Raw genomic sequence first — 471,306 nt, 5'->3', positions numbered from 1 at the left:
CAGGTACTAGACCTACATCCTGATGTAGTCGTATTACTTCATTATAAAATCGTTGCCGTCATGTGCATCATTGCTGATGTCTCCAAGATCCAGGGTCTGACTCAACGGTGATGAGCACCTGGGCAAAAACGGTCATCCCCCCCCCCCTCCCGCCATAAGCGATATGTATAGATATACAACACAAAACTGAGTGGTCCTCATCATCCCATGTCACTCCTAAGACAAATGCTCGTTCCGTTCTGCCATTGAATCAAAATGATGTACATTTGTCAATGCATTATAGCAATGAGGCAGAGGGACCAGATGTACGATGACTTTTCGAGTCTGGTCACTTGCAAAGACAAATGCTCGACATGTAACCAACTTGGATTTATCTTACATGGGGTGAGACCAATTCATTTTTAATTTCTAGCTCCCAGTTGTAATTTAAATTCAGCAGAAACACAACATATCCCCATCATCATATTACTTTAGTTATTATGTACATTAATAGTGCCCAGTATAATAAACTTACTCAGTGAGGCAAACAAGTGATAATCGCTAACTGTAACCTGTGTATAATTTGGTCTCATAACCACTTATTTAATAAAAGAAGTGAGGGTGTTGGAGGCGCATGGGCGGAAGTCTTGCTCTACAATATTTGAAATACATGAAAGGTGCTCTTTGTACAACTAAGAATTACAAGTGTTGTGCGTTCGAAGGATGCGGCGGGGCATGGGTAACAGTGGCGTAGGAAGGTACTTTTGAGTGGGGGGCTGAAGACTGATGGCCGGCCTGGGGGAGGGGTCTAAGGGGAGGGGGTGTCCCCCTCCCCTTTGGATTTTTTTTGCATTTCCAGGTGGCCTCAGATGCAATTTGGTGCAATATAGCACACTTCAACACCCACTCCATTTTGTAAAGAATTTCGCATTTTCACCTGGCCTTAGATGCAATTTGGTGCTTCAAATGAGATTTTTTTTCTCATTTGGAAATGAAAAAGGGGTTTTCTGACTTGCGGAGCGGGGCGGCGGAACGGTACTTCCGCCCCCATATTTTTCACTGGGAGGGGGGGGGCTGGTGCCCCCAGACCCCGGTTCCTACGCCCTTGATGGGTAAAGATAGGTGCGCGCACGGTCCAGGTCATGCAAACAACATCTTGTGTGGACAGAATATCACGAATATGTATGTTTGTTCCCGGCCCCTTCCCTCAGTCTACTGAAGTTGCAAAGGACACGGCTAGTCCTACAATACACGTGGAACAGCCAAGGAGTGGGTACTCAGACGGTGGCTCCTTTGAAGGCAAATACGGAGCAGAAATGTTTTTCATCCCTAATTCATCAACACAACGTTTTAAAACTTTCTCTGATGTTCTTCCGACGTGGTGTATTATTTAAGCTGAGGACCGCATAATATCTTCACCTGTGAGCCTATCAGTAATAGGCCTACACTTTACCGAGTGTTCACGGTTGAGAGCCTTTGATAATCGTGACAGAGCATGGCGTGACGGTGTTAAAATTAGTGAAAGAGCATGTAAACAAATCTACACCAAAAAGCCCAGAAACGCAATGATGCATGTATAGGCTATGTCCACGTCACGTATGGGTACAGAACGGAAATCTTAGTTAGGATTCCATGCATTCAACCATATGTGAACGAATGGGAAGGTTGCACGAAAATGATGTGTTAGTAGTATAGTTGGGTATTCATGGTCAGCCTAAGCTTCCCTCCTCCCCCCCCCCTCCCTCACAAACTGCTGTGACATGCGTTAGAACTGTAAGTGTGTCTCACCATCAGGCCTGACGAGACGGAGGGATGGGGTGAGGGTAAGAGGGGCTAGAGGCATGGGCGCGGGGTCAATTTGTGGAACGATAAAATGTGGATGGTGCCAGGAAAATATGTGGTAGGCCTATATTAAGAGGGCTCGGTGAGATAAATGTCCGCATGGCCCGATCCATTGCCTCTGGTTCTCATTTCAAATTGTTCCGCGGTATAGTCTGCATAGACAACTCAGAGGTTTACCAGGATAATAAACAGATCAATTCCGTTTAAAAGATTTGTGATGCTCCTCGGTTCCATGAATAAGATTCAGACAAGTCACAAAATGAGATCAAATAATATATAGGCCTATACACTGCCGCATTATTTATTTCCTCTTTCATGACATTATTTTTCTCAGTTGAAATGGTCATATTTAAAAATACTCAGTGCCATACGTAGTGTTGCAGAGCTTATACCTATAGGCCAATATCATATTAACCATAACTGGTAAAAGCATTGTTTGATTTCACTTTAGAAAATATCCAAATAAAGTAATATATTTCATTATCCATGGCACTATCATATGAGATACACTTAATTGGGCTATGACCAGAATATCAATATATAAGATCATGGGCGTCCGCAAGGTGGGGGGGGGGTGCACTTATCCCCTGGAAACGAAAAGTATTAAATAAAAAGTAAGAAATACCTTGAAATGATACAGATTCCGGGGGCCTCGCGCCTTGACCACCTCTCGGGCTTTCAAATACATTCAAATTAAAACTGATTTCGTCTCTGAAAGGTATTTCTGTGCTTCAAAAACAGTATCAGAGAACATTTAATATTCGTTGTGATATCAATTCACTACGATAGGTGTTAGTGAGTTCAAAAAAAGACTGCAGATTACTGACGTGCGATTTGCATAAAGCATTCAAGCGCGGTAATCTGCCAACCATACCCCATGCGGAGCCTGAGGGAGGATCACTTTGTTCCCAGTGGAGTCAATCACGCGGGAGGGGGGGGGGCAGGGGAACACATTCCTCCTTTTTCTGGAGGGTGGGGGACACAATATTAAATCCTCCCACCTCAGGTTTAGTGACTGACTCGTGTAGGCAACTGCCTATCCCACCCCCCCCCCGAGATTTCCACTTCCTAAATGAAAGTATATATGCCTACGATAATGTGGACGCCTGGACAGTATGCGCTACCTCAGTCAGGTTTAGCGAAATGTTCATATCATTCCGTCTGATTTCATCAGTATTGTGCAACCTCAAGATTCTAGGAACGTATTATAAGATTGGCGTTTAAAGGAACACAAGGTTTATTTTAACTCAAGGGCGTAGGAACCGGGGGGCTGGGGGGCGCCAGCCCCCCCCCCAATGAAAAATGTGGAGGGGCGGAAGTATCATTCCGCCCCCCCCCCCCCCCCGCTTCGCAAGTCAGAAAACCCCTTTTTCATTTCCAAATGAGAAAAAAATCTCATTTGGAGCACCAAATTGCATCTAAGGCCAGGTGAAAATACAAAATTAAGTTTACAAAATGGAGTGGGTGTTGAAGTGTGCTATATTGCACCAAATTGCATCTGAGGCCACCTGGAAATGCAAAAATTTCCAAAGGGGAGGGGGATACCCCTCCCCTTAGACCCCTCCCCAGACCGTCCATCAGTCTTCAGCCCCCCCCCCCACTCAAAAGTACCTTCCTACGCCACTGTTTTAACTCATCACGCCATATGCACGATCGCGGATGAGATGACCGTGAGTTTATTTAGGTTTTCACGAGTTTTGTTAGAATAGTAGAGTAAAAGTGAAAGTAGATAGCTTCCTAAGATTTAACGTCTAATGTGAAACTACGGCTCATAAATATGGCGTCTATATGTTTATGTAGGCCAATCAGGTTCATTTCTAGCCCCTATATTAGTGCCGCAATGTAACTAAGAATATCGAGGCACTGTCCCCTACACGGCCCACCCATTCAGCTCATTTGCCACGCGTCCCAGTATGTCCCTTTTTTACATGAAAAATAAATAATGATAACACAAACCTAATGATTAATTTACACTTAAATTCCCCATATGACTTCCTCTCAGCGTATAAACTACGGATAACATCAGAATGCCCTAGCATGCTTTTATATATTTTCTTTTACCTGTGTAAAACAATGAATAAAGCAGAGGTTATAAAGTAACGTAAAGTCCTATTTTTCTACAAAGTGATTTTACGCAATAACATTGTTTTGATTGAACTTTCTTTTCTTTGGAAGTGTAAATTTCAAACATGAGATCTCAAAATAAAGAAATTTGAAATGCATCTTACAAGGCCCGGGAAATGCCATATCCGGCAATCTGGGAGGAATTTTCCCCAAAATGTCTTGCTACTCTTAGATAGTGTCATTTAGGTCCCTTTGAGGATATGGCCCACCCACTAAAAATGTCTTTAAGAGGCCCCGGTATATACGCACATCAAAAGCATCACTATATACTTGGACAAGGCATGTTACTTGATGTTCCTCAACTGCTCCTAGGGACTCTACCCAGGCTACGAACCTTCAGTTTTGTCAATGTGCAGTCATTTACGTCCCCCCCCCCCCCCACTTTTCAACTGAGATCAACGCGCATGGAGTTGTTCCCTATTTCGCTGGCTATGACGTTCTACCAGTCAGACAAACATGATACGGGTCCAAATTACTGAATAATTTGTAATAACAGGACGAATTGTTAAAGTAAATAGCCTACAATTCAGAATCTGCGTATAGGGAAAACAAAATGGTGGTTTGTAGCTTTTGTTCACAACAGAAGACATTTCAAGATATTCTTTCTAAATTTCTTGTTATAACTTTATACGACTCATCAACAGCACAGAGTGCATACATGGAAGTACTGCCCTATCGTACAATGGCAATGTGTATTCTGTAATGTACATGATCTGTATAGGTTTACACGCCAGTTTTGCAATATACAAGTGAATCCGCTTCAGACTACATTTTTCATTTTATTTATTTTGATGCCATCACGTAACACTATACATCCCGGAACAACCTGTCGGTAGTAAATCTTTCATGAAACCACAAATAGTGAAACGAAATGGAAAATATAAGCCTGAGACGTCAAGTGACTGACTGTATGACGTCACACCTGCATCACGTGATTACTACCTCTGTTTTTATGTAGATTCAGATTTCAGAGACAAATTGACACGTGATTGTAAAAAAAAGAAAATACCATTTACAGCCTTGAGAACATTCAAGAATTTCTAGCATTCCTTGACAATAATAAACTTTCCACGTTCTCACTTACCATCGAAAGTTTTGTCTGTGAAATAGCATTCGACCTGAAGTACTATCCCGGCGGATTGTGCTTGAAGTCTATAACTCGCTGTTCACGGTTTCTCTGCCATGCACGAACTGTACACGCGTTGTAATGATATGTAGTCAGCTGCTTTAATATAACCATCAGTATTTTAAATTAAACGTTCACGATGCATATATTTAATTAAAGAAAACAAGAGAAGAAGATAATGGAAAAGAGAGCATATATTTATGTTGAAGTCTAAGGTGAGTCGAACGTATGATATTTCCCCGGAACTGGCCGGTTATAGCCTTTACAGTCTCATTCTAGGGTAGCCTACGAAATATATGTTTTCTTCCAAATGGTAATTCATCTTTTCGGGAGCGGATTAAGCGGTACTTAATCAAAGGTACCGATATGGGCACTGTAAGATGGCACCATGTTACGCCAACATATTTATGCACGAATTGGCACAGGAAATGATAAACACTTCTCCTCTAAAGCCATCACATTATTAAAGATACATTGAATATATATTTTATGCCTGGCCACATGGTGAAGAATCTCTTAAGTCTTTCTTTGGACATGTTAATTCTTTTCATTATAGAAGATAATGAGTAATCATTTTATAGGAAACCACTAATCTGAAGGTATAATCAACCATCGATATATATGAAACCACTAATCTAAAAGTAATCAGTTTATAATTCTATTGGTTACCACTAATCTGAAGATAATCAGTAACCATTTTATCGGTAACCACTAATCCGAAGGTAATCCACAATCACTATACAGGTAACCACTAATATGAAGGTAGCCAGTTATCAATATTTTCAACTTATCATTCTATCACTGAGGATCAGCATATCTATAAATTGAGAAGAAAGAGTTATGTTTATACAACACCTAATTGTATTCTGGTCATTTGATTGGTCAATTGGTCGTTGATTGCATGCAAAATCCGCTCTATTCCATTCTATGAAATAGAACCATGGGTTATACTTTTTTGGTAGCATTTTTTTCAATGGTAAGAGAGCAGAGAAACCTGTCTGTTCAAAACAATCTGTTGCATGAGTGCATTTTACCGATCTTAATATAATATGTTGTATAAAACAAATAATGAATGGTGTTCGTTGAAAGATGTAATTTGTTCCATTCAACTCGGCTGCGCCTCGTTGAATGGAACATTCCATCTTTCAACTCATGAAATATTTGCACTATTGCAACTCCCTGGTATTTCCCAGTCGATACGCAAACGTTCACGTGATACGCAAGTCCATTCGCAGTCGTTTTACACGATTTGATTTAATATTGCATCGCTCCGTTAGAACGATTTTATGAGTAATTTCTCGTCCACTATAGGTCTAACCATTCGCTTATATTTAATTGCCACCTTAAAGATCTGCTTCATTGGCTCCAACTATAGCACGTTATAGCTAGGCAAGTTTTGTGATTACGTAATCGACCTGCCGCGGTCGTAAATCGACCTCAGGCGCTACAATTAGCATGCATAGCTTCTTAACACCATTAGGCTCTTTGTGTATTAAACACTGTGTTGAAATATGTTCATGTCTACAGTGTAGTTAATTATACAAGACCCTCATATATGAAAAATATGTGGCAGGCGTTGCAGACTAATTGGTAGAAAGAGGTCATTTTACGCCCAAGGCAGGTCGATTACGTAATCTCAAGAAACTTTTCCATGATAGCGTGCTATAGTTTAATGACAGTACATCGTGTACGAGTGCTCCTGTGTATATTCTGCACTGCACCTTATACAGATATGTAGGTTCAGTATAACAGTTCCTTTCTTTCTAAAGAAAAAAGAAAGAAAAAAGGGAACCGTATAAATAATTACTCGAAGCATCTCTTCAGCCTTGGATATTATGCAAGACTTCCAGATAAGCAACCCGATCGAGCCTCGTTTCGTATATAAACAGTGGTTTTCTGAGAAAACCATTTGATCATGCGTAGACGAATCCTTCAGCTTTCTCCTCTATCATTACTCTAACCTTGTAAAGTGACCTTCATTTTTTGGACTTTCGCAATGTATCGATGTCTGTCACTTCTTTTCCAGATTGCTGGTGGAAACTACCATATAAGCTTACGTTACCAATGTAGCAACATTTCATTTCCCTGGTGTGTTTGCTAATTGAATTGCTGGTTCTCAATTAGTCCTAGAGAGTTGTAATTACACACTCACTGGCTTGAGACCATATGGATGTAGCAACGATTCTGAAGTTGTCAACATGTTTGCTGAAATATACCGTTGTTGTCATGATTTTGAGATTGGTCCAATTACGTAACGATAATAACCTTATGGCTATTATTGATGACGAATACTTTAAAAATTTGCTGCTATACGTATAGCACCGAAGCTCAATAAATTTAAGCCAGTCCTCTATGTTCTAATTATATATTATATCCGTTTGGTAATTAAGATTTTCATTTCGCTTTCGTTTGGAAACCAACATTTGATAAACTGAAAAGGCAAATATTTAGAGGTATAACAGGTGTAACATACGTCAAGAATCCTCGGAATGTTCCATGGCGCGCAATTACAACGCAATATCTGTATGCAGGTGTCCTCAAACCAGAGTTATACCGACTACCAAGAAAGTAGGCGGTTAGTTTGTGACGTCAAGAAGCAGTCTGGTGGCATGCGCAGAAAACACAATAGTTTCACGATCACACGTCACTTGCGCATTCACAAACATTTGTGGTTCACTTTGGGTATATTTGACTTTGAACAATTGTAAAAAGAAAAACCACGGACAGATCCTGCACTATGAAAGAAGCTTGAACTAACAACCTACCACTGTAACTGCCATTTGACCAGACTGCATGGTGTAATCAGTGGGATTGGAACTCATCTAATTGAGTTGACTGGTGTCACTTTTCTAAATGCTAGCTTTATTTACATAACAATAATTAACAACACCTCTATCTTGGCAGTAAATTTCCCTTTATACCACATCTTACCTTCCAGGCACAGAAGCCATTGATAATCTTGTTTGTGTACCTTATCACCCTAGTGCTGTTGTTTACAGTCACCTGTAAGATATCATCTCGGTGAATCGCTCAAGAAATAACACCAAACAATAAAATACAAAGTCAATATGCATGGAATGGATCCCGTTTATTTAGTGTCTTATGGAAAATGCTGCCCTCTATGTATGTGAAACAAAATACCACCTTTTGTATAAAGTGCAAACAAAGAAAGCAAGATACAGCAGCATCAGCAGGTAATATACTATACAACCTAGCATGTTAACAGAAACCACTATTGAGCCTTACATGATAAATACCAAAGCAAATTAAAGAAAAATTTAAACAAAGAAGAACGGGAGAAGGGGTAGTGTGCATAAATCATAGTCATAATTGATACTGTTTTCATGTGAAATTAACAACATTAATAGGAGTCATAGTTCAAAGGTTTCAGTACCACACAATAAGTATGGCAAGAAAAAAAAAAGTATTGACAGGGTGAAGAGATTTGCATTAACTGCTGGTGAATAAGCTATGTGATCATATGGGTATATGGGTAAGCAAAGCAGGCTTATCATTATTAGGATTGCCACGACATTGAGGGGGGGGGGAGGGGTGTGGAAATACATTGGATATGATAAGGGTGGGAGGGATTATCCATTTACCTTGTCTTGTTTTACAAGGGAATAGTTGATGGTAATTATCTGCTCACAATACTGAATGTTCAAACTTATTTGATAGTTGCTAGACAGCAGCATTTGGCTTACAGTGGGGGTTAGGATTGGGGAGGGGGGTGGGGAGGGATGTTGGAAAGGTCTATACAGAGCTACAAATGCTGCAGCTGGTAGTACACTGCTACCGCACAGCAATTCATTCAGGGGTATGAAATATGGTGCAAGAGTTCCTATGATTGCAAGAAAAAGACAGGAAGGGGAACAGGTGAAATAAAAGCTATAAATAAGAATTAAAATGATATTCTATAATTATCATTACATATATGCAATTCTGTGTGAAAGAGGGATGACTATACTGGTATGAAGAGTAATATTACCAACCAACCGAATCCCGATGACAAGTCTATCCAAACAACCGTTTTCAGGTCCTGACTGATAATAAATACTCCTACACCAAAGGTTACATACATAAATAAAAACTGAACCATTCTGATAGCTACACCTGCCGTATGCATAAACATCCCTGTTTTGTTCCTGATCGGGGGGAAAAACATAAAAAATAAATAAGGAAATCAAACTCTGACTAAATACTCTGTAATGTAGTAGTATAGTTATACCAGTTTCAACTCTTAAAAGCTATGAATTTCTCAGTTGAATAATTAATAAACGGATGCTGTAATGGGTCAGCTGACATTACAACCAGAAGCATGTTTCATTGGAAGAAATATCCAAGACAGCTGGTCACGTATCGTTGGAGAAACCAATGGATTAAGTCTTGCTGTGTTAAGAGTCTTGACATTATGGTACCATATGGTTCTAAATAATTCCTAAAGGATCTACAACAAGGGAAAGTTCAAGTTTATCTTGCCACGACCGCTGCACATATGAATACTGTATAATAGTTATATGGATTCATCGTTTGTCAATACAATAGTATTTATATTTGTCAATACAATAGCCTATGAATGTCTAGAACCAATGAATAATCATAGCCAATGTTATTGCACTTGTAAGTAGGCCATAATCCCTAGAGCCATAATGGTGTGGATTTGTGGAGGGAGACACTATAGGCTAACCATCATCTCCACCACATATGGTGAGAGATTTTAATGTAGTATGCCCTCACTATGTCAAACTTCTTTATCCATCATTACATTGACAATTTTTTTTCCCTTCCATATCAGACCTTTCACCAAGCTTTTACCAAGCTATGAAGATTTCAAATGTTCCTTCTCAAACAATCGGGAGATTAGGGCGAAAAAATAGGGAGAATTGAGCGGAATTCCAACTAAAACAATATAGTGCTATAAAAATTAACATAAATACATTTTGTTATTTTTCACACATCACTTTTGCAATAATATAAGCTAAGTAAAAGTAATCGTTGCGCTAACAAAAGCGTTACAAAAAGCCAAGGGCATATTGCATTTAATAACAATATATTCAGCCAAAAAAACCAAGCAGACTTTCCTATACGTTCCTATAAAAGCAAGTAAATACCATGTAAACCATATGCATGGCCCATTTCCGATTCCAATTCTGGTGGGAGATCAGACCATAAAAGCGGGAGAGCGTGAGATTGCCTAAACATAATAGCGTTGAGAGATCTGGTATATTGTTACCATAAGGGGATTCTGAGATAAAAACTCAAAGAATGATTTGCTGACAATATTTGGGTATAGATTATTTTGTAGTTTCTCCTAATGCTTCAAAGAGATGCTCCTAAATACTTATACGAGTGAGTGACAACTGGCTTCAACATGGAATAATTCTTTTATTTCTTTATAAAAGTTGCACTACATATCTGTCAGGTGGTGACTGAGACCTTAAAGGCTTAAAACTACCATCTCAAATGATTTCCTTTACAGGTCAATTTTGATGTGATCCTAAAATCACTTAAAAACAATATTCGGTTGTATTTTAAGTGATTTATAAGTTGCATCCACTAGCTTATATCATTCTACAACCAACATTCTATGGAAATCTCCCCATGGATACAACTGTTTATATCTTACTGTCACTGCTAAAACAATTGTCAAACTTGAGAACTTGGAAACAGAAAAGAAAAAAATACAGCAAAAAGTATCATCGACAAATTTGACGATACTTAAGAAAAAGAAGCCAAGAATGAAAGATTAGTACTGGAGAAAATGAGAGGAATGCTAGACTGGCCACGTTCCCAATGTTCTTGTAGAGGATATAGTACAAACTAGGTCATAGGTCAACAGTTCAGTGGCCTACAACTTTACCAAGTTACCAAGAGTTTTGCTTAGTTGTTAGAAAATATGTCAGTATCATCTTTTTGCCCACTATATACACAAAAAACCAAGAGTACCATATTTACTTTTTAAGCCATTGATTACCACAAAAAAAGAAAAGAAAAAAGGAAAATAAAAAAAAGGGGAATTATATTGTGAATATAATAAACACAAATTAAAAAGCACACATTGCAATAAGCCGTCATCAACCTCTGTGCGTCTCGCACATTTTTTTCGTAACCAAATTTTTAAACTCACCGATACGTTTCTTAAAAAGCAAAGGTTGCATTTATATTGAAAATCAAACAAATCATAACAGATGCCATCACCTTTTCAGACCAAGAGGGAAACTTTAGTTAATAAACAGAAAGCAATAACACAATATTTTGAAAAAATATGTTGAACAAAGTAGTACCAGTAAAATGAAAAAAAGAAAAAATTTCTGCCGTCAATCTCCAGAGTATGCAGAATAATAATAATTATGATTTTATAGATAATAATAGTAGTAGTAATAATAATAATAATATTGTTAATAATGATAATATCCATAATGAACCCACTTTCTTGTGGTTTTTATATAAAGTTATTTATCTGCACATATAGTATACTGAGTTTTCTAATAAACACATCTTTTGTAATATTCCACATGATCACCGTGCTGTTGTTATTGTTGTAATATAGAAAAAAATTCAGAAATTTACAAAGCCAAATTAACCATAGAATTGATATAGACTGTACAAATGTGTCGCATTTTTGTCCTACGTATATAATCTATGTAAATATTTGCAAAGTGATCTTTTATTTATATACATATCGAGGCAAGGCACAATCCATTCACCCAATCCCATAACATATATCCAGGCCTTGCTGAAAACACACCGACCTCTCAATACACAACAACATCGACGTCATTCTCGACTAATACTCACGGTAAATAATTAACCAGTGCTGGCTACCCTTTCACGAGGTGGGTTCTTCATGTGGGGAAGGAGTACAGAGTGAATGCGGTGGGGGGGGGGGTTTAACTGGACCAAGACCAACATAAAAGGTTAGTGTTCTCGTAAGTCTCCTGTCTGTATGGTTCTTTATTCTATAGCCAATATCCGGTTTAAACCGCAGAGACAAACTGACCATCTTGTCAGTAATATATACTACGAATGTGTATAAAGAGCGACCAACCTTTTTAGATGTTTACATCTGATATATTACTGAAACAGCAACTTGAAATCATAGCATAGCTACAAGATCATTTTGTAGTTTAGGATACCATCATATCACTTCTATTTATATAGTGAACAATTTCTTACCCACTACATAATGAATTCACAATTGATGAAGGAAAATACTCCCATCAAATTATCCACAGAAGAGAAGAGAAAAGGGAAAACTAAATACTATATTGAGCACCAAGAGATGGTAGTGTGTGTGACATTAAACACTTACCATCTATCATCCAGTACCCTTCAGTCTTTAACATGCTTAGTGTATCTCCATGGACTCGACAATAGTGTCCAATCAGTCACGTCGCTGACCGGTAATTGATTCACACGAGTCGTTAGTTTCAGACACTAATTAATATCCAGAGGGCTTTTGTCTTTCACTCTTCTCAAGATAACAACAACTGATTCAAACAGATTCAGGACAGAGGTCATGTGACATTACAATTTTACTTTTTCTCAGGGAAATGTTGAAGAGTACTACAAATAATTATGAGGAATCAAGCCATTGCTATGGTACGTTGCCCAGAATGTCCCAGCAATAACTGCTGTACAATACTGATATAGATAACCACTATGATTGAATCTATTTCGTGTTTTCAGCAATCTGCTGGCTAGTACCACAATTTCAAGCATCAGGTTAATCAAGAAGTGGTGCTCTGCTGGTCTTTATAGACTTCTTTGCACAATTAAACCATGTCTGTTCAGCCACAGATTCATGGTTGGTTTTCTTCCATGTTTTTTTCTTCAGAGTGATTTATTATTATTATAAGCAGCACTCTTAAACTTTAACAAATCTTATGGAGTCACTGGAATGGAATACAGCGGCAACAACTTCTCTCAACTTCTAAATATCACGATAATTTTTATTTCTCAAAACTATTTCGAATGGCAGCGACCTTAGTCAATTTACACGTTTCTACAAAAATAAGAGACTAGCATCTATTTATATAGTAGAGTGACAAGTTAATTCCATTATCAGAACCTTGATGGGAGGTGGCAGCTTCATGCAGCCAGAGTACACTTGTGATTAGTAACCTACTGTATGTATGAAACTAATTAGAGTTGAGATTGTGGACAAAGATGCTGACTACAAAATGACCACATTGAACTATTCTTCTTACAATGCCCAACAGCCAAGCAGCACCCAACACCTATCCCCCCCACCCCACCCCCAAATAAATAAAACACAAACCCATCTTGTAACTTGCAATTTATGTCAACTGCTACTTTAGCAATGACACAAGGCCATGTCGACAACAATGGCAGTATTTCTTTGATATTGATTTCAGACCAATCACATCTGACGACCTGTGTTAGGGCCGGCCATTTGGCTTTCTTTCTGTGCATCACCTTCACTGCACTGTATCAATGTATCGCTGGATCCGTCCTCCGGGTTGATACCGTTTACTCTCTTGCACCCCTCACCGTTCTCTTTGATAATCTTCGATGGGCTACCTGATGAGGACTTTGACGGAGAGCTTGCACCACCTTTAGAAGGTAGAGTGTTGGCCTCTTTGGTGGGACTCTGTGGACCGGCGTGGACCACTGCATGGATGGTCTCGCCATCTTTGCTAGGTTCTCCGACGTTACCTTTACCAGGATCATCCTTCACCCCATTTGTATCTTTACTTTGGTCCTTGGTGACGGGTTGTGCATTCTCTTCATGCGCCGTTCCATTGCCATTGGAAACTAATCTCTGGTATCGCCTTTCTTGTACAAGTTTTTCAAATCTGTCATCAAACTCTTTCTCCAGTTTTTCAACGAACTGTAAGAAATACAAATATTTCAAGTAGATTAGAGGATGTTACCACATGCTTTAGAAATGAAGAAATGCAAATTTCATCAGGTTTATATTTGAAAAGATTAAGAAATGTACAAATGAAACCTATGTTCAATTATAACTCCCTATTAAAGTTTCATAATTTCGTTCACTGCTGAAACCAACACAAAGGGTAAAGCTAATATCCAAATGCAAGTTAAAATGTTCTGATAACTTCTGCTTACATAACACAAAAACCCCCTCAACTCATTTAGACAAAAACAAAGCATCCAGCCATGCAAATAAAACCTGAGTACAAGATATGTGGCATTTTAGAACAGGTATTAACTGATTTGAGAATATCCATTGCTTCCTAAACAATATTTTATTGCTAGCATTAGCCTAGCCCAGAACACCTCCATAACATCTGTACATATCCAAACCTATGTTACATACTGTTGGTGTTTTCATAACATTGGAAAGGGCTAACATTGACATAATACTGCAATTTTTTCAAGGGGGAGAGGGGAGGGGGGGGGGAGGTCACAGAAAATACTTGTAGACATTGCATTGGTATAAACTATTGTGCATCTGCTGCTGGGTGGTCGGAATGTATTAGTGTAACTGTGTACTTGTGCAAGTTGTTTTATCATAGGAATCCAACTGAATGGAATTGTTGGAAGTTAGTCTTTAAGTTAATTAAACCATGCAGCCACAGTTTTTTCTTCTTCTTCTACGGAACGTTAAATAACCAATGGCTGGATGATTACATTCTGTGACTTTCATCGCATACAAAATTGTCAGCAGGATCACTTATTGTATGTGAGCAACGACGAATAAATGAAAGTAGTTCACAATTTATGACATTTCCTTTAATAAATGAAAGTAGGACACTCATGTTATCAAGTGCCATACACATACAGAGAAAAGTGTAAAAAACAATTAAAAAAAAAAAAAAATTCAATGTCCTATTTCAAGAAAGGTCTGTGCATGCAAGACCGTACAATTCCAACAAACCTGCCTGCTTTCACTAGTAACTAGGTATCATATAACCAGTGCTGTAGTTCTTCATCATATAGCCATTGTTGTAGTGCTCTACTAGTACCCACACTCCATGAAAACTACTAGGATGCTAGAGTACTTGCCCTCGCCATTCAGTTCTCTGACTGGCATGTCAAAGTACTTGTACTAGTACTCGATTTAAAGTACTTGGAGTACTTTATGAGAACTAGTTATGTAAAACTGACATTACAACAAAAAGCTGCATCCTATTCTATTAATACTATACACGTCTCTATCCCAGCAGCAGTATCACACATGTTGTCTAGTATAATACAATGTTAGAATAAAGATGATGAATGTACAAAGATCAAGAATCATTTCTGACATATATAAGGTTGTAGCAGTTATAGGTATAAGGTTCTTGTATAGTTAATGGACCAAAACTACTTGAAAAGTGCTCTGATGAAAAATTACTTGGATTATAAAGGGCTGTACTCGGACAGTGTTACTCGGTACATGGAACCTAAGATGCACTACTCCGACATTTGTACTCAAAGCCTCAAGTACTTGGAAGTACTCAGATGAAAGTACTTGACTACAACAACACAGCATTTAACAGCAAACCAGAAATAAGAGTTTACCTTGTCACAATCTGTGGACAACAGCTCCTGCAGTTCAATCATCTTCTTCTGCAATTCATCCTTTTTATCCACGTGTCGCATTCTCAACTGGAATTAAAACAAAAGGACATCAAAAGCCTCCTGGATATTCAAATGAATTAAAGATATAGGTTTGATGGAATAAATGCAGGGAACCCAAACTTGGAAACCATGGAAACAGATATGGTTGGTATGATAAATGAACAGTGCAAAAAAATTAAAACAGAGATATTTTTGGTGGAGAATTTACAGCCGTGGGTTAAAGAAACAAGATATAGGACAAAACATGTGCCTCCACCTCATATGGAACACAAACTTACATCCCCAAATGAAAAGCATCAACCCTCAAGCCTTAAACATCTCTTTGCCTCTTATGAATATATTTGAATAAATTACCATCTAAAATATGTATGGCCGTAAAGTTTAGGTCTGAGAAACAATTGCGATGCCTTTATGATTCAGTTGTAGGGGTATAGGCACAGTTGAATTGCCAGCACTGAGGCCCACGCTGGTATTAAAATGAAGACCGATGAGCTATTGGAACTGATATCTAGGTCACCGCACTACATCAAGCTCATTTAATTGGAATTGCAAATTGATGACAAATGAGCCAAGTAGTTAAACTTGGACGGCCTGTAAACACCTCCGGGCAATTTCGCTCTAACTCAGCAACAAAGCTACAGATATTTATACTCATATGTTTATAGTCAGTATAAATCAACATTTGCAGGTGTTACACTTTATATGAAAGCACCAACAATTCATCTCAGATTCTAAGCATTTCAGCTAGAGAAAGAGGTGATTCTAAGAAAAGCAAAATAGTATGACAGATTAATGAAGGAAAACAAAATAAAGAAAAAATAAACAGAAGACAAATATTTCTCACCTCTTTTGTGAACTGCACTGTTTGACCGATATGCTTCTTCTTTGCCTCATCTCGCACTCTGAGGACATGACATCAAACAAGATTGAGGGAATGATTTATACGGAAAGAGAAATTTATATATCGTTTTGTGTCTCACTAGGTCATTAGATCAAGTAACTGTGTGTTTGTTGAGCAGTATTCCAACATAGTACAATGATCTCGTTTTGGTTACTGAGTGTTGGTTTAACAGTATTCCACCATAGTACAATCAACTCGTTTCGGTTACTGTGTGTTGGTTTGTATTCCAACATAGTAAAATGAACTCGTTTTGGTTACTGTGTGTTAATTTAACAGTATTCCACCATAGTACAATCAACTCGTATTGGTTACTGTGTGTTGGTTTAACAATACTCCCACACAGTACAATTAACTCGTTTCGGTTGCTGTATGTTGGTTTAACAGTATTCCAACATAGTAAAATGGACTCGTTTCGGTTACTGTGTGTTGGTTTAACAATACTCCCACACAGTACAATTAACTCGTTTCGGTTACTGTGTGTTGGTTTAATAGTATTCCAACATAGTAAAATGGACTCGTTTCGGTTACTGTGTGTTGGTTTAACAATACTCCCACACAGTACAATGAACTTGTTTCGGTTACTGTGTGCTGGTTTAACAGTATTCCAATATAGTAAAATGAACTTGTTTCGGTTACTGAGTGTTGGTTTAACAGTATTCCACCATAGTACAATGAACTCGTTTCGGTTACTGTGTGTTGGTTTAACAATACTCCCACACAGTACAATTAACTTGTTTCGGTTACTGTGTGCTGGTTTAACAGTATTCCAATATAGTAAAATGAACTTGTTTCGGTTACTGTGTGTTGGTTTAACAATACTCCCACACAGTACAATTAACTTGTTTCGGTTACTGTGTGCTGGTTTAACAGTATTCCAATATAGTAAAATGATCTTGTTTCGGTTACTGTGTGTTGGTTTAACAATACTCCCACAGAGTACAATGAACTTGTTTCTGTTACTGTGTGTTGGTTTAACAGTATTCCAATATAGTAAAATGAGCTCGTTTTGGTTACTGTGTGCTGGTTTAATAGTACTCCCACAGAGTACAATGAACTTGTTTCGGTTACTGTGTGTTGGTTTAACAGTATTCCAACATAGTAAAATGAACTTGTTTTGGTTACTGTGTGTTAATTTAGCAGTATTCCAACATAGTACAATCAACTCGTTTTGGTTACTATGTGTTGATTAAACAGTATTTCCACACACTTCAATGAACTCCTTTTGGTAGTTAACACATCAGCAAATGACACTTGATGATACTTTTCTGACTACTCAATATGCAGGGTGGAGGGAGATGAGAACAATCACAGTTGGCTCTAATACGGTTTGTCATCTACTCACCTTTGAATTTCATGATGATCTCCATTTGCACTGGAAATGTTCCTCCTCTGATCCAGGTTATGTTTCTCCATCATCTTTCTCAGGTCGCCCTCCTCCCTGTCATTGTCAAATATAAAGAAATGTCATTGGTCAGCAGCTTCTCCAAGTCTAATGTATCATTTGTAAAATGAATTTAGTATCTAGTTAAATTACAATAAATCTGATCACATAGTAAATCAATTAAAAAAACAATAAAAAAAACACATAAACCTCTGATATATTTTTGGAAGGTTTAAATTGAAGATGACATGGATTCCTCGGTGTAGACCTAAATGTAAATGTTAATCCATTGTAGGTATATTCACAATAACTCTTCATATATACTACAAAGCACCATTTGGATGACAGGCAACACCATTTGTCCTTGGAAAATTTACAATGCATTGTAAAGATAGTATTACAGGCCATAAAACTCTATTTAGTTTCATACAAGTTTTGTGTTTTATCTGAGCAATTGACCTAATGGTCTGTGATAGACTTCGTATATAGTCCCACCACTTTAACTGATATCGCCCCCAGATGTTTAATGGTAAAAATTTTCCAAAAATTAAAGGTGTCAGAAATATGCCTTCACTGAAAACAAGTCTGCAACCTATCAAATTAATTTTGCGCCTTTGAAAGTTATTCTTCAAAGGTTACCGCATAGACACAAATAGCCTACAACTTAAGAAGTAATTTATTCTCCAAAAAACTTAATCATAATATAATAAATCTAAAACAGCCAAAAAATAGCCAAACGGTAAAAAACAAATGAGAGAATAAAATAAATATGCATTTTTTGGTTTGAAAGTTTGAAATAGATGAAGAAAAGCATTTTGACTGCTCACTTCTTTTGCTGTTTGTCGAGGGCCTTGAGCTGCTTGCTATGGACCTTCTCCATCAGCAGCTGTTCCAGCTCATAGCGTTGGTTGGCATGAACAAAACGGAGCTGTTTCTCTTCTTCGTAGTGCTTGCGATAAAGTTCAATGAGAATATCCTCATGGTGTACCTGCTTCTTCAATATCTGTGAAGATGAGATGCATGAGATGGGTAAAGAACATGAACGTAAAAAGGAAAAACCCCGTACCCATCCCCAATCCCTCCCCACCACCTCAATAACAAAAAAAGATGGAACCCTTCCTATTACACGTCGCGAAAATTCCTTGCAGGATCAACAAAGAAGAGTAATTGCATTCGCTAAATATGACACAAGGTAAAGTACTCCATCAAGAGTTGTTTAATTTGTGATCTAATTTCACACCTGACTTGTGTGGTCTTTGGTTTGGAAGAATTATGAGAAAATTCATAGCAAGGTAGATATCTTTAAATTTGTGGACAGTTTAAATATTACATTGAAGTTTTACTAGGATTGTTGTTGGATGGGGTTGGCATTGGTCAGAGTGTGAATAGCAATAGTGATAGGGCACCTCAAGTTCCCACTTGTCAAGCAGTCTACTACATAATAAGCACATTTTGTTAATACTGACAACCAATATTCAGTTATTAGTGATGAATGTTTGATTTTGAAGCTGATGAAAGTTTTCCAAAGACTATTGTTAGTTTTAAGCAAGGTTTTTTATATAAATATTTTTTATTTATATCAAACAAGGATTTGACGGTCTTTTTAGGTTCAAGATTTTAATTTTCATTATTAATTATTGATCTATGGGGACAAATGTAAACTTACCTCTTCTTCTTGTTCCTTCTTCATGGACTCCAAACTGCTGATGCTCTGTCTTCGCACCTTCTCTACATCACTTTAAATCAAATAAAACGAGAAGATGAATTCAAGTATTAAAGAGATAATCTTAATCCTATTATGTTAAGATAATCTCTACCATGAAACCAATGACATCCCTTCCCATTAAAAAAATAAAAGTGCAGGCCAGGGAATGGAATGATGGTAAGATGCGATCATAATCCTACACTTTTAATACTCAAACCCAAATTTTCACTTTAAGCATGATAATTCATCATAATTAATGATTATTATTCTTTAATTTACCAAACTATCCATAATTCCTTATACTTTTCCTCATTTTTGTCTCTTTATGGTGACATTATCTCACCATATAGAGACAAAGATGAAATCTCAGTGAGATATTCATTGTCCCCACAGTGGTAATGGTAACCACAACCAGAAATGATACAAGCATTTAAAAAATATAAACTGATTTTAAACATGTGATCTGTGTGAAGTTTTCTTGCATATTGATGATTCCCAGTTCATACAACATAGATTTATCAGACCAGCATTTAGCCCTTTCTTAATACAATTGCCCATATTGCTTGCTAAGTTAAACCAGTGCTTTTTTTCTTCTTTTAAGTGAACCTTTCTTTAGTTTACTCTGCCTTTTAGGAAACCACAAACAACATGTGGCTAAATGTCTCTATTTGAACTATTCCTAATATGCAGGAACGGGTAGAAGCTTTTGAGTATGTAAATCTATCACAACTAGCTAATGAACGTCCATTAAAAAAAAAATTGGGGCTGCTAAAAGCCTAACTCTGAAGTCAAGTACGTTTTGCTAAATGAATAGAGCAAATAAAAAAAGTAGATCAAGAAAAAAAGAGAAAAATCAAAGAGAACTTTTTTCCTACTATTTTGATGACAGAAACATACTCTTCAGATAGTATGAAGCCCTGTTAAAATGATATTGCAAATTGAGGCCAAAATAAATGTTATCAAATTCAATTATAGAATATTTAGAACGGGGGAAAATTTAACCTCAATTTAAGTTCATTATTACTTTCAGCATTGCAAGTAATCAAATTATGTGGTGTCAATATTAAAAGACATTTGCTTTTGTTACTAAAACAAAGATGGTATCTCAAATTAGATAACGGAAACTGGAACAAACTGTCTCATGTTACGAGACATTGAATGTTTTACCATGTGATAAATATTCACGCCTTACAGTGTGCACTCTATAAGTCACCTTATTATCACATTGTTGTATGTTTCAAGTCCTTCTCTGTGTGGGAGGGATTTGATCTTTTTACCTGCGATCAAATCACTCCGCAAGTAAAAAGATCAAATCTCTCTTGGATAACTGTCTATACATAATGGAAAGTTACCCCTTCATAACTTAAAGATGGAATCTCAAAATAGATAATGGAAACTGTAATAAACTGTCTCGTGTTAAGAGAGACAAGACATTGAATTTGTTAAACTGCTGTTAATCCATATGATGAATAATCATGCCTTAGAGTATGCACCCATAAGTCACCTTATTATCAACTAGTCTATTATAAGTCACCTAGTTATGCATAAATGATAGAGTTTATCCATAGGAAATACATTTCCCTGAAGGGAAAAAAAGCATTTCCTAAACATATATCCTAAACAAGTAAGAAAATTTGCATTGAATAATTGTGAGTGAAAATGTGGACAAATTCTGTGACTAAATTTTGCATGACATATGGAAGACTATGACTTGTCCATAACCAAACCCTCTTCATGCAAAAACTAAGGAACGATGAAAAAATAACCAGTTGATGGAACCGGTCTTACCCATTTCCTGACCGCAAACATAAATAGAAAACTAAATTCTCAGCTATGCTTTCATTCCCTTTAGATGATTGAGGTTCTTTTATACCCTTCACCAAAACAGAGTGACAACCCAAGATGAGATACTCATTCACGTGAATCAATCAATTTCTGAATTTCTTAAGTCTGAAATAACCATCTCTCTGTGCATCATTGTCCACAATGTGTGACTGAGAGGCAGATGAATGAGTTCCTTAACTGGATGGACTGGTGTCGAAACTCCAAGGAGGAAAAGCAAAAATATTTACCACTTTTATATCTCTTACTCTTCAACTTGTCAGCTTGATAAAAATGCTAATTTCTCCAGTTGACTGTCTGTGTACAGCTGTTCCAAATGATGTTTTTGTGTGTTGTGTCTGACAGCCACGCTCCATTACACATTATTGAGCACAACATTTCAAGTTTGAAACTGGGAGATCACTGTTTAGGTGTTATCACTTTAGGTTCTCTTAATCTTGTCTGCTAATGAACACTTATCTTTACAATTATGTCTACATATATTAAGAAGGTACCAGGCAAAGTGAGAACTTCATATCTATATGTTTGAGAACATTATTACCAAACTAAATGTTCAGTGTGATATGTTGCTTCTTTTTGGCTTACACCTTGTTTTGTAATTTTTTTTCTGGAAAGCAAAGTAGCTTTATAGGTTCTAAAGGATTAGGTCCATTATTAACTTGTTCCTTTTGGAAGTTGGGAGAGGAGGGGTATTTTGCCGATGGGACCGAGTTATTAAATTAGTGGACTGCATTACAATAATTTAAAGGTGGGAATAGTTTACTGACTATCCATTCATGTAGCCTCATATCAACATCCTTCATCCCTGAGCAAACCATTCAACAATTGATTTTAGCAATTTGAATATAAATATATTAATGTCAGAAAAATTAGAAATACTGAATGGTATTTAGTCATTAGTGTTTGTGTACAGAGGAATCTATACTTATTCATTACCTCTGTGATGGATGTACTATTATATTCTTCACTACTTGTTGCTTTTGGCAGTAGACACACATACAGATATATAAACACAAACCTGCACAAGTTTAAGAAATTAGTGTGCGTTTTCTTAATAGCTTTACCATTGTTGTCTAATCTACGTTTCAAAAAGCCTTTGGCAGTTTAGTAGAAGAGTACATACTACAAGAGAAGAAGCTAAAATCATATACACATACATTACATAGATCTATGTGGTTAAATGTGTACAAAAAGCCACACTTTTACGATTAGACTAACTCTATGACTCCAACTGTGCACATTTACGTTGCTGTTCTGAGTTAGGTCAAGAATGATAAACAATAATCCTGTACAATATTTGCTCATACTGTGCCATGTTTCGTAGGAAAACCAGGAACGACTTTATCTCTTTTCTTATATTTTGGAGACTTGATTTTCAGTTTATGTTCCCCATACTGCATGATTCAGATGAGCAGTGGCATATCCACAGGGTAGCCCCCTGCTCCCCCCTCCCCAACAAAATAGTCAAAAATGTTGTTCTTGTAGAAAATAGGTTCTACATTCCCTACTGAAAAAGGTTGTCTGCAGCTAACATTTATTCAACTTTGAAGCTGTGATGGTATTGATGAGTTTCTGGTTAGCCTCACATACTGTTTAGCTCTATGCAAGTGCAGCAGTTGGAGCCACAGAACCACCCATTGGAGTTATGTGTGGAAATATAGTAGCTCATGGCCGCATCATATGGAAGACATAATTAGTTAATTTACTTTCCTATTAAAGCGATAAAGTTTACCATGTACGACTCATTAATTTATTTGCTTGCAAAGTTCTACATGGAAAACTGAGGCATTAGTTATGGAAAGCTCTTAATGGAAGACTTAAAGGATGCTTTTTGTGTTGGGTTGTAATTCAAAATGGTGTGACTCTGTGAGAGATTGCCTGTACTAGTGAAGATCATAGTTATTTATTGCACATGACTATTCTCTCATGGAAAAATAAGTAGAAAACTTCAAAAGATAAACAAAAACAAAGTATTTCTTGAGTTCATTTTCATTTAGATAATTGTTTTCAATATGTAGAGTAAAAATGGTTGACAAGACCATAATTCTTGGGCTTATCACATTTGTTTTCTTGATTTTTGTTTTGCTTGTACGGGAAATATGTTTTGTATGTTACAAGTCTCTCTGTGTGGGAGTGATTTGATCGCAAGTAAAAAGATCAAATCTCTCTTGGATGACTGTCCACACATGGAAAGTTACCCCTACAACACTCACTGGAAAGCAGTGACATATCCCCAGGCAGGGGGAGGTGAAGGGTCACAGATAATACTAAAATGTTGATTTATGTTCCAAGAAATGCCAATAGCCTCCCAAAGAATTAGGGATAGGAGCCCAAAGTGTAGCTTTTTTTCATGTTAACTTTTACTCTGGCTAGCCCTTTGATGGCCTGTGATATAACATTAAGAAGTGTTAAATTCCACATGTACTTATTAAATGTAAAATGAGAAGTGTCAAAATAATGAACAAACACAATCGAGGTCACGCAATGGAGGTAAAAAACACAACAGAGGGTAACGTTTTTGTGTTACTTCTTGCTGTTGTTGTCGACATTTTGTATTTTAAAGAAAAGAGATATTTTAGTAAGATGCGAATGAAATTGTGCGAAATAAGCAACATTTTCTTAGCATGGCATGAAGTGGTGAGTATAATGCAAAGACGAGACAAAACCAAACAAAAAGACAGATAAGAAAAAGGCCGCTTTCATCAAATCCCTCATCGATTGGCAAAATTTACTCACCCAACATTTTCAGAACTATCATCACTTATGATGAATCAGAGAAAAACAAAGAGAAAGCAGAATATTTGTATTGAAATTTTTTTCTCAAGAGTAAAATATTCTTGCAAATTATTTGGGTAAATTTGGATTTTGAAATCTAAATGACAAAGGAAGCCGCAATGGTTGATTATAAATCTCTCGAAACATGAAAACACACTTACAGGTGAAGGAAAGAGAAAAGAATTGTAAATATATAAAGCAAATCTCAGCACCAGAGGAGGTTTTAAATCTGAGAGAGGGATTATGGAAAATATAGAATAGTATGAATTTATACAAAGAAAGAAAAAAAAGGGGGTTAGTTTGAGATTGTTCAAGGGGTCAAGGTCCAGGGTCTGCTTAAAGGCATTGAAGACTCGCCCCAAACCGTGTGCGGCCATCTGAAAAAGTTAACTATCTGTTGCTTGCAAGTGATGTTTTGTTCGTGTCACTACCAAATGCAGACAGTAATGAAACATGATACCTGAATTGATATCTTTAGCTGGTCCTGAGATCATGTCCATCGCTGTATCGTTTGTATACTGTGCTGTGGGTATTGACCGCAGCTGTATGTACTGACTGGACACTAGTGTCCAATTGCCGACGGTAGCAAGCTGTGTGTGTATTTTCTGGGATCGATGGTATGTTTAACACTTCTGTTACACCTCATTCGAAACTAGGTCAAATTACCGTCATTAGATGTTTCTTTTTGCGCGAGTCTTCACACCCTTTAAGGGACAAGAACCCTGTTATTTACACTGATTCCTCCATCTTACCCCTCCCAATCGTTCACCTGTGGGTGTATCTGAATTTAATATAAAACCTCTCATGATCTCACCCATTCTTCTTTTTGGTCTCCTTCTTTTCTTGAGTGGAGTTTTTCTTCTCAAGACCTTTGACCCCTTTCATTTGCATAGTCTTGAGTTTGTTCATTTCCTTGGCTTGTGTCTTCTTGAGTTTACTCTGTTTCTTTTCCTGTTTTTTAATCAGCTTATCCAGCTGGTTAGAGTGCTGCTGAGTCAACTTCAAGTATTTCTGTCGTGATGGAGAGATTTAGGAGGAAAATGAGAAGAAAAAAACCCAAATGTAGTAAATGATCTTGACATGCACAGACAACATCTGCCAATAAACTTGAAAGTCACCGCACAATCCTGTTGTACTTTGCTTGCAAAATGTTTGCCATAAATGTAATGTAATTGAGAGGAGGTGAAAAGAAAAATTACTAAGGGAGTCTCTTGTTTTTGTCTATGCAATTTTTACATAATATGAACACAAAAGCTTCTCATAAATCTACAAAAAAAAATCTGAAAACTGACAGAAAAGCTCCAAATGTGTTTTAGGGTTTGAAATATTGTGGTGGCATCAGCACACCATCAGATAACTTCTATAGACACCATGTGTGAAGTACAATTGACGAACATGACACATGTCCATACAGAAAAAAGTTAGTTTATGTATCTGGAAACATGGAAATAGTTTTCAAACACTTTGGAAATTCATGGAAACAAACAAAATAAGGAGAAGGCAAAAAGGTAGAGCCACTTTGTAAACAGAACATCAACAGTCTGAGTAATTGTTGGCAACGGAAACATTTAATGGAAAGACTGAACACAGAGTTTTCACTACTGTTGATAACAAGTTACTTGCATTAATGTGAACCTACATATCAAGTATGAAGTTCCGCAAACCTTTGCTGTTGGGGTTATCATGTTTAAAGAAGTGTTCAGACATATGTTGCCCTCAAATGACCTTTGACATCCACATCACTGGGTTTATGTTCCCACTAAAGTGGATCTGCATACAAAAGTATGAAGTTCAATTACCATGTATTTTTTTAGTTATGTTTACATCTGAAAGTATCACGCACACACAAATACACTCACACCATTTCGTAGATGTCTTCTGCTTGCCGCAAGGTACCAAAATCACAAAGAACAACTTAACTATTTATGTCAAATGAACACCAGTAGAAAATGTGCCGTATCGAAGAGCAGAAAATGATTCGGGCAAAACAAAACATTTGCTTTCTGAGGTAACATACTTCAGACTTCAACAAGCCTATCATCTCAATTTGAATATTTGAAATAGTCTGCATATATTTTTTAAATGTTTTTTTTTCACTGTTTGTTCTAAGAAAGTACTATCACTGAATTATGAAAACATGAGAATGGTCAATGCCTTTATTCAGCTGCAGCTCACCTTATGTTGTTTGATATCATCCACTGTAGCAGCCTCTATCTCCTCTGAAAGAGTTGAGCCACAGAAAGAGTATTAAAACAATGAATATGCAAATGAGAGGATTAGATGTAGAAAGGAGGATTAAAATCAGTGTATAATGACCAACAAAGAAAGGTAACGCATAAGAAAGAAAAAATAATAATTGAGTATATTCAAAAGTCGTATCGGGAAAAGGTCTTCGATTAATTATAAGATATGAAGGGAAACAGAAGAGGATTTTTCTTCATAACAAAAAGAAACGAAGGACTTTTAATGACATAAACTGACATGGAAACGTACTCTAGAATTTCTTGCCCAATTCTGCGACCTGTTGTTAATCTGTTAAGTCTTTGGTATTTGAATTATTTAGAGAAAAAACTCTAAGAATTTTGACGGCTGTTATAGAGGAGATGCAACAGAAAACAAAAACAAATCTTTGCCAAGGATATAGTTTAACAATGCTATGGTTAGTAGTGCATAGAGCAATTAAATGCCATTGAAAATAAAAAATGAGTTTCCAGTAAAATTAGTTAGTTTTTGGATAATTTCCAACTAAAATAGCAACAAAAGGCAATTAAAAAAGGTGCATTTTGCATTGAGTTTGCCACAGTCTGTACCATAAATGGTCTGTGCGCGACAATATCCGAATGTTGTAAGAATGATAAGGTACCTGAAAATATAATTTACTATAATACAAACCTACCAAAATATCATAGGAATGTTGAAATTGTACCATAAACAATATGCATCATAAATGGCTTGTGCACGACAAGAAAAGCTGGGAATTTAATTACATTTCAAAAAATTTTAACCTCTAAAACTAGATGCTAAATTCTTTTGTCAATCTTGCTTTCACAAGACTTTTCAAAGTTTCAATTTCATATTATTTACCTTTTAAATGAACAACAAAACAATTAATAAACGATACCCTTTATCCCCTTCATACAAACTTTTAGAACCCAAGTTTATTGATTGCTTTTAACAATGCATATAAAAAATAAAAGAAAATGACCAAATAGGTAATAATGAATTGACCCTTCTTTTTCCCACAACATGCATAAAATAATTGATCATATACTCTCCACCACTATAAACAGCAAAGCCCCTCCACCAATGATTACAAACCATGCAGAAGGTACCTCTGCATGTTTGTGGGGGTTTTCTTTTTGTTTACAACTTACTAGCATCTAAAGTTGCAAAATGCCAAACAGCTTCCATTGCTTGGAAGGAATTGATCTGACTCCAAGAGAAATGAGTGTTTTGAAGTTCAAAGCCAGCCAGCCAGCCCTCCCAACAAACATTAACACTGACTGTCTGGATGGAAATAACATTAATAAGAAAAGAAAAAAAAACGGCAAGACAGTCTTGTTGCGGCTACGACTCGATGAACTATACCTGAAGGATTGAGATTGGGTGCGCTAACGCTTCGACTGTTGTTTGAAAAAGCACCATTGAATACCTCAAACTGCGTATTCCCCAAGGAAGCTGATCGTGCAAGCCCATACGAGCTATCCCGTCCTGTGAGTAACCAGATGACAAATGAAAGAGCATATGGGGCACTGATAGAAAAAATCAAACACCAAAGCTTCACACAACTCAACCAAGGCTGCTGCCAGTGTTCCCAAACACATAGTAAGAGCGAGAGATTTACAGTTTCATCAATTCATAACCCTGTCAAATGCCAGTATAGAGCTGCCTAGCTTTATATACACATCTATTCAGTGCCTTAGTGACCAATCATGTATTATTTTTAGATACAAAAGAGTTCTATTTCTAAGACCATTTGTAGCAGGTAAGCTCAGATAATTAAATAAGAAATGGTGATGTGTCACAATTATGGACAAACAATTTTACTTGGACAATTTTGAAATTTTTTTGACAATATGATGTATAGATTAGGGCACCAGGTATGGTTGGAAGGATGTAAAACTGTAGTTTGATTTATGCAAACGTTGGTCTGGTCTAAGGACACAAACACTAACTTTTCTAATCTATACTCTTAATTTCAGTAGTTGCTATTAAATTCCATTTAATTCATGGCAATCTCAGTACAGGATAGTAAGAAAGACAATTTGATGTGTGATGTTAATCTTACCAGCTGTACAGGCAGACTTTTAATAAATATGATTTATACTATCCAATCAAAATACATGGTTTCTATACTCTCCAACTTTACTCCAATCAAACAGTAGCTCTTGTGTTGGCTGACAGGCTGACCAATTTACCTTAGCTTTCAATCAGAACAAGAATGTGAAAACAAGTTTAGAAAAACGGTAGCAGCAGACCTTGGTTGAGTGGAACCAAGCAAACCGAAAATAAAATAAATGGGACATCAATTATATTAATGATAAAGCATGCATGAGGTTTATAAGCATTAATAGTTCAAATAAGATTTCATCTACAAAGTATGTAAAGGATTAAGTAAAGTTCTGAACTACCTCACAAAAATTGATAAGTTTATGACTGAATAGTAACTAATATTCCAAAGAAATGATAAAGTTGTGCGACTAGGTATGTATCAACATGTCATGTTCCCCTGAATCAGCACCTTGTGACATAAATTTGTGACTGGATATTTAAATTTGCTTTACAAAGGTCGGTGTGATTCTGCATTCATCAATAAACAATTTACTATATTATGATGTCTTTATAACCCTTCTGGACAAAAGTAATAAATACACATCAAAGGCTTTTCAATGCTTTTGTCTACTCAACAAAACCATTGCCATTTATGCATCAGAGCCAAACATTTATGTGGTTATCCATCTTAGAACTTGTATTCCAGTCCAAAATATCATTATCCCTCTTGTTTTTTATTGGCATTCTAACTTCATTTTAAAAATAAAGTCATTTCCAATTTGTAGTCTGTATTTAATAGGTAGTTAAGGTTTCTTTTAACCATAACCACAATTTAAAATGCACATTTATATTAATAGCAAGTTATTCAGATTGGTCCAGTCTAATTGAGTATTTTAAGAGCATCTTGTAAAAGAACTCAAAATTGAACATCTTTAAGATCTCTCTTGGAAATACTCCTTTATAAGATCAAAAAAAAATTGAGGCTTTTTAAAATCAAAATTAGCCATTTTAGTCACTGTTTCTTTAGAATAATAAATTTATTTGGTACCAATTTCAACTTTTGAAAGTTTTGAAAGTTACAATAAATTGCCTCGGTTTGATATACAATCAGGTAAGATATTGTCTACTGAATTTAAATTAAGCTGCAGTTACTAAAAGTGGGTTTACATAGTTTAAGACCAGTAGTTAAAGCACAATATGAAAATGGTAAATTTAGTTTCTATAGAACTCGTAATTGACCAATTTTGGAACATGAAATCATATACACATTAGTTTTGTATTTTTAAGCTGGGATGCTCCATTTATAGCAACACATTCTTATGCAGAAGCCTGTTAACACTTGGGATAGCACCATGTTACCAGTGAAATCTTGGTCATATTTGTATATATGTGTATCTATAATTATATATAGTATACCATTTGGTATCCCCTGCGGTATACAGCTTTAAAGCTAATTACCTGATGTTCTTGCATTAATTGTCAGGTTATCTAGAACAATACAGAAACAAATTCATATTGAAAAGTACCCAAGGCAACACCACTGATGTCATGGAGAACCAGTTGAACAGTGTTTTTGATAAACAAACAAAAAATTGAACACCAAACACCATTTTGAACTTCTAAGAGCTCCCAAGCAAAATAAAAAGCTAATGTACCAACCAGATTTTTTAAATTACCAATCATCTCACCGAGTGATTTTCTACTTTGGTACTATTTTTTCAGGGTTTTCTTTCTTTTTTTGCAAAAGCAGAAATTTTAACTACAGGAAAGTGTGGCTTTGGGAAACAACTGGAAAGGCGAATAAAGCTACTTGGAGGTGAGAAAACTCAAAGAGAACAAAAAGTCCAAAGCAACGACTTGACCACATTCATCAATTTTCAACCTTGATGGACGATTCTTTTCTTACCTGAAAATGCTTGAATTATCTTCTCTGAGTAGTCACAAAAATAAAAATTTGAAATTTATTGCGGGCAAACATGCAGCATCATTCATAGCTTGTAACCCTTGTTTGTTTTAGCAAACACTTTGCAGGTTTTTCTCGGAAAACATCGGAAAGAGGATATTCTATTTATTACACAAAGGAAGGGTAAAATATGCTGGGTGAAATAAATATAATGGGGTAAGGATTTTAAAAATATTATGCGAGAGACAGTATTTTGAGAATGCAAATGGGTGTGGGAATTATAGAACAGCACAATAAGTACAATAACATATATTTTCTCTTTTGTGAATTTTTTTAAAAAGGTGGGGAGGATGCATTTGGGGTTATTATGGGAGGGAAGGCAAGAAAGAAACTTGTTAACCCGATCAAACAGGTAAAAAACATCTGTTCTATTGTGCAATGGAATCAAAACTAACTGATGGCTGATATCACCACGGCTACGATGCCTTACATTCCAATCCATAGAATAAACACCAAAAGATAAACTGGCATCACTACAACTTTGGTTCCTTTTTCTTTCCATCAATCAAATCATCACCGAATGTTACCTAGAATCGCTACAGGATTTTTTTCTCTCTAAATCAGTCTATCAAACTATATCTCTAAATAATGACTGATATCACTTTAACAACTGTAGCTTACTCTAAAATCAACCATAATCAGGATACAAATTTAATGTAGAAAATGAAAGCTGTACAGATATTATCCCTGTACCATCACAACTGAGGACTGCATTCCACTAATGAGTGGTCTGATTATAAAACCATTTGCACAATAGACCATTCTCCATCAATTTAGTCATATTTCTGGAAAATATTTTTCACCACAGCAGCATTCCATTATATATCTCTGATCAACTATATATACCATGCATTCAATACATAAGGTAAATTAATGTAGAATGAATGATATCACAAGGTCAAGTATAAAGTACAGGACTACAGGGTTAGTAAATAATGGGAACATAATGTTGACATAGTAGGTCAAAGGTAAGGTACAATTCATGCTTTTTATCTCAAAGTATCATGCAACATGCATCTTCCATGCAAACTCTTTTAATGGGTATCCAGTTTATTGTCACATTTTCACCACACAGGATTTCCACACAGATACATGGAAATTGAGATTCCTTTCTTGGGCTATGGAATAAGATAAAGCTTGCTTTGGTGTCACTGGTTTTCTTTCTTATAATATATGCAACTATAATATATATATAAACATATATATATAAACATATATATATAAACATATATACATATATATATATATATAAACATATATATATATATATGTATATATATTTTTCTTTTATATACTTTTCAAGTCAATTCAAAGATCCACAAATTTCCACCCTCCCGGGTAGTTTTTTTCAGAAACAGGCATCCTGTTTAATTTTCGAATAACATCTAATTGTCCAAACCTTTTATTTTTACCTTCCACACAATGGTACAAACCTAGTGATATGGAACTGTCCACGCTGATGGCGCTTATGGAGCTGATCTTTGGATTTAGAGGAATCTTGGAGACTTTGCGTGGGGTGCTACCACCAAAGCTGCCCTCTGACGTTGTTTTCTTTACGTAGCTGGGTGTTGATCTGTTAGTCACCGGTGTAGCCGTTGCAGAGGCAGATGCAGAGGAAGTCACATGGTCAGGGGCCTGGGCAGGGGCAGCAGCAGCTGGTGTCGCCTCTTCCGTCACCGGCCCATCCTCTTGGGTTATATCCTGTGGGGTATCATTACCTGGTTCTGGATCTGGTGACTACAAAGATAATCAGAAAGTTCCGATTGACTTTGCATACGATTCCAAGCACGGCTGAAGTGATTATACGTTCATCTGTTTTGTTTGCTACTAACTTTTAAACAGGCTCAAAATTGCTAAAAAGTTTGCTGAAAAATACTTTGATACTGGAGGATCTATATTGCAATTATTTCTGGATATTTAAGGAGGGCCAAACTTCTATATTCAAAGGATGAACCATGATTGTTGGTGTAATTTAGGGGAATCTTTTCATTCTTGCAGATAACTAATACACATTAAATAAAGTGAATAGTGTAGAAAATAAAAAAAAAAAAAAAAAAAAGACTGGTCAAAGGCAAAAGACAACAAAAATACAAAAGAAACTAAGAAATTATTGGAATGGATTTTAAAACTGTGACAAAACAAAAGGCCTGTGTTCTACCAAATAAAGCTATCAATCTTCAACTTGATGACACTCTCCCTTAGTGATCTCTTTGATACGGAAGCTAGAGTCAGAAAGAAAATACTTCTGACCTCGATAATATACGTATCTGCGGCCAACTCCTCCAGCATCCTAGCTCTTTTATCAATCTCAGATATATGAGCGATTGGGTTTGACAAAGCATCAGCAAAGCCTGCCAGGCCACTGGGAACGTAATCGCCAACTTTGATGTGCACAAATAGTGAGGGCAGCATAAGAACCTGGTTCGACTCATTCCTCAGGCAAACGTGTCTGTAACCTGCAAATGAAATACCATTGAATAACTGTATGTTACTATCTTCAAGCGAGGCCTTTCCTAAATATTCCAAATGGACTTTGGATAGGTCTTCATGCTCATGAAGAATGAGCAGTTACAGAAAACACAACAAAGCACTTAATCAGTCCGACCACAGAAAGCAGTAAATTTACGCCAACATTACGTATACAGGGACAGAAATGAATAGATTGGCCTACAGGCATTGGAAAGAAGAGGTTAATGTGTGAATACCTCTTATAGTCAGCAAAATAAGCAAAGCTGCATCAAAGTATTTAGTTCGACTTCATTATTATAAAGAGCGATTTCTCCACATTAAGTGCAACCTGCGCTGATAAAGGCTGTCCTCGACAGCTTGTCTCCAGTCAGAATTAAAATACCCCTTCCATCCCTGACTTGAAATGGTAGTTAACCTGAATGCGGTATCTCGTAAAGTCAATGGTGATCTTCATCCGTGAACTGAACTGTTTCTTAATACCTGAACGTGGTCTCTCACATCAATTGATATAACCACTGTCATCCCTGAATTAGAACATGTACTTGCTAAGACGTGGTGTCTCACATCAAAGTGCCCTACTCTCCCCCCTGAAATGGACTGGTACTTACCTGGACGCAGGGTCTCCACTGGCAGTATCCGATGACCAATCATTCGATTGTTGTTGCTCTCATAAACTGAGATTCTCAACATTGCAAGTTTTGGCATGATGATCTTGAGGATGAAGAAGATGCACAAAAGAAGATGGAAATCGTGTCGTCAAATGTTACAAAAGAGAGAGAAACGAAAAAGGGATGATATGACATAAACTCAAAAACAAAATTTTCTCTATCTGTAAACATTGGGTCAAAGGCTTTCTACATTAAAATGTTTATGAATCAAAGAAAATAAATTGCTTCTAAATTTGATAGCAAGAGACCTTCATCAAACAGCACAGATATGCTTTAGTCTGGATATATGGGGATCAATGCCTGGGGATCAATTAGTCTGGATATATGGGGATCAATATATAGGGATATATCGGGATCAAGTGCCATACTGTCCCCTCTACTGATAATGTGCTTTCTACCAACATCTCTAGCCTGTACTCTTAATGGAGCACCTGATAATCACTGAGCTTCCCTAACTGAAAGAACGGTTTAATTTCAACAACAGGGTGAACAATAAACAATGTTTTTTTCACCCCCCCCCCACCCCTCCCTACAAGCATTACAACATCAACTTGGCAGTTGACAAATCAGTTCCATTCCCAGATCAAGTGAACCATGAACATGAAAGCCAGGAGTTTTGTTGCCTTTGCTGGCTTAAGACTGTTTTACAAATAACCCCATGCAAGGCAGATTGTGATTAAAAACCAGCCAAGACAGGATTCTGCAGTATTTATCATGATTGTAATGAGACACACCAAAATCATAGTCATAAACATGCTTCTTTGAGGTTCAGAGACTACACCTGTTTATGAGATTGCTATATTGCTACACACACAAGAATGTCCTGAAGAGATGTTTGTTGGAATAAATGGAAGACATTTGTAGTAGGAGTTAAGTGTCTTACACCTGAAATAATCTTAAAACTCCACAAACACATATTTTCAACAGATGGGAAGTGATGGCACATTCTGCTGGACACAACAGAAAATAACTGCTGGTGCTTTGATTATAGTAAAACAGTTGCCATTAGTTGTCTTATTTGGGTTGTGTGCTTAATGGAAGGATGTTAGCTTGTGATGAAGGCATGTTCATGGGCCTGCCACATGGGATTTTGGGATATACTCTCTAGAAAAGATCATCTTGGGAATGTACAGCTGACTCAAGTCAACTTACATGACTTTTCTATAATGAATGTGCAACCTTTGACGAAACATAAATAAATTGCAAATACAAAAACCAAAAAAACATTATAATTACAGAAAACCGCCAAATCAAACCAAAACAAACCAAACAAACATAGAGCATATAAATGCCAAAAGAAGATTAATGTGTACCTTGTCGAATTTGAAGGCTTTATCGTCATACAATGGATTCAGACCATTGGCACTGACCACCTTGGTACGATGCTTCTTCCTGACCGTGTCGTGAGGCAGTCCATACAAATCAATCTCCACGTAAGATCCGATTCTCTTGTCACTCAAGAACTGACCGGATATGACCTGAGAATAGTTGGATAAACAGGAAATTGTTTTCAAAAGCATTTTAGAGATGTAAACCAAAAGAAGAAGAAGATAAAGACCTTTTACATCTCACGGCAAACAACAATGAAGAGTGTTGGACCAATGCTGAGAGTATATTACAACCAAGGGTGCACAATTGTCATGTGTTCACAAATTGTACAGAATTCAATCATATTCAATCCCTAACACAATCAAAGGAATTTAACAGCCCCTGAATTAAAAAAAAAAAAAAAAAAAAACAGTGGAAACTCAAAGCTCCTTATTTCTTTGTAAAATATTTTTGCAATAAACCCACGTCAGCTCAAGTTATGAAAATCAATATCTTAGAAAGTGTTCCATCGATTATGATGCATTTAATTTCCAAATATGTATTTTTTTCCCCATTTTTGCTCCATTAAGACCAACAACTATAAAGTGATTAGAGTAATTCACCTTCATTTCCAAGGTTGCTGCAACGACACCGTCCATGGTTGATTCAGCGAAAGGATCAAAGTCTCTCTCCTTCCTCCTCATGAAGTCAGGTTTGAGGATGAAACCGCAGCCACCATTCAACTCAAAGATACCCAGATTGAGCTGCATTGGAAGGTCTGATTACAAAGGAAATACATGGTGAGATGAAAATCAGTAGTACAAATGCATAAAGAACAGGAGTTTGAAAAAATGTGAAATCTACAACATTTGTACTGAAAGAATCAAAACTTTTTGATTTTCATATATATATATGTGATGAGACTTGTCAAGAATGAAGTTGAAATGACAAAAACAGCAGTTTACAGTTTTCTGAAGGACAGGGGTACTGCACATGCCCAAGAAAGACAGAGAGGCAATTATCAGATAAGAAAATGCATCAAAAGAAATATGCTTGTCCATCCCTCTCTCATCTGTACCTCCTTGTCCCCTCTCCTCCCCTCTCCAATTTGCCAAAGCAAGTTGTGGAATTCTCTGAAACTGTATGCAATAAACTTTGTAGGTACCGGGGGAGAAAACTTGTACAAAATATCAATACAACAGCTGTAATGAAAGAAACGCAAATGTGGTAAAGAAATGAAAAAAAAATTCTTTCAGTTTACCTAGGCTTTGGAAATTCAGAGCCACGAGCTGACATCCTACATTCCAGAAAATCTAAACAGGGAAGAAAAATCAGAACCAATAAAAGTCTGGCCAATCAGTTTCTTTTGCAAGTTTTACTCAAAAGTTAGAATGACATGTTAAAATATGATACTGAAGATAAATATTGACCACTATGTATGAATAAACCTAAAATAAGCACTACTTTGTTTGACAAAGAATTATTTCTACCCTCACGAAATGTTAAGTTAAGTAAACTTAACATGGTGAGATAGATTTGTAAACATTAGTAAACACAGTGATGTTATTACATTAGCATATACCCTCAATAGGTATATAGAAGGCTGAAATTGGCAAAAGTTTAGAGATTTGAAGACAAATTTCAAATGTCAAACACTGAAAGGAAGAGTGGACGGGGCTATAAGAGGGGTGGGAGGGGGGAGGAGTGGGTGGGTGTATATATACAAAAATGAGTCTGTCTGTGGCAAAAATTTACAACTGATGGCAACTTGTAGAATGATAATTTGTTCATACAAGCAGTTTCAACGCAATATCTTGTTTTGATTCCCAACAGATCCCTAAATATTACGATCAGGGGAGGGGATGCGGGGAGGGGGAGGAGGGTGGGACCAAATACAGCAATAAAAGCACATTGTTTTAGTCATACCTGGGGCATGTAGTTGCTGGAATCCACCCGTGTGCCTCGTGGGTAAATTCTTGACAGTTGTCGTTTGTTATAGCTGGTGAAGGATAGTTAAGGAAATCTTTATCTTCACATTATTTCTGGAGCAGAAACTGAGAGCTAAACTCTTACTAACATAGCATTCCCATGGTTTAAGTATGCTTGGCAAGACAAGAGAATTCTTTAACCCTTGCTTTGAATGCAACATTTATTACTTTAATCACTAATGACTGAGTAGCTGCGGTTGTGAATGTGAGAAAGAAGTGAGAAAAGGGGTAAAAATGAAAATGGGACAATAGAGGAATAATATAAACGAAGATAAGTAGATAGCTGTTAATTAGGATTTGAATTTAGAACAGTTAATATCAAAAGAAACCTATTTTCATGTTAAAACAAACACTCCTAGACAAAATCTTTGAATTAGGAAGTTGCTATTAAAGACAAAAACCAACAGCTATTCTTTTTTCACAGACTGTCAGCATAGGTGATTGTGTTTCCGTCCATCTCATAATACACCTGAGCTTCTTGCTAATGTACAACCATACTGCTAGATTTTACAATCAGTGTCACTAGCTCCTTGTAAGTTGAATTATTGACACCTGGGCCTGCCATGGCAGATTCATATGCACTAATACAAGAATCAAAGTGAGAAGTGGTAAACAGTTATGTAATTTAAAAATAAAATGAAAATTGCTTTCAAAAAATAATTCTTTAGGGTGGCTTAGCTTTCCTCCATTAGCCACATTATCGTTTCATGTAAGGATACCGCACAAATTCTGTGGGCTTCTCTTTGACTTTGTTCATAGCTGAAGTTTCCACGAATGATGTGATCTCATAGCTCTTATTGGCCTCTGGAGAAACAAAAACGTAAAAGCATGTGAATTAAAAATATGGAGGTAATGATGCATAGATGAGGAAGGAGCCACAGACACTGTTCAGACTTCAGCCTTCCCTCCTCTCCCCCCCCTCCACATGGTTCCCCTCCCTCATTCACACTGCAAAGGGGTTGTTCTTCAAACCTCCCATCACTGACTAATCCCCTCCCCCAACTTCAATCTTCCAGCTATCATAATTCCAAGGTACATGAGCAACAATTGTTTCACTGAATTTATTCCCTTGAAAAAAGCAACTGCTTAATATTTGAAAGATCAAATTATGAAGAGCATTCTAGCTACAGTAACATTACACGATTACAATTTGTTCCAAATATTTGTAACTTTTGTCAGTTACTGGTAGGCATCCATCCTTTCTTATTTCCTTTTTCTTTGACCTGGTTTTGTCTTATTTCTTTTGGCATCAAACTTTAATTCTATTCTTACCAGTACATGTGGGTTTTTTAACTGATGTTTATACATATTTTGCTGTACAACAAGTCTCTTTCACCTCATCTGATCATAAATAAGAGAATAAACTGAAAACTGGATACGCTGTTCTGTGTGCTTCCTTTCAGCTAGACATGGCACCCACACACACTATGCTCTCTTATACAAGGCTCATCATACATTACTTACTGTCAGCATTATCAAAGGAATGAAAGTGAACAGGTTGAAGGTAATTGACCAATGCTGACATCTCAGCACCTGCTTCGGCCTCCTGACCAGCAGTACCCTGGTTGTGAAAAGACGGAAAAAGGATTGACATGTTTGTATGGTAACCTCTGCCATCAGGCATATATACTTCGCCAAAAAAGAAAGGATTGTGCTAACAGTAGTTTTGTTGGGAAGGGGAACGGGGGGTGGGGGGTATTTGATAGATTAAGCCTATGAAACAAACATCAGCACTTACTAATTGGTCTACAACACTTTTCCAACCAAAGCATAATTTAAATACAATACATGGATCTAAAAGGGATTTAGAGGTGAAATGCTTAGTCTAATCACCAGATGAATGTACCTTGTTAGAAAGAAGGAAGATATGCTTTATAGCAAGATTTTGCATGAAATAGTTACTGACCAATTGTTGTATAGTTATACCATTTGTAAAGCTAGACCAATCTTATTGAAATAACCAAACTGATTGAATCAATCAGGAAGACCAACCTACTTGAATCAATCAGCGAAACCAATCTGATTGAATCAATCAGCGAAACCAATCTTATTCAATCTATCAGCGTGACCAATATGATTGAATCAATCAATGAAACCTATGTTATTGAATGAATCAGCCAAACCAATATGATTGAATCAATCAGAGAGACCAATATGATTGAATCAATCAGCGTGACCAATCTGATTGAATCAATCAATGAAACCTATCTTATTGAATGAATCAGCCAAACCAATATGATTGAATCAATCAGAGAGACCAATATGATTGAATCAATCAGCGTGACCAATCTGATTGAATCAATCAATGAAACCTATCTTATTGAATGAATCAGCCAAACCAATATGATTGAATCAATCAGAGAGACCAATATGATTGAATCAATCAGCGTGACCAATCTGATTGAATCAATCAATGAAACCTATCTTATTGAATGAATCAGCCAAACCAATATGATTGAATCAATCAGAGAGACCAATATGATTGAATCAATCAGCGAAACCAATCTTATTCAATCTATCAGCGTGACCAATCTGATTGAATCAATCAGCGAGACCAATCTGATTGAATCAATTAGGGAGACCAATCTTATTGAATCTATCAGCCAAGCCAATATGGTTGAATCAATCAGCGAGACCAATCTTATTGAATCAATCAGCGAGACCAATCTGATTGAATCAATCAGTGAGACCAATCTTATTGAATCTATCAGCCAAACCAATATGGTTGAATCAATCAGTGAGACCAATATGATTGAATCAATCAGTGAGACCAATCTGATTAAATCAATCAGTGACACCAATCTGGTTGAATCTATCAGGAGACCAATCTGATTGAATCAATCAGTGAGACCAATCTGATTTAAACAAGCAGCAACCCCAATCTTATTGAATGAATCAGCAAGGCCAATCTGAGAGAATCAATTAGCGACACCAATCTTATTGAATCAATCAGTGAGACCAATCTGATTGAATCAATTAGCGACACCAATCTAATTGAATCTATCAGGGAGACCAATCTTATTGAATCAGTCAGTGAGACCAATCTACTTGAATCAATCAGCGAGACCAATCTGATTGAATCAATTAGGGAGACCAATCTGATTGAATCAATCAGTGACACCAATCTGTTTGAATCAATCAGCGAGACCAATCTTATTGAATCAATCAGGGAGACCAATCTGATTGAATCAATCAGTGAGACCAATCTTACTGAATCAATCAGGGAGACCAATCTGATTGAATCAATCAGTGAGACCATTGAATCAATCAGCGAGACCAATCTTACTGAATCAATCAATCTCTCTGAACAATAGAGTCTGTCTTGGTGGGAACTGGCAAGCATGATATACAGACAACAGTATATAGAGAACATGCTGAAGAGTTATATATTGAGAATAATAAATTATCAACCCTGAAATTGTTTGCATGAGGTTCAGGTTTGATTTATTATGTCTAGCATTTCAATATCTATTTGACTGTTAGTAGGCAATCATTTGACGCCAATGTACAGTAGTCAATTGCTCCATAGATACATGAAATGCATGAATTAGTGGCTTCGTGCAGAAAACAGTACAAAGAATTGAAAAATGGTGTTTACGTCGCAGACCTTCAATGGTGTACGGGAAATGACAGAGAAATATTGTTTTCAAGAGGGCTAATGACAAAACAATTGATGATATAGGGGAACCCAGGCACACCTAATGAAAATTGGCTGATAAAAGTAACGCAACACTGGTCCAAGCTACATGGTGCCAACACACTGTTGACTGATCCTCTTCAACGTTAAAGTAACATTTTGTCTTGATTTTGTTAAACATTTTAGAATATACATTTTATTTCCTGAAGGAAAGAGCCAACATTTTGATGATTTGCTTTCCACATTTGACTAATAATACCATAAAAAGCTATTTGGATATCATATTTGTTTCAAAAAAAGTGCAATCAATTAAAAGATTTTTCTTACTAACCAATTTTTGACACAAGGAAATAAATCTAGGAAGTTTGTCTTCTAGTTTGATTAATTGACAATGTTTTTATGAGTAAGAGTGAGGGTAGGTTTGGTGAAAACAGCAGTGACACCACTGTCAGAGGTCATCAGAAGCATCATCATCTACCCACCTGTTCCTTTTTGACTTCTCCCTTGTCGGTTTCATCATCATCCGAATCGCTCTCCTCTTCCTCTACCGGCTCCGGCAACTTACGATCTCCATTGAGTCCAAGTGCGCCCCCTTCCTTCTCTAAGTCTACTGAGGGGGACTTGGCAGCTTTAAAAAAGAAATGCGAATAGATTCTTCAGATATTTGAAAATCAAGCAAATCAGAAAAGTTGAATTTATAAGAGGAAAGGAAAAGAAAAGCACAAAATTCTATTTGCTCCCCCCTCCTCCTTCCACCCCCCCCCCCCAAATTGTGACTATGATGAAGCAGTTTCAATGGTTTGAGATACAGATCTCATAGCGCTAATCCTAATCTACTCACTGTTGGAATTGTCCAAGATAATGTACATAGTTATAAACAGGATTGAAACTAAAGCACAAAAAATCACAAATAAGCACATGTTTATGATTGGCTAAGTCACACTTCAACATTTTTTGAATTAGAGTCACTTTGGCAAATTCATACCACTAATGTACTCTACTTGATAGCTGACAATGCTCACTCTTTTTTTTTAGATTATTATTTTGTTTTATTTTTCTTGCTGTTGCTTTTTACTTTCATTTCCAGCATTTTGCAAATCGAAATTTTACAATTGTCACTAATGTCACCGAAGAGCATGTCAAATTCTAAAACATTATTTCCATTCCTGAAGGTAGAAGGGCTTGTAGACAGAAATCCAAACAAACCCCCTTTACAGACCTTTGAGCACTTCTCAAAGGTAATCAATCATGTTTCACTCTACAAGTGATAATTTTACACTTTAGGCTACAAGACATCAAAACATACTTAACTTGATTGGGGAAAAAAAAGAAGAAATTTAGGGGAAAAAAGTGAGCAAGAAGCAGAAAATGAGCCGTCAACGAGAAGAAATGTAGAATGTCACTTAGCTTAACAACTTTTGACCGTCTTAAACTGGAAAGGTTGCTTGTTCTCCACCATTTAAACCTTCACATAATTGCCTATGACAATCATTGACTAAGTTCTACCATCACATTTGTTTCTATATTTCTAGTCAATTAGTATTCTAGTATTATTGCAAAATATTTCAAATTCAACACTGAAGTTCAAAAATTACTACAAATTATTAGCCAACATTTAGAGGCTTATATACTAAATTTAATTTTCTTTTGAAAGGGCAAACAACACAATAATCTCTGAAATTATATTTATGAAAAAAAAAATTAAAAAGAAAACACCAAATGTTGCTTATATACTAAATTTAATTTTCTTTTGAAAAGAGCAGACTACACAATAATCTCAGAAATTATATTATGCAAAAAAGAAAAAATACTTCAAATGTTTCTTGTTGTTTCTCAGTTTGTTCTATTTAAATGAGGTTCTTTGAATAATGAGTGCTTTGATGATATTAAACTGACCAGCAAACAGTGGTGTCCATTGCTACATATCTGTGACTTGCCATAAATATAAAGCATAATCTTTTGTTACAAGAAATGTAAATGTGTGCAGAAAATATATTGAATTGGATGATGGGACTGTAACATACCATACCAGCATAAAACAACATGTTCTTGTTACAGTTGTGTAAGTTGGCATGGTTATACAATGTCAGTATTTGAAAACACAAAGCATAAGTAGGTTTGGGTTGAGTCAAATTACTGATAATTCACTTTTCAAATGAGATTGATAGAAGGATGGTTTTTCTTAATTTCAGACTTCTGTATTATAATTTTTTAGTATCCAGTTAAACATATTATCTTCTGTCAATTCCTTAGGTTTCAAAAGATTTCTTTCAATGTAAATTTTTGTTTAAGAATTGATCTATTATATTTCTAATCAATCCACTTGCATCTAACTTTTCTGGTCAGGATTAGTTTTGCTTCTGACTATTGTTGGCCAAAGAATCGTGAGAAAAACTCTACATAAATAAGAACATTGCAAGCGTATGATATAAAACATTTTGAAATGTAAACAAATATATATAACTTTGTGGAAACAAAGTAAAAACAATAAAAATAAATAAATAAATACTGCAAGTAGTACTAAACGACTTAATAGAAGTTAAGAAACTCACCCAGCAGGAACTAAAATTTAAACATTAGTGGTTAACAAAATGAAAACAAATTGATTGTCTTACATGCTTTACATGCACAACAGAAAATACTGATATTAGTAATATATCAAAATAAAATGTATCAAAATAGCCAAGGTGACAAACATTACATCAAACAAACAGAATGCATGCAACAACAATATTAAAGAATGTAAACAACAATTAATGAGTTGTTGGCAGAATAAAAAATCTCCTTTAAAGATGATAAAATGACAATTTTTTTTTCATCAGTATACATAAATTTTGGTGGATTTCTGGATAACTTGGGTATTACATCACTTCCTCCATGGTTGTCAGTGCTACCGGCAAAATTTAGCAAACAATTGCTACAAACACTTCAATAGTGCTTTTCTGGGAGGTTTTCACTACTAAATACTTTCTCCACATTGAGGATTAATAAATTAGACAACATATCTCCATGCGGGAAGATGTTTTGAGGGTTGGCAGTCAAAAATGTTTGTTTAATGTTAGTACATGAGTGACCATTAGTTGATTATTAGGTATTATTTAATTTCCAGTTGCCTTTACCATGATTAACTGTGAATATGCAAACTTCTGTTTTTTTTTCCCTTTCTAGTAGAATATGCTCTCTGTGATCCTGGCTATACAAACCAGCACATATACTTTATCTTTGGAAAAAGTGGAATGGATCTCAATAGGATATAGTCTGGAGACATGGGAAACATGAGCAAAGGTAGCAATGGAAAAAGGGGGAAAAAATGCAAAATAGAGCAAAATTAAATAGAATATAGCATAAGAGTAAACATTAAGATGAAAAGGCATGAGATGTCACAAAAGTAACACAAGGCATGTTTTACACATGAACAATTAAATAATTACAAAAAATATGTAATAAACCTTTCATGGATTTTTGGCAAAAAGAAATGTGATTTTCATAATTTAAAAAAAAAACAAAACTAAAAAACAGTTTGGTAGCTTAATTTTTAAATATTGGTGGACATGTATAAAAGCTGGTAGTATATCAAAGCTGCACTGAACACAGAAGTAGAAAACAAAAGCATCAACTTTAATAATTCAAGAGAGCAAAATTAAGGACAAAATAAAGGCCTCTGAAATAAACAACGGTTTTTACACGTAATGAAAGGAGAAGACAACAAAAGGATAAAGTCCAAATTATTCAATGCTGCAGCAAGTTGTTCAAGAAAATAACATCAAATACGGAGAAAATTCTTCATAATTTTATTTGGCAAAAGTTTTGCAGGAAGTAGAGACCCTTACATTGAAGTTCATTTTCCAGGGTTTAATGTCATATGACACATCTGTTGCTGTTGAAATATCACACAATAAAGAAACATTGATAATTAGAAGGAGAAGCAACTCCTTTTTTTCCAGCAGCATTTCTACAAATGAGATATTTTTTCCCCCCTTGTTTTTTTGCATATTGATGCTATACAACATTAAACAGATATATATTAAAATGAAAAGATTGCTATCAGATGGAAACCTTTTATTCAATTGATAACTTTTCATACTTATTGAGATGTAGGACTTCATAACGAACGAAACCATTTTTGGTTTTCTTCTGTTATTTCTCTCTTTTCAGAGAGAATAATCTATCTTCAATTCAATGAGAGGCAATAACTATATTCTCTTGAGGTTTTCATATAATTAAGGGCGCTAGACTACTCGTCATCTGATCAGTTCATTGATGAAGATTCATTCCTCTTAGACAAGATGCTGTAGAATATTAGCGTAGGTTGGTAAAGGTTGATAATACTAGGGACAGCTATTGACAAGCATTCCCTCTACCAACAAAAAAAAAGAACACCACCAGGTATCCATTGTTTATATTAAATGATCATATATGGCTACTGCATAATCTTATAAATACACTTGTTTCTATTTCCCAATGTGATGTCCCCAGGTAAAGGGGTGATGAAATGTCTCTATTTGTTAACAAAACTTAAAACTTAACTCATGTATTAGAGTCAGAAATTGCCTTTCTACTTGAAGATTTTGGATGAACCATTTACACATTATCTGCTCTGATGAATATTCAACAGTTCCAACACTAAACCAAAACTACACCATGATTTTTTTTTATTGCTTTTTCTGTTTTCATTTCAAAGAGCTCTGTGAGCAGATTTATGTGAGGTTATAATTGCTTCATACATTATGGAAACATAACAGGTACAGTTCACTCGCAGAGTGCTTTCTGTTTCTACGTCTCGGTGAAATCCTGCTTCAGTTGGTTGCCATGCATGAACATAACCATGGCAATTAAAACTAGGCTCCAATTTTATCCTGTTGTTAGTATTAAATTTATATTACCTAAGGTGAAATTTTTGCTTAGCAACCAGTATAACAATTTTTTTTCAATGGATAGGTACTTTGTGGGATTTGCCACAATAAAGATGGTTTACAATCCCATGTTAAAAGTCTCTGTGCATCTCAGTGTGTGTGTATCTTTGCATGGATCAAGCTTGGTCCTCAAGAATATACTGTAATCCTCTAAGTCAGAGATGTAAGGTGGACCAGTATAGCTCCCAACTATTGGTACTGGTTTAGCTACATCAGGGTGCTCCTCTGTCTTTCCACTTGGTTGCTTTCACACTTCTCAACAGATTCACTCAAATAATGTCAACAATGTTCTGTATAAATTCTATAAAACCTTTCTTTTTGTCCACAAAAAACGGTCCCTGTTTGCAGGTTCTTAACAGGTTCTCAGTGGTTATAATGACATAATAACTTCAGACCCACTTCATATATGCAAATTAAGGTAGGCTGGATACAACTGAGCTATATATGAAAATGTGGTACATCTACTCTTTTACGAACCGATATTTGTTTCGTCAAACAAGGACACTTTCTGTCAAACATCTGTCGTGACATTCATAAAACAAACCAATAAACTAGTTTCTGTTCAAGTTTATTGGCTGAGGAAAGAGAGATAGTGCAGTAAACAAAGCCAGTTGAGTTTAATGTACCAAACCCATATTGTTAAAACCAACAATATTCATACGCTAGGCAACCGAACTAGCTGTGTAAATACATGGATGGTAGCCAAACCTCTGATACAAAGTTAAACACAATGAAATATATTGTGAATATAGTTTAGTATATACAGTAGGTCATATATACAATGACAAAGAAGTCAGACCATTAGCATAATATTTACAAATTTAAATATTGTCTATACATTGCAAAATAGTAGAAGCAGAGATAGCAGTGCAAAGTTAGCTAAACGTCGCTACTCAATGGTCAATTCCTCCTCTACTGTATTGACATTACATCTACATCTCATCCTGGAAACCACCAAATATTAAAGTCGTTACAAATGCGAGAAGGAAAATTAATCAGCTAGCTAACAAGATTTAATGCATCAATACCAAGAAATAAGGTCCGGGTACTACTTAATGGTCAATTCTCCTCTACTGTACATTTCATCTACATCCCATCCTGAAACCACCAAATAAGTCGTTAAAAGTGCGAGAAGGAAAAGAAAATTAGTCAGCAAGCAAACAAGATTTAATGGGTCAATACCAAGAAATAAAAGTCCGGGTGCTATATGGAGTGACTGGTGAAAATTCAAAATGTGAACTAACAGCATTCACGACTGTGTTTTAAATTATTACACACTATAAACCAGAAAATGGAAAAGTGGTGTCCAATATGTTGTTTGGTATTTTTTACATGTATCTATCCAAAGTAATTGCATTTATGAACTTCAAAAATGATATTGTTTTTTTCTATTGTTAAAATAGTTAGTGCTCCCACTACCAATTGATTTATCCGATTTTTATGATATAAGTGTGCTTTGTGTATCAAAAAGGAATTTACATAATAGGTGAGAAACAGAATGAAGAAGAAGTAAATGCTACATTGAAATCTAGAGAGCTGGAAACCATAAAAGAAAGTGGAGGATTTAAGTTTTAAGTCAAGTTCTTTAGGGGATGTGCCTTTACCTCTCCCAGAGGTATGAAAAAGATATGTTAATAAGATCCCCCAATGTTTATAACAACAGAAATTTGGACTGATAACTTTAAATTGAAAGCAAACAGACTTTATTGCATTTTCATGCTTACAATTTGAATAAATCTATCAAAAGACGATCCATATTTCAGGTTAGTATCAAATTTTCTTTTACCTCAGGGGGAAATCTTTCATTCAAGGCTACTATTCATGGAATAATATCTTCAAAATTAATTATTTTAATACTTCTTTATATTCGCTTTGAAATTTCAGCCCTGTTCTTTTTGACATTGGAAACTTGCCTTTGTAATATATACATATGTTTCAAACTAAAATACATGCTAAAATATATTTGAGCATTTCAATCCAACTTTTTGGACAATGTTGGAATGAGAAGGTTACGGGGGGGGGGGGGGGGGGGTGTAGGAATGAAGGAAAATCAACATTCTCTTATGGTTTCCAATAGATAATGTGCACACTTTTCTTTGATGATCATGTGAGACTATATGGTCAATATGCTGTATAAGGAAGAGGTTTATTATTGAAGATGTGTTGAAGCGCTGCTCTGCTGGGTGATATATGACACTGGTATACTACTACTAGTATATATATGTATATATATACCTTCACTGTCTCCAGCTGTTGTCTCACTGATACTGCTGAACGACGGTTGGGATGTAGTCGATGTTTTACTCTTAGGAGCTAGAAACACAGAGAACTTTATATTAATGGCTTGAAAGGATGCAGGGTTTGCTAATTTATGCTAATTTATGGTTATGTATAGTATATATTATATAAACCATCCATCCTGTCCATAAATTAATCTAATATATTACCACTGCAGAATGGCTGGAGGACAATACCATCATTGCCTCAGTTTATATATTGTCCTTGGGTTTATATTTGTCCTTCCCTACTTCAGCATTTTCAATATATTTTTTTAATGAAGGATAGCCTTTAATACATCATGTGAATTCCTAGCAATTTTGTGAAATTATTTTTACCAGATGGCAGATACAGAATACAATTTTTTCTTCTTTTGACATTTCCATCTCAGAGTTATTAACTAGCTCCTTTTTATCTGCCGTTGCTAAGTTGCACATACAGATTTACATACTGTCAATTAAATGTCTTTTGTATTAAACTAACATTATGTACAGCAGGCACTTCAGTGGAGGTGAGCTGAAAAGTGTTCAGCTAAGTGGTTTTCTACTTTCTCATCAAAACAATACTTTCTTTTGGAATATAATAAAGGTAAAATGTTGGGAGCTTTTTCCAATAACGAAAACCGTTTTAACATTGGTATACTCAACCGACCAAAGTAAGAGGTACATTAGTTTATTTTGTAGGAAAACCTAAACCTATGTCATCACTGGCAACTGCAAAATTTGAAACAATCCAATAATAAAGGAATATTTGCAACAATTAGCCAAAAATCGAATGGGTTAATTGATCTCCAGATTTGCTAGAAATGCAAAGACTACAGTATTTATATACAAATTGGAAACTATTGAAGACCCACCATTCTCATGGCCTAACTACACTCTTTAGATGCTGTTCTGTGCCATTACATATACCAATAAAACAGGTCTTTTTGCCCAGATTTGGTTCCTTCCCAATGACAGGCACCGAGAGACAAAGAACTATATTAAGTCGGATGAATGGATCGTCCAGCATATTCATAATGAGTTGCAAACTCAGTTGCCAATTTAATTTGAATGGGTTTAACCATGCACACATGTGTATTAACATACAGCAAAAAAAAAAAAAAAGAGTTTTTGAAGTTTTGAAGTTTCACTTGCATAGAAATTATGATAAATATGTGTCTTTATAAATGTCCCATCCAACAAAACACATTTTAAGGAACTAGTATTAACATAAACCCAAATTCTATTATGAGTTAAAGAAAGGAATTATATATATAGATTGCAAATAAATGGCTTGTCAGATTAGAAAAGAAAAAAAGTAGCTGGTAATGAATCTATGAGTGGTGTAATTATCTTTAAAGCACTACATCATGTCTGTGTTTATTAGTTTTTGACTGATACCTTCTGTACTGCTGGCTTGGTTTCCTCCTGGTTGAGAATCACTACTAGCAGCCGACTGTAGTGATGCAGATGAGATTTTGCTCTTAGCGGCTAAAAATACAGAAAATTGTATCAATATAGAATAGGTAATATTGTTGCAATCTTTTAAAAATACATTGATAAAACAGGGTACGTCATGTGATCATACATCATACCGTGTAAACCACAAGGACCCTAATATCTACTTCAATAGTTCAGCTGGTCCTTCATGTGATCATACACAATAGTGTGTAAACCACAAGTATCCTAATATCTACTTCAATAGTTCAGCTGGTCCTTCATGTGATCATACATAATAGTGTGTAAACCACAAGGACCCTAATATTGACTTCAATAGTTTATAGCTGATATAACAAATACCTGACTTTTACTCATTCACTCAAAAACCAAGCTATAATAGACCAAATTTATATTTTTCCATCTATTTTAACTCAATTTTATTTCCCATAAATGTCCATTATTATACAGCTATTTCCCAACATTTTTAAGCACTTTTGATTTTAGAACATTATCCACGGGAAAATGATTTTGTTTCCACCAGAGGTGCTTGCCCCTGATAAATATTCAGATGTATTGCTATACTACCCCAAGGTTTCATTATTGAGAAGCCAAATATCAACACATTCAACACTTTTACATAAATATCAACATAATTTGATTTCAAATGTCCGATGGAAACGCAATAATTCAATAAAGAGAGAGATAGGCAGCAAAAACTGTCCTTTGGCAATGAAAACTCAATGATTATATGTAAAAAATAAATACCTGTATTCCTGGATCATTGTGAATATGTTAAAATATGCAAAAGGCTATCAATAAGTTCTGTTAATTGAACAGTCTTTTACAGAGACTGCCAGGTTAAGGACTACATATTAGCATATTATTGACTTGCATATTATTGACCCACAATTCAACAAATGCAGATTATTTCTTGCAAACGTCTCTTGTAGAAAGAAAAAAAATGAATGCCTTAAAGGACAAAAGCTGAAGCTAAGCTAATGGAGGAAATGAAAAAACTTCAAATGCTGATATAAACCTTATTCAAGAGCAACAGAATAGCCACCAATTACACTAGAAAGTATTAGCTTCCAGAGCAGTCACCCAAGGTTACCTTAGCTTGCACTTTGCATGTGCAGGGTAACAATTTATGTTATGGATTGCTTGCAATAATATTTCACCCTATATACTAACATCAACTGTGGCTATTTTGATGTCACGTTTAATACGAATTAATAGCCATATATAGCACAAGGTCATCTTCTACAAGCTGTTATATTAAGTAAATATGTGTTTTCAAATGTTTACATTCATGAATGTGGAAAGGAGGCAATATTCTCTCCCCAAATTCTTATCGAAATAGAAAATTAATGACCATGATTGGATTTTCTACCATATTTGGTGCCAATAATGATGACCTTTTCAACTTACAAATGTATACAAAGCTCGCATGCATTCCACCACATCTACATGGGCGTACTTGATCCATCTACCTTATTTTACCAAATCTACCAAATTTAATTTTCTCCTCATCCTGCAGAAGTATAAATCCTCTGAAAATGAAGACGATTCCATTGATAACATATGCAGCAGCAACAGTTTGTCCTGCATACATTTACATTTGTTTACGTAAAACTTTATGCCAAATTATTACTTTATACATCAGCAATGGCAGGACATACAGGTATAGGCTGTAAACTATGAATATTCATAGACAGAGCAGCTGTCCATTGTCAGAGAAAATAAAGCAAAATACAAAAAAATTATATGCTCTCTACATTTGAGATAAACTTTTCAATACCAGGTTAAAATGTTATCGTTAATATGACCATAAAAGACCAATATGACCAAAAACTACTCATGTGGCCACATCACAGCAAGAATTTCAAATGAATTCTTCTATCCAAGTCAAGCCAAAACAGATGATGATAACAATAAAAATTAAAAAAAAAACAGAAAAAGATCAATAGCTATCAATGCAACATACTCGTATCTGATCATGTCATCTGTACTTTAAGCAATTTATGCTTTCTTGGATATCGCCAACATTATGTGAGGTGCATTTATCTACACTATTGCATGCATTAATAGTGTCTATATGATATGTGCCCCAGGTGATACACATTGTTCCATTACAGTGAGACTCCCATTAATATGTTAAAGAGTAGCCATATTCCTCCCCCTCCCGTCCCATCCCCCAAGAGAAATCAGGCCCACACCTGATCCAAAATTACAGTTGTCTTGTTTATATAGACATTCCCCTCAAAAAAAAAATATACTTACAAGCACTTTGAATCACATAATACAGTTATGAGATTTCATAATTTGGGGAAATGGTGATCACCGGAGAGAACCAAGATATATGAAACAGGAGAAAATAAAATGAGGGGGAGGGGTGGGGATTGGTGTATATTTCAATAGATCAATGAGAGATATGGATTCTCTTTAAATGTCACTCTCAACCTGCAATTAGAAGCCCAGATGAGTATGTTTATAAATCATGGATGCAACAGTGTTCCTGGTGGTTAATAAGGAATTTTCTGCCAGCAAAGCAAGCCCTGGTTATGGTAAACTTTATATCAAGGCAAATATGAACCAAAATGCAGAGACTGATACTGTGTGAATGGTGTATATGATTAAAAGCAGCAGGATAAATGAAACCATTAAGTAAAATCTTTGGTCCAAGACCAACCAACAGACAGACACAAAAGTCAGCCTTTTCAGCACCCGCAAACTGTTTGATATTCCGAAAACCATCCATGAAACACAAATATGACTTCAATTACTATCACACCAATCAAAACATGGGAGTGAACCAGCAGCCTCCACGAGACAACAAGGACAACGTCCTCCTCCTCACTCTATAAACAGGTGACAAGATAAGAATGAAGACATGACAGCATGCCTTAACCTTTGACCCTTAACCTTTGACCCTCAAGCTAAAAGGCAATAAGACTACCTCTGTGGTCGTCTTCCCCATGAAACGGTTGCGGCAGACTGGACGTGGAGTCCACCGTTCGTGAAATCTTACGCAAGGCTAGTTTAATAAAACGGAACGAAACAAGAGGAAAAACAAAGTGTTGAAGGACATGTATTGTGACATACCCATAACATATGGGTTTGAACCCTGTTTGAATTCCTGTGGAAGCTGGAAGATATCTCACTGTTCTTGATTTTCCAACTCATTAATGTTTCAAATATAAATATGTATTCAATTGCCTTGGTCTTTGATTTCCATTTCAATTAACAGAGTCTGTTCAAACTATCTCCTTCAAGATCTGCCCTTACTGCACAGAAAACTTGGGTTGTATTATGGGTTATCATCTAACCATGACACATATCTTTAACATTTTGAAATATGCTTGCTTAGATCTAAGCACATGTACTTCCCAGCTCCACCAACTCTCCTTTCATACGGTAAATATCACTGGTATGTTATAGTGGTTAGACAAATAATTAAATATAGCTCTCTTTTTTAAAATCTATTGTTTATGAATATTCATTAGATCAATCCAGCCAGTTGGAAAATTTCCTACTGCTAATACCACTCAATACGATCCTCCTAAATCAAGCTTCAAAGCACATGTACTGACAGTACAAACATTTGCTAATGTTTTATGTGACAGAAACATGATATTGATACAGCTCAAACTGATAGTGCTAGTGCTTTGAAGCAGGGAAAGGAATGTACAGTATGGGGGGGGGGAGGGGGATTTGTCCCAGCTGGCTGTAGCTAACAGTGACACTAGCAAGACAGTTCAATTCTCTGAAGACTTAACCGAGTGCATGCAAGCATGCCCATAATTCGACCCTTGTTTTAACATTCATCAATGTGTTATGTTCAACAAGCATACATGCAAGATCAGAATGTATCAATTTTTGCTTTGGATATTATAATATAAGTTCAGTATATTGACAGCTGGTTGTTTCTGACTTCTTTGGTTTGAAGAATTTAAAGAGTATCAAGGAGCTGGAAGAGTTAAGTGTTAAAGCATTACAATATAGCTGTTACTATACTTAGAGCAGATACAGGAATCTCACAAATAAGCAGGAAATAAATTATTAACAAGTGTGTGCTGAATCCTCTGGGATGTGTATAACAGGAACTTTTCCCCTTCTCCTTCCATCCACCAAATGTTACTCATACACACAAAACTTTAAAGACTGGCTAAGCCCTGAAAGTAACAAACTTAGCAGTAGTGTAGGAAACGGCAAATCTACCAAAAAACGGAAGCATCATATAGTTTTCAATAGCGACAAACCATTTGAAACTTAGGCCAGTCGGGGAGCAAGCTTTTAGCCATGTCGCACCGTTATTGTGGAACAAGTTACCATCAGAAGTGCGAAGTCTTACCTCTTTCAGCACTTTCAAATCAGTGCTAAAGACGTTTTATTACAAACAAACCTATGGTTAAGTGTATTCAATTGTATTTTTGTATTTTGTATATATGTTTGGTTAGGCGCATTGAACCCTGGGATTTTGTGCTATACAAGCACCGGTGTAATAATAATAATCATATTATTTTTATCACACTTTATACCACAAACATTGTCTTGAATAGACATCATGGGTCAGATTTTCCAATACTGTATTTTAACAGACAGCTTGAAATCATCCATTCTGTACATAATAATATTGAGTTAAAGTCATACACTGTATCTGCACATTCTGAACTAAATATCCTTGGTAAAAATGTAGACAAAACACCGAAAAATTGAAGTTACCAAAAATGATCGTTACGTTACCATTAATCCTATTCACTTCAACAACAAAAAAACAAAAAAAATTCTTTTAAGGATTTTTACTGGAACCAGGAAGTGTTGTGTGATGAAAATGAAAATACCAAAAGGACACAGAGAATGAATGAAATGAGAGACATAAGGAATACTGTCATCTTAATTACCCCAATTCCAACATTCCTACAAATTGAAGATTCACCATTCCGACACCAAGAGGATGCAAGTAATACAACATGGCAGACAGTGCATGAGATGTCATGCACACAGTTAGTTTAACTGTTGTTTTTCTATATTAATTCGTCCTGGTCTCAACTAGCTTCTCTTTTGTTTCAATTCCTCTCCGTTGTACATTTATTAACAAGTCTTTTCAACTATTTGACAAAATTGGTCCTCTATCATTCTCTAATCATATTTTTCATATTTTAATTTTCTTATAAAAGTTAAGGGCGGCCCTTACGGTTGAAGGACATCTCAGGTCCTGTTACTTTATCTATTTGCCTAAACATGTTTTGTTTTTAAAGTATATAAACAGTATGTCAAGTGTTTTTTCTCCTTTATTATTAATGAACGTATGTTTAAATGTTTTATCTAAAAAAAAAGTTCCATTTCTGCAACAAACAAATGAACAAGAAATAAGGGCTAATAATATATTTTAGTACTATTAGGATTTGCATTCTCATAAGCATTACCATTTTGGACAAAACCAAGCCCTTCAAAGTTATCAGTTTAAGATGATTTACCTGATATGAAGAAATTTTATCTGGTTAATATAACTATAATGTTACAAAGAATGCAACAAATGACATTTATACAATTTTTAAATGCTTCAAGGAAGAGCCCTACTTTTGAACCATATTAATATCAAGAAAGGAACAGTTTTGTGGTAAACACTCTAGACATTTTTGAAAGATTTTTCAATTTCCCTCCTATTAAAATAAGGAATGAAGGCAAATAACCAACCAGGTAAACTGCAAGGTGACTGCATGTTGCATGCAACTTATCAGAAATTGTAGTCTTAAAAATTCCTTAAAATTTTTGTCAACAGCTACAGGATATAACACAGAACAACTTTTTTGAATTCCATTAATATCAATATGAGTTATCCTGGCTTTTTTCAAAGGAGATTTCAAATTTATAGATTAAACTTAAGGTTTGCTTCTACTCTGTAGGGTATTAAACAAATCAAAATTTTAATGACACATTCAATCTTCAAATTTAAAAAATGCTAATTTTCTATGTTAATGCCTCTAAATATGGGATTTTCAAATTTATTATCATAATTTGAGTACAAATTCAAGTAAATTTGTAACCTGATGTCAACTTTTGGGATATATGGTTTAGAAAAAGTCTAAAGTTGTATTCTAACTTAAAAAATTTTGAATGCTAATTCTCCATGTAAAATGCCTCGAAATATCCAGTGGGATTTTAAATATTCTTGTTATATTTTTTGAGTAAATATTCAACTAACTTTTGTAACCTGATGTCAACTCTTTGTGACATGTTTTTTTAAATTTTATTGCAATATGATATATTTTCAACTTCAAACTTTCAGATGCTGCTTTTCTATTTAAATGCCTTGTAAAATCCACTGAAATATTCCCAAAATTGCTGCCATAATTTTGAGTAGAAACAAAAGTAAATTTATAACCTGATGTCAAATGTTTGGATACAGATGGTTTATTAATTGTTTATGTTTCATATTAAGAAAACAAATATATCATGCATAATGTGCATGAGCTTCAAGCATAATTAGCCTGAAACTCCCAAGCTAATAATATAATGAAATAGTTCTCCCATTAGCATACCCATGTTGTGTACACACATACCTTTTGTATCCTCTGAGATAGGATCAAGTCCTGGCAAAGAGGAACTTGATACCTGCTCTCCTCCGATCTTCGATACTTTACGTGACGTGGAGACTGACAATGGCGAAAGTCAGAAGAAAATCATATCAAAACAACCCTACGTATCCATGACAATGTCCATGGTTACCCCCAAAACAATTAAAATAAATTAAAACAAAGACATAATTATGTGAACCAAGATTGAAATAAACCAGAAAGAATATGATAAGATGATATCCAGTGATGATGTATTCTTGTTAGATTCACAGAGTTCCATCCTCAAATGAAACTTTACAAATCTATGACAGTGAAAACTTACTTGACTTCAATTTTACAAGAGATTGTAGATATTGAAGATATAGAAATATTTATGCAGATTAGACATTTTTAAGCCGGTCTAAACTTGTCTAGTAATTTTTTGTTATTCAACCTCTTGCAATATTGTAACATCAAAGGCACATAAATGAGATGCAAAACATACTATCACATCAACTTTGTTATTGATGACATTTCATCAGGTTTGCTTGAATTAAATTGCTCAGGACAACATTGCACAGTATTCTTGAAATCTCCTTCCTGCAAATCAAACTCACGGAATTGGATGGACATGAAATGGGAAGGAGGATGTGGTAGGAGGCATGTTACTACAAAACTATATACATATTTAATAGCACAGTATGACACCCAGGGTGGCATTTATAATATAGTCGCACAATTTTGAGATAGAATGTTCATATTTTCTATGTCCCATCGGGCCATGGTAGCATTTACAAAAAGTAAAATCATCTTGGGAAGATCCCCAAATAGGCTACCTGTTTTCTGCATTATAACACCCCACCTTTTTGATGCTTTCCTACGCCACTGAACTAATGCGGTTCCTGGAAACATAGATATATGGAAGGGGTTAGAAGGCAGTACATCTACCAGCCAATTTGTGTGTGCTTCTGGTCCAAGTACATTTGTATTCATGGAGGGCTTGTAAGTTTGCCTCTCCAATCATGAAAACAGACCAATGCTGACCCTGATGACATCTATGTCACACCTCAATCATTCTTCCCCCCTCCTTTAATAAGCCTGCTAGCATCATCTCCAAAATCCTACTCCCAATAGACAGATTACATAGCTAGGTAGAGATTGTCATATGAAAGAGCACATTCATAATATGTAAACTGTTAACAATGATTCCGCCTCTTGTTTTCAGGATCATTCAAATAAGTATAGGCCTGCAAAGCAAATATAGCTGTTATCAAAGACCCTATCAGAGAGTAATGATGGGTGACCAGGGGTGGAATGGGTGGGGATGGAAAGCTACTTCATGTACAGATGGTTAACTTGAGCTGAGAATTAGCAAACAGACTCAAATAGCACAGGATACTGTCAAATAGTCCATTCAACAACTTACAGATGGAGAGACCAGGTGAGTCTTCCCCACTGTCAATCTTGTTAATATTAAGGAATGATATGTCCAGTAGTGACTTTATATAAAAAAGTGACTACTACTCAGAAACAGAACATGCCCAGGAAAGTACCTACTACATGTCTCTATATTTCCACAATGGCACACACTACAAAAATATCAATTGAAGCCAAGTAACATGAACTCTGAAACATTGTTCACAACCATAGACAAGTAGATAGAGCACTTGTAGCACTGTGGAATAATTGTTACTTGATATTAAAACAAGGTCTGTCTCTCTCTCTCTCTTCAACCATGCTTCATAACTGAAACGCTGCATTTTGTGTAGAACTTGCAATAGTCTACTGGAAGCTTAGTTTGATTGTCAAGATATTGTGAGAAAGAAAAGAAAATGGATGCTTGATGACAGAAAAGTCTCTGAAAATTTATGCCTCTCTGATGTGAACAATAAAGAACAAACTTAATGGACAATTTCTGCAAGCAAGCCAAAAATGCTGATGACATTAGATTAAAATAAAGCCATTACAGGATACCTTTCTACCTTTCAATGGAGCAGCATATATGGTAAATCACACCACATCGTGCAGGTATCTTGTGCCTTGCTTAACAGTCCTATTTTCCTACTGGTAGCCTACCTCTCCCCCTCTCCCTCTCATCTAACTCCTCAAATTACTTCTCAAATATCTTTTAGGTAGCACTATTTTTTCCATAGGATGTGTAAAGTGTTGTAAAGTACTAAGTATACACAATCATCCATATGTAGAGAGGACTCACAGAGAGTATCAATGCTGCCCATAAACATCTTTTCAACGACTTCTGGGGAAAACATGTCCCTCTTTCATCTTTAGGGCACTGTTATATATACTATCATATATACTATCATATATACTATCATATATCATATACTATACTATATATCATATATATATATGATAAAGTTGGTTGGTTGGCGTCTATCTTGGCGCAGAGTGCTCTATGTCCGGTGGACAGAGCGAAATACATGTTGAGACTAGTTGAGACTAGTGGAACACTAGTAGTTGTAACTCGGAGCTTCACGCGTTGAGCGATCATCAGACAAGGAGCGATCATCAGATCAGGAGTTATCTGATGATCGCTTAACGCGTGAAACTCTTGAGTTACAACTACTAGTGTTCCACTAGTCTCAACATATTACACATAACCTTTGCTGTGTGTAAAAATTTCAAAGAAATACTGTATATTATATGTACAGCGTGCAACTAGACGTAAAAAAATAGACGTAAAACTGATAAACAAGAGAAACATCTTTTACTGTGCAGTGTTGATTGAAATAAAGTGAATATTGCTATAGACTGTGTGAATTTAAACACTGACATATGAAATTTCATTTTATCAAAACAAGATAAAAGGACTGCATGTGTCCAGCAATGCAACTTATCTAAACAATGTATCCCTATGTAAATTAGAGGGCACATTTGCAGAAGTAGTTTTTAAAGATATTCACAACTTGCTGGTTTGGGCAGCACTCTCTGTCTTATATTGCATCCAATATAGAATCATTCACAGATTTCCTGCTGCACACACACAAAGTCAACTTTTAGGTCAGACATAAAAAGAGACTCTTCTTTACACTCAGTCTTTAATGTAGCTGACTAAATTATTAATCACATATAAGTTAGCTATTAAACTGTAAGTCCCTTCCATTTACAATCTAGGTATGAAATAATGAAAGCACAGTACACTTTTGACCTCCTCAAATCTATGACACTCACATCAGTATTAGGGAATTATGACACATTCTGTCCTTTTTTGTCTCAATGTTCACCTTCAATTAAAGACACAGAATTTTTTTAAATTTTATTTTTACAAATAGCAGCCTTGTGTATTTACCTGAACGTTCCCATCACTAGAGACTTCACTATAACATACACAAACACACCCCTTACTGAAATTGTGAAAACATTTATTTTATTGATTAGGTCTCCCAAAAATTTGACATTATGCCTTAAACTTTCTTGGAAAGGCACATTTTGTCTAACCAGTACCTATACATGATGACGAAAATGAATGAGTGGAAATTGGATACATTTTGGTTTTGTATTTTTCTCTTTTAAATCTGGTTAGATATCTTTTTGAGCTTTCAGGTCTTACCCACACTTCCACTCTCACTTATCAAATTTGAAAACTAATTTCTTTGCGACGTGCATTAATGAACAACAATTATCTAGCCAGTTTTTCAAGTATGTCAAAAATGTACCAAAAAACATTGACAAAAGTAGAGAGAGGAGAAATGTTAGTAAGCAATTTTAACTTAAAAAATGTCAATGAAAATGACATTGATAATATGTTTTTTTTCTCCTTCTTTTGGTTGTGAAGCAAAATGGATGCAATGACTGTCTAAGACCCTTTTTTCATTTGTGAATACTCTTATCTTTTAGACTTTGGCGACCTTAAAATTGCATGTTGTGATGGACAAAAACTGTTAAAAGATATTTTCTATGAATTAAAAGCAATGAAAAACAAACAGGTGAGTTGGCTGTTACTGAATGCCATTGGTCAAATGGGAAGGATTCATTCTTAAATCCAAGTAAGGTATTAATCTTTCTTCAAACTATATATAGACACTGCTTTTTTGGGGGGGGGGCATATGAAAGGGACAACAAATGTTGACCACTTATGAATATTTTGGAAGCCTCGTTAAAAATGATGATTAAAGTGGGGGGGGGGGGCAGTTTTGGGTCGATGAATTATAAAACAAGAAGAAAATGTTGTGATATTGTGTAACAATCAGAGTTAGCTGCTGAGTGGTTAGATTCAAATGCATACTTCCTGCTAGTATCTCTTGTGGAATATCATCTTCATCGTACACAACTTCACTTATCTGCACGAGTTTGCTTCTCTTGCTTACTCTTTTAACAGCTGTTTAATAGGAGGAAGATAAAATCACAGATTAACATCGTGGTCTTAGGAGGGAGATACAAATTACATCTAGGAATTACGACCCACCATCAGAAAAACAACTGAAAACTTCCCCACCCCCAACAACCCCCCCCCCTCCACCTTCCCTCTTTGAAGGTTCATAAACATAATGTTTACTGTTACTTATCTGATCATTGGTCAAAGAAGTAAAAAATATTAAAAGATCAACAAATTATGGAAAACTCAATAAACCCTAACTTAAGGAAAGAACCTGACAAAGCTGCAACTTTTCAGATTTCCACAAACGTTGCTTTTTTGTGTTTCATTGAATTTTTTTTCATGAAATAAGCAAAAAGCGAAGAAGCAAATTATTAATGACACTGTTCAGTTTTGAACATAAATTTTGTTTCCCAAACACTGTTTCACATTACTCATTTCAGTGTAAATCAGAATTTTAGAATAAAAAATTGAAACTTCTCAAGTTAAGCTAATGAACTATAAAACTTACAAAAACTGCTTTAATGTTTCCAAGCATAAATATGAAATCAAAGTGTAACAAGTTCTCTTCTAGGTTTTAATTGTTACACTAGCTTCAAAATTACAGCTCCTCTTGTGTATAAATATAAAATGCATATGAAATGAGTTGGACAAAGGGCACATATAGTGACCCAAAAAATTGCCAGATATGCTTAAATGGTCACACTGTCTTAAAGACCACAACAGCATAATTAATTCTCTGGCGATGATTTTTTTTGGGGGGGAGGTGGATGAAAAAGCAATCTAATGTTGTGGTATCTTCAAATTATGTCATTTGATTTTCAGGGTAATTGACCACATGAGTTGTGTAGAAAAAGTAACGATGGAACAGATATGAGATAAATGCATATGCATGAACACGTGACATCTTTCTTTGGACAACGTAAGAAATAGCTTGATGAAAGGGGAAGGAAGAGAAAAGTAGGAATTAAAAAAGTGGGAAAATAAGAAGAAAGAAAAACAAATAATTGAGCACATCCAAACTTATCATTTGCTCTTTACTTAATATGACATGATTGTATAACTTTGTGCTTTGGTTTGAACCAAATAAGGTAAAACCTAGGAATAAGCAAAATGCTTATTGCTGTTGCTTCTTTCGTCCTTATAAATTTGACATCATTACATGACTTTGCAAGTTTTTAACCGTTATATATGTAGATCAGTTTAAAGTAAAATAGTAAATATTGCATTGTTAACCATGATATAGCTAGATTGTTTTAATGTAAAATACTAAATATTGTGTTTCTAACCATGATACATACAGATGGTTTTAAAGAAAAAAACTAAATTTTGTGTTTTAACCACGATATAGCTAGATGGTTTTTAATGTAAAATACTGATTATTGCGTTTCTAACCCTGATGTATCTAGATGGTTCTAAAGAATAATACTAAATTATTGTGTTTTAACCATGATATACCATGATATAGTTAATCATTGTATTATATAGATTGTTTTAAAGTAAAATATAAATGTTCTGTTTTTAAATAAGATATAGCTGGATGGTTTTAATGTAAAATACTAAATATTGTGTTTTAACCATGATATAGGTAGATGGTTTTAAAGTAAAATACTAAATATTGCATTTCTAACCCTGATATATCTAGATGGTTCTAAAGTATAATACTAACTTATTGTGTTTTAACCATGATACAGTAACCATGATATAGTTAATCATTGCATGTATGGATGGTTTTAAAGTAAAATACTCATATTAAACAAAATACTTGTTAACATCGTTTACTTTTTCCCTTTATCCTCCTATTGACATCATCCTATGACTTGAGACATGTTTGGACAAACTATGGTGAACACCACAAGATTGCAAGGCAGGTTAAAGTCTAGCAAATATATTCAGCCATGGTAGTAGGTAGAAATAAACAGAAATGCAAAAGGCCTCAAAAGAAATCTCTTCTATGCTGACTGACAATTTTAACATATTAAATGCGTTGCATCTGAAATAAAACAAACAATAAATCCCAAAACTTGCATGTCAAGATGAAAAACAATGTAAGACAAAAATTTGTCATAAAAAGATTTGAAATAGGAAATAGATCAAAAATGTGCTGCCAAAAAATGATTTTTGTTGTTGTTGTTGTTAAAAGCAAACAGAAGGCCTGTGTATGAACATATAATACCTCCTTTGTTTATTTTGGATGGTTCAAGAATTGCATCCTCCACGCTATCTGCTGAGGACACAGAAGATTGGCTACTAAATCTTCGGACTGACAACAAAAGAGAAGATAGGAATGCAATTTAAGTATAACACTCAGGTTGATATGTCGAATTCGACGACACCGTTGCTGAAGGACCCCCCCCCCCCCAGAGGAGATTCAGGGCTTGTAATTACCAATGGGATGTCATTATTCTTTCCGCCTTGTCAGAATTGAGCAATTCAATCTCAATTTTTATTTCATGCCTCCCCATATACGGGTACACACGGGCAAACACATGATGTCATAATAGTAAAAGAGTGAAGGAAATACATTACTATGAACTGCCTTCACCATTTTTTGCTAAGTCAGTAAGAGCTCTTCTTTTTCCTGATGCAGAACAACACATAATCTTGATCAACACTATAGTAGCTAACACGCTAGCTGGCTGAAAAATGTATCAGGCTTAAGGCGTGGAATAAGAAAATCATCCCTATTGTAAAGTCTTGCTTCCTTTCTTGTTTTTGCACTATCCCCTTCTTCTCTAAGATTTCGAACATTGAAACACCACCACTCACCTGTGACCTATCTTCCCATAACCACACCCTCTCACCAAACTTCTCTTCATACTCCAGGGAGGGTTGTTATGTCAGGTCTGGGGTAGTCCCCAGCCCTACTTTGTGCTATTTGCTCTTATTTTCCTGTTTAACTGCTTTCTATATTTGCTATCCTGCAGAAGCTGCTATTGTGACAGTTAGAGGTACACAGTATACAACAATCACTTGTCTTATCCTAAAATGATATCCTTCACTAACTTTGAAGATCATGGAGAAATGATGGTTGGATTGCTCATGAATCAAAACCCCATCGGAAGTTACTCCATTTACCATACTTTGCCAGCCATGGCTCCAACCCCTTTAATCACCCTATGCAAGGATTGTGTTGACAAGGTTGAAGTTACTCCATTTGATCCCAAACCATGTTTTCTATGTTGATGTAAATCATTTGCAGTGCCAAACAACAGATTATCCCATTTACTTTTAATAAACTAGATGGATACAAATACGAGGATGCTTGTATCATTAAGCATTCATAGTACTTGACAATACTTGTGTATAAAACATTCTTTGTTTTTCTGACAAGAATGCTCCCATTTTCTTGAATTTTCCTTATCAAGGGACAGCTGGAAGTTACAAAGATATTCACATGCAGACAAAAAACATAGGAGACCATGTTTAAAAAATACTAACTTTTAATCACTGCAAAGACAGGTTTAACCAAAATTCACTTAACACAAGAAAAACAGTGAAGATCAGTGAAACAACAATGAATTCTTTCAACAATTAAAAATTCAAGCTTCAAGATCATAGTCCAACCCTAAATGCAAAAAAGGATATATAGCATTTCCTTGTCAGACAAGAATGGGGAAAGTGAAGGTGAGGGAAGGGGAAAGGAAGGAGATGGGAGGGGTGCGGAAGGGGAGGGAGGGGGAAAGGAGAGGGGAGGGAGGGGCAAGGAAGGAGAGGGGAGGGGCAAGGTAGGAGAGGGAGGGGAAGGGGAAGGGGAAGTCCACAAATACCATTTTCACGCTTATATCTTATTACTGACAAAACTTGTGGTCTCCAAAGGTATCTTTCTCAATTTTGTTTTGTACCAAGAACAGCAAACGGACAGACCAATACACATCCCTTTTTCTGCGAACGATTAACCAAGGGAATCATGATGAATATTCATGAGTATGACTCACACAAACCATTCGGGGGAAAATGCTACCAAGTAGACAGAGACATCCTTAAGATTAACTGAACAAAATAAGTCAACTAGCTGCACATGGTTAGCCTTAATCGTAACCAAATTTTACCAGAAAAAGAAAAAAACTCTTTCCTCCTGATGAGAAAGTTTGATCTTTCATCCGGCTGTCAGAAAGAACGAAACAATTTATTGTTACATAACTGCGAGACTTATATCAGAGAGGATTTTGTTCAAATTTCTGTAGCCAGACTTGCATGATATCACTTAAGAGATTAGTAGTGCTGAGCTATCACTGGCTGGGTATCGTACACTCTTAATAAAGAAACAAACTGAACTGCCGACTAAAATGTGAATGACAGGTTACCTTCACATCATGAAAAAAAAAGAAAAAAAAAGACTCCCAGCAAAAAGCTTGACATTTATTTGTTTCAAATGTCGTTTACATTTCCCAAGTTATTTCCCAGATGAATAATACCAATTTACACAATACTATGAGCTCCCAATAAGCTACCAGTTCCATGTATGCTGTGTACTAGCAGGCAGCTCCTGCAAGATGGTTCAAGGTCCCTTGTTCAATCTTTCCAATGCTGAATGCAAAGCAGTTACATCTTTTCTGTGCACTATTTGCAAATTCCCATGTAACTATTACTACTGTGTACCAGTTAGTTTTTACTACATATATACACTTTACGAGAGAAAAAGCAGTGTAGAAAGCTGTTAGTCCGAAATTTGAACCACACTAGTCGATACAAGATAACTGATAGAGAGGGCCAATGTTTGTTACAGAAATCATTGTTTAGTGAATCTCTGTCCATGTCTCAAATTAGTCATAATTGATATATAGCAATTTTTGATGGGTCTAAACTTTTTGTAAATCTCAACCAAACAAATTTTTGGGTTTGTTCAAAACTTTTAGAAAACAACCTCTTTAAATGTTCTCCCATTTGAACTCATAAACAACGTAAAGCATTTTACTGAAGGAAACTTCTTGTTTAATTGCATGTGAAAAGGTAAGTTGGCCTGACGTTTGTTTAAATGCAAACCGAATTGGATAATTCTTGCACTTTTCAATCGACTTCTTGGTTTAACAGTAAAACATTTTAAGTATTGAATGCACTTCTATCAAATTAGCAATAATATCTACAACTTTAAGATGTAGACAATAAAGTGTCAACCAAAACAATTTTTCACAATAGCTGCTCTCCCTTCCTCCTGATATAAACATCAAAATGCTTGCATTTCATGTGCCACATTTTGCACTGTAAATTGCTTCACACAGAGTGTTTTTTTTTGGGGGGGGGGGGCCTCCTTCAAGCCCTACAGGTATTTAACAGATTTTCAAAATAAACCATTGTGGTACACATTTCGAGTTGTGTGTTAATAATTAGTGGATAATTTACAAGACAGACTGAGTGTTCAGTGGGTTGATTAAAGAGGGGAGGATACTGCTATGACGGACAAGAATGACTTCAGCTACCTCTGAATGTAGATGAATCCCAGGTGGAGGAAAGTAATACGACTCCTTTTGGATCCTCCTGTTGTTCTATAAAGACCGACATGGGCCTGTTATCACCAGGAACCCAGTTCTTAGACCATCCACTAACAGCTTCGGAGGGATAAAAGAATGGTGGACATTTGTAACAACTTGACCATGTTTTGGAAAAGCGCTCTTGTTGAAACAAGTTACATATCTTGTATCAAGTTATGCTGTTGGGCAAAAACTTACAACATGTGTAACAAGTTACACCATTTTGCAGCAAATTACATCATTGCATAACAAGTCACACTACATTATAACAGTTACATCATTGTATAACAAGTCACACTACATTGTAATAGTTACATCATTTTATAACAAGTCACACTACATTGTAACAGTTTCATCATTCTATAACAAGTCACACTACACTGTAACAGTTATAATGTTGTGTAACAAGACACACTACATGGTGACAGTTACATCATTCTATAACAAGTCACACTACATTGTTATAGTTACATCATTCTATAACAAGTCACACTACACTGTAACAGTTACAATGTTGTGTAACAAGTCACACTTCATGGTGACAGTTACATCATTCTTTAACAAGTCACACTAAACTGTAACAGTTACAATGTTGTGTAACAAGTCACACTGCATGGTGAGAGTAACATCATTCTATAACAAGTCACACTACATTGTAATAGTTACATCATTCTATAACAAGTCACACTGCATTGTAACAGTTACAATGTTCTATAACAAGTCACACTACATTGTAGCAGTTACATCATTCTATAACAAGTCACACTACACTACACTGTCATAGATACAATGTTGTATAACATGTCACACAATTTTGTTACAGTTACATGTCACACAATTGTGCAACTAGTTACATTAGAATGTTAAAAGTTGCACAGTCATGTACTGCAATGTCCTAAATGTGGTACAGGTAGGTACAATCTTGTATAAACATATGTTACTATTGGGCTCTGATAAATTTGCAACCAATAGTCTTATAGGACCAATAGGTCTGAGGCCATAAAGACACTGATTAAGAAATCATAAATTTAAATATAATTAAAAATCTGAACTTTTCTTTGGCTCTTTATTAAAGGAGAAGTGTTAATCACTTGTACTCTCGATGCACTAAAATTTCAAACAGTAACCGACCCAGAACATACCTTCAAAATGGCGGTTTATTACAAATGCTTTAATACATTTAAGAGAGGATTTCTGATTCAGCATAATAGTAACACACACATACAACAACAAAAAAAACAGGTACTACAGACCTACCTCTGAGAGAAAGGACATTTTTCCTTGCCAAAAATGACCAGACCACCTAATGACTGATATTACAATCAGAGCAAATAGTATAGTTTATATTATAGTTAATTTGAAAGGTTAAGTTCCCAAAACAAATGTGTAAAAATGATTGTTAAATGCACCTTGTGGAGATACCATAAAGTGACCCCTCATAGTTGATAATGATGAAACTAGAGGGACTATCAATTTGTCAATTTTTTATTTTTCCAAATTATCATAAATTACAGTTTTGACAAAAGTTGTAAACAAAATATGGAAGAAATGCAAAGTAGTTTCTTCATATTTATAATATTTTCTGCTGTAAATATCAAAAGCAGCTTTGAAATTCTCATGAAAAATGCTAATACTTGTGACCTTGTTATTGTGCACAAAAAAATATATTTGCAGCATATTTATATGTAGATATGTAGATAGATATATAGATATATTAAGCCTTCTGCTTATACAGTGTACTGTAATTTTTGGCTGTGTGCATTTCTGAATGCAACAAAATAAGGAAAGATGAATTTTTATGATAGTAAATTTGCACAGGAAACAATATAATTTAAGAATAGTCACTTTAAATGAAAACTGGATATGCTCTAGGGCAGGGTTTCTCTAACTTTATCCCCCCACGAACCCCCTGTGGATGTCAGAGTTGTCCACGAACCCCAAACTTTTTGAGACACAATCTGAGCCATTATTATACTATAATACGCATAACAGTGCTTCGTAAAAGATCAAGTACCACATGCATGGTAAGGTACTACTATGGCAACATATGCGTATGGAACGTGAAAAGAGTTTGTTGATAGGTACGACTTTGTACATTACTAAATTATATGAACATATCAGATGTTAGCTCAACAAAAAGTACTCTAGTTTTGACTTTCAGAAACGTCTCAAGCACCCCCTGGGGGTTCACCCCATTTAGGGAACCCCTGCCCTAGGGTCTGTGATGGATAGATGTAATATCAGTGTGACTTTTATTTTTTAAACAATGTGTGAATAATGGACAAGTGGATAAATCACAAATGGATTATTGCAAACAGCTTACTTTAGAGACAAGTTTTTTGATAAATAAGTTTAAAAAAAACCTCTCAAGATATAAACATTGTTCTACAAATAGTAAAAGAAACATTTTGCTATTTGCTTCAGTAAATCTTTGGAAATTCAGGATGAACATACAGCTTGCTAGCTTGATAGAGTAGTAGTAGATATTGTTTTATTTGTCAGCTGGTAAGCAATGAACATCTATCATTAGGCATATATACAGGTAATGGCAACTAGACTGTCTAAAGTCGATGGTTTACATTTTATTTTCACTGCCACAATGTCTAAACCTGGCTAAGACTTGATTCAGAAAGGGGAATGTTAAAGACTCTAGCATGATAAACTAATTAAATTTAACAGTAACTTCCAACTCATCAGCAGAAGAAAGAATATAATTCCACTGATGTTTATAAGTTTTCCTGGATGATTTTAGCATCGTTGATCGGTGATCATTCAGTTTATATTAGGTACTGTCACCGAGTTGAGCCAACATGACAAGAAAGACATCAGCTTGGGACAGCATAGAATGACCCATTGGCTGTTCATCATATCAGCTACATTGTAGATGCTTTTGGGTGCATTTAAGAGATTAAAATGATATTTTAGCTTAGGTGTTTTGGAGGGGATTCTTACGTATTTTATACATATTTCAAAAGAAAATGTGCATGTCAGGTGTCCATGAGACTGTGGTACTCATGAGAGATGTCTCAAAACATCACCATGACGATGACCTAACTTATTGAAAGAGTGTTAGATTTAAAAAGAGTTAGTCACAGATGACAAGAACAAGAGGCAACAGCATCTTTGTAAATATAAAGCTGTATGTTTATGAAATACAACAAAATATTCATCAACTTAAATATTAAAGGTTAGTGGTTGTGTTTCACATTCAAAACTCCTGGTGACAGATGCTGAAGAGAATGGTAGGTGTATTATCGACTTTAAATAAGAAAGAAGAGGAGTATTAAATAAGTATTGCTTTAACACTTGAAGTGAACATGTGTTAGTGGAACCAGTAATCCCAAGAATGATTGAAAGACTTGGGTTACTATGACAACCTTGGTTTTACCTTTCTGGTTCTTTGTTTGATCGGCCACAGCTTTTGAGCCACTTTTGCCTGTCGAATTGCCTAGATGGACAAGCAGTTAGAAAACCTTTGAAAGCTATGCTATTTATAGGTTATGATGTCATATTAAGGCCGAAAGTGTCAGCCTTAATATGACATCATAACCCCCAAAGCAAACAAAATTGTCCACGTCAAACACAGTTGAAAACATTTTGTCGAATTCTTACAGCTTAATATCGGGATAGAGATATCGACTGAAGTCTGTAGACTTATAGTCACTAAAATTCATCATGTGAGTCCTGAGGAAATCTAGTCTTACTTCCTCATGTTACCAGCGTGGATACTTGATTCTTACTTCAAGAAAAGGACGTTTCAAAATATATTTCAAGTGACTTGGTGGGATCAAACATTCATCAGAGAGTTAACTCTTATGTGAAATAAACAAGGACCTTCCTTTCTTTATGGTTACTTGACAGTAATATATACATCGTGTGTAGCCTTTGATATAACTCAACATGATAACATGACTAGGGATCTCTGTGTGACATAAAGCAGTGGGATGGTGGTGTCATAGACTCTTTGATTAGAGAAAGTAACATCTTCTATGGCTCACTGTTTCAAGAAACATAAATTGATTTAAACACATAAATATAACAAAATTCACTGATAAGAACTGTAAAATCATCATCGCTCCTACCATCCAGGTCCTTCCCTTCCAATTTCATATACGAGTAAAATGCATTAACTGAAACTGATAGAAATACAATGATATGGGTGGGTCGTAGAAGGGGGGGGGGGGTGACCCACTTTCATTGCAATTGTAATTCTTAAATATGCCAACAATTTTTATAAAGGTCTACTGTATGAAAAATACATGATACAAAAACATTCTGGGAATGATATATAACAGTAAGCACTGCAGAATGGGTAGGTGAACAACAGTAGTAATTCAAGGACAACAATATCAAACAACATTTGGTCACTTGGCAATTTTTCACTAAAACCAAGGCAGCAAGAAAAGAGAAACAGAAAGGTCAAATGAAGGTCACAACAGGAAACAATGCATCAACAAGATCACTGTAAACATGCACTTTAATACATGAAAACTCCTAATACTTCAATGCCAAAAAGGGATTACCTACCTGATCTCTTCTTATGTGGGTCAGTTTTTTGTTTTCTGTTTTTGATCAAAATCTTGCCTCTTAGATCTGTTGGAGTTGGTAAAGGTTGGCCTTTCTCCAACTGAGGAGAAATTAAAAGTTCAATGTGTTCAACTGTTAATTTATTGCAACTGCAATCACTACTTAGAGTATCCAACACTGAATGTAGCCAGCCTTAAAGAGTATCCAATACTAAGAGTAAGGATTACTTTGTAATTAGCATTGAGAATACTAAGCACTGATCATAGCACACAATAAATTAACCAGCACTGAAATCATAAAGTAAGTAGTACTGAGAATAACCATGCAACATTTAGAATATCCAACACTGAGCATAACCAGCACAGGAAGTAACCAGCACTGAATGTAACCAGCACTGAATGAAACCAGCACTGAGAATGACAAGCATTAAGTGTAGCCAGCCCTAAGAGTAACCAATACTAAGAGGAAGCATTACTTTGTAATTAGCATTGAGAATAATAAGCACTGAGCATAACTAACAATGAAAGTAACCAGCACTGATATCAACCAGTACATAGAGTAAATAGTACTGGGAGTAACCATTTAGAATATCCAACACTGAGCATAACCAGCACAGGAAGTAACCAGCACTGATATCAACCAGTACATAGAGTAAATAGTACTGGGAGTAACCACTCAACACTAAGAACAACCAGCACTGTAACTAGCACCGACAACACAATACAGAATATATATGAATGGTTATTCTAAAAATATTATCTATATAAGTTTGTAATAATACACACAGTTGTACTATCAAGTCAATATTTGAGAACACATGATATTGTGTTGATACAGACTCCATTTAAAGCAAAAATGAAAGGCATTTTCTACTCATCAAAGAATCTTGATGAAGAAAAAGAAAATGAGTTCCTAAATGGGAATAGAGCATTTACAGATACTAATAAAGTATGAAGTCATACAAATGTTAAACTATAAAGTTCTTTTGTTTTATTTCAGCTTCAACCCGGCAATGTTTTCATACCAGCTTCCAGCTATGTTGATTTCACTACCAATCTTGTCAACCGATGAGAAAAAAGTTTTGGCAGCGATATCGAAAAGGTTTAAACATGAGACCATGATGCAGATGAAACAGATAATAATTAAAGTGCTGGTCACTCATAATTCATTCGGACGCTCCTTGGTATAGTCTAGAAAAGCCTGAAAGTTTGTTTCATGAAGATATGGACCTATTTGGCATGTCGCAAGTTTATGCAGTTGCTGAACTTACTACAGCTCTGGTAACATAAATGTAGTCTGAATATTAGGTCTTAATAATGGTGAGTCTGAACCCCAACTGAACACAAAAACAAGTATATCATTATTAATGAGTTCTTACAGCTCTTACACTCTCATTACCCTTCCCTCCATTAAATAAAGTCTCCATAAATTTCCTTTTTATGTTCTTGAACTACTGAAACTCCTAAACGTCAACTTAAAAATCTAATTAAGGCAAGACTACAAATCGATGGGTATTCTTTTGCCATATTAATATTCCTTACAGCAAAGGATGGGGTTCAAATTTTCCCGTACTAAGCACCTGTAGAACGTGATTTAATACTTTTTAATTTAATGGTAAGTAGTTAATAAGGTGTTTGCTTGGTTTGAAACAACATTTACAGCTGGATACATGAAGGACACTTGAAAGTCACTGCTGCTTTTGTGGAATTTCAAGGAAAACAATATAAGAGGGTAGATTTATGTAACACTTTCCTCTCTGCTATTTATGGACAGAATTACATCGATGTAAAATCGTTAATGTGTGCAACATAAAGAATTCACATTGAAAAGATCCATCCCTATGAGTTTAAATAAGGAAAGGCTTCTGTTATAGTTAACTGGGTTATTCTAAACCATATTTGGGTTTAGTTACTGACTGAATCTAATCCAAATCTGAGTAGTTACTGACTGAATCTAAACTGCATCTGGTTTAGTTACTGACTGAATCTAAACTGCATCTGGTTTAGTTACTGACTGAATCTGTACTGCATCTGGTATAGTTACTGAGTGAATCTAAACTGCATCTGGTATAGTTACTGAGTGAATCTAATCCAAATCTGATAAGTTACTGGCTGAATCTAAACTGCATCTGGTATAGTTGCTGAGTGGATCTAAACTGCATCTGGTATAGTTACTGACTGAATCTAATTCAAATCTGATTAAGTTACTGACTGAATCTAAACTGCATCTGGTACAGTTACTGACTGAATCTAAACTGCATCTGGTACAGTTACTGACTGAATCTAAACTGCATCTGGTACAGTTACTGACTGAATCTAAACTGCATCTGGTATAGTTACTGACTGAATCTAAACTACTGCATCTGGTATAGTTACTGACTGAATCTAAACTGCATCTGGTATAGTTGCTGACTGAATCTAAACTGCATCTGGTATAGTTACTGACTGAATCTAAACTACTGCATCTGGTATAGTTACTGACTGAATCTAAACTGCATCTGGTATAGTTACTGACTGAATCTAATCCAAATCTGATTGTTTACTAACTGAATCTAAACTGCATCTGGTTTAGTTACTGTATGAATCTAAACCATATCTGATTAGTTACTGAGTGAATCTAAACTGCATCTGGTATAGTTACTGACTGAATCTAAACTGCATCTGGTATAGTTACTGACTGAATCTAAACTACTGCATCTGGTATAGTTACTGAGTGAATCTAAACTGCATCTGGTATAGTTACTGAGTGAATCTAAACTGCATCTGGTACAGTTACTGACTGAATCTAAACTGCATCTGGTATAGTTACTGACTGAATCTAAACTGCATCTGGTATAGTTACTGAGTGGATCTAAACTGCATCTGGTTTAGTAACTGAGTGGATCTAAACTGCATCTGGTATAGTTACTGACTGAATCTAAACTGCATCTGGTATAATTTACTGAGTGGATCTAAACTGCATCTGGTTTAGTTACTGACTGAATCTAAACTGCATCTGGCATAGTTACTGAGTGGATCTAAACTGCATGGTTTAGTTACTGAGTGAATCTAAACTGCATCTGGTTTAGTTACTGACTGAATCTAAACTGCATCTGGTATAGTTACTGAGTGAATCTAAACCACCACATCTGGTACAGTTACTGAGTGGATCTAATCCAAATCTGGTAAAGTTACTGACTGAATCTTAACTGCATCTGGTATAGTTAATACTGAGTGAATCTAACCTGCATCTGGTATAGCTAACTGGTATAGTTACAGACTGGACCTCAACCATATCTATTATAGTTAATTAGAAGATCTAAATGATGTGATTTAGTTACTGAAGTATAAATATGTCTCTCATCAATAGGTACAGTGATTTCAGGAGGCAGATCAGCTTACCGGATAGTCATCTAGAGGATCAACCAGTAACTTGTCTCCAAATATAGTTCGGCAGTAGTGGGCCATTTTGGCCTGTACTTTTGGCCTGAAGGAGATAAAAAGTAACAAAATATGTAAACAAAAGAATAGCTGGTATTCAGGATCTCTCAAATATGTATTTGAGGCAAGTACTGTATGATGAATCAGAAAACTTGCATCTCAACAGCTGTATGTCAAATGGCTGTTATAACCAACATAAAGAAATATATTCATATTTTCCAGATCTAAAGCATGTGTTATAATAGCATTTATTCAAAACACTACTAAAAGCCAGTGTAAAAGGGCTAAAAATGTGTTGAAATTGTTTAAAATTATGTAAAGTTAAGTAAAGGCATGAGCACACAGTTCTGTTAGTCTGTAGCATTACCATCGTCACAACAGAAACTTAAGCCCCTTTTATGCCACACTTCAAAATGACAAATCATTCGCAACCTTTGGAGTTTAGGAGAAAACTGTTTGCCCAATTTTAACTGGAAGAGAGAAAGCCTAAAGCCTTCAAACTTTGGTTTCAGTCACCAGAGCATCTGATGATGCCATAATTGGGGAACACCATTCAGTTTTTTAATACTCTTCATTTTTCTTTATTGTAAATAAGAAAGAGGTTTCACTCCCAGTCTTATTTATACCACATCTTGGAATACGATCAATCTTTCAACACCTTGTGAGATCAACTTTTACAGAATTTAAATCACCGCAGAAAATCGAGTGAACCAAACATGCATACAAGATTCTAGGCATTTTGGAAATAATCAAAAACAATCGGTGCAGATCTGGCAAGCAGTAAGGTAGGGATTTATCATTTCTTTTTTTCAGTTATCTATCGTGGAACAAAATTATACGGCAAATGTTCATTAAATAGCTTGAATGATGAAAAAAACAAAATTCTCACGTGCAATGGTTTTCAAAGGAAAGAATGACTGGGTAGTCTGACGTTTTGAAAGCGGTCTCATTAATAGCTTCAACCACTTCCTGAAAAAGAGAAAAAAAAGAAGAAAAAAAATGAAATATCAATCCAATTTTTCAATTATGTTGATTTATTGATCTACTAATTACTTAATTTAACCTACTAGATAATATATTCAAGGAAACCAAGTGACACTGAGCCACAGGACCGTTTATTAGTAAACAAACTGGTCAAACATTTGTTACAAAACCTTTCATCGTTTCAAAAAAGTTTTGTAATCACTGAATTCACAGAAGACAACCTCATTATGACAATAAAATGTTAGAAAGTGTATAATTTAGAATTGTGTAATATTATGAGTTTTCTCCATGTAATGTTTTTTAGTATTATTTTAAGAATTTTACAATTAGCATTGTAAATGTTTTATAAATTATCAAAATAAACAGATGAGTTGCTTAAATCCTGGGAAATGTACCTCAACATAAATGATTATTCAGAGAGTTGTTTCTAAAGTGCTTAAAGATGAAATGATTTATGTAACTGCTGCTACATACAGTACAACCAGGAGAGAAATTAGCTGAGAAAGTAAGAAGAAGAAGAAAAAGCAACCTAATATCACATCTTTTTTCGGGCTCAATTTGACATGTCATTGAGCAATTAGCCAATTATAAATCTTCTAGGTTTAACCGATCTGGTTGTGAAGTCAACACCGTCTCTCCTCGAGCGGAGGCCGTGAGAGGAAGAGGCAGACTTATCGTATGCAATTGACGAAGGATAATCAATAAAGAGAGAGGCCTCATAGAGGAGAGCCTTTAACAGGTCCGACGAGATGATGGAAATGAATATGATATAAACATTGCACATCGCACAAAACCTTCTCAAGAGTCTGACAGTGAAAGTTTAATGAACAGCTCCATAGTCCTCTCATGGCCTTGATTTAACTTGTGGCTAAATTGCTTAGGGCAGAGAGACAATGTTACGATCAGATATCGTGTGAAAAGGAAGTATACATTTTTTTTACAAGTCGACAGTTCATATTTTCTATAACAGCGGAAGCACAGCAAATTGAATAAGTTCTTCAAAATATATATCTGATAAACAATTCTATTGTTTTTTGTTCAATGTTATAGTTGCAAATTGTTTAAAGGAGTGAGAGAAGAAAAAGAAATGAAGCTAATACAGAAATGTAGGAAGTGTTAATCTTTCACAAAATACATTTACTATGCTGGGCATTTATCGCATCGCAATAAGGGTGTAAATTTGGCTATGTATCTATGATGAAAAGGAAAACAAACTGTAGTTTATGGTGACAGGAGGTACTACCAAGATTAAGAGTCTTAGTTGTTCCTCGATGCCTAAGATCACTGAGATGGTTTCCATAGCAACAGCATCAATATGGAAAATATGCATCTCAATTTGGAGAAACAAAACAAAGCTGGATCAGATGGCTTCTTTTTCTTCCAGTAAATAGAATGCTCTGTTTGTGTCGATCTGTACAACTCATATAAAATGATGATTGGTTAGTTTAAAGAACCCTCATAGCTCTGTATGTTGCGTGCAAGCTACCCTTGAGATGCATGCTATGTATCACTGTACAAACTTTATTACATGCACGATTCTATGCCGAAGACACTCTTGTTTAAAAAGTCCATGTTCCGGACGACAAGGAGTCCTCTACGATGTTCTAGAATTTGATACAAAAATCGATTATCTAAAGTGAAGCAGAGGGGGGTGAATGACTGAACAGGTCGTCAGAGAAGCGATATGCGATTGGTCGATCCCCAGGAGCACATGGTCGACAGTATTGATTTAACTAATGACATGGTTTGTGCTGTTGAAATACCGATGAACGGACACTAAGGGATTGGACAATTTCTTCTGCAGCAGCTGAAGTGGTCACAAAACTAGAAAAAAACACTATACAAATCTCTACAAAAGCAACGAATCTGTTCCAACCATTTTGAAATCTTGAGGATCTAAGGGTCAATCTTGCTTTTTTTTGTTTTTGTGTGCCCCTTTCCTTCTAGGTTTATTGAGCAGGTTTCATCAAGTTTTAAAGCTCCTGAGGAAGTATCTTTTTATTTGTGAGTGCTCATTACATATTCATTCTACTTTACTTAAATAAGAGGCTATTTGAGATATAAAATGAAAGATACTCTTCTACTTTAATGAACTTTAAACCTACTGCATAGGCCACATAAGTATTATAAGGCTGTAAAAGGGACTTTTAAGGAACAGAAAAGACTGATATTGTAGATAAAACTATTCCTTTTATTTACACATTTCCAAACCATTGAGAAATTTAGTAAATTTCAAACTTTCAGTTTTAGGATACTTGTAGGAGCATGTTGCTTTGGATAAAACATTTTTACTGGCTCGTCCACCTTCGAGCAATCCGAGTTAATCATTGATGTTCCTATTTTTTCTCACATATCTGATGATTTGCAAGGAGAAATGAAACAACATACTTTAAATGATATATCTGTACACATGGTGTAACCGTGTGTAATCATTGGTTCATCCTCTTGGCCATCCCAGCAATCCAGCTCAACGCACCGACACCCTGCCAGGAGAACTTGGCGATATATCTCGACCGACGATTTCCCTGTGAATTGATGTCCTAAACGAGAAAGACAGAAAAGAGATATCAATCTTCTACATACTTGTTCTAAGATCACTGTTCCCATGACGGCAGCTGCCCTTTGAAACTTGTTTTGACTTTTAATTTTTCCAACCCAATCTGATGTTGAAAAAATCCATAGCAATGTAGCTCATAAGGTGGGAAGCAAACATTGAAACATAAGTCTAAACATTTTAAAGTCATTTTATGGACATGATAAATTTCATTGCTACTAATATAGTACACTCGCAGGGCAACAAATAGTTGACGAGCTAACTGAATTCAATAAAGATTTGCTCGTTAATATTTGCTCGGTAAAAGCATTTAATACAAGGGTGTCTTTGTTTGATGTAATACCCTGCAAGTTTGACAAAACTGTTGACCAGACAAGCACACTGCTTGAAGAAAATTTTTTCCCTACTTCCCTAAAAATCAATTCCTTGCAATAAAGCAGAAAACATAGTGTAAATTGTGTCTCATTTGGAGTAAAAATGGTAAATAGGTAAAGTTTTAATTCTTGGGCAAATTCTTATAGCCTCTCAAATGATATTAACCCCTTACACATGACATGGAATCACCACATTTTTGTTTTAACGACACAGTATAAAATTTAGCCACTAGAATTCAATCCTCAACTTCAACTTGTAGGCTTCGTCATGACTGAGCAGAGCGATAAAATCTGTCTCCTACTGTTCTTTTCCATCTAACAAACATCAATGCCGTTGTCTTTCTCTTTAACCGAATCGATAGAAGTTTATCTCAAATCTGATAGTCTCATTAAAATCATATATTAACCAACGGAGATAATACATTAATAAGTCTATAATTACCAATAAGTTTTACACCTAAGGTGATAAATATTGAGATTTACAGCTGACGACTGGCTGATGAACTCTGGAAGCTTTTTCTTCTGAAGACAACATTCTTTAACTGAATATTCATTAAGAATTATGGTATTCATCAAACCTTTTCATCTCTGATTTTTCGATTATTCACTGCGAGTCAGAAACCTCTGATGGTTATCTTCTTTCTTTCTTTCTATATATTTTTTTTTTTGGAATAATTTTGAGTTTTTCTGAATTTTAGCAGCATTGAAATCTCTTGATAGTTTTACTTGAAAGCTAACAGAGAAACATTCAAATTTTAGAATTCCTCTCATCCCTTGCAGAACTCTTCAACTCTTAAAAGAAACATGCTAGAACATGTGCATGGATAAATGCACCAAAATGTAAGGGGGCAAAAAGAGGAGGAGGAATACTGACAGAAAATGAATGAAATGGAAAGCAGCTTTGGGAGTCAATTATCAAAAAGTTTAAAAGATATAAATCTTTTTCATTCTGAAAAATAAATCTGAATTTTACTATGAAATAGTATTTTATTCTGTACCATAAAACTGCCATTAAAGTATAATATTTTAACAAAACAGAAATAGAAAGTCCAATGAATTGCTTTAAGGAGTAAAAGGAAAACATCCATGGAGATTGTCTGACAAAGAGCAGACATACACAAATGAAACATTGATGGAGGATTTCGAGGACAAATGTAGCTTATGGAGGATCATGAGCAATATTTGTATTGCTAAGCAGATCCTCAGATTCTGTGAGGTGAAAAGTTCAGCATTGTGCAGGGGTATAAGTCACTTTCAAACTGATGACAAGATACAAGAAGACAAAAAATATTCTGTATGGTTTGATTACATCTCATGATTGAGTGAAACACACAGTGAGGTCTTGTATTAGTATTGTATTGTATTCTGTATTATTCTGTATTATGACACGGCTAGCCTAGCAGCTTCAACGAAACAACTCGCTACAAGTGACTTGTGTATTAATGTAACAGGAAAAGGTACGTGGTTCCCTGTAACATCCTACATTCAACACGATTCACTATTGAAACCTGCATGAAGTAGCAGCACACCTAGAGGTTCCATTGTCCCTACCAACCATTGTCCAAATAATTTGAAGTATTTCTAAGAACAATTACAACTTTCCTGAAGCTAATCAAATCAAGCCTTCATAGTCTCTGAAAGGATACACACAGTAACTTTTCTCAGCCTCTCAAGGAGGACTTGTCCCCCAACAAAGACATCAGGCAGCTGCTGCTGCTGCACAACTCTTATGTACCCTTAGCACTTTGATTCTAATTAGGCAAGTGTATCTTACACAGATAAGTAATGGCATCCATTAGCTGGAGAATTATATCAGAATGTACCAAAATATAGGTATGGAAATGGAATATTGTGATGAAGAAATGCTTTTTCAATGCTATTCTCAACAAGTGTGTCACTGTCTTTGTGTCACTGTCTTCTGGGACTTTGCCAGATTCTTGGGTCCACTTATGTACCTCTGTCGATATTGGCATCGGAGAGAGTTATAGAGGGTTGACATTTCAATCCTAGCAAACTTTTCATGTATAGGTCTTCCGTTGAACTAATAGTCTTTTAAGTGAAGGCGACTAACTTTTTTGCTTCATGCCCTCCGTTTGTTACTTTTCTAGACTATCGAAATGAACATAACAGTGGCTCTTTTTTGCCTGAAAGTTGTTAACATATGGAAGCACTAGTTGGTTTTCTTCTGTTCCGAGTTTGCAGCATGATGACAGAAGGGGGGAGGGAAGGGGGGGGGGTGTTGGAACCAAAGTAATGTTGACACAATCATCAATAGTTAACTGTTGAATAAAATATTAACATGACTGATTGAAGAGGCCTTACGAAAGTTCAACTAAATTGGACAAACGACTGCATATACATGAATGACTCAAATGACTTCTCTTAAGCTGGGCACCAATTTCAGAGCTTTTAATACTAAATGGACAATGGACTGTCAAAACCAGCTGACCTGCATCGTAAATACTCTATCCTACAGAGCACACAATGTAAAAGAGTGCAAATGGGTATACAACATGTGTTGATCACTGATGCAGGGCGACTGTGTAGCTCCAAGTACAAGTTACCGGTCATGCTTGGTTGGCATTCAAACAAAATTAATACTTGTATTAATACTTGTACTTGTAGTCAAAATTAATACTTGTATGACTATAACTTGCAGCTTGGTGTGTCTTTGCACTTGGCAGAGTCTGCAAGAACAATCTTTACAAATTTTTAACTGTTATGGTTTCTGGTGGTATAAATCAAGATAAACTCACCGATAAGGTAGGTATTATGAGAGGAATTAATAAAATACTGGCATAAAGGATGGTCCATATCTTGCCAGAGTATGTAAGATTCAGGCGGAATCACTGAATTCTCATGGCTCATCAGGTAATGTGCCAAACCTTCCGAAGAAAGGTGGCCTGGAGAGAACAAACAAAACAAAAACAAAAAACACGCTAATAATTGATTATTTTCAAAGAACAATTTAGTCAGTTGATGATCCATCCAAAGGCTGTACTGTATTGCACTGTACAGTACTGTGCATTCATTCGAGTGTTTCCATGTCAATCTTTAAGATTTGTTCGATATTTAATAGAGGTCTTAATTTCTTATTGAACAAGCAAAACTCTCTTTGAGGTTATTTACAGCACTACGGTCATACATCCTATCTCACAGTAATCTTGTTGGATGAACTTTAATCTTGGAACAACCATAATAGAATGTACAGGTTTTCCAAGGGAGAACCGTCTAAAAAAAAAAAAAAAACACCAAATCTGAATTTTGTTATTTTTTCTCCACTAGAATTGAATACAACAAAAATACCAAACAGAAATAATAAGAAAGAAAGGGGGGGGGGAAAAAATCATATCAACAGTTAAATGCCAAGGTTATATGACATTAAACTAACTATCTTGCAGAGAAAAGGAAACACTACTGAAAATCAAAATATTTTGGGCATTTGCAGTTCAAACCTTGACCTTTATGAACCAACTGTGTCGAATGTTATTTTTTCCCTCTGATGTGACTGCTCTGGATCGAGGACTAATATCTCTTCCATATGACACAATCTTAATGTCTCAATGTGTGTTTGCCAAATTTAAACTTCGACCTTTCCAGCTTACTGCCCTAAAAGCTCAGTAAAAATGACACTGTTCTATGCAATTTTCATATTAATATTTATTATTTTTATTGATTTATCTGTCGTTTAACATTTTGAGCTGAATAAAAATTCGCCAGATTTTGTAACAAGTCCGTAGATTCTACAAACTTCAATCAAAATTTGCTAGCCCCGCCCAAGAGATTGTGGGCAAATCAAATCTCTCTGTTTTGTTTACGACCATATTACTCTCACTTTTGTGGCTAGTCTGTGTTAGGTCTCTTGAATAGTATCTTTCTTCGGTCTTACCGATGTAGCTTGCGAAATTGTGTCATTTCCTTGCATATAATAAACAGGTATATTCAGACGTTTCCTCAGTGGAATTAGATAAAAAAGGTGGATGATACAAGTAAGTATATAGGTTAAATTTGTGTAATGAGCATGCCGATATGGGTGGTCGCAATGATTTTACGGTAAATCCTTCGCGCCATAAGGGCAACAGAAAATAAATTTCTTTCATTCAATCGCTACAGCTTTTCTCCATTAAACCCACCTGGTCAGAGTGCATTTAGAATAAGAAACATTGAATCTGCTTCCGAAGTTTGTTTTCCGAAACTCATCAGCAAACAGGTATTGAGACTTTAAGTTTTACTAAGTTTGTAAAATAATTTCACATTGAGATAATTACTCCATGTCTCTAAACTGATGAAACTTTCTGAACAAGCGAGTACAATAGATTGCATTGTACGCTATATATATATACATTTATATACATACACAAGGAATAACAGTATTAACTGAAGAAGCATATTCTGATATTCTTTAAGATACTGCCAACTTCAAAATTGATATCTTTGCTAAAGGACAAGGTCACGTTTAAAGGAAACCAATTTTGCGGCTTTGAATATCCTTTGTGATGATGTCATCCAATTTGCACATTCCAAATTAATTTGAGATCGCAATCACTGCTTGAGAAATGTTTAAATAAATATGAGGCTAATGTGTTCACATCCTGTTTTAATTTTATCTTCACGATGCACTGGTATGGTTGCTTTCTGTTCACATCAGTATCAAATTCATCTCATCTCTATCACTATATATATATATATATAATAATATATATCTACAAACCTAACCAAATTAAATAACGATAACTAGAAGGAAAAAAATATTAATAAGAAAAGGCCCTATTGTTTTTTTTGGCATTGCTGCTTCATACCTATTGAAATTAAAATAAAATAAAATGAAATCTTGAACAAGTTTTCAACTACTGTCAGAAATTTTCATAAAGTGAACGACTTCTCTAGTATTGTTTATTTCAGTAAAAACCTAATACACTACAAATTTTTGGGCATTTACCTATATATTCTTTGGATTAAAATCACAAAACGTATCATAGTTAGGTACTAGAGTTGATGAACTAGAACATGAATGTAAATGAGAAGTCATTACCTTTCCTGGCAAAAGCCTGATTCTGCTCATACTTTTTGATTAGCTTCACGGCGTCCTGTTCTGTATGGTACGGATAGAGTATTTCATTCAGCCGTGGATCACGCTGTCCATCGTTGAGAAATTTCACAATCTGTTCCTTTGTGAGGTACGGTTTGTTTTTAGCACCACTGGCGGGAAACAAAAATACCCCCCACAAAAACATGAACAATTATGAATGAAAATCAAATCAAGTTAATTGTCAAAAAGGTTGGGAATGCAAAACAACTCTTTAAATACTAGTTTATTGAAAACCAAAAATAAATGAAACAAAATTAATATGAAATTCACGGGGGAAATGGATTTGCAAGTAAAACTTAGGCCAAAAGACTTATTTTTTTTTATCATGCCCATTGGTTTACATACAATACTGCAAGGAAAATACCACACAATCCTCTTTCCAAAAAATTGGATAAATAGCATGTAAAATATCTATTAAACTATTCTGCAAAACTTGCATATGAAAATGCTTATAAAAGTCTCAAATTTCCATCAGTTTGAAGTCCTTGTTAAGAACATCCTATTAGATGTTAAACCTACAAGCACCTGTTCAAGATGTACAGAAAAGAGATTGGACATGTCTAGTGCTTTACAGTTTTACAACCTTCAAGCTGGGAACCAATTTATTAACACAAAAAATCAAAAATAATCAAAAATAAAAAAGGGGAAGGAAAATGCATACAACTATTTGAAACGGTACTTAACGTAATGAACCATGTGACTTTCATTGTACATCATTCCCTCCCTGAAATGTTGCTTTAACTATAAAAATGTAAAACTAATGACAGGGAATGCAAACTATTAAAAACAGAACATGTCTGTCATGAGTTTGACAACACACAGACTGGTATATTTTGGTAAATCTTTGCTTAACAAGATTTATCCAAACTTTTTGATATTCAGCAGGAATTTAAAGGGCATTTTTTAAACCAGAATCAGATCTACAGATATTAAACGTCTCCTTTATTTAGAAAAAATGAAATGAATTCAATAAAAAATCTTCAGAAACACAAGACATTAAACAGATGAAAAGTAAAATGAGGTATCCATCTTTTCTTAGCCTTTTCAGTATGATTCATAGAATCCTGTTTATTTCAAGTTTGTGTCATCCTGATATTCTGAAACTTCCCTGACATATAAAAGTGTTCTTTTGAATCAAATAGAAAGTTTGAATTTTTTTTCAGTAGTGAGAACTTCTTTGGCCATTTTTATTTTAAAGCATTTGGCTTCAGTACACATTGGGAGACTTAAATCTTCAAACACATTAAAAGCTGCTTAAGAGGAAAGTTTTATCGAGGAATATCATAATAAATTGATGATAAACAAAATCTAACTTAATATAATCAACACAAAGAGGATCGACTCTGTGACATTGGTGTAACCCCGAATTTGGTCGTTGGGTGAGGGGTAGATCATGGGTGTGGGATAAGCACAGTACATCACTATCATTGCTTACAGTTCTTGAAAAACACGATCCACGTCCCTCTCATGCACCAGTCTCAAGTAGAATGTAAAGAAATTATTGAAAGTAAACTTTTTGGGATCTATGCATCCTTCCTGTGAACAGACAAAAAAGTCAAAAACTTAATAAAAAGAAAATCTGTTGCAACAACATTTAAGTACAAGTCTGATTGAGTAACATTTACATGTATGATTTATAGGATATACAAAATGAGTGTAGTGTTTAGTTTTAAAGCCTCCAATGAAAGATACTCTGCTCAGTATCAATTATAACAAATAAATGTGAAATACAACACTTGAATCTTTGACCTCATTTGGCTCAGAGTTCATAATCCTTTAACTATAACTGTTAGCAATCATTACGATTGCAACTTATACCTTTCCTGTATGAAGCAAAAAAACTCCTAAAAGTGAAACACTTTGAGATAATCCTCACACCTAAGCTACTAATCTTCCCCTCCTCCTCCCCCCCCCCCCAATTTTGGGGAAAGTTGTTACCTACATTAGTTGGTCGTATTTAATTCACACTATTATTTATATTTAGCCTCTGAATTCACACTATTATTTACTTTTTAGCCTCTGAAGAAGATCCTGCTAGGATCGAAACGTCAGGCCAACTTACTTTTACACATGTTAATATTTATTATCAATAAACAAAATATACAATAAACACTACTCCATCCTGTTCTTCCTTCGAATGAATGTTTTGCACCCACAGCTTGAAAAACAGACAAAAAACTTGTTTATTGTTTCCCAGTGGGATGACGTAAAATATCATCGTCCTATTAAATTTCTTCAAAACGAGAGCAGTGACTTACTACCCAACCAGGTATTGACCTTATCATTACGTTTGACCTTAAATTGATACATGATTCATTCACTGAAATAATTGGAGCAAAGATCATTAAAGATAAACTTCATTAATAGTCTGTTAGTAATTCAATCTGCCAGATAGCTCACTGTTAATGGTCACTTTGTTCTAGGACGATTAATTGGTTTATAAGACCAGCTGTCACCTTTAATTTCCTCTTCTGCGTAATAAGCATGTTTGTCTGCATATTGGCAGAAAGAACTCTACCGTTCAGTATCTAGTATTGCCCCAATGTCGTCTCTGGGAAAGTGATTTATTGTTTTAATATTGAAACATTGACCATCAAACCTGCATGGGCAATGAGTTTGTTTTTCAAATCCCATTTAAAATGTGATACGCATGGGCGACGGTAGATTTCTATGACATTCACTTTCACAGTTGGGTGGAGTGTTAGATTTCCTTTGAAATATTTATAATCCAAACAAGAAAAAAATGAATTATTTTCATTGAGCCTTTTAGGAAATGGAAAGACATGTATGTATTTGTAAACCCCTTGAAATGGATTTTAATTCGAAATGTCTCTGCTTTGAATGGTATGCATGTATGTATGAAATGAACCAGCCATATAGTAACTGCTGCATAAAACTACATCTGTAGGCTTTAGGGTGAGGTAACAAAGTCATTTATATCTGCAAGACTTTAGCATGTATATGAATTAGGTAGTCCAATTTGTAGACCAGATTGCTTTATATGGGATTATACAGCTAAATAAATGAAATTTGAGTAAGTTCTCTCTTAAATATACTAAAAGTTAATCCCTCCTTAGTTAGTGATTTAATAATTGATTGAGGTAAAACAATAGTACTCCATCAGAGTGCAATTCAAGACAAGCAAAGAGTACTTTCTGGAAAGCTGGTGACTAGAACAGTTTAATGATGCCTCACCAGTGGCGGAGCTAGGGGTATTGGTCAAGGGGGGCGAGAATGGTCCGTAGGGGCGCTTTCGACACTATCTAAGCGGAGCGCCACCACAGGTTGACGTGGAGCATACAGAATTTTTTTGAGTAAAGATACTTCCTAGATCACCGGAAATGACCCTTTCCTGGCCTTGCTAATTTGCAGATAAACGAAGAATAAATAGTGTCATCGCCAACAATATGCGACAAATGTCAATAGGTAGATGAGAGCGCAATAAAAAGTAAATAATCGTGAATAAGTAAAAGGTGGTAAAAAGCTGAAAAGGGCGCCAGCAGTCCATTTGAATCCGTCAGGGGGGGGCATCCGCCCCCCTGACTGTATGGACGTTCCGCCACTGTGCCTCACCCTCCAAATAAACAAATTAAAATTTGATTTTTGATTAAATTTAAAGATGGATACCGTTCGCACTAACCCTTCTAGGGCATCTGCATGCACACATATTTTTCTTTGAGAGCAAGAAATGATATTACACAGATCTGTTGTTCACTGGGATAACTGTATATTGACTAGCAAACCATTTAGATGGCTGGATAATTAAGGGTACTTACTTTTGGAAACATAACCAAAGTGTAGATGCAATATTAAAAGAGTCTCATTCGAAGACCTCTATTTCACGATATGTCGACAGCAGTTTGGAAATGAAAGATATAAATCAAATGAAGTGAACTTACTTGCGGGTGAATATTAGAGGCTTGTAGAACATCGTCAATCCGCTTCTTGTCATCTCGAGAGTTTGCTAACATCTTCTTCAATCTTAAGAGAAGATATAGAGAGAATATGCAAACAACCAGCAGGACAAGTGTATAAGGACTGGCAGTTATACATAGTTAATATCATCACCAAGGTGTACTGGGACAACTAGAACTGGGGCAAAAGATGATTTTGAGGGCAGGGGTGGGGGGGGGGGGTTAGAGTAGGTCATTCTGATCAGAGACAACTTTCCAGTTGGCTGAGAACAATTTAGCATCTCAAATAATATGCAAACATCTCTTCCAATCTTTGAAAAAGACGATGAAGTTTTGTAAAATGCATTGATTCAATGCAAACCTACAAAGATATTATCATCATATAGGTCCGGAATAAAGAATCATTGAAAAGGAAATTGTAAACAAATTTTAATAAGGCAACACAATTTTTGGTTTTGTTTTTGACTTAACATTTCTTCTTTCCAACTCAAAGGACAATGAAGAGATGAGATTGGAGGAATTAAATTCAAAACCTTCAATAGGGTTATTTTCATTAAGCTGCTATAAGAACTGATTCCATATTCCCACACATTGAGACAGAGGGAATTGTTGTACCAGTGATTTTCGTTACTAATGGTGCGCAATAAACTGTTCACTAAAAGCACTGTCTGAGAGAGTGTGATAAATTTGATTGCAAAGTGTTTCTGTTGATAATGCACTCTTGATAAGCCACGAAAAATGGATCGCAACTCTTATCTTCTTTCAAACAACTCACTGGTTTGTACAAAAGACGCAAGTCTATAAAACTGTATCATGTTGCAAACATACATTTGTTCACAGTCAAACACAGTGTTGATGTCATTGATTAATATAGACTGTATCAACCTGGTGGACACATGTCCATGGATCGACCAAATTGATTACTTTTGATCAAAGAATTTCTTAATAACCAGAATGCAAAATGCATTGAGGTTTCGATGACTTCATAACACTAGACTGCTTGTTCACCAGAAATAGCTCTTATAATATAAATGTCCTGAACCACTATTATGATGCACAATTACACTTTGGCATGATAGATACAGGTCAGTCTACTGTATGTGGCAGTACACACCTCCACCATAAACAATGAGTGTCTTGTACTCACAGGTGATGCATCCACACACCAAGTATGAGAAGTATCCATGATTTCTACCATGAGATATCATGTTTACAAGGTTTTCAGAGTTTGACCGCTGGTGACCCAGATGACCTTTGACCTCCACCAAACAATTGCTTTCTTTCATTCAATATAATACATCCACATGATACATATGAGAAGTATTCATGCCTCCAATCTTGAGATATCTTGTTTACAATTTTTGATGTCTGGTGACCTCAAGTGACCTTTGACCTCCTATAAACACTATATATTTCATTTTCTCAATATGATGCAACCGCATGCTAAGTATGACAAATATCCGTGCTATCTTGAGATATAGTGTTTACAAAGTTTTCACATTTTGACCTCCGGTGACCTCAGATGACCTTTAACCTCCACAAAAAACAATAGGGTTCTACTCAATATGACACATACACATGCCAAGTATAAAAAGTATTCATACCTTCTATCATGAGATATAGTGTTTACAATGTTTTCAGCATTTGACCTCTGGTGACCTCAGATAACCTTCTCCACCAAAAATACAAGGCTTCTTCTACTCACTATCATGTATCCACATACTAAGCATGAGAAGTACACATGCTTCCTAACTTGACATATCGTGTTTACAAGGTTTTCACATTTGATCTCTGGTGATATCAGATGACCTTTGACATTCACCAAAACAATAGGGTTCTTCTACTCAATATGGTGCATCTATATGAAAAGTTTGAAAAGTATCCATGATTCCTCAACTTCATGATTCCTCATCTTGAGATATTATGTTTACAAGCTGGGCATCACACACACATGTACACGCCATCGTTACTGCATGGGTTTCTCTTGTCATCGAAACCAAAAACTAAGCGGCTATAGGCACACCCATCGATGGTAAACAATTTTGAACCCATATTGAATGGAAATCAGAATGGAAACCAAAGGAACCTCTTAATAAGAGCAATAGATATTAAAAGAAATAAAGTTTTTCTTTTATGGAAAACTGATACAGTACCATTAGGCAATTGTACATCATGTTCACTATTAAAGATATGTATGTATCAGCATAAAACAGCAAGTTTTGTTTCTAAGAACTGAAAATTGTTTCAGTAACATGTACAATATTTCAGACTCCCCAGCATACTCTTCACTCATAACTTCCTAGCAAACGTGGCAAAATCAACGGGTCTGTGAAATTTATATTAAACCTTACCCGATGATGATAATGCACACTTACCATACCTTACATTGCATCTGAAATCTTGGTTACCTTAGTTACAAAAATTCCACTTTTGCTCTCCATAAAATGAGATGCTGGAAGACTTGGAATTGCATTTGATATGAAGAAGACAAGAGCTGTGGGCAATAATCTCCACTTTATTACAATTTCTTGTGCAAAAATAAATTGTGCTAAGGATTTGTGAAGGCTTTGGTCTGAATCCCAATCAAGTAGTCCCCAAATCTTGCTTTGCACTTTACAAAATTTGCTTAGACTTCCAACCATTTTGCTGTGTTATATTTTATATATATATAATTATATATATGTAATATATATATGTATATAAAAATATATATATATATATATATATATATAAAATTAATAAAGATCAATACACCATCTTGATCGTTATTAATTTAATATATATATCTGTCATACCACTTGCTACACATATATATAAATATTGAGTGGCAAAGAACTTGTACTCTATTGACAAGAAAAATTAAATGGAGCAATAACAAAATGAAAGGAAGAAGAAGATAGAGCTCTTCTGCTATGTGTTGACATATAGACAGACAGGATAGGATATTAAATTAAATTAGTCAGTGGTATACTCACGTCTTGACTGGAATTCTGCCCTCTCTGTTGACAAGGATGGTAAGCTTCACATACCTATATTATGGTATAAGAAACCAGAGTTTATAAACAACATTTAAAAAGAGACTTAGCAATAAAAATTATCAAAGTGAATCCAAACTTCTCTACTATTGTTACGAAAGGTATATTGCATACTTCCTTCCATTCACCTGCCCCTTCCCCCACCCCACACACACCGTCTCAAAAGTTACAATACACACAGTGAAAAGTCAAAATCACAAGATTGATTTTCTTGCAAGTTGGCTACTTTACAATTTACAGCTTGGGAATACAGAAGATTATTTGGTTATTATTGTGATTTTCTGTTTGTTCTGAACTGGTAATGAGAAATAGTTTATCAGAAGATAAATTTCCACCTGCTAGCGATCTATTGGTATCACACTTTTCAAGTTTACCGTGACGAAACTGTGAGCCGTATTATTCACGATGCAAATGGTTTTTCATGTAAATATTCACTTTTGTATTAGTGAACTTGCATGAGCTGTAAGTAGGTGGCTGTACCATCGTTCACTGACCTGGGAGGTATATAAGGGCAGTGGAGATGAATGGTGGTGGGGGGTTGGAGGGGGGGTGGAGGGGGAGGAAGTCATTCCTCCATAACTAATCATGCATCACGATTGAGATGTGTTGTCTTGATCCTATTCTCTAGCCTGGTAGTGCAATGCTGTGTTGTACTACTGTCTTTTTTCCCCTTTTAATTAAAGGGTGTGAAGACTCCCGCAAAAAGAAACGTCTAATCCCGGTAATTTGACCTAGTTTCGAATGAGGTGTAACAGAAGTGTAGACACCACCATCGATCCCAGAAAATACACACACAGCTTGCTACCGTCGGTAATTAGACACATGTACAGTCAGTACATACAGCTGCGGTCAATACCCACAGCACAGTGTACAAACGATACAGCGATGGACATCTCAGGTCCAGCTAAAGATAACAATTAAGGTATCATGTTTCATTACTGTCTGCATTTTGTAGCGACACGAACAAAACTTCACTTGCAAGCAACAGAAAGTTAACTTTTTCAGATGGCCGCGGTTTGGGGCGAGTCTTCAATGCCTTTAAAGATCCTACAGTATAATCAGCAAACATTTTGAGGTGAGATAGGGGAGTAAATAAAAGCCAGCAATCAGTGAAAGGGTAATATTTTAGATGTCCGATTCTAGTGATAAGAGCAAAGAAAGGTTTTGTTGTACAACTATTGTAACTATATTCTGTGTTACTTTTAACATGTAAATCCAGGTTCCACATTGGAGAAGATCATTCTGATTTGCACTTACAACACTTTTGTGCTATTAACAGCTCTACCAGGATGTCCTGTTGATTATCTAACTAGTTAACCAAAAATACATACATGTCAATATTTTACACACAGTTTCAAAATACTTACATTTTTTCCAACAACTGGAACTTCGATGGTGTTCGGTTAGCCCTGCTGTACGCTATCCTTATAAGTTCATTTGACCATTGCTTTAGGGAAACAAAAAATATGCTCTAACATTTAAAAAATGTTATTAACAAAATACCAAAGACACCAAAAATAGACTTGTGATATTAATGTATAAATAGTGTGATACTTTATACCACACACTGTAAAGCACTGATTGCAAACTTCAAATGTCACATTTTCAGTGAGAAAGAAAATATTACCTTCTTAAAGGCATTTTTCTATGTAAAACTGAAGAATGACAGATGCATGAAGCTTACTAATAAACAAGAGCTACCTATCAAATGGACCTATCAAGGATAAAATAAACAATGAAACCTTTCTTTCCTTATTATAATGAATGGCTGGATTAATCATGTTTCAATATTTTTTCAAAGATAAATTTAAAAGCTGATATCCGACGATGATCATGAATGATCTAGCTTTAAATACTTCACTGAATTTGATTTTCAGCAATTCAAAACAAAGCTCTTCAACTTCAATTTGTGACCTGTTTACTTATTTTATATCCACATTTATACTATACCTAGCTATACTGATTTTAATAATTATCACTGGCCTTTGTTCAAGTGCCCTATTGAAGCCATAAAATAAAATATCACTACAACTTTGTCAATGGAATTCCCCCCCCCCCCAAAGAAGTCTTTAATGCCAATCAAAATTTACAATATTATACAGTATCAAGATTGGCTGATGGCGCGGAAAGGTGAACTAATTCAAAGTGTACATTTACTTAATTACTTGCGCTGAATATACTTGTACATAACACTGTATGATATTATGGACAGCATTGTGATCGTTTCATTCAAATTGCAAGTCTATGTACTTAACATTCTTCATTCTCATGTTGGCTAAGGACCCATTGCATTGCAAAATTAACATTCAATCTTTACTTGGTATCTTCATGCCAGTAGGCAACAATTGAAAAAATTTACCATAAACAATCTGCTTTAACAGACTGAAAGCTATTGCTTTAACTACTGTCATATGTAATATGCCCCTTTCTGTAATGGTTGAAGGATGACCTTTGGCATGAAATTAATTTTGATATGTTGAAAACTGATAAAACCATTGTTCACAGTCCAGGATGTTTACTATAACACGTTTAGTTTTTGAGTGTCATCCACATGTGCTCCATTGTTTGTATGAAACACATGCTTTGGTTGAGCTATTAGAATATAACAATGGATTAACATTAAAAATCAGGCCCATCATTGACAAGCGAGGGATATAATCACAGATTTAGTCTTAAAAGAGCATTCCAGAGATTTTAAGCATATCTTAAATTTAAAGAGAAAATCTATAGAAACATTACTTGCACTCAATCTTTTCTTGAATTATAACATATTAAGACTAACATTTCTGCCAAAAGTAACATTTTTTCCTCATTTCACATTTTTGGATAAGAAATTGGAATTTGTAAGCACAAAACAGCTGTTTAATCTGCCCAACTAAATGAAACTAAAACCTGGCTAAAAGACACTCATGGAATACAGATGAAATTCCATTCATTTTAGTCGATGAGAATAAAAAATTGTCACAAAAACTTAGTCACTGTTTAAAAATGTGCCTTCTTTCATACCAATGACATTCCAAATGTGAAACGATAAATCTTTGCAGAGTCAGGTGTGTCTCCATTTGTAATACATTATATTCTAAATATCAACCGTCACAAATGAGCAAGGAAACACAAAAGAGAAGGGGTGTGTTAAAGTTCAACTGATCATGTGCAATAAAACACACTTTTTGTCATTGTTCCTTGCCTCCTTGCACTGCAGATAAACACGATAAATCAAAGCGGCTCTTCACCGTGAATGATGAATATTTCACTGTGTGGGTCTCTTGTCTTTCCTCCACCCCCCCCCCCCCCAAGTGTCCTCTGCATTGCAGTATCATTTCTTTTACTAGCTTTATTCCTATTTTCTGGCAAATGCTAAAATTGAAGTCCCTTTGAAATTTGTTAGCTGTTTGATTACTTTGCTATAAAGCTATCCCAGGAAGCCATCCTGATAATGCAGCTGCCGATAAATAGACAAGACTTAGGTTCAAGATCCATGAAATGACCACGGGGCCAATCAATCACACACAGCACAGGCTGCCTGAGATCTTTTTAAAAAATTGAACCAAGATAGCAAGGAATGAAGAAGATGTGCAGGCCGCTCGCTGGTTACAGCTACTGTGTTTTGCCTGCCCAATGTAAATACAGTAGAGCTGCTGTTAAAATGGCTGCTGGTCAGAGATAATTGCATAACGTGTGATGAAAGGACGGCTCATCAAAAACTGTATATAACAATTGGCGATGTGATTTAAAACAAACAAATCACAACAAATCCATTTCACTTATGTCTGAGTTGATCAAAAAAACATTAAAAACTAATTAAAAACAAAGATTTTCACGAACAAAATTGATTTCTATCAGTTATTTTAATTTTTGCTCTAATATCTGTTGTTGCATTGTAGAATTTGTAATCGACAGATTGTGGGAATGGGACTTCCCCTGTTTCATCATTATAGTTAAGTCGAAAAGACCACAAAAACTGGCTATAGGGATCTGTTTTACAAAGTTTTAACATTTTGACCTTCGTTGACTTCAAGTTTAAGTGAAAAGGCAATACAACCTGGACTGTGTAGCAGTGTTTTTTATTGGTCCACCAAAACACAATTGATTTGATCTCTATGCATCATGAGTTTGTAATGACCAGTAGTAGCACGGAGAAACTTAGCACTAGTGAATTTAAATTCAAGAACCACCACTACAGCTACACTACATGAATGTGTCCTCAACAGGTGAAGATGAGCGAAGGGAAAATGTGGAGGAGGGGCAGCTGTGGGTACAGTTGTTATTTATGAGTGGAGTTTTAGGAGGAAGGTTGTCTTACCTCTGCCATTTTGCTGTTGTTGGAGAAGAATGTAACAAACGTAATGTTGACCATATCCGCTCCTTTCACCACAGTCACTGCGTTCATCTCCAGAGTCTCGTCCTGAGCACCCATAAAGCAAATATCCCGAGTCTTTGCATCCTATTAGAATGAAACGGTAACCATTGTTAGCAAGCAATTCCCATGTACAGCAATGTGTAAATAAACAAATAAACAAACACAGACTTGAAATAGCTGAGGAACTTTGAGAGAACGGTGTTCCACATAAGTGCCCTCAAGAATGCCAACAACCCTCTGTTCTAAAAATTTAGCTATCCAGACCTCCAGAGTATTGCCGAGATTTGATACAAATCACATGGAGGCCACAATAATACCAACCCCCCCATTCCCCCACCCATCCCTTTACAATGTTGATTAACTGAAAGAATAAACTTCAAGATCCAAGAGAAGCTAGGCTTTCTCAAATGCATGTGTAAATATAAGTAAATGAAAATATGACTAGTACTAGTCAAAAACATATTATTAAGTAAATTTAATATGCAAATTTCCTTTTACTAGAGTTCTAGACAATTCTGGTTCTTTTATATCAAAATATTTCAGCAAGGTATATAAGCTAGAGAAGCTATGTAAATGACCACATCTCATAGAGTGAGAATTCTGCCACTTGTTAAAAATTCTCTGTAAGAACACTGTATAAACAATGACTAAATTAGTTTTAACTTTATAGGGAAGGTGCATGGATGGCAAAAAGCTCATTCCAATTGAGAATAAAGGCTACATGACACTTCAATAAAACATCAGCCTCCCAACTTTTCCTTAGGTTGTGACTAAGGAGACAACTAAAAATTTCCCAAATCACAGATTTCAATTATCAGAGAATGAGTTCTCTGGAGAAATGTTTTGCTGTATTGTCATGGACCATAGTTAACATCTATGTCTTAAGTCCTCTTATCAAAAGATAATCTGTGAAGTTACAATAAGACAGTACTTTGGCAATCTGACAACCACTCTTCTATGACAAGCACCTAGCCAGGATTTCATCTTTAAGGGGGGGGGGAGGGGGTAGTGGGAGGAGTGGGGAGAGGGAGAGATTCAATTTATTGACCAGTCAACAACCTGTGTGGGGTCTAGGGACTAAGCCCCTAGAAGCTATTCGATATGGTGCTTGTTCTATGATCAAGTTTTACGATATACTGTAATGTATTTTTAATTCTGTGAATCGAATTGTTATAAGGTAACGACTAGGTACACTTTGAACAATGATTATTCATAAACATCATTAGTGTCTAAATTTCACAATGGGATTGTTCAGAGAAGACGTTATTTTCTTGACTTGATGAAAGTTGTATCACATAATATTTATAACATCAATACTCAATTTGTCAATTTCAGCTAGAAATCATTACAAGATGCTTGTGCCTTCTTTCTCTGCTTGACAAATGTTCCTGAAATCCACAATACTATAAGTCTATGATGCAACAAAGCTGATTTTAATGTCTGTAAAACTCTGTCCTATGCTTCACAAGGTTCTCTTTCTGTTTATGCATGTAATGCCAGGGGTTAACATTTTGTCAGAAAAGGGCAAATTTTACGTTCCAAGCCATGAAAGTCTCAAAATGTCTCATAAAGTGTCAAGTTGCCACCCAAATGAAATTCCAAATGTCAACAACTAAACTGTAGTCATTTTCGGAATGAGTCGTTAATTTGACCAACAGCTCACGTCTCACGTGGCTCAAATCAGCAACCCTCTTTCTCCAAGGCCTCGCATGTCATTCACCATTATCTGTTGTTATGGAGAGGTTGATATGTGGCATTTGTCTAATATGCTTACAGGCCACATGAGACGGAGGGAGAAAAAATTCTGTCAAATTATACTCCAACATTTAGACTGAGGAGAAGAAGACCTGAACTGCCAGTTCTCGTTTCGAGCAAACGCAACAGATCGAATAGTCGTCCAATCAGAGCTCTCGTCTCTCTCAACGAACTGTCAATGAGCAATACATTGCCCTAAGGTCTAAATGTCCGGGGAAACCAGCTCCTGAGCTGGCCAATGTTGGAATGTTCAAGCTGTTTCTTAAGTTACAACAATCAATGCAGAGGTTACAGTTGTATGCTGCATCCCCCTTGTGATGGAGTGCTTACTGTCTTTGAAGCAAAGTTAGGTCAATGAGCATGCATACTGAAAGTGAAGAGGTAGTGCGTGCTGTTGAATATTCAAGGTAGAACAACTGGGGCAAACAGCTATATATAATGATTTCTCGTTGGAATTCACAATATTCCTTAAAAAGCAAAAAAATAACCAATTCCTTTCAAAGAAAGATCACACTGTGGTACAACATGTCTACTATGGTGAAGCGTGGGGCTGGTAAAGGGAGGGCAGGGGGGTCTGATGAAAGCAGATGAGGCAAACTATAAAGTTAATATATTAATTTTTTGTTGTTGAACTGCTCTGTTGCAACATTTCTCTCTAATTGAAACAACTGAAGTCTGGCTCACAGATATGAAGAGGAGGTTGTAGTAGACTCCGGATAAAACCGTTATCAATTTGGATCGAACCGTTAAGGTGCAATCCCAAAGCGACCAGCTACACATTGATTAAATTCATGAATGCAAACTATATAAACAAGGTTACCATAACTTTTCAAGAGCAAGTAGTGAGTGGAATTGAACAATGCAACGCAATTGCATGAAAGTACAAATGACCTGTCTGGCGTTAGGCTTGTCATTACTCATACAGTACATTCTTTAAATTATGGAATATTAACACTTTGAGCACCTGCAACTACAGACACCCCTAATATAATATTTTATCTTCCATTTATAACGTAAACTGCAAATAACTCGTAAATCAATTCAGTAATTTCTCATATTGTGTGAACACACCATAACAGAATCCACCTAGCCTAGATCACATCTGGGTTGACCAAACAGAGAAACAGATAAATGGAAATGGAAGGGGACGAAATGGATTTATGAATTGGATTCCGAAAGAGAGGAGAGGTAAAAATATATTTGACATCTTCCCCCTTTCGCTCCTCGCCCCCTCCATCCCTCCCCCTCCATCCCTCCCCCCCCATCCAAAGTTATCAAATTTTCCGACATCTAAGTAAAGGAAATGTGTCATTCTTGTAAAGATACTATGTTAACATATTTACCTTCGGTACAACAGCATACTTCCCATTTCTAGCATCTCGTAAATGAGCCAATTCTAGACAATCCACATCCTGTAGAGAAACAAAAATAACCAAAATAGGAAAGTTAAAAACCATCTCATTTGGAATGAATAGCTCTTACTTTAAACCACTTGTTTTCTGACAAATCTTCAAATATGAAAACTATCTCACCTATAACACTTGGCAAAGATGTCAAACAAGCAATCTCATCAACATAAATTGCCAAATATTGATAATTATATTTCAGATCATTCCACAATTGTATGGAATTTAAATGCATTAGTAGCCTCAACATATATACAAAACTTCATGCTGTACCGGATAGGAAAGAAGAAGTAAGAAAGTAATGAAACAAAAATTCTAGCCGGTAAGTCACATACGACTCACGTCACCAATGAAAACTTTGCAAAGTTGACAGAGAGTGTTATAAAAGTGCGGAAGGAAGACTGCATCACTGCTCAAAGTTGGCTCCCTATAATAGCTTCCAAGTGTCCATACATTTCTTTCAGTAAATGGGTTTGTCAGGATGAGGGGATTCAGATGCAACTTGTGTGTAGAAAGAAGGTATAACTGAGGAAATAAAAGCTGCAAACATCTTTTGGCAAAAGCACAGGCTCTTAATAGCTGGTCACACCAAATGCATACATGTTCACATTTCTTTTAATACTCCTGAGTACCAAGAGTAATAGAATGAATGTAATGGGTCTGATAAAACACAACACACACAAATAGAGTTGCATGCTTTACAGTAAAATAACAACCTTTTACAGTCCAATGGGAGAGATTCAAACTATATGTTACAAAAGAGATGAAATTAATATTATTCATTCATGCCAGAACACTGCATCTAGCTTCAATCGGGATGTCGTATTTGATACAGGGTGTGCTGTAGCTATACGTCTGACATTTTTCACTTAGAGGGTACAATATATATATAATAAAGAACAACACACCAGAAAACTTCACTACCTGTGTCGTCCTTTTGGGACTCATCAGGCAAAGGTAGGAATTGAATCCCAGACCTTGTGTCACAGACCGAAGTCTGTACCACTCGACCACAGTGATTCCACTCGTGTGTGAATGTGTATGATTTGGCTATGTATAACTGTCAATGAGGGCGTATTACCCAAGTGCTGTGACTGTACAGAGTGCACCCCTGGTGCTTTGAATATATATGACAATTGTGTTGTTCTTTATTAATTATTAATTAAAATTAATTTATAATATATCTGTCATACCACTTGCTACATATTTATTTCTTATCTAGGCTTAGCTCTCCTATAAAAGTGGTATTTCTGTGTAAATTGTCAGGTTCAAAGTCTTATTTCTGATGTCCTTGACAACACACGTATCAAAAACCAACCAAAACATTCCAGGAGCTGTAAAAGTCACCCAAGCAGAGATAACTATATTCACAGTTTAAATGTACACACTATGAGCAAAAATACTGTACCAGGAATTACTAATTGATAAAAAAAAACAACCAGAAAAGCTTACAATGCAGACAAGAAAACAAGATATGTCAGGATATTAATTTTGATTTTATGTCAATAAAGATTGACAGAAGTTTTATATGAATGCATATTTATAAATAAAATCCCTATATGATATTCATGTGCACATGCCCACCATTACAAAGAGAATGTTTGCTCATCTCATGTTGGCCAACAACATCTTTGTCTTAATTTAATTGATGGTGTATCATTTATTCCCACCCATTGAAACCACTCCCATATAACATAAAAAAGGTGTTGATATCAAAAAGCAACAATATATCAGCTCTTTGCATTGAAGTTTGGTTTGGTGTCATTTGTACACTGCAGACTATCATACATATAAAGAAATGCAAAGTTACAAAAAAAAAGAAGGAAAGCAACAAAACTAAGAAGATCCTCAGAGGAGCCTCCTCTCCTCCTGTACCCCCTTCTCCCCATCGCACCATTAAAAGACCCACTTATCCCTCATCCCACCATCAAAGACCCCCCCTTATTCCTCATACCACCGTTAAAGACCCCCCTCATCCCCCATCCCACCATTAAAAAAAAAAAAAAAAACTGATGCAAGTTGGTATAATTTAATAAAAAAATTCTATCACAGATGAGACAAAAATAGCAATAACATTATCATTAAGAGCGGTTCCAAAGAGTACATGTAGAGTATATGTACTTTATAAAATTAAATTTGGATACAGTGAACGGTTCATGCTGAATACTAATAAAAGTATAGCAGGCACGCCATTAAACTATTAAAGCCCAATAATGTGCAAGCCTGATGGATTTTGATTTGGTTGTTGATTGATATTAGCTTCATAAATTATGTACAAAATTCATTATCAGCCTTCCACCTGTTAATCAAAACATTAAATCATTTTGAACTTCTTATTGATTTTGTTGTTAATACAGATTAACGTCATGAACTTTTTGCTGCTAATACTGCATTTAACAAATATCTGTGAGAAATGAATATTTTAATGATTCCAATTAATTATTTTGATTCCAATTACTTATTTTCTAGTTCTGACAATGACCGATCTAGGTGTTTTTAACAAAGATTTGATCGTTGCCTGTATCAAATTATTTGACATTTATATTTACGATTCCAGAAAAAGTTATGACAAAAATTTGAAGGCTAAAATAAGTAAATATATCCACAGTCATATAAATACAATGAAATTTCAGGTGCATAATATTATCATTACACTTTGTTTGATATGAAATACGAAACTGGTACTGAATAGCTTTAGCATAGAAAATACAGTTGCTAAATTTTTCATGACTCTTCATTGGTCAAACTGATATAATAACCTAAGGAGGGTGCGGTTCAAACTCACAATTCTGTATGTTTAGCTGGATTTGATTGTACCATTCTGAATTTTGCTTAGATATAAGCAATGAAAAAGTTCTTCGGGTTAATTACGCAGCATCCTGATGCATCTGAAGATCAGTTTAAGTTGTACAGAGAAGTTTGAAAGATGGACCATTCATTGGGGATCGTTTGTACAAAAATTAAAGGCTTTGTGCTCAACTCACACGCAAAAGGCATGACTGCTTCTATTACTGTATATTAAAATGATGACATCAACAACCGACCTGACAGCTAGGTATATAAGCCTAGCTTTGAGTAGTTGCTCACTGTATAAGAGTACTTGTTCCTGTATGAGAGTACTTGCTCTCTGTATAAGATTACTTGCTCTCTGTATAAAGTTCATTGCAACGGTTTCTTTACATATTATACATATATATAAATATATATATATATGTATCTATAAAAGGCAAAAATATTCAAGTTTGCTGTTACCTATTGCACAGGCAATAATTTAGGATACAGTATCTTATTTGTTATCCACTATAGATAAATACATCCTTTAGACAAAAATGAGCAATGCGATCCCGCTAGGGAATGTAAATCCAGTTTAAACCAGACTGCAGTTTAGATTAATCATGCCCATTCATCAGACATTGTCTATAATCATTTACAGTAAAAACAATCCCTGTAGTAAAATGCAAATAATCATCTGAAATTATACAAAGAAGCCCTGATCTGACAAGTGACAACTTCAGACAAAAGGCAAGACAAAAATGACAAAGTGCATGGCAAACCAACCTTATTCTCAGGGAATAATATAGTGTTTACATTTTGCATAGCAAATTTTCTTTCTTTTAATTTTTATCATCATAAATGACCCCGTAACTGTGTAGAATCCTATACTGTACATGATTAACTGACCAATTTAGAAATAGCACAGTGACAAAGTGTATGGCAAACCAACCTTATTCACACGGAATAATAAAGTGTTTACATTTTGCATAACAAATTTTCTTTCCTTTAATTTTTTAGTTATTAAAAGTGCTGAAACAATAACGTTGGTTTTCTTTGCTAAAATTGCTACGAGTTTTGCATTTGGTGTATAGATATTAATTCGCCCACATATTTGTGGAGCGTTTTATAGTTATACTGGATTGACTATTCTCTTCTATTATCACTTTTCTGTTATCTGCAAGAATTTTGAATATCCAGAAGCAGTGAACTCTCATTGACAGCACAGAAATATTGGTAATCCCCTTTAGTCTTGTCAGTGCAGCCTAATTGTGTTGCCATGAGACCATACATGGATGCATGCTCACATCTGTATATAGTTGCTATAGTTGCACTCTCAGTCTTGTATATGCAATGAATGCATGAAGCATTGGTGCAATTAAGCAGATAGTTCACAGTGTCCTATTTAATTACAGCACTATCCATGGGTAATTCCCTTTCGCAATAAGTGCACGAAATCAGTATAAAATAGCCATTTCTTTGTGCCAATGAGTACAAAATGTGACCATGTTCTTAATTACTAGTGACAGAAGAGACGTACAAACAAACTGCTTGTTTGAAAGGAGGAAAAAACTTAGCTTGAAGAAAACCAGGCACAGGCTGTAGTGTAAAGATGGTTCAACAAACTTAACTATCAACAACAGAATAGCTGTTTCAAAGTATAAACCAGGGGAAACTTGAGAGAATGCTCTTGCGTTAGATGTAGCAAACATTTTAACTTATCGGAACTCATCACCCTTTTGACCAACGTTAGGACCATATGTTTCACTTTCCATTGGCATCTGAAGACGGAACAAGTGGAATAAATTCATATAAATGCTTGCAATACCGTCAATGGACATTTGCTTGCAATAATTTAAAAAATGTATTCTCCAACAATCCAATAAATGTTTTACAATTCTACATTCACACAGTCCAAATTGTTCACCAAATTGTTAGAGTGGAAGATCATAAGAAGTCAATGTTTGTAGTCAATGTTCAGCCTGAAAAGTAGCTTGCAACTTATTAATTGGATTCACCTTAAATATTATAAAATAATAACAATACAGGAAGCCATTTTTACGATGTTTGAGCGACCATGAACAAAGGAGCAGCCCGAGAGTGCTTATGGATTACAACTTTCATGCTTGGTGGCTTCTAATTCAACAATTTAACTCAACTTTGGAACCACTTTAATTTAGTAAGTTACTTCAGATGGGAAAACCATAGATTTCTCTTGGATGAAAACCCTCCAATGACCCGGCTGGATATTGAACACAGAACCTTTTGATTGCTAAGCCTCATTGCTTCTAATCCTGCCACCTTTATCCACTCAGCCACAGCAAAAGTTACTGTATATTCAAATATAGTTTTGGTATGATGAAGATTGACGGGTTGTAAGGATGTAAAGAAGAGACATAGTACAGAACATTTATCTGCAGACAACTGTGATAATTACAACTTTAACATGTAGCATCACTTTCCATGGCTTAAAAGACACTTTCATGTTTGGTCTGCACTTTTGCCAACCTGGAAAGTGCAAGACTAAATGTTGATGTTCACACTATGTTGCATATGAATTATAATAACTCAACCAAACATGTTCTTTAAACTTCATATTAACAACAGAGCACCATTGGATAACATTCAACTCCATTTGTACTTGACCACTTTAATGACCCTCAGATGTTTAAAGCGTCATTTTTCAATAATTAAATGTATTATAGAAAGACAACATGTACTGAAAGCAGTATAAATCTTTAACATATCAAATTTACTTTTGTGCCAAATGTCATGCTTTAAAATACTTTGAACTTCAGTAATTAATATTTATAATGACAGAGACAAAAGAAGTTCCCTCCAACTCCTACATACATACATTGCAAGAAATCAGTACTGACATGACATATACCAAGAGAGTATATGTATGCTGCCCACCCAAAAAAACTAAAATGTCAATCAGTTATATGTGTAGAGCTATAAAAAGTTGCTAGTTTTCAATTACTATATGACTTCTACATTTTCCTGTTACCAGTGGGGTGTTTGGGTATTGAATCAAGTAACTTTTAGTATGGTTGTGTGATTCCAATTCCAAACTGACGAATTGTTCACACCTTTATTTCTTAACAGAGCTTTATACTTTTACAATAGAGCTTCATTTTGACTCATGTAGTGTTTATTTTGGTTGGTCAAACAACTTTGTTTCGATTTCATATCAGACTGAATGCTAAAAAGACATTTTGTTCGCTCATAAAAGTAAACATAAAGTTTACAGAATTTTTATTTTTTATTTTGTTATTGATAAACACATAATTGACCTAAATCTTGAATGGTAAGGTTACTATCTACAGTATAAATAAGTTTTAGACAGAGAGTTGTGACGTTTTATCCTTCATAGCTGGTTGACAAATAGACAATATCCTAGAGCATTGCTAAAAAAATAAAAATGTCAACATTACAATTGTTCTGCCAAGACTATAACAGCAATTCTATTGTGCTGAAGTTTGAGTATTATTTCAAGAAATAGTACAGAGACAATTATCAAAGCAACATTGAGGAAGTTCCACAACGACTGATCCGGGACCCACTAGAACCCCCAACCCCTCAGTATCAATTCTCTGAGTGCATGAAAGTGGCGATGGACTGTGGAATCGAAGGTAAGAAAATTAACTTAATTAATGCCCTTCTGCAAACCTTGAAATGTGTAGATAAATTTTCTGACATACAGAAAAATCCTGCGACAGACCGAATATTTTTCAGTCCGACTTTTGTAGGTGCGCTGAATAGTTTGTGGACTGTTGAATTAAACTATCATCATTCATATGTTATATAATAGTTGATGATATGTACATCAATGTAGATAAAGAGCCATTGATAACCTCTGTATAAGGTATACACCAACAGGAACATCAGTTCACTGACAAACTGATGTGGATATATGCCTTATTTCTTGCTATATGTTCGTGATCAGTGCAAAACATGTCTCTCACTATACACAAATAACAGATTTATTATTATGACACCTGTTTCTGTTCAAAGATAATTCCAACCTTATGTTGGTCTTTCATGATATCGCTGTATTTTTTTCATTCCTACATTAAAAATGTAATCTATGTAATACTGTACACCTGCCATGTTATTATCAACCAGCATTTTGTCCTCACATTTCCAAGAAAAAATGTAGGTCAAAAGTAAACCTCATTATTATTATTATTGCAAATCAAATAGCCTATATAAATTAAAATTCATTAGGATCTATGGTAGCTATAACCTTTGGGTTACATCCCAAAACAATCTAACAAGAAAGAGATTCACTGAAGGTGATCATTTAGAAAATAAAAATCTCTGACTCACATCAGTCCACCCAAAACTAATGGAAAAAACACAGGCATAAAGTGAGTTAAAAGGTTGTGAAAGAAACACAGTGAGGGCAAATGCTGGAACGGTTTGAAATTTTGACCTGTTGATGCATGAGTAGTAGTATTCAATTAATGGTTGTAAACACAGAGGTGTCTCTGTGAGATCAGGCCGTTGAAATTTAGAACTAAAAGGTCAGTTCCATGGTTACAGGTTGAGTCAGATGCAAACTATAGCCTTAGTTTTAATAACAAAAATAACCAAACAAACCTTCCGAAACAAATATAAACTATAGAAATTGTACACAATGTTAGCCTAGTCTTTGCAGGAGAATATATCACAGAATTAAATTTTGCAATGCCAGATTAACCCCATCTGTGACCGTAAGACACTATATTCTTGTCCCACGCCACCACCAACCCCCCCCCTCCTCCTCCCTCCCTCCCTGCATCCCTAAAACATAAACTTGGTTTGTCTTGCCTAGAAGTGTTCACAGAGACCGCATGATCTTTGGGCCTATAGGCACCCACCTCAATTCCTTAAAGTGGGCAATTCTGCACGGAAGAAGCAGACTACTTTTCAAACTTAAGTTAGTGATTCCATTACATGGCCACATGTCATTCAAGGTCAACACTATTGCCTCTGGCAAATATGCTAGAAATTAATATAATGGTCATCCGACACGCTCAAATTTTTCAACCAGCATTTTATACTGTCACTATAAAAGTATAGTTACCCACACTGAGTTAATTTTGGAGGACTTAGAGCCTCAAGGAAACTACTTTGAAAACTCCTAGCAATTTCAAGCAAAAATACTGATCACCTTTGACACACCTGAATCCCTCCCCCCCCCCTCAAATGAATGTTGATTTACAATAAGCCAGCATGTTACACATTGAATTAGCTACAAACTATCATACTAAACAATTAAAAAGATAATACATCTGAAAAAAATAGTCTGTTTTTAAGTTTTGTCTCCAAAGATTGTAGCAGGAATACTGTATATTGCCAGGAGAAATAACAATCAAAGGTTTCAATAATTAGTGACCAAATAGAAGATGTTGCCGTCATTGTCCCTATTATAATTATTATTATAATGACTGTTATTGTTATTACATAATGATCACAATGTTTGTATCAATCCTGATATTGAGGGTCCAAACAAATATTTTCATGTACAAATTCAAGCAATCAAGGTATCTTTTCAACTAGTATTGGGACTACTGGGAGTACCAAAGACGGAACTATAGATTTGACTTCTCAATTAATCATCGTTAGTTGCCCTCAGGAATACTGATCACCTGCTCTATAACAATTTGCTATGCCACCGTTCAAATTAGCATTAATTGTGACGATGTCAAACGTAAAAGACTTTGAGAACAACAAATATTTTTGGAAACAAAATTAGACATTCAACTGTGAATGTTTAAATCGTAACAGAATATGCAGTTCCTTAATTAATTCACAGTTGGCTGTCTGGTCCGTGATCGTGAAACCTCAGACTAACAGGCAAACTGCAAAACCGTGTATGAAATGTCATTGTTTGGCACCTCCAGTTCTGCAAGCTAGTGTCAAAGCAGTCAGTCACTAATTGTAGAGCTGTGAAAATTCCCAAATTGTTCTTTAATAATTTGTGTAATCGTTTCTTCTTTCCACTACAACTGAAACCTCAGACTAACAGGCAAACTGCAAAACCATGTAGGAAATGTCATTGTTTGGCACCTCCAGTTCTGCAAGCTAGTGTCAAAGCAGTCAGTCACTAATTGTAGAGCTGTGAAAATTCCCAAATTGTTCTTTAATAATTTGTGTAATCGTTTCTTCTTTCCACTACAACTGACAATGTTGCGGCAAAAGAAGATCTATAGGTAAGGTACATAGAGATAGACCATGCATATATAACCAACTTATTATTTCAAGCAAGGGGGAATTTCAATTAAAAAATATATAAAACTTGATGACTATTACTATATATGATGGATGGACCCATCAATCAAAGCAAGATGACAGCTTCAGAGTCTATAGGCTTGTATACAAGTTTGCAAAATATTCTAAAGAACATTTGTTTTTTTTTCTCTGTTTTTATCATGATACAAGATATTTCAATGTGTACATGCCTTGATGGATCCCAATGTCACATGATCAGGCTCTTCTGTCACTCTCAGAATCTTTGTACTGTTTAACATTGTTACATTGACTGTTCTATACTAAACGGTCCTTATTGCAAGAATGTTTGGTGATCAATGAAATTTGTTTTATCAGTATGTATAATGGGATAATTCATAGAAAGCCTGAAATGAATGTGACTTGATATTCAGCAAACTTTCTGTATAAAAGAGATACAAGGGATAAGTCATGCCATTTCATTCAAGTTTTTTTATTATTCATCAAAAAGAAGTGGAAAATTTGTAAATTCAGCCAGCACAAGTAGGATATTTCTCAAGATCTGCTTGCATTGACATTGGATTCAATGATGTTTTAAAAATGTACTGCTTTAGAGAAAAAATTGCAAATAATAACAGAGAACAAGTGAAAACAATAAAACACTGATGTCAACACATATTGATTGCATGGCACTAACAAAAACTACACAAAAAGAATGGACCAAATGACAGTCAACTGTTACTGAAACCTTTCACAGTTTAAGATATTACTTTCATTTGTTTTTAAAGAGCTAATAATGTAAAGCATCACTTTCATACATTTTAATGTTGATACCTTGGTTTATGTCACTAATAGTTGTTAAATTACTTTTGTCCAAATTTCATATTTCCCATCAGAATTTCATCACATGGCTGTGACATACACATGCCAAATCATTCCATTAATGAGCATTTCTTTGTCCATCGATGGCCTCCGCATCATATTTTTACAAAATCATTTTGAAACCAACCTGTGTTTATAATAGACTTAACGCCATCAAACGATGAGGTGCTTGCTACTAAAGCTTTAAGGATGGATTAATTCCCTTAAGATTAGCACTACAGTGTAAAAGGTTTTCACTAAAGAGCTTCTCAGAATGGAGACAACTTCTTCAACCATCAATCCGGGCATATACATTCCCTCTTGTCAAACAAGAGTTCTCTATTGCATGAACAATTTATAAGTATTATGAAAAACCCACTTAAACAAGTGACCTTGTAGCATTACCAGCAAATTTTCTGAGTTTAAGCCTCCTCTTAAACTGGTGAAAGAATTGGGACACACATAGTTTATGGAATAAAGAATGACGGGGCCTTATGACACTTGTGATTCTAGAAGTACAGTAGAATACTTCATAATAAGGGCAAAAACAGTTACAAACAAACCAATTATGTTTTACACTGGTAAAAGGTTGACAGTGTATTAATTAAATATTATAAAACTTACTGGTTTATATATTTAGGAGTGACCCGCTTACCTGTCTCCCCACAACATTAGCACCTTATTCTATCGTGTCTAGTATGCCCTGGTAATCTTTTAACACTGTGCACCCTCAGTGACCGGTCCCTTCCGGTCAATGTCCTTCCTTCTCATTCTACCATCCAAAGTGTTTGCACATACGTTTTCGTAGTGGATTAAAATCTTTCGGAAATTGCCCGGAATATATTGGATTTTTACCTTCTTTAACATAATAAGGGCAAAAACAGTTACAAACAAACCAATTATGTTTTACACTGGTAAAAGTTTGACAGTGTATTAATTAAATACAATGTGATATTGTTAAACACTACATAAAATGTAAGAACATAAAAGAAGTCTACCTCTTTACAAATTCTACTGGTTGTCATGGACACAGAGATAATATATAATAATCATGAGGGATCTTTTCCATAGATGTTTTGGCCTTTCTGAAAAATTGCCTATGCTCGATTCAGTGTTCAATTGTGAAATATGTTCCTCTGGATGACAATTGCTTCACAATTTATTTTATGCTACATCATCCAACCTCACCTCCCCCCTCACCCTTCCCTGTAAAATCATAATAAAGCCCCAATACATTACAATACAGTGAGATTAACCTACAAGATGAGATTCAAGCAATAAGGGTATATGAAGGATTACTGTAGAAAGAGAAATCACTGACAACAACACTTTAAGGCATATTCAGTTAGATTATTATTAATTAGTATAGATTGGTAAGCTTATCGTCAACAATACAACCAATACAACTTAGCTTCCAATGAAAATTGTCTGTGATGATGTCATAATGACATAGTTGGTAAAAACATCATAAATGTTAACCTGATCAGCCTGAATAAATGTAACCACAATGGAATCATAATGAAACCAGACTATAACCACCTACTATTACTTTTACTTGTGGCCTTTATTAAAGTCAAACCTTGAACAAATGCATACTGTTTGTGCATGTGATGCATAATGCATAATGATCATATCATGCATATCAATGCATGATCAATGCATATCAATGCATGATCAATGCATGATCAATGCATATCAATGCATGATCATATCATGCATATCAATGCATACTGATCATATCATAGCTTACACAGACTTCTTGATTGAAGCATCACCACTCCAAAATTCAGAGAAATCCTGGTAATAACTACGGCTCTCAGAGACTGATATTTACTGAAAATGTTCAGTCTGATGATCAATGCACACAGTAGCGATTGGTCAAAGCAAACATTCTGAGCTGGTTTACTATTAGCATTCAGATGGGGGGGGGGGGGGGGGAAGAGGACATTTTGTGTTGGAAGAAAGAAAATTAAAAGTTAGGATGAATGGAAACAAAAGAGATATTGATGCTTTTAGCCAATTTCATTAGAATAAACAATGAACCAAGAGCAAATTAAGCTCTGTAAGGAATGGTCTGTGTCAAAGTGAAATTATAAAAGCTCCTGTGAACTTTACTTGTTTGGTAAACACAGCCAGTGTCTTTTTATTAAAATACACAAATATGATAGATGACCAAACCCCTCAGGGACAATTTACATAAACACTTTGGACTCATTTGGGGAGGGTATTGGATAAACTAGAACTGGTTTTGATTTAGTAAGAAATTTTTGACATGTGGGGGACAATCGTGAATCCCATAGGAATGGAACAGTTCCCTTGACTAGTCAAGATTTATTACAATAACTTACTTCTTGTGGTTAATATTACAAGAAATGGTGTCAGGGTAGCAATGTTTTAGAATCAAAGTTATCACTATACAATTACATTTCATATGATGAGAATATCCAGCAAAATTTCTTACTTGTTCAATTCAATTTTGTTTCGACCAAAAGAAATTGGTCAATAGGAATATTCAGTGTTTCTGCAGAGGGCAATGTCACAATGGTCCTAACAGTGCCATAGGCACAGCTCTGGGTCTTAAAGGGTGTGAAGACTCGCGCAAAAAGAAACGTCTAATGCCGGTAATCTGACCTAGTTTCGAATGAGGTGTAACAGAACTGTTAGACACCACCATCGATCGCAGAAAAAACACACACACAGCTTGCTACCATCGGTAATTAGACACTAGTGTATAGTCAGTACATACAGCTGGGGTCGATACCCACAGCACTGTGTACAAACAATACAGCGATGGACATCTCAGGTCCAGCTAAAGATAACAAGGTATCACGATTCATTACTGTACTGTCTGCATTTTGTAACGACACGAAAAAACGTCACTTGCAAGCAACGGAAAGTTAACTTTTTCAGATGGCCGCACACGGTTTGGGGCGAGTCTTCAATGCCTTTAATGCACCTGATCTATCCTGTTCATGGATCTCCAAAGACTTTTGTAAAGTAACATATCTCAATCTATGTGCTTGTTGTTGTGAAAATATGTTGAATAAGATTTTGTCTTCAATAATTGCAGGTATAATATCTCTAGTATATTTCATGTCTGAGACTTGGATACAATTTTACTGACACTCAAAGCTTAAACTCATTTTGGTCGATGTGATTGAAAACAGCTATGCTTTCTGACTGGTTGACGACCAGACGTGTGTAAAGTTGCCAAACTAATGGTGGGCAACATTTCATTGCTAAAATCTGCTAGCTATGAGTTCTAAATGGAACACTATGTTGTTTTTCTTCAAATAATTCACACTATGTGTGAATTGGGGAATATGCAAGCACTATGCACAGAAGTGTCAGTCAGAGATTCCTACAATTCTGAGACTGCAGCTTTTTTAAGTTTGTTAAACTAGAAAGGACCAATATGAGAGCACCCTCTGTTGATTTATGGCATCCAGGCTGGAGATTTCCAGTTAGTCACCCTGACACATATCTATTTCTCCTTCAGATCCCTACTGACTATGCAAACAAATTCCTTAATGATACCATGGAACCAGTATTTCTAAAATATATAAAGGGGGAAAAAAAAACATTTTCTGGTTAATGCAGTTATAGCCTACAATTCAAATCTGAATGTATTGATTACTCATTTAATTTGAATGAATTTTCAATCCACCAAAGTTGAGATAGTAGCTTTCAAGTGCCAACAATATCATATAAGGAATTTGTCACAACAACAAGAGGGAAAAACACTGACCAAGTATTCTAAAGAAACTAAATCGGATCCAACCATTTTTACAACTTTGCCCAGAAAAAGAAGTTTAATCAACTATGTTCCCAACCTACCCCTTCAAAAGCAAATTCTGACCATTAATCATCCCTCCCCTTCCTCAATTGTCATCTTCATCGTTCTGCTCCTTCTCATCTTCATCTTCTTCTTCTCTTGGAGCCACCTATCTGAACCAAACATGAAAACATCTTGGCAGAATTCCACTATATATATACACACACACACACGCACACACACAATAAGATAATGAGCAGTGTGAATTTTTCATTCTTCCATGCATAAAGTATTAATCTATCTCTATACACACTTTGCTACTGCAGATGATGCATTATCTGGCTAAAGTGACAACTTTCGTCTTCATAATGAGTCAAAGTAACGCAAAGTTTACAATATTTTCACAATATTCTGCAGAATTCGCTAATTTGTAACCATAGCGACAACTTGCAACAGTATATATATGTAACACAGCTAACGCTCATGACAGGAATGCACTTTCATCTCTGACAGCTGATATCTCCAAGATCTGGATTTGACTTTCGTAAATAATCTCGGAGATTTAATATTCTAAAATCGGTCCAGTTACTCACGTAGTACAGGAAATTAAAGAAACTAGCAATATCGTCCAACTGTATAGATAAATGAAATCCTTAAACTATACATGTTTCAACCCATTTAATTTCATCTGTTTTCAAAAGCAATAAATTGTGCCTGGAAAAGACAACTGATATCACATGCTTTTTATGCATACATATATTCTCTAAATCCCTCTATATGAGTTCTTTTGTGTGTGTGCATATGATGGTATCATAGAAGATTGGCTTCAAGCCTCTAGGTGTTGTGAAACAACTTTATCACTAGATTTCACACAATGACTTTTCTTTGGCCAAATGATTTTATGAGTAACCTCCAATTTTTATAGAGTAACTATAGCTGTGCTCAAATGTTCTTATTTCTAAAGCAAGATAAAGGAATATGAATTTGCATGAGAAAATGCACATCTCACATTTTTATACAAATCAATAACATTTTATGTAAGTTTCATATCCTCTCCTGCATGTATCTTACAGTGTGTCTTCATGATTCTGTGCGAGACAGGTGTAGTTGACCACTTTTCCCATTCCGAATCCAGTACTAACAGGCCAGGCTTTTTTTTAAGGCCCGGTCACACTACAGCGATTTTTTATCGGAATACGGTCCGATTTTCCAATTTTAGGCCAAAGAGTGAGGTTTGTGGTAGTGAATGTAATGAATGCAGAGGAATATTCAAATACCTACTCCAAATCTGAGGGGTTCTGGAACGGACTACATTCTGAAGTGACGTCACATCGAAAATCGATAAAAATCGGAAGAGAAATCGGATAGCTAGTCAATATCAAAAGTTAGGAGAGGGCTATTCCACATCGGAATGGCTCAACAGATAGCAAATCAGGTCCTTTATCACTGTGGCTAGAAGACCCGAACGAAAAACTGGCTGTTTCGATTCCTCCGGGAAAATCGGATAGTATTCCAATAAAAAATTGGTATAGTGTGACCGGGCCTTAATGCTCCCCTTAAATGTTAAGAGTTATTCCATGCTGTGTAATCTCTGGTGGAATAAGTTACACAAGTAAGAAGACATATTATCTACTTCCTGGAGAATGTATGGCCAAAGTCTTAATTTAAGTAAAATCTTGTCTGGTAGTGTGGGATAACCATTTCTTTCAAAGCTTCTCTTTGTTTAAAAATTGCTTAAAACACCCAAGTTTGCAAGCAATACTCCACCATTCACCAAGACACTCCAAACTGCCGTGCATCTGCAGTAGAGACAAGCTAGAAGACTATTAGATATGTATTATATTAATTTCCATACAGGTAAGAGTTCATCTTGAACCTTGTCCCAGATCCAGGAGCATAGTCATTTCCATTGTGCATGCCTAGTGTATATTAGTTGGTAAATGTATACATGTTAGTTCTGTGATGGTAATGCGCACACATAATAGTAGCCCTCAATAATTAAGTGTAATTTTGTACTTATTATTATTATCTCCTGTAATGGCAGAATGCATATAGAATGTATTTATTATTTAAGCATTGTTTACCTGTAACAGCTATAATGAGTCTACAGGTGCAGTGATAATTATTATTGCGATCTGTGTAAGTCCTGTGTCATTTTAACCGATGGTTAAAAGTATGTTTATATGGTTAATTACGGCACTTATACCATCAACCATAAGCATCTTATGTGTGTATCTTTATGATCTAACCTACTCTGACTTAACGAGAGAGTATTGAAAGTACTTTAGGTTATGGGTCAAACGAGAAACCACATTTGGGATATTTATTAGTTTTATTAAGCATTGTTATGATGCTGATTACCCGTCACTGTTGTGCACTTTATTTTAGTACTAAGCGTCGGCTATTCGAGCTATGTTTAGATCCCATGATGCAATGCTACACTTATACTATTTGCCATGGTGATAATGGAATAGCCGAACTTTCTGTGAACTTCTAAGTTGAAAGAGTAGTAACAATATGTTAGTAGACATATTGATATATTGTGTATTTTGGTTGAGGTTAGAACATAGGCAAGGATTAATCCTTGCTAATCCATGCTAATTAGCATGTCTTTAGCCCTATTAGTCACTTTACAGACTCCATCATATCAATGTACAGTATGTCATACTTTAAAAATTTATTCACAAAGACATAAATTCACTGATCAAAGTATAATCCCACAGGTTAAAAAGTGCGCAATCACTTAAAGGTACAGTTTCCATGGTAACATTTATAAATACTCTAATAACCCTGCCACTAATTAAACAGACGTCTCGTTGGCTACCATCATTTGCTGGTACCGTATCAGATTAATGTGATATTTTATTTTTCATTTGCAAACTTATAATGTTCGGTCTCATTCCTGATGTAATTTAGGTGGAATGAATGTAACCGATTTAATATCTCTTCAAGTGGCCTAATTTTTTCTGTAATAGTCAGATACCATCAAATTTAAACAATTGATACTAAATACAGCTTTCAACTTCAAAAGTACAAAAATCCAGTTTCATTCCCCATTCAAAATTCTGTGTGGACATAACCATTTGGCTGTTTTTGAAGTTCTGAATGTGTATTGTTTTGCAAACCTTTCTTTCAAGTCTCATAACTTTCATACAGGGAGCTACCAAGGGCGGCGGAACCGGGGGGGCACGTGCCCCCCCACTTTTCCTCAGGTTAAAAATGTGCCCTTTTTCTACATAAAAATTGAGGTGTCTCAAGTTAGCAAGAGGCCAGGGAACCAGAATGAACACTCAGGAAGGGCCGTTTCCGGCCATCTGAGGGCATTGTAAAACCAAAAATTTTCTTGTACGCTCCGCGCCAACCAATGGTGGCGCTCCGCTCAGATAGTCGTGCCTTTACAACTTTGCAAATCCTGGCTACGCCCCTAACTTTTAATGAATTTCTGTGGGTCAAACTCAAAGCTATTTCGAATGGAAAAAATTTGTTAAGATATTAACAAGAAATAAACTCTAATTCGGAAGATTCCTACATTAGCAACTAGCATGATTTCACCTCATTCTGTCTTCAAAGAAAACTTGTTCCTTGTTTCCCAATTTGCACATTGGATATTGCAGTGCTACTATGCATTTTTTCCTTGAGGGTGGGGGGGGCTTTGATGGAGTGATGTGTATACGCAAATAAGATAATACAATAAGAGTTATAAAGGGTACTAAATATCAGGCTGCATCAGTCCAATCAAATTTCTGCAAAGTGCCCTTTGATGTCGGTGCCCCCCCAGATTAAAAGTGCTTCCGCCGCCCTTGGGAGCTACAATATGATGGTTGACCAGAGTAATCATAATCATAGATTGGGTTATATTCATAATCAGTTATCTACTTGGTTTTTCCTTAAATATTTTTGTCTGATGTATGTTTAATACCAGATTGTAACAAAATCCAACACAAAATGCAGCTTTCAATTTTAAAGACACTAATTCCACTCCTACTTATTCACCCAGGCTTTATTACTAATCCTGAAACATTTAATTTATATTTGGTTATTAGACACTAAAAAAGTCTACTCTAGGTTTTGAGAAAGCAACAACCACATATAATCAATACTTTATAAGAATTAAAGTTTGGGTTTACACAAATGTGTGTACAATAATTGCTGTAAGAGTCTAACTTACTTCTGCAAACGATTGCTAGTTACATATAACAAACATTAGTTTAGGACGGTTACGTGGTGACTTGATTCAGGTTTTCAAGATTGTGTATGGTTTTGACAATATATCCTTCACTGACTTTTTCATGTTTGCTAATAATAGTTGTACCAGAGGTCATTGTCTTAAACTCCAAAAGTCACAAAGTAGGATTAATATTCGGCATAACTTTGTTTCTAATAGGGTTGTGAATGAGTGGAACAGTTTGCCTGAGAAAGTTGTACTTGCAAGTAGTGTGAATGGGTTTAAGAACGCTTTGGACAAGCACTTTCAGCATTGTAATTGGGTCTGAGTGTTTGTGTCTTCAGTTTTTTTCCCCCTCTCCATAGGGTCCTTGATGGGGACTTGAGTGTCCCTCCTGATCCTTTTTTTTCTACTAAACTAAACTAAACTAAACTAAACATAACTATTTGATTACAATAGCAGATTTGATCAAACTTAACTGAGATACCTTACATTGCTAATAGTGGCTATCTAATACAATGCTATAAAGAAATGTTTCAAGTACCAAATCTTCTTCGTCCGAATTGAATCGTAACAGCAATGCTTTTTATTTTCTATAGGAATTCAAACCATGTACTTAGACATAACAACACCTTCTTGGAAGAAAATGTACCAAAAAGGTCGCTTAACAACTCCCACAATGAAGATATTTCAGGCCCTAATCTCTATGTTATTATGAGGCTTTAACTGAGCTGATGGTTATATTTCCATTACATAATAATTGTAAGCTAATGCCTGCCAGGTTCTCTGTAATATGGAAGGAGGAGCGATGTTTTAATTCAGACTCTCTCAAGTATAGTATTACTTCTCACCTTCCAAAAGTACAATCAGTTTTAGCAACTTAGTTTCTTCCAGCTAGTACAGATATAATGGCAACCTTCATCAAGTCCTAGATTTGTATGCAGGGCATGCAATGAAAAGTATATCTGCTGTGAACATGTGGTAGGCCCAAGTTAGGTATTAAATGATTCATTTAAAAGAGTGAGAGACTTGCTCAAGGTTTTGAAAATGTAAACAACCTATTGAAAGGTTTCAACAAATATATACCAAAAAAGACTCAATTTACATATAACCCAAATAATACTTTCTTGAGATGAGTATTAAACTATCCATGCTATTTCCCAAACAAAATCAGATGTTTGAACAACTTCATGGAGTCACATTGGGATGTAAAGTTAAACAAAAGTAGCGGTAAAGGAATCCACAGACTATGTTTATTTATAAACAAAAATAACAGCAACAACAACAACATCAACAAAAGTCAAATCCTAAATTACTTCCCTGAACATATAACCTCTTGCAATATGACTGAACATTTTAATATCTCAAAAACATATTTCCATGAATATCTCTAGTCAAATTAATAGCATAACATCAATTTCTTACAGTATATGATCAATATAGTGTACATGAAGGATTAGTCTATTTAAATTCTCTCCATGTTTCAAGTGATACATCAACAATACTTCAAATGCTAATCAAATTATCCGACATCAACATCAGCCCCTTTTAGTTCTTGGAATTACAAAACAGTGAAATGGAACTATCGGGAAGTGTTTGTGAATCGAGCTCAAAAGCAAATAACGAACCATGAATCATCTACAACATTGTTTGATTACTGTAATTCTTCTATGTCAGATGTTTTCACACGCTTTGTGTCTATTTATAAAGCAAGAGGAATGTTTTCCACAAAAAGTATACATCATAGCATGACAATTTTTTTGATTAATATACAAGTACAAATTATAAATTTAGAAATAATTTCTATTAAACTGACGATCAGTGTCCTGAGATGAGAAGGGCCAAAAGGGTTATCAATCTTGCTACCAAAACTGCTAGAATATCCGGTAATGGTCAGCAATACTCAAACTTGAAAAGAATATTTTAAGGTCACCCCTCAAATTATTTTGCCTCTCTGAGATATTTAATTATGTGACAGAGCACCCCTTAAATGGCTATGAAGAATTCTGATGATCAGAGACATCCCTTCCCCCTTTGTTTTAGAGCTATAAATTTGAGGATGATAATGGTTACGGTTTCAAAACATGTTAACAAGTATTCTCTATTGAGTCCACAATAAGATGGCAGTAGCAGAGCTCTTATTTTTTCAAACATGAAAATTTTCCAATATGTACGATATACAAAAATTTAAAATAAAATAAAACTGTTAGCAAACTGCTTATCCACTTGACTAGAGAGCCTGTGTAAGAGAATGTGTAAAAGTAAGTTGGCCTGACGTTTCGATCCTAGCAGGATCTTCTTCAAAGGCTAAATGACAAGTAACAGTAACAGAAGGGACAAAAACATGCTCATTAACCTGTCTGTATTCTGTGCATGTTTCTGTCCCTTCTGTTTCGAAACGGTTTCGAAACATCATACAAAACTTTAGTAAGATCTGTAACATTGTGATGAATGTACTTTATGTGTAGGAGTCAGATAATTCATGTAAACATTGAATAGGAAGAGTAAAGATCTAAATGTCTGGACAATTTGGGGGGAAATTCCAAAACACAGTGGTGAAAGATTTCTGATTAGCAAAACTTCTCATTTACTATTTCACCCGCTAATTAGTTTACAATAATGTTTGTTGGTCAGATACTTACAGCAAGGGACACAACCACCGACTCTACACTACAGTGGCAGGATCACAACCAGAACATAGGTCAATGGAACTATAGGGCATGGTGCTGATATCAAATGGATTGACTATGAGAATATAAGCAACAAATACCAGAAAGCCAAAAGGCTTAGTGATTATGGGTTATGTTGTATATATGTATGATAACATTTAATGTAACACATGCACACAATTTTAGTAGTTATCGCCACAAATGACATTTGGTCTGAGCCACAGATAACTAAAACATTCTGATATTCACTAAAGCGAATCTACGAACTAAGTATGAAGCTCATCTTGCTTTTCTTTTGGATCAGGAAACTGTATAGAAGGTTTTCAGACTTTGACATTTGGTGACTGGAAATTACCCTTGACATCCACACAAAACTTTGCAATTTTTGTAAATAAGTTGAAGGTTTGCAGTTTTCTTCAAGGCCAAGGCCATCTCACATGACTTTACAACACTAAAGCCCTGGCCATCAATTGGTAACTTGTCACATCCACAGCAAATTGGGCACAATCCAAACAATCCCTCCTCAAGCACTACAGTGCATCATATCTACGTGTCCCCTGGGGGAATTCCCATAGGATGTAGCCATAAACCAGCGCGTACAACTATATTTACAAGATACCTTGTGAGTCCCCATTTCTATACCTGGGTGAAGAGAGGCAATGGAGATTAAGTGCCTTGCCAAAGGACACAGCATTGTCTCTATGTTTGACAGTTTATCGTTGACCAGGGTAATATTGTGATGCGCCTTGAGAACTGTTATCAGTGGATATGTCTGCGCTTAATAAATCCTCAATATTATTATCATTATTACGGATGTATGAAATTAATCCATCGTGTGCTTTTCGAGTTATCTTGTTTACAATACAGAGGCGCACTTACTGTACATATATGTCCAATCGAGATATCATGCTTGTAAAACAGGGGCCCCAGGTGTCACTTACATACATACACGCGTACTTACATACATATATATATATATATACACACACATCATCAAATAGATTCTCAATGATGCCTGTGGCCATGAATGAAAATGACTCCATCTGACCGTGCATGTAGGCAGATTCAATGTAATTACCTTGTACACAGGTCTACTAAAACACAGGAATAACATACAAGCAAAAATGGGGAAAAAACCCAAGTAAATATGATTTGCAAATATACTGGCATACACCGCAACATAACTACCATAGTGCCGTACTAACCTGTGCATACCCAGGCCAAATGTAGTGCAAAACTATAATTTTAAATACTGTGCTGTCATCAAGCTAAAATGAAGTAGTCAATGCCATCACAAATACATGTCATAAATTGTGAACTTGACACACTTAATAATATGTACTATATAATAATGAATAACTAAAAACTCTGCAGCTTAATATTAATACTGTGGGAGTCCCAAAAAAAACCCCCAAAACCCATGGTGTTTATACTGTGTAAACACAGCATATTACATTCCAGTGCATAATTTAACAGGTATCGGATTGCAAAGTGCTATACAAAATGTTCAAGTTGCTATACAAGTGTCAAGATGTATATATAAAACAGTTTTCTATACAGGAACTATATCAGTATTCAATGTCAGAGCCTTTGAAGATGCTACACAAAATTTGAACACTAAATTATTATCTGCATTCCGATATGTTGTAAAGAATTGATCACAAACTGTCTGAAATCTAGGTATGTGTTACTATTCACTATCATCTTCTACTCCTTTTTTTTGGTGGGGGAGGAAAGGGCATGAGGAGGAGGGGATTAACCAATCTATATACCTATAAAAGGGATGATTTAATTTTATATGCATTCACTACCTGTCGAAACTATTATGGTACATCCAGTCAAAGCTTTCATCCTTTTCAAACCTTGGCCCTCACACATAATGTCCACAGCAATTCCCTTCATTGATTTCTCTCTACCTTTGGTCAGAATCTTGCCTCCCTGCCAAAAGCATGCTTATGATATTAAAACCAAATTTAGCAAAATTGCCAATTTACTGTGTTCTTATGTTTTATTAAACACATCTGTAGTGTTAATTTTCCAAAAGTTAAAAGAGTAAATGCATTCTCCTGTCATTTTGACCAGTACCATTTATATTCTATAGAGTATAATGCTGGTTTGAGAAAGCAATAATCTCCTTTATTTACATCTAATATGTGTGGTCAATTAGGTTCCTTCAATGTCTGCGGCTTTTGAATCGCACAACAGGTTAACAGCTATTTTAATGGTAGGTTCCCCAATTATAATCCTCCATCTACTTGAGTACTGTTATGAACACACACTCATGTCAGCATTACTTTACTTTTACACTGACTGGCACTGTTTGCACACAAACTGTGTATCCCATAAGTATAGATCAATCATTTCCATTGTGAAATGAATCCATTTTACAAAGTACAACCAAAACTGTTTGGGAAATCTCAGTTATCTATGCATTGACTTTGGGTCTAAACTCAAAAGTGTAAAAGTGGTTCAAGTTCAACATAGCATAATTGCAGCTCAGTGATGCATACCATGCAGTCTTGCTAATGAATATTCATTTCTTGGAAGTGAAAGACATTTTCCTCACATCTGTTTGTACAGTATACATGCATGGAGCGATTAATTTAATGTATCGTCATTTATCGAGAGGTACTATCACGAAAAATTCAACTTTGCAGGGCCGGTAGATACTCAAGCAAGTACTATTGTCCAAGCACTGCACTTTATGAGAAAAAAGTTGATCTCAATATTTCCACCATACTACCTAAGGGATGTATGAAAGTAAATTATGGTTTTATTGATCTCAAGTTCAATCAGGTGAAAGGGTCATACCATGCAGGGAACTGCACCATATTCCTGATAATATATTACATATCCTGTATTCTTTAAATCGCTTTAAATCCATAATTTCTGGACGACACATACATTCCCACAACAGTACAGAGAGATCAAACAAAATATAAACTTCTCATTCCTCTCTGTTGCCTCTGGGCAATTCCAATCCCCAAATCGCATCACAACTCTTTTTTGTTATTTCAAATCTCATAAGTTTCCAATTACAATCATAAAGGTATTTCTCAACAGAATAATGAACATCACAGGGGCTGGAAACATTGTCGGACTCAAAATATTGACAAAAATGTACAGACAAGCCAGAGCTTATTGTATATCTGGTCTTTTTTGAAGGGAGAGGGTGGGAGGGGTGGGGTGGGGGAGATTAAAGGCTTCATTTCTTGAAGAGGGGTAATATATGAATATTCATTTATTGTCTTTAACAAAGACAAAAGCATTGCAATACTTTTTCTCATGCTAGCTTACATCCTCTGTGATGTTTCCAACCAACCTGTAAGGTACACACTTGTGGTTTTTTACCAATCGACACATTTAATGAACTATTGTTTCAATAGGGAAGGAACACCAACGTAAAAGCATAAACTTACTACAACAAAGGGTCACAAAACTGAAAGGGTCTGCAATATAATGTTCATCTAATCTACTTCTACAAAGAAGAATAGAAAAATGAATTGAAACTTCAGAGAGAGAGAGAGCCCAAAAAACGAAGAAAAAAAAAACACATGAGACCAAAAACTTAAAAAAAGATAAAATTTGCATTTGCAGAAACATCAAAATCTGCTTCCAAAGATAATTTTGCATATTATTATGAGTTTCACATAATTTGGATAATAGCAGTGATTTTCTTTATATCTTTGACTGATATTCTCCTGTTGTGTAAAATGGCATATTCAGCACTTATGATGGATATACTTATAACTTTGAAGATTAAAACTGCAGACAAAATGCCACCTCATTTGAAGAGGATGGTTAATAAGAGATAGATAATTAATATATGAATAAGATTCTCACTTGTATACACAGTATATATAGATAGCAAGAATACAACATGTGGTATTGACTTGGGAATTTTCTTTTTGCACAAATTGAAGTTTAATATCTATAATTTTTATCCTGCAATTGATCATCTACTTATATCCTGCAATTGATCATCTAAACTTGACAAGTGGATGTTAAAGTTCTGTTAAACGTTAAATAAATTTAAAAAAACTTCCACGCCGAAAGCAAACCAACTGATTTGCTTTAATAATCAACTGTAGGAGAGCCTACAAATATCATGATAGACAATAATATATCATGTTTTGGAAATTTCTTTGTGTCCAATAACAGTTTTTGTTTGTTTTTTTGTACACTGGTTCTGATTCTTGATCTTAGTAATGATGATGACCTTAACATGCATATTCAACATATTGTGCTACACCAGATTAAATCAAGGTCAAAGTTCAAACCCATAAAGAAACAATCATTTGTGTGCTAGAGGGATTGTAGTTGACAAGAAGTGGCCTGCCACCAAGATGGAACATGATCAGTGCTGGAAAGGTTAGCAGATCACTCTAGACAAGGTAGAGCAATAGTGCTATTGTTGTGAGGAGACAGGTAAGGTACCATACCAAAAGAAAATTTACAGCAATTAGTAAAATACACCCTCATAAATCTACTCTTCTTTTTTGTTCTTTCTTTTCATACTTTGAACAAGCATTGCACTTTACACAATATTACAATAGTTTTCATAGTTTACTTTCCTTTGAGAATTTACACAGATTTACAGGCCTAGAGAGTAACTTTTAACTTAATTTAGCCATTAGCAAATAATACATGCAAATATTGCAATATGTTTTGCTGGATTCTCACAAAGTTAACAAGGAGATATGTCGCTCCAAACATCGGTGAGAGAATGGCACCCCTAGATATAGAAATATATTTTAATAAAAGGATACAGGAAGATAAATATGTAAACAAACAAATAAAAAAAACTGAGAAAAGGAAACCACAACAGCTAAGAACCATCTCATGCATGGAGGGAGATAATCTGTGACTGTTAAAAGTGTAATACAAACCGGCTGCTTCTCCCGTGATGTTCCATCCGCTTTGGATGCCTGTGTTTATCCATTAAAAGACAAAGTGAGGTGGAAATGGAGAGGAAAAATGAGACATTTATGACATTTTGTAAAGATGATAGCAGCTTAGACATAAAGCATGATTGTTAGATGATGACACTTTACCTGTTGTATACAACCCTTTCTCTGTATACAGTATATGTACACTCAAAGCTTTTGACAGACATATGTAATGGCATGATCATAGAACATCTACATATAAAGTGCATACATTTTAAATGCTTTTTATGAATAGATACATATTGACATGAATATGCATTAGTTCAAGATATTTACTTGCAGACCGTCATGTTATGAATATATCAACAAGTGCTTCAAGTATGATTGAATTTGATTTAAGAAATAGTCATATTGTGCCACAAATGGAAGCAATTGCCTTTGCAAAACATGATATAAAGCTCCTAGAGTTACAAACATTTGTTGTAAACCCCATGGAAGAAGAGACATACTTTAAACCAAGTTTAAATAACAAATGAGAAAGAATTCTCTGAACTTTGTGGGGAGACTTGTTCATCACAAATTCATAATCTCTATCATGTATAAAGATGATGCTTGGGTTTGCTTCTCCTAAATATAAAGCAATTCATAAAATATTCCAACGAGAAAGACCTCTTTGAAACTTTCTCACAATGGCAACAGTATGAACAAGTTGTGATACCTTTGTATACAAATTCATGGCAACTTATGAAATATTAACATTGATTCAGAAAGCATGAAGAGAAGCTTGAATGATAGTGAATACATTCAGTGTTAATAAATATTCAAGACCAGTTCTCTGTCACTGCATATACCCATTACTATAAATCTATAATCAAAAGTTTGTTTGAAGAAGAAGTAGAAGAAGAAAAATATATATCCTTATACAGAAAATGTCAAAGTAGAAGTAATAAAAAAATATGTCAAGTATTCAAGAATTCTACCATGTAAGGAAACAATTGTTTACATCACATCATTTATAAAGACATCTCTGTAGGCAAAAGAGAAGGTTTATATACATCAATTCTAAATGTCAAAACTTTTATATTATTTGACTGTATTAATAAAACTAAATAATATTAAACTGTTGTGTAAGATGCCACAATGAGGGCATAATTCAAGAACATATATTTCTATCAATTTCTATTGATCAATACCTAGCATATCTTAAAAGCAACTGTTTGCACTTGGTCTACACATTTATCAAACCAACCAACAACCTCAAAACAAGACTGTAATTGATCAAACTTTGAGACTCAATCTCCCAAACCCCTTCCCCCAACCCCCTTCCCCCCGACCCTAGATCTTGAAGTTTTTACTTCGTTTTTTTTTTTTTAAATGATAAGTAATCACCACCCTACTGTGTATATTTGGAATTTGTGATCATATAAAATTTAGCATTTAACATTCAAAATCACTTCACATGCCTGCTTTAAAAAGGATAACAATTTCACAAATGCTGCGTAATTTGTAATAAAGTTAATGAACTATTATTTGCACTGCAAAACAAAGAGATGATCAGTTTATTGCTATAAATTAAATCCCCAGCTGTTTCTAGCTAGATTCACATAGATGTTGGCTGAAGGATTGATTTCGGTGTGCTTGTTTGATGCTAACTTTATAACAATCACATTAAATAGCATGAGTAATCACATTTCATTTCAAATAACATGACATAAAAGTCAAAATTCTGTAGATGTTTTATAGCTTATATTTGACCTATGCTAAAATGGTACAGTGTCTGTCTGGCTGACAAAATGTTTAAAATAGAATAAAAAGATTAAATATTGCCTAAGAATTATTTTTAAAATATCTTAAGAGATATTTTTTAGTTTTTAATTTGAGTAGCAGTTAGCTATTACAGACATTTCCCTGAAATGTTACTTTATATTCTTCATGGTACTTGATCTATTAATTGCTACAAAAGAATCAATTTAATGACAGTTTTACTTCCTCCCAATAACTATAATTATAATGTATAATTATTTTCCTCCTTAAATGCAGCAGCATTAAATTCCAACCAAACAAAAGAAGAAAAAAAATAAACTCTGTTTTGGAGTTTCTTCTAATCCAGAGTTTGCTCCTTATTTGTAACAGCAAAAAGTCATAAAAATTACGAAAAGGAGTAGCAGAAGTACCGCCTTGTGGTAATGTGATTACAAACAGCATCAGTTGCCAAATTGGGGTAGGTATGAGCTGTACAGTATAGTATGTGACTTAAAATTAAAGGAACTCATAATCAATCTTTTAAAGATACATTTTGCATTATCAAGGGCTGCAACTTTGCATCATTCTAGGGCAGGTCCAAGCTATTTGCACTGTGACGTACGGGACATTTCAGAGACTTAAATGTGTCTAAAAGTTATAAAAAATCTATTTTCCAGAAACTTTTTAAGGTTTTCATATTTGTTATTGCTGCTACTTTATTAAAAACTCATGAAGATTTCCTACACTTGCTTTAATTAGGTCCCATCTTAATTAATGTACAGTGTGACGTACGGGACCAGAGAATTTTGTGTTTTTTGTGCTAAAGAGCAATGCTGAAATCCCTCTGAAATTAGGAGGGCAGTGATCAAGCTGTTATAACTAATGAATAGCCTAACCTTCTTAGGGCTAAGCTGTAACATATTAGAAAAAAATATGAAGCCATTCCAGTTCAGTGATTACACAAATGAAAATTGTCCTGTGACGTACGGGACATGTGACGTACGGGACAATTTGTCCAAATAAAAATTGACTATGAAAACTCATATTTTTATTCCTGAATATACCATAACAAGCTGATTTCTACATAAAAACATTAATTTGGATATGCCAGAACAATGTCATTGGTAATTTAATGCCATATTTCCTTCTTTCGGGGATCGAAAAGAGCAGTGACTGTACTTGTGAGATCATTCCACTACATAAAACATGGAATGCGTAAAGTATAAATCTACTCTACACATTCATCAAATACTCATAACATCAATTTTAGCTTTGTTAGACCACAAATGATCCAAGATGCAAGTTTTGGTGCAAAACTGTTTTGGTATTTACTGTACAACACTGTATCATACTCCCCACTATTGACCCTCAAGTTGAAATATGATCCATCCCATTCAAGACATACCAAAATGTCCACAGTAACATCCACATAATGTCCATCTATGAAACTAGTACAACAAAGAAAACTCTATAGACCTAATACTGGTTACCAGACCAAATACTCATAACATCAATTCTAGCTTTGTTAGACCACAAATGATTCAAGATGTAAAGTTTTGATGCAAAACTGTTTTGGTATATATACTCATAACACTGTATCATACTCCCCACTATTGACCCTCAAGTTGAAATATGATCCATCATATTCATTACATACCAAAATGTCCACAGTAACATCCACATAATGTCCATCTATGAAACTAGTACAACAAAGAAAACTCTATAGACCTAATACTGGTTACCAGACCAAATATATACTCATCATAACATCAATTCTAGCTTTGTTAGACCACAAATGATTCAAGATGCAAGTTTTGGTGCAAAACTGTTTCCAGTATATACTGTACAACACTGTATCATACTCCCCACTATTGACCCTCAAGTTGAAATATGATCCATATCCCATTCAAAACATACCAAAATGTCCGAGGTAACGTCCACGTAATGTCCATCTATGAAACTAGTACAACAAAGAAAACTCTATAGAACTATGGTTACCAGACCAAATAGTCATAACATCAATTCTAGCTTTGTTAGACCACAAATGATTCAAGATGCAAAGTTTTGGTGCAAAACTGTTTTGGTATGTACTGTACAACACTGTATCATACTCCCCACTATTGACCCTCAAGTTGAAATATGATCCATCCCATTCAAAACATATCAAAATGTCCACAGTAACGTCCACATAATGTCCATCTATGAAACTAGTACAACAAAGAAAACTCTATAGACCTAATACTGGTTACCAGACCAAATAGTCATAACATCAATTCTAGCTTTGTTAGACCACAAATGATTCATGATGCAAAGTTTTGGTGCAAAACTGTTTTGGTATATTGTATACTGTACAACACTGTATCATACTCCCCACTATTAACCCTCAAGTTGAAATACGATCCATCCCATTCAAAACATATCAAAATGTCCACAGTAACGTCAATGTAATGTCCATCTATGAAACTAGTACAACTCTATAGACCTAATACTGATTATTGAACAAACTCATGAGTGATTGTCCTCTGCAAAAATTGGGCGAGCAAAACTCTACACTTGTAACTAAAAATCTCAATGTCTACTATCTAAGTTCAGGACACAAGAACATTGTTGCACAGTCATGATAGTCACACTTCACAATAGGCCTACGAAATGTTGAAATGCAAACTCAACATTCTTGAAGTCGTCCTCATTCAATGTCAATGTTGAATAGCATTGTAGATGATTCTGTATCCCACACACACACAACAATTGACTTCCCAATAGTATATTGAACAACACCTGGGCTGTTGGTGGTCATCAGTCAATGGTTTATTTGAAGCCATGTTGTGCTCTTCAGGCATGCAGGGATTGTAAGTTGCAACTACCATCTTTCAACAAAATAAATTGGTAAGCATTGGAAGGTTTCCAGTAGAGGTCCCCATTGGAGCCCATGCATGTTTATTATGTATAAATACAGGGTTTCCCCCACACTATGTCCCGTACGTCACATTTTGTCCCGTACGTCACATTTTTAATTTTGATAATTAGATTTGCTGTGAATATTTCTTCAATTTTTTTGGGATGGATTTTGTTGAACAATGTTCTTAATTAGAACTTTACAGAATATCACCAAAAAAAAATTGTTCGTCCATATCAAAACTTGAAAAAAAGTGTTGAAAATTGTGACGTACGGGACATCAGTATTTGGACAGTGGCTAATTAGCATATTTAATTGATGAACCCCCAAACATAATTTGTCAAAATTATTGGAAGGAAGGGTGTATCATGTCCCACATAACTTATATTCAATAAGTTCATATTGCTGGCAGCGAAATAGGATTCCAAATGTCCCGTACGTCACACTGCAACTTGAATTTATGCAAATTAGCTGGCTGTAATTGTTCGAATAGGCAAAAAAAAATTGAAAAATTATGAAAATTTGAAACTTCAATAATTCAGCTTTAACATGACACCACATTTAGGGTGCTTCAGTAAAGTTTGAAATTTGGCTTCTAGGGATACAATAGCTTGGACCTGCCCTCTGACCAAGCATTGACACAAAACTGGATATACCCACTCTAACCCATCACACTTCTCTCCCTCCCCCCTCCCCCACCCCTCGCCCAATCAAGAACCTCTTGTGTCTCACAAATTTAATGTAATATTTTATATTTTCATGATAACATCTTTAAAACTTTTTCCATATAATTTCATTAGTCATGGTGTGATTTGGGGGAGGGGGGGGGAGACCTTTTCAATGACCTTGTCTGTCCCTTAGTGGTCAAGAATGTTATGGTGAAGCCAGACAGGGACAGGTTAAATGCAATATGCAGCTTTTAAAAGTGCACTCCTTTAAAACCAATGTCAAACACCATTCATGTCAGAAACTCTTCACATAAACTGATGAGTATCAAATAGCCAGAGTTCTTCAGGGTATAATGATACCATATAATATAGCAGTCAATTTTTATTCTCTTATGTCTGGTGTCCTCGAAACATGTCAAGAGTCCTGTTGCTTCAAATCGACACACCCTGATAGAATCAGGCTTGCAAAAGAGTGAGGAGAAATGCATGGTTTTCAAGATTAGCAATGAAATGTTAATACTTAGGTATACAATGCACTTATCAAATTGATATAATTACATTTAGGTAAAATATGTTGAACCAAACATGGTTGGTATAACCAACTTGTCCAGGACTGATAGCAAATTACATACATTTTTTTAGTAATTTTTTCTATTCTTGTGGAAAGTACTGAATCATGGCAGTTGCTGTTTATGCAAAATTTTCTTTTTTGCCACATTCATCTTCAATGATGTTTACCAATTGGATCACAGCTAAACATCTACAAATATCTGTAGATAAATATGTAGGATTGCAAGATATATGAAGAAAGAAACAGCGAGAACAGCTAACAGAAAAGCATTTATGCAAAGCAGGTCTGAAAAAATGAACTTTTGATGATTTTTTTTAACACCAGATGGCTTTAGGCAATTTATGTAGATAGTATGTGTAGTGTTGTCTGGAGACATACAGTGTCACTGAGTATTGAAGTTAACTGTATTATTATAGAAAGGAGGCATCTCCAATTTCGTTTTAGCAACTGTTCTTCTTCACAAAGATAAAATAAGATGTGTAAAGCCTTAGAACAACAGACCAATAATAATTGCAATTTTCTTGGAACAATGCCTTTAAGATGTTTTTCAGTTTTCTTAAACCTGTCAACTTTTGAAAAGTTACTTCTTCCATGTAAATACAAGGTGTCCCTTTAATATGTGATATTAATATGATTTATTCTAAAGAAACTAATATGAAGGGCATTATACCCCAAATATAATGAAGATATGATGAGAAGGAGACTTGAAACAATGCCCGACAGAAGCAAGATCCAATTGACACAACTTCGCAAGGCTACGGAAGATTGCCTACTATTGCGATTAAATGTTTTCTCCCCGCTGACATGCAGAAATTTGCGAGAGAGAACAGACTCTAACGAAGGAATAATTTCATTTATTGGACCTGCCATGCTGCTTGCACAGACTATGTTGTAGGTAGGATATTAGTTTATCAATGTATAATCACTGCTACCGTGGTTAATATTTGTTAACTGAATTGATTATCTTCGGTTTGCCACATTGTCTTGCCCTCTAAAACTGCAGCTGAAAACTTTGAAATTAGTAAGTTAGATCAAGGTATTTGCAATCTTATGCAGAGAGAGTATACATATGCAGTGTCATATTTAACATGGTGGGATATGGAAATGGTCTGAAAAGAATGCCAAAACCTTAAAAATTTGTAAGAATGAAATGTGAATTTTGACAAAGAAATCTTGCAATTTATTTGATCACAGTATATATACACACGCATGGTACTGCTACCAATTTGTTTAAAATGTATTATCCTTCCAGCCATCAAATTTCCTCCTCCTCCCGCTCCCCTGCCCCCCCCCCTCTTCCATCCCCATGTCAGTAGCTTGGTTTGTTCTTGGATTTTTCTCCCTCAAGGATGTGAAATTGAGTATTGAAATTTTAATCATTTTCTTTCCAAGATCCCCTTTTCCTCTTCCCTTCCTCTATACAAATTGAGTGCAAACAGCAACAAATTGGCATACTGTACATCACAGTTCACTGTTTCTAATGTACAACATAGCCTACATGGCCTACATTCATCTGTCAATATGGAAAACAGTAATTTCAATTATCTCCACAATATATACACAGTTGTGAGATATTTTGACATACATGCTGATAGTGTCCAACACTTTATTATAGTCTACCAGCAACATTTGTATTCTGCGATAAGATTGCACAATTCAGCTGGCGCGACTAAACAGTTCTACGTGTTCGGATGAGGTAGTGCATTCTGTTCAAACATGTAAAAACTAAGCAGTCCAAGCAGTCTGCACCATTGAATCCTAATTAAATGTCTCATTATTATCTCAATACATGGCTGTTATGTGGATAATCCATGACAAGAAGAGAGCCATGTTCAGTAGCAAATTCTGATCAGCTATGACAAATCATGAGATTGAACTGAACTGACAAGCTAAACATACTATAGACCATTTTACAGTTCTAACAAGGTCTCTGCTTGTTGGTGCTAAAGATCAATTTGTAGTTTGGGTTCATCTTCCTACCCCTTCACCCCTCCCCACCTCTCCTGCAAATCTCACAAATATCAATGGAATTTTCTACAGTGCTGTGAAGAGAGCTAAAATTTTGAATGGTAGAATGAGGAGGGCGGTAGACCGGAATGGGCTGGTCACCAGGAGAGGGTGGTACAAATTCCAAACCCGAACAGGTTTAGAAATTGACGAATAAGGGAGCTTACCTGTCTCCTCACATCCTCAGCACTCTCGCTCTACAGTGTCAAGAATGAACTGGTGACCTTTTAACACTGTGTGCACCCTCTATGACTGGACACCACCGGTCAATGACCTCCCTTCTCATTCTACCCCCCCCCCCCCATAGTGTCTAGATAGTTTTGTTTTGAAGTGAATAAAAGGTTATCAAGAGCTCTAAACACAGTACTGCAAGAGTGCAATTGTTATGACGAGACAGGGAGGTGAATAGTGAAGTAAATTAAGAGATGCCATTTCAGATTGAACATTGCTCATCAAAGGTTGTGTCTTTAGAACTAAAATTTCCTTTCTCTTTCATGTGTCGTTGGTAACCAAAATATGGATACTACAATAATGTTTTACATTTTCAATTTAGGTATATTACAAGGTAGAGAGAAAAGAAATTTGCACATTTTTGAATGAAACGGCTAGATTAAGTAGGAAAGTTTGAAGAATTTTAGGAGAAAAGAAAGTGGACATGCAGAGATTTGACATTTATGAGGACATTGAATTATGGTAATGTAGATGGGAAAATATGAAAACTTGCAATCTACTGGACAAATTGGTTCATGTTTGGTTCATTTCATTTAAATATGCAACATACAAGAATATTAAGCAAAGTTAACATTGCTTAAATAATAAAAGAAAAAAAGGAAAGAAAATGATATGTAAGTGTTGAGAAAAAGAAACATAGAGAGCCTAACATTTGATTCCTACCAATGTTTTATATCAAGGCAAGTAATATAAACCCTGCACACAAGAAGTTGGATCGACATTATGTAGATGCAGTTCAACCATCCTGTACTTTTTGAGTTATTGCGTTTTACAAACCAGTGTGTCACACACACAACCACCCATACAGACACACTTTATCGTCATTGCCTACTGTAGATTTCTATTGCCATCTGTAAAGGAATAAAAACCAGAGGAAGAAAAACAAAACAAAGAAACTAGCTCTACCATAATTTCCTAGACTGATTTCACTCACCTTCTTCTGATCCTTCCAGTACAGGAAATACCCCTTGGGATCTACCTTTAGTGTCACAGGAATCACTGATGTCGGATCCTGCAGAAAGATTATGAAAGAAATGAAAAATTAACACTCTGTTAAGTAACTCAGACATTATACACAACCATTTGCCTGTTGTTACTGTGTGCTAAGGTTGTGGGGAGGGTGCTAAGGTTCTGGGGAGTGTGCTAAGGTTGTGGGAAGACAGGTAAGGGAGGGAGGAAACAGGTAAGGGAGGGAGGAAACAGTAGCAGGAATAGGAAGGCAAAATAATGAGTTGAAATCTCATCGTTTTTAGAAACTTCACTTTCTTGGTGGGAGGCACGTCTTTGTTCTGAAACATATAATAATATTGCAGGATAGGTACCTGCTTACAGCAATGAATTTTTTAATTTAATGCAAGTGTAATACTGGTGTTAATTTTTCTATTTAGTTTCCACATTTTGCACAGCTGTACTTTGCTTTTACAGTGGGTCTGTATTACTTTCTCATAAAATACTCCAAATAATTTGGTTCCTTATGCAGATAAAACCTACTACACGCATACATGCATATATTAAAAACCATTTGTTAGGTATAACTGAGGCACTAAGTTTGATTAGCTGTAATAATGTTGTATGCAAACTAAGGTATTAAAGGCGTGATAGGTTGACAATATTTATGACAACAATCAAATGTCATAAAGCTACTTTCAAGTTAACAATTCCTTTATAGAGAACATCTCAAAGTGCTTTCATATGGAAAGAAAATTATTTTATGTTGTCTAAGGAAGATCCTATAAGTGTTATCCCAACTTTTTGAGTCATAAAACAAAGCTGTGATAGTGAGCAGACAAGCACTGTTACAGAAAGTACACTGAGATGGGCAAGGCAATTTATGTTCTTTAGCACCTACGAGTCTTGTGTTTTTTCCAGGGATCAAAATACATTGCACACTCCCTGATGGATTCAAATGCTACATGCTGAGACTAATGTAGGATCAATCTGGCTTGGATCAAATAAACACAACTTTTAGACAATATTAGTGTCAATTGCATTAGTACTATTTGTACCTAAACCACAGTTTACAATGATCCATGGAGCATCTCAGCCAAAAATTAGACTCTGTCTGGCCTGTAACCTGATTAAAATTTGTCTTTCTGGACTGCATTTACGCAATCAAGTTGTTAATCGTTTAGTCTCATGTTGAACAAATGTAATTACAATTGCCCAGTAGAGACATATACGTTTATCATTGATATTTAGTGGAAAGGTCATCAAGTCATACCAGATGGTTTTAATCCATACATCTATACTGTATATAGATATATATATATATTGTATGTATATTTATTAACTGTATACATTCCAAACAAACTTATTGTTCCATATGCTCGTTGGCAAAAGACTTACAGGTAATTAAACTTGTTATCTTATCCCAAGCATTGTATTCTATCCAGGGACCTTTATTCTGGTTCTTCATACCTATTCATATATAAACCAGCTTGTAAATTCTTATTTGCAATTAGGTAGTTATGGCACTGACTATGTCTCCATTCAGTTAATAATCAATTATAGTACATGGCAAACAGTTGGTTCACATTGTTGTACTGTACATATACAACCTCATTAGCTTGATCCACTGAGTGAAGTCCATAGAAGACTGTGCTTTAATAGTTAAATTTGTGTTTTACAGTTTTGGTTGCAAAAGGACAATGCGGATGGGATGGACAGGAAGGATAGCAATTCGACACCAGATCCAATTCCAATGGCAAACAGTGCTATAAATGTATTCTTTCTGCAGTAGATACCCCAAACCTGCCTGGCTTGGGTATTTACGAATGACGATACTTACCTGTCTTCTGTACATATGCACTCCGATATACCTACAACCTGTTATTAAGCATTCTTACACTATGTCCCTAATGACCCTCTTATGTCATCACCCTCCTCCTCCTGACACTACCATTTCAAATTACTGCAATGCGTGTTTTGACTGCAATTCATTCTCAGTGGAAGCTTTTGATTTCAGAACAAAGTCCACCTTTAATATCTACTTCATCCAAAATTAATTTCCATTTAGGTACTCATAATTTGTACAGTAGAAATGGCAGGGCAAGAGTGCCTAAGTGGTGAGGAGACAGGTACATTTAGCAGTAAATCCTGCACTGATTTACTTGAGTGACTCTGGTCAGTTTTAGTCAGCCACCCAAGTGCTGCCACATAATTACATACATGTACGTAAGAAGATAATGTATTACCAAATTAGTATTCATTTCAATTCTTTTGGAGCAACTTGAGATAATTGGAATGCATTGCTTTGATTCTCTCTTCCACTTGATTTAAAAGCCTATTTGAAACTTGAAAATATATCTGTCATATTATACATGTATGCATACAAATGTTATAATGACATGTACAGTTTATACATTCATTGTCAGCTGGCCTCAGCTGTAGCAACTCCCTGAAATCTACACCAAGATTTATAAGAAACACACCACACAAACCACAACCATACCAGTAAATTTAAATCCTTTATCCCCAAGTGTCGATTCAACGAACATGTCACCTGCATATATCCAACCAGAATTTTCCATCTTTTCTTTTTTGTTGTTTTCGTTTTTTCCCCCGCTTTTTCTTTAGTTGTCTTATTTTGGTTGGTTTATCCTAACGATAGGGAAATTCAAACCATCTATCGAGCCCATCAATTTACTTCACACAAACGAATGCACATGTAACAAATATCTAACATGGCTGTCAAAAACTGCACATGCATGGCAACACTGCAGAGATCTATGTATGCGATCAAGAGTGGGTTTGTCAAGTTCGAGTCAGAAGCGTTTCTGAGAAAGAGTGCAGACATTGTACGGCTTATCATGATACCATCTGTCCAATGAGAACTATAGAAGGAGGATGTACACTATATGACATAATGCTGAAAGTACCTAATAAAACATGTACTTTAAAAACTTCAGAAGAGGTGAAGCATATAGTCATGAAAATCTCAGTAAATGCAACTATGCTGTTCAAGACAGCTTGTATTCATTATGACAATCTTATTAAAGGCAGTTTGCTTATGTTTGGTCATATTTTATGTGCTCAAGTATTATTCAATATAGAATTCAAATCGATCAAACTACACATGTGCAGTTATAGATCATTTCATCTTGTGAAGATAAAGTAATTTATCAATAATTTGATTCCCTTCCTAACTGTTTGTCACCCAGATACTTTTCCTACATACCTATTCTGTAATCACATATAAAAGAGCCACTTTTTTTAAAATCTTTTCCTGAAATTTTTTAGCTATTACTGAAATCAAATGAAAGTTAATGAAATTTCTCCACACCTTTCTGTCTTTTTCCTTCTCCAGTTTATTCCCTACCCCCTTCCCTTAATCCTCTCTTTGTCCCTCCACTGTTTATCTCCAACCTCTCCTCTTCCCCCGTGGTTTCTTTCTTTCTTCTCTCCATCCCTTGTCTACTAATACCCTTACTTCTATCTCTTTGTGTTCACCATGCTCATTAACCTGTCTGTATTCTGTGCGTGTTTTTGTCCCTTCTGTTACTGTTACTTGTCATTCAGCCTTTGAAGAAGATCCTGCTAGGATCGAAATGTCAGGCCAACTTACTTTTACACACGAAAGTTAATGAAAAAACATTTTGTCACATGTAATAAGGCATGACATAATTTTTTTTTATCAAAACAACTTCAAAATGTTTGAGTTATTACTTTAACAATGGACTTAATGCAATTAACAGAATGATGTGTGTGCATGATATCTTTTCAGCACGTTGCTACAATACATGCAAAGTGACTAAGATGCTACTCAATTGCAAAGGTATGTATGTATGGCAGTTTTGTGCATAAACCCTCATCATAATAATTATGCATTATGGAAATACCCCAAAACTTACTGATTTGGGTATTTACTTACAATGAGATTTACCCATAAGCATATATGCAACACCTTTCCAACATTAAGCCTACAAACTTAAGCTCACAAAATTAAGCTTTGGACAATACGTAACCATTTTTTTTGGAACTGCGTGCTTCCCAAGTGCAAAGGGGTGTGTATTTATAACAGTTTTTGTATATAAAACCTAAAAATATTTATATGCATTGTGTAAACACTATGTAACCTTATGCCTCATAGTCTAGTTGGATGAAACACACATTTCCTACATGTACACTGATCATTACTCCTATATTGTTATAAACCAGCCTGAGTAACTTTTGTACCCACAACCATGTATGTTCAACGCCAACGCACACATTTCCCTCTTACAATTTCATATACTTTACTGTATAAGCTAAATAGCCATTAAATACTTCCTTCACTAATAAGCTGATGAAGGACTGAGATGCCATAAAATTGATTTGTTCTTTGGTAGGCATATAGAGTCTAGTGTCCTTATTGGTAGAGTACTGCAGTTTGTTAACCTCCGATCTAGGTTTCAGTTAATCAGTCTGGCTGGGTAATGCACCTTCAGGGCATACATGATCTATGTTTCTTACTCATTAATAAGCAGTATTATCTGATTATTTTTATGCTAATCAAGAAAGGATCTAATTTCTTTCAAAAAACAGCTTTCCTAATTTAGTATTTGGACAAGTTTTCTGCTGCACTGCCATCTTTGTGATGAGCAGCTGCAGCTGTACTCATCAAGACTATACGTAGTAGAAGCAAAACATTAACATCCATCACAATGACGTGATGTACCAGTAGATGGTCACCTGTTAAGAATTTAACAGTGAAATATAAAATAGTACAATTGGGCAAAGAGAAACTATGTAGAGTTTGAGCCCACACACCTAGATACAATTATATCACTTCCATCTGAGCTGCAACAACATCATCATCGTCATCGTCATCGTCATCGTCATCGTCATCGTCATCGTCATCGTCATCGTCATCGTCATCGTCATCGTCATCGTCATCGTCATCGTCATCGTCATCGTCATCGTCATCGTCATCGTCATCGTCATCGTCATCGTCATCGTCATCGTCATCGTCATCGTCATCGTCATCGTCATCGTCATCGTCATCGTCATCGTCATCGTCATCGTCATCGTCATCGTCATCGTCATCGTCATCGTCATCGTCATCGTCATCGTCATCGTCATCGTCATCGTCATCGTCATCGTCATCGTCATCGTCATCGTCATCGTCATCGTCATCGTCATCGTCATCGTCATCGTCATCGTCATCGTCATCGTCATCGTCATCGTCATCGTCATCATCATCATCCACGCATTATGTTGAGTCCCCATGCAGCCAGCTTTTTCAACATAACAAGCAACACCGACATAGTCTGTCCAATCATTTGTATCATCTTGTTGCAATACGGTATTGGATTTCTTCAAATTATGTAGAATAAGATTGCTAACAAAGGCAGTATGATTTTTTCCTACTTTGAATGAATTTGGGATAATTTAATGTTCATTGTTAACTTGCATTGATGTAAATACACACTGTTTTAAATTAAGATTATCTCTCATAGCAGGTGTGCTGAATAAGGAACCTTTTGTTGTATCTTTACTGGTACTAAAACAAGCCTTCCATTGTGTTTTTTTTATGTGTTAGTAAAATTAGTTCCCAGGACTCAGGCAACAAGTTCCATTATGTTTTGCTATTTATTCTAAGTTTTTCGTTGTAGGCACCCAAATGGTATGGCAACTATGTCCTTACTGTCATCTGTTATCGAAGACCTTTAATATTAGGTAGCATCCTAATTAAGTTAATTATTATTATTGACTGAGTGGCTAAAGTATTGAATATATTAATCTGACTCCAGTCCCCTGTACTCTGTTGTACAGTGTTATTTATGTTGTCTCTGTGTCTCCTAGATAATGCTCAGAAGTCCTCATACTTCCTGAGCATTAGGATTTCTAAAGATACTAACAAGTATCCTCAGTACTTGATTTCCCTTACATCAATTATAAGTAGTATGCCTGAGAGATCAGATTGTGTATTCCTTTCTTAATTTCAAAGTCATATTTTGTATTCTAATACTCGTAATGCATTTACAATACAAGACCCCTTGACATGATAATGTAATTGCCGAAGCAACACGTAGTAGCCAGAAAAGAAACCGAGTAATGAGTAAAGTTTTTTCTTGTCATATTGAGAAGAATATATTAAAGTTCCTCCTCAAATTAGCCACATAACTAACCACTTGCCCTGTCTTTTAATACCAGTCCCAGTACATAAACCAAACAAATATTATTCCACATTACACCATTTGAGTTCTCAATGTGCATGTCAAAGCTGCCATATTGGGAGAATGATATGGCATGGGAAGTTTCTAAATTCAAGTTACAGGATATCCTGTCTGGAATACACTATAACTCTATCAGCATAGGCAATCAATGGCCTTAAATAATTCACTAATATTACACTGCATAGTATAACTGAACTTGAGTTCTTTCCAAAGTGCTGAAATGCATTTTTGTTGTTCCATTGGAAGGTCAGTTTCTATATATATGCAACATACTGTATCGACACTCCCAACTGCACTTTGTGACTTGCTGGTGGTATTCTTACAGAAGGTGCTAAGATGTGAAAATGCAAATATTACTACTTATAATTACATAAACAACCCATGCAAGTGACAGATTCCAAAATTCAGACAAGTCTCACCGACCTGCCATTTTAATGCTTTGTTTTCAACAGACTATGATTGTTTGCTACTAAACTTGTATGGTTCATACAGCTCAGGGATAACCTATTATAGTGAGTCTTATAAAGTGCATTGATCAGACACACAGATCTGCTAAAGCAAGTATGTAATCTAGCACGCTTGATAAATACTTCAGTATCCAAATTATTCAAAAGACCAAGAACCTAGGTTCCAAATCCATACAAAACTCACTGTAGGAAATGCGGACAACGAAACGCACGATGTTGGCACTTTGGATGGTAGAATGAGAAGGAAGGGCATTGACCGGAGGAGCCGGTAATACAGGGCGCACAGTGTTAAGGTTGTGTAAGTGAGGAAGGAAGTAAATTCTAAACTACTTGCTACTTAGCATGGATGAATTTCTGGAATATGATGAATATTCTCCAGTAACCTACTGTTTTGGGTATGCACGTGAGTGAAAATCTCCACTCTACTATGCACTTTCCATCTACCTTACTACAGAATTCCTGGCAGCAGTGCCACCCTTCCCCCCCCCCCCCGCACCACTTATTACAGATCGAGGACTCCTCCCTCCCACACCACTTATCACAGATCGAGGACTCCTCCCCCCCCCCCCCCATACCACTTATCACAGATTGAGGACTCCACCCATTTTTCCTCCCTCTGGATCTACCATTTGGAACTAACTCCAAACCATCCTGAAGGTGGTACAAACAACAAACAGGCTTTTGAATTTGAAAACAATGGACTGTTTAACATGCCTCTCCACTATCCATTAAAAACCAAACAAAAAAATGTGATAAGAAAATTATCACTAATTAAGTATAGAATATGGCCTCTACTCAAGAGTTTCCATGAGAAAAATATCTTCATCACAACTGACCAGAATTAAGAGGTGTCACCTTTAATTACCAAACTTTCATTTTCATCAATTTGAATCCTTATCTACATTTCCAGTACATTCTTGCAGTTTTTAACAGCTTGGTTTTATAGGGGAAAAACGAACAATTTGTTGCAATGTTTTGGAGAAAAGCCACTCGATAAGCAAAACTGGAGTCCAAATCTGGACTCAAGACCTCCAGCCCTGGAAAGCACACTGGGGAAAGCACATTATTAAAAAATTTGGACAATTTCAGCAAGCTATGTTTCTGACCGATTAGCGCTGTACATTCTCCACAAGTAAATCCGTAGTTCAATCAATACTCTTCGCTTTTATAAATTTAGAATCCCATAAGAATGGCTTCCAGAAGAAGTACAACAAAACTTCTTCCATTCCAATCCCATTTTTCCCCTTATAAATGATGCAGCCAAGCTTGTAAAGGAGGTCATTCCTCTGTCAAATAATATCTTCCAAGAATGTGCCACTGAGAAAGCTGTGCAAATATTACTGATGGAAGAATTTACACAAAGAGTGGCCTGCATGGCTTGATCTTCTAAGATGCTAGTCCACAGTAGACATGTATGTGATAAAATTGTAATTCCCAACAAAGTATCCATGTATGCATGCCTGTTTTAACAATCCCCTATATTTAAACATTGTTCATACAAGGGAGCTCAAAACTTGACATACATCGCAATGGTTGGAGATTTTTTACATTTAAAGAATTGAGCTTCATTGCACACATTACATTTTTAAGTATTTATAAAAGCTGCATTTTGCTGCAATAATTTCAACAATCTGATAAGGTCCTCTACCCTATAACAGGGAATGACAAAGACCCTGGATACACCACTACCCACCTTACAGTAGAACCAGGAGCCATCAAGCAAAGCATAAGTCACCTTCAAGGGTATCCAAATCATTTGCTCCACTGCTATGAGAAACAGATCTGAGTGAATGTAGCTTTGAAGTCCGCCTGGTATCAGCAAGTCCTGAACAACTCTACTTCACTATCCATGATATTACCAATGATGCATCTTTATTAAATTTGCCATGTTTCTCTTGCAGCCAAGTGGTTTGTTAGGTTCAAATTAAACTCTTTTCTTGCTAGCATCTCGGATAATTATGATACATATGTTGTGCTAGCTGATAAGTTTTTGTATTTGCATTTTTTTTAAGGGGGGAGGGGGAAAGAGGGGGAGAGGGGGAGAAGTGGGGAGGGAGAGACGGAGAGGGGAGAGGGGAAGAGGAGAATGTTATCAATATCTGCTGGTGATACTTGTGCAATAAAAGTTCAACTAAAATATTACCACTTGCTCATGTATTTACTTGGCAGAAGATACCAAGTGTTGCAAATGTATCTAGTAGCCTCAACAACATGAACATCTTTTTATCAGTTTATCTCAACAGTCACAGTATTTTTCTTACATAATTCTTGCTTCTTGATGCTCCTTGCTTAAATATAGCCATTAACTCCAAGAACTATCTTGTCCAGAATTACAAACAAATTACAACAGAATCAACATGAGAGTTTTAATATGAGAGAAATCATGCCCAAAGACACACATTAATAAAGTACATGGTCACAATTAAATGGTACATCAGAACCCTTGTATTAGCCAGGGAATGTATGTATGTATGTATATGTGATCTTCCCGCAAGCAGGAACTCGCGAAAGAAGCCATGAAGGCTTATAGACTCGTAAGCTGACCGAAGCCAATCGAATGCAATGCACCACAAGTTTTATGGGAAACTCAGGGTCAATAATGGATCTACTTCAGATGTGATCGAAACTGTATTTATTATAGTTACAGTAGGTGAATATGAATTTATTATTTACAACAAAAAGGGGGAAAAACAGCTAGTTCAGACAAGTTGCTTTAAAGCAGCATTTTGCGTTGGGTCGCTTTTTTTCCACCTTTTTAACATGTCCATCGATTTTTTTACATGTATCAATCATAAAACAGCAAACTAAGATACCATCCAAGTTTCACCCTGCCAAGAGCGTTAATTAGCGAGTAATTAACGATTTATATCGATAACGAGTAAAAGTGTCCTCGACAAAGTTTTCATATCTCCAAATCCACTAGTTTGAATTCCATCAATCAGTGAATAGTATGTTTATTCATGAGCATTTTGCGTTTGGTCGCCGTTTTCTACTTTTTTGACATGTCCATCGAGTTTTTTACATACATCAAATCACAAAACAGCAAATTAAGATATTAGCCAAGTTTTTCCCTGCCAAAAACGTTAATTGGCGAGTATTCCACATACAAAATTAAATCGCATTCAGTTCCTTAACCCACTAGTTTGAATTCAACCAATCAGAGATGCAGGTTTAGTTATGAGCCGTTGCTAAAATAGATTCAAGACTTTGCGTTGGGAGTTGTTATGCAACTCCCTGGTACAACTGTCATATAGACTGTACACAAATCAAGCGTGGTGTTACATTACGTATCTGTCAATGACGCTCGTAGTGTTTAAATATTCATATTATGGGCGAGGTTTATTGGGTTCCCAACGGAAAATATCTTGGAGAACAACAAGTTGAAAGTTGCAATTTTTTCGACTTTTATGCCACCATTTGAAGTAAAATATAAATAGATAAGCTAGTTATGTATGTCGTTATGGCATAGTGGAGTCAGTGAGTTGAGAAATATCATAGAAAAGGACGCAAAATGCTGCTTTAATATTAAAAAGCTGTTATCACCATATATGGGAGTACAAGTTGTTGTTGTTCTCCCCAATCAAGAAGAAACATGTAAAGAATAGAATCGTTTCTAAGCTTGTTCATACTTGTAATACAATACAATACAATATAATACAATACGGATGCTATCATATGTATTAATCACAAAATCGAATACAATACAGCAAGCTGCTGTATCAAGGACTGTTGCAGCAAATGAAAACTCTACATCTGAAGCATATAAAGCTGCTGGTTGCATTTTACTGTTCAAGCAACGGATTTCTAGTCTCAATTAAATTCACTTTATCTTCACCTGACAAACAATAGTATAACATGTTCTTGTACAAACATCATGAGATATTTCTCCTTGCCCAAATTATGAATAAACTAGGACTTTGATTATAAGTGTTCATGACAAATATCAACTGAAACCCAGAGGATTAAGAAACCTTGGTTGGTTTGGATACAACTGTTATGAAAGTGTTGTAGGCCCTATAAGGCTGTAAGAAGTGTTAGGTGCTGTATTTTGAGTAAGGAATGTTTGGAAATTTGTTGAGGTAATAAATATCTGCTGTGATAATTACAAACTGTACAGCAAAAGTTACAATATAAAATTACCACTTGCATATGCATTTGTGTGGCAGAAGGTGCCAATGGTTACAAACTCATCTAGCAGCATCAACAACAACAAAAACATTCTTTATATCAGACTTTCTCAATGGAAATTTAAAAACAAATTCTTACATAATGCTCAAAGATAGACAATGGAGAAAAGTGGGAAAAACCTACTGTAGGGGTATGTTCACAGGTGTGCATAGCTAAAAGTTACCTTAACGTTTGAAGACTGTAGACAGATAAACGAAAGCGTATTAGCAGAGAGGAGATAGGATCTTCAACAGGGGTTTTTTGTTTATTGTGCACTTGAAGAAATGTTCCATGTCAGACCAGACACTTGAATTACTAAACTAACAGATCAACACATCTATAGGACAGGAAATTCCATGCAGCTACTGTACATTAACTATATACAGAATACTACTGGTGCATTGAATCAAGGTGGTTTCTAGGATATTGTACAATCCATGAGTGACAGGGCTAATAACATTCAGATATACATTGAAATCTTGACATCAAATAAATTGGAACTTCAGTGTAAGGAGGTGTAAGTGGGCGGTGCCCAGGGAGCGAGGGCGCAGTGCTAAAACGTTCCAATGTGTAGTTAGGTACAGTAGATGGAAGAGTGCAGAGGGGGAGACAGGTTAAAAGAGGAAGGAAGTAAATTGGAATTTCACCATTCATATGTGATAGTGTATATTGCACATGTATACTAAAATATATTGGGAAGCATTCCTTGTCACATACTTTATTTTTCATTCCAAAGCAAAGCTACCTCTAGGATACATACTCAGACATGCCTCAACACACCCGGAAGTAGCCAGTCATGGGGGGAGGGGGGCATGCAGTGCTCAAAAGGTTACCATCTAACTCCAGGAATAGTAGAGCAAGGTGCTAAGGTTGTGGGGAGACAGGTAAGCAAGAGGCACAGTAAATACCACAGGTGAAAAAAGTTGTAATATTGCAACCTAATTGAGACTGTGAAGCACTTTTTTGTCCTTTTCTTAGCATTAACACTGTATTATGCAATCTATTATATAGACGTACAAAGTTCTGCCTATCGTGAGGGCCTAAATCACCATATTTAGTTTTGACAGGTACCCAATAATCACATAAATATGATTAAGTACTTAATTTCTACAGGATCCAGTTTAATAGCCCTTTGGCATAGAAGGAGCAAATGAAATTGTTTATAAAAGAAGCCAGTATACATATTTTTATTGTAAACAAACTTTTCTACATTTGATACATCTATACAGTGTATTGCATTGTAATGTACAGGACAGACGTATGCCTATACAAAGCCTACACATGGAGATTGCTGTTGCACATATTGCAACAAATAGAGTCCCAAAAAGTATAAACACAGAACGAAACTTTCCTGAAATTCATTAATAGAATGATTAATACTGTATATGAGTTAACACCATATGGCAACTTAGTGTAACCAACGACATACACCAAAAAGATCCTTGATTCAATGCTATAACAATATGCAAGTAGTGTTAAAGTGTTATTATAATGCATATTATTTGTTGTTGGATGATATGGAAGGGAAGGAGAGGGGGGGGGGAAGGGATACTCATGTCATGACTTGCAAAAGACAGATCACCAGCATGGGCCATCACTCCTTTATTAGAATTAGGCTTCTTTGCAGTTCAATGGGGGTGCAGTGGCACAACATTAACAGTGGACTTTAACATTAATTGACTAGGTAGATGGGCAAACGCAATAGTAGAAGTTGAGGCAGGCATGGTAAATAAACATATAGACGTGACAAATGGGAAAACCCCCAAAAAACTCAAAAACTTAATGGTTTGGATATTTATGAGTGACAAGCTTACCTGTCTCCTCACAACCTTGGCACCTGTTCTGCCCTGCCTAGAATGTCCTGGTAACCTTTTAACACTGCACGCCCTACATGACCGGCTCCCCCATCATTGCCCTTCCATCTCATTCTACCATTATAAATGCCTGCACACATTTTCTTGGTCGGAATATTTCATTCGGATTTCGTCCTTATGGTAGCGGAGGTTTTGTGAGTTTTTTCTTTCCATCCGATTCTATATATCTTAGACGTCCTTTCCAGCCTGATAAGTATCCTTCTTGTATAGGGTGGGATTTTGGGGCTGTTTTGTGAGAGCAACCTGCGCACGAAGGTTTCTTTTTGCTGTAGCGGGGTAGCACTTCTCCATACTGCTATAAATGTGAAAACCCCCAAAATGCCCAAAATATACATTGCTCTGAGCTTGGCACTTTCCTTTTAGATACTGAATGCAATGTATAGTGTTAATTGAGATTCCACAACACTATCATAACAACAGTGTTTAGAAATTTCTTATGATATCATGAGACAAGAATAAACTGCATACAAATCTTAAATTTCAATGATGTAACTGACTAAGTCTAAGAATCAACTTCCTTAGATACTTATGGGCTAAGGTCAATTATTAGAAACAAAATCCTTCAAGAGTGATCTCTCACTCAATTTAGACTTGAAATAATATCTCACTTTCTCTCAGTGGCAGTTATCAGCAAAAAAAAAAGAAAAAGAAAAAAGTATGCATCAAAGGAAGGCAACTACTACAGTCAATGCCACAAAAGGCCATGCCTATCAAATTGCATACATGTATACTTTACATAACAGCTTATAACTCTTGTTACAATACTGCATGTAGACACAGCTGATGCTGAGTCAAGCTTTAACTCGTCATCTCACACTGAATGACCATTAAGGTGATAGTTAGACACCTGTACTAAAATCCTATTTCCCAACGGATCTACAAAGCTCGAAAGAACATGGAGATGGAAAAGAGAGAATTGATTTTGTTAACCTTGAGCTTCCTCTCTGCCTGAGAGGAGAGATGGGTAGTAAGTCAGAGTTAATTAGCAAAGCTAGAATGAAACTGTAGTCTTAAAGGAAATCCTTGATTCCCAAATCTAATTTGCAAGTTTTGAAATATTAATGATAAAAAACTATAACAAAACAAAACATTACAAAAAAATTCAATAATGTGTTGTGGAAGTCACATGGTAGAAGGAGATATATTTGTTTTGTTCATGTTTTGTTCTTTTGGCAATGCAGAATATATAAAATATTGTTGCACAAGTATATACAGTCCTAACTTTGTGTATTTGTTATTATTAGTTCAACTTCTTCAAATATTTGAATATATAAAAGGACATTGTCTGAAGACCATCTATAGTAGTTGTGAAACCAGAATGTATGATTTTTTTCTATATTCCTCTCAGAAATTCTGAGGACAACATTTTGGGTATTACCCATACAAAATTAAAGTAAAATATGAAACTGCAGTGAATTTTATAATGTGACATGTTAAAGCTGCATTTATGGTTGGGTGGGAACTTAAAATCATTCTGATCAGGTCATTTATGTTTACACATAAATAGGATACCCTTCTATCTACTGTAAACACCTCCAGTATGTAGTTACAGCAATGTCAGAGTGTTAAACCAAAACTTTAATACCAGGTTTAAAATTGTTGAGTGACAAGTTTAAAGGTCTCCTCAAAACGTCAACACAGTAGAATGAGAGTGTTGAGATTGTGAGGAGACAGGTAAACAAACAAAAACAGAAGTAAAAATCAAGTATTTATTCTTATGTATGCAGTTTTGAATCCAATAAATTTAATGTTGTTTTATACTTCCATGTTTAATCCCTTGAATGTTATGTCGAGATTACTGGTTTGGGGATTTTAGGGCATGGTGATACTTACCTGTCTCCAACCTATATATGCACTTTCCTGTCTACCTAAGAAAATGACCAGATTGTGCATTATCCAGATTGGTAAGAGAGGAGCACCTTCAATACCAATCCTTCCACAAGACTGTGTAAAATTCAATGCAAAATGTAGTTTTTAATTATTTCACAAGTACTATATAAACTGCACCTAATTACTAACAAAAACCACTAGAAATACTGCACAGTATGTAATCTTGTATGTTTTTTTTTTTGGAAATGGCTAATTTATCTCTCATATCATGGTTCCTGGAATTATAAGTCCTAAGCTACTCTTTATGGTGCATTAAACATGCACTGTCTTTGACAAATGACAAGTGCAGGAAAAGTATCAGGAGAGGCAAGAAAGGGACTCGTCATACTAGATTGTTATTCATACAAATGATACAGTCTTCATCTCAGTATGTACAGCAACAAAATAGTACACAGTTGAGAAAACTTGCAGAAAACCAAAACGAAAGAAAGATACAAAAGGTTAACCAGAAAGCCAGTAAGCTTTGTGATTCCTTGCCATACAAGTTGCTCAAAATTCAAAATATTGAACTGTCTTACTAATGTGGAGCAATGGAGTTAAATTTGTCTAAGAATTAAGTGAGAACCAGAAAAGATTTGTAGAAATCCCTTGTGGTGAGGAAGCAAAGTACATTATAAATACCCTATTCTTACAATATTAATTGAGACTTAGAAAGACTAATTCCTTTAAGGAAACCAAACTGTACAGGTTTGGGATAATTATAAGTGAGAATAATAACCCACTCCACTCAACATATACACCTCCCTCTTAACTTAATCCTAGTTGGTGACTGAACCTAACAAATATTGAATAATTATAATACACTAGATCAATTTACTTTAAGAAACTGTTCATGTACTAATGACTTCACCTCCTCCAAACTGATCAACTTACTAGAACGTCTTAAAACCACAAGAAGTTGAATAAGGTTATTATGCAATTAATGAGGAATAAAGAGCAGAGTTTGATAAAAGACTTAACAAAAAAAACAAACAAAAAACAAAAAGAAAAAGGTAGCCTTTGGGCTAAACCAGAAGAAGAACAAACAATGCTACAGAGCTATCACCAATTACTGATTACTCCTGTCACAAATTGACCTACAAACTATTATAGCGAATAGCTAACTTTCTGTCAGCATCGAAATGTTACCATCATCTCCACAAGACAGAGGAGCCTTAGGAAATTTACAGAGCCCTGCCAAACCAGGATCTTAAGTTACATCCACTCTGGTAATCAAACCCGGAAACCATAAGAGGCATACAGTACAGGCAGACAACCTAGCTTGCATATGCAGGCATAATGACAGAGAGAATAACACCAGAACACACTTTCTGTGTGAAATGTCGTCGGTACTGTACAGTGCAACCTATGGGATTATTCCTGCAGGTTTATCTTAAGATTTACCATGCTCATGCATGCTTCATCTACAGTAGTTAAAGTCTATAGTGATCAGTGACACCCTTGGTAGTCAAACAACCCTAAGTATCCTTCACGTTCAGTTTGATCAAGAAAGGTTGTAAGTTGTAAAGTTCTACATACTACACTACAGACAATCACTACAGACATAAATGTTATAATATTACCTGACATTTTTTTATTTTGTTTTAAGTAGAAAACCTACTTTCATGCTGAGACTATACTATACCTTAATGTCCAGAATATACTAAAGCAAGTTTTGTGAAATATAATGTGAAAAAAATGTTTTATATTTAATTTATGTTTTGTCTTTAACAATTTATATTGATACATCTAGTCAGTTTAAATTGCTATCTAGTATCTGAAAAGATCTAACATTTAAATAAACACATAATGGACATAACAATTCATTACATTATATGAATGTTCCAAGCATTCACAAAACAAACACAAAATATTGGGGAAAATGCCAGCACAGAGAGCAGCGATAAATATGTCTGACCAAGACTGTGATTATTTTCATAATTTCATATTTGTTTTACAGAAGAAGTACAATAATATTATTAGTTATATCAACTCAATCTTACTAGATCTGCAATATTTTTTACCAATATTGATATCAACTCTAGTATTTTCATTCCCATTCAAAAGTATAATATTTTCTTCACTTCAATAATAAGCAGTTCACCTAACAATCACCACCACATCTCCAGATGTGTATATTCTAGCAGCTGCACTCAACATAAGAATTAAGCTGGGAGAGAAATGGAAAAAAAAAAAAAAAAACTGCAATGGAAACAGGAAAAGCAGCAATTAAAGTTTTCACCCATTGTTAGCATTTTGTATCTAGAGTAGATGTAAGCTTGACATATAGCACTTAAGTGAAACCATAATCTACAGCACTGAGCTGTAGAAATATTTAACAGTGCTGCCTTTAAGACTTTCTGCTGCTGCTACTGCCAGCGCCTATACATGAATGCCTGTTTAGTATAGATGCAGCTTTCATCTGTTGTCATGGTACCAAAATGATGTCACAGAGCTCTCTCTGAATATCTCGGTCCACTGACAACGTTAGATCTCATACCGACTATAAAGAAAAGGCCAGAGGAAAATTCTGATATGTTTTGGGGAAAAAAAACAGAATCAGTTTCCTCTTTGGGGGGGGGGGGATTGTAAGTGAGTATTTACAACCATATAAATTCACAATATCAAATAACAGAAGGCACTTTATAGTTAGCTACAGACATATTGTTTGACTTATATCTATAATAAGAAATACAGTACCACACTGACATATAACGTCATATTTAGGGGTTAATATTCTAATTCACACTAAATAAAGTAAGTTTCTTTCATAACTTTATAAATTGATTAACATAGATCTGTAACTATTTACGTACAATACTTATTAATGCAACAAGCATTGTTACTTTCTTGGTTCAATATCGATGGATGGAATAAATAACTTATACTCGGTAAATTTAGCCAACTGCCTTGATGAACTGACCTAAAATATAATCTAAAACAATTGAAATGCTATGCTTGCTTATATATTAAAATCCGTACATCCTGGCATCAATATAAAGTAACCAAGAGATGAGATTTTCTTGGCTGAATTTTGCTTCATAATTATGATTAATATAGCGAGCCTTGACTCTTGACAGTGCCCAAGCAACCACATGCAATAATGAATACATGTCAAGATTGTCTACAATTTCTAGCACACTGTGCTACATACTACTCTGGTTACATTAGAAGCAGTTGTCAGACAGGTGGTAAAGCATCAAGTACATGGATATAAAAAACTACAATGAGAATCAGTCTCAGTGTACTAAGTAGTCAGAACAAACCATCAATAATTAATGGTGAAAGAGAAGAAAGGAGATCTAGGCTGTGATCACTGTGCAAAAGGGTCCAAAGGATCTAGTTGAAGAAAGTAAATAGCTGTTTTACCCTTAGCAGTTACTTGCCTCGAAAGAAATTCTTCCCATAAGGTGAGAGAGTACACAAGAAAATGAATACTTTGTTGGGTTAACGTAACACCATAGAAATATCAGATTTCTTTGTCTTGCAGATTATTATTTATGTTTATAGCCTAACACATCTGGAGCAGATGAACCTACAGACCTACTGTAGCCCTAGTAATTTACATACAAGACTTCCAGACAAAAGTTGTTGCCACCTTCACTAGGCATATTGCCAGCTGATTACACCACATTATAATCTATAATCACTATAATCATGGCTAAGGGGAATATTCTGCAGCAGTCATACAAAACAGTGCACCAGTAATTAGCTAGAAATACGAGTGGATGAGGTGTTGAGTGTACTACGGTTGCACATATGTTAACAAAATTTGGTACACAACCAGCTCTGAGATTTGTCGCCAAAGACTTCATTATAGCAAACTAAAAGTTCAGTTTCCGAAGTACAGCTGTATCAATGCATATATGTCTTTTATAAATAGCATATATTCCAAATGAAATTTTAATTGTTATTTTTATTAGTGCTGTATTTTGAAAGTTAGTCAGTGCACAGTTGTTGGCTTGGCATTTTCTACACTGTGTCAAATTTGTTGTTTCGAGAGTGACTGTTTGACAAAAGTTTCCTGATACTGTTCTATTCACTGAAAAACCAAGCATAAACAGTCATTAAATATGTTCAAGGTATAAAGTCTAGGTAAATACCTGACAACCAGAGTACTCTTTAACTTTGCATTGTGCATTATTACATGGCCTAAGCACTGTAACATTATAATCAACTTCTTGTTGAATCATTTTCTGAGAAGATTCAAGATCTATACATTAGCAAACATCATGTATGAGTTCAAAGGAAATTTCATGGTACAGTACAAGGTTGAAAAATGCGTGGAAGACATTAGTTTTTCATAGATCTGGAATGATAGAATAATGAGGGAATAGGGTAAAGAATATGACTGAAGGAAGATGGAAGGCATAGATGTATCTGCAGACTTGCGGGTAAATTTAACAAGTTGTGTATGAAAGGATCCCCTTTCTGTAGAACTGTTAACACATACTGTAAATCCAGAAACTTACCAGATTTTGGATAGTGATGCATGACAAGCTTACCTGTCTCCTCACAACCTTCTCTAAAAATACATGTTTATCAAATGAACAGTTAAACTTTGACCACTCTGACCGGCCACTCCTGGTCTAGGCCCATCTTTCTCATTCTACCAACCAAGGTATGAAGAAGCGGAAACAATTTTGCAGACTTCAATCTTACGGATCTGTGTTTTTTTGGGTGGCAATATTCACAGAAAATCATGTCACAGAGCTGTTACAGGAACCTTGGTAATTTACAGTTAAATTGATCAAGGTGGGCATGAGAGAATACTGTACACTATCTGTAGGATGATTTTTATACAGAAATCAATCTTCCTTGGCAGTTGGCACACACAATATATGATAGATTCAGAAAGGAAATAGATGGGTTGGGAAGCAGATTCAAAGGAGGGTGGTGAAATGTCACCTGTAGAAAGGTCATCAGGTCACTCTAGACAAGGTAGAGCAACAGATCAGAGGTATAGAGGAGACTCCCCAAAACTTTCTGGTTTGGGTATTTACAAATGACAATATTTAACTGAATTAAGGTTTCTTTCTGCCTTCAGAAACATCATCAAAACTGTGTTATAACCAACAGGATTCCACTGGATGTATACACTGTATATCACACTGGAATTAATAGTTGTAAGCTTTCAGAACATTGGTAGACTTGGAAAGGAGATGAAGCGGACTTTGACCCTGAAGAAGGCCAATGGTGGTGCAGTGCTAATAAGTTGCAAACATTTGTAGGCTAGATATATTTGAGAGACTATGTAGAACAGAGACAGGTAAGTACAAAAAAAAAGCTTACTAACCAGCTGAACTTAAAAAACTGTATTTCTTCATATGCACTATTTCTGAAGTCCTGGCTATTATTATTTTGCAGCTTCAGGAGTCAGAAATCCAGAATATTAAATATTCTGGATTTCTGACTCCTGAAGTGACAAAATATTGTAGGATGATTACCAACACCCCAAGAAATACAATGATCTTGGCAGTTCATTAGCGCACAAACTAGACACTTTGAGTGGTAGAATGGGAAGGGGGTTAAAGTTGACCGGACGTGATCTGTCACCATGGGAGGTCAGTGTCAAAAGGTTGCCGGGTCACTCTAGACATGCCAGAGCAAATGTGCAATTGTTGTGAGGAGACAAGTAAGTGAAGTAAATACTAACTCCTTGAATAAGGGGATATGCCAGACTGACTTAGTCTCATCATTTTATAATTTAATGCATAAAACCATTTGTTAATTTGAAACAGTAAAAGAATTTAACGAGATAGAAATAGAAATCCCCAAACTTTCTCTGGTTGCACCTGCGATCTAATACTTAAACCTGTACAATTAATCAATTTACAGTGTATTATCACTGCACCACCATGCACTGACCCACATCCAAGTCAACAACAACTTCCTCTGTCTTCTGAAGCTACAATTCTAAACCTTCATTTTGGTTTTTGTCTCTCATTATCTATCAAACCAAATCTCACTGGTTCTTTGGAATGGTACATGCTTATTGTACATATCATAATACTTTAGACACATATATCTACTGGGTTGATATTAAAAGATTTCCAATAGGCACTGCAAATTGACCAATTATATTCATGAGCAAGGCTTGGACTTGAGTGTATATGTAAAATATGTGTAACGGTTGCTACAATCTATACTAATATTGCTGCTGTCAGATCAGTGTGCATTTTTTGGAGTGTCTGTGGCAGGGGTGGGGAAGAAGAGGGAGGAAAGAGGAGAAGGAGAACTTGAAAAACATAATGGAAATTGGTTATGTCTGTTATCATTTAGTATTTTAGTTGGTATGGACTAATGAAAGAGCAACATCAACATGTAATCCCATGTGTGTATAACTTCTCACATTACATCACTAAACTGACAGTTTTCATAAAATCTCATTCCAAAATGTACTACTAATAAAAGTTAACCTTCCAATTATCATCTGATCTTGAAATTTGTCAAGATAGTGCAATCTCACATTGATCTTGCCAGGGTAAAGTACAGTCACATATATGTCCTATCACAATCACGTGAAAAGCATTATTGCAATGTTGACAGTGAACTTTATACACAATATACAACAATAATAAACAAGGAAGCCAAAATTACTCACATATGAAGATGGAAATGTTTTCTATTTTAAATGTAAATTTAGACACTACATTTTAGGTATCTCACCATGAGAGGTCAGTGTGAAAAGGTTACCAGGCCAGTCTAGACATGTTAAGAATGAGAATGCAGCAATTATGAGGCGATAGGTAAGTAAGGACACAAAGTAAATATTAACAGTGAGGAATTTGATGACAAATCATAACCAAAACTGACTTGCAAGTGGAGAAGATATATATATACATTGGAATAAGATCGTCTGTCTCACTGAAACTGATCAAATTTCACTTGTTTAAGCGTCAGATTTGTATGAACGAGTCTCAAGTTATGAAACGTTTTGAACAAGAAACACTGCATTTACACAGCAAAGCCTTGTGCTATGGTACTACACAGTGTATTTGCATGACCTGATTGTGTAATACTGCTAACTCTACATCACACTCACAGTCAGTCATGCATGAAGAAGGAAAGCAAATAAACCCTATAACTGATAATTTCCAATTTTGCCAAATTGCTGATTTCTGACTAGTACTGACTGTAGTGAGAATTTGTCTATGTTACTGACTGTACAAGACCTGTTGGCCAAAGAAACTGACAACAGCCATAATTGATATCTGAAGATGAAATACACATGGACAAAACCCAACCTGTACTGGGCTGTTCCTGACCAACAGAAAACCAAAAGAGGATTGTAGACAGAATTACTGTAGGTCTGAAGATGAAACAGTCACATATAAAATGCAACCTGTATTGACTGTTCCTGACCAGCTGATACTGACTTCAGACTGTAAAGCCAACTGCAAGCAGAACAGACTATACTTTTGATCTGCAGACATCAGATTCCAATCTCAAAATTGTACAGACATGATGTTTAAATGTTTTCTGAACTAAAATCTGGCTTGTACTGACTGTTACAGATCGAACAAATTAATCTTGTGATGTTTACCTGTCTGTGATGCACAATTTAAAATCTCTATCAGCATATTTACTCATGTTATCAACTTATAAGAGTATTTAACTTATTGAAGTATGCTTGGAACAATGTTAACAATTGTTTACTCTTACGGTAAAGAGCAATGCAACATGTCCACAAACCAATCATAGTTCTGATATATTGAACTTTGGCAACACTTGAACTGTACAATTGATGCCTTCCCTGATTTTAACTAGATAAATTTTGAGATTTTGTCTCTATAGACAAATAGAACTGAACATGCAGGAATTCTATATCAAGGAAAATTCAGGATATATTTGAGGTAGTCATGCATATTTAGAGTCTGCTGGTATGAATACAAATGGATCTAATCTGAAAATATTTAGACTGAATGCAAAATAGCCACCCTCTGATAGAGAAGTTAGAGAACCTTCAAAAGTATGGGAATGCCACAGCTCAGGATTGGCTATGCATCAATTGACCAAATATATTAAATTGATTATAATTCTGACTTCTATTTTCTTATCAATGTAAAGGTAAGAGTTCTATGTAAAGTTCACAATTCAGAAGGGTAAATAATTGAAGTATTAATTTCTTTTGAATGCCTCAAAACACAGACTATGTCATTCAAGACATATGAATGGCAATACCTCCACAGTTCAAACAGAGAGATCATACTAAAAGCAAACATAGATTGCTTTTATTTTCAAGATAACTGATGAGATAATATCTGTGAGTTGTCAGTACTTTGAACACAACAACAAATATCAAGATTAGAATATGGTTTCATTTTAGTGTTTTGGCTTCCAAACTTTCCAAACAGATCAGCCAAATCAATGGTTCATTTTATTACACTGACATTCCAGTGCAGTTGTTGTGATGATACAGGTAAGTGAGGAGTGAAGTAAATAAGTGCCCAGAAAACATACCAGTTATTAGCTATCACATTTTTTTCTATAGATCAATAAAATCTTGTTAGTTCTTTGTAGCAAAACATTTCATTTTTCCTCAATTTGGGAGCCCTAACTCATTCACTCTACACTGTGGATAATTAGCTGTGGGATAATTGTTTCCTGCAGGTCTCAGCTGGAAAAGGTAATGAAACCTGGTATGTACTTGTGTACAACCATAAGTATTCCAAAACCTACCAGGTTTGCATATGAGTGACAAACATACCTGTCTACTCAAAAACCTCGGCACTCTTGCACCTTCCTATCATTCTACCATCCAAAGGGCTTAGAAATTCTCTTAGTAGAGAAGAGCCGAGACTAGACTGTTATATTAGAGAGGAACACAGTAAATCCACATTAACAATATAAATTTAATAAGATTGACACATGTTTCTAAGGTTAACCTTCTGGACAAATAAAACAATATGTTGGCTTCTCGATCTGCCATTTCCACACAAAAAAAACTTGCCCCAGAGTGAATAAGCTCAAGTATATACTGTATGCATGGTTATAACTATGGATAAATGTAGGGACACAAATACACAAAATATCTTCAAATTATGGGTACTTTAAGCTATACCCTACCTAAAGTGACTGCTGAGAGCTGACATTTTTTACCTTTTACTTTTTAATTAATTAAAATAATTTAGTTAAGTATGTATCTAATTTGCATTTAAAAGGAAGCAATCCTCTTAAATTGTAGATCCCTAAGAGGCAACTTGTGTCACTCAATGTGATCCATGTATGTCTGTTATCACTGAATCACTACTTCAAATGGTTTCTGTGGCGAGTGTCTGCTAATCCTTCAGACCACAATTAAATTGCAACTTACCAGAAGAAATGTAAACAAAAGCTAGGGTCTGCTTATATTGGCAACAAATTAAAAACTGCCTAATCAGCTTTGTAGGTTTTTTTTATTGAAGAGCTCACAGTAATCTAAAATGCCAAACAAACTTGATGACACGATAGAAAAACAAGGCAGATATGTTAACGCTTTCTGAGTTTTGGCAGCAGCAACGTTAACAAAGATCAAAAGTTGATGACACCTTTTGGGTTTCAACAGGGAGTTGTTATGGAAACTCCCTGGTTTCAACCACAAAATTGCTGACACCTTAACTTTAAAAATGTAGAAAACTGTTCCAAAATAAATGTTATGACAGCTTTGGAATGTTTGGTTATTTTAATTTGTGTCTTTGACTGAACAAAGTATACGCTACAAGTACAAAATAAGCTATAGTATGTTTTGTCTTAGCTTGTTGATGATTGACCAGAAATTGGAATCATTAATGAAGATGCATGCAATGGTGACCTTATACCCCAAAAAAGGTTTCAAAATGAAAGCTTGCCTAGTTTAGTTTTGTTCACTATATGTAGTTCAATATAGCCATCATAAAGCAGTTTTTACCATTAAAAATTAATTACTGTGCAGGATGTTATTTATGTGGGTAATTAATTGCTACACAATCGTGAGCTACACAGTGTATGGTAGAATAAAATATGAGTCTAATTATGCAAGGAAGAGAGATTTAGATCTCACATAGAACATTGTTCTTTGCAAAAATTGAATGTGGAATTTTGAAACTTATTCCCTGTTTATTCCCTAATGTCGATGGACTTTTAATAAATGCTTCCCAAAACTGTTAGTTATTATAACTGTATCAGTCTGAAACAGTGAATTAAAACACTAATATTACAAAAATCACTTTATCTTCTTTGACATCACCATTCACCCATATATATATACGTACTGCAAGTCACTTTAATAATACACAGACACTGTAAGATCAGATATGTAATACTTATTGCAATGACTGACTGACTGACTGACAGCAAAGCTAATTGTTTTGTGAACATGCACACTGCATAATCACTATTGCATGAAGAGATGGCTGTTTCAGCAGGCTGTGAAGGGCATGGTTCATGCATCGCAAGCACAATTGCCACCTTAACCTACATTAAATTGTGTTACTGTAACTATCATAAATTGTTGACTACTTCAAGTCACATAATTGTAGGAAAGAATTAGGACTGCAAAGTGATGACTTCAGGCAAATGCAATGATACAGGATAATGTAGCATTATACTAGTGCATGACTAGTAACAATAGTAATAAAACACACCTTAAAATAAAATGCCACTCCCCCACCCCTGAAAAGTAGAAATTTATATTTAGGGAGGAGCAACTCGTGTTGTGACATCAAAAGTGATCTCTTTATAACAGTCTGTGGATGGCATGAAAAGCAACACGGTAGGATATACTGGATGGTAAACAATTATTTGTAAGAAAAGTTTGCTGAGCTTTCAGCATTATTAGCTTTTCATCTGTGCAGGTTCAATGATTATCATATTAACCTCATGATCAGCTTAAATTTCCATAATACTGTACTTAACATGTATTGACAAAGTGGTCTACTGCATTCATAGCTGGATATGTCTACTGACATACAAGACAAGTTCCCTGTAAAATATCGTTTTTCTTCTTTTGAAGAATATTAATTTGTTTAACTCCATGGCAAACAGATATTGACACAAGTCAACATTACATCATTGCTAATGCAACTGTCTTCTCTTTCATAAATAATACCACAAGATCACTTGTTGCCTTGGTAAAGATTTCTGTATGCATATTAAAATGGGAAAATGTTTTGCAACTCATTCATTCTGTAATTGATAACAAAAGTCTGTAGTACTGACTTTACTATATTTTTCACACACTGCAAGTCAATGAAACTGTCATAAATTTGACAGCAGAAATACTGTTACAAAAGTTGCTTATTTTCTTGAGTATTAACCTAACAAGGTCATAAAAGGAGAACACCATGATTTTACTTCACAATTCACACCCAAAAGGTGTTAAATACAGCATAGCCATAGTCAAGGAGAATATAGGCTAAGTAAACTAACAAAATCACCCTCATTAGCATAGATCATAAAGACAAGTGTACAAGCTATGCACTTTAGTTGTTACCCAATTTCTTTTCCATGAAGTGTATGTAGGGCAACAGCTTACAAACTCTACAAAAGCTTGCAGATACTAACAGCAACAACTAAATTGAGTGTCCCTGTATTTTGAAAACCTTTGCAAGAGTTGTTAATCCAGCTCTCAAGGGACTGAGTCTTCTGGTTCTTACTGTAGCTTTGAGATGTGGAAATTTGCTGGTAGTTAGACACTACAGTGACAACGTCAACCATAATTTATTAAGCCAATTACAGACCTTGGTTGCCAGCACAAATGAATATTGTGTTTTAAGCTACATATACAACAGCTCGTACAATAAAGCAAATATTCCGAAACATACCAAGTTTCAAAGAAAAATTGAAGATAGTGACAAAACACATCTAGACACTTTTGGGTGGGAAGCATGAGAATGAGGGATGTACAGTACTAAAACGGTTACCATTTCATTCTAAGCATGGTGGAGCGAGAGTACTAAGGTTGTGGGGAGACAGGTAAGTGAGGTAGCTCATAAACAATAATAAACACAAACTTCCAAGGTAGTTTCATCCTACAAACTTACTTAAATGTGAGCTAGCAAAAGGTTTGCACTCCTGTAGATATTTACATTGGTTACATAAATGGGAAAGTGTATATTACATACTCTGTTGCACTTCTATTGAATTTAGAGCTGTAAGCAATCATGCTAAATTGCAGTAAGGCCACATAAGTACTCTTTCCCATTTAGTAAATAAACACTGTAACTTTGTGGATCTCACATGTTTGCTACAGTATACATATATAACTACAGGTCTAGCATTTGATCCAGACATATGTCCTGAGAGGCTGAGGATCATGTGTACATATATACAGGCCTGATATATCAAATACTATATAACTGAGAACAGCCCCCGTTTAGAATTATGTCCACTGTGGACTGCTTTTTCTTGTTCATGTTCTCTCTGGAATTACTTGTTTACAATAATATAAACAAAATAAAACAAAACTGTTAGCAAACTGCTTATCCACTAAAGAGCCTGTGTAAGAGAATACATGTGTAAAAGTAAGCAGGCCTGACGTTTCGATACAAGCAGGATCTGTTAGGATCGAAACGTCAGGCCCTCTTACTTTTACACAAGAATATAAACAGCTGATAGAACAACATACAGAGAGATAATTATTGTTTAATACATAGTTAAGTGAGACATCTGACAGGTATCCTGCCCTAATGAAATGCTTCTCCAACAAAATGGCATAACTTTTATAAATGGAAATGCAAAATAAATGAATTTGTATCTTTACCACTTATGAAGGTAAGTACTTTAAATTGCATGTAATTGCTCTTCCAGGGAGTAGGATCATTTTACCATGTATATATTTCAGAATATACAATTCTGAATTCTTCGGCCCTAGGTAACTAGATCTTTGAGCTTTCACAATGTTTTTTTTCCCTTTATTTATTATTTTGTTTCTATGATTGAATATTGTTCTAATATCATATTTAAGGAGCATAGATATAGTGCAGACAGAGAAACCCCACTGCCAAAATATTACTCTTCCACGATCCCTTTAAATTTCTGTGTACTGCAATATAAAACAGGACACACCCAGTTTGCAGATACTGTACACTTAAATATCTGTTGACTTGGAGAAGTGTTATGGATTGTAACATGTGTTCCACAAATGTGAGTATATACCTAGATGGTCTACCTTCACACCTTACAGTTACAATGTAAATATAGGGAATGCTTCCACATTAATTATAATAGTCTGTCTACCACCTTACAAAGAGAGAAGGGAGATATACTCAACACCCAATTATGGTGGGTAAGGGATCCCATTGCTTGCTTTTGTTCAGCTCCTTGTGGTGCTAAATTTGATTTGCTTTGTTGAGATATTGTGACAAATTTCATTCCTTCAGTAATTGGATCAGTGAAGCCGAGAAAGAGGGGGAAAGGATGAGAAGGCTGAGGGAGGGGGTGGGGGATTGGTAGGGGGTCAGGAGAAATATAGGGAGTCACAGATTTTAGAAAGTGAAATATAATATGAAATGTGTATGATCCAAAATGACAAAAAATCCAAAATGTGAAATGTTAGTACTACAGTCTTGCAGAACTTACTGTGTCTTCGGTTTCCTCACTGCAGGTACTTAACGTGACCCATAGTAAAGACTTAACTGATGTAACCTTGATGAAGATGGTATTTCACATTTTTATCATTTTCAGAACTTTCATGTAGGCTAGTATTCTGAATAATCAAATGGCAGCTATAGACCTAGAGGACAACACAGCATCTTACAAATTATTGTATGAATAAACTTATTGTATGAATAAACTGTATAAGCACTAAGTAGTAAAACAGCCACAAAGACCAGCTGTTTAGCTATAGTCCTGATTAAATGGTACAACTCGTCAAAGATAAACTTGATCTTGTTAACGGTAGGATGCTTTACATGAACAGATTCTTGATGGAAGGTTACATTGCTCTGGAAAAATCAACATCAATGACAACAATTTGATACTTATCAAAACTATCAAAACTGTTACCTACCTGTTCCCATTTGATAAATTTTCCACCACGGGTAAGCTCCTCAGGAACCACAATATTTTCAAACCCCGCTTTAACTTTGGCAGTGTCGGCACGAACCATCCTGAGGTAAAGCTGGTCACTTACTGTCACACATCAAATTGATTAATTTTCATTCCAAAGCAGAATCATAAACAAATATCATAACAAGAGATTGGTAAACAAATTATCAGTGAATGAGAATACCAAGCCTAAACTTCATAAAATCACTGGCTACAGTTTGTTTGTTACATTAGCTTAATAGTCCAGAGACTACAAAACTAGAGTGGGTTATTCTACCACCATGCACTGTTGAATGCAGCAACGGTTGGATGGCTGTGTAACTTGCCAAGCTCAGTACATAGTACACTCAGCAGTACATGGCTTTTCAGCTTCCTGTCCAATCCAACATCAAAGAATGAATAACGTTAGTGTAGTTCTCGATTTACAATTTGTAGTTGCTGATACAATGCCAGATTCGCCGACCGAACGTTGTTTAGTTGATTATGTGGTACGTCTGTTGTTTTCTCGGAGACATACCGCTGAAGGTTTTTTGACTAACAAAATTTTTGTCTAGTCAAATTAGCAGACGGTAGTACTGAACACTACTGGTATAGGTGTATCGTCTGTATTATCTAGCAAATAAGTGCCGAATACATGTACAGTAGTAAGGATGGCCGAGATATGTTATTGTTGGTTGGTCAGGTGACCGGAATAAAGATGCAAATTTTATTGAACGGCTGAATCTTGAAGACTGTGTTGTTTTGATTATGCAATATTTACTAGACGTTTCGTCTGTCGCATGCGCTATGCACTCTCATACACTGTAACTTTTGAGTAGCCTTAGATTTAGAAACATCAGTTTCAGCAGGCCGAATTCTAAGGCCGCAAATCTCTCGTCAGTCTGAAAAACACTTTTGGTTGTATTACGTCGTGATCATTTACCAGAAGCTCTGAACATGCAAAATTTTGTAAAGCGAGTTTTTTCTCCCAGGATAGTTCTTCCTCTCTCATTGGCTGGAACTGTCGTTGGTTCATTGGTTTTGATACGGTATGCAATGTACTTCATGAGTGGTGACAATTTCGTCCATCAGTTACTTGGAAAGGCATCATTAACGTGACGACTAAATCAAATCTTCATATTTTAATAATTGTTTTGTCAATGCTACTTAAATCAATTTTAGAATTCGATTTTTGCGTAACTACTATACAAGGAGTAGAATGGTACGATTTAGCTGTAATTCTTAACTGTTGAATGAGAAGTAGCTTCTATAGCCTGCAGCATCATAGGCTTTATTAGTCAGTATGCCTATCCAAGAAAAAACGTTGATTTTAATATATATATAGAGCATGTCCTATTTTGGATTCCTGTTCACAGGCTTAATTGTAGATTACCCTGCAACACAAAGCTCCATACTGTAGCTGGCTTCACTTCACACTACATTAGACATTTCTTTGCATATTACTAGATGCCTATAGGTCATAGCAAACATCTTAAAGGGTGTTGCTTCAAAATTGCAGGGTATCCTGTAATTACTCCCAATGTAACTTCTGGAGAACTCATTCTAAGAAACATCATTGAATGCATGTCTTCACATCTTAATCAAACAGTACACAGTTCTAGAGAATAATTTTCTGTTGCAAATTTTTGTGTAGCAGTTTTGAATGTTCTGAACTCGCTGTCTCATATACAGTAAAATGCTACATGGTTTTTATGTACGATGCTACACAACTTTGCACTTTTATAGCAATTTGCCCATACCGCATAGCAACCGGCAATGCAATACTGTATAACTCGGTAATTTAGCATTTTAGTTACAACAACATGTGCAGAAGTTCCTTTACATTGCTATTTTCTTTAGGACATACTCTAGTTGCCCTCCAATAGCCAAAGCAAGAAGGAATTGTGTCCTGGCTATTTGTCCAGCTGACATTACAGTTTATGAGATGTGTAATGTTATTTACCTGTTAATGGTCTGGCAGCCAAATGATATAAGAAATGGAAATTCCTTCATTTTTGTCAACTAACAGTGTGCAAAGATGTACCCAACTGAATACCTTTCTAACTTCCGTCCATACTGTGAATGGCTTGGCTTAAACTACAATTACAAACACTTTGTTTTACCATTTTTCATAGCATGTTGTAAGTGCACCATCATTAGATTTATCAAATGTTGAGACAGAATTTTATAAAATAACTACCTCATATCAGTTTACCAGGTTTAGGTTAGCATGTGATGAGAATTCCCTTGTGATCTGTACAGTGAGTATTTTTTACACAAATTAACCCATGAGGGTTGATACAGCTGTTTAGTAGCATAGATTTATTTGGAGTATAGGCCTGTGTCCTATCAATGACATATAGATACCACTGTATGTCCAATACTATGGAATATACACAGACATGAGACTGTTGGGTATAGCTGGGAGAAAGTATGTCTTCAAGCATATTGGTCACCATTAGATAGACAAAAAAATCACTAGGTTAACTTACAGTTAAGAAAAAACAAACATGTGGGTTTTGTGTATCCTTTCTGTTCAAATCCTATATCTTATATATGTTAATTTGCAAGAAAAAAGTGACACTTGAAATTGCCACTGCCATTGTCTACTTTCATGACAAGACGTAATATTCGTGAATGTTTGTTATCAAATCTAAGAATGATTGCCATTTCTACATGAATCCAGAACATTGATCGGTTGCTTTATAGATGCCTCTGTAGCTCAGTTTATTGTCAGGTATCAACCATCAGTTTAATGTAGAAAATGTTTAAAAAAGACATTAAAGTCACAGTAATTGTATAGTGTCATAAAGGGTAATTTCTATTCAAGTAAAATGTTGATGTGTTTTTATTGATCAATCATGCAGAGACCACTTTGGAGGAGGAACATGTCAATGTAAGGTCATGTTAAAGGGCAGGACCGTCATCATCACCGGTGCAAATACTGGAATTGGCAAAGAAACAGCTTTGGATCTTGCAAAGAGAGGTAAAAGTGTTTCAATAAAGAAGACCAGGATTGCTTTGGAAAGATACTTCGTTAGTGTAGTTCAATTGCTTGTAGGTTGTGGTCTGAAAATTTGTAACAGAGTATAAAGACAGATAAATTTATGCTTCTGATTAATGTAAGCCATCTAGCCTTTTACAGTACATGCTGTTATGTATAATCAGTGTCATAAAGTTTTCTCAGCATGTGGGTTCTCTTGCAAGGAATGAAGAAAGTTGTTATCAAAATTACAAACTACAGTAATAAGTGCTGCAAAGGCATTAATTTGCACATTCCAGGAGGTGTGAATTATAGCTCAGTAAAGTTAAGACCAAGTGATTAAACAACATCAATTTAAATTCTGTATTTATTTTCCTTGTGCCTGTGTATATTTATACTTATCAAGTATCAAGTAAGGTGGGAGGAGGGGAGGGGGGGGGCTAGGGGTGGGAAAACAGTAAGATCAACCATATGACCAAGAATGTTGTTTCTGCATGTCTCTCAGGTGGAAGAATCATTTTAGCATGTCGAGATGAAAAGAAAGCCCTCAAAGCTCGAAAGGACATCATACTACAAAGTGGCAACACAGACATTCATTTTCGACACCTAGACTTGGCTTCTCTGAAATCTGTAAGGTCATTTGCTGAGCGTATAAATTCTGGTAGGTTTTTTTATGCCAAGGATATTTCTTTATACACTAGTTCATATAACTTGGTGGTTGTGCTATATTGTTAATCCGTGGCCTGCAGAAAAGTCAACAATGTTTGGCTTTGACTTGTCACATATTTTTATGACTTTTTGAAGAAACAAAGAGTGAATGTCAAAGCAATATAAGCAAATACTCTTATAAAAAACATATTTTACAGGCAATTACCATAGCAAACTACACTGTGGTATAGCTAACTTGATAATGTGGAATTTTTTCCCCATATCTGGACAACCTACAGTATGCTATAAACTTGTCATGATAATCCAGGTTTCACAGTACTTAAATGCAATTTAGTTGTAAAAGGTTTTTGAGACATTTGTGTGTACAATCTTTTTGTCCCTTACAGTTGTTTTTCTTTCAAATGTGTACAGTTTTGTATGAAAACATAATCTTGTAAAAAGAACCTTTCAATCAGACAATTGAAATGAAAAGTCTCACCTTTAATACACACCTTTGTATGAGTAGGGGTGTGTATTGTCATCTATAAGTTGAAGGTAATGTTCCTTTTTTACAAAACAGAGAAAATTTTACCTTTCTTGGACTATTCTTTTAGCATCCATTTTCTTTCAGAGGAAGACAAAGTTCATGTACTCATCAACAATGCCGGCATTATGAGATGTCCGTTTTGGAAGACTGAAGACGGTTTTGAGATGCAGTTCGGTGTCAACCATTTAGGTATCATTATAGTTTAATATTTGGTCATGTTACATAAAGTTATTAAAATAATGTACTGTGTATTTGGGGGCTCGCTTACATTCCCATGACATGTTTTTTTTTTTTTTTAAATCACAAATTTTTCCTAGGCTATTGTATATCGCTAGTTAAAATGAAGTAGCTATGATTATCTATTAAAATATCAGCAATCATTTAACCACTCATAGCTAGCCTAATTTAGCAACGAAATGCTGCCCACCATTCTTTTGGCAAGTTTACACACGTCTGGTTGTCAGCCAATCAAAATACTTCTTTGAGGTATTTTCAATCACGTCCACTAAACTGGGTTTTTAGTTTTGAACATCAGTAGAATGGTATCAAAGTCTCCTTAATGGAATAAACTAGACTTATATTCCTGCGATTTTAAGTATCAAAGATGAGATCTTTTTAAACATATTTTCAAAACTAAAGCACTTTACAAAACCATTAACTTTAAATTTTTAAAAACTTTAGCAGTCGGTAAACAATTTCAAATCCCATCATCTCGATCAATTTATCTCAAAGTTATGTTTTGGCTACAGTTAGACACTATTTATTCCATAGCAGTTGCTATCCTGGCATGAAAACCTAATTTGATAGCAAAATTGATCATTCTGAACATGTTATACATCACCTAAATTACAAGTGTGATGTCTCAGTGACTGTAACTATGATCTGATTAAGTTTTAAGCACCATCAATCTAGTATTTACCTTAGAGGTAAATATGGTCTTGAAAATTTAAGTATTTGACAGTGATGAAATTGTTATCATTGACTCAATGCAGCAAAGTATCTCATTAGTTTTACACATCACTGGTTGAATTGATGTGTGTCATCATTTAAGTTTGTTTTCAGTTTATGCAATAACTGTACCAGTTATCAAATTTAATGAGCTCACAGTTTACCAAGAGAAATCGTTATGTTATAGACCGCTGTATTTCTGATAGCGATTTGGTTAACATTCATGTGATATGTAAAGTGTCATTAATACCAAAAACAGACTCACTAAAACAACTTTTTTAGTCACCTTTGTTTTCTCAACTTTATTTCCATTAACTATACTGTAGGTCACTTCCTGCTGACCAATCTTCTCCGAGCTAAGTTGCAGTCATCTAGTCCCAGCCGGATTATCAATGTTTCATCGATAGCCCACGAAAGGGGAAAGATAGACTTTGAAAATTTGAACAGCGAGAAGGATTACCAGACAGCCGAAGCTTATGCAAACAGTAAACTAGCTAATGTACTCTTTAATCGTGAACTCAGCAAGGAATTGCAAGGTTAGTTCACGGTTGGTCAATCAAGGCAGAGGAGAATGAATGCACGGACGAGAGAATATTAAACAACACTGGTTGAGTAGTGTGGAGAGGTGTTGTGACAGATGTGTAATGGTGTCAACTGTATGAAATGTTTCTTTTTTAATGACAGATGACAAATTAGTTACGCTTCGTTCTCTATGAAAGTACTGTAAAGCTAAAATGCAATTTGTCATGCTTAGCAAAGAAAAAAATTGCTGTGCAAATGTGCAAAGTTCTGTAGTAGGTTTTGTACTTAAAACCATAGTATTTTCAGTTTTAATGAGAAATAGGGGAGGGGGGAGGAACAACAATATATTAAGCTCAAACTGGGAGACCGAATGTACTTTCAAGGTAAATTCACCTAAGAAGGAGTCAGTGCATGACAACCAACCAACTTGATGATCCACTCTCGGCACCCCAAGTCCTCTTATAGTGAGACTTTTAAAATGTACTTCTTTATGTTATGAGGTAGCACAAGTACCTGCTATGGGGAAAAGATACCAGTAGACAAAATGTGAATTAATAAATTATTCCATGGAAGCTATGAATATTGTTTAAAGCTGTATATTGCCTTGGTCTGTTATTAAAGTTTGTTTGCTAGATGGTTTCAATCCTCACAGTACTTTTTTTCTATTTTGTTTTGAAGGATATCCCATCTCCAAAAATGGAAATAGTTCATTACTACACACCTCCAAAGATTTTATCCTCTTTTTCAGTATAACATCTTAAAATATTAGAACTGCACTTTGTCTTGCCATTATACAACTAAAACATCGATGTACTCATACTGCCTCTGCAACTACCTCTCTCCTTCCCTCGTAGTTTTTCTTCAAAGAAGGAAAGAATCGCTTGTATTGCGCTTATTCATCCGTTTTTCCTGGTTTCCTTCAAAATGTCAGGATGGTATTTTCAGTTCACTCATCTTGTAATCCTTCCTTTACATGACTTCATTTTGATACATCACCTGCTATTAGTTGTGGAATATCAATTTAATCTTCTTTTCACCCAACAATTATAATAATTTTGTTTCCTCCACACAGGAACTGGTGTTACAGCCAATGCAGTCCATCCAGGCATTGTCAATACAGAGATTGGGCGCTACACTGGCTTCCACAAATCTGGCTTTTCAATGACCATCTTAGGACCCATATTCTGGCTGTTTGTAAAGTCACCTAAACAGGGAGCACAAACAACCATTCACTGTGCTATCTCCGAAGACCTAGAAAGTACTTCTGGGCTTTATTTCAGGTGATTATTTTGGTCCTTTTTTTTGTGTGAAGATTTCTCATGTTGTATGGGGTTCTTACAATGAGTTGGATTCTAATATCACATATGGCTCTCCTTAATGTTATATGTGGTTCCTGTTTTGCCATAGGGACTTCTCATGTCATATGGAGATTCTTCTCATCATGTTAGATTCTCCCCTGTCTTTTGAGATTCACATGTCATATGGGATTTCCCACATGTTGTATGGGATTCTTATGAAGAGTTGGATTCTCATGTCACATGTGGTCCTCCTTAATGTTATATGTAGTACCTGTTATGTCATAGGGACTTCTCATGATATATTGAGATTTTTCTCATGTCATGTTCTCCCCTCATGTAGGGATTCTCCCTTATTCTTTGAGGTTCTCATGTCATTTTAGATTTTCCTCTATCTTTTGAGATTCTCATGTCATATGGGATTTCCCACATGTTGTATGGGATTCTTATGATGGGTTGAATTCTCATGTCACATGTGGCTCTCCTTAATGTTATATGTGGTTCCTGTTATGTCATAGGGACTTCTCGTGGCAGAAGAAGATTTTGTCATGTCATGTTCTTCCCTCATGTGGGGATTCTCCCTTATTCTTCGAGGTTCTCATTTCATATTAGATTTTCCTCGTGTTGTATGGGATTCTTACTTATGTCATCATGTAAGGCTTTTACTGATGCAAAAAACAAAATGGAAGAAAGTTAGCCCAAAAATGGAAGTTTTAATGATTTAATTGAAAAAGCGAGGTTATTTGTTGACTCGCTCATTTTACATTTCCACATATTCATGCAACTCATTTACCAAGTCATTGGAAGGTACAGAAGAAGTATGTAGGGTGGGTCCCTTGTCGAATTGATGATATATTTATAGTTATTACAACAGCTGCGTATTTTCATAATTACATCCTTCCCAAAATTGAAAATATGAAATTTCTCTGCTATTCCCATGTAAACAAAACTGGGAATAGTATACATTTGTGTGAAAGTTACAGCCTGAAAGTGGTGGCAGCAATTGGAATTATCTTTTGCCTGAATTTAATTCCTTTCATGACCTAACACCTGGTTGTTGTCTATATTAGATTGACTGGACTTTCTTGCAATGGTGAAAGCTGTAAATAGTAGAATATGCCACAACAGCATGATATTTAAATGCTTTAAGATTTTTTAGGAAATAAAGTAAAATGCCAGGATATGACAAACAGTTGTCATGGATACATTTGAGTAATTATTACTATTATAGTGTCACAGATTGGCAAGACATGACATTTAAATTTGTGATAGGGGAACATGTTATCATCTCTCAGCTGTTTTTTTCTCTATTTCTGTTTTGCTTCTGCTAGTGATTGTAAACCCAAGGAATGCAGTGCTCTTGGAAAAGAGGACCAAGTCGCAAAGAGATTATGGGACACTAGTATCAAACTGGTTGGTCTAGATCAGGCAGACAGTGTATCTGAATCAAGTTGACCTTAGTATTTATGGAGGTACTACTGGATGGCTGTGAGGTACTGAACCTTACTATCTATGGAGGTATTACTGCATTGCTGTGAGGTACTGAACGTTAGTATTAATGGAGGTATTACTGGATGGCTGTAAGGTACTGAACCTTACTATCTATGGAGGTACTACTGCATGGCTGTGAGGTACTGGTACCTCAAAGCTGTCAGAAGGTGAGCCTCAAAGATGGAGGACACTAATCTAAAGAATCGCATGATCTAAGGAATGGTTGTGATGAGACCGACTAAAAAATGAGTTTTTGAAAATTGAGATGAGATCTTTGTAAATGATGTCTAATGTCCTGTTAACTTTATTATTCTGTATGGATCCCTGAGTTTCTTCTCTCTGTATGGATCCCTGAGTCTCTTCAAGGCACAAACTTATTTCTGATATGTCATAGACCAGCAGTAGGTAAGGTGTACACTGCATGCTGCCTGAAACAAGATTTCTGTGGCCTGTGATACTTTCAAGAATCCCATCATTGAACACAGCCAGCAGAACGCTAGCATATATTAATGGAAGACATCTGTATACTTTGATGAGTCTGTATAAAACTCCGACTTGTGACAGGATATTTCAACTAATCAGATGGAGAACATGTAGATCCTTCATGTCCCATACAATGTCATGTCTATATTTATCACAGGTGTAGGTAAATTCTTAAGGGCTGTGGCAAGTGAACTAGGTACAAACCTTTCCCTGCTTCCTGCGAGATGAATTTTGCCCACTCCGTCACTTTCACCCGGGTTACACCTTTCAATACCAGTTATATTTTTTGAGAAGTAACCCCCTTTAAACAAAGGGCTCATGAATCAAACTGACCGTACAACTACATTAGCACACAACCCATGAGTTCAGCTCATCACAAGCAGAATAGTGATAAGGTCTAGCTTTGGGATATGTATGTATTTGTACGTATTTTAGATCCTCCTGCAAGCAGGAACTCGCGAAGAAGCCTCATTGGCTTATCAAAGCCGCAAGTTGACCGAAGTCAGTCTCATAGATTCATATTTAATGTCCATTATTATGAATTGTCAATTGTCAACAACTCTGTAACTGGACGACATACATTAATCTTGGAGTGACTCGAACTTGGGACCTTATGATGGAAAGGCACCGGCGTTAACCATTGACCTAACACTCACTAAGTGCTTCATTATGCTGACTAATGTGCTTCATTATGCTGACTTGAGTTTAGTTGGTCATGCACTGAGATATGTCACATGACACATATTGATATATTGTTGGGGATATAGTTCTGTAGAATAATATAGCTCATTGGACAAGAATTTTCATCTCTTGCAATAATCACTACAGAGTTAATATTTCATGTGTTATTCATATATTATACAATACCTAATTATATTCCGGCCATTTGATTGGTCAATTGCTCGTCGATTGCATGCAAAATCCGCTCTATTGCACGCTATGATGATAGAACCATGCGTTATACTTTTTTGATAGCACTTTTTTCAATGGTAAGAGAGCAGAGAAACCTGTCTGTTCAAAACAATCTGTTGCATGAGTGCATTTTACATCCAATTATATCCAAATTTGAAGGTGTTGTATAAAACAAATAATGAATGGTTTCCATTCGTGCAATAGTGCAAATATTTCATTCGTTGAAAGATGTAATTTGTTCCATTCAACTCGGCTGCGCCTCGTTGAATGGAACATTCCATCTTTCAACTCATGAAATATTTGCACTATTGCACTCATAACCATTCATTATTTGTATAATATTGTAGTGACAGCAACAACATACACAGATGTCAGATCATGGACTTAATACCAAATATATTGAAACTCTTCAATAAAACAGTGTGCTTGTGTGTACTTTGCTCTATACTTTTTTTTATTTTAACTTAAACTTAATCTTACATTTTACCAATCAGTATGACATACTTCAAATACTTGGTGTATAAAACTTTATTGAGGGGGGGGGGGGGGACGGGGTCTGCAGTTATCAATAAACTTCAGAAATGTTTAACCAAACACAACAAAAACGATACAAGGTTTCAAATTCGTGACAACGATTTATTTACACAGTTCCATTGCAGGTCGGGAAAGTATACTGATACAAACGTACTTTCTCTGTAACACTTTTTTTTTTTTAATTCTATACGACATGTGTCCGTTACACATCTGTAGAATTCAAATGCACATATTTTTGTTATTACTTATATTGTCCATAATAAATACATACATGTTCAGTACTTACTGTGTCAAATAAATATCACTTGAAAGAAGACATCTTAAACAGATAAAAACTGGATTTTTACATTCATTCATTGCCTTTACATTAGAAATTCAATGGTATCTCGTATTATTTGCTCTTTTAGCCCCCCTCCCACCCCCCCATCCCTCTAAAAGAGGTACAGGTTTGTATCCAGCCACCATGTATGTGTCCTACAGTGGTATTCCATACTAAGATTATATTCCTCTGACCACACATTACATCATTTACCACAAATCAAGTTTATAGCAGAATACTGATAAGCATTGGTAATCTTCAAACTTTGTTCTGAAAGTTTCATCAGATTTCCAGATAACATTCAATACATTAAACTTGTTTAGTACCAATTCAAAATTAATGGAAACCATGTAAGCACTTGAGCCACCTGACCTACATGAGCGATATCATATTCCAGTCCACTCTTGCCCCTCTCCCCCACACTGCACCACCCCCCCCCACCAACAGTGCTATTTGCTCTGCTTTGCAATATGTTGGCAACTGTCCTGTTTATCTATGCAAACACCAACATTTAAAGGATAAGATATGTGAAACTTGTCTCAGAGAAGACTGCAGCATAACATTCCCTTCATCTGTAACTATAAGTTCACCAAAATTAGGAAATATGTGGACTTCATCAAATATTCTTGAATGCCAAATCCACAGAGGTATCTAATCTCTGCAATTCAACTGGAGAAACCCCCTCCCCCCCCCTGTAAACATAAGGGTAACATCCTGTATCTATATACATGGTTTGTATTTGTAATATAGCAAAGTTATCTCAGCCTGTTGTACAGTAGTGTTCCATTTTCTTTCAATGGTAATGAATTAACCTAAAGTACTTTTAACTTCTTTAATCACTTTGTAAACTTGAGAGGAACTTTGCAAAGAAGACCTGATAAAACAATCATGAAACATTTATTTTATTTTTTGAATGAATGTACTAAACTTTTTTTATCCCAATCCGTCCATGAAAACTGACCCTTTTTCATTGTTACTTCGCCTTTAAGACGAAGCGTAACATGTATTGTAACGTCAGGCCCACTTGCTTTTACACATTCTCTTTAATACACAGGCTCTGTAGCAGATAAGCAGTTTGCTAACAGTTTTTTTTTAATTTTGTCTTTTAAGTACAGCGATGATTTTGACCTCTTCAGTTTTTAGATCCCATTTGCAGATGGTGTTTTTTCTCTGACAGAACAGGAAAGTACAACAGAGGAGCGAGAAATAAAACTGATAGCTTTCATCTTTCGTTTCAATTTCATGCCTGTCTCTGTATAAAACTTCTTTGAAAAGTTGTAGAGTCACCTAAATATTCTTCCCTTTTCTTCCGAGAATGCTGACTGACATAAAAACTTTCTTGTTCTGTTTTTTAGGAAGTTTCTTTACTAAGGCTATCCACCCATTATAACTACGACAAATTTATGCTCTCCTTCGGTCTTTGTTCAGGATTGACATGTCAGTCATGTGACAATGTATTTCCTGTTCTTTTGTAATTTTTTCTTTTTTTTTTGACCAAAATGTCCTATAATTAATGTTGTACTTTCATGGAGAATGTGACTTATGTGTGCGTGTTAACTGACACGTCTAACTTGACACAGAAAAACAGAGACCCTTTTCGCAGGCCTTTTTTTTCTTCGGGCACAAGTTACAATTAAATAGATTATCTGGCATCGTATACATAAACTGAAGCCACCTTGGTAAACAAAAAAGTTTGGGTAAAAATGTGAAAAGAACCCCATATATACTGTGGTTTTCAAAAAGAAAAATTGTGATTTACAGCTTAAATTTTTTTTTCTGTACAAAAACATTACAAACTGAGGTTATGGTATTGCAAACACAAATGAGTATTGTAAAGAGGAGAAAGTGACACAACAAAACTTAAAAAACTTCCAGGACCATCTTAAAGGGAAAAAAAGGGACAAAGAGTATCTCCCCTTGATAGTAAGCAGGGTTCAAAGTAGATAACTCACCCCTTTTAGCCAAAAAACTTAAGAAACATACAAGCACAAACTGTGTGCTCATCCATGCATTCCAGAGATCCTGGGAGACATTTCCCTTTAAAGAAATCTTACTTTTTTACGCTTTTAGATTTGAAATAATTTGCCGAGGCTAGTCAGACAAACCATAATAATGACTGCTCTGTTTTACACTATACAGTTTTGCTAGCACCATATCACTGTAACTCACTAAAGGTTTGAAATTTGTCTCAAAAAATAAATCTCTTTATCAGTGGCCCAATTTAATACTCAATACTTGCATCATGTAGTACTTCAGTATTAAACTATCTATAGAAATTATTTCATTTTTTAGTACAGTTCTTCCTTCCTTTTTTTTTTTCTTTTTTAAGTTTTTCAAAGTTTCATCCACAATGGTTAACAATTTCTAGATACTTGCATTTGGGTTTCAAGACTGCAAGGTAGACAGTATCTAAATACTTTCAGAAAACGCGATTGCTTTTTTCTTTTTGTTTAGTTCAACCCATTTCCCAAATCACTGATCACTATACAGTGAATTAATATTCTGTATTTATATATATTTCATCACAGTGAGTAATATTCTTAACCTTTACTACCACCAACCGTTCGATTGGTGCTATAATGCCATATTGCAGTTAATAGTTTACATTTTTCCCCCTCCATACCTAATAAAACCTTCATAAATAGAGTTAGTAGTGACTTTCTACATATACACAGGTTCTTCAACATAAACCAGAAAATTAATCATTTTGCAGAGGCTGAAGCTTTGGTGTTTTGAAGGGAACATGTGAAAGCAATGTGTTTAATGATGTACTTAATTAATTATTAGACATTTCAAAGAAACACAACCACCATATTTATTAGGATTAGCATATTTGCCTCCTGTGTCCCAATAACTACTGAACATGTTCAGCCATTTATTCATGGAAAATCTTTCCGTCGGTTTCATTTTTTCCTGCAAATGGAAACATGTTCACCTGTCTCACCTTTGGACAGACAACATTTCAATCCATTTTTGTCTTTTTAATTTCATTTCTTGTCTCCATCATCATAGATCATCATAGATCGATGTGAACGCACTGACAGAAATAAAGACATACACACAGACGACATAGAGGGTAATACTGAAGATCAAGAAGTAGATTGGCAAAGGGTATAAAATAAGAAATTATCTTTTGATGCAGCATGTGAGATTAAAACAACCATTGAACATAGAAAAGCAAAACCATCAGCTCTCAGGAAATTAAGATGCAGCAAGGACCAACCGGGTATACCTGCTTTGGTCTCACTTTACCTAATAGCTTAACGAAACTTTTAAAGTGCTGCCATGGCATCAAATGTTTGATGGTTAGTCCCTTTTCCCCCTTTTTTTGGGAGGGGGGTGGGGGGTGGGGGAGATTTTGAAGTTATGACATTTTTAGTCCAGATTACTCAGAAATATGCACAAAAATCTGAAGACAAACAAGTTGCAAATAAAGTATTGAAAACACCCCTTCCCCACCCCTAACTCCCACCCCCTCTCTGGCAATACAAGTACAAAACATAGAAAACTCTTAGAAGACGGTGCATGGACTAAATTTTGAAACCCACGTTTGAAACAAGTATCATTTCCAAGAAACCAATCCTAAATTGCAACATAACACCTTTTCAAAAACGAGAGTACCTAAACACCAAACAAACCCCTTCATATCTTAATTATTTCTCTTTCTCATCAATAGAAATAAGGAAGAAGCTGTAAGGAGAGACTTAACCCTCTCATTACCACACTTCTTTCAAAATATATTCTAGCTACAAAAATAATATCGCAGGTGTATCCGCATCATGAAATTCAAATATCAAAGATATGAACACTCTTGGGAAAAAGTTGGTTTGCAGCCTCCTCTGCTTCAAAATTGAAATAGGAAACAATAAAAAAGGAGCTTTTCTAACAGATAGTAGTCTTTTTCGTTACCATCACAACGGGCCTATTTTTATTCTTTAGCTGTCTATAAAAGTTTCTCACATTCACTGACAAACAAACTTGCATTGTTTGAGGCCCTGTAAACTATATAGTTGAATGATATTACTATCAGTTTATTTCAGCATGCAATTAATTTGTTCACTGTGTGGTGGGTGACAGAGATAAGACTGATAATTAATGATAAACTAATCAATTATAGATTGTACTGCAGTGCCGACATTATTACCTTACATTTATATAAACAAATTTGATCAATCGTTTTCAGTGAGGAGGATACTATGCTTCAGACAACGTACATGTGCAACGACAGGTGGTCAAATCTAAAATAACTTAATTGTACGACTGTGATTACTAAGACATTTGTGCGCACCTTCATGTATGACAACAGAGAGGTGAGAAAAAGAGGCAGAGGTTACTCCCTAAAACAAATTTGGATAGAGGGTATGAATGTACCAGTTTGATTTATATAATCCTACATGACAAGAACCTGCTACCATCTCTGGTGTCCATTTGGAATTACTCTACAAGTGTTATGTATGTTTGTCCTTCCAAGCATCCCCCCCTCTCCATCAACCTTTAACCTTTTTTGTTCCCCAACTGTTCTTTGTTTTCAAATTATATATCAACATCCTACACTTTGATGATACACTTCCTGTTTTGTTAATGTAACATTTTAGGGTCAACAAAAATCAACGGCTCGACATGGCTGCAGGAAAGCAGCCAGTGAATTGGTATGCAATTATAACAACAATGATATCGTATGTTCATTCCAATGCTGACATGGAATTGGTTCCTTACAATGAAGTGTCCAACCCTTTTACTTTCAGTTAACAGCAACACCTTAATCTTAGTACATTCTGCTAAAAGAAAAGTACCGAAACTTAAAACCTACCCATAGAGAAAAGTTAATCAATTTGATCAAATTCACAACCCAATGAGAGAACCTACTGCATGTGAAGCTAAACCCTCAGCAAGAAAAATATAGGTTTACCAGAAGCATTCTATGACACCCTGCTGACATTAACACAGTAATAATATGACCTTTACACACTGAAGTTAATTACTTTTAGTAGCAACAAGTAGGCAAGCAGAAACTTTAAAGTCAAATATACCCTGATTGAGCTGAAAAGGATTTTGATAAGGAGAGGGAGGAGGCTATCATTGCAAAACAAACTTTTTAGCATTTTATCACAACTAATATAACCATTGAAGTGTTCTGATGCTAAGATTGCTGGCAAATACCAGGCCTTTTGTAAGTTACTGTATCAAAGCGTATATGAAAATATTCATGCTTGTTGTAGCCTATTAACGCAGGCATCATATCAGACAATTTGTTGTAACCAGAAAATCAACCAAATATTTTGCTATATTAACTTTCCAATTGGATATAATGACAGCCACGCTTCCTATCTGCATTTAACCGCTACCACCACATTTGCATAATCAATCAATCAATCTTCTTCCGTCGCTTATTTCACATTTTTCAACGATCTGATTTAGAAACATTTATATAACTTCACTAAATTCTCTCAATCTAACCAATAAACATATACATTTGTGCTGTTGGGCATTTTATTCTTCTTCTCCAGTATACATTGAGCATTCACAACCCAGATATAGTGTGACAATGCACATATTCAATCGGCAATCCACGTGGCGGACATTTACCTATTTGAGGCAACAACAACAACAACAACCCCTTTTTCATAAACCAAGTTGAACACATCTCCTGAACCTATTAACTTTATTTGATAGATTGATAAATCTACACAATTGACTGCTTCACATTTGGTCAAAACTAGAGCATTGCATCTGAACCATAACTACACCTCAAACCGAGTGTATCGTTAACTGTCGTTCTGCAATTAATCACTCCATCAGCGACCTTTCCAAGACGACGTTGAGAGATGGTAGACGTCCTACTTTCCCTGGGAAATTTCTCAATCTTACTCTCAGCAAGTAAACTTAAAAACCCTAACCTAACTAACAAAGAGTTCTGACTATGTTCATGTTACATGTAGAAGTAGTTGCACACACATTTTAAAGGGACGAAATATCGTATATACCTCTTAGTTTTTCTCAGTGAACTGACCACTTGCAATCAAGATGGCCCCATTTCCTTCAATATTTTTCAGCCTTAATACCTTGTAGAGTTTATACCCTTATGAGCCTGTAGGTGACAAACAACAGTGCAATATCCCTGTAGAATACAGTACTTTCTATATATTTCATAATAACTTTGTGACTACAGCATGCAGTTTTTCAATATGTATACACATTAATAAATCGGCCTCCGACCATCGTTGGCGACGGTATACAGATTTATTTGTTACTCCTTGCGGTGCGCGTTGCTTCAGCATGCATTGTTTAAACAGTACCACAAACGTTGATCCGGTTTGGGATCACTAAAGACAGGCTTGAATCCGATGAGAGACACTCTCCATCCATAACTGCTTCACTTATTGAACAACTTTTAATGGTTGGCTCATTTAAGACGATGACAGGCTTGGGATCTGGTGCTCAAGTAAAGTATTGTATTGGATAAAACGATCGTGAAGTGGGTAGCATCCCAATTTCCAGAAGCACTTGTGGCCTTCCGAGTAGTCGATTATATCACAACTCATAAATGATTACAAAGCCGACGGCAATCAAGTTTTGATCCCACAGCTACAAAACATCCTGCTTTGCAGTCTGGAGCTGGTCCAGAATGGATCAGTTTAAACAACTCCCTCAAATTGCTCATTGTCTCATCACATCATGTTGACATGGCCTGTTAACAGATAAAGGTTGCAGGGGGCCGTGGGGTCGTCGGTCGGATAGCTCTTCAAAACGATCAGTTTGTCCGATCCCAGCAAGGAGAACAGCTTACTGTTATCACAGATCTCTTGAGTCACCTGTGGAGAGGGTCAAAAGGTGATCGACAAAATTAAAGCAATTGAAAGCCATCCTCTTCACATATGGCCGTATGGAGAATCAAATGTATGAACTCTACGTTGATTTAAGCACGTTAGTGTAAGATCTTCCATGAGAACTAACCATCTGAACCAAAAATCCACATAAGCAGCAGAATAAAAACATTCTTTTTAGGGAATCAATTAGTGGGATAATATGGGGAAGGAGAGGAAAGGGGTATTGGGACGGCGAGAGGGGAAAGGCGGAGTACAATCCCTACGTAATGAGTACTGCCATCAAACGCCCCTTTTTCTCTTAGGTTCACAGATCCAGTCACCAGTGTGCTAAGTCTGAAGCAATGACAAATGACAGCTATTCACCCATAGTTGACATTGGTCCTTAGACCCCTTTCCTTGCCCCCTTTCTGCCCCTTTCCTTGCCCCCCTTTCTTCCTCCCCCAGCTACAAGAGATAGATACTGAGATCAGATCTTCTGACAATGTCAATACAAAACCATGTTGTTGCCACCTCACTGTTTGTATACAAGGAAATAGCAAATTATTTAGGAATAAAGCTGAATTCTACCCGCCGTAAAATGGAGCAAATTCAAGTGACGTTCGCAGTCCAGGATAATGTACACTATGTAGAAAAGTTCCCATCCTCTCCCTCAACATCTCTCAAATATCTAAATACAAAAAGTCCATGATTCTTTCATTTCCTTCTGACTTCTTGAATGTCCATCTAGTTTTTTGTTGTACATTGTGACCATCGAAAAGTCACTTCCATCCAAAGTATACTTACATTATCCTCTTATGTCGGCTAGGGGTGCAGGAAGTTTTCCGAGGCCGGATATGGGGGTGAGGGAGGGAGGGTGGGTTTAAGATTGAGAAGAGGTCTTTGCACCATTATTGCTGTTTAGAAGTTTGCAAAAAACATGAAAAGACTCACCTCATTACTCCTAAAACTTCTTCCTTGCATACCATGTTTGTAGAATGCTAGCACACTATCCTGTAACACTACCAAGTTTTCCACCTGGAAATCAAAATGAAGCTCCGTTGCCAACCTCCTGCAGGGTTTAGGCCGACCGTTGAGGTTGACCACTTTTACATCACCTGGTTAAGTCGAGAAATAGAAAGATAATTTAGAGGCATGGATGACAGTCTTTATCAAAACTACAACTTGCGTGTGTAACAAGGAGGATGACCATTGTCCAGTTTTTGGAGTATGTATAAGGTTTGTATGAGGTATGTATGAGGTATGTGTGAGGAATGATTTTGAGGTATGTATGAAGTGTTTCATGGTTTTAGGCTCCACAGTATCTTAGAAATGGTTGGCAACGTTTAGACTCGAAGAGGTCCTTGCAGTACAAGTTTGCTTTGGCAGGGAGGACGATGGACTGACATTGCATAACAACTAGAGGAACAGTTTGTCATGTTTGATGTAGAAGCTCACTGATTCAAAGCTTATACAGAAAACATAGGCTAGCTTGATAATTTGCCACAGATGATGATCAGATTACGATTGACAACCAGGAATTCTTCTTAGATGTATACTTTGTAAGCATTCACTTATTTTGTTTACAGCTTTCTCTATAACTTTACACAGCAGGCATACAAATGCTGATTGTGAACTGGTATGATACTGGCGTGTGTCACAGAATGGATGAGCAACTGATGTGGGATAGACATACCCACGCCAATTAACTGACAAACAACTGATGTGGGACAGACATGTGACACACACACGCCAATTAACTGACAAACAACTGATGTGGGACAGACATGTGACTTACACACGCCAATTAACTGACAAACAACTGATGTGGGACAGACATGTGACACACACACGCCAATTAACTGACAAACAACTGATGTGGGACAGACATGTGACATACCCACGCCAATTAACTGACAAACAACTGATGTGGGACAGACATGTGACATACACACGCCAATTAACTGACAAACAACTGATGTGGGACAGACATGTGACATACCCACGCCAATTAACTGACAAACAACTGATGTGGGACAGACATGTGACATACACACGCCACTTAACTGACAAACAACTGATGTGGGACAGACATGTGACTTACACACGCCAATTAACTGACAAACAACTGATGTGGGACAGACATGTGACTTACACACGCCAATTAACTGACAAACAACTGATGTGGGACAGACATGTGACTTACACACGCCAATTAACTGACAAACAACTGATGTGGGACAGACATGTGACTTACACACGCCACTTAACTGGCAAACAACTGATGTGGGACAGACATGTGACATACACACGCCAATTAACTGACAAACAACTGATGTGGGACAGACATGTGACATACACACGCCACTTAACTGACAAACAACTGACGTGGGACAGACATGTGACATACCCACGCCAATTAACTGACAAACAACTGATGTGGGACAGACATGTGACTTACACACGCCAATTAACTGACAAACAACTGATGTGGGACAGACATGTGACTTACACACGTCACTTAACTGACAAACAACTGATGTGGGACAGACATGTGACATACACACGCCACTTAACTGACAAACAACTGATGTGGGACAGACATGTGACATACACACGCCACTTAACTGACAAACAACTGATGTGGGACAGACATGTGACTTACACACGCCACTTAACTGACAAACAACTGATGTGGGACAGACATGTGACATACACACGCCACTTAACTGACAAACAACTGATGTGGGACAGACATGTGACATACACACGCCACTTAACTGACAAACAATTGATGTGGGAGACACATGTGACATACACACGCCACTTAACTGACAAACTCACTGAATGTGTCACTGAAGCAACAGATGAGAGACTGACAAAATCATTTAGGTGGAGTGTTAAAGTGAAATGGTTTTTAGCAAATTATTTAAAAATTAATCAGAGGACAGAATAGTCACTTACTGCCGAAGCAGACCAGAACGGTATCTCTCTCCAGCTGGGAGACGGCCACCACCTCTAAGAGCTTCTCCTCTGGAGGGTGTTCAATGAACCAACTGGACGTTGAGTTGAGATTGATGAAATCAAACGATAGATGCTTCCTGTCACGCCTGACAGAGAATCAAATAATATCCCATCAGTCACAGACTGAAACTAAATCAATCCACATTGGACTTAGATGAAAGGCAAACACTGACAATTAAAAGACTTTTGGGAGTAGGACGTCAAAAATTAAACCAGTTTATGTCACAGTAACCAACCCTGCACTTTAGCGACCCAGCTACCCTAGATCTAAGTTTAGAGCTATCCACCTTCTCAGTTTGCAAAGAGCGCTAGTCAGTGTGAGCCTCTAAACTCAGTGAGAGCCTCTAAACTTGTATAATGTAGGTAAACTGTATTTGAAAGCGCAGTATTTTCTCTTTCGGCACCAATTTACATGTCATTTCCTTCTTTGTAAAGTGAACTTTGTCTACAATTCCATAGTCAGTTAACAATTTATCCTCCATAAAATAGAATAAATTTAACAGACTTTAACAGAGTAGGGTGTTCTAATGACTGTGGTTACCATAGCATTCTCATTTCTACAGTCATGCCAATACACAACAACCTAGGGGCTAGCCACTCACTGACAGCAAAGGAATCAGTGTGAAGATATCGCTACTAACTCTGTACAGCACAGAGCCTGAGGTCATTGACTCAATTCAAATACATTCCTCTACCTAAGTTTTGCTATTCTTTCCTGCTCAGTATCTTTGTCATCTGTTCTCTTTCATCTAATGTCTATTCAACCAATTTGCTTCTTTTTTTGGGGGGGCTTTGTGCATCATATCATAAATGGTTCAGCCATATTAACTGTTTCATTCAAAATCTTCTTCCAAAATTCCAAAGGGGAAAATATTAAAATTTTAGATGTGGAATGATGCTTTATGAGACATATTGAGACTATAAATTAGGTCTATATAAGAAGCTCTAAATGAAAGGTTTTGGCTAATAATTACTGTGTGAGGTTGAAAAAGGGGAGGGTACATTACATCTTTAGTTTGGTCCTCCCCTCCCCCCCCCTCAACTGACAATCAGGGGTGGGGTGCCATGCCAATGCATGTACTTAAACTACAAGCAAATCATCCCAATTTAAATGATTGACAGATGAAGACTTCACACAAGCTTCTAAATTACAACACTTTTCGGCTTTGTGACTTGGCAACATTCCTTACAATGTTCAACGGTAAAGTGTGTATTAATATTGATCATACAAATAATTCTTACCCTCTTGCAACTCCGACACAAACGATTGGTAAGTCCGCATCGGGTCGGACGAGCATCTCGAAAACTTTCAAATCAGCTGGCAATGTGCACTCAAAGACCTGTTGGGTACACGGATGGAAATAAAATGAAATCCATCAAAACATGACTAGAGACTGAGATATCAAGTAGTTGCCCCCCTCCTCCTCCCCTCCCCCTAAATACTTTAAATACAGTTGGCTTAAATACAGAACAAGAGATGTTGAAACTTTATATCACAGATAAAAACTTTAAGAGCCTGATCAAAGTAACAGTAAATATGGCACATAAAACAGAGCGGTCTGTTTGTCCAAAAATCACATCATCAAACACTATTTTATTCTTTCTTTCTTTTTCTTTTTTGAGACTATTGTATTTCTGAGTGGACTAAAAGAAAGTTTTGGGCCTCCAGACCAATGGAAAGAGTTTTAATATAGTTTCATTAGGTTAATAATATGTAAACAGAAAATCTATAGAATTCCTGCCCCATTTTTAGATGCTATTTGAACATAAATCTCAAACTGGGCAATAAATAATAATACGGAAGAAAGATAACAAAAGAAGAAACATCAAGTCAAAATTGTGAGACAAAATTTTCTTTGAGTTCTCAACGATTATTCAAAATGGTCTTCATCAAAAGAACAGGCGCTGCAAAATATAAAACCTGTACATAAATCTAAATTATCTCATCTCAGGTTGAAAGAAGACAACTCCTCTCTTGAGATTTTCTTTGGATACAGTTTTGCAATACTGCCACTCAGTAAATACAAACACACCCAAAGTATATCCATTGAAAAAAACATTTTCTTGGACTTTTTGTTTGTTAGCTTACAAGTTACATGATGGCAATGACCTTGCAAAATCACACAAAAGGACAACGGACGGTGGTACAAATTTTTCTTATAAATTCCATTCATTATCACTTCATATTTTGAATATGAATTTAGTTCAAATATATCCATGGTGGAAAACAAGGTCTATGTACTAGCTAACATCTGAGGCCTAGAGTCACTGCACATTCACTTTGTTAGCCTATACATTATGCTACCATTTGTGTTATGGCAAAACGTCAATCAAAGTTAACACAGAAACCAAAACTCTCAGTAGGAGGAAGATTTGACATCTATGAATGATGTGAAGGTTTAATTTCTAATATAATTTAATGTAAAACTCTGCCACTTTATATATTTAGCAGGACCTTGAACATCCCTACACTTCAAGATGAAGATTAGATGCCACTTAAGAGGGCAAATCAAGAGTGTGTCGACCATGAATTTTGTGATCAATCCATGAAATCTTATCGGCCAAGTTTTTTTCATCTGTGAGCTGTGATTCCAGATGGAACACAAGACGGAACACAGAAATTACAGCAGCTTCTTACCTTGACCTGTAGAAACTTGTTCATTGGTTCATACCACTGTAGTAAGACTACACCGCTGGGAACAGCTCCACACAAGTACTTATGACCATTATAAGGGTTTAAAACTGTTGTGAAAGATAAAAACAGATCAAATATAGCTGACCAAATGAGAAAATGATCTCACTATTAGAAGTTACTCACACAGGAAAGAGGAGGTTGCGGTCGGGGCAGGATGTTGAGGAGTGGAAACGAGGGGAAGGGTAGGGATGGGAACAATGGGAGAAAAAGTCCAGAGGTGGTATGGGGGAGGGGGGGAGTTGGAAAACTTGTATGACCTTGTGGGAGTTTCCTCAATATTGTTTTTATTCCATTTATAAACCCACAGTTGAGAGACAAGTAAAAAATTGTCTGATACACTGATTTTTCCACTTTCTTTTATGCTAGCTTAGTGTCTTCACAAAACTATATGCATATTGCACACACATTTATTTGATTATTGTCACTTTATTTCTATATAGGACACCTATATAACAGAGTACTGATATTACAAGGACCGCAAATCAGGAAATATGGGATATGTTTCCTAAATATCTGCAAGTGTTGTACAGCCAAAGTCTTCAAGAATATCCAAAAAATTCATTCTGCTTTTTCTTCCTTGTGCTTAGGTTTATTCTCCCCCCCTTCTCCTCTCCCCATCCCCCTCCTCCTCCCCATCCCCTCCCCATTCTTTCTTCTCTCTTCATCTGCTGTACAGGATGGACATATGCGGACAAGCTTAAGATTGCTTCATTCCAGCTCGTTTCGTTCTAATTTTCTTTTAATTGACCGGAATGGAAAGCATTCTGTGGGACTAACCTATGCAGCATCTGGTGCAACCCTTGGTGTCGGGTACTTTATGACTAAGAGCAAACTTCCTGGGGACCAGCTTGTCCGGTATCCTCTGCAGCTTCTCCCCAAACCTGCTGGGCATGTGGAACCTGTGAGGGTTCTTATCAATGATGGCCAGTAGGTTGTGCTGGTACAGGTTACTCTTGCCTGAGAATTGAATGAATGAATAGATGGAAATTTATGAGTCAAAATATGAGTCGAATAATCTACAGTTATTAAATTATTACCTCTGGAAATTAACTTAAAACAAGTGATGTTGCTCAATGCTGATGAGACGGGATCGAGTCGCCCCAAAATTAAACGACAAAAACAATTGCCAACGACCAGACCCGACAGAAACAGAAAATATGATGTGAAGTCCCTAGATGTCCATCGTAATATCCCAGAGATCGTCAAAGACCAATGATGATGACTTTTTTCTTCAAAAAACATAATTTTCTGATGAATCTAAATTCCAACAAAAAGGTTCATATTAAACATAAATAGCACACTGTAATCGATAGGAGGTGGATTCTGTTAGCTAGTCTTAACATTTACAAATGTAAGTAGTACACCAAAATAAAGAAGAACGGAACAGCGCCAAAATATGACGCAAAAAAACCAAAACAAAAACAAAAATGGCGGGTGAACATGGCTTCCTAGGATGCCAAAATATGTATCAATCTAATGTATTCAATGCCTTCCTTTACATGACATATCTTACCTATCTTCAACTTAAAAGAGTGGTGTAGCTGCTTTGACTAAAACAAAAGCATCAATAATTTGTGAAATTATAAATAAATGGATGACAGCTTCAAGCGAAGAAAAGGACCATTGTGTGCCAATGATCTTCAACTTGTCATAATGTTAAGCAGCTGTATGTGTTCCACTACATGTAACTTTTAAACATCTAACGCTTGTCTCCCAGATTTACAAATTCATTGGGCGCAGTATATAACTGCAGCAGCCTGGAGGGATCGTCTCTGGGACAGGTGATCATTCACCCAGGGGTAAAATATCGTAAGTAAAGCGCTTTGAGACCTATTGCTGGTATAAAGCGCTATATAAAAATGGAATATTATTATTATTATTAACAAATGCCATGTCTCCTATTAGAGCTACCAGGTCCTATTTCTTGCCCAGGAGATGCAAACGAGCTGTGGCTATAATGGCCCTTAATATTAAAGACTGCCCCACCTCTTATATGCAAAGTAGTAGTCTAGCCTATATATATGGTTCAACTGTTTTGAGGTACTGTAGCCATGGCTAATTGTTGATGCGTGCTTTGAAAAAGGAATCAGATTGTGGAAAGGATTTCAAAATCTAATCTGAGATTAAAGTTCACAAAATGGAAGAATTGATTTTTTAAGATTAATATTTGTATATGTATGCCAGATGCAGGGGGAAACTATCCCATTAGCAAATACCACCAGCTGTTTTGAAATGAAGATTTGCATTGCAGAATAATAAAGTCATGATTGAGCTAAATTGTGTGGGCTGATATAAATAAATTTCAAAGGATGTATATGGTGATCATGTAAATAGTCGCATAAATCTCCTCTTTCTCGGTTTCTTTCTTCCATTAAATGGATTTCATTGCGATTTGTGCATCAATTTTTCTAAATAAAACAAAGAGGAAGACATTGTGGGTGTCTGAAACATGTAAGCTTTGGTAAGCCATGTCTCAATAAGGCTGGTGTGTGACTAAATTAATAGTTGACGATGGTGTGTGGGTGGAGAAAGCTGCCATTAATCATCAATGATTGCTTCTTGTAATAACATTAGAGGTTGGCAGTCAAAGTTGAGACAAAATCAAGTCGCAATAACTGTTTTTGAATAACAATGGTGAGGTTAGTCTACCATCCAATCAGGAACTAGAAAACCATCACCACATAAAGAAGCAACTTTGTTCGTTACTCATTAAAGCCATGGTATATTTTCCACCAAATTAAATGAGAAAGATTTCATGTCTTACCTACTATGCTTTGCCACCCAAAAGTTACTACCATTTATAGTTTTAAGTTTTGCATTTTCCTTTTAAGATCTTAATCATGAGGTTCTAAGAAAGCTACTGAGAAGTGATTGTAAGGACATGAGCAATTACAGTGTGTATCACATGTAGAATCGCATCTTGACTGGCAAAAGTCATTGTAAGGGTGTGAGCAATGACAGTGTGTATCTCATGTAGGATCGCATCTTGACTGGCAGAAGTGATTGTAAGGGTGTGAACAATGACAGTGTGCATTTCATGTAGGATCGCATCTTGACTGGCAGAAGTGATTGTAAGGGTGTGAGCAATGAAAGTGTGCATTTCATGTAGGATCGCATCTTGACTGGCAGAAGTGATTGTAAGGGTGTGAGCAATGAAAGTGTGCATTTCATGTAGGATCGCATCTTGACTGGCAGAAGTGATTGTAAGGGTGTGAGCAATGATAGTGTGTATCACATGTAGGATCGCATCTTGACTGGCAGAAGTGATTGTAAGGGTGTGAGCAATGATAGTGTGTATCACATGTAGAATCGCATCTTGACTGGCAAAAGTCATTGTAAGGGTGTGAGCAATGACAGTGTGTATCACATGTAGAATCGCATCTTGACTGGCAAAAGTCATTGTAAGGGTGTGAACAATGACAGTGTATATCTCATGTAGGATCGCATCTTGACTGGCAGAAGTGATTGTAAGGGTGTGAGCAATGACAGTGTGTATTTCATGTAGGATCGCATCTTGACTGGCAGAAGTCATTGTAAGGGTGTGAGCAATGACAGTGTGCATTTCATGTAGGATCGCATCTTGACTGGCAGAAGTCATTGTAAGGGTGTGAACAATGACAGTGTGCATCTCATGTAGGATCGCATCTTGACTGGCAGAAGTCATTGTAAGGGTGTGAACAATGACAGTGTATATCTCATGTAGGATCGCATCTTGACTGGCAGAAGTCATTGTAAGGGTGTGAGCAATGACAGTGTATATCTCATGTAGGATCGCATCTTGACTGGCAGAAGTCATTGTAAGGGTGTGAGCAATGACAGTGTATATCTCATGTAGGATCGCATCTTGACTGGCAGAAGTCATTGTAAGGGTGTGAGCAATGACAGTGTATATCTCATGTAGGATCGCATCTTGACTGGCAGAAGTCATTGTAAGGGTGTGAGCAATGACAGTGTGTATTTCATGTAGGATCGCATCTTGACTGGCAGAAGTCATTGTAAGGGTGTGAGCAATGACAGTGTGTATTTCATGTAGGATCGCATCTTGACTGGCAGAAGTCATTGTAAGGGTGTGAGCAATGAAAGTGTGCATCTCATGTAGGATCGCATCTTGACTGGCAGAAGTGATTGTAAGGGTGTGAACAATGAAAGTGTGCATTTCATGTAGGATCGCATCTTGACTGGCAGAAGTGATTGTAAGGGTGTGAGCAATGACAGTGTATATCTCATGTAGGATCGCATCTTGACTGGCAGAAGTCATTGTGAGGGTGTGAGCAATGACAGTGTGTATTTCATGTAGGATCGCATCTTGACTGGCAAAAGTGATTGTAAGGGTGTGAACAATGACAGTGTGTATTTCATGTAGGATCACATCTTGACTGGCAGAAGTGATTGTAAGGGTGTGAGCAATGACAGTGTATATCTCATGTAGGATCGCATCTTGACTGGCAGAAGTCATTGTAAGGGTGTGAGCAATGACAGTGTATATCTCATGTAGGATCGCATCTTGACTGGCAGAAGTCATTGTAAGGGTGTGAGCAATGACAGTGTATATCTCATGTAGGATCGCATCTTGACTGGCAGAAGTCATTGTAAGGGTGTGAGCAATGACAGTGTGTATTTCATGTAGGATCGCATCTTGACTGGCAGAAGTCATTGTAAGGGTGTGAGCAATGACAGTGTGTATTTCATGTAGGATCGCATCTTGACTGGCAGAAGTGATTGTAAGGGTGTGAGCAATGACAGTGTGTATTTCATGTAGGATCGCATCTTGACTGGCAGAAGTCATTGTAAGGGTGTGAGCAATGACAGTGTGTATCTCATGTAGGATTGTAAGGGTGTGAGCAATGACAGTGTGTATTTCATGTAGGATCGCATCTTGACTGGCAGAAGTCATTGTAAGGGTGTGAACAATGACAGTGTGCATCTCATGTAGGATCGCATCTTGACTGGCAGAAGTGATTGTAAGGGTGTGAGCAATGACAGTGTGTATTTCATGTAGGATCGCATCTTGACTGGCAGAAGTCATTGTGAGGGTGTGAACAATGACAGTGTATATCTCATGTAGGATCGCATCTTGACTGGCAGAAGTGATTGTAAGGGTGTGAGCAATGACAGTGTGCATTTCATGTAGGATCGCATCTTGACTGGCAGAAGTGATTGTAAGGGTGTGAGCAATGACAGTGTGCATCTCATGTAGGATCGCATCTTGACTGGCAGAAGTGATTGTAAGGGTGTGAGCAATGACAGTGTGTATTTCATGTAGGATCGCATCTTGACTGGCAGAAGTCATTGTGAGGGTGTGAGCAATGACAGTGTGTATTTCATGTAGGATCGCATCTTGACTGGCAGAAGTGATTGTAAGGGTGTGAGCAATGACAGTGTGTATCTCATGTAGGATTGTAAGGGTGTGAGCAATGACAGTGTGTATTTCATGTCTTACCTACTATGCTTTGCCACCCAAAAGTTACTACCATTTATAGTATTAAGTTTTGCATTTTCCTTTTAAGATCTTAATCATGAGGTTCTAAGAAAGCTACTGAGAAGTGATTGTAAGGACATGAGGATTGCATCTTGACTGGCAGAAGTGATTGTAAATTTAATTACAAAAACATCCTCTGGTATGGAAACAAAATCTTGTTCTTGTTCTTTAGCATTAGCTCTAGCTTGTTCAATATGATACTTACCTTCTTTGAATTAAAAGTGACAGACAATAACACCAAATAAAAAAATGTACACAGTCCCACCACCAATATTTGTAACCTACTGTGAAAATTCACCTTATTGTCATAGTAAGGCATAACTGTAAGAATACATCTGATAGAAAGTTGCATTTTCATTGACAAAATAATCAACTATACCTTTACATCTATCTCCCCCCTCACAAACAAGAATTTGTAAGCTAGGATGTGGATAATTGTGTGAAAAATTGGCTTTTCAATTGAAAGATTTGAGCTAAACTGCTTTAGACCGATCTGACTTCCCCATGCTCAATTAATTTATCAGTTTAATTAAAACAACAACTAGTTTGACCGTACCCTCCACAAATGTTAAGATTTGCACATTTTAAACAAAAGTCTATACCCTGTTAAAGTTTTATACTCAACTTTTACACCTGGGACCCCACGTTTCCCACACCCCCCCTCCCTCACCCCCGAAACACAAACCTACTGATGTCTAGTTTTGGTTTTATGCCTTTTCAAACCAAAAACAAACTCTGTTGACGTTAACACAAATCTTAGAGCTATCATCAATACTAATAACTACTTATCTATTTTATAAATGTGAAAAAAAATGTTCCTTTTCTTAGCGACAGCAGAAAAAAAAAAAGCATGCATGAAAAAGAAATGTAGCAAAGGCATCAGTCAGTACGAATGTCATAGAATAAGATGAAAGTACCTGGTTTATTATTTGATAGATTGACTAATTGCTCCGGTTCTAACAGGAAAGAGAAGAGATATCTCAAACTTTCTCAAGAAAAGTAAAACTTTTTTAATGGTCATCAATTGTCCATATCATATACATATCTATAAATATGGCCCTGACATAAACCAATGGAAGCAAAGAATGGAGAACTCTCTCCCCTGGCATATTTTAAAATCTGGCAAAAGACACTTTTGTCTCAAAAAAAAGAAAAAATGTTGCTTTTGGTATCTGACTACCCAAGGTTGTTTTAAACATTCTCAGATCTGTCACTGTATACACCAGAATGTTGTATCGCTGCCATGTGTACCCTGATTACTAACAATAATACCAATAATAAATAACATTTACATAGCGCTTAATATAGCGTTTCAAAGCGCTTAAACAGTCATGAATCTTTCAGTCAGTCACTCAGAGTGTTTGCATTTTGCATTTGCTTTGTTTTAGCTTAGTGAACTCAATTAGGAGTGTTAGCTTAGTGGTTAACGCCCGTGCCTTTTAATCATAAGGTCTCGAGTTCGAGTCACTCCAAGATTAATGTATGTCGTCCAGTTACAGAGTTGTTGACAATTGACAATTCATAATCATGGACTTTAAATATGAATCTAAGAGACTGCCTTGGGTCAGCTTGCGGCTTTGATAAGCCAGTGATGGCTTCTTCGCGAGTTCCTGCTTGCAGGAGGATCTAAATACATGCACAATTATAGAGGGAGCTATACTACTACCCATTTCATGTTACATTGAGTCGTGTATATGCAGACAGCTTCCATGAGTACTAGTCAAGCACTAGTCTCGTTTCATCCCACTTTTCTTGGTTCCTCAAGATGGTCTCTTAAAAATTCCCCATCTAATGACTAGGAGAGAGAGAGAGACTGCAGCCTCTGTCTACATTTGCAGTTGCTAAGGGAGATGAAGATTATCACATGCTGCTGTACCATAGTTGCTTTCAACATCTCCTCTTATGGTAAATCCCCTAACTACTTTACCAAAGAACAAACCAAAGGGTAAAATGCATAAAGGGTGTCCACAGACTGCAACACAACTGCCATGAAGTAGGTTTGGAAATCACCTCAATACTTGGAAGCAAAAACTGTTATACAGGTTGGTAAATTTAAGTGCCACCCCCCCCCACTTCATTCCTCGAAAGGCCAGAAAACCAACAAGGAGAGACACAGAGGTAGGACACAATGACTGTCTTCTGACAAACGTTCCTTCATCAATCCAAATCCCCTGCGTACCTGGTATACAAATCCTTTTACAAGCTGACATTGGCACCAAGCTTTTACTCCCTTACTCCACAATCGCGGTGCCTTTCTTGGTCGCTTTACTGAGTTTTGATCACAGCTTTACTCATCAATATATGTCGTCTGTTCCTTTCAGCATATATGCCAAATTAAATCAAGTATTGACGTTATACTGTTGTCCATACCTGATAATGACATCATGATATTGTTGATGACATAAATCCAGGTCGTTCTTCTTTGAAATATCTGGTCCATGACTCCCTCGTGGATCTGTGCCGTGTTCAGCGAGTAGATCCCCTCCTCGCACCCCAACAATATAATTTGATCTGAAAATTGAAGAGCAGACGAGTGAGTCTTCAACGTGCCGATAAGAGAATGAACAAACTGAACAGAATCTAGAAAACATCTTAGTGAGCAACATGTTAAAGAACAGGAGCCAGAGTCAACGTACATACGTACCATCTACAACCTCTACAACAACCTCTACCACATCTACAACAACCTCTACGACATCTACAACCCACTCATGGAGTGGACTACCACACCCGAGGCCTGGTACACACTCTAGCGATTAAATACACTTTCAGACCCACCATTTCAATGAAAAGGCCAAAGTATCATAGAGTGGTGCAGATAGCCATGGTGTGTGCTCTCCACACTACTGTGGCATTTAAGTGTGGCAGAGGCACCATCAGTGAAGGTAACCCAAACACTATATGCAGGATTTAAATATCAATGCATTGAGACCAGCTGAAATGTGCCATAAATTGCACAGATAATGCCCACTGCTTTAGTTCTAGTTGGATTCATCACCACCCTCCACCCAATGTTTTAAATAGTATAACGTTAATAAATACACTGACCCCATGCAGACAACATATATAATAGTTGCTACCATTCTAGCCTCAAATATACTTCCCAATCAAGTAGACTTCTTGAAGAAGCTCTTGAAGAGTTACCTTGTATGAAACTGCAGTTACTTGCTTTGCTTTCTTATCATGTTCCAAATCCCAACAGTTTATAGAGGCAAATGTTCCCTTTGAATGTTACTTGTTAATCCTCCCTCATAAAAGTGCAATTTACAGAGTAAACAGTAGCAATTTTTTGCCTGGAGTCTTATACGCAAAGCAATGGTACATCAGCTTTTACAATGTTGTTGGTTGCATTGACCATGCAACTTTAAATATCTACAATGATATTAGAGTTAGAACTATCGACATTAGGGTTTCAAGTATTGATTTAATGCATCTACTTGGGTCACATTTGCCCGATCACAACTTTACCTCTCGTCTCGGGATGAACCCAGCTTGCAGAACAATAGATGATCAATGGACATTCATTGAAGACCTTGGAAAATCCAGCTCCCATCTGACAAACAGATTGAAAAACACAGTTGAGAAATAATTGCATAGATTTTAGATGACATCACAGGATCTGACAATTTGATTCGGTCTAGGGTATTTAATCAGGCAAACTGGTAAGATTCCTTCAACAAAAACAATTAACTTCTTCATGTCCCTCACTATTAGTTATAGGAGAATAAAAACTGGGCAAACCTGTATAGGCAGATGTTGTACTACACCTATCTGCAGGAAATTAATGTTGAATAAATATTTGATGACATTTGAGGTTTCTCTGATCGCAGGTACATTAGCCTCATTGATAAATGACAATTCAGTGTGTTTGTACATTGTTGACTATAACATAGTGCTGATCAGATAAAGATGGCCCTGTCAACCAACATTCTAAGGATGGATGTAGACTGACTTGGCTGTGAACAGACAGCCAAATATCCAACTCTGATTGGCCGTAATAAACCATACTATGGATATCATCATTGTCTCTCGGTAAGCTTTCCTGATGACCGCAGTATTTATATTGGTGTATTTCACTTCTGGACAGACTAAAAAAATGTTTTACAATTGACAACAAGTCATTTTTAGTCATGAAAAAATCTTACCATAGTTTTAAAAACAAGGACCATCATGTGACCACAAATTTTTTTTCAAAAACTTGATCTAGCTATCAATCACTATCTTAGAAAATATTAACACTATCTGGCATGGCTTTCCAATAAACAAAAATCAACTGCAGTATTTAAATTTGATTAAATTAATTAAATTGGCAACTCAAATCGACTTTTAAATTTAAAATAACTAAATTAAATTTGAAAGCGATTTTGCTATCATCGATAGATACGCTTAATATGCTTAAAGAAGGCTGTGTGATTGCTCACCGTGACCTTTGGGGTCATGGGGATACCATTGGTCATGCGTGGTGTGGCTTGATCGTTGGTCTTTGTCATGAATTCGTTTCGTATCCTCCTGGGTGGAACCACTGGCGGTTGCTGTTCGTCCTCCATCTCCTTGAGGTTCTCTCCATTGGTCGTCGGGGCCCGGCTGTTGGGTCTTGGCTTCGGTGGGGGCTTAGGTTTCTCGCCCAAGGGTGGCCTGACAAAGCTCTTGGAGGCGCTCTCGGCGGGAGGCTTAGGCACGTTAAATTGCACGGTGTTCTTCATCTGTGAATATGAAAAGAGAGCAGATACAGTGAATTGAGATTTCACTAGAAATGTTACATGAGGAAAACATGCAGAAAATTATAGAGCTCACACAAAATGGGTATTTAATAAACCTGAACATCATACTGTGAACGGGTGAAAGTCACCTAGCAATTCAATTCATTCCAGAGATCAATCATTGGTAAACATAAGACTGGTTTTGATTAACAAATGTTTCTACCATTTCACAGCCTAGCAAAAGAAGCAAAGGTTATATAGTTTTAATATACACAGGACATTGTACTTTACTTTTACTTTACAATTTACTTTACGGCCAATTTAAGCAGTTTAACGATAGGGTTTGTATATGATACTTTCATTTACAATCCCTTTAAAAACTAAATGAATAGATGTGACCAGGGTAAAGTTAATGATATTCCCATCATCTGAAACAACTAAATTTCACTTCGACCAAAATCAGACGTGGCTGTCGTCTGCCTGACGACCAGCTGCTTCCATCAGACTGTATTGTAGCTAAATACCCCCAGATAGGTAATAAAATGATCACATTGTGTTGTTTCACCTTTGTGTGATACATCCACCAACCTACAAATCTATCCTAGCAGAGTACATATTGGTCATTTGTTATTTATTTGGGGCAACGAAATTTGCTGTTCAGACGACCAAAATGTAGCCAGAATTTTCTTTTAAAAACCAATTTGCCCAGCTGTGACATGTATAGAATTATTGCATAAGAGATCCTCTTTACCTTGGGTGGCAATGGGGGAGGCTCATCACTTTCCGCAGCTCTGTGAACCAAGAATGAAAGAATTGTAAAAATCTCATAGCCATCGTTCTCTAACCCTCACATTCGATTTATACAAAAAGAGGATGTTTCTCAGTTTTATACGTTTTTTCTGGCCAAAATCCAATGTAAATGACTGATGATATAAGTGTTTAGAAACATATTGCAATCAGAAGCAAAGTGATGCAAGTTTTAAAATATTTGTTCCTAATTTTCAGAGATATACCAGATCTGTGACTGTTTATTTCAAGCCAGCAGTATTTCAATCCAGCTTTCACAGATATGGCCTGTTTTGCTTTAAATCGTCAATATTCACACCCACAGCCAGGGAATTGAGTTGGAGGGGGTACCAACTGCTTTGCCAAGAGGCACAATACTTGTGTCCTTTAATGTGTTTGTTTTTACACATGATGGTAGCACAAATGGAAGCAAGCACATTAGTCTGCAATTGCCATCACAGCCCAACCCACTCCCCCCCCCCCCCAGTCTGGCTACTGGCCTGTCCATATTTACTTAGAAAGTTTCTGTTGCAATGATTAGATACAATTCCTCCTTACAAACTAAAATAAATAAAGACAGAAGTGTTTAATGCTGTAAAGACATATAGTGATGTTTAAAGTAAGTTCTCCCATAGATGTTGGAAGAATTGCAATTTTAATTTACTATGATATACAGCTTCCTAGATTTAAAAGAGGATCAATTTATGATCCATACATTAATACAGCTCCTCCCCCCCCCCCCTCCCACCACCTCATTCATGCTCCATCCATATTGATGCTCCATAAATGAATATATGAACATAAATGATATTTACAAATCTACCGAAATACATGGATCTGAAATGCAACATTCCATAAAAAAAAAATAATAATCATAAAATAAATCAAATGATGCTTGCATTGCAATAAATCAGTAAATATATAATAAAATTTTTGCCAAGAAACACTATCTTAATTAGAACATGATCTTAATGTGTTATGCACGGATGAATTACGAGATGAGAAACTATGACGCTTACTCTGAATGTGATTAATGGTCCACAAAGAATTGGAGGTTGAATTATTTACGCTCAAGTGTAATATATCTCCAGAAGTTTAGTTGACACTATTAGATAGCAATATCAGACCCTGAAATGTGTAAACTTCAATGGTGTACGGTACAAAAACGTCCTACTCCCTCCCACCAATAATGGTACAATCGGCTGGTAATTTGCATAAATGCTTTCATGACAATTTAGTTATTTCAACCTAGTCTGATATGTGCAGTTAAGGCAAGGTTACAGAGGTACATCTGCAATAACCGTTGAAGGTCTTGGCTACAGTGATGTCGGTTTTCTCAATAATTAAAGCAATGTTTCCGGATGGTTAACACACCTGAGTTTTGTCGATATTTAAATTCCAAAGAACAAAAGAACTAACAATCAATTTTGTACTCATGGTTTAGCTGACAAACCAAGTTAATAAAAAGAAACCGACAACTTCACATTGACAGTGGTGATGAATTTTTAACTAATTTAACACACAGTAACAGTGAAATAGTCCAGGCTCATATTCTGTAGGTTTGAATGATTTACCTACAGAACATACAAAACCATTCTACAGAACATACAAAACCATTCTACAGAACATACAAAACCATTCTACAGAACATACAAAACCAAAACCAGATGACTAAGTTATCCTTTAAATCCATTCAAGTTCTAATTTTATTTCTAATTAAACTTATAAAGGCACCTTTGGTCTAATTGATACATGGTTCTTTGTTTAATTTAATCTAAGGAAATAAGATTCAATGCCAAAGTTCAAAAGGCAATCAAGTATTTAGGTTAATTACTAATTATCATTGTCTTGGAGGAGAACAAAATGAATCATTCGTATTGAGCAACAAGCTTGTCTAAGAAGCTAATAGTGGAAAATGGAAAACAAGTAAAATCACATAGAACACTCACAATGTTTGTAATAGACTAGTCATGAAATACAAACATTTGTTTTAAATATCAAAGCTGTTTACTCAAGTATAATACATTGCACCACTTTGTGGATTATAATCAAACCAATTTAGCCTTGTTCACATTTGGAGAACACAAGGAGTATCAGGAGCCTGTTTTGTTACCTCTGAGAGGTAACAACGCTGAACTCGAACATGTCCACATTATAGAACGTTATGTGGATCAAAAACCAACAGAGAACATTATGCAATCTCAAAAAGGTCACAATGATCGTCTACATTTCACTGTGAGGGATTCCTTCAGTATGTTCAGGTATTACTTCTGTGCCCGTTTAACGGATGTTAAGAGGTGAAGTCACCGTAGGTCTCTGGTTGCTTCATCCTCCGAGCATCCATACTACAACCTTGATCACCGCTGCGGTGTCAGGATCCTCACCGAAAGAGGGATCACGCGAGTGTCCACACGAACATCTTGCTTGCCATTCACTGGTCAGATCCTCCTTGCATTCCCAAATGTTAACAATGCTTTTGTATCATCTCTCCCACCCCCCCCAACCCACCTCCTCTTTGTAAGATGGGGTAGTGGAAAACAACATTGGCAGTTGTAGTGACATTTTGTAACTGCACATATCATACAATCATTAACATGAAATGCCGTCAAGATCAAGTTTGAACAAATTGAATAAACAGATGGTCTTAGGAAACTTGATTGTACTTTCAAATTATGTTAAAGCTGTTAATCAAGCAGCACCACTGAGGAGTTTCTAGATATTAGTAATGCTAGTAGCCAAGCAGATACTCACCGAGCAGCAGCAGTAGCTTTAGCTTGTTGCACCTGTCGCTCCGAATCCCCAAATTTGCTTGCCTCATGGCCTCTGTGTAAAAGCATGCCAAAATGTGCAGAGTATAAAGAAACAAGCAAAACTTTGGAACAAAATACCTCACTATTTATAAATTCTGCGCTGGACTATGAACCAAAAAAAAAGAAGTTACGGCTAGATGCCTTTTGTCATTATGAACCCACACCAAAGCTAGAAGAGAACATTGGTTAGTGAGAAGAAATATATCTTTTATTTATTTATTTATATATATAGAAATACTGATTTTTTTTTTCACCTGATTATATTAAATTTAATACCTTTACTTCCTCTCAACCTTTCATTGTTTAACAACCAAAGACTTTCTTTAGTTGTTATCTTAGCTCTTCAACAATCTTTGAGATACTTTCTTCTTAATCTTTTCGGGTTTTTCTCTACTATAAAGAGCTAACCAACCAACAAGTCCTACAAAAAGCTCCATAACTGCAATTTATTGACATGCATGTTTCTCTCAAGAAACCATGAAAAATTACATAAAAAGCTAGTTTACAAACAAAAATCACTCCAAGCTTTTAAATTACTTGGAATCTATTTTCACACAAAACATGGATTTGTTCATCGATGGAAGTACACATGAGCAGGGATTGGGGGGGGGGGAGAGGGGATGATGGATTGCTCCTGCTTTCTAGTTTGGTTGTAAATGTCGAAAATGTTTGAAACAACTTGCGAACTGCACAGGATTTGATTAGCAACCATTTTTATTCCAGTAATTTATGATCAAAATGATGAAAGAACTTACATGAAATACATGAAACTGAGAAAAGTCTCTATTCTTTCATACTGATGTTTATATGTGATGTGTTTTATTTTTTCATCAAGGGAAAGTGATGATCTATATCATGGGCTAGGGGTGGGGTAGGATGGGATAGGTGTGATGGAGATGGGGATGGGGTGGGAATTGGGGTAGAATGGGGCTATTAAAGGATGATGAAGAGTGACTTTCAAATATGAAATTAAGATACATGGGCATTTTAAAGAAGAGGTGGTGATTTCTTTTCGAGTTATTATGCCTTTCCTTTGTAAAGAAGCTCTGATTTAGAGTACACTAATGAAGATTTCACACTCTTTTCTCTCACAGAATTGTCCTTTTGCCAAAAGATGTTTGAATACAAACTATAAACTTTTAAAACTTAAAAAGCACACAAATTATGGATATTCACACACATCCGAGCATATTACATGCAATAACCTTTCATAGAAAAAGAGAAGGGGGTAAAAAGGCACGAACTGTAAGCAAACTTTCACAAGAATGTAATCAACAGCAGGAAGTGTTGCTTGGTACAGCATTATAGATTAGTAAGAACAAAAGCTGCAAAGTTGCATTCTGGGAAACCAAATCATAACGATTAAGAGATGGAGCCTGCCTTGAAATGTATGGTGAGTGAAAAAGGAAAAGTTTGTAGAAAAGAAAATAATAAAAATAAACTGCAAAGCAACAGGTCCAGTTCCTAAAAAATAAGATACAATCAAATGCAGACCCAACAAAATGAACTGTTCAGTGAGAACAATTTCACATGATCATGAGAGGAACAAAAAAACAGGTCCTTCCCTGCTCAACTCATTCTTCCAATTCTACCTCTCCCATGGTATTTTGATGATATCCTACTTCCCCTACCACCTCTCCCTTCTCTCAGAGGAAGGCCTTGTTTGGTAGATTGATGCACAGAACGCTCTTAAAGGGTGTGAAGACTCATGCACAAAGAAACGTCTCATGCAGGTAATCTGACCTAGTTTCGAATGAGGTGTAACAGAAGTGTTAGACACCAACATCGATCCCAGACAATACACAAGCAGCTTGCTAACGTCGGTAATTAGACACGAGTGTAAAGTCAATACATACAGCTATTGTCAATATCCACAACACAGTGTACATAGCAGGGATGGACAACTCAGGTCTAGACAAAAGATAACAAGGTATCACGTTTCATTACTGTCGGCATTTTGTAGCGACACAAACAAAACGTCACTTGCAAGCAACAGAAAGTTAACTTTTTCAGATGGCCGCAAGCAGTTTGGGGCGAGTCTTCAATGCCTTTAAAGACAACACAACTCAATACGTGTCACGGATTAATTTAGTGTACAAAAAGTGCATAGATACATCTCGGGACATTTTGCATAGCATTTTGCTACGCAACAGCACATAAATGTCTCCCTGTGTGTAGTTTCATGTGACATACAAAGAGCATTAGTTGAGATACATGTTGTGCAGAGATGTTTACTGTGTAAGTGTTGTGTGATCAGGGAGGGAGTGACAGTGACTTGTTTCTCTGATGTGTGAAACAGATATAATCAAATTATTTAAGACAAGACTGTGAAGTGACCAAAAACAAACAATTTTGGAAAAGTGGAGAGAATGTAAACTTGTGTCCTACTTCTAAACCGGACTCCTTTCACTTTAAATGGGTCTGTTGAATTGTTGTATTTTCCAGAGTGTCTAACTCAATTAAACCTGTTCGTTAAACTTAATCTTTACCCTACCCTAATCCTGTAGTCCAGTTTCATTTCAAAGAATAAAGTAAATGTTGCAATTTTGTAATTTATAGGTTATTAACAACGCTATAACGAAGAAAGTGTCAGGGCGACGAAATGTTGGGAACTAAATGGAATCGTTAACCACTTGGCCTATGTCTTCACTTTTGGAAAAACTCAACAGGAGTGCCTTAGTCTGATCCACCGCAACTTTATTCTCAGAAAGACTGTCGGTAGAACCGGCAGACAGACGCAAAAAGCTACTTCAAAATCAAGCTGTATCTCGCCAACAGTCTTAGTGGTATATGTTGTTATACTATGGTGTTGTTACTACACCAATCTGTGATACTGTACGAGACGGCTCTTTGGAGTAATGTCTCAATCCAGACAATCCAATATACAAGATTTCATCTCAGAAGATCAATCAAGTCAGTTTTTTTTAACTGCTGTCGAGTCTCTCGATTAAGGAGAATTCTACCAGCTGAAAAATCGTCTAAATAAACAGTAATCTAACTCCGTGCATTCATCAGGCTAATTGAATAATGAGGAGGATACTAAATCGGATTGACGAAGGTCGTGGTAAACCGATACCCGGGGTTGAGCGACGTGGTCGGAGAAGGAGGGAAAAGATGAGACCTAACGATTTACTTTGAACGACGAAAACTGATTACGGAAAGCGCCCGGTGTTTCTCGGGGACTGTCTGACTGCATCAAATGTAAACGGGCCATTAAGAAATGTTACTCTTCATGTTACTGCACCTAAAGCAATACCGGGAGAGACCTGTCTTGTTTAGGACATTGCAGCTGTGTAAATAGAGAGCTTAACCCAGGGAGGAAATGTGCATGGCTAAGATGTGATACATCGGTTGAACGAAAAATCCAAGAGAGGATAAGGGAAGTTAACAAATTGCTAGTTTTCTGAAAACCCAAGTAAAATGAAATGAAACAAGAAGTACACATACAGGGTGAGGCTGGACCACCTGCCTTTCCCCTCCCCACTCCTTCCTAATTTTACATTATTCTGACCAAGTCATGGAAACATTCACACATGACTGGACATCCCTCCCGTTATGTGAAGAGATCGATGTGGTTAAATAGTCATTCGGTTTCACTATCAAGTTATTATTCGTTAAAATTCACTATAGAAAATCTGCATCCCACAAATCTGATTTAGCCAAATCTTTTCCATTTGTAATAAATAAATTACAGAGTTCAAATTCAATGCAAGAAAAGTGCTGAGTTGAACTTATTTTACATCTAGATTTGCTTACACATAAGTTAATAATCAGTCACACAATTAAATTTCAGATCACTGGTCATATTTCTAGACTTGAACAACGTCTCCTTGACGTCTGTCAAGAGAACAAAAATAAATGAATAAATAACAAACGTAGAGCACATGTGGGAAGAGAAGACTGTATAGTGTACATCTAAACAAAAAGCATGCTTAGTATTACCAGTCAGACCTCAAAATGCAAACATTATTTAATCCCATCTGTTAATCTAAGCAATCGTTAAGGCATGAGATGGCAACCGAGTACCGTGCAAACAGAAAAAGGAACCCCCTCCCCTAAAAATAATAACACCACAAATTTTTGTCTTCTGTGTGTTTACCTCAACAACAAATGTGCAAATGCAGTGAGTTATGTGCTAAGGACAGGACCTGGGAGGGGAAGGGGGGAAGGGGAGGTGATGGAAAATGTCTAATTTTTAATGAAAGGAAAACAGGTATAAGCTATGATTTTCTACTAAATGTCAAGTCTGCTGGATAAATCCCCTTCCCTTCCCCCAAACCAAACCTTTTTTCTTTTTCTTTTTGTGAACTCCCTGTTCTATCTTTGCATCCAGTAGCAACTGAAATATCTTTTCTTCAAAAATTTATAAACAGACACCCACTACAACTGAACATGTAGCCATTCACTTTGCTGATAAGTTCATTTTCATTAATCCAATCTTTGATGTTGTACATACTAATTATTTGACTTTCCTCTGTCTTTCCTTTGTTTTGTCTTTCTCGTTATCTATGTCAGGTATTCTCTACTGACCATAACTTTTTAATATTTCGAATAGTCCCAGTGGTCTTTCTTCCCTGTGTGATGACTTCTAGATTGTGAATGAGTTACAACCGAATATCCCACAGTGACTGACCTTTGACCTTCATATAAACAATAGCATTCTTGCACTTAGGAAAATCTACATGACCTTTACATAACCTTCACATTCTCCCTGGTTGACATCTCTTCCTTCAAATGGATAAACCACAAACAGGTAGTAAGCACAAACTGCATTATGACACCCTGCTTCCTGCTAATGTCCCGAGATAGAATATGACCATGAAAATGATGACAGGCATATATCTGCTAGATAATGAACAATCTGCTAGAAGAGTCACATCAATGACACAGCATAAATAGAGCTTTCTGTTTTGTTTAATACTAAGAATTCCAGAAGAAAATTTTGCAACTGCAGTGAATGAATTAAACTAGTTCATGTGTCACTGATGCATACATTCCCTCCCCCCGCCTCTCTCCTCCCACTCTCAACCTGTCCCCCTCCCACTGCCTCTCTACCCCCACTCTCAACATGTCCCACTTCATTCCCCACCTCTCTCTCATCCCACTCTCAACCTGTCCCACTTCATTCCCCACCTCTCTCCTCCCACTCTCAACCTGTCCCACTTCATTCCCCACCTCTCTCTCTCTCCTCCCACTCTCAACCTGTCCCACTTCATTCCCCACTTCACCTACCCCCTCCTTCTGCCTGTCTCTCTCTCTCTCTCCTAAAGAAAAAAACCTACCCTGATGATTATGATGCAATGAATGATAGCTTTGATAAATATGGGGAAGAATGTTTTTAGTATGTAATAGAAAACTCCCAGCCAGAAGCAGATGAGGTTGTCAGTAGGTTAATATGACCAGTGAAGCAAATGTATGGTACCAAACTAAAGAGCTTACTGTGAGGCACCAACCAAACTAGCATGGCTAACCAGAAAGATTTTTTAAAAATGTTTTCATGGATGTCGTCTGTCCGGGGGGGGGGGGGGGGGAGGTTAGGGTCAGGTGGAAGCACAAGTTCAAAAATAAAAATAAATATTAAAAATGTCAAATGTGATTAAAGATAAAAAAAAAGGAGGGAGCATACCGTCTCTGCAGTTCCTCTGTCACAGAGGCCAAGAGATCCCTTGCATGAAGGAAGGTAGAGTAAGTCTGAATTAACTCATTGTGTGTGTGGTAGTTACACAGAGAAAGGAAAGTTCACTCACATTTTTCAAAATGAAAATGGAGGAATGTTGTTTCGATGTGTTAAGATAATAGAGAACGACATGAAAGCACAACTTTTTTCATTTTCACAGAGATGACATATTTTTAATCACATTCAAGTATTATTAGTCTTTCATCATATGAACCCTTTCGACATTGCTATGTTTTCAAGCAAAACAAAAAGCAACAACAATAAAAAAAAAACCATGATAAAGGAGATCAAGTGTGATATAAAATTGCATACAGCATTACATGCAAATGAAAAAAATGAAAAAAAGACTTGAAATTTTTGGTTGTTGAATTTTGCCAGATGCCTACTATGGGCACCTTGCAACTGGAAACAAAATTGTGGCATATACTACTAATACCTAACAATGGTTGTAAAGTCTCCTGTAAGAAGGACATCATTTCATCTAATCTACGTTTTATGCTCGACATGCAACATTTCTCTTTGGCATGGTGCTTTCAGATATTTCATTCAAGATATTTCAAGGCAAAGGTGAGAAGTGAAGCAATGCCAACAACTCCCCCCATCCTGGCAAACTTAAATCGTCAATCGTTTTATAAACAGACATGGTGGTTTTTACTTAAAGGAGCATTTCTGATTTCAAAATGAGCATTTCCAGATCAGCATTATCTGATTAAACTATTTAATGACAATGGCTCATTAGTATCATTGTTTCCCCCACCCCAGGCTGCTATTTTTCCAGTCACAAATAATCAATTATCAGCCCCAAAATCCAATAACACATCAAAGAAAGTAGATGAAAGAACTCTCCCTTTGTACACATGAAAGAATTATATCACTGATGGATTGATGGGAGGTGGGGGGGGGGGGTTGGTCATGGTCCTCCATGCTTGCTCCGTTATGTTCTGACCTAACCTGTGAAATGCTCCTTAAAATGCAGTGCTTACCCCATGACCACAACACAATTTTAAAAAGTAAACTGCATTCCACAATTAACGGCTAATTCACCGCAGGGAATGCCATGTAACCTTAATATAATATTATCGACCACAACAATATGCTTTGAATGAACAGAGGAAGGCTTAAAAGCATTTGTCAAGAAGTGTTGTAGTTAAAAGTTCGGAGCTATCTTATCAATCAGATTCAAGCACATCGTCATCAAAATTTCATCAAGAACGAACCCCAACCAAGTCGTTCTTTTTGAAATCCGTTTGATGTACAGCTCAAGTTATGATGTGAATTGTTACTGCCAAAACTACTGGTTGTCAACACTGGTAAATGATGTGAACAGTTTACAGAGCTGTTCTAACATGCTAACGTCTTTTCCCAAAAGCTTTCTTTTTCTCACTAGTTTAGATGGAAACCAAGCTATTAAGAATGAATTTTGCTTAAATGTAGTCATTGAAATGCAGTCCAACAGAACCTTCATTTTTTGGCCAGGAAATTTAAAATCTTTGTTCAATATTTATTGGTTTTCGAACAAACGGCAGATAAATATCATATCCACTACTGAGTTTGCATCTTTTGGTACTGTTTTCAAATGAAGGAAAGATGTTTTCATGACACAACTAATTCCTCGGAAATCATCCAATTAATGATTCCCAAGCTGGCACAGGTTAAAGTTAATGACAAGATAACAAAAACACAAGCAGTAAGGGGAAATAGGAGGTTGCTGTGAGGAGAGGGGAAGGGAGGGGGAGAGTGGGGAATCAATGACAAGTTTGATATCAACCGCTTACTCTGGTTCATGGTGAGTCCAGTTTCCTGCTTGATAATGTGAGTTGCCCATATCATTATTTGGATTTTTGGATGGTAAAGCACTCTTCAAACCTTCCACTGCAAAGAGGAAATGGTCAAAGGTCACATGGTGCAATTATACATACATACATACATACATACACACATACAGACAGTAGAAGATTTAAAACACACCATCGGTGAAATCAAGTCAATAATCATTTTCAAAGATGATCACGTTCTAATACTTGTCTGGACACTCTTCAAACTAGTTAAACAATCTTGTCAAATTCAAACCTTTGCAAAAGCAGTTCCCTTCGAATAAGATCCTGCTAGGATCCTGCTAGGCCCTCTAACATTTACCTACAAAAACTTTCTGCAGTAGATGAGCAACTTTGTTTCTTTCTCTGTTAGCTTTTCAAGACTTCTCAAAAATTTATTAAATTCATAATTTCCAACTGTGCTCCATTATTTGCAAAAAAAGGTTGACCAAAGAAGCTAATGAACCACATCAATATTTGAAGTTTTGGTATCAATTTCAACAAAATAAATTATCCAAATAACTGAGAAAGCTGCTTTAAGTTGATTCTCAGTCACTTAGGCAACAAGAAATCACATCTGAAGGAGGATGTAATTATGGCTCATTAAATATGCATGATATCATGAATAAAAACCTGCTAGTTGACTCTTCGTTACTGAATAATTCAAAAAGTGTTCATAGGAGATATACCTCGCAAAAACTGGTGGATTGGATTGTTACAAGCTGAAAGGAATCCATTTATGTATCATTGGTGTAACTTTTAAGACAAATCTCACACTCTCTTGAAAAGCTTTAATCATGTCATATGAGCCACACTGATCCTGTTCTAGCAAGTATTTGCAATTATGAAGCGTGCAAAAGACTTCACTAGACAAGAAAAATTTGTTTATCTGCTCAGTTTGTGCGTTCAATGGATAGAAGACATACAAATCTGGCGCAACTGTTCGCAGATGCATCAGAGAAAATTTCACTTTTATTATCTAGATTCATATTTTGAAAGTGGTTGATGAATATACGAGCAAGGTGGTTGATCTATTCACTTACAGTCTATCTCTGAGGTAGGTCTATCTTTATGTTTACTGGTGACTTTGGAAGGGATTTTCTTGTCCGGAACATTCTGTCGATAAAACAAAAAAAAGATACACGATATAGCGACATTATATCCTGACATATCTCAAACTTTAACCTCACAGGGATGAGTAAATTGGTACTGAAAAATAGAGCCTTCATTTCCGATCATTATTACATTTGAAGACTGTACTTTGTCCAGCTCGCAAACCATTGTCCACATGACACACCATTCAAGCTACTAAATGGTATGATATGAAATGCTTCATGATTCCTTGACAGTTTTTGTATGAGAGCATTAAATATAACGCTGCTGGTTGTTAAGTTTTGAACATTGTTTGCAGTAGGATTAGCACCAATGTGAAGTTCAGACCATTGTTGGCAGTATTGCTTGTAGCACCAATGTAATAAGTTCAGACCATTGTTGGAAGTAAGGTTCTAGCACCAATGTGAAGTTCGGATGATTCGGTAAGGCTCTAGCACCAATGTGAAGTTCTGATTATTCAGTTAGGTTCTAGCACCAACGTGAAGTTCTAATCATTCAGTTAGGTTCTAGCACCAATGTTAAGTTCAGACCATTGTTGGCAGTAAGGTTCTAGCACCAATGTGAAGTTCTGATTATTCAGTAAGGTTCTAGCACCAATGTGAAGTTCTAATAATTCAGTTAGGTTCTAACATCAATGTGAAGTTCTGATTATTCAGTTAGGTTCTAGCAACAACGTGAAGTTCTAATCATTCAGTTAGGTTCTAGCACCAATGTGAATTTCTGATCATTGTTGGCAGTAAGGTTCTAGCCTCAATGTGAAGTTCAGACCATTGTTGGCAGTAAGCTTGTAGCACCAATATGAAGTTCTAGTATCCAAGTTGATCCAAGCTGGAGCTATCATGTTTACATAGTTTGACTTTTGACCTCTGACTATCTTTGACCTTCACAGAAAACCCTGAGGAGCATCTAGAATAAAAATGTTGAAAGTTCATCCCAAGCTTAACTTTCACATCTATTGTTTTAACCAGGGTTTATAACTTTAAACCTGTGTTGACTTACTTTCTTTTGACCTTCATAAACTTCCATGTAGGGTTCTTGGTTACTAACTATTAAATGGGGATGTTCACCAACAAGTATGAAATTCAACCACAGCAGTACTTCTAGAGTTGTTATGTCTACAAGCAAATGTCACACACACACATAAACACCAACATAAAAAAACCCTCACATATGCACATGTACACAAACATATGTCAACACCACTGCATAAATTCCTTTTGCATTTGGCTCGAAAGGTTTTAAAATACTAACAACAAACTATTCGTCTTTTAAACATATCTATCTAGTTTATCAAGAGTAATTTTGCTTACCTTTTAAAACCATACAAACCTATTAAAAAAATATATAAATTTCAAATACACCTCTTTCTCTATCAATCTACCAATGCAAATACATGTCTAGTCAATTTCTCTTTAGCAGGTTGATCTAAAATTTGTGCCAAAGGAACCATTGCCAGAAATCCAATCTTTTAAAGGAGGACATTTTAAACCTATGATTGATGTGGCAGGTGAGGGGTGTAAAAAGAAGAGATGGACACTGTACTCATATCAAAAGGAGGATTTTACTCCAGTGCAACTAAAAAGCCATTCTCTGAAAAAGAGAAAAGATCACATACTTTTAAGTGCACTATTGACCAATAATCTACTGCCACTTTAAGTACCGCCACATAACAAAGGATTCCCTAACTAGGTCACAGATAACATCAACTTCATGCTTTTGACCCTCATTATCGCATGTGTTGCGCACGGCGTGATTCATTTCTAATCAACCCATTTCCAATAAAGTACACTCGCATACAGAATCTACGTGATTTTTTGGGGGGAGATGCAAAAATCACTGGGAAATATCATTGCATTGGTAAAGAGATTAAAATGGCAGACTTGGAAAAAGAATAGAGAGTAGATAGAAACCCATGGTGAGTCCATATCAATCTGCCTGGGATCTAAGTTAGGAAACGTATCACAAAGCAACATCTCAGCTCAGCAGTTTATTGACACAAATGTATCAAACTAAGACATTCTCTTTCTACTTAGATGTTCATTAATGGAAGTACATTCAGTATAAAAAAGGGGGCAGCTAATGCAATCACATACAATTTTGAGCCTTCAAAGCAGTGCAAATGAAAAAAAAATCTCACCCTACAAGAGTGAATTTTCTCATCAATCTTTTTAGTCTCGTGGATAAATATCTAAAAGGCCGTGATGTGGGAACTTCAAGGTGCCACGAATGGTCGACGTAACGGTTAAAATATCATTTTCGAGACTTTTAAGACCACATTTCTCTGATGACTTTTAGCACTGAATGTCAAATGAGGAAGTTTTCTTTGGGGTGCAACCCTTCGAGAGGATCTATGGGAGCATAGCACTAGATGTTTAAAACCAAATCCAGGTAGATGAGGAAAGCGTACAATGGAATGCACCCTTGTAGCACGGAATGAGGGACTTGGTCCATTTACACCTTGAACCTTTTCTCACGTTCTCACTTTGTAAACATACTTACAATTTCATCTTCGTCGTCAACTGGGCGAAACGAGGCAGGATTTGTATTCCGAACTTTTTCAATGAGATCTCTCATGAGTTGACTGGACAGGTTTAGTTCTAAAAATAGTGGATGCTAGAATGAGAACAATATAACAACATAACCGTCAAACAAAGACAAAACAAAATAAAAGAAAAGACAAAGGGGGAAAGTAAACCATTTCACCTCCTACTGGTTACTATGACATCACAAATTGATTAAATTTGCAGTTAACTGATATCTCTCTAAACAGAGCAAGATTTTTTTCCCTGAGATATTTGGGGGAGTTGTTCATCATAACAATGACTTCTAACATGTAAAGCAAAAACTGTTAAATTGAGTTTGCTTCTCCTTTCAAGTTTACTTGAGCTGGAAATCTTGATGATCTGATGAATTAGTAAAAGGCCTTTTTAACCAAAAAAACAGATCATAGAGAGAAATAAGTACAAATTTTAAGTTCATATTTTGCATCATCTTCCTCACACAGTTTACATACATACATATATATATATATATATATATATATATATATATCTATATATATATTAAAACTGGACACATAAACTGCATTGTTACGATCATCCTCTCGCCGCACACATCTGTTGATGGCACTATGGATACGTTACAAAGCGACATCACTACTGACTCTCCTTACCAGTACATTTCATTAACAACTGTGCATATATAGATATTTTATCTCTGTCGAATATGAAACAAGGAAGATCTTCACTTCATACACTAAGGGTTGTTACTATTTCAGTCTGAAATACAGTTGTTAACCTTCAACGAGTTGTATTTAGTATATAATATGTTTCAGTATTACGTGTGAATTGGCTTTAAAGAAAACAAAATGGAGAAAGGAACCTGTGGGTGCACATAGCCATTTTGTGATTGTAATTACTCTTGGCTGAAATCAGTAAGATCAAATTGAAAAAAGACTGCAGACTTTTGGAGAAAAATTATTTGGACTTTTTCACAGTAAAACCAAAAATATACGACAGTATTCAGACAAGGCGCTATATCAATTTCCTCACTTATGTCTAACATATATTAAATGGCATGTTCCTTTAAGTAAACTTTTTTGACGGCAAATCGTTGAAGTCGGTCCTATATTGTATATTTTTATTGTCGCAATTATATGAAGAATTGTTCTTTCATTACTAGGGGCAATTGACCTGAAAATGTCCTCGTGTATTTTTGTAACACGCTAAGGAAAATATTTACAATTTTTGGAAAATTTTCATTTTAATGGAAACCCTTGAAGTCAAAAGTGCACTGACAGCTAAGTATTACTATCAAATGGTTAACTTGATTTGAAGATCACCTGACATGATGTCATGACAGACTATTGACTCTATAATAGCTAGTGTATGGCAAAAAGAGCAAGTTACATACAAAACATAAAGAATCTATAGGGCTTGGAACAGACTACCAAATGTGAAACGTTTTAGTGTTTCTTCTTAATGTCACACTGCCTGCCGACTGATAAATTTAACTCAAAATACCTAAAAGGATAAATCTCAATGGTAGATAATTTTGGTACACAATTAATCAAGTCCAGTTAATACAGGTAGCTCACATCACATTCTGACTGTTACTTAACAATATAACTCTTTTCCTAATGGTCTAGTTAGAGAGCAAGGAACTTAATGATGATTAAATTTGGTTCAATGGTTGTCACAAGTTTGTACAGACATAAAATATACACTGATTTCATATTGGGTGTTTCGATTTTAAAAACGCATTAAGTTGGCATACTACCATCAACTCAGGGTACTTCTAGTGTTATGTAACCTTCCATTAATCCTGCTGATCAGCATAACAAGTAAATGGGATTTTCTCTATGAACCTCTCTTATTTTATTGCTTTTATCCAGTGCAGTAGAATACTTAACTGTCCTTTTCTATATCCTGTTTACTTAGAATTAGCACGTACTCTGACCAGAGCATTCATTCAAGCTGTGTCCTCATTTTATTATCTACGCCACGATGGTTACTTTGCACACCTTCCTCTCTCTTTTTTGACAGATTTTATTTTCCTGTCTTCTCCCGTATAATACGAAAAGGTTTAAAGACTGTTCTTCTACCTTACGGAAGCCTCCGACCATTACGCATGAAGTCTGTCCAAGTTCCTATGACACTGATTGAAGTCGTAAATAACATCTCCCCGTCCACCTTTTATATCTAAATTCTATCCGTACTGCTGAAAGTGAGCTTGTATCCTTTCTCTGACGCTCGCAGAGGATGGCGGTTCGAAAAGACTTAAAGGAGCGTAATGGACTTCTGAGACATCCCACACAACGTGTGTAGATGGATGAATACACAGAGGGATCTATGCAATGCACCACAAAATATGGATGCAAGTTCATGAAATATAAAGCAATTATGCATTCTACAGTTGGATGTATATACTTGGGAGAATCAAAAGATAGGAATATAGGATAGGGTGGACAAACACGGCCAGCTGAAGGTTTCATCCACTACAGAAACAGCGTGTATTTAGTATATATATGAGAAATAACATAGTGACAGTTGACAGCACAGGATGTACTACACAATAGGCCTCATATGTCAATTGAATCACAGCAGTTCTACACTGTATTATAGAACTAATACCCACATTATATATATATCATAATATAATAAATAAATCAATCATAAAGTATAGACATTTTAATGGGTTACTACCATTATCTACATCCTCTTCAGAAGCATGGAAGCAATTATGTAATATAAGAGAGTTTAAAGAATCCATGCCTTCGTAATATACATTTACAACACAACATGATCAACGCTGTGGGTATCCATAGCTGTACTTCAATTATCTACAACTTTTTTCAATCCACCTCTAATCATTTTCTATGGGTTTCCAGATAAACAGGGTAGGCCTAGGTTTGCCTGCTTATTTTTTTCCCTTCAAAACACAAAGATTGAATTGAGAAAGTTGATCACCATGCAAATGCCTGCAGTTTGCCCCGTTTTTTCTCGCTCCATGCAGGTGACGACTGCATTAGGAGACTGCTTTTGTTTGCTCCTAAGGTGAATGACACACATTCATACCTTCAATCCACTTATCAACTAAAGGAGTTCACTTTCATTTCTCTGTTGGTGTACAACAGAAATATTTCCCGGAATGCTTGATTGTACTTCAGACTTCTGTTTGCACATAGTTGATATAGTGTTGATATATAACTTCCCCAACCCAACAAAAGAGGAAACAAGTTCATTACTGATTATTGTTTTAGCTAAAGGAGAGGGATTTCTGGTATAGGCGAGATCCTTATCTGCTACTGAGCACTCTCTCTCTCTGCTCTCAAACCCTATCATCCCCAAATCAAGTGTAACCTACAATGTCGCTAAACTTCTTTGGGTCTTTAGAAAGCAAGATTGCCATAGAGTAAATTGATGAGCTGGGAATGGCTTAATCATATGATCTTAGACAAGCTATATATTGGAAATCAATTTTGTCTACATTTCACTAGAAGGGGTACTGTAAAGCTAGCACTCAACAACATGATTCTCCTGAAGTTAACACAAGTGATTGAGATTGGTTTATGCAGCAGTCTGTAATAACATAATTGAGCTTATTAACAAATTTTAAAACGGTCGTCTGAAGAGCAAAGCTGCTTAGACTGATGGAAACCAAGAACACATCCTAGTCAAAAAAAAATGCAGCAGTGCTGGGGCCTTGAAACAAGAGGTGCGTTTGGCATGTAGGAAGAAACTGGCACCTTTCGCCACCGGGTGGGGTTTGGTGTTTATTGCACCTTAATCTGTCAGCACCTTCGGCGCCCTGACCGGTAATAAAAATGGTGGCCAATCCGCCCCTGAGGTATAATTTCCTCATCACTAGCTTCAGAATGTAGTGACGCAGACAACTTCTACCTTCGATTCCTAGATACAAATTTGGTTTAGACTAATCATCGTGCTAGAAGTGTTGTGTAGGCCTACTAATTACGAAGGTTGTTTTGCGGAGGAACGGTCTCTCCTGAAGTTAACGTTGGTCGACAGACAAAATTTTTTAGTCACCTTGGTTCATCTGACAGCAGCTGCTAAATATCAATCCTCATATCATCATTTTTCCATGCCGTTATTTCATGAAAATACTATGAATTAGCTGAACAGCTCGGCTTTTTTTCAAAATCACAAAGAGATACATACAACACATATATGCTTGTATTTATAATCAGTGTGGACTGTTTAGAATGGATGAAACAAAACTTGTCTGAGTCAGAAATTCTGTCACAAAATTGATTTCCATTAGCAGATTAGCAATGTCCGGGTGAACAAAGTCAGAAGAATCGATTAAAAGGCATCTTTCGACAGTTATGGTCGTACCACATTTGTGGTCAACAATTCTACCATAATAGCCCTATAAAGTGAGCATATGTGTTGCATGAAAATCTCTGAAAGAATACCCATGCCATCAAGATTAAAGGGCTAGGAATTCAAGAGCGGTCAATGCTAGGACAAAATACAACCTTATACATTCATGGTCATACAGAGTGCACTGTGTAGGTTTATTTACAGTCTCTCTAAGCTAAAAATTATTGAGCCTTCTAGGTGCATTACGAAACAGACTTACTTCAAGTAGTTTGACGGCAGTTGGTCTTCGCCTTGGATTCTTTGTAAGGGACATCTTTATAAAGCTATGAAGGTTGGCACTCCACTTGTGTTTCTCTTTTAACTTGGGAGGCACAAAGTTACTTTTTGACATTAAAAATAGTGCCCTGAAAAACAAAGACAAGAAAAGAAATGGCTGGTGTAACAACGGACAAATGGAAATTCAGAAAAGTTTCCCTCGACCGTCCAGAGCGGTTCTGTGACACAGTTAGTTTTTAAGTGACAAATGGCCAAGCTGAGGAATAAAGGTGACACTATTTGAACAATCCCTATCATAATTTACACCATGCACAGATCTTGGTGCTACCACTAGCTAAGAACAGTTATCACAACTGAGTCTACACTAAGCATATCTGAGAACAGTGGCTACACTAATGCTCCAAACAATCCAGAAATAGACTCCAAACGATTTGATTCAAGTGTATATTGCTCGGATTTATGGTCCGAGCAATCGACTCTATATGACTCCCGATTGGGAGAGTCGAGTACAGACTACGGCTCATATCGCAACTCGAATTCTTTTTTCCTCCTTTCTCTATTGTCCACTCTTCTTGTAACTTTATGAGCAACATAATTAATGCAACAAATATCTATTCCACTACAGCTGTTCTTTGAATCTCATTTTTCAATTCATTCAATCTCACTCCCACCTCCCTCCCCCTCCCTCCCCCACCCTATCAGATAAACATTTAGGACTGATCAAACTGAAAATACCGCAAGCTATAAATCCTAAATTTTATAGCCCTGTTATGATGATGATGATGATGATAATGGTACACTCCGATGCTATTAACATTTTACAAGAGCTCTCAACAGACAGACTGTTTATGCCACAATTTAACATCTGATGTCTTCCACAATGCTTCCTCCTCCTCTCTCCTCCATCCTCTCTGCTTATCTGCAATCTTATGAACATGATCAACACTGTTCAAGGCTGGCGTTCCTCTTATATAGCTGCTGCCAAAGACAGACTTCATGTTTTCCTACCCCACCCTGGTGATGATATTATAATCATCATCATCATAATCATCACCACCATCATCATCATCATTATCATCTTCAAACCATAACTCTCCTAGGATTAAATACCTCATCGGATGAAGATCAAACATGGGAGGTTGCAGCTCAGCCAGCTCGATGGCGGTGATGCCCACAGCCCATATGTCACACTGTGAAAGTAGGAGGAAATGATACAATAACACGGTTATGTCCACATCAACTATTCGAATTGTCATTTAGCCATGAATGTAACGCTAAGTACGGTTCAAGAGAATGAGGAACAGGAAGAGTCACAGATCAGGCAGATATTTTCTACGTGGCGGCGTGCCTGTTTATTACATTTGTAGTCCGAGTGTAGGTTTTTGTGAGGTGCAGAACATATGCTGACATACATACACAGATATGTATACATACAGATTCACTCGTCATTAATGTGCTATGATTGTCTGGAGAGTAGTGAAAGATTAGAAAGATTAAGCGGGCGTTTTCTATCTGGCAGGCTCTTTTGAATACGGCCTGCTATGAGCGTAAGCCTCTCGGGTGTAGAACATATAAATGACATCATATAAAGGACATACAATCAGGTACATTTATGTAAATGTGAAATCACATATGGGTGCATGGTTACCATGACAATTGTCATGGCATACTTCACATTTAAGCACTAGCAACAGGCCTATTAATCTTGCAAGTAGCATTTTAACAGTGGCTTCTTCACAAATGAACACAACCAAAGCACTAAAGTTGCTCATTACTTGTCAAAAACGATCGCAAAACAACATGGGAACAAAGTATGTATGTATGTGTATTTGAATCCACTATTAATGAATAGAAATATGGGTTACATATGAATAGTGTGTATGCAGCTATGTATAACATTTAAGGCATAACAAATTGCATAGGCATATATCCACTTTGAAAAAGGCACACAACTCAACCTAACGAGGAAAAACTGAAGTATTAATCAATTGATACACTATTGTATTATTTGTTACTGTGCGGATGTAGGTTAAAAGAATTGAGTGCTTGAAAGCATGTTGGCCCTCGTTCATTGTTTATTTTTTAACATGATCCACTCTGTATTAACTATTAAATCTATGAAAGCTCTCATGACTCTGTTGTGTTTATAATAGCCATTCAAATGTTCAAGCTTCACACAACAATGGAATGTGACCTTTAAGCCCGTGGGCATCTCAAGTGCTGGAAAACAATTTTAAATCCATTTCAAATTTTGTTTTTGGTCTTAATAGATCCCAGATATATTAAAAAATTCAAGTTTTTTTTTGCTCCTTCTTCATCTCTCATGTGCAAAGGACAGTTATCTGTTAAAGTGAATTTGGCTTCAATATATTTACATATATACTAAAAATTCTAGTTGTTTCTTCTTCTTATTTTGCTTTCTTCTCAACAGAAAAATAATGAGTTTTAAAAAATAAGACTTGTTGAAATCACTTAATGCTGACCAATCTTTCAAACATTGAACCTGTCTACGAAAGATGATGCAATAACAACTTAGATGTCAAGTTAATAAACCAAATTCAGCAGTAATAAATTCAAACGACCCTACAGCTGAAGAGTTATTTTAATTCAGACCAAATAATTACTGGATGAGTATTCCAGAATTAATTTGCATGTTACATTTGGGAATTGTTTCCGATCAACGTCGATCACTTCTGCAATTAGCTAGTTGGCAAACTTTGTATATCTTTGCCATAGCACTTGTTAACATTAATTAACTAGTTCATGCCTGTCGTGGTACATGCATATTCATCATTTACTTTGCATTATACTTCCTGTACGTCTCGAAAAATATTCCCTACATTTGGCTACTTAATTGACAGATTTTTTTTTCGTTGTAAATTATTTAAATCGTTAATTGCTGGAACAGCTAGTTTCATTTCATTATTAGAAACTACTTAGTTGTACTTAACACTTCCTATCTAATTCATTCAAGTGAAGTTAAATACTTCATTACAACACCGTGAAATGGTTCTTGAAGGCCAATGAATTAAAAGCAGTAATTAGCAGTTTATTAACAGTAGCAATGCAAAAACAAGCATCAGCATACATTATGATACTTGCACAGTAAACTGGGTGTAGGTTTATCTGATAGGAAGGTTGATCGCAGCCTTTAAAGCTATGTATTGATGTTTCCCTATCAAAATAGCACACTCTCTTGAGACTCGGCATTGAAATATGTTGAGTTGGACTTATATACACTGACATGGCTTTGTCCAAGAGCACTCTTTAATATTTACACAAAGGCAACAGGTATGTCTGGTTACAACCAGTTGGATGCCCTAATGAGTGAGTTACTAAAATATTGCATCCCACAAATCTGTTGTAACGTTTTATTCATCCATTTGCAAAACATTGAAGTCAATACATAATTTCTTTAATAACTCCCGATGCAATCTTTTGGATGTTTATATAGTTTGTAGTATGAGGGACAAATCCCTTTTACAATGGGCTTTTGGCTGTAGAATGTGAAAATTCAATGGAGTACTGTTTGCAGGTCTTTGTTCAGCTCTCTTTTATGTATTTGTGAAAAAGCTACTGACAATGAAGGATAACCAATTGTCTGTGAAGGGGCTTGCCTGGGATTCGTGTGCTCAGTGTGGTACCTTGTACCTCTTACCTCAATATTTTTTTGCAGATATGAAAAGATGAAAAGGTGAATGAGAACTTTTTTAGTACTTGGTAACCTTTACCTTTACCTAAGCAGATCTCAGCAGGCAGAAAAGATGATAAACCACTGATATATTTCAGGAGACACATCAGTAGTAAGGAGGAGAGTTATACTTAAGACCCATCTTTTCACTTGTTCTTTCGTAAATTAATTTGCTTTCTTTGTAAGCGCCTTGAGCAGTGACATTTGTCTACTGATTTGGCGCAATATAAGTCTCATTTATTATTATTATTATATCCGAAGGTTTCCTCATGATAGGATCTTTTTTTTTTCCATTTATCTTAGCAAAACAGCTACCTGTGTTTTAAAATCATTCTTACAATAAGGGCATAAAGCAGATATGAGGTACATGAGCACCCCATGATCAAGAAGAGGACCCTCCTTTACGACGCGAGTGACTGAAGAACAACTACATTTTCTGTAAAAGTCCGGAAGGGGAAGGATGTAAAATTAGTGCTACTCATTTTGAAGTACTATTCTATGTTTTTCTGTAGCATCTCACCTGGTAATCGTAACCACCTTTCCTCTCTACAGCTGCGACCTCTGGAGCCATCCAGTAGGGTGTGCCAATGAACGATTTCCTCTTCGACATGGTGGCAGTAATTTGTGCAGAGACACCAAAATCAGCTGAAAGGGGGAGAGGAGGGAAACAAAATTATCATAGATTTGCATTATAAGGAATATTTCTACATAGATTTTTGTGGTAGATTTTCAAAGACTGTGATAGTTACAACCACATGTAGGAAGCACATTGAACATGCTCTTGTAGGGGCATTTTTTGAATAGCTTTGCTGGCCGTTGCCATGTCCAATAGCTTGGCAATGCTTCTGATCCTAATAATTGGTTATTTCTGTACCTTTGTGAGGAACAGCAAACATTAGAATGTACAATTTCATCAAAATGGTAACATTCCAAGGAACAACAGAATCCTATAGCCAACATAGGATATTGCTGATTTTTTTTGGCCCCCATGAAATTTTGACAAACAACTAGTATAAACAGAATACCGTTGCTTCGCCTTGCATATCTGTCAAAGCAAATCTGTAAATGAATATGCTGACAGGATGTGGACCAACATATTCTCATTTGGCTTTGACAAGGTCCGGTTATACCAGCAAAACTGAAGCAAAAAATAGTCCAATAGCAAGAATATAATCATTTATTTATGAGGTCTCTAGTTTCAACTCTCACTGTTTGGTATTTGAGAGTCTGTGTGACATACATCAATCTGGACATGTGGTATACAATCTCTTCAAATGGTTTTTTCAAGAATAATCTGTACTTTCGAATTTAATTCTACCAAACAATGGTATGACCGTGAAGGAGGTGTGATACTGTGATTCAATCAAAACAACTACGCAAAACTATATCTGTGGCTATGTATATAGTTGGCTACTACAAATCTTTGCTATGACCTACACTGTAAGATGCTTAAAGAGCTTAGATTATAACTTCATATTATGTACTGCAAGTACTTGAACCTGCACTGGTTGCTCTTATTGAATAGTTAGCTAAAGTCACTGCACAGTGCAGTGACCGCTCATACAGGGCTCAAAGTTTACAAGAACACGCCATAGAAACGGTAATAAAGAGAGAGAGTGCTGAGGTTGTGGGGAGACATGTAAGCAAGCAAAGTACAGTAAATGTCTTACTGCTCGAGAAACTTTGTCATTTTACAGAATGATGATACTTTAAAACCTGATAAACAGTTTACAAAACACAGAGAATATCACAGAACCTAATGATATGAAGACATTACCCAAGTGGATTTGTTCTGGGATCAATTTCTCAGCAATACCCTAAAACAAACCTCATAACTGACAGGTGGTATATATTCATGTAGTAGTGAGACGCAGCTCGGTTTGCTTTGCTAATTGTCTGCTTGCATAGATCTGACAAGTTTACCGAGAACATAATCGTACATGCAAAGAACGAAAAGTGTTTTTCTTTCTTTTTCACAGAACTTTGTCTACAAGTTTCCTTATTATCTGAATATTGACTATGACAAATCAAGATAATGAACTAGACTGTCGAGGGACTCCACAAGTATCAAATATCGAAAGTAATATAAAAATGATTTAATGAAACGAACAAACAGCAAGTTGTTGGATGGATCGGTACACATTACAGGATAAAATCATGTATACATGTAAATACTTCACACAGTTATGTCATTGTTTGAGCAACTGGAATAATTTGTCTGAGGATAAAGTCGTCCAAACTTGACCATCAGAGACTCATGGGGATGTTAAAAATAAATGGCTAAATCTTGGTACTCACCTAACTTAACATCTCCATTGTCTGTCAGTAAAATATTGGCACCCTGAAACACAAAACAAGAAAACAACAGATGAAGAGATTAACATTACACAAAGAATAACCTAAAAATACCTGAGGCCTTAACAAATTTTGTGAACTTCAGGGTCCAGCCCCAGGCTTAACCTTCCCAATGGTATAATTCTGTTTTTGCCCTGTTCACTTTTCATCATTCATATGTTCATCGTGGTCCTTGATCGAATTTCCTTGATCATATTTCATACTGTAGCCGTTTGGTAGAGTTATACATCAAAAGTATCCTTATGACACGAACCTCCTTTCAGACCCAAATATAATACATCGTCATGGTATAGTTACAGTAAGATACATAAATTTATACCAAATACCGTATACAAACTACACATCATAAGAGTAGAGAGAAAATATTTGGGTTGTTTTTGTATTTTTTTTGGTATTATGACCAACAGAGCTTGAGTAAGCTACAAATTGGCACACTTTCAACTCTATCCATGCTCAAATCATGACGTACCAATGACAATTTAAACAGATGGCCGTTCATACATAATGCTCATATAGCATGGCTGGCAGGTGAAAAGCTGGATGGGAAGCAGACCGTCCTAGATTATCTGCATTTGTTTTTCCTTACTCACCTTGAAATGTGACCATTTAACCACATACTTCTGTTCTACTGAGTACCTGTACTCCCAGTTAGAGCCTTGTACTCTTCATATTCATACCCTGGGGATAGAGTTCTACTTGTACTCATACTAATTTCTGTTGTACTTGTATCCACAAGTCTGCTATCTATCATGATGGTATTTTCAGAAGTATGAAATCAACCCTGTTGCTCTTAAAGTTAGGAATGACCGATTGTTATATGAGTAATTGTAGGCGACAATAACAGAACTACTTGTATCTCTGTTTTCTCCTCTGATGTATTGTTCATGTGTATTAATCTAGATAGGTAAGATGCCAGATATTTGTAATCCTGTTGGTGCACTGTGGTAACAAATCTTTTATGAGCTATCTTTAATATATATAACTCTCCTTCCCACCATACTGTCACAACTTCAGCTGGAGCTTTGAGAGTCACATTAATGGTGAAATAATCCTCCTATTAAGTATCTCTCTAAACGGCAAATATTAAGCACTGTATAGGCCGTGTAACCTCTATATGGTGTACCCATCTAAACATACATAAATAGATCTGAAAGTCTCCCTACACAGTAAAAAAAAACGCACCAAACATGGTGGGTCATGTGACATGCTCCCTGTTACAACTGCATTAACAGATTATCAAGCCCTTCGTCAGTTCACATGGACTCCAGTTACAATTTGAACATCTGCAGTCAGGGTCTTTACATATATTGCATATATATGGCGGTCACTCCTATAGTGCTATGTGTATGTTACGTGCATACATAAGGGCAAGGGGACTTGTGTTGCTAAGGAACAGAGAATCCTGGCTTACCAAAAGTATTCCCACTCTGTTGTTATATATCAAACAAACCATAACAAATACTGTAGATTAGATCTTCAGTTGACTTTTTTGGCTATTCTCTATAGCCTTGACCTAAATTTTGAAATATATTTGTTAGTAATAAATAAATGCAGACTTCATAAAGCGATACGGATCTCTCTTCATAGTTTCCCCGTACACCTGCATGGTATACTAAAACAACAAACCTTAATTTGTTTTTCCCACTCCTATAACAATTCTATAATATTCTGCACAGTTACTTGAAGTTCTATTTACTGAATTAGGTGGCTTTACAGTTCTTCTTTCTCAATGACCTTCTGTCATATATGCAGTATTGCACTTCCTGGAAATGTGTGCACCTGGGCAAACCCAGGGTCAGAGGTTACCGTACCACTTACCTGTCAGCGATAATTATGGAAATACTATTGATCTATGGGGTGATACACAGGGGTAACATTGTCTCCTGGCAAGAATTTCAGCAATTTAGAATAAGATTAGGCAGACTGCCAGGGTCGACTGAAAAGCAATACCCAGTGTCTGGGAAAGGAATTAACGATTTGATTTCATGTGGCAGTTGCTGTCAAAGTGTTTTATTGCAGGCTCTATACATTAGTACTGCATTTATTATTTAGCAATCATTTGCCATGATTAAGTTTGATCGTTTACAGAAGAAAGATTTTAAGCGACAAAACAAAGAAGTCGTTCTTGACTTTGATTACAAATGATCGTTATGTAAACAGGGTCATCTATGTCATCGTGATTCTAAACATTTGGTGTTTAAAGAAAACTTCAAAATGTAAATTTGAAACAAAAAAAAAATGACATTTCTCTACAGGTAAAAAGAAAATGACAAGTTGAACTTCTGGACTGAATGGTTACTGGGAATTTAAGAATTGAAAAATGAACACAAAAACAGTTCCTGTAAAGTTTTGAGTTTTGAATTAGGAGACTAGAAAAGTAATTAACTCAGCCTAAAGGTAACCTCAGCATTGTGTATTGTTTTGTTTTGTAAATCTGATTAATTTATATTTCAAAGTATCAAAGAATCAGGTTACTACCAACAATATCAATGTTTGATAATACTTTTGGAGAAACTCCAAGGATTCACTTCTCAATTTTTCCTTTAGCAGTTGGGGGGGATATATTCCAAACCTTACTGCTTTGGATATTTGCGAGTGACGAGCTTACCTGTCTCCCCACAACTGCATCCTAGAATGAAATGGTTACCTTTTAACACAGTGCGCCCTCTATATCGTGACCTCTATATCGTGACCTCCCGGTCAATGCCCTCCCATCTCTTTCTACCACCCAAAGTGCTTAGACATTCCTTTTGAACTTGGAGTCTCTTGCGTTGATAGTTCGTTTGGATATGGACTTTTCACAACCTATAAAGTGGTTACACATTTTGTATTATTCTGTAAGCATAGTGGTTAGCTTTATTTCAAAGTTGAAGACTTTGGTGTTTGGTACTATAAACATTTGTTGCACATGACATTCTAGCCCGGAAATGGAACAAAGGCACAGAACAAAAAAATGTACCTCTATGGTATATTGTTGTTAGGAAAAGTGTTAATGATCTCGAACCCCATCAGTGAACACCAAATCATTGTCGGAAGGTGCAAAACACAAAACAAAAGTCAGCGAAAAACACATCTTGTCACTTTGGGGATGGTAGAACGATAAGAATTGGCTTCAGCCGATAAAAGCCGGTCATAGATTGCGTTTAGCCGTTAAAAAAAGGTTACCATTTCACTCTAGACCAGGTAGAGCAAGAGTGCTAAGGTTGTGAGGAGACAGGTAAGGGAGGAGCAAAGTAAACAAGTGAATACTGAATGCTGATTGGAGAAAGATAAGTCAGGACTGAAGGAAACCTAGTAAAATATAACCCAAGAAGCTACTTTCGAATAATGTTATAAATATCAGCTCAGGAATACGGTCAACTTTATACTTCTCACTTTCTTTTCAGATACTTTTATATTCCTAAATGGTGTTTATATCCCTTAATGGTGTTTATATCCCTTAATGGTGTTTATATCCCTAAATGGTGTTTATATCCCTCAATGGTGAGTATATCCCTAAATGCATGTGGAATCCTCTATGTGGTCTACAAAATGTATATGGATCTCACTCTTGACTTTTTCACCTACAGTATCTTTGGAACAAAGCAGTAAAAACAAATACACCTCAAGAGTTAATAGCTGTGAATAACTTTTACAATTTCTTGATACCAACATGTATCCTAACCTCAGAGCCTGCCTCGTCTTGTTTTCTCTTTCCTTACAACCAATCCCTATCCCACCCCCCCCCCTCCCACTGCCTCCCCCTCTCACTTTTCCTTTCTGATAATTAAAAGTGTCTATATTCCTAAATGGTGCTTTGTAGCATGTTGTATCCACTATGCGGTCTACCATACATTTGGCTATCAGCTCATGACTCTTTCACCTACAGTATCTTTGGAATTTAAGAAGTAACAACACACAGATCGCAAGAATAAATAGCTGTGCATTCCTTTTACATTTCCATGAAACCAACATACCGCCCGACAAGCATGGAGTCTGGTTGGACTACTGTTCTAATACACTATGTGTGACATGAAACATTTCTTTGTTGTGGTTGATGTACACACATCGTACATGATGACCTTGTACCAGTTCAAAGTGGTGGAAAGTGATTAAAGTCAACAGGAAACCAATGCACAATACAATATACAATCTTCAATTGTTATGAAAATGCCTCCTCAGGCCACAAACATCTCCCAATAAAACTTAATCTCCCCAGCAATAGAATATAATATTTCATAGAAGATTATGATCTATAAACATTTCCTGCAAGAGAATGCTCAAATGAATAATGGATAGTTATTTCTTGTGTTTTCAATGTCTGTCTGCATGTAAGTGGACTAATACTGTGGCAAACATGGAAAAGACCAAGAACCTAGGTTCCAATTCCATATGAAAATGGCTGTAGGAAATCCAGCCAACGAAACGCACGATGTTGGCACTTTGGATGGTAGAATGAGAAGGAAGGGAATCGACCGGAGGAGCCGGTCATAGAGGGCGCAGTGTTAAAAGATTACCAGTTCATTCTAGGCGCGGTAGAACGAGGTGGTAAGGTTGTGGGGAGACAGGTAAGAGAGGAACGAAGTAAATTACGCATGCATGTTCAATCTATGCCACTATGGCAGATGGTTTCAAAGGCGTCCTCTTTAGAGAATTTGGCAGTATGTAAAGACTGCCCCAGTTCACAGACAACTTTTGCTACCAATGTAATTACAACTGAGTAAAATCATTTCCCAGCTCTTGAAATTTTAACTACAATACCTTACAAAATAGAGCTTATGGGCAAATAGTTAAATGATAAACCCCAAAAAATGACTCAATTGAACTGTCAGCCAAAACTCTGGTAAACAGTAAATTAATTTGCCCTTGAGTCCATGTGAAAATTGGCAACTAGCCAAATATTTAGCAGAGAAACTTTTCCATTACGTTTCTGATTTGTTTGATATTTCAAACAGATAACTGATGAGGAGGGGGGGGGGGGGATAGTTGGTCAACTGCTTTACAAACGAGTAAGAATATAAAAAAAAATTATGAGAATTCCAACCAATCTGAATATTGTCAAAACATTTGTCTAGGAATTCTATGTGCTTATTGTTAACCTGAAACTTCATATGGGAGAACTTAGTGGGAAATGAGAGAAATTTAACCTTTTAGAAAGGCTGGGGAAATGTGGACAGTTGTGGTGACCTAATTGACTCTGAGTTGAGCAATGTAATGTACAAGTACAGGTTTATATATTGCAAGTGTAATGAAAACCTTCATGTTTACTCAAACAACCCACTAGTTACAAGAAAACACACAATTAATAGCCCTGCAAGAAATTAACAGTGAAAGATCTTACCTTGATATCTCTGTGCATTTTCTTCAAACTATGCATATATGATAAACCTGTCAATGTTTCTTTGCATACATAAGCTATCTGTGGTTCTGTCAGAGAGCTAGTCACTGTTGGCCAAAAAAAAAAGGGGAAGAAACATGAGAGAGAAAAAGTTAAAATTGATGAAATATCACTCTCTCTAGCAAATACATTGAACAGTTCAATAGGATATCCTGCAGAGTGCTTGCTACCTTGCATTCAAGGATTTGCTGACTTCAGCAAGTTCAGTTCACTACAACATTAAAGCCTAACATAGGTTCGAGCTAATGAACATTATACTGTAACTATAGGTCAAAGCTTTCAGAATGCTAGAACCAGGAAGTAGGTTAAGTGGGGTTGGGAGATGGGGGGGGGGGGGGAGTAAAATGCTAAAATATTACCAAGTTTAGGTAATTGGTTCACATTGGTGGACATATATTGAATGGAGACAGCTGAGAGAGTCAGTTAATGCATGTGTATAAAGGATAATAAGGTGACCAGTATTATACACAAATAATAAGCTAGACCAAGTAGGGTCAAAACATGGTCATCCACACAACTGCAATGCTACTAATTTTGCATTATCCTCAAAGGGACATTTAATGAAACTCCAACATGCTCAATGTATGGGAATAACTTGGGTGGTTAGTACTTGCAAAGATATTACTATTGGATAACTTAATTCTTCACTGTGTTTGGGTGGCAGGGCAGGAGGAGGAGGATTTAACTATTCTTTAACTATCTATTAAAGGCATAAATAGGAACACTTGGGGCATACAGTCTGATCTAAATCTCAACACAATGGCCAAGAAAGTCCTGACAGTTACCATTGTCACAGGTACAGTATATAAGGCCATGTACTAAAGAGTGAATGAGTAGGAGAAACGGGTATTAGTGAAGAGCATGTTTTGGATATCAAATCGTAAATGTCTGCAATTGTTAATTCTGGAATCATTGTAGTACTCAGAGCATTGTCGGTACTTTATCAGCTCTATACTATCACCTCCCCTGAACATCACTATAACTTTAATTTCATCTCCTCAAGTCTTCAAAATGATCTAACCTTTTTTTTTTTCTTTTTAATTTCACCATTTTGTTCATTTTGATCAGACCAATTCACAAAGAAGAGAGAGGCAATAGACCTAAAGATCATTGCCCTAACTCATTAAGTACACGTAGAATGACTTAATGACAAAAATTAAACACAAAGAGTTATAGTATGTACACACGATGCCAACCTACAGTAAGTATCCAAAATGAGATATGCACAGAATCAATACAAGTTTCTAAGCTGTTCCTTTATAATTACTATGACTATACATGCTGATATGAGTAATGCTTTTAGAACTAGAAATAATCAGATATTTGCTCATTAAGTAAGTAATTAAGTAAGTTTAGCTGATGTTTACATGTTGTCGATGTACTGCATGGCATCACCTCACTATAAATAACAGAACACATCTATTGGCAACAAATGTAGTATGTACCAGAAATGTGGGTCCCTCTTTGGTAAAAAATTTTTTTTTTACAGGTTTCTCTACTGAAACCCTCAGACCTCTTTGTGATTTGACTCTCCTCAATGTCTGGAAGTAGTGGCCTGTTGCAAAACCCCTCTCCTACTGTACCCCTTGCATCCCCCCACCCCCACTCATTCACACTACCATTAAACCAGTTTGTGTAAGCTTGGGGAAAAGTTTGACAAAATTGAGTCAACACAGTATTTGATTGACAGTATGAGTTAATCTGGAGTAATACCATTATCTAAAAGATCATTTTTTGAGACAATATTATTTTATCGATATTAAAACTGTGATATGTCAGGTGTAATGTGGTCTATAATGGAGTCTGTATATATCGGAACGACCAAACTTCTCATTTACTGCTTGTACCAGTATATAGCATTACATCAGCATATTGGCAATTTCCCTTTTTTACGGCTGTGCCTTTTAATAATGTCTTGATAGTAAGCAATGCTCATATTAAGGCTATCTGAGATCAATGGGAAAAGTGTTATTAAAAAGTCTGAAACTTTCAGTTTCGGGAATCCTTTTACTCATACAGTTTTCAGTACTTTTAAAGTGGTCAGCTAACTTTCAACCTTCTAAATTAATCACATTAAAATATTTATGAATCCTTTTTCCATGTTATCAAAATTAATTGCTTACACCACCAATTAACTTTTCTAAACCTATAATAACTCTTTTAATTGGATAACTTAACCACAAAGTAGAGACGCAAAACACCTTATGGTCATTGCCCTTAAATTTACAAGTGGTACAGATACAAGCTGTAGCATGACTTATACCCACAGTTAAACACAACAGCACAGTGCATATACTACTGTACAAACATCTGTGATTAATAATATTAGAAAGGTAACCAAACTGACCTACACTAGAGTAAATATGTTTCTATAGTATGACATAAAGCATATTGATCATATTAGGAGTCATGCCTTATAAATAGAAACCATGACGCCTGTATTTTCTTTCAAGCTTGACTATACTAAAATATTGAACGTTACAAAGTTCTCTTTGTACTGCATGGCAACAAAAGTACCACAAACAACCAGGCTACCACTAACCGCAAATCTTTTTGTGATTTGACTATCTTCGGTGTCTGGCAATAATTGCCTATTGAAACCCCTCCCCTCTGGTATCCCAACCACCTCCCTTCTAGTACCCAGCCCAAACAACCCTTTCCCCCACATCCCTATCACTCATGCTACCTTAAAGAAGTTTGTGTCAATCAATTCGGTCATCAATTTGAAATAACGAAAGTTTATCACTTAAAAACTGCTGATAAGATTGTTATTGCATAAATGATATCCTTCTGTATATTTCCACATTTAGGTACAGGATGCAGAGCTAGTGATTGCTTCAATAGTACTGTAGTTCAACATTCCTCAACAATTTAGTATCACATTAACATATTGTACAAAGCCAATTTAGAAAATATTGTTTTGGTTTTTACTTTCATTTCATATCTATCATTATGAAAGGATCTTGGTAAGTGTGTATGTTTAGTCAGTATCAACATGTTTCACATATACACAAAGTGCAGTCTTGACAAAAGCATACTTTGCAAAGCTGTTTGATGTACAATGTATAGTGAACTGGGGGCAATCATATGAATTATGGGTCAGCATACAGCAGGCAGTAATGGTCTTTCTAAATTAAGTTATTCTACAGGTCTGTCATGTGAGACACTTTGGGTGGTAGAATGAGAAGGAGTTCACTGGGGGTCAGTGAGAGTGTACAGTGTTAAAAGATTACCAGGGCATACTAGACACGGTAGAATGCGGTGCTTAGGTTGTGGGGAGACAGGTAAGTGGGGAACGAAGTAAATTTCCAAGCACTGTCAGCCAGGAATTTCCAAGCAGTGTTTACAGTATACAGAAGACAATCAATATTATCAAAGACAGACACACTGTGTCTAATCTCTTGCCCTCTCCCATTCTTCCAAAGATAAATACCAAGATAAAGCTTATGTTGAAAGATAACATACATTTATATCAAAACATGGCTACTATCTCATTTGTTAGCTCCCTGTGTTGTTTTCGAAGTCGATGTTCAATTTCCAAGTCAATTTTCAATACCTTACAGTGAAGCTTGTGTTGATAGACAACATACATTTATATTCAAAACATACTGTTGATAACACGGGTACTATCTCGTTTGTTAGTTCCCTGTGTTGTTTTCAAAGTCGATGTTCAATTTCCAAGTCAATGTTCAATACCTTACAGTGAAGTCCAACCATTACTCTATGACGTTAATTCTTGAAATCTTCCACTAACATTTAATTGTTGAATATTCATGCATGTTATCACTCCCTCCCTCCCCCCCTTATGGATTGCAGAGTAGACATCCTAATCACCATTATAACATTGAACTTGACTCGGTGTCCCATTCCCTCAATATCACTGCCACTGTTTTCATCACTGTTTATAACCCAACATCTATTTTGTCTTCAATACCTGACACAGTTAGACAGTAGACCACAGACTAGACTCTCTTTACATTGTCAGACTACTTACAGCACAATCTCTGAAGCCATGTGTGTTATTCACTCACTGTGTATACTATTTAGCATTCACACAGTATCTCTGTTCAACAGACTGAATTCTAATTGTCTGTCCTCAGGATGAGTAAGAGGCATGCGTGTGTGGTACGGTACAGCATACAGTATAGTACACCCTATTAACATATAAATGTATTTATGTATAAACCACAATATATGTAATGCAGTATGTGTGCAACCATACAGCATGTCTGGTCTGCTTTGTACAACCTTTGTAGTAGGATCCTAGATGATTCACTATTACCGTCTTTGGGATTGTCACTCTAAATGACTCACTGTATTGTAGTACACTGCTGGCAAGTGTGGGAATGTAGTCATACTCTACACTAGTATTCAGGAAATGCTTCAGTCATTGTCACTGTATGTATAGTCTTTTAATATTATACTGTTAATTCCATATATGGTAACTGGTAAGCGGGATTGACTCTCCAATATCTTCATAGCAGCTCAGACTCTTCACCTCTTCACTATCAGACAACCTTGTTTACCCAAAGTAAGAATTTGACTCTCGGGAAGAAATTTTGAAGAATTATCACGTTGTTGCAAGGATAGAAAGTTTGATATGTTTTTGTATAAATAGGAATAGCACATGTCCCTAAGACCCTCAATTAAGTGTCCACATGCCACAAAATGGGGCTTGAAAATATCAGCCCACTTAAAATATATCTCAAATTTTTTTCTTTAGTCCAGAGTTGCTATCACTTATAAAATCAGCTTCAAAAAGGCACAGAACTGAGGTACAGAAATTTACAGCCTATATTTGAAATGTGTACACTCGTCATTACGAACGAGTCAATGACTAAAATCACACAGGATTATCCTACAGTGCCTTGTACATCATCAACATCCCCCTGGAAGAACAGGTGGTACAAGGGAAAATACTAATCTGAAAACCACAAAGCACACTGTAAATAGAAAGGCACATTTGACTAGCCGATGTGTTAGAAAGCAAGCTTTTCTGCAAGTCATGTAGAAAAATCCCATTTGAGCCATCTTTTGATCTTACAAAAAAAAAGGTACAATTTCAAGCCTAGTAGTCTCTACTTCCTCATCAAACTCCATCCAGGTGACAATGGCCCGTGGGAGTGGAAGACACGGCTCATTGGATCTTGACAATGAGGACCGACCCTCATCCCTTCACTTCAAAGGAAATAAGCTGACTGCAAATATCAAAAGAGTTTAATTTGCATAATCTTAACATTCGGCCTCTGGTTGTACATAACACGTTTATTCTAAAAGTAGACACATTATCTGCAAGAAAACTGTAAGGATTGACAGCATTCTAACACACTCTTGGCTCATCGACCTTTAAAAATGAAATCGCTTCTCGGACTCTAGGCTAAGAACATTCTGGTACCTATTCCCTTTGCAGAAAAGACTCCTTAAACTAGGATATGTCCCAAAGCAAAATTCTTTTCTAACTGATATCTGTCTCAAAAGCTGAAGATAATGGTTTAGTTAAAAATTCTTCTCCTTAAATTCCTATCCATAACGCACTGCATTATAAAAGTATCATAGTACTTTCAAGAGCCACATTTGTTAATAATATGTCAGCAAAAATAAACGTTTTTATTTATTTAAGATCTATGTTATAAGGTTGCATTTATCTGGAAGGTCAATCCTGGTGACCTCATTTTCTTTAAACCCACAGTGCTGTTCAGCCTGCCCATACCTAGTGAATTTTTACATGTACTCGAAATCTGAACCAGAGTAAACAACGGTCAAATCCATTAGCTAAACTTATACAGTTAAAATATATCACTTACAGCCGATTGGCAGTTCAATACAGTATTCAGCATCGTAGCAACCTGTACAATCAAATCACTGTCCATTGCAATCAATATTCTAACATCTTAAACAAAAGTAGTCTTCAATTTGCGGTAATACCGTCTCCTACTCTGTTCTCGCAACTTGGCACAGGTTATTAACACTGCTCAGTGCAATTTTTGCATTTATACGCCGAAAGCCCTCGCGAATATGCTCAACTCACTGGAATACCTGTCATCACTGTGAAACATAGCACCGAGTTAATTAAAGAGATTACAGTGGAAACCGATACCAGTGCATTAAAGCCGGGTGGAAACCAATCGCGGAAGTCAGACACAGAAATCAATGGCTTTGTAATGTCTGTGAATACAGTCTGAACAGTTACAGCAGGAGAAGGTGTCAAAATCCATGTAGCAAACTTTGACCCCACAAATTGGCTTTGTCAACGAGAAATTTTTTAAATGAAACTCTATTGACCTGTTTTGAAGAAAGAAGAATTTAAGAAACACCAGCTCGGTTCTTCCAGTAGCTCTGAGCAGAATCAGGATCACAGGGACTGATGAGTTACTGTAGGAGGTTAACTGGGAGGAGCAGACTAGATATGTACAGTACTTGTAAGAAGGACAATGTGTGGGGTGTGGCCTAGCTCAGTCATGAGCACGCTATCCTGGGTGATGTGTGTGTGTGGTGGAAATATGAACTACGTTGTGCTGCATGAGTTTGGTGTTTATTTTAACAATTTTAATCACACAAGGGGGAATCTGGTTCTTTGGGTGGTAGATCTAAGTTAATTTGTCTGTTAATATCAGAAGGAGATTGATAATATTATAGGATTACCCACAAAATTCTATCCCTCCCCCTTCACCCCCTCCCCATTCTCCTGTCACCCATATTTAAAAAAAAAGGCCTACCTAAGTGTATTCAGAGTGCAACAAAGTTTTCCTTTTACCCCAACTACTACAGGCAAGTCAACCCAACCCCGGCCAGTTCCCACTACAGGTCATTGCACACTATCTCTTTCATCCGGATCTACCATGCCAAAGGAAAATGTGTGTTTTTCGACTCCGTTTTTCTCATGTAAAAGAGGAGTGAAGTAATAATAGTTACTTGATTTGCAATTAACCACTGTGACTTTTCACACTTGTGAAATTCTCTTTCATTTGATGGTTGATCTACCATCTATATTCAACTGTGGATACATACTGTACATGCATACAGTGTAAGCTTTATTACAGTACCTCCTGGAGGGAAAACAAGATTCTCTCCCTCTCCTCCTCCTTCCCCCCCCCCCATCCCCTTGCATTCTCAAAAGCAAACAAGGCCAATATTGGTGACTAATGGCCTTTTACAGGAAATCAAAGGATAGCCTGTAACCATAACTAGCTTTGTAAAAGAATACTTCAGGTACATGTACCTCTTTTGCCAATCATACCTCCTTCATACCTCTATCATCCAACCTCCCAAATAATTTTGCTTTTTCGACAAACAACCCCTGACTACAGTATAATGATGTCTTGCTCGTTTGATGAGGAACGGCAAGAATTTGTGCAACTATTAAAGCAATCGCCCGCCTATGAAACAAGATTAGCACCTTGAGAGAGTACCATACATACCGTAAAAGTGCAGTATTTTTATACTTACTGTGATAAATATCTTGTAAGGAACCACCTCCACAGTATTCCATGGCGATCCATAGCTTCTCTCTCCTCAGGTAGCTGCCAAAATATCGCACAATGTTTGCATGCTTGCAATCCTTCATAACTAAGATTTCTTGCTGGATGATCGAGAAGTCATCACCTGAAAAATTTAATCAATGTAAATGTCATATTGGAGAGTTTTTAACACATGTATACAGTATAGTCACAATATGCACTTTAATAATTGATTCCTGGTAAAGTGATAGTGAAGGTATCATTACAGGATATTAGTTCATGCTATGTGCAACATCAGGGTTCATAAGGACACAATGCTCCATGTATATACTGTATATACAGTAACATGTATTGTCGTTAACAGTTAAATTGAGAGAGCATAAATGTCAACATTGTCATCTTTAACTAAGCATTATTACATCTGGGCAAGTGAAGTTAATTTCATCATGGCAACATTTGAACAGCCCCTACACACTATTCCACTCAGATGGAAATTACTGTAAAAGCTTGTACAGTAGCACAAAATTTGTGCTAATTTTAAAATCTACTTGTCAATTCTTACAATTACATTGACTCACACATCTTTGAAACATGGAAACCAGTTGTTGGTTGGGTCTAGGCCTCTAGAGGGAAGTAATAGAACTTCATGTCATTTGGAATAATTCATGTAAATAAATTTGAGAGGCACACCTTTGAGAGCAGTGGCGTCACCAGACTTTTCAGTCTGGGGGGCACAGGGGGGCACCAGCATTTGATGGGGGGCACTTAGGTGGATACGGATCGCCCTCCTGGGGGAGGGGTCTAAGGGGAGGGGTTCCCCTCCAGACATGGAAAAATTTTCGTATACGGAGGATGGGCTAGATGCAAAATGGTGCCACATTTGATGCTAAATTCGATCTGAAGATATCTCCAGAAATTGCTATTTTTGAGGTAATGATTTTAACAACGCGCAGAATTTTGCAGAGGATATGAACCACATGCTGTCGATATTATGCCTAACCCTATCAATAGAACCTACATTTGTTGAATTAATGTGTGCATGACCCCCGACTCCTTTCTTGTCCTTCTCGTTTTCTCCCATTACCTATTAAGATGTAACAGGTTCCAGCATCGTTATTGGCTCTAGCTCTCAGGGATCTCACCATGCAATCCAAAGTTTCATCACACATCGAGTATGGCTCAGTATGCAGGTGTGAACATTCGCCATTTGTTCCTACAAGCATCTGACCTCAAATGACCTCTGCACCCCCTACACAACAGGGTTAATATATGGGTCCACAAATATAGAATTGAAGAAAATAAGAATTACTGTGCTTCTTTGTCCTTATGAAAAACCAACTCAGATGATGGGAGTTGAATATAACAAAATATATATATATTTTTTTACCAACCCAAATCTCAGATGGGGGGGCACTCTGGGGCACTAGGTTTTCCAGGGGGGCACATGCCCCCCTGTCCCCCCCTTGGCGATGCCACTGTTTGAGAGGGGGGGGACTTTGTACCATAGCCTCAATATTCTTGAGTTGAAGCGAGGAGCAAAATAAATACTATTCACATACTGGAATTACTAGTACAAGTCATAACTTACAAGTCAGGAAAAATGCAAGCCATGATGTGGCGACTAAATACAGGATAACAAAGACAGCCCTGTGTGCAATTGTAGTTGTTACGAAACTAAAACCAAAAATGAAGCCTTTACTTGTACTGCATTCAGGTAACTTACATAACAGGATTAAAACTCCAGTAAGGCAATGTTAGAAATCCATGATGTGTGAGGCAATATGGTCACTGTGCTAAAATTGTTAATAGTGTACTTATTGCAGCCTATATGTAGAATGAGTGCATGTCTGCAAGGCAGCAAGTTAGAGAGGAATGAATGAATTAATTTACAAGGATGTTGACTATACCAATCCACATCTAAACAAACTTGTAAATCATACAGTAACATCCTGGGACACATCAAAGTAGGTCAGGAGGAGATGAGAGGGGGGGGAGACAAGGAGATGAGGAAAACTATGTGTGTAATACCTTATCTACTTCCTGTATCTGTGTGAATGTTTGAAGGGAACAAAACTTGTTAAATTATCAAAACGATAATGTATCATCTATACACTGTGCTATCATCCTTGCACCAGCCCTATTTGACATATATATCAAACTTGAAAAAGTCTAAAATGTGTAAAATGTAGGACAAATACACACATCCAGGTATGCAAATGGCATGCCAAGAATCTCCAGGCACCAGACGCATTAAAACAGACATACCTCCCCCTTAGCGTTAAACTGCTTTACAAAGGAATTACCCCACTTTTATTAACCCTGCAGGCTAATGCAGCAGCAGCTGTAGGACAAAATCTACAAAGCAATCTGAGAGATGGGGAGCCTGGCAGACTCTGAAACGAGAAACCTGCCACTTAAAACTGACAGTGGCTTTGGAATATATGGAGGACAAAAACAAGTCTCCTCCTCAGGGTCAGAGATCATAATTAAAGTGATTGGTCTACAGTTTAGGATTAATTCTACAAAATTTGACTCCTTGTCCATCTAACATAAATGAATGGGGAGGATATGATGGAGACAAGAGATGCTCACAGTTTCTGTGTTATTGTTTTCAAACACTGTACAACAGAGGCGTGCCTAGAGTAAATCTACGAGAGTGTGGTGGACAATTGGCTAAGGCATCGGGCTCGTGATCCAAGGATTGCTGGTTCCATTCATGCCTAGTTCATTGCATTGTGTCCTTGGGCAAGATGCTTTATCTTACTTGCCTCTCTCCACCCAGGGGTTAAATGGGTACTTGTGAGGTAACTTGTCATTGGGCGCAGTATAACTGCTGCTGACTGGAGGGATTGTCTCCTGGACAGGCTATCATTGATCAGGGGTAATATAACGTCTGTAAAGCGCTTTGAGACCTATCGCTGGTGTAAAGCGCTATATAAAAATCAAATATTATTATTATAAATCCATAAATTGACAAAACAAGGGAAATCAGGAAGTTTCATAATCACTCTCTTCTGTTTTGAAATGAAAATTGATTCTAATAAAAACAACCGAGAGCAGGAACTGTCAGAAGTGAGAATAATGATTTACCAGATCTACTAATTGTTTCAAGTCATATTGTGCAACAAACTTCCATTAGAAAGAGAAGACTGCCTTAATTACAACATACCAAAAAACAACATACCAAGGATTGCCTAATAAGCAATAACATGTATCAATAAACCAGTTGCAAATTCTTTTCAGCCAAAACTCAATACTCGAACCTAAAATAAACTAAATTCCTATCAAAGCCATATTCTAGAAACAGTCCACCCACATTATTGACCACACACATGAGTGGATTTGCAAACCATCCACAAAACAAGCTGGAAAGAAAAAAGTGCAATCTTCTTTTGCGATGTAGTCTAATTTTTATTTGCTGGGCTAGCAAGAGGAAATTACGCACTTTCCATTGCAATAACATTCGTTAATTATACAAAATGCCCCAAAAGTAAACGTAAAAGTAACCCAGTTATTACGTCAAGCTAATATTATATTGTAAAGAAAATTAAGATGTACAGAAGTAAAACATGAATTTCTCTAGAAATTTCCACACAACCCCAACTGTAGAAACAGTTACTTTGCACACAACCTCAACTATATAGAAACAGTTAATTTACACACAGCCTCAATGGACACAGTTAATTTGCACACAACCTCAACTGTAGAAACAGTTAATTTACACACAACCCCAACTATAGACACAGCTAATTTACACACAACCCCAACTAAAGAAACAGTTAATTTACACACAACCCCAACTATAGACACAGTTAATTTACACACAACCCCAACTATAGACACAGCTAATTTACACACAACCCCAACTAAAGAAACAGTTAATTTACACACAACCCCAACTATAGACACAGTTAATTTGCACACAATGCCAACTATAGACACAGTTAATTTCCAACTCTATTTTGTAACATTATAAGCTATCTAAAAGATGTACTTGTTCTCTAGAGGAATAACTCTTCGTGCAGTCATTCTTGTACATGTATCTTACCGGGCTCAATCTTGATCACTTTGACTGCAGCCAGTATCCCGGTCTTCGTCATGCGAGCCTGTAAGAAATGGAGAGTAATACCGAATTAGTGGACATGCTACAATAACATTTGTAAGACTTGGCAAAACTGCAACAAAAAACAGGTGATGATATGAAAACTAACAATAGGAGGAAACAGGATGTTTAGACAACTGCAAATTTCAGTATGAGCATTACATTTAGGATACATATTCATACGTAATAAATAGCCTGAGATAGATATGTCAGTGTACAAATTTTAAGGCAGTGTTCATACAAGTGAAGACTCCTGGAGAGAAATAATAGGTACAAGCAGAAACAAACATTAACTATGCAAGTAATCTGTTGTGCAGGTATGATAAAACTTACTAGTTTATATATTTACGAGTGACAAGCTTACCTGTCTCCTCACAACATTAGCACCTCATTCTACCGTGTCTAGTATGCCCTGGTAATCTTTTAACACTGTGCACCCTCAGCAACCGGCTCCCCGGTCGTTGCCCTTCCTTCTCATTCTACCATCCAAAGTGTTTACACATACGTTTTCGTAGTGGATTAATATCTTACGGAAATTGCTTGGAAAATACATTGGATTTTTACCTTCTTTACATCCTATGGGATTTCAGAACGTTTTACAGTCGTTTACAGCCTGATAAGTATCCTTTTCTTCTAAAGGGAGGGAGTTTGGGGGCTATTTCTAGTGTGCGACCCATGCCCATGTGTAAGCGAGGAACGAAGTAAATATGACAAAATATAGTCCAGATCCATTAGTGCCACCCAACCCAACCCAAATTGCTTGAGATAAAATTATCAACAGAACAAAATGTCAGTCCCAGGGTATTACACTTGTATATTTTGCAATCATATTCTATGGGACTCCACTGATCTGTCTACATGTCATGTTTTAATTTTATTGCAAACCAAACATAAGAATACAGACATACCTATACCTAAAAAAAAATCTCTATCTAAAGAATTCTTTTAAATAAAAATTGTATACAGTTTGCTCAGGCTACAGTATCAGTATCATTGAAACCTGTAAATAATATATAACTACAAAATTACTGTCAAACTTCTGAAGCGGGAATATTTGCCGTAGACTAGTGACCATATGCTGGCTTGATGCAATGCATTCTACTTCATGGTGTACAACCACCTTACATATAACGTCTGTCAAAATGTTTATAGGCTATGCATACTGTACGCTGTGAATGTTGGAAATCAATGTAAAGTAAAACAGTGAATAGAGAGAAAGTGCAGGAATAAAAATACTGCACTTGTAACTGACTTTATTGAGATCTCGATGACAAAAGAACATACCCCTAGTTAACAGGTCTAGTACTTGCTCACAACTTTTACGAACCCCTGTCTTACGTTGCCATTAATAGTTACCCAATGCAATTTTATTCATAAGTTTTATTCAGTTGAAGGAAGCTTTCCTTTCCCCCAACCAAAATATGCAAGTCACCTGAACCCCGGCCAGTTCCGACCCCTTTCCCACAACAGTATGTACAAAAAATTTTACACAATGAAATGTGGAAAAGCATCATTGACTATTTTTAGCATGAAAATCTCTGTAGTGGAAACGTTGTTAACTCTGTACCTTGCGGTTTGATTGTTATGATTTATTTGTTTTCATTCAAATTCAACCATTCATAGCAATGGAAGAAAATTTGGTTCCTTTGAGAACCAGTTGTTGTTGTTTTTTTGAAAAGATAAAAAAAATTTCATTACAAAGTGTGTTTTTGATTTGTTTGCATAGGCCTAGTTGTGAGTGTGTTCTTGGGGTCTGTTTCTCAAAAAAAAAGGTTTGCGTCCGCCAGATGCCAGCAATTTAAAGATTTTGCGTACCTGGCTAAACATTGCGTCCCTGACGCAGAATCCTTCGTTTGCAACAACGCTCAGTATAACAAACTACATTCGTATAAAACTGTTTGAATATTCAAGAGCTCTCAAAAACTGTCTCTTTCATTGGCTCCCAAATTGAATTCTGCAAAGCACATGAAGCAAACCCCACAGTAGTCATAGGTTCTTTAGAAAAATGGTAGAGGTTGTGAGGAGACAGGTAAGCAAGGAGCAAAGTAAATTGACTAGATCCAGAAGAGGAGAGGATGTGGGCAGTGAGCAGTAAAGAGGGTCAGTGGGGTACAGAACTTGAAATGTCATCATGTTTTGTAGACTAGGTAGACTAGAGTGCATATATATGCTTTTAAAGGCACTGAAGACTCGCCTCAAACCGCATGCGGCGATCTGAAAAAGTTAACCTTCTGTTGCTTGCAAGTGATGTTTTGTTCGTGTTGCTACAAAATGCAGACAGTAATGAAATGTGATACCTTGATACTCTTTAGCTGGACCTGAGATGTCCATCGCTGAATCCTTTATACACTGTGATGTGGCTAATGACCGCAGCTGTACAGTATGTACTGCTGTGTGTAAGCTGTGTGTGTATTTTCTGGGATCGATGGTGGTGTCTAACACTACACCTCATTCGAAACTAGGTCAGATTACCGGCATTAGACGTTTCTTTTTGCGTGAGTCTTCACACCCTTTAAAGGGCAGTGTAGGGGAATAATTTAGCATTTAAATTTTGTGTAGCAGTTTTAAAGGCTCTGAATTTTCTCTTACCAAATACTATGGTTTCTGTGTACAAAACAAAAGGTTTTTACATCTTTGCACTAGTAGGCCTATATAGCAAGTTGCACAATTTGCACAGCATTTTTGATGAGATACTGGATAAATTATTCTCTGAAGTAGGTATTAAACAGCAGCTGCTGTACTATACAATAAGTAAATAACTGGGACTTTTATGTTATAATATTCAATACAGTCGGATTCAATACTACAGTATCCAGTCTCTAGGATTTTTCAACATGTGATTATGTATCTATCCATGAATGCAGTAAGGGAGATTAAATTCAAAACGTTGTCTACACATACTGTACTGTAGCAGCGATGTGAAAATAGCAATGTAGTATAATAAATACTATACAGTTAACCTTTGATACAGTTTCAAACAGGCACCACAGAGAGAATTTAGACACGGAAAAAAATTAACTTTATATTTGGATAAAAACAAATGGTCCCACTTTCATTCACGATTCCCTACAATGAAAATGTGACCATGTCAGTGTTTGGGCAATACTTATCACTTTGTTATCCAAATGATACAGTATCACAATCTTTATCATGGGAGACAAAACCTACTGCACAAGTTTTGAGCCAATATGTGGCTATCTTTGATAATACCTTTTTATAAAGTCACCCCCCGAGATAGAGCCTGGGCACTACAACCAAACAACTTGATACATTCTCAAGTCCAGTCCTATTTCAATGAGACTGCAACCGTGTGATCCTGATGTTCTTCAAGTGACATATCGAAAGCAAACTTTGGCAGGGAATATAGATACTACATATAGTGGCTGTTTAATGTTGTCTTTTATAAACTTACTGAAGGAGGGCAAAAACATGAAAGCAAAACCCAGACACAACTCTCTCCAATTCTCCATCCATATATCATTTTCTATTTTCAATGCCACTCACTATCCAAGTACACTGCACTGTACACTATGTCAGTGTAAAGTACTGTAGATTCATTACCTTGTATTTGGAAGACCTACATTCCAGAGGCCTATGCAAATTATGGGCAGCTTCATGCAGTGAGTCTGTATTATGTACATACACTGATACACTGCTGCATGTGTGTGTGTGTTAGATCTATGCATTTTGAAATGAGAGAGAAATTATTTTAGCACTGAATCAAATTACCAATTTCAGATTGTTAAGTTGTTATCAATACGCGGTCAACTTTAACAGGCTCTTTCTGTAGAGTTCTAGCAGCTAGCGAGACAGTAAAGGAGAAATGTAGAGAGCAAACGCATACTAACTGAACATTACACCAAACAAGATTGTCAATAGTCCTCACAAATTGATTGTATGTGTTTTGTCAGTTTTGAATATTATCAAAGATACCTAAACAAATTTGGTGTCCTTTTGGGTCTAGACTGATCTAACATCTTCCTAAATCATTAAAGTGGTAACAGTACTTTTCTTCTTAGGACTGTTGAAGCTTTTACATGTAGCAAAAGTTCAGGTTTTATACATGAACACAACATGTATATAAATATTATAAAACATATATATACAAATATATGAAGGTTCAACATGAACAACAACAACGTAATCGAACCGCCTATCCCGCCTAGTATGGGATAGGGGCTCGCGGCTTACAAGCTACGCTACAAGAGTGGAACTCCCGACATTAGGAAGCGCACGAGTAGCGAAAAAACATGGAGAACAATATACAAATATATGAAGGTTCAAACATGAAACAACAACAACGTAATCGAACCGCCTATTTCGCCTAGTATGGGATAGGGGTTCGTGGCTTACAAGCTACGCTACAAGAGTGGAACTCCCGACATTAGGAAGCGCACGAGTAGCGAAAAAACATGGAGAAACATGAAAATATATACAAATATATGAAGGTTCAAACACGAAACAACAACAACGTAATCGAACCGCCTATCTCGCCTAGTATGGGATAGGGGTTCGTGGCTTACAAGCTACGCTACAAGAGTGAAACCAACACTAAAAAGCGTAAAAAGTAACAAAAGTACATGAAACAAGCAAAACATCTTAGGAGAGGTTAAAATAGCTGGAAAACATGTACACAAGAAAACAATGGCCTATCCGCGTATCAAAGCGGAGAAGGCGAACGAACAAAGTAGTTTCGCGGAACTACTACCTGAGAAACCCACGTTACACTAAAAAAAAACGAACGCATGGGCGAGAGTGCACACCAAAAAACAGCCCCCAAAACTCCCTTCCCTAAAGAAGAGGATACTTATCAGGCTGCAAAAGGTTGTTGGAAGTGCTAGAACTCCTATAAGGAAACTTCTTGAGTAAAAATCCAAGGTATCCGGGCGAATTTTGAAGAAAATTTTTCCCAATACGAAAAACATTCATGTGAGACACTTTGGATGGTAGAATAAGGAGGTCACTGGGGGTCAGTGAGGGTGCACAGTGTTAAAAGATTACCAGGGCATACTAGACACGGTAGAATGCGGTGCTTAGGTTGTGGGGAGACAGGTAAGTGAGGAATGAAGTAAATAGACCAAAACCACATAGTCCACAATCCACATGGCTTGGACCAGCATCTGCCATTTACCATACTGATATATGATATTTATATGATCAATCTGTCACAACGAACACCAAAAAGCCAATGGACTATTTTGATTCCTTGCCAGGCTATACATGTATATATATATATCAGAACATTAAATGTTTTACCATATATACATTAATAAGGTAAATATTCATAGAATAACTAGCAAATCTTCATCAAACCAAAGAAATTTATTTCTGAAGTGATCTTCATGTGCTTCGCTTAACTGTATGATTGCCTAGAATCATCCACATGTGCGGAACTTTATGGTACAGCACAGTACCTGGTATGTGCACTGCTCCCAAAGTTAATATTGCAATTGTGTTCTGTCATTAGTTTGCTTCATAAACTTTCAGAAAGAGGATACATGGTTGCTAGCTAAAACAGCACAAAATAGCAAACTCATTGCTAGTCTCCTGGGTTTGAACACACTATTTGTGGTATAACTGAGCACACGTTCCCGATCTGAGATCAGGCACTCAATATGTCAACATAATTTCTGGGCAATGTGACTGTTTATCCACCTGTCCTTCTAATTTAGCATGGGCCAGTAATATGGTTAGCCTTAGCCCTACAGCAGTTTGCACCATCTTTATGCCCAACGAACCTATAGATGACATCATCCACCATACCAAATTTCATCTTGAAGCGAATGAATTAGAGCAGAAAACACTTTCTTTGAGAAATAATAGCAGATATGAGAGAGCAAGTGAAAGAAACGAATCAGCAAAATCAATATTTTCAAGTTGAATTTGACCGCAAATGACCAACAAATCATTTTAGATTGTTTGTAGGCTAGTTCATCTGTACATAAAACTGTGGAAAAATCTTTGCAGAGTAAACTCCTCACAATACTCTAACATAAATATTCTGAAGTAAATCAATAATAAAAACCTGACTGGGAAACTCTTTAGACTGTAATGGAAAAGAGCAGTTTATAGGATTCCTATTCTAACCTTAAATTCCTTTTGCTTTTTTCCATTCTAGTGTTAAAGTATCCCATTTAAGCCATAAGTAATTGTTTGTTATTGGCTAGGTTTACTGAATGTATTAAACATCCCATTTGCACAGACAGGGTGTAAAATTCTGGGACACCCATCATGAAATATATATTTGATAGGAAGCAGTTAAGTTGATGTAGTAAAAGTGTCATTTATAAGGGAATGAAAGGGAATGAAAGGAAATGAAATGCTTCCCCTAAGAAAAGGTGAACCTGTTCAAGGTGTTGGGACACAACTAAATATTGACAGCATTAAAGATGAGTCGAGCAAAACACAAACTTGAAGTTGAAAGCCAATATCAAGAACGACTAACATGAACATGGAGAATGTTTTTAGTGAATTTTACAAATTTCCTGCCTGTGTGATAAAGGCGTGGACATGGTAGTATTTGTTTCAATCGGTCTCAAAGGTTCACGTGTAACCGTTCCAATCACTAGTTTAAAGGTACTGGGTTTGACTAGTCCCTGAGACACTAGTATTTGTTGAGGCCTGGTACCCAGTGGTACTTAAAGTGTTGAGAATTTGAAATTACTTTTCTTCATTAAATTAAATACTAAATGTTTTATGCTTGTTTCATTTTCTGTACTGAATCTGGAAGAAATCAGCACAAAATAGGGCAGATTATTGTTTTTCATCTAGCAAATGATGTGAAAATTCCTGACTTTTCCCATGACATCCTCCAAATATTGTAAAGATATTTCCCTGGCTTAAATTTCCTTCTCCTAGAGAAATCAGTTTTAGTTTTTCCCTGACTGTCCAGGATCGGTACGAGCACTGCTTATTAATGAAGAGAATCATTTATTGATATTTACTGAATCCTTACAGGGCTATCATGGACCTTGTGGTGCTAATGTACAACAAGATACTGCTTGATATCTTTCCTCCCCATGTTGTGACATATACAGTATGTATACATGTTAAATCCTCACAACTGCACATAGACAAATTTAAAAGGTAAATCATGCCCAAGAGTTCACTGGAGAAATTATGATTAAAGAGCAGGAATTGTACAGTCTTTTCAGATACCTTCAGAGGAAACTTCCCGTTGTCTAGCATACAGGAAGGACAACATGTGCAACGTGTTTATATACATAAACAGGATAGCTTAGTATATAACTGTACACTGTATGTACGCATATCCTGTGCTATTGTATAGATCTATTGACTACAATGCTACTACTGTATTTGCTACAGTAGTACTATAAAACTAGTTTAAACTACTAGTCAGCTTTTGAGTCTAGACCAAACCAGCAATACTTTCACAAATTCTTTTCTGGGTCACAATTTCTAAGCGACTTCCATATTTGGTTACAACTGCAAACCCTATTGTATTGGAACCAACACCTCATATTTTATTTTCTATCGTTTGTATGTTCATAGAAGCCAGTGCATACATTCAGATATATATTTCCAGTAAAATTATGTTGCAATATGACATCTTTGCTGTACAGTATATTGTATACTGTACAATCACATATGTATGGCATATTGTATCAGTGCAAACAAAAATATCATATTAATATTATTATTGGTTTTGTCTAAAAATTCAACAGCTCCATTGATGGAAACTGCCCTTCCTGATGAGGCAACCTGTTTAAAGCTTTTACGAGACAGAGCAGGTATGGTTTGAAAAAAAGTGAGCTAAAGAACTGTGCAGACTGCACATTATGCTGGGAAATAAAGACCGATTCGTCTGATTGAAAAGGTGCAATATTATAAGCCTGCTTAATAAAAACTTTACCCCGGCGCTCATCAAATCTTCACTGTGATGACTCACAAAAAAACTAACTAACAGAGAGCATTTATGACTGTACTTTGAAGCTAAACTGACCTCAAATCATCAATTGCACTCTGAGCCTCTGCCTGTTTTGATTTTATTTCAGACAGGTTAGCAATCTGATTTTTAAGCCAAACTACAAATATATGAATATGGTGATCTTTTACTGTCCATGGTAAAGTGCTCAAATCAGACTCATACCACTAATATTGTTGAATACAACAAGTTGGAAGTTGCTAACATAATAAACAGCATTTAGAATGAAAATCATCGTCATCCCAAAAACCTTCCTGGGTTGGAATATTTTAGTACTTACTTACCTGCCATTTAATAATAATATAAATGAGACTTATTTAGCGCCAAATCAGTAGACAAAAGTCACTGCTCAAGGCGCTTTACAATGAAAGCAAATTAATTTACAAAAGAACAAGTGAAAAAAATTGGTCTTTTTTTATCATCAATTTATGATAATTTGTCAATTCTGCGCAACTTCAACCTACGACCATCTAAAAGTGGAATGTTGAGAATATCGAATCAGCCGCATTGAGTATAATTAATAAGTAACCAAACCAAAATTACAGTACAATGTTGCAAAATGAGTTTGAGGATTTAGAACCTCCACAAAAGTCATTTTGAAAATAGTAAGTTTTATTGATTCATGTACATAAAGTTGAAGACTTTGTTGATGACAGGTTAAACAGGAAGGTACAATAAAAAAAAAGGACAAATCATTACTATAAAAATATTGCTAGAAGGAAGTACAGAACCAATCTTTACCACTTGCCAAGTGTGACTGTGTCTGAGCGTGTCAGTTCTCTAGCAATTACTGTACGGTAATGTAATAGCGACGGTATCAATAACAGACCTGCAAATTTCATTCTTTGGAGAATTATTCAAATTCAACACACTGTAGTACACGTCCATTGCTTCATCACTTTGTGGAATACCTGATATTCTTTACGAAAACTGTCACAGCTATTGGCCTCACGATACCACCGTTATTGTGTTGGTATGTAGGAATGAACAGGGCAAATTGGTATTAAAACTGAATTACACAGTAGTACAGTATGGTGCAACTGTCAGGCCTAGAATTTCACAAGGTTAGCTGCCAAGTTTTTAGCTTTACAAAAAGTACAAACTTGCTTCAAAATATCTACCCATAATCTACATGCTATAAAAGTAAAGTTCCCACTTCCACACATCAGTTTCTGTATCATGTTTGATGTTTATGTTCTTAATTTATCTACTGGCAAAAAAATGCAAATGCCTTATTTTGGCAAATACTGGCAAATGCCCCCTCCCCAACCCCCCCCCACCGAAAAAAAATTACTGGTTTGGATATTTAGAACGACGATTCTTACTCGTCTCCCTAACCTACGCACACCTATCTACCTTAACCTATTAACTTGTATCATTCTTGCACTGCGCCCCCAATGACCACCCACCACCCCCCCAATGACCCCCTCCAAGGTCACTGACCTCATCCCTCCGAATCTACCATTCAGAAGCCTATCACGTGTGTTTCCATTGGAAGTTTTTAGTGCCTGGTTTACGTTCTTTATGGACTATTTTTCAAGCAGAAGCTACTTTAACTAGTTTTCATCTGCAACTTGCATTAGGCCATGTCAAATAGCCTGAATTCCAATGCCTGGCTGCAAACGGTACTACTGTGCTGCATATATGTGCTCTGAGATTCCTCTCCTCTGAAATCCCTTTAAAACAGTTGTGTTAATATTTTAAATGTAAACTATGTGTATACCCAGGATACCCAACTGTCTCTGCTCCTTCAAGTGTTGATTAATTCTCTGGCAACAAACACTCACATGCCATTACCACCCCCACATTTACTTTAAGGCAAAATATGAGAGACGACGACAACTCCTCCTCCCTAATTTTGTTGAAGCATAAAGGACTCTAGAGATCTATGTTAACGTACAGTACTTACAGGTGTCTAATGCAAAATACAAAGCTCTGGCAATATACCCAAGACAATGGCTGGTTCTGTGTGTTTATAGGTTAAAACCTTCCCTAACTGAACGTTGGAATTTTATCACATTGTGCCTACATTGACCCACTTTCGTGTCACATCCCACCCATGCTTCCTTCTCAATCTACCATTTTGAAGAAAATGTACAATAGAAGCACAGTAGAGGTACTTAATTGTTTGGGATACTTTTCATGCACTTAAATCTCCTTGGTCTCATCTTTCATAGGTGACAGTTATTTTCACCACTAGCAAGCTGAGGTAGTTGCTGAAATCTGCAATGTCACAATTCCAGTCACACTAGGACTAGAGTACCAAATTAGGTTGTTAGTGTAATATTGTGACAGCAGATTTGCTCAACACCTAGAGGATACTGTATAGTACCTGTAGTTGTATAGCTAATCATTTACGCTGTCCATAGGAGGGGTTGGGCGCGCAATTCATCTTGCTGGCCACAGTGAAATTTTGTACCATTTGGGTCACAGCACTTAAAGATGCACCTTAATCCCTTGAAATGAGCATATTACACCTTATACCATGCAATAAAAGGAGAGAAAGTTGTTTCCACCTGTCATATTGATTTACTTCAATTATAAGTAGGCCTTAAGCCTCCAAGCAAACTCTCCAAATGTTTGTGCCTGAATAGTGAATATACCCAGGCCTTGAAATTCAGGCTATTTATGGCTACTGTAAATACCAGTGACTTGCACAGTTTGACAATAAAAAAAAAATTAAAAAGTTGGTCGGGTGATTCCTTGCCACACAATGTGCTCAAAATTAAAAATATATATCTGACTCATGTAGAGCAAAGCGAGTTGAATTTGTCCAAGAATAAAGTGAGAGCCAGAACAGAGATTCCAACTTATATTTTCATCACTCCCTTATGTGCACTGCATGAACCTTGTCATTTACTGGTAAAGATTTTACATTATATAATTTTTATTCCATGATATTTTAATATCCAGAAAGAACAATCTTCCTACAGTAGATGTGAAATATAGACACATACTGTACATCTATAGATGTATGAATAAAAGGACATTTTCTTGTACCAATTTTGAGCTACATTATTCCTTTAATAATCAGTATTAAAGAATGAGTGTTACATGACATTGTTTATACACTGTGAAATATTTTCACAACCTCCTGCCAAAGAGAAAGTCATCTAGTACAGTATACATCACAGAGAAATGGCCACTTTTGAGACCATGTGGGACAACCTGTTGATCCATTGAGCCAAGTTTTACACCATTAGAGATAACCTGCTGACCCCTTCAAGCTCAGAGGGTTAAAAACGGATAAGAAAATTGAAGTGCAGTTTACAGCAAGAATTTGAACTCTCTGAAGCAGACTTCATTCCTGGATGACTGTATGCTCTGTTGAAGACCTATAGAACCCCTTCACAAAACTAAACTGAATTGAATTTGACCAAACTATGTGCACCAAAAGAAAATCATATCATTGGAATATTCACAGATTAATGGTAGCTTTAATTTTGGAGAACAATTTTGTTAAAGTGGTTTTCAGACTGTGACACCTGTTGACCTCATGTGACCATTGACCTCCACCAATTTCAGTAGGGTTCTTGCACTCACCAAGCTGGATCTGCATACCTTGTTTGTTTTCAGACTTTGACCTCTGTTGACCCCAAATGACCATTGAACTTCACAGAAAACTGTAGTATAGTTCTTGTTCTAAAATAAGACGGTTCCACATACCGAGTATGAAGTTAATCCACTATGAACTTTCTGAGTTACACCATTTACAAGCAAGTGTAATGTACATGCAAACACACATGCCATCACCATTGGGTAGATTTCTTCTGCCTCCAGGAAGGAATCCAAAAGGCACTTGTATTTTCGGCCAGAAGACATTACGCACATAAACGCATAATCAGTGGGATAACAATCATCAGTAGGACAATCAGCATGATTTTTGTACTGAGGTCTGCAGTAATTGACATAGCCCCAAATTACTGTTTATCATTAGCAAATATTATTGGGCTGCTCCCTTAAGCCTACACACAGTAATTTAAAGTGTTCTGTAATTCAGGAAATTGTCAGTGGGACCTTCACTTAAGCTACAAGAATGTTTAAGCATTCCTTTTATAGCAAGTGGTTAAAATTGCAAATTTCTAAGCCTGACACCATACCTTTCTTGCAGATTATATGAGCTATTAAGTTTCCAAATAATTTTTTGGGTATATCTACTGTACATGCAATCTGATTTTAAAAATATCTTACTTGAATCTTGGAATGTTTGAACAATGCCAGTTGTACACAAAATTGTTTGTTTTAATTTGTTTTTTACAGGGGAAAGCCTACTTAACTACCAATAAGGAGAAATACTGTGCTCAGGCGCGAAGCCAAGGGGGGGGGCGAAGGGGGCAGCTGCCCCCCCTTGAGCATATTTTTTTTTTAAATTTTAATGTTTTTATGATATCGCTAGTATTTTCAAAAGAGAAAATGCTAAGATGCAACTTACAAGGCATGGGAAGTGCCATTTCAAACGATCTGTGAGGCATTTTTAGCCAAAATTTTCTTGTACGCTTCGCGCCAACCATGGTGGCGCTACGCTTAGATAGTTTGCAATGCCGAATCTACAGTTTCGCCCCTCCCTTGGCAAATTCCTGGCTACGCGCCTGACTGTGCTGTACCTACACACACACAATAATGCAAAAATCACCACATATCATACATCTATTTAAGAAGTTAAAACCAGGATATATTCAAATGTTGTGTACTCTGCTTTGATAAATTGGATTATCTGCAAAGAATTTTCAGATGCTGCCCCCCCCCACCCACCCTCCCCCTGCACAGGTTGTGTAAGGTTAACTATGGCTACCAAATTTGTCAAACTGCTCAATTTTGAATTTTAGAACACATCATCTGTTTTTAAGTAGCGAGAGACTAAAACTTGACAGATATAAAAAAGTCTTGATCCCAAATAATGCAAATAATAGCACAAGTGTGTCAACACACATTTACAGCCAAAACGTTTCTAATGTGCATATAATTAGTCATTCTGGTGTTACTTTCAACAAGTTTGCAAAACTGTACTGGTTGTACAAGAACTATCCGCTGGAGCATAATGGGAACAATGGTCCTACAATTTGTGTTGCCAAAACAGTACTTTGAAACGCAATCACCAGCAAAGGTGTGCAGTCATTACCTTAATGATTTCTCATTTACAGATATGATTGATCGCCAATGTTGAAATGGATTGTTAAAATAAAATGGTAAGTACAGGTATCTACTTTAATATGGTCAGAATATGCAGAACTAGCATTTTGGGAATTATTTATGGCAAACTCTTTGCAAGATGTTTCAATAATGCAGTTAACAGTCCTTAAATTTCCTCAACTTTAAATGTAACTTGAACAGATTTGAAAACACTTCAATGTAACACAAAGGGAAATACATTTCATTTAATTTTCTCCCATAGTGTATGAACCCAATTTGAGGACATGCTAGATGCTAGTCTAGCAGCAATGTGCGGTGCAGGTTAGTCTATTCCTATATGCAATGGTTGTCTCTCTTTGATTTGCTGCAATTTGATGAATAATCAATCACATTTTTACACAACTGACCTTCTGCAAACACTTCAGCATTCCTCTTCCCACTGGACTCATGAATAATCAGTGGCTGTACTGTTATTTGTTACCACATTTAATCTTACCTGTCAGTGTGACCACACATTATATGTAAGTATGTATGTATTTATCTTAGATCCTCCTGCAAGCAGGAACTTGCGAAGAAGCCTCACTGGCTTATCAAAGCCGCAAGCAGACAAAAGTCAGTCTCTTACATTCATATTTAATGTCCATGATTATGAATTGTCAATTGTCAACAACTCTGTAACTGGACGACATACATTAATCTGGGAGTGACTCGAACTGGGGACCTTCACATTTAATGCCTTTACTGTTTAAAGTAGTAAGCTTAAGCCAATACTATTCCTGTCTAACTAGTGTTAGAAATACCCCTAGCCTAGGCCGAAAAAATTAACAAGTTAGCTAAGTATTTACCAATTGGATAAAGTAGCCTAAATCAAATGCTAGGCTTGGCTCGGCCAGTGAAATATATTTTTCTGTTGGCCTAGGCTAGTTATGGTTTACAAATGGTAAATATATACCACTCATTACACTTGTATTTCAAAGCACAATGACCGTACCTAAAATGGTACTGTTGTTAACAGTTGATCCACGTTCATCAGAACGGCCTAACTTGTTAAACTTATTTAAGCCTAGCGTAAAGTTAGCCTACTGTAGAGCGTAGTCTTAAGTTTAGCCTAGTGTTAATGTATGTGTTTGCAAATACCTCCTACGAGCTAACGTTATATTATTATTACGGCAACACTTGTCAAGCATACAACTGTTTCCAGTTACGCACCTTGTAAACATCACCATACGTTCCACTACCTATCCTTTGGAGGAGTTCAAAGTCATCCAATGGATTTTTTCGTGAAATATCCATCATTATTGAAGTAATGTCTCCAAATAAAAACGTATTCCAATATAAATCCAAGTTATGGTACGGATTCCATCATCATACTCGGGAGGGTTTGATATGTTGTGAACGAATTAGATGTCATACGAACAGTGATGAATGACCTGCATGCAATACTTCCTGTCATGCGCATGTAATGATATGTATGGGACCACTGTGTAGTTATTATACACGCCAGAGGGAGGAGAAACAATAACAGTTATTCGTTGAGAACAAAATGAGACAACTGTTTGAGATATTAATTTGGCCTTTAACATCACTTGTCAAGATGATTCACTCAGTATTTTCCAATGAAGTATTAAATTTGCGGCAAATGAAGGCATCATGCATCAATCGATGACTATAAAATGATACAAAAAAACATCGTTCATTTTGTAGTACCAGAATACCTTTCTCAGTTGATGCAAATATTACAATTTGAGAACCCAAAGTTATCAAAATTTACTATAGTGCTTGTAGACATAAAATAGCTGTCAAACTAGGTGAGAGTAAGTTTCAAACCACTTTCTCGGTCGACAATATTGATGGTTCTAAACCTTGCCGAGCATTAGGAAGTAAGTTTGCAACTGATAATATTAATACACTTTCCTAGATTGTTTCAACAAAGATATATCACTCAGTAATTCATGAATTCGATTTTCAACCGTTTTGTCCGACCATCCGGATACTTTCATAATGGTATCATACGTGAGGCAAAAATTGAATCTAGATCTATACACCATTATCGAAAACATATCCAATCAACTTCAAGTCATGCTTTACAAAGGCATACATTCTCACGGTCTAATCTGAAAACGGCCCATGCGATGTACTGCCCTCAAAAAGGATGAAGTAACAATGGCTTAGAGAGCTATACCCAAAGATGAGGGGGCACTGAAAACCGGTGGGACTTTGGGCTCTTCTGAAGAAGAATTCTGTGGTTATATAAGCTACGGTTGCATAGGCGGGATAATAATTTATCTATAAATGTCATCTATTTTATCTGTCAAATTCAATTACTTTCTGAGACAAATATACCATCTTCTCGAAAAGTTTGAATTGTTGGATCAATCATATTTTGTATTTCTTCCTCGTTATTTCAACTCATAATTTAAACTCCATATTTTCATATTCATCTATTTCTGCAAACTTTCGACTTTATCCCGAGTTTTGATCTGATTTATCGACTCCCCGAAATCTCGACCAACTGAATGATCTAGCGCCGTTGTGGAGTGCATCCCTATAGTGAAAACACGAGGGAGCAGAGGGGTACCCCTTCCCACCACCACTTGAAACATGATGGGCATGCTTCCCAGCCGCCCCCCCCCCCCTGCCCGTCCCCTGGACTCCCCGTTTTGCTCCTATAAGCTTATCTAATAATTACACTTTATCGTTATGGATAAAAATCAAACGTCGTTTACTGTGTAATTAAGAACGGTATATTCGGAATGTAACTTAACGTAGTTATATGTATGTTGCATATATAGGTATTTACAATACAATCGTACCATAATGTTAACTACAAACTTACACATTACTATTGAATGGTATTGTCCATGAACATTTCTCTATTGAATGATTCTCAATTTTATCAGCTTGTCTTACATTTTCCGGTCTACGTCAAAAAACAAACTCCAGTAGTTCAATCCACTTTGTGAAATTTAGACAAGGTATACACGTGGTCATGTTCTGTCTGTTCGAGATGCATGTCTAGAAAGAAATTCAACTGACATGTGCTATCTATCATTTCATAGTTAATATCTGGGACTTTCATGTTACTTACAAGTCATTTCCCCCTTCTGATCACTCTTCTCCCCAACCACCCCCCCCATGAATGTTAATAATTTTAGAAATAGAGGCAACGTACTTCCCTACCCATATACAAGGTCTCGTTGCGAAAAAAATAAAATCCTGTTTGACCAACGAATTTCCTAAATGCCTTCAGTCATTTCCAATCCACGTGATTTTTACACCATCTGTATTGATTATAATTGCAAACATGCGAAGACGTCACTGCAATAGGTTTATTCTGGGCCCAGTTTCACCTAATTCCAGGGACGTAGCCTGCGGGACAGGGGTAGCTCTCCCCCCTCCCAACCCCCCCCCCCCGAGGTTTACACTTCCGAAATGAACATAGGCATTCGACAATGTGAACGCCTGGACAGTATGTACTATTTCAGGTAGTTTTAGAGAAATGTTCAGTCGAGATTCTAGGCACGTTATTTTAGGAATGGTGTTTTAGAGGAACATAAGGTTTATTTTAAACATTTCATCACATATATGCAAGATCGCGGATGCAATGACCGTGCGATTTTTTTCACGAGTTTTTTTTATATAACAATAAACATGCAACTCCTAAGATTTCACCAGAAAACCCCTTTTTCATTTCCAAATGAGAAAAAAATCTCATTTGGAGCACCAAATTGCACCTAAGACCAGGTGAAAATGCAAAATTCTTTACAAGATGGAGTGGGTGTTGAAATGTGCTATATTGCACCAAATTGTATCTGAGGCCACCTGGAAATGCAAAGAAATTCCAAAGGGGAGGGGACACCCCCTCCCCTTAGACCCCTTCCCCAGGCCGGCCATCAGTCTTCAGACCCCCCCCCCCCACTCAAAAGTACCTTCCTACGCCACTGGCGTAAACAGTGTAGCAGTCTAATGTGAAAGTACGGTTTATAAACAGTTTGTTACGTCTATATGTGTTTATGATCATAAAGCACATAGACGTAATAAAAAAAGCCTTCTTAGGCTTATAGGTTTTATTGTTACAGCCCCTATATCAGTGCCTCAATGTTTTAACTAAGAATAATGATGGACTGTGAAGAAGCTTATATATACCACGGCCTTTTTTAACATATAAACAAGGGGACCGCGGACCCTCCAGTCCCCTATACAGCCCACCCACTCAGCTCATTGCCCCTCTCCCACCCCAGTATAGGTTCCAGTAGGTGGAATGTAAAGCAAATAATGATAGCACAAACCTAACAATAAATTTACACCTACATTCCCCATATGGCTTTCTCTCTGCATATACAGGCTTTGGCTACCAACATAATTCCCTAAGGTGCTTTTATATCTTCAATTACCCGTGTAAAACAATATATAAAGCAGAGCTGATCAAGTAACATAAAGTTAGGTGCAACATACAAGACATGAGAAGTGGCATTTCCGGCAATCTGGGAGGCATTTTTGGCAAAAGAATTATTCACTTTTTTACACTTACATTAATGTATGTCATCATTGTTGTGGAAGACCATAAGAGGTGTCATGATAAGGATTTTGCACCAATTTATTATGGTGTCAATTTATGCAGCGGTGCTAGTTATATCACCGTATCAAGTATAATTTAGACCATCACATTCAAATCGACACCATATTCACAGGCATTGTGACACGATGAAATAAAGTCAATACCACCGTATCCCTATTGACACGGCGAAATATATAGAAGCAGTCAATTTAATCGACACCATCATGTTGACTTTATACGGTGCAAAACAATTGACACCACCATATGTAAATACCAACTGTCACATAATGCTTCACCGTGATAACAAATGTGCGATCATGAGACCGGAGTTTGTGTTTCTTTAACATAACGACTGTACACATGCTATTTTACTGAGACGAAAATCACACCCTCCATCGAGGGTTTCTCCCGGACTGATTAGTGACTGCCTTGATTCGAGTAGCGAATAATATTCAGTCAGCAAAACAGCATGGGAAACGCATCACTTCAACGTTACATGCTAAGAATTTTGTGGATCACAATTACGACAGTTTTGTACATTTAAGGATACTCTAAATGTGGGGGACCCAAAATGTGGGGGACCGGAGCACGTGCCCCTGTTGCCCGCCCTTAATCCGCTACTGATAGAATTGTAATACGACACTACAACATTACAGGTAGACAAAATGCCCATGTGAAATATTTCGATCCTTCATTTCTTATCATAATGATATACCTCCCACATTTTTCACAGATTATATGTTCGTCATCCGACCGCGGGGATGATTAGGTAAACAAAACTTAAATGTGGCCGCGGTAAATCAATTACTTTTCCAGCCCTATATACCACAGGTCACGATTTCATGATCTAACCAAGGCCCCCATTCCGCCCTCCCTCCTCTCCCATCTTCACTGCGGCCCGCAAAAGACTCTACATTTTCAACTTCGTGACGGGAGCAACTGGCTATACTGGCGACTCCACATTCAAAGCCACGCATAGACTCGAGACTAAAACTTTTTCACTTTTAAATTGTTGCATATTTATGAGTTATGGCGAAACATTTCTTATCTATTATTATACAACACCTAATTGAATTCTGGTCATTTGATTGGTCAATTGCTCGTTGATTGAATGCAAAATCCGCTCTATTCCACTCTATGAAATAGAACCATGGGTTATACTTTTTTGGTAGAACTTTTTTTCAATGGTAATTGAGCAGAAAAACCTGTCTGTTCAAAACAATCTGTAGCATGAGTGCATTTTACCCATCTTAATATAATATGTTGTTTAAAACAAATAATGAATGGTTTCCATTCATGCAATAGTGCAAATATTTCATTCGTTGAAAGATGTAATTCGTTCCATTCAAGTCGGCTGCGCCTCGTTGAATGGAACATTCCATCTTTCAACTCATGAAATATTTGCACTATTGCACTCATAACCATTCATTATTTGTATACTAATTTCTGATATTTGATTTTTTTTATACTTCAGGTACTTAGCCTTAACCGACTACATAAAATGTCAAAGCACTCATACTAAAGCTCCCCGCATACTGTCCCAGTAGACGCGGCTTGACTTAACACTGTCTCGACCGTCAAACCAAGGTTTCGATAACTTCGTGGAAAGGCGATTGATCACTACGATTGATCGATATTCTATCAATTTTAAATCGAGCCAACCCACATGTTGCGTCTTCCCCAACTAAAAGTCGGTGACGGTTGTAGTGTATGCTGCGGTATACGACTGCAACTGCCAATTTACAACAAGGTGCAACTAAACACGAGTATAATTATTTTCTCACGTGCACTAAACGAGCACCGACCTTTAACAGAACATCGAAGATTGTACACCTTCGGAGATACTTAGTCTTTCAGTCACCCAGTGTGTGTTCATCAGTGGTTTAGTGCTCGCTCGGGAGTCAGTTGTTCGACTATGGCTATGTTATCTTGATGGCTACCGTAAACTAATTCTGTACATTCGAGTTGCTTTGGTTTTTACCAGCTTAAATTTTCGAAAAGGGTCGACGTCTTTGTTGCAGTGAATTGAGAAAGAAAACTATTTGGAGTGAGAACGAAAATTGTAATAGCTTTCTTCATGTTTTCACTTCTTAAACAGAGGGCGTGAAGTAGTTATTACAAGAGCCGAATATAGGCATGGCTGTGGTTATTTCTGGAACGTCGCTCTGCGTTTGAAACTCATGGTCAACGCCGGTCTCTGTCATCGATTAGTAAATAGCGCCATGAATTTTATCAGCTAGCCTATTAACTGTTGAAGCATATATTACGGCTGAAATATGGTCATTTCGGAAACTCAAATTGCTTTGATAGTCAGGGTTTAACTCGAATGGATTCTTAAAAGAGTTAACTTTTTTATTTTCATAGTATAGGTAGACATTGTGTCATGCACTACTTTGACAGTGTCAACTACAACTAGAGGTTAAAGCATCGACGTATTTATGTAGTGGAACTCGACATAAAAAAACACAACAGTGTCGAAACTACATAAGTGCCAGTGGTCAATGAAGCAGGAACGATAAAAGAGAAAGCAGATGTTGCAGATGAAACATGAACGAACTGATAGGTATCCTCTATCATTTGTTATTGATATCGTTACTGAAGGCAAGCTGTGAAGAAACGCTAAAATAGGAGACATTATGAATAAACATGTCTTTTAGGCACAGGTTTGTCATACAACCTGGGTAGCCTCTAGGCTACTTTCGATAAGTCTAATTTTTAGGCTGAGGCCTAACTTCTTGAGGCTACCATTGAAATTAATGCTGACGTTTGTTCTAATACTTAGTGTATTAGTTAACCTAAATTCTCCTCGTGAATCTATTAACACACACATAACTGTCCTTTTCCTCTTTACGAGCAAGGCATAACTTGCCTCTTTCACTTTCACTTCAATATGTAGGCTTAAGCACTGATGTAGCCTAAGTTAGGTGGTCTAAAAATGCATTTAGGCATAACTGTTGTCAGGCTACCCAATTAACTTACGTTTCCTGTAAATATTGTTCTGTTACTGTTAGTCTATACCTTATAATATCAAGGATATTCCACAGCTTCAGTGAAACAACAAGGCAGAGTAAGAGGTTAGATCTGTGGCTACCATTTACTTTGTTAGGAAAAAAAGAAGCTGTTTCCATATTTTTAATGCCACAAAAACTAATGCTATTTAGAATACAGTGAAAATTTCTTGGTAAGTGCCTTTGTGAATGTTAACCATAGTTAATCTTTGCTCTGTATTAGTTATCAAAATGTGATTTGTCAAACTGGTTGTAGAGTTACACTTACCCAGCCAGTTGATACAAACTAACTACAAGATTGGTTGGATGAATCTTTCCATTACTATTTCAATTGTTTGATGAAAAATATTGAAAAATTTATGTTGGTCTCATAACAGTATTCTAATTTTATGTCTTTCATATTTTCAGGTGAAAGTAGACACAGTGGAAAATGGCGGTGCAGAAAAGGTACATATTAGCATGTTGTGTAGTACTATGTCTCATTGTTCTTTGTCATTACCAACGATTTTGGGGTCAGAAATATACCATCCCAATTAAACAAGGGATCAAAAAGCCTGTAGTTCATGATAACTTCAACCGATGGAAACGTTTATTGGCAAACAGATCGTACGCATACTCAAGTGTCATCGTGGCCAACAATGCGAGGCCATATCAAAGACTTAAAACAGTCAAAAAAGAAAGTGGGTTGCCCGCCCGCATTGATTTACATGTTGGGAACTTGTCAGTGAATAGCTCCAATATTAATAGGACCTGCTTCTTCTTTGAAAATGGAAACGTTTACAAGCCGGTACCGTGGGACAAGGAGGTTCTAAAAACTAGACACTGCAGCAGGCGTCTGCCAGATGCGATCATCTTTGGCACCAGACAGTGCGGTGCTAGCAAGCTGGATTTCTATCTTCGCACACACCCGGATATAGCCTTCACCGCCAGGGAAGAAATGCATTTCTTTGGGTCACCAAAGGAGACGAGGGGTATCGATTGGTACCGGAATCAGATGATGCTGTCTAAAGCGAATCAGGTCACGATGGAGAAGACTCCAAAATACTTTGTGCGCCCCACAGTTCCAAAGAAACTACGGGACAACCTCGGAGTGAGGACGAAACTGGTGTTGGTTCTCCGCGATCCAGTCGAGAGAGCCATGTACGACTTCTTACAGTTACGACTCCTTTGGGACGAGAAGGGCACAGAGCTGATGGACAGATGGGCCGATTTTAATGGGACCCTAGACAATTATTACTTCTTACTGAACAGCTCATTTGAGACAACTGTCCTGAGATCTTCGGGACAAGTACGGCAGGAAAATGCCTTGGTATATATTGGTTGCTATTCGTATTTCTTGGATAGGTGGCTGAAATATTTCCCGCCGTCTCAGATTTTGATAGTGGATCACGAAGAACTTGAACGCGATCCTGTTCCCGTCTTGAAAAGGACCGAAAAATTTCTTCGAGTAAGTCAGTACTTCACCGAAGACAAAATGTATTTAAATCCAGAGAAACAGCTCCATTGTCTGTCGAGTCCTTTTAACCATTGTGCTGACGAGAATCAAGGACGTGTTCTTCCTGAGGTCGACAAGGCTGTGGTTCAGAAACTGAGGGAGTTCTATAAGCCATACAATCAAAAGCTCTGCCAAACGTTTCCACAAACATGCAGATTCAGTTGGATGTAAAAAACCAACGGAAAATAATCGTCCGCACCCCAATATGCCGCCACGAAAGTGGACCAGAAAGGTTAAAACTAATAAATATATACAAACTCTGGCAAAGCAAAGAGCCAACTTGGTTGTTTAACGATAATTATGCAAAATGGCAGAGGCCAATTTTAATGTTGAAATTTGTGTAGTGGTTTTGAAGGCTCCGAAGCCCTTGTCTTCTAAAGTAATATGCTTCCTGCTTATGTATAAAATCTGCTATACATCTCTGGAATTTGGCCGTTTTGTATAGTTTTTTGCTATGTGATACTGGATAAATTATTCCCTGAATGGGAGGTATAACTATTTGCCTACTTGATGTATACATATTTATTTTGGTCATGCAACGAGATACTGAGTTTGTTCCAGACAATTAAAAACCAGCCCTGTTCTGTAAATTATTTTGAACTTAAATAAGAAACTTGAATAAGATTGACCTTTAACGTGTTGTCAACTACACTGCGCAGGTCCTTCCAAACTGACTAAGATTGTATTATCGAATCCTCAATAATGTTGTCCGCAATTTTTCCACACACTATCATTAACACTCCATGAAAAGAAGTCCTGAACTTTGCACAATTGTTATTCTCTTGAGGAAGTTATGTGAGTGTTGTGTTGTCCCGTAGGCAGCCTCCATCCATATACATCAGCATCTAGCCGTCTTCTGTGATTGAGTAAATGCCACAAATTTGGCTGCATTAGTGTTTGCATTGTATCATATGGCAAATTTGACTTAAATTATTAAATGTGTAACATTCCTCAGTTTCTTCCTACATTCAGCAGCCAATTTGGTTCAATAAATCTTTTTGTGGCACAGGTGAAGTTGTGTCTTTAGACCCTTAGCAACATCCTTTAATCAAACCTACTGAAGGACAAGCAGTATATTTGCTCAAATTCTGATATTTGGACATTTACCACCATTTAAAAAAACATTTCACTGCAGTTATGTCAAGACAAATTTCAGAATACAATAATGTGTATCCATAATGAAGGACTCTTTCGCAACCTTCTTTTAAGTTTTTCTTCAAATTATGTTCAATTCATAGTAGTGTCACGGATGAGTTACTACCTTCCCAGTCAGTTTCACTAAAATTGGTCCGTAGAATTGGGTCAACTCAGATTTCAAGGACTTTAAAAATAATTTTAATTTTTAGCTGTTTCTATGTCTATTGGACCAGCCTTGGATCTTGTGATAGATTTTTCTCATTTAAATCATAGGAAGCCAAAGGAGAGGTTTGCTTTCTGTTCGAATAATTGTCAATCTCTTGTGTTCAAAGCAACTCAAACAAAGGTTTGGCAGAAAAAGGGAAAAATCAAATGTTGCCCAAAATTTAGATATGTTTGAGGGAAGTAAATCTCTTCCTGTTTCTATTTCTTCTTTTTTTCTTCACATTTTGAATTGGAAATCGTTTTAATTTTTAATCAACTGGTGCTTATCCTTTAAAATTTATATATCTTATATGTGAAAAATAAATAATATGAATCTAAAAATCTAGACACTCTGTAGATTCTCCGACTAGTTTGACCATGCAATATATATATAGCCTTGACAAAGATGAAGTCATATTAAGAAAAAAGTCACGGGTGTAGAAAAGGTCTTCATTTAGTTGTGGATAGTATATTCTTAATTTGTCTTTTAAAAGGGCTGTTTTTTTAAAATAATTGTAATCATGAGAATGTTTAAGGTATAATTTTATAATTTCTTTTTATGCTATGTCACACACAGTGTATTCCATAACAAAAATATTTAATATTCCATGATGCAATGGATTCAAATCATGTAAGGATAGTTTTACCATATATGTAAAATACATATATATGTTATATGTCAATTAAATTAAAAGCCAAATGATCATGTGGCTGTTGGATTCTTTGACACAACACAAGTATCATGTTCTGTAAACAGCACCATTAGGCAGCCTAGTTCAATAGGCATTGGAAGTACTCTCTACGTAAAATAACCAAATCGGAATTTCTGATAACGTACAGTTTGTGTGTTGTATTAATGTCACAACAGGTGTAGAAATATCCTGTGAAAACATTTAACCTGTCAGAGGAACAGTCATAGTTGACCTACCACACTTTCATAGCAGATGTATCCAGCCTAGCCTACTGTATTTCAGTGAAGCTACTTTTGTCTTTAACTGTTATTCACCATCCGTATTTTATTAATTCAAGTTATTAGAAAAGTCTATTAACAAATCTATTTCATTTTGACAAAATTTGTCATTCAGATGAATTACTGACATCATTATTAATTACATTTTAAACCAAATACAGGTATGCGATGATTGAAAATACCAGCAAAATGGTCTTCATTATTTGAAAGTAAATACAATTTAAAAGCTAGTAAGCTGTATCTTGTTATGATCATAACAAGTAAATATGATTAGGTTTAATGCTACAGTATATGCTACTTTAATTTTGACCAAGATTTACTAGAGTTATTAATGCAGTATACTATTTTAAGTTCACTCAATCTCAGTTCACAACATGGTATTCTGCTACGACTCATTAATGTACTGTAGTATGCTTCTATGGTGCTCTAAATGCACAGAAATTCTTTTAAGGATTTATTAATGCAGCATCTTGCTGTAACTTTCATGTGATGGAATTGTGTAATCAGTTATTAACTGTGGTATGCTACTTTTAATTTTGTTTTAAGTTTTAGTTTGTTCAACTGTATTCTGGTAGGACTTATCAACGTACTTTGCTGCTTTCAGTGTACAAAGATTGGATTATATGTTGTGATATGCTTTTTTAAGTTCACTAAACTATTCCGCCAAGACCTGTGAGCATAGTATGCAGCTTAAAGTACACATAGATCAGATTCTGTTAGGATGAATTTATTAATACAAAATGCTACTTTATGTGTACTAAATTGTGTTCTGCTAGGATTTATCAATGTAGTATGCTACTTTAAGTTCACAAAGATTGGATTCTGTAAGGATTTATTACTGTGGTATGCTACTTTAACTTCATTAAACTGTATTCTTCTAGGTTCTATAAATGCACTATGCTGCTTGAACCCCACAAGGTGGAATCCTGTAAAGATTTTGACTGTGGTATCCTTCTTCAAGTTTACTTAATTGTAATTGTGCTAGGATTTATCAGTGTATCAGTTTTAGGTGCACATTTTGTTATGATTTTTTAATAGCATATGCTACTTTCAGTATCAAATTACATGCTAGGATATATGACTTAATGAAAATGTGTGTGGATTAAAAAATTGTTCAACTTAACGGAAGTAATTTAACTTAACCAGTAAACATTCATGTACTGTAGTGAAAACAAAAATCAAGGAGACTATCTTATGCTCCTATTGTTGGTTAAATTTTTAGACATTGTCAATATTATCATTAAAAGTATTTTTATCAGACATTAACTTCTGCTTTAGCGTAATATTAAGGATGGAACTATTGAAGATGGGTTTGTGTAAACATATGTTAAGTATTCATTATCAAAGATAATTTATAGTCAATGTTTGGGCAAGGATCCAATTATTCTGGTAATGGTAGAGATTTTGATTCGATGTGGTATTATAAAATTGTTCAAAGCTATTAAGAATCTTTTTGAACTGTAGTCTTGCGGTAAACTTGTATGTTGATTATAGCTGCGGTGTATTACGTGTGAGCTTGTTGTATCGTTCCATACTTGCATGTACATATCCTTTCTAGTCGTAGTTGTAATAATACTGGCAATGCATTGTGTTAATACTGAACCAAATTTATTCTTCAAATTTTTATAAAAAATGTGCAAAATGACCCTTTCAGCCTCAAATCTCTGGGTCACATATATTCCTAAGACAGCCATCCCAACAGATATATATATAAGTCTACAGTGTAATCAAGACCCTCCTTACTTTTTTGAACCTCTGGATTTCAATTTGGGTCCATAGCCTAGTTGGTTTGGGTGTCTGCATTTAAAGCAGTCTACCTGGGTTCGAAATCCTGGTGGAGGCTGGAAGTTTTTCAAGGTTCTGATTTTCCAACTCACTACAATTTCAAATACATATATGCATATATGTATATATATATATATATGTATATATACATATGTATATACATATATATATATATATATATATACACATATACATATATATACACACATACATATATATATATATACAGTACACATACATATATATATATATATATATGTATATATATATATATATATATATATACACACATATATATGTATACACGTACATACATATTGGATCACTTGCGACAGATGGCACTTTCCACCAGAGCAAAACTGAGACTTCCATAGAGTAATAATTTCATGGTTGGACGGGCCAAGGCATGTAGCACTGGTATGCTTACTGACATTTTCTATACAGATGTCCACTTATACAAGTGTATAGTCACATGTCAAAGGCTTCATATAATCAAATATGATAAAGCAAATTTAGTTGGATCAAATAACGAAAGGTTAAGTTGTTCTGTAAGAATGACTCCTAGTGAATCTGCTCTACAAATTTTAGATTTAGGCTGTCAGTTATGCAATCACGAGGAGTAGTGAGATCATAATCTAATGAGAACTATCCACTCAACTTCATATAGTCTGTGGAACATTTTCCACTTCCATGTCAAATCAGCTGTGATATGGACAAATTGCATTGTCATTTGCACTATTGTTTAATTGTATCATTAGAGTTCACAGTATGGGTATTCTTTTCTTCTGGTATTCATTGTTGTCAGACAATTTAATACAAAAGATACCTTTGTTCAATTTTTTGTAGTATAATAAAGTTTTGCTAACGCTATTCATGAATATGATAATAATGATAGTAATAATAATAATTATCTCAAAACATTTTTTTTCCATTGACAATAGTGACATACAGGCTTTTGCAAACTAAACATCAAAAATGAAATGAAGCAGTTGTTAGAAGAAATATTTTGTATCTGTATTACTCAAAGAGTTGCAATAAATAGAGAAGCTACTAACAACTGTCTCATCTATTTCTTCCTTTCAATTCTCCCCACCCTCACCCCTCCCTTTTTTTCTTCTTCATGAACTAGTAACATAATGATAACCTAACAGTGCATCACTGTTTAAGCTGATATAATAATTGAAACAGTACTTAAATGACTTCAGACCCTCTTCACCTTTCTCCCCCCCCCCCACCCCACCTCCCGTTCCTGATGTCCCCAGCTTCCCACAATAATTAATTTGACATGTGTGAGAACATTCAATAGTACAATGTTTGTTCATTTACTTGTTTAATAACTGCAAAATTACCATTCATATATCAATTTGTACAAATGGAAAGACTGCCTAGTTAAGCCTGCAGGGTCAACAATGATATATTCCAGTCATAGACTACTTCATACAATGGATACCAAACATTGCACAGTTTAGTTCAAATGCCCGACATTGGTATCGTGTGTCAAATGTTTAGACAGGCTCTTTGCAGATGAACTGATTTTGCCAAATTTAGCAACTTTTTAATAAAAGTTATAGTTAATGGCAAATGGTCTTCAAACATATTTCTTTGTATCATGTTGGAATGCGATGCAGTTGGAATATCTGCTTAGTGCTCAACTTTGGAGGCTTAATACAAATTTGCAAGTTTACAAAACTTGAATGATTTGGGCATCCTATAAGAAAAACACATGTCAGTACAGTGACAAAGAGGATGACGTCAGTCAATCTTGTTGTCTTTCAAAAAGAAATTTGTACTAGGATTTGTTTCAGTGGACGCTGTCTTAAGGTCCTGAATTATGAACATGGCATTACTTGACTCAAATACATGATTTTGGAGGTAATTTACCTAGTTAGAGGCAAAGGATCCCATGGTGTGGGGGGGGGGGTCTTACATGACAGTGTAAGTAAATCTAGCAGAGAAATGAAATATAAATAAAAAGCAACAACAGATGACAGTAACGTCATATATTAATTTCTGTAATAAATGAGCAGTGGTGCATGCAGTAGGAAATACCAGAATGCAAAAATGCATTGTGGTTTCTATGATGTAGCAGTTTTCTTCATGAATCTGACGTAATGTATAGTGAGGGTGTACATGTTTACAAGGGTTTCACAATTTTACCTCTGGTGACCCCAAATGACCTTTGACCTCCACCAAAAACAATATGCTTCTTGTACTCAATGTGGTACTTCTAGACACCAACTATGAAATTGGTCTGACCTTCCCTTCTTGAGATATCGTGTTTACAAGCTAGGGGTCACAAACCCCCTCACACACACATACATACACATATTCGCAATCATGAATGCAAAGGTTACTATTATCATCGAAACCAAAAATGTGTCGTTAATTTTAAATTGCAATTTTCATATACATATTTTGTAATATGAATTGAAACTACTGTTAGTCATCTTCATACATAGTAAACAATGATATGCAGGAGACAAAGCAGAAATGATATGATAAGTAAAAGATGACTTAAACCTGCTCTGTGGGCAGCAAGGCTACGTCGATTAATATTGGTAGAATTCTTACAGGTTTTAAATTTTTCTGAGGGATCTACTTATATAACCTGTATCATTCAAACATGAGAATCCTTGGGTGCTCACATAACGTGGATCAATGACAGAAGGAAACCAATGTACCCCCAAAAAATGAGAAATAAAATATTCTACAAAGATGACATATGAAATACAAAGATTGCAAGGTGACATACATAAAGGGGTAGTTCGGTGGCCACACTGTGAGTAGAACCCCCCACCCCACCCCTTCCCCATCTTAATATCTTGCCCATTACTCAAGACATAGTTGATTGACTGGAACCTATTTTAACTGGCTTAATCTTGGTTTCTTCCCTGGAGTTGATCACTGTAAGTGCTTAATTATAAGCTTAATTTTCTATTATGTTTTTGGTGATTTGTCTTTGAAACCTGATACATTTAGGATGTTTGCATAGCTGTAGGTCTCTGTGTCGACAGTTTCATCAAAATACAACTTTTTAGTAGAAATATTATTTTCCTCTGTGAATAAGTGAATGAAATATTTAAAAGAGAAACAAATCATCACACACCCTGCTTTTTGCAAGATGCATTCATAAAATACAACCAAATTTTTTAAATCCATATGTTTTGCCATACAAATTTGCTATGACCTTAAGATGCAGAAATTTCCAGCTGTTTTATTGGATTCATATACTTCAGCCACTGCAACATCCCTTTAAAGGCAGCTGTTAGTATTTCATACTACCATTTCTCACGTAAGCTACTTGTCTTGTTATCCATGCAAATAGCACATTGTTCTGTAATTTACTTGATTACAATAATAAAATCATCCATATTGTTATGCAAATTAGGCTACAGTACACACAAGAGTTCAGCATGCCAAAAATTATATTGCGACTACTTAATGACATTTGGAGATAAAAGTATTCCCTTTGGTTGACTGGAAATTCAACATATTTTCTAAGTTTCAACTTGAATTGTTTTATCTTCACACCGGTAATTGTAAGGCAACCTCGTCACGCGTCATTAACTCCAAGTTAATTGAATTGAACTTCCGCATTGATAACTGCAAATTTAGTAGCATGGAAGTTTCTAGATTGGGACGTTTCTTAAGTCCCTGGAAGTTGAGGATTCCACTTCAGCCTAAAAAAAGAAGCGTACACAATCCAGTACAGTCGGCCGAAAGGGCATAAAGAACAATATTTTATTTGACATCTCACACTGCTATTCCAATGTAGACTTCTTTGCACAAACTCTTAACAATGAAAGTAATCTCATGTGGATGAGCTAATGGCTGAAGATTTTAATCAGATGTTTTAGAAAAGCTAATACGTGTGTGAAAGAAAACTTATTCATTTAACAAACCAATGAAAATTGATTGGAAGACCAAACTATTTGGGAGTCTGTCCGGTAGAAAATGTTAGGCCTATCAGTATGTGTTAATCGCTTCCACCTAGACTCGAGATCCAACTTTGATCAATTTAGCGAGAAGCACGCCATCAACGAAAAATGATCGGACGACCAAATTCTGTTTGGGAGGCCGCCCATCGCTGTTGCTTCGTCGTCCGTAAAGAGTCGCAGGGTCGATAGAAGTTCTAAGCCACCTCTCGTTTTAACGGATGGCCAATTTGAAGATGACGAATAGTAGATGTAGTCTACCATGCAGTTAGTCCGTGAGTGATTTGATGTTATTTCTCTGTTGTCTCTGTCTAAGGAATACACAGACGAAAAAGAGAAGGGGTGTCTGATTATCTCACTTCGTCCTCTTCCATTGGACGACGCAACCTCTTTCCAGGGCTCTTCCTCCTCTAAAATAGAGAGAAATCAACCAAAAATAACCAATATCTTCGTTCATTTCACAACAGGATGATGTTTTCCCCCTAATTTCACACATTACTTTTAATAGTATCATCATATATTTTATATTTAATAATATTTAATTTAATATTTAATAGTCTCATCATTGTATTAAAATTGGCAGCAAACTATTTTGAAAAATGCTTCAATTAAATTACAGTTCTATCGTCAAAAGTATTAGGAATGAAATGTATGCAAGACAGAACACTTGTAATTTTTTTATTTTGTGTACTACACTCTACAGATACTTGTTTGGCAGCAATAACCTTTGATAGATCTACAGAAAATGGTACTTTTGTTGTCACAAAATAAAAAAGAATAACATTTTGAAAGTCCCCATGCAGCAATTATATCAACATTAATTTAGTCCCAACCTCCTTGATGCCTCAACAACAGGAAACAACTAAATTATAACCCCTCCCTGTATCTTTAATCTGCAAACTGTAAACTTACTTCCTCATGCTCAAATTAAATTACTTTACATTACATGGTCACTTTTGTCATTAGAGTACATATACATGACGTACAGACACATGTTTCATAGTGACACCTCACATGATGCTGATGGTTCGCCTCTATGAGATTTATATTGAATTTATATTGAGTATTAGGGAAATCATTCAGTGTTCAAAATTTGTGGCACAGAAACTTTTTGAAGATTCTGAATTTTTTTCTCTTATGTAATACGATATCTGTGCATTAAAAAGAATTATATATACATCACTGCACTGGTAAAGCAATATGTGTGCATTCTGCTATGCATTGCTAGGTAAATAATTTTTTGCAGAAAAAGTTTTTAAAACTTTTTTTCTTACGTTTCATTGGTCTTATGCTTTCAGTTTATGTAATGATCCATGAAGCTAAACCTAACAAGTATGAGTTCATGTAGAGGCTAACAAACACTTTCACTTAGCTGTGACAGAACTTGAAAACATCATAACACATATATGTTACACAATCACTGCAACACAGCCAAACAGTGCTTCCTCCTCCTACACTTAGAACATTCAATATATATTTCACCCTGATACTGTATGCTCCATACATAATATTTCATGTTGAAAGCTTCGTGAGTAACTCAATGTTGACAAGCTGTTGACTTTTTGCACATCTTTCTATCTCCCCGAATTAAATTTTGTGATTCAGATGGTGTGAGTACCTATAAACTACAGCTTAGAGCAGGGGTGGGCAACCTACGGCCCGCGGGCCACATGCAGCCCGCCAGTGATTTTTTTGCAGCCGTGAGATGTCTCCAGAAAAAGAAAAAATATCAATCTATTTTACATCATTACAAAAAACGTGCTAGCTGCTTAGAATTTATTGTCACTAATGATGCTGTCAGGTAGGCCTACTATCCCCATTAATTATCAACTGTACTGTATTGACATTACGTTTTTGTGAATACAGATTAAGTACACACACCTATTGCTTGAAATTCCTCAGAATCAAAGGTTTGAAATCAACAGCAGGTCGTTGGTTAGGTGCGGCCCAGTCAATTTTTCACCCCTTATATTTGGCCCATTCATTCAAAAAGGTTGCCCACCCCTGGCTTAGAGGGACTCAGTTTGAAACAAACCATCTCTCAACAGGTGTAACCATAAACAATCCACAATGGCGACACAATAAAATGGTCTTAAAACAATACTTGGAATATGTTCAGATTTACGTTTTTCATTGAATATTCCAAACTTACTGGTTTGGGTATCTACTGATGACGAGACTTACCTGTCTCCTAAACACATGTACTCTGATCTTCCTGTAACAACTGCTTATCATTCTTAACATATCAAAATTCTTCAAAGCAATCTCACCTTCTTCCCCATCTTCGTTCTTTTCTTCCCTTTCTCCCTGGGACTTCTCGGCCGACTTACTTTCCTCTTGTTTTGATCTTCCTTCCCCCCGTTCTTCTAAAGCACTCATATATTGGCAGTCTTTGGTAATTTTCAAAGCTTGGGGTATTGCAGGTCTATTTAAGAACCTCACAGCACCTCTTCGGCCCTCCGTCTGCCCAGAAATATCTCCACAAGGTATATCTTTGAAGTCCAACGTGCCCTTCTGTATAAACTCCGAGAGAGGACTCTGCGGAACGCTGTTCATATCTCCACAGAGAACGACGGGACATCGAGCGAAGGTCCCGTCTTCCAATCGATAATGACTGACCTGATCAATTTCGGCGAGAAAGACTCCCAACTGAGCGAGTTTGATGTCGCCACGTCGTGGGTTGAATAAGAGGTGTGTGGTGGCCACACAGAGGTTCAGTTGGGGTTCGTCCACAGACTTTAACAATACGATGATGCCTACGTTATCCCTGTCTAACAGAGGTATATGTCTCCTGTAGTAGGATACAACTCTACTGACCACTAGCTGGAATTTATTGCTTTTGAAGAAAATCGCACAACCGTCTGACTTGTTACCGGTTCTCTTTTTGTAGATGCCGGTGTATCCTGGAAGATTTGGGAAAAAACAAGACCATTACTATAAAAAAAACATTTAACAAACAATATAAAAGCACATTTCTTGGTATAAAAAAAAAAATAAAAAAAATTTAGGCAGGTACTGCTGTCTCTGTGTCATACAAATACAAAAAAACAAACTAACAATACAAACAGAACAATGAACTTGAGCAAAGAGAAAGCTCAGAGATGCAAAAGGGGGGAGTTTGTCACTGTATGGTTCCTAATGACTACATCTATATACCCAGCCAATCTATCAAAAGCATCTCTTGTCTGTGATTGGATTAATAGCCAGCAATTCATTGAATCACAACCTAGTCAGAACATGCGACAGTAATGGACAATGTGGTGCTTTACATCTAAGACAAATACTTCACACTACTGTTGCTGGTGGATGTGGAAAAAAATTAAAGCAAAAATGTGTATAGTTGCTACAGACATTTGTAATTAATAGAACTACATGTCTTAAAGTTTATGGTATGTGGTGTTACAAAGTCATTTCTTTTTACAAATTTTTTCCACATTAAATTCCAGATTTGTTGTGAGCTATGAAGTCCAGACTGTATGAAGATTATGTTATTTTTTTTCCATGGCGTTGATCTGTTTAGGAACTAATTTGATTTGCATATTTATAGAGAAAAAATATCAGGTTCCTGTGATGATTTGTCACTCAAGATTTTCTAAATGACAATTCATAGAATGAGGTCAGATATTCAGATGGACTTTGTTTTCACCTATCAATGTAGTAAATTTGAGATCTGGGTGGGCGAGGTTTGCCCTTAAATGACAGACTTGGAGATAAACATGGAACTTGTATCTTGGATGGTGGAGTTGCATTGCAGACTTTGTAGAAAAGAAAATTACTGAATATTATGAGAGAATGTTTTCCAAACTTAAATACTGTCGATCAATGTATTGTCTTTTCTTGTTACTACAACACTATAGATAGATACTGACCATTCTTAGCCAATGAAGGTTGAAAGAAATTTTGGTAATGTTCACTTTCCACCTCTTGCAGACATATGATCTAAGACCAAAGAAAAATAGATAAAAGTGAGTAAGTTAAACCATTGGCATTAATTATTTATTTGATGAGAAATATGAGCAAAGTTCTTACAAGTAGCTCCTTTACACTAAGATGTAATCTTTATATTTAGAAAGAATGCAATCTGAATTTGATGTTAAACATGTAGTTGTCTGTGGAACGATCACTAAAGCTGATTTTGGTCGCCCAAACGAAAATTGGTCACCTTGGATGACCAGATTATCATAGAAAAAGTTGGCCTGCAATGTTTACATGTACGCTTACATACATTCATTAATTGTAAAGTAATTTTGTATACAGTACTCTCATATAAAATCATTATCAAAGCACTGCTTCCAGTTTGAGCAATGCCCAATGAATATGCAGTACTTACATCACTGTTCAGACATCGCATTTCCTGCAGGAGGTTTGCCTTTCTGAAATTCCAGTCTAAGAATTGTGGGTGCACCTGTTTATATAAATAACTGTTGCCATCTAGCAGTCCCTGAGCAAGTACATTATAGCAGAGAACAGAAAATTGAAAATCCTTTAGATTCCTCTTGGCAGCATCCTTGGATTCTACATGTCTCCACTTCCTTTTGAATGTTGATAGGTCTGAAATCAAGAGTTTCCCAAAATTTAATAAAAAACTGATATTAAAATAAAGGTACAGATTACTGTCCAGATTATATGGAACAATAACATCACACTCATCAGCACCTATTAAGTATCCATAATTGTTGTTTGTGTTTAGATCTACCAGACTCTATAACTACTATACTGGAACTCTCTCAAGAGCTAATTCTACTGACTGCAAAATAATTGATCCAGTTCTTGGTTCTAAAAAAAAGTGTACAGTATTGACTTTTGTTTCTTTTCTTTGTTCATGCTAATTCTAAGTACTTATTCTAAGACAAACAAGTACTTAGCATGGACACAAAGCAAGCAGATGAACAGGGTACTATCAATAACAATGGCCAACATGATTCTAATAAGCAAACATTGTACATTGGCTCTGATATTGTAGAGATCTGACATATGAAACAGATACATTTTCCAAAACCATGCAACATAATTGCACTATATTTACTTTATATAAACTTTATATTTACTTAATTTATTTTTACAAGTATTACCTCTGAACTGTTTTTCTTGGAAATGCCTCACCTGTACATTACTCCAGTTCTCAAAGGAGTGTAAGAATGCCAACTTTTAATTACCTATATATGCTTTATCCAGGACTTAAACTAATTTCTTATGCTCTTAATTTCAATTCACTGATTGTTCCATCTTGTATTTTATGCCATGGTCAATTTTGTATTTATTTTTGTTCCTTTTTCCTCGTTGTCTTATTGTTTACTTTTTGCATTCTATAGTATTTTTATTATGATTACATTATTTTTTGTTCTTCTTGTTTTTTTTTGTATTTTTCAGGGCCTTTGGGGGATAAGCTTTACGCTAACCGAGTATACCCTTCAATGTTCAATAAATAAATAAACTCTGGTTAAGCTGTTCTTTCATGAACTTTGGTGCAAAATCAACTGTGAAAGTAGAAGAATGTGGGAAAGAATTTATCTTTACCTTTATTCCCTTTATGTTCTTCTCCTCTTCTTTCATTGTGAAATTTATCAACAGAAGATGAATCACTGTTTGGCTTAAATTTTTTCTCCTTCCCATTCTCTTCACTGAAAATCTGCTCAAAAGTCCTCTTCACACTTGCCATGTAATTATCACTCACTGCAACTCTTGGATATCCATGTGCAACATTCACAATTTGTAGTTCACGAGTGGATTGATACGGTCGGTAGAAATGATAATCTGGCTGCCATGAGGATGGTCTGCTTGGAACAAGAAGTCTAGGAACATTTGGGTTGCAGCGAAAAGAGGACCTGGGCAAGGATGGATTAATGGTGTTCTGGAGAAAGGAGATTATTCCTCTTCTCGGGACTGGCATTCTACCACTTGATGACGAGGAGGGTGTATTCATGGTATGCTGCAATTGACACTTTCCTCGATTTCATTGTGTCCTGTTAGTTAAAACATGAATATTTATGTATCAAGCAGAAATATATCTCAATGTAAGCTAACAATATTAAAAAATTTTTTTTTTAAATTGTCACATGTACAGTACACGTGTGTTGAAGCTAACTCACACTTCCTCTAACAACCCTTGGGCAAAGTTTAAACAAAATTCAATAAACCAAATTAAGTCACTTAACCCTATGATGCCAAACAACATTTCCTAAACAAACAGTGGAGTTTGAGCCCCTGTAACATAATTTGTGTGATGATACTAACAGTAACAAGTAACAGGGAAGGCCTAGGTTGATTGGTAATGTCTGCGAAAGGTGATCTATAATGTAAGCTTTCATGCCTAAAATGGGTCAGTCTCAATTGAGCATTTCAATATGTATTTGCGGCAGTCTGAGTCATCTTACTGTATATTGCTAGAACCCAGTCATAGCCTCTCAAATAAAGTTTAACGTGTTGGCAAAGGCTGGTTAGGCCTAGCCTAGACCTTAGGCCTAACATGAGGACCAGTGTGCTAAGCGCTACACTAGCCTACTCTACAGTAGGACGTATAATTATTTATTAATGTTTACTACAACTTTGAAAGCACATGTGTATGTGAGCCTACATAAGTAAGTCTTTCCCTCATCGATAAATCGTCTTAGTGCTTGTTTAAGGAGAACACGTTTTGACTTCATAACTTCGTGTGGATTACACTGACCGCCGCTTCTGTAGTGTTCTATACTGCAGCTACGTTACATAGCGATAGTAATGTGTGTGAATTGTTTGTAAATGTTGTGAATCACAAACACTGATCTGTACACTAAGTGTACAAGATCAGTGATCACAAATGATGCAATCCAGTTGTCACACTGCTTTGGTTAAATATGGAACGCCAAATGGAATCATTTACGGGACGGAGAGGGGAAGGGATGGAGAAAGCTGGCGACTAGAATTAGGTATCTTCACCAGACAATTTTTACTTTTGTTGATGCTACTCGGGTGGCCCGGACGGGACATAAAAATCGTCAACATGTTTATCTCAAAAGTTCAAATTTTGCATTTTTTCTTCGAAGTTTGTCTTGACTTAATTTACATACCAAAAGAAATTATTTCAACAATGTATACTTATTCGCCATTAAAAATGAAAAGGCCTACACAAGCATGATAGGAAACCACAAGCTTAATCAGCAAATTTATTCTTTTATTAATTTTTCTACCCTTCCCTCGACGCCGCCGCATCCTACCTTCGCCACAAAGAAAGGGGCTTGCCTATATCCTGACATGAAAAGTAATCAAAAAGGATGTTCGTTCATTTTTTTTCTCTCATTCTCACAGCAAGGAGTCTGTCTACGTGTCTGACTTAATAGTGCAACGTATAGGAAAGAGCTGTTTAGGGAAAAACAGAGATACAACATTCATTTTCGGTTATCGCATCCGGGGGGTCCTCTAAGTAAGCTATACGCGTTGGCGATTGTTCCGAGGGCCAACAAGTGAGCCAAGAGAACGACTCGCGTTTCTGAGTTAAACATGTGACGTACGTGTGACATTCCGAGACTGTGAGTTGCTTTCCGCATAGCCTACCTGGATATAGTACTTGGAAATCTTCCATCTCTCCCATAAGGAATTGCTTTATTGTAACATTTGCTTACCTCCCTTGTAAGAACTCCTGGCCACCCACCCCGCCGGACCGATGGAAAAGGTCATGTGTTGTGCATGTATATGGCATGCCAATATTTTGCAACTTACCCAATTAAAATAAACAAATGAGCAACTGAATTAAGTCACTCGTTTTAATTACTCTGCATATACGATACGTTTTTAACCCTAGACCTTTGGTATCATATCTAATATCTAATATATAATATACATGTCTTTAAAGGAATTACAAAGGCAGGGATCAAAGACAATTTAAATGATTCAGTAAACTCAAAACTCTCTAATATTCGATTTTTATGTTAACCGCTTTCTGTTGGACAGAATACGCTCGTTTTGAAAAGTGGCTCCTATAGGGCCTAACCACAATGCACAGTAAGCCTCCATTGATTACGCAAATTCCATCTTGATGACGTCAGGGGGGAACAACTCAATCGAGCAGTAGCGCTTCTCCGTACAAATGCTGTACTAAACTGACAAAAATGATCAATCGCTGAATCAAATTTTACTTTTTCAGAGAAGTCTCGTTCTTTGCTTGGTGTGCATGGCTCATTGAGGAAACCTTTCTGAGAACCTATAACACCGTGCTATAAAGACAAGTAGTTTATCCAGAACTTGTATATCCCATAACTATATCAGCAAACACAAAAACGTTTTTAAAAAGTTATTAAAACGTTTCGTCTTTTGTTTTGATAACGTTATTTGTGGTGTAATAAAAATGTCATGAAAACGTTTTCAGGCTATTATTTCAAAACATGTTTCCGTGAAAACATTAATATAACATTAATAACATTAATATCTCATAAAAACGTTATGCCGACGTTTCATAACAACACATTTAACGATATACAAACATATTTTAGAGGCTCTTTAAAAATGTTATGCTAACGTTTTGTACCAGGCGCGTATCCAGGGGGGGGGGGGGCGTTGGGGGCGCGCACCCCCAGTGGCGGAGCTAGGGGTATTGGTCAGGAAGGGCGGGAATGGTCTGTAGGGGCGCTTTCGACACTATCTAAGCGGAGCGCCACCACAGGTTGGCGCGTAGCCTACAGAAACTTTTTGAGTAAAGATACTCCCTAGATCGCCGGAAATTACCCTTTCCGGGCCTGGCTAATTTGCAGATAAACGAAGAATAAATAGGTGTCATCGCCAAATTATACCAACAAAATGTTACAAATGTCAATATGTAGATGAGAGCGCAATAAAAAATTCAATAATCGCGAAAAAAAATAAAAAATAAAATATATATATATATATACACTATATATAATATATCATGGCGCGTGCGTGTGTATGGACGCCTTAAACAATTGTAAAATTGTTCCATGAAACCAATTGAGGCTGGTCTTGAACTCGACCGAGTCGTCGGGGAACATGACGCATTTCGGTACGGTATTAGCCCAGGATCTACATGCGAACTGCACTAGACATATGTCCTTCGATGCAACACTGCCATCCAGAGATAAACTGTTATACAACGCGAACCCTAGTACCGTAACTCATACAAGGAATCTAAAAATAGAAAATAAAAATTCTGCATGCGATTTGAGAATTGAGCACATTTCCTGTGAATATCATGTAGTGGATCCAAAGGTGTATCATTGCCGGCGGGAGGGGGGGGGGCAGGGCGGACGCACCCACCACTTCTTGAGATTGTTCCCGCCTGCATGAAAACGCGCCCCACATTCCTACGCCCACCCCTCTAATCGCTTCCTGATGAGTTACGAAACCAGACCCATCGTATACAAAAGTCTACTTTGATTATTTGTCCCCAGATTTTTTTCTGCAGATGCCCATGCATTTCCCCAAACTAAATTTCTAGGCCATGAGATCTAAAACTTAAGGAGGTTTGGGAGCATCATTGGGTCTGGGAAGTGTTATTTCCGGTGATCTGGGAGGTATATTTGCCCAAATTTTCTTGTTCGCTACGCGCGAACCCATGGTCGCGCTCAGCTTAGATAGTATCAGAGAACAGACACGCTTCCCCACCACTATCCAGTCTGATCTGCTCCCACGCACCAATAAATTAAGTGTGTCTGAATATTCAAATTTTCCCAAAACATTCCTAAACATTCTTACCTCTTTTCGTGCAATTTTGACCGGTCTGTTAGGGGTTGAAGGAGGTTTTTCTGTATTGGCTGTATATAGATGAAATTTTGTGCAACATTATGGGTATGTTTTGAAGTGAATTTATTTCACGAGAAGTGTGATTTTCAAATTCTGGACGAATAATGGGCTTAAAACCTTGAAAAGTGGGGCTGACGGGTATTGTGGGCCGCGATGTAGAATCACCTACAAAAGCAATGATCCACAGGAGATGCGATGAGGTCGAACATGATGTGACTGGTGACAATCTTCAAAAAAAAATATATTGGGAAAATACTTGGTTCACTCAGGCAAAAGTGAACATCTAGTTGGTCATTTTCAAGCCCGAGATGTGCCATTTCCGGTGATCTGAGGGGTGTCAAAACCAGAAATTTTCTTGTACGCTGCGCTATAGTCATTCGCACCCCCGGGTTAGAACATCCTGGATACGCCCTGTTTATTTATATTGCTTTTGCCAATTTTTTTTTTGCTGTCCAGGTTTCGAATTCTGTGAGAACTTCCATTCTCCCCCTCCCCCACCCCCTTTCTCTCTGTCCCCCCTCTGGCACGTCACTGATTGTATTTATACGCGTTTTGGTCTTTCATTCATGAAATACCCTCTACTGTGAATTAATCTATGGGATTGTCAGAGCCGTATATACGGCACTGGTGGTTGTAAGACCTCTGGAGGTTGTTTATGATCAGCGCCATCAATTGCCTTATAACCTTTCACAGAATCATTACTACCGAATCTGTTACTTTTTGACGAGCCTGTTTTCTAACAGCAGTCACAACTTACCAGCCCAAGCTAAGATCATGGTAGACTACCTTGAACCAATTACTTTGTAAATTGTACATGCACTGAGTGGTTCCGCGATCTCGGACTGATGAAAAGATGCCTCGATTCAAGTTGAAGAAATGTTTAGTTACAGCTTCAATATGCATAATAACTGTATTCTTAATTAGATCTTTCACTTTAATTCATGAAGTTACAAATGACACCCGATCTTTCGTGGAGGAAGGGCACCGTATTCAGAAGGTAAGATGCGTTAGGGCCCAGGCTAGCACTAATAACTTATAAAATTCTAAGGTAGTATTGTAAGGTGATGGTGAACTATCACTCAGAAGATGTGTTCTAGGCTAAGTTAGCGTATCAGAATGGTTGTACGCAAATTAGTTTCCCAATTAGGCATAGCCAAGCTATAATTAATGCCATGTCTTAGGACCTGATGTATTATACAACTTGAAATATGCTGAATTTGTAGGCTAACTAGAATAGTTACTAGGCTAATTGTAAGGCATGCATGCTTGCATGATATTTGATTAGTTAACCGATGCCTGGTCATGCTGGGAAAGTGAATATCTAGGCTGCTCGGTTGCAATGTCAGGATGAGCGTAACGCTAAGAACCAGGCATCAAGAACCAGGTCAGGCACAAGGAAAATATGTCAGTCCCCTGATGTAGTTTTTATTTTTCATGAAGTAATTGAATTATGAATAAGGAGAGTAAACCATTATAGACCAAAGCCTATTTCATACTTCCAGTTGCCCCTGACCAATGACCTTCCTTGTCAGGCCTGCTAACAGTCCCAACATAGCCATGTGTTATATCCATGTGGCACTGGATGATTTATGATGAAATCAACAGCAGATTAACTGACATTAGATACTTTATAATCTTGGTTGCCTACTTTTTAAATTGCTCTAGTCCTTCCATGTGTTCCCCCGCTCCCTCCCTCCCCCTGCTCCCAATAGTTGAATGTATGATATATATATAGAGGTTAGTCTATGTACCATGGTTATTAGAATTAGTAAGTTTAAAGAACCACTTAAGACTGAATTCTGCTTTAACAGTAGGGTTGGGCGATATATCGAAAATTATTATTATCGCGATAATTTTTTTTCAAGACGATATTTTTGGAGGATTGAACAAATGACGATAATTTCTTGTGAAAGAAATTTGAAATATGTAGAACAAAAAAATTCTCCGTTTTATGTGTAAATGTTATTCTAGCATTCCATGGTTAAGAAAGTTGAAAAGAAATATTTTATCAACTTCATTTACTGACTTTTGAACTTCGTAAAAACCCGTTCTTTACAACATTGACTGTATAGAGAACAAAACTCTGAAAATCAGTAAATTACCAACTGTGTACGAAAAGTAAGTTGGTACACCTTTCTAATTTTACGAAAGATCGAGCAAAATACTTTCGAAAAATTCACGCGAAACTGGCATATCGTGCTAAATTCAACAAGTGTCATGTAAACAAGGCTCTAGTACACCCATTTATGAATAAACCAGAAGACCACATTTGGTGTAAAGCGGGGGAAAGAAAGTATTTTCTAGAATTTCCAAAAAAAAAATAATAATAATAATATCCTACCATAGTTAAGTGTATAGTAAATAGCCTAACCACTTCGTCGGTTACGGAATTCAGGTAACAACAAAAACACAACTAATTGTATTTTGCGAAGTTGACGATTTCTACAAGGACATGGAAACAATATTTAGCATTAAGTTAATCACGCCTGGTGGCCTAAAACATGGAATTACAAGGTTTACCTTCATAAAGATGGCCATACTGTAGCTATTAGGGCCTTGATATCATGCTACAGTATGTCTGTATGGTATAGACTGTGTCTCGTGTATCATGGGGAATAGATTGTTTTGTTCATGAGGAGGAGTCGGTTGGCTTGAGGTGTGTTTTACTTACCTTAATGTTACGGGGATATTTACCTACTTTCCTTGAACGTCTAAGATAATATTTCGCATAACTTTACGGATCCTTTTACTGACTGACCTAATTAATTCTAGAGTGGACCCAAAAAAGTTTACTCCATGAAAAGTTTTTTGGAACCGTGCCAAAAATGTTAACAAACAGGTGTTAGACAGGGGGGTTGTTTTGCAAGGTACCTGAGAAAATTTGAAGCACATTGTAGCCTACCGTGATATTTAAGTACGGTTAAACACTGCAGTTGTAAACTGATTGTTAGGCAGTCTAGAAACGGGGCTATGCGGAACGTAGTTTGTTTCATAATATCGACAGTTTTGTAAGTTAAACTTTATAAAGATTGTAAGACAGATTAATTCTCTTTTCATTTTATCACATAATATAGCTACTCTAACTTGTCATTTTAAAACTTTCATCAGTTTCGTGACAATTTAAATTTATAAAGTTAGTCAGTATTTTGAATCCTCAATTGCGATTTTTTTTATCGCCAGACACGCAAATATACTTAACTTTTCCGGGGGCCTTCGCCCCTGGACCCCCCAAGGGGTTCCACCCCTTGACCCCAACGGGGCTCTAAGGCGGGCTCTGAACCCCACGCCATTATGCTCGGTGTGTTTGCTGCGCGAAAACACCGGTGGGAAATCGGCAGTTGTTTTTAGTGTGTTTGCGAACACACTAAAAACAACAAGAAACAATTATCGTAATTATCGAAATATCGCGATAATTTTTGAACTATTTATCGTGACATTAAAAAGCAAATATCGCCCAACCCTATTTAACAGTACTAAATTGTGTTTGAATTTTCTTTATTTTTGGCTCTAAAATTTTGCATCTGAAAATCTTCTTTTAGCTTGGTCTTTATGCAGGAGATTATCCATCTTGTTTTTTATTTCTCTCACACAGAGGAAAGGTGCAGTGATAAATTCAAATGGTAAAAATGCAAAAGGAAGAAAAGATTTGCAAGAAGAGTCACTGAAACCATTTCTGAGTAAAACTGTGGGTAACTTTGAGCCTGGTCCGATACAGCCAGTTCCAGGACCAGGAGAGGGAGGTCAACCAGTCTCCACTAAACCAGAAGAACAAAAAGATGTCAACAGGTTAATCGATGAGTACGGTTTTAATCAGTACGTCAGCGATAAAATTTCACTGGACAGAAACATCCAGGACCTTAGAAAAGATCAGTAAGTACATCCAAGCATCCTCCCCTGCCCCTTCCTCCTTCTCTCTCTTGCAAGCTATTAATGTCAGATCAATTATGAAAAGGAGAGTTCATTGAGAGTGCCAGCCCCTCCCTCAATCCCTCTAATCTTAGCCCTTAAGTAAATTTGTACAAACTGCCGTGATCGTTCATAAAAAGTTTTATTTGTCATGGATACACTAGTTCTCTTGGGCAAAGCATCGATCCAAATTTCTCTGAAAGTTACCTCATTCACAGTGTTGTCAACTTTTGGTTCTAGCCTTTGTTTGTATTCAAGTGACATTTAGCATTACCATTTGCTTGGCGTTCATACACTATGAACCACTCCCACCTTAAATGTTGGTTGGGCAATTTACACACAATATTTAGTATATCCTTCAGGAGGGAAATTAGCTTCATTGCTCCAAATTTTGAACAAAGAGAATCCAAAAGTTGAATCGTCCTTATCATAGTCAGTCCTGTAAATCATTTGATTGAACTTTGAAATAGTAGCTCATGGTTTATGTTTTCACTCCCATTGCAGGCTGTTGAGATTGGTCAGTATTTAGACATAGTTTGACCTGAAGTTGAATATTGTTCACAAAATGATGTCCATTGACCCGGCTTAGATATCCTTCAGGCAGGCGTTTGTGGTAACCATTTGCAAGAGTAGAGAATGTAAATTTATTTAGCTAAACACTAGCAAAATAAGTGAGCCTAATATCTATCTGTCTGTCTACTGTATCTGTCTTTTTGTCTTCTCATATTGTGCTCTTGAATTTGTTACATGCAGTAACCTTGGAGGATTGCTAATTTTCAAAGTTGAATATTTCATGACTTCTATCCGTCTTGGTTATTTGAAATGTAAAATTTACCCTTGACGTATTATTCAAGTACCGTTTCATGAAAGAGTTGAGAATGTACTCATTTTTTGGGGGGAATTTGTGGTAAAAATGGAAATTGTGGTTTCATGGCAGTTTGATGAAGATGAGAAAAATGGCATATTATTGAATCATTGCTACTGTACACCTGTCTTGCATTGTATGAGTCATGAAAAGCCACAAACCTTTATTTGAGGGTGTGACTACAATCAACAACAATCTGTTAATATGTTATATTGGACAAATATGATAAAAAAACAAAATCTGAGGTCAAATATTTATTGGTGAAATTAAAGAGCAAATATACCTTGAATATATGAATAAAAATTTGGTCCTTACAAATTTGGTGATATTTTGTTTAAGTCCAAAAGCCACAACTTTGTCGAATTCATTGCCAAGAGGAAGACAAACAGCTGGCTGGGGGGGGGGTGGGGGGGGACAAGCACCTCCTCAGTTAACTGATGTTTGATGAGCCTAATGTTTATCTGGCCTGAGAGTGGTAGTTCATGTCGAGGCCTAAAGTCTATTCCTGTTTGCTTGTTGTGTTGATCCCCCCAAATTCTTTTAAGGGCAGACTTCATCGTCTCAAATTGATGTCACTGCATGCGGTAAGTTCCATTTGGCGATCGTTCTTTCGCAAGCTGGCCTTTTTGAGCAATCTCAATGCCAAAACAGTTTCAGGCAATTTCATAAATACTTTTCCATTTGATGGTACAGTAATTCAAATTAAGTGATGTCGTCAGAAATTGGAACAGACCCAATTTGGTAGTAGTTGTCAAAAGTCTTGTAGGCTTCGTAGGCACTGTTAATGGAATCTTGAATACCACGTCAAGTTTTTTCTAGTAGCTGCTCCACACATCGTCGGAATTCAAATTTTCCACTGCTATCTGCAATGCGCTCTCCTGTGTCTTTGCCCTTCGGCTTAGTGCAATTGTCAATGACTGCTTCTTTTTGTCCAGGTCCGTCACTAGTTTCCACATTTTCATTTCATTTATCCCCATCTCACAGCTCATTTGTTCAGTCAAACGAGGCGGAACTTTGTAGGATTGAGCCATTGTCCTTGTTCTTCAGAACTTCCCTCTGCTACCATGAAAATTTGGTCTGACTTTAAATAATCTTCCTCATGCATGTGTGTTCTTCACTATAAAACAAAACGGTATCTTCACAAGATGGCTCCTCACTCCATGGAATGCCAAAAGTGCCAAAGGTAAAGGTTAACAATTTAGACATCAAATAGGCCTTTAGAAGTGTATATGTTAATTTTGGATAAACTGATCACAATGAGTAATAATTAAGTCAATACTGGGTAAGAAATAAGTTTTTACCATGTGTGAAAAAGGTGTTGTTGATAATAAGCAATTGCCACAATAATTTAGCAAATCTTGCACTGTTTGGGTCTGTTTGTGGGTAGCATCTATTGGATACTGATAGTTTACTACTTTGTTCCTCTCACGCCTGTCTTCAGTCTACTGGTATACACTTTCCCATCTACCTATTACCTCATGAATTGGTACTGGTTTAGCACTGCACCCCCCTCCCACCCCCTAGAGCACATCTAGGACGCTTACATTCTCCTCCTTCCATATCTATCTACCATTCGTAAGTTAACCTGTGTGTTCTTTTAGTTTAACTTGATCACTTTTGAATTTAATAACCTAGTAAAAGTCAAGAATGTGGCAATTTGCGATTTGCACTTTCAACTGTGATATATATATGCAACATTAAGAAAAGCGTCAGAGTCCAGGCGACGAGATCTTCTACTCGCCCGTTAACCTTTACCAGGATGTTAGAAAAATCTGGGTGGATACAGTCTCTTACAATTTGACTTATTGAAATCTTACTTTGAGTAATACTTCAGATGCTTCTTATAGGATAACTTGCAGATAAAAGGTAAAAATATGTAGTTGAAAATATGACTTTAGCCCTGTATAAAGTGTGATTTTGATGATACGGCAGTCACTAGTGTTGTTGAAATGTCCAATTATCACCTAATCGTTAGATCCAGCAAGTGCAGTGCAGCTAGATATGTTTATAATGACTTACAGAGGCTTCTGTAACTTATGTATCTCCATATTCTGTTGTTTTTCATTGCTATTCCTTTCTAGTTATTTGTTAAAAAAAAGAGAGGGGGGGGGGGTGGTTAGTAGGGGGACTGCTTGTAATAAACATGCTTCTCCACTGCCTTGTATTTATGTAAATATATAAATATACCATTGTACCATTTATATTGTGTGGAAATAAACTCAAAACTCAAATCCACTAAATGCTGGAGACATTGTTAATTCATAAGGGACTCATCATATTTTGTCTTAGAAAGAGGTGGAATAAGACCCTGATTTGGTGTCACTTGATTGATGAAGGGATTGTGAAGTGGTGCATGACTGCAGTGAGGCAGTGAAAGGGTGCCTTGACTTGCCAAAAGTTAATAACTGTTGTCAATGGGAGAAGCAAACATCATTTACAGGACTGTGGGAATGTAGTGTTAAAGGACTAAAATAGCCAGATCATATGAGGATAGAAGGATAAGGACACAATGCTGTATAAAATATCTCAAGTAAAATAAATTGCACTGTTGAGTTCATACTGTAGGTGCCATATTGTGCAATGATATGTGCCACAAGGAGCTTACATACTGAAGCTGCTCAAATGTTGTTTTTTTATTTAATATGCTTTTGATTGATATGAATTATTGAGGGTAATGATGATGTCAATATTAGTAGTAGCTTATATTAAAATCTCTTTTAAGATTTAACGGACAACATTTGCAACCATCCCCCCCATCTGTACCTTCCATAATAAAAATAAAATAAAAGCCTAAAAGCAAAATACAAACAACAAAACAGTCCTGTCAATTTAAGTATGGAAGCACAGTAATGGATAAAGATAAAAGTTACAAATTCAAATACTATTGACTCCATAATGTCATTTTTAGACTTGCCCAAGTCTTGCTCATGCACATGGATAGACCCCAAAGTCCTGATTTTTCCCCATTAAATAATGACTTACAGAGGCTTCTGTTAATTTTTTATCTTCTTCTGTTTTTTTTTCATTGCTCTTTCTTTCTAGTTATTTGCTAAAAAAAGGAGAGGGGGGGGGGGGGTGGTGGATAGTAGGGGACTGCTTGTTAAAACCATGCTTCTTCAGTCCTCCTCCTCAACCTTGTATTTATGTAAATTAAATACCATTGTACCATTTATATTGTGTGGAAATAATCTCAAAACTCAGAGACCCCAAAGTCCTGATTTCTCCCCATTAAAAACGTGCACCTTTAAATGTAGTGTTTTAGTTGCTGTCGTATTGACTGAGTGCAGCATATAAATTTACATCTAGAACTGCCCTTTCAAAATCTGTTCCTTCAAATACTCTTTTTTTTACAAGTTTTGTCTGGAACACTTTGTTTTCCTGAATCTGAAATACCTTGAACATTCTATAACTTGAATGTAATTTTTATTTTACTCTGTCCTTTTTTTCTTGCATCAGATGTAAGTACTGGCATTATCCAAAGAACCTGCCTTCAACTAGTGTCATTATTGTCTTTCATAACGAGGGCTGGTCTACCTTGCTACGGACGGTTCACAGCGTCTTCAACAGATCGCCTCCTCATCTTCTTAAAGAGATACTACTAGTCGATGATTTCAGTACCAAAGGTTTGTTGTTAAAAATTCAACCATTTTTCTTTTACAAACTTTCGGTTTCTGATCACGAAGAAGTAGTACTGTTAGTAACCGCAAGTTGTATTGTGCTTCAAGTGTTTGATTAATGATTTAAAATTGCTTTCTGTTTTTGAAGTTAATGAGAATGAGAAGACACAAAAGAGTGTGTTAATATTCTTATAGAGTCAACAAGAATGTTTGAAATACATTCTACACATTTTATTAAAAGTGCAAATGAAGAAGGGAAGGCTAGGAGGTTGTTTGTGGGAGAGGAAGGGGCCGTTAGGGGGGTGGCGAGGGTGATAAACTGTATTGTCTTGACTATAGGTAACTTATGTTGATGTTTCCAGCATATCTTTGGTAAACATTTATGTAATTTGAAATATGACTTTACGGCAGAATAGACAAGAATCGACGTCGATGCTTTGAAATCAGCTGTCACTTAACGATGTTTCTGTAACTCTCTTCATATTTCACCTACTGTAAGCACTGAAATGTTCAATTGTCTAATTCAAACACTTTGCAATGTTTGGAAATATTTTTGAAATTTTTCAACATCCAGGAAAGAGCTTTGAAAACTGTCAGAAATTGTTAGCACACAATTAAAACGTTGAGTTCAAAGCTACATGTGAAGTTTCAGGTGATTAATCACGGTGCAGTATTTGCCACATTAAGGTACCATGTCTTTGTTCACATGTGAATTATCATTAATCATCCAATCTTCATGCAAGGCCTCTTTTGTTTTCTCAAATGCTATAAATTAGCAAGTGATAAGAAAAGATTCCATGTTGCTGCTACAAACATACGCCTACACTTCACTGAAGCATTGTTAATGTCCTTGTAAGTTGTATATATCTCCAAAATAATCATGGCGCATGAAAAGATCCCAGTTAATAAGTGGTTCATTCATACTTAGTAAAGATTCCTAAATCCTATTGGTCCATTCAGGTCAGCTGATCGTGGTAAATCCTGTGAGTAACGCACGGTAAAATTACGGGGCATCTTTTTAATAAATCTTTGGTTATATGTAACCAAAAATGTTTTGTTTTATGATTTTTCCCCCACACAAATGGTAGTGTATGAATGAACAGGGTTAATCAACGGTCTAGCGTGCGTTACTCACATGATTAATGCACTCCGGGTGTTAATGCTATCGCTGGATGCACTCGGGCTCCATCCTCGTGCATCGCTTGCATTATCCCCCGATCGTGCATTAATCCTGTGAGTAACGCACTCTAGACCGTTGATTAACCCCCTATTTAAACGAGTATCGTGCCCAGTCTTCAACACAACCTATGTGAAACCGAAGTGCTTAGGATGCTCGAGTACCCCAGAAAACTTACAATAGAAATGGTCACTTTTTCCAGTCAAGAGATATCACGTTTTAAATTGTTTCCTTCTAGACTGAAGACTTCATCTAAGTCTAAAGATGGCTTCACCATACTATTAGGCTTTAAAGTTTAATTTTTTCTTTTAATCTTTACTTTTGTTCTTTTTGTTGATAGAGGTGTTATTGACTGAAATATTGTATATTTGGTATGTGGGAATAACTTCTAACATACAGTTGCAAGGGTGAATAGGATAAATAAAACTAGTTTGACCTCAGAAGTCTTTATAGATGACATAATCCATCAAGGTCGAATTGATTGTTTGTATTTGAATTCTCTCTCAGAATCAAATGATGTACTGTAATGGCCATCTGAGATTGATATGACAAGAATGAAAATATATTTATATATTCACTCTGTAATTTATTTGTGTCTTAGTCGATTTGTTTTTAACTGAAGTAGACTTCAACTGCAACAAAACTGTTTGCACTGAATATTCATACTGTCAGTAACATTGCATTTTGATTGGTCAACAACTTTGAGCTTCAAGTTTTGGGTGTAGAAAAATGTTGACTCAAGTTGAGTAAAGTGTGAATAACTCAGCAATGGATGTTTTTCAGATTCTATGCTGCATTCATGCAGCATTTGCAGAGTGTTAGCAGGGGGTAGGTGGGGGAGGTTGGTGTGGGGGGGGGGGCAAAATACCTTATAGAACAACAGATAGATTACAGCATAGGAACATCTTTAAATAGTAGAGAATTGCAGAATAGAAACTTGAAAAAAAGTTAACGCTTTTCATGGTAATGTGATAAATATATATTCCAGTGAATTAATTATAGTAATAAAATATCTAAAACATATTTCATGTTTGTTCCTGACACAAACTTAGACGCTAAAACAGCCACTAGCCAAAATTTTCAATCCTACTGTAGGCATAATTTTTTACCCAGGCTCTCAATTTTAAGACAAACCAGATTACTCACTATGACATTTACAGCATACTTGAATTGCATTTGTAAATCAAAAGTATAAATTGGTTTAGCTTTGGGGTGTGTTGTGGTAAGATCGAGTAATTAAAGTATGTCTCCTAAATTTTTATTTATTTGCTATGAAAGCTTCCAAGAAAAAACAACATTAAACATGTACAGAAGTGTCACTTATTTCTAGAATTACGTCGCAGCAACGAGTCTCACGGTAGCATCCTCTGTGGTGGAGTCTTACAGTGAGTACTATGAAGTCACGATACCAGAATGTGTCGCACCCATTATATCTGGCGTGTCTAATCTCGTAAATTATAAATATGATGACGGTTATTGGTGTGTCGAAGGCAATTTTGTTTACAGTTTACAGTTTCGGGCATGTTAATTGGATTTACAGATTGGGAGGTAAAGCTTTCATAGATATAAAAACCATGTTTATGCTTGGATGCATGGCTGGGCAATGGACCATGACTGTTGGTGATGCAGAGATAATTACAGGATCATCACAGTGGGAAGTGTCATCCAGACTCACGGCAGCCCTTGTAGCATTGGGGGGGGGGGAGGGGGGGGAGGAAACTTGGCTTAAGGGTAATCTTAGTACATTTATTCACTCTGGAAGTTCAATATATTCTTTGATTTTTCCAAACTTTTTAGACTTTAAGAGTTTGATTTCTGATGCAAAATTCAAATTATGTAACTTTTTGCCATGGCATCCTCCTTTAGTTTGTTTTGGTAAATATATAAATTTATGGATCTTGCCTTAAAGCAAAGCTGACGACAAAAGTTTTAAACATCACAGTTATTCAAGACCTTGGTGAAATAGTTCAGGACGAGGTCGAATCAAACCGTGAATTCTAAGTCCTGATATCGAGAAACAAGATTATGCAATTGAAAGAGATACAATTTCGTATCCAAACAACATATGCACTCCGATATACCTTAATGTATAGAAATTTGTAACATTTGTTTTAGCCCTCCCCAGCTTTGACCAAGTTCTGAGGTCAACATCCACTCTCTCTTCTCAGTCTGACATTGATTGAAATATTATAATATTGAATATAATTTTTTTTTATTACAAACCATCTTTTATAAAGGGTGTGAAGACTCACGTACAAAGAAACGTCTCATGCAGGTAATCTGACCTAGTTTCGAATGAGGTGTAACAGAAGTGTTAGACACCACCATCGATCCCAGAAAATACACACACAGCTTGCTACTGTCGGTAATTAGACACTAGTGTACAGTCAACACATACAGCTACGGTCAATACCCACAACATAGTGAACATAGCAGGGATGGACATCTCAGGTCTAGATAAAAGAAAACAAGGTATTACGTTTCATTACTGTCTGCATTTTGTAGCGACAAGAAGAAAACTTCACTTGCAAGCAATGGAAAGTTAACTTTTTCAGAGCGCTGCACACGGTTTGGGGCGAGTCTTCAATGCCTTTAAGAATTGTCCTGCATTTTATGATGATGCAAAACTATCAAATAAGATGAGACAAGGGCCAGTCCCTTTTTGTTCTTCTTCAATCCCTGTGATGATCACACAACTCTGTTTTCTCTCTGTCTGTTCAACCGCGACAGCTGGTAAGATGGAAGAATTTATAACGACGATAAAATGCAATAGAAGTTATCGAGAAACTTCAAATATGTGAAGTTTAGCACCTGATCTGTGCAAAACTGTTACAGCAGTATTTTCTGTTGCTAGAATTTGAAACTTTGTGTGGAGGTAGAGATCTTCTGCACAAAATTGTTGGAAGATGTGAGAAATTTGATATTTTTAAAAAATTTTAAAAAGTTTTGGAGGAGAACATTGGTTTTTGTTTTTATGAGTTTTAAATGTTTCAAGCCTCATAAATTGGACCTCTCTCTCTCTTGCTGAATAAAGAAAAAACTAAATTATACCCCAAGGAGCAACAAGTCTTGGTTTGCCTGTTTTATAATCTTTTCTTTTCTTCCTGCACTGGAATGGAAAGAAGAAAAGGCAAAGAAAAATCATGGAAAGAGTTTTTCTGTTCTTTTTGTCTTTTGCTTGTTTTGCAACAATTGTGTAAATGTTGTTTTCAAAATGGCTACAATGGCCCTGTCAATTTAATGCATTATTATGTAAATTAAAATCAAAAAGCAATTTCGGAAAAACTGTTGACTGAGTGTTCTGATCAAATCACCTGTGGGATCTTGGTGTGAATGTAGTCAGCATGCAATATGGCATGAACATTTCAAGGGCCGGAGTATTGTCTCCAACGTTTAACATGATCCAATTTCTGCTTTTTTTCTTTTCCTTCTCGATAGTAAATTACTTTGGTTCTCAACATTAAAAGTATTCCAAGACATTGACAAATTGTGGGGGGGGGGGGGGAGGGCTTCAGTTTCACAACGAAATATAAGTATAAATTTTATCGTATAAATAGTATAAATTTGAAACTATGATATTTTATATATATATATTTATATATTATATATTGAGATATTATTAAGAGTATTAATTAATATATAATTTTATCGTACCAAAAGTATAAATTTTGTAAGTATAATTTACATATGATATATTTTATGGATATATATATATATATATGGACATATATATTATATATTGAGATATTATTAAAAGTACCAATTAATATATAATTTTATAAAAATTATAAAAAAAAGATAACTTTTTGTAAGCATAAGAAACCAGAGTTTTCTACGCCAAGGATAATAAAAGTTTATCTGATACTTTTTTGGCTTTCTTCCTTTGTTATGGTTTCGTACCAATTCTTTAATTTTTAAGTGGAAGAAACTTGATCTTCAAACAGTCATATAGCTAGAAGTTAGAGAAAAAATAATAATACTTGAACATCATTTGATGTTTACCATATTTGGTGAATTTTGTCAAAGCTCAGACAAACTTTTATATAAAGCAACAGGTAATCCTTTTTTCTCCTTTATTTTTGTTGTTTGTTGTTGTTGTCTTATACCATGCAGAAATATAAGATGTTAGTTTTATCATTTGTGTTGGTTTGTACTTTTGCGAGCCGTAAGATGTTATTATTACACAAAACATGTTTTGCTGATACACAGTGTGGTTTTGACACACAGATTCTCGCACATTGAACTCCTTCGTGTGAAAAGCGATGTACATGTTTGAGTCATTGCAATTTACAAAATGTGCATCACTTATATGCTATGTATGCTTCATTGTAAGAAGGGCTGAAAATTCACCTCATCATTTCAGAACATTATTAATAGAAATATTCCAATCTGATATTCTTTGGAATGGAATATTTGTAAAATTTTCTCCCTTCTTGCTTCTTGACATGTCTCCGAAATGAGTGAACATACCCAAAAATATTGCCCCTCAGTTTCATGCATATAAATGGAGTCGTTAATTGTCAGTGCTGGTTGCTGCCAGCTCATCCAAGGCAGAAAATAACCCATAGCTCGGATATCCGAGACCTTTTCCCGCTTTAGTTTACGTATATATACTGTATGTGATTCAATCACTGCTGTGGAAGTTATTCATTTCAGCTGCCATTGATTAGTATACTAATAAGGACACAGCTGGTCATTGAACAATTGGATCACACCTAACCATCTCTTCTCTGAAAGCACTCTGTAGTAATCCTATTGTGTCTCTTATACAGTTTCCTTGTCGCTCTAGCGGAGATAATTTAATATGCTTGGTAATACCACACCAGCTGACAATGGTTTTGGTACAGACAGTTGGAATACGGTGTAAAAAATTGTGTGTATGGATATGTCCACTATATATGTATATCACTGGTGATTTCATTTCACTTTAAAAGAGCATGTGGAGTTGGATTTCTAATTATTCTCAAGTCTTCTATTTAAATTAATCGATATGTTTACCTACACAGGCGTTTGTAGACTTAGATAAGCGTTAATTACCAATTTTGTTCTCTTCATTTGTGTTTTGTTAATTACAGTATAAAAGTGGATTTTTCCCATTGGTTTGGATGAATTGTCACTCAGTAATGCACTAAGTGTGACTCAAGCAGATTAACATAACATTTGATTATATACTTAACTTGAAGTCCAGCTTTAATTTTAAAAATAACCCTATAAAACATTGTCATTATCAAGAAAAGAAAAGAAAGGAAAAAAACACTAAAAAATATATTAATATGCATGTAAGAAATTTTGATAACTCCAGCATTTCTTTGTTTTGATCCTCACCTCTTGAGCTACTGCAGTCTGATATATGGAAGTGTCTTTCACCCCGCCACCCCGCCACCCCTCATCCTTTCCTTCCATGCAGGAACACACTTTGAATACCGACCCTGCATAACAATTCATTCAAAATCATATCTTAACGCAGAGAGGACTGTAGTTGAGAGTAAAGATGACATGAGCATGCATAGTTAACAGATCAATATTACTGTATACACAGCTCTTGAAATTTGACGATTTGTACCCAACCAACCAAAAAGCAAATTATTAAAACATATATTTCACTTTTATAGTATTAACAGTTTATACATTGCTACTATGTAAACATGGATTGGCCTCAATTATTTATTTTATATGCCACAAAATATTGATTATTGATTCCCCCGTAAGTTTGCTTTTTATTTTTCTGTGGTGGATTGTGTGCTTGAAATAGCATTCAGGGGTTGTTGCCCAGTCTAAGGTGAAAGTACTTGATTTCTGCTTAAATTTCTTATTTAACAGATTTTTATGATATTTTGATGTTATCCCATAGTAGCATGTAATAACAGTTGATTTCATAATTGAAATGTAATATCAGGGATTGTGTTTCCCAGTTTTGGGGCAAGGTACAAGGTTTCTTCTTAAATTTCTTGTTTAACATGTTTATATGCACTTTAGATATCCCATAATATCTTGTAATAGTGTTTACTGCATGTTTGAAATGAAGCATTTAGGGATTGTTTTCGCAGTGTTAGGTTATGGTAGGTAGGCCTTATATGTTCTCTCCTTAAATTTCAATTCTTGTTTTAACAGGTTTATGGATTATAATATCCCATAGTGGCATGTATTATATGGTTTACTGCAAATTTTGAAAAGCAGCATTAAAAGGATTGTTTCCCAGCACTTTCTAATTCAAGTAGTTTGTTTTCCTCTTCACGGTCTGCTCTGTTATAGAAATTACAGACTAGTTATAGGGAAGCTATGTTTAGCTTGCTCAGTACAAACTAACAATAATAGTCAAATACTAGACAAATACTTGACTTGACTACTAATAGTCAAATACTAGACAAATACTTGACAATAATAGTCAAATACTTGAGTTATTGCTTTCATTATTCACTTTCATTCTTTTCCTAATTCTTGTTGTGAAATGGACAGCAATGTTCTTGCATTGATTCCTGACAATGACATAAACCTTGGGGGGTAAATAGGATGTAGCATAATATATAGCTCTATTGTTGAATGCTTGACTGCATGCACACACAAAAACACAAAACCAAAAACACAAAAAAACAAAACAAGAGGGCAATCCACAGAGTTGCATATCTCATCGCTAGCAAAACTACACTAAAGATATGCATTTGACGTTAGATCACATAATATTTCACATCAGTTACCATGTTAAAGTAAATTGATAGCACTTGACATTCTCATCATTTCTGTGAAGGTTTCATGTCATTTTCACTTAATTTGACCTCTGACCTCTAAGTACTGGCATCTTGCAACACCTTGCTTTGAGTGAAGCTGTCCAGGGATGCCAGTCTAATAGCCTCATATCTGTGTTCTACGTACAGTATATATATATATGCATGTAGGTGGATTTCTTTCATCTTTTTGTTTCTCTCTGTTTTGTTTAAACTAGGTCATCTTCAACAACCACTGGAAGACTACATCAGGGAACCAAAGTTCTTAGGGAAGGTCCTACTGCATCGCAACGCGAAAAGAGAAGGTCTGATCAGAACGAGAATCATCGGTGCCCAACATGCTACAGGAGAGGTACTCCTCTGGTTGGACGCTCATTGTGAACCCGGCTATAATTGGCTGCCTCCTCTTCTAGCACCGATTGCTGCAAATAGGTAAAAAAAAAATCTCAACATCTCTTTGCAGCCACTTTCTCCACCTCCTAAAACATTCTGACCTTTGACCTCCCCTTTCCCATTCCACCTACCCAGAGGGGAAGGGGGAGGGAAAGGGTTGATGTATTGAGAGGGAATGCAATGTAAAGCAATTTAAAGCTAATATTTAATTAGGATATAAACAAGAGGTTTCTCCCCTTATCCCATAACTTACCTGTCTCTTCTCTACTGGTGCACACTATGTTCCATTGGTACTCCATAACTCCAAATAAAATGAATCCTACTCTCCTGATCCAACCAGCTTCCTCTGTTAAAATATCGCATTCAAAATCTTGAGAAAATATTTGTACGTACAAAAGAGAAGCAGCATAGGGATATTATATTTAAGGATACATTTATGTCATCACCACTTTTGTGATGACTTAAATTATTGTTGTACATAATGGTTAAAATAAATGGTGTTATCATAGTGATTATCTTTCCTATTCAAGACTACAATAAAGAAAGAGAGAGGTGGTCCTCTTTTTATGCTGGTAGTGCAACCATAATCAAAGTTGTGATACCTCAGAGCAAGTTGAACTGCTCAATCGATATGTTAAGTCTATAGTTGCGGAAATATGAACCAGCTGCTATGAAATTATAGCATAGTTTTTTTCAGATAAGCAATCTTTTAGTGAGTTGGAATTAGTTGTAGAATAGAACTCTGATCAAGAATCCTGTATGAATATCACTGTGAAAGAACTTGAGCAAACTACTGACCACAGCAATTTTTAAAACTATTTGATTAGTTTTAAAATCTCCTTCCCATCTGTAGTTTTAGGTTAAAAGAAAAAGGTGATCACAATGTCAAATATACACTAATACAGTAATACTTGAAATTTGAATTTAATGCAACATACTGCATTGTATTGACAACAGTACCCTACATTGTTCCTGTATACATGTATATGAAGGTAATCATGAAATTAATCGCAGATGATGTTGTTACCTATCTCCACATTGCAGTATCAAATAGATCTTTAAGTACAATTGAAATATACATGTAAATAAGTTTGGTATTACTTTACAGACCACTCTCCCAGACAAAATGTGATCAATACTTTACTTTCCAGTGACATTTTGCTTGTACCTCACAGTGCTATCAACAGTGAATTTTTATATAAATTCAACCGTTCTGCTCTGTGCGTTACTTTATGTAAATTGATACTGGTTTCGTGTATGTGTTCCCACCATCACTGTTTATGGTCTTAATGGAAAAGATTGCTATGGGGAAGGACAACAAATGTCTAAGTTTTTGAATTCCCAAGTGTTTATGTACAGCTAGATTCCTCACATGATGTGATTTTATGATGTACCCCCTTCAACATGGCAAGTTACCCCCCCAATAATTTCATCCAATTTATTTAGTACCCGTAATTATTCCCTATGGTAACATCAAGTGGGAAGGGAAGGTGGCGTCCACTTTATCTACGTTACGCACGGTTGCCTCTATCGCGCTCATATGATCTTACAGGTAGGCTCCGTTTTCACGAGGGAATTAAAAACTCTGTGGCAGGTTTGACACATGACAAATTGTTTCTGACACATTTCTGTTTTGAAACACTGTGTGCCTCGGGTTACAGTAAATGAGGATTGGAGTGGACTATTATATAGTGTTAAATCCACAGTATTACAGTGTCTATGATTGTAGTATCCACGAGTATCACTGTGGCAAATGCTAGGTTACGCAAAGTGTTACAGTATCTTTGGTGTTCAGATTCAGTGTTGAATACAATACAGATACGAGTACAGTACTAGCTGAGATGACAATATCTATAATGTACTGTAGTTGTCTATAGCAACGGAACTCATAGAATCCATAAATATTATAATGTTGATTACTAGATTGTATATATTATTTAACATGACTATTTCAGTATCTTTAAAGTAGAACTCTATAGCCACAAAACTCATATAATCTATGGTGTGTATTTCATTATAGATGGTGGGAAGTATTAGATTAAATCGTTTACTATCTGATATAGATGACATTATTCATAAATATTATAATGTTGATTACTAGATTGTATTATTTAACATGACTATTTCAGTATCTATAATGTAGTTATCTATAGCCACGAAACTCATAATAGAATCTATGGTGTATATTTCATTATAGATGGTGGGAAGAATTAGCTTAAATCGTTTACTATCTGATATACAGTAGATGACATTATCCATAAATATTATAATGTTGATTACTAGAAAGTATTATTTAACATGAATATTTCAGTATCTATAATGTAGTTATCTAATATCTATAGCCACGAAACTCATAGAATCTATGGTGTATAGTTCATTACAGATGGTGGGAAGTATTATATTAAATCGTTTACTATCTGATATAGATGAAATAATACATAAATATTATAATGTTGATTATTAGATAGTATTATTTAACATATTTCAGTATCTAAAATGTAGTTATATCTAATATCTATAGCCACAAAACTCATAGAATCTATGGTGTATATTTCATTATAGATGGTAGGAAATATTAGAATAAATCGTTTACTATCTGATATAGAAGACATGTCCATAAATATTATAATGTTGATTACTAGATACTGTAGTATTCTTTAACATATTTCAGTATGTATAATGTAGTTACCTATAGCCATAAAACTCATAGAACGTATGTTGTATATTTCATTATAGGTGGTGGGAAGTATTAGAATAAATCGTTTACTATCTGATATAGATGACATTATTCATAAATATTATAATGCTGATTACTAGATAGTATTATTTAACATATTTCAGTATCTATATTGTAGTTATCTATAGCCACAAAACTCATAAAAGAATCTATGGTGTATATTTCATTATAGATGGTAGGAAATATTAGAATAAATCGTTTACTATCTGATATAGAAGACATGTCCATAAATATTATAATGTTGATTACTAGATACTGTAGTATTCTTTAACATATTTCAGTATGTATAATGTAGTTATCTATAGCCATAAAACTCATAGAACGTATGTTGTATATTTCATTATAGGTGGTGGGAAGTATTAGAATAAATCGTTTACTATCTGATATAGATGACATTATTCATAAATATTATAATGCTGATTACTAGATAGTATTATTTAACATATTTCAGTATCTATAATGTAGTTATCTATAGCCACAAAACTCATAATAGAATCTATGGTGTATATTTCATTATAGATGGTAGGAAATATTAGAATAAATCGTTTACTATCTGATATAGATGACATTATCCATAAATATTATAATGATGATTACTAGATACTGTAGTATTATTTAACATATTACAGTATCTATATTGTAGTTATCTATAGCCACAAAACTCATAAAAGAATCTATGGTGTATATTTCATTATAGATGGTAGGAAATATTAGAATAAATCGTTTACTATCTGATATAGAAGACATGTCCATAAATATTATAATGATGATTACTAGATACTGTAGTATTATTTAACATATTTCAGTATCTATATTGTAGTTATCTATAGCCACAAAACTCATAAAAGAATCTATGGTGTATATTTCATTATAGATGGTAGGAAATATTAGAATAAATCGTTTACTATCTGATATAGATGACATGTCCATAAATATTATAATGATGATTACTAGATACTGTAGTATTATTTAACATATTTCAGTATCTATATTGTAGTTATCTATAGCCACAAAACTCATAAAAGAATCTATGGTGTATATTTCATTATAGATGGTAGGAAATATTAGAATAAATCGTTTACTATCTGATATAGAAGACATGTCCATAAATATTATAATGATGATAACTAGATACTGTAGTATTATTTAACATATTTCAGTATCTATATTGTAGTTATCTATAGCCACAAAACTCATAAAAGAATCTATGGTGTATATTTCATTATAGATGGTAGGAAATATTAGAATTATAAATCGTTTACTATCTGATATAGATGACATGTCCATAAATATTATAATGTTGATTACTAGATACTGTAGTATTATTTAACATATTTCAGTATCTATATTGTAGTTATCTATAGCCACAAAACTCATAAAAGAATCTATGGTGTATATTTCATTATAGATGGTAGGAAATATTAGAATAAATCGTTTACTATCTGATATAGATGACATGTCCATAAATATGATAATGTTGATTACTAGATACTGTAGTATTCTTTAACATATTTCAGTATGTATAATGTAGTTATCTATAGCCACAAAACTCATAAAAGAATCTATGGTGTATATTTCATTATAGATGGTGGGAAATATTAGATTAAATCATTTACTATCTGATATAGATGACATTATCCATAAATATTATAATGTTGATTACTAGATAGTATTATTTAACATGACTATTTCAGTATTTATAATGTAGAACTCTATAGCCACAAAACTCATAATAGAATCTATGTTGTATATTTCATTATAGATGGTTGGAAATATTAGAATAAATCATTTACTATCTGATATAGATGACATTATCCATAAATAGTATAATGTTGATTACTAGATAGTATTATTTAACATATTTCAGTATCTATATTGTAGTTATCTATAGCCACAAAACTCATAATAGAATCTATGTTGTATATTTCATTATAGATGGTTGGAAATATTAGAATAAATCGTTTACTATCTGATATAGATGACACGTCCATAAATATTATAATGTTGATTACTAGATACTGTAGTATTCTTTAACATATTTCAGTATGTATAATGTAGTTATCTATAGCCACAAAACTCATAGAACGTATGGTGTATATTTCATTATAGATGGTGGGAAATATTAGATTAAATCATTTACTATCTGATATAGATGACATTATTCATAGATATTATAATGTTGATTTCTAGAAAGTATTATTTAACATGCAGATTCTATCTTATCTATTTAATATATTTATCTAAAGCCAGGAAACTTGTTCTGATTCAGATTACAGTTTCAGTGAGTATGATGATGGTTAATGTGAGAAATTACGTTATAAGAAAATTACAGTGATCATAATTTAATAAAAATGTCTCTATAAAGGTGATACAACTATATAATTAGTGATAATAATATGTTTTAACATGCCTTTAATACACGGAGACCTTACCCGGTAAAAGTATACAGTAAGACTGAATTGGCTTACAAAACTGCCATACACGAGATAAAAGACATTTCACTTTTATCCAATCATAACTTAATGTTTCTGTCACAAGACAGCAGCAGCCAATCACACTCTATATATATTTAATTCCTGGAAATCAAATGAGGGAAAAGTTAATAGAGTATTTACATACATCTGCATATATTAAATATACATGAGGGTTCACGACACTATAAGTGTTTGACATAACAAAAGGTGATACAATATCATTGTTTTACATTGCTTTGTTGATATTGCAAAATAATAATTACATCATGAAATTTCTGATGTATTGTTTGATTACAGTACTATACATGTACAGTATATATGTATTCCATTTATACAGTACCAAGGGTAACCATTACGGTGCCTGTAATCATCTATGATTTTTTTTCCCTCGGTTTATTTATCGTTTATCATCACTGTGATCAGAAACTAGCATATGATTTGTAACATCAATTCTTCATTTTTTAAGTATATTACACGGAACAACACTTTGCGAGTACATGTACAAGTAGCAAACAGATACTGTAGGGTAAAAGGAAATATAATAGAAAAAAAGCCTAATTGAATAAATCAGGACAAAAGGAAAAGGCGTTCCACAGTTCCACAAAAGTAACTCAAATGTTTTCTTAATCTGCAAGTTCTTAAATAGTTGAACCTTTCAATACTAATTATGAATTTAACTTTAAAGAAAAACTCATAGATAATTGGATTTTGTTCATTTTGTTTGCAATCATAAATATGGTATTTCATATGAAGTACCCTGTATGAGAAAATTGAAGGAATGTTCTTTCGGTTGTTGTAACCAAAAAAGATATCCTGCTTTGAAAAAAAGAACTGCTTCTTAAGGAACAGATTTTCAACATCTAAAATGAAAGAGGCAGTAACAGGACATTTCCAAAACAAGTGCTCAATATTCTCAGTTTCAATGTTACAAAAGGTACAAAGATCGGAATCACTTTTACCCATCAATGAAAGAAGCCTATTCATCGCAACAATTCTATGAATAAATTTGAACTGAAAGTATTGAATTCTAGCCTCAGAGACATTGTTATACTGATAATTTTTGAAAAAACGATGCCAGTCTTTGGACGTTAATATTGGTGAAGGTCGCATTCCATTTTTCATTGGCGGTTGGTATGCCTGAAAGATGACGCAAGTGGCGCTTATAAACTACTGTAGTTGAGAGACTGACATTTGACAAGGCTTTTAGAACTTCATTGAATAAAATGATGTTGTCATTATCAATATTAATAATCATCTATGATGAATTGTAAATTGCATCAGTTATATTTGATATAAACTGAGATTACATTCATTTACACATTGTGTGATATTTAACTTTATTATTGAACAATATATCAAATTAATATTGTTGTTCAAAGGGTGCCTCAGAGGGTTCCTTGTATGTCAATATTTTGACAAAGGCAACTTTTGAAATCAGTAGCAATGTTTGATGTTTTAAAAAGTTGTAGAATAAGCAGGGTTCTTCTCAATCCTCTCAATGATTGGGAAAATTGAGCAGATGGTTTTGAATTTATGAAGTGTTTGCCTGGTACTTCATTGCACAATTTACATACTGACTGTGCAAATTAACATACTGAATGACAACTACTGTACTGTGTGCCAGCTAACATAATATGGAAATATTCAAAATCTCAATTCTTGGAAAACCCAACCAATGTTTGAATCTATGTCCGGTTTACAGTTGGCAAAATATATAAATTTCTTGATCAGGGCATTGACTTGAGGCTATGAACAAAGAATGACTATAATATTTAACTTTGATCAACTTTTGAACTATTTTGCACTTTTGGTCAAAAAAAGTTCATGACCATATGCTTGCCAAACATTGAAACTGACAAAATTTTGTACAATATTGTTTGTTGCAGTAGACCATTGTATTGTAGAACATAGCCAAAATGGGAATCAGTGCAGTTTTCAAACATGTAACAACTGTCTGAAGCGTTAATTAACCTACCATGAAGTAAACCTAAGGGCTGTTGAACTTGATTCATATTTTGTTTTATCTTTCTCCATCTATTTTACAGAACGACAGCGGTTTGTCCATTGGTAGATGTCATCGGAAACATGGATTTTGGGTTGCATCCGCAAGGAAGCGGGGCTTTATCCAGGGGAGGGTTCGACTGGAGTCTCTTTTGGAAACATTTCCCATTGCCGGACTTTGAAAAGAAACGCAGACTGCATGAGACGGAACCATACAGGTATTAAACATCCTATCGGTGCAAAAACAATATCTCACTAATTGTACAGTATCTCACTTGGCATGGTGTGTGTCTAATTTTCTGCACACAAGTCTTACTTTGTAGGAAATCCAATAAATTGTACAGTAGGTGTCCAGCCAGGTGTCCAGCCAAGTGTCCAGCCAGGTGTCCAGCCTCTCTTAGCCAGGCGGACACATCAATGTTTAATGCGTCGTCAGTGTACACGTTGTACACCTGCTTTTGGGCCTCCACAGCCGAGGTTTATACTTGAATTCAGGAGCTTTTGTTGGAATAAAGCTTCTTGTGTCAGTCTTGAGTTTTTCACAAATTTGGTAACAAATCACTGGAACTAAAACCAGAACAATTCAAAATTCAAGTCTCCTGTGTCAGTCAAGGTTTCGCTATAGCTGCATAGGTATGTCCTCAGGGTAAACCTTGGTCGGACACCTCTGCTGCTTGGGGAAAAAAAACTCTCACTGTGATGTGGGTGTACGTGATGTATGTGCGCCGTCTAAGGTCTAGTGCAAATGCATTACTGGTATCACACCCGGTATCCACAAAATCATACGGCCAACATTCCTTTCAATATGCTTTGGCTTTTCTTTGGAATAGTTCTCCCAGAGCATGTCAAATGTGCTCAATATGTTAATAACTTTAAAGCTGTACTCAAGACTCGTATGTTTTCTCTGTTGTAGTGTATTATATTTTGTATACATTTTTGTTTTGTGTACAGCGCATCGAGACTTTGTTGTGTTGCGCCTTATAAGAACTGTTTTATCATTATTTTTCTTATTATGAACAGTGGCCCTTGGAGGATTTGGTGTTTGCTTCTAATTTAGTGAGCAATGGGGTTACCTCTGTGGTTGGTTTTTGTCTACAGCACAAGCAAAGATTCATATGGCACCCATTTGTTTAGCTGTATGTATGCAGCACAAAGTTATTAAAAACTCCATTCAGAAGAAAGCTCTTTTTTCCTTGAACTCACTTCAGCAATATTTGAAGTTTCTTTGATAGGCCAAACCAATGACTTATTCATTGGTAATCATAGATATGCCCTTGAGGCAGTCTGTTTGTCATCGTAAAAATTTCTCGCCGAAATTTGAAAAGAGAAATGGATAATGGTATGACGGTATGAAAAGTTGGGCGAGAAGATGAGGGTTGACATTTTTGTAGTACTTATTTTAGTCATTTGCAAGTCAATTTTCTGTCAAATTTATTCATTCTTTCGAAATGCCTCGATCATGCCATCCAAGTGGGATAGGCAGTTAATTAGTCTCATTTAAAGCGATATGAAGAAGTAAATAATAAGTAGGTCTCAAGACCAGAGAATGATGATATTGTAACAGACAATTTTTTCAGTCAAAAATTAGTTCTTGAACTGTAAAAAAAGTTCTGTGAGGAGAACTTATCAAGTGCTTCTGTCTGCGGAGTTGTATTTGATTACAATGAAATTCTCGGGCATGAATTAGTGGTCAGGTTTGGAGGATTGAAAATATAGTGAATATTGTATGATGTTGAGATCATTTGAGCTCACCCAATGATATCAGTGGTAGTTTATGAAATGTTGTGTACGAATGGTCTAAGTCGGTTTCGGTATGTAGTGTCAAGGTGTATTGAACTGTCTCATTGTTCTTGAAGATACTGTACACTGTACCCTATTCCTTCCCTGCTGCAGTAGTTTTAAGCTCAGCATGTTAACATAGTTGTTTTTGTTAAGGATGCATTTATCAATGTTTTTAATAGGAAATTACAGTAAAAGTTCTATCAATACAAACTTCAAGGGCACTGTTGTACAGTATGATGATGTTTCTTTAGTTTTTATGTAGATTTGATGAGACTCGATCAATTTTGTTTACATGATTTTATCTAATATCCAGTATTTCTGTTGGCTGCAGTCATAGAATGGATGCTCCTCGGTCCATCATATATACCTTTAATATACCTATAAGTCATTACTGTCAGTTTTGCAATATAAAGTCGTCTTCGTAAATTGCCTCATTTTTTTTGGTCAATCTCTTCAGAGGTGTACTTGAATAAGTTTCTCCTGTTATATCAGTGATTACTTATCCATAATTTGTTTTTCCATTTTTGTTTTGTTTGTTTTTTTGTGACATGCTTCAGTTCACCTGCAATGGCCGGAGGACTCTTCGCTATGAGCCGAGAATTCTTCTTCGAACTGGGTGCTTACGACGAGGGACTGGAGATCTGGGGAGGAGAAAACTTTGAATTGTCTTTCAAGGTTGGTTGTGTGATAAAATTTCATGTTGAAATGCTTAATTTAGAATCCTGTACCACCACACCCCGTGAAAGACTTAAGCAGTGCATGACAGGGTGTATTGGAGCAGCGTCTTGCAAAGGGTCGGCAGGTTCATCATTCAACATTCCACGTTCAACATTCAACATTCAACAAACATTCCGAGTACTATTCAGAAGAAGATCGCTGTTGATCAAGACTACAGAGAGGGCGTCATCTTCATACCAAGATCAATCCCAATATGGTTTTTTTTTATCAGTGAAAAAGCTTCTTTTTAAAAAAATTTTTTTTTAGTACAGTCCTCTTGTGCACTTTTGGATACAATCAGAGATTTATAATTAATTGAACTCATGCAGAGAGTCACACGCAGGTTGAACAATAGCGATGTTTGTTCACTTTGTAATGGGGTGATTACTTAGTGACATCTGGTCCCAGGAAACCATTGAACTTTGAGTGGATGACAAACAGCAGGTAAATATATAGGAGTTTGAAAATCATTAATCCGTGGTCTGGACTTCAAAATCATGTTTAACAAATACATATTTGAAAATAGCTGTCAATTTTGGTCCACTAATCTTACAAATCCACAAAACTTTAACTTCGCTTCTCTCTTAGCTGTCTTCCACTCCACATCTGTACTTTCCCATCTACCTAACAATACATTGGCATGTTTTAGCACTGCGCCCCCGCTTCCTGGGTACCGCCCATTTACACCTCCTTCTGAAAGTACCATTTAGGAAGAACACAACGCATTTCATGAGCAAAATTTGCTGTAAAGTTTTTTTTTACAAGTTTCGGGATTGGATTTGGATCTACGTATACTGAAACATCTTTTCTCGGGCCACTGTCGCTTAGCCCCCACCATTAGCTGGTAGGCTCTCTCGGCCTAGGTTCCTAGATATCCCTTTATTACGTCTCTTGCACCAGGTTCTACTGGACAACAGTGTTTGGGGGGCTTCTTGTGCTCTATAGTTCAGGTGTGGCCTAAAATTAGATTTGGAGCTTATGTGTGTTAGGCTCCTTGGCTAAGTTCCTGCTTGCGGGGTTTGATCTAGGCACATCACTAGCTGCAGTGTCGATCCTCTCTGAATCGAGGCTAGGCCGCAGGTCTTTTGTAGGACCGTTGTTTGGTGATTTTTTCCCCTCACGTAGACCAAAACTCCCCACTGGAGTTGTGTTGTTGGCCTAGGACCATCATCTTTGTCATGCTGGGGAGCTAACCCGTGGGTAGTTCCCCCCCCATGTCCCAGTAGGGTCCCGGTTATTTGCTCGGGCTTGCCAAGTTCGGTGCCTTGGCAACTGGTAGGCTGGGGCAGGGTTGTCCACCTTGTGGCTCCCTGTAGTGTTACAGGTCTGTTCTCCGTTTTCACTCAACTTGAATCTCCCCGAGATGCAGTTGGCCAGAGACCGGCCAAAGACTGGCTAGAGACCGGACAGCCAGACCACAGACCAGGAGTAGATCTCAGCGTCCAAAGGAATTTTTTATCGGTCCAGGACAAGTCTTCCCAGGACTCAAGGGGTTCAGATGGGGTGATAGTTGCAGACCGTCCAGAAGCAGGGAAGCACCTCGGGAGCAACATCCCCAGCAACCTCCTGCGGACCGGTAGTGGTTACTCTCGCAACTGTCCAGGATGTTTCAACCACTAGTCAAACAGATTGCTGCAACAAGAACCCTCCTCGGACCAACCTGGCGGAAGTGCCGCAACTACCAGTCCAGCCAGAGACGCCCGGAGGTGACTGTCACAGATCCCTAGAGACCAACTTGTGGAGGACCAGGGCATGGATGCCCTTGAGCTGTTGGCCTCGAAGACGTGGTTCGAGTGTGGGGATGGGACTACCTGCTCGGAAGGTTGCAGTTCCCAGACAGGAAGCAGAGGAGGGGACAATGAGGAGGTGGACGTCAATAGATTTACCTGCAGACCTCATCGCTAAAGCCGTCGATATTGTTTCGAAGAGACTAGACTTTGAACACCCACTGGCACCCAAGCCATCGGAATGGGCATCCAAGCTGCGGACGACCACTGAAGCGTCACAATCTTCCTCCTCGTGTGTCCCTGTGGATGTAGTCTGCTTTGACAGGACGGAAAGCCTGCAAGCCAGAAGAAAATGGTCTGCCTTCCCTGCCAAACAAGACAGATCCCTCAAGGTACAAGACGAGACCAGGAAACAGATCTTTAATGGAGGTGAAGGACAGGGGATAAGCACAGGCACCTTCAAAGATCCGCTAGGTAGAAGCTAGAACAGATGTCCGGAGGAACTGCTTATGAGACATCACCAACAACTTCCAGAGGATGATGAGCAGATCCCAGACCGGGAAGGCGTCTCACTCATGTGGCTTCTTGGTCCGTTAGCGAGACTCATTTATGACCAGTTCACTAGGATGTTCATCAAGCTGATCAAATCTAGGTGCTCCAACGTACTATGGGCGATGAGATGGTTGAAGGAGGATGCCATGGAGAGACTGGTTCATCTTCTGATAGTGGCCGAGGACCTTTTGGTGGGCCAATTCACGGAGGCAGGGTGAGTTCTCCCAGAGAGAAGACATTCTCAACGCTGAGCAGACAGAGACCTCGAGCTCGTTGACCGACGTCAGCAAGGGGCGTCCCACCAGACCCAGACCTATCGGGTCGCAGCCGTGGTTGCAGCAATACTCCACCACCAGCCGACAGACGCCGCAAATGTCATAGGCCAACACCGCCAAGATATAGGCAAAGCCAATCATCAGTCTGGGGAACACAGGGCTCTACACAACCTTGGAGTACTTGCAGACCGAGGATGAGATGCGGTAGGACTAAACAGCCCTCCAAGTCCTTCTTCGATACCCTGCTCTAGGGTGACCACCCTGCCAAGTTTTACCCAATGTAGGGAGGAGATTATTACAGTATGCCCATAGATGGGAAATCTTGGGCCCCAGGTGCTTGGGTTTTGGACGTGGTAACTGTAGGTACCAAATAGTGTTCACCTCTACACCTCCAGAGGGTGAAGGAAGGAAAATCACACCAATACCCAAGAACCTGGACCAAGGTCGGGCCCTGGAGACAGAAATCCCGGCATTGTAGGACAAGGGCTTGGTACTGAGGATGATGGGAATGGAGGGACCTCTCTCATCCGTTTGTCATTCTTCCTTACCCCGCTCCCCCCCACCCCCCAAAAAAAGTCTTGGAAGCCAATTCTGAACTTCTGGCCATTAAACAGAGCATTTATCAAACTGAAAGACTTCAGGATGGAGATGCTCGCCATCTTCGTACCATCCCTCAACGGGAGAATGTTGACATGGACGGTAGATGTGAAGGGCGCCTACCTTCAAGTACCAATCCACCTGACACATCACCTCTTCCTCGCTTCAACTACAGAGGAGTTGTTTTCAAGTTCAAACCTCTTGTGCAGTATTGGATACAAACAGTGATATATTGACTATTGATCTCATGCAGAGAGTCACATACCATTAAAACAAACATAGCGATGTGTGTTCACTTCGTAAAGGCGTGATTACTTAGTGACATCTGGTCCCAGGAAACCATTTAGCTTTGAGTGGATGACTAACATCAGGTAAATTTAAAACGAGTTTGTAAATCATTAATCTGGGGGTCTGGTCTTCAAAATCCTGTTAAACAAATATGTATTTGACAACAGCTGTCTAAATTTATTTTGGTCCACAAATTTGGACAGTAATACAAATAACCTTAAATGAGCCAGCCGGTATAATGCAAAGCAAAGATTATAATTCATCGACCTTGTGGAAGGTTTTCATCCAAATAAAGGGTTAATTTGAGAGTTTTTACAGCAGTTTCTTGCATTGAATTTGATAACTTTTTTAAAACCGTATCAATTCAACAATCTCATAACTTTGCATCAAAGTATTCACAAAATTTAGAAATTTTGTTATTCTGTGATTCGTTAAAGGCAATGAATCTGCTTTCATGTCTTTTATACAATTTTTAATAATTTTGTAATTGAGATTGTAGTCTGTAGTAGAGTTAGCCCATGTCCAAATGTAAAGGATAAATCTGACACTTACAAAGTTTCTCATTTTTTGGAATAAGAACCAATTACTGGGTATGCTTTATCTGGTATTACAGATGCAAAATGCTACTAAAATTGACCCAAATTGCTACACAAATGCCAAAATATGTTAACACTTTATACACAAGACCTTTGAACTTTTCTTTGCAATGACCCTCTCTAGGGTCAATCTTCCTTCCAAATGTACCCAGTCAGAAGTCTCTAAGATGCTTCTCAGAGTTTGGTCCAAGCTTTATCAGACAGACCAAAATCGGAGGATAATTGCCTGTGTGACACGCTTCAAACACATTCTTACTATTTAACACCATTCAGCTCATTGAAACACTGGGAGTGTCCCACGTTCTATGCAGGTGGTTTTATCAAGTGTGTTTTAATAAATCTTTGTGTATATATTTGCAAATCTCATTTGATTAAACACTTCACGGAAATGGTAATTGATTTTTCTGAGTAAATGATATAAACACCATGAAATACATTATTAACATAAATTGAAATGTTTACCCATTAAAGTTTAGTTCAGCTATGTTTGATCAGGATCCAAATACAACTTTACCTTTTCAACTGTTTATTGTGCTGTAGAATCATTATCAATTTTATTCTATAAATCATTGAAAAGAAGACAAAATTGCTATAAGTTTACAATTGTAACGTCTTAGAGCTGCTGCTCCTCACATTCAGTCTCAGTCATTGAAGGTTATTACAATTAAAATATTATACATACAATATAATACATAAAATATTATATAAAATATTATACAATTAAAATATCTCAGTGTGGATAACTACTTTTACAGGGCCAGTAAAATACTCTTTCAAATGTGGTCTAACATATTTGGAGGCAACACTGTGGACCTTAAATTCTGTTTGTGATCAAATAAGCCACTTTGATAGATGAGTCTCAGAAATTTGTTAAGGGTCTATGAGTCTCAAAGACTCGAATGGTATTGAGAGGTATCTGGTATGCCCTCATAAAGGAGTGATCCACTTTGAATTTGCATACCCAAATAACCGTTTTTGTAAAGTCATCCTTCCAGACCAATGTAAGCTTTCAACCGTTTGTTTGTTTATCTCGACAGATTTGGATGTGCGGTGGCTCTTTATTGTGGGTCCCCTGCTCAAGAGTCGGTCACATCTATCGAATCCTCGGTAAAGTTCCCTACGGTGGTCCTAACGGCACAAGTACGATGGGGCTTGCTGACCGTGTGAGTAAAAACCTTCACGACAAATTCTTACACTTTTCCTATCTTTATAACGTAGATGACAGAGATGCTGAGATGTTTTTTTTTACGTTTACCGATTGTGATGTAAAAAAACCTTTGATTGCAATGTCACATGTAAGGTTTACTAAAAGATCCAGATTCTCAGAAACATTTTCCCATCTGAAATTATTATAATCTAAATTGAAAAGTTTCCAAAATTTGAGATAAAAATGTTGAATTGGAAGCCACACGACATGAAAGTTGTAATCCATAAGCCATTTCCGGGTTTCTCCCATATTCTTGGTCCCATGAGAATCGTGAAAATAACTGCCTGATTATTATTATTGTTATCGACTCAGTTTCACGCTACACTGGCAATCGTTCCACAGAATTACCAGCGTATAAATGTGTTATACCTCAAATGCTTTACTCTCTTACTTTGACACGAGTATTAGTGCTAAAGAAGGCAAAAATAATCTGTGTAGAGCTGTAATTCAGAAATTTGGTGCTTGTTGACTGTTTTCCAGCACATGCAGCTGCAAGTCTACCCAGTTTCTTAAATCACTTGATGAAACCATCTGTTATCTGAGACTTATTAATAATTGAATAAAAGAGATCATATTTGATGGCAGACAGTTTAAAACCACCAAGCATCTGCATTTTGAGATCTGCCTTTGGGTACAAATGTTTTGGTCACTGTTTTAACAGCTACATATTGGTTTGATCATTTGACTCATTGATATAGTTTACATGTAAAGAACAGAAGTACAGTAGTGTGAAATCACACAGTAAAGAGATTGGTAAATGGATTCAAAGTCTCACCGCTTCGGAGACAAACTCCCCTAGCCTATTAATAATTTGAGCCGTCGCGATCATTCGGCTGTCGTTTACAGTATATCGAGCATGGATGAAACCATGCGTGCCAACAGAATTAGCTTTTGTGTGATTGGACATGAATATTAAAATCAATTGGCCTTAATAGCTGACCTTTTAAGGTCTGGTTAGCTCAGTTGTTACATGTTTTAACTGTATTAAACTCCAAGCAAGAGTAGAGTAACATGGGGTCACTAGTAACAAATTCTAGTTCCCTTTCACAACACTGTCATTTTCAAACTTTGTCAATTCTTTAGTGAGAATTCTTGTTGGATACATTTTGTTATTTGTTATTCAATTCCCCTGGGTGCTTGAATTGGTGAGTCATTGGTCACATGGGTTAACATAAAATTTGTCCAGTTAAAAGCTCTGGAAGCCTATTAGTGTTCACGAAATGAACCATATGGGTCATGAAATTTTTGAAAATATATGAAAAATATGAAATATGGGTCATTTGTATACAGTTGCATGTTTACACGTGTACTTGGATTATCTCTTACCCATGTGGTTTCAAGCGACAGTCATCATAAAAATTTTGAAGAAAAGTAAGCATTTGTATTTTAACTAGGAACGATTTCATTTTGATATTAGTTAGCAGCAGTTTAGAGTTCATGATAGGCAACATATCTGAAAGTCTCTAATAAAAACAGGCCTGCACAAAATGACCCAAATTAGTACTAAAATAGAAAAATATCAACAGTTTTTCATTTTTGTCTTTACTTTTGAAATTGTCTGTTTCTAAGCTTCATAAAAGAGTGTTCCAATTAGTTACAAATTCTGAAGCTGTCAGTATCAAGTCATCCTGAAATTCATTTTCAGGGGCAAATACCACAACGATGTATTAAAGTTGACGATCCATCCGTGGATTCGATGCTGAATGTAATGATGAGTGAGAAGGATAGCTTCAAGTTGATTAAGTCTGAATGTAGATCAATGTATGCGTCATTCTGCTAAAGGTTTGAATAATACAACAAGGCTTGCCACTCAAAATGAGATCAAGTGTTAATTTGAAAGGTTTTTTCATAACCAGCCAAAAAAAAACTATGCCAGCTGGTTACTTTGGCCATATGTATTACACTTACAGCCTATTTCTTCCCTGATGCATTTTCATGGTTATTTCAAAGAGACCATTTTATTTTTTCATGTAACTTTCTCTCTCTTTTAAAAAGAATTTAAAAAGGGTGGTCGAAGTTTGGATGGACGATTACAAAGAATACTTTTATAGAAGCAAACCGGAGGCGACTTTCATACCGACCGGAAATATCAAGAAACAGCTTGAATTTAGGCAAAGCCACAATTGCAAGTCATTTGATTGGTTTATGAAAGAAGTCGCTCCAGACATCACCATCAAGTATCCTCTTCCAGCAAAGAATAAAGTTTGGGGGGAGGTAAGTTTGAACAACCTGTGCCAATTATAATTTTATGGTCATAAAATGTCCCAAATCATATTTTTTGCCAAACATGTATGTTGGTGTCATCACTAATTACAAACTGTTACACTACCCTTCCAGTTTTGCATCATACCCCCCCCCCCATTTTTGGTAGCACCTTTGATTCTTTTGACTTCACTGAGGTATGTGATTGTTCTAATTGCACACTTCTCAGTATCTAGCTTTAACCTGAAGGGGGCACAACCTCCATGATGGGGCTTAATATCAAAACTTTTTAGCAGTTTTTTTAGCAGTTTTTCAGCAGTTTCAACATTCTGAGGAGGGCAAACAGATCACCTTTGACACTGGAGGCCAATGAGTGTTTGGTGACCTTTCTCAACTGTATCTGAAGCCCTATGTACATGTAGCTTAACCTGGTTAAGTGTCTCTATGCTTAAAATGAAATTGTGATTTCATAAATCTGACTTATTTTGTGTCGAAGTCAGTAATACTTTTCATGACTACCATCTCTTCTTCCTTTGAGACCGTTCTTTTCTTCTTCTTCTTGTCATACGTTATGACGGGAATTGACATGAGAGAAGTCTTCTGGGAAGTCCCACAAACTGTCAAATCTGCTGAAGCATCTAATGCCTTGGAGTGCCATAAAGTAGCATTTACTCTGTGACAAGATCTTATCTCTTCAAATTTACTGCTATAGAGCTGTTGCATCATTTGAGCGGCATGGAGTATGTCGGTGGTAGAATCGGTGGTGGGGGAGGGGGGGGGGGAAGGGGTGGGGGAGGCTACATTGCCTATCCCCTCTCCACCTTGCCCAAGAGCAAAAACAAAAGTTTAATATGTATAAAAACACTAACATTAGAAACAACAAAACTACAAAATGGTGGTAGGCAACCTCTAAAGTGGTTTTAACACAGCCTTCTGATTAAATTGGCTTCACCCATGCTAATTGATTTCTCTGCATTCTGCACTCAGAGAGGGCTAGCAGTATCTGGAACTGTCGCACAGGTGATTGGTTGTCTGTTCCTCTTCATAGAAATTCTTATGAACAAAATCTATTTCTAAAGGTTCCCCTCTATCTTGATATTGCAGTGGATAGCATCGGGCTATATCCGTGTCTAAAGCAAATGGAAATACATATTTCAAGGCTAAGTGGTGGCTTAATTCTTTTTGCTTTGGTAGGATTCTTTCCTAATACATTGCACTGTGTGGATATCCTCAACTTCTAAGTGTCTGGTTCATTTTTCATATCTATTCTCTTCATTGAAGGTGCGACTCATGGACCAAAGGCGTTGCATCGATTCTATGGGTAGACGAGATGGGGGTCAATTAGGGGTCAGTTACTGTCACGGTGCCGGCGGTAATCAGCTCTTTAAGTTGACAATGGATGGACAGTTCCGAGTGAATGAACAGTGTGCATATGAAAAGTCCTCTGAATTACATCTACGAAGATGTGATAAAGATGAACAGTATCACTGGGATTACAATAAGGTTAGTACTAAGTGATAAAGATGCACAGTATCACTGGGATTACAATAAGGTCAGTACTAAATGATAAAGAGGAACAGTATCACTGGGATTACAATAATGTTAGTACTAAACGATAAAGATGCACAGTATCACTGGGATTACAATAAGGTTAGTACTAAACGATAAAGATGCACAGTATCACTGGGATTACAATGAGGTTAGTACTAAACGATAAAGATGCGCAGTATCACTGGGATTACAATGAGGTTAGTACAAAACGATAAAGATGCGCAGTATCACTGGGATTACAATAAGGTTAGTAATAAACGATAAAGATGCACAGTATCACTGGGATTACAATAAGGTTAGTACTAAACGATAAAGAGGAACAGTATCACTGGGATTACAATAATGTTAGTAATAAACGATAAAGATGCACAGTATCACTGGGATTACAATAAGGTTAGTACTAAACGATAAAGATGCACAGTATCACTGGGATTACAATAAGGTTAGTACTAAACGATAAAGATGCACAGTATCACTGGGATTACAATAAGGTTAGTACTAAACGATAAAGATGCACAGTATCACTGAGATTACAATAAGGTTAGTACTAAACGATAAAGATGCACAGTATCACTTGGATTACAATAAGGTTAGTACTAAACGATAAAGATGCACAGTATCACTGAGATTACAATAAGGTTAGTAATAAACGATAAAGATGCACAGTATCACTGGGATTACAATAAGGTTAGTACTAAACGATAAAGATGCACAGTATCACTGGGATTACAATAAGGTTAGTACTAAACGATAAAGATGCACAGTATCACTGGGATTACAATAAGGTTAATACTAAACGATAAAGATGCACAGTATCACTGAGATTACAATAAGGTTAGTAATAAACGATAAAGATGCGCAGTATCACTGAGATTGCAATAAGGTTAGTAATAAACGATAAAGATGCACAGTATCACTGGGATTGCAATAAGGTTAGTAATAAACGATAAAGATGCACAGTATCACTGGGATTACAATAAGGTTAGTACTAAACGATAAAGATGCACAGTATCACTGGGATTGCAATAAGGTTAGTACTAAACGATAAAGATGCACAGTATCACTGGGATTGCAATAAGGTTAGTAATAAACGATAAAGATGCACAGTATCACTGGGATTGCAATAAGGTTAGTACTAAACGATAAAGATGCACAGTATCACTGAGAATACAATAAGGTTAGTAATAAACGATAAAGATGCACAGTATCACTGGGATTACAATAAGGTTAGTACTAAAGGATAAAGATGCGCAGTATCACTGGGATTGCAATAAGGTTAGTAATAAGCGATAAAGATGCACAATATCACTGGGTTTACAATAAGAAATCCCCCCCCCCCCCCCCCCCCCCCCCCCCCCCCCCCCCCCCCCCGTTGATTTTGTTCCTTACCAGAGAGCCACATTAGTCATGCATGATTATGTCATTCTGTCTAAATATTATACATTCCTTGATTTGACAGGTTGGATAACTGTCTTTATATTTTTTGTTGTTGCAGGAAACAGGTGCAATATTCCTCACAGATACCAACCGCTGTATCGAAGTAAACAAGAACATTTTATCGATGGCTCCGTGTGACACAACAAAAACGTCACAAAAATGGGACTTCACATACGAGAATCTGTTCATAGCTAAAATGAATCAGAACAGATGAAGGATTCACACCGCGAGTGAAGACTCAAATGTCCGTCCGTACACGGCACAGGGGAGTTTTATCCAGAACGAGAGGCAAGAAAGGAGGCTGAAAATATGATCAGTTCGAGAGAGCACGAGTAGCCCATCTGTAATTAAGAGAGTGAAAATCAGCTTCCGAACATTGGACATACCAATGAAATATTTGATAAAGAGAGAGAGAGAGAGAGAGGGAGAAAGAATTTATATGATGATAACGTTTTGTTCTGATTTGAAATATTGTGATTATATCAACTCAGATGTTTGCAGTTTATTTTATTACTATGCTACTCACTCTGTAATATCCAGTTTCTTTAACTAGGAGAGCTTAAAAGAATCCCAGTGATGGAAACTAATGCCAACAAGGAAGGGAACTGTGTAGTTGTACAACTTATGGAATTCTTGAAGTTTGGAGTGGGGTATTATGGAGGTTGGTATTTTAGTTAGCAGGTCATGTAGAACTTAAATAAGATGATTATTAAAGAAAACTGTTAAAACTTACAAAACGAGAGATACTTTTGTTTTAGACTAAAAGCAAAACCTAAATATAGTGCACAACAGTGCAAAACAGTGCAAATTTGCACAATAGTGCAAAACGTGCCCAACAGTACAACAGGTCTTTCGTAGGGACACAGAGCAGTATGTGCGAAATTGGCTTGGAAGGCAAATTTTTCAACAGAATAAAGCCACCTCTTGTGTGTTGTTTTATACAGAAATTTATACAGTTGTAAGCAGGAATGAATAGTTTTACATATTGGGAGTGCATAAAGTTAGTACACAAGTAAATGTTTAATTTTTAATCCAAGAAATCACAGACATAAATTTTAACTCATCTGATACTAAATTAGGGAAGTTATATAAGATTCTTCTGTTTAGTACCTATTCTATTATTTGGTATTCTTTAGTGGATTATTTCTATAAAATCATATTTAGGTACTTTTGATTGGGATGCTGCACTGTTTAATAATTGAAAATGGATCCGAAGGGTTCTTTAATGGTACTCTGAGGAAACTTAATTTACTTTCACAAAAATTGTTTAAAATTGATAAACAAGTTTTAATTATTGTATAGCATTCAGATATGCATAAATCTGGTTGTGGTAAGGTAACCTGATATTAAGAAACTTCCTAGAAACACTTTTTAAAGAATTTCTACTATTTACGGAGTAGGTGCATTTGTTTCGTGATATTAAAATAAGGCACATCAAGCATGAGCATACCTGAGCCATCAGAACATCCCAGTACTTATTAGGTGAGACGTCTGCCCATCAGAATATCCCAGTACGTATTAGGTGAGACGTCTGCCCATCAGAACATCCCAGTACGTATTCTGTCAGGCCTCTGAGTAACTCTCTCTACCTCTCTGTTGCAGTATATTATTATTCTGTCGATGAATGAGACTTGTGTATTGCAGGTCATACACACACACACCCACACATATACCATCCCTTACTTTTTCTAGTCATATATTTGTTTTGTATTATTTTGCAAGAAAACCTGATTATAGCTGTCAAATTGCATTATTTAGTTATTCTACTTTCAGCTAAATTTTGAAGCTGTATGGTAAAATGTGCTGCTCTTTCATGTAAACTTCTGTTAAACAACCTATGTTATTTTTAGAAATGGAAAGTGAGAATGGCGTAGTAACCTTGAAGCATTGTTTTCAATTTTTATTCAGAATGATCAGTACGTTTTTTACTCCCATAGAGTAGTTAGACTTTCATAAACCTTGTACACATACAAAGATGTTATAGACCGTTTGGTACCTTTGAGGAAAACAGTAGAAATACTTTCATAACCTCAAGATTGCTAAAAGCAATTTTTCTCTGTGTGTCAACTAAACATCAAAGAAAGTATCTTCTCAGTTGGAAGTGACGCTGTTTAAAGTTGAAACTCTCAAATGTTTTTATTAATTAAATCATTAACTTCTTTCAAATTCCAACTTCTGACATTGACTTTGTGTGAACAGTGAAAAGATGGAACTCTAATGATCCAATCTCTTGTAATAGGTGGCCAAAAAACTAAGACAAAGGCATGGTTGTACAGAAAATGGCACAAAGGTATTAATGAGTTCTAGAATTCCTTTGGTAGGACATCAATTTAACTTGAATAAGGAGGTAAAAAAGGATGATTCACAACCAGTAGGGATTTTTTGTTGTTGAAATTATTTGTGATCTTATTTGTGGTAAATCAAAGGATCAGAAATGCAAATTTGTAAGCAAATAAAATGTACTTGATTAATATTGTTCCATTTTAATTCTTAACCCGAATATGCTTATTTCTTCTTACTCTCTTTTTTGTTGTTTCTTTTGAAATAATACTTTTCATATCTTTATTTACATGCTCCTCTTTATAATAAAATCTCAAAAACTATCAGAAATTCAATTGTGTCAAATAGCAAATAATATGTGCTTAATTAAAATTGTTCCATTTGAATTCTTAACCCGAATATGCTATTTTTTTCTTACCTTTTTTGTTTGGTGTTTTTTTTTAAATAATACTTTTCATATTTTACATGTTTACATTTACATGTTCTTCTTTACAATAAAATCTTAAGAAACTATTTTTAATTTTCTAGTTCATGTTTTATAAGAACTGTTAGAGGCTAGAATTATTCAAATAGAAATATTGTTATTTCATACTCATGTAACTGAGGTGGTTTAGTTTGCCTTAACTGGAATGATCACCACATAAAGAAACATTGTACAACGAACAAATTTAATTAAACGTGTGATTGAATCAGCTGTTTGTTCATCAATTTCAGGCAATTTGATGAAAAGTTACAATCCATCAAACTAAGGGAACCATATCAAATATTTCATCAAATACATAAAAGAGAGCTATCCATGAATTTTCATTCATGTTGGACTTTTGTTTATTAACTGAAAGACAACTTTTAATTGTTAATTACAAACAACTCTCATATTTAGTGGAGTTTATTATCAAATGCTAGCATTAAAATAAAATATTTAACTTTAAATATTTAACATAAATAGCTGCTTCTAATTAGTGTGAGATGTTATTTTCTCTTCACATGATCAGTTTCATTCTCATCTATGCCATTTTGTTTTACTTTTTTTCCAAATTTATACATTATTCATGTTATGACTTTTAATTAACCAAGAAAACAAAACCCAAACTTTCTCCCCCCCCCCCTGTCTCTATTTACTATTCATTCCATATTTAACCATTGTATGCTTTATAATTTATGTCATTATTTTATCTTTTCATCAAAGTACTTCACTCATAACAATTCATGACATCTCAATTCCACGTAAATGAGATTTGCGATGGATCAATGTTTATCAGTGCTCTAATATCTTTCATGTATTTTTGAGTATTTTTCGCTTTAAATAATTTTGTTGAAATACAAAAATGAAGAAACAATTACCACGGCGATGGTTGAATTGCCTTAGCCGTATTGGTTACATAATTTACCTCGGTCCTTGCCAGTCCAGTGCAAAGCCCTGACCGAAATATTTAAGGTATTGCTTCTTTCTTGTTATCTGCAATCTGTTTAGTAAGAGCTGTAACAGAGTGAAACTGATCAACATACCTGTTGACCACATTTCATGCTATGTTAAGGAGAGACAATAAGTAAACACATTTAAAATTAACCCTGCTGACATTTTTGAAGCACTTTTGAGAAAGCATTACGGCAAATGTCATTGGGGCAGGTCAGTGTGTGTATGGCAAATGAATTAAGAGAGAAGAAAAAGCCAGAAACTAGAAGGTACCCCAAAAATATAAAAAATTATGAAGGCAGCCTTCTTTTGTTTTGACTAGAAGAACTTTAAAACTACTATATCCATACCTACTTTCATCTTCTTCATTATTAGGTGAATGTATTGTATTTCAGGGGTCTGGCTGATTTTATGGGTTGACCAGCGGTTTGAGTTTTCAGTATTTATTTAGACATGAATCAAACCTCTTCCTTGAGGTTGTCTGAGAGATAAACAGTGTGTTTATGATATAAGAAACACACTCATATCTCACTTTATAGATTATATAATTATGTTGGTTCAATCATAAAATTAATCTTAAAATTAATCTTTTGTGTTATTCATTGTAAATCAAACTTTCATGAAGATATTCAACCATGCTCTCCTTTTTTTTGTGAAATACAAAAATAAATATTTGATGAAGAAAATTGATGTTAAAGAAATAGATATTTCATGTTGTATGTATTTCAATCAGACTAAATTGAAAAAGAACAAACAATGGAATTTGATGTTTTTTCCCTTCCTTGCCAAACAGAGTACATGCTGTCATATAATGATGACTTGTGTATGCCTGTGCATGTTAATATGATGAATATCTTACGAAACAAACCAGGATGTTTTGGGTAGTATACCTGTGATTGTGGCCTTTGAAGTGGGTTATGCAATGTATCAGGCAGTCATGACTTGAACAAATTGATCTATTTTACCTATTTGCTAAATTGATATAAAATGTGAAACACATTGCTTTTTACATAACAAAAGCAACATATGAATATTTATAAGTGTTCTACAATTTCTTCAGCACCCCCCCTCCCCCTCTCTCGACACACACCACTTCTTCCCTTCTCCATTGCATAGTACTGAGATATTGTTTTCAGACTATACACATTAACGGCATTAAATCATTGGTGCATGTACCCTTTAAATTCTAAATCCCAAAAATAAATTCAAACAGAATGTCTATAAAAGAACAACAGCATTTCATGTGTTTTATGGTTTCCATGTAATGAAAGTACAAGAGAAAATTCAGTCAAGACAGAATTTGTAAAGTCAACAGTTTCTCTATTATATAATGAATTCATCAGTTTTTAAAAGACCAAACATCTTTAAGATAACTGTTAATCTAAGTAAAGTGCTGAAAAATACAGTGCAAAATAAGAACGAATGCAAGCCTCTCCCTACCGTAACCCAGACAACCCCCGCCACATATACATAAGTTATATTGATTGCCCCAAAAGAATAAGCTGTATACATAAATCCATGCTGAATTTTCCACAATATCTCTGCACTAAATCTCTACACTTCTCATCATACGATAATCTAATTGAATTTCTTGTAGATAAAGCAAAAATACTTATGGTTTTTATATGCTTCACATAAAATTATTGGAAAATATAAGTTACATCATGGGGAGAGTAACAACACTGGTTTATACACAGGAACCTATTGTCAGATCAACAGTTTACATCTTCACTTCATACTCCTTGAAGGCTTCAACAATAAACTGGTTTAAAATAACTAGTTTGAGAGCATTAACTGCTGTGCCTATACCTATGACTAAAGAGTCCTTGAACCAATTCAAACAAAAGTGTTGACATTAAATTATGAAATATGACAACTGATATTTAGAAATGTATTTGTAACTCTATATCGACTGTACAAAGGTTTCTGCATCTCAGCAATTCTTTGCACAATTGTTCAAGGTGATTGGAAAGTAAACTTTCACTGTATAGTGCAGTTATATTCTATAAATTATATGTACATATTACAAACTTTAAGGGGGAAACAACATCTCAACTGCCAGAAAATTAAGAGAAAAACTATACATCATCTTTGCATACATATGACAAACAGAAAAAAGAAAATGGAGCTAATTTCAAAATTCTCATCTCCATAAGGTATCGAATAACAAGATTTCAATACAGTTTGAATACAAACAATATTAAATATTAAATTCGTAAATTGGTACAATAATCTGTAATGTCATTTTGGTACTGCACAAAAAATATATACACTTATTCTGAAATTTGAATGCTTAAATAGTATGGTAAATAGAATACCTGTAACATCTTGTCATTTTCTGGACAGCTTTGGTGAAGAATTTGCATCAACTGCCCCAAAATGCAATCAACAAAAAAATTAAAAACCACAAACAAATTTGTTGGTGTAGCTCCTAAATTTCCAAAATCATAGCAACAAAAATGAAAAAAAAAAAGGCAACAATTTTTTTTCAGATCCCAAGATCTCTTATACATCCAATATATATTTTTATACCTATTGCGACCAGTAAATTAACACCTCTTTGAAGAAGTAGACATTAGAGTTATGAATTCAATTTTGGGTTTCATTTCCAGAGCACTTGTTTATTTTTTCAGTGTTTACACCATGCCAGGTTTGGCATACATAGGGAGATGATAGTAATTATAACTCAAGAAACTCAAAAGTCTTGTCTCAACTGATCTCTTGGTTCCAGTCTTTGTAAACTCATCTAGCAAGTACTTTCTGTCTCTTTGCTCCAACTGTAAAATATTAAAAAATGTGAATATTAATTACAACCAAGCAAAAATCATACAGAAAAATTCACAGAGAGGAGGATCTGAAATATCTTTAAAGTTGCAGACACTCCTTGAGAATAGATATCGCTTGGATCAGAAGATCGTACTATTTAGAAACTTCTACAGATTAACATTTTACGTAAACAGTGCTTTGAGTTTGCAAGCAATTTGCCAACAGAATTTTTGTGATTCCTAATTAAAGAGAGTGAAATTTAAAATAAAATTAAAAAAAAAAGTAAATTTTTTCAATTTTACAGCAATAGATAGGAACTTAACTTTATGCTCAAAAAAAATACTAAACAAATATTTAAAATGAAAGGTCAGAAAAAGGAGCCCAACAGCAAAATCTATCATCCACAAATTTCTTTCCTTTAGATGGATCCAATTTTCAATTTCCTCTCTCTCTATCTCATCCCAGAATTGGAGCCTTGCTAAAATTGCCTGTGAAGTGTTTTCCTGAGGGCTACACGATCTAATATTACTCTCGGGAATTGGGGGAGGTTTCAAAGTGGACTAGTTAACTCATCCTGTGAGAATTACAATGTTCTGCAGCTGCGAGTACCAAAGGTGTGAAACTGACGGTGTGTGACCTGTCACTGTTTGAACATTCGACTGTCAGTGTCACGACTTACCTCAAGATCCTGGGAAATCAACTCTTGGATTTTTTCTTCGAGTGAAGCGACATCTGCCGACTGTAAAGTAAAAAACACAGAATAAATTGATACAGCAAATCTGTATGGAAACAGGTTCGAAAACAAACTCACAAACATTTTACACTGGACATCGATTAATATAATGCTGCCACAAATATTGAACTTACAGCATAATTCACGCTATCACCAAATACACGTGAACAAGAAAGTAGTGTGCTATATAATTGTTGCATTAATGTTTCAACAGATGCATAACATGATCTTATGGAAGTATGTTCATTTCCAAAATAAACATCAGTCGTTAATCTACACCCACTGCACTGTCATAGCAGATGAATTAAGCCACTAAGCCTAGTCTGCATTGTTTATTGAATCAGGGCTAAAGCTGTTACATTCTTAACTATTGAGGATAATGATCAGCAAATATCACTTTTTTTTAAGGGAGGGGAAGGGATAGAAATAATTAGCAAAAAATGTCCAAATTAATCTGAGTGATTTTGGTGGGGATTGCATATCAGTCAAAACTTACATAAGTTTGAACTGGACTGTAAAGTTATGTTCTCCTTACCCCAAGTAATCAAATTTTTTCCTTCTTTTTATACAATAAATGCATTGTGTTTGATATTCGTTTTCAACTAAAAGCAAACTTAACCACTGTTGACCCCACATGTTGCAAATAATGAGACATTTTGTAATACATATATATAATCGTTTTATAACTGCAAATAACGTTACTAATAATGCCTATAATGAAGAATTATGAAGCAGGACAGGAGAGCATAGAATATTACTTCCGATTACTTACGGGTCTCTCAATCAACAGCTCTCTAACTTCTTGTCTGAAATCTTGGAAACGGTCATGGAAGATGGCCAAACACCAGTTCTCCTTGAAGAACTCGTAGAAGGATTTGATGAGACCTTCGTCAAACCTAGAGATCATATTGTTCAGGAATCTCTCGTGGATGTTGTACAGACATTTGTAATTGCTTTTCTCAAATGGCTGAAGGAGAAAAAATACCCATGGCTTTGGTTAACCACAAAATGCTTTACAAAATACTGGATTTAGAACAGATAGAAGATTCTGTGTGTGGTCTACTTTCTCTTATAATCTAATCAGACCATGTAAATTGTTGGTTTACCTCTGTTTGATAGAAATGGATGACTTGAAGACAGATTAACAAATTGACATCCTTTGTGGTACTTTTAACACTAGTAGGATAGTTCCAAGTGACATCTAGTCTATAAAACACAAATTAGAGGCATTGTACAATCATCCCCTGACTACTGGTGGAGGGCCAGGGGGGGTTGTGCAAAGGGGTGGGTGGCAATTGGGCAATATTTCTCCTGAAACACCTACCACACTCTCTCGGACAATTGAAGATAGGTTCTTAATTGTGTACACAAAGCTAGTGTGTTCTGTGATTGCACATCTTTATCCACCACCTAATTATCTCCATTAGCCTTAATTTTAAGGATATATCCTATAGAATGTTCGATTCCAAGAACAACAGTGGCGGAGCTAGGGGTATTGGTCAGGGAGGGGGTGGAGAATGATCTGCATGGGCGCTTTCGACACTATCTAAGCGGAGCCCTGACACAATGCCTGTTGTGCCTATTGGGTATTCTGGACCCCCCCCCTCCATACAGTTCTTGGAAAAAGTTTCGTACAACGGAAGTGCCGATAAATTAAAGACAGCCGTTAGAGCATTTTGTCAGAAAATTACACCAACAAAATGTGACATATGTCAATAGGTAGATGAGAGCGCAATGAAAAAGTCAATAATCGCGAACAAGTACAAACTGGTCAAATGCTGAAAAGGGCACCAGCAGTCCATTTGAGTCCGTCAGGGGGAGGGGGGCATCCGCACCCCCCTGACTGTATGGACGCTCCGCCATTGATGAACAACAGTACATACTTCCTAGGCGTATATCCTTCACAAACAAGGACATATCCTATGGATATTTCCTAGCGAGGGTGTGGATAAGTGGGTGTATCCACACATGCTCTCATGCATATGGACTTTTGTTCGTCAAAGTGTCATTAAGAGCAAGATGTAAAAAAAAGCAAAATTCAGCAAATTGACTTACTTTCTTAGAGAGGCAGGTCAGGGTCTCGATGCTACTGTACTGATTCACGTGGATCCTGAAATAGTCAGGATCTGGGCCGTCAGCAGAACCAGTCACCAATTGTCTGCCCTGAAAATGGAAAATGGTTTGTTTCATGAATGAACAAGCAATCCAGTTTACATAAAGTTGTCTTTATATGACAGGGAATTATAAACCAAATGGATTAAATGTAATGGCTTTTAAGACTGAAAACCTTTGGCCAACACCTTTGGCCAGCATCGGTGCCTTTCAATCAAGGTCCCGAGTTGGAGTCACTCCGAGATTAAGGTATGTCGTCTAGTCACAGAGTTGTTGACAATTCATAATCATGGATGTTAATTATGAATCTAAGAGACTGACTTCGGTCAGCTTGTGGCATTGATGAGCCAGTGATGGCTTCTTCGCAATTTGCTGCGAGCAGGAGGATCTAAAATACATACACGCATACACACATACATGCATGTCGTGGTACATAAAGCCCTTACTGCAGCTACTAAAGTAAAAAGCAGAACGTTTACAGACGACTAACTGACGAGCATACCTACGCATTCAATTTAATATTTGAACGATCTCAAAGCTCATTAAAAGAATTTTTGTTACATTAGATGAGTCCAATTTGAATCTGTTCATCATTGAGATTCAGGTAGGATAGCAGTGGGATGGGCAAAAAGTCAAAATTATTATTTAGCTATCATTCAATGATATCAATCATCAATATATTTGACAAATGCTGGCAGATATTATAACCAAACTAGAAAGACTAACATTTATAATCCAAGGAAAGAGACTTACATAATCAAGCTGTGCTGTTTGAGCTTCTAAGGGAACCGGCAGGTTTGGTTTGGTAAAATGAAAGTAGTGATACCCTCCAGGCAGGACACCACTCTGGGCCTTTGACTGGCCATAGAGGGGGATGAGGTTGAGGGGTTCATCAGGTGGATCGACATCGTTCTCGATGGTCGGGTCAAAGAGGCGCAGCATCGTCGAGGCCAGAGATATGCCCACCTCCACGGAATTGAAGTTTGCATGGCTCCTAAACGAATCATGCAAAGAAGAAAGGATTTTGTATAACCTTACAAAGGTGGTTGCCTTTTTTTATATTTCTTAACTTGCCAACAAAACACAACTCTCTCCTAGATTTATCCATTCAATTCTTTATTAATTTCAATCTTTCACACATTTCTTTCAATGAACTGCTGCTCTGTTCCTGATGAAGGCTAACAACAATCTCTTTAAGCCCTTTAAGGTTACAGTGAGCTGTTACTTAACAAGTGTGATTTATGACAAAGACCATGTTTGCTTCGAGTTTGAATTTGCAATAAAACATAAGGTCTTGGAACATCGGCTGTGAAAATGTTAAGTGGACAAACATAAATATTGACAATAGTACAACAAACAAGCTTTTTCCTTAAGTCACTGGTTTGAGAAAAAAAACATCACATGATAACAACAAAATGGTAGCTTTCAAAGTGTTGGAAAATAGAGTTAGACAGGTTTGAGTAGATTTATATAGTAGTTGTGCTTGTAGCACTGAGAGTAATGGAAATATAAAATCTTTGCATGTATGATAGAGTTTGTCGCTGGCATCGTGTATCAATGGACCTTTGAAAAACAAAATCCACAACAACTAATGGACCTTAACTGGAACTCGATGCAAACTTGCCCGATGAGTAGCTCAAGAAATACTCAAATGGTTTTTATATCAATGAAGGTTTAACATCATCAACTGTTTACTAAGTTTAACCCAAGTGATTCATTTAAACAAATTCCTCATAAAAAGAACTGGTCTGTATTTTAACGACTCATCAGGTGACAAGAACGCATTCAAAGTGGGATGCTGTTCTTTGTGCTTTGATCATAATAGTCACAATAAAATCAATTTATCAGGGTTAACTATGAAAGAATGAATAAGGTATGGTATTAAGAAAGTCTAAATGTAAATACTGACATAACCCTGTCAGGGGGTAACTTAACATGGAGGAGGAAATGGTTACTACATGTGGACATGGTAAACACCAACCATGGTTCAGCATACAAATGGTTACATGTTGTCATAAACACCTACCACAGTTCAGCATGCAATTGTTTACATGTGGACATGGTTAACACCTACCATGGTTCAGTGTACAAATGGTCAAATGTGGACATTATACACACCTACCATGGTTCAGTGTACAATGGTTAAATGTGGACATGATAAACACCTACCATGGTTCAGCATACACATGGTTACATGTTGTCATAAACACCTACCACAGTTCAGCATGCAATTGTTTACATGTGGACATGGTTAACACCTACCATGGTTCAGTGTACAAATGGTCAAATGTGGACATTATACACACCTACCATGGTTCAGTGTACAATGGTTAAATGTGGACATGATAAACACCTACCATGGTTCAGTGTACAAATGGATAAATGTGGACATTATACACACCTACCATGGTTCAGCATACAAATGGTTACATGTGGACATGATAAACACCTACCATGGTTCAGCATACAAATGGTTAAATGTGGTCATAAACACCTACCATGGTTCAGCATACAAATGGTTACATGTGGACATGATAAACACCTACCATGGTTCAGCATGATACTTTCTCTTGAATTTTGTCAGCGGACCGGCTCCTCTGATGGACAGATCGTTGGTATGAAAGTTAGCATCGATGACGAGACTGCCGTCATAGACCAGGCAGCTGTCATTGATGGCTGAGAGTAAAGAGAGGAAAGTAAAAGGTGTATAAATACATCAAAGTATCCTCCAAATAAGATATTTAGGTAATTCAAACTACTTCCCCTGCTCCTCACATTTAACTGATGCAATCTCTGAAGATATCAACAAAACTATTGCAATAGACTTAACAATTAGGAGTGTTAGCTCAGTGGTTAACACCGGTGCCTTCCAATCATAAGGTCCCCGGTTTGAGTCACTCCAAGATCAATGTATGTCGTCCAGTTACAGAGTGGTTGACAATTGATAATCATGCACGTTAAATATGAATCTAAGAGACTGACTTCGGTCAGCTTGCGGCTTTGATAAGCCAATGAGGCTTCTTCACGAGTTCTTGCTTGAAGGAGGATCTACGAAATACAGTACAATTATATCCAGAAAGGATGTCCCAAAAAAGTATTGTACCTGGTCTTTCTTACTTTACATTAAGAAGTCAACTAATCCTACAACACACCATACCCTGGCATACACTACAGACATTTCTACATATCTACCCATATGAGGTAATTACATTAGAAAGAGATTTTCTTCTATATAGCCTGCACTTCTTCTTTCAGTGGTAAAAGAGAGCACTGACCTTTAAAAGTTTCATAATCTACAGCTTTCTTCTGCAGGCAGATGAAGAGAGAGCATTCCAGTTTTAACGGCTTAGTACTGGACGTGAACGACGCACAGTAGACCTCGGAGGTATCTTTGCCATCGTTCCACTGGGCTAATTGGTACCCCTGGTACACCTCTACGCCAGCTGCCTTCATGGCAGCGTGACATGCCTCTTCCACTGTAGGATTGTTGAAGCATGTGATCCCAGTCTCAAGGGGTGGTTGGACCATGGCCAATCTATTCCCAGGGATCCCAAAGTCAAGAAGACCCTGCACAGCTGTGTATGCATCAATGGTGCTGCCGTAAACTATGGCTTTACCTGGAAAATCGAGAGAGTTAAAAGTCAGTGACAAAAATTGTATCACATGGGTGACATTCCTTTCTGATGAACAAAACAGAATGTAATTTATCACAAAAAATATTGCTAGTAGAGACTACAAAATAACAAAATGTAAAAGATTAAATTTAGGAATAACAAAGAGTAAATTTGACTTCGGGAAAAGAAATAGTAAATTTGACGTTGGATAAGAAACAGTAAATTAGACTATGGGAAAATAAAGAGTACATTTGACTGAGGCAAATATTTAAAAAAAAAAATGACTCCATAATCTTTATTTTTTTTACAAATATTTAAAAAAAAATGACTCCATAATCTTTATTTTTAACTGGATTTACTGGAAGAGAAAAAAATCTTATCCAAGTTTTCTTTTTACAAATGACCGATTACATCCTGATTATCACATGCGGTGTGTGTGTTGCGCTCTTTCAAATCAGTCCACTTCCCCCCCCTCCCACCCCTCACTCCCTTCCACCTTGAATAATATCACAACCACACAATTCTTCTCACTCATAGGATCGTGTGAAGCTGCTGGTGATCATTTTGTATCTACTATCTACGACGACAACATAGAGATCCATCTCTGCTCTATTTCAAATGTATAAAGTTTCTTAGATTTGAAAATTGAATATACTACAGATCACTGCTTATCCTTCCAGGTAAAGAAAACCTTTATTAATAATTAAACAGTTAAACACACCTTGGGAATTAAAACACATATGGTAAGTGACCTCTTGCTGCTTGAGTTTAATACACACATCCAAAAAAAACTGACCTAAAATATTTATAGCTCTTTGACATATCAATAGGGATGGTGAGGAAATAATCTCAGGAAGAAACCTCTAAGGAAATGTACCTGCGGTGTCCTTGAAGTTTAAATCCATCCATTTTGTGAGCAGGACAGCATCGTAATGGTCGTTGATGGTGAAGACGTTGGACGGAACGATGCCCATCAGTCGTTTACTGGAAACACCAGGTATCGTGGGTGCACTGCTCGTGTTGCTGATATCAACTCCCGAGGGTGCACCGATGAAATATTGCTTCCCAGTGCACAGGATTAGGTGATCGTATGGGACCTTCTTGCCCCCAGTGATCTTAACGTACTTGCTTGACCTGACAAGAGCGTGAAGAGGTGATGGTCATTTCAAGCACTGGATGAGATGTATTCGCTTAAATATGCAAACAAGTGATGGCTGGAATCAAATTTAGCTGTGTATCACCTACTTCTCTCTTAAAATAATCATAATAACAACAACAAGTATCATAATAATAATAATAACAATAATAATAATGATAATAATAAAAATAATAATAATAAGAAGAAGAATAAGAATAAGAATCTCGTGTTGCAAGTTAGTGGTTGTGCATCAACTTTACATTCAATCATAAGAATAAGAATAACAAAAATGATAAAATAAAATAGTATTAATATTAAAGATAATAATTTTAGAAACAAATAATAATGACAATCAGAATTGCAGAAAGGATTGAGGTTTTGATGATGTAATTAGTTGCATCTTTTAAAAATCTGGTATATGAAGGTTTCCTTTATTTATGACAATTAGTGGTGTGGAGGAGGTAAAGGGGAGGGAGTGGGAGGGGGGGAGGAGAGTGTGCAGGAGAGGTGCAGATCATTCTTTAATAGTACTCACCTATTGATAGCCATCATCTTAGCATTGACAACATTGACCCAAGTCCTTAGAGAGATCTGTGCCATCTCTTCATGGGTGAAGCACTCCTGGCTCGACAGAAAGGAACTAATGTATTCACCGGGTGATCCATGAGGTGAGATTAAAACCAGATTATTGAACCTCAAATGAGGGCTGAAAATAAGGGTGAAGAAATGTTACGACCATTTGTGTAAATATTCCTGGCACGTTAACATCCATAGCTGTAACAATTTGTTCAGTCTGAAAACTACTTTGAAAAGAGCAAAATCATCTTTCTTCACACAAAACAAAAGAAAAAAAAAGAAGAAAAAAAAAAGAAAAAAAAAAAGGAAAAAAAAGGGATGTTCTTACCAAAACACTAAAGTGTTTAGAAATGAAATAGCAACATCTGAAGCACCGACCACCACAACCCTGGCATTCACTGTTACCTTCGGCTCCAGGCTTAGTTTACGATTGATGTGACATAATGCATAGGGTTCCTGTATGAACAAACAAACAACACATATTTAGTTTTTATGAATATTCAATACTGAAAAATATATTTAAAATGAAAGTGAATATGTTACTTATGTTATCAGATGGTTGACCTAAGAACAGCTGGTTGCACTCTTTCACAATGTCATATCTCTTGCTATCCATATGAATTAAAACAAAATATATTTCAGTCGGTTGCATGAGACTGCAAACCTCAATAAGTTCTGGTACTTTCAAAACAAACATCAACATATGACACAAAGCAACTTTTATGTGATAAAGGAGACTGTGAAAGGGGGGGGGGGTGGGAGAAGAAGGAAGCCTGTGGGACAGGAAGTGGGAGGCAGTGGGGGAGAAGAGGAGGCAGTAGGGGGAGAGAGGCTGTGGGAGAGGAAAGGGAGGCGGTGGGGGAGGAGGCAGGCTGTGGGGAGGAGACCTAGGCTGTGGGAGAGGAGGGAGGAAGGAGCCTGTGGGGGAGGAGGGAGGCTTGAACACTCTACAAAGGTGAAGCAAGTCATAACCTAGGTAATGACTTCACTTCCTTTCACAAAGAATACTTCAAAGCATTTGTACCATAACTCGAGTGAGAACAGATCAAATCTGATAGGAAGGGTATGACTAGAGTTGTGATTAGTTTTTGAGTACCATTACCTGCTTAATTGTGATCCGATGAGAAGGAGCATTCTGACCCAGCTGATCCAATGGATAAGCAATCTGCCTCCGTGCTCTGATTGGAACCATAAAGTTCAAGCATGTGACCAGTGACTGAGTCTCCAGCATCTAATAAGCAAAAGAAAAATAACATTATTTGTAGTGAACTTTAATATCATGATGAAAATGAAACAATATCCTTATAATTGTTAACCAATGATGAAAGTCTCCTATTTAAAGGAGAAGAAAACCATCCATCTGATTTTTTCATTACCTGTTCAGTGTTATCAGGGTAGACTGGATACTATAAGTACGTATGATGGGCTTGTCCCTTACCTGTTCTGTGTTATCAGGGTAGACTGGATAAAGTAAGCATGTATCTGCAGGCTTCTCTTTTTAAATATCCTTTATCTGTTAAGTGTTATCAGGGTAGACTGGATACTATAAGCATGTATATTGGGCTTGTTCCTAACCTCTTCAGTGATATCACAACAGACTGGAAAAAGTAAGCATGTTTCTGTAGGGTAATCTAAATGTCCTTTATCTGTTTAGTGTTATCGGGGTAGACTGCATAAGGTAAGCCATGTATGTTGGGCTTGTTTATTACCTCTTCAGTGTTATCAGGGTATTCTGGAAAAAGAAAGCATGTAAATTTAAGCTTGTCCCTTCCAATGTCCTTACCTGTTCAGTGTTGTCAGGGTAGACTGGATACTAGAAGCATGTATATTGAGCTTGTTCCTTACCTTTAACCTAGTCTTCAGTGTTATCAGGGTAGACTGCATGGATAAAGTAAGCATGTATCTTTAAGCTTGTCCCTTCCAATGTCCTTACCTGTTCTGTGTTATCAGGGTAGACTGGATACTAGAAGCATGTATATTGAGCTTGTTCCTTACCAATAACCTAGTCTTCAGTGTTATCAGGGTAGACTGCATGGATAAAGTAAGCATGTATCTTTAAGCTTGTCCCTTCCAATGTCCTTACCTGTTCTGTGTTATCAGGGTAGACTGGATAAAGTAAGCATGTATCTTTAAGCTTGTCCCTTCCAATGTCCTTACCTGTTCAGTGTTGCCAGGGTAAACCGGATAATACAGACAGGTGTAATGGGCTTGTCGTAGGATCTCCTTCAGGAAATGCTTTGACCAATGCTGGAAGACAGGATTGAGAGCAAAGTGATGAAGATGGCCGTGTTGGTCCCGTCGATGGTGGTTGAAGTAGATGAAATCCTCAACGTTGTAGTGTGAGCGGACGTACTCAATATCCTCCTCCTGTCTGGTGATAGAGATCCCTACGATCTGGTTCAAACATGTGGCCACTAACGCTTGGATTGGCGTACCGTCCTTATAAGACAAAAGATGAAATAATAATCAAATAACCACTTGTAGATTGACATAACACACTTAATAGAAATAACAGCAGCTGATCTGGATTTCTTGAAGAGAATATAACATTTAAAACACCCAAAAACGTTCAAAGGATTTCCAAACAGACATTCTCAAATTGCAAGGATATGGATCAAGCACATTGTAATTCATAAAATGGTGGCACTAATACACTTTTAATGGCAGAAAAGAACACATCTAAGGATGTAATATAATAAAATTTCATGTCTAGTAAAAATTAATGTGGTTTCCGAGGTATGGAGATGTAAATGAAGGGAGGAGTAATTCAGTAAGATGGCAAAGTAGGAAACAATGTAAACAGTAATAAACAGAGCATTAGGGAGAGAGGGGTGCAACAGTTGTGAGGAGACAAGTAAGCGATTAGTGATGATGTAACTCTGCCGTTTACTTACTGGATCCCGTTTGGCTTGTAAGTATGTCTCCAAATCTTTAATCAGAAGTTCTTTATTCTGGATATTTTCAACCACTTTCAGGATTTCTTCCTTGTCTGAGGAGCAAGCTGGTCTGACCGTGAACGATTCCAGAAGGCCGGCCTTGCTGAAGAGATAAAGCTCCTGAGGAAGGATGCTGGGGCATTTTGGTGTGACTCTCTGAACATGGAAATGAGCAAAAGATGATTTAATAAACATATAGGTTGTTCAAGATCAGATTCCACCTCAGTGCTCTCATTATAGAATTTGAAAATATCATCAACTCAGGAATTGTTTAATGATATATTCAAATTTGTTTTTGTTAAAATGTATTATAGCTGCTTGTGTACTTATTTCAATTATTTATATATAATTAATCATATAAATCATAACATTGTAAACTGTTAATATGCTTTATCTGGTTATAAAATAACAACTAAACTTTAAATGATTTGGTTTAAGACAACTTTGCATATTGCACCGGTCTTTGCCAGTAGTACTTCAGTCTTGTAAATAATTATCATATTTTTAAAATCACTGGCCAACCATGAATCCAACTTCTCCACCTTCTTGGTTTCAAAACCTTCATACCTTGACTAATTACAGGAAGGTTCATACAGAAAGTCAGAAATACAATGTAGCTAATCAGAAGGTCTGATTGGTTCTTCTTACCACAAATGATTGCAGCAGAGGAAATTCTGGTACTAGATGAGGGACAGTGAGAATACAAAAGTCTTTATCTGGATACAAGGAAAAGGCCTTCGGAAGGAAATCCATAGATCTGAAATAGCCAAGAAAAAGAGGAGTTTTAATCAAGGAGTTGTAATTAATTAGTATATTGATTTCCCTGTGAATTGAAAACAATATTTTCCAGATCTCAGATTAGTCACAGGTAGGTCACTGTTGGTCCATAACATTTTAACCTTTAAATGCACTATGATATCACAGATTTACACAAAATGACAAGCCCCAGGCACGACTTTTTAACCAGGATATTTACCAAACAAGGCGGGATTTCCTTAGTTGTTTGAAAAAGTTATTCATCATAAAGTAATCCCTATCGTATAGGCTCAAGATGATAAATGGGTGTGTGAGTCAATGAAGCCATGCTATAGGCTACAACTATAAAACACAGGTACTTATCATGCCTGTTAGATCTGATTCATTATTACCTGTTTATCAACGAAAGATTTTGAGAGAATCCATACCGTACCTCAAGTAAATTGATAACTTACCTCATTTCAAACCTCTCGTCAACACAAAACAGCTGGATACTAAATGCATTCAGCTCCCCCTTATATTCTGGTTGGAACTGAGGTAGGACAGGAGTTGTAGCAGGGGGACTCTGAGGAGGGGTTGGCTCCTGATATTCTGAAACAACTCTCTTAGAAGCAGATGAGGATACCTGCCAGAGAAAAATGGGAGATAAGGAATTGTTTGGATGCATCTACTTAAAAACATCGTTCCAACTTTCAGCTCTTCTTTTTATCATTTTCGTACACAACTGTGATTATGTAAACTTGTCAAGTATTAAACAATGTAACCATTCTATCACAAGAAGAAAAGTATTATGATTGAGAAGTCCACCAAATCTAGCACACATTTCCCACAAATCTGTTGTGAAAATGTCAAGATATTTCTGGAAATGAAGACAACATGTCAGACAAAAAAATATATATATATATAAATATATATATTAATATATATCAATACATATATGAATAGAATATAAAACTGATTTTTCATACAACAATAATCCAGCAACCCTAATAAACTAGTTTGTTCTAACATCTTTAAGTCGAGGGGAAAGTACCACTGTAGATATAGCCAGCAATCTTATTTTTCCCCTCGAGATCAGTTGGACTACAGCATCAGCAGTTTAAGAAATATGTCAGAATAGGTTTTCTGCTATATCTGCAATCATATGACATCTGGACATGATAAAATTGGTAAAGGCGAACACAGGTGTACAAACTAAAATGAGTCTTCCTCATGGAATGCTGTTAACAATACCATTAAACATTCCCCGTTTGCAACTTACATGAGACTGACCAGAAGCAACAGACATCCGTTCATCCATTTCTTCCGCTGGGTCTGCACTTGCAACCGACGCAGAGCTGAGTCGGAGAGTAAAAGAAGTAGTTTTATGGATGCTCTCCTTTTACTTTGAGAAAAATTAACAATGCTGATTGTAAATTACAAAATTGATCCATGCAGATGGTGTGCTTTATAATAAAGTTTAACTGAAATTAAACAAAGAGGTAATACCTAGTGGATGCATGCAGCAGTGCATTGAACATATATAATAACCGCAATACAACATATATGTTTCATTTATTGATTTTGTTGGCCTTGAAGGTAGCAAGCACCAAGTTATTATAGCTTGACCATTTGTTAGCAATGACAAAAATTCAAGCTAAAGGGTTTATCTGTTACTTAGAATAGACCTAGATACATCTACTTTAGACTTAACCGTTATCTGGTAACAGAAACATGACAAACTAGTCGTCAATCACGTGGTGAGGAAATCACGCAGTGGGTGATATAAAATGACAAACACCTCAGTAAACGCTAAAGGCAAATGGCACTCATATTAACTGATGGCGGAATTAATAAACAACCATCTAAGGTAAACAAATTAAGCCGGGAAAAAAAAACTTGAAAATGCCAATTAAATTGAGAAGAATAAAAGAGCATACAATGGAGTGAGGATATAAGAATTTTGTTGCTGGCCAGAGAATTACATACCTATGCATGTGAACCTCGCTCAATTTGTGTTGGACTTCTACAACTGGTGCACTTGAATCACCTACAAAGAAAACAATATACATACATATATATAGATATACATATAGATATACATATATATATATATAGATATATATATGTATATATATCTTTATATATCTATCTATATATATATATATAGATATATATATATATAAATATATATATATATATATCTATATATATATATATATATATGTATATATATCTTTATATATCTATCTATATATATATATAGATATATATGTATATATAAATATATATATCTCTATATATATATATATATATCTATATATATATAGATATATATATGTATATATATCTTTATATATCTATCTATATATATATATGTATATATATATATATATGTATATATATATATATATATATATATATCTATATATATATATATATCTATATATATATATATATATATATATATATATATATATATATATATATATATATATATATATATATATATATATATATATATATATATATATATATATATATATATATATATATATATATATATATACTTGAATCACCTACAAAGAAAACAATATACATACATATATATAGATATACATATAGATATACATATATATATATATATAGATATATATATGTATATATATCTTTATATATCTATCTATATATATATATATAGATATATATATATATAAATATATATATATATATATCTATATATATATATATATATATATATGTATATATATCTTTATATATCTATCTATATATATATATAGATATATATGTATATATAAATATATATATATATCTCTATATATATATATATATCTATATATATATATAGATATATATATGTATATATATCTTTATATATCTATCTATATATATATATATATGTATATATATATATATATGTATATATATATATATATATATATATCTATATATATATATATCTATATATATATATATATATATATATATATATATATATATATATATATATATATATATATATATATATATATATATATATATATATATATATATATATATATATATATATATATATATATATATATATATATATATATATATATATATATATATATATATATATATATATATATATATATATATCAGCTGTGAAGCATAATGTACAGTGTAGTGCTACTGTATAGAACTCTTAATTTGTAAACACTCAGTGATTTGTTATCTGTTTTTGATGAAAACAATGAAATATTCAGAAAACAGAATAAAGACTGACGTACAAGACAACAAAATTTAACCCGGTCGGCTGCGACTGAGAATCACCAAATATCTGACTACTTACGGTTTGTTACAGTAATGTGTTAATTGTTAGTCTCCGATTACAGTCTTTCACAATTGTTTCTTTGTAGAGACTAACAACCATCTTAGGTGTCTAAGTGTCCAGGGCAAAAACGCCAAAACCTGTTAACATTTCTGGAGTTGTCTTCTTTTGGCTAAAACAAATGTTTCTCTTAAGAAAAGTACCTACATCCTATAAAACTGGACAAATATAACTATCGAATATATGAAATAACAACCTCAAGAAAGATTGAACATCTATCTTATATCTTGAGAATTCAAGAGAGACAGTTACCAGATTCTTCCACATGTCCACCAGTTTGACTTGGAGTAGCTTCACCTTCTGCTACAGTATCTCCACCTAGGGTAACACAGAAGACAATAAAACAAAACAAAAAGTTTCATTAACGAGGCAATCAATTAACTAACCTTAATATCATCGTCACTTACATACTTTATCGTTGAACCCTATTACATATTTCTAAAATTAATTGCCTAAGAAAATGATTTCAAGTGCCAAAGTCAGAATTAGGATCTGTTCAGATTACTAATTTATTAGGCAACATTATGAATAATCATATCCTATCTGAAAGTCTAGCCAATTTGTGGTTTCTAGAATCTCTTGAATCTCCTCTGGAAATCAGATGCTACATACTGCAAATACATATTTGTACTGAGGTCACTCCAATTGGCATTGAAAGGTTTAGATAATTTTTAAGAAAGATTGAAAGCAATTTACATTTCATATAATGAATATTCACGTCAGCTTGAAATCTAACCTAGTGGTTTTCTAACCTAATCTCTGAAAATCTAGATTTTTCTACTGACCCATAGAGGTGATTTATCATGTGCAGAATGCTTAAAAGTAAAGAGTAAAAAAATAGATAGATAGAAATGCATTCAATATCAATATTTATTGAAATTAATCTAATCAATGAGAATAAATCTCTGCCTAATTGTGTTCAAATCTGAAGTTTGATTGTCAATAGTTGGTCTTCCCCCTTATATCCCAATTCCAAAATTTTCTTCTTCATTTACCAATCTATCTCCATAATTGTATCTTACCTGGAGGACAGTGATGAGGACTAAAGATAAACAAAACATTTTCATCGAATGATAATCATCGTTTTTGGATCAGAGAAAAGGTTGCCACAAGACTTTCATATATAGTAGCGTTATACATTATAATTATTATTTTCATTATTTCATCCTCACCTGATACCTGAGAGCTCGATCTGGAGAGCTTTTTCTCACTGGCCTTATCCTCTTCTTCTACGACTGGTTCTGTAAACAGATGATTTCCTCGCATCATTTTTATAAAATCATACAGCATTAATTCCTGGTTTTGTTACATTTTAAAGGGAAATCAAGTCTGAGAATGAATGGTCCTATGGTTGTATTAGAATCATGACCACAGTGGACGAGTAAAAATGATGAGCAAGTTTGTTACATTTAGACGTTAAAATGTGTTTTTTTTTTTCCTCATCTAATAGACACAGACTAGGATCAATATGACATATTTTGCTGAGTCAATTTAGGAGGCAGTTTAAATTATTATCTTTTAAAAATGACAACTTCACGAACTGACACATAGTTAAAATTGTAAAGGAGTAGGGAAAGTTTTTTTAATTATGGAAAAACTATACAAAAGAAATGTACTACTTAATAAAAGAGAAACATTTACAGTTTAGCAAAGTGAAAATGAACATGAATGATCAAACCAGTGCTGTACCGATACGACTCAAAACCTTGCATGACATGTTCAAATATAATTCTATATAGGGTCTGACCGGTACATAACAAACTTGGTTGCAAATTATAAATATCCGACGAATGGAATATATAAAAATATGGAGTGCCTTCAGAATTGTTTGAGACAAAACGCAAGACGTAACCTAAAATTCCCATTTCTCTTACATCTTTTTTTTTAATATACCATAAACTTTTAGCTCATTAAAACTTTCAATACCAAGATATTTTAGCTTAAATGCCTCTCGACACAGATCTCCAACATGTGTTTAGAAAAGTCCCAAATTTGTGTTCCCGGATAACACTCAACAACATTTTTCAATGATGTCTTGAAAAAGTTAAGGTCCTTAAATTTACTACCATTGTATAGAAATGTTAGCAAATTAAAGGGTTTGTATCCCCTCAACATACATTTCTGGAGGAACTCAAAATCCACCCTGTTCTCCGGGGTAAAATTTGATTTCTAAAACTACCTCAAGCAGGCAAATTCGATCTGATCTTGGTTGTAAATGATGGATAATTGACCATATGTTTCAACGGTTTGTTTTTCATTACTTATTTCGGGACAATCATTGGTTCAGCTTTAAGAAAGAAAACCCGAACAGCTACTTTGCACATTTTTTTTTTGTATTATAAAGAAAATAAAACAAACAAACAAACAATATCATGGAAACTGACCAGGAGGAGGCGGTGGGGTGGGTGGTGAGAGGACGTCATCAGGATGTGGTTTATGGAGACCGTGGAAAGGGTTCAACTCAAAGCAGGAGTTGAGTAAATCTAGGTCAACATCTTCTGATAAACTCATAAATCCAACAGCTGACCCATCCATCTGTACAACAAAGTACATAATGAAGTTTCAATAAAAGTAAAAAAAATAAAATATCAAAAACAGAGAGTTAGAATCTAACACTAGGAGTAACAGACCTTCATGAAACATAATTCAATGAGGTTGAAACTAAAATATCCTGTATGAGGAGAACTCAGTCTAAATGCAATCTTGTTTTACTTTCTATTCCACAGGCAAAGAATGTATAGACAACTGAGAAGGGAAAGTTGTGAATAAATTTTCACAGAGCAAAGACATTTAAGGTTGCAACTGGATTTTTGAAATAACATCTATAAGATTAGAAAGACACAACTACATTGTCAACCCCACCCACCCTTCTCCCCTTCCCCTAAAATATTGGCTATAGCCTAAACAAAAGATGAAAAATCTTCAAGACAGCTGTACATGTATTTCCATTACAATTGAACTTTACCTCATCACCATCACCTTAAAAAGTTCACTGAGGGTTTACTCTCTGCCCTACCCCCTCCTCTCCCCCTTTCAATACAAATGATGTTGCATCCTAGAAAGTGAATCGAAAGGAATGATTACTTGTTGAACCCTTCCACCTTCAAATTTACCTATGATTTTCAACGACAAATAATCACCCCCCTCATGCACTAGGGTCACAATTAATGCTTTACAGCAGGTCACAGGTCATTAAGGTCAGAGGTAACCAGGGTCAGAGGTAACTAGGGTCAGAGGTCACTAGGTCACAAGCAATGCTACCTACCTCTACGATAATGCAGTGGTTATTTTCATCCTGTGATTCGATCAGTTCCGCTAGAAAGAAACCACCGTAGGTGTCGTTGAGCATGTCACTCTGTCTGTTAAATATCGGTGTTAAGTCATCGTGATCTTCCACTCTAGAAACAAAAAAAATCAAATTATTTGTATTCATCAATTGAAATGAGAGATTGACTTTGAATAATAAGCAAATTGCTAAACATTTGAATGGATTGAATGATTTTTATATGACAAGATTGAAGTTCAACTGGTCAGCAGGGTGAGGTACACGTGAAGTATCATATCAAAGTCAGGATGTGACTATTAAAGGATTTCAAGATCAGATTAAAGTATAAAAGGAGAAGTGGTCATTCCTCACATTTTGGGAAGTGGTTTTAACTTTTAAAATTGATATGTAACTCTTTGAAAATGGTTGTTTCCCTTTGCAACCATAAAGGTTGTTCTTGTGTTCCTATTTTCATATTATCTCTAATGACTGCTAAAAGCATCAATACTGTTTATACAGAGTTATGCTCAAGCTTGAGCAAACTGCAGAGATTAATTTCAAATTTCCAATAAAAGCGGTTTTCCTGCATTATTCTTCAGATCTAGTTTAGTTACGATACATTTTGGTAACATACAGAATAACACTGGTGATTGCTTACTTTCTATTTTCAGACTTTGTGATAGGAAATTAATCAATTTTTTTTCCTTCAAATTTCTGGCATAAGATAATCCCCCGAAATTTGCATTACTGTAACCTACTCTTATGTGTCAACTGACCTTGTGTTAAGTTTTCACTTATTCTGTGAACTTTGGAGCTACAGAATACGTAATTGGTTCATCCTATCCTCACTGTGTATGCATCCATTTGATCACGATTCTTGACAGCCAGTTGAGACAATTTTCCAATGCTAATACCACTCTATACTGTTGTTCCATACCATGCTTTAAAGCACTAGTACTGACAGTATGGCCAGTTCCTAGCCTATTATTTGATAGAATCAGGATATTCATGCTGCTGATACTGTCAGTACAAGTGCTTTGAAGCAGGACGTGAAAGTACAGTTTATAATAAAATTTCCCAAATAGGTGTTCTTGTAGTTGAACCAATCCTAATGCATGCTTGAATTAATGTATATTTTATTGCTACAATTATCAACATAATTCCAGAGTGTGCTCATACCATAGTGGGCTATATTTCAACAGTTAAAGGCATTGAAGACTCGCCCCAAACCGCGTGCCTCGCTCTGAAAAAGTTAACTTTCCGTTGCTTGCAAGTGAAGTTTTCTTCTTGTCGCTACAAAATGCAGACAGCAATGAAACATGATACCTTGTTATCTTTTATCTAGACCTGAGATGTCCATCGCTGCTATGTACAGTGTTGTGGGTATTGGCCGTAGCTGTATGTATTGATTGTACACTAATGTCTAATTACCAACGGTAGCAAGCTGTGTGTGTATTTTCTGGGATCAATGGTGGTGTCTAACACTTCTGTTACACCTCATTTGAAACTAGGTCAGATTACCAGATTACGTTTCTCTATGCGTGATTCTTCACACCCTTTAAAAGACATGATTCTAGACAGTGTGGACACTGGGTAAATTGTAATGGAATGTACAAATGTAATTTAAATAATTTACCGGGCTTTTCTGACAAAGAGAACAGGAGAGTGTTCATGTCTATTGCAGACATAGACTGTGTGCTTGGCGTCTGATGATGAGTCAAGAGGAGTGAACACGTCATCGAGGGCAGGCTCCGGCTCAGTCTCGTTAGGCAAGACAAGGAAAAGGTAGTGGATGTCCGGGACAGCATTAAATACAGTCCTGTATTGAAAGAAGTTCATATATCGTGATTCCCGTATCAAAGTGTGTTAATACTAGTTACTTTCTCTACAAATTATAACAAAGTGACAAAATATAAATACAAATTTCTAGACTCAATCACACAAGTAACAAACCAGTTGGGTGATATAATTATTAATGTTACATAAAAATTAACAATAGTGATGCCAAAGAGGGTTAATTGATCTGTCTCCCACAAACATAAGAAAAATATTTATATACATACAGTACCACCATTTGTGTCACAACAGGTGATAATATGTAAGGAAACTCATAATTTTCAAGACTATTATCAATGGTTTACTTAGGCCTACAGAATGTATATAATTATATTTTTTCTTACTTTAATGAAAGTAAACAGTATGAAAGCCATAAGCAACATTCAAAAATATGTTAAAGTCATCGCTCTGAATTATTAATTCTTTGGCTACAAATCATTACTTCGTTGGGATGAATATTAATTAGTTTAAGCAAATTATTAATTTGTTGCTATGCAAAATTATAATAATATTTCATATGAATGAATCAATAAATTTGTAGCAGCAAATAGATTTGTTTGCACGAAGTAAAAATACTTTATCAAATGGTACTAATAGGCCTTCTTTATAAGCACTTTCATATACACTGAAATTGATAGGACATTACCTTTACTCTGTGGACAACTTAAACAGAAAGTTCAGTTTGTCATAGGGTCAATCAGCAATAGTTCACGAGAATCAGCCCTCGGGAAGGAGGACACTATCTAACATACTTTTGTGGCAGGAGACACAATTGATTCATAATTTCTATCACTCTCATAAAATATTGTTACAATACTGCATAATAGACAGACAACCTGTTTAGATTGAAATTGCAAGTAATAAAAGTATGGTTCAACATTAAACAGAGAATACAATCTCTCGATCAACATGTATGTACATAAACTTGGCCAAGCCATAGTCTGCCAGGCATGCTCCCTTTTTTCATCAACAAAGCAATTTTAATACTCAATAATAAAGAATTTTCATCTTACCTGATGATCTCCTTTGCACTTCCATGAGAAAATGCTTTCTTGGCCACAAAATAATGCAAAAATAGAGAATTCAGTGGCTGTGGAGAAACATAAAAATAGTAGTAAATGTGAACGAATTATGAATGATAACATTAAATTACTCAAATGACATTACATATTAATCAAATCATATTAATAATCATGTTGTAATATTTTAATCAAATTAATTACAGCAAAGAACAGAACAATATTAAGTGCTATGTTTCCATGTAAGCTATTAATGCCAAAAGTTAACAAATTATCAAGTTTTTGTTGAACACAATATTTACAGTACATACTGTGCATTTGGTTTCTGTTTGATAATTGGATGAAAGCCATTTCTCCCATTCACTCTGATCGACGGATGGAATATTCGGATAATCAAAAAATGCCGCATGAGCTAGGATCTCTCCCTTGTCGTTGTTTAACGTCACGGCCAATACTGCTTTTTCTCTGTAATGGAACAGAAAGATAGATATCGATCACCAAATAATTGCATTAAAGCAGGGGCAGCGATCTGTTTCAAATATTGGGGGGGACATTTGCTTGGGTGCAGGCGAATTACTATCAAAGCGGAGCGCCACCATCGGTTGGCGCGCAGCGTACAAGAAAAATTCTGGTTTTGATAGCCCCCCAGATCACCAGAAATGGCACTTCTCGGGCTTGAAAATGACCAACCAGATGTACACTTTTGCCTGAGAACCAAGTTTTTCCTAATAGTTTTTTTTCTTAATTCATGACCTTTTTTCAAGATTGTCACCAGTCACACATCATGTTCGACCTCATTGCGTCTCCTGTGGATCATTGCTTTTGTAGGTAATTCTACGTAACGCCCCACAATACCCGTCAGCCCCACTTTTCAAGGTTTTAAGCCCATTATTTGTTCAGAATTTGAATAATAAATTCACTTCAAAACATACCCATAATGTTGCACAAAATTTCATCTATGGACAACCAATATAGAAAACCCCCCCTCAACCCCTAACAGACCGGTCAAAATTGAACGAGTAGAGGGAAGTACGATGAAGAATGTTGGTCAAGGAATTTTCGAAAATTCAGACACAGTTAAATTATTGGTGTACAAATATTAAAACCTCTTATAACGGCTACTATAAAACTTCGATATCATAGAAAATACCCAAAAAATATGCTTGAGGGGGAGGGGCGGTGTCCACCCTTTGCCCCCCCTCTCCCTTGGCTACGCACCTGCGGTTAAAAATCTTGTAGGAAACAGGCCAAATGGAAACCCAGTGAACCCATATCGATGTGGATCATATATATGATTGTACATACTTACACTCATACACAAGAGGCAAACCAAATTTGGATATGGATGCGGTCCGTCTAGCTATTCATTTCGAAAAAAAAGAAGTAAACACTACTTTCGGTCATATATAGTAACAAATTGTGACACGGTTAGACAGGCGCCTTGTGAGGAATTTGCCAAGGGAGGGGCAAAGCTTTTACCCAGACTTTCTTAGCGTAGCGCCACCATAAGTTGGCGCGAAGCGCAAAAGAAAATTTTGGCCGAAAATGCCTCCCAGATCGATGGAAATGGCACTTCCCAGGCCTTGTAAGTTGCATCTAAGCATTTTCTATTTTGAAATTACTAGCGATATCATAAAGAAATACAAAACATATGCTTAAAAAAACTATGCCACCAAATATTGGGGGGGATATTAGATACTATATCCCCCCACCTAAAATATTGGGGGGACATGTCCCCCCGTCCCCCCCATGATCGCCGCCCATGCATTAAAGATATTATCTTTGTCCTTTATGACTGGGTGTTCAATAATCGCCCATTACTGCTCTGGCTCGAGTGACTGACTTTTAAAAGTTGACGATTTAAAGCTGGTGTTCCACTTACAATGGAACGTCTTCCATTATACATTCACATGAACACAAACACACAGCATGATATGCCACCAGCTATCTTAAATGCAGTCACAATATTAAAAGTATTCACTGTACCAATTTCATGTATTACCTACTGTATATGAACTTTTGTTATGCTCTGCTTCCTTCGAATATTAATTCCTAGATCCTTGTTGTTCCAATCTAGGACATCTTGCACTTTACAACTTTCAAATCAAGGACTAGATTAGGACATCCTCTATGCCATGAAAGGCTACTATGTACAACAGTGTGTCACATGAGCTGGTTTCAAGATGAACAGTTTTTGGTAGATCATCGTGAGAATATGAGTTAAAAATATATGTTCTAGTACAGAAAATATTTTTAATACATTACTTGCAGCTATTAAGATTACATATAAGAAAGTTATGCCATGTAGCTATACATTTGGAGGAACAGATTTAAACCATTTTGTGATTGAGTTTTATCACATCTCCTCAAAATTTCTTGCCTCATGCTCCCAAAATTTGCCATGAACCAGTGAACATCCTTTACTAAGAACCCGTTCCAGGTTGGAAAAAATATTAATAAAAAATTAGTAATGGCCAAATGTATCAAGTACCCTGGATGTTCCTTTGTGGAAGCCTCAATCACAGCTTGGTTGTTTTTTGGTTGTATGAAAATGTTTATATTCACTCCAGATACTTTTGACAACCCAACCCTGATTTCAACAATTAGTATTTGGCTAAGAAAAATATTCATTTGAAAGAAGACTCATACCGGTTAACTTATATCATTGCACAAAAACTAAACATTGCATAGTCAATTTAAATTGATTTGTCTTATCATCATATCTCCTTACATGATATTCACTACATTCACAAGTCCAAATTGCGCTCCTGTCGATGAGTTTACCAGTTTCAAAATGTGTGGCGCATCTAACGATTCTGTCCTCCTTGCATTTATAACCTCTTGAGGTCCATGTGATGACTGGAGAATAGTTGTCATTTTGGACTCACTCCTTTATCAATGTCCTGCAAGTCAACAATACATAGAATCATCTTATTACGGAATATATGTCAGGGTAAGATAAGGTCTACAGGCCTTATGTTATGGTTAACCTTGAAAAACAATATGAAAATGCCTTAGATGGCCAGTTAATTAACCAATCTGTGTACACAAGTGTGATACTTGGTGCTTGAGTGCTAAGCACACTGAGGGCTACACAATCATTATTCACATTTCATCCTTTGATATTGTAGGCTGAAAAACACTATGACAGGCAGTCTTCGAAGAAATTACACAACGTACTATCAAACACAACACTTGACAAGTAGTGGGAGATACAAGGTCAACCACAAATTAAATTGTTCAACTCTCGCAACTTTAAATGCTATTCAAAAACCATGCACCGACCGCTCTGAACTAGCCTAGCACTAGTTCTGCCAATGTTAGTTGCTACAGGTTTAATGTTGGGCCTAACTTAGGTTGTGGTACCAAGCTTGGCTTCCGTAGCAATTAGACCTAAACTTACGAGTTAACCTAAATATAAAAGCAAAGTTTCATGCAACATTTATTTCACACCAATTACTATTGTATTGTTCTTACGCTTAATCAACAGGCCTTGTCAAAACTGCGGTAAATAATTTTACGTTATTTTAAGGTCAGTTAGCCAGGCACTTCGCTGGAACAAAGTGTCAGTTTCATAGCAACAATCAACTGACGGATGTCGTCAACAGCCGCTTTGCGTCAAGGACTAACCGTATAGGCAAACGGGTTTTCTGCACAATGTAAACCTGAAACATGTTATCATATATGTTTAGTACAGGTATCAGTAGTTTATATCACCTGATGTTGTTGCTGAATCACATGACCGGTTCGCTGTACGGGTTTCTAATTTTCAACGTAATAGCCACATTGAAATATGATAACACACATACATGTGAAATGAGCTCATGCGGACTTGCTGAAGTCTAACTTATAGTAACATATTTTCTTCAAAGCAATGGCCGGCGCCAGTATTTCGATCAAACAAGAAACCCCTGATGGGGGTGGTGACGGTGGCCTAGCGGGGGACTCTTTGGAAAAAAGGTTCGGCTTTGGGATGCGTTTGTGTTGTGGGTTAGGGATAGAATGAGTTAGGCCTAAGTTAGGGCTAACTTAGACTGGTTAGGCTTAGCTTTATGAGTGAGACTAGCCAGGGTATGTGTTAGGGACCATCACATGTATGTATGTACTTTAGAATCTCCTGCAAACAAGAACTCGCAAAGATGCTATCATTGGCTTATCAAAACCACAAGCTGACCGAAGTCAGTCTCTTAGATTCATATTTACCGTCCATGATTATGAATTGTCAACTCTGTAACTAGACGACATACATTAATCTATTCTTGGAGTGACTCAAACTTGGGACCTTATGATTGTAAGGCACCAGCATTAACCAATGAGCTAACACTCGTAAGTATGTGACTTTGTTTTGAAAATTCCTGTTTATTACAGTATCAAGAGTATGAATGATACATTGAAAGAACAACAAATTTTCTTATTTCCAAGTGAGCTTTAACTTTTTCCCACCCTCATCAGATTTTGATAGAATTTTCAGGAATTCTACCAGTATCACTATTTTGCAAGTCCTCATATAGCAAAAATTAAACCTCCACATACCTAGGAGTGTAGAATTTCAAAACATTACTCTAGGCTATGCAAGTATTTTTTAATCTTATTGGCCTAACCTAGGTTAGGGTACAGTTTTTCCTTTGGTTATACCAGGCACATAAGAATTACAGAAATTATAATTAAATTAGATGTTACCTCAAGCAATTACTGCTGTGAGGGCTCCAAGGACTCATTAGACCTGGCCAAGGCATAACCATATCGAAGTTATAATGATAAAAATGAAGTTTATTTACTGTGTATTTAGTGAAGTCCATTACAATCATTCATACCAGTCCTGTTAATGTTGTAATGGCCTAAAGTCACATATATTTAAAGACTACTTCATATTCTGATTGATGAACTCAATATTACTGTTAAAACAGGTAGTACTTATTTGTATGCCTACAGTAAGCCAAATGAACTTTTCATGCTAAAAATAGTATATATTGGTTAATACTGAATATGACTTTTTTCATTTAGAAATTATGCAAATGTTTACAAAGTGAAATAATTGTGAGATGTTTGACAAATAATCAGCAAACATACTGTTCTTTTCTTGAAGGATATTAAAAGTATGTAACCAGGATCCCAAAGGCGTTCCCGATACCATCTTGCAGCTCAATCTGCCGGGAGTAGGTGTGAAGGAAAAAGTCGAAGCAATCAATGGCCTTCTTTCAAAGGTGAAGTTTGTTTTTTATGATAGCAAATTTGTAATGTAAAATATTGTGTGTTATTATATATATATCTCAAAACATGGAGTAACTATGAGTCATTTATTTTGAGGTGAGAAACCTTGTGTTTTATTTCTTTAGAATAAGAAGTAGAAATAAAAAAAGTCCATCTGTAATTATTCTGCAATCATGCTGAAATAAAATGTTGTTATTGTTGTTGAAGTGATTAAGAGTTTTTCAGAAAGCAATTTGAAGCAAGCTGTAATTTTTTTGTTTAAGTAAACCATATACTGTATACTTCTTGCACGATCTTTCTGTCAATGCCAACGTTGCTTCTGATAAAATATATGTTTGCTTCATTTTTTACAGGGTAAAATTGACCTGGTGAATGGCAGCAATGGTCAATTGCTCTACAAACTCAAGGACACGCAAACTCAAAGGTGAGTTTAATGGTTAAAGCTCGTTGTCAAAACAACTTCTGTTTAAAATTCATCCCAAACTCATTGTCTCATTGATTTTTTTTTTAAATTATGGTATATCATAGTGATATATTTATTCCAGTGACTGACACATACAATTGTAAAAAGAAATTATCCTGTATATACAACTTTTTGCCACATTATTGGATAGCTGATATGTTCGCCTTCTGTACATGGCCCCTTGGAGGTACCGTACCGTGACTCAACTTTTCAATTTTTCAAACCAATATTTTTGGTTGATGAATCATACGGTTCATTACAAGTGGGCAAAAAGTTTCCTACGTTGCTCCCCAAAGGTGTATGATAAACATCATTTGCTCACTTGATACCATATCCAAACAGCTTCCTTCAGGGCTCCATCTTTTGCCTTTTTCTTCTTCTCCTGTATTCTACCCAAAGGACTTTCCACTCTTCCGATGTCTGTTTGCATGAGTCACGATCCATCAGTTTTCCTGTATCCTCTGTAGTTGCCACAGTTAGAACATTGTCCTGCACTTTATATACTCCTCAGGATCATTGTGAGGGTTAAAGCTTCAATGAAAATACTTTTCAAATATCCTAACAATTTTTGTTATCACGGCAAAATCTCGGGGCAATAGAGATAGCCTCTTAATTAGCTTAATAGCTGATCACGCAAAGCACTGTCATGAGAAATTTCCATCTCTTTCTCTCAAGTTTAAGTTTTTTGTCTACACTGTCTCTCTTCAGTGATTTGAAAGGAAGTGACGACCAGGAGAGGCTCGTCTATCAGATTATCAAAGAAGCCGGGAATAAAGGTATCTGGATCAGAGACATAAGAAGAGGTTGCGGCTTGGCTCCTCCACCTCTCAATAAAATACTGAAGAGAATGGAAAACAAGAAAGCAATCAAAGCTATCAAGTCTGTTGGGGTAAAGTCATATTTGTTTTATGAAGTTTTGGTCCAAGATTTGTTTTCTGTGTTTTCTGTTGTTGCTGGAGTTGTTTACATTTTGAAGCTGCTTTTGTTAGTATATTGGTGCTGTGGCATTTGAGGCAATGAGGCTTAACAATCAAGAGTTTCAGGGTTTGTTTCCCGGCTGGGTCATCCAAGAGCAATCTACAGTTTTCCCATCTGATATGACTTACTTAATTCAAATGATTCCAAATTTGAGTTTAAATGTTGGATTGGAAGCCACCTGACATGTAAGTTGTAATCCATATGCCCTTGAGGGCTTCTCCCACATTTGTGGTTGCTTAAACGTGTTAAAAATAACTGTTGATTATGATTATTATTATAAAGTTTGCTCTGTATTTCAAAAGTTTCTTTACTATGATATTTTTACCTTTCAGTGCTAGGAGAGTTTGTTAAAGCAACGAATCAGTTTCACCATTTTGATAATAAAATGCAATATAATATTAAAAACTGATAGTATTAAAATAATTATAAAAATCAAACAGTTGCTCAACAAGAAAGGGGTCGATTACATTTCTATCACTGTTGTTACAATAGATTGATTACAGTTCTCAGGTCGATTACAATACTTTGTGAAATTAATTGGTCATGCAGGATTCTAAGAAGAAAGTCTACATGCTCTTTGACTTGGAGCCAGACCGCTCTGTGACAGGTGGTGCTTGGTACAGCGATCAAGACTTTGATGCAGAGTTTGTTAATGTTCTCAACCAGACGTGTTTCAAATTTTTGCAAGAAAAGGTTTGTTTCAAGTAACCTGCTTATATCTTTCTGTGCTATGGTGCTATCTAATTTAATCCCAGCACCTCATTACAATCCTTCCTACCCATGGATGTCCGTTTGTTTTAATTAAGTTTTGGCCATTAGTAAGAAGCTCACTTTGCAATGCTCCTGTCCTACATTACATCATTATCCTGACAATAGTAAGGTGATTTGAAAAATTGTCTAAGTACGACAGTCCGCGCCCTATGAGTCGCGACCCGATGTTTGGATTGTAAAGGAGTTTTGATGGGAAGGGGGTTGTGATCCCTAGGGTTGGGTCAAATATTTTAGCGGGGTCTTAATCAAGGTAGGATCTTCAAATTATGATACCATCCAGGATAAAAGGAACTGTAATTGGTTTATTGTAATTGGTCTTGCTTTCACATTAGTTCCAGAGGTTCTTGTTGTTGTGTTAATATGCTCTGTGTTTTTCCGTTAGATGGAGGCTGCCGCAAAACTCGACATTGATCCGTTGCTGAAATTGAATAGATCATATGCCTCGCCAGTGGAGGTCTGGAAATATATCCAAGAACTTGGACTCTTATCTAATGAGGTTTGTGAACATTCACAAAGTACTCAAGACTTTAAATAAATTAAAATTATAAATGGAAGTTATGTTATGTTAATGCTTTATATAAGTTATATATAAGATATAAGATATAAGATATAAGAATCTTTATTGACCATAAAAGGAATTGGAGTTCACTCCATCTCAGTATAACATACATAAAACAGTCAAAAATACATCAAAACATAAGATTTATAATATATACATTTCTTAAGACAATAAAAATTCACGTACTGGCATATAGTAAAAAACCTTATTTCCTACAAAACTTGTTGGCAAGACTAAGAATGGCCCTTGGCAAGAACGAACGTCTGTATCTTTCTGTCCGGCATCTGATGACAATTGGCCTGCCAGTTCGACTGCTATAATCAACCTGATTTCCTAGAGGATGTTCCGACGACGTAATTGACATAATATTTCTTTTAGTTACCCTGACAAGCAGCTCATCTACTGATCTGAGATCATCAGACCGGCAAACTCGCCTCGCTTTTCTAACAAGTGTATTAATCTTAGCCATGTCTCTAGCGGTCGTATTGCCACCCCATGCAGCCAAGCAGAATGTAATAATGGTCTCGATGGCCGCATTGTAGAACAAAGAAATGAGAGAGGGGTCTAGTCTGAATAAATTGAGCTTCCGTAGAAAGAACATACGTTGATTAGTTTTGGCCAGAACAGTATTCACATGTTCACCCCACTCCAATTTATCAGTAATGAAAACTCCCAGATACTTATAAGAATGGACTTGTTCTACTGGCTCGTTCCTAATTTCAATTCTCTCTAGTTGGTGCCCCCTACGCCGGAAATCAACAACAAGCTCCTTTGTTTTAGACACATTCAGTTGTAATCTGTTTTCGTCACACCAATTCGTAAAGGTGGATATTTCATGCCTATACCCGGTTTCGTCACCACTCTTCTCAATAAGACCTAAAATGCATGTGTCGTCAGCAAATTTAACAATATGCGTGTTGGGTTGTGTGCTGCGACAGTCAGAGGTATAGAGGGTGAAAAGAACGGGTGATAAAACACAACCTTGTGGGGCACCAGTATTCATCACAATATCGCTAGAAACTCTGCCATTCACAAATACTCTCTGTGTCCTATTTGTCAGGAAGTCCAACACCCACTTTGTCAGATTACAGTTGATTCCATAACCACACATTTTGAAAGTTTAGAGGGACGGAATATATGAAAGTTTAGAGGGACTGAAGCTCAGGATCTTCAGAGGCAGATTTTAATGACCACAGACTAAGGGCACTATTACAATAGACAGATACACAGATGAAAGGAGTAAAACTGGACTGCTTGGTTCTGTCCAATTTGTTTCTTTCAAACAGTCTGTTTTCTTTTCCATCTGCCTTTCGGGGCAAATCCTGCCAAGATCACAACATCCGGCACTCTCGCTTATCTCTGTATCGTAGCAAAGGTGTAAAACCAATCAGTGTCTTGTATATGAATTATCAAATCTTTCTTTTTGCTTCGATTTGATCTCTATAGGTTAATCTCGGTGTAGACGACATCGAAACCATTCTCAATACTCTGATATATGACGGTAAGGTTGAGATGACAGTCTCCGTAAGTCAATCGTCCTCTGACAAATCTGTAAGGACAAAGATGTTCAGAGCCATCCAACCACTTTCAGAGCCGGCAGGTCTGATGCGTGTACCGTGTGGAGTCTGTCCGGTAAGTTCAAGTAGGACTCTGTTCTATGATGTAAAATCCAAATCGGAAAGTTTTCTGTTGCAAGCAGAAATCATGCACCTACCCTGCAGCTATGCCTTGTATTAAGTTACCCAGTGCTTGTCTCAAAGCATATCTTCTGAGTTGCGTGTGTTGCCTGTTGTGTGAGTTGCGTTGTGTGCGTGCATTGCATGCGTTGTGTGTGCAATTATTATGACCATCCAGCTTTGACCATACATAACCAGAAGACACCATTTTGAGATCATTCTGTATGTTACCATGACAGTGTTTTCATTTTAGTTTGTCTTTAAGACTGGCTCTTGGGAAATGACTTTCCTATATTGGCTCTGAGGTAGCTTTTTCTCTTGTTATCTTTCTCCTCAAGCCGTGGCTTTTTGATAATATTTCAATGTAAAAATGAAGTGTTTGTTAGGTAAAGATGTAAACCTGGTACACAAAGTAGAGATATTTCTATGTCAGACTCTGACACTGGGGCAACAAGGCCCATTTTCGGCCCTGGGGACAATTATGTACTTGTACCCACTTTTGAAAGTCTTTATAAATTCATGGTACATATATGAGTATATGAAGAAACATTCTGGTTGGCAGGAGCTCTGACCTGATTCATCGGTCCCCATACCCCAGGTGCCATTATTGACTCTAGATTCCGGGATTTTACCCCCCTGACTCCCCCTTTCATCAGGCCTGAGCTATGGGAAGTAGCCCTCTTTGATATGGTTGCTATGGATTTTTGCTTCAATTGATTACGGTTGCTAAGGCTTTGTTGCTTATGAAGGTTTCCTTCATTCTTTTGACAGATCTTTGATAACTGTTACGAGGGTGGTGCCGTCTCTCCCTCTACTTGCATTTACATGAAAGAGTGGATGGACTACTGAGTAAAGACTGTAAACCATCCACACCAAGGATGATGAAGATGTGAAAGCAACAGAAGTGATGATGAAACGACTTCGGGAGTGGTCTCCCTTAGACGGAGCTGGTCGAGTTAACAGGAGGGTTATGTGAAGCTAGTGCTTTGTAATGAACGACAGGAGGTTCCTGGCAGTTTACGTTTTGACAAAGGGTATCAACAGTCAAAGAGTTTGTGACTGCACGGCTTTCCAGACAACACAGGGAGTTCTTAGCTGTCTTATTGGTTTATGGAACAGGTTTGGTGTTTACACGAGTTAACAGCGTTATGTGAAGCTAGTGCTTGTAATGAACGACAGAGGAGGTTCCTGGCAGTTTACGTTTTGACAAAGTGTATCAACAGTCTAAGAGTTTGTGACTGCACAGCTTTCCAGACAACACAGGCTGTCCTTAGCTGTCTGATTGGTATATGGAACAGGTTTGGTGTTTACATGATTTGAGGGTTATGTGAAGCTAGTGCTTGTAATGAAGGACAGAGAGAAGAGTCCTGGCAGTTTACGTTGTGTCAAAGGGTATCAACACTCAAAGAGTTTGTGACTGCACGGCTTTCCATACAATACAGGGAGTCCTTCGCTGTCTAATTGGTATATAGAACAGGTTTGGTGTTTAAATCCACAGGTGTCATAAAGAAAGCCAGAACACACTGCCTGGGAATTGACATGCTTGAAAAATGGCTGAACACCATGTTGTTGAATTTTTATGTTTGTCAAAAAACACCCATCACATACATTTAGCAGTGGTCTGCAATGCCAGTTTTGTTTCTGGAATGAATTTTGATGGCAGTCTCTTGCCAAATATATTATATTTTAAGTTACCTATGTTCTGGGGGGCTGTTGTTGTTCAAATAACTTGCCAGTTTGGTATATGTTATATCAAGGTGTGAAACATGTTTATAATCTAAAGAGTGTCGTCAGTGTATAGAGGTAGCATATTAAACCTGGATATGATAAAACAAACCAAAAAACTTGCCAATGATAGACTGGCATATCCCTCTTGAAGCTAACTGCCTCAAATGGTTAGGTTAAGTCAGAATGTAGTTTACTTACACAAGCTTCATTACGTTAGATTTCATAGTTTGGACTGAGGGAGGTGTTTCGATAAGTTGAAAAACTCAAAAGCATCCCGAAAGAAAAAAAAAATATTCAGAGACATTTCATTGTGTTGAAGCAGACAATAGCAGACAATAATGACCATAATGGATATTTTGGGGGACAGGGATGCAGCCACTATTTTTGTACTGGGGGGAAGGTTGGGGTGTAAGGGCATGGGTGACCCCTCACCATTGAGAAAAGCAAAAAAGTTTTATATGTTACAACTTTTGAAGCAGTGTTTATGACGTTTTGTCTGCAAATGTTGTACCACACATGCTTGCTTTATATTTGTGTACTGTCCACTGGAAAGTTTATTCTGGGAGTAGGCCAAAGCTCCCATTTACCTTCCCCCAACCAGAAGAATACTTGGCTGCATCCCTGTTGCATGTTTAGGGACATTCGGGGACAATATTTATGGCCTTTGCTAGAAGATACAAGCGAAATGTCTAATTTCTTATCATGGAGAATAAAGAGAGTTGGAAGAAACAACACTGGCCTCTGATTTCTTTCATTACTTTGGTTATTCACCTTAGGGTGAAAGTGACCTATACTGTCAAGTTTGCGTGTGGGCGTGTTATTTGTGTTTGTGTTTTGTATGTAAAAATCCCGTTTATATTTCCCTATAATATATAAATAAAACAAACAACTTGACAGAAAGAAAACAAAAGTAACGAGTTACAAATACAAACAATATATTGACAATTACAACGAAACAAACAGATCGCAAGACATTTTTGTATTTTTTTTGAAGATATGAACATGGATGGATGTCTTGATGACGTCATGTCATGTAAAAATCACATCTGGCCAGCGATATGAGGCAATGTAGGCGGCGGACACATGAAACGAGCTTTTCCACATCCATTCCATTGTATTGACACTAACACCCCAACCCGACCCCTCATGCACCCGAATGTCACCCCACCCTTACCCCTAGGATAAACGTCATCAGCACTGCAGGTAAAGGTGACGATCATCTGTAGAAGAAATTAAAAACAGAAGAACTCAATCCTTAAAAGTGCAATAGGCAGAACAAGGTCATGAATGGCTCAGAATATTACTTTTGACTGACGCAAAACGACACTAAACAAAGACTGTCAAAGGAAGAAGTACAGGCTTTTACTGGTTCTTATGAGTGACTCCTACCTTGTAACTGATCAGATATATATATATATATATATGTATATAAATATATATATATACAATATATATATATATATATATACTGTCATATATATTTATATATATATATATATATATATATATATATATATATATATATAAATTAAAATCGTAATGAGTTGGAAAATCAAGAACAGCAAAAGTTTGAAAACGGATAAATTAATGCCAATGGTAATGTTTACAAAAAACGCCCTTCTTTATTTATTTATATATAATACAACAATTAGTCTTCAGTTTTGCACACGGGGTAGATTTCTTTTTATTCCAGTGATGCAATATTTATGCGATTCATCATAAGCAACTTACGTATTACATGGGAACAAAATATAAATTCACGATACGCGGCAATAAATTGATATTTTCTCATTTCAATCATCTTGAAATGAATATATAGGGAAAAAAAGATTATATCACGATGCTTACCATTAGTGTACACGTCGTCTACTTTCCCTGCTGGGTAGGTTTGTTTGATGAAAATATAACCGTCTGTTGGTAAATCAAAGGAGATCCAACGCAATGGTTAAAAAGTAGCTGAAAAAAGGTTAAAGTCGACGCGCCTTCGTTTGCGTGATTTAATCTTTTGTAACATGTTTTAAGGACAAAGAAAATAGTCACTAAGCGGTTTGCACAAGGTGGGGGTGGGGGTGGGGGTGGGTGCGTGGTTGCTCACATCTCTTCGTCTGTCGTGGGAAGAACGTTCAGTATAAGGATATTCAGTCGGGAAAGAATAACACCACCGCTTTGTGCCCAAGACATTCTGAGGCGGGGATCCAGTATAAGTGTGTACGCGGAGTGTACAACCCCTTTTGCAAACACAGAAGTTCAGACAGTTTTTATTATAGTATAAATTAACCTGCGATTGGATCTAATTATAGCCTCCCTCCACAGGCACACACTTTTGAAATCATTTGCACGGTCACTTACGTATAGCCCAAGGAATACCCACCCATGCAATATAGGTAACGTGTGTAAAATAATCTTTTAATAGTCCAATCAATAGTTAAACTTATGTTAGTCTGCTTACTTATTTTAAATTAATGGAATAATTTGAAGTAAATATACAAACCTGATTGTCGTAGGTCTATCTCCTCAGCCTGGTATTCGTAACTTCCATCTTTAAAATAAATATACAATTTGATATATATTGCAAAGGACAATTTTTTACCCAAATATGCGCCAAAAAAAATGATCAAACTGCTAAAATAAAGACGCAAGCGTATACTTCTCATCGATAAATGTAAGAAAATACTTCCAAGTATAATTGTATATAATTTACATGTAATTCATTTATATCGATACTCGATAGCATACTTCGCAGGGAATTTTAATATTTCGTGATGTGTTTGTCAACATTTTTTACAATTACTGTTTCGTGTAACATGGATAATATGTTATGAATGTTTCTAATAGGGCTATACACAAATCGTTCAATTGAGATGAGTAAATTATTACCATTCGTAGTCGTTTCCGACACACTGTGGCTGTAGTAAGTATCATCTATAAACAAGAAAATACAAAATAAATTTGCCTTCAATTGGCCTTTGATGGAGAACAAAGGAAACATCATCGGCTATATATAAGATATGTAAATGGTCAGGACTGGGCCTTTAGAAAATAGGTTCTGACTGCCCCTCCCCTGGAAAGGCATTGCCTTACGCCTCTCCCCTTCCCCTTAGCAAAATGTGTCTAGCTGCGCCCCTGAATACCCATAAAATGAACGACTACAACATCGCTTTGGAAGGCCCTTTTTCTTAACTTTTTAGATGAATCCTTTAATGGGATAAAGATCCCATACAACACCTACAGAAAAGTAACGTTTACATTTATTTGCATAATCGATTCATAGTTACCTGTGCGGGTCAATTGGCTTGATGACGTCACTACAGTGGATGAAACTCCGTCTATATAAGACAAGGATATTGTATTAAAAGGACACTACTTAACAGCAAATGAACAAAGCAACACCAACCACGTATATAATACAGCCAACTGTGATATCCCCTTGATCATGATGGCATATATATCGGTAAAAAGCGCGAAGGTATGATACATTTATTGATATATACTTATAAATATTGAGAGATTCACGATCCTCAGAGTAACTGAATTTTTCAAAATCATTTAAGTATGATACGAATAATTATTGTAATATGTCATTAAATGACTAAATCAACATTATTTATGATAAACGGCACTCACCAGTTGAGATTCGCTGATCCTGATATACTGTAGTTGTGACGTCATCATCTGGAAGTAAATACAAAAGGTTTAGAAGTAATTATTACATTTTGATACCTGCAAGCCTCTGGACAAATCTTTAATACAACATTTTTGTTACCTCAAGTGATTAACATTTTTCTATTTACCGTACCTGATACATAATAATATATAATAATAGAAACAAGACTGTGAAAGGTTAACTTATGTTTCTCAACTTTTGAAGCAAAATACGACTATTACTTTTGTCAATATAAGTATACATAAAGATAGCTTAGAAATGAAGTTAATGGTCTTTACTAAACCATACCTGATACAGTTTCCTCCGAGCCACTCTGAGTTTGAGTCTGATAGGATGTCCCGTCTGAGGATACAATATGTATATCAAGTTCATTTCAAAACTGTAATTTGTAAAACCTCTTTACTGTCATCCGGTTCACGTGTTCTTATTTTTATCCTGCTTTACAGGAAAACTGTTTATAGTACATATGGTGCATATATTTTCGGTCAGTGTAGCAAATTTAATACCAAAATATGGTAACGAAAGAACAAACAGAACAAAGAAATATTAAATAAGTTTAATATACGAGTTTCGAAGAGAAACTTGATTATTTATCTTTTCAAGTCTTTAACTTTATGAAGAGCAGATCTTGCTACGTTAAGATTAATTTCATTCATATTTTATATAAATAAAACTAACTCACCACTAACACTGGTCTGCAAACTGAATTGTTTGTTTATTGTTGTTTGCTTTCCAGCTAAAATAAGAAGGGAACAAAATAATAAATTTGTAAATTATACTGGGTGGGTGGCGTTCCATAAATTATAAAAGCCAACAATGATGAATTGACAAAAGGAAGGTTATATAAGTATTCACGACATTATCAAAGGTGTGGATTTCTTTCTATCGCTGTGCGATCGTATATCAATGCACGTATATCAATAACAGAGGTATATAGCTACTTACCTACTACAGTGTTATCAGTGATGTGGCTTAGCTCTTCCTTGCCAATCCCAAAAACTGTGAACGAGGAGAGTAATTTACAACAAATTATGGATTATTTTATTTTTACAAATGTAACCGTATCGATATTATACTGAAGGAGTGTGCTTTACAGCTTCCCCAATTGTGTTTTGTACAGTAATGAGGAGTAGTTTGGGTGGACTGGTGGAGAGTTTAGGAAATTTGCTAAACACATTCTTATGTCTAATTATGCAGGTGCGTATCCAGGGGGGGGGCGTTGGGGGCGCGCGCCCCCCGGGTAAGAAAAAGAGAAGAGAAAAAAAGAGAAGAAAAAAGGAAAAAAGAGGGGAAAAAAGAGGAGAATGAGAGGAAGGAAGGGAAAAGAAAAAGAAGAAAGAGAGAAAAAGGAGAAAAAGAGGGAGTAAAAGCAAAACGCGAAGACACCGGGAAGAGAAAGAGGAACAGTGACATCATTACAGCGCTGAAGGGTAGCCAGTGACGGATCAATGATTTCGTAAAAGTGTGACTCACCTTACCCCTTACACCGACAACTCCATTTTTTGACGTTTCCATTTTCCTCTCTCACTAATGATCTATATATATATACTATATATGGTCTATCATAACGCGTGTGTAGAATTGTGCTATGAAACCAACTGTGGCTGGTCTCGAACTCGACCGTGTCGTCGGGGAACATGACGCATTTTGGGATGGGGGCGACCGCCCGCCCCCCCCCCCCCATTTCAGCATTTTTTAAATGATATCGCTAAGTAATTTCAAAATAGAAAGTGCTTAGAGGCAACTTACAAGGCCTGGGAAGTGTCATTTCCAGCGATCTGGGAGACATTTTCGGCCAAAATTTGCTTTTACGCTTCGCGCTAACAAATGGTCCTGGGTAGTGCCATTTCAGCGATCGAGGCATTTTCGGCCAAAATTTTCTTGTACGCTTCGCGCCAACCTATGGTGGCGCTACGCTTAGATAATTTGCCTACAGGCTTCGCCCCTCCCTTGGCAAATTCCTCGCTACGCGCCTGTTCGAATTTGTAACGCAAACAGCAGATATCACATCATATCAGTGAGCATGAAAATGGCGTTCCAGGATGAAAAGCCTCAAAACTGTCCGACTTGCCTGAAAAAATAACCAAAAATTTTCGCGCAAAGCGCGCGTTCAACGTGTTCATGTCAATATCATATAGCAAGCATCGGTTATTACATCGCTTGCCATCATGTACCGTACGGTCCGTTCAAATTGCGCAGTATACCGCGGGATGCTAATGTAAACAACGACATGTCTCATGTAGATGTATAAAAAGCATGGAGGTCCAATTATGTCAAAACTCTCTTTTGCATTAGTAATGGCGAATTAGGGCCTGCACCCCCGCCGCGCAGTGGCGGAGCGTCCATATGGTCAGGGGGCGGATGCCCCTCCTGACGGACTCAAATGGACTGCTGGCGCCTTTTTCAGCTCTTTACCACTTTTTAATTATTCTAGATTATTGACTTTTTATTGCGCTCTCATCTACTTATTGACATTTGTCACATTTTGTTCGTGTAATTTGGCGATGACACCTTATTCTTCGTTTATCTGCAAATTAGCCAGGCCCGGAAAGGGTCATTTTCTGCGATCTAGGGAGTATCTTTACTCAAAAATTGTCTGTACGCTACGCGCCAACCAGTGGTGGCACTCCGCTTAGATAGTGTCGAAAGCGCCCCTTCAGACCATTCTCGCCACTCCTGACCAATACCCCTAGCTCCGCCACTGCCGCCGCGCCTCCTACGCCTATGTGTGTAGTGTTCGGTTTCGGAAATATCTGCTATTTTTTCATTTCCTTCAACCAAGTTTTATAATAGAAGTTATAACAGGTTTTAATATTTTTACACCAATAAATTAACTGTCTGAATTTTCGACAATTTCTGACCAACATTCTACATCACACTTCCCTCTACTCGTGCAATTTTCACCGGTCTGTTAGGGGTTGAAGGAAGTTTTTTCTATATTGGTTGTCCATAGATGAAATTTTGTACAAGATTATGGGTATGTTTTGAAGTGAGTTTATTCACGAGAAATGTGAATTTTCAAATTCTGAACAAATATGGGGCTTAAAACCTTGAAAAGTGGGGCTGACGGGTATTGTGGGCCGCGACGTAGAATCACCTACAAAAGCAAAGACCCACAGGAGATGCGATCAGGTCGAACATGATGTGTGCCGGGTTGACAATCTTCAAAAAGGTTATGGATGGAAAAAAAAACTATTAGGAAATACTTGGTTCTCAGGCAAAAAGTGTACATCTGGTTGGTCATTTCAAGCCCGAGAAGTGCCGTTTCCGGTGATCTGGGGGGTTTCAAAATAAGAAATTTTCTTGTACGCTGCGCGCCAACCGATGGTGGCGCTCCGCTTAGATAGTAATTCGCGCCCCCCGGGTTTGAAAATCCTGGATACGCGCCTGTTATGTATTATGATTGTTTCAAATAATACATTAATTAGTAATTGGGTAAAATAATAAATAATAATAAAATAATGAACAGTAGGTTACTCACCAGAGTAATCACACTGTTGAATGTCCTGTGTATGGGTGATAGTTTGTCCGTCTGTAAACAGAGAATATATTACTTAACATCATAATATGACAGACTAATAGGCAATAAAAGGTATTATTAATGTATAAGAATAGTTGATATATAAGATAAAGTGTAATTTGATATTCATGGCTCCTTATTATTATTATATATTTGAAATTACAAACCTTCGGTTTGAGTTGTTATCTTATTCGCCTTCAGTTGGTATAAAGACACCCCATCTGTCAGAGAAAGGAAACAGGAATCCATTAATATCGTTGAAACAATAAACTCACAGAAAAAGTCGCAGTGTCGATGACGTTAAGGATAAATGCTTACTTCTTGTAAGTAAATAATGAGCCGTAATAGCTCCAATAAGTAATCCTTCCCACACCACTGTTGATCCCATTCTTTACCCCCAGATGATACAGTATAAATTGAGCATAAGGTACCCCCACCCCCCCCCTCGCCAAATGAACATCCAAAGAGAAACACCCCGGCAAGAACATGTGATACAATATGATAACACTTACCAGTCCAATAATACATGTATTTGGTAGCTGTCTTGTTACCGGTTGGATCTGAAAGAAATATGAAAAAGCAGTTTGAAGTAATAATTAATTTTTTTTTTCAAATCAATCAAAACTCTGCTAAGTGTTAACAAACAATCTATATTTTTCACCTGTTAGAGTTTCCTCGGTGTTTTGCATCTGATCAGGGCCTGAAAGAGATTCAAATAATGTTATATTTTTAAACAGCCAAGAAGACTTTCAATGCATAAATCTCAGGTTTATTATCCCTTGAGTCGAAATTATTGAAGAAGTGAAAGATTAATATTAATATTTTTTTTTTCAAATCAGTTTAGTATTAACTTGTCTTTTCTTGCGCACAATACTTAATCCAATTTCATTCAATACTCACCAGTTGAACTTTTGAAGGTGTACTGGTAGTAAGTCAGGGTGTAACCTGAAAAGCGAAAATGTGACTTTTCTCGTCAAAATGTTTTATTTACTGATAAATATTTAATACGGTACTGCAGAGACTTCCCCCAATTGACCGCCCCCTTACATACAGTCTTGAAAAAGAAGATACACCTAAATGCTTTAATATATTGTAACCATATTTTATAGCCTACCGACTACAGAGAGTGTTACTTTACCTTCACATCTCGTTGTTGTGGTCTGTTGAGTGTGTTGGCCCTGAATATCTGTAGCGTGAATAAAATTGACTAAACTTTTAAAAATACAGTTAATAAACACTTGTTTGACAACTATAGTTTGTTTTCTTTCCCTTTTTGTTTACTTATTGGCGATAAACTATAAACCAAATTATTTTACTGAAGTGCCATGCATCTCACTAAAAGTATATCGTTTATTATATAACAAATTCAGGAAAATGATGAAATACTGAATGGAAATAAAATATATCTTACCAGACCAGGTAGAGGTAGTATCATCTTGTTGATGCATCACGAAGGCAGCAGGGGTCGTGTACTGCTCGACTACAAAAAAAAATTACAAGAAATATTTTGATGCTTATTTTAGAGCTTAATGAAGATAAAAAATGCCGGTAATAATCTGTAATGGGGGTAAGGGGGTAAGGCCGCTACTCCGCTTACATCAGTAGAAACTTTTTCTTCTGGATATGTCACAGAATAAGAGTCGTTTTCTAGGGTTATACTTTAAATTCCATTTAAATGGAATTATATGTGATAAGAACAGTTGGGACACCATTCAATTCTTTTGTAGAGTTTGATGTAATACGAGGGAACTAGACATGGTAATCATACGGAAAACTGAAGCTGCCATAAATAGTCAGCTTGTCAGTCACCGAGTAAAGACTAACATTTGTTCACCTTCTACACATCTCTGGAAATCACATTAAGTTGATGATTTTAGTTTGTTATATCTACTAAGACCACTACACACTTAATACATGCAAGTAATTTTAGTCACAGTGAAAGTGCTTTAACATTTCGTCGGAAGGGAAGTGGAGAGGGGAAAGGGAGTGACGGAAAGAGAAGAGCATATCAGTGAAATGTGTGGAGCGGAGGTAAGGAAAGGTAAGAAAGAGCGTTGGATGAGGGGGTTGGGAGTATAGAGTATGTATGCATCTAATACAAAGACAAAGTAGTTAATTAGAATTCTATCAAATTTAGTAAAAACAATACCACATTCAATGACATCTTGCTTTAAAACAATCAAACTCACTTCGAGGTAAAGAAATGATCCCAAAGTCACAGGAATTTGGAATAAAATAGATTCTCTCAGGATCTGAAAGAATAAAGATTAAAATCAGTTTAACTGGTCGAACACGGATAGCATGTTTCATGACTAATCTGGTCTGTCTTACACTTGATTATACTGATATATGTAAGCGTAACTTACCGTTCTTGTAATCGAGAGGAATACTTGAAGAAAGTCTGTGAAGGAGACACTCTGTGGACCAAAAATAATAATAATAATAACTAAACTTAATATAGAGTCAAAGAAAACTAGAACTATCGTACATTCTTTGAAATAGTCTAACCGCCTGTTCGTGTTCAATTAGTTAAATAATGATCATATGTGTATTTATTTCAATACAAGATCTCAAGTTTATAACTCACCTTCAAGGATTGCCAGCCCAAAGTCAGGGTAGAGTTTTAGCTGGTCTTGAAGCGTGAGATCAAGATAGCCTAAGTGTAGAAAAAGAAAATGTTAATAATAACATGGTTTATACTAAATTTTGACTTTAAAAAGTATATATGTTTTCTTGGTTTTTAACGAACGTATAAAGTTTGGATATTCAGTATCCATCAAGATAGTCTCTAATTAGGAACAGAGAAGGTAATTAATAATAGTATTGTAACATTAATGTTTAACTTATATAAGTATGACATCTTTTTTATTATTAATGAACGTTTGAAGTATGAATATTGATGAAGTATTAAAGGAATGAAACGTTGATAAGCTTACTGTTATGAAGATCTTCACGCATGCGCAGGGTTTGCTCTACAACAAAACAGAGAATGTATGATAGCGACAGTATCTGAGAAATAATGTAAATAGCCATTTTAATGATTCAAAAAACGCACACACAAACACATACAAGAGATCAATTAAGGAAAGCGTTAACCTAACCACCAAACAAACCAAATTATGCGACACTGAATGGACGACGAAGGGTTCTTTATAAATGACTATGGTCCGGGTCTTGTTAAATAGAGGGCAGTAGCAATTCACAGCCAATGGTCACAGAAATTTGGGAAACGTGTAATTATTAAGTTCAGTTCAGAAGGGAACTGTTGCAAATTGCAGAATGAACTTAAAAATACCTGATGGAAAGCAAAGGAGCGAAGAAATATTTTCTCCGGTCACGGGAAATTCCCGATTGAAGGGTTTCCGTTGTAGATCTATGTAGAAATTATAAAAAGTATTACAACTACAAAAAGTTTGTTAATAAAAGTCTGTCTGTAAAAACAGTCTGTAAATGAAGCTATCTTTGCTTGGAGACATGAATAAAGATCTTTTATCAATAATTTCTATATATTACGTGGTGGGGAGGGGGGTGGAGAGGGCGGGTTGGTAGTGCTATATGAGTGTACGGTCGTCCTATCGTTTCCTTAATTACCCACCGGGGAAGGAAAAATTATAAAAGGAATCACACCGGGAGAATGTTTAACTATATAACCCGATTTTCAAAGCTCAGTTCCTCTCCTTACCCTCCAAGCCTTGACCTAGTTAAGTACGCTCTTACCACTTCTGCCCAGATCTCATTTCCCCTCTAGTAAACCAACTTTTACTTAAGGCACTTGCCAAGGTATTATTCCTCTATTTAATGGATATATTAATCACGTGATATAAATGCTCCACCAAAATTGGATGACGTAATTTTGTTTGACCTACACCTTACCTTGAAACGGAGGACGATACCCATAACATCCTTCTGGGAGGATGTATTGAGCTGAGGATAAAGGAAAATATATCTGACTAACTATGAAGATGAATTCAGTTTCTTTTAATGACTTGCCTTATACTTTGGTTAATATATGAAATCAGAAACATTTTATGCAGAGATCTGATATAAGTCTTGTTAGGCGTCACTATGGACGGGTGTGTGCTGGGCTAGTTTTTTACTTTGGTTAGCATATAAAGAAGACACACTGTTGACTGAGATCAGCAAGTCATTTTCAATGACATATTGGACTCCTCAAGAGTAAGGATAGCATGGGGTGGGAGATGGACAACTTTAATTGAAAGGGACGAACTGAACATAGGGAACTTTTATGAACGATTTATAAAGCATTAAAATACAAATTATGATCGCTGGACAATCTTCTCTCAGTAATCGGCCTTCCTAATATTGACAATCGATGTTACATTCACCTACTATAAAACACGTAGTTAATGAAATACGTCACGTACACAGTAACGATGGCCTGGCCATCCAGGTCCCAACAGCACCTCACCCTTACCCCACCCCCTACACACCGTACCAAATTATATGTTGATATTGACCTATTAAGTGATGCCATGTTTTATCTGATTGGATTGTTTATGAAGCAAACATAATATTTGACAATCCCGTTATATAGGTATTACGCTTTATTCGGACTTACAGTTACCGTATAAAAATATGGTAACAATAAAATCGTACACAAAGTTAATGTTATTGGCGTACGTAATATCTTGTAGGAATTGTACTCACAATAGAGTTCATCAAATCAAACAAACTTAAACTGATATTTAACATGTGAGATGATGTCTATATTGAACTAATTGTCCTATAAAGTTAGTATCATATCTTAATACGAGAAATTCCAAATAACTCGGGGACATCCCTTTGTATAGCGTTCCACATAAAATGACGACTCAAAATGCAACAAATAAACATATATTTGTTGGTCATAACTTACCTCGCCCATAGGCCAGGAAGTTGGTGAACTTCCTAGCCATGTAAGAGGAAGCATAGTAGCTTGCCAGTGAAAATGTAAAGAACATCTTGAAAAATCGCACAATAGACTTATCTTCAACGAAGAGCAATTGCAATATAAACATTACATTACATATATAGCTTATAATGTTTAGTGTCGTTGTTCATGTCATTTCTGTGTGACGTCACATGTACAGTAACGCTCGCGCAATGATCACTCAGTGCGTTTCAACCACTGATCTACACTAATGTAGATCAGGGGTTTCAACGAGTTACGCTCCAAGATATGTTGTTGCGCTTCGGCCCATAAAACTACAACTACAGAGAACTGTTATAGCGCATCGGTAAGCGAATGCGCGCACGTGTACGCGTAAGTTGGCTCCATCGCTAAGTGTGCATGGACGCACTGCAAGAAATCATACAGTAACAAACGTATGTATCCTCGTGCGTGTACTGACTTCACTGTTTGTGAAAGGTATGAGAGTAATGGATCTAGCGCGTCTTTGACACTATACCGTTGTAGGCTACGCTGAAGGCGACCTATATGTCCTACGCTTTCGCAATGATCATGCAGTGTCCTTCGCGAGTTTTCCATATCCACTATCTGTTCCCGGTTCAAATTCACCACAGGAACCATATTCTTTTGACCTATTCAGAATTGCTTTGTAGAGTTGTTGAGCGGAGTCTTCCGTGGAATTGAATATTTGCGAGTTGTGAAATATATGCATGACACAGCACTGAGATAACAGAGGCGGATAAAGGACGTGATGGGGGCCTTGAGAAGCCAACTTCCTGAAAGAGGATACGGGGGACCCTGCTCACCCTCCCCTCTCCTCCCCTCCCCTACCCTCCACTTCCTCTCTCCCTCTACCTCCCCTAAACAAATATTCGATGTGAAATGATGCATTCTGAGGCATTACTCAAGTCTATAATTAGTTTGGTCAAAGTTTTTTTTTTTTTCAAGCAGAAAATGATCAATAGGTAAATTTATTGCACACCAACTACACTATTGACTTGTAAAACAATTATAATGAAGAACAGGGAATCGGGTAACATTCTTCCGAGATAAAACTAGTTTTATCCAGAGACGTGTACAACGAACAGATAGACCGAAGAGTTGAAGACATCCCCGAAGATCATGTGTAGTATCTGTTCCCTTACGAGGGGAATGGTTATACACAGTCTCGATGCAAGGGGACTGGGGTTGAGGGCAGATCAGACGTTCGGTATTTTGGTTTTCTTGCCCAGGTTCTTTCCTGGGTGACTTTTCTTAAAAAGCATCCCCGGTAATCAATCACGGGAGAATGATCGGCAACTACATTTTGCTGTAACTCGATAACTCACTTAAATAATTAAATAATAAATAAGGCAGAATTTGAGTCTTGATATGTTATAATACAAAGAAAACAGACAACTTTGAGTCCAATAATGTTTCTGTAGCTATTCCATTATTTTTCAAGATATGTATCGTTAAATATACTTAATTTCTTGAATATTCGTTTAGGCTAAATACTTGATGGTGACGTCGGCTCCTCACTGCAGTTGTTATAGTTAATGTTAATCCGTTGTTTTTAGGTCAACCAGAATATGTTCGTTAAACTTCATATACGCAACAGAGCACCCTTGGATGGCATTCGACATCTTTTGTCCTTAACAAATTTGTAATAAATTATAAACATGTCATTTGAGACCATATCATCTTAATTTTTCCCATTGAGTTGTGTAGTGCAACCGACAGAGGAACTAGTCTGATTGGCTGTGTAATTAACTAATTAAATGGTCCAGTCACTTTAACTAGTGAACCTCAACTGTTTAAAGGGTCATTCAAAAGAACAAAAAAAAAAAATAAGTAAATGTGCTATACAACCCTAGCTAGACCGAGAGCAGTGGTTTTTAACGGTCCACGGCATATCAAACTTAATTTTGTTGCTGAAGTTATCAAAACACAATACGGGGTATTTTTTTTTTGTGAATCTCAAACAAAGTTCTTAAGAATCACTCAGTTTCCGAAACTACCTACTATCCGGTATGATAATTTGTTACATTAACACTGTTGCTTATAATGGGACCATATTGAAACTAGTATACTTTGGTTTTCTTGCAAAAGTGATAAAGATTGACTTCTATATATATTAAAATTTTATCTCATGGTCTTGTCGGCTTGTATGTCTCTTGTATTGCAACGAATATAATGCTTGTTTTGGTGTAGGTTGTGTATATCTTTACCAACAAATTTATATCAAACAATGAGCCTAATTAAGTTCCTGCAAACCCCTGTGAACCGCGTGACTGTTTGAATGTGTTGCTTGGCCTACCACAAATAACCTATTACAATAAAATCCATTCCACCTTCAGAGTGACAAGAAAAAAAAACGGCTTTTAAGGAATTCGATGGCGCTAGTTTGAAACAGGGTGTTTTTTTAATATAATTATAACTATATGGCTCTTAAAGGCATCCGTAGACTCTCTTTTAGGAGAATAGCGCCTCATCAGGCCACATATTCAGTGGACGGTGGCTGCAAGCATGCCGGTCGCAGAGATGTCACCACCTCTGGCCAAAGGCAAGGATTCACGCACGCCACCTAGTACGCTTCTGGTCGATTTGACCGACCTTCTGCGCATCCTCCCGGGTTCTTTTGCGACAACAAGGGTGACATGGTGCGGGATCCTAGGCCACAAAAAAGCACCATGCCACAGCCTGAGGTATTATCGCCAGAGGCCTGTCTTGAACCCTAGCCACGATTTACACGACCGACAAGGAATGAGTCTTTCGTCACCCTCTTAACAGCATCGGCCACCACATCAGCTAGTAATTTATATGGTTAAATTAATATATCAAGACTTCAGCGTCGACTACTGAAATAGAAAAAGAAATTTTAAACGTGTATAACCAACCATCGATGGAGTCGAACTCAGTTGATCAGGTTACCAGTCCACTGCGCTACCCACTGAACCATTTGACGAGTTATCTTTGAACGAGCTTAAATTGATATTGTTGGTTGGATACAATCTATTGGTAACAGTGAACGACACTGCCTTCAACGAAATCTCTATTCATCCTGTTTTACTCTCATTTGAACAACGGATCTGAAAATCTTTATTAACAAGAAACTCACGCTCCAATGTTTTTGTTTACATTGCAAGCAGCAAGAATGTCGCTTCCTTTCAAGACTTAAATGTACAATAGGCTTATGCCCCGATATATCGATGACTTCGAAGTAAGCAGTAAAAGAAAAACGGATTTCCTGAAATCTTCTTATTCACAAAAGGTTTCGTAAGATTATGCTCGCAAGAGAGTTCTTACTGTAAGTTGTCTCCCTTTACAACTATATTTTATGCAGACGATCATGAACTTGGATTAAGCCTGAAATTTCAACAAACAATACCTATTCACATTTCAAGACCTTTTTGAATAAGGAATGGACAATACTTATTAAGTCAAACACGTTAACTACATGTGACTAATCTTGTTTAGGTATCTGAATGGCTGGAAATAGCACAGTAATTCGAAACCCGAGACATAACTCATAGGGTTTGAGTTTATGCAAGTAGATTTGGGAAATACGGGGATCGGGAATTCGTCTAGAATACAAGTCTTTGTTTAGTCCGCAAGTGACTAGATGTGTTTATTGATCCTCTGAAACTGCGGTAGTTGCGTGTAAAGCCCACCACCCCCCACCCGAGTGTGTATTTATAGTTTAATACAAAATGTTAGAATCATCTTTATAAATATCAAATTTTGATCTATTATCAGCCAACGTTGCATTTTGAAAGACTGAATGGTAATGAGGAAGGGACGGTGACGAGCACGGGGTTTGGATGTTTTTATAGCTTTTATATGTGCAATACAACACTCTGACATGATCGACTCTATCAGCAGCTAAAATCTCCATAAAGCATAAGTTATAGGAGGCAATACCAACCTTTTCAAGGTCGTAGCTACTCTCCCCTCACCGCCGCCCCTCCTTCTCATTTCATTTGCCGATAAGTTACTGAACCCTGAAAAATTGTATCTCAGATCAGATCTGTTTAACAAAGAAATAAACAAGGGGAATACAATTAAGTTTCCTCCTTCTATTGATTTGAAAAGAGGTATTTGCGTCACCTCTCATAGAGTGTTGGTTTGAAATAATTGACATAATTCATCCAGAACTCTATTAATAAGAATTTATTATTTAATAAGAATTAAATAAGAAATTAATAAGAATTTATTATTTGTCTTTCATCCAGAACTCTGTTTAACAAAATATGTTGTATCATTGAAATAGGCGTGACATGACAAAAATCAGATTTAAGCATGAAAGGTATAAACGTAGCTCGGTATATTGGGTAACCTTATGTACGCAACCATGGTATCGTCTTGTATTAGGATTGATATTGCCATTGGGTAACAAGCAGTTTTGTCACGCTCAACTTATACGGTTTGAGACAAATATATCTTATCATCAAAAACATGCGAAATTGGGTGGGACCATCATATTTAATTAGACTATGGGCCAACGAAGACCCCCCCCCTAACTACCTTTAAATTCATCGCCTGACCCAAATTTATTCATGCAACAAATTTATTCTTTAAAAAAAAGAACATCATGGTAGAAAGTATTGTAAGTGTTGTAAGTGTCAAAAGGAAGGAAGAACCAATGAGAACATGTGAATTGTAGAAAACATTCTTTGTTTTCCGTTTCAAGTCATGGATGATTAGAGATTACGTTGATCCCAAGAACTAACCGCCATGAAATTGAAGGAAAGCTAAAAGGGAAAGCATTCTTATAAGAAATTCCCTCTGAAAAAATACACTTTATACAATCATAACAGAGCTATATATGCTGCTATATCCTTTCTATGGATTTAAAACTAACGACATTAGACATTAGAAAAGAGAATGATACAACCTTGGCACACCTGTTTTCAATCTTTGAATCACATGAACTACGATTGGCAGAGGTCAGGCGAAGTTTCCCTCCTCACTAGCAGGGGATTCTCCCTAGCAGGGGGTTCTCCCTGCTTGCCTGCTTGCCTGCTGGATGTCCCTGCTCCCATTTTGCGTATGAGTGAGATGATATAATTCTGTCTACAAGATCGATGAGTGGCTATATGCGAAATTGTAAAGTCAAGTCAATTCTTTTCATGTTATTTAGCATTGATTCAAATTTACTTTCTGATATGTTTGTTCCCATTTATTTGTGTTTTGTATATTCTCTTGTAGTGGAATGTAGCAAATCAGTAGCCTATCAGCTGACACAGCTGAATTAAATCATGAGAACTGTAATACATATGCTATAAGTATAGTACCCATATTGAGGGGATAAAACAAAAGATGTTGTGTCTTTGAAAAAGGCGTGACATGACAAATATCAGGTTTAAGCATGAAAGGTATAAACGTAGCTAGGTAAATTGGGTAACCGTACGTAACCATGATATCGTCCTGCATTAGGAACTGGTATTACCATTGGGTAACTCGCAAATGCGTCACGCTCACTTCATACAGTTTGGCGCAAATATATCTCGTCGTCAAGAAAATAACGTGAGAACAAGAGAGTAATAAAAGACGGTAGCAAAGCGAGGACTGATGCAGAAGCACGAAATAGGACAACGCAGCGAAAGCCCCCCCCCACCCCAAAGGAAAAAAAGCGAATCCCTTGGGATTTTCACCTTACCATGTTTTTCGGTAACCTAGGGTGAGCTAAATCGATGATATGTCGATTTAAATAGGTATATGTCCCTTTGAGTTGCTAGAAACTGGTATAAGTCCAAGGAAATTGACTTCTACCGATTTAATTCGACATATCATCAATTTAAACTGGTAGATGTCGACTAACATTGACATATACCGATTTATTTTACATATCATCGATTTAAACTGGTATATGTCGATTTAAATTGGTATATGTCGATTTAAATTGATATATGTCGATTTAAATCGATGATATGTCGAAGGAAATTGATATCTGTCGATTTAAATCGATATAAGTCGATTCCCCATGATTTGAGACTGATGGCCCGCCATACGAGTAACTGAATGATAACGCTACGGAGTGACCACAATGACGTGTTTCTTATGTATAAACTACTACTAATTTAGATTTATAAACTGCAAGGTATCCTTTGTGAAACTGAAGTGGAAAGGTTATCAGCTCTTTTTTAATAATAATAAAAACTATTAAATATGTATAAGTGAATTGTCAATGCTAACTAGGCTCTCGAATTAATGGACGCGGAGAACGACAATATACTGTATGTACCAGTCTGCACTTCGCTAGAGTAAACTTGTAATAGTAGTAATAATAGTACGGCTTTGACCCGAAATGTGATTTTCTTATATATTGCAATAGTTTACCTACGAGTCTAGGGAAGCCACTGCCCCCCCCGCCTCGTTATTTCCCTATCCCATACTTACCTAACGTGTAAATAAACAGAAAATAACCGATGCTTTAATGTGCGGTAATGAGCTGTGCTTCACTATGTCAAACGCACTACCTTTGTTTTTCGTTATTTGCTCTTTAATTGTGTTGTTGAATTTTGCCTATAACATTTTGTTAAATTGATTTCTGTTTAATATTATTTAGATCGAACGGGGAGGAGGGATCGGGCCAGAAGGAGATGGAGGGGGAGGTGTATGGGTAGAGAGGTGCCATGTAGTCATCATCTACTTGGTAACGCAAAAGTCCAGGGAAATCCCCAAAATTTCCTTCACTTTTTGCGATGTTAAATAAAAACATGAAATTGAAGTCACAGAACAGCTTGTGTGATTCCTTTTTAAACTTGAACAAAAAATAAAGTTTAGTCATTCAAGGAATGTTATGAGAGAATGTTGTCGTATTCACACAGGGAAGATTACTTGTGATTGTATATGTGTGTTTTATATGCCTAGATTCCACCCTTGTCATAAAACACACACCGTACTAGAAAGAAACGAAAGGAACGAGTTACGGATACAAACGATATATTTGACGATTACAACGAAACAAACACATCGAGAAACAAAGCATAGCTGAATATATCAATATGAGTGATAGGAAGTTGATGACGTCATGGTTACCAAGATATCACATCCGGCCAGTGATCTGATGTAGTATGGATGGACACAGATCAAGCTTATTCGACATCCAACCAGTGGATACGGGACTTTATACCGTTACTCAACACCACACGACCCTTCACGTACCAGAGTCTCACCCCACCCCTACCCCAGGGGTATAAGTCATCAGCACTGCAGGTAAAGGTGGCGATCAACTGTTATGAAGTAAAAAAAAAGAAGAATGACACCTCAAACATAAATTGTGCAGAAGAAGTTCGTGTACCTATACGGTCCATGAATAGTTCAGATAATTACTTATACTAGTTTGGAATGTGAAATAAAGAAGTAATTATAGTTTAGGTCCTCATTAGGGATTCGTCCCTAATAAAAAAGCTGCCTTTGCAATTGACTAAAGGGACGAAAGAAAACTTATGTACCATGCAGTATATTTACATGTACTATATAATGCACTCTTACGTAAACCGCACAGTATTGTAAACGTGTGACGTATTCATTCAGTGATGAAATGTCACTTAATTGATATTTACTCATTTTAATTATTTAATAATGTATATTGATAATGTCAACATTTATCAAACCATTAGTGAACACGTCGTCTCCTTTCCCTGCTGGGTAGGTTTGTTTGATGAAGAAAAAACCGTCTGTTGGTAAATAAGAGGATCGTCAATGTCAATATTAAAGTGGCTGTGAAAATGTAAATATCAGAAAGTTCAAAGGTCAATATGACTAGTTCGAATCTTTACACGTTGAAGCAACCTTGTTTTGACGTCATTGCTTTATTTTACTATAAAATATTTGATGGATAAAGAAAATAGTATATAACTCAGTGGCTTGCCCGGGAGGGGGGGGGGTGGTACCCTTTCTCCATAGTCAGGGGATAATTGGTCGGAAAAAATAGCACTACTCCTCTGGGCCCACTGACGTCCTGATTATTGAACTTAGGGGTATGGGGTGAACGGGCCGCTTTTCAGACTCACTCAGAAATTTAATGTATTTATTAGCACAAAACTTGTGTTAGATCGAATTATAGACATAATTTATAGTCTAAAATGTACCCCAGAACGCATTATTTGTTTTGTTGTCTGCAAATTTAATACTTATTCGGGAGTCGGCTGAAAAGACCACATTGCTACACCCCTTCCTATAAGAACCCTCGATCCAACTCTGGCCATTCCACGGTCATGCCCCTAAGTAAATCAGTCTGGGCAAATTTAGCAATTAATCCCCCTCCCCTCCCCTCCTCCCATCTTTGAAATCGTGTGCAGGTCTGATAATGTAACTCGAGAAATAAATCCTATATGTTATGTTCAGTCATTTGTTAAACCTTTGTTACAGAATAACGTACTTATTTTATATAAATGAAATCTTTTGAAGTAAATATAGAAACCTGATTGTCGTAGGTCTATCTCCTCACCCTGGTATTCTTAACTTCCATCTGTAAAATAAATAAACAATTTGATAATTATTGAAAAAGACAGACTGTTACCCCGAGTTGCGCCATAAATATGAAATCAAACGGCGAAAATTAAGACGCATGCGTATACTTCTCATCGATACATGTAAGAAAATATTCCCAAGTATGATTGTATATAATTTTCATATAATTGTTATATCTCGACGCTCGATAACGTATGAAATTTTAATATTTCGATCGAACGATTTAAGAAAATTCAATCTTCGTGATGTGTCTGTCAATAATTGTTACAATTATTGTTTTGTATAATATTGATAATATTAATGTTATGAATGGCTATACATTATATCGCTTAATTGAGATGAGTAAATTATTACCATTCGTAAACATTTCCGATAAAATGTGGCTGTAGTAAGTATCATCTAAAAACAAGAAAATACAAAATAAATTTATTTGTCTTCAATCGGCCTATAATTGAGAACAAAGGAAGGAAACATCGTGAGATATATACACGATATGTAAATTGTCAGGACTTGGCCTTTAGAAAGGTTCTGCCTTTCTGACTACAGGACTGCATAAGAAATGTTTGCTTTTTTTTGCTTTTAAGGAGAATCCTTTAATTTAATAGAGATACAAACTCCTCCAGAAGAGTACCGTTTCCGTACATTTGCATTATCGATTCATAATTACCTGTGCGGGTCGATTGGCTTGATGACGTCACTACAGTGGATGAAACCCCATCTATATATAAGACAAAGATATGATATAAGAAGGGCACTACTAAAAAGCAAAATGGTTAATTCAGTGCATTAAATCTGTTGGGTGAGACGAAATACCAGTCAGAGCTGGTATACAAAACAAACTGCTCGTTAAATGAACGGGGTGAAAATGGCTGGTGAGGGGCTTCGTGCGGAGGAGTGGGGTGGGGGAGGAAAATCCATCTCTCTTTTTAAGCATTTACAAGGGTAACAATATAAGTTTTCAAAACTAAAGGATTATTTTTCGGACTTCTTTTTTTTTTTGACAATTACATAAAACACACTGCGATGTTAATTCAGTAGAGTTTCAAACGTACTTGTAAACTAAATCCAGTACAAAATATTTGATATTGTAGTAGTGTAAAATATTCTTTCACTTTTATCACGCAAATTAATGGAGTGTTCAGTGGCTTGCGTAGCGGGTCATTATGATTAAGCAATCATGTGTTTCTTTGTCCTCTTTTGCTCGTATAAAATCAGGGAGCCATTTTGTTATAAAGTTCTTTCCTCTATATAAATGGCCCCCCCCCCAAAGGTGAGCCAAAAAGTGTTTCCGAATATCCGCTAAATCATATGACTGGAAATTAAAAAAATCGAGAGGAATAGCAGTGGTAGACTAGTCTAAACCTTTTCGTTTTCTGGTTTAAAATTAAATGCAGAGCTCCCAACTGAAACGCAATTCGCGGGAATTAGACCCGCATTCTAACACCCAAACCCGCTGACCCGCACAAGCGTCCGAAAAATCCGCATTGTAATTGTCAAGTATACATAAAAAAAAATGCATCAAATTTTGACTTAGCAACCATCATTTCTTTAGCATTTAGCATAATAGAGTATAAAACATCCTTTACAGCATCATTTGAACCTCAAATTAGCCTATATTTCTTTTCATTGGAGCGAGCAGCGACCATTTTCATGCCACGGGAAAGAATGAGTTATCACCTACTATTCAATTTATTGATGTTACACACAAAAAATGCATATTTCTCAGAAAATTTTGGGTGACAAAAGCCTTTCTAAGTGCCACCATTTTACATGTAGGCATCACCAGGATTCCAAAAAAAATCAAAAGGGGAGGGGGAACCCCTCCCCTTATACCCCTCCCCCAGGACGGCGATTCGTGGCATGGACCAGCATTTGCCTTCTCAAGAGTTGGGAGCTATGTAAAGTATGAGCATGCGGATTTACAGTTTAACACCATTTTGCAGTTACAGGCTGGTTGTAAAAAATTTATAACCTATGAGAAATAAAATTTCTTGAGAAAGATGATCCCAACTTTGTTTTATAAATATTTTAGAAAATTACACCTGGGAAACATTTTTTTAGAAGTAAATTAACATCACCATTGTACACTTTTGTCGCACCAAATTGCATCTGAGGGCATTCAGCAATAGAAAATTTTCCAAATTTTCCTTAGACCCCTCCCCCATATCACTCTAATGCCACTTTGGCCCCTCCCAAACAAAGGCCCTGGATCCGCCAGTGTATATACGTAGTGTAGTATGGTATATAGGTATGGTGAGGTGTTGATTGTGGTTCAATCTATACAGGAAATAGACAAAATTGTATCTTAAATTTCTACATCAAACACGGTTCATAATTACTTAAACAACAAAGGAAACAATACACATGGGAAAGAATATGTCTTAACCTAGATACTACAGGTTCGAAATGAGTAGACAGTTAAAACTCCAGAATATTTCACGAGAAATCTGACGCTTAATAAACGGAATTATGTTATTCAGTAACTTATAGACACATACTAAACCGATGATGACGTAGATATATGACTGTGTAAAATCTAACATAATCTCGGCGAATATGGCTTATCGAACTCTTAATTCAAATAAAGGTTTCCCTTAAACATTAATGCAACTGATCTTACATTTAATACATGCAATATATAATGATAAAAGGTAAAACTTACGACATTGGGCCTCAAAAATGCGATTTCGAATTCGACGATTGAAATGACGAATGCCGGAAGCCGTAGCACAGGGGCAAATTATAACTGAACATGGAAGACGCACTCAATTTTTAAAGTATATGCTACTATTCCGAGTTTACAGTATGCATGCTAAGTTCTTCCATACCGCCCTCATTTATTTCGGGAACAAATATTTGACACTGTAGTTTAGATTTCTATAGTATTGTTGTAACAGTATACTGAAAGCTATATACGGAGGTTACATTAATACATCATTGAAACTAGACGAAGTAATTCGTCATTTGTTAGCATCCTTGTTTCTAGGAACATACATCTTTCATAACATTGTACCATTTAGCTTTTACAGCTGAATGTGAGAAGGCGAGAAAAGAATTGTACTTACAGAATGTCCGTGAAATCGTCTGTTCGTGTGTAATACCTTGTTATATATCACATAAGTACCGGTATTTCTTCCGGTTAATCTCTAGTTCGAAGAAAATGTACAGAAAACATATCCGGTGTTTAAAAACAATTGAATACAATCATTTTAATTATTTAAGCTAAGACGATCGCCTAGGCGATTACTCAACAATCGTTAATTAGAACTTTTCATGGCACCCTTCAATGTCTTCGTATCATGACCATTTTAGCTTTTTATGATTTTAAAGTTTATTAGGTGAATATCAATCCTAATCTTTCCAATTACGATGTAACATGTTTCCATGTATAGTTTATTCTCCAATGAGAATAAATAGATGCACGCACAGAGCGCTGCATGTTGTATATACTTAAAAACACAAGTTCAGCTAACTAATCTGTTCGAGTTTGGACAAACATTTTACCAAACTAACCAAGCCACTCAAACTAAGATGAAAATTAAATTAGGTGAACTAAGAATACAATCATATTTGTCATAAAATTAACGTTATTATTTTACGTGACGTTATTCCCTATTGTATTGCTTTTTCGCCTAGACACTTTTCTTACTATATAGGCCTATATACCGTATCACAACACAGACACACACACACAAACGCACGCATGCTGGTTTTACATTCCAACCGAGGACCCCATTGTATTTTCCATTGTTCAAATTCACGTACCCTAACCTTAACAATACCCCATAAAATAGAAATTCTTCCGAGGACGTGGTGATTCTTTAGAAATCACAACCGAGGACCTGGAATTCTTTTGTTCAAGTCCTCGGTCAGATAGAAAAACAAACGCACACACAAAAACACAATAATGTATGATATTCTCCTTGTTTTACTTCAAATTTGAATGGAATCTTGCCGCAGCCAGAGTGAATTAACTTTATTGTTAAAAAATTTGTATATAATAATGATTTTCAACCGGTATCTATGAAAAAGCTGTTTAGCAGTAAGAATATATCATGTACAGATTAAAGAGAGCTTTGTGTGTCTCGTTTGTTTTATCTTCTGTGTTTACATTTAATGTTATTGGCCTTGTACGAGTCTGACGTCTGTGTCGTTCTGTATTTGCTTGTTTTGAAATGAAACATATTTGATCAAGTCTTTCGTAACCTGACTACTTCATAACTACCATAATCAAAACACGGGAGAATTGGAAACTATTTAAGTTATTTAAAAAAGATTGATAAAAAAGATTGAAATTAGTCCGAGCACAGCTCATGCCTATGTGAGTAGCTGTTCTCTTCAATTTCGATTCACCTTTATATCCGCATATTGTAATCCCTTCATTCTCAATCGCTCCTGCTTTTTACGGGAGAAATTAACCCCGTTCAAGGTTTATTCACGCTCTCATAACCAATTCGTGGGTTAAGCTTGTGACTTATTTCCACTCCTCATTATGGTAGTGCGTGTGCGCATTACAATATTGGCATTACTGGCAAGTGAACGATACCTACATGTCTGGTCGTTGAAAGTTAAACGTCCATATAGTCTCTGTACATTACAGTTCAGAGGCTAGCCTAGGCGTAGCCACCTTATTCTGAGCCTGTCACGGCGCTCACAAGTGCCCTCACTTTGTAGGTATCTGCATGACAACACTTACTGGTTCGTTGTCCTCCCAAGAGATAAACACCATGAACAATCGAAAAGTTATTCCGAATACCGCATCACGCGCACTACAATACTGCGTATTTGCAGGCAAATACAGTTATAGTATGCCTCGGGGGTTTGTGTAGCTACGGAATAAACTCGAATTACGGTTACATGGTTACTTAGTTATTTAGTACCAAATCTGGATATCTGGAAATAACGGAAAGACACTGAACTATTAAACAAATCCTTCAATGGATAGTGCATATATCGAATCCTTTGGAGGATGATAGAATCCACTTTATCTCACACGTTTGAAATATATTTTATGACCGCTTACACTCCAGGTTGTATTTCTTGCAATTTTAATAGTCAGCCTTTTCGCCAATCAAAATGACTTGACAACTTAGCTAGCAAACATATAAAAGAAGCAACACATTTACTCAATAGAAAGAACACAATATTTTTATGGCGTCAAAATAACACCTTCACGATAGAGAACATTTATGTCAAGGACATTTGATGTTGAATGTAACATGTTGCTGTAATATTGTCTGCATTAAGTTAAGGGAATGCATTTTGGGTTGAGTTATCAAAATGTTTTAAAGCAATTGTTTAACATGAAGAGTTAGGCTTTTTTACAGCAGCATTCCATATTAAGTATCGGTATATTTCCAATTGTGAATATCTTGAGGACAATACCAGCTATAATTAAAAAGAGATAATACTATAGCACTAAAAGTTGTTACGTTTGCCTTTAACCGTATCAACAGTCAACACTGCCTAAACTCATATTAATATGTCCTTCGTGAGGTTCTACCGTCATGTTAATGAGTAGTCGTGAATACGAACCCAAGCTCCAACGATTACCAAGCATGTTTTAAAATATTATGCGGATTTTATCGATCGATTGTCCATATCGGATGTAACTTTAGAAGAGGAAACAATTTACTCGTTTTATCGATTTCGAGTTCCCATCGAAATTTAAAAATAGTGCTGACTAAGCATATTTGCAACAGTAGAAAACAGAATCAGGAGAAGAAAAAATTAGAAAAGTTGGAGCCCGTTGGGAAGTCTTCTGAACCTTCTCAGGCCCGAATATACGTAAATATAACGCATTGGCAAACCCACGTTAATCGAGATAACAGAATAATCGATAATGGCTAAATTTTTCCATTTGCCAACTTTTTCAATGATTTGGACAAGCAGTTCACAAGATATGCATAAATATACTAAGTTAATTTTAAACCTTTAGCACAGATGCCGTCACATATGACTTGATGATGCTGATAACCTGTGATTCCATAGTGAGATGGTCATCGATATGTACTCCCAGATTTCGGACACACCGTGATGGGATGATTATGTTGTCTTTTACGCGAACTTGGATGTCCCCGAACTGGCGACGCTAATGTGGTGACGAGAAAATCTGTTTTTTCATGGTTCAACTTCAGGCTGCTCTTTGCCATCCATGCACTGATGTAACTGTTGCATCGCTGCATACTGTCGATTGCTGCTGCGGCACACGAGGGATCAAAATCCAAATACAACTGGATGTCGTCGGCATAAGGATAATATGAGATGTTGTGACGATTGACAATGTGCTCAATTGGCTGAGTGTTGACGGAAAATAGCACTGGACCCAACACCGAGCCTTGGGGAACTCCATTGCGAATAGTATCAGATGGGCTGCACACGCCACCAATGCCGACTGCTTGTGTCCGTCCAGACAAATAGGATCTGAACCAACTGAGAGCCGTACCAGTGATATTCAATGAATTCTCAAGAGTGGCCAGCAGAATGCTGTGTTGGACCGTGTCAAAAGCTGCGCTAAGATCGAGAAGCGCAAGAAGCTCTGCCCTGTTGTTGTCAAGATGGCAGGCGAGATCGCTCTGGACACGAATTAGAGCAGTTTCCGCCTAGTACTGGGATTTATACGCCGACTGGAACACCTCACCCAATCCATTTGAGTCAATGTAATCGTTCAGCTGCAGAGCTGCTTAAGGACAACTTTCTCTATGATCTTCCTAAGAAAGGAGAGATTCGACACCGGAAGATAGTTCTTGAGTTGTGCCGAGTCAAGTGACTGCTTCTTCATGAGGGGTATATATATATATATATATATATTTATATATATATCAGCGTCCATAGCCTAGTGGTTAGGGTGTCCGCGTACAGAGCGGGAGGCCCGTGGTTCGAATCCCGGTGGAGGCTGAAAGTTTTTTCACTGTTCTTGATTTTCCAACTCATTACGATTTTCATTTATATATATTCATTTGCCTTTGTCGTTTACCTCCATTGCATTAACATAAAGTCTGTTCAAAGTATCTCTTTCGAGATCCGGCTTTAGGAATCACAAATGATTTTCGAGTTGGTTAGCATCATGTTTGATCTCTAGAGTAAGGCAAAATATGTCACCAAAAACAGAACTAGTATTGTTCGATACAGGTGACAAACGCCTACAGTGGAATTACGATCTTCCTTACCGGTTTCGAACCTCTGGACATACAATCAGCGTCCATAGCCTAGTGGTTAGGGTGTCCGCGTACAGAGCGGGAGGCCCGTGGTTCGAATCCCGGTGGAGGCTGAAAGTTTTTTCACTGTTCTTGATTTTCCAACTCATTACGATTTTCATATATATATATATATATATATATATATATATATATATATATATATATATATATATATATATATATATATATATATTATTTAAAGCTTGTCCTTTCAGGCATATGGCCATAACTTTGAATATGATTTTCAGAATTTGGGAACTTTTCTATCAGTATGCAATTATATCACATAGTTTACCTTGAACACGTTACCAGGCTGTTCAGCTAGCATGCAATATATCCTACTTTACAACTCAAAATTCAACTCAAATTCCAACGTATATGCAATGCCAATAAGCAGATTATAAATAATGCATACCGACAAAGATAAGAAAAACATGTTAGTTATTCATGACAGCTGTTCCATCCAATCAAATATCATTAAGAGATTAAGTAAATATGAATATCGTGCATGGCTATACACTAGTTTAACTATATGTATTGTACCAGTCCGCGCCCATCAGCAGTTGCAGAGTAGTTGACTTAATGATTTGGATGCAGCTGCAGTGCAGTCTGGCTTCTCTGAGGCGTAACTAACATTTACTACAGACGGATAAATTCCACGCTATCGGTAAGTTTCCTGATATCAGACTGTCAGTGTATAGGTGTGTGTAGGAAAATTGAAAAATGTTCTTTTCCTAACATATTTACAGTTCCTTAATTTGACACATCTGAATGGCTAAAGGAGGATAGGTAGTTATGAGAGATAAATGTGTTCCTTACTTTCTGTGCAGTATTCCTCCAACTCATTGAGCTGGGACGTCAACTTAAGAAAAATTCATAAATGTACCGTTTTTTCTGCCGATTAAAGAAATTTCTGTTGGAAATTTCTATTGCTGAGGCAGTTTTTTGGGGAAAATCTTCGCAGGATGAATATCTTTTGCTGATTTGGGGAGAAACAGTACAGAAACTTATGTATAATTTATCTTTCAACTACCAAAGCTCCTTTAATTTCTGTCTTAGAGACAGAGACTCGGTATTTGTGTTCATTAGATGGTCCGTCCCACAAAGGAGTTAATGCTGCATTTTGGGATTGGTACCCAAACCTTTTGAAAGGTCTGCTTTTGGTCCCATACATGTTGGAACAGCATGATTTGTGGTCCCACATATTGGGTGTGATTCCACAAATTTAGTTCGTTTTATCTGGTCCCACAAATGTTGTCTCTCAGGTGTGTTTTTTGGTCCCACAATTTGGTCTGGTCCCACAAATGATGTTTCTCAGGTGTGTTTTTTTGGTCCCACAATTTGGTCTGGTCCCACAAATGATGTTTCTCAGGTGTGTTTTTTTTGGTCCCACAAATGATGTTTCTCAGGTGTGTTTTGTGGTCCCACATATTAGTATGGTCCCACAAATAATGTTTCTTAGGTGTGCTTTTGTGTTCCCATATATTTGGACTGGTCCCACACATTAGGTGTGTTTTGTGGTCCCACAAACTAGTATGGTCCCACAAATAATGTTTCTTAGGTGTGTTTTTGTGGTCCCACATATTTGAACTGGTCCCACAAAGGTGTGTTTTTAAGGTCCCACACATAAGGTGTACATTCTGGTCCCACAAATCAGGTCCAACAATTGTTGATGCAAAACGTACCAAGTTACTGGTCCCAATATTATTGTGGAGGTGAGTATATGTGTTTGTATGTGTGTGTAATTTTTCGTTGCTAACAATATCCATAATAATGTGTCTTCATGTTTCGTGTGCAGTGTCCTTACTCATGATCCATGTCAGTTCTTACGTAACTAATAGAATACTGTTAGACAACCATTCCTCTTGTACATGTATTAAGCGTTCTTCATCTGTATTGAGTTCGTTGGGAATATATTCAATTCCGAAATTCATCTTTTTATACACCTCCAAAGTTGTGTTGTTGTGTGAAATTGACTGACAAGAAGCAGAAAAGTCTCCGTATGGTACCAACATAAGTATTACTTAAACGAACAATTTATCTCATGTACGGCAGTGTTCGGTGGAGGGCGTTGGGGCGGGCTGAATTTCCGACCTAGAATGTTAGATATTGGATTGAGGGCCTATTTAATGATTCACAATATCCAAGGGGCCTTACACAGTGTCCAATGTGACGTTACTGAACTGGTCGCCCTTTTACGTTGGATCCGAGAGCAGAATAAAGTAGGTGCACATTTGGATATCCAGATGGATGCCCGTTTGTTTTACGGATTGCATCTTTATAATCAACTCTAGGCTTCGGCAGATGGGTGTAAACCTGTCACTGCCCCCCCCTCCGTGTCCCGGTCCCTGTGAGTTCGCCAATTATAATGATGAATATTGCCCATATACTGATATAACCAGCCTATAAGATATTTGAGAAAACTCTTGGTAACAAAACTTATATGAATTTAAATAACGGAATGTTGGCCAAAATGGGTCACGAATCAAGGATTTTGTTATATTTGTAATTTTGAAAGATAATTTTCATAATCTATGTAGATCTGTTTTATCATTACCTATATTATCTCGTTTTCGCTTTTTATTAGTAATCAATAAATGCAGTGTCACCATTGCTCCAGAGTGGATATTGCCAATATTCCATGGTTGCACACTCAAATCAGGGTCGGATTAAGCACGGCACATGCAGGACCCTACATTTGGCAGTTTTGAAGACAAAAAAAAACTGATCATTATTCTGCTGTTACTAACGATGTGTGGTACACTAATTAAACACTATTCCAGGAAAATAGACTCACCCAAAACTGTGGTCAATAGTGGAGTCGGAGCCGTTAACAATCTAGGCGCACCTACTAATCCACGTTGCCTGTTTTCGGATCATTTTCTCATCAGAGACGAACTCTTATCAGTAGAGGCAACCCCCCCCCCCCAAGCCGCGCTCCCTTCGACACCTTGAGCGGTTTTCACGAGCCAGAAGCCTACACTTTGGGGCACCAATCTTTAAACAGAAGAACCAATGTCAAACAGTGACATATATAACATAAATGTCAAAATGGAAGCGCAGGCGCCGCACAGTCCGTCACCCGATTCTCCTATTCGACAGAGTACATACTGTGTAAACTGATAAAGTAGATCAACAAACAATAGGAAGAAATGTCTTAAAATACCTTAACATGTGCTCTGATTCGCCACAACATGTACTGTGAAACAGTTTTCAGTGCTCTCGTAGGGTCACAAAAGTATCACAAGAAAGTGGATATTTTCTTTAAACTCTGAGAACATTCTACAAGTTCAACTCAATGGATCTCTCTTAAAAACTATTCCAGGTCCTCAGCGGCCATAAGCTACAACATCCGACCCTCAGCGGTACGATGGAAAAAGAATAGGCTAAGAATAGTGCTAAGACGTTGCTAGATTTTGTGCAACTTATAACCCAGCCCTGTTTTACCCTGTCGCACATATTGGTATTTCATAATCACATATATGTCAAAAGCGAAAATTCGTAGCTTTGACAACACACAGGATAAAGCTAGATGCCATCATCTACATGCTGGCATAGTTACATTGCACTTGCGTTTCGCTGCCTAACACTTAGCGATGCCGTATAATTGACAAAACAAAAGATAAAGTTAGATCCTAACATCTGCAACTTAGAAACAACTTAGAAACTCAGTACGTTTTGTAAGGTCCAAATGTTACCTAGTGCTGCTTGGATGTGCGTATATACCAGGGTCTTTTTAAGAAATTTTAGAGAGTGGGCCATTTCCCAAAAGGGACCATTTTACGCTATTTAAGGGGAGTGCCACCATCGGTTGGCGCGTAGCGTATACATATATTTATGAACCATAGTTTCACAGTAGACACTGTTCACGCAGGAAATTCTTAGGAGCTCTCTATATTTATTGCTATCTTAACCAACTCGTGAAAAGCAAAACGGTCATCGCATCCGCCATCGTGCATATACGTGGTGAGTGGTAAAATCAATATTGTATTCTTTTTTGAACGCTATTCCTACAATACTTGCCTAGAATCTTGAGGTTTCACACTTCTGATTAATGAATTCAGTATACATGATATGACCATTTCACTCAAACTAACTGAAATACCACATAAACTGTCCAGGCGTTCACATTATCGTGGACCTACTTTCATTTAGTAAAATTTCTGAGATGGTAATGATATGTGTCTGGCACGCATAACCTGGCCACTGCAGGTTTACTCATCTCTGCTAGTAACGTACACGTCACATCATATCAACGCGCAGAACGGATTATCACAATATCATGACTACAAAAAAAACACAACACCAAGCAACAGCAATATGAGAATGCGTCAGTATACCGGGCTGCTGGTGGGTCATTGTGAACGAGTAAGAGTGCCTCAGACCATTATCTCAGCAAATATTTGTAACAGAAAAACAGGACTGATTGACGTTGAAATTGTTTTATACCAGAGTATAACCATATACAATATCGAATACTTTTGTGTTGTAGACAAATGTGAATAACCTCGCAGAAGGCAACGAATCAACTATCTTGAGAATGGAGGCTACGAATGCACTTGAAGCTTTGAAGTTTTGTGTACGCTGTCTTAATGATATTCTGGTATAGCACTCCTATTTTTACGTTATTAATGAACTGTATCAATTAAATTAAAAGCATATTGTTCGCGGAGTATTCAATCTACCGTGCTGCAACTAATTCATATCCATATTTATGTTCATATTATTAATCGATGTATCTTATGTTTATCGCTTTGTTGCACTTTATGTTGCATTCGTCATTATCAAGTCTAAAGTCTAATGGTTACCAAGCAAATGTTCTATTGTGACTCGTAAAACATAATATATGGAAACAGTAAGGCGTATGAAAACACTAAAGCGATTTGTAAATATATTTTAGATAAACTATATTATCTGAGCTTTCCTACACTTAATGAACTTAACATAGGGAGTTATATCATCCTAGGGATGGTTCATTAAAACGTTCTGATAAATAGAGGGTGCCTTGTTGCAAATAAGTGCTATTTTTTTGCGGCGTTTCAAACAATTTATTCGATACTCATTTTATCAGTGCATTTATTGCTAACAAGGATTATTCACAATTAATATCATAATGTTACATTGTGTCCTTCTGTTGGGCCGCGTGGGGGGGGGGGACCTGATGTTTTTTCATTGTCTTAGCGTACAGTACAGCGGCTTATGTTGTACAATGCGGTTGTGTGATTTCATTCCCCGTAGAAATCTCGTACATTCCAATTGCACCACGGCGTGTCCTTAAATAACTGCTGATCATCGGTGGCATATAATCCTGTTTTGAATTAATAAAGTTCATATCGTTTTCCTAACGTCAAGTTCATACACAGAGAACTAAGTTAACGTCCTTTTGAGATATTTGAAATTATATTGTCTTCGTCACTTGTTGTTATTAATAACATTACACTGGTATTGTGAGTAACTGAGAAAAGTATAGTTATGATCATCCTTTTTATGCCTTGATCACTATGAAGTATGAATATATAACTCAATTATTTTCAATGCTTTGAAGGATCTTCCATTATCAACAAACAAAAATGTCTTCACTGAAGAGACCATTGCCGATGTACGAAAATTAGCTGAAGCAGCCATTTATTTCAGGAAGAAGAGAAACTATGGCGTCATTGGTGGAAGCGTAGCAGGATTAGTAGGTGGTGCAATGTCAATCGCTGGGGCAATCTTGATTCCTTTCACATTTGGAACAAGCATTGTACTAATAGCTTCTGGAGCAGCAGTAGGACTGGCCGGAGCTGGTGTGAACATCGGGTTTTCGGTCGAGAAGGTCATTGGGGATAAAAACAGGGTTGAAGAGTTTAAACCTGTTCTCGAAATGTTCGTCGACTTTAATAAGCATTTCGCAAAGGCTACAGTTACTATCCATTTGCTGAAAACGTTTGTTGAAAGCAAAATAAAGCAAGGTATTAATTCGAGGCAATTAGGAAGTGACGAACTTACACAAATAACAAATTTAAAAAACGAGTTAAAACAACTTTATCAAAGTGGAGAAAACCATATGGATATTCGCCAACAGTTTTGTCTTCTGGATGTTTGCGTCCAAAATATTCGTACAGAGATGGGTGATATGCTGAAGCACATGCTCAAAGTAAATGATATTGCAGATTTAGCGGCACTTGCAGAAAAGGCAGAAAAAGCTTCGTTTGATAGTCTTGAAGAGGCAATTCCAGAAAAAGGACTTAGTGATACGGTTATAACATTTCGTGTCTTTGTTAGGCGTTACCTCGCCGCTGACACCGAACTTCCTAGTGTTGACATGGCTGCCCCTCTGGGGGAGGCTGGTCAGGCTGCTGCAAAGACAGTCGTTGGAGGAGGATCAGCTGCAGCTCGATCAGCACTAAGAACTATTGATGTAAGTGTTATTCTAATTGGATATGGTTTTATCATATTGTTTAATTGGTTAACAGGGATATGTGTATCATTTCAAAATATTCTAGACAGTGCGTCCACTCTTGAATTTTTCAGATAGTTATTAACAAAAGAACATGTAAATTATGCTTCCCATAAATTTTGAAAGTAATAAGAAAGAAAGGGCTTATAATGTGGGACTATACTGGCAGTCAACAATGTGCATAACATATGATTCAATTTTTCCCCCTTGATCTACACAGGCTGCTAATGATCTTAGTAAAGTAGGAGGAGCAGTTGCAAGGGTTGCTAGTGGAGTTTCTGCAGCATCGATTGTTTTAAGTGCCGTTGGTATCGGCATAGACTTGGCTTTTCTTGGTCATGCAATTTATGATCTTGTTCAGATAAACAAGGACGAAGACAGACGAAACGAAAATTCCAGCGAACCGAAAGGTGCCGAAAGTAACAAAACAAAGTCAAAAGAGTTTTCGGAGCAGCTCCTTGACCTTGCGGAAATTATGGAATTCGTGAATCAGATTTACCGGGCATAGTAACATTTATTTTAACATTAACACGATATTTTAATATGTTGTTGACGATTGTCAGTAAACTTTCCAATGTATATTTACGTTTCTGTTCTTCCAACCCTCGAGGTCACACTGAAAATGGAATCGACTTTTAAAAACAACAGCGAAAATACTTCGGATAGCTCAAAATTAGGTTGCAATGTCGTATTTGTCACTACAATTGTCGCTTAGATATTTTTTGTGCAAGACCATTGGTTGTCATCCATGGGGTTTCTGTGTTCGCTACAGGCAACGAGGTGCAATACCTGTACAGGTGCATATAGACGGTAACATGGAACACACACAAATATTTATTGGCATACTTCGGCAACTTGTCTAATGCTTTTCGATTTTCATAAAAAATAACGACCAAAAATGAAATCGATAATGCATGGCTTTGTTTGAAGAAGCCAATGAAATTATATTAGGTAATGCATATAAAGTAAGTCGAAACAACTCATAGTTGATACCAAACAACGTAAAACGTAGACTAAATAGTACAAGTACTAGTCTACACATCGTATCAACACAGTTCATGCATAGTATCCTAAGTTATTGGATCGTTACTGCATTTCGCTAATGTCCACCTTAGCAATCATAGAAGCAAGTAGTTCCCGCAAGAAACCTTACAAAAGAACGAAGGGACTTAGTAATCATCAACAAAAGGCAGAAGAACCTAACAGCGAAGGGAATATAGGAAAAGACGAAACTATATCGACAAACAGCAGGACATAACGTAGCCTTAGCCGAGCAATAGACCCAATTCAAAATTGGTCTAGGCCTAGGGCTACCTGAGTTGGAAGGTAATATACATTCTGACGCTGCTCATTCGGTGAAAAGCTCGCATTCCTGTCTTTCAATTTCTCAATTTGTCTACTTATTGGGCGGGCTATCGGCAAAAATTGCTGTTGGTATTGATGCAATTGTGTACTCTTAAGCGTCTTAAAAATACTGCTGATTATTATTATATTATTATTATAATAAAGTTATTGCGATTTATTTTCCACCTCATCAAATGCATGATCTGCAATACACCCGGTTACTATTCAAACATCTTTGTCCGTCTTACATATTGCGTATGACGGTCATTCCTGTCACATAATACTTGCTTGTTTAAATGTCAAATATGTGATTGATCGATGGCTACTGGTTGGGAGAGAATTTTAACCAGATTTTACATTTTCACACTTTGACAGGTTTAACTAGTTAAATATTTTTACAGACACGGAACCACCTGTCTTTTGCAATGGATTAAGTGTTTCCTTCATTTTTTCAAATCAGTAAATCAAGTCTGTTAACCGTTTCTGATATTTTCCATATGAATTTGTTATGTGTCTTATCAAAGTATGCTTTTGTTTCTTATTTAAATCGTCAGTTGGATTTACTTTATCATACATGTGAACTGTATCCATCGTAACTTCTAGGACTCGATTAACATCCTTTAGTCCACTTGCATAGGCGTTGGTGGGTCAGTGTGAAGATGGAAGAGGTGCCGACAACTTTTTCTTTCACATCTGCTACACCACCTTTACTTAAAAGATAAATCATTATTAAATTATACTAACAAGAAACTACAATAACATAGCTTACCTTTTTTGCATACCTGAAGTATTAATTTCTTTTTTTCTTACTTTTTAAGTAATAACTAGACAGGGGAATCTACAAAAGAAAGAAAACTGCTTGATATCATGAACCAAATTTCTCCTGTTGATTCAGTCCTTATTTACCTGTGTCTCAAAAGTTTACAAGACAACAACAGGTTTTAAAAATACATTGCAGTCAAAATATATTGTATTTACTTTGAGGATTGTCATTGTTATTACTGTAGGCACCAGACATGTGGTAATGATGCAAAGATCTTCTGAAGGAGAGCATGAACGAATATGTAATTTAGAAAAATGGTTGCGTTCTCAACAACGGATTGTATTGTTTTCTTGGTTAGAACTCTTCTATTGTTTAATTGGTTTCGATTGACTAATCTCCAAAATTGTCATGACTAAACAGCTTAACAGAGCTGGATTTCATTTTTCCTTTAATGGTACTGCAAGGGTCAAGGGTCAGATATGCGATGGATGCTACTGGTTTGGGGAGATTTGACCAAACTTTACGTTTGCACAATTTTGACAGGTTTAGCTTGTTCAATGTGTGTACAGTAGTTAGAAACGCCTGTCTTTGCAATTTGTTAAATGTTTCCTCCGTTTTCTCAAATCAGTAAATCAAGTCTGTTAAACGTTTCTTACATTTTCGTAATGCTGAACATTTCGTTGAACTTGTTATGTAATTTATCAAAGTACAAGTCAACTTATTTTTCTTATTGAATTGTCAGTTAGATTTAGTGCAAGTACAGATTGCCCATGCATGACTATGTAATGTATTGTCTTCACATTTTAGTGGCAACTTAAGGTCGACAAGTAAAGGTATATTTTCACAAAATATATATTTTTATCCTAGCCAGGAATAGTTTTACTATTTTCAACATGTTTACGCTGGATGACCTCTCAGTGTGATTGTTGAATTATATATGAGTATTTTCTATACTTTTAATTGATTGCTTATTCTTTGTATTATTCTGCTCATGAAAATGTGTATTTGGAAGTTCATTCTCTATATAAGGTGATGCAATTTGCACACTTAGCCAGTTTGGAGAGAGGTTATCGTTCATGCTATAAAGATTGTCTCATCTTAAGCTCAGAACAGTGAGATATAGGCCTAGCTTTTTGCAGTTAAATCGGCTCAACAGTTGGCGACATTGAAATACTCCATTGTATCCTTGTTAGACTGGTAGCAGTAGAAAATATATCTTCTATACCGCGCTCGACAAATCTCATGTGTTTTCTAATAACAGCCTCTTACCTGTAAACGCGATAAAATGTTAAGGTCACCTTTGTTAAAATGTGCCCTAATTTGTAACATGCAGTAATGTAAAATATATGTAAGAAAGATAACAGTTTCTGATCACTTTGCCTCTCCCTCCCCATCCAGATGTAATTGTATTGCTTTATACAAGTTTTTCGATACTAAGCATGTGCTGTAAGTTTGTTGTAAGCTCTAGGTGGAAAAGTTTGTAGCAAGACAATGTCTTAATGGAGTTTTCTGTCAGTCTCTGGTGATACAATTATTTTCTTTTGGGAATATAAGGTCGTATCCCAATATTGTTTCATCGATGATGTCCCCCACTTAAAACGAAACTTCCCCTCCATCACCACCCTCTTAGGTTTGTGTACAAACACCAAGTCGCTGATGTGACGGTTCAAGTAGGAAAGGCATATACTGGTAGAAATATGGCGTCAATTCATCATAATGATTGTACTACCTATTAACATTTCAGCAACGGTTGCTGTTTGCGTTAGGCTGTACCTTTCCTAATATTATCTGATCAATGATAATGTGTATTTGCTCGATCGTTATGGCTATGTCATTTTATCTTTCGTTGAGTGGGTGTTTTATAGTTGATAAAAAGTAATATATGACCATGATTGAACCTTGAGTGATCATCCGCAAGTTTGTTTTTCGAATTTTGTAAGGTTAATCAGTAACAAACTTAGGAGCATATAGTTAGTATTGCACTGTAGTTAGTGCAGAATGTTCTGTGTTTGGGATAGTATGTATTGTAAACAGTTTCATGTGATGTCTGAGTACTCAGAATGTATTGAAAAATATGTCCATTGCAATTTCAGATCTGACCTTTTTTATCAATTGAAAACAATTTGACTTTTCAAGTTTGTACTTTTCCTTTTTGGAAGGACCTCCCATACATAGAAGTCGGACCAAATTCAGCACTACATTTTGCATTTAATCCTTCATTTGCCTCTGATCAGCCTCTAAAGTTTCAGAACACTACCGAAATCAGTCAGCATTATAATTCATTAGCACAATCTTTCCGTTTCGTGGTACTTGTAATAGACCTAATTTGTAACTTAAATATGTGTCAGAATGCACTATTCGACGTTTTAAATTTACTTCTGGGGGAGGACTACCAGGCTCCCCTACACACGAGTCAGCTATATTTAACCAAGTGCAGACTCATCTGTTATAAAGTATTTCACAAGACCCATCCCCCTCCCAAAACTAGATTAGCCGCAGATTTTTTTAGGTTTTGGTTGCTATTAATAAACCAAACTCGAAATGTAATTTTGTAGTAATATAAAGATCTTGGTACTTTACCTCATCACCAAAAGTCATATTTAGTTTTTAACCATATTCACGAATTTAAAAATGTTCAAATACTGCTAATGGATATGTTGATAAAGTTAAGCTGGTAAAAAATATCTTTGAACTTTACAAGTTCCCTTTTTAAATTGAAAATTAGACTGTAGTCTTAGCGTCTTTGAAAGATTGTTTCATCTCGTCGCCAAAATGAAACTAACGATGTATATTTAAAATTAAAGTTCAATTACGGCTAATAAGTTATTTATCTGATGAAGATTAGATAACATATCGTTGTATCTTGCAAGTTCCCTGTTTAATGGAAATAAAACTCGAGTTGTACTGTCATACAAATTTATAATTGAACACAACAAATGATAGATTACAGATAAAGTACACGTTAAAGAATCCCTCTTTACATGAATCCAAGGTTCAGTCAAAAGTATATCCCCGCCCCCCCCCAAAAAAAACATAGACTGATCACACAAACGTCAAGGGGCATCTGAGACTTGAAACCAAAAAAACAGAATGGTGTGTGGCCACATTGAAGCCGATTCCAAGTTTTTTTTGGGTGAGATGGTGATGTAGAGTGGGGGGGGGGGGGTTATAAGTTAAAACATAACACGTAATGTGGGCACAGTGTCGGAATGTGGATAGCATTATTTGGTTGGGCTTGGGTGAATAAGGAATCTTCTATGTGAGTCCATTGCTATTGGTGCCCCGGGGCGCGATGTTGTTCCCAATTATATTATACTGTAATAACATTGCTGATTCGAATCGAAACTACTGAGTGATCATTTCCCTCAGTAATCTCATTGGATGCTTATTTTGGTCCAAATAATCCCGTATCGAGTAAAGTTTCATCAACTCATTGTTTTTGAAAAAAAATATATATGGTCAATTAACGGAGTTATAATTTCGCACGAAAATATGCAGAGCGATATTATCAATTTCTATGGCAACGCGACACTTAGTTGATGCCTTTTTAAAATATTTCCCTTCATAAGGATGTTGATATTTTTTATCATTACGAAATTTAAATGTATTCCTTGTAAACGCACCCAACGTTAGGAATTGCCGCGTATGAACCACATTCACAGTTAAAGTAGTACACGATTCATAACTTTATTTGATTAATCCTCAATGTTACATTACCCACACACAAATTCGTATATTACTATAAACTAGACATATTTTATGGTTTTAGAATTCCCTTCATTATTTGAAGTAACCCTTGACTGGTCAAGTGATGGACCTCAAGGTTCAACTGATTACGGTACTTAAGAGTTGAAACAGAATTTTAGTGCAGAACAATACTGACAGACAAGTGGGTGCCCGTAGTGTTTCTATTGCTAATCGAATTTCTAAGATATTCACCTTTAAAATGTGCTGAATATCTGAAATGCTCTCTTTAGTCTAAATTGATGATAACGTCAGCTCCTCAGTGTACTTCTTAATGTTAATGCTAATCCATCGTTTTATGAATTCTAATAGTTCAATGTATATATATATATATATATATATATATATATATATATATATATATATATATATATATATATATATATATATATAAACGATTGATGTGAACATCTTATTTATACACATAGGCGAAGGTAGGAATCGAACCTCAGACCGTACCACTCGACCACAGTGATTCTACTGATGTGTGAAAGCGAATAAACTGGCTATTTATAACTGTCAATGAGGGCGTATAACCCAAATGTTACTCCACGGTTGTCGTTGAGGTAACGTTAGAATGTCATATTTAAAATGTGGGACGAATTCATGATACTTCATTTTGTGCCTCAAATATACATGTTTCTAAATGTAACGACCTAAACACAGGTATATGTTGCTACGGTTTATTTGAAAGGTAAACAAAACAACACATATCCCTGCAAAGACAAAACAATGGATCATAAATACAAGATTAAGGTAATTATTTATCATGGATAATTAATGTAAATTAAATGTGCTAGGAGAAGAAATACATGATTGATGAAGAGTCATCAACATTGAGTACTGTTCTGACTTAATTGAAGATTGTCACATTATTCTCAGACGTTGGTCATAGCAAAGCACTAAATGAGTGCAATGATCTCAATCACTCCAACAAAAAGAATTAAAAACAAATCACTTTAGGAAATAAAAAGAATTACATATCAGGTGACATGTCATGTGACTACCTTCATGTTAACAATTGGGTTGCCAAGGAAATGATAGAACTCTCAGGTCTGATATTGCATTTTAACACCAATTTACACCTTCACCCATCTCCAGGAAACATGGTTATAACAAAGGTTGATCATCCATCACTGATTATGATAACAAAAAGGAGCATAATAGTAAACAACAAGCAAACACATCACGGTCGATGTAGCGCACAGTGTGACAAAAATATCTTACAACGTCAAGGCCAAGGCCACACAACACACATGCGATAGGATAGCACAGTAGTGAACGGCGATCTACGGTGGCAGGCAAGTTACTTTACAGCAATTTCAAAATCAACTACACTCTTCATCACTCTGCAATTAAATCCTGTCACACAATCATGAATTAAAACTTACCCTGAATAGTACACGGTCTTGCTAGCATAGGAATGGCTCTGTCAAAAGGAGGAGAACAACATTCACAACAAGTAGTATAGTCACAAACAATTGTCATAAAAAGTAGTCAAGTAAAGTAGATGGCGCTCGTCGCCTTTTGCCAAGTCCATCGATAAGGAAACGAAAATGGTTACCACTGTTACATAAGCTGTCGGTTTATTCATTTTCATATTATTAAGGAGCTTTAGACTCCACGGTAGTCGTTGAGAAGGCAGACATGAACTCCCAACTTTGAAATCTGTAATTGATTCATTGGATTCTTCTTTAAGGAATCAAATAAACAAAAGTTTTTATACTGTTTTTCTCGCTTTGAATGAGATTCGAAGTCAGGTATAAACTTTAAAATGTCAGATATGCAATGTTGGACGAATTCGTGAAACTTCCTTTTTGTGCCTCAAATGAACATTTTTCCAAGCCTTGTCGGTTTATTCATTTTCATATTATTATAATTAAGGACATTTAAACTCCACGACTCTAACCTCGTGGTTTTATTCAATTTTGAGTCAAAATTGGAAACCTTTAAAATCTCCCTAATAATACAACTTTGCGATAGAGCGTTGTTTAAGCCAGTACGGTATATACTCGATTCATACACTATGTGTTCCTGAGCATTAGAACATGTGTTTGCGTTATATACCGGGAAGATGTGACAGTGTTATAAAAGTGTGAACAAGTTAAATGGACAATTGTTGCCTTTTAATTAGAATCCCTTGTTCATTATCTCACTATTGAAACTTTAAGGTTCTGTCAAAATGTTAAGGTCTTTCGCTGCAATTTTGCAGCAATTTATCCTCTTGCTGCATAATGTTGAAATCATGACACTGTGATGCGAGCGTAATTCATCATATCTTACTCCAAGAAGATTATTTATAAGATTTAGGAATGTCTCATTTGTTTCAAATTGTACAATATAGTGTTAACGTTGCTGTATTCGATATTATGCTGAATTGAGGATGACTTTCCAGGGAAGGTTTGCATTTGATACTATTGTTTTGTATTATGTAATAGTTCTAGCGTTTTCGCTGCATTAGGCAGACCTAGTCCTTAGGAAAGAAAGGACGATTTTATTTTTTGTTTATACGTCATGCTTATTTGTGAAAGGGGCAACCGAGTCCGACGCCAGTATTTGGTCAGTTGTTTATATCTTTATTTTAAGCTGTATCTGTCTGTTATACGCCGGTCAAAGTACCCTTTATTGCTGCTGTGTTATATGTTATTCCTGGAACGAAATGATATTTCAGTCTCACCGACAGCCTACTTATCAGTTGGTACTGTGTCTTGTGTTTGTGTATACCCTCCCTTCCTTCTCGCTTCATCACACTGGCCGTACCTGAGCAATTTTTGTGTGTGTAAATTGCTACCATATTTACCGTCGAAAGGTCTCACCATTTTGACAACACCTTATACACGATTCCATACAGTATACATCTTAACGTGATGTTTATTGTTATTTTGTATTGTTTACGTACGAGACGTTCTAGCATCAGTTATAAATACAGTAATATCATGAAAATACTAGCACTACCGTCTTTATCTTGAGCAGAATTTGAATAAGAAGTATAAAGGTGGGGAAGTTGTGAGCATATATAGGCTTATATTGATACATTAATTGTAAGTATATACATGCTAATATTATTATATAAGTTCTGAGCATATTATAGACTTACATTGATGTATAAGTTATGAGAATATATAGGCTTATATTGATAAATAAATTGTGAGCAAATAGAGGCTTATATTAATATATAAATTATGAGCATATATAGGCTTATATTAATTAATAGATTTTGAGCATTTATAGGCTTATATTGATATATAAATTATGAGCATATATAGGCTTATATTAATTAATAGATTTTGAGCATTTATAGGCTTATATTGATACATAAATTGTGAGCATATATAGATTTATGTTAATTTAAAAATTGTAAGCATATATAGGCTTATGTTAATATATAAACTGTGTTCATGTATAGGCTAACATAGATATATCAATTGTGAGAGTATACAGGCTTATATTGATACTCGGTGGGGTATTGTGATCATATAAAGGCTTACATTGATATTGACATTTTAGTAGTAACGGATTGTCTCCTGTTATTTAGCGTGAAGTGAAAGTGGCGCTGGTCATGATGCAGATTTGCGTTGGTATTTCGTTTTGAATATTTCTGAATTTACTGGAGTTTCTCTGTAACAATCTAAATGCATTTATTATGACCATGGGTAAAGTATGTGCGTTATGAGATTGCGGTTTGAATGTCCGCACGGAGAATGATATCGTGCTTGCCATCCTATCCTTGAGAAAACGTGCAACACTGTGATACGTGTGATATAGGGACGCTCACATAACTATTTTGTTTTTGTTTTGTTGCGTGAGCCAGAATTGAGTTGGAAGTCTTTCAAATGTAATCCAGTAACATTTTCAGTAGAGCACCGCTGCATATAGGCTAGTCCGGATTCACTGTACCATTTCATAAACTATCCACGTCAGAGAGGTGAACGTCTTAATCTCAGTTCTAATATAGAAACGGTCTCAGTGTCACGGGTCGTTACCACGACAGACAGTATAAACGCGGATCCTTGTTTCCCTCCGAGTAACTGAATGTAACGCTACGGGGTGACCACAATGATGTGTTTCTTACGTATTAACTACTTTAAGCAATTTAGATTTATAAACTGCAAGGTATCCTTTGTGAAGCTGGACTAGAAAGGTTATCAGACCTTTTTTAATATAATAATAAAGACTATTAAATATGTATAAGTGAATTGTCAATGCTAATTGGGCTCTCCAATTAATGGACGCGGAGAACGACAATATACTGTATATACCAGTCTGCACTTCGCTATAGCCTAAACTTGTAATAGAAGTTATAACAGTAAGGCTGTGACCCGAAATGTGAAATGTTTATTTTCTTTTATCGTTTGCAATAGTTTACCTAACGAGTCTGAAGGATACCACTGCCCCCCCCCCTGCCCCGTTATTTCCTTATCCCTTACTTATCTAACGTGTGAATAAACTGAAAAGAACTGATGCTTTATATTGTGCGGTAATGAGCTGTGGTTCTTTTGATTTCGTTTCTAATATGTTAGTGAATTTTGCCTATAACACTTTGTTAAATTGATTTCTGTTTAATACTTTTTAGATGGAGCGGGGAGGAGGGATCGGGCCAGAAGGCGATGGAGGGGGAGGTGTATGGGTAGAGAGGTGCCATGCAGTCATCATCCATCGTGTATAGCCCCCTCCCTCCACATACGAAGTGTGTATTTAGTTTAATACAAAATGTTAGAATCATCTTTTTAAATATCAAATTTTGATCTATCATCAGCCAACGTTGTTTACAATAGTTGTATTTTGAAAGACTGAATGGTAATGAGGAAGGGACGGTGACGAGGACAGGGTTTGGGTGTTTTTATAGCTTCTCTATGTGCAATACAAGTCAACACTCTGAAATGGTCGACTCTATCAGCAGCTAAAATCTCTATAAAGCATAAGTTATAGGAGGCAATAGCAACCCTTTCAGGTCGTAGGTACTCTACCCTCACCGCCGCCCCTCCTTCTTATTTCATTTACTGAACCATAAAAATTGTATATCAGATCTCTATAACAAAGAAATAAACGAACAGACTTGAAAATTAAGTTTCCTCTTCCGATTGATTTGAAAGAGGTATTTGCGTCACCCCTCATAGAGTGTGGGACATAATTCATCCAGAACTCTGCTTTAATTTATTATTTGTCTTTCATCCAGAACTCTGTTTTATTCTGTTTAACAAAAGATGTTTCATCGTTGAAATAGGCGTGACATGACAAAAATCAGGTTTAAGCATGAAAGGTATAAACCTAGCTCGGTAAAGTTGGTACCTGATCCAAGTTTATTCATGCAACATATTTAATCTTTACAAAAAAGAACATTATGTTAGAAAGTATTGTAAGTGTTGTAAGTGTCAAAAGGAAGGAAGAACCAATGAGAACATGTGAACTATAGAAACATTCTTTGTATTCCGTTTCAAGTCATGTTGGAGAATTAGATATTACGTTGATCACAAGAACTAACCCCCATGAAATGGAAGGAAAGCTAAAAGGGAAAGCATTCTTATAAGAAATTCCCTCTGAAAAAATACACTTATATACAATCATAACAGAGCTATATGCTGCTATATCCTTTCTATGGATTTAAAACTAACGACATTAGACATTAGAAAAGGGAATGATACAACCTTGGCACACCTGTTTTCAATCTTTCAATCACATGAACTACGATTGGCAGAGGTCAGGCGAAGTTTCCCTCCTCACTATTAGGGGAGTCTCCCTAGCATGGGATTCTGCCTGCTTGCCTGCTGAATGTCCCTGCTCCCATTGTGCGTATGAGTGAGAGGATATAATTCTGTCTACAAGATCGATGAGTGGCTATATGCGAAATTGTAAAGTCAAGTCAATTCTTTTCATGTTATTTAGCATTGATTCAAATTTACTTTCTTATACGTTTGTTCCCATTTATTTGTGTTTTGTATATTCTCTTGTAGTGGAATGTAGCAAATCAGTAGCCTATCAGCTGACACAGCTGAATTAAATCATGAGAACTGTAATACATATGCTATAAGTATAGTACCCATATTGAGGGGATAAACAAAAGATGTTGTGTCATTGAAATAGGCGTGACATGACAAATATCAGGTTTAAGCATGAAAGGTATAAACGTAGCTAGGTAAATTGAGTAACCATGTTACCGTCCTGTATTAGGAACTGGTATTACCATTGGGTAACTTGCAAATGCGTCACGCTCACTTCATCCAGTTTGGCACAAATATATCTTTTCATCAAGAAAATAACGTGAGAACAAGAGAGTAAAAAAAGGCGGTAGCAAAGCGAGGACTGATGCAGAAGCACGAAATAGGGCAACGTAGCGACAGACCCCACCCCCCCTCCCCGCCAAAAAAGAAGAAAAAAAAAGCAAATCCCTTGGGGATTTTCACCCCAACCTTGTTTTTCGGTTAGCTAGAATGAGCTTAATCGATGACATGTCGATTTAAGTAGATATATGTCACTTTGAGTTGCTAGAAACTGGTGTAAGTCCAATGAAATTGACTTCTACCGATTTAATTCGACATATCATCAATTTAAACTGGTAGATGTTTTTTTTTTAAATTGACATAATGGCCTACCGATTTATTTTACACATCATCGATTTAAATTGGTATATGTCGATTTAAATCGGTATATATTAATTTAAATCTGGTATAAGTCCAATTAAATTGGTATATGTCGATTAAAAATGACATATACCGATTTAATTTTACATATCATCGATTTAAGCTGGTATATGTCGATTTAAATCGGTATAAGCCAATTTAAGCTGCTGGAAACTGGTATAAGTCGAAGGAAATTGGTATCTGTCGATGTATATCGGTATAAGTCGATTCCCCATGATTTGAGACTGATGGCCCGCCATACGAGTAACTGAATGATAACGCTACGGAGTGACCACAATTACTATAAGCAATTTAGATTTATAAACTGCAAGGTATCCTTTGTGAAACTGGACTGGAAAGGTTATCAGACCTTTTTTAATATAATAATAAAGACTATTAAATATGTGTAAGTGAATTGTCAATACTTATTGGGCTCTCGAACTAATGGACGCAGAGAACGACAATATACTGTGTATACCAGTCTGCACTTCGCTAGCGTAAACTTGTAATAGAAGTTATAACAGTAAGGCTGTGACCCGAAACGTGAAATGTTTATTTTCTTTTATCGTTTGCAATAGTTTACCTAACGAGTCTGAAGAAAACCACTGCCCCCCCCCCTGCCCCGTTATTTCCTTATCCCTTACTTATCTAACGTGTGAATAAACTGAAAAGAACTGATGCTTTATATTGTGCGGTAATGAGCTGTGGTTTTTTTTTATTTCGTCTTAATATGTTGTTGAATTTTGCCTATAACACTCTGTTAAATTGATTTCTGTTTAATATTTTTTAGATGGAGCGGGGAGGAGGGATCGGGCCAGAAGGAGATGGAGGTGTATGGGTAGAGAGTCTGCACTTGGCTAGCGTAAACTTGTAATAGAAGTTATAACAGTAAGGCTGTGACCCGAAATGTGAAATGTTTATTTTCTTTTATCGTTTGCAATAGTTTACCTAACGAGTCTGAAGGAAACCACTGCCCCCCCCCCTGCCCCGTTATTTCCTTATCCCTTACTTATCTAACGTGTGAAACTGAAAAGAACTGATGCTTAATTGTGCGGTAATGAGCTGTGGTTCTTTTTATTTCGTCTTAATATGTTGTTGAATTTTGCCTATAACACTCTGTTAAATTGATTTCTGTTTAATATTTTTTAGATGGAGCGGGGAGGAGGGATCGGGCCAGAAGGAGATGGAGGTGTATGGGTAGAGAGGTGCCATGCAGTCATCATCTACTTGTTAACTCAAACGTCCAGGGAAATCCTCAAAATTTCATTCTCTTTTTGTGATGTTAAATAACAACATGAAATTGAAGTCACAGAACAGCTTGTGTGATTCCTTTTTAGACTTGAACACAAAATAAAGTACAGTCATTCAATGAATGTTATGAGAAAATGTTGTCGTATTCACACAGGCGAGATTTCTTGTGATTGTATATGTGTGTGTTTTATATGCCTAGATTCCACCCTTGTTATAAAACACGCAACGTAATAGAAAGAAACGAAAAGAACGAGTTACGGATACAAACGATATATTTGACGATTACAACGAAACAAACACATCGCGAAACAAAGCATAGCTGAATATATCAATATGAGTGATAGGAAGTTGATGACGTCATGGTTACCAAGATATCACATCCGGCCAGTGATCTGATGTAGTATGGATGGACACATATCAAGCTTATTCGACATCCAATCAGTGGATATGAGACTTTATACCGTTACTCAGCACCACCCGACCCTTCACATATCCGAGTCTCACCCCACCCTTACCCCAGGGGTAAAAGTCATCAGCATTGCAGGTAAAGGTGACGATCATCTGTTTTGAAATGGAAAAAAAAAGAAAAGAATGACACCTCAAAAATAAATTGGGCAGAAGAAGCTCGTGTAACTATACGGTCCATGAATAGTTCAGATTATTACTTAAACTAGTTTGGAATGGAAATGAAGAAGTAATTACAGTTTAGGTCCTCATTAGGGACTCGTCCATCATAACAAAGCTGCCTTTGCAATTGACAAAAAGTGACGAAAGAAAAAAGGTAGCAAACTGCTTATCTACTAAAGAACCTGTGTAAGAAAATGTGTCAAAGTAAGAGGGCCTGACGATTCGATCCTTGTGAGAATTTACTAACATCGCAGCGACAAGTATACAGTTAACATAAATGTTCTATAAAATGCAAACTTACGTATACCGTACAGTACTGTAAACGTGGGACGTGTTCCATTCAGCGATGAAATGTCTCTAAATTGATAATTACTCATTTTAATTATCTAATAATGTATATTGATAATGTAAACATGTATCATACCATTAGTGAACACGTCGTCTCCTTTCCCTGCTGGGTAGGTTTGTTTGATGAAGAAAAAACCGTCTGTTGGTAAATAAGGATCGTCAATGTCAATCTTATAGTGGCTGTGTAAATGTTAAGTCAGAAAGGTCAAAGGTCAATATGACTTGTTAAAATATGTATTCGTTTAAGAGACATTGTTTCTGATGTTATTGGTAACATTACTACAAAATAGTTTATGGATAAAGAAAAAATATAAAATCAGAAGCTTTCCCGAGTGGGGGTGGCGCTTTTCTCTATAGTCAGTGGGAGGAAGAGAATAATACCACTCCTCTGGGCCCACTGACGTCCTGACGTGTAGAACCAGGGGGTATGGGGTAAATGGGCCGCTTTTCAGACTCACTCAGAAATTCAAAAGGATTTATAAGCACAAAACTTGCGTTAGATTGAATTATAGACACAATGTATAGTCTAAATATACCCCAGAATGCATCATTTATTTTAATGTCTGCACATTTAATACTTGTTCGGGAGTCGGCTTAAAAGACCACAGTGTCACACCCCTTCCTATATAAGAACCCTTGATCCGCCTCTGTACATTCTACGGTCATGCCCCTACGTAAATCAGTCTGGGCAAATTTAGCAATTAATCCCCCCCCCCCACATCTTTAAAATCCTGTGCACGTCTGCTGATGTAGCTCAAGAAATAGCCATGGTAAACGTGTGTAAAATAATGCTATATGTTAAGTCCAGTCATTGGTGAAACCGTTGTTACAGCATAACGTACTTATTTTAAATAAATGGAATCTTTTGAAGTAAATATACAAACCTGATTGTCGTAGGTCTATCTCCTCAGCCTGGTATTCGTAACTTCCATCTGTAAAATAAATACACAATTTGATAATTATTGCAAAGGACAGGCTGTTACCCCGAGTTGCGCCATACATATGAAATCAAAAGGCGAAAATAAAGACGCATGCGTATACTTCTCATAGATAAATGTAAGAAAATAATTCCAAGTATGATTGTATATAATTTTCTCATACACTCATATCTCGACGCTCGATAACATACTTCGTAGGGAATTTTAATATTTCGATCGAACGACTTAAGAAATCCATTTTTCGTGGATGTGTCTGTCAATATTTGTTACAATCATTGTTTTGTGTAATATTGATAAAATTGTTATGAATGGCTATACTAAAAAAATCTCGCTCAATTGAGATGAGTAAATGATTACCATTCGTAGTCGTCTCCAACAAACTGTGGCTGTAGTAAGTATCATCTATAAACAAGAAAATACAAAATAACTTTATTTGTCTTCAATCGGCCTATAACGGAGAACAAAGGAAACATGTGAGATATTTATACAATATTTAAATTGTCAGGACTTGGCATTTAGAAAGTTTCTGCCTGCCCCTCCCCTAGAAAGGCATTGCCCCTCTCGAAACTATACAATGAATGACTATAGGATTGCATTAGAATTTTTTTCTCGCTTTATAGATGAATCCTGGTATTACGGTAATAGAGATACAAACTCATACAGAATAGTACCGTTGACGTACATTTGCATAATCGATTCATAATTACCTGTGCGGGTCGATTGGTTTGATGACGTCACTACACTGGATGAAACTCCATCTATATATAAGACAAGGATATGGTATTAGAAGGGCACTTCTAAAAGCAAATGAACAGAGCAACACCAACAACGTATAATATAGCCTACTGTGATATCCCCTTGACCATGATGGGATATATATCGGTACAAGTGAGAAGGTATCATAAATTTATTGATCTATGTTTATAAATATTCACGATCCTCAGAGTAACTGAATATTTCGATATTAATTTATTATGATACGAATATTAACTGTAATATATCACTAAATGACTGAATCAATATTATTTCTGATTAAAATCACTCACCAGTTGATATTCGCTGATCCTGATATACTGTAGTTGTGCCGTCATCATCTGGAGGTAAATACAAAAGGTTTAGAAGTAATGATTATATTTTGATACCTGTTAGCCTCGGGACACAATCTTTAATACAAAATGTTTGTTACTTCAATTGATTAACATTTTTTCAGTTACCGTACCTGAAACAGTAGGTAAATAACAATATAAAATAATATAGAAACAAGAGTGTGAAAGGTTAATTGTTCTTGACTTTTGAAGCAAACTAAGACTATTACTTTCGTAAATATTAGTTTACATAAAGATAGCTTAGACATGAAGGTTAATGGTCTTTACTAAACCATACCTGATACAGTTTCCTCCGAGCCACTCTGAGTTTGAGTCTGACATGAAGTCCCGTCTGAGGATACAATATGTAAATCAAGTTAATTACAAAACTGCAACTTGTAAAACCTCTTTATATCCGGTTCATGTGTTCTTATTTTAATCTTTTACATGAAAACTGTTTATAGTACATATATTCTCGGTCAGTGTAGCAACTTTAATTCCAAACTATGGTAATATAAGTAGAACAAATAAAGATAAAAAACTTTAAAATACGAGTTTCGGAGTAAAACTTGATTACTTATCTTTTGAAGTCTTTTAACTTTAAGAAGAGCAGATCGCGTTATGTTAAAATTTATTTCGTTCATATTTTATATAAATAAATCCAACTCACCACTAACACTGGTCTGCAAACTGAATTGTTTGTTTGTTGTTGTTTGCTTTCCAACTAAACAAGAAGGAAAACAAACTATAAATGTTTAAACTTTACTGTTTGGCGTTCCATAAACTCTAAAAGCAATAATGGATTGACAAGAGGAAGGTTATATAAGTATTCACGACATTATTAAAGGTGTGGATTTATTTCTATCGCTGTGCGATCGTATATCAATGCATGTTTATAAATGACAGAGGTATATAGCTACTTACCTACTACAGTGTTATCAGTGAGGTGGCTTAGCTCTTCCTTGCCAATCCCAAAAACTGTGAACGAGGAGAGTAATTTACAACAAATTATGGAATATTTAATATTTACAAATGTAACTGTATCGATATTATACTGAAGCAGTGTGCGTTATAACTTCCACGATTATGTTTTGAACTATGATGAAGAGTAGGGTGGGTGGACTGGGGGAAAGATGACGAAATTTGCTAAACACATTATTATTTGATGAGAAGCTAGTTATGTCTTATGATTGTTTCAAATAATAAATAAATTAATAATTGGGTAAAATAATAAATAATAATAATAATAAAATAATGGACAGTAGGTTACTCACCAGAGTAATCACACTGTTGAATGTCCTGTGTATGGGTGATAGTTTGTCCGTCTATAAACACAGAATATATTACTTAACATCATAATATGACAGACTAATAGGCAATAAAAGGTATTATTTATGTATAAGAATACTTGATATATAAGATAAATTGTAATTTGATATTCATGGCTCCTTATTATTATTATTGTTATTATATATTTGAAATAACAAACCTTCGGTTTGAGCTGTTATCTTATTCGCCTTCAGTTGGTATGAAGACACTCCATCTGTCAGAGAAAGGAAAGAGGAATCCATTAATATCGTTGAAACAATAAACTCACAGAAAAAGTCACAGTGTCGATGACGTTAAGGATATATCCTTACTTCTTGTAAGTCAATAATGAGCCGTAATAGCTCCAATAAGTAATCCTTCCCACACCACTGTTTATCCCATTCTTTACCTCCATATGATACAGTATAAATTGAGCATAAGGTACCCCCACCCCCCCCCCCCCCCTCGCCAAATGAACATCCAAAGAGAAACACCCCGGTCAGAACATGTGATACAATATGACAACACTTACCAGTCCAATAGTACATGTATTTGGTAGCGGTCTTGTTACCGGTTGGATCTGAAAGAAATATGAAAAAGCAGTTCGAAGTAATCATTTTTTTTTCCAAATCAATCAAAACTCTGTGATGTGTTAACAAACAATCTATACTTCTCACCTGTTAGAGTTTCCTCGGTGTTTTGCATCTGATCAGGGCCTGAAAGAGATTCAAATAATGTTATATTTTTAAACAGCCAAGAAGACTGTCAATGCATAAATCTCAGGTTTATTATCCATTGAGTCGAAATTATTGAAGAAGTGAAAGATTAATATTAATATATTCTTTTTCAAATCAGTTTAGTATTAACTTGTCTTTTCTTGCGCACAATACTTAGTCCAATTTCACTCAATACTCACCAGTTGAACTTTTGAAGGTGTACTGGTAGTAAGTCAGGGTGTAACCTGAAAAGCGAAAATGTGACTTTTCTCGTCAAAATGTTTTATTTACTGATATATATTTAATACGGTACTGCAGAGACTTCCACAAGTGACCCCCTTACATACAGTCTTGAAAAAGAATAGATACCTAGATGCTGTAATATAATGTAACCATAAATTATAGCCTACCGACTACAGTGAGTGTTACTTTACCTTCACATCTCGTTGTTGTGGTCTGTTGAGTGTGTTGGCCCTGAATATCTGCAGCGTGAATAAAATTGGCTAAACTTTTAAATATAAAGTTAAAAACTACTTTTTGATAACGATAGTATGTTATTTTTCCCCTTTTTGTTTACTTATTGGCAATAAACTATACACCAAAATATTTTACTTAAGTGCCATGCATCTCACTAAAAGTATATCGTTTATAATATAACAAAGTCACGAAAATGATGAAGTACTGAATGGAAACAAAATATATCTTACCAGACCAGGTAGAGGAAGTATCATCTTGTTGATGCTTCTCGAAGGCAGCAGGGGTCGTGTACTGCTCGACTATTAAAAGTTTAAACATGCAAGAAATATGTTGATGCTTATTTTGGAGCTTAATGAAGATACAACATTGCCGGTAATAATATGTAATGGGGTAAGGGATGAGGGAGGGGGATAAGGCCGCTACTCCTCTTACATCAGTAGGAACTTGTTCTTCTGGATATGTCACTAAATAAGACTCGTTTTCAGGGTCATAGGTTTAATTCTATTAAATGCAAGTTTATGTGAAATCACATTAAGAGTTTAATTGTTGCACCTAATAAGACCACTTCACACTTAATACATGAAAGTAATTTTAGTCACAGTGAAAGTGCTTCAACATTCAGTCGGAAGGGAAGTGGAGATGGAAAAGGGAGTGACAAAAAGAGAAGAGCATGTCAGTGAAATGTGTGGAGAGGAGGTAAGGAGAGGTAGAAAGAGCGTTGGATGAGGGGCTTGGGAGTATATAGAGAGGGTATGCGGATAATACAAAGACCCAGTAGTCAATTAGAATTCTACCAAATTTAGTAAAAAAAAATGAACACATTCAATGAGATCTTGCTTAAAACAATCAAACTCACTTCGAGGTAAAGAAATGATCCCAAAGTCACAGGAATTTGGAATAAAATAGATTCTCGCAGGATCTGAAAGTATAAAGATTAAAATCAGTTTAACTGGTCGAACACGGTTAGCATGTTTAATGAATAGTCTGGTCTGGCTGACATTTGATAATACTGATATATGTAAGCTTAACTTACCGTTCTTGTGATCGAGAGGAATACTTGAAGAAAGTCCACGAAGGAGGCACTCTGTGGACCAAGAAATAATAATAACTAAACTTAAGATAAATGAAAAGAAAACTAAAACTATCATACCGTCTTTGAAATAGTCTAATCGCCTGTTCGTGTTCCATTAGTCAAATAATAATCATATGTGTATTTATTTCAATATAAGATCTCAAGTTCACAACTCACCTTCAAGGTTTGCCAGCCCAAAGTCAGGGTAGAGTTTTAGCTGGTCTTGAAGCGTGAGATCAAGATAGCCTAAGTGTAGGAAAAGAGAATGTTAATAATAACATGGTTTATACTAAATTTTGACTTTAATAAGTTTACATGTTTTCTTGGTTTTTAATGAACGCACAAAGTTTTTATATTCAGTATCCATCAAGACAACCTCTTATTAGGAACAGAACGTGACTAATAATAGTATTGTTAACATTAATGTTTAACTTATATAAGTATGTCATCTTTTTTAATGAACGTTTATAGTATGAATATTGATGAAGTATTAAAGGAATCAAAAGTTGATAAGCTTACTGTTAAGAAGATCTTCACGCATGCGCATGGTTTGCTCTACAACAAAACAGAGAATGTAGCGACATTATCTGAGAAATAATGTAGTTTACCATATAAATGATTCGACAAACGCACACACAGATTCAAACACACACAAGAGAGCAAGTAAGGAAAGCATTAAGAAAACGACCAACCAAACAAAATTAAGAAGAGAAACGAGACACTGAATGGACGACGAAGAGTCTATAAATGACTATGGTCCGGGTCTTGTAAAATAGAGGGCAGTAGCAATTCACAGCCTATGGTCACAGAAGTTTATTACGAAGTGTAATTATACAATTCAATTCAGAAGGTATGAACTGTTGCCAAATTGCAGACTGAACTTCGAAAATACCTGATGGAAAGCAAAGGAGCGAAGAAATATTTTCTTCGGTCACGGGAAATTCCCGATTGAAGGGTTTCCGTTGTAGATCTATATAGAAATAATAAAAAGTGTTACAATTACAAAAAGTTTGTTAATAAAAGTATGTCTGTAAAAAAAGTATGTAAATAAATCATAAAGTAATCATAAAGTATGTAAATCTTTGCTTGGAGACAGGAATAAAGATCTTTTATCAATAATTTCAATAATTTCAATATATTACGAGGTGGGGAGGGGGGGGGGGGGTGGAGAAGGCGGGTTGGTAGTGCTATGTGAGTGGACGGTCGTCCTATCGTTTCCTTAATTACCCACCGGGGAAGGAAAAATTATAAAAGGAATCACACCCGGAGAATGCTTAACTATATAACCCGATTCTCAAAGCTCGGTCCCTCTCCCTATCCTCCAAGCCTTGACCTAGTTAAGTACGCTCTTACCACTTCTGCCCACATCTCATTTTCTCTTCCAGTAAAACACCATTTACTAGATGCACTTGCCAATGTATTATTCATCTACTTAATGGATATATTATTCATGTTATATAAATGCTCAACCAAAATTGGATGACGTAATTTTGTTTGACCTACACCTTACCTTGAAACGGAGGACGATACCCGTAACATCCTTCTGGGAGGATGTATTGAGCTGAGAATAAAGGAAAATATATCTGACTAACTATGAAGATGAATTAAGTTTCTTGTAATGACTTGCCTTATATTTTGGTTAATATATGAAATCAGAAACATTGTATGCAGAGATCTGATATAAGTCTTGTTAGGCTTCACTATGGACGGGTGTGTGCTGGGCTAGCTTTTTGTTTTGGTAATTATATAAAGAAAAAACACTGAGATCAGTAATTCATGTTACCAAGATATATTGGAAAACTTTAGTTGAAAGGGAGAGAGAGAGACCCAACCTGCCTTCCTTTAAAACAAACTGAATATAGGGCACTTTTATGAACGCCTTATAAAGCATTACAAATGCAAATTATGATCGTTGGACATTCTTCTCTCAGTAACCTGCCTTCCCAATATTGACAATCGATGTTAATTTCACCTAGTTTAAAACACGTATAGTTAATGAAATACATCGCGTACACAGTAACGGTGGCCTGGCCATCCAGGCCCTAACAGTACCTCACACTTACCCCACCCCCTACACACCGTACCAAATTATGTGTTGAGATTTGCCTATTAAGTGATGTTATGTTTTATCTGATTCAACTGATTGGATTGTTTTTGAAGCAAACATAATATTTGAATATCCCGTTATATAGGTATTACGCTTTATTTTGACATACAGTTAACGTATAAAACACGGTAACAATAAAATCGCACACACAATTAATATTATGGCGTATGTAATATCCTGTAGGAAATGTACTTACAATAGGGTTCATCAAATAGAACAAAGTTAAACTGATATTTAACATGTGAAAAGATGTCTAATTTGAACTAATTGTCCTATAAAGTTAGTATCATATCTCAATACGAGAAATTCCAAATAACTCGAGGACATCCCTTTTTATAGCGTTCCACATAAAATGACGACTCAAAATGGAACAAATAAACATATATTTGTTGGTCATAACTTACCTCGCCCATAGGCCAGGAATTTGGTGAACTTCCTAGCCATATAAGAGGAAGCATAGTAGCTTGCCAGTGAGAATGTAAAGAACATCTTGAGAAATCGCACAATAGACTTATCTTCAACGAAGAGCAATTGCAATATAACATTACATTACATATATACCTTATAATGTTTATCGTCGTTGTCCATGTCATTTCTGTGTGACGTCACATGTACAGTAACGCTCGCGCGCAATGATCACTCACTGTGCGTTTCAACGAGTTACGCTCCGAGATCTGTTGTTGTGCTTCGAAACATATATATACTATACAGAGACCTGTTATAGCGCATCGGTAACTGAATGCGCGGACGTATACGCACAAGTTGGCTCCATCGCAGTGTTCGTACGGACGCACTGCAATAAATCATACAGTAAAAAACGTGTGTAGGCTTGTGCGTGTACTGACGTCACTCTTTGTGTGTGGTATTCATGGAGTTTAATATATAAACTCGATGATGGTATTGGAGTTAAGGATCTAGCGTATCTGTGACACTATACCGTTGTTTGTAGGCTACACTGAAGGCGACCTATGTGTCCTACGCTTTCGCAATGATCACGCACGGTGTCCTTCGCGAGTTTCAATTTCCACTATCTGTTCCCGGTTCAAATTCAACACAGGAACCAGATTCTTTTGACCTATTCAGATTTGCTGCTTTGTAGAGCTGTTGTGAGGAGTCTTCCGTTGATTGAATATTTTACGATTTGGGAAATACATGTATGACACAATACTATGAGCATACAGAGCAGAGGCGGAGAAAGGACAAGATGTGAGCCTAAAGAAGCAAACTTCCTAATAAAGGATACGGGGTACCCCACTAACCCTCCCCCCACTCTCCACTCCCCTCTCCCCTATACCTCCCCTCAAAAAATATTCGACGTGAAATGGTGCATTCTGAGGCATATTTAGACTATTAATGAGTTTTATAATAAGTTTTGGTCTTAGTTTATTTTATTTTTATATTTGGTGGGTTGAAAGAGGGAGAAATACACCCCTCATCTCCTGGATCTGAGCTAGAAAAATACACAATCAAGTCATCCCTGTATATTCTCATACAATAGTATGTCCGAATTTACGGGATAAAATACAAATTTCGAAACAAAATGTCAAAAATTTGACATACATCGTCAAACTTTTGACATGAAACGTCATAATGTAATGGTGTAAACTCATTTTAGAGGTTTAGTGTAGAAATTCTCATTGAAACCGTCATACTTAGATAAACATTGAAATTTCAACATAAACGTCGGAATTTTATGATCATCACATTTTTGAAATATAACCTGAAAAGTACGAGGTATACCGGTATGTCGAAATTTGGTATAAAAGAACTTCCGAGAAAAATGTCAAACCGTCGAGATATAAAACATGGACTTTTCGACAAAAGCGTAAGAGTTTTATGATGAAACGAAGATCGGAATTTGGAGATAAAATGTCAACAATTTGAGATGAGAAGTTGAAATTATAGATGGCCTGCATTGTAGCATCCACAAGAATGAAATACTTCTGTTGAACGTTCTCAATCGCCAATCCGTTTTTGAAAGCTTAGGCTAGCTCAATGTTATGGTTATTACATGGAGTTAAAGTGCTTTGGTATGTAGAATCATCAGAGAGTAAAATATAATTATCGATCTTTGAGTGAAAGAGCTCAAAAGAAATCTTGGCTTCGTCATTTATATTTATAATTTCAAACATTGCTCTGTATATGATTGGGTAGATTGATACATTGCTGTTAACAATCGATCTCTTTATAAAATACTTCTACGGACACCTATGAACAGCATTGCCCTAACCACTCTCATATGCATTAGAAATCATGAAAATAGCTGCAACTTCCATCAAAATCCATCAAAGATTCTTTGAAAAGAGGGAATCACATAATTCAGTTATATCTGTAGGCTTGTAATTAACTTACATCCCCGATGAAGTTCTTGTCTTATTTTAGGTCCCTTATTGGGAACAAAACAATTAATAGTATAAAAAATATTCTTTCTGTTTTTCTTTTTTTTCAGTTTAAGGACATTAGACCCCACGGTAGTCGTTGAGAAAGCGGAGATGAACTGCCAAATTTGAAATCTGTTTTTTTTTTCAGTTGAAGGATATTAGACTCCACGGCAGTCGTTGAGAAGCAGAGATGAACTACCAAATTTTAAATATGTTACAGATTCATGAGACTCACTCTTCTTTACACATCTTATCAAAGTTCAGTGCGTCTTGTAACACTTGGTCGTCTTAATAAATCATAAAATGTCTGAATTTGGGTCAATATAGAGATATGAGATACCTGCGTACCTACCCACATGTACTAATACTGTAAATGTTTGATATATCTATATCTATGATATACTATACTAGTCTTTTCGAAAGGGAACAGACACTAAACACATGATATTGGTAAAATGTATAGGAGCGATCTATATTGTTTACTTTTAGGACTTTTGATTTGAGAAACTGGATATTCTGTCGTTCAGTTTTGCGCCAGATGTCGAGCTTCAAGCGTCCAATCGTACACAGACTCAATAAAGAATGGCTTTTGTATACGTATCATAACAATATATGATATAATCGGAGGAAACTAATTTGTGATAAAAAAAAAATCACTTCAGCTTCAGACCTTCATAACGGGAGTATTTCTTTTCCAATCTAAAATCCGTCATGTCTTGAATGAATCAATAATAGCAGCGTTAGGATGAGCTTATTGTTCATCCGATACGTCAAGAACCCCACATTGTCTGCTCATTAAGTACGAACATAGAAGAGACGAATTGCTCCCTGCTCTCATTTGAGGGATTTCTTTACTTCTTTGATATGTAGTCTAGGCTAAGTTTATATTGTTTGATGTTTAATTATAGTCCGATAAGTCTATGGGTGTAGCAGAGGACTACGTAGTTGATATCCAGGGTTTGAGTCCTACCAAAGATGTACGAACGTGAGAAAATAATATTTTGACTTTTCCCCCTTTTTTCCAGTCTCGTCTTTAAGTATTAGTTCTGAAGTTAGTTTTCTAGCTGATGTGCTGGTGAGCGCGACGGTGTAAGCGTGGCTAGGGTTCCAGACAGGCTAGAGGCGATAATACCTCCTGCTGTAGGTATGGTGCTTTTTGTGGCCTGGGATACCGCGCCATGTCTCCCTTGTTGTCGTAAACGAACCCGGGAGGATGCGAGGAGGGTCGGTCTGTCAGAGGTCGACCAGAAGCGTCATAGGTGGCGTGCGTGAATCCTTGCCTTTGTCCAGAGGGAAAGACACTCTCTGCGAACGGCATGTGTGCAGCCCATGCCCAATGAGGCACTATCCTTCTAAAAAATAACCTACGGAAGTTCACAAGTGCCATTAGAAATTAAATATATTACAAAGCCAGTATTTAACGAGCTCCATCTTTTCTATTTTAAACACAATGAAAGAAAAGGTTTTTTTGCAATTCTGATTGATAATAATAAGTGTTAGTGCATATTGGGCACGTGACGTAAATTTGAAAACTTTTCGTAAAGTATTATTCGCAATAATGATAGAAAAGTATCGTTTCGTTTACCTTTCGGGGTCGTAACGTCTCTCTTAAGCTTATTATGTTACAGTACGCGTATGTTATTGCATAATACAGTATTTTCGATGTTCTGTATAAACACAGACTATGTTGCATATATGCATTCACAAATGTTGTAAATGACGATAAATTGGACAAGGTATAATTATATTGCTGAGTTACTCAGATCAAGAAGGCAAAATGTCCTTTTACATTAGAGAAGGGTGAGACAATAAAAGACGTCGTCGTAATCATGTCCTCGGAATGTTTATTCGTCAATTTTAGGCAATTGACGAATAACCATTTTTTCATCCCAATAGCCTTCTCGACCGAAAAACCCGATGTTCACAAGAGCTTCCGTCAGTCCTACTACTTCTCCAGAAGCCTTTAGTGTGATGATTGTTCCAAATGTGAAAGGAAGCAAGATTGCCCCAGCGAGTGACATTGCACCACCTACTATTCCTGCTAAGCTTCCACCAATGACGCCATAGTTTTTCTTCTTCCTGGCATTAGTGTCTGCTATCGCTAAGTTTCGTACATCGGCAATCGTCTCTTCAGTCTTCAGTGAAGACTATTTCGCTTGTTGATAATGGAAGATCCTTGAAAGCATTGAAAATAATTGAGTTATATATTTACACTTCATAGTGATCAAGCCATAAAAAGAATAATCATAATTATACCTTGCTCACTTATACACAGTAAAAGTGGAATGTTATTAATAACAACTAGTGACGAAGACAATATTATTTCAAATATCTCTAAAGGACGTTAATTTAGTTCTGTGTGTATGAACTTGACGTTAGGAAAGCGATATGAACTTTATTAATTCAAAACAAGATTACATGCCACCAATGATCAACAGTTATTTAAGGACACGCCGTGGTGCAATTGAAATGTTCGAATTTTCTACGGGGAATGAAATCACTAACACGCATTGTACAACATAAGCCGCGCTCTACGCCGAGACACTGAAAATACCTAAGCCCCCCAACGGCTCAAATGAAGGACACTGAATAATCCTTGTGAGTAATAAATGCACTTATAAAATTAATACAGATTACATTGTTTTAAACGCTGCAAATAGCAGCACTAATTTACATCAAGGCAACCTCTATTTATCAGAACATTTAATGGTCCATCTCTAGGGTGATATAATCCCCATTATTAGGTTCATTAAGGTATTTAAGTTTAGGAAAGCTTACATCATATATTTTTGCTAGAACATATTTGAAAATCGCCTTAGTGTTTCCATATGCCTTAGCGTTTTCATATATTATGTTTTACGAGTCACAAATGATTTTTTTTCTTTCAGTAGGTGCCCGAAAAATTCTCCTCATAGTGCCCGAATTTCACAAAATTTTTTGCCTGGGGCTGTAGCCACCCCAGCCCCCGCCTCCTACGCTTATGTTTATTCATTAGCTCCTCCTTTGACGTCACATTCTTGTGTAAACTATTTTAACTCAATTACAAAGTGGTAATTGTGGCTCATAATAATCACAAGAAAGATTAAATTGAAAACGTTTTTAAACAGTTAAAGAATAGACCGAAGTGTAGTATAACATGAAACTACTGAAACTGCCACCCCGCATGACCATCGTTACACTTGACAATAATTATGATCACGTTTGCAAACATCCGCATGTCTGTTCGTGGACGAAGACGCATTTCCAAAGAATTAACTAAACTGACCCCTAAATGACCTTGCACATAAAATTCCTGTATACCTCCATATGTCTCTTTACCACAGGTCATCTTTGTCCAAGTTTCATTTTGTACAAGCAGGGTTTCTGTTCAATCGTGGACAGAGAGATGGACTGAAATGAAACTGTTCTTTATAAACAGCTACAATCACATTCCTGATGTGCATCGTCCAAGCCAGAGATATACTTCTACTACTGCAAAGCTGTATTACTTAGCAGCCTCGCTCGAGTGTTCACCTCCTCCAGGTATTGTGGCATGTTTGTTCCAATCTAGGAAAGGAATAAACAATTAAAGTATCAAATGGTGTTAACTAACTAGGATGAAAAGAGGATTAATCGTGTTTTTTCAGTCTACTAGTTTGTACCAAATATTTTTGAAAACCTTATCTTTACCAGTTCCGGTTGTAGGAAAGGATTAAATTGCATTAGCCTGTCTTTTATAGCAAGTGCAGTAACAGGCTGCTTTGGCAGCCAAAAAAAGGATCACGATTTTACACGGTGGTTTTCCTCTGATCTTTTCGGACGAACAAGAAAATGGAGACTTCAGTGCACACAACCTGTGTTCATGAACGTTCATAATAGGTCAAATGTGTAAAGGGCAGTACACGATAGTCACTTGGAGCAAAAAAAGTCAACAGTGTTTGTTACTTAGACCACTTCTAAACCAAAGGGTATGGTATCGGTTAAAGATTGTTTTTGTTCTTGTCATTGAACGGTATATGAAGGTAGGAGCACTGAAAGATCTCTGTCAAAGCGGTTTCATTTCATTTCATTTAAGACAACTTAGTTTTGCTTAGCAAAGTCCTGTTTCTTCTGGCTGACACCCCAGAAAATTAATTGTTCAATTTCCTAACATAACCAAACTGGTCCAATTTTACCAATAATCAGTAGGCTATCAGCTAATGCCATTCCATGTGTAGTAAACATTAAGCTAAACAATAAAAGTAACTTGATTTACATCTGTGAATGATTGCAAGGAGCTTGAAATAGTGCATGCATTGTTATGCACCCGTCGATGTTGAACTTCCCTAAAACAACAGAGTGACAAGAAAATGCCAAGTAAATTTGATAAAGTAAAATAACATTCACTGAAGTTTCTTCCCCCAACCTCCCCAGGCGCGTATCCAGGACTTTTTAATCAGGGGGCGCGAATTACTATATATAAGCGGAGCGCCACAATGGGTTGGCCCGCGGCGCAAAAGAAAATTTTCGGTTTTGATCCCCCCCAGATCACCGGAAATGGCACTTCTCGAGCTTGAAAATAACCAACCAGTGGTACACTTATGCGTGAGAATCGAGAAATAGTTTTTCATCCATAACTAGTGAAGATTGTCGCCAGTCACACATCATGTTCGACCTAATCGCATCTCCTGTGGATCATTGCTTTTTGTAGGTAATTCAACTATGGATAACCAATATAGAAAAACCTCATTGAACCCCTAACAGAACGGTCAAAATTGCACGAGTAGATGGAAGTATAATGAGGAATACTGGTCAGGGAATTTTTTCAAAAATTCAGACACAGTTAATTTTATGAATGGTTTTCCAATATTAAAGCCTCTTATAACGGCCTACTATAAACAGCCTACTATAAAACTTCGTTGAAGGTAATGAAAAAATACCAGATATTTCCGAACAGAACACGACACTAGTGCCCCACTAGTGCCTCACTAGTGGCGTAACGATTAGCCTGGTGCCCCTATCAGGAGGTCCAAGCTTGGGAGTCCGCAGAAATGTTTACAAGGGGAGGGGGTGGGGATCAGTAGGTCATATAGGTGTAACACATTACTTGATAATATCTAAGCGGAGCGCCACCTTGGGTTGGAGCGGAGCGTACGACGATTTTTTTTTATGGGGGGGGGGTGTCAAAAATACCCATAGATCGTCGGAAAAAAGACACTTCCCGTTCAAGTTGCATTTACACATCGGTTATTTTGAGATCTCATGTCATAGGATTTTAACTTTCAATAATTTCAGTAATGCAAAATGGGTCCGTATGCAATGAACATAACTAGAGAAATGTTGGTTGGCTGAAATTAACTGTTTTTAACTGAACTGTTTTTCAATTTTTGAATTTCTATGGGGGAGCAAGTGACCCCGCCCCTATTGTATGGAGTATAATGGAGACTTCTATACAAATACAGTAATCAAACCTAAGCATAAGCCAAATTTCGGCTGAAATTTTGTCTACATCTAAGCCTAATATCATGTGCTTTTTACTTATCAGTTATAGCAAAGGCGTCTTTATTCTTACCATTTATTATTATATTTATAAGAAAGCCTTGCTATTTGTCAATTTGCAGTTTCAAGTCTCTGGGTTGTTGGGTTATTGTTTAAGAATTGTTCAGGAATCATATGTCCCGATGTTGCACTCCGTACAACATTGGCTGGAATTGAGTTTTAAATTATATACTCTGTTTTCATTATAATAATGAATAACACAACTAGCTCGATACTTACATTAATTACGGTACCAAATGAGCCCATGATCAAGATGTCCGTATTCCGTATAACGTGAAAATATGTATATTGTCTAGTTCAGTCTTACATGAGTTTTTCTTTCCCAGTAAAACGGCCCTCCCAATCCAAAGAGGTACCATTTTTCTGTGCATCAGTATAGCGGGCCCCCTTTTGGTCAGGCCCCGGCTCAGCACGGTCCGAGCCCATAGGAGTTACGCTACTCTGCCAACATTCTTTTCGTTTCGAAAGACGCACAGTTTTAAGTTCATTAGACACTGAAGGCTTCGATTCTCTATCTGCATTCAGTTGAAGGAATATCTTGGGATTTTCATTCCTAGATATTGCTAGATACCCATACAGTACAGTGTCCTTGGGATTTATCTGCGTCTGATCGTGTGAAATTGCAAAATCGGGAGTGGTCACACTCCATGTAGGTCAGTGCACGACCTCTAGACGTCACTAATACACAACCCGATCACTTGTTATCGATGACGTGGTGTGTTTCCGGACTTTGTCAAGGTCTTGGTACTACGGGCGAAGGTAAGTTAACAATAGGTTTCTTCTACTCAATGGGGTACTCATATACAACAAGTATTAGATGGTCCAAGCTTCCCTCCTTGAGATATCGTGTTTACAAGCGAGGCGACACACAAACACGCACACAGGTTACGATTATAATCGAAACCAAAAATGGTAAAATAGTCGATCCTTATGCTTTTCTTTAGAGGTGTTAACAATAATCCTGGTAACGCTTGGTTAATCTAGTGCGGTAAACCTGATCTTAACATGACTCTGGTGTATTGATTAAACTAGATTATTAGCATATTGCAATCCTCGCCTCTGATTGGTTTGTTGGTTGCGCTCAAGACGTTCGAACTCGCGGCTTCCTACGTATGACAATCGCAAGCCGACGAAACTGTCAATTACAACTAAGAAATCTGCAAATAACCATCTAATTATGGCAGATGTCGAATTCAATTCATGCTAGATCAATGGGGTTTGATTTACCCTAAATGAGTGTTTTTTAAAGGTAAAGGTGAAATACCGGGATCATGATCGTCATTTCTGTGATACAGTCAGTACGTGCGCTGTTGTAAGTATAACCTAACGTAAGCCCTTACGTTGTCAGGCTAGGCCAGATCCTTCTCCTGATTTGCAATTTATGTACAGTAGCATGGACACTTCGAAGTTCGGACACCTAAACATTAAACACCCAATACTATAACTTCCTTTAATCGACAAATATGTAAGTACTTGCTTGCATACGGGTAACTTTTGGAGAGAAAATAACTATCGCTTCGTAATTTTTGGTGAAATTGGCTCTTCCTGTAGGTTGTCATGGTGAAATCGTGTATTTCTTAGGGATATCCGCACTTTGCAGTGTTCCGAACTTCGCAAAACTGACTATACTGACTATGGGATATAGAATAGCCTAGCTAAATTATTAAGTACCTTCAGGACCAGACCTAAGAAAGTGTATGCCTACAGTGTGTAATACCCTTACTTAGCCAGAACTAGACCTTCGCTAAATCACGGGCGCTTGTACTCTTACCGAATGCGAGTTATTGTGGTGTATGGTAACTTCTGAGGGCACACCTTGCGAAAACCACAACTTTATACACAGCAATATTTTACGCTTGGGTCAGCATGGCTATAGGCTACCAGTGGTTGCCGACATTGAAAGAAGAAAATATAGCTGTTGCATGTGATGCATCTATTGTAGTGGCCTACACTAACCTAGTGTAAAACGTACCCAGGCTAGGTTATGTGTATTGATCATGTAAACATTATTGAGAATAATGCTTTAGGGTAGGGAGGTGGGGTTACTGGTGTGTCAACCTCTAACAGGTTTTTTGGAGAAATATAAGTTCATTAGGCTAAGCCTATTCATGCAATGATATAGGTATATAGCTGTTGCATGTGATGCATCTATTGTAGTGGCCTACACTAACCTAGTGTAAAACGTACCCAGGCTAGGTTATGTGTATTGATCATGTAAACATTATTGAGAATAATGCTTTAGGGTAGGGAGGTGGGGTTACTGGTGTGTCAACCTCTAACAGGTTTTTTGGAGAAATATAAGTTCATTAGGCTAAGCCTATTCATGCAATGATATAGGTATAGTCTAGCCCTAGTCACATTTAAGTTTTATCCACATAAGAAATGTAAAGTGAAACACCAAATAACTAGGTCATAGCTTTGCACTCCTTACACTCATTACAATATAAAACAGACATGAATATGAATTGTTGGATTATTACATCTCATGCTTTCCTTATACTACGATTATACTCCCCAAAAGTAGGTTTCGGAGCACTGTACGTTAGGCAGATTATATTTCCATTTCAGGCACAGTAGATCATAAAACTGGTGTAAATCTCAATCAACTTAATTGCCCATAGAATGGACTCCTTATGGCATGATTTTCTGAACATTCAAACGGGACAAATTTACAGTTTTCATTTGAGATGTCACTACCCTATCATATATTTCTTCCAAGAAAAATGTTTACAACAGTACATAGATGTACTGGTAAGTATTTAAACATGGTACAAAACTCAAATAATGACCTTTGGAATTAATTTGTTTTGCTTTTTAAAATATTTTCTAACAAATTTGACCAGCTTCTGTTACATGCAAAAATAAATAACTCTTTCCTGCTGTTATGTGTCATTTTGTTTTGGCAGAAATAGAAGATTTGTCCCAAGAGGAGCTAACAACCATGTCAGAGTACAGTACATAAAACACAATCTTGAGTTTTCCATACAATTGCAAATAACACGAATAAATCTGCTGGCTACAGTTTACTTAGCCCTGGGATAGTAAGCACTGTTCAATGTAATGCAACTGAATCCTGTCAAGCAGAGGTAAAATATCTCCATACCTAAATACTGATATGCTCAACTACTGAAGATTTGCCATTCAAATTTATATACCACTTTTATATAAAAAAGATACAAGTAGTTGTATTTAAACAACACCCTTTTTGTTCGTTGAAAACTATAGATGGAAGAATGCTTCCAGACAATGAAAAGAGCTGTTAGCCAAGCAAATCACAAGAAATTTAGAAACCACCATTGACTAGTTTTAGCATGAAAATCTCTTCAAAGGAATTGTGGTTAACAAAGTACTTGCGTTGATTGTTATGATTTATTCGTTTTCAAACAAATACAATCATCTGTGCAAAGGATTGGAACTTTGATTCTTTCAAGAAGAAGTTGTGGTTTTTGAAAGAAAAAAAGATGTTCATTCAATTTTTTTTATTTTTCATAGGCCTAGCTGTGAGTGTGTGTACTTGGGGTTTGTTTACCCACAAATGTAGAAGGAAGCAATTTGAAGGTTTTACGTCCTTAGCTAAAAGTAAGACTTCTCACTAAAGCCGACAGACCTGGCCTGCGTAGCTTAACATTACGGTACTCACCTACAAAGCTAAATTGATACATTAGTATTACTTACGTACGGATCTCGCGCAAGGCGCTTCATTTTAAAACTTCCAAGTGTTTGAAAATCGCAGGAAGCACATAACTATATATAACATAAATAATAGTCCCCTGGCATATATTCAGTAACTTTAGTACACAAGATGTGTGCGAAGTACCACATATATCAGACAACTTTTTGGTGCTCTCATTGTACAACCAAACAATCCTTACAATGTTCTTTAAAATGAGCCCTGACTATGAAAGAACCTACAGCTCCGCACAAGTTGAGCAACGAAAACAAATTTTGGTACAACAAAGACATGCATTAAACTACAGCTCATGCCATCAAGTTAATAGTTCCACACAAAATTAGTTGCAAGGCTATTGATACCATGTAGAAGTTATGCATGTAGAGGTCAATTGGGGTCACTGGAACCATTGCAGTAACCAAATTGTCTTACTACCATTCACTTCATTTTAAAGTGTTGATCTGTATTGATTTATCTTCGCAAAAGATTGGTCACTTACTCTCCGCCAAGTGGTGAAAGCATCACTTAAAGCCACTGCTGAAGTCTTCAACTTTATATTAGAGGAAATTTCCTTGAGATAGTGAAATTCAGTTAAATTAAAGTGCATGTATCTGCGAAATTTCAAAACAGAAAAGCCAAATCAGGGACTGTACAACATATAGTTGTACAGTTTTCTAAGCATATCTTACAGTCTATATTGTAGATGGCAAATCTCTAATTTCTAGTTTATTGAACATGGCAAGTCTCTGATTTCTAGTTAATTTTTCCGTGGTGTATCATTGGAGTCTTACATATACTTCATCTGTTTAAGTCAATGTAAGTACACATAACCTTTGTGTTCATGTCATTGCATTATAATTACAGATAGAGCAAGACTTTGATTATTTGCAACAAGAGCTCTCGTTATCAGAAAGGAATGCTTTGGCTCAACAGATAATCACTATGCAGATCATGTGTATTCCGCATGGCCATGACTGTTGATTACCTTCCACAGTTTAAATGTTCCTCATCATATGTGATTCTTATATTGCTTTAATATTCTGATACAATATCTAAACCATTGATTGTAACAACAATAAAAAACTAAGCCTCACTAGTTTTGGTATTTGCATGTAATTAAACTTACCTGTCTTCACGTTGATGAGATGCAAAACACAACTGAAAACAGTGAACAAGTGTAATACCTTACCAAGGAATTTATTGATAGAACTACGCTTCTTTACTATGTGAATTTAAGAGGGAGAGGTGATTGATGTCATCAGAGGAGGGTCAATAGAAGTGAAGTTCTAAGATGTTGCCAGTTAAATGTTGTCAGCTAGGTATATGGAAAGGTGCAAAAGTATCATTGAGACAGGTAAGAGAGCGCAGTACATTCCACAACTATCAGGAAGCGTGAAATTTGTCCACTATTAGAGGGTCAATCAAGCAGCTTTCCTGATTTTTAAACCATAAAAGTGAATTGAAATTGGGAAATTACACATTTGTTGGACACAAAGAGTGTGACCATGGCCTTTAGTAAGTGTTTGTCCTTGTCAAAATTGTAGTCATAGAGCAGTGAGATACATTATTAGCTCAAAAAGGTGGTTGGTTGAAGAAACTTCATCGAATGCTATCTTACTGTATCAAATTTACACTAATTTCACGCATCTTTTCTTGCAGATGAAATGAAGTACTTGGCATTTTCTCTTGTCACTCTATTATTTTGAGGAAGTTCAACATCGAAGGGTGCATAAAACTGCATGCACTATTGCAACCGCCTTGTAATCATGCATAGATGTAAGTCAAGTAAATTTTATTGTTTAGCTAACTGTTTAAGTACGTGGAATTGCATTAGCTGATAGCCCACTGATTATTGGTAAAGTGGGACCAGTTTGGATATGTTAGGAAATTGAACAATTAATTTACTGGGTGTCAGCCAGAAGTGACAGGACTTTGCAAAGCAAACCAAACTTGTCTAAAATGAAGAGAAACCGTTTGACAGAGATCTTTAAGTGCTCCTATCTTTGTAGACCCTTTATAGTTCTTTGTTGTAGAGTCAACAGCAATTCTGGATAGCGCCACCTTACCAGGACTCTCGTCAAAAACAAGCAACACTTTTGTTTGGTGGAGAAAAATAGCGTATTTAAAAACGTATTTATGTGCTTTATTTTTAATTAATCATTACGGAATAATGATTAGGACTTTTTTGAAAATAGCAAGGAACACTATTATATAGTTTTCACCAGTGCTATATCGTAAATTACATCGTTTATTTGTGAAGGAAAATACCACATCTTTACAAACTTTGGCTAAGTAGCCTACCATTTAAATTGCGTTAGCGGTCAGCAATAGGCTGTCTAGTAAGTCCTATACATTATTCCATTTCTCAGCGGACCGCGATATTTATTTGTGTTGAGCATAGAACGGTTCCATTCATCACTATTCACCTTTATGTGGAACGCCATAAGCCCATGAACGTTTTCATTACAAAACCAGTTCGGATTCCAGCGTATTTATATTCACCTAAGGGGATTACGTTCCGCCAGTACTGCAATCTTGTCTGTCGCTATCACACCTATCGTGAATCCGGCTTACGTGCCGGCGCAGCAGATTCCAGACACACCACCAAGGAATAGGTAAGAACTTTAAGTTTAGTATTATTAACAGCCTCAACACCTTCATGTGCCTTAAAATGACAAGAACAAAGGCAAGTTTGAACCGATACCATACCCTTTGGTTATTGAAGTGGTTTAAGTAACAAACACTACTGACTCATTTTGCTCCAGGCGACTATCGTGTACAGCACTTTTACACATTTGACCTTCATCGCTTATGAAAGTACATGAACACAGGCTCCATTATCTTGTTCGTCGGAAAAAGGTCTGGGAAAACCACTGTGAAGAATCGTGATCCTTTATTGGCTGCCAACACAGTATGTTACTGCACTTGCTATAAAGGAAAGGCTAATTCAATTTAATCCTTTTCTACAACCGGTACTTATTAAAAAAAAGTTTTCAAATATATTTGGTACAAAAGCAAGTAATCCTCTTTTTTCCTCCTAGTTTGTTAACACACCATTTAATACTTGAATTGTTTAATATTCCTTTCCTGGATTGATACAATCATGCCAAAATACATGGAGGAGGTGAAAAACTGAGAGAGGCTGCTAAGTTAGACAGCTTTTCAGTAGTACAAGCAGATCTCTGGCGTGGACGATACACATCAGAAATGTGATTGTAGCTGATCACGAGGAAAAGTTTCATTTCAATCCATCTCTCTGTCCATATTTGAAAACCAGAATGCAAAATACATTGATGTTTCGATGACCTCAATGCACTAGACTTCTGCATGTTAGTATAACTAGAACTAGCTGATGCAATAACACTATGGCACCAAAGACACCAAAGACAATAGGGGTAATGTAATCAATGTTATGATCCACACACAAAGTATTAGAGGTATCCACGATTCCATCGTTAGATATCAGGTAAAGGTTTTTAAAGTTTGACCTCTGGTGAGCCATAGGAGATATGACCTCACAAGGAATAGGATATTTGTACTCAATATGGCAAATCCATAGACCATGTTTGAAAAGTATCCATTACTTCTACCATGAAAAATCATGTTTTGAAGGTTTTCAAGCCTCGAAAAATATTTTTAAAAGTACTCGCTACTTGGCGACCGTGGCCAAAAATCTACTCGTCAAAGTTCACTCGCCAGTAGACCTATGATTTTTGTTCAAGTCTCCAGAGTACAGATCTGCAACATCAATACTTTCTATGAACAAAGGTTTGGCAGTTAGGCAGATACATATTGCTACGTAATTACGCACTGGAAAGTAATGTTTCTTTAGTATGAAATTTAAACTTGAAACAATGAAAATCTGAGGTAGTAAGAGCATCTATCTTCCAAAAATCCTAGCAGCAACAACAGCAAACTTGTCTCAAAACCCCCTAAATTCTTCTATACTTTGTGCGAGTTATGACTGACAGCCAGTAGGAAAATGCCTTGAAAACTAACTAAGGAGATGTTTCGCCATCTAAAGTGTATTGGTATTCTGACTGATACTCTTCACGTTGTTTTGTAAACAAACCCTATTCTACCCAACCGTAGCTGTCCTAGACAACAACAAAATGCGCACAGGCCTAGACAGGTTTCTTCAAGTTGTCCCATAATCATAAACGTGACGAAAGTCGAACGTTACTTTTAGAGCCTAGCTATGCTGAAAATGATGGAAGAGACTACAAAATTGAGATCAACAGCCGATTCAGACAAGAGCTCGTGAACCCACTGCCAAACTAAAACCGTTTTACACTATTATTACGCATTGAGATTGGTAATACAAATAAATCTAACTAGAAGAACTGTTAAGTTTCATAAACGCTGCCTGGTCACAACGAAACTACATCCACCCTGAAATAAATATGACGGAAAACGTCCAATAGAACCGCTGTACTACAAAGTACACCTTTCGGCACGCAAAATATGGCTTCCAGGCGGTACGTTGAAGCCAATGCAAATATGTTCGTGCTTTCAGTTTTAGATTCTACGGATGCCCATATGCTCATTTCCAATTGCCAATAGCCCCCTTTTCGTATGAGATGTAACGCACATGTTATCTGATAGGCTGGTCTGTGGGAGATACGATAGCTTATAAAAAAAAATTTCCACAATTTGGCGTCTGCTGACTCCAACTGACACTTGACATCATAAAAATCTTGTACAGGAACGTGTAACAACTACATACTAAATATGATATTCGTCCAACCTTCCCTTCTTGAATTATCGTGTTTAGGAGGTTTTCAAAATTTGACCTTAAGTGTCCCCAAATGGACTTGGAACTCCACCAAAAACAATAGGGACCTTGAACTGTGGACCTTGAAAATGTGGTACTCCTTCACACGAAATACTACATTGATCCAAGCTTTTCTTCTTGAGATATCGTGTTTACAAAGTAGTTTGCACAAGAATGTGACGTCAAAGGAGGAGCTAATGTATCAACCATTAATGGTACTGTCGGTTACCTCATGATTGTCTTGCAGAGCCTTGCTTGGATTAAATAGTTAATAGTTAAAGATGTTCAGTTTGCCAGTGCGAAGTGGGAAAATATATTGGTAATTAAATTCAGAATAAACATTAATTACCGATAGTTAAATAATTTAACTAAAACATAAATTTGGTAGTAGGTCATCTTTTCAACAACAATGTGAACAAAGATCTCTTAAGACCTTCCTATCTAGTTCAAACATAAGTAGCTACTGCTACAGGGCTGGCTTTTGTCGTAACATATTTATTTACCCAAACTTCAAAAGTAATAAACTTTCACTAACATTAATTATGTTGTTTTATAATATATGTTTTGCCTTACCATAATCTGAATACATTGAAACTTTAATCGATGATAAGTGGTATACCCATAAGTATTAACAAGGAAAGTGGTGATTTAACCAAGAGTGAGGTGGACAAATCTTTGATATTAACCAAGATAGTAGTCACATCAATCAGGAAATGTTTAATTTAACCAGGAAAGAGGCGGAATACGTTTGATATTAACCAGGAAAGAGGCGGAATACGTTTGATATTAACCAGGATAGTATTGGCAATAGTCAGGAAATGTTGGTTAATTTAACCGGAATGAGGTGACATGCCCATTGATATAAACCAGGATAGCGGTAAAATCTAACCAGGAAATTTAACCAGGATATCCTGGTTATTTCTACTAGGATGTTTTTAAAGTCTCATTCACCAGGAAACCTGGTGAAAACAACCAGGGTATGGAGGGTGGCATATAAACGAAGCTCCTGGTGAAAATGTCACCAGTTCCTGGTGAACTTTCACCAGGTTGTTTTTAAGAGTGAACGTGTTTCTCTAAGCCCAATCACACGCAGCTTATGGTTAGAAAGGTTATAAGTCATCTACCTTTCTATGCTAAAATAAATTTTATATGAAAATTGAATCGACATCTTTGTCTATATCTAATTTTCCAGAATTTTTTTCTATTTTCCAGAAAAATGGCATTGCATAGTGATTTCGTTCAAAAGGCGTTAAAGGCGGTTTTGGAAGACATGGGGAAGTATGCTCCCGAGGAATACAAGAAACTGAATGCAGAACCAGCATGGAAAGAGAAGATTACAGAAGCCGCGAGGGCAACGGCTACCGAAACCCTGAAGCTTACCGATGAGTTGCGCAACCAGCCTGAAGACATCGCTGCACGACTCAGCAAGCACCTCTCCCACGAAAGAATTCAGCTAATTCGAGGAGGACTTGAGATTCCCACTTTCCGACTGGAAATTGTAAAGAGAGAAGACGGGAATTACTGGTCGGAATTCACCAGGGATGGAAAACAGTTTCTACCCTCGCAAGCAATTTCAACAGCTGATGATGTGGATTTGGAAAGTGACATGCAGAACGCCAGCATCTTGGTTGAGGCCATTCTTCTTATCATGTCTGTCGTCGGGAACTCGGCATCTCCAAGGGTAAGTAAGATGCAGCAGGTGATCAAAGAAACAGCACAAGAGATCAAAACCGACTTAAAACTACAGAAGGCTCTAAAAGCTTTTGTTACAGCTTGGGATTCAGCAGATAGTGCATACGGTAAAGCTAAAGCACTCTTCTATCTTATCATGGAAATCTACTCAACTAAGATTCTGTGGACCATCATCAAATTTCTGCATAGCGACATGGCGTTTAATGATTGGCTGGAGACTACTGTGAAAGTTACTGTTATGATTTTTGCAGCTATCGCAACAGATGGAGTTGCTCTGATCGCTGAAATCGCCCTCATAGTGCTGAGTGCAGTAGATTTTGCACGGAAGATTGCCAACATAAACCAGCTTTCCGTAATAAAGAAAATCCTTTAAATAAAATTCGTTGATGACACTATATCGGTAAACTACTTATACACAACACATGTATTTTTTATAATTCTACGCGGGAACCCTCTCATCTTCAATTGCATTAAAAATATCGTTCATAAAATAATCTAAATGTTAATCAATTGTTTTATAAATTGCAATTACAAACAAATATATGAGTTTTAAACTTTATATAAAAAACAGAGTATCATTAGATGTCTGTTAACACTATTTGTCCTTGAACAAGTTCTCAAAGTGTCATTTCTGGCTAGAAAAGTCTTGTGCATTCTCTGTGTGTTTTCTGATACATCTGAAGAACTAAGCCAATAGTCCAATAGTCCGTAGTAAATATTACATAGTCCAGTCTCTTTAATTGATGAACCTCAGTATTATTGAGAAACAACATAGACTGATAGAAGAAGCGAGGGAAAATCAACAAGAAGGTTGTATTAACAAAGTTAAGCTATTGATGAATATTTATCGTAATGGTGCACCTACTGTGACCCATTCGTGGAAGAATCTAGGGTTTAGTCAGTCCAATATATAAGCTTTACATTTAATCACGCATATGACGAGTTAGGAACAAGTTATTGAATTGGGAGTTTCAAGTAAAAACGTAAAATATTTTCTCTGGTTACTGAAAAACTTTGAAGGACCAAGAAGTTATGAATTATTGTTTATTAAACACAGTGTCTTGGTTCTGGGTTGCTCATTTTTCGACTCGCAATAACATTGTTTGTCATATATTTAATACTTCTTCAAAAATCCTCCTTTGTGTAGAATTATTAATTTAATATACTGCAGCATTTAACCCAATATCATATGTTATATTTCATTGACTCAGGTCTATCAAAACTAATAGATTTTGAAGAGAGCCAGGTGATGGGAGGGAAGCTGGGAGTCATGCAGTGTTGATAATTCCTCGATCTCGCCGACCCCCACCCCCTCTCTCGCCTCCTTCTCTCTTATCGCGAATTGATGCGTCACGCCGATGTAACATGGCATCCCATAGACAATCGGGGGAAATGGTTCAGTCGGAGACTATAACTTTTAGCCTGGGTGTTCAACCACCCTCTTACTGTAAACCTAACACAATGTACTAGCATAACGTTACGTTAAGAGCTACTTATATTTACTTAATTCGTAGTATAATATGCGTAAGAATGCACCATGATGGCTGAACCTCTACTTTCTAGGGGGGGGGGGGGGGGAGCTCCCGATATCCCTCTGAATGTGGATCGGTTTCAACGAACGCAGGTACCGCACCCGTATAAATTCCTTACCCGCCTCTGGAATTTCCATAAAGGTTCATGCCTCAACCTAAATTGGGGGAAATTTTGAAACTGGCCCCCAGGTGAACTTATCCTAAACCAAACTGAGAATTTATCCTTAACCCTCTCACTGAGCAGTGCATTCTTACACTTTGAAATTAATAGTATTTGGTAAATGGGATGATAGGGTCGCTTTATAGAACAATTTATTGTTGCAAAGTTGAGTCAGAAATGTTCCATACTAGCCATTGTAGCCAGTTAACAACTTGTGTTTGCATTGCCAAGTGCATAGGTTTACTTTACACAAACTCGTTTATTTTTACCAAAAAGGGTCTTCCTTTATAAAATCCTGCTTGTTTGCCCTTATGTGTAATTACAAAGGGTTTTCAAACAATTGTTATAGAAGGCTCGAGGTTATGTTCACAATGGCAACGAAACTACACCAGACATTTCAGTCAGTATACATCAATGCTACAATGACACAGTTAACTCCAGTGAGGTTTAGAAGGGCAGTCATGTGGCACCAGCTTATAATCCACTTGATTTGCTTAGAATGTATGGATTTTTTCTTACTTCTAATATTGAGTAAACAAAATATAACCTAATCAGACTGTTTTGGGATTATAAGCCATACTGCTTGAAACAGCATTTTCATCAATGTATGTGGTGTAAAACCCTATTTAATAATAGGAATAAGGTCTATATCATAACAGGAATAAGGTCTATATCACTATTGTCAGTCTACTATGTTCAGCTGAAATCAGCAGAGTAGCAGTAGTGTCATTATGGGAATGTAAACTTATATAATAATGAATTAATCTAGAACATTATTTCAGGACAATATAGTACACATTCTGAGGTAACTCAAAGGAAAGTAAAGAATACCTTGGGATTCCGTACTGGAACATTTTTCATATTCATGTATATTACGTGTGCACATGGCAATAATTACTGTTTAATATTCATTATATGAATGGGCATCCTTGTACATCTGAAATTCCATTTTAAGTAGTTGTTAGTAGGTAGCTAAGTTATATCACATTATTTCACTATGGGAATCTGTAACGTTATTCAAACAATGATTATACATACATTAAGCACTGTACATCTCCACATAAATAGCTTCCTAGGAGCTTAGCGGACATTGAATCTAGAGTTTGATTTCTTTAGGTAGTGAGTAAGTATGTAGGTAGGGAACTGAGGATAGGCAATAATCAATGATTGTCATGTGACTTCACTGACCTTTTATATTTGGGTGTCACTATACTTTACCATTAAGGACATCTAATATCATTTCACCTTCAAATTTTTGAAAGAAGTGGAAGAGACGAGGGGAAGTAACAGTTACACAGAGTCGCAGTAGTGATATAAAATTGGCACTGATGAGATTTGTTCTCAAGATACATTTCTCTGCAATAGTACTTTGATCACTCTATGGCAACAGAATTGAAAGTACATGAGACAGTTGGGATTCGGTACTGGAATAATTTTCATAATTATGCATATTACAGTATGTACATGGGTTACGATTACCATTTAATTTTTAAATGTATACATGCACGTGGATCTTGGTGTATCTGAAATTACATTTAAGTTATATGATGTTATTTCACTATAGGAATATGTAAAATTCCTCAAATGAATGGATCTGGAACATTATATGGGGACTACATAGTACCCAAAATAAGGTGTTGGTTAAAACAATGATGATACGTACATGATACTCACAGTACGTCTCTACATATATACTTTTATAGGACTTGTATACATTTGCAGTGAATCTGGAGTTGATGACTTTCGGGAGGGGGACAGGGTGTGGGTAGGAAACTGAGCATAGTCAATACTCAATGATTCTCATGGGCATAACAAATTATTCTAATGAATGGATGTAGAACATTATTTGGGGACTATATATTACCCAAATGAAGGTGTTAGTTCCAAAGATGATCATAGTACTGTTTTAACTTTCTAGTCCTTGTTCGTGACTATTTGAAGTTGCAACTCAAGTTAATGTTTTATGTCTGAGCTCAAGTAGGTGCACATTTTACATAATTCTTTGTATACAGTACAGTGTTGGAGTACCAATATTACTTTGGAGTACTGATTTAACTTGGATCCCTTGTTTGTGAATACTTGATTGATATTAAACAAGGATAGTATAGTACCAATGAACGTCTCCATAGGTATAAAGTTTGGGAAATTACATTTAAAAGTATGTTATTGCGTACAGGCACATGTGGTGCTAACTTTAATATAAATTGTTAAAGAGCCAGTTGGAAAGGGGCTGGGAGAAGAGGTACAAGCCAAAATTTAAAACAACAAACCCTTTTTGTCACTAATGTATCCAGGACTTATTGGAAATAAATTATTTATAGATTGTAGTGAACTGGAGAATTGTATCCATGTGAAGTACTACCATCCCAGAAGAAGGGATGCTTCCATCTTTCATATTCTAGCATTAGCATTTAATTGGTAATGGCATACAAATGATTTGCAGACAAAGGGGCTTTCCCTTTGAGTCTCCCCACTACGTTAGAATCTTCTCTTATAATAACTCCTTGCTTATAAGAACTACTACCATAAGACAATATCTTTAAAAGCTATTTTGCTTTGTGGTGAGTGAGCAATTAAACTATTATGACTCCTATGTAATGACCCCTGAAAATGCTGCTTTGTACCAAATGTACAATTGGGCCTGGTATTGAGCGTACATGTACCACTGATTCAGTCAACACTTCAAAGTAAAATGTCAATTGCCAACACCATCTAAAATTAGGTCACAATTAAGCAATGCAGTTTTAAACTAAGGTCTATAGTTGTTAGTAGTTCATTCCAGTCAAAAGATTGCTCTATTCAATTCCAAAGAATACCATATCCTTCCCATTATGACTTTTACAATAATTGAAATATGTTAGAATTAGAAGTAGTGAAATTTCATATCTAATTAACACAAGTAATGCGTACTTTTTTTGAATGGATGTAGCTTGCACCTTATGCAACATATAAGAGTGTTCACAACATTGACTACAGTTACATGGCCTGGAATCTGAATGCTAAAAGATTCTCTGTTACAGATAATTGGAAGGGTTTATGGTATTAAAGTTAACAACATTTTATTGTAATGTAGTTGCAACCATCAATATGAAGAGAGGGTATATAGGGTTCATGTTGTACATGTCTTGATGTGTGCAGACAAAATGCTTACAAGCCTTTCATTAATACTGTATGGAGCTCATTCTTGAACTTGTCCATCTAGAGCTTACAACAAACTGACAGTATATGCTTAGTATCGAACAACTATTATAAACAATACAATGACATTTGGATGGGGAGGGAGGGAGAAGCAAAGTTATCAGAAACTTGTTTTGGTCTTTCTTACATGCATTTTACATTATTACATGTTACAATGTAGGAAACATTTGAGCATAGGTGACCTTTTCATTTGGTCATTTTTTATCTCAAATTTTAAAATTTTAATAACATGTCAAGCTAGCGTAACTTGGTATCTCGCCAAAATCAACATTTTGTCGATATGACGAGTTAGGTGTAAAATGGCAACTCAACGTTCGACTAATTTTACGGAGATGTCAAGTTAGCGTAACTCGGTTTCTCAACAATAGTTTGTCAAGATGTTGTGTTATACTAAAATGGTAACTCTACCAAATATTCTCCTAGTTAGGATTTAATAGTCATAAGTAATCATATATAGTAAGTTAGTAATTAGAGTATGATAATTAAAGCAGTTACATCATCAAAGTTATCCACAAATGATTTGTGTGTGTGGGGGAGGGGATGGCGGGGAAAGGGGTTTGTTTAAACTTTACATCTTTGGCTGAAAATCGCTTCGATGTCATAACTGTTTAATATTTTGAAGAGTACTGGAGTAGTTTACAAAGTTACAATTTCCTTAGTAGTTGGACATGCTATAGTATGAAGTTCGTGAATTGTACATAACATATATAATCCTAGAAAGTAATCAAAGAGAATGAAAAAATGATATAAAAAATAAATTAGTTTAGAGCAAATCTACATGGTTCGATATTCATGCGACTATACTGACTGTGCATTGCATATCTGGAATTTAAAATATTAAATTTATATGGTAAATTTATATATTCTGAATATATTTTGATTGAAGATTCAATCTATGAAGTCAATCTTCCAGGATGAATTTCTAAACTAAATACCTTAGTATTTTTTTTTTGGCAGTTGAAGGGAATTTTGGGAATCTGAAAGTGTATTAGTACAAATAAATTCAATTTCACAACCACTCATTCTGAAATGCCTGTTATTTTCATACTTCTGATATGACTGGCCATAAGTGAAGTAAGAACACCACATTGTATTCTTCATGCTCTTGTGCCAGAGAGTATAGATATTGAGCAAAGCTGCATGATCTGCAATTTGCACATTTTAGCGAAACCCTGCTTGTTTTTTTTCTCTTTGGGGTAACGGGTGGGGGAAGGCAGTGGGAAGGAGAGTCTGTGTAGTAAGAGGTTTAATATTGTCAATCAGAAGTCATGCCTCTATGTAAAGCACGTCTATATACAGAGCTTTGGATTCATATCAGAGAGAGCTAGCAGAGTACACATAAATGTTCAATGAATATATTAGGCCTGCAGAGCTATCCCCATTACATATATTGGATAATTAAAAGATATATAACTTACCTATCAGTTATGTGCTCATTTCCTGCAAACTGAAGATGAGTCCTCATACCTTGCATGACACTGGGATCAGAAAATGGAGAATTTACTGTTTTAAATTCCTATTATGATGAAGAATATTCAATATATTTTTAGGATGAGGATAATTGTAATCTTATGGATTAAGTTGTAATCTACACTGTAAATAAAATTCTGACGGTTACCTTAAAATAGTAATTTACTTTCCAACTTAGACTGCCAATGCGGATAATGAATAAGCACAATCACAGTACCATTCAGCTAAATTAAGTTTTGCAAAATAAGCATGTAACAATTATTTTTGGGCCCTGAAAAAGTAAAATCAAAATCAGTTTAATAATAGATGTCATTGGAATTGCTGAAAGCTGGCACACCCTTAATGCTACTTAACAGGAAATGATATCAAACTATAAACTTTGATTGACCATCTCAAGTATTCGTATGGGCCAAAAAGGAAAGATGTGGAAATACTATTTAACGTAACCACAGTGAACAATGGCAACTTAGTATGGTAGTGAACTGAAGGCATGCAATTACCATCCTATAGAACACAACTTGGTAACAATGTTTACTTTCTTAAATGTGACGAACTCTGAGTTATTTGGTTTTTAGCCACTTGATCAGATTGTTTTGCTACTTTTAAAGTTATTATCAAGCTTTAAAGGCTATTCTAGTAAAGGATATTCATAACATAGGAGTGACTTTTACCTGACAAATTAAATTATATTTCTAACTGTTAAAATCACTTACCCATCAGCTTCACATGGAACGGCTAAGTCTTCTCATACTTTTGATGAAAAGCTGCAGATTACTGAGAAATCAGTTTGCCCACCAGCACCATTTCACACATGCGAAGTTATTCAAAAAGTATAATGGCACTTGTATATTTAGCATACTAAAACACTTCTTGTACATAAACATTAAGAAGAGTATGATTTTAAACTCCTAACTCATTCTCTTACGATGTCAATTGTTGAGTCAGCTGCAGAGCTGGGATGATGGAGCAAGGAGGATATTTTATCAATCCAAAACAACTATTCAGCAACCAGTGAAAATTAGTGATGATATGTTTTTTTACTTTAAATTATAGATCTGCAGCTCCTGCTTAACTGACACCTACTTACCCACAAAAATGTGTTACTAGATAGTATGAATAGTTAAATGAGTGAGATATTATGGTGCATATAATTCCATTCATAAATGTACTTTCTCGTCCTAGCTTTCTTTATTTTTCCACTGCAATACTTATAATTGATATGTAACAATGTTTAATCCTTAATCATGTTGAAGGTTGACATCTTATTGTGCTTGCCCGCCAGCTTTAAAGCAAGGTAATTTCTTAATGGAACTTTCTGTCAGTCTCTGGTAATACCACTTATATCCCTGTGGGAATATATTGTAACGCCGCCAACGTCTGGTATTGTAAAGCCTGTCTCGAAACCAACTGGAGGAGGGTAGGGCAGGTAGATGGGGGACGGGTACAGATTAACTCTAAATCAATATGCAGACACCAGAGTTGTATGTTTAATAAAAGTATAATTTCTCATCTCGTTCTATATCTACAGTGTAATATACAATGTTAACATTTGCCCAATATAACGAACTGGGGTCGGGCACAACCCAATGATACACAGGCATAACACTGGGGCTGCGCAAGGGTCGGGCAGTCTAGACGTAGGCAATCCACCGGTGTCGGGCAACACAGGCTTCAGGCAATCCACCGGTGTCAGGCAGCCTAGGCGTCGGGCATTCCGCTAGACTCGGGCAGCGTAGGTGTCGGGCAATCCGCTGGACTCGAGCAGCGCAGGGGTCGGGCAATCCGCTGGAGTCGGGCAGCGCAGGGGTCGGGCAATCCGCTGGACCCGAGCAGCGCAGGGGTCGGGCACTTTAAAATGCTTAAACACACTTATTTGGACTTGGGCAAATATCAAAGGCTTTACCAAGAGCCGCCGGAAGGAAAGTTCCTCGTCTTGCACTCGACCGACTCTCCGACTCCCTCATTTACGAAAGAACCCTTCATTAAATACCCCGGAAATAACCCCCGTATACACACGTCCGTACATAAACTGTAAAAAAGGCTTAGACCAATCGGGGACTATCTGTATATAACTACGGTGAGTTGCGACCAATGGGATCGACTCACGCACCCATCGCCGTGCCTGCTTATGCCAGTCACGGCAATACATCGATATAGCAAAATTACGTAATCAGTTCCTGTTCCGGATAAACATCTCTCGTTACCTCCGCGGAGCGCAACAGATGTAACCCCTGAGGGAACGAAACGTATCTCACTAAGGAAAAGTCGTAGCTTTCCGCTTCAATATAATCATATACCAATATTGTTTCGTCATATGCTCATGTAGTTATGTAAAATTCAAGCTCCATGTACCTTAGTCTAAGGATACATTTAATTATACAGGAGTGCTTAAATCACCCCATGTTCTATTGTCTCAAATGCTTAACAAAGTTCAGTGGTGCCCCACCAATTTGTTTCTAAAATGGGTTGAATAATGTGGGTATGAGGAAAGTGCAATATGGTTCATGCTGGATATGACACGGCACTGACGTCTTTAGTGGTTTTGGCGAGCTCCTTCTTGGTGTCAGAGGAAAAGTCAGCACCAAGAATGGTGGGAGCGCATTTGGCTTCATGGTGAGATGAAATGTTGCTTTTGCTGGCATAATCTAGTGCAGAACATTACACTAAAATACGCTTAGCTAGACTGGTGGGTATCGGTAGAGTCTCGTTAACTTAATCGGGGCTTCAATCGCCAATATCTAGCATAGCCTGTATTGGACAGTGCAGTGATTGCAGTGCAGCCGGGATACACAATGAACAAAGTTTCATGCATGTGAAAGATACTAAAATAATGATCAAATAAAACAAAACCTTCACCTGACCATTTTTGTAGTTTGGGGGCCACGGCGTAGGCACGCCACAGCTACCAAACCCTTCGTCAACCCTAAAAAACCGTACAATTACCAGTAATCTGAATTTACACCCGAAACTGCAACTTTTATGAGGGCGCTATTCTATCATGTTGGTCACTAATTTTAGTGTGTTTTGTGTTTCAGATATCACAAAACACACTGTTTGTATACACACCTCAATCACAGGACACCTAGATGTCCCCTAAATAATAAATCCCCCCCCCCCCCTTCTAGGTTTGTGTTCAAACACAAGTCCCATTATTGATGTGTCGGTTCCAGCACACGCACACAAATCATTTGTGTATAACGAATTTAATGGGTTTTTTTACTGTTTGAATGGGTACAGCTTTATTAATATTAACGGCTCGTTTCAATCTGCCTGACGTTTCACTGAGTGACGTCACGCATTAAATTGTTATCAAATACCCACCCACCCTATTTTTCAGTCCCCTTCAATGTGTTTCTCTCGGGGTGTTTAGAATTCAACGCAAAAAATTGCAGTTTTCACATTACCCCGTGTGATTAAACAATCTGATATAAATTTTACCACATTATTTCACGTTTGTCAAAGCCGATTTAACTGTAAATAAACAAAATTTTATAATCAGAAAATCAGTTTTCATATCCTGGTTTATAAATGACAAAATTTCATTGCTAAATATACAAAATGTTATCATCAGAAAATCAGTTTTCATATCCAGGTTTATAAATGACAAAATTTCATTGCTTACGGTTATAGATAGATCATCTATAAAGGAGGTCGAGTCATCTTCAAGATATTTGCTGAAAAGCATCTCAATAACATACCAAACGTTTTTGAATAACAGTTGGGAGAGGTGAGGTTGACAGACGTTGACAGACTAATATCCCCCCCCCCCCCCCATACACACCTCTTCCCGTCTCCTCTCTCTGTACAACTATTCGTGCCAGTAGGCAAGAAGAATGTCTTAAATATGAACTAACGGAAATATGGTTGTTGTTGGTTGGTTGTTTCCTCTGAGATATAATGACAGCTTGTATCATTATGGCCCCTATTCAACCTCGAATACTTTTAAAGAGTAAGGCATAGATGCATTTGCAGTTATCATCATGCACATATTGGGATTATCAACTGCATTGATTGCCTTCTTGTTGCAATTATGATTGGTCAATTGTGTCAGCAGCCAGTGTCTTTATCGGCTGTACTATATCAAACTGATTCGAAAATCATCTGCAGAGGTTTTTGAGATTTGCGGAATAGTGTCGGAGCTTCTACATTTCCTTTTTTTTACGAAATACTCGCCTAAACTTTAATATAATCAAGCTTTTCGGGACTTTCTTTAGGCAAAGTTGACAGCATTTACAACCTGTTCTTTAATCTTTAACTTCAGCTAGAATGTCTCTCCTACAGATACAATGGAAATTAGATCGACTTAAAGCTCGGAGGTTATTAATTAATTTTTTATTAAGTTTATAGACATGAGGTGGGTGGTGACGTTACAGACAGACACTGCCTACGTGCTGTTTGCTCAATCGTCGGGGATAAAATATATCACATATATCATCGCTGAGGCATGTGTGTGTAAAGTTTATATATAGACTCACTGCAAGTTATTAATAATAAAGACAAAGCGTGTGTATTGGCGATTTGTATGGAGCCAATGTACTAAACACAGTCGTTAGAGGTCGAAACTAAAAGAGGAGAATGGACCAAAATGTGACGTAAGAATTACTCAGACAACCATATGCGTGTGGATCGTGTACCACGAAGGTTCAACGTTACATGAAAACATAACATTCATCACAAAAGCTCAAGCGTTCAACAGGAATGACTTTGCAGCACACTTTTTGCACCAGTTTGTTCAATTCTATATATAGCCTACTGTAATCGCTGGGCCGGTTATTCACCTTCTACAGGACCGACGGAGAATTAGGAGCTGAGGTGTGGATTTATCCGTCACTTTCTGTTCGTCCAAGTCTAAACGTGTGTAATAATAACCCATGACTGCTGTTATCATTGAAAATTCGAGTCAACGTAACAAGTATGACCACATAGCAAATTGGTATACCGACGTCAAAGCATTTCTCGGTTACATTTCTATGAGGAAATTAACAGCTAGCTAACCGTCAAATTATCATTTTGTGTTTTGTCATAGGCCTACCAAAGTCCGTGGAAATTGTGGCATTTTCTTAAAACTCTCTATAAAAGGTCGAAAGTTTGATGAAAACACCGAAATCATTTAACAGTTTATTTAAACCTTTCGTTATACCCTCATATACTCTCCTACTTAACTGAGTACCACTAATTATATCATTATCCCGAGTTTTCAAGAAAGTTGATATTTTGAAATTAAAATAGTCTGTTGAACTTTTAAAACGTCACCATTTCAAGGAATAAATCGAAATATTTGGGCGATATCAGCATTGAAATTTGTGTCATGAGTGTGTCATTTTGCAGGTAGTGATGAAAAAAGTGTTGCCAGGAGATGCAAACGTGGCTATTCCTTTAGCTATTCTTCTTTTTTTCTGTTTTCTGTTTTCATTTTCCTTTTTTCCCTCCATTTTCAAGCTGAATTTACACACTTGACACCGAAAACAATGAAAGCATAACATATAAAGTACATGCTCAACATGGATGCATTCAACATGTTCGATCCACCATTATTTTGGGAGCCCTAACTTTATAACGGAAAATAGGTACTGCAATAAATAATATAAAAATATAAAAATCAATGCAATTGAGAATCGGTCTGTAATATTTTGATTTGTTCAAGCTACCACTTTTGTCTATCAAAGAACTTTTAAGTTGCTATTTCCCTGCAGGGTGGAATAAACATGTTCTTACCTTTTGGCGGTATGTCGTACATCTTTATCACATATACACCTGATAATGGTTGGGTGTGCTTATGCTACCTTAACTAAGACTCTTCTAAGAAGGGTACGTACACATATATTATACATAAGGAATTGTATTTTATACAAGTATTGACAGATGCCCGTAGCAGTGGCGAATTAGGTATAGGAGGCTGAAATGTTATGGAAACAATGCGAATGAAGGATCTTGTGAAGCAAGGGGAATTTCCGCCGACTCTCCTTGAGCACGCCATTGCATTTAAGTGCTGTTGCCAGATAATGGTACCGCTTGGAACCACATCATGACCGGGTTTGCGTTACTTTACCAAATAAACGTCATACATAAACATAAGTGGATTTATCCACTAAGTAACGAATTGTCAATGAATTTAATTTATAGTATTCTATTTTTCTCATTTGTAACCCATGAAAGGGGTTTCCTTATATAATTGTCCCTGGTCCTACCAAGGGGATACCATTACACGGTGCTTTTCATGGACCTTAAGCTTCCTCGAAGCGGTCGAGTTTGATTTCCCAGATTGCGAAAAAAAATGCTAGCAAAGTTTATTTTACAGCAAATGATAACAATGGATGCAAATGAGCCTCACATACGTACCTCAGTAGGAGGATATTAATGTCCATGTGCTTAATGTCTTTTCTTCGTTATATAGTCATCAATTGAATACTTGATACATCTTACCGGAAGCCGGATAAAACGCTAAAACGCTTCCGGACTGCTCACATAGCGTAAACATCTTGTCGTACAGGTTTCAGTAATGTAACGGAAATGTATCCCTTTAAGTAATTTGTTATTGTAATATTCGTTTTAGGATTGAGCGTTCCCTCGGTTCTACCCGTCGATGGCATCTCTCCCAAAATATGTGTAGAGCTTTTGCGAGTTGCAGGTGGGGACAGCCAATGAAAATCGTACCCCTGTTTTGTTTGTAAACTTTGCTGAATCAGCACCCGAATTTTGAGACGTTTCCCATGTTAGTGGTAGCGCAGATTGTTTTATTAGTTTGAGCTCACCACGCTCACGAGGTATTCCGAGATTGGCCTCTGACAGAGAGAGAACCGAGGGAAAGCCTATTTTCTGTAAGTTGCTACCACTTCACTGGTATATTTTTGTTCTATCACACGATTATGTATGTGCTTGGCATGACTTCTAGGTTTAATTGTTTGTCTTAGGAAAGATCAAATCGGGTATCTCTGGGGTGAGACGGGGTTATTTTTCGTACACCTAGGGAATTCTAAGAAAATTATCGTGGTGCTAAGTGCATTTAGGTAACAAGAAACGAGGGTGTATTTTTAAGACATATTTGTTGTCACTTTCTATAGGGGTTCGATAATTGTAATTTCGACTTCACTAGGAGGCTTAACAAACGCTAGTATTATCCTTCATCTGCAAATACATTTACCCACGTACTGGTTCGGTTGTGATCTCGAAAAGAGATATTTTATTAAGTAATATAAACTGGTTAAGTCTTTAAGCCTGTTGTTGAGTACGTCCCAATAAAATATCTTGTATGCCTCCACGAGTTAGTGTAACTGCGTAAGTGCGTAACTGCGTAAGTGCGTAACTGCGTAAGTGCGTAACTGCGTAAGTGCGCAACTGCGTAACTGCTTAAGTGCGTAACTGCGTAAGTGCGTAAATGCGTAAGTGCGTAGTTGCGTAACTGTGTAACTACCTAACTGCGTAACTTCCTAAGTGCGTAACTGTGTTACTGCTTAAGTGTACAGACAGTTCCTGTTATCCTGTACCATTTCTATTAACTGCTTATCTGTAAAGTCTGTCAATGCCGTAATCTGTGGTAAATTCATGTGCCAGTGAATCAAAGATCAACGTAATAAATCAATAAATAAGCGATCAACCAGTCATCAACCTCTTCTCCGATTTTTTGTCTTGATATGTGTTGAAGATTTTTATTAGTTCAAGCAGCTGGAATTCGGGGACACTGGTCAACGTTACAGTAATATGAAAGCAAACTGCACCACTTGAATGGCATTAATCTCTCTCTATTGTTATACACTTGTTTTGAATAAGGAAGATGTGGTTCGTCAATGAGTATCGATAAAGTCCATTAGTGTGTTACGTGTTGGACATAACGGGGACTACTTGGTATTCCATTAATGGCAGTTTTCTTCATCTGTTCATTGTTTATCAGACTGTAGTCCATTGATTTGTAAAACAAATAGAATAAAGAACAAGGAATCGATCGGGTAACATTCTTCCGAGATCAAACTAGTTTTATCCTGAGACGTGTACAATGAACAGATAGACCAAAAAGTTGAAGACATCCCCGAAGATCATGTGTAGTATCTGTTCCCTTTCGATGGGAATGGTTATACACAGTCACAGTCTCGATGCAAAGGGACTGTGGTTGAGAGCTGACCAGACGTTCGGTAGTTTGGTTTTCGTGCCCAGGTTCTTTCCTGGGTGACTTTTCTTAAAAACTATCACCGGTAATCAATCATCGGAGAATGATCGACAGGTAGATTTTGCTGTAACTTGATAACTCACTTAAATAATTAAATAATGAATAAGGCTGAATTTTAGTCTTGATTTGTTATAATACATAGAAAACAGACAAGATTGAGTCCAATAATGTTTCTGTAGCTATTCCAGTAATTTTCAAAATATGTATTGTTAAATATACTTAATTTCTGGAATATTCGTTTAGGCTAACTTGACGGTGACGTCGGCTCCTCATTGCATATTTATAGTTAATGTTAATCCGTTGGGTTTGAGGTCAACCAGAATATGTTCGTTAATATGAGCAACAGAGCACCCTTGGATGGCATTCGACATCATTTGTCCTTAACAAATTTGTAGTAAATTATAAACATGTCATTTGAGACCATATAATCTTAATTTCTCCTATTGAGTTTTGTAGTGCAACCGAGGAACTAGTCTTATGGGCTGTGTAATTAACTTAACGGTCCAGTCACTTTAACTAGTGAACCACAACTGTTTAATGGATCATTCAAAATAACAAACAAAAAATAAGTAAATGTGCTATACAACCCTAGCTAGACCGAGAGCAGTGGTTTTTAACGGTCCCCGGTATATCGATGTTAATTTTGTTGCTGAAGTTATCAAAACACAATACGGGGTATTTTTTTTGTGAATCTCAAACAAAGTTCTTAAGAATCACTCAGTTTCCGAAACTACCTACTATCCGGTATGAGTATTTGCTACAACACTGTTGCTTATAATGGGACCATATTGAAACTAATATACCTATATATTAATATATTAAAATTTTATCTCAGGGTCTTGCCGGCTTGAATTTCTCTAGTATTGCAACGAATATAATGCTTGTTTTGGTGTAAGTTGTGTAAATCTTTACCAACACATTTATGTCAAACAATGAGCCTTGTTAAGTTCCTGTAAACCCTTGTAAACCGCATAACTGTTTTAATGTGTTGCTTGACCTACCAAAATAACCCATTACAATAAAATCCATTCCACCTTTAGAGTGACAAGGGCCAAAAAACGGCTTTAAGGAATTCGATGGCGCTAGTTTGAAACAGGGTGTTTTTTAATATAAAATAATTATATGGCGCTTAAAGGCATCCGTAGATTTACTTTTAGGAGAATAGCGCCTCATCAGGCCACGTATTCAGTGGACGGTGGCTGCAAGCATGCCGGTCGCAGAGATGTCACCACCTCTGGCCAAAGGCAAGGATTCACGCACGCCACCTAGTACGCTTCTGGTCGATTTGACCGACCTTCTGCGCATCCTCCCGGGTTCTTTTGCGACAACAAGGGAGACATGGTACGGGATCCTAGGCCACAAAAAAGCACCATGCCACAGCCTGAGGTATTATCGCCAGAGGCCTGTCTTGAACCCTAGCCACGATTTACACGACCGACGAGGAATGAGTCTTTCGTCACCCTCTTAACAGCATCGGCCACCACATCAGCTAGTAATTTATATGGTTGAATTAATATATCAAGACTTCAGCGTCGACTACTGAAATAGAAAAAGAAATTTTAAACGTGTATAACCAACCATTGGTGGAATCGAACTCAGTTCATCAGGTTACCAGTTTACTGAGCTACCCACTGAACCATTTGATGCGAGCTTAAATTGGTTGGATATAATCTATTGGTAACTGTGAACGACACTGCCTTCAACGAAATCTCTATTCACCCTGGTTTACTCTCATTAGAACAACGGATCGGAATATGTTTATTAACAAGAAGCTCACGCTCCAATGTTTTTGTTTACATTGCAGCATGAATGTCGCTTCCTTTCAAGACTTAAATGTACAATAGGCTTATGCCCCGATATATCGATGACTTCGAGGCAAGCAGTAAAAAGAAAAACGGATTCCGTGAAATCTTCTTATTCACAAAAGGTTGCTTAAGATTATGCTCGCAAGAGAGTTCTTGCTGTAAGTTGTCTCCCTTTACAACTATATTTTATGCAGACGATCATGAACTTGGATTAAGCCTGAAATTTCAACAAACAATACCTATTCACATTTCAAGACCTTTTTGAATAAGGAATGAACAATACTTATTAAGTCAAACACGTTAACTACATGTGACTAATCTTATTTAGGTATCTGAATGGCTGGAAATAGCACAGTAATTCGAAACCCGAGACAGAATTCATAGGGTTTTGAGTTTATGCAAGTAGATTTGGGAAATACGGGGATCGGGAATTCGTCTAGTATACGAGTCTTTGTTTAGTCCGCAAGTGACTAGATGTGTTTATTGATCCACTGAAACTGCGGTAGTTGCGTGTAAAGCCCCCCCCCCCCCCAGTGTGTATTTATAGTTTAATACAAAATATTAGAATCATCTTTATAAGTATCAAATTTTGATCTATTATCAGCCAACGTTGTTTACAATTGTTGCATTTTGAAAGACTGAATGGTAATGAGGAAGGGACGGTGACGAGCACGGGGTTTGGATATTATTACAGCTTCTATATGTGCAATACAAGTCAACACTCTGACATGGTCGACTCTATCAGCAGCTAAAATCTCCATAAAGCATATGTTATAGGAGGCAATACCAACCTTTTCAAGGTCGTAGCTACTCTCCCCCTCACCGCCGCCCCTCCTTCTCATTTCATTTGCCGATAAGTTACTGAACCCTGAAAAATTGTATCTCAGATCAGATCTGTTTAACAAAGAAATAAACAAGCGGAATACAATTAAGTTTCCTCCTTCTATTGATTTGAAAAGAGGTATTTACGTCATCTCTCATAGAGTGTTGGTTTGAAATAATTGACATAATTCATCCAGAACTCTATAAATAAGAATTTATGATTTAATAAGAATTAAATAAGAAATTAATAAGAATTTATTATTTGTCTTTCATCCAGAACTCTGTTTAACAATATATGTTGTATCATTGAAATAGGCGTGACATGACAAAAATCAGGTAAAGCATGAAAGGTATAAACGAAGCTATAGTTAAATTGGGTAACCTTAGTACATTACCATGGTATCGTCTTGTATTAGGATCTGATATTGCCATTGAGTAACAAGCAAATGTGTCAAGCTCAATTCATAGTGATTGAGGCAAATATATCTTATCATCAAAAACATGCAAATTGGGTGGGACCATGATCATATTTAATTAGACTATGGGCCAACGGAGGCCCCCCCCCCCTCACTAACTTTAAATTCATCACCTGTCCCAAATTTATTCATGCAACATATTTAATCTTTCAAAAAGGAACATCATGTTAGAAAGTATTGTAAGTGTCAAAAGGAAGGAAGAACCAATGAGAACATGTGAACTATAGAAACATTCTTTGTATTCCGTTTCAAGTCATGTTGGAAGATTAGAGATTACGTTGATCCCAAGAACTCACCGCCATGAAATGGTAGGAAAGCTAAAAGGAAAGCATTCTTATAAGAAATTCCCTCTGAAAAAATACACTTTATACAATCATAGCAGAGCTATTTGCTGTTATATCCTTTTTTATGGATTTAAAACTAACGACATTAGACATTATAAAAGGGAATGATACAACCTTGGCACACCTGTTTCTAATCTTCCAATCACATGAACTACGATTGGCAGAGGTCAGGTGAAGTTTCCCTCTTCACTATTAGGGGATTCTCCCTAGCAGGGGATTCTCCCTGCTTGCCTGCTGGATGTCCCTGCTCCCATTTTGCGTATGAGTGAGATGATATAATTCTGTCTACACTATCGATGAGTGGCTTTATGCGCAATTCTTTTCATGTTATTTACCATTGATTCAAATTTACTTTCTTTTAAGTTTGTTCCCATTTATTTGTGTTTGTATATTCTCTTGTAGTGGAATGTAGCAAATCAGTAGCCTATCAGTTGACACAGCTGAATTAAATCATGAGAACTGTAAGATATATACTATAAGTATATCACCCATATTGAGGAGAAAAAACAAAAGATGTTGTGTCTTTGAAATAGGCGTGACATGACAAATATCAAGTTTTAGCATAAAAGGTAAACGTAGCTAGGTAAATTGAGTAACCATGTTACCGTCCTGTATTAGGAACTGGTATTACCATTGAGTAACTCGCAAATGCGTCACGTTTACTTCATACAGTTTGGCGCAAATATAACTTGTCATCAAGAAAATAATATGAGAACAAGAGAGTAAAAAAAAGGCGGTAGCAAAGCGAGGACTGATGCAGAAGCACGAAATAGGGCAACGCAGCGACAGCCCCCCCCCGCCAAAAAAGAAAAAGAAAAGAAAAAGCGAATCCCTTGGGGATTTTCACCCCCACCTTGTTTTTCGGTTAGCTAGGATGAGCTCAATAGATGATATGTCGATTTAAGTAGGTATATGTCACTTTGAGTTGCTAGAAACTGGTATAAGTCCAATGAAATTGACTTCTACCGATTTAATTCGACATATCATCAATTTAAACTGGTAGATGTTTTTTTTTTAACTGACATATACCGATTTATTTTACACATCATCGATTTAAATTGGTATATGTCGATTTAAAACGGTTTATATCAATTTATATCTGGTATAAGTCGAATTAAATTGGTGTTTGTCGATTAAAAATGACATATACCGATTTAATTTGACATATCATCGATTTAAATTGTTATATGTCGATTTAAATTTGTATATGTCGATTTAATTTGGTATATGTCGATTTAAATCGATGATATGTCGAATTAAACTGGTATATGTCGATTTAAATCGGTATAAGTCAATTTAAGCTGCTGGAAACTTGTATAAGTCGAAGGAAATTGGTATCTGTCGATGTAGATCGGTATAAGTCGATTCCCCATGATTTGAGACTGATGGCCCGCCATACGAGTAACTGGAGGATAACGCTACGGAGTGACCACAATGACGTGTTTCTTACGTATAAACTACTATAAGCAATTTAGATTTATAAAATGCAAGGTATCCTTTTTGAAACTGGACTGGAAAGGTTATCAGCTTTTTTAGTATAATAATAAAGACTATTAAATATGTATAAGTGAATTGTCAATGTTAATTGGGCTCTCGAACTAATGGACGCAGAGAACGACAATACACTGTGTATACCAGTCTGCACTTCGCTAGCGTAAACTTGTAATAGAAGTAATAACAGTATAAGGCTGTGACTCGAAATGTGATATGTTTATTATCCATTGCGATAATTTACCTACGAGTCTCCGCCCGTTATTTTCCTTATCCCTTACTTATCTAACGTGTAAATAAACAGAAAAGAACCAATGCTGTAATGTGCGGTAATGAGCTGTGGTTTTTTATTTCGTCTTTAATATGTTGTTGAATTTTGCCTTTAACATTTTGTTAAATTAATTTCTGTTTAATATTTTTGAGATGGAGCGGGGAGGAGGGATCGGGCCAGAAGGAGATGGAGGGGGGGGGGTGTATGGGTAGAGAGGTGCCATGCAGTCATCATCTACTTGGTAACGCAAATGTCCAGGGAAATCCTCAAAATTTCATTCTCTTTTTGTGATGTTAAATAACAACATGAAATTGAAGTAACAGAACAGCTTGTGTGATTCCTTTTAAGACTTGAACACAAAATAAAGTTTAGTCATTCAGTGAATGTTATGAGAGAATGTTGTCGTATTCACACAGGGAAGATTTCTTGTGATTGTACATATGTGTGTTTTATATGCCTAGATTCCACCCTTGTCATAAAACACACAACGTAATAGAAAGAAACGAAACGAACGAGTTACGGATACAAACGATATATTTGACGATTACAACGAAACAAGCACATCGAGAAAAAAAGCATAGCTGAATATATCAATATGAGTGATAGGAAGTTGATGACGTCATGGTTACCAAGATATCACATCCGGCCAGTGATCTGATGTAGTATGGATGGACACAGAACAAGCTTATTCGACATCCAACCAGTGGATATGAGACTTTATACCGTTACTCAACACCACCCGACCTTTTACGTACCCGAGTCTCACCCCACCCCTACCCCGGGGGTAAAAGTCATCAGCACTGCAGGTAAAGGTGACGATCATCTGTTATAAAATGAAGAAAAGAAGAATGACACCTCAAAAAAAAAATTTGCTGAAGAAGTTCGTGTAACTATACGATTACTTATAATTGTAAGGAATGTAAAATAAAGAAGTATTTACACTTTAGGTCCGCATTAGGGACGGGTCCCTCATAACAAAGCTGCCTTTGCAATTGACGAAAAGTGACGAAAGAAAAAAAACAAAATCGAAAATGGTTATCCACTAAAGAGCCTTTGTAAGAGAATGTGTAAAAGTTGGAGGGCCTGAGATTTCAATCCTAGCGAAAATTTACTAACATTGCACTATATATACATGTTCTATATAATGCACTCTTACATAAACCGCACAGTATGGTAAACGCGTGATGTATTCCATTCAGTGATAAAAATGTCACTTAATTGATATTTACTCATTTTAATTATCTAATAATGTATATTGATAATGTAAACATTTATCATACCATTATTGAACACGTCGTCTCCTTTCCCTGCTGGGTAGGTTTGTTTGATGAAGAAAAAACCGTCTGTTGGTAAATAAGAGGATCGTCAATGTGAAAATGTAATCTCAGAAAGGTCAAAGGTCAATATGACTAGTTAGAATCTTTATACGTTGTAGAAACCTTGTTCTGTCGTTATTGCTATATTTTAATATAAAATATTTTAAGGATAAAGAAAATAGTATATAACTCAGTTGCTTGCCCGGTAGGGGGTGGCGCCTTTCTCCATAGTCAGTGGGAGGAAGCCTCAGTAAGGAGATATTCGGTCGGGAAAAGAATAACACCACTCCTCTGGGCCCACTGACATCCTGAGGTGTAGAACCAGGGAGTATGGGGTGAACAGGCCGCTTTTCAGACTCACTCAGAAATTATAAAGTATGTATTAGCACAAAACGGTAGTCGGCTTCAAAGACCACGTGGCCACATCCTTCCTTTAAGAACCCTTGATCCACCTCTGGCTATTCTACGGTCATGCCCCTACCTAAATAGGTCTGGGCAAATTTAGCAACTAATCCTCTCCCCCCCCCCCACCTCTTTGAAATCATGTGCACGTCTGCTGATGTAGCTCAAGACATAGCCATGGTAAACGTGTGTAAAATAATCCTATTTGTTATGTCCAGTCATTGGTTAAACCTTTGTTACAAAATAACGTACTTATTTTAAATAAATGCAATCTTTGAAATAAATATACAAACCTGATTGTCGTAGGTCTATCTCCTCAGCCTGGTATTCGTAACTTCCATCTGTAAGAAAAATAAACAATTTGATAATTATTGCAAAGGACAAATTTTTGCCCCGAGTTGCGCCATTAATATTAATCAAACGGCGAAAATAAAGACGCATGCGTATACTTCTCATCGATAAATGTAAGAAAATACTTTAAAGTGTGATTGTATAAAATGTTCATATAATTCTTATATCTCGATACTCGATATATAATTCAATTGAGATGAGTAAATTTTTACCATTCGTAATCGTTTCCGACACACTGTGACTGTAATAAGTATCATCTATGAACAAGAAAATACAAAATAAATTTATTTGTCTTCAATCGGCCTATGACGGAGAACAAAGGAAACATGTGAGATATTTATACAATTTATACGATATCTAAATTGTCATGACTTGGCCTTTACAAAGGTGCTGCCTGCCCCTCCCCTAGAAAGGTATTGCCCCCCCCCCGAAAATATACAATGAATGACTACAGGATTGCATTTAAAAAAAAAAAAAATTCGCTTTTTAGATGAATCCTTTAACAGTAATAGATATACAAACTCTCACAGAAGAGTACCGTTGACGTACATTTGCATAATCGATTCATAATTACCTGTGCGGGTCGATTGGTTTGATGACGTCACTACAGTGGATGAAACTCCATCTATATATAAGACAAGGATATGGTATTAGAAGGGCACTACTAAAAAGCAAATGAACAAAGCAACACCAACAACGTATAATATAGCCTACTGTGATATCCCTTGACCATGATGGGATATATATCGGTAAAAGCGGGAAGGTATCATAAATTTATTGATCTATATTTATAAAAATTGAGAGATTCACGATTCTCAGAGTAACATTATTTTTCGATATTAATCAAAATATGATACGAATATTTACTGTAAGATATCACTAAATGACTGTAACAATATTATTTCTGATAAAAATCACTCACCAGTTGAGATTCGCTGATCCTGATATACTGTAGTTGTGACGTCATCATCTGGAAGTACAAATGTTTAGAAGTAATTATTATATTTTGATACCTGTGAGCCTTGGGACACAATCTTTAATACAAAATGTTTGTTACTTTAAGTGATTTTACAATTTTTTTATTTTATTTACCGTACCTGATACAGTAGGTGCATAGTATTATGAATCAATAGAAACAAGAGTGTGAAAGGTTTACTTGTTTTTCTTGACTTTTGAAGCAAAATAAGACTATTTCTTTCGTCAATATAAGTTAACATAAAGATAGCTTAGACATTAAGTTAAACGGTCTTTACTAAATCATATATACCTGACACAGTTTCCTCTGAGCCACTCTGAGTTTGACTCTGACAGGATTTCCCGTCTGAGGATAAAAAGAATTAAATCAAGTTAAATACATATAGTGCACATATTTCGGTCCGCAGTAATTTAATTCCAAACTATGGTAATATAAAAACATAAAGACCAAAGAAAGATAAAATAAGTTTAACATACGAGTTTCGCAGAGAAACTTGATTATTTATCTTTTGAAGTCTTTTAACTTTATGAAGAGCAGATCGTGTTAGATTAAGAATCATTCCATTCATATTTTATATAAATAAATCCAACTCACCACTAATACTGGTCTGCAAACTGAATTGTTTGTTTATTGTTGTTTGCTTTCCAGCTAAAATAAGAAGGGAACAAAATAATAAATTTGTAAATTATACTGGGTTGGTGGCGTTCCATAAATTATAAAAGCCAACAATGATGAATTGACAAGAGGAAGGTTATATAAGTATTCACGACATTATCAAAGGTATGGATTTATTTCTATCGCTGTGCGATCGTATATAAATGCATGTATATCAATGACAGAGGTATATAGCTACTTACCTACTACAGTGTTATCAGTGATGTGGCTTAGCTCTTCCTTGCCAATCCCAAAAACTGTGAACGAGGAGAGTAATTTACTACAAATTATGGAATATTTAATATTTACAAATGTAACTGTATCAATATTATACTGAAGCAGTGTGCGTTATAACTTCCACGATTATGTTTTGAACAGTGATGAAGAGTAGGGTGGGTGGACTGGGGGAAAGATGACGAAATTTGCTAAACACATTATTATTTGATGAGAAGCTAGTCTTATGATTGTTTCAAATAATAAATAAATTAATAATTGGGTAAAATAATAAATAATAATAATAATAAAATAATGGACAGTAGGTTACTCACCAGAGTAATCACACTGTTGAATGTCCTGTGTATGGGTGATAGTTTGTCCGTCTATAAACACAGAATATATTACTTAACATCATAATATGACAGACTAATAGGCAATAAAAGGTATTATTAATGTATAAGAATACTTGATATATAAGATAAATTGTAATTTGATATTCATGGCTCCTTGTTATTATTATATATTTGAAATTACAAACCTTCGGTTTGAGTTGTTATCTTATTCGCCTTCAGTTGGTATGAAGACACCCCATCTGTCAGAGAAAGGAAAGAGGAATCCATTAGTGTCGCTGAAACAATAAACTCACAGAAAAAGTCACAGTGTCGATGACGTTAAGGATATATGCTTACTTCTTGTAAGTAAATAATGAGCCGTAATAGCTCCAATAAGTAATCCTTCCCACACCACTGTTTATCCCATTCTTTACCCCCAGATGATACAGTATAAATTGAGCATAAGGTACCCCCACCCCCCCTCGCCAAATGAACATCCAAAGAGAAACACCCCGGTCAGAACATGTGATACAATATGATAACACTTACCAGTCCAATAGTACATGTATTTGGTAGCTGTCTTGTTACCTGTTGGATCTGAAAGAAATATGAAACAGCAGTTTGAAGTAATAATTATTTTTTTTCAAATCAATCAAAACTCTGTGATGTGTTAACAAACAATCTATATTTCTCACCTGTTAGAGTTTCCTCGGTGTTTTGCATCTGATCAGGGCCTGAAAGAGATTCAAATAATGTTATATTTTTAAACAGCCAAGAAGACTTTCAATGCATAAATCTCAGGTTTATTATCCCTTGAGTCGAAATTATTGAAGAAGTGAAAGATTAATATTAATATTTTTTTTTAAATCAGTTTAGTATTAACTTGTCTTTTCTTGCGCACAATACTTAATCCAATTTCACTCAATACTCACCAGTTGAACTTTTGAAGGTGTACTGGTAGTAAGTCAGGGTGTAACCTGAAAAGCGAAAATGTGACTTTTCTCGTCAAAATGTTTTATTTACTGATAAATATTTAATATGGTACTGCAGAGACTTCCACAAGTGACCGCCCCCCCCCTTACATACAGTCTTGAAAAAGAAGATATACCTAAATACTTCATTATAGTATAACCATATTTTATAGCCTAACGACTACAGTGAGTGTTACTTTACCTTCATATCTCGTTGTTGTGGTCTGTTGAGTGTGTTGGCCCTGAATATCTGCAGCGTGAATAAAATTGGCTAAACTTTTAAGTATAAAGATATAACCACTTTTTTGACAACGAGAGTTTGATTTCTTTCCTTTTTGTTTACTTATTGGCGATAAACTATAAACCAAATTATTTTACTGAAGTGCCATGCATCTCACTAAAAACATATCGTTTATAATATAACAAAGTCACGAAAATGATGAAGTACTGAAAGGAAACAAAATATATCTTACCAGACCAGCTAGAGGTAGTATCATCTTGTTGATGCTTCTCGAAGGCAGCAGGGGTCATGTACTGCTCGACTATTAAAACTTTAAACATGCAAGAAATATGTTGATGCTTATTTTAGAGCTTAATGAAGATACAACATTGCCGGTAATAATATGTAATGGGGTAAGGGGTGAGGGAGGGGGGATAAGGCCGCTACTCCTCTTACATCAGTAGGAACTTGTTCTTCTGGATATGTCACTAAATAAGACTCGTTTTTCAGGGTCATAGGGTTAATTCTATTAAATGCAAGTTTATGTGAAATCACATTAAGAGTTTAATTGTTGCACCTACTAAGACCACTTCACACTTAATACATGCAAGTAATTTTAGTCACAGTGAAAGTGCTTCAACATTCAGTCGGAAGGGAAGTGTAGAGGGGAAAGGGAGTGACGGAAAGAGAAGAGCATGTCAGTGAAATGTGTGGAGAGGAGGTAAGGAAAGGTTAGAAAGGGCGTTGGATGAGGGGCTCGGGAGTATATAGAGAGGGTATGCGGATAATACAAAGACCCAGTAGTTAATTAGAATTCTAGCAAATTTAGTAAAAAAAAAATAACACATTCAATGAGATCTTGCTTTAAAACAATCAAACTCACATCGAGGTAAAGAAATGATCCCAAAGTCACATGAATTTGGAATAAAATAGATTCTCGCAGGATCTGAAAGTATAAAGATTAAAATCAGTTTAACTGGTCGAACACGGTTAGCATGTTTAATGAATAGTCTGGTCTGTCTGAAATTTGATAATACTGATATATGTAAGCTTAACTTACCGTTCTTGTGATCGAGAGGAATACTTGAAGAAATTCCACGAAGGAGGCACTCTGGAGACCAAGAAATAATAATATTAACTAAACATAAGATAGATGACATGAAAACTAAATCTATCATAACGTCTTTGAAATAGTCTTACCGTCTGTATCGTGTTCCATTAGTTAAATAATTATGATATGTGTATTTATTTCAATACAAGATCTCAAGTTTATAACTCACCTTCAAGGTTTGCCAGCTCAAAGTCAGGGAAGAGTTTTAGCTGGTCTTGAAGCGTGAGATCAGATAGCCTAAGTATAGGAAAAGGGAATGTATAACATGGTTTATACTTAAGTTTGCCTTTAATGTCTTTTTTGGTTTTTAACGAACGTATAGGGTTTGGATATTCAGTATCCATCAAGATAGCTTTAATTAGTAGTAGTAGTAGTAAGTTGAGTCTCGTCTATCCGACATGCTCAGTGATTAACCTCCGCCACGTATCACGATCTTGCGCAAGGTTTATTGCTTCTTCGAAATTGTTAATATTAATGTCCTTGAATTGCGATTTTATTTTTCCAAGCAATGTAGTCACGGGCCTTCCAACTGGTTTAGCAGTATGTCTCAGTGCTTCTCTTAAAGCAACCTTTGCTGGAGCGTCCTCTTGGAGTCTTGCTACATGACCGAAAAATCTCAATCTTCTATGTGCGACTATCGATGACCAAGGTGTTTGGTTGGTTTCGTTGTAGAGCTCATCATTTGATAACCAATTATTATTGGTCCATCTAATGTTGAGAATATTTCGAAGTAGTCTCCTTTGAAAAGTGTCAATTCTGCGATCAAGATCCTTCGTTGTGCCCCACAGTTCGCAAGAAAGTAATTAATAATAGTATTGTTTATATTAATGTTTGACTTATATAAGTAAGTCATCTTTCCTTTTAAAATGAACAATATAGTATGAATATTCATGAAGTATTAAAACGAATGAAGAGTTGATAAGCTTACTGTTAAAAAGATCTTCACGCATGCGCAGAGTTTGCTCTACAACAAAACAAAGAATGTATGATAGAGACATTATCTAACAAGTTATAGCCATTTTGATGATTCAACAACGAACACACACAAATCCGCACGCACGCACGCACATACAAGAGAGCAAGTAAGGAAAGCGTTGATTAAACAACCAAACGAACATAATTATGAAGCAAAATGAGACACTCAAAGGACGACGAATGGTTCTTTATGGATAGGCTCGGGTCTTGTAAAATAGAGGGCAGTAGCAATTAACAGCCAGTGGTCATAGAACTTTTTGGAAAAGTGTAATTATACAGTTCAGTTCTGTTACAAAATTGAAGAATGAATGAAATACCTGATGGAAAGCAAAGGAGCGAAGAAATATTTTCTTCGGTCACGGGAAATTCCCGATTGAAGGGTTTCCGTTGTAGATCTGTGTAGATATAATACAGTTTAATGATAACAAGAAGCCTGTTTAAAATGCACTAGCTTCACTTAGAGACAGAATAAAGATCTTAAATCAATAATTTCAATATATTACGTGGGGGAGGGGTTGGGGGAGGGTAGTGCTATATGAGTGTACGGTCGTTGTATCTTTCCCTTAATTACTCACCGGGGTAGGAAAAAGTATAAAAAGAATCACACGTGGAGAAAAATGCTTAACTATAACCCGATTCTCAAAGCTCGGTTCCTCTACTTACCCTCCAAGCCCTGACCTAGTTAAGCTGTACTGTACGCTCTTATACCACCACTCCCCATTCTCCTTTCCCCTTCCAGTGCAACATTTTTACTGAGGGCACTTGCTAAGATATTACATTTTATTCATCTTTTATATGGAGCTGTTAATCACGTGATATAAATGCTCTACCATAATTGGATGACGTAATTTGACTTTGACCTACACCTTACCTTGAAACGGAGGACGGTACCCGTAACATCCTTCTGGGAGGATGTATTGAGCTGAGGATAAACGAAAAATTATCTGACTTACTATAAAGAAAGAATTCAGTTTCTTGCAATGACTTGCCTTATATAAGTATATGGAATCAGAAACATTTTATGAAGAGATCAGATATAAATCTTGTTACGCGACACTATGGACGGGGTGTGTAATTTTTCACAATCAAACCTTTTCTTTCTATGAAAGAAAGGTTTAAGTTTTCAATAAACCTTTGACAAAAATAAACCATTGAAACCTATGAAATTGTAATTCATACAAGAATTCAACAACTAAAATTACAGCAGACAACCTCTCAGAATTCTACCAATGCTACCTTTATCTCAATTGAGTGTGCTTAATATGAATGTTTACACCGAAGCCATGCACCTCGTTGTAACGAAGTGAATTCGTGACTAACTTCTCTACCATCGTATAGCTTTACACTATGGCATGAGATTGATCACGTAATAAAACACTTTATGCGCTTAAATATTACGCTTTATTCGGGCTTACTGTCCCATCAAGTTAGAATCATTTCTCGATACGAATATTCCAGATGACTCAATGAGGCTTTACTTTAGAATACCTTGTATCCCATTGTACATAGTTCCAACTTACCTCGTCCATATGCCAGAAATTTGGTGAACTTCCTAGCCATGTAAGAGGAAGCATAGTAGCTTGCCAGTGAAAATGTAAAGAACATCTTGAGAAATCGCACAATAGACTTATCTTCAACGAAAAGCAATTGCAATATAAAATATTACATTATTATACCTTGTGATGTTTATCTTCGTTCTGTTTGTCATTTTCTTGTGACGTAATATATACTGAAACGCCGCGCGCAGTGACCACGCAGTCCCCTCCACGAAGTACGCTTCTAGGTCTACAAAGTCCTTCGCCGCTATGCTAAATCATTGAAGGTTATATGCCGAAGACAGCTTTGCATCCAACCCGCACGTCGCGCCTCTACGAGATACGCCCAACCACGTACACGGAAGACATACGTATCGCACTCTTTACGCGCAACTCTGCGTCTTACACCGCACTACTGAAGAAAACTTCTAGACGTATACCCATGACACCATAGAAACGCATTTTACAGAACACGCGGAATTTCATCCAGTGTGGGTTAGCCTAATATACGCAAATTGGAACCCATGCATATAGAATGTGTGTAGACCTGATCAGAGGGAGGGGGAGGCCGGGGTGAGGTGGGGATTGTGGTATAAATTGCTACCGGCTCGTTGGGTGCTTTGGACTAAATTGCAGCACATGTATTTAGCAACCAAGAGGCACCTCAACCTGGCGCACCCGTTCCGAGCAAAGTTACCGAGGGCGCTAGAGCGTATTGAGAGAAGTATTTCAATTACTGACACGACCAACACACCAAATGATAGCTGATGGATTGGACTAGCATGGCATTCGCAAAATTTACCCACAATAGCACACTGTGGCAGTAGCCATATATATTTGAACTAGGATAAAGTTTAGCACAGAACTCTCCATACTCTCTTTGCTAAATCTTCCTTATTCTCCAAAATATATCTCAAATGCCATAATTTCCCTTCTATCCACCTGGCTTTTGCACTGTCAGTATAGTTATTTCAGACTATTGAAACATAAAAAATAATCCTTGTAACTAAAACATGAAAAGAAACTTGCAATACACCAAATCAGTAGGCGTGGTGTATGCCCTACAGCAGTGGTCATGGCAGGACGCCGGAGACTGTTAGATACAACCAATTTGATCAGTAGTTTAGAAAGCTTTTCTTTCTTCTTTGGTTTTGTTTCAAATAGCAGGCTCCATTTGATAACATCACTGTACCATTCAGTTGCTTTATCCTGTTCATCATGACATGAAACGCAGCGTGAAATTATACCCGCTGTAGTAAATTGACTTGACCGACCGGTTGTCGACAGGAGAGAATGTTGCGCGTGATCATGAAATCATTTGAAGAGGCAGATGATAAACTTAGGTCTTCTTGAACGTTACGTTCATGCAGTGGACGCCGCTGAAGTTTTTGTGTGCCATTCTTGATGCGCTTTGCAACAATGGCGCATTTTCTCCTTTCCACTTTCCTAACCACTCCAAATAATATCAGTACTCCGCACTACCCCCTCATACTAGCTGTGGTAATCGAAACGTCAATTAAAGGCAAAACTAGAACTGCATTTGCCTGCAAATACGCAGTATTGTAGTGCAAGTGGAGTGCTTGCAGTAATTAGGAAGAACTTTTCGGTTGCTCATGGTGATAATTTTTGGGCGGACAACACACCAGGGAGTAGTCTTGTAGGTACCTACAAAGTGAGGGCGCTTGTGAGCGGCTCAGAATATGTTGGCTACGCAGCTAGCCTCTGAAACTGCAAATGTACATAGACCATATGAAACTGTAAGTTTCAACGTTCAGTCATGTAGGTATCGTTCACTTGGCCAGTGATTCCAATATTGCAAGTGCTACAATAATAACAAAGACAATTTCGGACGAAATTTTCCTTTGCCCAAGCTTACTACCAGATCGAATATTTCTACTTTATAGTGCATCTATAAATGGTTACTGTAATAAGACGTAACTGTAAGTAGTCAACCTCTAAGTACAAGCTACTTTAAATGGCATGCATTTTCTTGAACTCGAAGGAACTGAAGTGATTCGACGTGTTCGGTTAGGTTATTCTGCTTGTCTTTCTTGTTTTTCCATTCACATAAAGATGTATTGTTTGTGTTTTGTGCTAAAATGTAAATCACAAGTGATGAGATCAATACAGGCGCGGATCCAGGGGGGTCCAGGGGGTCCGGACCCCCCTGCTCTTGGCCAAAAAAAAAGTAAAAAAAAGAGAAAAAAAGAGAGAGAGAGAAAAAATAATTCAATTAAGCGCCAATTTTAAACATGTAGGACGTCAGAAGGGCGGTTATCCTCACAAGTCAGCCAGGTGTGTTTTTTCCGTCAAATGGACTGTGTGCACGCGTGCTACACTTGCAAAAAATGCCTAAAAATCTCAATTTTCAGACCGAAAAGTTTCAAAATTGAGGTGGTGCTCGAATTGTTTTTGGCGGTGAGGTGGCAGAGCGGTAGGCTGCATAACAGCGACGTAGCCAGGAATTTGAAAGGGGGAGCACTTTTTGCGATTGATATGGATTTTCAAAGTTGTAGGCACGACTATCTGAGCGGAGCGCCACCATCGGTTGGCGCGGAGCGTACAAGAAACATTTTTGGTTTTACAAACCCCCCAGATGGCCGGAAACGGCCCTTCCCTAGTGTTCATTCTGGTTCCCTGGCCTCTTGCTAACTTGAGACACCTCATTCAATATCACTTTTAAACCCAAAAACAAACGAGTTAAAATAGTACGTAATTCAATAATACATAATGTATTAAAATTAGCAAGTTACACAAGGGCGGCGGAAGCACTTTTAATCTGGGGGGGGGGGGGGCACCGACGTCAAAGGGCACTTTGCAGAAATTCGATTGGACTGATGCAGCCTGATATTTAGTACCCTTTATAAATCTTATTGTATTATCTTATTTGCGTATACACATCACTCCATCAACGCCCCCCCCCCCCCACCCGTCTAAGCAGTCTTACTTTTCAACTTCTGATACTTGTAGATACAAAGACAGGCCAGAAATGTCTTTGAAACAACCATAGCCAGTATTTGTCTTTGATACAACTGTAGCTAGTAAATGTTTATCGAAAAGGCTGTTTTGGAACTTGGCACGCCGATCGTGACAACAACAGGCAACAAAGTGCTGCAGCTCTATACATATAAAGTCTGTTAATCAACGATAGGCTTATTTGACTGTGGAATGTTCTCAACTAAAATTTTATCTGCCCCTGATAGTTCTAAATTAGGATTAGATCTCTTACTGAAATATCGCTGACCTAATAAGGTGACCAAGAGTACACGTTTTATGTAGAAAAAGGGCACATTTTTAACCTGAGGAAAAGTGGGGGCACTTGCCCCCTGTGCCCCCCGGTTCCGCCGCTCTTGAAGGTACATGTACAGAGTAGTCTTACTTTTCAACTTCTGATACTTGTAGATACAAAGATAGTCCAGAAATGTATTTGATACAACTGTAGCTATTAAATGTTTAAGTTAGCCTAATAAGAGAAGGCGAGAGCTATCCGACGATTGCCATCTGATGCAACTTTCTCAAGTGTTTTCTCACCTGAAATATTACCTGCGTAAACGGGTTCTTAACTACATGTTAAAAAACTGACAAGATCGGATCCTATAGTCTTTTTCGGCGAGTAGAGTGTTGAATGAAACTATCGTGCTACATACTGGCTACGCCCTGATCATATGATATCAGTACCAGCAGATTTTGTTTCCTGGTTAAATTCTTTTACATGTTCTTTTACATAATATATCAGAAAGACAAACATAGTGCTCTTTTACAAGTTTTCCAGTAGGATGATTCTTGTTTATTGTCCAATGTCTGGACTTGAATACATTTGACGAACTTAACTGATGGACAATATAAACTTTCATATTTTGTAATACAGCCAGATATGCAGTGGCCTAAAAACAAATATCGTTATCGCAGTGTATTAGCAGTGTAATAATTATTTATAGGAAGTGCGTATCACGTACGATTGCTAGCTTAGCTCCATAACATGCTGTTCGTGCAACAACTTAGGACGACTCATTGAACGAACGTTGTCGACGTTGTTGTGCATACAGTTCGTGACATTCCATAGAGTGCGGTTAGGTAGGCAATATGTATTTTATAACGCAGTGGCCAACTGTAGGCTTGTAATTGGCTATAAGCTAAATTTAGCTAATTGCATCTGCCAAACTAAGTAAGTAGTTGAATCAGTAGTCGTGAATGTTACTACGATTACAATCGAGTTAACGGAGCTGACGAGTATTCAAGATCAAAAGAGCACTGACAAAATACCATGCTAAAAAAACGACAGTTTAAAAAAAAAAAAAAATCGACACTGAAAGGAGGGAGCAGTCGCTCCCCCTGCTCCCCCCTGGCTACGTCCCTGCTGCATAGGATGCGCCGACGAATTCTTCATGAGAGATCGGTTTCTGCGGTGAGAAGGCATAAAACTGTTCTCCGATCAACAATGGGCAAGGAACGTCTCACAGCTCTTGTTCTCATGAACACGTATTATAACACTCCTATCGACACTGACGAAGTGGTCCGAAAGTTCATTGAGAAACATCCACGGCGTTTGTTCTCTCCAATCTACCATGAATAGATCATCAATAAAGCTAACTCGTACTGATGCAAATACATTTCGAGTGAGTTTTTGTAGGTGCTTTGAATAGCTTAATTGAAGGGGGTTCCCTGTTGTACTTAAATGTCCAAGAATTTCACAATGGATTGAGGGAAACCTTCTCCCCTTAGACCCTAGGATCACTGGAGGCCAACCCCTCACCCTTCCAGAATCCCGGATCCGGCCCTGCATCAAACAGCCGGGTGACGGAACGGGAGGGAGATTGGTGGCTAAAGGCATTATGATTTTTGTATCATCTCAACTCATCTGATATGTATTACCATATTTCATAGATTGTTTTTTTCTCATCAATTGAGAAATTGCAGACATGAGATCCATATTTTCAGGCTAGGTACATGCAGCTTAGAATACTCGTGAAGTGCCGTTTCCGTCCATCTGGGGGGGTTTGTAAAGCCAAAAAATTTCTGGTACGCTCCGCGCCAACCGATGGTGGCGCTTCGCTTAGATAGTCTTTCGATCAGGCGCGGCTGGACCAGTCAGACCCCCCCCTGTCAAAAATCCTGCATCCGCCCCTGCAATATTACATGTGTTCACCCTGCAGCCTTTCAAAGCTTGGTTGTGTTACATGCAACACACGAACTTGAAAGTTGTAACACTACTGCAAATTAGTTTATTCCAGAAGAACGAAAGTTAAAATAAGAAAACTGACATTGTCTCGCATTTATTTCATATTTTCCTCTGGATCATGCAAAGCATTTGAAAGACAACATTTTTAAATCTAATATGGAAGATAATATGCCAATACTGGCTACGATAAACTACAGATGTACTTGTGTATCAATTTAATTCTCACACATATTAATGCACATAAGAGATAATAATTGCTATACTTTATTTACTGACTTTTAAGTTTGATAGAAGATTAAAAACTAGACCTTGTTCTATTATGAAATAAAAGTCTCATGCTGACAAACACCATGGCAGACACATACACAATCTAATACAGTCAAAAGAAGTTTTTATCAATTTTTTGTTGTAAACATCAACAACAAGAGCCTAACCGGCACCATTGTACCTTGCTTAGTGGAAGAGTAGAGTGTTGTGTATTTCATTACCCTATATCATAATATTTATGCCTACATGTACCAGTTATTAACCAACTGTATTCCAAGTTTGGATACAATCTGATTTAGGGTTGTGTTATTGCAGCTTTAAAATTTTGGCTACTCCCCAGAAATTTAGCCCGATAAAATCTTGGTCCCAAAAATATTAAACCCCAGATATTCGGGTCCAAAAAATGTGTCCCAAAATGCATAATGAAATAAAATTGGGCCCACTGATGGTCACAAAAACTTTAAGCCTACAAGTACCAGCTATTAACCAACAACTGTATACCAAGTTTGGCTACAATCCGACTGACATTTGCAGAGTTATTGCAATGTAAAGAAACTGTGAGCCCAAATGGTCCCAAAAATATTGGGCCACACAAATTCTGGCCCAAAGAATATGTCCCAAAATGCATTTAAGGTGGAAACAAAATTTGGGCAAACCCAGCCCAAATATGGGTCCTGACTTTTTGGGGGTCCAGATGGTCAAAATAAAAATAAGGCCTACATGTACCAGCTATTAGTTAACAACTGTATACAAATCCAACTTCACGTTGCAGAGTTATTGCGTTGTAAATGTTTTAACATTTGACTTCATAACCTCATTAATATTCATAAAGGATAGGGCACACCTCCTCACTTATAATACATCTACACAGAAGGTAAGACAAATATCCATCACTCTGTTGTTGACGTATCACAGACACAAGTAAGTGTCACAGACTGACACACACACACCCACACACATGCCGACCTGACTGCATAGGTTCATTGGCTTCCAGTAAGGAACCACAAAGTGTAAAACCTTTGAAGTTTCCTGCTGTTTGCTGGTCACGTTATCCAGCTATTGAATTGCAACATATAATACACCTCATTATCAGTAAAAACAATAAAACTGGCATTAACAAAAATTGTATGTGATAAATGCTTTAAATATTTATAAGAGCCGTTGTTTTATTTTACATTTATTTCATGTCAGGTCAAACTAATAACTAAACATTGGGCTCACTAGGCTCTTCATAGAGGTTAGAAAAACTCTGTCACCAGTTTGCTGAGTAAAACAAATAAAAATAAACACAATGTTGACCAATAGCATCCCAAGATATGCAACAAAATACCTTAAAATTATAGGCCAAAACTTGTTAACATTTTACCAGGCTACATCTTCAAATTTGCTCCATTGTAGCTATAGTACTGTAGATATATATCAGAAATGATACCCATGTACTATACTTTTCAACAACTGCTAGTCAAGATAAAATCGTTGCAATAAAAATGGGTCCATTTTAGGTGTGACAAACAGGCAAAGCCTAAGGTAACATAAGGTTCCCCAAAATGGCTGAAAAGGAAATGATACTCCTCCAATCTCGGTGTGGAGATGTACTTCTGGTGAATAAGATGACGTAGATCCTTCCAAAGGCTCAGACGTTTTACTACTAACGGTAGAATTTTTTGAGATCAGAATTTTCTTCTCTTGTTATGTGCTCTAGATGCTCTAAGTGGTAGAATGACAAGGAGAAGGAGGGTGGTAGTCCAGAATGGACTGATTGCCAAGAGAATACACTGTGCTACCAGGTTACCTGGTTGCGCTAGGCTTGGTAGAGCATGTAAGGAGTGAAGAAAATCTGTGTCCATTTTAAGTGTTTTGTTTACAATCCAATGTTTTTTTTTTCACATTACAAGTTTTAAAGTAACTTACCTCAGAATCCAACGACAGTTGTCTTCTTCTTCAAAACAATGTTTGTCGTTTACGCAGTTTGCATTTATTTTCATGGGATCCAACTGCTTCTGATTGTAACCTCATTTGAGGTCCTTTGTTACTGCCACTTGTAAACAAATATATTTTTATTACATTTCTAATAAATCTATCTACTTCTCTCTACCATTCCACAACTTAAAGCACTACTTTACTATAAATACATACATGTACATGTTCAATTTAATACTATTTTGTGGGCCTTTGTAGATCTAAATCTATTATTGCAAGGAGGATGGTACACCATACAGGTAATTTCTTGTTTACGCATCACTGCACTGAGAAGATGTCAGTTTTTTCCAATTCAACCACAACTTTTCCCAGACGACAACTTCACAGATCTTTTTCTGTTGAGACACAAAAGAGAAAGTCATGACAAACGGAATATCATCAAGCATGTTTACAGTTCTTAAACTTGGATAAATTTGGATAAAAGATTTTTCAAACTTTGAAACCTGTTGACCTCATTTGACCCCTATCAATTTCGATAGGATTCTTGCACTCACCTAACTCGATCTAAATACTAAATATGAAGTTCAAGGAAGATGTACTTCTTGAATTATCATGTTTACAAGGATTTCAGTTTTACCTCTGGTGACCTAGTATGACCTTTGATCCCAAGCAAACACAATAGCAACATCAAACTCACTACTGTGCATGTACATACAAGTGTAAAGTTCTTCCAACTTTAGAATATTAAGTTATCGTTTTTACAAGGTTTTCACACTTTGACCTCTAGTGAACTAGTACAACCTATCATCCTTGCCCCCAAAAAATAGCAGCCGAGGACTCAATATGGTGCATCTATACATAAAGTTTGAACTTCATCCAACTTAAGAATATTGAGTTATCGTGTTTACTAGCCAAAGTGTCAGATACACACACACTCGCACATGGCATCACGACCGCAATGATTCCGTTTGCTTTCAGCATGGGAGTCAAAATGCAGCAGTCATCTGTAAAACTTTGCAAGGCTTACGGTGCAACATAAATCGCCATTACAACCTTCATTTAAAAATCAACACAAATTGCCATATATAGATGTTGACCTGTATGACAAGAGAGCAGAGAGGTGTAGAGTTTGGTTTGGTTGTGCAATGGAAAGCAAATTTAGGAAAAGAGACAGGTTGTAGATGGAAAGAACCCATTTAACTCAGACACAGTTTACATTGATATCAATTGTACATCTGCCCTTGGAGTATCTTGTACCAGCAACACTGAACAACATAAACTGCAATGCACAAATCAATGACGAGTGAAGCTTAAACTTACATGCAGGCAGGTAAGACACGCACCACAACAGACTAGCTTTCACTTAATACAGAAAGGGGAAAGCAACTCTGTCTGTCAAGTGAGATAAATGTTCAGTATGAAACCAATCTTACAACTTATTAGTTATTACAAGGCCAACTGAAAGCTTGGCATCAAGTGTACTTAGTGGCTAGAATTTATACTCCAAGTTAAAGACATATTTACGACAAAGAAGACAGTTTTCAGTTGAGTTAATACCAGTGTTAGCCTATGAAGGATATGATTAGTAGCACTTGAATGCCATCGGTACAAGACTTCACTTGAGTGTCACTAGTTAGATGCAGTGCCTGCTCAAGATCTCATTTCCCCCAGTCGAATAAATTTCATTTGATCAGTCCGACAGACAAATACAAGGAATCATGGTAGGATTAGAATAAACTGATATTCATACAGTACACATAGTTCTTACTCCTAAGTTGTAACAGAATCATTCACAGAACTAGTTGCTCAGGGAATAATTTATCCGGTATTGCAACAAAATGCTATGAAAAATGGTCAAATTACTGTACAAGTCCAAAGATGTATAGCTGTATTATTTTACATGTATAGCTGTATAGCTGTTTAGCTGTACAACTATGAGATGTATAGCTGTATTATTTTACACAGGAACATATAGGATTCTTTCAGAAACAACTTTAGAGCCTTCAAAACTGTTATGCACAAAAAATTTGAACAGCAAATTATTCCCAATTACTCGTCATCTGTATCCAAGCTCCATCCACAAAATGTTCACTGTCAGTAGTTTTAATGGCATGAAAGTTCTGTTCCCTTACAAAGTACTTTTTAATTAACAAAATCAGCCATAATATCCTTGTTTCATCCAAGACAGTTACAGCATCCGACTTGGTTTGCAGTGATTTGACAGTTATTTGTGTGGTCAAGAAACAAGAGTAGGAAGGGGTAGGCATGGATGGGGACGTATCCTGTTTGTATCTACTAATAACAAAACACAGCTTCCTTATAAATACAACTGATAGACTAAAGTTATACACATCCAAATGGTGATCTCTCTTTCTTATTTATGCAACAACTGACTTGAACTGTGTCACAATCTACATTCAAAGTTCTTTATAAGTTGGTGCAGTCTTCGGACAACAATTGCATTGTTAACGTTACATTTGCGTTGGTGTTTTTATCCCTTACATCCATTCCACAAAAACAGGAGATGTTTGTTCAAACTTGGGAACCTTCTGACCTTGTCAAACCCTCTCCCTGATAACCATGAAGTTTCCTTTCATTGTCACATCCAGATAGTTCCACTTCTACTTACCTTGTTTCCCTCCACGAGCTCACAGTCTTTCAGATTTTCTGGAACTGGTCCATTCTTCTGACACTGTTTCACCCCTACCTCAAACTTAACACGGTAATTCTTGCCAGATACCACCTGTGGTATGAGAACCAGAGATGCAAACCATATTTAACCAACTTCAAACCATATCTGAATCATAATTTGTTAGTATTTGTTCTAATTATTATCAGTGTATCATACTGGACAAAGTGAACAATTGCATTGTGTCTTCAAACTGATGTACAAGAAAATAATGACAAATGCACCGATCTAAATTTCTTCTATTGCTGGTTTACGATCTTAACAACATGATACAACAAGTTGCAAACATGATTGGATTTACCATTAGGTCAGGTTATGGATCCAACCACATCAGCAAATGTTGCCACAAATATGGCTACCAAAACATGTGAATGTTGTGATCTTCAAACATCATTCAAGCTCATATTCTTGTATTCACTACTAACCTGAACTGATGCATCAACGATTTTTGTAGACTTCATGTGATAGGCCCTGGGACTCTTCATGTTCATTTCTGAAACTGCAAATGTGACTGCCCGCTGCACGCCTCCATCAGATGGATCAACAGTCTTGTAACCACCTAGCATACTTGCCATGACTGGGACAGTAGCAACAATGCTCAGTAGACCTACTATGAGTACACTCTTCAATTCCATCATAGTATATCTTTGATGACCTTTAATCCAAACGATCTTTTTCCTGAAAATGTAATAGGCAAGGCAGACTAGTTTTACGTTGTAATTGTAATGTTCCATGCACATTATGAAGCCTGAAACTAGAGTCAATACTTGAGGACAATACAAGTGTCTATGCCTCAAATGAAAATCTCAAGCATAATTCAGAAAACATTTTTCCACAGGACCAATGCTTCTAGAACACCTAAGTATGGGAAATTGTGTATTATTTCGTGATTGTATTCCAGCAGTTGCTTTTCACAGTTAATTTCGGTCTACCAAGACTAGCCTAGCCTTAGGTTACTAATAATTCTAGTATTACTACGATGACTACTGCAATGGCCTGACACAAGTGAACAGAATAACTAAGTAATTATATTACTACTAGATAAGGGCAACAGCCCGAATGTAACATTTGAAATATGACTGTGAGGATATATCCTCTTATTAACGACAGAACTTACGAACTCTCGCCTTCAGTAACTGCGTTTCGTCTTCTACCAGTCTGTACTAGTAGTAGTACTACTGTGGTCAATGTTCTAAACGATTAGGTACCGTACCTTGCACGACATCGATCAGTAATGTTATTTGTATTAATGATTATCGACACACACTTGTGTAACATGCGTCGTTCATTTGCCATGCATTGGACATGAAAGACTTAATAAAAGTAAGCGACATATATATACAAAACGGCAGATCAACATCAACTGAACAATAATACTGGAAAAGTGCTTGCGTAACTACGGAAGCGTATAAACGACATGTAAATTGACGCTTTGATGAGACGTAAAACTGGCAAGAAGTTGAAAATTGACGTTTTGACGATACTTCCTAAATCTTCAAAATGTCGAAAATCTGACAATTGACGTTTTGTTGCGATTCATCAACTCTTCATTTAGACAAAACTATACAAAGTGACCTTTCGATGACATGATGCCAAATCATCAAAATGTCAAAAATCGTCAACTTTCCGATTTTTGTCATTTTGAAGAGTTACATTTCGAGTTCTCGACAAAACGTAAATTATCAGATATTTGTCACTTTGATGATATGGTATGATGTAGTCGAAACGTTAAGTTATCAGATGTTTGCAAGTTTGATGCGTTGGTATGATGTAGACAAAACGTCAATTTCAGATTTTGCCATTTTCACGAGTTAATGCATCTCATCAAATGTCAATTGACATGTTTGTTCTACGCTTCCGTACATAACGATGTCAATTGTTTATAAATCAGGAAGTATACACACGACAGACGCCTGGATCAACCCAACAAAAGTTTAACTGCATCTAAATATCCTTCCAACGTTCGAAAATGAATACGAAAGTTAAAGTAACATTTTGGTGAAACAAACTTAGAATTTGGTCCAGTCCCCTAGCTTAGACATTATTGTAGCATAGGATAAGGCTTAGAAGTTAGATTAGTGAGTTACATAATTAAGTAACTTAATCATATAGTACTTAATAGCATGGTGGGCTCATAATTGACGCACTTACCCATATCAAAGAACATAACTCCATTTTCCTCTGAAATGAAATCCCAGGAAGAAGTGTAGGGGTGTGAGCCAGCATTGAAGGTAGTGAGTCATTAATAGGATAATCATTTCCTCCAAGTGTGTCTTTCTATAATAATATTCTGTAATAATATTCATAACAGTAATGTTTGTTGAATGTATAATACAAAGTGGGATGTTGTATTTTACAGAGAGGAGGAATTATATCATATTGTAATTGGATGACACAAGATTTTTTACCTTTTTTACTAATCCACAAATGGTGGAATTTAATAACAGATCAATTTGATTAGTTGATTTCTCTATTCCTGATTAAGTTTTGAAAACAAAATTTAAATCCGAACATATTCTTTCAAAGAAAACCTTTGTTAGTTTTACCAAAATAGTAGTAAAAAATGAACTAATAATTATTTCTTGATTAAAATGTTTCACAAATAAATGCATCTCCATTGTCATCTTTGTAACCTATGTTTAGAATCAACTTAATTTGCAGCATTGTTTCATACGAAGCCCATGATATCTTCAAGATGTAGGGATGGAACGGGAGGGGAGGGGTGGGAGGTGTTGATTACCCTGTTGAACAGGAACCACTCCATCCACAAAGGAAATGAGTAATTGAAACAATGAGGATGACTACAAACCGAGAGACTGTCATAAACGACCTACAAATATATTTGCATACTTCGCTTGGAAGTAATGTAATATACCTGAGGTGGAAATGTTAAAAAATGATTATGTTGCCATGTTTAATGGGAAACCAATTCAGCTGAAATTTATTTCGGTTGTGTTTCTTTATAATGTTATAACGCAATTATTCACAGAGGAAATTATTTCTTTTCTACCAATTTAAAAAAAAGAAGAAGCTGCTTGATGAAAATACTCACACGTAAGCAAAAATGACAAAGGTATCATATTCCAAGGATAAATGAACAAGAAGATTACAATAGGAAAGTAAAAGCTATTGACCACCCTCAATGATGACGTCACACCCCACTTACTGTGGTCAACTTCCTTAGTTCAACTAGATTACATTCACTCAACCTTATCTTGAGGCAGGAACAAGGTGCTGAGATGGGGAGTTTCAGCCGGGACGTAGCCCAGCCTTTGAGGTCTGAGTGGACAAAGCGAAAGTTGTGATATTTAATATGGAGGGTGCTTAGAAGCCAAATGATGCTAAATTTTGCAAACTTTTGAAACAATTTTTAAGCGCTGTTAGACGGTATATGTCGCACCGCATCTAAATGTTAAATACGTTTGTATTATACTTATACCCTGGGGACTACCAAAATGGTACCCATTTGTATGAAGCTACATGCTCAGCATTTCGATTAAGGGTGGGGAGGGATTGGGTCACCATTTCCACTGACTAATTTTTGTTAGGGCCATAAACTTTTATGGACGGGCTGAAAGTGGATCAATAAAATTCCAATGAGGGGTGTGGCTGTGGGCTCGTTTAATGTGACTCGAATGTAGGGGGATCTGAGGGTCCTCTCAGAAGCAGAAGAAACATTCAACTTGTATAAACGTCATAATGTGCATTCTGGGGCATTTTATAAGTTAGGCTTATATTCGGTCTGAACGATGGAGGCGGGGCCTTATTCTCCCCTCCCCCGCACGTCACGGCATGTTATCAACATTTTACGCTTAAGATTAACCATTGTCTGGTGTTTGATTACTTCGGTTGGCAGAGAACACTGAAGTTTGATGCATGACCTCACTACCATCGAAATATACGCATAATGATTTTTTTTATATCTATGCGTGCCACTTGTACATGTGGTTTCTAGTGCATCCTAACAACGTTAATTCAAACTATTCTTTTGTTTTGTATAATTGTTTATATGTTGATATGTCAGCGCCACAGCGAGTACATTGTATTGTTGAGGCTAGTGGTGGGGGGGGGGGGGCTAGGTGGGGATTAGGTGCTGGGCTCCCTTTAGAGGGGGGTTACAACCCTGTCATAGAGTACAGGTTAGGTCAGACACCAATTCAAGGTTTTTAAAGACTACGGTGATGCTCGTTGATTGACTTAGTACATTAAAGTAAAAATAAAGAAGAATACGTGAAGACATTTTTTCTTTTGCTACTGAGGCAGCCACTTTCTTACTTCTCTTAAACTCAACAGATGATATTAACATTAAATAAGGAATACAATTTCAAAAGTTTTTGAGTATTTACATGAAATTATGTGTATGAAATTGTTCCAACAATAAGGACAAAGACTTAAATATTGTCTTATGTGATTGACGGAAATTAGTAAAAAGACATCTAGCCATCGAACGCCAGAATATTTCAAAAAGTCTCGCTTACAATAAAGACCTAATCCCACACATTTTCCGAAAAGGGTACTGACTAGTTCAGAGAGAGAGTGAGAGCTTTACCTCAATTTATAGTTTAGCACACAGAGAACACCAATTGAAGAATCTCTTACCAGATATATACCACTCAACCCTCCCCCACCCCACAAAAATGTTACAAAGTTACACAATTGTTACAAAGGTACAAACTAGATCAGAGAGAGAGAAAGAGAGCTCAACTTAATCCACTTGGCATTCCCAAGGCCATGAATGTTCTTTAATGTTTGCTCACAGCTTCACCCCATTCTAGAAACCCACTGGTAAATCACTGTACAGTAGAAAATTAAAATAAACAAGAGCATCAATGACGCAGTATCTCAATACTGGAAGTTCTAATTTCGATTCCTAGTTTCATATCTTTGCTCTGTCTCTACAACTATCAATATCAATCATGGTACAACAAATACAGAACTTGCATTTACGCTACTTTGTAACGAAAAGTCTCTGCAGGTTACACTTCATCCTGCGAGTGTTGCCTTTAGCGCCCATTGCCTGTTTGTCGAGAGAACGGCGTTGCAAGGTTTATTAATGTCATAGAATATTTAAGAACTTGTTTTTTTATGTGATATTCTTCATCTTGGGTCAGTCTCTGTTGGACTTTTTGGTCATATAGTTTATGATGTATCAGGTTCCTATAGACATCAATCAGCTGATCTTCGTGATGAATTGAAAAGTATTTTTGGATACGTGAAATGTACATCCTATGTAGTAACTTCTTGTTAATTTTTCTTCACACTGGTGAATATGAATGTACGATTTAGTGCAAAAAAATATAACAGGAATGTGTTTTTTCAAGGTTAATCAAAGTTTATTGAATCAAGGCAATGAATGAAATGGCGTGAAAAGTACTGAATTAAATTAAGAAGTCCAAAAAGTTACAATATCCCAAGTGCCCACATAGGAGAATCCAACCTGCAGATGCAGAAAGAGTCCTGAAAATGAAGAAAACAAAAATAAAAACAGAACGTTGGATAATAGGAGACAATATTTAAAGTCACATGACGAATGACTTCACATTGCTTTTAAATGCAACAAGCCCAACTAGTGTTTGCACGGGTTATCCGGGTACCTGCCCGACGCAATACTACCCGGTTCCTAATTTATTACGGTACCCGAATCCTACGCAAAGTGTGATTTAAAAAAAAAAATGCAAACCTACGGTTAGGCAGATTTCCCATTGACTTAGTGTGGTGTTAGGCTAATATAATTGGTCGAAGATAACAGCAATAACGAAGGTAACCGCCCGACGCAATACTACCCGGTTCCTAATTTATAACTCGAATCCTACGCAAAGTGTGATTTAAAAAAAAAATGCAAACCGATGGTTAGGCAGATTCCCCTTGACTTATGTGGTGTTAGGCTATCATGTGGTTGAAGATAACAGCAATAACGAAAGTATTCCATGGATATCTTATAACTGCGTCACAATTTCAGCTAATAAAATATGGCTGTGCTAGATTACCCCATTGACTTAGTGTGGTGTTAGGCAACCATGTGGTCGAAGGTAACAGCAATAATAAATGTTTTCCATGAATATCTTATAACTGCGCCACAATTTCAGCGAATAAACAGATAGTTAGGCTTAGCTAGATTTCTCATGCATTGACTTAGTGTGGTGTTAGGCTACCATGTGGAAGAAATTATTATTTATTCATTCGTTTATTTCATAGAAGGAAGGGCTGACAAGGAATTTTACGACATGTTTATGGATTATAGAAGGGATAACTAAAAAATAATAATCGAAAGTGGCTTTTTACTAATCGTGTATTCCAAATGCGATCAAATTGGGCGAATCGCGTA

General features: G+C 36.3%; 14 protein-coding genes and 3 long non-coding RNA genes across 77 annotated transcripts; 7 read left to right on the top strand and 10 right to left on the bottom strand.

Moving 5' to 3' along the window:
* Positions 1 to 8,144: 8,144 nt before the first annotated feature.
* LOC139970443 (1-phosphatidylinositol 4,5-bisphosphate phosphodiesterase beta-1-like) lies at positions 8,145 to 160,537 on the bottom strand. 45 transcript variants are annotated; one of them, XM_071976113.1, is made up of 42 exons: positions 159,890 to 160,536; positions 131,321 to 131,398; positions 122,271 to 122,309; positions 96,861 to 96,929; positions 93,706 to 93,846; positions 90,770 to 90,849; positions 89,343 to 89,396; positions 86,353 to 86,434; positions 83,889 to 83,989; positions 82,397 to 82,563; positions 80,121 to 80,267; positions 76,825 to 76,976; positions 74,342 to 74,421; positions 73,414 to 73,498; positions 70,034 to 70,133; positions 68,895 to 68,954; positions 65,456 to 65,584; positions 62,212 to 62,298; positions 59,946 to 60,038; positions 52,099 to 52,176; positions 49,104 to 49,193; positions 47,680 to 47,757; positions 41,014 to 41,159; positions 38,359 to 38,455; positions 37,614 to 37,698; positions 36,833 to 36,905; positions 36,168 to 36,219; positions 35,530 to 35,684; positions 34,912 to 35,076; positions 33,539 to 33,641; positions 32,712 to 32,917; positions 31,895 to 32,198; positions 30,405 to 30,428; positions 26,402 to 26,445; positions 25,041 to 25,237; positions 24,188 to 24,211; positions 19,571 to 19,640; positions 18,732 to 18,907; positions 17,866 to 17,961; positions 16,467 to 16,524; positions 15,563 to 15,649; positions 8,145 to 13,925 (listed from the first exon to the last, which is right to left on the bottom strand). In XM_071976113.1, exons 1-42 carry the CDS (start codon positions 159,986 to 159,988, stop codon positions 13,455 to 13,457), a joined length of 4,722 nt encoding a protein of 1,573 aa, XP_071832214.1. In that variant the 5' UTR covers positions 159,989 to 160,536; the 3' UTR covers positions 8,145 to 13,454. The 45 variants fall into 45 exon arrangements, with proteins under 45 accessions (XP_071832214.1, XP_071832213.1, XP_071832206.1 ...); XM_071976112.1 differs by lacking the exon at positions 30,405 to 30,428 and adding an exon at positions 29,957 to 29,986; XM_071976105.1 differs by lacking the exon at positions 30,405 to 30,428 and adding an exon at positions 27,815 to 27,937.
* Positions 160,538 to 160,712: 175 nt separating this feature from the next.
* Positions 160,713 to 174,053, top strand: LOC139970448 (retinol dehydrogenase 13-like). Of its 4 annotated transcripts, XR_011794150.1 has the most exons (8): positions 160,713 to 161,021; positions 162,774 to 162,892; positions 163,395 to 163,550; positions 164,169 to 164,273; positions 165,359 to 165,568; positions 166,627 to 166,834; positions 168,181 to 168,388; positions 168,481 to 174,053. XR_011794150.1 is itself a non-coding variant. In XM_071976174.1 (7 exons), exons 1-7 carry the CDS (start codon positions 160,864 to 160,866, stop codon positions 168,302 to 168,304), a joined length of 1,014 nt encoding a protein of 337 aa, XP_071832275.1. In that variant the 5' UTR covers positions 160,713 to 160,863; the 3' UTR covers positions 168,305 to 174,053. The 4 variants fall into 4 exon arrangements, 3 of the variants coding, with proteins under 3 accessions (XP_071832275.1, XP_071832274.1, XP_071832276.1); XM_071976174.1 differs by having other exon boundaries at positions 160,713 to 160,955; positions 168,181 to 174,053; XM_071976173.1 differs by having other exon boundaries at positions 168,181 to 174,053.
* On the bottom strand, positions 171,821 to 250,093 carry LOC139970447 (mitogen-activated protein kinase kinase kinase kinase 3-like). Of its 5 annotated transcripts, XM_071976167.1 has the most exons (24): positions 249,874 to 250,093; positions 235,536 to 235,593; positions 231,477 to 231,632; positions 223,974 to 224,077; positions 218,597 to 218,639; positions 216,819 to 216,943; positions 213,718 to 213,797; positions 212,591 to 212,735; positions 207,989 to 208,102; positions 205,420 to 205,492; positions 204,338 to 204,434; positions 202,512 to 202,550; positions 196,827 to 196,898; positions 194,041 to 194,080; positions 193,011 to 193,292; positions 192,058 to 192,142; positions 190,960 to 191,100; positions 189,507 to 189,545; positions 183,888 to 184,067; positions 183,054 to 183,157; positions 181,658 to 181,755; positions 180,356 to 180,501; positions 178,346 to 178,509; positions 171,821 to 177,400 (listed from the first exon to the last, which is right to left on the bottom strand). In XM_071976167.1, the coding sequence occupies exons 1-24, from the start codon at positions 249,958 to 249,960 to the stop codon at positions 177,257 to 177,259; spliced, it is 2,616 nt and encodes an 871-aa protein (XP_071832268.1). In that variant the 5' UTR covers positions 249,961 to 250,093; the 3' UTR covers positions 171,821 to 177,256. The 5 variants fall into 5 exon arrangements, with proteins under 5 accessions (XP_071832268.1, XP_071832270.1, XP_071832272.1 ...); XM_071976169.1 differs by lacking the exon at positions 189,507 to 189,545; XM_071976171.1 differs by lacking the exon at positions 196,827 to 196,898.
* A 5,421-nt stretch (positions 250,094 to 255,514) lies between these two features.
* LOC139970438 (heparan sulfate glucosamine 3-O-sulfotransferase 1-like) lies at positions 255,515 to 258,831 on the top strand. Of its 4 annotated transcripts, none has more exons than XM_071976100.1 (2): positions 255,515 to 255,823; positions 256,639 to 258,831. In XM_071976100.1, exon 2 carries the CDS (start codon positions 256,661 to 256,663, stop codon positions 257,894 to 257,896), a length of 1,236 nt encoding a protein of 411 aa, XP_071832201.1. In that variant the 5' UTR covers positions 255,515 to 255,823; positions 256,639 to 256,660; the 3' UTR covers positions 257,897 to 258,831. The 4 variants fall into 4 exon arrangements, with proteins under 4 accessions (XP_071832201.1, XP_071832199.1, XP_071832198.1 ...); XM_071976098.1 differs by having other exon boundaries at positions 255,515 to 255,885; XM_071976097.1 differs by having other exon boundaries at positions 255,517 to 255,785.
* Positions 258,832 to 263,806: 4,975 nt separating this feature from the next.
* On the bottom strand, positions 263,807 to 272,530 carry LOC139970437 (protein angel homolog 2-like). The gene is made up of 6 exons (XM_071976096.1): positions 272,331 to 272,530; positions 271,274 to 271,719; positions 270,087 to 270,307; positions 269,626 to 269,695; positions 268,027 to 268,659; positions 263,807 to 266,166 (listed from the first exon to the last, which is right to left on the bottom strand). Exons 2-6 carry the CDS (start codon positions 271,677 to 271,679, stop codon positions 265,835 to 265,837), a joined length of 1,662 nt encoding a protein of 553 aa, XP_071832197.1. The 5' UTR covers positions 271,680 to 271,719; positions 272,331 to 272,530; the 3' UTR covers positions 263,807 to 265,834.
* Positions 272,531 to 276,073: 3,543 nt separating this feature from the next.
* On the top strand, positions 276,074 to 316,707 carry LOC139970427 (N-acetylgalactosaminyltransferase 7-like). Of its 2 annotated transcripts, XR_011794147.1 has the most exons (11): positions 276,074 to 276,482; positions 279,078 to 279,355; positions 283,713 to 283,879; positions 291,991 to 292,204; positions 299,422 to 299,595; positions 301,717 to 301,834; positions 306,949 to 307,074; positions 309,114 to 309,332; positions 310,602 to 310,823; positions 312,367 to 313,790; positions 313,831 to 316,707. XR_011794147.1 is itself a non-coding variant. In XM_071976085.1 (10 exons), the coding sequence occupies exons 1-10, from the start codon at positions 276,339 to 276,341 to the stop codon at positions 312,520 to 312,522; spliced, it is 1,818 nt and encodes a 605-aa protein (XP_071832186.1). In that variant the 5' UTR covers positions 276,074 to 276,338; the 3' UTR covers positions 312,523 to 316,707. The 2 variants fall into 2 exon arrangements, 1 of the variants encoding a protein (XP_071832186.1); XM_071976085.1 differs by having other exon boundaries at positions 312,367 to 316,707.
* A 1,883-nt stretch (positions 316,708 to 318,590) lies between these two features.
* Positions 318,591 to 343,770, bottom strand: LOC139970426 (cilia- and flagella-associated protein 61-like). 3 transcript variants are annotated; one of them, XM_071976083.1, is made up of 26 exons: positions 343,651 to 343,770; positions 342,861 to 343,032; positions 340,441 to 340,594; positions 340,124 to 340,200; positions 338,911 to 339,093; positions 337,275 to 337,407; positions 336,394 to 336,544; positions 335,182 to 335,250; positions 334,262 to 334,327; positions 332,602 to 332,662; positions 331,895 to 331,970; positions 331,089 to 331,258; positions 330,526 to 330,634; positions 329,836 to 330,033; positions 329,099 to 329,380; positions 328,044 to 328,172; positions 327,270 to 327,397; positions 326,901 to 327,071; positions 326,105 to 326,361; positions 324,889 to 325,230; positions 324,160 to 324,289; positions 322,367 to 322,607; positions 321,557 to 321,664; positions 320,274 to 320,468; positions 319,448 to 319,507; positions 318,591 to 318,779 (listed from the first exon to the last, which is right to left on the bottom strand). In XM_071976083.1, the coding sequence occupies exons 2-26, from the start codon at positions 343,004 to 343,006 to the stop codon at positions 318,639 to 318,641; spliced, it is 3,777 nt and encodes a 1,258-aa protein (XP_071832184.1). In that variant the 5' UTR covers positions 343,007 to 343,032; positions 343,651 to 343,770; the 3' UTR covers positions 318,591 to 318,638. The 3 variants fall into 3 exon arrangements, with proteins under 3 accessions (XP_071832184.1, XP_071832183.1, XP_071832185.1); XM_071976082.1 differs by having other exon boundaries at positions 343,607 to 343,762; XM_071976084.1 differs by lacking the exon at positions 343,651 to 343,770 and adding an exon at positions 343,310 to 343,427.
* Positions 343,771 to 343,907: 137 nt separating this feature from the next.
* On the top strand, positions 343,908 to 352,191 carry LOC139970430 (DNA-directed RNA polymerase III subunit RPC6-like). The gene is made up of 8 exons (XM_071976089.1): positions 343,908 to 344,089; positions 345,216 to 345,333; positions 345,694 to 345,764; positions 346,512 to 346,692; positions 347,331 to 347,474; positions 347,935 to 348,048; positions 349,558 to 349,743; positions 350,559 to 352,191. The coding sequence occupies exons 1-8, from the start codon at positions 344,004 to 344,006 to the stop codon at positions 350,634 to 350,636; spliced, it is 978 nt and encodes a 325-aa protein (XP_071832190.1). The 5' UTR covers positions 343,908 to 344,003; the 3' UTR covers positions 350,637 to 352,191.
* A 326-nt stretch (positions 352,192 to 352,517) lies between these two features.
* On the bottom strand, positions 352,518 to 408,623 carry LOC139970428 (uncharacterized). 3 transcript variants are annotated; one of them, XM_071976087.1, is made up of 23 exons: positions 408,508 to 408,623; positions 407,507 to 407,557; positions 406,889 to 406,966; positions 406,516 to 406,551; positions 406,174 to 406,242; positions 405,958 to 406,008; positions 405,781 to 405,843; positions 360,111 to 360,179; positions 359,838 to 359,885; positions 359,600 to 359,644; positions 359,361 to 359,399; positions 359,212 to 359,259; positions 358,867 to 358,920; positions 358,661 to 358,711; positions 356,125 to 356,178; positions 355,862 to 355,915; positions 355,468 to 355,521; positions 355,140 to 355,187; positions 354,791 to 354,841; positions 354,393 to 354,437; positions 354,007 to 354,054; positions 353,364 to 353,426; positions 352,518 to 352,735 (listed from the first exon to the last, which is right to left on the bottom strand). In XM_071976087.1, exons 1-23 carry the CDS (start codon positions 408,590 to 408,592, stop codon positions 352,707 to 352,709), a joined length of 1,233 nt encoding a protein of 410 aa, XP_071832188.1. In that variant the 5' UTR covers positions 408,593 to 408,623; the 3' UTR covers positions 352,518 to 352,706. The 3 variants fall into 3 exon arrangements, with proteins under 3 accessions (XP_071832188.1, XP_071832189.1, XP_071832187.1); XM_071976088.1 differs by lacking the exons at positions 352,518 to 352,735; positions 353,364 to 353,426; positions 354,007 to 354,054; ... (11 more) ...; positions 359,838 to 359,885; positions 360,111 to 360,179 and adding exons at positions 399,273 to 399,986; positions 400,477 to 400,539; positions 401,285 to 401,332; ... (11 more) ...; positions 404,882 to 404,929; positions 405,155 to 405,223; XM_071976086.1 differs by lacking the exons at positions 352,518 to 352,735; positions 353,364 to 353,426; positions 354,007 to 354,054; ... (11 more) ...; positions 359,838 to 359,885; positions 360,111 to 360,179 and adding exons at positions 399,273 to 400,539; positions 401,285 to 401,332; positions 401,696 to 401,740; ... (10 more) ...; positions 404,882 to 404,929; positions 405,155 to 405,223.
* Positions 370,472 to 374,833, bottom strand: LOC139972111 (uncharacterized). The gene is made up of 5 exons (XR_011794586.1): positions 374,731 to 374,833; positions 372,736 to 372,786; positions 372,019 to 372,066; positions 371,210 to 371,272; positions 370,472 to 370,825 (listed from the first exon to the last, which is right to left on the bottom strand). It is a non-coding gene; the product is annotated as an uncharacterized lncRNA (long non-coding RNA).
* On the top strand, positions 379,785 to 388,679 carry LOC139971250 (uncharacterized). Its single transcript, XM_071977551.1, has 4 exons — positions 379,785 to 379,934; positions 383,760 to 383,870; positions 384,813 to 385,667; positions 385,927 to 388,679. The coding sequence occupies exons 2-4, from the start codon at positions 383,808 to 383,810 to the stop codon at positions 386,212 to 386,214; spliced, it is 1,206 nt and encodes a 401-aa protein (XP_071833652.1). The 5' UTR covers positions 379,785 to 379,934; positions 383,760 to 383,807; the 3' UTR covers positions 386,215 to 388,679.
* Positions 408,624 to 421,730: 13,107 nt separating the features above from the next.
* Positions 421,731 to 428,115, top strand: LOC139971380 (uncharacterized). Of its 2 annotated transcripts, XM_071977754.1 has the most exons (3): positions 421,731 to 422,286; positions 422,437 to 422,582; positions 425,658 to 428,115. In XM_071977754.1, the coding sequence occupies exon 3, from the start codon at positions 425,662 to 425,664 to the stop codon at positions 426,508 to 426,510; it is 849 nt and encodes a 282-aa protein (XP_071833855.1). In that variant the 5' UTR covers positions 421,731 to 422,286; positions 422,437 to 422,582; positions 425,658 to 425,661; the 3' UTR covers positions 426,511 to 428,115. The 2 variants fall into 2 exon arrangements, with proteins under 2 accessions (XP_071833855.1, XP_071833854.1); XM_071977753.1 differs by lacking the exon at positions 422,437 to 422,582.
* A 10,103-nt stretch (positions 428,116 to 438,218) lies between these two features.
* On the top strand, positions 438,219 to 440,098 carry LOC139971065 (uncharacterized). Its single transcript, XR_011794305.1, has 2 exons — positions 438,219 to 439,792; positions 439,889 to 440,098. It is a non-coding gene; the product is annotated as an uncharacterized lncRNA (long non-coding RNA).
* A 5,971-nt stretch (positions 440,099 to 446,069) lies between these two features.
* Positions 446,070 to 449,622, bottom strand: LOC139970459 (uncharacterized). Its single transcript, XM_071976188.1, has 7 exons — positions 449,604 to 449,622; positions 449,204 to 449,257; positions 448,859 to 448,906; positions 448,511 to 448,561; positions 448,149 to 448,193; positions 447,879 to 447,926; positions 446,070 to 447,210 (listed from the first exon to the last, which is right to left on the bottom strand). Exons 1-7 carry the CDS (start codon positions 449,620 to 449,622, stop codon positions 447,110 to 447,112), a joined length of 366 nt encoding a protein of 121 aa, XP_071832289.1. The 3' UTR covers positions 446,070 to 447,109.
* A 492-nt stretch (positions 449,623 to 450,114) lies between these two features.
* LOC139971311 (uncharacterized) lies at positions 450,115 to 451,130 on the bottom strand. Its single transcript, XR_011794356.1, has 4 exons — positions 451,047 to 451,130; positions 450,664 to 450,848; positions 450,321 to 450,374; positions 450,115 to 450,165 (listed from the first exon to the last, which is right to left on the bottom strand). It is a non-coding gene; the product is annotated as an uncharacterized lncRNA (long non-coding RNA).
* Positions 451,131 to 451,252: 122 nt separating this feature from the next.
* LOC139970458 (uncharacterized) lies at positions 451,253 to 457,076 on the bottom strand. The gene is made up of 8 exons (XM_071976187.1): positions 454,912 to 457,076; positions 454,263 to 454,313; positions 453,709 to 453,786; positions 453,345 to 453,380; positions 452,366 to 452,416; positions 452,189 to 452,251; positions 451,559 to 451,627; positions 451,253 to 451,335 (listed from the first exon to the last, which is right to left on the bottom strand). The coding sequence occupies exons 1-8, from the start codon at positions 454,994 to 454,996 to the stop codon at positions 451,253 to 451,255; spliced, it is 516 nt and encodes a 171-aa protein (XP_071832288.1). The 5' UTR covers positions 454,997 to 457,076.
* A 3,107-nt stretch (positions 457,077 to 460,183) lies between these two features.
* LOC139971116 (cystatin-1-like) lies at positions 460,184 to 466,269 on the bottom strand. Its single transcript, XM_071977319.1, has 4 exons — positions 466,099 to 466,269; positions 465,407 to 465,659; positions 464,922 to 465,035; positions 460,184 to 462,687 (listed from the first exon to the last, which is right to left on the bottom strand). The coding sequence occupies exons 2-4, from the start codon at positions 465,617 to 465,619 to the stop codon at positions 462,604 to 462,606; spliced, it is 411 nt and encodes a 136-aa protein (XP_071833420.1). The 5' UTR covers positions 465,620 to 465,659; positions 466,099 to 466,269; the 3' UTR covers positions 460,184 to 462,603.
* Between the last annotated feature and the right edge of the window lie 5,037 nt (positions 466,270 to 471,306).

Source organism: Apostichopus japonicus, chromosome 8, assembly GCF_037975245.1.
Source record: "Apostichopus japonicus isolate 1M-3 chromosome 8, ASM3797524v1, whole genome shotgun sequence".
Classification (NCBI taxonomy): domain Eukaryota; kingdom Metazoa; phylum Echinodermata; class Holothuroidea; order Aspidochirotida; family Stichopodidae; genus Apostichopus; species Apostichopus japonicus.
Note: the sequence above shows the minus strand (reverse complement) of the source record. Positions and strands in the feature narration are given on the sequence as shown.

What these genes read in the sequence shown, in the direction of transcription:
- LOC139970443 (XM_071976105.1), bottom strand. Translation starts at nt 159,988, where the DNA reads ATGGTTCGTGCCGACACTGCCAAAGTTAAAGCGGGGTTTGAAAATATT. An exon ending in AGTATGCTGTTGTACCGAAG is followed by an intron (nt 93,847 to 96,860) that starts GTAAATATGTTA and finishes TCATTCTAATAG; the next exon opens with GATGCAAAGACTCGGGATAT. An exon ending in TGTCCACAGATTGTGACAAG is followed by an intron (nt 13,926 to 15,562) that starts GTAAACTCTTAT and finishes TATTTCTTACAG; the next exon opens with TTCGTTGAAAAACTGGAGAA.
- LOC139970427 (XM_071976085.1), top strand. Translation starts at nt 276,339, where the DNA reads ATGCCTCGATTCAAGTTGAAGAAATGTTTAGTTACAGCTTCAATATGC. An exon ending in CGATGATTTCAGTACCAAAG is followed by an intron (nt 283,880 to 291,990) that starts GTTTGTTGTTAA and finishes TGTTTAAACTAG; the next exon opens with GTCATCTTCAACAACCACTG. An exon ending in ATCACTGGGATTACAATAAG is followed by an intron (nt 310,824 to 312,366) that starts GTTAGTACTAAG and finishes TTGTTGTTGCAG; the next exon opens with GAAACAGGTGCAATATTCCT.
- LOC139970458 (XM_071976187.1), bottom strand. Translation starts at nt 454,996, where the DNA reads ATGTTCTTTACATTTTCACTGGCAAGCTACTATGCTTCCTCTTACATG. An exon ending in TCCTCTCGATCACAAGAACG is followed by an intron (nt 452,252 to 452,365) that starts GTAAGTTAAGCT and finishes TTATACTTTCAG; the next exon opens with ATCCTGCGAGAATCTATTTT. An exon ending in TACTACCTCTAGCTGGTCTG is followed by an intron (nt 451,336 to 451,558) that starts GTAAGATATATT and finishes TTCACGCTGCAG; the next exon opens with ATATTCAGGGCCAACACACT.
- LOC139970459 (XM_071976188.1), bottom strand. An exon ending in AAACCAATCGACCCGCACAG is followed by an intron (nt 448,194 to 448,510) that starts GTAATTATGAAT and finishes TCTTGTTCATAG; the next exon opens with ATGATACTTATTACAGTCAC. An exon ending in GTCGGAAACGATTACGAATG is followed by an intron (nt 447,927 to 448,148) that starts GTAAAAATTTAC and finishes TTTTTCTTACAG; the next exon opens with ATGGAAGTTACGAATACCAG.
- LOC139970428 (XM_071976086.1), bottom strand. Translation starts at nt 408,592, where the DNA reads ATGTTCTTTACATTCTCACTGGCAAGCTACTATGCTTCCTCTTATATG. An exon ending in TACTTCCTCTACCTGGTCTG is followed by an intron (nt 404,930 to 405,154) that starts GTAAGATATATT and finishes TTCACGCTGCAG; the next exon opens with ATATTCAGGGCCAACACACT. An exon ending in GATAGACCTACGACAATCAG is followed by an intron (nt 400,540 to 401,284) that starts GTTTGTATATTT and finishes ATTTACCAACAG; the next exon opens with ACGGTTTTTTCTTCATCAAA.
- LOC139970448 (XM_071976173.1), top strand. Translation starts at nt 160,864, where the DNA reads ATGCAAAATTTTGTAAAGCGAGTTTTTTCTCCCAGGATAGTTCTTCCT. An exon ending in CTTGGAAAGGCATCATTAAC is followed by an intron (nt 161,022 to 162,773) that starts GTGACGACTAAA and finishes TCAATCATGCAG; the next exon opens with AGACCACTTTGGAGGAGGAA. An exon ending in ACTTCTGGGCTTTATTTCAG is followed by an intron (nt 166,835 to 168,180) that starts GTGATTATTTTG and finishes TGCTTCTGCTAG; the next exon opens with TGATTGTAAACCCAAGGAAT.
- LOC139970437 (XM_071976096.1), bottom strand. Translation starts at nt 271,679, where the DNA reads ATGAATACACCCTCCTCGTCATCAAGTGGTAGAATGCCAGTCCCGAGA. An exon ending in AGAACATAAAGGGAATAAAG is followed by an intron (nt 270,308 to 271,273) that starts GTAAAGATAAAT and finishes TCTTGATTTCAG; the next exon opens with ACCTATCAACATTCAAAAGG. An exon ending in ACCTTCATTGGCTAAGAATG is followed by an intron (nt 268,660 to 269,625) that starts GTCAGTATCTAT and finishes CAAATCTTCCAG; the next exon opens with GATACACCGGCATCTACAAA.
- LOC139971116 (XM_071977319.1), bottom strand. Translation starts at nt 465,619, where the DNA reads ATGATGGAATTGAAGAGTGTACTCATAGTAGGTCTACTGAGCATTGTT. An exon ending in TCGTTGATGCATCAGTTCAG is followed by an intron (nt 465,036 to 465,406) that starts GTTAGTAGTGAA and finishes CTCATACCACAG; the next exon opens with GTGGTATCTGGCAAGAATTA. An exon ending in AGCTCGTGGAGGGAAACAAG is followed by an intron (nt 462,688 to 464,921) that starts GTAAGTAGAAGT and finishes GTGTCTCAACAG; the next exon opens with AAAAAGATCTGTGAAGTTGT.
- LOC139970430 (XM_071976089.1), top strand. Translation starts at nt 344,004, where the DNA reads ATGGCCGGCGCCAGTATTTCGATCAAACAAGAAACCCCTGATGGGGGT. An exon ending in AAGGACACGCAAACTCAAAG is followed by an intron (nt 345,765 to 346,511) that starts GTGAGTTTAATG and finishes GTCTCTCTTCAG; the next exon opens with TGATTTGAAAGGAAGTGACG. An exon ending in AAGCTATCAAGTCTGTTGGG is followed by an intron (nt 346,693 to 347,330) that starts GTAAAGTCATAT and finishes TTGGTCATGCAG; the next exon opens with GATTCTAAGAAGAAAGTCTA.
- LOC139970438 (XM_071976100.1), top strand. Translation starts at nt 256,661, where the DNA reads ATGGCGGTGCAGAAAAGGTACATATTAGCATGTTGTGTAGTACTATGT.
- LOC139970426 (XM_071976083.1), bottom strand. Translation starts at nt 343,006, where the DNA reads ATGACAACTATTCTCCAGTCATCACATGGACCTCAAGAGGTTATAAAT. An exon ending in AAGATGATGGCTATCAATAG is followed by an intron (nt 326,362 to 326,900) that starts GTGAGTACTATT and finishes CGCTCTTGTCAG; the next exon opens with GTCAAGCAAGTACGTTAAGA. An exon ending in AGCTGTTGATTGAGAGACCC is followed by an intron (nt 319,508 to 320,273) that starts GTAAGTAATCGG and finishes TTTACTTTACAG; the next exon opens with TCGGCAGATGTCGCTTCACT.
- LOC139971250 (XM_071977551.1), top strand. Translation starts at nt 383,808, where the DNA reads ATGGAGGCTACGAATGCACTTGAAGCTTTGAAGTTTTGTGTACGCTGT. An exon ending in GCTGTCTTAATGATATTCTG is followed by an intron (nt 383,871 to 384,812) that starts GTATAGCACTCC and finishes AATGCTTTGAAG; the next exon opens with GATCTTCCATTATCAACAAA. An exon ending in CAGCACTAAGAACTATTGAT is followed by an intron (nt 385,668 to 385,926) that starts GTAAGTGTTATT and finishes TGATCTACACAG; the next exon opens with GCTGCTAATGATCTTAGTAA.
- LOC139971380 (XM_071977753.1), top strand. Translation starts at nt 425,662, where the DNA reads ATGGCATTGCATAGTGATTTCGTTCAAAAGGCGTTAAAGGCGGTTTTG.
- LOC139970447 (XM_071976167.1), bottom strand. Translation starts at nt 249,960, where the DNA reads ATGATGGATATTTCACGAAAAAATCCATTGGATGACTTTGAACTCCTC. An exon ending in AAATGCACAGAGATATCAAG is followed by an intron (nt 218,640 to 223,973) that starts GTAAGATCTTTC and finishes TTTGTGTTTCAG; the next exon opens with GGTGCCAATATTTTACTGAC. An exon ending in TTGCACCAGATGCTGCATAG is followed by an intron (nt 183,158 to 183,887) that starts GTTAGTCCCACA and finishes CTTTCACAACAG; the next exon opens with TTTTAAACCCTTATAATGGT.